General features: G+C 43.5%; 4 protein-coding genes across 4 annotated transcripts; 2 read left to right on the forward strand and 2 right to left on the reverse strand.

Annotated features, from left to right (window-relative positions):
* The first annotated feature begins 6,610 nt into the window (after positions 1-6,610).
* HELZ (helicase with zinc finger) lies at positions 6,611-262,361 on the forward strand. The gene is made up of 31 exons (XM_054976797.1): positions 6,611-6,649; positions 37,814-38,041; positions 41,656-41,692; positions 45,899-46,023; positions 47,011-47,067; positions 49,670-49,721; positions 50,505-50,580; positions 57,997-58,195; positions 60,413-60,520; positions 61,498-61,795; positions 86,677-86,944; positions 102,892-103,225; positions 119,819-119,949; positions 136,759-136,938; positions 137,438-137,539; positions 154,037-154,215; positions 155,942-156,060; positions 157,535-157,680; positions 171,570-171,717; positions 185,223-185,406; positions 187,252-187,480; positions 189,736-189,940; positions 210,681-210,732; positions 212,074-212,279; positions 220,690-220,897; positions 237,908-237,984; positions 239,870-240,449; positions 241,103-241,337; positions 243,390-243,900; positions 256,032-256,284; positions 259,246-262,361. Exons 2-31 carry the CDS (start codon positions 37,832-37,834, stop codon positions 259,575-259,577), a joined length of 5,841 nt encoding a protein of 1,946 aa, XP_054832772.1. The 5' UTR covers positions 6,611-6,649; positions 37,814-37,831; the 3' UTR covers positions 259,578-262,361.
* On the forward strand, positions 84,305-84,484 carry LOC129328059 (40S ribosomal protein S29-like). Its single transcript, XM_054976796.1, has one exon. It carries the CDS (start codon positions 84,314-84,316, stop codon positions 84,482-84,484), a length of 171 nt encoding a protein of 56 aa, XP_054832771.1. The 5' UTR covers positions 84,305-84,313.
* A 27,789-nt stretch (positions 262,362-290,150) lies between the features above and the next one.
* Positions 290,151-325,662, reverse strand: CACNG1 (calcium voltage-gated channel auxiliary subunit gamma 1). Its single transcript, XM_054977165.1, has 4 exons — positions 325,319-325,662; positions 300,822-300,896; positions 291,923-292,060; positions 290,151-290,592 (listed from the first exon to the last, which is right to left on the reverse strand). The coding sequence occupies exons 1-4, from the start codon at positions 325,560-325,562 to the stop codon at positions 290,366-290,368; spliced, it is 684 nt and encodes a 227-aa protein (XP_054833140.1). The 5' UTR covers positions 325,563-325,662; the 3' UTR covers positions 290,151-290,365.
* A 42,214-nt stretch (positions 325,663-367,876) lies between these two features.
* On the reverse strand, positions 367,877-507,140 carry CACNG4 (calcium voltage-gated channel auxiliary subunit gamma 4). The gene is made up of 4 exons (XM_054978279.1): positions 506,912-507,140; positions 395,833-395,916; positions 379,674-379,814; positions 367,877-368,415 (listed from the first exon to the last, which is right to left on the reverse strand). The coding sequence occupies exons 1-4, from the start codon at positions 507,138-507,140 to the stop codon at positions 367,877-367,879; spliced, it is 993 nt and encodes a 330-aa protein (XP_054834254.1).
* Positions 507,141-576,716: the final 69,576 nt, after the last annotated feature.

Here is a 576,716-nt window from a genome sequence, read left to right on the forward strand (position 1 = left end):
GACAGAGAGGAGTTTAGATTGCCCTCCGCACCACTCCAGGGCCACTGGCCATGTGACCACTTTCAAGAGGTGCCAGCGTTCCAGCTGAAAAAAAGCCCTGGCCAAGACTCGTGCTCCAGAATAAACTGCAACTATTAAAATGTAATAGAGATTTATTTTAAAACAGTACATTAATACATGGTCAGGCCAGCAACACATTTAAGAGTGCATACCGTGTACATCCTCCCTATGGATTCCAGTCTTTGTCCCTAGTCATATAAATAGAAGCAAGGGCTTTTATTCCAGTTAGTTGGAAAATATTTATTAGACAAAAAAAATCAACAATCTGCAGTAAGGACCTTCACTTCTGTTCTAAAATGTTAGTAGAGTGACAAGCAGCACAAAAATTATTTTATTGGTATACTAATTTTTATATCACTTTTCCAGGGAACCTGCCCAAGACAACTTATCTAATCAAAACTAAATATTAATACTTATTAATTAAAATCCAGATTTAAAAATCTAGTCACCACAAAACATAGCCCATCAAAGTAACATTTTCCAGGCTAAAACACATACTAAAATGGTGTTAAAAGACACTTGCATTAAAATTCAGAGGGAACAGAAATATTTTGGCCTAGTGCCTAAAAGAGAGCAGCGTAGGCACCAAGCAGGCCTCAAGGAGAAGGGCAGGGGATTACAGAGAGCAGGGGTCATTTCGTAGAAAAAGAGCTGGAAGAACTCATTAGCATAACTCATTAGCATATGCCACGCCCCCTGACATTACCTAGCCTGGCTGCTTTGGACCCAGTCTTGGCCATTCAGGGCCGCAACTGGGCCCAAAATAGCAAAAGGGCTGAAAATGGCTGAAAAGGGGCCAAAAATGGTCAGGATCGGGCTGCTGCTGAACAGGAGAGTGATCCACCACCCATCAGAGGTCTGATCCGGGCCCCAATCCAGGACGAAACGGGCCCAAAATGGCCGAGTCAGGTGGGCGGGGCCACCTGGCATGTGACCTCTTTGGGGGACTGCTGGAACTGTGTTCCTGCACGTTCCGCCTTGAAATGAGCCCTGATAGAGAGCCAGGCTTGTGAAGAAGATCTTAACTATGCTTTTAATGAAGTGTTTTAAATGTTTTAATGCTGGTATCCGCCCTGAGCCTGCTTGCGGGGAGGGCGGAATATAAATACGATAAAATAAATAAATAAATAAATAAAAATAATAACTAGCGAGCTGACAACCTTGGTCCTTCAAGTTTAGGCTATTTGCTTTGTTTGTTCCAGTCATGCTATTTGGATTTTCAGATACGAAGGAGGAAAGGGAGGATGTATGTGGTGGGCAAAATCAGCACGGGATAGTAGGGAAGACACTGAATTGTGTGCGCAGGGCAACATTGTGGTAAATTTGGAAGGACAGTGGAGCCACGCATACAGAGCAGAAGCAAGAACGTGGTGATTGAGGGCCGCTTCACGGAAAACAGAATGAAGAGGGGACCAAGAGGTTAATGAAACTTGGGTCAGAGGGGAAACATTCGAGAGTCAACTGCACTAGACTATTTTTTTATAAAGAGGAGACAGATTTTTAATTTTTAACCTGACATTAGTATGCCATCCATTATGGAACAAAATGAAAAGGCAGACCAGGAAAAAACCCTTACTGGAATTTTCTTGAACAGGGTAGTTTAACGATGTGCAATTGACGGCCATGATCTTGCTATGCCAGGGGTGGGCAATTGTTTTGGCTTGGGGGCCACTTTGTGGGAGCGGAGGTTAGCGGAGGGCCGCACCTTTTAAAATGATTGCATTCATTAGTTAACTTTGCATTTCAGAAAAGGTATAAAATTGTATCATAAAAATCAATAAATATAAATTAAATAAAATAATGGTAGTTTTATTCAATTTATTTATTGTGCTAATTTCATATCATCTATAGCTGCAAGCACATTTAATTTTAGAATCAGTTTAATGAGACAAATGTAGGAATGAAGGTGTCAGGAGTGTGGGCGCCCCCTTGTGGCGGGGGTGGCGGCGGGTCGGCGCGGGACGCCCCCGGCGGGTCCGTGCTGGGTCCTCGTCGAGAGGTGGGGGGAGGTTTCCCCGAGTGAGGGCCGGCTTGGCCCCTGGGCGAGTCCCCCTTAAGGCCTCAGATGGGCGGCCACCGTCTGGTCTGGTGCTGCCAGCCAGCAATTAGCTCCACCCGGCCAGTCACCCTTCCAACACCAGGATGAACTGGCCCAGTCACATGTGACTCTCTCCTCATCGGCCTGGGCTCACCTCCCTAAATACCCCCGCCCCTTATGGCCAACCCCACCCTTCCCTTCCAGTGCCCGCCCCCAGTGCCATTCCCACCACCTGGGCCAGGCGTGGCCACATCCTGCTGCCCCATCTGCCCTGGCCCCATTGGCTGCCTCGTCCCTGCCCCCTCCCTTCTTCCTCCCTGCCCTGCCCCCTGTCTCCTCCTCCCCCTCTAGCTGGCCTCGGTGGATGGCTGCACAGGCTGCCCTTCTGCCGGCTGCGCCCGCCCCCTCCCTTGGCCTGCTGGGGGTTGTAGGCCTCCTCGGGGCTCTGCGCCGGCGCGGGCGTCTCGCCGCGGCCCGGCTTCCTGGGCGGCCGCTCCTTGCCTCGCCCATGGCCGCGGCGTCCCGCCGGCGCAGGCCCTGGCTGCCGGGGCTGCGGCCGCGGCCGGGTTGACGGCCTCCTCCATCCGCGGCCGTTTGCTGCTCGGCGCCGGGCTCCTGGCCTCGGCGGGTCGGCGGCCGCGGCCGTCAGCTCCGCCGGGGGGGTGGAGAGGCCTCCTTGGCTGGGCGGCGTTTCCGCGGCCCCGCCGGCGTCCCTCCCGGCGCATCTCCCGGCCGACTCCAGGGGCCGCAGGTAGGTGTCGCCACGGGCGGGGGTGAGGGAGGGGGTGGGGGTCGCGGAGTCTGAGGGTGTGGCGCCGCTGCCCCTCGGACAGAAGGAAATGAAGGAAATCTCGGTTCAAGGTGGATTTTTCTGACTGTCTTGGCGGGCCACAAAAAACTCTGTAGCGGGCCGCATGTGGCCCGCGGGACACAATTTGCCCACCCCTGTGCTATGCCATCTCTTAAATGCACAGTAATTGTGTCCCGATACACAACTGCAGGGCTTTTTTTCAGCTGGAACGCGGTGGAACGGAGTTCCGGAACCTCTTGAAAATGTTCACTTGGCTGGTGGCCCCGCCCCCTGATCTCCAGACAGAGGGGAGTTTAGATTGCCCTCCGCGCAATCCCTGCACAACTGAATATAACAGCTATTACCTATCATGGTTCAACAAAATGCAAAAGAGTGTGCCAATTATTTCTCTGCCAAAAAAAGAAGAAGCTAGCAATAAATAGATTTTACTCTCCAACCATAGAGGCTGCACCATTAATTATATTTCATTAGATTTCTGTTTTCTTTAAACATGGTCACTATATACATGGTCAAATACTGGTGATTTCAAGGGAATGGTGTTTTTTTTAAACGTAGTTGGTCATGTGATTATGGAGAAATAAATTAGAGAAGTGATAATTGCACCAGATGTATAAGAGCAGGGTTTTTTTTCTGGGAAAAGAGGTGGTGGAACTCAGTGGGTTGCCCTCGGAGAAAATGGTCACATGGCTGGTGGCCCTGCTCCCTGATCTCCAGAGGGGAGTTTAGATTGCCCTCCACGCTGCGACGCAGAGGTCAATCTAAACTCCCCTCTGTCTGGAGATCAGGGGGCCATTTTCAAGAGGTTCTGGAATTCCGTTCCACTGTGTTCCAGCTGAAAAAAAGCCCTGTATAAGAGTAAGCTCACCACTGGTAGTCAAAGGCACTGACTGCGGGCACTCTCCTTTACAGGATTTCATACTTATTTATTTATTTTATTTATGTCATTTATAGTCCGCCTTTCTCACTGAGACTCAAGGTGGATTACATAGCATGAGAGTAGTACAACCAGTATCGGGAACATTTCCATACAGCAACAAGGACATTTCTATACAGTGTTAAGGACATTTCCACAACAATGTCATAGGATTTTACAAAGACGTAGCTTTAGCAACGATCCAGTACAGAGTTGAAGAATTGCTGAAACAGAACATAATCAATTCTAGGACTGACATTAGATAAACATGAAGTATGGGTAGTATAAGAGTACATATTCGAGCAACAGATAATATGCAAGGCAACGTAGTGGTGAAGTCTATGGCCCCTAACTCATTAGCGAAGCATTTGAGACCCCTCCCTATAATGCTTCGCTCCAATCTGAGTAAAAAGCCTTTTTGAATAATTTGGTTTTGCATTGTTTGCGGAAAGCCAGGAGGGTGGGGGCTCTCTTGACCTTCTCAGGCAGACCATTCCATAGGGTGGGGGCCACCACAGAGAAAGCCCATGTGTGGGCTGCTGTTGATTTCACCCATGTACAGGCCGGCACCTGCAAGAGAGACCCTGTTCAGATGAGCGAAGTCTGCAAGAGACCCTGTTCAGATCCTCTTTGCAGCCAAGGGGAGTCAGGAATGCACTTAGCAGGAACCTGAAGGGCTGTCATATGGAAGAGGTCACAGCCTTGCTCCCTGCTGCTCCAGAGGGCAAGAGTAAATTTAATAAGCTTATATTACAGGAGAGAGCTGTTGGACAATGGAACCAATTAGCAACTGGGGTGATGAATTCTCCCTCTGTTGGGGGTCTGCAAGCAGAAGGTGGCTAGCCATCTAGTTCTGGATTCCCAGGGTTTGACTAGATGGCCTTCAGGATCACTTCCAAATAGGGTTGCCAGCTCCAGGTTCATAAATTACTAGAGATTTGGAGGGTGGAACCTGGAGAGGGCAGGGTTTAGGGAGGGGAGGGAGCTCAGTAGGTTATAATGCCGGACCCTACCCTCCAAAGCAGCCATTTTCTACAGGGGGACTGATCTCTGTGGCCTGGAGGTCACTTGTGGCCAGGAGATCTCCAGCCACCAACTGGAGGCTGGCAACCCTAAGTACCAAGTATTTGCCAATCTATAAATCTTTCTAATTGCATCCTATCCATTTATGTTAAATGTGTGCAGTTCAAATCTCTATGATCTGTAAAGCAATCTAAACACTACTTAGGGCCATATTATTCATACGGCTGACTAGGCCGAAGCCTAGGGACTAGGGGTCCATCAAATTTTTTTTGCTGAGGCATACCCCCACATAAACTGCAGTTAATTGATTCTCTTATATGACCTCTATTAATAAGATAATTAACTGCTTCCTTATTGAAGTGAATCTTTTCTCTTATATTAAAACAATTATCCATAAATTATATATTTTAATAAATTACACAAATATTACACTTCAAAATATTACAGTATTCAACAATTATACCCCCAAAATGTGCTTTCCTAAAGAGTTCTACTCGCACAATAAAAGTATTTTAAAAACTGCGAATAGAATTCTTCAAGAGACCCTCCAAATGGATATAGGGCTATGTACTGCGGTCTAGTACCTACCAGGGTCAGGCTGTCAGCTGTAGTGGGGTAAAACACTGAAGTGCCGGAGGGGGCCTGAAATACCTGAAAGCCTAGGGGCCCAGCCATGGGTTAATACGGCCCTGACACTACTCAGAATACAGTTAGTACACACGACAAACGCCAAGACTGCCTGCAATGTCATGCACACCGCAGCACAGAGTGCGATTTACTTTCAAGTAAGCATGTATAGGAGTGTGCAGGACACCCCCGGCAACCCAGACACAAACCTGCCTCTGTCAGAAACATACTTAAGATGTATTGTCTCTATATAGCAGAAAAGAGCAAGTAGCACCTATAAGCCACAATTTGGGGTAGGAAGATTAGGCGCTCTCCCCAAATATTGTGAGTCTTATAGATGCTACTGGACTCTTGCTCTTTTCCACAGCTACAGACAGGCAAACACCCCTAGCTATCCATCTTGATCTGTCTCTCTACAGACACCCCAAGGGATGCTCCTTCAAGCATCCGGCTAAAGCCTGACCTGCAACCTGCTTAGGGGTGCTGAGCCAGGGCTTTTTTTCAGCTGGAATGTGGTGGAATGGAGTTCCCGCACCTCTTGAAAATGGTCACATGGCTGGTGGCCCCGCCCCCTGATCTCCAGACCCAGGGGAGGTTAGATTGCCCTATCTAAACTGCCCAATCTAAACTGCCCTCTATCTGGAGATCTGGGGGCGGGGCCACCAGCCACGTGACCATTTTCACAAAGGGGACTTAAACTTTAACCCCCCTCCTTCCAGCTGGCCCAAAGTGACCTCCTTGTGCGGTCCTGAGTTCCACCACCCCTTTCCCCAGAAAAAAGCCCTGTGCTGAGCCTATTATCAATTATTATTATTATTATTATTATTAATAATGAATTATTAACGGGGCTCTGAGCCGTTCCTCTAAATCTGCTTGCAAAAAAAAGACACCCCCCCATTATTATTATTATTTGCAAGAAGCAACCCGCTTTTGAAACTCACCGACCTGCCAGCCAGCCCCTTCCCCTTCCCCGGCCCCTTCTTCCTCCGGGCCCTGAGGGATGCAGGGGGGGGCCCTCCCCGCCTGGCCCCCCGCCGCCCCTCCCTCCTCCGCCCGCCCAACTTTTCTTGGCTGTTCCTGGTGTGCAAAGGGGGGGGGAGAGCGAGTTCTTTTTACCCACAATGCTTTGTGGGGACGTTGACAAGTGGATCCAAGATGGCGTAGAAAGTAATGACAGGTAAGTCGGGACTTGCCCGTTTCCCGGCCGGGAGGGCGCCGGGCGAGGGGGCCGGGCGGGCGCAGGGCCGCCGGAGCGGGTCGGGGGACCCCCGGCGCAGGGCAGCCGCGGGCCGGGCCGGGGCCTCCGGCGCGGGGAGAGGCTGAGCCGCGCCTGCCGGAGCGGGCCCTGTGCCTGCCTGCCTGCCTGCCTGCCTGCCGAGGGGCCTGCTGGAGCCGCCGCTCGGGGGCTGTTGGCGGGCGGGCTGCGCCGGCGTCGGGGGGCCTGAGGGGCTGCGCGGGGGGCCGGGCTGCTCGGGGGCAGGCCGAGCGGGGGCGGCCGGGAGCCGGGCCGAGTCGGAGCCCGGACTGGCGGGCGGGTCTCTTCCCTCCAGAGCGAAAGGGCGCGTGGCGTGTGTGTGTTTTTCATTTTGTTTTAGGAAGACTTTGTGTGTGTGTGTGTGTGTGGGGGGGATAATAAAGTCATCAATTCGCACGTGCAAATCTGGTGGATTTTTTTTGTAAACTACAACTACTTACCTCCCTCGCAACCCGCCCCTTTAAATATATATATATATATAGTAAAAAAAAATTCAGCAGAATCCTGTGGGTCAAACCTTTGAGAAACTGTAAAGACAATAGAAGAACTTAAAATCCTAAATGGAAGAGTGTGTCCCCCGCCCCCGTTTCTGCAAATATATACAGACGGCTTCCCCCTGTAGTATTGCTTTCACGGATGGAGTTGGACGGAACTGCTAAATGGATCGAGTTTTAATTTTGAAATGCGAGAGACGAGCTGTGTTATAAGATGGGAGAGCTGCAAGCAAAGTTCTTTAGCTTCTTTGTAAAATATTTTTTTAAAATGCTTTTTTCAAAGTGTGTTTTTAAAATGGATGTACTTGGTGAGTAAACAAAAGTTATGTTTTAATTATGTGGCCGACTAGGAAAATTAATAATACTGTATCCTGCTCTATACTGTAGGAATATGGTAACTTGGGACATCAGTTCCTCAAATGGACCATTCCACTGTTTTGGTTTTCTGGACTATCTTGAATGTAGTTAACTAACTGCAGTCCTAAAGGGAGTTATTCCAGTCTAAGCTCATTGCAGTCAATAGGCTTAGACTGGAGTAACTCTTCTTAGGAGTGCACTGTTAGTGAAGTTATATACTCTAAAGGAAAATGTTTTGTAGCGAAGATGCTACAGAAAAAAATTATGGAAAAATTACACAAAATGTTTAATGCTGAGAGCGAGCAAGCTTAGCTTTCTAAAACTATGCAAAAAACTTAGTGGTAATTTCCAGGGTGGGTCAGCTTGTAGAAGGGAGGATTTCTTAACAGTGTTTTTAGGCCCAAAGCCTGTAAGAAATTTATCTACACATCTTTTATCACCATAAGTAAAGAAAGGCTCTAAGACTTGGTACTTTATAGGAACACAGTACATTAAGACAACAATAACATCAGGATGTGTGACTGAGTTAAGGAATATGCTGATAGGCTTGAGTAAGGAGCATTGTTTTTGAGAATGCACTGCAAACTGGAAAACTTTTATTAAAACCACACTACAGTAGAGAAACAGTCTAAAAGAGCATTCTTTTTTAGTTTAGTTTTACAATTAACATACTTTCAACAAGTGAGATTATTTGCTGGCTTTTACTTTCTATGATATAACACATCAGATGGAGAATGAGTTTAAAATTTCTCTTTCTATGTAGTTTGTGGAAATTTTCATTTTCCGGTAGGAAGAAGCAACTGAATAGTAGGAATGGTTGATTCATTTACAGTAACTTAACGTCGTCATAGCCACTTCAAGGAAAGAAATGGACCAGTTATTGCTCATCCAGCTGACTTTATCTTAAGATGCGTGCTGGTAATGTTTTTTCTTTTCTTTTCTCCACTCCCCAAATTTTAGATTCTTCCTTTAACTTGTCATGGATGGAGGAACATTTTAAAGAGATATTTTAGAGTAGGAGTTCAGAAAAGATTAGAATGGATGCAGAGTTTGCATTTTAATTGCTCAGATAGGAAAAGGTCAAGGCAAAATGCACAGGCAGCCGTATAATGATGCTCACACACTTTAATTTGGAAATAGATTTTTCTAAAGAAAGACAAGACTAAATACCTATTTGCAAAGTTGCCTAAACTCAGAATTACATTAACATTAAGCAAGTCTGTTAGTGGAATTATTTTTCTTTACAAGCCTTTTGCAGTGCAATCCTATGCAGAGTTATTCTGGTTGATGAGCTTCATCCTAGTGGAGCTGGTTGTGTCTCAACTCTCACATGGCATTAGTTTAGGTTTATGGAGAAATACGTCTTTCTATACGCATTTTTATTCCACCACTCCACTTCTTTATCCTCACAACAACCTTGTGATGTAGGTTAGGCTGAGAAACTGCCTGCCCAAGGTTCCTGACTTTCCCAGCAACATATGGATTTGAATCCATATCTTCCCAATTGTTATCCTACACTCTGGTTTGGATCCTTTACATTCTGTTCTAGCACTCATGTTCTGGGTATGTTCTGCCAACACTAGGCAACTAATAGCAAATATTCAATCATCTAATTTCCAAAAATAGAGTCTTTTATGGTTTTTACCAGGATTAACCTCCGTTCCCCCTATGGTGTAAAGTGTTGTCAACTCACAGTCAACTTATAGTGACCCCATATGGTTTTCAAGGCAAGAGTCAAACAGAAGTGGTTTGCCATCACCTGCCTCTGGGTAGACTTTTTTTGGCAGGTTCCCATCCAAGCACTACCCAAGAGTGACCCTGCTTAGCTTTTGAGATCTGATTGAGCCAATTTTGGGGCTTGCTTACCTTCTTTTGAATAGAATTTAAGACAACACTGTCTCAGTTAAGACATAATACCAAAGCATGGTATATATGAACGAGTATTGGACTTCTGCATACCTTTTCCCCCCTCTCTTCTTCCCTTCTGTTCTCCAGTTCCATTCCTATCTTCCTGATTTGTTGTGAGTCATATTTTGCTGTGACATCTAAGTGGGCAAATCAGTAGGTAAAGGTAAACACCGAGTCATTACTGACCCATGGGGGGACATCACATTGTGACGTTTTCTTGGCAGACTTTTTACGGGATGGTTTGCCATTGCCTTCCCCAGTCATCTACACTTTACCCCCAGGAAACTGGGTACTCCTTTTACCGACCTTGGAAGGATGGAAGGCTGAGTCAACCTTGAGTCGGCTACTTGAACCCAGCTTCTGGGTTCTGAACCCAGACTGGAAATTGGAGGTTGTGGTTCTTGGACTTGTTTATAGGAAAACACAAATGGTTTGCCATTGCCTTCCCCAGTCATCTACACTTTACCCCCAGGAAACTGGGTACTCCTTTTACCGACCTTGGAAGGATGGAAGGCTGAGTCAACCTTGAGTCGGCTACTTGAACCCAGCTTCTGCCAGGATCAAACTCAGGTCGTGAGCAGAACTTAGGCTGCAGTACTGCAGCTTACCACTCTGCGCCATGGAGCAGTATTTGCATATAAACCCAGACTGGAAATTGGAGGTTGTGGTTCTTGGAATTGTTTATAGGAAAACACAAATTTCAGTTTCACCAGTTTAGCTGTGACACAAACTATGGTTTGCCACAAACTAGTGAGGGAAGAAACAGGAATGTATAGGAGGATGAGGGAGCATGCCAAGCCCGAAGCTTGTTTATATACTGCCAGACAATGAGTTGTTATAATTCTGAACTGAGCTTAATTACTTAGGCACACCATTGCTTGGTAATAGTTACTATTTAATGTCCAGTATTAGTAGTGGAATTATTTTTGAACTAAGTGCTGTCATTTGTTTCTGTCATGCAAGGCAAAAAGTGTCGTCTCCAATTTTACAAAGGGGCTTGTTGAGGCAAGACAGCTTTTGTACACAAAACAGCCCAAAGGTTGCTTCATTGTAGAGCTTATGTACAGCCTTTGCTACATGATCAATGTTCACCTCTATTGAGTTGCGTCTTTTATGTACTGGAATCATACGCTAGTTGACATACTGCTCTGTGGCAAATACTACATGTAGAAGTGTTGCCTTATGAAGAATATAGTTTTGGTTTTCTAAGGATGGGTTAGATTCAAGTCCAGGAGCACCTCAAAGACCAACAAGATTTTTAGGGTATAAGCTTTAGAGTGTCAAAGCTCCCTTCGCCAGATACAGTATCTGATGAAAGGGGACTTTGACTCTCAAAAACTTACATCTTGAAAGTCTTGTTGGTCCTTGAGGTGCTTCGGAACTCAAACCTTGCTGTTCTACTGCAGAGTAGCATGGTTACCTGCTTGAAACTATTTTCAAGGATGAGTTAGGACATTCTAATAATTCCAGGAATCAGTGGTGTCAAAATGTTCACAAGGCTGAGAGAAATAAAACCCAGTGCTCTTTCTAGTTACTACTTTAGTACATGTTTCACACAAAGATATCTCCTCCTGCCTCTTGTACATGCAGCCTGTTTTCATAACTTCCATTATGCATATGCCTCTCCCAATTACCTTATGCAATCCTTGCACATTGCCAGACAACCATAGTTCCCATGGTTCTTAGATTCTCCTTTGTCTGAGAGCTGGTTGATCTTATGCTGACTAACCCTCTTGCCTATGCTTTGTCACCTGATTGCCGTTTCTGCATCCCCACAATGTGCCTCACAGTCTTTGGTAGCATATGCCTCTTTATGGTTGCACTCTCTTGCCTCACAGTAGTGGAAATGCCTCTTGTGTTTTGGGCAGGGAGATAGTTTGCCACACTTTTGATGTATTCCCTCCTTCTAGTAACTGGCATGAGGAGTAGAAAATGTAGATCTTGATCTATGTTTTGTCTATTCCTGAACATTCTTTTAGGGCAAGGCCCCAGCAGGGGTAATCCAGTTTTAATGTCTTTCTCCCAGGTTACTATTGTTGGATGTAATTTTGGGAAGCAGTATGGCTTATTGATCTACAGGGCTGTGTTCTTCTCAGATATAATGTGATACGTGAAGGGAATGTGAATTTAACTAGTTGGTCCTAAGTAAGGTTTTATGTTGAAAAGCATTTTTGAGATCACATCAGAATCTCCAGTCCTAGGTTTCTTAAAGTTCCTGACAAATGGTATTGTCTGATGTAGCTGACCTTTATTTTTTTAATTGCAGCTTCTCTACCTGTTTATCCATAGACAATGAAATAGCGACAACTGAACCTACCCTTTTAAGGTTCATATTGGGTTTACTTTAGAATAAAAGCCTATTGTGTTTATTTATAACAATGTTTGAAATTAAGGCAGGGTATGTATTTATTCCTGCCCACCCCTTTTAGAAATGATGTTTTTAGTAACTGAGACTTTGTTCCTAAAATATAAAGCTAAATCAGATGTTGGTGCCGTGTTGAATTGTTGTTTAGGAACTCAAGACAGTAACATCTCTGAGATCCTGGAACAATGCGGGGTGGCTTTTGTGAGATCATACAAGAATCATGTTTGTAGAAGGAAGCATAAGGGGCAGCTATACTATTATTACCGTACATCTCTGAACAGTTCTGGTGAACAAGCGAATGGCAGTAGTGGTATATCTCAATGTTTTGTCTTGGCAAAGCACTTAGTAATGATACACACTGTGGTCTTTATTTAAATTCCAGTAGAAGTTCTGGCTTCCTTTGAGCTGGTGCCCTTGAACTGTTTTGCTCCTGTGTGCAGTTCAGGGTTCCTGTACACAAATTGGTGACATTTACTGTTTTTTACTCCCCCTTTGCTCCACCCTTCATGGTTCCTCACTCTCTTGCAGTTCATTGACAGTAGTCCTAAACAAGACTTGGGTTCATCTGTGGGTGTCTTTTAATATTTCAAAAATCTGTTACAACAAGTCTTAAACCGTTTACCCGGAAGTTGGTCCTCTGGTTTCAGTTTCAGGTGGGTAGTCATGTTGGTCTGTAGTAGGAGAGCAAGATTCAGGTCCAGTAGCACCTCAAAGACCAACTAGATTTGCAGGGTATGAACTTTCGTTTATCAGATCTGATGTGAAGAGAGCTCTGACTCTGAAAAGCTCATACCCTGGAAATCTAGTTGGTCTTTAAGGTTTTTCTGGATCTGAATCTTGCTCCTCTGATTTCAATAAGACTTTACATGTTCCTTTTTATTTGCTTTAATTATCACTTTCCCTCTTTGAGCTAACAGTGCATTTACCACTGTTTGTAAGTTAAGCTTTTCCCGCTTTAAATGGCACTACGCTCCGTGCAGCGAATGTGAGAGAACACCATCTTCCCAGTGCCGACCCTGGAACTGGATGCCTGTCTGTAGAGTTCTGCAGTTCGACTTGGATTCAGTCTTGTAGGTGTCCTTCTAACTTGTCACTTTATTTTCCTAATTAAAATACTATATAATCACCGGTTTAATGTGCATATATCAACCCTTGTCAGAGCCAGTACACAGAAGTTGCAGGGGATAGGAATAGAAATTGGCAAGGCTTCCTCTAACCTTGTCACTTTCTCTGAAGAGCAGAGAAGGGTCAGTGAAAGGACCCTGCAGATGTCAAAAAGCTGCTCCCAAAGGTATACGGCTCTGTGGAACAGACAGTGGGTAGAGGACTCTGAAAATGTCCTTAAGATAATACACATTTGACCACAGGTGACACAACAAAATGCAAGAGTGTTGAAATGCCATTGTAAATCCTTTCACAGTGACCATAAATTGATATGTAAACCTGAAAAGAGCATTTAAAGCTGAATTTCTGCCTTTCGCACATGCATTTCAGTAGTAGGTAAGAGGCTCAGAAACCCTTTAAAAGGCACATGTAAAATCTTTCAAGTAAGAGTGTGTGCATCAGCAGAGAAAAATGAATAAAGCAGTAGGACGTTAAGCTACTAAATACGACTTCCTCCTATAGAGCCATGCTGGTATTTGAGGACCCTGAGAACTTAGCCAGTCCCTTTGAAGAAAACGTTTTAAGTTGTTATGCTGCAGAGAAAAGTGTAAAATGTCTCTTTAAGTTTTACAGTTACGCAAATCTGCACGACATTTACTAACAGGATTTGGACTTTCTGGCTACATAAATAATGGATGGTGGTTAGTATAAAATTTTAGCCTGTATTTCTGGGTATCGACATAGAGTGAAACCGAGAGTTTTTAGCTGTCGTATGAAATTCTGATAAAAGGAATATATTTCCCAGTAAATGCGTTTGGAATTGAAGTGTAAGTCAGAGATCAGAGTAGCAGTTCCCCTGCCAGGATAGCCTGTTAATTTGGCATTGGCAGTCTTGATACCTGCAAAAAAGTAGCCGTGCCTGTGTTGATACAGAAGTTTGTTGCTGAGTCACAAAAGAGGTCTTTCTTTTAAAGTGATTCAGGTTAGTTTTGCAAGTCCTGCCATTATTTGTTTCAGTTGCAGAGTCTCCAAAAATACGACTGGTACTGAGAACAACCTGAATAAGGTGAATGTTGTGTAATCTTTTGGTTGTACTGCCTGGGGACTACATCTCATGGTCTTGCCTGTTTATAAAGGGCTAACGCTTTCAAAATCTCTAATGGGTAAATAGTGAAAGGATGAGAGCAGCAGAATAGTTGATCTGACTGTATATGTTGAAGTTGCCAAAGGTATTAAGAAGAAAGCCATACCCAGTAGTTTTGGAGCACTTCATTCCAGACTTACAGGTTAGGCATTGCTCAGTTATACTCAGTTTCCTTGGCAAGGTTTTGTTTGCTCTTGAGATGAAATTAACTTGTTTTAAGCTTTGCAGTTATTGGCAGTACCGTATTAGTTTTCTTTAGAACATACTGAAGCAAATTTATGTGTGAAGTCCTTCCTGAAAGGAAACTGGCAACTACAGAAATCGAACACACATGCTCTTGCCATTTTTAACCATTACCCTTGTTAGACATACAAATGTTTAACGTAAAGTTTTTAATTCAAGTACTTTTTGTTCACTAATACAGGAAAATGTAAAGACATAAGAGAAAAAGTAGGAAGATTTACCATGGACAGCAGAGTAGTTTTGTTATGTAATCCAGAGGAGAGATACTTAAACTGACGTCCACAGTGCATTTTCAGGTGGTCTGTAAATCACAATATTTTAGAGGAATACAGTGAATGACTTCTCCTGCTTATTATGCACACCTGTTGTTTACACTAACATAGTAAAATGCATAAGGTGAAAGGAAATGGGAAGCAGAGCTGGATATGAAATGCTAGGTTTGCACACACTTTGGCACTACGACATTACTACTTAGGTCTAATCATTCAGCTCAGCTACACAGTATATAGATATATTAAAGTGCGGAAGACATGGAGTTTTCCCTGCTTACATGAATGGAAGACTGTGCTGTTTCCTGGGAGCGGTGTCAGGAAAAACGGGGGCCATCTCAAATTCTCATTCAAATTACAGGTATATACAGTAATGTTGTCTTCCTTTCTGGTAAATATGGTAATGTGGAAATGTTTCAAATGGACTTCTGTGTAGCGGCCATGATATGGAAGTATATTAGACAAAGAACAAATAAACAGCCCCAATAGTTTGCAGTATAAGAACATAAGATCCCTGCTGGGTCAGATGATCGGTCCATTTAGTCTAGCATCCTTTCACAGAGGCCAGTAATGTAATGTTTTCATTAATTAAAAAAAGAAAAAAAAAGGCCAGTCAGTTTCTTTGGAAGACCAACAGGGAATAGAGTCCAAGCCCTTCCCCTAATGTTGCCTCCTCTGCCTGAAGCCACCTGGGTGATCTTGGGTCAGTTACACCTTCTAGGAGCTCTCTCAGCCCCACCCACCTCACAGGGTGATTGTTGTTGGGATAATAATAACATACTTTGTAAACTGCTCTGAGTGGGTGTTAAGTTGTCCTGATGGGCAGTATATAAATTGAATGTTGATGTTGTTATCCTGGCACTGGTTTATTGCCTCTGAATGTAGGGTTTCCCTTTAGTCATCGTGGCTAGCTGTTGCTGATAGACCTATCCTCCATGAATCTGTTTAATCTCCTTTTAAAGTTGAATGTGCCTGTGGCCATCACTACATCCTCTGCCAGTGAATTCTGCATTTTAATCATTTGTTGTATAAAGAAGTATTTCCTTTTGTATGTCCTGAAACTGCTGCTCATCAACTTCCTTGGATGCCTTCAAAATCTAGAAATCGAGAAGTTCTCTCTGTCCACTCTCTCCACCTCATGCATAATTTTAAATGTGCTGTCATGTTCCTCCTCAGTTGTCTCTTGTCTAAACTGACAAGTCCCAGACTCTTCAGCCTTTTCCTACAGGAAAGATGCTCTATCCCCCTAATCATCTTGTTGCCATCTTCTTTACTTGTTCCAGCTTTGCAGTGTCCTTTTTGAGATATGGTGACCCAAACTACACACACTATTCCAAATGAAGCCACACCATAGATGTATATGGTGGCATTTTAATATTGGTCATTGTAATTTCAGTCCCTTTCATAATAATCTCCAGTGCAGAGTTTACTTTTTTAACGTGCTGAGGCAGACTGGGTTGACATTTTCATGGCGCTATCCTCTATGACTCCAAGATCTCTTTCCTCTCAGTCTCAGCAAGTTCGGACCATATTAGCATATACTTGAAGTTGAGATTTTTTGTTTCAGTGTGTATACACTTACTTATGTTGAACTTCATTTGTCACATTGTTGCCCTCTGACACAATTTGTGGAGACCTTCCTAGAGCTGTTCACAGTCAACTTTGGTTTTCACCATCCTGAATCATTTTGTGTCCTCAGCAAATTTGGTACACTATACTGCTCACACCTAGTTCCAGATAATTTATGAATAAATTAAATTGCACCTGCCCCAATACTGATTCTTGTAGGATCCCACTCGGGATGTGCACCAAAAAAAGATTTGGGTTTCCCACTTTGGGCTTCTATCCACTGCCAATCTCCATTGTTCCATATGAGGAGCAACCTTCACATCAGAGAATCACACTAAGAAAAATTTAATTTAAAATACACAAAACCATATGAAGAAATGGACACTCTTGCAGCTAGAAGTAAACTGAAGCCCCCCCCCCCCCCCCCGGCCAATATAACCAAACTGATGCAAGGGAACAACTTTACACCAGAGAATCACACTAAGAAAAAATTAATTTAAAATACACAAAACCATATGAAGAAATGGACACTCTTGCAACTAGAAATAAACTGAAGCCCCCCCTCCCCATATAACCAAACTGATGCCAGGGGAACAACTTTACACCAGAGAATCATATCCATTCAACCCAAATCAAACTGAACCAAGGGACACTCTTGCAACTTAGCCCAGCAGAACCAGTGTCATTCACTGCAGCCAGGCACTGAGTGCAGCCAGTGGAGAAACGCCACAGAACAGAACTTAACAGCACCCATCCACAAGTGGCCAGAATAACAATCTAAAGCAAAGCAAGCTGCAGCTATGAAACAGAAAGAGAAGCCCCACACAGCCACATGATAAAACAGAAGCCCCTCCTAGCAGAACAACTAACAATAAGTGAAAGCCAAGTAAAGCACCCCCCCACAACACCCCGCAAAAACAAGACAAACAATGCACCCAAACACAACGAAACAATTCAGCAAGCAAGCAGCAAAAATCAAACAATTTAAAATGCAAACTAATAACAATTTTCCCTTCCTTCAACCCACCAAGACAACCCCCTCCCCCCAAAGAGAAAAAAATCACTCTCAAACCAATCTCCTCCAGCTGCAGTCAAATCCAGGTCCGTTTTGAATCATAGAATCATAGAGTTGGAAGGGGCCATACAGACCATCTAGTCCAACCCCCTGCCCAGTGCAGGATCAGCCTAAAGCATCTCTGACAAGTATTCATCCAGCCTCTTCTTGAAAACTGCCAGTGAAGGGGAGCTCACCACCTCCCTAGGCAGCTGATTCCACTTTTGAACTACTCTGACCATGAAAAAGTTTTTCCTCATATCCAGCCAGTACCTTTGTGCATGTAATTTAAGCCCATTGCTTCGGGTCCTACCCTCTGCTGCCAACTGGAACAGCTCCTTGCCCTCTTCCAAATGACAGCCTTTTAAATATTTAAAGAGAGCAATCATGTCCCCCGTCAACCTCTTCTTCTCCAAACTAAACATTCCCAAGGCCCTCAGCCTTACCTCATAGGACTTAGTTTCCAGACCCCTGATCATTCTCGTCGCTCTCCTCTGCACCCTCTCGATTTTGGCCACATCCTCTTTGAAGTGAGGCCTCCAGAACTGCACACAATACTCCAGGTGTGGCCCGACCAAGGCAGTATAGAGAGGGACTATGACCTCCTGCGATTTCGACGCTATGGCCCCTTTGATACAACCCAAGATTGAATTAGCCTTTTTTGCCACCGCATCACACTGACTGCTCATATTTAGTTTACAGTCCACTGTTACCCCAAGATCCCTTTCACATATACTACTGCCCAGAAGTGTATCCCCCATCCAGTATTTGTGCTTCCCATTTTTGTGGCCCAGATGTAATACTGTGCACTTGTCTTTGTTGAATTGCATCCTATTCACAGCTGCCCACTTCTCCAGAGTATTCAGGTCTTGTTGAATTTTAATTCTATCTTCTTGGGTGTTTGCTAATCCTCCCAATTTGGTATCATCAGCAAATTTAATGAGCAACCCTTCCACTCCTTCATCCAGATCATTGATAAAAATATTGAGAAGTACTGGGCCCAAAACCGAGCCCTGCGGCACCCCACTGGACACCTCCCTCCAATCTGATGAAATGCCGTTGACCACCACTCTTTGAGTGTGGTCCTCTAACCAGTTCCCTATCCACCGAAATGTCCTATAGTCCAGTCCACAGTCTTCCAGTTTGCCCATCAGAATGTCATGGGGGACCTTATCAAAAGCTTTACTGAAATCCAGATAAATCACGTCAACAGAGTTCCCCCGATCCAGTAAGCTGGTCACTCGATCAAAGAATGAAACCAGGTTGGTCTCGCAAGATCTGTTAGGGACAAAACCATGCTGACTTCCCCGGATCACTGAGTGGTCCTTCAGATGCTTACAGATTGATCCCTTTAAAATCTGTTCTAATATCTTCCCAGCAACAGAAGTCAGACTGACCGGCCTGTAGTTTCCCGGGTCATCCTTCTTCCCTTTCTTAAAGATTGGGATAACATTCTCTCTTCTCCAGTCTTGTGGCTCATCCCCAGTCCTCCAGGAGGCCTTGAAGATGATGGACAGGGGTTCTGCAAGTTCTCTGGAAAGTTCTTTCAACACTCTTGGGTGTACCCCATCCGGCCCAGGGGATTTGTATTCATCCAGTGCAGCCAGATGCCTCTCCACAACCTCTCTATCAATGTCAATTAGCCACTCAGGTGTCCTGCCACATTTTCTACTATCTCTAGATGTGCCTGAGTTCTTCAGGGAGAAAACAGAGGCAAAGAAGTCATTAAGCCTGTCTGCTTTTTCTCTGTTCTGCATCAGTTTCTCCATCTACTCCCAACAGTGGTCCAATTGCCTCTTTTACCTTGCATTTACTACTCACATATCTGTAGAAGTTTTTCTTATTGTAGCGAGCTCTCCTGGCCAGACCCAGCTCATACTGAACTTTGGCCTCTCTGATGGCAGTACCTAGTAACACTCATATACTCCTCTTTAGAGGTCTGTCCTTCTCTCCATTTCTTGAACATTTCCTTTTTCTCCCTTAGCTTATTTTGGAGCTCTCTGTACATCCACATTGGTTTCTTGGAGCCCTTACCATGTTTCCGTCTTGCTGGGATAATGAGGGCTTGAGCTTGCAAAAGCTCGTGTTTGAGAAGGGCCCACCCTTCACTCGCTCCTTTCCCTTCCAGCACACTCCCCCACGGAACGACTCTCATCAAGCCTCTGAGTTCATCCAAGTTGGCCCTATGAAAATCTAACCTACAAGTCTGGCTATGAACTTCCTTGGCCCCCCACAGCAACTGGAATTCAAGGAGGACATGGTCACTTCCCCCTAAGGTCCCCACCACCTTCATCACATCTACCAATTCTTCCCTGTTGGTTAATATCAAGTCTAGTATGGCCAAGCCCCTTGTAGCTTCCTCCACCTTTTGAAAAAGGAAGTTATCGGCCAGGCAGGTCAGGAAATTGCGTGATTCATGACGCTTTGCTGAGCCTGTCTCCCAGCACACATCAGGGAAGTTGAAGTCACCCATAATTACAAGATTCTGATGTCTGGATACTCTGCCAATCTGTTCAAAGAGGGCAGCATCCGTTTCTTCTTGCTGGTCAGGTGGTCTGTAGCAGACTCCAACAATAATACCCTTTGTCCTTCGTCCCCTTATTTCTACCCATATACTTTCCACCGGGCTGTCCGCCCCATTCTCCATAACTTCTTGACAATCAAGCCCTCTCCTCACATACAACACCACTCCACCTCCTCTTCTACCCTTCCAGTTTTTCTTGAACAACTCATACCCATCCACTAGCACATTCCAGTCATGGGAATCATCCACCAAGTCTCAGTAATTCCTAGTATATCGTAGCCCTCTGTTTGCAATAGAAGCTCAAGCTCTTCTTTCTTATTGCCCATACTTTGGGCATTGGTATATAGACACTTGTAGCCTTGTACCTTTATTTGACCTACCCAGGTGGGTCCCCACTGTTTTCACTTTGTCATTGAAATCACCATGTCGATTGTCCCCTTGCATTTGCTTGCAAAATGCCACACCCAGCCACCTAGAAAGCCCCCCTAGTTTCCCCCATAGAGAACAATGGAGATTGGAGGTGGTTTGGGGCACCTCTGAAGTCCAATCTCCCTGAAACGGGGAGTCTTAAGAGGACAGGTAGCAGTAGGTCCCCTGAAAATTTGGTGCATTTTGCTTGCAAAATGCCACCCCAGTCACCTAGAAAGCCGCCCAGTTTCCTCTGCAGCATTTAAAAAAACACACTCTCCTCCCAGAGAATTCCCACAGAAGGAGAGCTGCTGCTGCAGTGGGATTAGCCACTCTCTCACAGCCCCCCTCCCTGCCCTGATTCTCTCCCTCCTCCCTCTCCTGCTCTCACTCCAACCCCCTAATTCCCCCCACCATCAGCCAAAAAAAGGCAGGAACACCAGCAGCTCTTTTTTCTCTTGCTGTTCCTTAAGAAGAAAGTGCTGCTGGGCTACCCGAAGCTTACCAAAGCGTCGGGTTATCTTTGCTTCAGCATTCTCAAATCGCTTCAGCAGTGCTGAGGCTCATTTGGGAACGCCAAACCATCCTGAGTCGGGCCCGATATGGATTAAAAACCCAGATGCTGAACCTGAAGTGCACATCCCTAGACCCCACTGCTTACCTCCCCTTGATTATGAAAAGTTTCCATTCTTCCTCTTTGTTGTTCCATCAGGGGGGACCCATCCTCTTATCATGTGACTGCTAAGCTGACTCAGGAGCCTTTAGTGAGGTAGTTTGTCAAAAGCCTTTTGAAAGTCCAAGTATATAATGTCTACTGGGTCACCATTATCTACATGCTTGTTCATTTTCTCAAAGGACTCCAAAAGGCTGGTTAGGCCAGACTTGCCTTTGCTGAAGCCATGCTGATTTTCCCACCTGGGAGCAGAGTAGGTGCAGCACAGAGATGAGGTGGGGCTCCACTACCAAGCTATGCCTGCTGGTGATCCTATGGAAGAGGCGGCAGCATCCATGCTTTTTCTGTGGTAGCCCCCACTTTATGGAATGACCTGCCTGAGGAGGTCAGGAAAGCTCCCACTCTCCTGGCGTTCCTCAAACTATGCAAAACTGAATAATTCAGGAGGGCTTTTCATCCCGATTATAGGACTGTATTGTAAGAAGTAGCTCAGAGAGATGCTTTAGTAGGGACAGGGATTATATGCTTCTCTGTTGGATACTGTCTGCTGATGTAGGCGTTCGTTCGTTCGTTCATTCATTCATAGTCCGCCTTTCTCACTGAGACTCAAGGCGGATTACACAGTATGAGATTAGTACAATCCGTAACAAGTACATTTCAATGCAGTATAAAGGACATTTTCATAAACAATGCCATAGAGTAAATAGATACAAGTTTAAAAGACATAATATTAGCAAGAATCTAATACAGAGTCGAAAAAATACTGAAGCTGAACATAATCAATTCTAGGACTAACATTAGACAACATGGAGCACTGGTGGTACATAGGAGTACATATTTAAAGCAGCAGATAATATGTAAGGCAATATATTGATGAAGTATATGGTCCCTAATTCATTAGCAAAGCATCTGAGACCCCATCCCTACAATACATCTCTCCATTTGAGTAAAAAGCCTTTTTGAATAGTTCAGTTTTGCATCATTTACGAAAAGCCAGGAGAGTGGGGGCTCTTCTGACTTCCTCAGGCAGGTCCTTCCACAGGATGGGGCCACCACAGAGAAAGCCTGTGCTGCTCCTGACTTCACCCGTGTGCAGCCTGGCACCTGCAGGAGACCCTGTTCAAATGAGCAAAGCTGCCATGGAGGAACATAGGGAGGGAGGTGGTCCCATAGGTATGCCTGACCAATGCCATGAAGAACTTTTTATGTAATAACTAGTACCTTGAACTGAGCACGGTAAACGATGTGTAGCCAGTGGAGTGACTGCAGGATGGAAGTGATGTTCAAGCTCCTGCTCGCTCCCGCTAACAGTCGAGCTGCAGCTTTTTGCACTAATTGGAGCCTCCTAGTTAACTTAGATGAGAGACCTCTGTATAGAGCATTACAGTAGTCAAACCTTGATGTTACCATAGCATGGATCCAAGTGGCCAGGTCAGCCATGTCAAGATAAGAAGCCGTCTTCCAGGCTAGAGTGAGGTTGTAGAAAGCATTTTTTGCTGCTGCCTTAACTTGTCCTTCTAGTAATATTGCTGGATCCAGTATAACCCCCAGGCTCTTAACTGAGTCTGCAAGGGTCAGATGAACTCCATCAAAAGAGGGGAGTACAATGTCCTTCAAGATCTCTGCCTTCCCAACAAGCATCACTTCAGTCTTGTCTGGGTTCAATTTCAATGTGTTGTTTTTCAACCATTTCATCACAGCTGTCAGGCAGCGATCTATGATTTCTACTGCATTCTGTGGGGACCTGGATAGCAAGATACAGAGTTGGGTGTCATCTGCATATTGATGACATCCAACTCCTTATCTGCGAATGAGTTCTCCTAAAGGCTTTACATAGGGGTTGAATAACATGGGAGATAAGATTGCGCCCTGTGGGGCCCCACAAAATACTTCCCATTCCGGAGATAGCTGATCTCCAACGGCAACCCTTTGAGTCTGCTCCAAGAGAAATGATTTAAACCAGTCCAGGCCACATCTTTTGATACCCATTTCTGTTTCTAAGCACCTCAACAGGATGGCATGGTCTACTTATCAATTAGACATGGGTCTACTAGAGAGTTTCAGTGTTGCTAAACATGCCATGGGTGAGACAGAACCCAATAACTGAGGCTTTGCCTGTGGCCTGCTGCTAAAGAGCATTGGAGGGCATGGCGGCCTTGGGCTTCATCCTTCAGTAGTTGGAGCCTAACACTGAACTTAATAGCATTGTGATCACTGTTCCCAGTTGGTGCAAAAAACATTTATACTTGTCACCAAGTTGTGAGTCCTAGTCAGAATCAAATCCAAGCTCACCACCCCTCTGGTTGGCACTGTGACCATCTGTTCCAGTGCACAGTTATTTATGATGTCTAATAAATCTCATTTCTACAGTATGACTTGAGCACACGTTAACCCAGTCAGTGTCTGTTTTAGTCACCTCACTTACTTCCTTTTCCATCTCAAGATCATAATCAAAGATTTGATCAGGTGGGCAGCAGTACATCCCCACTTTCAAGTAATTCTTGAGGCTCAGTATTTCCACCCATATCACTTCTGTTGGGGAGTTCTTTCTCCTAATGTTTTCTAATTTATTTGATTCTATGCCCTCTTTAATATATAACGTAACATCTCCCCAGCAAGTCCCAGCCCTGCCTATAGAGCTTATACCCAGAAATGCCCATATCCCATTGATTTCACCCATTCTGCATATTTCTGAGACACCAACTATATCTAAATTGTCAATCAGCATCAGGCGCTCCAGGAATCCCATCTTGACTTGGAGGCTTCCAGCTTTGGCATGTAGACATTGAAATATATATCATTTGATAAATATACATTGGCATATAGCTTGCAATATTGAATCTTCTAGTTCTTGGCTTGAGCTTTCTTTGCTATATTAAAAACATTACAAGTTGTCTCTCTAGCTTTCAATTTCGGAGCATGATTCAAAAGTTCCTGGTTTTAAAAAACTTACGTTAAACTCTAGTTTTCCATGATGACGGAATGTGGCCAAAAGAGTTTGTTTCCTGTGTACGAAATTGAAGGAAACAACTCCAGTTTGTCCAGATGTCATTAAGATGTCGCGGCAAATTGAAATTTAGTTGAAGGATTATGAAGCTATGAAGTTTTCAGTTGTGCTCTGCAAGTAAGGGGAGGAGGGAGCATTTGTCCCCATCACAAGAAAACTGAAGTCTTGCATGATGTCTGAATGTAGCCTTAAACACATACATATGAAAGAAATTTATGGATATTCGGTGGAGCTTACATCCAAGTATGTATATTTAGGATTATGATGATATAATTTCATGCAGGGAGTGAGTGCAGGCTATTCTAGGGTTTAAAGGTGAAACTCAAAGAAGTCTTTGACCTTTGAGTGATAGGTAATTTAATAGGTGCTTTCACCTAAAAATCAGTAGTGTGAAATGTATGTATATTATATTGTTAGAAGTTTGTGTGTGCTTTGTTAGGAAAGTGGTGTTTCAGCTATGTTCCAGGGAATCCTGAAGTTCTTTGGAAGGTGATCAGAGGCTCCTCAGAGGAGAAGCTAAATAATAGAATGGGTGCCTTCATGAACAACCACTTGCTCACTGTTACCAAATTCCCCTGTGCAATGTTCAGCTGTAGGGTAGTTTTAGGTGTATTCTGAGTTAACACAGAGCAAAGGCCCAAGAGGCATGACCTCTACAATGGTTGAGCTAAGAAAACAAGCCCGAGAACTTTGTTTCATATAGTTAAGTAAATTGCAAAGAGCTCCCTGAACGCAGGAAGTTTGGAAACCACAGGGCTAGCATGTGTTCTGATGTACTCATAGATTTGAGGCGGAGGTTGGTAGTCAGTACCCAGCTTCTCAGTTTTTGGTTAATGTGTTGGAGAAGCTAACCTGGTTATTAAATAAACTGTCTGACATTGTCTGCTTCAGGGTTTCGTAATGTTATGGTACTCCTAATCTTTTTCAGAACTGGACTATGACTCCTTTTACAGCTGGTGGGTTTTTTTAAAATGCAGTTTTAGAGCTTGGGATTTTAGGCTAACCAAGAACAGCCCATGTTTTAGAGAAACTTATCAGTTTGTAAATGAGTTAGTTCTAGTGAAATATGCCTTCCAAGTATTGCTTTGATAGAATCATAATATGAGTGTGACATGTTTGACTGAATAAAACTGCACCCCACATCCACAAACATCAGGCTGCTGTTTCAAATGTTGTGTATTTCCAAGCTTGTTATGCTGAAATATTGTATGCTTTATGGTTGAGTAGGGATTTGAATTTTGAGTCTCTTGCCATGAAAACTCTGCCAGGGGTTACCGTAAGTCAGCTGTGACTTGAGGGCACTAGGGGTGTGCAATTTGAGATTCCGATTTGGAATAAACACCCGAATCAGGCCCGATCTGTAAAGATTCAGGATTTCCTAATTGGGCCTGCATTGCAGGCCCAGTTCAGAAATACAGAACCAAAGCTTTCCGAAACAATTTGGATCGCTTTGGGAAGCTTCGGGTCAAGTGGGAGCTGACAGGTGGAGCTTCCGTGCCTGTCAGCTGAAGCAAGTTTAAAGCATACGTAAACGAGTGCTTCCCGTGGGGTGTTTGAAAGCATGCCTTCTGCTGCTGGCAAGTGACAGGAGAAGGGGTGCTGTCAGTCGCAAACGCCCCACACCCAGCTTCCCCCGATGCACATCAGGAGAAGCCGGGTGCGAGACATTTGAAAGCGCCCCTTCTCCTGCCGCTGGCTTTGAGCTTTGGTGTGCTCCAAATCTTTACGGAGCATACCAAAGCTTTTAAACAGCTGAATCCCAAAGCAGCTTGCTGCTTCGGGATATGAGTCATTCCAGATTGTTTTCCCAAAGCGGGAAACCCGAATATATTTTCGGGTGCACACCCCAAGAGGGCACTCTCCACCACCACTGTTTAATTATGGTGAAATAATGGTCTTGAGATGGCTTTGCTATATTCACAGGAATAGAATAGTAATTCACAGGGGTCTTCCTTCCTAGCCAGCCATCATTTTCTGGTTGCTACTGGCTCCCTAAATTGCTTGGTGCATGCCCAGAGATTTGCAAGGAGAAACTGGATTTTGTTTAATTTCTCTTGTAGTTTTTATTGGGGGCAGAAGCCAAGACAAAAGCCCCATGCAAAACAGAGCAGGTGTGAAGGGCTTGATGTATAGGTAGCCCTGGCTTTCCGTCCTGCTGGGCCTGCGGAAGGGGCAGTAGTAAAGGCTTGTGCAACTTCCTGCCTTTTCCAAAGTGCATAGTAGCTAGTACAGTCCCTTCCCCCTCTCTGAAGTCCTCTGCGGGTGCTGTAAAATTGATGTGGGGTGGATGGCTAGTTTGTGCCACTTCCAGCAAGAAACCAGGATTCCTGGACAAAAAATGACATGCCCAATCTCTAATCTGCCCTTTATGGGCAAAGTGATTGAGAGAGCTGTAGCTGACCAACTTTGGACCCTTATGGGTCTGGGTTCAGGCCAGGTTGTGGAGCAGAAGTGGCTCTGTTGGATTTAGTTAGTGATCTCTATCTGTGTGTAGACAAAGGCCATGCTACTTTGTTGCTCCTCCTGGATCTGTCTGCAGTCTTTAAGATGTGTGTCATCTTAATGAGTTTGGAGGCAGAAGTGGGTATCAAGGAATGTGCCTTGGATCGGTTTAAATAATTTCTCATGGAACAGACTTAGAGGGTTTCTGTTGGAGACCAGCTATCTTCAGAGTGAGAATTCTATTGTAGGGTTCCACCATCTTATCTCCCATGTTATTCAACCTCTGTGTAAAGCTTTTAGGAGAAACCATTTGTAGCTATGGTATTGGATGCCCAGCGCTATATCTCACTATCCAAATCACGACAGGATGCAGTAGAGATCTTAGATCACTGCCTGACAGCTGTGGTCAGCTGGCTGAAAGCAAACAAATTGAAACCGAACCCAGACAAGATAGAAGTGGTGCTGGTTGGGAAGGCAGAGGCCTTGAAGGACATTGTACTCCCACTTTTGATGGAGTTCATTCGATCCTTTCAGACTCAGTTAAGAGCCCAGGGGTTATACTGGATCCAGCACTCCTGCTAGAAAAGCAAGTTAAGGCAGCTGCTTTTTTTCTACAAACTCAGTCTAGCCCTACCTGAACACAGCCAGTCTGGCCATGTGGTTCCTTTCCATGGTAATATTGAGGCTTGACTACTATAATACACTCTATGTAGGTCTCCCTTCTTAGTAAACTTGGAGACTGCAGTTGGTGCACAATGCTTCAGCTCGGTTATCATTGGGAGCTAGGAGGAGCATGAATATCACTCCCATTCTGCTGCCACTCCGTCGACTGCCTATCAGTTACCAGGCACAGTTTAAGGTACCAGGCTCAATCAATGGTCTTGATCCCCCTATGCGACCGGCTCTCTCCCTGTGTGTCCCACTATAGCAGCTTCGCTCATCTAAACAGGGCCTTCTGAAGATGCCGCTTTGCACTTGGGTGAAATCAACAGCTGCCTGTACACGTCCATTCTCTATGGCGGCCACCTATGGAACGGCCTACCTGAACAGGTCTGGAAAACTCTCACCTGGCTTTCTGCACACTATGAAAAACTGAGTTATTCAACAGTGCTTTTTATTCAGATAGGAGGGATGAGGAAGTAGTCTTGAGATGCATTAATAAAGGGACAGGGACTATAGACTTTACTACTACGTACTGCTGTTGGTGTAAGTATGATCCTCTGGGTATTTTCTGTTTTAACATGTCAGGCTTAGAATGACTTATACTTTGTTTCATCACTTCTTCAGCTCTTTAATGAATTTCTGCTGGTTTTAAATCTTTGCACATTTGCATTTATGTACTCTTTATTGTTTAGTGAAATATCTTTGAAATTGACTGTTCTGGCTCACACTTAATCCTTGAGTCTCAGTGGAAAAACAGACTATAAACAATGTAAAGAAAATAAGTCTCATGCTGCATCTGTCTTTTACAAAGCCAGCACTGATAGACAGACCTCTCGCTTTGTGTTCTTTGCAGTTTATGAACTACTTGAGAGAGGGAGAACTTGCCAATAGCAAGGGGTTTGTGGAGCCCTGCGTAAGAGTCCTAGTTTACAGAGAGGATGCTACGATTAATCAAAATCTCAGCAATCAAGAGGTTTAGTTATGATGGCCAAGGGCAAAGTTTCACAGAAGTTTCTTCCTGCACAGCAGCTGGTGAAACGCCTTTTGGAAAACATACCTGCTGGGGTTTGGAGCTGTCACTTAGTTTTGCTCAGTAGTAGCTGTCTCTTGTCTCCCGTTCCTTGGCGTTTGAACACACCAGTGTCTTAGATAGTGATCAGAACAGTTGAGACCAACGTGCAGCTATAAAGCACTACAATTATTTTTAAAAGATGATACGTAGAGGTGTAGGGTGCAGTGGGTGGGAATGGCAGTTTAAATGATCTCTCTGTCCCAAATTAGACCTGGCCATCCCACTCATAGTATATTGAAAGTATCCTGCCCCATACATTCTGTTTCAGCTGAGAGCATTCATTCATTCATTCATTCATTCATTCATTCATTCATTCATTCATTCATTCATTCATTCATTCATTCATTCATTTCACCCCAGTGGGGACCCAAAGCAGCTTACATTCTTTTCTCCTCCATTTTATGTTCATAACAGCCCTGTGAGGTAAGTTCAGCTGAAACGGTGACTGGCCAAAGGTCAGTCGGCGAGCTTCAGTGGCAGAGCGGGTGTTAGAACCTGAGTCTCCCAGGTTCTAGTTCAACTTTTTAACCAGTGCAATGCGATGTCTTCTGAATTATTAGCTGAATATAGTTTTGCTGAATACAAATTGCTGAAATAGAGTTTTTATTTGATCAGGCAAAATTTGTACGGTATCATTGCCAGAAAATAATCACATGGTGACTAAAAATTCAATACAGCGTATATCACATATGATTATTGAAAAAGGTCATTACAACAGATTTTACTTTTAGTACTGCATTTTCTTAAAGCTATGTAACACATAACTGAGAGTCTTATTGCTAATATTTATGGTTTGAGGAATCATTTTGTGTTGGTATAACGTTGTCAGTCTCGTCTTAAGTGTTATGGCGCTCCTTTTCCTCTCCTTGCATAGTCAGTTATGACATCACAGCAGGCAACCTGTGTGGGTGGCACTTGGTTCTAAACTCTGGGAGTTAAAAATATTTCTGCATGTGGATTGGATGTTTAGGAATGACCAGGGCTTTTTTCTGGGAAAAGAGATGGTGGAACTCAGTGGGTTGCCCTCGGAGAAAATGGTCACATGGCCGGTGGCCCTGCCTCCTGATCTCCAGACAGAGGGGAGTTTAGATTGCCCTGCGCGCCATGTGGCGCGGAGGGCAATCTAAACTCCCCTCTGTCTGGAGATCAGGGGGCGGGGCCACCGGCCATGTGACCATTTTCAAGAGGTTCTGGAACTCCGTTCCACCACGTTCCAGCTGAAAAAAAGCCCTGGGAATGACTAAGAAAACTTCTGTGTTGTGTTTTTTGGTGAGACCGAGTGAGCAGACAGACTGTTGTGGTTACTTAGGATAATGTAACATAGCCCTTTGAGCATATGGCTTAGCCTAAACACATGCGGCATGCCAAATATTGCCTCCTTGTAAACATGCAAACTAGGGATTTCATGGAAAATGCCTTTGCATTTTAAATAAAGGATGGTCATGTAGGACTGCTAATTGAAATATATGAGAAGTCTGGAAAAGTTGTCTTATTTTATCTGTGTATTTGTGTGAATGGCTACCAATTTCAAAGAAAAAGTTATCAGTGAATTTATTGCACTTGGCATACAATTTACTCTTTTCCTTTATGAGGTCTATTATCAGCTGTTAGAATGAAAAAAGTTTCAGGTTTCAAGTAGCCCTTAATCAAGTTATTGCTTTGTTTTGTGTAGGGTGAACTTTGTAGAAATTATTCAGAATTGGACTACCAGCAATTTATATATGGAACCTGTGGTACTTTATTCTGTATATTTATTGTTTTATTCCGTATCTTTATCTATTTGTATGATTATGCTTGAAGCAAAATTGGTAGGGCAGTTGATTTTACACTGGCCATTTCGTGTAAGCTGAACTAGAAGCTTCAGTGAGTTGGTTTATGCGGTGGAGTGTAGAAATGGCATTCTTGAGATGCTTGGAAGATAAACATAATCCTCTGAATAGAAAACTACTTTTAAATGGTTAAATCACTTGATTTCCCCCAGCTAGTGATTCTACTCATACCTAGACAATGATCCTTTGGAATTTGTTAGCCAGAAATCTGGAACATGAAAATAGCAGCTTTCTTTACATTTATAAAAGTCCTCTATATGTAGCATTTCCATTTTTTGTCAAGCTTCACCCCCATCATATGATGCCGAAACAACAGAGAGCAGTGCAGATGTGGTTTAACTGAAGGGCGTAGAGCTGCAGTGTAGGTAAAGACCTCCTTAGGCTATGTTTTCCCTTACTGCTTGCCAGTTTTTCTTATCACTTATAACCAGTATATTTAAGGGTTGGTAAACAGTTGTTTTTGAACACATTGCTTCTCCTGAACGCAGACTGGTTTACAAAGGTCCATAAAATACTCAGTAAAACGATTAATAATAAACTTAATGCTAATCAGAAAACAAGACCTCTGCCACTAGTTACAAACCAATAGAAAAAGAAATGCTCTGTAGCACGTGGGCAAGGGCAGAAGAAATGGGGGTTTCCATACCTCTTCAGGAAAATTGCTTAAGAATGTACTCTGAGAGAGCCCTGGTCTTGGCTACCACCGTTTTCATCTGTCAGAGTGTAGGAATCACCAGCAGTGACTTTTGTTCAGATCTTATTTTTTTTTCTGTTTCCCTAACGTTTCATCTGAAATAACTGCATTGTGGTCAGTCTGTCAGGTGGAGGTTGGTATAGAGACAACATGGGTCAAATGTCATGTCATGCTACCTCTATTCAAATGTAGTTTAAAACTCCCAGCTTTCACAAATTCAATCTGAAAGACTTCTGATATGTTTGGGTAGTGATTTTCTTATTATATATATTGGTCTTTAAATGAAAAGTCGTCTGCCATTTTGTTTTCAACATGAATGTGAGTGAGCCCGTTCTCCGGTGGTCCAAAGGGAGTGGGGCAGTCCTTACAAATGGGAAGTTGCTCCTCCTTTCTAGTGCAGGGTCAGTCAACTTGATTACTCCTGGATGGGGAGGGGCTGTCCCACAGCGCACCAGTTTTTTCTGGCCCTGCCTTGGTGAAGGACCTCAACAGCAATGCTCTGTTAGACACAGGATCCCCCTCCCCAAAAAAGAAGAGAAAGAAAAAAAGCAAAAGGAGCAAAACAGAGAGCTCGCTGGGGAAGAAAGAATACAACAAAGGACAGGATGTTCTTATCTCAAGAAAGACAAAGGAAGATACAGTCCATGATATTACAGATTTGGAAAAACCAACAGCTGGATGTGATGTTTCTGGCTCAACTCACAGCAGTGATGGTTTCGTGCCTGGACATAGTGCAACAGGCGAGATTCCCACTCCAGTGGTTTCTTCTTCCTTACCAGAGAGCCATTGCATGCAAGAAACACATTCTGGTAAAAATACCAAGAAGTCTTCTTCAAGAGATCAATTGGTGAATGGACCCTTGTAGGTTCCACTTGGGAGTCCCTCTTCAGGAACCGAAGAGAGTGGAGATAACTACAGACACCAGTCAGTGGGGCTGGGGAGCTCATTCTCAAAGCAGGATGGCCCAAGGTTCTTGGTCAGAGAAAGAGAGATCCAAGAGCATGCACCTGCTGGAACTGAGGGCCATCAGAAAGGGACTACTGGAGTTCAGGAATCAACTTTCGGATACTCACGTGTTAGTACAAACAGACTACATGATGGCGAAAGCATATCTGAACAGACAAGGTGGGGGACTAAATTCAGGACGTTACACAAGGAAGCCAGTGCCATAATGGAATGGGCAGAAGCCAGTAGCCAGTCTCTAAGAGCGGTGCATGTGGCAGGTCAGAACAACGTTCTGGCTGAGCAGAGGAAATATAGATAATTCAGAATGGATGCTGAACAAGGAAGTCTTCCGAGGGATATGCAGCAAGTTCGGCACGCTGCTCATAGACCTCTTTGTGACTGGACAAAATCATCAGGTTCAATGGTTTGTGTCCAGAAGAAAGGACCCTCAGGCCATAGACACAGACGCCCTGAACTGCGATTGGCCACGGCAGCTACTGTATGCCTTTCCACCAATACAGCTAATTCGCAGGGTAATACAAAAGATCATAGAACAGCAGGCGGAAGTGATACTGATTGCACCACATTGGCCAAGAAGGGCATGGTTCCAAGACGTGATGAGATTGTCAACCAGCATCTACCCATCATGGAGAATCTGTTGACACAAGGGACGCTTCATCATCCTCAACCAGGGATGCTTGGAAATTGCCGCAACCAATTAGGAAATTAGGTTATATAGAGGAGGTGGTATCCACTATGCTAGCCTCGAGAAAAAAGTCGACGAGCAGAAGTTACTTCACCTGGCAGGTTTTCCAAGACTGGAGTTTAAACAGACAGAAGGACCCAATGTCGGTTGCAGTTTGTGAGGTCTTTTTTTACAGGAAGGTTTAAACAAGGGTTTGAGCACAAGCACCCTAAAATGACAAACGGCAGCCATTTCAGCTATTGGAGGGTGTAGGAAGGGAAAATCTCTCACTCAACAGCCACACGTTAAAAGATTCCTTAGAGGTACAACACTGATTAATCCCCCTCAAATCCACAGATTTCCAACATGGAATCTTAACAGTGTTAAAGGCATTGACGCAAGAACTTTTTGAGCCTATGGCAACATGCCACTGAAAGGACGTAACCTTTGAAACTCTTTTCCTAGTAGGGATAACATCAGCACTGCTAACCTTGAGTTTTATTTTCAGTTTCATTTTTATTCCACTTTCTAGCCAAAACTGAGTCCCAGCGTGGCTTACAAAAATTGTATGTGCATCACAGTGAAATTTGCAATTTTCACATTGAGAGCTGAAGAGGTGTAGATTTTTCTCCCTAATCTGTCTGGCTTCTTTCCCTCTCTGTCAGCAGAAATTGAGTGGGGTCCCTGCCGTTGTTTAGATTGCATTTCCTCAATAACGAGAGATAATGGTGGGGGGTGAGTAAACAGAAACGGACAGACGTCCTCTTTAGTTTTAAACAGACCCTCTGCCTTCTTAGACATGGGCAGAAGCAAAGCTGGTTTTCACATAGTGAGGACATCATTTCCTCAAATCCTTCGATAGTTGGGAAGGCAATATTGGCTGGATTTCCTGAATACAGATGTTGAAGGATCTTGCCCCTTAGCTTGAGTTTGGTGGATGATACGCCAGTGTCCAATGACTTTGCCATAGAAAGCATTTGCTCTGTAAACAGATGAAAATCGACTGTGGGTGAAACTGATCGACCTTCCACTACTGCCTTATCAGTCAGAAGGCTGACAGGTCAGATAGCATGCTTGGGCTCCTGTTCTCTTGATACGATTCATGATCCGGTTCTCACAACTGGAAAGCCATAGATGACTTAGTCATGTAGTACGGGTATCTTTGCATTCTCGATTGTGTGAACCCCTCAGAGATCCAATAGATTCTTCTCTATATGGATCCCCTAGATCAGTGCCATAGGCAGATGGTGCTTCATGCTGGAACCATGATGGGCATTTGTGTGAGCAGCAGGGTTGGTAAACATCTTGTTCCTGAGCCCAGAATTTTTGGGCTGATGTTGTCCCAGGCAATTCACTCTCTTCTGCTGATGAGCATGCAGATGGTGATCTGGAACGTATTGATGGAATATGTGGAGTTTCAATAACTTCAACCTCGGGTGTCTCTCCCTTTGTCTATTTGATGTTTGTATGATCGTCCTCACCCCCTTTCAGCGACTGTCTAAATTTGGATCTAGCCTTCTTAGGAGGCTCTGCATACTCCAGAATCTGTCTCTCCCTATCCCTAGATTGATCCACACTCAGATCAGCAGGGGTAACTGTTGACATTTGGGCCCCTTTAGCCTGCAGAGTAAGAAGTCTCCTTTACTTTGATCGGTGTTAAGCCGTTCGCTTCTGGATCAGTTCTGATAGACTTGGAGAAGTCGGAGCGTGGTGATGCTGTCTGCTCCGAAGGCATTCAGTCAGACTCTGGATTTCCGGAGTCAGATGACAGTGTCTACCTTGGGCCATTGAAGTCACGTCCAAAAGGCTCAAAGGTCTCGACATCAAGATTGTTAGTGGTGTCGGGTAACGCTATCAAACCCAAGTTGTTGGGGTTGGATCTGAAGGGGTGCAAGTCCCTGACATCGGAGTAGTTGCAGGAGTCAGATTCGATCGTTCAGCCAATTCCGCAAGAGCAGAGGATTTTGCTGTTTTGGTGGCAGGTCTGTTTGAAGCTGAAAGAGCCCATTCCCATAACAGGGTTTTGAGCCTTGTAGCTCTTTCTGCCCGCCCCTTGGGGAGTAAAATTCTGACAATGCTTGCAGGCCAGAATGTTATGTTCCTCCCCCAGGCAGATGAGACACAAAGAGTGTCCATCTGTCTGCATCATCTTAGTGGAGCATTGAGAACACCTCTTAAAAAGGGCTTTATCTGCCATTCTTATAGAAAACAGCATCTCCTATGATCCAATTCTTTCACTGATAATCAAAGATCTGACAGAAAAATGAGAAGGCCTACTGACTGAAAAACAAGAAAGCCTACTTAATGAACGAAAAGTCGCAGAGAACGTTTGCAAAGAACCTTTCTGACTGGCGGCGAAAGAGGAACTGAGGGTGGGGGTGCCACCTCCTCTAGAGCGCAAGCTGCCTTTGGTGGGAAGCACCACACGTGCGCTCTGGGAGGACAAGCACCCCTTTGTGGTCTTTAAAGCTGCAGAAACCTCATCGATTGGCAGGTCTACACACACGCAGCCCCATGCGGGACTGCACAGAAGACCAACAATGAATGTTAGCACCTACACCAAACTGTTGGTTTCCAGAATTTTGGGAGTAGTGGAAGGAGATGACAGTTGAACTTTTGCAGAATCTTTATAGAATTTTTATAGCGCAGTATAATACCCCCTTTATCCTTCCTCGTATCTTATTTCTCTACTTTTAAAAAATGAAATTGCCGCTGCCACAACTTGCCTTAGATCAGGATGTAACCCACTTGTGTATCCTAAATCTAGTTGGTGAAGATTAATGTTTTAAGGAACAACTTACATAAACTAAGATTGTGAACTCTTTCCCATATTTCCCACAAGTTGCATTAAAATCAAAATATTTTGGTATAGCGAATATCTTGAATTGTAAATGTAAATGAGATCCAGGAGATGAGCTTGTAAAAAGGGCATTAATAAACTTTTATGTGACTGAAGTCTGTTAATTTCCTGTGAAGGCTTCATAAATCTCTATTCACCTGAGTAGAGATTCATTTAAGAGCATTTTCACAAAATGATGCTTCATTAAAGCTCAGAAGTGTAATCAGAAATCCTGGCACCTATTTCAGTTCTTTTTCATTTGTAAATATTTGTCCTTAACATCCGTTTCATGAATTATAGCTGGAAATGTTTAGGTAGCCATTTTTAAATCTAGTTTTGAATTAAAACATGGCTCAGAAGCGGTGTTGTGTGAGTTTACTCAATCACTGCACAACATAAAAATGGTGTTTGACATGCAAGGTATACATCCAGTTTTTACAGATAATGAAATGTGAGGATAAATGAGATTGATTTTAATGGGGATTGTATAGAATTGACTTGCCTGCATGGACAAATGCATTTGTTCGCCAGTTATTTGTGCTGTGGCATCTGTGCACTGGAGGTTTTACTTAATATGGCTCTGTTACATCTGTTGTTTTTAAATAGGGCATCAAGGAATTGCATTCGCTAGATATTAAGCATACAAGTCAGCCTTCAGTTGTAATAAAAAGACACTAATTTAGGACCAGGTCTAAAATAATATCATATCTCAGCAAGGAAATTTACAGAGTTACTTTTGTAAACACCAACATGTTTTCCCTATAATTATAGAAAAAGACAGTGCTTTTTAATTACAAATTTTTCAAGACAGCGTAGCAGTGAGGCCACTGATGTTTTATATAAAATAGATGTGAGGCCTGTGTTTATGTTGGCATAGACGTAGAAGATGAAATAAAAATGGTAAAAAAGTTGCAAATGCAACTTTTGCAAGTTAAATGCAAATCTTGTATTTAAATGTGCTTCTAGACAAATGTTGAGAAGTAAAAGGAAAGTGAGCAGTAAATACAGTAAAGCTAATGGGAGAATTTAGCTTGTGAGAGGCGATATGAGGAGAGAGCACGTAGTTCTTGTTGCCTGGCCATGAAACAGAGTTACGCTTCGGTGGGCTTAGAAGGAGGCAGCTCTGTGGGATCGCACCTCAGGAGTGCGGCATCTAGTAGGCCCCCCATTAGGTTCATGCAAATTGGAGAATCTTTCCTAGTAAATGCACATAAAGTTGAGGTGGAATGGCTGTTGAAATTTATCCATCGTTAATGAAAATAGATTTCAGGTGACCAGTGTAAAGGGAGGTTTTTTCCAGTAATGATGATAAAACAGGGAGCAATACTTAATGGGTTACTCAGTCAGCTAAAGCTTTAATTGTCTATCAGTTGATCAGTTTAGTAGTGAGATTTGAGAGTTGTTGAGACTTATTTTTTAAGGCTATTTTTTCCTGGAGCGTTACTGTAATAGAGATGGAAACTATTACAAAAGAATGAAAAAGAATGGTTGTTGTGGGTTTTCCGGGCTGTATTGCCGTGGTCTTGGGATATGCCAACACCACAGCAATACAGCCCGGAAAACCCACAACAACCATCGTTCTCCGGCTGTGAAAGCCTTCGACAATACAATGAAAAAGAATGTTAAATATGTCTTTTGCTTGTAACAAGTGAATGCTTTTGCTTGTTAAATTGTAAGGAGCTTCTCCTTCATTCAGTATCCCCCAAAGATATCTCAGCACAGATTTTTGCATTCTCTAAATAATTGATTAATATTTTGCCTACCCAATAGTTATTCAATTCAACTGTTTTGTAAATTTATGGAAATTCAGCTGATATATATGAAAGAAAAAGAAATATTTTATTATGGCAAGGGGCAGAATTCAACAAATTGCAACTGATGTAGGCCTTTTCAGTTTGGTTATATAAGAAACTTTTTTAATCTACAAAGAATATTTCCTTGCATTGACCTTGGTGGAGTAATGGTGGTGCTTGGAAGTAGGGAGGTGTTGAAATGTGTGTCTTTCCTCTCTCCTTAATTTGTAGCCTGCCTCATATCAGAGGCTTGAATGTGCTGTGCAGCAGTGTTTTAAAAAGAAAACATATTTGTGGTACATGGAGAATTGGTTGGATCCTAAGATGGCTGTGTGCTATCAGAAAACACTTCTGCTTACATAAGGACAGAACAGTGTCTGCAATTTTCATGGATTTTCCACTCCAGGTACAGCCCTCTCCAGGGCTTTTTTTCAGCAGGAACACGGTGGAACGGAGTTCCGGAACCTCTAGAAAATGGTCACATGGCTGGTGGCCCCGCCCCCTGATCTCCAGACAGAGGGGAGTTTAGATTGCTCTCCGCGCCGCTGGAGCGGCGCGGAGGGCAATCTACACTCCCCTCTGTCTGGTGATCAGGGGGTGGGGCCACCAGCCATGTGACCATTTTCTCCAAGGGCAACCCACTGAGTTCCACCACCTCTTTTCCCAGAAAAAAAGCCCTGGCCCCCTCCTTGCTGCATCTGACATATTTTTCAGGAGCTTCCTATCTCTCAGGAGCAGCTTTTGGTGATCGCATGGGGAGGCTGTGGCAGAGGGGAAAGCAAGTGGATCAAAGTACACAGATCTTAGGTTCTAGCCTAGTGAGGGGCAGTGGGGGGGGGAAGGGCAGGAGTTCAGTATGCACGAAGGGCCACAATAAATAAAAGTGGTGGGTTTGATGGGAGTCCATTGGTAGTATGTGGATATATATTTACATATTTTAAAAGATGATTTTTTGGGGTGTCCAGCTAACCCACATTTGAAACCCTCTCGTTTTGTTGTTGTTAGGATTTCTGTCGCTGAGTCATGGCAGACAGAAGACCGGAGAAGTCATGTGAACAAGCATGCGAGTCCCTCAGGCAGCAGGATTACGAAGTGGCGGTGAAGCATTGCACGGAGGCCCTCTTTTCCCTCAGCCAGTGTCCCCCCACTTGCTTCCCGGACACGTGTCAGGCTGAAATCAGCCGCATCAAAATCGAAAGCCTTCTCTATAGGATTGCTTCATCTTTGCAACTTGTGAGTGCGTTCTTAACAATTAAATCGAATGGGAAAAGAATATAGTCTCCTTTTACGATTGTTATGAGTAAAAGTGGAGAGAGAAGGTTTTTCTTGATACCACGCTACCCTCCCCTCCCCTCCCCTCCAGCAGAAATTCTCTTAGATTTCTTAGCTGCCCTGTTTTGAGGAATAAAAGACCATAGTCTGTTTTCTTCGGGTTGCCTATTTAAAATAGTGGGTATGTTGTGCCTTCCTGGGAGAGCTATTAGTTCAGAGAGTTAGATTTATTATTTTGCATTGCCATTGGTCTAATACAGCCATTCTCAAACTTTAGCGGACCCCAATTTGATTTAACTGTTTTTTTGCAGACCCCTTTCACAGATGCTCATGATACACTGAGCAGCCCTTTTTCATTGGAAAATAGAGTGAAATCCAGTTAATGTTTTAATTGGGAGTAATATGATGGCCAGTTACTAGTTACTAATGGTGCTATTCATCTAGGGATTCTAGGACTAACCTATTGCCTTCCAGCAACCAGTCAGCAGGGTTTCTGGCTAGGGCTCTGAGGTAATCTGGGAGCTAGATGAATGCAGGAAATGACGAATGTGTGAACTCCTGGTCTCTGAAAGAGGAGGGAGCCAATTTCATCCCTATCTCCTAACGCAGAGTCTCTGCTTCATTCCTAAAGAACTGAGGTGGCTCCACTTCCATGTTAGTTGGATGGTCATGACAAGAGCACACTGTGCATGTTTGTATGTGGAGGGGGATTACTCCCTTTCTGCACAGCCAAGCTCCTGGGTCATCTTAGAATCATAGGGTTGGAAGGGACCTCCAGAGTCATCTAGTCCAATCCACCACACAGTGCAGTGTGGAGGAAATTCACAACTACCCCCACCCCCAGTGACCCCTTCCCAAAAGATAGCAAAACACTGTCAGGATCCCTAGCCAAACTGGTCTGGGGAAAATTGCTTCCTGACCCCAAAGTGGCGATCAGCCTTACCCTGGGCCTGTAAGAAGGGGCCACGAGAACTAAGCACTAATGTAACCCTTCCTGCCCTCCCTTTTATGATCTGCCTAGATTCACAGAATCAGCATTGCTGTCAGATGGCCATCTAGCCTCTGCTTAAAAACCTCCAAAGAAGGAGAGCCCACCACCTCCAGAGAAAGCCTGTTCCACTGAGGGACTGCCCTGTCAGGAAGTTCTTCTTAATGTTTAGCCAAAAACTCTTGATTTAATTTCAACCGGTTGGTTCTGGTCCGACCTTCTGGGGCTAAGGAAACCAACTCCATGCCATCTTCTGTATGTCAGCCCTTCAGGTACTTGAAGATGATTATCATATCACCTCTCTGAGCTAAAACACACAAGATGAATTACAGAATGACACTCAGGTGAAGGGAGACACAATGTTAGCTGAGAAGCCAAGTTCTAAAAGACAGATTGGAAGACTTTGTCAATTTCCCCCCTCTACAGAACCACTGACATCCCTCCTCAGAGGGTTTGTTTATTTCATTTTCACCTCCCGAAGGCTCTGTCAGTTTCATCTCCCCTTCTGGGAGCCATCCTTTCAAGGGTGCATGCCCTTTTGCTGTCACTCCTTAGTTTCCCCCCCTCGGTGGTGGTCTGGGGGGGCTGGTGGACATCGGCAGGCAGGTAAGTCAGCCAGTGCTTGGGATCCAACCCCTATGCATTGCAAGTGCTCCTCATAGCTGTAATTCAATAAAGTTGTCGGTGTTTTTTACTTTAGATAATGCGTGGTGTGCATTTGTTGCTGTGCTCCCCACCTCTTCGCTACCATGACTGCTGGGCTGCAAAACTGTCCTCTTTAATAGAGGCTTAATATTGGTTTGATCTGCAACAAATACCAGAGCAAGCTTTGAGTCCAGTAGCATCTTAAAGACCAATGAGATTTTCCAGGGTATAAGCTTTCAAGAGTGAAGCACCCTTTATTAGCTTCATATCTGATGAAGGGAGTTTGACTCTTGAAGGCTTATACCCTGGAAAATCTCATTGGTCTTTAAGATGCTACTGGACGCAAAGCTTGCTCTTCTGCAGACCTACATAGCTATCAATCTGAAGCCAGTACCAGCTGATTTGATATATTTACCCTCACATGCTATGAAAAAACCTATTCCCACATATTATGCCTCTATTAAAAGGACAAGATGGTTGTCTGCAGGCCACTTTGCAACCATATCTCCAGTAGGAAGCCAAAGTGCCTTTTACTTCCCTCATTGCATTCTGAAGAGCAGCAGCGTTGACTTGGAGCTTCCCTTTGTAACTCTAGCAATGAGGAGCCTCAGCACCATGGTGATTCTATGACAAGGTTGTACTGGTACTCGTTTTATTGTATACGACCATTGGCCTTCACAATATCAAAACACTCTCAAATAACAGAATAATACATTATCAAAATAGTCAGGTAATCAAACACTTCAGAGCCACATAAAACACCCTGTTAAAAGACTACAGCAAAAAGCGCCAATCTTAATGAAATAAGAGTCCTTGTCTGGGAGCATCGTAACAATCTTATCAGAGTCAGACAGGGGATGTAAGGCAAGTAGGATCTTAGCTAGGAATTTATTTCTAGGTTCTGCATATAGAGGGCAAGCCAGAATGTAATGAGGGAGGTCCTCCACAGAATGGCCACATATACAAATGCGTTGGTCAACTGGCGTCTTTTTATGTTGACCCACTAGCATCTCCATAGTGACAAGGTTCTAGAAATATAGGGGTACTAGATTTGAAACTAGGTCAAGATGTGGATTTGAATGCGAGATATCGGGGTAGTTATGTATGACAGCTAAATAATTAAATAGGCAGAGCTGTACATTTACTATTAGTATCTATTTTAATATTGTATATATGTGTTAGGTTGGATGGGCTCTTGTTGGTTGATAGAAATGACAAATGTGGTTCTCCATGAGCCGTGGAACCATTTCTGAATGAAGAGCTATTTGCTGAAATACCTTTCAGCAGAATATAACACAACACCAATGGGGTATGTTTCCCTAAACCCTGTCTGAGTGGGACATGTGAGTCTAAATTCCTCAAAATCAAAAAGAGTCCAGTAGCACCTTTAAGACTAACCAATTTTATTTTATTGTAGCATAAGCTTTCGAGAATCAAGTTCTCTTCATCAGATGCCTGATCCGAACTGGTCAAATACAGAAGAGGAGGGGAGGGGAAAGAACAGGTCATATATCACAAGAAGACAGAATGCAATTAGTGTGAAGGCAATCAAAACATTCCTTTGCTTGTAAATGTAAACATCTCCTTTTGGTGTGGAGTCAGTTTGCCGCAGTGGAGGTATACAATTCCTATGTAGTATAAGCCCTCGATAACCACAGCTCTCCCTGCCAGCTGCATCTGACAAAGAGAACTGTGGTCCCCGAAAGCCCACAGGCACTCAGGCTGGATCTAAATTCCTCAAGACTTTAGAGCTTCTGCTGGTGTCCACAAAAGTTAAATCTTCAGGGGAAAACAGTTTTAGGGGTATTTTTATCTTTAAAAGGAAACTTTCTGATAATAAAAATAGGTTTAGAGTAATTTCTAGTTAAGCAAGTAAGAAGCAAAGATTTACTTGTTTTAGTCATAGCTGCCATTTCTAACTATTAATTTTTCCTTTTTGTAGAAAAACTATGGAAAAGCTGATGAAGACTGTAGGCATGGTATGCAGGTTTAATGATTTCTTGCCATCTATAGCAATATTATCTGTTCTCTGGAGTTCTAAGCATTCAAAAATTATGTAAAATTTACTTCTCTAGAGGGATAACTTTGTTTGCCATAGAAGTACTGCAGCGGGTTATTTTTAATTGCTATTTTGCAGTCAAGGGTCATACTTTAAATCTCACAATGTATTTAGGGAACATCAGTAAATTTTTGTGCATCTCAGAATATCTTCGATTGTGGAGTTTTAGAATGTCTGGTTGCTAAAAAGGCTGTTCTGTCTTCCTGCTTTGCTCTGAGGGTCACACCCTGATTTAGCAAAATATTGAAGACAGTTAAATTTATATATTTAGGAGCCTTACCCTCTAGGCTATTTCGAGTAGTATAAAGTCCTGTATTACTGTTTTTCATCACAGAGATGTGTGAGCAGACTAGCTCCAACTAATTTTCATGCTTATGTACAAGCAGTTGACTTAATTTGCATTTCATGTGATTCTGAAATATGCCAAACTACATGCCATTCTTATTCCACAACATTCGAATACAGTAATGGTTGCCATGGAATGTAAAAAAAATCCTTTAAAAATTGATTTAAAACTTTTAATTGTTAGATTGATTACAGTGAAAAATTAAAACGTAGAAGTTTAAATTGGTGAGGGCTAATTTCATTTAGCTATGAATTATTTTAAAGTTTGTTTTGATTGTAGCTGATTACTGCAATTGACAGTGATAAAATAGTATTTCATTTCCTTCTAGCAACAATTGACAGCTTTTGTTATTAAACTTTATTATACTTCAGTATCTCTGTTGTTTCTTTGAGGTTTTTTTTTTTAATAAATTTTTATTGGAATTAGAAATATTTTGTCATTTATAACAATCAAATTACTTTAATATTCCAGTTCTAACCCCCTCCCTTCCCCCCCCCGTTTGTTGACTTCCAACAGTTTTCCAACCCTTTGTCTACTCTTCCCCTACTCATTTCAACTTATTTTGTCAATTAAACATATACTTTCACACTCTTCTAAGCTAGTCTATTGTAACACAGTGCTAAGTCAGTTTCCCTTCACTTCTCAACTAACTAATACATTCCTGGCATGTTATTCAATAGTAATAATACTGGTAATATTCTCAATATCCTGTACTCTAACTTATTCATTCTAATGTCTTCAATATGGGACAAACAATTTATCCCTCCCTATACATAACTTGAGTACTCATAAGTGATTAATACATTTATAAGTCAACCAATTTAACTTGTACTCTATATGTTACTCTTTACTTCCTCTTATATCTCTTATCTTTATAACATAAAGTCAATCAGTTTGACTCATATTCTACACATTTCTAAATATAACTATAAACACAATATACATTTGACATAAGTCAATCAATTTGACCCATGTTCTGCACATTTCTAAATATCGCTATAACCAGTTTCTTTGAGGTTTTGGTAGCATGTATATCTTTTTACATTTAATGGGTTGATTGGTTAAAAGACAGATTATTCATCAATTAAAATTCTTGAATCAATTGAAATGTAGATAATAAATTATATCTTGAGTATACTCATCTGTCAGTTAAAGGCCTGTGAGTTTTTCTGGTTGCCCTTCCCTGAGCAGTCCCTTTTCAAGCCTGTAAAGAAATAACAACAACATTCAATTTATATACCACCCTTCAGAACAACTTAACACCTACTCAAAGTGGTCTACAAAGTGTGTTATTATTATCCTCATGACAATCTCCTTGTAAGGTGGGTGGGGCTGAGAGAGCTCTAAGAGAGCTGTGACTGACCCAAGGTCACTCAGCTGACTTCAAGCAGAGGAGTGAAGAATCAAACCCGGTTCTCCAGATTAGAGTCCTGCCGCTCTTAACCACCACACCAAACAACTACAAGCAGTACCTGGAATAGAAGAAACCAGCATGGACAAAAAGCCATGCCAACCAACCCCTTATTCCTTTGTCCACAAGCACACCTCCACTGAGGGGAGCGGGGAAGTAGCGATTTCAGCCACCTAATCAAAGCATCTTTGATTCAGAAATATTTTTTACTGGTGTCTAAAGAGTGTGCTGGGGGATGGAAACGTGGGGAAAATTTACATTTCCTGTGCCTTCTGTTGGATCCAAGCCTATAGAATTATCTGGAGACCTGGTGCCCCACTGAAATCACTCTGAGGGCCGCTAAATACATTATGTTAATGGAAGTGGGCTGTGTTGCTCATTTCCTGTGGGAAAGTATTTTGATAAAATTTTAACTAGCTTACTTGTAATCCTTTTTCTATTACTCTTTTCTTCTTTTTCTTTCTGTGTGTCAGTGTATGTGCCCCCCCTCCAGTCTATTAAATCTTTCCAAATCTCTGTCTTTTGTAATTGACCTTTATTTTCCGTATCCGCTACAGAGCACATGCTTTCTTCTCTCTCTGTAGCTGTACACTTTTCTTGTTCTCTCCTTCCCTTATTGATTTTCTCCTCTCCTCTCCCCTCTGTATCCTCTCCCTTGCTTTTCTGTTTTCCCTACCTACAGGCCTTTCTGCAGAACGCTTTCATGGTCGCTGTCTTATTTTCTCTAATCCCTAAGAGTCCTCTCCTCTGCTCTTGTATGAAAAAAATATGCTACTGTCTAAGACCCAAATGTACTGAAAATAGGTTTCTTAAAATACTGTCAACACCTAGCACATTTCTAGGGCAAATCTGGTTAGTGAGGGAAAAAGTTAAATTAAGAGAATTGGTTTCTATAAATGGTGAGGTTAGACTGAAATATGATGGTTTTACTGAAGTTGTTAGCTTCTTTTCAAGAATTTTAAAGGGTAATACAACCAGAAGTTCCACTCATAAAATCATTAAAGGATATTAAAACAGTGCAGAAAATGTAGAGGAGGGGTTGGTATCTCACTTGATACTGAGCCATAAAACACTGCCTGCATTTACACAGAACTTGGAAAGGTGGCGTTTTCTCTCATTTTACACCAGGCACTGGGGACGGGGACAGCACTGAAAAGGATTTGTGTTGCTTTCCTCTTCCTCTAAGGCCTGGTGTGAAGTGTGAAGAAACTCTCTTCCTGAAGTTTTCTCTCTGTGTCACAGGATTCAGAGTGGGAGGAGAGGAAAGGTAACTGAAAACAGTAGTTAGCTATTAAATCTAGCCATATTCACTTGTTCAGGACTCTGGAGAGTGACATCATAATGTCATAAATAAATAATGATGTATTGTGCATCCTTTGTTGATGCAAATGTTTACCATCACCCACCTCTAAATTTAAGCACCAGGAAGTCGTACTGCTTTCAGTGGCAGAGTTGAGAATGTGAACTTTGACTGGATGATGCTATGCACATTTGTTGTGATTGTTAGTTAGGAGAAGGACTGGCCAAGAAATGCCACAATTTCTGCGCAATGCTTTGCTCCATCTTATATTTGCTGCTCACATTGTTGAATACAGCTGATTTCTGTGTTATATCATTGAGAACAGAGAGTTCAAATGCTTTATTGAATTTTGTATGATGAGGTAAGCCAGTGCAGATATTTAAAAAAATCCTTACAACACTGACTTCATTAGACCTGTTTTGGGATAAATAGGTTGTTGATGACTGCCTTTAGGCTCAGTTTATTGGGAATGTTATTTGTGCATGCTTTATTGAAGTTAATAGAAATTGTACAAATGACTTCCAATAGAGTTGCGGAAATGCCCTTCATGAAAACAGGACTTGTACAGGAAAGGTTTGTCTCTTTGGAGTATAGCTTTACGCAGGGCTTTTTTTCAGCAGGAACGCGGTGGAATGGAGTTCCGGAACCTCTTGAAAATGGTCACATGGCTGGTGGCCCCGCCCCCTGATCTCCAGACAGAGGGGAGTTTAGATTGCCCTCCGCGCCGAGGGCAATCTCAACTCCCCTCTGTCTGGAGATCAGGGGGTGGGGCCACCAGCCATGTGACCATTTTCTCCCAAGGGCAGCCCACTGAGTTCCACCACCTCTTTTCCCAGAAAAAAAGCCCTGGCTTTATGTTTACATTCAAAGAGACCTAGAAAGTGTGATATGAAATAGAAGCAACAAAGAGAAAATGTAGGAAATCGGAGAGTAAGAAGAACATTTTGTATTCATGGCATCTCTGACAGAGAATTTGATTTTACTAGTTTAAAGTGAGGAAAACTTTGGCTGGTTTGTGTTAAACATCTGCTGTGTTGTGGCAAGTAATGGAATCTGATTTTCTTTGCAGTGCTGGGAGAGGGACTGGCCAAAGAAGATCACACTTTCCGTGCAGTACTTTGCTGCATGCATCTTAAAGGGAAGCTGCAGATTGTATCTAATGCTCTTTCTAAATCACTGATGGGCGAATCACTGGTAAGTGGTAACCTGACTTTTAGGTTACCTTTTAGGTGTTTAGGTTAGCAGTCATAAAAAGTAGAAAGCCAAAATGCCACCAGAATTGTAATATGTTTACTACTCGAGTGAAATAGCACGAGTCATTGTTCCATTAATATATCAGCACAGCTTTTCTTTTTTCATCTCATTGGCACAGATCAACATCTCTGGTATCTTTCCTCATTGGGTATATAAGTTTTACATTAGCGTTCACCAGCTTGTACTGCTGCCTGTGTGGTAAAGAAAAGACGTTGAGGTTAAAGGTGCCTGGGGGCTCAGAGCCAAGCTACAAGTGACACCTGACACAGGTTGGACACTTGTCAGCTTCCCTCAAGTTCTGATGGGAAGTGTAGGCATCCTGGTCTTGCAGCTGTCATGGAGAGCCAAGCTGTAAAACCAGGATGCCTACATTTCCCATCAGAACTTGAGGAAAGCTGACAAGTGTCCAACCTGTGTCAGGCGTCACTTGTAGCTTGGCTCTCAGTTCCTCTCAGACTGAATGTTTCAAGTTAATGCCAGTCTGGCCAGGCCTCAAGCCTCAGCAGTTGAGGACTCAGCTATCCTTGACTTTCAATGAAGCCAGCTATTTCAGTGTGACTAATTATATTTACTGTAGCCATTTTCATGGTTAGGAGAAGCATTTTCTGAGAAATGTGTATAGGAACTCCTGCAAAATAGGAAGCTTATGTAGCAAAGGTAATGTCATATATTCTGCCTATATACATTTCTGATAATAATAACCCTTTCTGAGGTACAAAAAGTTTTCTATGGGGTGTGATTTAGAGTTTCACCAAACATACGAGATCAGCCAAATGTTGTGTCATGCCACTGAGAATGGTGCAGTAGTTCTCAAGGCTGCGGTTTTAACAACCTTGTAAAAACCGGACAGAGAAAACCTTGCAGTTTATATTCAAAATACTATGGAACTAACAAGCAGTATATGATCATGATGTTTTTTCTTGCCAGAATGGAATGGTAACGAAAGACCTCACAAGACTGAAAACTCTTCTTGTTGAAACAGAGGTAAAATATGCACAATACTAGGGAAAAATATATAAATATGTATGTGGTGCTGAGCTTTATTAGCACACTTTAAATGGGTTTTTAAAAGGTCCACTAAAATATGCCTTTATCTCTTTGGGTTGGTTTTGAACAGGCATAAGAAAGTTGAGAGCCAGGTTTTTTATGAATTGTAGCGAGATAGATACTGTAGAGAAAGTGTTTGTCTAATGGAAATTTTTACTTAGATAGGAGGGCTGTACTGGAGGGAAGTGGTCCCAAAGAGATGCATGCGTAAAGGGAGAGCAACTGTAGAGTTTACTTCTATGCACTGTCTGTTGCTCTAAGTATGATCCTACTACGTTGTTTCTGTGTTGTTTAATATGTTAGTCTTAGAATTGCTTATGCTCTATTTAGTATTTCTTCAACTCCGTATTAGATTCCTCTTAGTTTTAAAGCTTTGCAAATTTGTATTTATATGCTTAATTACATTGTTTATTGAAATGTTTTTGAAATTGATTGTACTGACTCATAATATTTAATCTGTCTCGAGTCTCAGTGAGAAAGGTGGACCATAAATAACGTAAACAAATAAATATCACAGAATCACAGAGATGGAAGGGGCCATACAGACCTTCTAGTCCAACCCCCCTGCCCAATGCAGGATGAGCCTAAAGCATTCCTGACAAATATTCATCCAGCCTCTTCGTGAAAACTGCCAGTGAAGGGGAGCTCACCACCTCCTTTGAACTACTCTGACAGCTTTTCAAATATTTAAAGAGAGCAATCATATCCCCCCTCAATCTCCTCTTCTCCAAACTAAACATTCCCAAGGTCCTCAGCCTTTCTTCATAGGGCTCAGTCTCCAGACCCCTGATCATTCTTGTCACTCTCTTCTGAACCCTCTGAATTTTGTCCACATCCTTTTTGAAGTGAGGCCTCCAGAACTTCACACAGTACTCCAGGTACAGTCTGACCAAGGCAGTATAGAGAGGGACTATGACCTCCTGCAGTTTCAATGTAATGGCCCTTTTGATACAACCCAAGACTAAGTTTACCTTTTTCACCACCGCATCACACTGATTGCTTATATTTAGTTTACAGTCCACTCTTACCCCAAGATCTCTTTCACATACACTACTACCCAGATGTGTATCCTCCATTTGTGCTTCACATTTTTGTGGCCCAGATGTAATACTGTGCACTTACCTATATTGAATTGCATCCTGTTCGCAATCACCCACTTCTCCTGAGCATTCAGGCCTTGTTGAATTTTAACTCAATCTCCTTGGGTGTTTGCCAGTCCTCCCAATTTGGTATCAGCAAATTTAATGAGTAGCCCATTAACCCCTTCCTCCAGATCATTGATAAAAATATTGAAAACTGACGGACCCAAAACCGAGCCCTGTGGCTCCCCACTGGACACCTCCCTCCAATCTAATGAAATGCTGTTGACTACCACAATTTGGGTGCAGTCCTCTAACCAGTTCCCTGTCCACCGAACTGTCCTATAGTCCAGTCTGCAGTCTTCCAGTTTACCCTATATCTACTATAGACCTCTCATGTCATGAACAATCTTCAGACTTATATGACTAGCATTCACATGCAGCCGAATATTTTATTAATTTTGATCTTGTGCAGAATTACATGGAAGTGATTGTAGCTGAATCCTTTATATAGGCCAACTGAATTTCTTACAGTACAATCCTATGCAATCGCTGCAGCCTAAGCCCATGGATTTCAATGATGTTAACTCAGCAGAGGAGTGCACTGAAAGCTGTGTTTCCAAGTTTGAGACTTTAAGACTGGGGTTCAAAGATGTTCATACATCAGGAGAGTGGATGAGGGGCAGGGAGAGCCAGTTTTTCACTTCTAGTTAATTGCTGCTCTGGACACTTCCCTGAGTTGTCAAGGGTAGGTAGTAGGCTGTGGTAGGAAGGAGGACCTGAAAGTTCCATACTGCATGTGGTCTTTAGATCCTGGTTCAAGTTTAAAATAACTATCTGCCAGTTTAAAATGAGAAGTATTTAAATCTAATGACATCTGTTTTTTTTCCAGAAAGTTAATTGTCCTGTCAGTGACATTGAAATAGTGTATACTCGACATGGGCATGAACCAAAAAACCCCGAGCCACACGATTCGTAGTTCATAGCATTCCACGAACCACGAACTTCTGACCTTTCCCGGTTCTAGCACAGGGTCTGTGAAACTGACAGCCTGGGCAGCAGAAAAAAAGGCTGTCAATTTCACAGACCCTGTGCTAGTTCCAGCGCAAGGCCAGAGCAGCAGGAGAAAGGGGCTGTCAGTTTTACAGACCCTGCGCTGGGTTCAGCTGAGGGGCTGAAACCGGTGTGGGGTCTGTGAAACTCCGAACGAGCCACAGAATGGCTGGAAAAATTCGTTTGTTGCATAAAAATGCAGCCCCACGGAATGCATGTTTCGCTGCAAACGAACCAGCCATTCTGTACGGAATGTTGTTCCATGGTTCGTTTCGTGCCCATCTCTAGTGTATACTTAATATTTGCTTTATGTTTTTATATAGTTAGTCTTTGGAATTATATTTGAAACTCGTTTAAAATCTTTTGTTGTTTGACTTGTGTGCTAAGCAAACTCTTTGTAATTACAGGCAGCAGCCGGCAAAGTATCCTCAGTATACCATGTTGAAGATTTGGAAGAAGGTAAATATAATAGATTTTTAAAACATTGAAGGAAAGTTTATGGTTGTCTTCCAAGGTATTGCTTAAGGCATGCTTTTCCTGAAAATTTTGTGTCAGAGAAATTCAAAACAATGGTTACTAAGGAGAAGAAATAAGTTATATGGACTATTACAAGAAGTGTTGTTATGAGATAAGGATACTCTCTTGCAGGCAATAGCAAAAATTACTTAGACCAGGTCCTGGATCTTCTTACTGAGATTTTCACTGATTTAACAGGTAATACTGTGTTATGTAACAGCCACCAATAGTAAAGTCTGTATAGAATGCTGTAGCTTAAATGTGTGAGATGTCCTATGCTGATTGAGAATAGGTGTGCAGTCTGTAATATCCATGCTAATCTGCTGAGTCTTGGCTTCTGAGTTGTTGGCTTTTCCCACTTCTTACACTAGTTCCCTGGGAACAGAGATCAGAACAGGGAAAATCCTAATAGTAAAGCTAACATGCCAGGTTCTCTGCCTCAGATGTGTTTCCATAAGAAGTTGGCAATCAAGTGGCTTATACTTTCTCTTAAGTTTAGCAACTTTTATTTGCTACCTTCCATAGTTCTGCTTGTCAGAAATTCTCACTGAGGCAAAGGAGCATGTAATTTCCTCTCCCTGGCAAGTAAAGTGGCTATTGAACTGTTGGTTTGTCTTGAACCTTGAAACCAATTATTTGGTATAATTTTGAATAGCCCAGATGCATCAGGAATTGAAAAATACTGGCAACCAGAAAAATAACCTGCCCATTATAATTGCACTACAGGATCTCAGGATGGCTGGCAATTTCGGCCCCCACCAAGGGGAGTTACAAGTAGTGAAGAGTACACTTTATGCAAAAGGTAAAGCAATATATATTTTTCACTAGTTTTCAATGTTTATTGGCAGAGCTAAAGTTTAATTTGAGTTAAATTGCATTATGAAGGGAGCAATTCGTAGAACTGAAGTACACATAGCCGTGGAGAACATCAGTAATGTTAAGCTATTGGCAGTCTCCAAAGAAGAGATTTTCACAAATTATTTTTAACAATCTCTTCCTCTGGCAGTTAACAAACAGTCATTCATTGGTTGGGGACAAAACGGTCAGCAGCAGGGTATTCTAAACTATTAGATTCAGAAATGAAGTAAACTCATAAATCATCTAAATCTTTCTTTTAAAAATGTAAGTGTATGTAACATTTTCATTGTTTCATTATAAATCATGAAGGTCTAAATCTCACTATATTAGTGTACGCATACTAGGATTTAGTAATTATTTTTGCTACTCAAGAGCTGCAACAACACATAACTGACATCTTTATTACACTTTGAGTTTATATACATAGGGAAAAATTATGTAGGGCTGCTATCCAGGCTACAGTTATAAGAAATAAAGCAGTACCTAGATTCTTTTAATTGTCAGAACCTCTCATTAGAGCTCATGCTTTCCAAGACTCCAGAAATCACTTTGCGGTATCCTCCTATCCATCAGATATAGAAGGCTTTCTCAATGAATGGATGTAAACTTAAAACTTTATCAATTAGAAATCATACATAGTAAATATTTGATAGGAAAAGTAATTTTTAAATGAATTTTAAATCACTGAGTGAGGTGGTGACTTAGCCAACCTGAGCCTATAGAACAAGTGTTACCTAACTCAATCCCAGTGTTAGAGTGTTCCCTACATGTGAAAATCTAGAACACAAGGTCCAGACCAAAAGGGAATTTTCCAGTCTGTTGTATACAAGTGTCTGTTGTATACAGTCTGTTTTATACAAGTGGAACATTAAATCCCTGAGAAGAAAAAGATGGAAGGAAGACAGGCAGTTAACCAGCACGTAACTTCATCCTCCTATCCCAAATATACAGGAAAAAAAAGATAGATCAAATGTATAAGACAGAGAGCAATTGCAGTAATATCACAGCACTTTATATATGGTAATCCCATAAAACTATTTGCATTTGCACAGTCCTAGTGTCTTGTGTTACTTTAAGATAAATACCCAATTGAAATTAATTTTAGTCCATGTTGTGTGGCTAGTCCAGAGCAAACTAATCCAGAGCAGAAAGGTGTGGGGTAGCTCCAGAGTAGAACTACAAGGTGCAGTGGGACAGGTGGAAGAGAGGATTTTAGATTAAAGGGGAAGAAGCCCTGAGCCAGGTGAGGGATGTGATGGGGAATGGAAGATGGAAGAGCTAAAGTATGGTGAATGAGTAGAAATATGTGGAGGAGAGCAGAATGGGAGAAGAAAACATACTTTGCCTGTCTTGAAGAGGGAAGGGGGTTGTGGTGGTTTCATGCACATGCTCGAGGAAGGTTCTAGAGGGGAATGAACTACGGTGATGATGGTCTTGAGAGGCCCTTCTTATGTACTTGAGTTTACGGGGGCTCAAATGCATATTCCTTGCAGAACTAGGATCCACACTGGCATTGGGCCCAAAGTGTATGATCTGGGTTTCTGTTGGTGGATTTGAGACCCTGTTGCAATACCGAACTGGATGGATTTTCTTCATTTCTCTTGACATCGGAAGGCCAAAGGATTTTGAGGCGCAAACAACATGAGTCTGGAGGGGTTCCTTGCAACACAAGACAGAATGTAAAAATGCACAAACACTCCCTTATGCCATAGTCTTACAGATCAACTCCTGTATATAAAGTACTCTGACACATGCCATGTTTATATTGTCTCCAAGATTAGAGAATTAATTCTCAAATGGTGGATTGTAGTAATCTTATGGGAAAAGGCTTTTGGCACTGTAGATGCAGTGACGACTTTTGCAGGACATTCTACGGTTTGAGCACTAAAGTCTGGTTTGCACATTGAGCAATCAAGTGATGTACTTATATTCAGGGCTCATTTTGAGGGGGAACACGCAGGAACGCAGTTTTGGTAGTGCTCCAAAGAGGTCACATGTCAAGTTGTCCCGCTCACCTGATTTTTGGCCATTTGGGGCCCGTTTCGGCCTGGATTTGGCTCAAAATATCTAGGATCGGGCCTAAAACAGCTAGGATTGGTCCCAAAGTGGCCAGGATTGGGCCTCTGAGGGGGGTTGGATCACGCTTCCGCTCAGCAGCATCCCAATTCTGACAATTTTTGGCCCCTTTTTGCCATTTTGGGCCCAATTTCGGGCCCAAAACAGGGAGGATAGGAGATGTCAGGGTGTGTGGCATATGCAAATCAGTTATGCTAATGATACACTTCCGGTGATGGCAAGGGGCATGGCACATGCTAATGAGTTATGCTAATGAGTTCCTGCAGCTCTTTTTCTACAAAATGACCCCTGCTTATATTTAATGAGTCACAGGTGAATACATAAGCTGATGCTGCTGAAAAGCATTGAAGTGATATGAATGTTCTGGTCTGTGGTGTTGAACTTCTAAAGACTTTACACACAGGTTACAATTGTAGTTGCTATATGAAAGAAGTGGGGACCTGTGGATGGGAATCATATCCTTTTATCTTGCTTCTCCTGCTCAACCAAGCAACCCTCTCTTTTTACCTTCCCCCTGCTTCTCTTTGTTCCCCATGCTGACCTTTCCTTCCTTTTTGCATCCCCCCCCAATATGGCTCTGCTGCCTCCTTCTCCTCCTGGGCTCACTTGTTGGTGGCACCTCTTTTGCCTCCCCACAAGCACCTCCTTCCATTTGCTGCTGCTTCTCTGGTCACTGTTACATGTGCTTGCTTGCTTGCTCTTCAACTCATAGCACTGCTGCCTATTCCTGCTTGGTTCATCCAGCTCTGGCTCTTCTGACTTCACCACCGCCTCTTCTCCTTTCCCATCAATTCTTCGCCTAGCAGCAGTGTCTTCCAGCTGCTCCGGCTAGTGTTGATTATTTATAAAATTTCTAAACAACCCAAAATAGCGGCCAAGATTTTGTGACTTAATGTTGTGAAATCATCTCCCCCTCCCCTGATAACTAAAGGTTTTTTTTTTTTCTTTTTTGGATTTTTGTACAAACCTAGAGGCTGACCCAGGTTTGTACAAACATCACCCCAATCTGAAATTGGCCTCAGTGTGTTGGTTTTTTGCTCTGCACCTCAGGGTCCAGATTCAGCAGTATGATACATGAGGGATGAATATGCATGTGTGAAACACACATTCTTATCTAGATTTCAGTGGAAAAGTAGAACCATCCGTCTGCTGGAGTGTGTGTGAAGTTCTTGGGACAAAATATGAAACAAGATACTGAGCAAGATGCCCTCCAGTACTCTGCCCCAAGATGTTTGTATGCACACAAACTGTTGGAAGAAGGAACAGAGTAAAAAAATGTTCATAAATTATAAAGCATTCAAATGAAAAAACACAATAGATAAGAAATGTTTCGAATACATAATCTTCAGTAATCTCAAATACATCAGTATTCTGTTCTCACATAAATATATGTATGCACAGATCAGTATAAATATATATTTGTATGAATCAATAGGAAAAGGTATTAATGTAATAATACTCATTATCTGTGGCAAAATGGTTATATTAGTAATTATGCATGGATGTACATATTGACCCCTGTCAGGGTTTGTCGCTGCCGCCGCTAGGCGGGGCGCCGGCTGGGCCGGCCCTGACGTCACAGGGGCACCAGGGATGCTGCAGGACCCTGCTCTGTGGAAGGAGGGGCGGTATACATCACCCAGACTCCCTCTCAATCCACTCGCTGGCCTGCTCAACCTGGCCTGCTTACCCCCTGCGTCCTCCATCATCTCCTCCTCCCAGAACTCTCCTCCAAGCTTCCACTCTCACACTGCTCTGCTCTCACTCCACGCCATCACTCCTTACTCACACCCACCACCTCAGAGCTCTTCCTAGCCACCTTATATAGGGTTTCCATTCCCTGCCCAGCCCTCCTCCTAGGCTTGTTCCCTCTCCTGACTTGGCCCAGCTGTGCCTTCCCTCAGGTGTTTCCCTCCTACCACTAATCCCTTCTTGGCTTCCTTGCCTTGCTGGCAGGGTGGGGTTGAATGCGAGCCATCCCCAGCTGAGGTCTCCTTGGCCTTGCTCACGAGGAGCTGCCCCAGTAGGCCTTTGAACTGCTGAGCTTGCCTGGCCTTGCTCGCGAGGAATTGCCCTGGCCAGCTTCTGCTACAAACAAGAGGCAAGAATCTGGGCTGCCTGCTCATTGATGCTGGGCGGGGCTACCCATCTCCTCCCCCAGAATGCCTGTGGCAGCTCCACCTGGAGGGGCTTGGCTCCTAGCACCTCCTGAGCCAGGCTGCTGTCCTCTAGCCGGGGTGTGGCTCTGGGCTGTAGTGGCTGGTTCTCCTCCTTGGCTGGTAAGGTCTCTGTTTGGGCTGCTGCTGGGTCCCTATTCCCCCTGCCTTGGCCCTTTTCCTCTGTCCTGCTTAGCCCCCTCTCTTCCCCCTGGAGGGTGGGACTGGCTGTTCTCTCCCTGCTCCCTCCAGCCCTCTGAGGCTTTGGCCTTTTGCCCCTTCCCCCTGGAGTGGGCAGGTTCTGGACCTGGTTTCTGGCTGGCGTGGTAGGGCCACTGCCTCCTGGTTGCCTCCCACTGCTCCCTCCTGGCAAGTCTGGGGGCTGGGACTCAGACCCCGGACAACCCCAACATCAATTAGTACATTTGTGTTGGTAAAATATCAAGTATAAAGTGCTCTATCATATATACTAATTGCCACGTGGCATTGATCTATGGATACTTAGATCTGGAGACTGTAGCCATGAATGGGCAAGGCAGATCTTCCCACACACCTGAGAAGGGCCCTGGGTGTGCAAAAATATCTGAAATCTAAAAAAAAAAATACATTTATGGGAGTTAAAAACTCCAAGTGATAAAAAGAGTGCCTGTAGCTTTAACTAGATGCCGTCAGTGGCTATTTCTAGGCAACCATAACAGTTCACCAGTATTCAAGGCTTCGTTTGAGGCTTGCAACAGGTGGTCATCGCAAGCCTCATTTGTTGCATTAGGCCTCTGTTTGGGAAGCCAGACACTCAGGTGCCTTCAGTCAATTCCCCTGGCAACGGCAAGGACTGAACTCTGTCTGAACTCCTTCTGGCTTTAACCTTTCAGCTTTTTGCCACTCAGAAGAGAAATAGACAGCTAAGGGGGCGGGGGGTGGCATGGATCATACCTTTCCTGAGCTGCAATCTCTCTGAAACTTTGGGGGTCTTCAGAGGACAGTAAGGACTCTGTCCCCTGCAAATTTGGTGGGTATTGGACATTGGGAAGGTCAGTTTTGTAACCCCGCAAAATGGCTTCCAACAGGTAGTACAGTTTTTGCCACTGTGAATAGAAAATGACAGCAAAGGGGCAGCACCAGCTCTCCCGGTGCAAGAGGGACGGAGAAAATCTCTCCGTCCTGCTGGCAGCGGGAAGGAGCAGCGCTGTGGTGCCGTCTGTGCCCACTGTCAGAGGGACGAGGAGATTCTCCTCGTCTCCCTGACAGCGGGCAGAAGCGGCCCTGTGGCGGCACCGGCTCTACCCACTGTCAGAGGGTTGAGGGGAGTCTCTCCTCGTCCCTCTGACAGTGGGAAGAAACAGCCCCGCAGCGGCACCAGCTCTGGCCTCTGTCAGAGGGACGAGGGGAGTCTCTCCTTGTCCCTCTGACAGTGGGTAGAAGCGGTCCTGCAGCGGCACGGGCTCTGCCCGCTGTCAGAGGGACGAGGTGAGCCTCCTCATCCCTCTGACAGCGGGCAGAAGCGGCCCGTGGCACCAGCTCTGCCTGCTGTCAGAGGACGGAGAGATTCTCAAAGTAGTTTCCAACTTTGAGATGCTGCACCCAGCAGCAGCAGCCCAGCGGTGCTGGGGTGGGGCAGGGGGGTGGGAGCTGGAGGTTGTGAGGTGTTTAAAGGGCCCTGCCCCTTGCACGTGGCAGGAAAGGGCCCTTTAAACTATCAGCTGGCAGGCGGCAAGCTGATAGTTTAAAGGGATCTTTAAAGGGTCACGAACACTGAACATGTTCATTAAGGGGACATGTTCAGTTCTTTTTGTTGTTCATGGATGACAACGAACAGGGTGTTAGGAATTTTCCCCCCTTTCACGCCCGTGTCTTAACACACATGATCTAATGCTTCTGCCGCTCAAATACTTGCTTTGATTTAGGCTGAGTTTTAGCTGCTGCTTGTAACTTCTCTGGATGAATTTCAATAGGTAAATCCATTAGAGTGCCATACTTTGATAGATTATTTGTTGCTATTAAATCACTGCTAGTGAGCTGAAAATGTTGATTGTCCATTGAGTTTAGAGCAGTCCAGCCGTAAAAAGATGCTCATGTGATGGACTTGTTGCTTAAAATACTTGATTTTCTAAGCAATGAATATTTTATATTATATAATAAGCTTTTTTCACTTAATACATTCAAAACGTGTAGTTCTGTTTCTTTCAATTAGTGTATTGGTAAATAGTTTAAAAGCAAGGCATGTAGTAAAATATCTTTAGTAAGTAATAGGCCTAATATCTGGATGTAGCAGTCAGCTGTATAGCCAGAGACACAGAATGTGAGCCAAATTCATTTATATAGCGTAATCCTGTTGCAATACTCTGTAATGCTCTGGAATCTGTGGGTCATTCATTGTGGCCTTGGCAATAAGCAGTTGTAAATAGATTCATATGTTTGTACAAATTAGTTTCCTATGATTTTCTTGTGTAATGACACTATTAGGTTTGCCAAATATGTTGATATTTGATGTGGAAAGTAGTGGTATAGTACACACAGTATGAGCCTGAAATAAACAGAGAGGACCACATGGTGTCACTGTCACTCCAGAAAACTTAACTGGAAGCCAACATACTATTATAAAGGGCCCTTTAGAAGATCCCCCCCTCCCCACCTTCCTATTTAACGTATCCATTTGAAATTAAAGCTTTCTTAGAATAGTGGTGTAAAGTGGTACATGAATCAAGTGAAGTGATTCAGCATATCAAGGGAGATACAGAACAAATGCAATACAATCTTTTGTTGAAAAACCTCTGCCTCTTCTAGAGCTCCAGAGCATATTCTGGAATAAACCATATCATAGCCAGGATCCAAAGAGCTACGGGAGATATGCTGGTTTTCCCTTGAAGAGTAAATCTTCATGCTGTAATAGAACTTGCTTTTGGAAGTCTATCAGTTTCAAAAATCAGGCAGCATGGGTGGTTTCTGCTTTTGAAATCCAAATCCAAGTCTTTCTTGGGTATGTGGAACTAGTTGCAGCTTTGAAAATTCAATATCATACTTAGTTGGCAGATTCAAAGCTCACAAATTCTTCAAAGAAAACTTTGCATTTTGGGAATATTCTTAATTGGAAACAGTAAGGGATAATTTGTCTTTCCTATTTTGTGTAGATTTTTAGAGCAAGGGATCTGCCGGTATGGTGCACAGTGTACCTCAGCACATTCCCAGGAAGAGCTAACAGAATGGCGGAAACGATATGCTTCCCGCTTGATAAGATTAAAACAGCAGAAGGAAAACAAACAATGTTTGGGAAGTTACATGGAATCCTTGATTGAAAAATGGATGAATTCGTTATCACCTGAGAAAGTGGTAAGACAAATCAGAGAATTTTAGATTTGGAAGGAGCCTCATAGGCCAGATAAACTACTGCTCTGAGTGTTGATATTTCAAACCAACAGAAGAGCTTGCCTTTTAGCACTATCTGCTGGACATGGTCAAATAATCTAACTCAAAATACTATGTTTCTTTTGGCAATAACACTGCTAAACAACCTTCATCTTTGTTTATGCTGTTGGGAACCTTAAAATGTTATTGAAGAGATGGAGATTTCACCATGGCGTTGAGTCTCTTTCCAGTAATGTGCCAGATAACTTGAGATCTAAAAAGATAGCCCCTGCTTCTATAATAGGACAGGAGTGTATTCAGAGAATGGAAAGTCAAAATTCTTGTTCCTGACAAGATAATTTTGGTCAGCAATTACAAGTTCTTGCACCTGCAACACATCTATCTGAATACTAAGGAACAAGGAATATGGTGAACCCAGGGCTTTTTTTGGGGGGAAAAGAGGTGGTGGAACTCAGTGGGTTGCCCTCGGAGAAAATGGTCACATGGCTGGTGGCCCCGCCCTCTGATCTCCAGACAGAGGGGAGTTTAGATTGCCCTCCGTGCCGCTGGAGTAGCATGAAGGGCAATCTCAACTCCCCTCTGTCTGGAGATCAGGGGGCGGGGCCACCAGCCATGTGACCATTTTCAAGAGGTTCCGGAACTCCATTCCCTTGCGTTCCCCCTGAAAAAAAGCCCTGGGTGAACCTCAGTAGGTTCAGTAGACTCAATGATGGAAGCTGCAGCCTTCTGTTGGCAAGACCTGATCAACTCTGTCAATGATAGGATGTTTTGGAGGTGGTTAATTCATAGGGTCACCATAAGTTGCAACTTGCAAGTGACTTGACAGCACATAACACACACAATAGAGCATATGGTAAATACAATTTCATCAGCTATACTTACCAGGGAAACAAAGGAGTTTTCAGTTCATCTGAAATGGAGTAAGTTTAAACCAAAGAAAAAGGAAATTGTTGATGGAGGTTACTGATCAAGAGAAATCTGGGTCATGTATTCCTGATAAATGATGCTGATTTCATTAGAAGTACTGGGATTTCTCATAATGCCCTTTTATCATAGCAGTCCTTTTTAAATTATAGCAGTTGTGTTCCATTGAGATTATCAATAAGCAATAGTTTAAGGAATCAGTCATATTTTTCACATTATACACATTCACAATCACCTCTGTACTCTTCAGCAACCTTTTTGTTTTTTGGTGCTCATACATCTACTTTCTGAGCTTGTTGAGGTGTGTGGTAGGAAATTTCTGTGTCCTTGATGAAGAAACCTAAATTGGATCCTTTTGGTATTTGCTGTAGTGCAGATGACCATGAATACAAGAAGTCGCCTTCACCTTGGACAACACAGTGGGGCAATTATATTTATTGTTTTAACCAGACAGTAAAGGTCCTACCACTGATGCCTCTGATGTTGCAGAGGCCTCTGAGGTGATCACCCATTACCTGTAGGAGGGGTGGCTAAGGAGAAAGCAAAGTGCTCTCTCACTGTTTTAAGCTCCTATGGTCCTGGAAGAACTGGAAGAAGCTCGAGAGGTACTGGCTCATGCTCCGCAGTTGCCTCCAGGTTGATTGATGAGAGAGTTTTGATGAGTTTCCAGAGGTGGCAGAGTATCACAGGGGCTGTATGCCAGTCTCCCATTTCCTGGGTGGGCAAGTGCTACAATGAAGGAGCTGGCAGAATGTGGTTCCCTTGAATATGAGTTGCACTCTACTTCCTCTAAATGCCTCTCTCAATGGGAGGCATTCTTGGGGTCTTTGGTATGATCGCCCATTCCTGATGGGAGTAGATGAACCTTCCCTCTCCAGTTGGAGCCAATATCCAGGTGTGCTGGCCCAGAATTTAACAGTGCATGTGTTTTTTAAAAAGTGAGCATGTGTTATTTTAAAAAGTGAGCATTTAGTACTGATTCAACAGGGATGATGCTAGTATTAGATCATGATGTAGACAATATTGTTTCAAATCCACGCTGATATGTATGTTTATATGTATAAGCAGAGGGATAGTTATTACAGATTATGATTAAATGGTGTCTCTAGTGAGATGTCTACATGATTTAATTAAAATAAGTATCAGCCAATATTTTGGTTGTTGTGAAATGGTTTTTATCATAGAAAATTTAAAGATATTATTCCAATGCAATCATTCATATCCTACGCAATATCTAATGTTAACTTTTTTCTCTAGCTTAGTGAATGCCTTGATGGCGTAAGAGTAGAACATAGCCCTGAACTGTCAGTTACTGTCACCACCAAAAAATCACAACAGACGTGGACATTTGCTCTCACATGTAAGGTAGGATCCTGATTCTTTCTACTTTATAAGCACTTATACGCTAATGCTAGGACTAGCAGGATTCGAGTCCAGTGACACCTTCGAGACCAATAAGAATTTCAGGATATAAACTTTGAAGGGAGCTTTGACTCTTGAAAGCTTATGTCCTGAAAATCTTGTTAGTTCTTAAGGAGCCACTGGACTCAGCTCCTACTGTTCTATTGCAGACCTACATGGCTGCCTACCTGAAGCTATCTGCTGGGATTATGTAATCATAGGTTTTTGCTTTAATGCTTTTCAGCTCCTTCTCTTTTTGAAAGTTGAGTACTCTGTACTAAAATCCACAGTATATGCTGCTTGCAAAAATCCTGTTTTTTTGTCTGGGACTTGGATTTTATTGATCTTTTTTTTTTTTGCTGAGGACATGCATAGGACTACAGAAGGAAAACTAGGATTTATGGAATGCTTGTTTTTTGTAGAAGAGGAAGGAACTGGGTTAAGACCTGACGTAGAGTACTTCCCAACAATGTGAACGAGGAAGTTTCAAGTTCAAATCTTACTTCAGTCATAAACTCACTTATGTGGCCTCTGCTAGCAAATATCTCGGCCCCTCCCCATATCTAATATGGGAATAATAATACTGTTCCACATTACAGGGTGGTTGTAAAGATGACAACAATAATGTGAGATGTGTGTACACTCTAAATTGCTATATAAATGCTACGTGTTAGATTAGATGCAGAAGTGGTGCCACACCCTCACCAGCTACTAAAAGTCAAACCTTCTCTCACCTTTGGTAGTAAATCCTTGCACAATTTCATTTTTCTATGAGCAAAGAAGAGCGCTGGAAACTTGCATTTTAAGATACAAGCGCTGACATTCTGTGGCGTCAGGTGGAGGGACGGCATTCTGTGATAGGAACACCCCCATTCTGCCCTTTGCAGCGTAATGTTCATGAGGATTCCACCAGTTATTCACACTGCTTTGTTTCTCCATAGCCTGCAAGGATGTTGTATCGAGTGGCCCTGCTCTATGATGCGCATCGTCCTCATTTCAGTATCACCACCATATCTGCTGGAGATAGCACCGCCCAGGTATCACAGGATGTTCCGGGCAACTGCCAGGAATGGATTGGAGGAAAGATGGCCCAGAATGGAATAGATCATTCTGTGTACAAAATCTGTATAGCATTTAGCACAGAGATCTTTGGAACATTTCGACAAACTGTGGTATTTGATTTTGGGACTGAACCCGTTTTGATGCAACGAGTGATGATTGATGCTGCTTCAACGGAAGGTATTGTTCACGTGTTTTTGTTATCAGATTCATTTCTAGCATAAGTTGGTGTTAGGTAATTATTTGTTATCTGTTTGAAGCATTGTTTTTGACGCATACGGAAGTAGTATTCTAGAATTCATGTACTTAAACCTGAAAACTCTCAGGGCCTTTGTTTTGATAAGTTTCTCTCTGCTTTTTACTGAAACTGTACTCTTGCTGTAATTTCCTCTTGCATGTGTTCATTATATTCATACAAAGATAAACTTTCACCATGTCATTAGAAATGACAATTTTTCGAGCTCCCTCTAACGACTGCAAATTGGAATTAAGTTTCTTTCATAAGGCATGCAACAACCTCTAAAATGGAGATACAACAGTCAAAGACAGCTGCAGTTAAAAACATTGCACATTATATAGTCAGCCAGAGCAAAACATCTTTACGATCAGAAATTTTTAACTGCCAAAAAACAGGTGGCTCTCCTAAGGAGACCCAAAAAACGAGGACTGCTGCTGTGAATGTCTTGACCTGCATTCTCAACATCCTCTCCTGTTTGAAAGAGGATGCAGAACAGTGCCTTTTCTGCTGATCTAAGAAAATGGTAGAGACATAAGAGAATAGATGCCCCCTTAGACAGTGATGCCCTAATAACCATTTTGCAAAGCCTCCTTTCTTTACTAGAGCCTTGGAGTCTGTCTCTGAGAACCAGTCACAAAATAGAGCTGCAGAGGGCAGAGGCTGCCACATAATGGAGGTGCAAGGTGCAGCTGAATTTGCAGTCCAGTCCAGATGTATATTTGCATATAAGTAAGCCCAAACACAGTTATTGTTCTTAGTCATCAGCAGAGTACCAGGCCTGGAGAGTTGCTGTGCTCTGTTCGTAGACTATAAACATTAGTTCATTGTTGTGTCTTCTGTGTAGTCCAACAATGGAACTGCGCATGTGCAGGTCAGCTGCGGACATTCTAAAGCGCCTAAAGGCGTGAGATAGTTGCCTAGTGTTTTTGCACGCTTTCCCCCTACACGTGGATATGAAAGTCTGGCTCCCTCCCTCAGTTCTTCTTCAGCCGCCGCTGAAGGAGGATGTGTTCTTCACTCCACTCCTCGATTCCAGTGGTGAGTTCGGGCCTTTGACTCCATGGCTTCAAAGGCTCTTTTCAAGAAGCGTTCACGTTGTGGAGCCAAGATGGCTCAATCGGATGGACGCTATGTATGCCTACTATGTCTGGACGAGGGCCATGACACCTTGTGGCGTGGAATCTATAAGCAGTTTATGCCCAAAGTGCACCATGAAAGGGTGTCACGATTGAAAGTGGCTCTTTGGGAGTCAGCCCTGAAGGGCTCTTCAGACTCCAAGAATGCTAATACCACAGATAAAGGACCACAATGCCCAGAATAGGCTTCCTTGATTTCTCCAGCACTTTCAGCACCTATTGCTGCTGAAAGGGACCTACATCAGTTCCAGCCATAGTTCCAGAGGAAAACAATGTTCCCAAACCGACCTTGAACCCCACTACACACTTGGATGATGACTCCGATGTCATTTCGGATATTGCTACAGTGCCTTCTCCACCAGAGTTTCTTACGGAAGACTCTTTGCCCAAGTGAGGATCTCCATTTATATACCAGACACTTAGTCTGGATGACAAGCCCAGGAATCTGAAGTGACCTGCTCAGCTTTGACCTCTTTGGATCCAGTCTTCAGTGTCCTCCACTTGAAAGCGGCTGGACCAATGGCATTCCCAATCATGCAAGACATACTAGATGAGATGAAAGACGTATTGTCGAGGCCAACCTCAACTGTAGCAACAACTGAGAAGCTAAACAATATAAGATGAAACAGGAAGGGCTAGATTTTCTGTTTACTCATTCTCCCATCAATTCTGTTGTCACTGAGACCTTGCAATAATAACAACAACAACAACAACATTCGATATATATACCATCCTTCAGGACAGCTTAACACCCACTCAGAGTGCTTTACAAAGTATGTTATTATTATCCCCTCAACAATCACCCTGTCAGGTGGGTGGGACTGAGAGAACTCCAGAAAGCTGTTACTGACCCAAGGTCACCCAGCTGGTTTCAAACAGAGGAGTTGGGAATCAAACCCAGTTCTCCAGATTAGAGTCCTGCTGCTCTTAACCACTACACCAAACTGGCTCTCAAGGCAAGGGCCTCCAGAAAATGCTGGGCCCTTTGGCTCCAAAAAACAAAGAGGACAGGAGCTATACTAGACAGAAAGGCTTATGCTTCTGCAGCCTTAAACTTTAGAACTGGCAATTATGAGGTCATTATGGCCTGATATCAGTTTTTCTTATGGGAAAAGATTGGCCTATACCTAAACCTAATCCCAGATGATAAACAAAGGCTGGCTAAAATTCTTGAAGGAGAAGGTTTAAGGTTCTCCAAACAACAAATTAGTTGTTTGGAGCAAGTAGCAAGTAGCAAGTTGTTTGGAGCAAAATTAGCAAGTAGAGATGGGCATGAAATGGAAAAAAAAGAAATGAGAGTTTCATGTTTCATCACATTCCATGAATCACAAAACACGAACTTCCATGAAATTGTCCCGTTTTGCAATATGATTGATTAGTTTCGTGGTTTGTCAGAACCTGGGGCACTTCAACGACCCCCTTCACACCCAAAGATGCCAAACTCGCAGGGAGACTTCAGCAGGCTCTCTTCTACGCACCTTCTCAGTTTGGCCAAGATTGCAGAACGTTAACCGGAACCCACAATGTTGGGCCCAGGGCCAGGCAGTGACCCTAAGACTGGGCTTGGGGGAAGGGCCCCAAAACTACCACACAGAAACCTGCGCAGGCGGGAAAGGTGCACAAAATCAAACCAAAGGAAACAACAAGAATGTGAGCCCTCAAAAGAGCAGAGAAAGAATTAAGAAGAAACAAAGACAAGCAAAAAAAAATAAGAGAGGCCTCAGTCAAGATAGGCTCCAGAGCCAGGCAAAGGCCTGAGACTAGAGTGGGGCGGGGTGGAGGAAAAAAGGCACCCTCACCCAAAGACCTTCCCAGCAAAGACAAGTGAGGAAAATAAGAAACACTTTTCAGTCTCCTTTGAAGCAGCAGCAAATCCAGCCAAAAGCTCCCAACTCCACTCTTTCTCACTCCAAGTCCCAGCAACAGATCCTCCCTCTTTCTCTGTCTACTGGAACTAAAAGCACAAGGCAGAGAGAGGTGCCTTATATAACAAATGCTCACATAGAGCAGAACAGGAGGTCTGTGGTTGGCAGACAGACCTGCCTAACAGGGTTTTGAGGGATGAGATTGGTGTTCCCATGGCTACAGAAGGCCCATCTCCTCAGTTACCTAGGGGATCAACTCTCCTGCTCCTTGCTATACCAGGCAGAATGGAAGCTCTCCAGTTGGCAAGGAGAGCTGCCTATCAAGGTTATGTGGGCTAAGATTGGGGCTTCCAATGGCAACAAAAGGTCTGCAGACATTCCGGGCCTGTGTTGCCTAGGGAATCAATGGATTGGTGCCAGCCTGTCTGGCATCACGAATCATTCACGAATTGGGCCCAAAAGGCGTGAATTTCATGAAAACTGCAGCCCCACAAAATGCATTTCACGAAACATGAATTGGCTCGATTCATCATGAAATTTGATTCGTATTTTGATTCATGCTCATGTCTAACAGCCAGACATATTGGGGACTGCTCTTCCAGAGCTACTGCTTCTGCAACTGTAATTTGTAGACATATGCAGCTCAGAACCATAGCTTTAGCCCCTTACCATAGAATGAGGATAGAAGACCTTCCGTTTGAGGAGACAAACCTATTTTCATCCAGTGCAGATGAGGCACTCAAAAAGATCAAAGAGGATAAAGTGACAGCTTGGTCTTTGGGTATTACCCCTCTCTACCCAAACCCCTTTAAACAAAAAATTCCTCCAAGGCCATAGACACCTAAATACAATTGGTTCCATCCACAACTGATGCATACATTGCCCAGAGGCTTCTCAACAGCCCTCTTCCTTGGCTTCTGTTCAACCTTGGAGGAGATATTTCTGAGCCAAGTCAAAAGATGGTTCCTGATCTCCAAGGGATCAGCTTGGATCTAACAAACAGGGTTTTTGACACCAAGCCATGTCTGTTAACCACTCACTTCCTCTACAGGCCTGGGAATTGATCACCTAGGAGGCTTGGGTGTTGTCCATAATCAAACAAGGTTACTGCCTAGAGTTCAAGGCAACTCCACCCAACATTCCCTCTCTGCTCAACCCTCCACTTCCTCCCACCGTACTTTTAGAGGAAGTGCAGTCATTGCTGCTGAAATATGCCATAGAACCTGTTCCATCCGGCTGTACTGACAGCGTTTCCCCCCACTACTTTATTGTAGACAAAAAGTCAGGGTGTTCCCGTCCTATTTTAGACCTTCATCCCTTGAACGAGTTTATAATTGCCAAAAAGATTTTGAATGTTGTTAAGAGACAGCCTACCCTTGTTACAAAGTCAAGTTTGGTTTTACTATCTATTTAAAAGATGCATATTTTCACGTTCCAATAAATGTTCAGTACAGGACATTCCTTCATTTTCAGTTTGGATCCAAAAGATACCAATACAATGTTCTTCCTTTTAGTCTCTCATCTGCCACTCATATCTTTATGAAAGTCATGGTAGTAGTGGTCAGCCCCCTCAGAGAGAAAGGGTTACCATCTTTCTTATCTTGACGATTGACTTCTGATGGGCTAGACCAAATAGTCCTTATCACAACACTTGGCTCTGGTTCTTGCAGTCCTATGTCAGCTGGGCCTGAGGGTCAATGTGGAAAAGTAATCTCTGGTTCCCTGCCAGAAAGTGACAGATAGGGGCAATCTTAGATTCATCACTAGCCCTTGCCTTCCCTACTCTGGAAAAGATAGGGAAATTTCTTCTCACTCTAAACAAGGTCCTTTCATACAGGCACCAAAGTGCAAACAAATTCAAAAACTATTAGGTTTTATGGCCTCTCTGATTCTGATAGTTCCCAACACCAGGCTGAGGTTTTGTCCCCAGCAGAACTGGTTTGTTGGAGTGTTCTACCCACACCGTTAGAACCCATAAAAGCAGTTCTCAGTTCTGAGGGTCATCCACAGATCCCTGAATTGGTGGAACAACATGCAGAACCTGTTAGTGGGGACTCCCTTCCGTTCCTCCCTAGTTCACATTTCAATCTGCATAGATGCCTCCCTGTTGGGATGTGAGGCGTGTTTGGAGACCACCCAAGTAAAGGTAGCTTGATCCCATCAAGAATCCACTGTGTACATCAACCTACTAGATCTCAGGACAATATAGTATACTCTGAAGGCTCTGCCTTACTTAGTGGAAGTCAGGAATGTTCAGATCCGCACGTACAATACAAATGCCATGCATTACTTGAACAGATAAGGGGGCACAGCTTTCCTGGCTTTCACTCAGGAATCCTTACTGATCTGGGAAGGGGCTATCCAGCATCAAATCTTTCTCTCTGCCATACACGTAGTGGACAAGGAAAATGTTCTGGCAGAGGCAGTAAGTTGCTCAAAATCCCAGAACTATGAATGGTCCATCCACATGGACCTCCTTTGCCTTGTTTGGGGATATCCCACCATAGATCTGTTTGCCACAGACCTCAGAAAGAGATGAGCTCAATATTGCTTTTGTGCAGAAAATGGGAAGTCCCCTTTCAAGGACATTTTTAAGATCCCATGGTTGGGCACCTTCCTATATGCGTTTCCCCCTTTTCCTTTTATGACAGTGACACTCGGCAAGAGGATGAGGGAAGGTTCCTTGGCAATTGTAATAACCCTTTACTGGCTTGGTTTGCCACTCTGTTCCAATTGGTACAGGGCAGAATCTACCATTTCCCCCAGATTCCACACCTGTTACAGGAAGATGTGATACTCCATCACAACTTAACCACTCTGAAGCTAACAGCCCGGTTCATTTCCCCCCATGACTGAGTTTTTCCTCCCCAGAAGGACCTGTTGGAAGCTAGAGAACCTTCCACCAGAAAGTTGTACCTAGCCAAATGGAAAAGATTTTCTTTTTGGGCCACAGACGGCAACATAAACCATCTGTTTTGCACTATTTGGTTAGCCGAAGGACCGAGGTTTGGCTAATTCCTCTGTTGAGGTCCACCTAGCAGCCATTTCCACCTACTGTGATAATATAGATGGGAAATCTCTCTTTGCCTAGCCACAATGCAAGTCCTTCCTAAAAGGTCTAGCAAATCTATTCCCTCAAACATCCAGGTTGATACCCTAGAATCTCTCCTTGGTTCTCACTGCACTCACGCATAAACCTTTTGAGCCCCTAGCTACCCTTTCCTTGAAGGTTCTGACAGCCGAAACAGCCTTTCTGGTGGCTATAACCTAGACTAGGAGGGCGAGTGAATTGCAAGCCCTGAAACATGACCCTCCTTTCATTAAGATGTTCACAGATTGGGTTGTCCTCTGTCTGAGCCTCCCTTTTCCGCTGAAGGTTGTCTCTGCTTTTCACTTAAACGAGGACATTGAATTTCCCCCTACTCCTTCAACTGATAGAAAGACTTCTGTGCGCACTTGATGTTAAACATGTTTTGTGCTTCGGTGCAAAAGAGAGCTTCTTCGAGGACTTGAAGAAGCAATTAGATGAACTTTCTTATGACCAGATAATTCTTGCAGGAGACTTCAATGGAGTCACAAATTTGGAGCAGGATAAAAAAATCAGTAACTGCACAAAAGAAAAGAGGACTATTACCAAAGACTTTTTTTGCGTTAATGCAGCAGGAAACTTTGGAAGATGTATGGAGAATACAGAATCCCAAAGGCAGACAATATACATTTTTCTCCGCAAGACACTCCACTTTATCACGAATAGACATGATCTGGGCCTCAAAGGACTTAGTGCTTTGGACTAAGGATGTGGAAATAATGCCCATGGTAGGCTCAGATCATAATCCAATTACGTGGAAGTTCGGGAAAAGAACTAAGAGGAAAGGATGGAGAATAAATGAGGACTTGCTACAAGAAGGAGAAAATTTGGAGATGTTGAGAAGGGAAACTAAGTACTTCATGCAGTACAACATGAATCGAGAAGTACCGACCAATAAAGTATGGGACACTTATAAAGCAGTAATTAGAGGCATATTAATGGACTTAAATGGAAGAGCTAGGAAAAAAGGGAGGAGAAGAGACAGGAGGTTATGGAAAAAATAAAAGCCAAAGAAATACATTTAAAGAAAAGACCAGGGAAAAAGAAAATTTATCAGGATATTAAAATCCTTCAAGAGCAGTTGATGGCAATGAATAACAGAGAACTGGAATGGAACCTTAAGAGAATGAATCAAAAGTCGTTTGAAGGTGCAAACAAACCTGGGAAATACCTGGCATGGCAATTGAAGAAGAGAAAGGAGAAGAAGACAATAAATAAAATATGTGAGGATAATAAAGTACATTTGGAACAGACTGCTATTAGCAGAGCTTTTTACAAATTTTACGCTAAACTGTATAACAAAAAAGAAGTGAATAAAGACTCAATAGCAACATATTTGGGGAAAACGAAGCTTCCAGCAATTTTGGAAGATTGGAGAAATAAATTGAATAGTGAAGTAACAGAGGAGGAGATAAGAAAGGCAGTTCAGTCAACAAACCTGGGAAAGGCGCCAGGACCTGACGGATTTACAGCTAAATTTTATAAGGTAATGGTCAATGAACTGGCACCATTCTTAAAAGAAGTGATCAATGGTGTTTTGAGTGATCAAAGAATTCCAGACACTTGGTCTGAAGCTAATATATCATTGATCCCCAAAGAAGGACAAGACTTGATTAATGTTAAAAATTACAGACCAATTTCCTTACTTAACAATGATTATAAGATCTTTGCGAAGATCCTGGCAGAAAGAGTAAAGGGATGGTTATCCGAAGTTATTGGAGAAGAACAAGCTGGTTTTTTACCGAATAGACAAATCAGAGACAATTTAAGGACAGTTATAAATGCTATTGAATACTATGACAGGCGCTGTGATAAGGAGGTTGGTTTCTTCTTTGTGGATGCTGAAAAAGCATTTGACAATTTGAACTGGGACTTTATGTTTGCCACTATGGAACAGCTGCAAATGGGAGAAAGATTCATAAGAGCAGTGAAAGAAATCTACAGAGACCAGAGTGCAGCAATTGTGGTGAATGATGAGTTGACTAAAAAACTGACTATTGGCAAAGGTACAAGACAAGGTTGCCCGTTGTCTCCACTGTTGTTCATTTTAGTTTTGGAACTTTTGATGATACAGATTCGAGAAGATAATGCGATCCATGGAATAGAAATAAAAGATTTTTCCTATAAGGTCAGAGCATTTGCAGATGATATAATGTTAATTGTGGAAGATCCGATTGAGAATATGCCAAAGGTAATAGAAAAAATCAAAGAATTTGGAGATTTGGCAGGTTTTTATGTAAATAAAAAGAAGTCTAAGATATTATGCAAAAATATGACTAAACAAAAACAACAGTTATTAACGGAAATAACAGACTGTGAAGTAACAAGTAAGGTGAAATACTTGGGAATCGAACTGACTGCAAAAAATATAGACCTATTCAAGAATAACTATGAGAACATGTGGACTCAAATAGAGCAAGATTTGATTAAATGGAATAGATTGAATTTGTCATGGTTAGGAAGAATTGCAGTAGTCAAGATGAATGTGTTGCCAAGAGTGATGTTTTTGTTACAGACAATACCAATCATTCGGGACTCTAAGCAGTTTGAAAAATGGCAGAGGAAAATATCGAACTTTGTCTGGGCAGGCAGGAAGCCTTGAGTGAAAATGAAAGTATTACAGGACGCAAGAGAGAGAGGTGGAATGCAACTGCCCAATCTAAGACTTTACTATGATGCAATCTGCTTGGTGTGGTTGAAGGATTGGATGACTTTGAAAAATCGCAAAGTACTGGCCTTAGAAGGATACAAAAAAATATTTGGATGGCATGCATATCTGTGGTATGATAAAGTAAAAGCAGACTCTATGTTTTTGCACCATTATATCCGTAGAAGCCTCTTCACAATTTGGAAGAAGTACAGAAATTACTTACAGGAAGGAACTCCCTCTTGGGTGGTTCCTTATGAAGTAATAGACCCGAGAACTGTTGATAATGAACAAAAATGTCTAACATACAAGGAAATAACACGAACAGACCTTTCTAAATTAAGAATAAAGACGCAAGAAGAGTTGTCTTCAAATTATGATTGGTTCCAATATAGACAGATCAGAGATCTTTACAACTCGGACTGTGCAAAGGGAGGGATAAGAATGGAGAACTCGGAATTAGAGGAAGTAATTTTACAAGAAAACAAAAAGGAAATCTCTAAGGTCTATGAGGTGTTGCTAAAATGGTATACTGTAGATGAGACAGTTAAAGTGCAAATGGTGAAGTGGGCTATAAATTTCAATAAAGAAATAACAATGAAGGCGTGGGAACACTTGTGGAAAAATACGTTGAAGATCACGACATGCACCAATATCAAAGAGAATGTCTATAAAATGATTTATCGTTGGTATCTGACACCAAAGAAAATTGCGCTAGGGAATTTGAATATGTCTAATAAATGCTGGAAATGTAAAAAGCATGAGGGATCTTTGTATCACATGTGGTGGACTTGTGAGGTGGCTAGGCAGTACTGGGGGGAAATAATAAGAGTAATAAGTGAGATTTTACAATTTCAAGTTAATAAGAACCCAGAACTCCTGCTACTGAACTTGGGAATGGAGGACATCCCAGCACAACACAGGACATTGCTATTTTATATGACAGCAGCGGCCAGACTTTTGTACGCGCAAAAGTGGAAAGTACAAGAAGTGCCAACTATTGAGGACTGGATTTACAAATTGCTGTACATGGCGGAGATGGACAAAATGACAAGAAAATTGAGAGACCTTGATCCAGGACAGTTTAACACGGATTGGGAGAAGCTGAAACAGTACTTGGTGAAAAAATGGGAGGTGGGAGGAGAACTGTGGCAGTTTGAAAATTATTGAAACACAACAAAAGAAGAGAGAAGTGACTATACCGGGGGGGGGGGGGGGAGAGTTAACTGAAAATTTCTAAGCAATTATTTTATTCGATTACTATGCATAGTATTAAGTAATAGTGGTGTTATTATAAGATTTATAAGGACAGAAACTAATTAATATCATTGCTGGCTGATAATGGTATAACGGAGAATCTATATAATTAAAATGAATGAATATAAGAAAGGAGGGGAAAACATACAGTAGCATACAGAATAGGGGTCAAATTGATTGACTTATGCCGAATGTGTATAAACAAGGGACAAATTGTTTGTCCCATAAAGATGAGACCAGAATGAGTAAGATAGAGTATAGGCTACTAAAATGATTATTGAAGAATATATGCCAGAAATATATTATTTAGTTGTTAAGTCAAATGGGAAGGGAAACAGAGATAGCACTGTGATATAATAGATAAGCTTAGAAGAGAGTGAAAGTATATGTTTAATAGGTAAAATAAATTTGGAACGAGTAGGGGAAAATAGACAAGGGGTTGGAAAACTGTTGGAAGTCATCAAAAGGGGGGGAAAGGGAGGGGGTTAGAATTGGAATATCTAAAAGAAATTGATTGTAATGGACATTAAATATTTCTGATCCAATAAATTTTTTTTTAAAAAACATGTTTTGTGCTTCTACTTGTATAGGACAGCTCCTTTCCGAAAAGACTCTGTTTATCTCATTTAAATGGCCCAAAAAAGGTAATCGCACGGACCATTTCAAATTGGATAGTTTGGCTCATTAAGGATTGTTATAACCAGTCTAAACAACCATATCCTTTGCAAGTTACAGCACACTCTACAAGGGTGCAATCCACATCGTCAGCCTTTAATTTTGGCATCCCTCTAGTGGAACTGTGTAAGGTGACCACCTGGTCTCCAACGTCCACATTCATCAAGCATTATGCTATTGATGTGGACTCCAGAAGCGATGCAGCTGTTGGCCAGGCAGTCCAGAAAAGTCTTTTTCACTGAAGAGCTTCATGTCCACCACCTGGGTAAGTTAGCTCGCCAGTCTCCCATGTGGGACTTCAGAGAAGGCACGTCGATGAAAACAGGGTTGCACTTACCTGTAACTGTTTTTCATTGAATGTTCTGTACAAGTACACATCCCTCCATCCTTTCCCACTGTGTGCTCTTTACGATTGTTAATTTCCTTCAACACCAGTAGCTTGGAGAACTGAGGGAGGGAGCTGCTTGCCCCACCTTTTAGAGCTGCACCAAGGGGAAAAGCACGCGAAAAGGCTAGGTAAGCGTCTTGTGTCTTTAGAAGCTTTAGAATGTCTGTGGCTGGCTTGCACATGCGCAGTTCTGATTTGTGCTGCACAGAAGAACGCTCGATGAACAACAGTTACACGGAAGTATAACCCCGTTTTCATTTTATAAAGGGCCTATGACAGGTGATGTGTGTGTGTGCGTGTGTGCGTGTGCGTAGGTAAGTAGGTAGACCCCTCATCTCGCACCCTCAGACACACAAGCTGTTCACACCCATTGTTACCCAGGTAGGTAAATGTCAGGGTCCCCCCCCCCTGCCACATGCTACCTGTCTAGCCTCCACTACAGCAGGCAGAGAGCCCTGACCCAAATCCGCACAGAGCCCCCTCTCTCCTCTTCCAGAGGCTCCACCAGACAGGCTGCCCCTTCCCTGTCGGTGCCTCCTTTCACCCAGCTACAGCCCAGGGCTGTCGGGGGGAACGGGAACTCAGAAGTTGCTTTCCCTCGGTATAAGCTGCCACCATTTAATTTGCTAGGCCCATTGGGCATGACCAGAGCATGTGTGCATGTGTGATATTTCCCCTCACCTATTTATTTCAGGCTAAAACAAAAATAATCTTTATTTACCAGAAGGAACATAGGAATGAACGGATTTTAAACTAAAAACTGTACTGGAGTTTTCAGGGGTTAAACAGGGAAGGTTTCAAAGTAACAGAACAGAGTAACAGCCAGCTATCTTTCTGCTGCCTGTTCAAGAAGGCAGTAAAAATGAACTCCCTTTCTTGGTTTGGAATAGCTTGATGAAGGAGAAGGTAAGAACAATTAAGCTAATGAAGCATATTTTGACTGTTTATTTTTGCCAGGTATCTAATATATTTTTGACAGCCCAGTGTCGAATGTTGGAGGATCTTTCTAGGTGTAACTCAATCATATAATTGAAAGAAAGATTTTATATTTAGTAGCATCTGTTCATCTTGATGAACTACTTAGAAGGAAAGGGCTAAAATCCTTAAGAATATCCAGGAATCCATACCCATGCAGCCAAGGAAGTTTTAATTATTTTGTAAGCAATTTATTGGCAAAAGTGCATTTGTTGCTGGTAGTGTTGAGATAATGGGCAAAACAGAACACTCATGTCTCAGTCAATCACTAATAGTATTACAAAACACAAAAACAGAGACGTCATTGTCAATCTGTGTCAAAGTTAAGCTGCAGGTTGCCATGGATATGGAGTTCTTGGTATACTCCTGGCCTGGGTGCTTCTTGGCTGCAAACAGAAATGCAAGACTTTGAATTTTTCCTGGTTTTAAGAAAGATGTCAGTGAAGTTGAAAGTGGAAAGATGAGGATTAACGAAATAAAATTGGTGCCTGTATTTGGCGCCCCCCTCCCCCTGGAAATATAGGGAAGTTTATTGTGGTATAAAAAAAGAGCTAAGAACAAAACCACAGCGGGCAGAAAAATGCATCTAGGGCAGGGCTTTTTTTCAGCTGGAACGTGGGGGAATGGAGTTCCGGAACCTCTTGAAAATGGTCACATGGCTGGTGGCCCCACCCCCTGATCTCCAGACAGAGCGGCGCAGAGGGCCATCAAAACTCCCCTCTGTCTGGAGATCAGGGGGCGGGGCCACCAGCCATGTGACCATTTTCTCCAGGGCAACCCACTGAGTTCCACTGCCTCTTTTCCTAGGAAAAAAAGCCCTGATCTAGGGTAAGCAGTAACCTACAGTTAGCAGAGGTCCACTAACTGGATAAAGTGCTCGGACAGCTGCGCTTGTGCACGGTCCCAAGTCAAAGAATTATCCTGCCTCAGAAACTTGGGATGAGGCACTTGTGCTGGTACAGCTATCGTGTAAAAGCTCCTGCATAGCTTAGATATGGGTTAGCTAAGCATCTAGCAAGCTCAGATCTGAAACAAGAAGTTTTAGTCCACTGCTAAGACAAGATGGAGCCAATGATAGTATCAGCTGCAGTCATGATGAGAGTCATGCAAATACAAAAGGAGTCTTATTTCAAATGCAAATTAAGCATTAGGGCCCATTGCCTAAACACCCTCCACAGGCATGGACGCACAACTAATGTTACTGCGTGCTCAAGCCAAAACAATATATGGACACAATGGATCATGGATATTGGATGGGGTATTGGGCTTTTCTGCACACTCAACTTATTCATGATTTTTGTAGTGGTAGATCCACAGGCATTGAAATGGGTTTGGGTAGACTTTTCTCACACATTTGCCCACACTTTGCATTTTTTCAGTTGTGGAATCAGTTTATTTTCTTCCACACATATCTTAAATAATCTGGGCTTTCAAGCGAGGGAGCAGTTGTCATCAATGGCATCATTAGTGATATCATAGTACCCCTTTTTTATATTTTATGCATGCATATATTGCTATACCGATATAAGGACTGATTTTTTTTTAATGAAGGTAGAAAATGAACACACAGTCAGTCTTTGTATGGGGAGCTGCTCTACCACCCATAACTCAGCCCTCCTATTCAAAGCGAAGAACCCTAACCAGGCTGATCCAGAGCCAGGAGGCAGAGGCAGGCACTGGCAGGGCAAACCAACCTCTGTTGAAATAGAGCCCAGAGCAGCAGTGGCTGTGTGCTTTCAAACTGAGCTGCTTTTCTGGCACCAGAAGTGGCTGCCCACCCCTTCCTGGGCTACCAGGGTTTTTGCAATTTTTAAAAAATCATCAATGCCATATCAATATATCAACTTACCATTGTAATAACGGGTCCTGCGCATTCTCTGAATTTCCATATTTTATTTTTTTAATAAATAAGTCTCTATCCCTTTCCCTTGCAGAGATGTAGTGAAAAAAGCATATCTCTGTAGCAAAGGGGGCTAGAGGCTTACTTTTTTTAAAAAAAAAATGAAAGCTGAGAATGCAGAAAACCTGTTGCGCCTATTATTACAATGGTAGGTGAATATATCTACATGAAATTGACGATTAAAAAAAAAATGAAAGCGAAACAGGAGGGGGGAAAGGAAGGCGGGAGTGAAGTCCAGTCATTGAAAAGTGGATTGAAGTTGGGTGCGAGTGGGTGGGGCAAACAAAACTGAAACAAACATTGTGCATGAGGGAAAAGAACTACTCAAAGCCAACGTCCAGGAAAAGATCAGAGTACTTTTACTCAAAAGAACTCGGGGGGGGGGGGAGGGTGAGAAACCAGAAAACCAAAAGCAAAAATTAAAGGGGAAAAATGCATGTAGAAATCAGGGGATAAATTGAAGCTGTGTGGAGCCAGAACTGAAGGAAAAGACCTGTGCGGAAAACCTCATTGTTCAGGAAGAACAGCAGATGCAGTGATCAGATGCCAGCTCTAGCTTAAGGATGTGGGCTATGTTGCGCTGACGAAGTTGCAACCCGTTGCAAGCACTCCTAGGATTGGGCTGTGCATTTCAGGAAGGGAAATCTCATTAATGTTGATAACAGCTATTCTCGGAACTGGATCGTTTTGTCTGTAACAAAAACCACCAAGTGTTTAAGAAATTACTTAAGCATTCAGTATTAAAACTCTAACATATTTGTTTCAGTTAAGAGCATTATTCTTTATTCATAGTTTTCATTACAGATAAGTTCATAGTCTCTCTTAGCACTAGCAGTTCAGTCCTCACAGAACTGATCTGTTTACATCACTGGGTAGCTTTCGAACTACAGTCATCCTTTCTTCATGGATGTTAGTCATCTTTTCCTTATTCCTCTTTTGTTATTATGGTCATTCCAAAGAGCTGAGAAGCGTCCAGTGTTGTTGCCAACTGTTGGAGGGCTTGCTTTAGAGTACCTCCTAAGCATTTGTGGGACCTAATTAATTCAATTGTGACTTTCAGCAGCATTTATTCAGCCATGCTGTTCTGAAGACTTTAAGGCGTAGCAGTGGCATTTTTTAGTGATTCCTCCACTGAATGGAGTCCAGTGAGCCCCTCCCTGCGAAATTTTGTTTCTGCTGATCAGCAGACATTCAGGAATAGCACAGAAGGCAGAGTGGGAACCTGCATTAAGAGGGAATTCTTGGCAAAAACAGCTACCCTTTTTTGAAAATTTAAGTGCCCGTAAGTCTTGCACTGTGTGGTTAGACAGACCAGAGACGGTAGTTCAGGAACCCACTGGGAATACCAGCCTCTAACCCAGAATGCACTTCAGGGTTTTTCCTCATTTTGCATATTATTTTTATCTTTACTATGTCTGTAATGTTAATTTTTCTCTTCGCGTTTAGTATTCTCTGTTCCTTTCTCCATCTGTCTTTTACTTTCACCAAAATATTGCTGTGTTGCTACTTATGTCACAACTCACCACTTGAAGAGCAATCTGCCAAACATAACCAAAATCTGAAGTATTGGCAGCCTGTTTGTATCATAATATTCCAACTGAGTTTGCTTTGGGGTGAATGCTAGAAAATATGCATGTCATAGCATAAAAAATTAATTCTCTGTCTGTGACAGAGAAATGAAACCAGCATTGCTTTGCTCATAGAATCATAGGGGTGGAAAGGCCATGGGCGATGTAGTCCAACACCCAGTTTAGGTATAAGGAATATGTAAACCTCAGAACTAGTTTGCTTGGCAGTAAAATGATCATTTGAGCTCTGGAGCAAGCTGAGCCAAGTGGCCTCTCTAGTTCATGCAAGGGCTACTTGACATGTACCCCAGGCAGTGATGGAAATGAACGTTGGCTTATCCAAGGTATTGGCTTTCCATTTTATCACTGTGCCTTGGTTCCAGCAGGCTGAGCAGCCCTGTCTGTATGTCAGGGACCTTTTGGATCAGTTTGTTCCCGGCTGCTAGTGACCCTCCAGGGCAGCAGCCCACTGAGAGCTTTCCCAGTAAGTCGAAGGGTTATGTCAGTCATAGGTTATCAGTCCCTGGCAGTAAGATCTCCAAGTCCCTCACAGCAAGCAAACAGGTGTATTGGTTGAGGAAACTTCATTTAGAGATCTATTCAGTTCAGGTATTCACTCATAGAAGTTGGCAGAAGTAATTAGTCAAACAATAGGACTAGTGATATAGAGGGACGTTCTCCCGCCCCTTTGCATTCAGGCGCGAAAACCTAAAAAGTTACATCGGGACCAAGCAGTTTAGTCTAGACAAAGTACAGAGTGAAATCATTCTCTTCTGTGAAAAGATACATTTCAGCACACAGCTGCAGCTTCGGCCCAAGGCCACTCAAAAGTGAAAGCGCATATTTCTTAGCGATAAGAGGCCGTTTGCTCCTCTAGAAATTAGTACTAGCAATATAAATACCTTCAGATGAATTATATGAAATGCATACGGTACAGCATGGAACTTAGGCATCATGGCAATATGTACAACATAGTGATGGCATGGCTGCTTATATCATTCTCAGTATAAAATGGAACAATGGCATGCATGGTAATACAATAATGACATATGGCATATGAACACAAAAATAGCATGGATGCTGGCATACATGACAGGTTAGTCCATCCCTGGTGTAATCCAATGCACCATTACTCCAGTCCATTGAAATCAGTAACTCTGCTGGAATTTCACTGTCAGTCTGTTACAGTTCTCAGAATAGATTTACTAATTTCAGATATTTTTGAACTGGCTTGTTTTGCAGTTTATACAAAAGAAGAGCCCAGTTTTAACTGTAATACAGAAAGATGAAGGAAAATAAAATCTAAGCACTAGGTACATATTTATAGTCAATTTTTTTGTTTTAGATTTTGAACATATTGTTGGCAGCTACTTTAGTACATTTTTTTTTGTTCTTTATTCTGTCATCTTATTTATGAGAGATTGCACCAGGACCAGGTTTGTGAAACTTAATATCCTTAATATGCACAAAGGCCTTGTGATGAGCGGCACAAATTATGCAGCTGACTGAAATTTTCTGCTTTCAGAATCTGGGTTGGCTAGAGCTGCAGGTGCTTTCTTGCTCATTCCATTCTTTATTTATGTACAACAGATTTCCATTTCCAGCACTGATAGAGCAAAACTTTAAGGAAAATGCCATTGTTTGTGATCTGCTGTTTCCAGATGATCTGAACATTTGTAGCCCAGAGCATGAAGAATGCACAAGTTGTGATGTTGTTGCAATGCAAAATACAATTCAGTGTGAGTTGGATGATAATTTCAGGGGCATGACTGTGGTCTTTTCCGGAAGTGTTCTTTGATCTTTATATAAAATTCTGGCTAATCAAAACAGTCACATCAATAAAGTTTTGCTGTGAGGATGCAGAGACATGGCATTGCTTGCATTAACATTGCTTAAGAACAAAAAACAAAATCCTAAAATACAACACTTTATTCCCTAAGTTGAATCTATTTATCTTTAAAAATATCCATATTCCCTTTGCTTTCAGCTGCCAAGATTTCTCAATACTGAGAATTCAAAACAGATCAAGGGCAGGAGTTGTTGTTGTTATATTTATTTATTTATTTGATTTATAGCCCTCCCTCCCCACGAGTGGGCTCAGGGAGGGTTACAATAAAAAAGATAAAATACAGGCATACAGTAAAATCACAGATTCCACAACACAACACAAGAATTTAAGAAATTTACCTGCTCACCATATATAGAAAGGGTGAAGGTCTAGATCAATATCTTGTGGCTGCTCATGCATGTGGGAGGGCAGGTGGCCATATAGTGCCTCCCAGGTAGGAGACTGGCGGGGAGACTCATTTGATGGATTTAATGTTGGCCTCAACCATATGCCTGGCAGAACATCTCTGTCTTGCAGGCCCACCAAAAAGATGGAAGATCTTGGCAGGCCCAAGTGTCTTCCGACAGAGAGTTCCACCAGGTCGGGGCCAGGACCGAAAATGCCCTGGCCCTGGTTGAGGCCAATCAAGCCTCTCTGGGGCCAGGGACCACCAGTAGGTGTTTACCTGCTAATCTCAACATCCTCTGGGGCATATACAGGGAGAGGCGGCCCTCAGGTATGCTGGTCCCAGTCCGTTTAGGGTTTTATAGATTAAATCCAACACCTTGAACCTGATCCGGAACTCCACAGGGATAATGATGAGCGCAGCACAAGAAATAAGGATGATACGTTGAAGCATCCCACAGGCCTTACCAAAATTGCAACTTTTGGCACTTCCACCCAAAATGTTGCCTTTATTTCCAAATGAATAATAATTCCAGGCCCCAAACTATTGACAATTCTTTGAAGTAAACGTTTCTTTGGTTCTTCATAGACAAGCATTATTTGTTTATTAAAATATTTGTGTGTGTCCTTCCCCAATGATTTAAAGTGGCCTACAAATTTAAAATATACAGGAAACCCCCAAATAACACCCCTCCACCGACAAAAATGTCTGCACCTTACACCCTATTAAAAGACTTGGCAAAATCCCAGCCTTGTAGCACCTCCTAAGTACCTCTAGAGACAATGCTCCCCTCCCTCCTCAGGCAGTCTGTTACATAGGGTGGGAGCTATGATGGGAAAAGCATAAGGTGTAGCTGATGCTAGGCAGGCCACCCTAAGCAGTGTAACAGCTAGCAAGGTGGCAGCCTGAAGGCCAAAGCAGGCTCACAGGGGCAGGAGTATATAGAAAGATATGATTATTTAGATATGTGGGTCTTAGGCCATAAAGGCCTTTAAAGGTCATAAACAGCACCCCCTGAATTGAACTTGAAAGCAAATTGAGCCAAGGTCACTATTTTAAAATAGCAAGGTGTGTTCCTGTTGGCTAGCCCCAGACAATCTTTATGATGCCACATTTTGAACTAGCTAAATTTCCAAATGGAATGGATGAGAGAAATTTTGTCAGAAAAGAACCTCTCAAAGACATCCCAGCTAGAGTGTGAATTAACTTAGCAGCGTTGGTCTTAGGTGTTATCAAGTCACAAACGAATTCAAACAGCAGAGCTGAGTGGGGTGAACTCTGATTTATTCCAAGCTTTCCACCAGTGATGGTGTAGTCACCTTCCAATCTGTTTCATATCCTTCCGATCCATGGTATACTATGGAGCCGGGGGTGGGGGGGAAGCTACCAGAGCATGGTTGAGGATGCCAAGGAGTGACCCTGACAAGAGTCACTGGGAAGGTTTTCAAAATCCACCAGAGCTGCCTGGAAACCAACAAGCTACATTAGTCTCTGAGGCAGATCACTTGGACAGGTCCATACCACCACCCCTGCCAGGTAGGGGCAGCAAGCTCAGTTGTACCTTCAGAAGACAGTAAATCCATCTCCTTTGGTATAGTTGATCTGATTTTTTTAATCCATATGATCTAAAAAGTAGTTCATAGCAATAAAAATAATTCACTTAGACTCATCACACAAAACCCCAGTTTATTTTCTGGATAGTTTGTGAAACCAGAGTTCAATTTACAGATGGTCATGAATCCTGGTTTGCTTTGACAATTGCTGGTTTCATGGTCTTTTCTCTGAGCCTGGGATGGTGCTATGAGGGAGCAAGTCAGAATTAAACCAGATGCCTGTATTCACACAGCACACAAACTTAAGTTTCAGATCACACATCATATGAAACAACAGTTTAATTAAACTAATATTAATTGATGTGAGTGTCTGAACATGGTCCATTACTAACTCTCCTTAGTTAAGATTCATCAAAACCGAATATGAAACCAGAATGTGAAGTTGGTTTATTACTAGAGATGAGCACAAAATAGAACACGAACCAAAAAGAACCATGAACCGGTGGTTCATGGAAGCTCCTTTCCATGATCTTCCGAACTGGTATGCTGGTTTAAAAAAGCAGTGCCCCTTTCCATGCCGTGCAAAGCGGCAGGGAAAGGGGCATTTAAACCCACCGATCAGCTACTTGTCGGGGAGATCCCCGACAAGCAGCTGATCATTTAAACAGCGGGCTGGTCAGCTGGGAATTCCACTCGGACCGGTGGGGAAATGGCCATTTAAACTGTGAGTGGGGTTTAAATGGCCATTTCCCTGCTGCTTGAAGCGGAAAGGGGCATTTAAACCTCACATACGAACCACAAACTGGTTCACGAACTTGCCCCAGTTCATGGAAGTTTGTGGTTTGTGAAAATGCACGAACCAGGAACCGCACAGTTCGTTTTTTTCGCTGTTCATGCCCACCCCTATTTGTTACCTACAGTCTTATTTAAGCATTAAATATGATCAAAATTATTTTACTAGTAAAGTTAAATGCTTCAGATTCTATATCTTTGTTATGGTATAGTTGTATATAATTGTGCAACATCTCACAGCTCATGTAGGAATTAAATCAAAGAAGTGTGAATGGGAGTAGGTTCATATTAGTTAACATGGTTATTTAGTACATATGGGTATATTTTTTGAAACCTGCCTTATACTGCTTGCATACTACTGTGTATCATTTTGGTTGGCTCTAATAAAAGGTATTACAAGGATTTTGTTTCTTGGTCTGCATTTGATGTGGGCTGTTTGCAACTTTTTAAAATACTGCCTCTAATCTTGTGAAGATCAGTGTGGCATGGCACCTGTCAGTGTTTCCTAGCACCCAACTCCTTTTTTCCCAAAGCATCTCTAAGTGGTCGGCCCAGCCTCCACCATTTTAATAGCCATTTTAATATGGTTGTTTTTAATATCACCATGCCTCTGGATTTAAATTGGCTGCTGTATTGCCACCAGAGGACCTCCGACAATTGCTGAATCCTGCCTGGGAGAACACGGCATGCATGGAATGCCACACAGGAATGTGGCGTGATTAAGAGGTGATTGGATTTGCAGTCCCGCCAGCCCCATAGGTGTCCAGTGCAACAAAGGTCTTGCAGAGTCATCCCCACTTAACACATTCCTTTCCCTTCTTCCGTGATGAGATCTCCTGTTCTTGATTGAGGAGAGAATCAAATGACATTCATAAGTATGTACAGTTGTTCCTGGGAAAGTACAGTCCCCACCTAAAATCCATCAACTCAGCTCTGGTGGAATTCACTAACAAACTATCCCTTTTGTGCAGCGCTAGAACATGTTTTGCATGTGCTTTCCCACACCCCGGCAGCTACCAATCAAGGTACTCAAACCTTTTGCCAAATCCAGGAACTGACCGTTGGAGCTTTCGTTCTAACGGCTAGGTGGGCTCTTCCACCTCAAGGCACATTTTATCTATAAAGGTAGAGCCCTGGCCTCATTCAAATTTTGCACGCTTCCTGAGTCCAAGCGCTGCTCCCTTAGGGTCACCTCCCTAAGCCTCTCTCTCATCATACACGCTTCTGGATCCACAAGCACTGTTCCCTTGAGGTTTGCTCAAGCCTCTTGCTCTCCTAGCCAAGGACGCTGGCGTTCGAAGCTACTCTCTCCTCCCGCGGACTGGACCCCCATCTTCAGGATAGGTAGATATATTTGCTCCCTTTCTCTCTATTCCCAATTTCTGACAGCTTCCTAGGACTCTGTGTGTGTGTGTGTGATTAGTTTTACCCCGTAATTGCGAGTGTATGTGCATGCCATTTTGTTCTTAATAAAAGTTATTGTTGGACTTTAAGAACCAGCCTTGTTTGCTGTTTTGGGAAGGGACCTGGTAGAAGTTGGTGATAGATCCCTGTGGTTGCCGGCCTCTTGCATAGCCATTCTCCTTGCTTGCTAATTCCCCCACAAATCATTTTATTGCAAAGAGACCAATTCTGGTAACATCTCTTTCCCATACCAACAAGCCAGTCCTGACTTTCCATCCCCTCACTGGAACAGGAGGCATTGCAGAACAGCAAAGGAGGCATCACCATTCAAACCCTGCTCATTTTATACTGAACACACATACATCTTGCATGTACATGCCTTCATCTGTCTGTAAGAAACAATTATTGTGCATTCACTTTACGAACGAAACCAGGGCCAATACCTGGATAAATGAGGTGTTTAAATCACATATTCAGATGTATGTGTGTTGAATGTAGGAGTGTTATGGGGTATGTGGAATTTCTTTTTCTGAAATTTTCTTTTTTAGATATAGCAATTAGTTCCTCTTATTCTGTTTTCCTCTTTAAAAAGAGGAATTCTGTTTGATATCTCATTAATTTACTTTGGAAGTTTTGGGGGGGGTTTTTGCCATGTGATAGTATAGTTTTTGCCTTACAATGTGCTCTGTGCATCCTTTAGTCCTTTCAGCCTTATCTACCTCATAGGATTGTAGTAAGGATAAAAATTGAGACATTGTGGTGTAGTGTTTAGGATGTCAAACCGGGTTATCTCCCACTTCTGTGATGGAAGTTTCCTGGATAACCTTGGGCCAGTCACACACTTTCAGCCTAACTGACCTCACAGGATTTTTGTGTGAATAAAATGGAGAAGGGAGGGGCAGGGCGGCCTGGCCGATGAGCCACACCTGTGCCCTCCGCTCCCTCCTTCCTTTCTTGCTTCGCTCCGGCGCCAGCAAGATGGGCCACCAGCAGCTCTACTGGAGCCACCCCAGGAAGTTCAGGCAGGGCTCACGGTCCTGCCGCGTTTGCTCCAACCATCACGGCCTCATCCGCAAGTACGGCCTCAACATGTGCCACCAGTGCTTCCGCCAGTACGCCAAGGACATAGGCTTTGTCAAGCTCGACTGACCCAATGGACGCCCGCAGACCCAGAGTGACGGCCTGGCCTGGCTAAAGGGCGCCGAAGAGCGGCTGGGACTATGCGGGTTCAGTCAAGACGCTCCTCAGTGTGGCTGTGCATCGCCCTCTGCCCTGGGGGGTCCAGAGCCCTTTCGCCGTCCTTCCTCCTGCCCCCCAGTATTTCTCTCAATAAATGCTAAAGCATGTTTCTGGAAAAAAAAAGAATAAAATGGAGAAGAGATCAATATAAGATGCTGGGGGTAAAGGCAGCAGTGAGAATGAGGGTGGAAAATATCCCGTCCTTTACATAATTGGAGGGAGAGGGGTTTAAGAACTTTCCTGAGATATCAAAGACAGTGTTGTGCAATGGTTAGAACATGTGATTTCTTTGAGATCTAATGGAATCTTCCTCTTCATGAAAGAGGAATTGATTTGAAATTGAACTAACTCCTAAAAATAGGGATAAAAATGGATTGCTGAATTTTAGTGAGAAATTCAGCAGGGAGGAATTAAGAGAATTCTACTTAATGACCCCCGTTGAATGTAACATGAGAATGAGAATTATTCAGTGGTCTGTAGTGTACACCAGTTCATAAACATTACAGGAGGATACTGAGCTTGTGATTTTGAGATTGCTCCTGCGCCTTGGAAGACCATTTGTGGTGGTACATGCTACCTGTTCTCAGAAGTCCAATAATGCCCACAGGCTCAACAATAAGTATGCTAAAGTGTGGGCTTTCCATAGAAAAAGAATGATCAGCATGCAGAATCATTGGACAGTGGTTTAAGTATCATGACTGTATATAAATCAATAGAAGACAAGTTTTGTCTCAGTTGTTTTATAAATCTATTATGATTAGTATCAAACATAAAGAGGGAGATTAGAGAACAGCGTGAATTGAACTGTGCTTAAGTAATTGTGCCATGCCATTCACATCGCATTTCTCATTAATCATGTAGAGAAAGCAAAACAAATTCTGGTTCAATTTTACAAATTATGGTTCAGTTTTATTTTATAAGAAAATTATTGTTTATGAAAAAAGCTTGTGACTTTCTAATGAACAGGTACCATGGGAACTACATATTTACTGTCTGTAATAGATCAATTTTCTTTAGTTGCTTTTCAGAATTGAATGTGTCTCCAAATAACATCAACATAATGTTGATGCATTTTCCAATAATTTTTGGTAGTTGTGACCTTTTTAGGGTGGTAATAGTTGTGAATGTTTCCTGCAGCATGGATACTTGTATATGAAATTTGATTGTTGTAATATAGTTCAGTAATATTGAATTAAGTGCTGAGGGTTTTTTTTGAAGAGACGAACCATGTTAGTCATTTAAGATAAATAACTTTTGTAGTTTCCCCTTATTTTACATGTATGTGTTTTAGGGCACCTCTGTGTTCTACAAAACCTTTTCTGTTCCACTTACGTGCAAGTAATTTATTTCTTTGTATACTTTTAACCTTTCAAATGAAATTTTCAAGGCAGTTTGTAGAGGAGGAAAAATGAAAAATACATGAAAACCAATAATATAGCAGGCAGAAGCAGAAAATTAGTTAAAGCTTAGGCAAAGCAAACAGTTTTGACAGCTGCTACAATCCTAAGAACACTTTCATGGGTGTAAGCCCCATTGGATATAATGAGATTACTTCTGATTAGTCCTGTTTAGATAGCTCCCTAACATTGCAATCTTAAATATGTATACTCTTAAATAAATCACTTACCCCCTGTGAAATGAACTTCAGATTGCTTTCTAAAACTCAGTGGAGAAGGTGCCAGACGAGCATCTCTGAGACGCATGTTCCGTTACTGGGACACTTTTCACAAAAGCCTGTTCTCTGGTAGCCATTTGAACGTTCAGCAAAAGAGCTCTAAAGATCGTTTTAATCACGGGCAGATTCATACAAGAACAGATGGCCTGTTTCTGTTTCTGTTATATGCACAGGTCCCAAGTTGTCTAAGGCTTTGCACGGCAAAACCAGCACTTCAAATTGTGCCCAGGAAAATAGGGGGAGCAGTGGTCGAATGTTCTGACCAGTTAGTCAATTACTTTGGTATTGTGTTCTGAATCAATTATGTACCACATTGTAATAATCTGTCCTGGTTACCAGGGTATGGATAATTAGATAAGGCTATCTCTGGATGGAAGGAGAAGAATGCCAATTTACTGTCTTCCCGTGTTTGTCTATTTGCATACAGATCTTGAATACCTGATGAATGCACGGCAACAACTATTAACTACAGCCAAACGTTGGGATTCCACTTCTAAAACTATTGTAGAATTTGAGCCAAATGAGACTACTGAATTGGAGAAGAGCCTTCTGATCAGATACCAAATTCCTCTATCTGCTGACCAGCTTTTTACACAATCGGTCTTGGATAAATCATTGACCAAGAGTAACTATCAGTCACGATTGCATGATCTCCTTTATATTGAAGAAATAGCCCAATATAAAGAAGTCAGCAAGTAAGTAGTTCCTGCTAAAGTTTTCCTTAACTGACCAGTGATGCTGATGCTAACTTTGAAATTAGAAATTAATACTTTCTTATTACAATTACGCTTAAAATTATATAAGGTTTCTCTAAGAACTTTTAAAAATGCCATTTCTTATATATACGTCATCATGAGCATATATGGGATGAGCTTAACACTGTGTCTATGCAAAGACAAAATGATCTTGAAACAAGCTGTTTTATATGCAGCAGCTAACCAAGTAACTTAATATATATGCTATATATATCATATATGCTATATATATATCATATATATGCTATCATGAAGTAAGATTCCATCTGCAGCGGAGGCAGGAGGAATGAGGTGAAAGATGCTGACTCCATTATATCAACAGAATTAAAATTTCATCCATTGTTAATGCTCTCTTTTACTATATGATTAGAATATGAGAGCCTAAAATATAATGAATAATCAGAAGGTATATAATTTATTATTGATTTTATTTTTTAAAGTTTTACTTCAATTATATCCCATCTTTCTCTCCAATAAGGTCACACAAACATTCTTTTATTATTTCAGATGAGAGAGATTTTATGCATAATCCAGTGGTATGAAAATCTTTCAAGGCTGAGTTTGACTCCAGACGGAGGACTTAGTGACATTTTTCCAGTCTGACTTTTTGATTTGGTATCAAGCTAAATATAGTTAATAGCCGTAAGATGTCTTTGTAGCAAGCATATAACTGGAGCCATTGCCAAGTATACTATTGGCATTCCTTTTGGTTATTTAGTTCGAAGCAGAAGGCCTCTGACTTATTTTGTATATTTATTTTCACTTCTGAATTTAAATAACTAATGGCATATAGAAATACTTCCTTTAACTAAAGGATATGTTTTAAAAATTTGCCACATGTCTTTCCATCATATGAGGATTACTAATCTCCAGAAGATTATTTACAAATAAGAATGCAATTAGTAATAATAATAATAATATGTTTATTGCTTTTCCGGCCGAAGCCATAAGCCGTACAAACACCAACAAAATATGAACTGTACACTTGAATGCAATTAGTTTAATTAACACCGTGTCTATGCAAAGACAAAACCATCTTGAAACAAGCTGTTTTATATGCAGCAGCTAAACAAGTAACTTAATGTGACCGTCATTTCAATTGGAGAAAAAAATGGGAGACCAGATTCCTTGGATTAGTACGGAGGTGGGTGATGTCTGCAGTGGTAGTGTCAGAAAGCTCAGGCTGAATTTGACAAAGCACCACCACAGCATGTGTTTGAAGGCCTTGGAGATGGTGGCAGTAGGGAAAAAAAGCGTATCTTTTCTTCACCACTGTTGCATAAAGTGGGTTGTGTATCCTACTTTGGATGACTCCAAATTTGAAATTAGGTACAATAATTTTACATGTTTCTTTACTGGTAGAACTTCTCAGATGTGATCTGACTTAGAAACCAGTTTGGATATACATCATGTAGCATCATCTAAAAATGTTTATATGGTGGTTTTGGCTTGGTTATGTTCTCGAATGGTGATAATGTAGGAAGTGTTCTCCTTACCATTATACAAAAAATCAGTTTAACCACAGCCTTATGATTTATTTGTAGTCATACCTATTGCTATGATATGTTCTGTTGTGAGATACACGATCCTAGAGTTAGAATTCATATTTACAACTACAAAAGTCTGTTAAATTTATAGGTCCAGGTGAGCCCCATGAATTTCTTACCTATGGTTTGGTTTGGTTGCACTTTTGCTAGGCATAGAATGAGCCCTCAAACCATTCCATGTTTGGAACCTACCTCCATTCCTAGGGCCTAAGATGATTTCCTTGTGGTTATTTGATAGGAGAGGAATCCTTCTGGCACTACTTAGACATGCAAAATCTTTTCACTGCACCTACCTGCTTCACTCCATCTAACAGAATCTTCTGTAAGGGGGGAGATCAGAAGCGGCCATTGGTGAAAAGCATTACATTACAGGAAAAGGTGCTTCTTTATGATCATATTTCCCCAAGCTTGCTTATTTATTTATTTATAGTCTACCTTTCTCGCTGAGACTCAAGGTGAATTACAATATATAACAGTGCAGCAGGAACTGTATAAGATATATAATAAACAGTGTAATAAGATTGGATTACAAAGCTAGAATACAATGCCATAACAGTAAAAACATGAAATAAATGCAAAAACTGGATTACAGAAATTAGGAAACAATGCAATAAAAACAAAAAAATGCATAGTTCCATAAACTATAGTCCCTTTGTAAAAGTGTCCTCCAGATTTATAATCTGTAATTGTCGTTACAACTGAGGTAGATCAGGGATTTTTTGCAAACTCTTTTGGCCCCTGCAAAACTGTCTCTATTTAAGTTTGCTTTCAGTTTATCACACAGATGAGTGTGAAGTATGCTAAAATTTCAACTGTACGTTATTAAGGGAGGGGTAGTTCTGTGCATCGTTCCATATCTTAGGGGCTGGGTTGCTTTTTTGCAGAAACCCCCCACATACACCAAATTTTGAGCTGAAAAATCAAACTATCCAAAAATTTGCCACAATAGTAATAGTAATGTATTAATTAATGTTATCTGTAGTCTTTTCACTGAGACTCAAGGCAGATTACAAAGTATAAGTCAGTGCAATCTTCAGGGTAGAATAGAGGGCTTATCAGAGGGGGTTATGACACAGACCCTTCAGCCACCCCAAGAAAGTTCCCCCATAGAGAATATGGAGCCATATTTGGATTCCTGAAAAATTGCTGAATCCGAGTACTGAACGGTATTTTTTGACCTGAATATCAGGAATGCAGATATTTGTCAGATTGCTGATAGCTGAATTAAAAAATACTGGTTTTTTAATGCACACCACTACCAGCTTCTGATACCATGTTGAAGAAAGTATACAAGAAATTGTGCTGAAGTACATTTAGCAATTGAAGGGCTGATGAAGTTTTTCCTTGCATACCATTGTGTATTCATTCTATAAACAGGTGGAAATACATTGGGAAGGCAATTGGTGAGATAACAGACTATATATGATATATATGATGTCTCTGTGATGAGTTTGAGCTATTCATTGAGCTATGAGACTTGTCTCATGTTTAGGAGAACATCCCTTCGTTAAATAGAGTTGTAAATTTTTGTTCATCTGTCTGTCTATCTGTCTGTCTATCTGTCTGTCTGTCTGTCTGTCTGTCTGTCTGTCTATCTATCATCTAAATCATACCTTTTTGTCCTGGGGTGGTAAGAGGCAGTGGAGTAGAAATGCTTATCTCAGTGGTGCCTCTAATTCCATCTAGGGGTGTGCATCCTGAAAAGATTTGGGTAAACCTGAAGTGTGAAAAAATTTAGGAAATACTAGAATTCCGAAGCGGCAAGCTGCTTTGGAATACTGGTATTTACTCACTTCGGTATGCTCCATAAATATTTGGAGCATACTGAAGTGAGGGGAAGCAACCCACCCCCAACCCCACCTCCTACCCCACCCCCGAGGCAACCCCTCCACCCCCACCCACTTACCTGGCCGGCAGGGAGAGGGGGGCAGCAGTAGCAGCACACGTGAGGCTGGGACGACCCGGAGCTGGCTCCTTTTCTGCCACACCATCTCATCTGGGCCTGCAGGGCGGTGGGGTAGACCGGAACTGCCTCCTCCGGCCCTTCCTGCCCCTCAAATGGCCGCCAACGCCACCTCCACCATCAGCGGCAGGGCCAAGGTAAATGGGGCTGGGGGGGGCTGGGGCTGGGGGTTGGTGGGGATGTTTAAAGGGCCCTGCCGCTTTCAAGCAGCAGGAAAGGGGCCTCTTTAAACTTGGCCCGAAAGCTTTCCGAATGCTTCGGAAAGCTTTAATTCGTGATTTCTGAATCAGGTCTTTATGGATCGGGTCCGATTCAGGTATTTTACCTGAATTGGAAACCCAAAGCGCACATCCCTAATTCCATCACAGTTAGAGTGTTGGACTACGATCTGGGAGACCCAAATTCAAATCCCTGCTGTGCAATGAAGCTTGCTTGGTGACCTTGAGCAAGTTGCACATAGGGTTGCCAGGTCCCCCACCCCCACAGGCAGAAGATGGGAGGCCTGGTACCTACCTGCTATGTGGTGGTCACGCACATGTGTTCCCAGCCTGTGTGATGACATCACTTCTGGGATGTGATGTCATTGTGCGGGCCACGGGCCACCGTGGGCGTGCTCCCATGCTCCACAGCAGCCCAATCTGGGCTGAATCGGCCTGAATTGGGCCCCATTTGGCCTGGATCTGGCCGCTGTGGAGTGCAGGAGTGATCCGGGCTCTATCCAAGCCACTGTGGCACATGGGGGCTCACTGTGTGACCCAGGCGCACACCCTGGTAGGTGCATTCCCCCTGCTGGCCAGATAAGCGGGGGTTGGGGGGTGGGAGCCTGGGGATCTCCTGTCCCCAGTGGAGGACTGGCAACCCTAACCCCACAGAATTCATGTGAGGATAAAATGGAGGAAGGGAGAAATTTGTATACCTCTCTGATCTCCTTGGAGGAAGGGTGGGATTAAAACGTACTGAGTAAATAACAAGAAATATATACCTAAACAAATGGTCCTGAGAACGAGATCTTCCTTTCTTTTGCACTTGAAGGGCTAATACTATTCCTATGTTCCAATGTCCACACTAGTAAATTATTCTGGAGAAAGTTTGGTTAGTCTTGAAAACCGTTACAACTTGGTGAAGAACGTATTTCATTTTTAAATTTTTGCTAAACTGTCGTGTTGGAACTTTACTTTGTTTTCATCATATATTTTTTATATGTGCTATGTGGATGCCTTGTCAAACATCTAAAAAGGTTTCTTTGTATCACAGTTCATGTAATAAATAAGCCAAGGTTTTGAAAGAATACTAAAGCTACCTTTTTCTTCACCACCTGTTATGCATTTCTGTGAGGAATAAATTATTCAGAGCTGAAATTTAAAAAATAAAGAGTCCCAAAAATTAATTGAACTTTTTTTTGATAATGTGGTTTTTGTGAGAGCACATGAAAAAGTGCTAATTAGATTTGCATTCCTGAGTAATTGAACAACAGATCCTTAACTGTTAAAGTAAAAGTAGCTGCTCTAAAATCCAGCAAAATTATTTGAAATAACTCAGTAATGCAGAAATTACAGACTATCTGATGAAATATATGTGAGCTAAGAAAGATTAGTACATTCTATTATCTTTCACATTGGTTGCTTCAAATATATAATTTTAACTTATTAGAATTGGCTTATCAGAGGACTGTAAACATTGAGAGAAGCTCCACATATGAAAATAACACCCTTTTATTTAAACTTAAAATCCAAAATTAAAAGATCCTGCCGTCCAGGGTCTGTCTAAAAATAATAGCTTGCTATAAGATTTTGCATGCAGCAATATTGTTACAGTAAAAAGCTCATCTAATAATCTTAGATAACACACACATTCCAGTATGCATAACAAGAGACGTGTTATACGATGCTGCCATTCACACTGTGTAGTGATGGATGAGTATTTGGATGATAACATTATTGCTATATCTAAAGTACATAATTATCATTTATCTTATTTACAATCTACCTTTCTCAGTGAGATCCAAGGCAGATCATGTCGTGTAAGTCAGTATGAACTGTGTGACATGTACAAATCATGATAGCATTTCATAGGGTTGCCAGGTCCCTCCACCTGTGCAAAGATAAGGTCAGTGCTTGGGTGACTTGGCACTTACCTTATCTTTGCTGTTCACATGCGTTTGGTCCCGGGCTGTGCAATGATGTTACTTCTGGGAAGTGACATCATCGTGTGGCCTGTAGGTCACCCTGGGAAGTGACATCATCGTGTGGCCTGCAGGTCACCCTGGGAAGTGACATCATCGTGTGGCCTGCAGGTCACCCTTGCAACATTCTAATAAAGACTAAAAATGCTTTTTGTATGCATGGAATGTTAAGAGTCAATCAAAAGAAACACAAACATAGGATTTGAACTTTGTTCAAGCACCTGAGAGTGTCTAGTACCAAAACTCTGGAACTTTCTCTCCAGCGAGATTCATCTGTCCCATTCTGTGGCCATTTTCCACCTGCAAGTGAAGACTTGTTTCACTTCCATACCCTCAGTGATCTCGCCTTCATGCTCAAAGTCTTAATTGTATTAAACGTTTTAATTGTTGTATTGTCGAAGGCAATACAACAACAATTGTTTTAATTGTTGTTTTTATGTCTGTTTTTAAAGCTCTGTTTTTTAACTTTTAATTATGTTTTGGTTGATTTTAATGTTCTTATAATGTGATTTTAGTATGTATGTTTTAATTTGTTAGCTGCCTTGATGGCCCTTGTGAGGACAGAAAGCCGGGATATAAATGTTGATAAATAAATAGATAAATAATAGAATCAGAGAGAGGGAGCTTGGTACGTGTGTATGCAGAGTAATTTCTAAATTGTTTATTTTCCTCTCTGCCTTGCGATTCCTTGCAGTCTCCCAGGTTGTTCCCTCTAATAGTAAAGTTGCATAGTCTGTGCTAAGACAGAAAAATGGGACTGCCAAAAAAACCCAGGATATTTCTGCATATCCAGGTGAATCCCTATATTGCAGAAAAAGATGGGGCTCCTACTTCACCCCACAAAGAGGGTAAATCCCCCTTTCAAAGGAAGAAATAGGCCTGCGCACTGCCACTAATTTGGGGTAAATAAGTCTGTCCAATATCTGTTTCTTGCAAATGCAGAACTAGATTACAATAAAGATCAAAACAGTTGCTACAGAAACAAATCAATGTAAGTAGACAGACTACTGCAACTGTCAACATCTTAATTTTAATTTTAAAAAACTATCTGAAATAGTGTAGGTTTACAAGTCCTATGAAAAATTGCAAATGAATGTGGGCTCTGCAAGTCATTCCGTAGCACCAGCCGCGCATCCCAAAATGCCCTTGACTGAGTTGGTCCTTCTAATAGAAACTACAATAAAAAGGAAGTCAACTGGGGAATGTATTTAGCACATAGAAGCATAATAGAAGAGGTGGGCTCAATATATAAGAAGCATATTGGGAGAGGTGGGGGTTCTTGGTAGGGAACAAGCACCATGAGTTGGTTTTAGAAACAAACTGGTAATCGATGTATTGTCGAAGGCTTTCACGGCCACTGTGACACTGAGAGATCTCTGTCTTTTGGTGCTACACCTCTGAAGATGCCAGCCACAGCTGCGGGCGAAACGTCAGGAACTACAATGCCAAGACCACGGCAATACAGCCCGGAAAACCCACAACAACCAAACTGGCAATCAGTGCAGATTTTCATAGAATTATAGAATCATAGAGTTGGAAGGGGCCGGTACCTTTGCGCATGTAATTTAAGCCCGTTGTTTCGGGTCCTACCCTCTGCTGCCAACTGGAACAGCTCCCTGCCCTCCTCCAAATGACAGCCTTTCAAATACTTAAAGAGAGCAATTGTGTCCCCCCTCAATCTCCTCTTCTCCAAACTAAACATTCCCAAGGCACTCAGCTTTTCCTCGTAGGGCTCAGTCTCCAGACCCCTGATCATCCTTGTCACTCTCCTCTACACCCTCGTGATTTTGTCCACATCCTTTTTGAAGTGAGGCATCCAGAACTACACACAATACTCCTGGTGCGGCCTGACCAAGGCAGTATAGAGAGAGGCTATGACCTCCTGCGATTTCGACGTGATGGCCCCTTTGATACAACCCAGGATTGAATTGGCCTTTTTTGCCACCGCGTCACACTGACTGCTCATATTTAGTTTACAGTCCACTCTTACCCCAAGATCTCTTTCACATATACTACTGCCCAGAAGTGTATCCCGCATCCAGTATTTGTGCTTCCCATTTTTGTGGCCCAGATGTAATACTGTGCACTTGTCTTTGTTGAATTGCATCCTATTCACAGCTGCCCACTTCTCCAGAGTATTCAGGTCTTGTTGAATTTTAATTCTGTCTTCTTGGCTGTTTGCTACTCCTCCCAATTTGGAATCATCAGCAAATTTAATGAGCAGCCCTTCCACTCCTTCATCCAGATCATTGATAAAAATATTGAAAAGTACCGGGCCCAAAACCGAGCCCTGCGGCACCCCACTGGACACCTCCCTCCAATCTGATGAAACGCCGTTGACCACCACTCTTTAGGTGTGGTCCTCTAACCAGTTCCCTATGCACCGAACTGTCCTATAGTCCAGTCCACAGTCTTCCAGTTTGCCTATCAGAATGTCATGGGGGACCTTATCAAAAGCTTTACTGAAATCCAGATAAATCACATCAACAGAGTTCCTCCGATCCAGTAAGCTGGTCACTCGATCAAAGAAGGAAACCAGGTTGGTCTGGCAAGATCTGTTAGTAACAAAACCATGCTGACTTCCCTGGATCACTGAGTGGTCCTTCAGATGCTTAGAGATTGATCCCTTTAAAATCTGTTCTAATATCTTCCCAGCAACAGAAGTCAGACTGACAGGCCTGTAGTTTCCTGGGTCGTCGTTCTTCTCTTTCTTAAAGATTGGGATAACATTCGCTCTTCTCCAATCTTGTGGCACATCCCCAGTCTTCCAGGAGGCCTTGAAGATGATGGACAGGGGTTCTGCAAGTTCTCTAGAAAGTTCTTTGAGCACTCTTGAGTGCACCCCATCCGGCCCAGGGGATTTGTGTTCATCCAGTGCAGCCAGATGCCTCTCCACAACCTCTCTGTCAATGTCAACTAGCCACTCAGGTGTCCTGCCACATTTGCTACTATCTCTAGATGTGCCTGAGTTCTTCAGGGAGAAAACAGAGGCAAAAAAGTCATTAAGCCTGTCTGCTTTTTCTCTGTTCTGCATCAGAGTTTCTCCATCTACTCCCAACAGTGGTCCAATTGCCTCTTTTACCTTGCGTTTGCTTTTGAAGTGACAGTATTATACATCTTGTATGTCTAACTCAAGACAAAAGCCGATTGTTATTTCCAAGTTGTCTTCTTCACACTGAGGGCATTACAGTAATCCCGTTTGGAGGTTATGGTGCATTGATTAGCTTGGCAGGGTCAGAAGAGTCTACATAGGGTGCTAATATATGATCAAGATGTTACTGGAAGAACCGCTCCTGACAACAGTACTTGCCAATCTGTTTTTCTTTCAACAAAGCATGAAATATAAATCTTAGTGCCATCAGTATACTGATGACAGCCAAAGCTCCTGTCAGGGTGGCCCCTGCCATACTTTGGAGGGTTTGGGGGGCGGGTTCACTGTTGGGTTGCACGCCCGATCTCCTGTGCCCTGCTTTAAGAGTGCTATTGAGTGCTACATGTCAGAGAAGCTGTGAGAAGGAATGTTATCAGTGGGAACGTTATCAACAACGTTAGCAGGGAGATGCAGCCAGTTGACCGAAGAAGACCGGGAGGCCTAGTCAAAACAACTTTGTTTACTTTGACTTTACCTTCTTCAGCTAATTAGATCTTAGCTTCGGCTTGAAGAGTTTAATGCTTAGCAGGGGGAGGGAACGGTTATTCCTGTCAATGAAATGTCTACTGTACTGAACTCTTAGATTATCAATAAATCTTTAACTCATGCATCCTTGGAGTCGTGCAATGAAGTTACTTGGTATCTAAGCTAACAGTCTCTCTGACAGCTCCATCCATCTTCAGAGCTACAGATAGTTTAAAATAGGAACCACCAAATTTTCCCATTTCGATAATGAATGTATAGACAGTTGCTGGTCTAATGTGGTGATGGAGAGCGCCCTCATGTTTCATTAACTCAGACAGAGGTACTAGATTTGATTTTGAACTAGAGTGGGGCTCATCTGTAGTATTCGTGGGAGTCCTATCTTTTGTGACCATGGAAATAATTGGTGGATTTATATTTTTAAGGTAATGATTTGGGTTATGTTGAAATAATCAAGCTCAGCAATAGAAAGTTTGCAAAAAACAGAGACCATGTTTGACATATATTCTGAATCTGAAGATCACATCTAATCTGCATGTTTTTGTATATGCAGTCACTTAATTCTTTTTGTCAATGAAGTGGATAGTTAGCATGTGGATAAAATGAATGGAAAAATGGGAGAAAGGATAGGTCTCCCCATAGGAGGCAATACTGAGACCTTGAGATATAAAGAAGATACAACCTCTCATCTTCTCTTCAAACCAAAAGAGTCTTAGGGCTGAGTATGTGGTGGCCCCTATCCTGTGTAATGACCTGCCAGAGGAAGTCAGAAGAGCCCCCACTCTCTTGGCTTTTCATAAACGATGCAAAACCGAACTATTCAAAAAGGTTTTTTACTCAAATGGGAGGGCTGTATTGTAGGGATGATGTCTCACATGCTTCGCTAGTGAGTTAGGGACCATAGACTTCATCACTATATTGCCTTACATATTATCTGCTGCTTTAAGTATGTACTCCATGTACCACCAGTGCTCCATGTTGTCTAATGTCAGTCCTAGAATTGATTATGTTCTGTTTCAGTATTTTTCCTACTCTGTATTGGATTCTTGCTAATGCTGTAGACGTTTCCATACTACCTTAAAAAAGCAGCAGGCTCCCGAAATGCTGGCGGCTTCTTCGCACGATGTTTTCTTTAAAACAGATGCGGGGTGTGTTTTCAGCTCATATCGTGCTAAGAAGCCGCTAGCATTCCAAGAGCCTGCCGCTATTTTAAGGCAGTGTGAAAATGGGCTATGCCTTTTAAATTTGTATCTATTTACCCTATGGCATTGTTTATGGAAATGTCCTTGATACTGTATTGAAATGTACTTGTTACTGATTGTACTAATCTCATACTGTGTAATCCGCCTTGAGTCTCAGTAAGAAAGGCGGACTATAAATAAATAAATACATAAATCCTCATGCTGCCGCTGATCATTGGCCACAGACAGCAATGTGTAGGCATGAATTCTTAGCTAAGCAGGACTGGGAATTGAATCGCAGGTGATTTTGAAGCCTAATTTCCCCCCTCCCTTATAAGATCCTTTGAATTGCAGGGAATGTTACTCTGTTACAGTGCAAAGTATGGTGGGTTGGGGGTGAGAGGGAGAAGGAGAAAAATTGTTTCAAAGGCCTCATGGTCTCTGATCCCAATTCTGATCATAGACTAGATGGTGCTGGCAAATAGGAGTGAAGAGGTGGAGAGGGTAGGAAGAGGAAAAATTCCGTCTCTTTCTCCTGTCCTTCTCGTATCCCTCCGTAATTTATTTTCCTGATAGGATGTGAAAAATTTCTTCTGGAAACTATGAAATGTATGAAGGTTCTTAATAATACTCTCAGGTTCCCATGTAGTGTAGTGCAGAAATCTCCACCCATATGAAAAGCCACTGCTTTGACTAACGTTAAAATATTCAAAATATTTAAAAACTTAACCTCCTGGATTGCACTCATATATGACCATCCATCAGCAAGAGTGGTTGTTGAAAAGTTTTTTCTACATAGTGGTCTACTTTCACCACTTCTGCTTTTTCTGGCGATAAAAAAATGGTTTTTGAAGATACTTTTGGAAATCAGATACCAAATATATGTTGATAGTGTCAGGTCTTGCCAGGTATTTCCCTCCAAGCACTTCACTGCATCACTTAGGTGTATGAGTTAAATTTACTTTATTAAAGAAGAATACTAGTATCAAGATGGTCAGACAGGATCATTGGCTGGAATGACTCAGTGTAGCAAAGCAAAGTCCCCCCACCCCCAAGTGGGAAAGAAAGTCCGTTAGGATTTTGGCGCGCTGAGCCAGGGAGCCAGGGAAGAGGGGAGGAGGGAAAGGATGAGCTCTGCTCAATCTCTTAGGAGGTTGGTGCAGTCTCTGCTGGAACTTCAAGGCCATGTTCTCAGGCCGGCCAGGAAATGGTAACCAAAACACCTGCAAGATAAGCAGCTAGCAACCATTCAGCCAAACAGGTTTCCCTCTACATGGTCTCAGAGATACACTACACACTGCAGCAAGAAATCCATAACACATGACAGATATGCTGGAGGCGTATCTGACAGAGAGGTGGATATTTGCTCTCACTATAACTTAACCAATGGAACCTGTAGCTGAAATAAGAAACTTGATTAACCTATTTGGGTCTGTTTCTGGTTAAAAGGTGAATTTAACTAAGGCTCATTTATTAGGCTTTAACATGTCTGAATTACATAAAAATACAATAACTTAGTTTCATCCCTTTGAGAAGTTGAGCTGTTCAGTATCTTGGAATTTGGATCTAGCAAGACTTAGAATCCTTGTTGGAATGAAATAATCATAAATTGCTTTTGAAAACTGAAGTATTGAGTTCTTGGTGTTCACTGTCTGTATCATGTTAGACAGAATTGCTAGTAGTAAAATAAATGTCATTCCAAAGTTCTTAATAAACTCCGTAGGAAAAATTAATTAGGGATTTTATTTGGTTTGGTTGCATAAGTATACTTAACCAACCAGCGAAAGGAGAGCATGGGACCCCAAATATAAAATTGCACTATGCAGCTACACAGTCGGTGGATAGGAAAGAGTGATATTTTCCTAATAAAGTGTTCATTTTGAGTCCTTTATCTGAAGGAATTTTCAATTAAATGATCTAATCTAGTTTCAGAAACAGTTAGAATTTAGTAATCCTATTTTAAAAGCAATATATTCAGAATGGTATAAAGTTCTATCTTCTTTAAGCCCTGGTCTTTGCCTCCTTAAGCTCGGCATTAGTTAATGAGCAATCACAGAACATTCAGAATTTAAATGAATGTAAGGATTGCAAGAAGAATAATTTGGATATAGTGAAAGATCTGATAAAGGATCATCACATATTGAGTTATAAAGTGTTTTAAAACATGGGGACATAAAAACCATTATTTAAGATTTTTTCAGGTCAAACATTTGGCAAACACGTTATTGAGGAATTATAGTGGTTTAAGAGCAAAAACAGTCTTTGAGTTTAGAATTAGCATTATTGATCAGCCACCTGGTGGTTCAGTTATTAAAATATATTCCTTGTTACTAAATCTAGAAAGCACTTTTAAGTTATATTGGAAAATGGAATAAGGATTTAGAGACTAATACTGTTTTACAGGAATGAAGGAAGATGTGGAATTGTGCAGCACTTAGACTTATTTCTATGAGCTTAAAAGAAAATGTTGTTAAAAACTATTTCAGTGGTATCCCATTCAGCATAAGCTTGCCACTAGGGTTGCCAGCCTCCAGGTAGAGGCTGGAGATCTGGAATTACAGTTGATCTCCAGGCCATAGAGATCAGTTCCCCTGGAGAAAATGGCTGCTTTGGAGGATGGACTCTGTAGGAGGATTATACCATGCTGAGGTCCCTCCCTTCCCCAAATCCTGACCTCTCCAGGCTCCACTCCCAAAATCTCCAGAAAATCTCCAACCTGGAGCTGGAAACCCTACTTGCCTCTCTGCATGATAACCTGTGGGATCAGTTGTGACGATGTGACTTATTTATGGTTGATTTTTACATATTTTTGGCTCCTTTTCAAAAATTCTGCCCTTTTGGAAATCAGCAATTCAGTTTGTTGACAAAATATTGTTATAATATACTCCCTGATCTAAAAGTCATTCTGTTTGGATATGTAAAAGGGCATTCCCCTTTCAGAACAGAATTGGTTTTGAGCCCATTTACTGTTTCTAAATTGGCAAGAACAACAAAATGAAAAAGTTATCAAAGGGATCATAGAAATAATTTTCAGTGTTCAGATAAATTTATTGAGAGTATGGCATTGTTTATGAAGTTCTGGAATAATAAAGTAAACATGCTTGTGTTTCCTTATGCATTTTATGAGATTATAAACGCCTGCTTTTCTTTCCATATGTACGAGTGCAAAATGTTATGTGTTATATTTTGTGTTTATTTTTATGTATTGAAACAGTAATCATTTTTTTAAAAAACCAACCTGCTGTATGTATATCCAATAGTGGAATTTTTATATATTTATACCTTCTTCAGTTATACTGAAATGAATGACAAGCCATGAGTATGAAAGAAACTTATTTGTCAATTAGTATTAACCACCTCTGGTGTATTGATAAAAAGCAAACCATTTCCTTCCAGTTATCGTTGAACTCTTCATTTGATTTCTTATGTTCATCTTGTTCCCATAGTAAAGGAACAAGAATACAAATTGCCTAATTATAAGTCCAGAGAAAGAATATATGCAAGAAAAAGAATATGCCTGTATGGTTGTCCCCCCCGCCCCCTGTCATGTATTTTCTCTTATATTGTCATTTCATTCTCAAGAAGAGAAGGGACCAAGATTATTAGTTGAAAGAAGAATCTGCTTATAGTATTTCATTAAATACTTTTGATTGATTTAACGTTTAGAATTCCCTGTATTATCACACTCTTCCAGACATGACGTTTTAGGGAAATTACTATCCTTGAACTTGTTGCCAGATACTTATTCACAAAATGTGTACCTCACCTTTCTGCCCTTATTAGGGCCAATAATAACATAATAATTACATTTGATTTATGTACTGCCCTTCAGGACAACTTAACACCCACTCAGAGCGGTTTACAAAGTATGTCATTATTATCCCTACAACAAAACACCCTGTGAGACCCGGTTCTCCAGATTAGAGTCCTGCCCCTGTTACCCACTACACCAAACTGGCTCTCAAGATGGCTATCAAATTAAAAATATACCCAACGCAAGACTAGCCTGATCTGGCCACCTGGATTCATGCTACAGTAACATCGAGACTAGACTACTGTAATTTACTCGACATAGTTCTCCACTTAGAGTCTATGTGGAGACTCCATCTGGTGCAAAACGCTGCAGCTTGTTTACATTAAGGAGAATATCACTCCCATTCTGCAGTCACTCCATTGACTACCCATCAGTTACCAGGTCCAGTTGGAAGTCATGACTATTACATTCAAAGCCCTTAATGGCCTTGGACGCTCATATCTGTGCAACTGCCTCTTTCCTTATTTTCTGGCCTGGCACTTTCATACATTTGAGCAGGGCCTTCTGCAGATATCACCTTGCAGAAGAGCCAAGTCAACAGCTGCCCGTACATGTGCTTTCTCTATGGTAGCCTAAATATTATGTAATGGCCTGCCCGAGGAGGTTAGAAAACCTCCCAGTCTCCTGGCTTTCTGCAAACTGTATAGCTCTAAAAGATACCTTGGTAAGGACAAGAACTATAGATTATGCTATTGTGTACTGTCTGCTGATGTAGATATGCTCCTACTGGGTAGTTCCACATTGCTAAAGATGTCATGTTAAGTAATTATGTTTTATTTCAGAAAGGTTTCATCTCTCTTTTTGGCTTTATGCTAGTTTTCAAATGTTCTTCTACCATATTTTATTGTATCTGCTTTCATTGAATGTCTCTTCTGTTGATCATATTATTTTTCACTCAATGAATGTCCTAGCTATTGATAATATTGTATTCACTTGCAGTGTGTAATCTGCCTTGGATCTCAGTGAGAAAGGCAAACTATTACTATTAATAACAATAACAATAACAAATCTTAAAAATATTAAAACCAAACAAAAACATATCATTAAAACCATTAAAACCAAGTTAAAACACACATACAAAAACATTAAAACAATGATCAAAACCTAGAGTAGAATTACTATTTAATTAGAGTGGAATAAAAGTGTTGTTAGTCCAGAAATCTCTGTGACAAAGAGGCAAACTACAATTATTCAATCAATAACGTGTATTTTCTAATAGTGTGGCGTATGCCTAATCTTACACACACATACAAGATTGCATACAAGAGCTAAGAAATACAGAGTAGGACTATTAGAGACTAATGCATGAGCCGGATATCACGATGAATTGGGACATGCTCACCTTCCTGAAGTGGAGTAGAGATCTCAGCAGCGAAGGGGGGGTCCAGTGCCTGCACCAAGACCCCGGGTAGATGGGTAACACGGAAGTTAGGATAGGAATGATGCCTCATGCTTAGTGAAATGGGGAGTATTATGTCACTTTGATTCTTAGTTTATATTATTGTTTCTACCACATATAAAAAACCAATTCCCTTTTTGGTGCTCACTGTATGCTTTCTGATTTAGGTTCAACATTAAAGTGCAATTGCAGATTGTAGCAAGCTTCATGCTCACCGGTGTTTCTGGAGGTGCAAAATATGCCCAAAATGGACAACTCTTTGGACGCTTTAAACTCACTGAAACACTTTCTGAAGACACTTTGGCAGGACGACTGGTGATGACCAAAGTCAATGCTGTTTATTTATTGCCAGTTGCTAAAGAGAAGTCAGTACTCACCCAAGGAACCAAAGAGAAGGTGTATGAAGCAGCGATAGAGGAAAAAACAAAGGAGTATATTTTTTTGAGAATATCCAGGGAATGCTGCGAAGAACTTAATCTTCGAGCAGATTGTGAAATGCAGGTACATTTGGCTGGAAATTACTTATTATTGTACCTCTTGTTTTATTTTTATTTTGTTACCCTAGGTATATCAGCAATAGGTATATACCCTAGGTATATCAGCAATACTTATTCATCTTAATAATCTTAACATATCTATCACTGTTACTTATTTTTAAACAGAAAAGCAGAACAGTAAATATTCTAATGTAGTACAAAAGATTTGTTGCACTATCTTCACTATCTTCAGAGCGGTTACATGTTATAAAACTGATTATCTGTGTATTGGAGCAGCAGCACAAAGGATCAGCTGAAGCTTCATCAAGGGCTGAGCTTTTCCACCTGCTCAGCCCCTCCCCCTGAGTGCTCTGGTCTCAGAGCCGGTGTTAAAACAAGTTCAAAGTGTTTTGCCAGCTTGAGGGATATCAGGAAGGTTGGAGACCCCCGTGGAGTTGGTTAAATTATTGTTTCCCTATTAATCAAGTGATTGTAGTTATTTAATTATACCACCCTGATGTTTTGTGGCCATAGCTAGATTAATAGAGCTAAACAAAGAAACAAAAGTTCTCACCACAAACTGGAATTGTTATTATATGGGATCCAACTAGAACTGGATTAATCACAGCAAGTCTGACAGATATTACATGAATGGGCTCCTGTGGGATTGATTAAATAATGGTTCCCTTAGAAATTAGAGGTTTAAATATATTGACTGTACTACCCTGCTTTATTTGGGCCTTAAAAGGAAAAATTTCGCTAAGATTGATAAAGATTAAAAAAAAAATCCCTGCGCTGCTGCAATTTGGAATTTAATATTAGGTGATTGAACCAAGAATTGGATTAATCAGATGGAGAGGTGGGTGAAATGTTGAACTAAATTGAATTTTATTGGGGATTGAGTCGTTGGGATTAAAGGCAATTAAACTGCCCTTAGGTAAACTGAAAGTAAATTTTGTATGGCTAGAATATTTATCTGTTGAAGCCCATTGTGTTATTATTGAATTAATGTTTGATGACATTCATTGTTCTTGGTAGAATGGGGAGTAAGTTGAATGATGGTGGATATAGGGAGGGTGGCCGACATGGAGTCAGCGATCCTAGTCCTCTGGGATCGAGGGAGATATGGCTGTGGGGGCAGGTCTAAGATGAGAAGGTCATGGAGATATACGCCCCATACTGAGATATGCCGGTTGTGGAGCTTGGAAAACAAACCTCTCTTCAACACTGATGCTGTGCAATACCAGGTCCATAAATAATAAATCTGCAACCTTACAAGACTTCTTTGCGGTGAGCGATATGGACCTGGTATGCGTGACTGAGACCTGGGTGAGGGAGGGTGAAACAGTTGCCTTAGGAGAACTGACCCCCCACCCCAGGGTACTTGGTCCTCCATCAGTCCCAAACAGGAGGCCAGGGGAGAGGGGAGGCAATCCTGACCTGAGAGTCTTTCTCCTTCAAGCCACTCCCCACCCCGAGATCACTGGCATTGATTGTGTAGACCTGGTGTGGGGTGCTGAGGAGAGTTTGGCTATCTACTTGGTGTACCGGCTGCCTAGCACACCAGTAGATACCCTGTTGCGACTGCTGGATGTGGTGTCGGGGTGGGCCTTGGAGTACCCCAGACTGGTGGTTCTGGGGGACTTCAGTGTCCATGTCGATGATGCTACCTCCACACAGGCTGAGGACCTGGTGTCATCCATGGCAGCACTGGGACTCTCCCAATTTGTATCAACCCCTACACATCAAGCGGGCCACATGCTAGATCTGATCTTCGGAGTGGGGATGAATGTGGATCTGGAAGCAGCAGAATTAGTGCCATGGTCAGATCACTCAGTTTTGAAGACTTCGTTGGATATACCACACACACCTCCCCAGAAGGGCAGTGAGCTGATTTATGCTTGCCCATGGAGACTTATGGATCCAATTGGATTCCAAAATGCTCTGTGGGATCTGATGCTCCATGGCGGTCATTGGATGAGCTGGTGGAAGACTGGCAAGGCTGGCTCTCTGAAGCCATCAATGAAATTGCCCCCCTGTCGCCCTCTTTGCCCCCGTGCCAGATGAGCTCCCTGGTTTACAGAAGTGGGAGCGAAGATGGCTTGAGCGAGTGTGGCGATGATCTTAGGACGAAGAGGCAAAATCATCTTATAAGATGCTTATGAAAACCTGTGAGGTGGTGTTGAAGACTGTGAAGAAGGATTTCTATGCAGCTTCCATCGCGTCAGCTAGCTCATGCCCAGCAAAACTTTTTAATGTGGTTCAGTCGTTGGTCTCCCTATCAGAAGGAGGTTGCCAAATTTTGAATTCGGCTGTTAGCTGTGAGGCCTTTGGGAGCTTCTTTGCTGATAAAATTTTGTCTCTTTGCCGCAACTTCCCAGCGAGGATTGATACAGTCAATGAGCTAGAGTCTTCTGGGCCCATACTTGATCATTTCAGACCACTCTCTGGGGATGAGATTGACAGGACCCTGTGAGCAGTGAGGCCCACTACGTGCCCCTTGGACCCTTGCTCATCATGGCTGGTAAAGGCTAGTGTTGATGGGCTACAGTCCCCCTTGGAGGCCATTGTTAACATCCTTGAACTCCAGTGATTTTCCTGGGACTCTAAAGGAAACCATGGAAAGGCCTCTGTTGAAGAAACCATCCTTGGACCCCTCTGACCCAGTCAGTTACCGCCCAGTTTTGAACCTCCCGTTTCTGGGCAAACTGATTGAGTGAGCAGTGGTGGAACAGCTGCAGGGTTTCCTGAAGGATACCTCAGCCCTAGATGATAGATCCCTTCCAGTCTGGGTTCTGCCTGGGACACGGGATGGAGACGTTGCTGGTTGCCCCCATGGATGATCTTCACAGGCATCTGGATCAAGGTGGTTCGGCACTGCTGATATTATTGGATCTTTCAGCAGCATTTGATATGGTTGATCAGGATCTTTTGACCCACCACCTCACCAATGTGGGGATAGGGGGTCTGCCTTGCAATGGCTTGTCTCTTTTTCTCCACGGCCAGGGACAGAGGGTGGCGCTTGGGAAGAAATTGTCATCCTGCCACCTTTTAGTGTGCGGTGTCCTGCAGGGGGCAATACTTTCCCTGTTATTGTTTAATATCTACATGTGCCCCCTTGCCCAGTTAGTGTGGAGCTTTGGACTGGGATGTCATCAATATGCAGATGACACCGAGTTATAACTGATGATCGATGACTGGCCTGACTTGGCCTCAGATATCCTGGAGCATGCTTTTGAAGCCATGACTGGATGGTTGAAGCAGAGTCAGCTGAAATTGAACCCGACGAAGACGGAGGTCCTGCACTTGAGCCATGGGTGTGTAAGATCAGGACTCTGGCTCCCAACCCTTGATGTGGCACCACTTGCATCAGTTCCAAGGGTTAAGAGCTTGTGGGTGATTCTGGATGCCTCCCTGAAAATGGAGGCGCAGGTCGCAGTGTTTGCTAGGTCCTCCTTTTTCCATCTATGGCAGACCAGGCAACTTGTTCCTTACCTTTCGACCCATGACTTAACTGCATCGATCCAGGCAATGGTCATCTCTAGACTGGATTACTGTAACTCACTCTACGTGGGGCTGTCCTCCTGCCTGACCCAGAGATTACAGCTGGTCCAAAATGCAATTGCACATGTTATTGCAAGAGTGCCAAGTAGGACTCATATAACACCTGTTATAACACCTCATATAACACCTGTCAGCTGCATTGGTTGCCAGTGGAGTATTAGATCAGATTAAAGATTCTGGTGTCAGATTAAAGGCTTTAGAAAGCCTATGGAGACTGGGACCAGCGTATCTGCAGGGCCGCCTCTCCCTATATATTCCCTGGAGGATGCTTCGATCAGAAGAGAAACAGCTGTTGGTAGTCCCTGGCCCCAGGGAGGCCTGCCTAGCCTCAACCAGATCCAGGGCTTTCTTGGTCCTGGCTCCAACCTGGTGGAACTCTCTGTCTATGGAGACTAGGGCCTGGCCAGATTTGTTATCCTTTCACTGGGTCTGTAAGACAGAGATGTTCCGCCAGGCATATGGTTGAGGCTGGGACAGGCCTCCGCCGGCCTGGTAGAGCGGGAAGAAAACAATCTGAACCCTCCCAGTGAGGTTGTCCATCATCCTGTTTCCACATTGGTTGAATTTAAATGTTTTAAATTGTTTTTCTGGAAATGTAATATTTATTGTGGCTTTGAAATGATGTGATCCCGCCCTGAGGCCGCTTGCAGGGAGGGCGGAATAAAAATCTAAAATAAATAAATAAATATCAGTGGGAAGCAACATTATGAAACTGGATACCAGACACAACTCTACAATTTGTGCCACTATGTGCATTTTGCAGATTTATAGTGGGAGAAGTAATGGCATCTGTGGAAGCCAGTTCCTGCAGTTTGAGAACTGCTATGTCAAGGATACAGCATCGTTCCTAATGTCTCTTTTAGAGGGCCAGCCCAACGGCTTTTGATGCTCTAGGCTAGACTGGCACCATATACTCGCTGGCACTGGCCTTGTGTATGCAGAGCCATTGTGGTGGCAGCATATTTGGCTGCTAACTGCTCTTCCTCCCTTCCTCCTTTGCAGGTATGGGGAAGACAGGCTGAGAGAGGCTATGTCCTGAGTGTGCTTGAATCTGGGTGGGAAAGGCACCACAGCTGCCCTGCAAGCCAAGTGGGTACAGAGACCAGCAGTGACAGAGATGGCGGCCGTCTGCACTTCCCCCCTCCTTCATGGGGGTGAGACGCAGGAAGGTGACTAGGGCAGGAGTAGCTAGCACCATTGCTCATCATACTATGCACCTGGGCAATAGTGCTTGGGCTGGGAGCACTGTTTGCCTCTGGCAAGCTACTTTTAGTGCCTCTAGGTTCCCCCAACCCTCTGGTGCCCTAGGAAATTGCCCACGTCTGCCTAATGGGTAGGCTGGCTCTATTTTTTTATGCAACATCCAGTGACTTTGCTATCATATTAGTGGAAGGTAACTTTAGATGAAAGTGTAGAGTTGCTGCGAAGGTTTGGTTCATGATGTTGTCTTGGATCCACATACCTAGGGATATCATGCTCTAATAACTTGAAAAGTACAAGCCGTTACTTGTACTGTTTGTTTTTCCCGGTTTAATGGTATTGGGATGCCACAAGCATATGAATAAGAATTAAATTCTAATGTTATCTAATGTTTCCCTTGACATCTATTTCTGATATTGTATGTAGAAAAATTAATATTTTAGGCTGATTACCCAGCTCTAAATCATGTATTTTAATTAGTTTTATTTCCAAAACTTATTCTGATTATCCTATTATTCTGAACAAACTATGGAAAACGCAACTTTCTGTGTCCAAGACTTCAGCATCGTTAGTTCCCTGCATGTTTATGGACTGTGGAAACACAAGCTTATTTGTCTGTAGCTGTACATCTGCAAAGAGGCATGTATTCTAGGCCATCATTAAATCCAGAGCGTATTACCTTCTTCCCAAATCACTATACATGTGGTCTGCTCCTGTGGCTGTGGCTGATCATCATCAATTCTTTTTAACCCTCACAAATCTGACTTCTGTCATCTCCATTGACTGAAACTCCTCTAACCAATGTGTCCAATGTCCTATTGTAGAGCTTTTATCAAGCAATAACAGAAGTGAGAATTCACATTATCCAAAAAAGTTTCCGGTTGGTAGCCATGTTGGTCTGCAGTAGAACAAGATTTGGGTCCAACAGCACCTTTATTTATTTAGATGGTAGTAGAGTTTAAGCATAAAGTCTGTGGAAAATTCTTTAATATGCTTTGTTTTAGATTAGGAAAAAATTTCTTTGTCGGGTGAAGGAAATGCATCACCTGTAGGGATAAGTGGTTGACTTTGGCTGTCTAACAAATAATTTCAAATAAAGGTCACAAGAACACAGTGAAATAAATTTTTTTCATGAAGCAAGTTAGCAATGTCACTTTCCAACCAATCTATTGAAAAATTAAGCAAGGATCCTAATGTTCTCATTTAACTTTAATAATTAGTCTACATACTGATTATACTACATACATAATAATTAGTCTACATACTGATTATACTGTAAAGTGGTTGGGTTGTGTATGTTTTCTTAACACAATAATCAAGACTGCTAATTGATTAGATCAAGAAATGTTTTTGGAATACAAAATGAGACGTGTCATTACTAGGATAAACTTGATTTTCCTTTGTAAGGTATTGTAACAAATTCCAGAGAGTTTTCTCTATAATGCTGTATCACTGTAGTAAAACTTCTGGGTGTTATGGTAGACACTCCTCCCAGAAATTTAAGACATTCTTTTTTGAATAATTTGACTGCTTCAAAATTAGATTTTTTGTTATTGCTAATATTCAGTGTACTTGTAAGCTTGTACTGAAAAAAGGTTTTGGGCCTAGGTCTGATTAGTAGACTGAAGATATTTAGATAGACCTTAGGCCAGACTAGCAGATAGCTGATGTGTACATAGGCTTGTATTAATTTGCATGTTTAGCTGAGACTCTTGGGGCATGCTTTTTGAAAGGGCCACCGTGACTAGGAGAGATGGTATAAAGCAGGGCTGGCTGAAAGGACAAGTGTCAGGTTCTGACAGGTAGATCTCAATGACTTCACTGAATGAGTCTGGAACTGCATGAGTTCTGCATGAACTTTCCCACGAGTTCAGCAATCCAGTACAGCTACAGTACAGCTACATTGCCAGGAATGAAAATCTATGCAAAGTCCACGCCTATACTACAGCCCAGTCACCATCCCCTTAACTGCCAGCATTCTAAGTTCCCACTTCCCATCCCCCATGTGTAAAGCAACAAGCAATGCAAAGCAACCAGAAATGCAGATATTTTAGAAAGTTCAGGAGCTCCAAGGTTATGTATCCATGACAACGGCAGAAAGACCAGCAGAAAGACCAATAAGCTTTTCCAGGACTGGGTGAGAGAGTTCAGACAGTATTAGATTATCGGAGTTCAAGCCCTTCACACTGGCTTTCAGCAGGAGTGAAGCATGGCAGGAGATGCCAAGACCCTGACAAACAGGATATAGAAGTGCTGATGGTAGTGTTCTCTGAAAGGGCAAAGCTTTGGATCCAAATAGGACACAGAGCTGAATCTGCTAGCTGGGGAGAATTGAACACTCCTCTCTGGGAGAGTAGTGGTGGCTAGGAAGAGTTGAAGAAGCTGGGAAGAGCAAAGAGCAGGAATGATAGAGTGACCATAAGAATTACTAATGTGACTAAACATAACATGGTAATGAAACCAAATTAATGGGACAAAATAGATCTGCATCCACAAAATCTGGTTTTGACTCAACTTCAATCTGTTTTGGAGATTCTCCAATACCAGAAACCTGGAAGGATTGTCTAAGAGAGAAACTGCCAAAGACCCAATATATTTTCATTGCATGAGTGGGATATTGGAGACTCTAAGGGTGAGGAACATCATATCCATTTGACAGATCCCTCCCCCTTCTGTGAGCTCTCACTGAGGATTGCACTCTCTGAGATAGGGGATGTGAGGCAACATCTGCATGAATTACAAGTCAGTGGCATCATCACAGACTCACATAGTCCCATGCCTTCCCAACAGTGGTAGTTAGAAAGAAGAATGGAAAGATTAGGATGTGTGTGGACTATTGTACACTGAACAGGCGTACTAAACCAGATCAGTACACCATACCACGGGTGCAAGAATTATTATATTGTCTGGTAGAGATCCAGTGGTTTTCCATTTTGGACCTTTGAAGTGGGTATTATCAGATACTTTTAGCACCCTAAGATAAAGAGAAGACAGCTTTCATGTGCCTACTGGTTTTACCAATGTGAAAGGATGCCTCAAGGTATTTCTGTAGCCCCCACTACTTTCCAAAGGCTTATGGAAAAGGGGGTAGGAGACATAAATCTCTTGCAAGTATTTGTCTACTTAGATGATCTTATAGTATTTGGGAAAACACTGGAGGAGCATGAAGATTGACTCTTGAAGGTGCTGGACCAGCTGGAAGCCTATGGATTGAAAGTGTCTCTTGACAAATGACAGTTTTGCCAGACTTCTGTTAAAAATGTAAGATATAGTTTCCAAAGATGGTATTAGCACAAATTCAGACAAATTTCCTTTCCTACTTAATGGGCCTAGGCCTCGCTATTATAAAGACTTAAAAACTTTTCTTGGATTCACCAGATATTATAGGCAGTTTGTGCATGGATATTCAGTTATTGTGAAAACCCTGAATGACTTAACTAGAGGATACCAATCCAGCAAAATGAGCCCTAAAAGGAAGCAAAAGACACAGGTAGCCAAAGAGAGGTCAGAGAGCTTGTATTATGGGTGATAGATGGGATAAAAACTCTGAGGCAAACTTTAAAGAAATTATCTGGCATCTGATCAAAGCTCAAGTGTTGGCCTTTTTAGACCCAAATAAGCCCTTCCTCTTACACACAGATGCAAGCACAAAAGGACTAGGACCAGTGCTCTATCAAGAAACTGATGGAAAAAAGAGACCTATCACTTTTGCAAGTAGAGTGCTCATTGACAGGTGTCAGGCTCTCGTTGCCTACATACTTACTACTTCAAAACTAGATGCTATGGGCCAAAGATGTGTGGCTGAACTTTCTGATTATGATTTCAATCTTCACTACTGGGCTGGACGAGTAAATTTAGATGCAGATGCCCTATTTCAGCAGTCTCAAAAGGATGAATGGACCATGGTCTCCGAGGAACGAGTCCAAGCACTGTCTAGCAGGGGTGAACTAGAATCATCTGGACCTATGGAAGGTTCTGTCGCCAAGCAACTAGGCCTTCCATCTATATCCGCGAACCTCATTTTCCTTCAGCAGACACCTTTGCCTCACTATAATTTAGAGGACTGGAGAGAAACTCAACACCACAACGCAGAGATAAAGAAGATTCTCCCTTTTCCTCAGAAGAACAATAGGCACTTGCCTTGTACAGTACTCTCTTCCTTGGAAGCTGATCTTTTGTTGCGGGAACGAGACAAATTAAAGATAACTGATGGGGTATTGTAGCACATAACATTAGACATGGTAAACGGGTAGTGTAAACAGTTGGTACTACCTTAAAGATATTAACTGGCAGCAATGAGAACTCTGCATGATGATTTAGGACATCTAGGGGCTGAAAGAACACTGGACCTCCCCAGGAGGCAGTTTTACTGGCCTCGGATGGCTGATAATATTGCCAGGAAATGTGCAACCTTGGCCCAGTGCGTTCAGCGAAAGCCTTCTTAGAGAACATTAAAACAACAGAGCCTATGGAGCTAGTGTGCATCAATCTTTTGTCTGTGGAGTCAGATAGTAGAAACTATGGAAATATATTGGTGGTAACTGTCAGGGTCTTGGCCCCTGCCATAAGCCAAGCGTCATGGTCAGCCCCTGCTGTGCTTCTGCCATGCTTAAGACTTAATGTTGGGGTTTGATATTCATTGACATGCTGTGTAAAATCTTGTGTGTACAAGTTCCTGTTAGCTAACACTATTTCTTCTCTACAAGCAGGCAGAGGATCTATGTTGAACTTCCTTCCAGAAAAGAACCGTTACCATAGATACATAACCTTGCATTCCAGGATATCTCGAGTGTAGCTAAATTCCTTTCTGTATAGATGTTATAGATAGAAGGGGGGCAGGGAGGCTGTGCTTAACTGTCTATGGATATTGGGTATTGAGAAACAAGTTTTTATTCCTAATAATGAACATTTTGGGATGCTGAACTGGGGATCTTCAATACATCTTTAACTCATGAAGTCTTGGACTCTTGCAGTGAAGTTATTGAGATTTAACTGGCAGGTCCTTACAGATTGTTAGGAATCATTCTTCAACCACGAGAGCTGGACCTGAGTAATTGTTGACTCCCATCACCTGGGCCATGGCTGCAGGCGCAGAGGGAACTGGTACTACAGTGCCAACGGGAAAACCTTGAAGACCCTGCTGACGGGCGTGGGCACAACACAGACAAGTTGGATGGAGGAACTGCAAAAGACCCCGCTGATGGGCATGGGCCCAACACGAACATGTTGGATGGAGGAACTGTGGAAGTTCCTGTAGACATGAGTGGCACAATGCGGATGCATTGGCTGCAGGAGGGGCGCTGTCCGAGATTGGACTCCCCAGGACTCCGGGCAGGAGGAGGATGGGACAGTGGGACTGTTGGCGGGGCTGACTGTTTGCACAGACCTTTGTTTGGGGAGAGGATATCCTCGAGGACATCAAGTACCTGACAGAGGACAAACTTAAAGACCACGCAGAGGAGCATGGGCCCAACACAAGTGCATTGGTGGAGGAAGGGGCACTGCCCCAATCATTCTTCCAAGAAGTGATCTTAGCTGCTCGGGGTTGTTAGAAAGCCCCCCAGGAGCGTTGGCCAGAACAAGCCATCCACCTGCCAGGAGACCAGCACTGGAGCATTGGCCCCTCCAGTGGCATTGGCTGGGGGAGAATGGAACAATGAGACAGTCGATGGAGTTGACTATTTGCCGTTAGAGCAGGGAGAAGGTCTCCTTGAGGGAGAGGAGGACCTGAACCAGGAACCAGAGATGGAAGGGTGGCTGGGGGCGACCATCAGGGAAGAAATACAAGAACTTTACTAATGGACCAGACAAGGTGGGAATACTTTGGGGCGAGGTGGGAATACCGAGGAACGATGTGCATGCACTGATGGGAAGTCTCATTCACATGGATGCGTGCATAGAAAGTATACAACAACTAACTGCCATCCCGCCAGGACAAGCCATCTACCCGCCAGGAGCCCAGCAGCCTACCCCACCTGCTTCCCCAGATGGGCAAGGAAGATCTGCATTTCCAATTGGGCCAGGAGGCCCAAGGCTAGTACAGCCACTACTGCCACCTATTGTGCCTGACAGAGGGCTGCTGGGAGGAATTCCACAGCCATTGCAGCCACCTGGTATTCCCGGCGGAGGGCCACCGGGAGGGATTCCACAGCTGTTGCTGCTACCTGGTATTCTCAATGGAGGGCCACCAGGAGGGATCCCGGTCCAGTTGCTGGGAGGGGTCCCAGTACAGCCACCCAGAGGGATGCCAGGACTACTGTTCCAACTACCATTAGGGCTACGCAAGTTGGAAGCTCGCTTTAAAGGAGATCCTGATGAACTGGGGTACTTCTTAGTGCAAGCGGTAGAGTTCCTAAGAGAGTGGGGCCACACCTTCCATGACAAAGCTAGTAAAGCTCTCTTGAATAATTCAGTTTTGCCAGGAGATTGAGAGCTTTCCTGACCTCATCAGACAGGCCATTCCATAAGGCAAACAGAGAAAGCACAGGTACAGGCAGTTTTTGATTTTGCCCAGTTGCTGGTTTCCCCTGCAGAAGAGTTTGCTCAAATGAGTGAAACTGTCATGTCAGAACACAGTGGGAGAGGCAATCCTGCAGATATGATGGATCAAGGCCATGAAAGGGCTTTGTATGTGATAGTTAATACCGTAAATCGAGCCCAGTAACTGATGGGCAGCCAGCATAGTGCAGAACGGGAGTGTAATATACATGCACCATCTAGCTCCCAATAATAGCTGAGCCACAGCATTCTGCACCAACTGCAATCTCAGAGTGGATTTTGAGGAGAGACCATCATAAAGTGCATTACTGTAGTCTAGTCTCTGTTACTATGGTATGGATCTAGGTGGCTAGGTCAATTGTGTTGAGGTAGGGGGCCATCTTTCAATCTAAACTGAGTTGGAAGCAAGTTTTTTTTACAGCTACATTAACTTGCTTCTCCAGCAGTAATGCTGAATCCAGTATAACCCCAAGGCTCTTAACTGAGTCAGCAAGGGTCTGCTGAATCTCACTGAAAGTGGGGAGGGACAGTATCCTTCAAGATCTCCACCTTTCCGATTAGCATTACCTCTGTCTTTTCATGGTTTAGTTTCAATTTGTTCACTCTTTTTGCCTTTAAAATATTGATTTAAACTATAAACTATACACCATAACATAATAAACAATAAACAAAGAGAATAAGAAAAAACACACAATTCTAAACGTGACACACTAACAATACATATATCTATATAATTAAAAGGGAAAGGGAAAAGAAAGCAACCCCCCCCCCCAGATTACACTACAGGTTGAGTTCCGATTTTTTCCGCAACAAGTATATATCATTTCTAGAGTCACACTTATTCTAGGTTAGTCACAAACCCCCTCTTTTTTCTATTATTCATGTTTCTTATTCCATAAATCCAGATGCCATCAAATCCTTGTTTTCCATTTCATGCAAAAAGTCTATTAACGGTTTCCATTCAGTCAAGAAGTTAACTAATGCCCTTTCTGTAATCAATGTAGTAAGTTTTGCCATTGACGCAAACGCCAAAACTTTTGTCAACCATTCCTCCACTGTAGGCAATGTTGTAACAACAACAACAACATTCAATTTATATACCGCCCTTCAGGACAACTTAATGCCCACTCAGAGCGGTTTACAAAGTATGCCATTATTATCCCCACAACAAAACACCCTGTGAGGTGGGTGGGGCTGAGAGAGCTCCAGAGAACTGTGACTAGCCCAAGGTCACCCAGCTGGCTTCAAGTGGAGGAGTGGGGAATTAAACCCGGCTCTCCAGATTTGAGTCCCGCACTCTTAACCTCTACACCAAACTGGTTTCCCACTTTTGTGCATAAAGTACTCTTGCCGCTGTAATATAAAAACAGTGTTCTAAAGCTTTTTTCCAACTGGCTGTCCGTTATTCCCAACAGAGAAGTCTCTGGTTTCAGCTGAAGTTTAATCTTCAAAATCTTCTGAATCGATGATAGTATCTACAACCAAAAACTCTTTGCTTTCTTACATGTCCACCGCATAAGGAAAAATGTCCCTTCTTGTTTGGCACATTTCCGACATATATTTGACGCCCCCTTATAAATTCTAGCCAATTTTTCAGGAGTCATATACCAACGTTACATCATTTTGTAAAAATTTTCTTTAATACTGGAGCTTAATGTAAATTTCAGTCCTCTTGTCCATATATCTTCCCATTGCTCCATTAATATATCGTGTCCACAATTTTTCACCCATTTAATCATACATTCTTTTACTTGCTCTTCTTCCGTCTCAAGCCTCAAAAAAAGTTTATACATTTTAGAAATAACATGTTCATCATTTGTACAAAGGGCTATTTCAAATTCAGTTTTAATTTCTCAAAGTCATCATGATTCTTGTCCAATTTGAATCTCTCCAGAATTTGCATATATGGAAACCACTGACAGGCATGCCCTTCTGCTGCTAAGTCCTCACTTGATTTTATTTTAACTTGGTCCTGAGAGAATTCCAATAAATCCTGATAAGTTAACCATTTAGGTGGACTAACCATTTCCCTTCTAAAATGAGCTTCTTGTGATGACAGCCAGAGAGGTATTTTCGGACAAAATTTAAGTTTGTATTTATTCCATACTCTCAGAATTGCACGCCTTACATAATGATTATTAAACTCTGCATTGGCTTTAACTTTGTCATACCATAGATACACATGCCACCCATATTTAGATCATGTCTTTCCAGGTCCAGTAATCATCTATTTTTTAACAGTATCCATTCCTTCATCCAAACCAAACAATTAGCTGCAAAATATAATCTCAAATCTGGGAGGCCCAAACCGCCTCTTTCTTTTGCATCCTGTAGAACCTTAAATTTAACCCTTGGCTTTTTGCCTTGCCATATAAATCTCGATATATCCTTCTGCCGTTGCTTAAATGGTGCCTCTATCGTCAATACAGGAATTGTCTGAAATAGGAATAACGTTCTAGGTAAGACATTCATTTTAATTGTAGCTATTCTTCCTAACAGCGATAATTGAATTTTATCCCAACTTAGCATATCCCTTTTAATTTTTTTCCAAGTCTTAATATAATTATTTTGGAATAACATACAGTTCATATTTGACAAAGTAATACCCAAGTATTTTACCTTTTTCTCAACTTTAAACCCTGTTTTGCTCTCAAGTTTCATTTGATCTTGTATTTTCATATCTTTAGTTAAGACTTTGGTTTTCTGCTTATTAACCTTAAAACCAGCCACTACACCAAATTCTTTCAACTTTGTCATTAAAGTTTCAATTCTGTTCAAAGGGTCCTCCAAAATCAACACCAAGTCATCTGCAAAGGCTCTCAGTTTATAGTTCTCCTGTTTCACCTTAACACCTCGAATTCTCTCATCTTGTCTTATGTCCCTATTCAAAACTTCAAGCATCAGTATAAATAACAAAGGTGACAATGGGCAACCTTGTCTTGTGCCTCTTTGTATTCCATCTGTGCAGTCTGGGTTGTATAAATCGACTTAGTCCATTTAATAAAATTGTCCCCAAAGTCCATATTTTAGTTTCATATCATATTTTAGTTTCTTTAAGTATTGAAAAATTTTCTTCCTTTTTGGGGCTGAATTTGCTCCATTAATATTCCATGTTAAACTTTTGTGATCCATAGTGCTGTGAGATTTTAAAATTTAATAAAATGGGGGGGGGGGATCCCAATATATGTAAAAGTAAAGAGCAGAGTTAAGTATGGGCATCCACTTCCTCCTCCTCTTTGCTCTGCTCCAATTGATGCCTGTATTTTTCAAGAAAGTCCTTGGCTTTATGTACTGAGTTCAGTCTAAATCTTTGCCCTTGAAATGTACAAATCACATCTTCTTTTCTGTTTTAGCTTTTCCACCAGAAAGCTATAATCCTTGCGTTTACGCAGAAATTGGATGGGAATTTCTTTCAAAACTTTAATCTGGGCACCACCAATTATTTATTTTGTGACATAGTGCTGTTGTAGAATTTGCTCCTTCACTCTTCTTCTTACAAAGTAGACCAGCACATCCTTTGGGAGCTTTCTTATTTTAGCAAGTTTAGAGTTAATTCTGTATATTCGATCAATTTCCATTTTCATTGCATCCTGATCCCAGTCCAAAAACTCTGCCAAAGCCACAGACATTTTGTCTACAATATCCTTACCATCTTCTTCTGGGATCGATCTAAAAGGGCAAATTCTTTTTCTTGCATTTCTAACAGTGCCAAGCTGTCTAATTGTTTTTCAATCAAAATATCATGCGAATCTACTTTGTTTTCTATTGTCTCAACTTTCTGCTTAATTTGATTCACTCTTACAGAAACTTGTTTCATTGATTAGTCCAGTTTTTGAACTTGCTCTGTCATTTGATCACTCAAAGCAACAATCCTTTTGTTTATTTGTTTCTCAAGGGAGTCCATTTTGGCCCCCAAATTCTTCCCCAACCCATCTATCTTATCAGCTATTTTTTGAAAATGTTTCTGAAATTGTTCCATTTCTGGAAAATCTAGAGATCCACGGCGAGTTTTTTTGTAGTTGTCATACTTTGTAGATATTTCTGTAGTTGCCAGAAGGTGCCACAGAGTGACAGTAGACGTCTAAAATTCTTAGTAGTGTCTCTCCTTCACTATAGCAACTGTGTCTCTTCCAAGTCCTGTTGCTATAGCAACAGAAAGAAAACAATAACACAGTCCAGGTGTTCCTTATCTTGGAGAGCCAAAACAAACAGTTATTTTCCTAGTTTCACTTTCCCAGCTTAACTGTTCCTTTACTAAGCAATGCTTTTAATTGCAAAAGTACTTCCGCCCTAAAAATTTCCAAATCTACATTAATAAATCTTGAAAAAAATTCAGTCTTTAGACTTTTCACTTCCCAGGTCTATAAATCCTCTGAAAAGCTAGAATAAGAAAGATTTATTCAAATGTCTTTTATATCTTTAAAAAAAGGCTGTCTCCCCAAAGGATATGATGTCATTTTCTTGGAGAAAATCTGTCTTTGTTAACTTAAATTAGTTTCTTCTAACATCAAGAAATTAGGAGCGGAAAGCTTGGTGTCGATTATCAGCTCCAGCACTGCTACAAGTGAAGATAACTTTCCCAGATTCCAAATGCTATGGCAGGGACCAATGCCAAAACCTCTGTCTCAGCAAAAAAGCCCCCCCCCCGGCAAGCAGTCTTAGGAATGCAGATGGATAAACTCACGGTGTCTTTTGATCCAAGCAGATATTCGAGTGGAAAAATTTCCACACAGCAAATTAGCAGTGCTGTCCCTCAGCTCGCTTGCTGAGCTTCCACCTTCCTTGCCCTCCTCATTGGAACTAAAACAAAAAAGCCGATTTGTTCACTCTTAAGCCAATGAACCACAGCAGCCAGGCAATGATTCAGGACCTCTACCCTATCTTGCCTTATTTTCTTTATGTTCTTTTGAGGTTTGTGTAGTTGTTTGAGGATTTGAGGGTTGTGTTGGTGTTTTGCTGCTCATAGACCATATGGTGTATTTTATGACTTGTTCTTTTTTGTGATTTTGTGTAATTAAGTTTTGATTTCATAGATCTTTTGAATTAAAAAAAAACATGAGTTCGGTAAGAAGACTGGATTCTGTTCACTAAAAATGTCACCGAGTTATAAATGTATTAGTACAAGTATATATGCAGTTGCTTACAAACCTAAATTTTGTTACTGTTACACAATGTTCCTTTGGGCTTTTGATTGTTCACAGTTGCCCTAAAATGGCTTTGATCTGATTTGCTTAACCTCTCCTTTTAATTAGTTGGTAATTACAATTGAAATAGCTCTGTTTAACCAAGCCTGCTTCCAGTTGCTGATTTTCTGGCACACCTTTTCATTCATTTATTCATTTTGTATGCACTGTAGGTTGAACTTCAGTTTCAGTTGAACCGCTTACCACTCTGTGAAATGCATTATGCTTTGGACAGGATCAAGGACAACAGTATTCTCTTTCCAGATGTCAGCATGACTCCCACAATACCTTGGAGTCCTAACAGGTACAAAAATGCAAACACTTTGATACTGGATCCTGGCATATTGATATTATATTGAATAACTTATAGCAAATTGCTCAGGTATCCCCTTATACCAGAAGTGCATCTTTGCTCATCTGTGTGTTGCATTAATGGGAAGTGAAAGGGCTAACAACCTCTGAACCTTAAGATTAGGAGATCAACTTTCTTTATTTTCTCTGACATCAAAAGTAAGCTGTAATGATCTTCATTCTGTATTACAGAAACAGCTTTAGAAAGCAGAAGCTGGTAACATTAGTTCATTGTTGGTCTTCTGTGCAGTTCCGCATGGGAACATGCATGAGCAGGCCTGCCAATCAGTAGGTTCTGTAGCTTTAAAACTGTAGAAGAGGGTGCCCTCCCCCTCCAGAGCACCTGTGCAGTTGTTTCCCGCCCAAACAGCCCATTCTGTGGAAAGGGGGGCACCCTGTACCCTCAGTTTCTCTTTCGCCATTGGTTGAGGATGAAAACCTGTAGTAAAGCTCTCCCTTTTGAGGGCCTTTCCACATCATCTGTAAGAGAGGAAGAGAGAGATGAAATTTGTGAGATCATGGCTGAAAAAGCATTACGCGATGGTCATTCATTGTGTCTCATCTGTATAGGAGAAGGTGTCGGGTGCTCAGGATCACCTGTCATATTCAATACCCCTTTGAAGCTGATGCTGTTGGGGTGATTCTGTTTTTTGAACCTAGGGTGTGAAACTGGGAATGGGAGGTGTTTGTTCCTGTTATAATCTCTCCCGAGCCTGGGAGCCTGCTTGACCTTGAGCAGTCCATGAATCACACAGCCTGTTTTCCTGTCTGCAGAGTTACAGGACTGTAAGGAGAAGGGGGGGTGGATTAGGAGTAGCCTTGGGGAACCTATATCTGCTTGATACTTGTCTGTAGCTGCCTGTCCTAGCAAGGATGGCGTAAGTGTATAATACTGGCATCTTTTCAATAAAGAACTTTTACTCATGAAGTGAAGTCTCTTGAGAGTTGCCTGGCATCCGTACAGAAGGGCATAATGTAGATGCCTGCAAGCATTGCCAGGTATTTACGCCTAAAGCCTGTGCCAAGAGAGCCACCTGGCTCAAGGTAGTTCTTTTGGATAGAGCTCTCTTCAGTGCTAATGGCTCAGCAACAAAGTCTGCTGCTCTGGCAGAAGTCGTGGATCAGTTGGAGCCAATGCAGTCAATCGCCTTGAATCCAAGAGCGGGAGCATCAGATCCAACAGACCTGACTCAAATCTGACAGCATTCAACCTCGAGGGACCTCTTGCAGTCGTTATCTAGAGTAAATGGACTTGCAAGTGGACCTTAACAGAGAGTGGTTGAGATCATCAAGGACAAGCGATACCACGCAAGAGAATTTGGAACTACCTAAGAAAATGATGCAATCAAAGTCAAAACACTCCACCAAGAGAAAAGTCTACTCCATCCACCAGACCACACCTGCTGCAAGTGTGAGTGATCTAGTGATCAATGAGGTCCCCTGAACTGTTGGCTCATTCTAAGACTCTTGGCCTGTTCCTTGGAGGAGAAAGGGGAGCTTGTCCACCTCATGTTTCCAGTTCCTAAGACTGTCAGAAGCTTTCCACACCATGATTGCTGCTCCAGTCGATGAAACAGTTTGTATTCCCACTACATTCCTCTCACAGCTGGATCCAACTGGGTGTATCGCCTGGAATCAATCAGATTTGCTTTGGAGCTGGTGCATCCCAAGACACACTGTCATCAATTGTACCATATCCCTCTGTCTACAATGACCTTCCAGCTGCCAGAGTCAGAGGTGGAACTGTAGACCCTAGAGCACGACCAGAACATCCCTTCTCCTGATGAAGGAGGAGGGTATAGAGAGCTTGTGTCTCGGACAGATCATTATCATGTGTATGCAGAGTAAATGGATAAGGATGGTGAAATCCTTAGATATTGACATCTCCTCCACAGAACCCAATCTAAAAAACAAAATATTGCAACACCTGTACTTGGGGAATCCTGTGAGTGTTGCTTTTCTTATGAGAGAGGGATTTGTGGATTTGATGAATACCCTTTGTGAGAGACCTGCTTTTGTCCTGGCCATATCAAAGAAAGCAGAAGGCCTTTATAGGACTAAAGAGGACAATTGTGCCTTTTCTGTTTACTTGCCCCCCACCCTCCTCTCTTGTTATAGAAGAGATGTAATCTGAACACAGACTAGGAAGAAAGATATACACAATTTTGACTCTCAATATTAAAATAGCAAATTATTCTGCAATAATGGGAGCCTATCAAATTTTTCTGTGGAAGTAGATGGTTGCATTCAGTGATCACTTAACTGAAAACCAAAAAGTGCTGGCCGGAGTTATCCAGGAGGAGGCAGTCTGCTTCTCAAAACAAAAGATTAATGCAGGGTAGAATGTAGGCAAATCCTGCACAAGGGCCTTGGTGTCATTTATAGTACTGAAAAGACACGCTTGGCTACATTCAACCACACCACCAATAGAAACAAGAAACAAGGTTGAAGACATGCCATTTGAGGGCCAACACTGTTCTCAGCTAAGATGGATGAGTACCAGTCCCTAAAGCATAAAGAATGTCAGACTGCCAGGTCATATGGGGTCTTGTCTCCCTGACAACAGTTGGATAAAAAAGCCACTGGTAGATACCAGTCATATAGAGGACATCACTTTTGGTATCAGCCTTACCACCAGTACCAACAGTATTCTCATCACCTCTCATTTCCAGGCACACAGCCTCAGCACCAGAGGAGAACCCTGCACAAGCTAAGACAGAGTGCTTTAGCTTCTGCTCCTATTTATTTTATTTATAGTCCACTCTCCCTGCAGGCTCAGAGCGGATTCACAACATCTAAATACATATAATAAAAACATATAATAAAACATTGGTAGCAATTATATGATACTGCATTAAAATACTGCACTAAAATTGTCCCAGGCGACTCACATTGCACCTCACATCTCAAAAACATCCCCAAGGTCTACGGGCAGGATGGCTAAGATTTAATAAGTATAGTTCAGGGGATATCTCCACTGGGAGAGGCTGGTTGGGTGATTCGTCTGCCTCAACCACCATAAGCCTGGTGGAACATCTCTGTCTTACGGGCCCAGCGAAATGACAACAAATCTTGCTGAGACCGGGTTTCCCCAGACAGACTTCCATTGGGTAGGTGCCAGGACTGAAAACACCCTAGCCCTGGCTGAGGCAAGGCGAACCTCTCTGGGGCCAGGGATCACCAGTAGCTGTTTATCTGCTGATCAAAGCAGCCTCTGGAGAATATAGGGTGAGAGACGGTCCCACAGATATGTTGGTCCCAGTCTGCTAAGGGCCTTGAAGGTCATAGAATAGAATCATAGGGTTGGAAGGGACCTCTAGGGTCATATAGCCCAACCCTGTGCACAATGCAGGAAATTCACAGTTACTTCCCCCCCACACACACCCACACACCCAGTGACCCTTACTGCATGCCCAGAAGATGGCAAAACACTATCAGGTTCCCTAGCCAAACTGGCCTGAGGAATATTGCTACCTGATCACAAGGTTGTGATTGGCCTTACCCTGAATATGCAAGAAGGGCCTGCAAGAACTAAGCACTGAGAAAAAGGGTCCACAAGAAGTAAGCACAAAACCAAAACCTTGAACCTGACCCAGAACTCCGCTGGTAGCCAATGCAGATGACACATAACAAGTGTAATATGCGACCAGAATGGAGTCCTGGGCAAAATACATGCCACTACATTTTGGACCAGATGTAACTTCCAGAACAGGCACAAGGCCAGCCCAGCAAAGAGTGAGTTACAGTAATCCAGCCTGGAGGTGAGTTGTCTGGCCTGGTGAAGATAAAATAATGCAGATCTGGCAACTGCCATAACCTGGACCTCCATTGATGAAGAGACATCCAGGATTACACCCAGACTCCTTATCATCGGCACCAGGGTAAGTGGCACCCCACTGAGGGCTGGGAGCCGGATCCCCAAACCCGATAGACCGTGATCCAGATGCAGGACCTCCATCTTTGCAGGGTTCAACTTTAGTCAACTCTGTTTTAACCACCCAGTCATGCCCTCCAGAGCCCTGGATAGATTCTCTTGAGTGGAGTCTGTCCATCTGTCCATCAACAGATAAAGTTGGGTGTCGTCAGCATATTGATGACAACCCAACCCAACCTGAACCTCCACACCAGCTATGCGAGCGGGCACATATAGATGTTAAATAACATAGGGGAGAGTATCGCCCCTTGTGGAACACCACACAACTAGAGGTGGCATGGTGACAACTGATCCCCCAGCGCCACCCTCTGTCCCTGACTATGGAGAAAGGAGATCAGCCACTGTAAAGCTGTCCCACATCAGAGAGGCAGTGGACCAATAGTTCATAATTGACCGTGTCGAACGCTTCTATAAGATGAAGCAATACCGGCAGCACCAACCCATCTTGTTCCAGGTGCCTGTGGAGGGCATCAATACTTGAGAAAGGGATGTCAAGGACCGAACTATATGAAATAATTGTGCTGGGTATGAGCTTGTGGACGCAATGAAAGTTGCATAGAACTCCTTCTTAGTTGCTTTCACTGCCATCTCATAGGCTTTCATAAAAGTCCTATAAGATATTCTTGCTTCTTCGTCTTGATCTTGCCTCCACATTCACTGAAGCTGTCTTAGCTCCCATGTCATCCATCATAGCTCCTCAGTATACCAGGGAGCTAACCAAGCACAGGAGCAAAGAGGCCGATGGGGAGTGATTTTCTCAATGGCTTTAGAGAGATGCACATACCAATCCTCCACCAGCATGGCTAACAAACCGCCAAGGGGCCTCAGATTCCGCAGAGCATTCTGGAAACCAATAGGATCCATCAGTCTCCGCAGGCGAGCAAAAATACACTCGCCACCCATGCAGGGGGAGGCTGGTGTGTCCATACGAGCCCTCAGGACAAAGTGGTCCAACCATGGCACCGCATCAACCACGTCTAGATCCACCTAAATCCCCATCCCGAAGATCAAATCCAGTGTGTGGCCTGCTTGATGTGTGGGCGCTGATGCAAATTGAGAAAGTCTCCGTGCTGCCATGGATGACACCAGGTCCATAGCCCGTGAGGAGGCGGCATCCTTGGCATGGACATAGAAATCCCCCGAAACCGAAAGCTTCGGGTACTTCAAGGCCCAGATGGCCAGCACTTCCAGCGGGCTCATCAGGGTATTTGCTGGTGCACTAGGTGGTCAGTACACCAGACAGACAGCCAAATTCTCTTCAACATCCCACACCAGGCCTACACAATCAATGCCAGTGATCTTTGGGGTGGGGAGCAGCCTGAAGAAGGAAGACTCTTGAATGAGCAACACCCCCTCCCCCGAACACTTGTCCAGGACTGATGAAGGACTGAAAAACCTGGTGGGGGGTCAGTTCTTTCAGGGCAACCATCTCGCTCTCCCTTACCCAGGTCTCAGTCACACATACCAGGTCTATGTTTTTCACTGCAAAAAACTCATGTAGAGTGCTGGTCTTATTATTAATGGACCTGGCACTACACAACATCAGTGATGGAGAAGGGCTAATTTTCCTCACCTCACAACCAACATATCTCTGGATGGGATGCAGATTGGAAAGGCACCAAGCTGTACCATATCTCTGTGCCCTTCCATTTTTAGACCTTGTCCCACTGCCATACTTCTCCAGTCTCCGAAGTACTGGGCTCCATGCCGGCCTCCTTACCAGTAATCGCCATTCCTTGCCCATGAAATACTCACAATAATTCCTGTTCATGCAACCACACACATCAATATTTACAATCTGCTATCCCTCTACAACTTGTGTATCCCACAAATATCCCACTCCCTGTTTAGCCTAGGCAACCCCAGCCAATTTCCTGATACACACCAAAAACTCATGTGCAACAGCTGATAAAACAAGGAATGGTAACATAATGTGCGAGCTCTTACTGATTCTTATAGACAGGTGGAGGTAAAACCAGAGTTTGTAGGCAGAGGCTACCTCCACAGCGGTCTAATAAAGACAAGAGAAGAGAGTCCAGCATATTGTTGGAAGAAAATAACAGCTGGCAGGTCCAAAGCCATGCAAATAGTCGGGAGCTTCATACAATCTCAAGCAGCCCCAGGCAGCCTCCGATAGTCAGGAAAAAAAAAGGGAGTGGGTGGGCGGGAAACCCCACAAACTCAATCCAAACAAGCAGGGGAACAAAAGGGGTTAAAAAGTATTTATTATAGATGTGCACCAATGTGAATAAAAACAAGTTTAAAACATAAGGCCTGAATGGCAGGCTACATATATATATACTCTAAAATTTGCTAAAACATCTCAAGATACAGATGATGGTACAGTGCAATGACCAACACAAATAGGTACAGTGCAAAACTGACCAGACGCGTTTTGGCCCTTAGGCCTTCCTCAGTGGTCAATTGTAAACAATTTATGATCAAACATACCCACACATATGGAAACCAGTCATGCAATGCTCCCGGTGTTTTATCTAGAGCTGTAACAAAAGAAGGGGGGAGGAAATTTTTAAATATAATATAGTCCATTCTAAAGTGCTGGAAATATTCTAGGTAAAATACTGGATCAAAATTTACCTCAAGTATTGTGTGATAAACTGCAAATATTGCAGTAGATACAGGACTTCATTCACACAATGCTCTTCATTTATTGTTGCACTCTAAAGAAAAAATATATCAAATTATAAAATTATTCCCTAACATGCTCTTAATTACCCCCTAGGTTCTCCAAATCCAATCACAAACCCACCTGAGGCTTGGTTTCCAATGTATAGGAGTGTATTACATCAATCTGCAGTAAAGATACAATGGCACTTTAACCTAAAAGAGTTCAGCTATATGACAAGGTATAAGGATGATGCAATCTCTCCCATGTGATAAGAAGATGTGCTCTCAAAAGAGGTGGAGGGGAGGAGAAAAAGAAGGGAACACCAGAGTGGCTGAGACACACCACACATACAATTAGTGCCATTGTCTAAATCCAATCCAATCCATCTCAGACACAGCAAGTCCAGCCTCCGATAGTCTCCTGACAGTTCTGAAGACCCTGAGTACTTCCGAAGTCTGAGAACAATCGAGCAGCTTTGAAGGCTTCCAGAGCCCCTGGCATCACCTGGGCTTCTCGGGCGATCAACAGCCCACCACTGTAACCTGTAAAAGGTGGGGAGAGGGGAAACAGCCAGCTCTGCACGGAGTGGCCCAGTAATCGGGCCCAATGCACATCCCAGCTCCTGGCTTCAGCTCCGCTGGACTTGGGTTCCACTTAGTGCTCTCTGCGTTTGGCATTCTGCTCTCTACTCTGCTCCATGGAGAGCCGTCTGGATACCAGTTCCCAAAACCACCAAAGTAGCTCCAGGAAGACACCGCAACCAGAGGCACTGAAAGTTTGGTCGTGAGGCGTAGTGGCAGAGGTCATTAGTAGAAGATAAAATGCTGGTAGCTGTTCAAGTAATTCAGGCTCGAATTGAAGCCTGCATCTCAGCATCCATATAAGTAGCAAGTAGCAGGGGGTAGATGAAAATAAATTCATGAACGACTCAGCAAGCAGCTCAAATTCCAAAAGTCAGCTGGCACACTGTGATAGTGGAAAGTACCTCATATGTGTGGCGGTAGTTGGTAGTTGGTAAAATAAGTTGAGGGAGAGCATATAATAAAAGCTCAAATGGCAGGACCAACACCCTCCCATGCCACCATCTTCGTTTCCATGCTTTCCTAAGGACCCATTCAGAAACAGCTGTTCTGACTAGGAAGGGAAACCTCCGTGGGTTTTGGCAACGGGTTCACCCATTTTTTTTCAGAGTGAAGAGCTTTCACAACAGATGCATGGGTACTTGAAATAGTTTAATCTGGTTATAAAATTGAGTTTAATAGTTCTCCATGTTGGAGTCTTTCTTTTAAGCCTATGGTTAATGGAGCTAACGTGCTAGCTAATGGAGCTAGCACATGAGCTTCTTGCACTTATTGATAAAGGGGCTGTTCAATGGGTCCCTGAATCCAAATCCAGATTCGGATTTTACTCAAGGTTCTTTCTGGTAGATAAGAAGGTTGGGGGATCCAGACCCATTCTGGACCTTAGAGAACTAAACAAGTGTGTTAAAGTACAAAAATTTAGAATGGTCACATTCCCCATGGTCCTGCAGCTTCTACCTCCCGGGTCATGGTTTCCAGTACTTGATTTGAAGGATGCTTACTTCCAATTTCAATTAATCAATCCCACAAAAAGTATCAGAGATTCCAATTTGCGGTACAAATGTACCAGTATCAGGTATTGCCCTTTGGTTTGGCCATGGCGCAGAGGGTATTTACTAACTGCGTAGCTGTGGTGGTTGCCTTCTTGAGAATGCAGGAGTGTCAATTTACCCATATCTGGACAATTGGCTCCTTACAGCACAGTCCCAGGAGACACTACATAGTCACTTTAATATTAAGAGTATGTGAAAACTTGGGCCTGGCAGGTAATGTTTGTAAGTTAAACCTGGTCCCCTCAAGGAAAGTACAGGGTTTTCTAACATTCAAAATAACTTCTGCTACCACAGTTGAAAAGTTTGTTTCTATGGGTATATGGTGATCACAGAATAACAGAGTTGAAAGGGGCCATACAGACCTTCTAGTCCAACCCCCTGAGCAAGATGAGCCTAAAGCATCCCTGACAAATATTCATCCAGCCTCTTCTTGAAAACCGCCAGTGAAGGGGAGCTCACCACCTCCCGAGGCAGCTAATTCCTCCTTTGAACTACTCTAACCATGAAAAAGTTTTTCCTAACATCCAGCTGGTACCTTTCTGCATGTAATTTAAGCCCGTTGCTTCAAGTCCTATCCTCTGCTGCCAACTGGAACAGCACCTTGCTCTCCTCCAAATGACAGCCTTTCAAATATTTAAAGAGAGCAATCATGTTCCCCTCAATCTCCTCTTCTCCAAACTAAACATTCCAAAGGCCCTCAGCCTTTCCTCGTAGGGCTCAGTCTCCAGACACCTGATCATTCTCATCGCTCTCTTCTGCACCCTCTTGATTTTGTCCACATCCTTTTTGAAGTGAGGCCTCCAGAACTGCACACAGTACTCCAGGTGTGACTTGACCAGGGCAGTATAGAAAGGGATTGTGACCTCCTGCGATTTCGATGCAATGGCCCTTTTGATACAACCCAAGACTGAGTTTGCCTTTTTTTGCCTCCACATCACACAGACTGCTCATATTTAGTTTACAGTCCACTCTTACCCCAAAGATCTCTTTCATATACACTACTACCCAGATGTGTATCCCCCATCCTGTATTTGTGCTTCACATTTTGTGGCCCGTAATACTGTGCACTTATCTATGTTGAATTGCATCCTGTTCGCAATCACCCACTTCTCCAGAGTATTCAGGTCTTGTTGAATTTTAACTCTGTCTTCTTGGGTGTTTGCCACTCCTCCCAATTTGATATCATCAGCAAATGTAGTCCATGTACCCATTCATCCAGATCTTTGATAAAAATATTGAAAAGTACTGGGTCCAAAACCGAGCCCTGTGGCACCCCACTGGACATCTCCCTCCAATCTGATGAAACGCCATTGACCACCACTCTTTGGGTACAGTTCTCTAATCAGTTCCCTATCCACCGAACTGTCCTACAGTCCAGTCTGCAGTCTTCCAGTTTACCCATTACAATGTCTTAGGGAACCTTATCAAAAGCTTTACTGAAATCCAGGTAAATCATGTCGACATTGTTCTCACGGTCCAGTAAGCTCATCATTCAATCAAAGAAGGAAACTAGGTTGGTCTGACAAGATCTGTTGGGGAAAAAACCATGTTGACTTCCCTGGATCACTAAGCGGTCCTTCAGATGCTTACAGATTGATGCCTTTGAAGTCTGCTTTAATATCTCTTCCCAGCAACAGAAGTCAGACTGACCAGCCTGTAGTTTCCTGGGTCAGTCTTGTTCCCTTCCTTAAAGATTGGGATAACTTTTGCTCTTCTCCAATCTTGTGGCAGATCCTCAGTTCTCCAGGAGACCTTGAAGATGATGAACAGAGGCTCTGAAATTCTCGAGAACGTTATTTGAGCACTCTGGGATGCATACCATCCAGCCCAGGGGATTTGTATTTGTCCGGTGCAGCCAGGTGCCTCTCCTCAACCTCTCTGGCAATGTCAACTAGCCCCCCAGGTGTCCTGTCATGTCTACTACCATCTCTAGATGGGCTTGAGTTCTTCAGGGAGAAAACAAAGGCCTGTCTGCTTTTTCTCTGTCCTCTATCAGAGTTTCTCCTTCCACTTCCAGCAGCGGTCCAATTGCCTCTTTTACCTTGCGTTTGCTTCCCACATATCTCTAGAAGTTTTTCTTATTGTAGCAAGCCCCCCTGGCCAGACCCAGTTCATACTGAGCTTTGGCTTCTCTGATGGCTGATTTACAGTACCTAGTCACCCTCATATATTCCTCTTTAGATGTCTGTTCATCTCTCCATTTCCTGGACATTTCCTTTTTCTCCCTTAGCTTCTTCTGGAGCTCCCTGTTCATCCACATCGGTTTCTTGGAGCCCTTAATATGTTTCAATCTTGCTGGAATACTGAGCGCTTGAGCTTGCAAAAGTTCATGTTTGAGAAGAGCCCACCCTTCACACACTCCTTTCCTTTCCAGCCCACTCCCCCACAGAATGACTCTCATCAAGCCTCTGAGTTTCTTGAAGTTGGCCCTACGAAAATCTAATCTACGAGTCTGGCAACGAACCCCCCCCCCCCACAGCAACTGGAATTCAAGGAGGACATGGTCACTTCCCCCTAAGGTCCCCACCACATTCACCCCGTCTACCAATTTTTCCCTGTTGGTTAATATTAAGTCTAGTATGGCCAAGCCCCCTTGTAGCTTCCTCCACCATTTGAAAGAGGAGGTTATTGGCCAGGCAGGTCAGGAAGTTGCATGAGTCTTGTTGCTTTGCTGAGTCTTGTTCCTCCCGAGGAAGCCTGTTCCACTGAGGGACCGCTCTAACTGTTGGGACGTTCTTCCTAATGTTTAGCCGAAAGCTCTTTTGATTTCATTTCAAGCCGTTGGTTCTGGTCTGACCTTCTAGGGCAAAGGAAGGTGCTGTCCTCTATATGACAGCCCTTCAAGTACTTCAAGTACTTGAAGATGGTTATCATATCACCTCTCAGTCACCTCTCCAAGCTAAACATTCCAAGCTCCAGGACTTGGTCACCAGATCCTTCACTATCTTTGTTGCCCTCCTCTGAACATGTTCCAGCTTGTCTATATCCTTCTGAAATTTTGGTGCCCAAAAATGAACACAATACTCAACGTGAGGTCTAAGTAGAGCAGAGTAGAGCGATATCATCACTTCATGTGATCTGGACACTATGCTTCTGTTGGTACAGCCCCAAAATGCATTTGTCTTTTTAGTTACCTCATTACACTAGGGGTGTGTGCTTCGGATTTCCAATTTGGGTAAAATACCAGCATGCTGGCCCCAATTTGAACATCCCGAATCAAAGCTTTCCGAAGCATTCATAATGCTTTGGAAAGCTTCAGGGCTGAGTTTAAAGGGCCCCTTTCCTGCCACTTGCAAGTGGCAGGGCCTTTTAAACAATCCCCCAGCCCCAGCCCCCCAGCCCCACTTACCTTGGCCCTGCCGTTGGTGGTGAAGGCAGCATTGGTGGCTGCTGTGGCGGCCATTTGAGGGGCAGGAAGGGCCGGAGGTGGCAGCTCTGGCCTTCCCTTGCGAGCCTGGAGAAGGTGGCGCAGTTGCGGCAGTGGCGGCTCCGGCCTTCCCTCCGTCTTGTGAGCCGCTTCAGGCCCGGAGGAGGCAGTGTGGCGGCAGAGGAGCTGGCTCCAGGCTGTCCTGACCTCGTGCGGTCTTTAACAGCAGCAGAGGAGCCGGCTCCAGGCTGTCCTGGCCTTGTGCATGCTCCTGCCACTGCCCATCTGATCACCCTCCCCCTCTCCCTGCCAGCCAGGCAAGTGGATGGGGGTGGAGGGATTGCCCCAGGGATGTGGGGGTTGCCCTAGTGGGTGTGGGAGGTGGGGGTGCTCCCTCTCACTTCAGTTTGCTTAGAATCTTTACGGAGCATACCGAAGTGAATAAATTTCTGAATTTTTTCTCTGCTTCGGGTAAACTCGAAGCGGGAAACCCGAATCTTTTCGGGATGCACACCCCTACATTACACTGCTGACTGATGTTCAGTATATGGTCTGCTGAGACCCCTAGATCCTTTTCACACATACTACTGCCAAGTGAAGTCTCCCCATCCTATAATTATGCATTTGATTTTTCCTACCTAAATACAAGACTTTTCATTTATTTCTGTTGAAATTCATTTTGTTTGTTGTAGCCCAGTTTTCCAGTCAAGATAATCCTGTAGCCTGACTCTGTCTTTGATCGTATTTGCTACCCCTCCCAATGTAGTATCATCTGCAAATTTAATAAGCATTCCTTCTATTCCTTCATCCAAATCATTTATAAAAATGTTGAACAGAACAGGTCCTAGTACTGATCCCTGAGGAACTCACTTGTCACTCTTCTCCAAAACGGTGAGGAACCATTAACAAGCACTCTTTTGGTGTAACCTGTCAACCAATTACAGAGCCACCTAACAATAATAGGATCCAAACCACATTTTACCAACTTGTCGACAAGGATATTATGTGAAACCTTAATCAAAAGCCTTTTTGAAATTGAGATAAATTTTGTCTACAGCCTTCCTCTGATCCAACAAGGTAGTAACTTTCTCAAAGAAAGAGAGAAGATTAGTCAGGCATGACTTGTTCTTGAGAAACCCATGCTGGCTCTTAGTAATCACAGCCATCCTTTCTAAATGCTCGAGAACTGATTGTTTGATAATTTGTTCTAAAACTTTTCCAGATATAGACGTGAAGCTGACAGGTTGGTAGTTACCTGGATCCTCCTTTCCCCCTATTTGAAGATGGGGCCAACATTTGCCTGCCTCCAATGTTCTGGCACCTTGCCTATTTTCCAAGAATTCTCAAAAATAATGGAGAGAAGCTCAGAAATTACATGTGCGAGTTCTTTTAGTACCTTTGGATGCAGTTCATCTGGCCCTGAGGACTTAGTTTCTTTTAAAGATACTAGATGTTTATGTACTACCCCTTTGTCGATCCTAGGCTGTAACTGCCTTCTCCATTCATATGTTCTGTTTTTGCCATGTTGAGCTCCCTCTCAGGAGAAGACTGAGGAAAAGTAGGATTTGAGCAGTTCTGCCCTCTCTTCATCATCTGTTACGATTTCGCTTTCCTGTCCCTGCAATGGGCCGACCATGTCCTTGCTCTTTTTCTTACTTTGAACATAAGCAAAGAACCCTTTTTTGTTGTTTTTAGCATCTCTTACTAGCCTAAGCTCATACTGAGCTTGAGCTTTTCTAATGATCTCCCTACAAGCATTGGTTATTTGTTTATATTCATCCTTGTTTATAAGGCCCTCCTTCCATTTCCTAAATGAGTCTTTTTTATTTCTCAATTGATTAGAAAGTTGTTTATGGCGCCACCTTGGCTTCTTTAGGCTCCTCCCTTTTTTCCTTCTCATAGGAATCGTTTGTGATTGTGCCTTCAGTATTTCACCTTTAAGAAGCTCCCACCTCTCTTAAACTCCCTTCTCCTTAAGTATTTTTGACCACGGGATTCTACACAGCATAACTTTCAGTTTGTTGAAATTGCTTTCCTGAAGTCCAACCTATATGTCTATGTACAGATTTCCCCTTCTGCAGGAGTGTAAATTCCAAAATTACATGATCACTGCTACCCAGGGTGCCCACTATTTTCACCTCATCAACCAGCTCTTCCCTGTTGGTGGGAATCAGGTCCAAGATAGCAGAACCCCTTGTTTTCTTCTCCACTGTCTGTTTATATACAATAAAGATAGAAAAAGCAGTTCGAGAACACAATCCTTAAAGTATATTATACTAAAAGAACTATATACATACACCTTAATGGTCTAAATTTAAGGTACATATTTTTCCTTCCATCTTTGTTTACTATTTGTCTGTTTGATATTGCATTATCTACTTATATGTGTCTTGTTATGAGTTAAGAATTTGTTGATATAGTTGGTTTGGAAATAGAAGATCATTTTAGTTATATGGTCAAAAAAACACATCCATTTGTTGTAAAATTGCGTTGTTGGGTTGTTGTATTTTGTCTGTTATTTTTTCGATAATAAACTGGTCCCATACCTTTGAATACCATTGGTTCATTGATGGTGGTGTCTGTTTATTCCAGTGAGAGGCAATTAATGTTTTGGCTATTACCAGTAGGCTTGTTATAAGATCACATCTTATCGTTGGAATACCATTATTTTGCCATAGATCTAAAAAGATTATTTGAGGTTCTAAAAGGATTTTATAGTTTGTTATTTTTTCTATGTGTTGTAAAACATCTGTCCAAAATTTATTCGTTACTGGGCATTGCCAGCCACCAACAGTGTGCATACGATCCAATGTCACCACATTTTGAACGTCTGGTTTTGAAAATAATGGGGTCAAAGGATTTTATGTTGCCATCATGGCATAGTTTTTTTAAAAGTGTCTTTACACAATTGCTTTCTATATACTAAGTTCTGGAATTTTCAGTCTTGGTATCTCACAGCAATTCTGTCTCGTCCTCCCCTTTTCATTTTCTTACCCTTGTACCATCTAGTGGAGTGCTAGACATTTTTTTTTGTAAAAAAAGAGTTAAAATTAATAAAAGTTGTAAAAGTTTTACATCCTCTTCATAGAATATATATGTGCCTAGTCCAAAAATAAATCTGAACGTTTTGGAGGGTAGGATGGAGCTTAAGTCTGTCCCCCTCTTTCACCCTTAATGGGGTAGAAAAAGGAAAGTATAGAGCTGGTTGATTAAATCCCAAAGCTGTTACAGCCATCACTGTTTGTTGCTACAGTTTGTGAGCTGCTGTTGGGACTTTTCATTCATTTCTTTATTTTCAGTAATTTGACCAATCATATAACATGGTTACATGTTGAGAACCTAATATACAGCTGCAAGACTGGAAAATCTATCACCACGAGTTTTGTCAGTGCAATCCTAAGAAGAGTTACTCCAGTCTAAATCCATTGATTTCAATGAGCTTAGACTGGAGTAACTCTTTTTAGGATTGCACTATGTGTGCAGCAGCTTTTGCATTTCTGGTTCCTAGTGGAACAATAGAACTCACATGCAGAAGTCTGATTCTGAACATACATCAGCTTCACTGTGTTAGGGTGGTAGTTTGCAAATAAACAGTTTTATATTTCATGTATCACTATAAATAATCCCTGTAAATTAATCCTGTGATGTTGTTAATAGATGTTTATTTTAGTCCAATAAATTGAATGTGTTTTTTTTTTTTAATTTCAAGATGATTTTACTCAGGGGTCATTTTGTAGAAAAAGAGCTGGAGGGACTCATTAGCATAAGTCATTAGCATAACTCATTAGCATATGCCACACCCCTTGATATCACCAGAAGTGTGTCATTAGCATAACTGATTTGCGCATGCCACACCCCTTGACATCACCTATACTGGCTGTTTTGGACCCAATCCTGGCCATTCAGGGCCGAAATTGGGCCCAAAATGGCAAAAAGGGGCTGAAAATGGCTGAAAAGGGGCCCAGAATGGTCAGGATCGGGCTGCTGCTGAGTGGGAGAGTGATCTGCCACCCATCAGAGGCCTGATCTAGGCCATTTTGGCCACCTGACATGTGACCTCTTTGGGGAACTGCCGGAACTGTGTTCCGGCGCATTCTCCCTAGAAATGAGCCCTGATTTTACTCCCTAACCATTGAGCCCAGTTGATATTTTTTTGGTATAATCCTGTTAATTTTACTTTTTTAATGTGGTTAAGTACCTTTGTTCTCATTAAGCAGATGCAGCTATTTCTGTTTCGGGTTTCTGTATTTCTTGATTTAACTCAAGAAGATCTTTGCTTCTAGTTTTTCTTTCTATTTTTGTTTTCCATCCATATCATCTTTCTAACATTTCATTCATTGCAGTCATATGCAAAAAGAACTCAATAACTTCCCCTTTGCTTTAACCCCTTACAACCTTCCATTAGTGCAAACTTTCCAAGTCCGTGAAACTAACACCAAGGCAGATCACATTACCAAAGTATGGCCATATGTGCTTCAGTGACAGGTGTTTTCTGCTTTCTGTACCTATTTTAAATCTGTCACTGGGCACACCAAAACTGCATGTAGAAATCGGTAACCTCTTAACTAGTACAATGGAATGTTCTAGAGAAATTTTCTGTTATTCTGATGCTCTTTCATTCATTCATTCATTCATTCATTCATTCATTCAGTGAGCACAGACTGCCCGTTCCCCTGGGTCTCAAATGCATGTTTCTTGTGCTAAAGACTGTTTGAAAGAGCTTATTCAGTCCATCGATGATTGCAGGTTGTTTGTGTTACACTTTACAGGTCCTGTTAATCTTTTTTGGACTTCTAGTTCACCAGAGAGAATTGGCCTTGTTAGATTTAAAATTTATTATATTATAGTAGATAAAGAGTAAAACATAAAGAAGTATTTGTTTTGATCATTTAATTACAACTTAGACTTATGCATGGCTTTTAAGTTGTTTAAGTTTTATGTTGTTATACATGTTATGGGCAAGCTGAGATGTCATAGAAATTGGTGGACTTTTGTAAATGTAGGCGGTTTAATGCCAGATGGTGTAACTAATATATGTGAATGCAGTAACTTTACTATTTATTCCAAATGGTAGTTGAAATTTAAGAACAGTATGTGTTGTTGGAACAACGTGTTTTGGGCATGTCTTGGAATGATTGTAATGTCATTTCAATTCATAGTATTTTGGTGTTGCTAAATGTCCTGCTTTCTGTTGTACAGGCAGTGGGATGAGCAGTTGGATCCCAGGCTCAATGCAAAGCAGAAGGAGGCTGTTCTGGCTATCACAACTCCACTCTCAATACAGTTGCCTCCTGTTCTTATCATTGGTCCCTATGGGACAGGCAAAACCTTCACTTTGGCTCAGGCAGTCAAGCACGTACTTCAACAGCAGGATACTAGGTGAGATGGTATGATATGTAGATGTTTAATTGGAAGGCAAATGCCACACTTTACATAAGGGAATGATAGCAGTGCAGAATTTCCATCCAGCTTAAAAAAACCCATCCATCATTGTTTTATCTAGATGTTCAGAAGAGAATTTAACTGTCTAACGGTGTAGTCTATGCTTAGAAGAAGGAATTAAAATTGGCAACGTGGAAATAGCCTATTGCAGCATATTTAGCATATTTAGAAAGCTGTGCTCTGTGTAGACTTGTAATGGCTATCTTTATTTTAAATCTACCTAAGTGTAAAAATGATTTTTAAAAGTGACGTTGGCAGTTTAGATCTTCCCCGCAGAAATTAGTTAGAAGCACCATCGAACCATAAAATTCACAGACTAATTTCGTTAAAAGAAATGTGTGGGGAAGATGGCCACTATCTTTTTTTGTATTTTTACTGCTTTGAATGATTTTCTGTTTCTTCATTGCTTTTTTATTTGAACCATTTATTCCAGCAGGATTCTCATTTGCACCCATTCTAATAGTGCTGCTGATCTCTACATAAAGGATTATTTACATCCGTATGTAGAAGCAGGCAATCCCCAGGCGAGACCTCTCAGGTATTTTTTAAGGCTTACTATGTCTCTATACGGTATCTTAAGAAAAGGTGTCTCTCATAAATAGTTTTGAAAAAAATACTAGTAATTCCGAACTTATTGGCATTTAAAAACTCTGCTTTTGCATAAATTTAGACTAAAATGGAATGTGGACTAATATCAGTGTTCATTTCTTTCAAGCCTCAAAAGTAAAGACATCCTTTTTTAAGCCTTTCTTATGTGGATATATGTGCTTTTAGTAGCTGAACAAATTTTTATATGGTCCTCTAAAATTACAAAGATCCCCCCCCCCAAACCCTAGATGATAATTGGGTTTTGTTTTGGAAAAAAAATGGCATTTAAAAAAGAGCAATATATGTAAATTTGGAGAAAATTATTATGCCAAAGAAATTGCAAGTTTGGAGTATCATGTGAAATTAGTTCAGTAGCAAGCCATTTGTGTGTAAATCAACTTGTCATGGGTTTTATTGCTATTAGGAAAAGAAAAATTATGGGAAATTTGAGCTCGCACATATGTACAAGAATTTAAAAGGAACCTTGTTTTAGAACTTTTTAAGGTGGAAATTTATAAAACTATAAATTTCTGTAAGCTGTGAGTCCTTTTAGCTGCAAATACTGATATTAAGATTTAAATTACCACTATATGCTGCTGTCCTGAAGCCAGGGCAATAGCCAGTTATGGATGGAGTCTCTTTGCAAGCAAATGTTTATATATAAACAAGCCAAAATTAATCTGAGATAGCAACATGTCCTAGTATTGTGGAACTAAGGTTGCTAGCCTTCTCGTTTTTCCATTCCTGTTCAGAGACTGCCTTGGAATCATAGTGCATGCTTTTCTCCACGATTCCATAGGAGCGGGGTAGGCTGGCTGGGACCTCAAGAGTCACTAACTCCAACCCCAGAAGCAGGAATCCTACCCAAAGGGATCACAAATGACTAGGCACTCTTAGAGCCAAGCTACAAGTGACGAATGACACTTGAACGGCAAGTGAACAGACTCACGTGTATTCCTCCCTGTTCACTTGTGCTCCACTTGTGCTCCACTTGATAACTTGATCACAAGTGAACAGGGAGGAATACACGTGAGTCTGTTCACTTGCCATTCAAGTGTCATTCGTCACTTGTAGCTTGGCTCATAGATACATATCTAAAATGACCTCAAGATTATTTTGTTTAGATCCAGGCTGATTATATGCTTCATAAATGGGGAGTAAGGCCTGGTCTACACATGTAGCACAGTAAGAGGGTAGCATTCTGAGGTGGAAGAATGGACTATACCACTTCACACTGTAGGTGGGGCTATCACATTTTCATTATAGCCCTGTATAAAAACTCGCGGCATTTTTTAAAAGCAGTATGTCAGTGAGAAATAGTTCTCTTCTAGTACTTAGTATGTTGTGCTGTTTTTCTACTTACAAGAAATTATTAAGATAGGGGAACTTTGAAAAACATAACCCCTCACCTGTAGACTGATGTCCATTCTGCCATTTCATTATCTCAGCTGCCTCATCACCACCTCATTCTGCTTCTTGTCTAGACCGGGCCTAAGTAAGATCCTGAAATCTCTTAAATATTGGAGAACACACATTTTTATTTTGTTGAAGCAGTTTTGTCTGCCCGGTGAGGCCTTTCATATGCCCACCCTCTGGCCAAGATGCGCTGTGTTGCTGCCTGGGCATGAGCCTTTTTGGTTGCCGCCCTGCTTCTTTGGAGGCCTGCTGGAGGAAAGGCAGGCCTTCACTTTGCTTGTCTTCAGGAGTGGCTGCAGAAACAATTTAGTTACGAGAGCGTTTAGACTGCGCTAAGCAGTTCTCTGGGTGCAGTGGAGTAAGGTTTTGCTGGCTATTTGTTATCTTTAAGGAGATTTTAGTTGTGTTGTTGATTCAATTGTTTTTGTTATGACTGTTGTTTTGAAGGTTATGACACTCCTTGGGTTCCATCTGCAGTAGAAGAAAGGTGGGCCTTGAAATGTTTAAAATGAATATAAGCTCATTTGTTGCACAAGGGCTGATGGGCTGAAGATTGAATGGCCATGGTTATGATATGATGGGAATTTTATCGGAAATGAAATATGTTATATGCAGATCTTACATCTGGCTTAGTATTCTGAGAAAGAGAATGATACTTCTTGTCTAAAAAAATCTTGTCTAAAAATACAGGTTTTTAGCTTTGACCCCAGAGCAAGCTGTCTGGATGGTTGCTGCAGACTCATTAATATAATTTGGCTTGGGCGGGTGGGGGGGGGGAGTGTTATCTTTACTGTCTGAAGTCAAGTTAGATAGGATATGGAAACCACTTGAAGGAAAGGTAAATTAGGTTTAAAATAGTATCCACTATTTTAAAAGATAATTTGACTTTCTGTCAAGTAGCTTACCTATTAAAAAACGGAAATGTCTTTAAAAAGAGCATTGCATGCTTTAATGTACGCTGTGTTACATTTAAATGGTAAAACATCTGGTGCTGATTAATTGAGCTGTTGCAATGGCTAAGAATGTTCAGTTGTTTCAGGAACTTGCATTTTTCCCCAGGCAGAAGCTGGAGTGCAGGGAAACTCATCACTTGGCTAGTATTAAAACCTTACCCAGAGAAGAGCTGAGGACTAGGACAGAGTTTTGAGAAATAGGGAACTGACCAGGAGGCAAGAAGGTTGAAGGAAGGGTGCAGCAAAAGCAATGGAATTATGAAAAGGAATCTGAAAGAATAGGTGCTGATAGTGGGAAGCCAAAGGAAGGCTTGGAAATAACTTGACACCGATTAAGGTTGGAGAGGGTGTGGGAAGAATAGTGCGGGGTTTGCAGAGATTGTGGCTACCTGAAGGGGGACAAAGTAGGTAGTGACCTAGGGATATAGTTGATGGAGGAGAAATGAAGCTGAAGAAGTAGAAGGAAATAGATCTGGGTTTGTGCACGATATATAGGAAGTAGAAAAGTAAAGAGAGGTTTTGGAGGACTTGGGGACTAAGAGTCAGGAAGTGAATAAGGCATGAAGTTGTGAGGTCTAATTCAATTCTGGTAGGAATTCTGTTACTTGTGGCTGCAGTGTTGTGACCTTGAAACCCTAAGCGAGGTGAATGTAAATGTGAATGTGAAATTCAGCCCTGTCCCAGCTTTTTAGCTGGGCTGAATTTCACACTCAGATATGATTTTAAGCAGCTAATTCTTTACATAGCATTTTCTGTTTGAGCATAACTGTCCACTAGATGCTGCAGATTTTAATTGCTATGAATTCTTTTCCATGGTATATTTCTCATTTATTTTGTTTCTTTGTTAAAGAATTTGACTCTCCTTTATAGAAAGATTAAAGCATTTCTGGTGTCTATTTCTGACTTTTAAAACATTCCCAATATTTGAGATTTTTTTAAATAACTGTGAAAAGCAGCAAGAAGATGCAATGAAATAAGTGTTATACCACAGTTAGTTGCAAGATAGCTATGCTAGATATCTAATACAAAACCAGATTTGTTTCATCACCTCAGTGAAGTGGAATACATTTTTTTCATCATTGTCCCAAGACTGCTGAATTCAAAGAAACAAGTTTACAAAGAATTATTTTCTAGTGAATTTTCAGAATATCTCTGGTGGACTGAGACTATATTAAAAACCGGTGATTAATATTTAGTATAAAATCTGTATTATAAAACCAAACGTTGCAAACACAAAGAGAACTGAATTGGGAATCTCCTTGAGTTAAATGCTAGAATATAGGATTTATAACTCTTAGCAAAGGAGAATATGAAGTTATTGATGAAAAATTCTGAATTCAGCAAATATAGCATTAACTAATTAAAACAATTTATGAAATGTAGATATCACCAGTCAGTAATTGTCAGGAGGTCTCCTGTCATACTCTGCAAGGCTGTTTTGATTCTGCGCGGCTCTGATGCTAGAAGCGGTTCGCTGGAATGCGACTGCCTGCTCTGATCTCTTCCTCAGCCTGCGGTTTCTCTTTCGCCTGGGAAGGCCTTGGATTTTCTCACATCTCATCTCTGCTGTGTTCTGCTGTTCATCTATTAAACCCAGTTAACTGTTCTCAGAAGGGGTGTGGGGCTGAGCTTAGACTCCTATATACTTTTTGTGCTTGTAGAGAAACACCATCCCTAGCAAAGAATGTAGTAGTGAGTGCACTAGTCGCTTATCAAATAAAACGCTTTAACTCATGCAGTTCCTTAACTCATGCAGTGAAGTTTTTGAAAGTTACTTGGCAGAACCTCACAGTTTGCTAGGAATCCTTTTCAACCTCTGGTTCTGAAACCTGAGCAACTGCTGTTGCGGGTGCCTGCTGGTGCGGGGAGGGCAGAATACAAATCAAATCAATCAATCAATAATAAATAAACTGTTGACTCCTAACACCCGAGCCATGGCAGGAGGAGGAGAGGATACCAGTGCTACAAGGCTGACAGAGGGAAAACCCTAAAGACCCCGCAGATGAGCGTGGGCACAATGTGAGTGTGTTGACTGAAGGAGGGGCGCTGCCCTGTTTCATTCTCCCCAGGAGTGACCTCAGCTTTCAGAGGTTTGAAGGCACCCCACAAGCTTGGACCCCTTGTGTGGCATCAGCCAGGAGCAGAATGGACTTGCTGGAGTCATCTGTTTAAACAGAATCTAGGCCTGGGAGAGGATCTCCTCGAGGGAGAGGAGGACCTGGGCAAGGAACAAGAAAGGGAGAAGTTGCTGCAGGCAAGCTCCAGAGATCCAGTATGAGAACTTTGGGCCAAGCTTTGGGTCGGTTGCCCTCCAATTCAACCTGGGAGGGTGCTGAGGTGACAGACCTGGACAAAGAATCCCAGTACTTATGGATAGACAAGGGACCCCAGTGCCTCCAAATGGGCAAGGAGCCCCAGTACCTGCAGATGTGCAAGGAGCCCCTGTGGCTCCAGATGGGCGAGGAGTGCAGGTACTTGTGTAACCACCAATTCTATCTGTTCCTCCGGGTGGAGGGCCGCCTGGAGGAGTCCCATTACTGCTGCTTGGAGGAGTACCGGTACCTCAACCCCAACAGCTGTTGGGACTATGCAAGCTGGAAGCTTGCTTTGAAGGGGACTCCGAGGAGTTGGGGTATTTCCTAGTGCAAGACTTGCTTGGGGTGGTGGTCAAGGGGAAAATCTTCACTAAATTGGATTTAAGAGATGCTTACTTCTGAGTGAACATTAAGAAGGAGGACGAGTGGAAGATGGCCTTTATACCCCCTGGGGCAATTTGAGTATCTGGTTATGGCATTTGGGCTCCAAGGAGCTCCGGGAGTCTTCATAAACCTAATTAATGAATTGTTACATAAGTACCTGTACAAAGGAGTGGTTGTTTATATAGATGATCTTTTGATTTATTCTGACAACTACAAGGATCATGTGAAGTTGGTGAGAGAAGTGCTGAGCGCTCTGTATGACAATAAACTATTTGCCAAATTGTCCAAATGTGAATTTCACCAGGAGACCCTCTGATCGCGTCACGGATTGGGCGCGAAACAACTCTAGTGGGTGTTCTTTTCAAAGTTTCAATTCATCCTTAAACACCTCCCCCAGGTTCTCAAATTTCTTAGCAGATGCGTTATCCTGCCTACCACAACATGAAAGTCAGAGAGAGGAGATTATTGATACTATGTTTACCCCAACCCAGCTGGGAGGGGCAGTGATGATGTGATGGCAAGGGCGCAAGCTCCAGATGACCCCACCCCACCCTTGAGTAGAGAAAATCAAGGCAGAGCTGGAAAAGGAGGGAGAGGAGGGACTACAAGATCCTCTCGTGAAGGGAGAGAATGGATGCTGGTATAGAAATAGCACTAAAAAATAGGAGGGGCAATCCCGCAGGAAATCCACACAATACGTTTTCAAATCCCCAATTTATCAATTAAAGTGCAAGTGCTACTTAATTTATCAGTGCATACAATATCAAAATTGAACAATCATTTCATATCAACGTATATCCTGTGCAATAATAGCAGCAATGAAACATAAAGAGCAGATTACAATCCATAAACATCCTATACATATCCGGGTATGCTGAAAAGTCCTTTTTTATTCAATTTCTTATAATCCAAGTTCCATTCCGTTAGAACAATCTTCCTCGGTGCCCTTGAAGTGTAGAAGAGACGTAGAGTAGAGGCTGGTGACAGAACCTCCTCTGCTCAATCTGGGGCCAGCTATAGTCCACAGATTTCGTTGTTCCTTCCTCAGGAGCGAGTTCTCTACCATAAACATACATTAATTCTTCTAACCCCCATAATTACTCCCCATCGCAAAACTTTTCAGGTTGTACTTACATACATATCTCACAGGAGGAAGAATCATCCAGAATATATCCCAGCACGGGCGGCAGTGCTTTCTAACCCGTGCCCCCTAAGCAATCGCGTGTTCTTCAAATAGTCCACCTCATTACTGGGTGACCCATCTCTTAAAGGGACCCTTCCCACATATCTCATTCCTCATAAATAGCAGATCAACGACATCTCACTGTTTAAACCTTTTGGTTTTACTGTGTCTAATCTGAAAATCCAAAATGCCTCACGACGAAGGAGATGCCTTTGTGACCAATCATTACTATTTCTTGCTACCTCCAGAACAATTACTCTGAGGGCGTTCTCTAGATGTCCTTTCTCCTTATAGTGCAATGTTAGTGGTGCTTCCAGAATATTATTTCAGATCCTTGAGATGTGTTCCATAACCCTGACCTTAAGCAAAGGGAAAGCAAAGGGAGGAGGTTCTGTCACCAGCCTCTACTCTACGTCTCTTCTACACTTCAAGGGCACCGAGGAAGATTGTTCTAACGGAATGGAACTTGGATTATAAGGAATTGAATAAGAAAGGACTTTTCAGCATACCCGGATATGTATAGGATGTTTATGGATTGTAATCTGCTCTTTATGTTTCATTGCTGCTATTATTGCACAGGATATACGTTGATATGAAATGATTGTTCAATTTTGATATTGTATGCACTGATAAATTAAGTAGCACTTGCACTTTAATTGATAAATTGGGGATTTGAAAATGTATTGTGTGGATTTCCTGCGGGATTTCCCCTCCTATTTTTGAGTATGTGCAGGAATAGCCATCCATTTGTGCTAGGTATAGAAATAGCAAGCTGTATGTGTCAGAAGGCCTCCAGGGAGAGGTGCTGAATAAATGCCATAATGACAAACTGGCCAGCCACTTCGGGTTCGTAAAAACTGTGTATTTGGTTCAGAGGCAATTTTGGTGGCCAGCTATGAGAAAAGAGATCTCCCAATATGTGACTTTTTGCCAGATATGTTTCATGGGGATGAAAAGGGAGGGAAGCTCCCAGGACTATTGCAGCCATTGGAAACCCTCTCCAGACCCTGGGCTTCGATTTCTATGGACTTATCACTGATCTTCCCTTAGCAAAGGGAAAACTGTAATCCTGGAGATAGTTGATATGTTTTCCAACCAAGCTCACTTCATACCGTGTTCTAAGCTGCCCACAGCAACAAATTGAATTAGGCTCCTCCTCACCAGAGGCACATCACAGCCATCTGGGCTCTGAGAAAGAGAAGGAAAGAGACCTGCAGCAAGAAGAGTACTCTTGGAATATACTTGAAAGGTGATGATGTTGACAGAAGGCACCTTTCCAGTCCCCTGCATAGAGTGTGCCATGTTTGTTTCCCATGAAAGAGAAGATGGACTTCACTTGTCAGAAGTGTAACCTGGTCAGGCTTTTGGAGGAGAAGATTCAAAGCCTGGAGGAGAGGATCACCACCCTTCAGGATATCAAGGAAGGGGAGGATTTTATTGAGAAGAGCCTGGGGGCTCTGCACAAGCATGAAGAAATAAGTCCAAGAGAAGAAGGAAGAGTCGATCTCCCTTCTGAGCCTCCTCTCAGTTCTGCAGTACAAACCAGAAGACATGGACTAAGGCAATGCTCTGGTCCACTGGAGCTCAAGAATCGTTTTGAGGTGCTTGAGATGGTGACGGAGACGAGAGTGGAAGAAGAACCACAAAAACCTGGAGGGGGGAATGAACAGGGCATGGGGCCACACGGAAGTGGAAGAAAACGAAAGGAGGTGGTCATTGGGGACTCTGCTCAGGGGTATGAAACGTCATGTGTCCAGGTCAAATCCTCTACTCTGAGAGATGTGTTGCTTGCCGGGAGCCAGAATTCAGGATATTACAGATCAACTGCCGAAACTGATCAGACGCAATGATCGGTACCCATTTGTGCTGGTTCACGTAGGAATGAATAACATGGCCACGAATACCATCGTAAGAATTAAAGAGGATTGTGAAGCTCTTGGAAGGCAGTTGAAGACGGTGGGGGCACAAGTGGTATTCTCTTCTATCCTTCCTGTCAAAGGAAGAGGAAAGCAAAGGGAGCAGATCATACTGGAGATGAATCGTTGGCTGAGGTGGTGGTGCTGGCAGGAGCACTTTGGGTTCTGGGACCATGGGATAAGTTTTCTTAGAGAAGGCCTTCTACCACATGACGGGCTTCACCTCTCAAGGTCAGGGAAGAAAATGTTTGGAAAGAACTTGGAGAGCTTCATCAGAAGAGCTTTAAACTGATCCCGCAAGGGGCAGGGGACGATCAACATGGGGCTTTCACTGAAGAAGTGATAACAGCGGGAGCCCACCTGGGTAGGACAGATCAAACAAAGGTACAAGGCTATAAGTGTCTATATACCAATGCCCGAGGAATGGGTAGTAAGAAGGAAGAGCTTGAGCTTCTCTTGCAAACAGAGGGCTACGATATAGTAGGAATGACTGAGACTTGCGATGATTCCCATCACTGGAATGTGGTAGTGGATGGGTACGAGTTGTTCAAGAAAAACCAAAAGGGTAGAAGAGGAGGCGGAGTGGCACTGTATGTGAGGAGAGGGCTTGCTTGTCAGCAAGTTCTAGAGAATGTGGTTGACAGCCCAGTGGAAAATATATGGGTGGAAATAAAGGGAGGAAGGACAAAGGGTATTGTTGTTGGAGTCTGCTGCAGACCGCCTGACCAGGGAGAGGAAATGGATGCTGCCCTCCTTGAACAGATTGGTAGAGTATCCAGACATCAGAACCTTATAATTATGGGTGACTTCAACTTCTCCGATGTGTGCTGGGAGACAAGCTCAACAAAGCGACAAGACTCACACAACTTCCTGACCTGCCTGACCAATAACTTCCTTTTTCAAATGGTGGAGGAAGTTACAAGGGGCTCGGCCATACTAGACTTAATATTAACCAACAGGGAAGAATTGGTAGATGGGGTGAAGGTGGTGGGGACCTGAGGGGGAAGTGACTATGTCGTGCTTGCATTCCAGTTGCTGGGGAGGGGGCAAGGAAGTTCATAGCCAGACCCATAGGTTAGATTTTCGTAGGGCCGACTTCAATGAATGCAGAGGCTTGATGAGAGTCATTCCATGGGGGAGTGTGCTGGAAGGGAAAGGAGCGAGTAAAGGGTGGGCTCTTCTCAAACATGAGCTTTCGCAAGCTCAAGCCCTCATTATTCCAGCAAGACAGAAACATGGTAAGGGCTCCAAGAAACCGATGTGGATGAACAGAGAGCTCCAGAATAAGCTAAGGGAGAAAAAGGAAATGTTCAGGAAATAGAAAGACAGACCTCTAAAGAGGAATATATGAGGGTGACTAGGTACTGCGGATCAACTGTCAGAGAAGCCAAAGCTCAGTATGAGCTGGGTCTGGCTGGCGGGGGGGGGGGGGGCTCGCTACAATAAGAAAAACTTCTACAGATATGTGGGAAGTAAACACAAGGTAAAAGAGGCAATTGGACCACTGTTGGGAGTGGAAGGAAAAACTCTGATACAGGAGAGAGAAAAAGCAGACAGGCTTAATTACGTTTTTGCCTCTGTTTTCTCCCTGAAGAGCTCGAGCCCATGTAGAGAGATGGTAGTAGACATGACAGGGCCCCTGGGGGGCTAGTTGACATTGACAGAGAGGTTGTGAAGCGGCATCTGGCTGCACTGGACGAATACAAATCCCTTTGGCCCGATGTTGTGCACCCAGAGTGCTTGAAGAACTTTCTAGAGAACTTCTTGTACAAGGACTGTTGCTCATGCAGAAATATCTGAGCTCCAGTCCAACCAATAGTCAACCACTTGATGGTGTTATTTTACAGTGGGGAGGAATGAGACTGAGAGTAGCTCCAAATAGGGGTGTGCACCTCGGGTTCTCGGTTCGGAAAAAAACCCAGACCGGCCCGATTCGTAAAGATTCGGTATTTCCGAATCGGGACCAGTATGATGGCCCTGATTTGGAAATACTGAATCAAAGCTTCCCGAAGCAATTTGGATTGCTTTGGGAAGCTTCAGGGCCTTTTTAAAGGGTGCCCTCCCTCCCACCAGCACCCCACTTACCTGGTGGCGGTGGAAGCAGTGGCCTTCCCTGCCGCCTTGCCAACTGCTGCAGAGGTCGAAGCGGCTGCGTGGGCAGCGGAGGCACCAGCTGCAGCCTTCCCCGCCGCCCTGCTGGCTGCGGTGGTGGCAGAGGTGCCTGCTCTGGCCTTCGGGAAAAGTAAGTGGCGTTGGGGGAAGGGGGTTCAGGGGGGAGGTGGGAATCACTTTGTAATGCTCCGAATCATTAAGAAGCATGCCGAAGCGATTCTGATAACCCGAACCCCCAATCATTTTCCTGCTTTGGGTAAACCCGAAGCATGAAAACCGAATATTTCCCCGCTGCACACCCCTAGTCCCAAGAATAATCTGCGAAACTGTTGCATGTAACTTGCATACAGAGAATTTACAAAAACAAGCTAAACCACCGATTACAGTTCAGATCACACATATGCTGCAAGAATTAAACATATAGCATTCTAGAAAAAAAATTACCCATTTTACAGATGAAGGTTGACTAATCCAAAGAATATTCTGTGAACCCATGGCAGAGAACTCAAAAACACATACAACCAATATTATGCAGAGCAAAATAATATTTCAGGAAAGTGACACAAAGAAAACTGTCATCTCCCAAAAATGCATAAAAACCTGGTTAGAGTGATTCATTGTATTTTACAAATTTTATTATAGCATAAGCTTTCGAGAATCAAGTTCTCTTCATCAGATGTCTGATCAAAACTGGGCAGATACAGAAGAGTGAGCTACAGTGAGCTACAACCCATCCTGGAAAATGATACCTCTCTCTCAGAAGCCCTGGGTGGATGACCTTTCCTTGCCTACAGACAGCCCCCCAATCTTAAACGACTTCTCACTTACAATCATGAATCAGCCAGCAGAGTCACCAGCACAGGTACCAGGCCCTGCAACAGACCCAGATGCCAGCTCTGCCCCTATATCTACCCAGGGAATACAATTACAGGACCCAATGGCATCAACTACACTGTCTCTGGCTCTTACAGCTGCTCATCCTCCAATCTGATATATGCCCTCATGTGCCAACAATGTCCTTCTGCTCTGTACATTGGACAAACCAGCCAACCTCTACGCAAAAGAATAAATGGACACAAATCTGACATTAGAAATGGAAACATCCAAAAACCAGTGGGAGAACACTTCAATCTACCAGGACATTCCACCAAAGACTTAAAGGTCGCTGTGGTTCAACAGAAACCTTTCAAAAACAAAATCCAAGGGGAGGCTGCTGAATTGGAATTCATATGCAAATTTGACTCTGTCAAGCTGGGACTAAATAGAGACTATGAATGGTTATCACATTATCACAGGTAACAGATTCTCTTTACAGAGGCGTGATCTGGGGGAGCCCAGTGACGCCTGGTGTGGGCTTTCGGGGACCACAGTTCTCTTTGTCAGATGCAGCTGGCAGGGAGAGCTGTGGTTACCGAAGGCTTATACTACATAGGAATTGGATACCTTCACTGCTACAAACTAATACAGCAAACTGACTGCACACCAAAAGGAGATGTTTACATTTCCAAGCAAAGGAATGTTTTGATAGCCTCCATGCTAATTGCATTCTGTCCTCTTGTGATTTATGCCCCCTTCTTTCCTCTCTTTCTCTCTCTTTCCCCCTCCTCTTCTGTATCTGCCCAGTTTTGATCAGGCATCTGATGAAGAGAACTTGATTCTCGAAAGCTTATGCTATAATAAAATTGGTTAGTCTTAAAGGTGCTACTGGACTCTTTGATTTTGCTACTACAGACTAACACGGCTAACTCCTCTGATTGTATTTTACAGTGATTCTGTGAACACTATAATCCCAACACCTACAGAAAGTCAGTGTCCATTAGTTAGCAGTCATTCCCAGAACTTAAGCTTGTTCTGCTTACAAATTCTAAACTTTAATTCATTTTAGACAGAGCCAACCCTTGCAAAGCTTATGTGGAGCTGCTGAGACCAGCACCATGTGTATTTTCTCAGAAACGAAATCTGTGCAAGAAATTAAAAACAAATAAAACCATATATTTCCCATGATAACTAAATGGAATAGCCATATACAGGGGCAGTAATACTTCTGAATATTAGATCGTAAGGACAAAAAAATAAGAAAGGGATGTCATCTTTCCGTTTTGCATGTAAGGCCAGGGCTGAGTTAAGAAACTTGTATAAATGTTAGGGTTTACTCCAAGACACATGAAGTAGTAAAGTAATAGAGTACTTTAAGTATGGCTCTCACCACTAAGAAATCCCCTCACTTCTGGGATTAGGAGAACTGACTTTTAGAGTGGATGTTGTTAGAGAAAACATGCAGAGCTTTTGGAGGTGGGGGACCAGAGAGAGAAAATTTCATGTAATTTGCTATCATATGATGTTTGGGTTGGAACTAGATGGTCCCGGAATCTGTCTAAGGCCCTGTGTTGGCTCTCAGCGGCCCTATAAACATAGGAGTGGGCTGCTTGGAGGATATCTTGCTGACCTATAGTGAGGCCCCAAGCTCAGAAAAGAGTGGGGCAAGACAGTAGCAAGAGGGAAGTGGGGGAGGAAAAATAAATTAGGATGAGAGGTTTTCAAGGCCTTGAGGGCTTTCTAAATAAGGAGAGCAGGGAGAAAAGAAGGTTACAGTGTCTTTGGAACCACTTCTGTACGTTAGAGGGTGCGATAACTAGAGGTCCTTTCGTTAGGCAAGGTTAGGCAAAACCAGAGTATTGTGCCCAACAGCATCTGGATTGAATAGAATAATAGTTGTGAAGCTAATGGTGCCTGAATGAGTCACTTCTGTCCAGGGCTTTTTTTCTGGGAAGAGGTGGTGGAACTTCACAATGACATCACTTTGGATCAGCTGGAACAAGGGGGCAGTTTTTTAAAGTTTAAATCGCCCTCATCAAAAATAGTCACATGGCCGGTGGCCCCGCCCCCGGATCTCCGGACCGAGGGGAGTTTAGATTGCCCTCCGTGCCAGTTTCTAGAGGTGCCGGAACTCCATTCCTCCACGTTCCAGCTGAAAAAAAAACCCTTCTTCTGTCTAGGTTTATCCTTTGTGCGACTTCCTTTCTATGGCCAAGATAGTTGGCCATTGTATTTCATGAATAAAAATCATGCGACGTGATCTGTTCCGTCCTATTCTCTAAGCCCTGTTTTCTCTTGCACGTATCCTAGTGTGGCTCACCTAATTCTCTTGACAAACAACTCTTAATACCCTTTCTTAGATTGGCAGGACAGGTTGACTAGTTACAGACCAAAAGGGCAGAGATTAATGCCAACAAAATGGACACTGAATGGTCATGGCAGTAGAATAGAGAGAATTTGGCCCAAATTTTGGTTGGTTCATTTCAGAATGCTCCTTTCTAGTCACGTATTTGAGTGAACTTCTTTTTCAAATACCTTGTAGTATTGCGTTCACCTTTCTTTATTCAGTTCAGCTTTAATAAATGCCACGAGCAAAGGCTCCTATAGGAGAGTATTAAGCGGAGCAGAATTAATTAAGCAGCAAGACAAGATGTGCTGCTTTTAATGATTGATGTTTTTATACATGATGAACAGTTAGCTTTAGGGTTTCTCCTATTTATTATACATGTATGAAACTGCTGTCTGGATTGGCTCAACAAGACTGATCCCTTAGACTAGCTGGTATGATTGTAACATCTACTTTATATTCAAGTTCAGAGAAAATGGTTTGCCACTATCTTAGAAAGTACATTATAAAAGGCTTTTCTGTACCTTCTTGCCTGTATCATATAAAAATGAACATATATTAAGGCATTAATAAATACCTTGTGGTCTTGGCTTTTCTGCTCAAGAACTAGGGCAGCCTTCTCAACCAACATCACTTTAGTCTTGTCTGGGTTCCATTTCGATTTGTTTACTTTCAGCCAACTGACCACGGCTTTCCAGCCGCAACTTAGGACCTCTGCTTTATCGGGATTTGGATAGAGAGATATAAAGCTTAGTGTCATCCACGTAGTGATGGAATCCAATTGCGTATGGACAAGTACACTCTTTTCTCCCTCCCTCACCATGTCCTCTTTCTCTTCCCTGGTAGCCCCCATAGCCTCTTCCCTTTCCCTGTTTCCTTCTCCACTTCCCACCCACCTTTGTCAATCCCATTTCGGATTTCCCTCCTCCCCCTGGCAGTCTTTCCCCTATGGCCCAGTTGCGTGGTGCTGGCTGAGCTGGGTCCAGTTGCATTGTGGGAAACCTTGTGGTGGACACTTCATGTTCCCCTGCATCTCTTCCCTGTACTGTTTCTTCTTTCCCTTCTCTTGGCAGCCTCCATATGCTCAGGTTTCCCTATGTCCTTCTTTCCTTCAAACCCACTAAATAACCTAACTTCTATCTGCCCCCATCTTCGTTTATATTTATTAATTTACTGTATTTATATGCTGCTTTCCTCCATACCTGGCACTTAAAGCAGCTTACGTCATTCTCCTTTCCTCCACATTATACTCAAAAAGCAACCCTGAGAGATGGGTTACGCTGTAAGTGTGGGACTGGCTCAAAGTCGCCTAGTGAGCTTCTACAGTAGAGTGGTGATTTGAACCTGGGTCTCCCATATCCTGCTCTGAAACTCTTTCCACTACACTACCCTCACTTTGGGGTGGGTGGGCTGCTCTTGAACAGTAGCAAACACCCAGGTTTGGGTGAACGTTAAAAACTCCCTCTTGGTCACCTTCACTTCCATCTCATAGGCTTTCATAAGCATCCTATAAGATGTTCTTGCCTCCTTGTCCCGACCCTGCTTCCACACTCGCTCAAGCCATCTCAGCTTCTTCTGTCACAGTTCCTTGGTATACCAAGGAGCCAACTTGGTGCGGGGGTGAAGAGGGTGACGGGGGGCAGTTGCATCGATGGCTTCGGAAAGACAGACATGCCGATCTTCCACTGCTACATCTAGCGAATTGCCAGGGGGCATCGGATCCCTCAGAGCAGTCTGGAAACCAATTGGATCCATCTGTCTCTGTAGGTGAGCATAAATCAGCTCACAGCCTACGCGGGAGTTGGGCCCACCCAGATGAGCCAACTGAAAAGCTACTAAGTCTATATCATTCTAAGAAGCTCTCCAAAACACTGGATTGTCGGTTAAAAAAATGAATGCGCTGCTTACCATTGTACAGTGAGGTGGCTACAGTGAGGTGGACACTGTGAATTTGGTAACCTAGTGTTTTTATATACTTTAACTAGCACATTCTTATCCTATCACTTTTCTAATAAGCTTAGGGTGGATATATGGTTCGCCCATCTTCATTTTATCCTCATACTCTGATAGGTAGGTGAGGCTAAGAGAGAGTGACTGAGAGTGACTCAACAAGTTTCATGACTCGGGAGATTCGAACCCAACTCTCCAAGAACTTAGTCCATCATTCTAACCACTACACCACACTGTCACGTTCATGCTTGTGATTATGATTCAGATATTATCAGAGAATGGCAACTTTTCTGCTTTTCAAAAGTTATTTTTTAATTTAATTAAACCATTTTAGCTTAGCCCACCATTCCACCCAGCTTTAGGGGTTCCCAAGGCACCAAACAATAAAAAACATTAGAACGTTAAAAACTCATATAGCTATATAACAATAAATGAAACAAATATAGACACAGTGAGGGAATGCCAAAGAAAAAAGAAGATGGAAGACATTGATAAAGAGCAGGGCTTTTTTTCAGCAGGAACGCAGTGGAATGGAGTTCCAGAACTTCTTGAAAATGGTCACATGGCTGGTGGCCCCGCCCCCTGATCTCCAGACAGAGGGGAGTTTAGATGGCCCTCCGCGCCGCTCCGCAGTGGGCAATATAAACTCCCCTCTGCCTGGAGATCAGGGGGTGGGGCCACCAGCCATGTGACCATTTTCTTCAAGGGCAACCCACTGAGTTCCACCACCTCTTTTCCCAGAAAAAAGCCCTGATAAAGAGAGACCGTCGAATTTCGCTGCGAAGGGAATGCCATAATTTTGGCACCATGATTGAAAAGGCCCATTCTTGTTGCCACCATATAGCCTGAGATGGCAGGGAAAGCCAAAGCAGGGCATCTGAAAATGACTCTAGTAGTTGGGCAAGTTTATGTGGGATTTGGGTGTCCTTAATGTGAAGAATGTAATAAATAACAGGTTCTGTAATGCATCCCACCATGGTTTGCTTTATTTAACAAATAGTTTGATAGAACTAGATGTGTTACCTCAGCAAGTAAGATTTTCTCTTTCTTTCCAGGGTGTATTTCAGAAATCGCTGGGTAAAGACTGTCCACCCAGTTGTGCATCAATACTGTTTGATATCCAGCACACATTCCACCTTTCAGATGCCCCAGAAGGAAGACATTCTTAAACAACGAGTAGTTGTTGTTACATTGAATACTTCACAATATCTCTGCCAACTGGATCTTGAACCTGGTGAGGAACCATGCACGTGCCCCTCTTTTTTTGATTTACAGATCTGGTAGCCTTGCGGTCTTCCACTACCATAAGTGGACCCTGCCGCAGTGTTTTTTGTGATGGAGAATTGAAGGCACTGAGAATGTAGAACTGTGCTCAGGCTGTTCAATGTTATCTTTGTACAGTCATGTAGAGTTTAACCTTATCGTCATCCTGATTCTTGTTTCTTTTAAATAAATAGTAGATCATAAAGAAAAAAGCTAGTAGCACTCTAATTTTAAAAAATCAGAAGAACAGAATGATAGTTTTAAAACTTGCAGGGATATAAAGTTCCTTTTTCTCCTTTCCCCACGCTAGTGCAGGATGCTCTAACCAAGGGCAAGCATTAAATTTACTTTTTAAAGCAATTCAGGTATGTCAGATGAGATAATCATGTCATATATTTTGAGAAGCCTCTTGAGCATCCCCTCATATGAGTTTAGGGAGAATTCCTTCCTAAACTTGATTGTGCCTGTCAGATAAGGAAGACAAAAGAAAACATCCCCAGTCATACTTCCTGAAAGAAAATGCTCTTATCTCTCTGATAGGGTAAAATAATCCTGTCCAGCATCTTGCTTCTATTTATGTTTGTCTGTTTTGAATGTTTTAGTGGCAAAGGAATACAGAAATATTTTGCTTTGCTGCAACCTTTACAGACTTGATTCATTAGTATGCTTAAAAATATATTGAGTTTTCATTATTTGAGAAACAGGATTCAAACATTTCATATGTAAATAATATATTTATTTGATACACTGGTAACAGCAGTTTTCTTTCTATATACTTCCACTTCAACCGTTTCAGTGTTTTAAAACTTCCAAAGTACACCTAGAATTGCTTTACGTTTCCTATACAGATGTTGCTGTATAGGGTTACAGAAAGATATACACATTTTCACATGTGATGCATGTGTATAGATTTGTTTAATTGTTTATGTGTATAGGAAATGGAGATTGGCCACAGCTTCCTGATACATGTATGCTGTAAATGCATGTGGCATATACAAATAAGGCCTTATATAAAAGCCAGTTTAACCATTTGCAAAGACAACTGTTTAGTGGAAGAGGAAAATGTATAGTGCGTCAATTCAAACCTATAATTCAGTGAGTGTGCTTTTTATTAATTATGCCACGATGATTGCATCATTGTGTACTGGTGAATGATTGAACACTTGATTGAGATTTATGCTTCTCTGCTCATCCCTGTTGTGTGACTTCTCAACCCCTCTCCCTGTTGTGTGACTTCTCAACCCCCCTCCCTTTATTGATTTGCTCCTGAATAACTGCATTTTTTTTTCACAGGATGGTGAGGCTTTCCCCTTATTTAAAGATTCTGCAAAGCACATTGCTGGATTGTTGCCTGTCTATCAGAAAAGATGGTAGTATAGGATCTGACCATAAATAGGGCTCAGCAAATTAATATTTGAAATAAATTCCAACAAGTCCAGAAAATCATTGATAAAAAAACCTCTGCCAGGAGATCTCTTGAATCGTCTGAAGAATTCTTCTTCAATACCCTTAACAGTTTTTGTTTTTGGTAGGGCGGTAAGATGACATGAATAGACTGAAATGAGCTTGCCAAAATTAGGCATTTTACAAACCTTTATTGTGTTGATTAGGCTTGAAATTAATCTGAATTTTTGATAAATCACCACCACTACTTTTATCACTTGCTTTTTAACATTTTGTCTCCTTTTGTTTTAAAGGTTTTTTTACACATATTCTGTTAGATGAAGCTGCACAGGCCATGGAGTGCGAGAGTATCATGCCTCTAGCACTAGCCAACAAAAATACGAGAATTGTCTTGGCTGGAGATCATATGCAAGTAAGACTCAGCTTTATTAAATTTAGCTCGTATATATCTTTTCTTGAGGAGAAATTAAAGATAATGTAGTATAGTGGTTAAAATAATGAGGCACAAGCCAGAAAGGACCCAGTTCAAATCTCACCTTACTCATTAACTCACTTAGGAAGCTAATGCGTCAGCCTCTGAAATCTCTATAATAAGGGGGTAATAATTTACCTTATGTATTCTCAGCCTTTAAGACCGGATAGGATAAAATCTAAACTGAAACACATAAACAAACACAGGCTGAAAATTGTACCTTGTTAGAAAGAGTGAGAAAATTACATTGAGAAGATGTACGATGAAATTTTAAATTACACTGGCTTGATCCAGCAGAGTAGAAGGATTTCTCCTTATGGGACGTGGCTTTCTTCCCTCCTGGCCGATCTCAGCCCACAATGCCTTCTGAAATGGTGCTCTGGAAGGACAGGGAGAAGGTACTTCTGTAGGTCTAAAGCAAATAAATAAGCTTGTTATTAACATATAAGTATATTGAGGGGCTAAATGAAAAGGGCAGAGCTGTGGGAAGAACAAAGGTTATGAAACATAATACATTCCCCCGGGTTATTCATGTTAATCTGTTACTGCATAAAAGCTACAGGCAAGCCCACTTCATCAGATGTATGTAGTGAATCCTCTGTCAGTAGATTTATATATGCTTAAAGATATACAGCATGTCCAAATAACAACATAAAGAACAATACTTAAAATGTAGAATTTGAAGCTGTGAGACCAAATTACTGTGAATTGACACACCAAAGGTCGTAAGAGAGACGAGACCCTTTTGGTTCATGCCTATATCACCTGTGCTGGAAGCAAACTCTAGTAATAAAGAACTAACTAGAGAATCCTGCCTTTCTTGCAGTTGTCTGCTGCTGAATTCCTCCCTTGACTACTGGGGGAGTCAGTTGAGTTGAGATACATAGAGAAACATTGGGGATCAGGTAGGTTTAGGATGTGCAAGGAAAAGGACTGAAGCATCTCTCCCTCCCTTTGTTGGAACATAAGTTGATTGGGCTGCCCATCTTGATTCATGCTACAATATATGCAGTAATCAAATACGAGATCTGAATTTTCAGGTCTTCAGTTTGGGGCTGAATAAGGATGCCATCTTCTGTGTCTCCCAGTAGAACTGAATGAAAACAGTTTTGACATTACTTCTGTGGTTTGGAATCACAGCAACCTCAGACGATGATAACCATGTAATTTTGCTGCCTGCAGGCCCAGAGCATGAGCTAAGAATACAGTGTCAGACTATTTGTTGTGTTCACATTAGATTAAGACGTTTAATATCATTTCTATAGATCTACCATTCATTTCCCTAAAAATTTACATGGCAGTATGAGATAATATTTTGCACTGATGGTACAATTCAATTATAAAGTTGTTGGATTGAGGCAAACTCGCAGTCTAACCCAAAGAAATAACATTCTCTGCGTTTTGTCTATTTCAGCTCAGTCCTTTCGTCTACAGTGAATTTGCAAGAGAGAGAAATCTCCACGTCTCACTACTCGATCGTCTCTATGAACACTATCCTGCAGAATTTCCATGCAGGATCTTGCTGTGCGAGAACTATCGCTCCCATGAAGCTATCATCAAGTAGGTGTGAACTTTTTCACTGTATCACACTTGTTCTTGGCTGGCGCAAGTGTCTAATAGAAACACTTTGAAAAGTCTTTCACCATTACACTCCTAATGTAGTCAAAAAGAGAAGCTTATTCACCTAACACTTCTAAGAACATAAGAAAATACTACTGTTTTCGTATGTTGAAAGTTAATTCAACTTCTTCTGAGACTTAACAGAACAGAATATTTGGACTTATTCAATGTGATTGATGCTACCGAGACCAACAAATAGAGAGAAGACTAGCGGTGTGCACCCCCTCCAAATCTGGTAAATCTGAGAAAAAATTCAGAATTCCCTGAATTCTAAATTGATTCTCTAATTCGGTTTGGGTATTTCTGAAAAATTCAGCCATTGTTTTCTATGGGAAAATTACTCTGAGAGATAACTGGTGAGCTAGAGGGGTCATTTTTCAACCAACTTCCACCAAATTTGGAGGGAATTTACCCCTTACTGTTCTCTAAAGACCCCTCTCCCCCAAGTTTCATGAAGGTTGGACCCCAGGGGCCAATGTTATGGCCCCCCAAATAAGGTGCCCCCACCCGCTCTCCATTATTCCCTATGGGGGGAAATGTCTGGGGGCTATCTAAGAGCTGGGGGTGGCATTTTTCTTGCAAACTCCACTGAATTTTCAGAGGACCTACTTCTGACTGTCCTCTAAAGCCCAGAGGCCAATCCTATGACCCCCTGAACAAGATGCCTCCAGCCACTTGATTGCTTCCTGTGGGGAAAAAAGTCAAAGCTGACCCCCATTGCAGAAACACACTGGGGCAAGGCTACCATGGCTAAGGCACACTCCCAGATGCAAGCTGAGCTCATCTCAGAAAAAGCCCAATAGAACCAAACTGAAGCACAGGAATAGACCCCCCCCCCAGAATCAAAGTGAAGGAAGGACGCCAGCACCACATCAGAGAATCACATCTATTCCACTCAAACCAAACTGAAGCAAGGGACACTGTTGCAACTTAGCCAACAGAACCTGATGCTGGGTTCAGCCAGTGGGGAAACACCACAGAACAGAACCAAGCAGTAACCCACCACAAGCACAAAGCATTCCCTTGCTTCAGTTTGCTTCTGTTGGGCTAAGGGCAGGTACGCAGGCTGGAAGGTGCATCTGGGGAATGTTGTTAGGTTAAAGGCAGAGAACAAGTAGAGAAGCAATATATTTATGTGTTTGTTCCACAAATAGAGGATGCATGGAGGAACTGTAATTTTATCTGGACAGAACTGAAGGTCAGCCAATAGGCTGAGTAACAAAGAGGGTGGTGGGTTCTGGAGTTCCCTGTCTGTGCAGTGTTTCTACAAATAGACCGGGAACGCATAATAGCAGCAGCAAGGAGTAAAATACTTTGCATTTATAAGGAATGTAGCCGTTGTTCAACAAACAACTTTATAGTCCTTGCATGAAGCCTGTGGAGTTGTCACTATTATCATATTGCTGGGGTAACAAAGCTCTAAGAGAAATTGACTCAATGGAGCACATCTTCTTTAACTGCCCAAGTCGTAGTAAAATTAGAGTGGAAACCATCAGTCCATTAGTAGAAAGATTCCCTGGAAGTTCAAATAAAATCCAACTTGATTATCTTTTGTCTGATCGGAATCGCCAGACAACACGTCAAGTAGCCAGATTCTGTGCCCAGGTCTACAAGCAACGTAAATCCCATAAGGCAGACTGACTGTATTTTAACCTTTTAAACAACTAATTTATGATGATCTTATTTTTTTACTCTTATATTTATTCATTGTTCTTCCCCTGTATCCAGTCTCAACTGTTTTTAAACTGATTTGCAAATGGTTTTATATATACCGGTCACAGACTGTAATAATAAACTCGACTTGACTTGAACTACTTTACCAAACTGGTCACGTAGTGAGTTCATGACCAAGGCAAGTTTTAAATAGGGGAGTTCCTGAATAGTACGCTTAGCCACTATGCTAATGAACTGTGACAGAGCATGTGCCTTGCATGTAGAAATTCCCAAGTTCAATCCCTGGCCAGCGTCAGTTAAAGGTGTTGAGAAAGACCTTTTCTCTGCTTGTGACCCTTGAGAGAAGCTGATGGTCAGAGTAGAAAATACAAAGCTAGATGGACTAACTGAGTTGTTATAAGAACTTCACACACATGTTCATATGCTATATTCGTAACATGAGCTTAAGGCTGGCTGCCTCCTCCTGATACTGGATGTTTAACAAAGCTTTGTTTTTATGACACTTCTGGAGTGATTAGAGAGGTCATTAATTTTGTATTGCTGTCCAGTGTTGGCAACTTCAACTTGAGTGTATTCCTTGTAATTCAAGAGCGAGATAGTTATTCTGTACCTCTGCCTCCTGCCTATCTAACGTTGTTTCTCAGAGGCCTCTACAGTCACACCTGTGGGTTCTGTGCCTTTTACAGGCTAAGCTCACCTTGAGGATAGGAGCACCACAGCATTTATCTAGAGACGTAGAGCTGTTCTGTTCTGTGAACAGTTCTTTTCCAGCAGCAGTACCATTGTTTACAACTTTGTTGATATCGTGGGCCCTTTCCTCTCTTGGATTACTCTTCATTTCCAAACTCCACCCCCCCCCCCTTTTCTTTAGTCGGTGCATATTTCTACATCCCTCTACATCCTACATACCATTTTTAAAAAGTGTTCACAGTGACACAGTAAACTGCTTTCTCCAGATGGACATGATTACTCTTTTTTCCGCTTAAGAGAGATTCATATTACCAATTAATGTTATTGGCCCGTATTACCGAAAATTCACTCAACAGGCCCACCATATCCATTCTATCCAGCTGAGAGCTTCTCTTGCCCTGTTAAAGCCAAACACCGCAGTGCAATGCTTGATGTCAAGCACCAACTGACTAATCTGCTTGGTCCCAGCTGTTATACTGTTATTGACTCCAGACCCATCTTTGGAGCTTGCTGGTAGCAGGAATTCGAATTCTACACTGAATCTGATTTAAGAGTTCAGTTCATCGGAATCAAAGCATCAGTCTCATTCTCCTACAGAGCCGTGGAACAAGGAAAAGAAGACTATACACCAGGCTCTAAAACAATAGGAGGCTTTGGTGCCATTGCAGCTTAGCTGGCTGCTCCTATTTCAGCTAAACATTAGGAAGAACTTCCTGACAGAGCAGTCCCTCAGTGGAACAGGCTTCCTTGGGAGTGGTGGGCTCTCCTTCTTTGGAGGTTTTTAAGAAGAGGCTAGATGGCCATCTGACAGCAATGCTTATTCTGTGAACCTGGGCAGATCATGAGTGGGGGGGGCAGGAAGGGTTATATCAGCGCTTAGTTCTCGTGTTCCCTTCTTATATGTTGTGGGTAAGGCTGATCGCCACCTTGGGGTCAGGTAGCAATTTTCCCCGGGTCAGTTTGGATAGGGATCCTGACGATGTTTTGCCATCTTCTGGGCATGGAGCAGGGATCACTGGGGGTGTGAGGAGAGGAGGTACTTGTGAAATTCCTGCATTGTGCAGGGGGTTGGACTAGCTGACCCCTCGAGGTCCCTTCCAACCCCATGATTCTATTTTGATAGCCATTTCAGTATTGGGGTCAGAAGCCAACAGACCAGGTCTTGGCACCAACTAGGATATCTGTATGATATCCATCTCGAGTTTTTTGATGCAAGGAAGGATGACCTGTCTTATCTTTGTCCCCTGAATGTTCAATGCAGATCGAAGCAGGCACCCTGAAGCACATTTGGTGGGCTCCGAGTACCAGCTATGGAAGATTCATTGCAGGAGGTTTTCCCTATTTCATCACAAATCTGAAATTCCTCTAGAGCACCATCTCCTCAAGAGGCTATGTCTGCATTCTTCACGGCATTCTTGTCTTATAACTGGGTTCATTACTGATATGACGAATGGCACCCACACTCCTAGGAGCATCAACGCTTTCATTCCCTTCGTCATTGTCTTTAGTGAGGACGTGACACTGTTGTGACTGGGATTGTTACTCTGACATCTCGGCTAGAGTTCAATTTCCTTGTCCTGATTATTAATATCTACTGTGGGTCCAACATACCACCACTCCAGCTCCACCATCAACACCTAGCCAGCCTTGAGAGTGCACTTGCTTGTCTTACAAGGCAAAGTTGTGGAAATAACTATGGAGTATACTGCCACAATGAATTATATAGACCAGGCTCCCCAACCTTTTTGAACCTGCAGGCATCTTTGGGATTCTGACACAGCATGGTGAATACAGCCACAAAATGGCTGCCACTGCTTCCTTTAGTTACACAGTGAAGATTCTTGTGCTGCAGTGGCAGCTGCTGCCAAAGCAGTGTTTTTTTAAAAAAAAACTGCACTGCCAATCACATCTCCAGTGGTCAATCAAAAGTCTTGCTGGGCAAAAGCCCCACCTGGCCTTGCTCACTTTCAAAAAACACTTAGCAGGCACCAAGAAAGGAGCCAGCCATCTTTGTGCGTGGTCACCTGTTCACATTTCTAGATATATCAGATTGCTAATTTCTTGGCCATAGAGTTCATGCACTGAGAACATGATAAAGAAGGTTGATTACCTTTAACTGATGTTCTTGTAGTGGCCATCTGGGGAGTCACTCAGCCCACCTTCCTTTTTTGCAACAGATGTGGGCTTGCCTGATGCATTGTTCCAGGAAAGTATGGATGAGAAAGCACGGCTCCACCTTTAAGCATTCATCCTTGCATAAGTGGGACTAACCTGAGACTCCTCTAGAGCACTTCTCTCTATCCCCAAGAGGCTACTTCCATAGCTTGCTGTAGTTTTAGAAGCCTATAAAGGATATTCAGCTCAGGCGCAGGTGACCAACATCTGCACAGGTGACCAACATCTGTTATAAGTAAGCAACCTATTTTTTCACATAAAGGATTTGAGCAGGGAGAGTGGTGTAGGTTTGAAGGAAGGGACATATCACTCCTGTGTTTGTGGTCATGTCAAAATTCTCATCTCACGCCTTTTCCTGCTTTTCCTGTAGAAATTCCAAGTACATATAATATTTTCCTGGTCAATAGCCTTGATAGAACACGTACCAGTACAATCATAACTTTGTTTGGTGTCTTAAAGATGATTAAGAGCATAACTGCAAGATTGTGCTATTCTTCCCTTAGCCCTTTCCAGCTCCCTTAATGACAATTAAGCATTTCACTGGCATAAAAATTAATATAGTTAAGGCTAATCAAAATTCCTGTTTAATAAGGATGTGAAAATACGGTTTGGAAGTGGGGATTTGGATCTGAGAAGAGAGGGAATAGAGCGTGTGGTCTTGTACCATTCCTTGATCTTAACCAATATCATATAGTGAGAGAACCCATATGGTGTTGTGGTGGGCTTGTCCAACTAGGACTGAAGTGTCAGATTCAAATTCTTACTCTGTCGTGAAATTCACTGGGTCACCTTGGTCCAGTCAAGTGATCTCAACTTATCTCACAAGACTGTTGAAAGGTTGAAGTAGAAGAGTGAAGAAACGTCTACGTGTGACAGTTAAACTCATTGTGAATCTTGGCTGTAGCATATAAATGACAAATGTATTCCTTGATGTTTATAAAGTGTGGGCTACTTGGAGAAGGAGCCCCATGGCGCAGAGTGGTAAGCTGCAGTACTGCAGTTGAAGCTCTGCTCATGACCTGAGTTCGATCCTGGCGGAAGCTGGGTTCAGGTAGCCAGCTCAAGGTTGACTCCGTCTTCCACCCTTCCGAGGTCGGTAAAATGAGTACCCAGTTTCCTGGGGGTAAAGTGTAGATGACTGGGGAAGGCAATGGCAAACCACCCCGTAAAAAGTCTGCCAAGAAAACGTCGTGATGTGATGTCCCCCCTATGGGTCAGTAATGACTCGGTGCTTGCAGAGGGGACTGTCAGGACTTGCCGCGGCTGCTGCTGGGCGTGGCACTGGGCGGTCTGCTCCTGACGTCACAGGGGGGCCAGGGACTCTGCAGGACCCTGCTCTGTGGAAGGAGGGGCGGTATACCTCACCCAGACTCCCTCTCAGTCCACTCGCTGGCCTGCTCAACCTGGCCTGCTTACCCTCTGTGTCCTCCTTCATCTCCTCCTTCCAGAACTCTCCTCCAAGCCACCACCCTTGCATCCTACTGCTCTCACTCCACATCATCACTCCTCACTCACACCCACCACCCCAGAGCTCTTCCCAGCCACCCTTTATAGGGTTTCCTCTCTCTGCCCCGCCCTCCTTCTAGGCTTGTTCCTTCTCCTGACCGGGCCCAGCTGTGCGTCCCTCCAGGTGTTTCCCTCCAACCACTAATCCCTCCTGGGCTCCTTTGCTTTGCTGGTAGGGTGGGGTTGAGTGCAAGCCATCCCCAGCTGAGGGCTCCTTGGCCTTGCTCACGAGGAGCTGCCCCAGCCAGCCTCCGTGCTATTGGGCTTGCCTGGCCTTGCTCATGAGGTGCTGCCTTAGCCAGCTTCTGCGCTGCCAGCTCAGCAATGCTGGGCGGGGCTACCCATCTCCTCCCCCAGAATGCCTGTGGCAGCCCCCCCTGGAGAGGCTTGGCTTCTAGCAACTCCTGAGCCAGGCTGCTGTCTTCTAGCCATGGTGTGGCTCTGGGCTGTAGAGACTGCTTCCTCTCCCTGCCAGGTAAGGGCTCTGCTTGGGTTGCTGCTGCTGCTGCTGCTGCTGCTCCCACATTCCCCCTGCTGTGGCCCTTTCCCTCTGGCCTGCTTAGCCCCCTTTCTTCCCCCTGGAAGGTGGGACTGGCTGGTCTCTCCTTGCCCCCTCCACCCCTCTGAGGTTCTGGCCTTTTACCCCTTCCCCCTGGAGTAGGTAGGTTCTGGCCCTGGTTGCCGGCTTGGGGGGTGGGGTTGCTGCCACCCTTTTGTCCCCTGCTGTTCCCTCTTGTCAAGTCTGGGGGCTGGGGCTCAGACCCCGGACACACCCCCCCTCTTAGCCTGGACGTTGGCTCGGAGGGGCCCGGCTCGAAGAGGCGGGACATGAAATCCGCATCCAGGTGGTTGGCCCCCCGGCGGTACACTACGGAGAATTGGAATGGCAGAAGGGAAAGGTACCACCGCAGGATGCGGGGGTTGTGCTCCTTCATCCTGTGCATCTACTGGAGTGGCGCGTGATCCGTCATTAGCGTGAACGGGTTGTTGGCTAGGTAATACCGTAGTGCTCCTATGGCCCATTTGATGGCGAGGGCTTCCCGTTCTACGGTGGCATACTTCTGCTCCGCGGGCTGGAGCTTGCGGCTTATGAACAGGATGGGTACCTTTATTCCTTCTTGCTCCTGCATTAGGACTGCCCCAAGGCCTGAGGCCGACGCATCGGTTGCCAATATGAAAGGCCGCTCAAAGTCCGGGTTCCACAGCTTTGTTGTGTCGGACAGGGCGGTGCGCAGGTCAGTGAAGGCAGCCACCTGTTCCGGGGTCCAGCTGAGACGATTGGGGCTGCCCTTCTTCAGACAGTCAGTCAGGGGGGCTGAGCGGGCCGCAAAATGTGGGATGAAGCGCCCATAATACCCCATGAGCCCCAGAAACCGCCTGAGCTGCCGCTTGGTTTGTGGTTGGGGCACGTCTGCGATGGAGGCCACCTTTTCAGGTGGTGGCCGGACCTGCCCTCCCCCTATCACAAAGCCCAGGTACCTGAGTTCCTGGAACCCCAAGTGGCTTTTCTTGGGATTGGCCTTCAGACCCGCTTTCTGTAGTGCCTTGAGGACCCTTTCCAGGTGCCGTAGGTGGGTGGGCCAGTCAGGGCTGAAGATGACGATGTCATCGATATAGGCCATCGCGAAGTCCCGACAGTCCCCCAGGACTTGGTCCACCAACCGCTGGAAGGTAGCTGCCGCCCCGTGGAGGCCGAAGGGCATGCGGCGGAACTGGAAGAGGCCCCGGGGGGTGGCAAAGGCGGTTTTCTCCCTATCCTCAGGGCGCACTGGTACCTGCCAATACCCCTTCGTCAGGTCGAGGGCAGACAGGTACCGGGCTGGCCCCAGCTGCCCGACCAGGACGTCCGCCCTGGGCATGGGGTAGGCATCGAACTTGGCCACTTTGTTCAGTTCCCGGTAGTCGATGCAGAAGCGGGTCGTCCCATCCGGCTTCGGCACCAACACTATAGGGCTGCGCCACTCACTCTGGGAGGGTTCAATGACCCCCATGCGCAGCATCTCCTCCGTCTCCTGGTTCACTGCCTCCCACTGCTTCCGGGGAATGGGGCGCCAGGTCGACCGGGCAGACTGCCCCGGCTGGGTTGGGATGGCATGGTGCACTAATTTTGTAACCCCGGGGCGTCTTGAAAAGACCCCGGGCACTCGCTTCCATAGGTCCTGCAGCTGGGCCTTTTGGGCAGGGTCGAGCTGAGGGTCCACCTGTGGTTCCTCGAACTCTGGGGCCTCGGCAGTCCATGGCAGCTCACTGTCAGGAAGCTCCAGGGGGTCCTCAGCCAGCCGGCACTCCTGGCTGTCCCGCTCATACCACCTCTTCAGCAGGTTCACGTGGAGCGTCTTCCTCTGACGTCGACGAGGCCCACACTGGACCTCATAGGTTGTGGGCCCTAATACTTTTGTCACCACATAGGGGCCTCGCCAGGGGTCCCCCGCCTCCCTGGGGAAAACTGTGCGGTGGACGAGGACCTTCTCCCCTAGCTGGAAGGTTCTCTGTCGCGTACCCCGGTCGTACGCAGCCTTCTGTTGTGTCTGGGCGTGGGCCAGCTGTCGGCCTGCTTCCGCTTGAAACTGCTGCACCCGCTCGCGGAGTTGGCTCACATACTCCTGGACTGGGGGAGCTGGGGGGCTGGCTTGGGGACCCCATTGCTCCACCAGGCGGGAAAGCATTCCCCGTGGCTTCCGCCCATACAGCAGTTCAAATGGGCTAAAGCCAGTGGAGGCCTGGGGGGTCTCTCGGAGGGCAAACATCAGGGGATCGATATACAGGTCCCACTGGTGAGGTTTGTCATGCGTCATCTTTTTCAGGGCCTCCTTAACCGTCTGATTCAGGCGCTCTGCCAATCCATCTGTTTGGGGGTGGTAGGCAGAGGTGAACACCTGCCGGATCCCCAAGTTCTGACAGAGCTGACGCATGGCCTTTGCTCGGAAGGGCCCTCCCCGGTCCGTCAAGATTTCGCTGGGCAGCCCCACCATCGCGAACAGCTTGGACAGCGCCCGGACCACCCCCGGGGTCTGCATAGTTTTTAAAGGAATGACCTCTGGGAAACGTGTGGCGTAGTCCACGATCACCAGGGCAAAACGGTATCCCCGGGGTGTGCGCGGCAGTGGGCCGATGAAGTCCATCGCTATCCGCTGGAAGGGCACCCCCATCACTGGCAGCGGGGAAAGAGGGGCCTTTGGCGGGCGTCTCGCTGCCACCCTCTGGCAGGTGGGGCAGGAGCGGCAGTGTGCCTTCACGTCTGCGTTCACTGAGGGCCAGAAGAAACGCTCGAGGATCTTCCTCAGGGTCTTGTGGTGCCCCAGATGCCCGGCCCATGCATGCTCATGGGCCGTGCGGAGGACTTCAGCCCGGTAGGCTGCTGGCACCAATAGCTGGCGGACCTCCCCCTGGCCATTTGGGGCGCGAGCTATGCGAACCCAAACCCCTCCTTGCTTCTCGATGCGAGGGAGCCGTTGGGCCCTCCGCTCATCCCGCACCTGCTCCTCCTCCCGAGCTGCTGTCTCTCGTAAGTGCTGCAAGGACTCATCTGCCCCTTGGGCATCGCGGAATGGGCGGTCTGCCGGGGGTCCAGCTGGGTCTTCAGCCCGTGGTTCTGCCCCTGGTTTGACAGAGGGACCCTCGTCTGGGTCGGCGGCCTCCTCCACTTGCAGAACTGGGGCGACTTGTGGGCCTGCCAACCCCCCTGCTGCCTCTCTGAGCAGCCTGTAGAACTCCGGGGCATCTCTTCCCAGCAGCATTGGGTGGGGTAAGTGGGCTACCTTGACGACCTCTATGCGGCGGATCGCCCCCAGGTATTCCACCATGACCCAGACCGCAGGATACGGCAGGGTGCGGCCCATCACATCCGTCACCGGGATCCAGCGGTGCACTGGGGTGGCAGCTGGGACGAGTTGGGTGTGGATCGCCGAGACTGCGCTCCCTGAGTCCAACAGGGCCTGCAGGCTCTGCCGGCCTATCCTCACGGTGGCGCACAGACTCTGTACCCTCTTGCCAGCTGGCGGGTTAATTTCCCAAGCCAACGCACATACCACGGGCAAGGAGGCTGTGGGGGTGCAGGCTTGCATCCGCTGCTCTACGGCTTGCATTAGCTCTGCCTGAGCTGTTTGGAAGGCCGCCTCCAGCTTCCTCCATATCCTGTCCAAGCGTTCCTCCAGCCACAGTCTGAGGTCTGCTGGGGCTGCGGCGTCGGGATACATCCCTTCGACTGGCGCCTGCGTTGGAACGACTTTCCCCGTACGGGCCACCAACTTGTCAGGGCTTGCCGCGGCTGCTGCTGGGCGTGGCACTGGGCGGTCTGCTCCTGACGTCACAGGGGGGCCAGGGACTCTGCAGGACCCTGCTCTGTGGAAGGAGGGGCGGTATACCTCACCCAGACTCCCTCTCAGTCCACTCGCTGGCCTGCTCAACCTGGCCTGCTTACCCTCTGTGTCCTCCTTCATCTCCTCCTTCCAGAACTCTCCTCCAAGCCACCACCCTTGCATCCTACTGCTCTCACTCCACATCATCACTCCTCACTCACACCCACCACCCCAGAGCTCTTCCCAGCCACCCTTTATAGGGTTTCCTCTCTCTGCCCCGCCCTCCTTCTAGGCTTGTTCCTTCTCCTGACCGGGCCCAGCTGTGCGTCCCTCCAGGTGTTTCCCTCCAACCACTAATCCCTCCTGGGCTCCTTTGCTTTGCTGGTAGGGTGGGGTTGAGTGCAAGCCATCCCCAGCTGAGGGCTCCTTGGCCTTGCTCACGAGGAGCTGCCCCAGCCAGCCTCTGTGCTATTGAGCTTGCCTGGCCTTGCTCACGAGGAGCTGCCCCAGCCAGCCTCCGTGCTATCGGGCTTGCCTGGCCTTGCTCATGAGGTGCTGCCTTAGCCAGCTTCTGCGCTGCCAGCTCAGCAATGCTGGGCGGGGCTACCCATCTCCTCCCCCAGAATGCCTGTGGCAGCCCCCCCTGGAGAGGCTTGGCTTCTAGCAACTCCTGAGCCAGGCTGCTGTCTTCTAGCCATGGTGTGGCTCTGGGCTGTAGAGGCTGCTTCCTCTCCCTGCCAGGTAAGGGCTCTGCTTGGGTTGCTGCTGCTGCTGCTGCTGCTCCCACATTCCCCCTGCTGTGGCCCTTTCCCTCTGGCCTGCTTAGCCCCCTTTCTTCCCCCTGGAAGGTGGGACTGGCTGGTCTCTCCTTGCCCCCTCCACCCCTCTGAGGTTCTGGCCTTTTACCCCTTCCCCCTGGAGTAGGTAGGTTCTGGCCCTGGTTGCCGGCTTGGGGGGTGGGGTTGCTGCCACCCTTTTGTCCCCTGCTGTTCCCTCTTGTCAAGTCTGGGGGCTGGGGCTCAGACCCCGGACAGGGACTACCTTTACCTTACCTACTTGGAGAAGGCCAAGGATAAAAATATACTAGATAAATGTGCTGCAAAACTCATTTTCTGAAATGGCCCCATTAGCATCAGTGGAATTATACCAAAGCAAGTGGTTTGAGAAATATTGCCTTAGAAGCAATACCACTTTGTATAATCAATACAGTGATTTTTTAAATGAACATAAATGGAATCTTAATTCATATTTTATTATTTATACTCTTTGACTCTTTTAGAAAGCATAATGGTGGTGAAAAGTAATTGCTAATATGAATAATTGCTAATATAAATAATTTCATGGCTGTACAGGTACAAAAAAGTATACAAGCCAGATTCTGGGCAAAGTGCTCGTGTTCTTTGAAGTGATTTGTTTAAAGCTTGCAAAACAGTTGTTTGCATTATTACGCCTTGTTGAACTAATGGTTGCTTTTGTAATGTACTCACTATAATTTTGCTAAAATACATTATGCAGTCATGGAGAAAAACGTTAAAGTTTCATTTCTGCCTTTCATATTTAGTGAATAATTTTATGCTTCCATGAAGTCACTTTTAATTAGATTATCTTTGTTGCAAAAGTATGACAGTTACTCATTGTGAAGCTTGGCTTTAGTATGTAATGGCAAACACATTCCCTGATTTTTATAAAGTGTGTCATCACTTGTACATTTCTAGAAGGTAGAAGAATCAAGGACAGTAGTATTGAGGGCAGTCTACAACAGGGCCTTCCATGGCTTGCTAATCTTATTGCTCTTATCCTTGCTTGTTATGTAACCCATTATGGCTATGTAGTGAGGAATATGTAGAATTACTACTACTTATGGATGTTATGTTAATCCCTAAATTTAACTCTTGGAGCAGACTTGTAAACATTGCAGAGTTCTGTTCAGTTTTCAAAAAAAACGAGGCCAACTCTGCCACTAAGTAATCAGTCCCTAAACCTGGCCCTGTGTTTCTTTGTAAGCAGTTGTGTGTAATGTTGGATCAGTCAGATTGCCAGAATTGTGATCTATGTACCTTAGAGTCATCGTCCCTGACAATCAGGGCTTTTTTTTCAGCTGGAACGCGGTGGAATGGAGTTCCAGAACCTCTTGAAAATGGTCACATGGCTGGTGGCCCCGCCCCCTGATCTCCAGGCAGAGGGGAGTTTAGATTGCCCTCCGCGCCGCGGGGGCACCAGCCATGTGACCATTTGCTCCGAGGGCAACCCACTGAGTTCCACCACCTCTTTTCCCAGAAAAAAAGCCCTGCTGACAATACTCAAGAAAGTTCTGTGCATAAAATGATGACAGCACTATGGTCACTCTGCCTGTTTCCATGAACTCTAATGGGCATGCTATTTAAAGGTCTTCCTTTCTCGGCAAAAACATCAGTCACAATTAAAATTAAAGGATTTCTTTAACTGTCGGGGAACCATACTTTGAATGTAAAATACCTCAGAAATCATAACCTGCATCCTGACAGTTAATCGCTTTTGCTGTTGAAGGGACATAAAACATCTGGGAATCTTCAGAAATTCTGGTCAGGATGGATGATAATGCCTTTAAAAGCTGTGAAGTGTGTGTGCGGCTGTTCTGTACGTTATTTCCTGTCCTAGCTTCACTGTTATGCCTCTTGTGTGGGACAATTTCAGATATTCTTTATTACATAAACTCTTGCTAAATGTCTGTTTAGCCCCATTGTAGTATCAGTCCCCGTTCATTAGTATCAGCTACTTTATTCTGAAGTTGTTTGAATATTCCATCATGGACAGCAAATTTTCCTCTGTGGATAAAGATGAAACACTTTTCTTAATTTATATGTAGAACTTCACTGTGAAGCCAAGTCAGTCTGTCTAGTAATATTTGACAAGATCCGCAATCCTAATCTCCTGTACAGAAACTAGTTTTTAAGGATGTCTCCTTTCTTTTCCTATTCTTATCCTCCCATGAGAAGGAAGGGAAATCTAGACACAAGAATACTTTCCCTTCCAATTTCCTGCATGCACTTTGTCTGCTTCAAGGTTGCTGCCCAGCAGCGGTCCTTCCCTTTCTGCCTTTCTGGGATGACGGGAGATACAGGTTCACAAGAAAGAAAGTATCTACATCCTTCGGGAGTATGTGTATATGGCACAGAGATGGGATGGGCAGAGAGGAGGAATACTTATGGATGAGTGGGCCTTGCCTGCCTGCTTCCTACTCTTTTCTCTTGTTGCTACTGTGAGGAGAGCTATGCTGCTGAAAGGAGGGGTCCCGTGTCCTCCTTTTTATGGCTTGCATGCCCTATCTTTACCCCCACCCCCTATCCTGCGGCATTTTACCACTGAGGGTCAGCAAGACAAGTTTTGCGCTATAAATGTTTTCTTTATCCCTTTTTGGACACTGGCTTTGATTTTACACATGGATGACACTGACTTTGATTTTACACGTGGATGCCACATTTTCTTTTGTATCTGGCTTTATTACAGTTATACATCTGAACTTTTCTATGAGGGCAAATTGATGGCAAGTGGGAAACAGCCGGCACACAAAGATTTCTACCCTCTGACTTTCTTCACAGCTCGAGGAGAAGATGTGCAAGAAAAAAACAGCACGGCTTTTTACAACAATGCAGAGGTTAGCGCTTTGGTTTCACTTTCAGTGGTTTTCTCGAGAATCATAATGTGCATTACGTTATTCTCTCAGCTCAATAAAGTTTTTTTTTTAATTTGCGTATATTGCTCTTTGGTTATGGCTAATACCTAAGAACTTCTCCTTGACAAACAGCGTGACTTCCTTTTAATCAAAAACTTCTTTGCACAACTGTTTCATTATAAAAGTTGAATTTGTGTTGAATTTCATCTGCATCAGCCCTTAGTGTGAAGTGGTTGTGTGCGTACCACAAGCGTACTTATGTTTTAGTGCCAGTTGGCGTTCTGTATACCAGTGCAAGAGTCACTTTGACTGGCTCTTCCTAGGAACTCCTCAAGTTGAAGTGATTCTTTATGGTGGGCATGAGTGTTTTAGAAAGGTAATCTTTACCTCTCGGTGTTTTATGTAGCTGGGAGATATGAACTGTATTATTTGTAATAGCACATATGATATCTGCTTCTACATCGAAAACAAAACCTAAAGCTGAGCAAGTGGTTAGCTTTTTGAGCTAGTTCGTAATAAAAAATGTTGACAAGTCCCTACCAACTTTCTTTGCTTAGTCCATGCCCTCCACAATCAAAGTATTCTTTTAAAAACCAAGATTCAACTGAACATCTGGAGTAACATGCTAATTCAGTGAACTTGTAGTTATTTTTTTCCAAATATTTCCACAGTTGCTCAAATTTATTTCTGTAATATACACAGGATGTGGATTTTCCACCTTCTGATACCATGACCACTGTGTAGTGTATGTTATTATAGAATTATTGACCATTTATCTACATGCCTTTCCCTCTGGCAGTTTTCAAGCAGCAACTTGTAGCGTTTAGCCATATTATTTTTAGGTCTCTCTGGTGACACTCCACAACAGACTGGTTATGCATCCTGGGCTTAGTAAAGGCAGACTTGTAAAAGGAACTTAAATTGTCACCTCTAGGAACATTCTGCTCTCTCCTGTGGCCTCCTGTCTACTTCTGTCTTGGTGCCTTTTTTAAAAATACTCTTCTCCCTTGATCTGAGCTATGTCTTTAAAGCATTTTGAATTATTTTTTCTATCACCTTTTCTTTCTGCAGACAAGAAGGGTCACCTGTTCCTTTTAGTCAGGGCTTTTTTTCTGGGAAAAGAGGTGGTGGAACTCCGTGGGTTGCCCTCGGAGAAAATGGTCACATGGCCGGTGGCCCCGCCCCCTGATCTCCAGACAGAGGGGAGTTTAGATTGCAGTCTATCCCCTCTGTCTGGAGATCAGGGGGCGGGGCCCCTGGCCATGTGACCATTTTCAAGATGTTCCGGAACTCCATTCCACCGCATTCCAGCTGAAAAAAAGCCCTGCTTTTAGTGATGCTAGCATCTCTGCTCCTCAAAGTCTGTAAGGTCACAGGTAATCAGAAGTATATCTAGTAAGATGGGGAATCAAATATGGAAACAAGCACAAGGGACAGCTCTTTCCCCTTGCAAGGATTCTCAGAAGGGCAAACTCTTGACAAAAAACCCCAAACAGTACTTTTCATAAGAGATTAAGCATAGTCGGTCTTAGCCTCTCATCTATGGCAGAGGGAGACTTCTCAGGTAAAATAAAAAGTCGGTTAGAGTTTTGGGGTTTGCACAGTGCGTCTACAAATTGAGCTGCTTCATCTCCTTTGACGTCCTGACCATAAATTTAATTACGCAGTTTCTCAGAGTGAGTGAGAGAAACCAGCTAAATTGCTCAGAGTAAACACATTTTTCCTGAAGCCCTATTCTTCTAAATGTATGAAGCTGCCTTATCGTGAATCAGAACATTGATCCACCAAGCCTAGTAGTGTCTGTGCCAAGTAACAGTGGCTCTCCGGAGTCTTGTTGGACGTCTTTCCTAACCCTGCCATGCTCAGACTCTTTTAACTGGTGCTGCCTGGGGTTGAATGTGCATTAAAAGCACGCATGCGAAGTATGCACTTTTCTAGTGAGCTGTAGCTTCTCTCTTGAGACAAAGAGTGAAAGCTCTAGTGGCAGCACCAGCTGAGGATGCTGTACTATTTGGGGTATACAGCCAAGAAATCCTGAAAACCATATAATGAAAAATGCGCTGAAAAGACATCTTGATGCTCCCTCTACATCCCTCTGGCCTTCTCTTGCTAGAACTTCATTTACTAAGGTTGTCATCAGCTGCGATCATCATCAGAGGCCATGCTCTGTGAGCACCAATGTTCTGAATCCATGTGGGTGGACACCAGAGACCTTTTCAGTTGTGGTGCCCGTGTTTTGAAATTCTCTTCCCACAGTGGTTCACCTGGTGATAAATCTGTACCAAAGCTCCTTATGTGTTAGCCTTTTCTCATATGAGTGGTACCCCGCTCCTTTGTGATCGTTATTAAGCCAGCATCACTTTTTTCTCTAGGTTGATAAAGGTCAGACTGTTCAGGGTGAAGCCGCTTAGCCATAAGCTGAAAACGGAGTCATTAATGGCCATAGACTTGAGGAGGGCAAGAGATTTTCAAAGGGGGGGAAATAAAACAATAATAGAACATTACTATGGTAAAATATTCTGATTTAAGAACTCAGTTAATATTTGTATTTTTCATGAAATAAAGGTATAGTATAAATGTTTTAAAGTCTGCAGTAAATGGAGTCTGTTCCTTGGCTTCTTTCCTCAGTGAAGCTTTCCGTGGTGACTTACTGTTTGATAAGATATTATCAAATAATGATCTCGTAGTATATATGACATATTATGTAAACTGAGGTTGAAGCATGACATCTGTGTTTAGAGACACGCCTGAGAATGGGAAGATGTGACAGTGTACAGTTTCATCTCCTTTCACTGTGGTACAGCCTCTTGCAAACAAATCAGATCTCGAAATCCTCGCTGTTTATTTCCCTTATGGCTGTGATCTGCTTGGCTATTCCAGAACTAGTATATCATAATAGAACCTAGAGAGCATCTTTATAAAGACACAGATTCTTTCTTGACAAGCTGTTTGAGTTGCAGATTGCTAATGGTATTGAAAAATATTTCTTCTCGTTTGAGATAGCCATCAAGGGGCTTAGCTGGTGTACAGTGGTTAAGCTCCCTTGACCAAAGCAGTTTTAAAATAGCTAATAATCTCGCTCTAAACTGAGCAGTTTATTTCTGAATGTGAAGAATTATAATTTATATAGGAATGTCTATTCTGTCATCTCATGTGAAATGCTGGATTTTTATTTCCATGTTGCAGTATAGTGTGTGATAGTTAATAATTAAAACCACTTCAAATGATCGCAAAACATTTTTCTCTAGGTTGTAAAATTCTCATCCCACTAATCTGAAGAATAGCTGGACTTAAATTCTTCAAGCTGGTGGAAGTGATTTTAACTGTCCCCTAAAGAAAAATGACCGGATAGAGTAGAAGAGAAGATTTATAATTGTTACTGGGAAACCTATATGTTGGTCTACTGTGAAAGAAAAGGCAACAGTATGGTGATTTGAGCTAAACATGATTTACTTGAACAAATGATAAAAAATGAGTGCTTACCAAATTAATTTTTTCTGTAGAATGCCGTTTGTTCTATACTGCTACACAATCTACCTTTATTTCAATGAACGTTGCAGTAAATGGAGTTTATACACACAAAGCCTTTGCCTCAGGAAAACTCAAGCTTGCCCTGTTTTTTGTTCAGTCAAGGTTTCTTACATGGAGATCTGAGGAGTGGATATAGCTTACTCTACAAGTAAAAGTTGTCAGACTTGATCTCCACATGTTACTGGCCCTACATGTGTTACATCGTCCTACATTTGAACGATTCATTCAGAGGGCAGCTTTCTCCAAAATGTCTCCAGGTGCCACTCCACAAAATGAGGGTATGCCCCTCTCAGGTGACTAAGAACCAGACTGTATACTGGAATTGACTGAAGATTGCCACTTGGAACGCCACATGCCTTTTTGAGGCCTCCAGGCTCCCCTGCTTCAACCTGATGTGTAGGTTGTTACTCAGCTTCTGCATACCTTCACTACTAGACAGTCCCACTAGAGCACAAGGGCATGAAGTGCTTTCATAGCCATCTTAGCCCCCCAAAAGGAGATAGGTGGCAATCTTATTTGAGAATGAAAATCCTAAATGATTCATCTCCTTTTACATAGAGTTTCTAACCTCCTCACTGGTCAAAATAGATTATAGGATTTTATTATATTGATAGGTATGAAGAACTTTGTGTGTCATGAAGGTCATGATCATAAAGGAGGATTCTTCAGTTTTATGTCAACAAGCATTATTAGCAATATATTGTCTTTCTTTCCACCTCAGCTAGTGCATTCCCTATGTGCTGATTGTGGATCTACTGGTGGATCAGGGAGTATGCATTTATTATAGAATTATAGAATTTTTATAGAATTATAGATTATAGAATGAGCAGATCACTACAGATGCTAATCTCTGCTCTAATCAAGCTACATTGTACCTTTACATCCTGACTCCTTTCTTGGCTTTACCCCTCCCACCTAGGGCCAAACCACGAGATGACTTACACGAGTTTAAACATGATTGAAGTATGTGTGCTCCAATGTCCCCGTGTTCACCTTCCCCCAAGCTGAGCACATGCCCTGTAACTTCAGTCCCAGCACGTGTCCTGTAACTTCGTGTAGGTGCATTTGTGAGTGCCCGTGGTCATAATCAGTGAGTTGCCAGTGCAGAGTGCTGATTTTGGTCAGCATGGGGGAGATGAGGGATGGTATCCCATGATACACCTTCTCTTTGCACATACTCAAATCTTCCTCTGCAGTACAGAGCAAATTTGGTAAAATTCGGCCATGGTCTCCAATGGGAAACACAATTTCGGGATTTCCAGGGTGTGTGTGTGGGGGGTATTTTTGGAATGAATTTTACCAAATTTTCTGGGGACCTACTCCTAACTGTCCTCTAATGACTCCCCCAAGTTTTATGAAGATTGGACCCTGGGGGGCCACTATATGTCCTCCCACAGAATGTGCCCCCAGTTACCTCCAATCTCCATTATTCCCTATAGGGAAAACTAGGGGAGCTATCTAGCGGGCTGGGTGGCATTTTGCAAGCAAAATCCACTGAATTTGCAGGGAACCTACTCCTAACTGCCCAAGTTTCAGGGAGATTGCCCAAGTTTCAGGGAGATTGGACCATGGGGGGGGGCATTTTATGGCCCTGCGAAGAAGGTGCCTCCAGCCCCCATTTGTTTCTGTGGAGGGGAAAATGGACTCCCATTGCAGAAACACATGGATCATGGCTGCCATGGCCACAGGCACACTCTCAATTACAGTCTACAAACCAGACAGCCCAACAGAACCAAACTATAGCACCCACAAAATGCCCAGCACCGCCCAAGCAGGGTGACCAGCCACTCTCCATTGGTTTCTGTTTTGGGGGGGGAAATGACTCCTACTGCAGAAACACATGAATCAGTCCAAAAATGCCCCCTCCAGGCCCCCAGAATGCCCCAAATTACATTTCCTATTGGAAACAATGGCCGAATTTTACTGAATTACTGAGGAACATTTGAGCATGCGCAAGGAGAAGTTGCATCGTGGAATACCATCCCTTGTCTCAGAGGAACAGGGAGAAAACCTGTGCCAGTCTGTACCTGGAATCGACTGCCACGTGGCTGAAGTGTGCGAGTTAACAGGAAAGTAACAGGGGAAACATGTATAAGTGCAATCACATGCTCTACATATGTAATTCATTTAATGTAGCTCAGCTTTTACTGATTGGGATATAAAAGCTCAGGGATCCCCATTCATCCTTATATCTGAAGAAGGAAAAAAGGGGGGCAGAACCCTACAGGATACAAAAATTGATTCTTTATATAATATTTTCAAAATTTCAAAAGTGCAATGTGCTCATAACGCTTCATACAGTGTCTTCAAAGTTTCAAAAATGCAACGTGCTCATAACACTCCATACAAGATTCAGTACATATTACATAAGCAATCTTACAAGGTAGGATGAATAAGAGATGATACCATTTGAAAAACCAATTCATGAAATATTTTCCGGGAGATAATAGCCCGCATAGGCTTAAGTCTTTGTTTGAAGTCAGTTTATCCTTCTATGTTATTATGACTTAAGGTGGAAATATCTTAGTTGTTATTTCATTCCAGCACGGTGCAGAGGTAATTGCCAGTGAGGAAACAAACGCTGGGGAGTGCTTCCTCCTGGGATAACACACCATAGAACGCTCTCCCCTGGAATGCTCTCAATCACTCAATCTGAGGCCGGCTGCGAACAGATTTCACGCCTGCTTCTTCAGGAGCTTCTGTGCGTGTAAAGGACACTGCCGCCCACACCGGGATGAATGAATGTATGGCTGATGCTTACTTTTACTTGGTGGTTAAAAACAGAAGCTCCTGAAGAAGCAGGCGTGAAATCTGTTCGCAGCCGGCCTCAGATTGAGTGATTGAGAGCATTCCAGGGGAGAGCGTTCTATGGTGTGTTATCCCAGGAGGAAGCACTCCCCAGCGTTTGTTTCCTCACTGGCAATTACCTCTGCACCGTGCTGGAATGAAATAACAACTAAGATATTTCCACCTTAAGTCATAATAACATAGAAGGATAAACTGACTTCAAACAAAGACTTAAGCCTATGCGGGCTATTATCTCCCGGAAAATATTTCATGAATTGGTTTTTCAAATGGTATCATCTCTTATTCATCCTACCTTGTAAGATTGCTTATGTAATATGTACTGAATCTTGTATGGAGTGTTATGAGCACGTTGCATTTTTGAAACTTTGAAGACACTGTATGAAGCGTTATGAGCACATTGCACTTTTGAAATTTTGAAAATATTATATAAAGAATCAATTTTTGTATCCTGTAGGGTTCTGCCCCCCTTTTTTCCTTCCAGTTTATTACAGGTACAGCCACCTATTTTGTAACTTATATCTGAAGAAGGCAGCTTTGACTCTTGAAAACTTACACGCTGAAAATCTTGTTGGTCCCTAAGGTGCCACTGGACTCAAATCCTGTTGTTCTACTGCAGATCAACACAGCTACCTACTTAAAACCATATCCAATAGGTCTGGCAACAAGAACACCTTTGACCTCATATTCTGTCTGTTTAGTAATCTGATAATACAGAATTACCTTACCCCATGAAGCTTGCCTGTGACCTACCATACTGTTTATTAGGTGCCTGGCCAAAACATGGAATTTTTATCCAGGCCTTTAACTAATAGTTTTTGTCTTTTTAAACTGTTTTATGGTCTGCTCCTGGCCTGAGGTCCTTTTTATGGATATTTTAGGGTGATCAGTGGTTATTTTTTGCTGCTTTTATTCCCTGACTTGTTTTTAATGGCTTATTTTCTTACTAATAATTTATGATTTATGATTTTATGGTATTATTTTTACTTGTAAGCCACTTCAAGTAATACTATGCAGAGGTAGCATATAAATCCCCTAAATAAATAGTAAACCTTTTTGTCTCGTATCGAGGAATACTTCAGCTGGCACAGACTCCCACTGACTGTTTCATCAGACTGCGTGTTTCAGTAGTTTCTAAGAAGAATTCCTTTTGTTTTTCTTCCTCTGCCATGTCTAGGAAGGTTGCTCATAAAAGCTGAAACAGCATAGGTAATCCCCACAGTGCCTCCTAACTCTGCTTTCCCAAACTAAAAAATATTAAACGAAGTTCTCTATTGCACTGGAAGAAGACCTCTAGTGCGAGGACTAGCACTCCAACCTAGTCTGTGAATTCTGCAGTTTGATTGCATGGAATGTGAGTAAAGTGATACACCTACAAACAATCCAGCAATAGGATTGATGATGCAAAATGGAAAACTTTGTACTGCCCACAGAAAAAACCACACCACACTCACGATGATAACAGAGCAGTTAAGATTTTCATCTCAAGGATGAGTCTAGCTAAGATGAACACTACTTTGCTTGTTAACTATTGCAAGGCAAAAGCAGACAGGACGGCTGTGATGCTCTGAACTTTGAAAGCAGGTTTCCTAGGTGTAGCAATCTGAGAGCTGGAAGGGACCAGAGATTTTACAGGCTGTCAATGAGGCAGAAATGTTCTGTTGTCTGGGAGAACTGAAAACAGAAATATAGACTCCGGATATTACAGCTAGTACATGATGAGACACCCAAGGCAGGACTTCTAGACATCAGCAAAACCAGAGAGCAGGTACAAGGGAGATTCTACTGGCCAGACGTAGGAAAGGACATCAGAGCTTACTGCAAGTCTTGTGGAGCATGCCAATTGGCAGGCAGATTCCAAGATTTCAAGGGGGTTTTACAACCAATACCTCTTGTGACCAAAGCCTTCTTGAAAATAGTTGATCTTATAGGGACTATATCTAGAGCAACTCAGCAAGGAAACAAATACATCTTGTAGAGTTTGCGACTAAGTATTCAGAAGCAATGCCTCTGAAGAACATTGAGGCAAAAACAGTTGCTGACACGTTGCCAGGCTAGGCTTTCCTCAGGAGATGGTCACTGATTTAGGAACTACTTTTATGTCCCGAGTCATGAAGAGCTGTTGCAAGCTTGTGGCATCAAGTGCATCACTACAACAACATATCACCTGCAAATGAACAACCTGTCCGGGGTCTGAGGCACAGCCCCCGGCCTCGCTGGGAGGAAGCAATGAGAGACAGCCAGGAGGCAGCGGCCCTGCTGCCCCAGCTAGCCATCAGAGCCAGAACCTGCCTATGCCAGGGAAAAGGGGCAAAGGTCCAAGGCCCCAGGGGGCTAGAAGGGGCAGGGCGAGGCCAGCTAGCCCCACACTCCAGGGAGAAGGCAGGAGGCTGGGCAAAGTAGAGGGAGAAGGCAAAGGCAGTGGAAATAGGGACCCAGCAGCTGCCCAAGCAGAGCCCTTACCTGATGAGGAGAAGCAGCCCCAACAGCTCAGTGCCACGCCCCAGCCTATACACCAGCTAGAAGGCAATAGCCAGGCTCAGGGAGTGCCAGGAGCCAAGCAACTCCAGGTGGAGCTGCCACAGGCATTCTAGGGGAGGAACTGGGCAGCCAGCAAAGGGGCCACAGCTGGGCCTGCCTTCAGCAATCAGCAGAGTCAGGGAGGCTTGACAGCCAGGCAACAAGCCACAGCTGTTGCTGGTCACTGGAGCCAGATCAGCTACCCCAGCTGCAACTACTTGTGGCAGCCCAGAACAAGGCTGGAAGGAGGGCTGGGCGGAGAAAGGAGGCCCTATAAAGGATGGCTGGGAAGAGCCCTGGGGTGGTGGTTTGAGTAGGAGTTATGGAGTGGAGGAGGAGCGGAGTAGTGCGAGAGCAAAGACCCAGAGGAGAGTTGAAGGAGGAACTGATGGCAGAGATCAAAGAGGGTGAGCAGCACAGGTTGAGCGGGCCAGCGAGTGGACTGAGAGGGAGTCTGGGTGAGATATACTGCCCCTCCTTCCACAGAGCAGGGTCCTGCAGAATCCCTGGCCCCCCTTTGATGCCAGGGCTGGATGGTGTGGCACCCTGCCCAGCAGGGGCGGTGGCGAGCCCTGACACAACCCCAATGAACAGTTCAAGGCACATTGAACCACATGCTGAAGGTGTATGCTGCCAAAAATCTGAACGACTGACATCAGTGCCCTCAGCATCTACTCCTCAAATACAGAGAACTGACACAGGAGAGTTTCAAGTTCAATCCTTTTGAGCTGCTCTTCAGACATCAGCTGAGATGTCATCACCTGTCTCCAAGAGCACCAAGGGAACCTGCAAGAACTGCATGTGGGTGCTGCAGATAACATACATCGAGCCCAGCACACGCATAGACCTGGTATGATGCCAAAGCTAGAGAGTCTTCAAGTCTGGAGATCAAGTTCTCTTGCTGAAGCCCCACTGAAAACTGACACTTGAAGTGGCTTGGAAAGGACTTTTTCAAGTGGTGCATAAGATTTCTAATATAAATTATATGGTGAATGTGAATGCTGAAGAGGGGCAATGTAATACAATGTCCTTATGATCAGAAGTGGGAAGAAAGATGAGACTGATCTGTCGGATTGGGGTAAGATCACCAAGGGAAGTAGTATAAATGAGATTAAATTAACCCCATCCCTTGCAAAAGACCAGCAAGAACAGGTTAAGAGTGTCTCGGCAAGATTTCGATCTATCTTTTCTAACTTCCCTGTTAGAACCCAGTTAAGTCCTTGGACCTCCCCTGTTATATTAGTGCCCAAACTGGACAACACAGTAAGATTCTTTGTGGACTGCAGGAGATTGAACAAGGTAACGGTACCTGATGTGTACCCAATGCTCTGTGTGGATGAGCTGGTGAAAACGATTGGGGGTTTCCCACTTCATCTCCATCTTAGATTTAACCAAAGGGTACTGGCAAGTGGCTATGGATCCCAAAGACCAATCAAAGCCAGCATTTGTTACTAGGGAGGCACTCTGAGTCCACTGTCTTAGTCTTTGGTCTTCGAAACCCCCCAGCCACCTTCCAGAGGCTAATTGACAAAATGTTGGCAGGGCTGAGAGATTTGGTTCTAGCCTATATAGCCAATATCACTATATTCAGAAAAACTTGGAAAGAACGCCTCCACTATCTAGCTATAACAACAACATTCGATTTATATACTGCCCTTCAGGATGACTTAACACCCACTCAGAGTGGTTTACAAAGTATGTCATTATTGTCCCCACAACAAAACACCCTGTGAGGTGGGTGGGGCTGAGAGAGCTCCTAGAAGCTGTGATTGATCCAAGGTCACCCAGCTGGTTTCAAGTGGAGGAGTAAGGAATCAAACCCGGTTCTCCAGATTAGAGTCTCGCGCTCTTAACCACTACACCAAACTGGCTATAGTTTTCCAGTGCATAAAAGAGGTTGGACTGACTATAAGGGAATCCAAATGTCAGTGAGCCCAGTGAAGTACCTTGAGCATATACTGGGAGGAGGTGAGAGAAAGCTGACTGGAGTAAGGTTCAAGTAATTCAAGAGTGTCCCAGACCCACCACCAAAAGACAGATAAGAGCATTTATAGTGGTCATAGGATAGTATAAAAGATTTGTGTGAGCGCACAAAGAAAACATAACCAAACATGGTATCTTGGATCCTGGAATGCCAAAAGGCATTTGTTCACCTTAAATCTGTTTTTGACTATAGAGCCAGTGTTGCGGGCACCTGACTTCACAAAATCGTTTACTCTGTTTACGAATGCATCAAATATTGGTATTGATGCAATGTTGAGTCAGTGTGAAGAGGATGGATAGGGAAGATCAGACAGGTTCCCCACTGGAGTGAGAAAAGAGGAAACTTTTGCCTTAACTGTAACATCATTGTCTTGAAGAAGAATTCTACTTGAGAATTCTTAGTATAAGTGAACCTGAAGGTCTCTTGACTAGAGGTGTGCACCCGAAAAATATTTGGGTGTTTAAATGCTTCGGTATGCTCCATAAATGTGGGTGTTTAAATGCTTCAGTATGCTTCGTAACAATTTGGGAATCTTTATAGAGCACTCCAAAGCAGCACTTTTCTTGCCATTTGCAAACGGTAAGAAAAGTGTTGCTTTCGAAATGCTGACTGCTTTTAAGCTGATGGCAGGGGGATCACCCTCCCATCAGGTGAAAAAAGCTGCCAGCGTTTGAAAGCAGCAACACTTTTCTTGCCACGCAAGAGAAGTGTTGCTGCTTTCAAACTGCGGCAGCTTTTTTCATCTGATGGGAGGGGGATGACAAAAAGCTGCTTTCAAACCCCCTCCCATCAGCTGAAAAGCAACAATGTTTGCAAGCAACACATCTTGCCACTTGCAAGCGGCAAGAAAAGTGTTGCTTTCAAACTTCCTGCCCTGCTTTTTTCATTCGATGGAAGGGGAGGAAGGGATTCCCTCCTCCCCTTCCCATCATGCGAAAAAAGTGGTTGAGCGGAAAGTTTGAAACTTTTCTTACTGTTTGCAAATGCAAACAGCTAGAAAAGTGCTGCGGCTGCTTTGCCCAAAGCTTCCCAAAGTGATTCTTTGCTTCGGGATTCCCGAATCAGCTCATAAAGCCCAACAGAACCAAATTGAAGCCAATGGTGGAACATCACAGAAAAGAACCTAGTACCCATATCATCAGTCCAACAGTGGCAGAACCACCAAACACCATGCACGACAAGCAAACAGCTGTTGTGCCTTAATATAATGGCTCTTCCACAAAAGGCTTCAGAAAGTGAGAGGGAGGGGTAATTTTGGGAAACTCAAGTTCTCCTCTTTCTAGTCTCTGCACTCTGCAGCCTGTACTGCCACTCTCACTGGCTCAGAGAGCAACTCTTCATCGCTGGTCATCCTGTTCCCTCCCACCCCTGCAATGAACAACACAACAGCATTCTCTAGCTTCCTTTTGAGAATTTTTGCATGTTTGCCTATGCTTGTTTGTGACATTTACATGGTGTGTCAAATTCTCTACTTTCCCTAAGATTTCTCTCTGAATCTTCCTGTTCAGTTCTGTGAACCACGGCTGCTTTTAATCTCCTTTACAGAATTTTAAAAGGGCTCTTTCCTATAAGAGAATCCTGATTAGCCAGACAACGAAGCTCTCTCTCACCATTGACTGCTTACTCACTCCCCCGCCCTCCTGTCTTCCTCCTCCACTCTGTTGCTGGGAAAAGCCCAGAAGACCAGGAAAGAAGAAAAAAAATAGCCTGAAGAAGCACCCAATGTTTGCCAGATTTAACTGGTTAATCTAGCCCATGTTGATCTGGTTTCCTGGATCTGATCTCACTTCCCTAATTTGATTCAGCATGGCTGGATTTTGCCAGATCAGTATAAATCCAGCTATAGAGCTGGATCAGGAAAGTCAGATCATACACCCCCTAAATGTTTATTGTGGAATTAATTGAGACAATGGAGTGATTCCCATACTGGAATAACTCTTCTAGACTAGAAGCTGCAAGAAAGGGCGTATTGTTGCTATAGGCACAGTCTCTAATTGATTTTGTTATACAATATGCCTCCTTCTAGCCTGCCAGGAACATAATCTACCTTTTAGAGTAACACCGAAGAGAATATGAGGATAACTCAAAAGTGCATATGCTGTTGACTGAATAACGTATTACACCCTCATGTAACAAGAGCAATCATCACATGTTTTGAGCATTTGTATGATAGAAAAGTGTTCAAAAGTATTTTTTAAAAATATATAAACATAGCTATGAGGATAGCTGTAGTGTGCAATCACACAGGAATATGTTTCAGTTCTGATAGTGTTTCATGAAGAAAATAAGTTTGTAATGGAAACTTTCTTAAATATACATTAGTATTATCTAATTATGCAAGTGAAAGTAAATTTTCTGTGCAGTTTACATAGCTTAGATTCTTTATTCATTTTATCGGTCCTTCTAATTCAAGACAATTACAGTTGTATAGTGCGGGTATCAATCATTGTGGTGACATGCCTACAAATGGAGTGTTAAGGCCATGGGGGAAGGATATCTTAATTTTTAAAAAAAAGGCTTTCATAATACATTTCTCTTAAATGCAGTTTTGAACGATTGCTTTTTATCCAAGGGAATAGAAAATAGTCTAAAATAGATTTAGATATAGTGTTTAATTATCTTGATTATGATTCTTTTTACTTTCAAGGTGTTTGAAGTAGTGGAACGTGTTGAAGAACTGAGGAGAAAGTGGCCGGTAGCCTGGGGGAAATTGGATGATGGCAGCATAGGTGTTGTAACACCATATGCTGATCAAGTGTTCCGAATTCGGGCAGAGCTTAGGAAAAAAAGATTGTCTGATGTCAGTGTTGAAAGAGTGTTAAATGTTCAGGGTAAGTAGCAGATACGTATCTAAAAATCTGTGATCTGGGTTGAGAATTTGAAATGATCTTACAGTATCAGCAGTTTATACAGTGTTTTGTCTGTTCTTTTTTTGAAGCTGCAACCCAAAGCAGCTGTTTAATACAACACATCTTTGACAGTGTTTGTAGTTTGTGATAGTCATTTAAATAATATAACTGCAATTACAATAGCGACAATAATAATAATATATACATAGCAAAACATATAGGAAACATTGGGCTTGCATTTTCTATCAGTAATATTTTCAGTTAATAATATTTGAAGCTAATGTGCAGCAATACCCCCAACTGTATCTCATATCACATATAATCTGTCACTGAACACCAATACATTAAGAGGATTTTGGTAGTACATGTGATCCAAGCTTTCACCATACCGTGATTTTCTGTTCTTTAGGAGAGTGGTTCTTAGCCAGTGGTACGTATTATCACCAGTGTGACACAGAAGTAGTTCAGGTGGAATGCAGAGTTTTCATAAAAGTTACTAAGGATTCACTCTCCCTCAACCCCCACATCCACCTGCAAGAATGATGTGTATCCCACTGATCCTGCCTGCCACAGATTGTCCATCTGTGACCTTTTGGCATTCTAGTAGTAATAACAGGATGCCTGTAAACATAGAAATGCCCTTCGCAGAAAAAGCAACTTTTTGTTTCTATCACGGTGGGACTCAGGTTCTTTGATAGTGATTAGTGGGACATAAGATGCAAAAGGTTGAGAAGCACCTGCTGTTCTGTAGGATACTCACTGCCTGAGTAGAGTGTCCTCATGCTCAAATTAAAATGAATCTACAAGCCAATCTAGAAACCGATATATGTCAAAAGATGATCCCATTCATTATTATGGAACCTCAGGATTAGACTCCTGAGGCTCTATCTTAACCATAAGGTACAGGGTCGTTCCTGAGAATGGACGAGGAAAGGCTGAGGGCCTTAGGAATGTTTAGTTTGGAGAAGAGGAGGTTGAGGGGGGACATGATTGCTCTCTTTAAATACTTGAAAGACTGTCATTTGGAGGAGGGCAAGGAGCTGTTCCAGTTGGCAGCAGAGGGTAGGACCCGGAGCAATGGTCTTAAATTACATGCACAAAGGTACCGGCTGGATATTAGGAAAAACTTTTTCACGGTCAGAGTAGTTCAAAAGTGGAATCAGCTGCCTAGGGAGGTGGTGAGCTCCCCTTCACTGGCAGATTTCAAGAAGAGGCTGGATGAATACTTGTTAGAGATGCTTTAGGCTGATCCTGCACTGGGCAGGGGGTTGGACTAGATGGTCTGTATGGCCCCTTGCAACTCTGTGATTCTATGACTAACAACAGACTGCTGTTTCTCTGTGGAATCTTGTGGGAGATCTCTAAATTGCTAATATCGCTCTGCAACATCATAGAATAAGTTTTGAAGCAATAGGAATTAATTATTATAATCAGATTATAGTTAAATGCACGTTGGTGTCTTTTTATGTATTTAAGTGGGCTCAGTAGTTGAAATACTTCATAATGGATACAAACAACTTTTTAAACAATCTGTAATTTGAATGTTGTACTATACATGTTACTTGTGAAAATGGCATAGAAATAAAAAACTTTAAGCATGATTAATGTTGGAGTGGACAGCAAATATTATAAGCGGCAAAGTATTATTGCTATTTCTTAATGCATTTTAAGAATTTTAACATTATTTTGATATAAAATTATATAAGTGAGCAGTAACTATCCAGTTGCTATAATATTATGTAAAAACAACATATGTAGTCATTGGGTTAAGTTATTAGCAACAAATGGACTAAAATTACTTGAAATTTTTCTCTCTTCCTATGTTAGGAAAACAGTTTCGAGTGTTGTTTCTCAGCACAGTGCGTACACGGCACACATGCAAACACAAGCAAACACCAATTAAACGGAAGGAGCATTTATTGGAAGATTCCACAGAAGACTTGGATTATGGATTTCTGTCCAATTATAAGCTTCTCAATACAGCCATTACAAGAGCACAGTCGCTAGTAGCTGTGGTGGGCGACCCTATTGCTTTATGTTCCATTGGGAGATGCAGGTATGTCAGATATGTGCTATGAGTAAATAGTATCAATGTTATTGCTGTTGGTTCTTGTATATTTGATTTCAACTTGGCATTCAAATTGCTTGAAATACTTGCTTCTTACAGCCTAAACTGCTTAGGCAGATCTTTGAGAATTAGTGTAGAATCATCTATCTGATGGACATAGATGGTCATTTATTCCCTTCAAAGTCTGTGATTTTATGAAATTAATAGTAGGTGGTAGGCCTTACTAGCCATGTGGGTGTGATGAATCAAGCTAACTTTATTCCTTTATTTAGAAAAAATTTATCCTGCGTCTTTTAGAGTCCTGCCCAATGCAGCTTACAACATAAAACAAGATAAAATCATAAAAACTCAAAATCATTAAAATTAACAAACCAATTTAAAACCCAATAGATGAAACCACATTAAAACCCATTTAGCAATTTTAGTGATCCAGTTAGCAGCCATGAAGTTAGAAGTAGATTGTTAAAACAGTTTTAAAAGCTCAAATCCCTAGTTAAAAGTTTGGGTAAAAAGTGGTAAAGCTGATAACAAGTCACTTGCTACTTTTAAAAAGGCAGCACCCTCATGTACGGTGCTTGGCTGTGTGGGTTCCATCCCTTTCATATAGCACATTCAATAACAGTGACCAATGTAAAGATGGCAGTTGTGGTTTATACGGCAAATACCACAGCATGGCTTTCAAAATGAAACTACTGTGACAGCATTTGACAATGCCTCAGTTCAGGTCCTCCAAACCATGGCTTGGATCTGATTGACTCTTTCCAGTGACAGAAGGCATTCTCTTCGTCAGATGCAAGAAGGAGGGCAAGAAGAAACTGGTCAGATATAGAGGAGGAGAGGGGAGGGAGGAGTAGATGCAAACAGCTGCTTCTGATATGGAGATCAGTTTGCTTCTGTTAAGGAAATCAGTTACTTCTGATAATGAGAACCATTCATAGTCCCTATTCAGTCCCAGCCTAACTGAGTCAAATTTACATATGAATTCCAATTCAGCAGCTTCCCGTTGGATTTTGTTTTTGAAAGGTTTCTGTTGAACTACAGTGACCTTTAAGTCTTTGATGGAATGTCCTGGTAGATTGAAGTGTTCTCCCACTGGTTTCTGGATGTTGCCGTTTCTAATGTCAGATTTGTGTCCATTTATTCTTTTGCGTAGAGGTTGGCTGGTTTGTCCAATATACAGAGCAGATGGATATTGTTGGCACATGAGGGCATATATCACATTGGAGGATGAGCAGCTGTAAGAGCCAGAGACAGTGTAGTTGATGCCATTGGGTCCTGTAATTGTATTCCCTGGGTAGATATAAGGGCAGAGCTGGCATCTGGGTCTGTTGCAGGGCCTGGTACCTGTGCTGGTGACTCTGCTAGCCGATTCATGATTGTGAGTGAGAAGCCGTTTCAGGTTAGGGGGCTGTCTGTCTGTAGGCAAGGAGAAGTCTTCCACCCAGGGCTTCTGAGAGAGAGGCATCGTTTTCCAGGATGGGTTGTAGCTCACTGATGATACGTTGGATGGGTTTGAGCTGGGAGCTATAGGTGACAACCAGTGGTGTTCTGTTGTTAGTTCCTTTAGGTTTGTCCTGGAGCAGGCTGTTTCTGGGTACTAGTCTGGCCCTGTCGATTTGTTTCCTCACTTCATTTGGTGCGTACTGTAGTCCCAAAAATGCTTGTTGTAAATCTTTTAAGTGGGAGTCCCGATCAAGAGCATTGGAGCAGATACGATTGTAACGTAAGGCTTGGCTGTAGACAATTGACCGAGTGGTATGTTTAGGGTGGTAGCTGGAGGCATGTAGATATGAGTATCGGTCTGTCCATTATATAGTTGTACAGTGGTGTCCAGGAAGTATACCTGTTGTGTAGAGTAGTCCAGTCTCAGGTTGATAGTAGGGTGAAAGTTGTTGAAGTCCTGAACCTCTTGAAAATGGTCACATGGCTGGTGGCCCCGCCCCCTGATCTCCAGACAGAGGGGAGTTTAGATTGCCCTCTGCGCCGCTCAGCGGCGCGGAGGGCAATCTAAACTTCCCTCTGCCTGGAGATCAGGGGGCGGGGCCACCAGCCATGTGACCATTTCCTCTGAGGGCAACCCACTGAGTTCCGCCACCTCTTTTCCCAGAAAAAAAGCCCTGGTTCCACTGAATTTAAAGCATAACAGAGCATTGCATTCCCAGGTTAATTTGTAAAAAAATTAGGTCACAATTTGTTTGTAACAATCAAATAACTTTGTATTTTTTTTATATTGCTTTCTGTAGGAAATTTTGGGAAAGGTTTATTGCCCTGTGTCATGATAATGAGAGTCTTCACGGTATCACATTTGATCAGATCAAAGCTCAGTTGGAAGCTCTGGAATTAAAAAAAACCTATGTGTTGAATCCCCTGGCTCCTGAATTTATCCCACGGGCTCTGCGGCAGCAACATTCGTCAAACACCAACAAACCACAGCAGTCACCACCAAAGGTAAAATTTCACCCATGAAAAAGTTATTGAGTGCTAGTAAGGCTCAGGAGAAGCATCTGTCAAGATATGGCACAAACTGTGTTCGTACTAGCAGTTTCTGCATGTGAACAGATACTTAACTGTAGGAACAACAGTGGCTTGAAGTATTATACCCATCATTGGGCATAATTACACAGCCATTTTTATTAAGCAATAGTTTTGACTGTGGAGAGATATGAATACCTAAAACTCACCACAAGGTGCTAGAATTCACACGAGACATAAGTTTAAATAGCTTGCATTCATAGGATGCATTTAACATAATGGGATTTTTTTTTTTTGGGCCGCTGGAAACATTTAACTGTGCATAATAAGTTTACTGGTTACTCATTATTGCACTAGTACTACAATCCACAGGAGGCCAAATGTATTTGTCTACAAGGATGTAGAAGAAAATTCTAAGAAAGTGGATAGTGGTATAAATGGTGAAAAATTATACATTGCTCATTATGTCTGTGAATAATATTACACTCTACATTTAGTTGTCAGGTAACATTAATAAATAAGACGTATTGGTTTAATTGGTCGTGTTTGCAGGCATAATTAAAATGGGCTGTGTTACAGCCTTGGAAAATAATCCCATTTTACTAGAAGGCTTTTCAAAGTTTAATATTTTTATTGCAAGTTAATGTCTATATGGAATTTTCAAATTAATGCTGTTTTTCACTTGAATTTTCCAGATTTTATTTGGTAGCACAGAAAAGGAAAGCATAACGTTCCTTTCAAAAGGAGGTACTCATGACTGGAAATACTAATTTACTTTATTTTACAAAGATCCATCACCTTGTACAACACAATGAAACCTTTAAAAACTTTTGATGATGTATTGCAGCATCAATGCTTTTAGGAAACCTTGTGTCAAAAGGTTGCTGTTTATTTCCAGATCTTGATGCAAAATTTGCATTACTGCAGAGATTTCAGTATAACGTGCAGTTTGCCGTCAAAGTTTCCATGTTGTTTTTTAATTAGCTGTTATAATTTCAAAATATTTTGACGTACGTTGTTATATGATAAAACCCTTGCTTCTTTAAGACAAAGAGGAATTATGTTAAAGGATATAGGTAGTCATGATATTACCTCTGAAACCTATAATCTTCCTTGGAACTTCTTTCTTCTCTCAGTGACATAAACATGAAACATATGATAAGTACATGTTCATTGTCAGTCTTCTGTGCAGTCCCATGTGGGACTGCGCATTCGCAGGCCTGCCAACCAGAGGTTTTTTGTAGCTTTAAAGTCACTAGAGGGCACTTGATACTTCCCAGAGTGCAGGCGCAGCTGTTGTCCTGCCAAAGCAGCCTATATCCAGGAGGTGCAGCACCCTCTGCCCTCAGTTCCTCTTTCACCACCAGCAGAAGAGGTCAACTGTAGCATTGATAGAGACTTCGAGAGTCAGCATTCATTTCTGTTCTTCACCTAGGAAAATAAAATCTTTGTGAGTAATGGCCAGAAAAGCCCTGTTTAAGTGTTGCTCTAAATGTAACATGAAGATGACCAAGAACGATAGTCACTCTCTCTGCCTCCACTGTTTAGGCGAGGAGCATAACACCCAAACATGCAAGATCTGCCAGGGCTTTATACCAAAAGCGTGTGCAAAATAGGCCACTCGATTGAAGGCAGCCATTTGGGAGAAGGTGCTCACAGTATCGTGTCCAGAACTGAAAGTCGCTAAGCCGAAACCCTCTGATGGCTCTACAGAGCAACCAGATCCAGCCCCGACTCCATCGACTCATACCGCACCATCAGAATCAACAATGTCTCGGATCCGACTTCCAACCATCTCCCATAAGATGTTGAGTTTATCAGACTCCATCTGGATCCAAAAACACCATTCGGAACTGAGGTCACCTATGTGCTCAGATCCATCAGTGTCCTGAATCCGACATTCGAAATCAAGACACTCGATCCCGCCGATAGTGGCAACACCTCCACTGTCTCAAGCACAATTGGATCTGACAGCCCTTGAAATTACCGAACCGACTCCAACAGAGCCACCGAGGAAGAAAAGTGGTCAAGACAAAGCATTTATCTAGTAAAGACCCTGGCAAAGCTAAGGTGCCGAGGGAATGGCACTCCTCTGACATGGAGATTCTGGAATCACCAAGGACCCCATCAACCAGATCCAGATCCCCTTCAACTATTTCATCTGAGGAAGAAGGGGAAATCCTAAGAGAATGGACAACTCGAAGGAGCTGCCACTCCACTCACTCAGAGCGATGCTGCTCGTGCGGGTGCTCTCCATGGTACCACCAGCAGGTGATAATGCACTACAGAGTGGATATAGGCAAACTATTCCACATCAGGGTGTCCACGTCAGGGTGGGGTGGGGTGCAGATTGTGAAGACCTTACAGCCCACAGTACTTGGGAAGAGGATGAACTATCACTACATATTAATACACTCAAACTGAGGGCGATACATTTTGCCTTAATCTCTTTCTCAGATGTGGTCAAGGGCAAGAATATAGACGTGCTGACAGACAACTGTACAGCCATGTTTAACTTAAACAATCAAGGGAGAACAACATCCCGGTCCTTGTGTCTGGAAGCCATACGGTTATGGGAATGGGTGGTCAAGCATGGTGTCCACTTGCAAGCAGTTCAACATACTTGGGGCAGAAAACATCATTGCAGACAAGGCTAAGCAGGATCGGTACAAACACACACGAGTGGTCCATCAGGAACTATTACATCAGACCTTTATTTCAAGAGTGCGGCCCTCCGGAGATAGACTTATTTGCCACAAAGGAAAACAAGAAAGCATTGTTGTTTTATTCCAGGGAATGCCTAGAACCGAGCTCACTGGGGGACGCCTTCCAGATCACCTGGTCTTCTTCTATGCTTTTCCACCAATACCTCTAATCTCGAGAATGATAAGCAAGATGTAGGCAGAAGGGATGAAGACAATAGTAGTGACACGCTTCTGGCCAAGACAGCCATGGGTTCATTGGTTGTACCAAATGACAAACCAGACTTTTCACCACCTACCCAGAGAACCAGACCTGATAGTGTGTCAAGGGGTGTTCCACCATGCAATAGAAAAACTCAAACTGACAGCATGGCTGCTGAACCCATAGGGCACTTCTCTACAGGGGTAGCAGAGGTTATACTGAATGCCAAGAGAATATCTACAAAGCAGTCCTATGCATACAAATGGGGAAAGTTTGTGACTTGGGCAATGGAAAGAGATCAACTCGGTTAGTTGCCCCTTGGCTAAAGTACTGGAATTCCTTTTAGAGCTGAAAAATATGAGTCTTTCTCTTTCATCAGTGAGAGTTTACCTAGCAGCTATCTCGGCATTTCACATGCCAGTTGACAAAAAGTCAGTGTTTTCACACTACACTTCAAAGCTGTTTCTAAAGGGGTTGAGGAACATATTCCTTCCATCTGGCCTCAATAGTCATTGCAACTAAATTAATATCAAAGACCTTTGAACCTCTAGCCATCTGTCACTTAAGATCACTGACTTTGAAGGTAACAATGCTAATAGCAATAACTTCAGCTAGAAGGGTTAGTGAGTTGGTGGCCCATGCATAGACCAACCATTCCTCAAGATACACAGAGAAAATAGTCCTTAGACCAAAATTGGAATTCTTACCTAAAATAGTGTCAAAGTTCCATGTGACACAGGAAATTTCACTACCAGTTTTCTTCCCGAACCATTCAGGTGAGGCAGAAAAGGCCCTTCACACACTAGATGAAAGGAGGACAATATTGTTTTATTTAGACCGTACAAAAGACTTTAGGATAGACAACTTTTTGTTTGCTATGCAGGACCCAAAAAGGGAAAAGAACAAGTGCACAAACCATTTCACGATGGGTAGTACAGGCTGTTAAGCTATGCTATACGAGTGCCAACTTACCTTGTCCGCTGGATGTACATGCACACTCTACTAGATGGCAGGCGACGTTAACAGCACTCCTAAAGGGGGTTCCTCTACAAGACATTTGCAAAGCAGCGTTCTGGTCAGTGGCAGACACCTTTGTAGGGCACTGTGCCCTGGACATCCTTGGTGGGGGAACAGTAAGGAGGGAGAGTATACTTCCTCAAATAACTAGAAGCCAAAAAACAGAAAAAGGAAGTATGCCAAAACGTAACTCAGTACAATATTATTGTCTATACCACAGTACAATTATCAATATGTCTACATTGAGTTTTCAATGATCTACAACAATTCAAATATACATGCATAGAGAGAGAATAAATTCCAATATAGTAGAGTTTTCTCCAAATTAACTTATAGCGCCCGAAGGTATACAGTTCCAAAAAGGCTGGTTGGTAACATCCAAGGTTGCAAAGTTGCAAAGGACGGGTAGCAAAGCAGGTGGCAACGAGCTACACCGGTCTCATTCCTTCGGCTCGTTTCAGAAATAGTCCTTCATCAGGCCACAGTTATCCTACAATTCATATTAAAAAATGTCAATACCAAACCATTCAGGAATATCCCGGTGGTTTCATATCTCCAGCCATACTTACTATTTCATCAGGCGAAATTCATGTAGAGAGTCAACCATCAAACAATATCAAATGCTGAAATCAGATGACCAGGGCACGCACTTCATCAATTAAATACAGAAGCTCAAGGCTAATTAACAATTAACATTACATAACTTCATTTAAAGGGGCTTGACTACCAAATCTATTGCACATTTCCCAAACTCATTTCTATATTCCATTAACATCAGCAAGGCCAACATGAATTGCACATCAACCCACAATCAAGAGCTAGACCAATAAATACATTTTTTCAGAACCGTTTTTATGTTCAATTATCTCACATGCGACCAATATCGATTATGCAACAGGGTGGCTCTCAGAGATTCTTGAGAGAGTACCTTCCGACCGATTACATCACCAAACTACATAAAATCACTACGTTTAAAGAGGTATATCTAATAAATATATTGCACTTTCCTCATTGCACATTCCCCATTGCAAACCAAAAATAATTTCAGTCAGAGGGAAACAATTTGGTGAGGGGGGGAGGGAGAACCCAAATTAAAGGAACACCGAATAATCAATGTCATTATTCAGACCCTCTGGTATCATGGTGTGTAATTTAAAAATCCACCTAATTTCAGCCTGTAAGAGAAGGCGTTTATTAAAACCAGTTCTCTTAACCACCTCCAAGACAGAGTACCTAAAAGTTCTATCAGTTCCATGTCTATTCCGCAGATGTTGATAAAGGGGCGTATCTTCACTCTGGTTTCTGACCCTCGATATATGTTCCTGTATGCGTGAACGCACTGGACGGCTGGTACAGCCTACATATAGTAATGGACAACTGCACTGCAAGAGATACACTACATTATTAGTGTTACACGTGGAGAAGTCCCTAGGTGTTATAGGGTACCGTAGGTTGGGGAATTTCATCTTCCTGAGGTCTACGCAGAAAGCACACACACTACAATGCCCGCATGGAAAGTGTCCAAGCGGTAAATTATTTTGTTTAATCGGGCTCAAGAAATCGGAATGTACTAAGAAGTCCTTTAAACTCTTGGTCCGACGGTATCCTATTTTGGGCGGAGTTGCACAGCCCGGAATATCTAAAAGGACCCGCCAGTACTTTTTGATAATTCCCACTATCGATTCGGCCAGGGGAGAGTGGTCAATTGCCCAGGTGATACCCGTTCTCCCTGTATCACGTTGCCTATAGGAAAGCAATTGTGAGCGGAGCGATCGATCTGCTCTTAATTTGGCCCGGGAGATCACCCAAGATGGGTATCCCCGCGCCATAAAATCATTTGCCATTCTACTAGCTTCTTCCTGATAATGACATTGAAAAGAAGCATTTCTTTTAATACGCAAGAATTGCCCCACCGGGATGTTCTTTTTGAGAGCTGTTCGGTGGTAGGAATTATACTGTAGATAGGCTGCCCTATCTGTGGGTTTCTTAAAGGGCCTCACTCCTAAAGACGTGGCTGACCTCTTAAACACCACAACATCCAGGAAAGGGATGCTATCCCCACTCCCCTGATGTGTAAATCGTATATTTTCATCCAAGTTATTCAGCCATTCTACAAAACTCTCCACTGCTGCAGGAGTGCGCATTATGCAAAAAATGTCATCTATGTATCTCTTTATGCAAATAATCTGTTCCAAAAATGGGTTGCTTTCCGGGTCATATAAGTACTTGTTTTCCAGAGACGCCATAAACAAAATTGCAATACTTGGGGCCGCGGGGCACCCCATCGCGACCCCTTTAATTTGAAAGAAAAATTGGTTCTCAAATCTAAAGTAGTTCTTTTCAGTTATGAGGTCCAAGAAATCCAAAAGAAAACTGGTCGGGGGAAAGGGGGTGGACCGCATATTTAATGTCCCTTCTATTACTGTCCTAGCTTCACAATGGGGAATTGAGGTGTAAAGTGACTGCACATCTAGTGTTAGCAGGTAAGCCTCAGGTGGAACTTCCATATCCTCTATTAATTTAATGAAATCGGTAGTATCCTTTACAAAAGACTTAACTGTTGTCACGAAGGGTTGTAGGAAGCTATCCAAATAGATCGCCAGCGGTTCGAGGACCGAGTTACACGCAGAAATAATAGGGCGTCCGGGGGGAGGACGCCCGGGTTTATGAATTTTGGGCAGGCAATAGAAGACCGGCACCCGTGGGTCTTGGTTAAATAAAGCCTGATGTAACGATTGGGATATAACATTATTAGCCAATCCATTATCCAGTAGTATTTTAATAATTCTCTGGATCTCTATCGTAGGATCGTGATCGATCGGGGTATAATACTCCCGGTCCGAAAGTTGTCGTAGGACCTCCTGTCGGTAGTCCTCTCTATCTAACAGGACAATCCCTCCCCCTTTGTCTGCCGGTTTTATGATAATTCCCTCGTCCTTTTGTAAAGATTGTAAAGCTGTCCACTCAAGTCTAGTTAAGTTCTGCCGCGTTCTTTCAGGCTGGCTCTCCACCCTTGCTACCTCCTTAAGTACTAGTCTCTCAAATGTCTCTAGTTGGGTATCTGTCACTTGTGGGGTAAAGGTGGATCTACTCTTCAACCCAACACATAAAGAGCCCAAGGAAGTATTGCCGAAAAACTTTTTTAATTTTAACTGTCGGAAGAGTTTATACAAATCAATCCTGGTATTAAGAGCATTATATCTAGGGCGAGGGACGAAGCCCAATCCTTTGTTCAAAACCTGCATTTCCAAATCCGTGAGTGGCCGGCTGGATAAATTAAAGACTATGTTCTGAATCTGCCTCTGCGCGAGAGGCGGCCCCTGGCTAAAAAAGCGCGTCTCGAGGACTGATTAGGTATCGTTCGGTTCCTAAGGGTCCATCCCTCGTCACTCGATTGATCTGTATCTGAGGGATCCGTGGTATCAAAATCAGTCGTTCCTGGAACTGAGGGGGCCCAGGTAACACGTTTTTTAGGGGTCCGTTCCTTCCAATTATAAATGTTCCCATTGGAATAGTCATGTCTGTCCCTATTAAGTTTCTTTAGCTTCAAATCCTTGAGCTTAGTTTCACATTCCTTTATAAGTCTCCCTATTTCATTAGATCTAGCCTTGAACTCCTCCTCAGAAAATTTAGTTTTAAGTTCAGTCTCTACCTGCTCGATATTCAATCCCACTTCATCTTTTTCTTGTGCGATACGCTCAATTAACAATAACATGAGATCAAACGAGCACTTATTCAAAATTTGAGCCCACTTTTTCTTAAAGGGCTCGTCATTGGTATACATCCCTGGTGGTTTATGTAATCGTAAACCTCTTGGGATGATATTTTCTTTGCTATATTCTATCAGGGAGGAAGCATGGAGGGTCAATTTGGTAAATTTAGTGCGTTGTTCCAAATACAGGTCCCAATCTTGGGAAGGTGTGACCCCTTGATCTCCCGGGCCAAATTAAGAGCAGATCGATCGCTCCGCTCACAATTGCTTTCCTATAGGCAACGTGATACAGGGAGAACGGGTATCACCTGGGCAATTGACCACTCTCCCCTGGCCGAATCGATAGTGGGAATTATCAAAAAGTACTGGCGGGTCCTTTTAGATATTCCGGGCTGTGCAACTCCGCCCAAAATAGGATACCGTCGGACCAAGAGTTTAAAGGACTTCTTAGTACATTCCGATTTCTTGAGCCCGATTAAACAAAATAATTTACCGCTTGGACACTTTCCATGCGGGCATTGTAGTGTGTGTGCTTTCTGCGTAGACCTCAGGAAGATGAAATTCCCCAACCTACGGTACCCTATAACACCTAGGGACTTCTCCACGTGTAACACTAATAATGTAGTGTATCTCTTGCAGTGCAGTTGTCCATTACTATATGTAGGCTGTACCAGCCGTCCAGTGCGTTCACGCATACAGGAACATATATCGAGGGTCAGAAACCAGAGTGAAGATACGCCCCTTTATCAACATCTGCGGAATAGACATGGAACTGATAGAACTTTTAGGTACTCTGTCTTGGAGGTGGTTAAGAGAACTGGTTTTAATAAACGCCTTCTCTTACAGGCTGAAATTAGGTGGATTTTTAAATTACACACCATGATACCAGAGGGTCTGAATAATGACATTGATTATTCGGTGTTCCTTTAATTTGGGTTCTCCCTCCCCCCCTCACCAAATTGTTTCCCTCTGACTGAAATTATTTTTGGTTTGCAATGGGGAATGTGCAATGAGGAAAGTGCAATATATTTATTAGATATACCTCTTTAAACGTAGTGATTTTATGTAGTTTGGTGATGTAATCGGTCGGAAGGTACTCTCTCAAGAATCTCTGAGAGCCACCCTGTTGCATAATCGATATTGGTCGCATGTGAGATAATTGAACATAAAAACGGTTCTGAAAAAATGTATTTATTGGTCTAGCTCTTGATTGTGGGTTGATGTGCAATTCATGTTGGCCTTGCTGATGTTAATGGAATATAGAAATGAGTTTGGGAAATGTGCAATAGATTTGGTAGTCAAGCCCCTTTAAATGAAGTTATGTAATGTTAATTGTTAATTAGCCTTGAGCTTCTGTATTTAATTGATGAAGTGCGTGCCCTGGTCATCTGATTTCAGCATTTGATATTGTTTGATGGTTGACTCTCTACATGAATTTCGCCTGATGAAATAGTAAGTATGGCTGGAGATATGAAACCACCGGGATATTCCTGAATGGTTTGGTATTGACATTTTTTAATATGAATTGTAGGATAACTGTGGCCTGATGAAGGACTATTTCTGAAACGAGCCGAAGGAATGAGACCGGTGTAGCTCGTTGCCACCTGCTTTGCTACCCGTCCTTTGCAACTTTGCAACCTTGGATGTTACCAACCAGCCTTTTTGGAACTGTATACCTTCGGGCGCTATAAGTTAATTTGGAGAAAACTCTACTATATTGGAATTTATTCTCTCTCTATGCATGTATATTTGAATTGTTGTAGATCATTGAAAACTCAATGTAGACATATTGATAATTGTACTGTGGTATAGACAATAATATTGTACTGAGTTACGTTTTGGCATACTTCCTTTTTCTGTTTTTTGGCTTCTAGTTATTTGAGGAAGTATACTCTCCCTCCTTACTGTTCCCCCACCTCGTGTTGCCGGGAGAACCTGATGGAATATAGAGACATTTTTGCCTTTTCCACTGATGAACGAGAGAGAATTTTGTCTATGTTTCCTTCTCTCTCAGAAGGACGAGGGGTCACACCTTCCCAAGATTGGGACCTGTATTTGGAACAACGCACTAAATTTACCAAACTGACCCTCCATGCTTCCTCCCTGATAGAATATAGCAAAGAAAATATCATCCCAAGAGGTTTACGATTACATAAACCACCAGGGATGTATACCAATGACGAGCCCTTTAAGAAAAAGTGGGCTCAAATTTTGAATAAGTGCTCGTTTGATCTCATGTTATTGTTAATTGAGCGTATCGCACAAGAAAAAGATGAAGTGGGATTGAATATCGAGCAGGTAGAGACTGAACTTAAAACTAAATTTTCTGAGGAGGAGTTCAAGGCTAGATCTAATGAAATAGGGAGACTTATAAAGGAATGTGAAACTAAGCTCAAGGATTTGAAGCTAAAGAAACTTAATAGGGACAGACATGACTATTCCAATGGGAACATTTATAATTGGAAGGAACGGACCCCTAAAAAACGTGTTACCTGGGCCCCCTCAGTTCCAGGAACGACTGATTTTGATACCACGGATCCCTCAGATACAGATCAATCGAGTGACGAGGGACGGACCCTTAGGAACCGAACGATACCTAATCAGTCCTCGAGACGCGCTTTTTTAGCGAGGGGCCGCCTCTCGCGCAGAGGCAGATTCAGAACATAGTCTTTAATTTATCCAGCCGGCCACTCACGGATTTGGAAATGCAGGTTTTGAACAAAGGATTGGGCTTCGTCCCTCGCCCTAGATATAATGCTCTTAATACCAGGATTGATTTGTATAAACTCTTCCGACAGTTAAAATTAAAAAAGTTTTTCGGCAATACTTCCTTGGGCTCTTTATGTGTTGGGTTGAAGAGTAGATCCACCTTTACCCCACAAGTGACAGATACCCAACTAGAGACATTTGAGAGACTAGTACTTAAGGAGGTAGCAAGGGTGGAGAGCCAGCCTGAAAGAACGCGGCAGAACTTAACTAGACTTGAGTGGACAGCTTTACAATCTTTACAAAAGGACGAGGGAATTATCATAAAACCGGCAGACAAAGGGGGAGGGATTGTCCTGTTAGATAGAGAGGACTACCGACAGGAGGTCCTACGACAACTTTCGGACCGGGAGTATTATACCCCGATCGATCACGATCCTACGATAGAGATCCAGAGAATTATTAAAATACTACTGGATAATGGATTGGCTAATAATGTTATATCCCAATCGTTACATCAGGCTTTATTTAACCAAGACCCACGGGTGCCGGTCTTCTATTGCCTGCCCAAAATTCATAAACCCGGGCGTCCTCCCCCCGGACGCCCTATTATTTCTGCGTGTAACTCGGTCCTCGAACCGCTGGCGATCTATTTGGATAGCTTCCTACAACCCTTCGTGACAACAGTTAAGTCTTTTGTAAAGGATACTACCGATTTCATTAAATTAATAGAGGATATGGAAGTTCCACCTGAGGCTTACCTGCTAACACTAGATGTGCAGTCACTTTACACCTCAATTCCCCATTGTGAAGCTAGGACAGTAATAGAAGGGACATTAAATATGCGGTCCACCCCCTTTCCCCCGACCAGTTTTCTTTTGGATTTCTTGGACCTCATAACTGAAAAGAACTACTTTAGATTTGAGAACCAATTTTTCTTTCAAATTAAAGGGGTCGCGATGGGGTGCCCCGCGGCCCCAAGTATTGCAATTTTGTTTATGGCGTCTCTGGAAAACAAGTACTTATATGACCCGGAAAGCAACCCATTTTTGGAACAGATTATTTGCATAAAGAGATACATAGATGACATTTTTTGCATAATGCGCACTCCTGCAGCAGTGGAGAGTTTTGTAGAATGGCTGAATAACTTGGATGAAAATATACGATTTACACATCAGGGGAGTGGGGATAGCATCCCTTTCCTGGATGTTGTGGTGTTTAAGAGGTCAGCCACGTCTTTAGGAGTGAGGCCCTTTAAGAAACCCACAGATAGGGCAGCCTATCTACAGTATAATTCCTACCACCGAACAGCTCTCAAAAAGAACATCCCGGTGGGGCAATTCTTGCGTATTAAAAGAAATGCTTCTTTTCAATGTCATTATCAGGAAGAAGCTAGTAGAATGGCAAATGATTTTATGGCGCGGGGATACCCATCTTGGGTGATCTCCCGGGCCAAATTAAGAGCAGATCGATCGCTCCGCTCACAATTGCTTTCCTATAGGCAACGTGATACAGGGAGAACGGGTATCACCTGGGCAATTGACCACTCTCCCCTGGCCGAATCGATAGTGGGAATTATCAAAAAGTACTGGCGGGTCCTTTTAGATATTCCGGGCTGTGCAACTCCGCCCAAAATAGGATACCGTCGGACCAAGAGTTTAAAGGACTTCTTAGTACATTCCGATTTCTTGAGCCCGATTAAACAAAATAATTTACCGCTTGGACACTTTCCATGCGGGCATTGTAGTGTGTGTGCTTTCTGCGTAGACCTCAGGAAGATGAAATTCCCCAACCTACGGTACCCTATAACACCTAGGGACTTCTCCACGTGTAACACTAATAATGTAGTGTATCTCTTGCAGTGCAGTTGTCCATTACTATATGTAGGCTGTACCAGCCGTCCAGTGCGTTCACGCATACAGGAACATATATCGAGGGTCAGAAACCAGAGTGAAGATACGCCCCTTTATCAACATCTGCGGAATAGACATGGAACTGATAGAACTTTTAGGTACTCTGTCTTGGAGGTGGTTAAGAGAACTGGTTTTAATAAACGCCTTCTCTTACAGGCTGAAATTAGGTGGATTTTTAAATTACACACCATGATACCAGAGGGTCTGAATAATGACATTGATTATTCGGTGTTCCTTTAATTTGGGTTCTCCCTCCCCCCCTCACCAAATTGTTTCCCTCTGACTGAAATTATTTTTGGTTTGCAATGGGGAATGTGCAATGAGGAAAGTGCAATATATTTATTAGATATACCTCTTTAAACGTAGTGATTTTATGTAGTTTGGTGATGTAATCGGTCGGAAGGTACTCTCTCAAGAATCTCTGAGAGCCACCCTGTTGCATAATCGATATTGGTCGCATGTGAGATAATTGAACATAAAAACGGTTCTGAAAAAATGTATTTATTGGTCTAGCTCTTGATTGTGGGTTGATGTGCAATTCATGTTGGCCTTGCTGATGTTAATGGAATATAGAAATGAGTTTGGGAAATGTGCAATAGATTTGGTAGTCAAGCCCCTTTAAATGAAGTTATGTAATGTTAATTGTTAATTAGCCTTGAGCTTCTGTATTTAATTGATGAAGTGCGTGCCCTGGTCATCTGATTTCAGCATTTGATATTGTTTGATGGTTGACTCTCTACATGAATTTCGCCTGATGAAATAGTAAGTATGGCTGGAGATATGAAACCACCGGGATATTCCTGAATGGTTTGGTATTGACATTTTTTAATATGAATTGTAGGATAACTGTGGCCTGATGAAGGACTATTTCTGAAACGAGCCGAAGGAATGAGACCGGTGTAGCTCGTTGCCACCTGCTTTGCTACCCGTCCTTTGCAACTTTGCAACCTTGGATGTTACCAACCAGCCTTTTTGGAACTGTATACCTTCGGGCGCTATAAGTTAATTTGGAGAAAACTCTACTATATTGGAATTTATTCTCTCTCTATGCATGTATATTTGAATTGTTGTAGATCATTGAAAACTCAATGTAGACATATTGATAATTGTACTGTGGTATAGACAATAATATTGTACTGAGTTACGTTTTGGCATACTTCCTTTTTCTGTTTTTTGGCTTCCCTGGACATCCTTGACAGGAGAGAGATGGCAGTGGGCACAGCTGTGCTGCAATCAATATTTAGCTGAAGAGCCAAGTTCTACCACCCAGATAAGAAGCTTGCTAAACTCCCATGTGAGACTGCACAGAAGACCGACAATGAAAACAGGGTTGCATCTACCTGTAACTGCTGTTCATTGAAGTCTTCTGTGCGAGCACATGTACCCTCCCTCCTTCCCCACTGTATACTCTTCATACTCGAGTGGAGCAGTGAAAAAGGAGCTGAGGGCAGAGGGAGCTGTGCCTCCTAGATATAGGCTGTTTTGGAGGGAAAACAGCTGAGCCTGCGCTCTGGGAGGCATCGAGTGCCCTCTAGTGACTTTAAAGCTACAAAAAACCTCTGGTTGGCAGGCCTGCGCATGCGCAGTCCCGTGTATGCCTACACAGAAGACCTCAATGAACAACAGTTACAGGTAGGTGCAACCCTGTTTTAAATGACCAACTTTCAGATAACACTCTAGATGCTATAGTTGGTACAGAGTGCTGTGGCCAGTAGAGATATGCACCAAACAAAAAAATTGGGTATCCCTGAAATCCGAATTAGATTCTCTGATTTGGGTTAGAGAATCTTGAATTTATCCAGCCACTATTCCCTATGGAGCAAAACGCCTGGGGGCTTTGGGGGGCATTTTTCAAGCAAACTCCACCAAATTTTCAGGGAACCTACTCCTGACTGTCCATTAAAGGGAACTAATGTTGAACTTGGGAATCCCAATGTCGAACCAGAGAATCTCTGGTGGAGAGAGGCTTGTTGAGCGGCAGAGTTTAAAAGGAAGCTGGCTGTGGCAGCTTGAAGGGCTGTTTTGGAACTCAGGTGGGGGGAGCAGCAGAATGGAATAAGAATCCACGCTGCTTGCTGCCTCCTCCCCCCGCCCCATCAGCTGCATGTTCCTTTTCTGCAATAACCAACTGTTACGAACCTGCCAGAGCACTAGGTGATATAGAGTAGTCGTTCTCAAACTGTGGGTCAGGAACCCAAACTGCATTCAACTCACTAACAGCTGTGTCTTGAGACCAGGAGAGAGGAGGCAGAACAGGCTGAACTGGAAACAGAGACTTAGTTGGTAGCAATTTAGATTGGCCTCTGCATAAGGTGCAAAATGGCCATGAAATACAGCCTATTGCTAAGTAATGGTTACGTGTAAATAGTAAACGTAAGAAGAAAAATATAAATTTTTCAGAGTTGACTGATGTGTGAAGTTTGTATTTTATTTTATTTCCTATTTTTTGTTTTTAAAATAGAGAAGGGGTACAGAAAAGGAGAGGGGGACAAAAATTAAAGAAAATAAGGAGCTATGTGTTACAAGGATTATCAGAGTACAAAATCTTATAACATTTGAGAATATTGGGATAATATTTGAGAATGGTTGTTGTGGATTTTCCGGGCTGTATAGCCGTGGTCTTGGCATTATAGTTCCTGACGTTTCGCCAGCAGCTGTGACTGGCATCTTCAGAGGTGTAGCACCAAAAGACAGAGATTTCTCAGTGTCACAGCGTGGAGAAGATGTTGGCAGGTAATTTATATCTACTCAGGAAGGTGGGTTTGGGCTGAGTCATCCTGTAAGAGTTTACCAGGATGGGTGATATAGAGTAGTAGGATGACTCGGCCCAAACCCACCTTCCTGAGTAGATATAAATTACCTGCCAACATCTTCTCCACGCTGTGACACTGAGAAATCTCTGTCTTTTGGTGCTACACCTCTGAAGATGCCAGTCACAGCTGCTGGCGAAACGTCAGGAACTACAATGCCAAGACCACGGCTATACAGCCCGGAAAATCCACAACAACCATCGTTCTCTGGCCATGAAAGCCTTCGACAAAATATTTGAGAATGTTTGAGATATATATTTTCAAATAAACAACATGTACAGAATTCAACCTACTTCTCATCTTAGGGAATAAAAGAGAAACTTATTACTTTTATCTTATCACTTCCTTATATTTATTTATTTATTATAAGTATTTCAGGAGTGACTCCTTAACAATATTTCAATACTATCTATAATACATTGTAATCTACTAATTTCAAATTGAAAGACATGTCTGTCTGTCTGTCTACTACATATATCTTTTCATTATGTAGCATATTTATCCATCTTCCAACTCAAAAATTTAAAGCTTAAAACAAACAACATCTCAGTGACCTCTACTAATCAGAACTCATAACCATAATCAAATTTACAGGACTAATATGACTTAGTCATATATTTTTTCCAGATTTTATCTGTTATAAGCAAAATAATTCTCCCATTTCTCTTCAAATTCTTTAATTGGTCTTCTATTTATATAACTCGTCAATTTTGCTAATACCACATATTCTGACATTTTGTCTTTCCAAATTTCTCTGATTGGACATTCTTTCTATTTGCTTGCGATTACCTCTCTAGCCGCCGTCAGCAGATATCTAAGTAATTTATGGTATTATTCCTAGCAGCCTAGTCTCAGGTTTCTTAGTAAAATCCATTTTTAAAATCTTCATATATATCTTTCTAAACATTTTTGGGGTTTTTTGCACGTCCACCAGATATGAAAAAAAGAACCATCTGCTTCCTTACACTTCCAGCACACCCCTATACACTTATCCATTTTTTCAGTATCTTTTGGGTGATAACTTTGCGGGGAATAGCGGGGAGAACCTTTGTATGTGAGCACAGGAAGGTTATAGGTGGAATCCTGCTTCTTAAAGTTCTTAAATTATGAAAAGCACTGGTATAGAGCTCACGTGAACAAATTTTATTTTATAGATAAATGTGTAATAACTGCACAGTACCAGGTTAAATAATAAATTAATGTCTAACAATTTGTGGTTATTTATTTTCTTTGTCTTTAAGCTATATATCCTTAGAAAACAGTTATTTATTCTAATAATAAGTGGTCTGTCATTTTTCTCGATGCAGGTTATTCATAGGGCAATATTTGTTTATAAACAGAAAACTGATTTAATTTGTTCAGACCAGTGGAAAGATGCCTAGATCTTTTCACTGGGGAACCAATTTTATTTAAACATCAGTAGGAAGACAAGTCTCACTGGAAAAAGACAATAATGATAGGAAAAGTTGAAGGCAATAAGAAAAGAGGAAGACCTGAAATGGATTATCGCAGTAAAGAAAACCATGGACTTTAGTCTTCCAGACTTGAGCAAGGCTGTTAATGTTTTGGAAGTCATTAATTCATACGATTGTCATAAGTTGGAAGCGACTTGATGGCACATAACACACAGGTTTTAGAACAATGCTGGGCAACAAATTGAGAGATGGACAGTGAGAACTTTAGTTTTCAGCAATTTTTTCAGCAAGTACCATGGCTTCGTCTGTTGAACAGAGTTATCATAAGAGCATAAGAAGAGTCCTGCTACATCAGAATAATCTAGCATACTGTTGCTCACAGTGGCCAACCAGTTGCCCCGAGGGCCAACAAACAGAACATAGATGCCACGGCCTTCCCCTGATGTTGCTTCCCAGCACTGTTATTAGAGTTTTGCTGCTTCTGTTTTATATGGACGTTCCCTTAACTCACGATGGTTAGTAGCCATTGATGGGTCTCTTCTCTATAAATCTGTCTAAACTTCTTTTAAAGGTATTTATGCTTACAGCCACCACTATTGTAAGCAGTCAACCTGGCCTCCACCATCTTTAATAGCCGTTTTAACATGGCTGCTCCAGTGGACTTCATTAACAAACTTCCCCTTTGTGCAGTGCTAGAACCAATTTTGCATTCTCTTTCATGTGCCCCGGCAGCTACCAATCAAGGTAATCAAACCTTTTGTTAATCCCAGGAACTAACCGTTAGAGTCTTTGTTTTAACAGCTAGGTGGGCCACCCCACCTCAGGGCTTGTTTTACCCTATAAAGGTAAGACCCCGGCCCCATTCAAATTGTGCAAACTTATTGGATCCGGTGCTGCTTCCCTAAGGTTACTCCTAGCCTCTTGTTCTCCTGGCTGAGAACGCTGGCATTTGAAGGCTGGCATTTGAACGCTGGCATTTGAAGTCCCTTTGCGGACTTCCCTGCTCTCTGGATAGGTAATTATCGCCTTGCAATCCCTCAAATCTATTCCACCTTCACCACTGCTTTTCCTAGGCCTTTTGTGTGTTTGCTTGCAATCTTGTGCATATGCATTTGCCCCTCGAATAAAAATCTTCCTTTATTTAAGAACACCGGCTTTGTTTGTGTGTATCCTTGGGAAAGGACTCCGTAAATTATTGGTGAGAAAGATCCCATGGTTACCGGCCTCTTGCATAGCTGTCTTCCTTACTTGCTAAATCCCCCACTCTATTTATTATTTATTCGCAAGGAGACCATTCCAGGTAACACTATGTCCATTGGCAGTGTATTCCGCAATTTTATTATTTGTTGAGTAAAGAAGTACTTCTTGTCTTTCCTCAACCTATTGCCCATAAACTTCATTGGATAACCCCAAGTTCTAGTATTATGGTACAGCATAAAAAAGCTTTCCCTATCCACTTTCTCTATCCCATGCATATCCTAATTTTATGCCTGCTGAGTGACTGGAAGTGATTCTAAATCCATTTGTGTTGGCGGAATACTACACTCCCGCTGAAGTCAGTGGGGAGCCTCAGATTACAGCCTTCCTCCCTACTTCACCATCTACCACACAGCCATATCCTTTTATATAAAAGGCAAGCTGTATTTCTGACAATTTACTTCTTATCCTGGTGCGCCTCCAGAGGGTGCCGCTGCAACAGGAAGCCCAAGTGAGGAAGCCATACCTCTAGAGAGCATGTTGCAGTGGGAAGTGCAGATGAGGCAGCCTGTCTCTCTGTCCCACCGTGCAGATGAGGCAGCCTGTCTCTCTGTCCCACCGCATGCAATGCTCGCCCTCCCTTCAGCCAGCCCGGATAAGGGACGGAGCAGGCAGCAATGCTTGCCCCCCCCTTCACCTAGTGGCAATCAGGTGCAGAGCAGGGGGTAATGCCAACAACCCCCTTCACCTGGCTGGGATCAGGTGTAGACCAGGTGGCAATGCCCACTCCTCCTTCACCCGGTGGGAATCAGGCATGGAGCAGGTGACAATGCCCCCCCTTCACCCCACTGGGATCAGGCCCAGAGCAGGGGGCAATGTCCGCCCCCTTCATCTTGCTGGAATCACATGCAGATCAGGTGGCAATGCCTACTTCCCCTTCACTCGGCTATGATCAGATGTGGAGCAGGAGGCAATTGCTTGCCCACTTCACCCGGCCGGGATCAGGCGTGGAGCAGGCAGCAGTGTGCCCCTTCTCCAGGCTGGGATCAGACACAGAGCAGGTGGCGATGCCTGCCACTCTTCACTTGCCCAGGATTAGACGTGGAGCAGGTTGCAATCCCCAGCCTCCCTTCACCCCACTGGGATCAGGTGCAGAGCGGGCAGCGATGCCCACCCCTTCACCTTGTGGACGCAGAACAGGTGGTAATGCCCTCCCCACTTCACCGGGCTGGGATAAGACATGGAGCAGATGGCAGTGCCCCCCTACCCAGTCGAAATCAGGCATGGAGCAGGCGGCAATGCTCACCCCCTTCTCCCGTCTGGGTTCAGGCATGGAACAGGTGGCAATGCCCACCCCCTTCACCCAGCCAAAATCTGGCGTGGAGCAGGTGGCAAGGCCCGCCACCCCCTTCATCTGGCCGGGATCAGGCATGGAGCAGGTGGCAATCCCGACCCCCTTCATCTGACCAGGATCAGATGCGCAACAGGCGGCAATTCCTGCCCCCCCTTCACCTGGCAGGAATCAGGCAGGGAGCAGGTGACAATGCCCCCCCTTACCTGGCTTGGATCAGGAGTGGAGCAGGCAGCAACATCTTTCCCTTCACAGGGAGGAGATCAGGCGCTAAGCATGTGACAATGCCCTTCCTTCACCTGGTGAGGATCAGGAGCAGAACAGGCCACACTGCCCGCCTGCCCACCCTCCCCTTTCTAGAGCCTTTTGTATTTTTTCCCACATCAGGCCTTATTGCTGGTTGAAGGATAAGATTGCAAGCAGACTCATGGTACACCACCAGGACTATATAAGACTCAGCTAGGGAACAAAAACGATGTGCATCAAATGGCACATTACGTTGCCTCCATGTCTAGAAAACAAGGCATATACAAGCGAAGATTTAGGGATTCGAGCATATTGTATAAGCAACAAAGGGGAAATAAAGGAAATAGAATACAGGAAATGGTGTCTTTGGAGATTTTTCTTAAAGAATATAGTTTTCTATTTAGTTAAGTAATACAATGAAGTAATAAAATGAGGAAACTTCAAGTTGGTTCTGATGGTTTCTTTTAAAATTTTATTTCTCACTGGTGTTGACTGCTTCAGAACAATACTTTTTGCACAGAAACTCTGGGTTGGATCCAGTACAATGTCTATGTGTGGTCTAGCAAACATCACTCTCTTCCTCCTCCTCTGCTGGAGAGCTTAGGTCACTAAAGCAGAAAGGAGTGATTTTGCCCCTTCCCAGTGCAGCCTGCTGACTCACATGGCTGTTCCACGGAAACCCTGCAGCCCCAGGAATAAACTTTGCTGGGGTCAGGAAGGGCTTCTCGGGTGAGAGGGGAAAGCCTGAAATATTGGCAACCATCAGTAACTTCTGCTGACAGATCACAGGAACCAAATCTATGGAAGTGGCAGATACTAGATGTATTACATTAAAATACAATACAGTAGAGTAGAAAATTATTTTCTAAGTTACCATTAGAAAGTTAGACATATTAAGTTATAATTATGGTTAAAATAACTGGATGGGATGTGATATATTTGTGAAATGCAGACTATCGTTTTACTTACAAGTATACAGAATATTGTATTGTCGAAGGCTTTCACGGCTGGAGAACGATGGTTGTTGTGGGTTTTCCGGGCTGTATTGCCGTGGTCTTGGCATTGTAGTTCCTGACGTTTCACCAGCAGCTGTGGCTGGCATCTTCAGAGGTGTAGCACCAAAAGACAGAGATCTCCCAGTGTCACAGCCCGGAAAACCCACAACAACCATACAGAATATTGCTATATTTTTTAGTTTGGTAGGACTTTAGAAAGTACTAACTTCTCATTTGCAAGTTTTAAAAAATGTAGTATACTTATTTGTAATTTATTTTATATTGTGTTTTAATATAATGAATATTTCTATAATTTCTGGGAGCTTTTGCACATTCTCTATGGGTTTGTCCATAGAATATCAGTAACTTGGTTATCTGGAAGCATTTCATGATTCCTCCTAACTTCTTTTATATCAAGCATAAATCTCAAAAGACTGATCTTTTTTTAAGGTGAAGAGCCATCATCATACCCAGAATGACCATTTTCAAACTGATGGAATTGGTAAGTGACCCATAAAGTATTTTTGATACTGACCAGCTCTTGTATATGGATTCTGATTTGTTTCCCCCCCCCCCAATAAAAACTGGCATTTTCTTGAGTTTAAAGGAGAAATCTCAGAATAAGACTCTGTGGACCCATTTTGTTTGCTCCTCCTGAATTGTCCGAGCAGTAGATTTTGTGCTCCTGTGTGCTTTCTCCCTGCAGCTCATACTCTGGTGACAAGTGAATAACTTGCACAACAGGTTTCATAATTGTAGAGTCTCCTCTGACTCTGAGATTTAAACCTTCTTAAGTAGTTTAATCCAAGGGTCTCCAATCTTTTTGAACTTGCAGACACCTTTGGAACTTTGGGAAGGGGTGAGCACCACCCCCAAAATTGCTGCCACAGAAGGCAAAGCTAAACCGAAAATGGCTGCTGCAGAAGGTGGAGCTAAATGCAACACCTCCCTTCTTGCTTTGCAAAAGAATCACAGAAGGGGAATAAAAAGGAAAGATGGAAGTCCTGAGGGGAGGGAGGGGAAAAGAAAAGGGGTGAATAAAAAGGAGGAATGCCTGAAGGGGAAATGGAACCACTTCCTGATCCTATAGTGTCTGGCTGCCATTGCAGTGGAAAACCCTTTCATTTGAATGATGGCAGCCAATAACAAGCCCTGCCTTACAATGCCCTTGTCCACTTTCTGAAAAGCTCTGTGGACACCAGGAGGCATACTAGTGGGGGCACCATTGGGCCCATAAGTGCCACATTGAGGAATCCTGGTTTAATCTAAGGTTAGAGGAAATCACATATTCAGATAAGCACAGTGTCTTCCATTTTGATCATCATTTCTCCCCATAGAGACAGGAGTAGGGAGAAGGTGGAAGGAAGCATGCAAGCACAAAGACCTTCTCTCAGTGTTTCTTGAATTTAGTCCACAGAAGGAGATGAAACCAAAACAGGCCTTTAATGTCTTTTGCAGTTTTGATCACTGACTTCAAAAAGATAGAAATGAAGTCGTACTTTAAATTTAGTTGTTAACAATAGTCAGACAGTAATCTCTGGCCTATGCAGAGATCCCCATGTGAAGCTTAATTATTAAAGTTCATTAAAGTTTGCTGTAGACATAAGAGTGGAAATAGACAGTCTGTATGACTTTGTACCCATCATAAAAATGATGACCTTTTTGGAGTGCATATTGTATTCTAGTTGGAACCCCATCTTAAAAGGGGTTTTTTTTATGAGTAATGTTGGAAAAGTAAAATTAAATATATTAGGAAAATACATTGCATTTCAGAACCCTATGGGGAGAAATATAACTTCTAATTACTATCACATTCATGATGGTTTTCTTGTTTGTTCTTCAGTTCAACCTAATCCTTCTGTCTTAATTGGAAATCCTATCAGAGCATATACTCCTCCTCCTCCACCACCACCTCCACCTCCTGGGCCTCATCCCAATATTGGAAAATCTCCTAGTCCTGTTCAAAGGATAGATCCTCATACTGGGACAAGCATTCTTTATGTACCTGCTGTTTATGGAGGAAATATGGTCATGTCTGTGCCTTTGCCAGTAAGTGTGCTCTTTCATGTAATTTTGAAACTGCCTCTTATTGCTATTCTTATCTTCTTCATTTTTAAGCAGGAGGGTGGAATAATTAGTGTATAAGTATCTTCACAGGAATCATATATTGCATATAAAGAGTTCTGTAGTCTAGTACAGGAAGATTCTGTCAAATATTTTAAAATTAAAGATGTTGTATTCTAGACAATGCAGAAGGCAGCAGTAAGGTTCCATGCTAGCAAATAAGGTGATACATATTTATTATATGGTAGTATTCACATCAAGGCTTTTCTAAGGATAGTTCTTTAACGTGTAACACTTAATTATTTTTAATGTATCTAGCAAAGTCTATCTTCATTTAGGAGGTGTTATTGTTCAGGTCAAATTGAAAGATGATTTGTGATTTTAAAAAAATTAAAATTTAAAATAACATTTAAAACAGTATAAAAACAAGTCAATAAAACAATATCTATATATTGGCGGTCCCCAAGCTATCATGAGCCTTTATGATGGCCCGAATGGACACTTTACCATCAGCACTGTTAACTGGCTGTTCTTCAAGGATTTCCTACTCTGAAAGAGTTTGCTCATACTCAATGAGAAGAATAGAGACTATTGCACATATTGTATTGGATAGTCCATTGAGAATTGAAGCTAGGAAGAAGTTTCTTTTTGCTTTTATTTTATTTAATTCCAGAGTCTCTTAAGACAAAAGTATCTAAGATTATTTGGCTTGTGTCAGAGTTTGATTGTAATTAGGGGTGTGCACCTGAAAAAGATTCAGAAAAACCCGGAAAAGCTTCAGAAAAACCCGAAATCCCAAGTGGCTTGCTGACATGGCTGGCTGGCAGAGAGGGCTTTCCCTGCCGCCAGAGGCCAGCGGGGAGGCGGGAGGGCCACCTCTACCAGTACGGTGCCAGGTAAGTGGGGGGGGGGTAAGGATGGGGAATGGGTAAGTTAAAAGGGCCCTTCTGCTTGTGAAAGGGCCCTTTAAACTTTACCCCCAGGGCCCCGAAGCTTCCCAAAGCATTATGAATGCTTCGGGAAGCATGCTGGCCTCGATTCGGATATATCGAAGCTTTCTGAATCGGGCCCAATTCGGGTATTTTACCCGACTTGGATACCCGAAGCACACATCCCTAATTGTAATGTTACCTTTTGTATGGAGAAGCTTTTTGCAACCCTATACTAAGTGTATTTCTGTTATGTTGTAGCCCATGTGGCTTTTAACAGTATAATTAAAGTAAGAAGTAAGAATTCAATAAAACACACACAAATAAACATGCAATATGAAGAACAGGAAGGAGAGCCAGTAACAGTTATTGGGAATATGCCGAACAAAACAAAGCAATCTTCACCTGCTGGTGAAAGACAGAAGTTTAGAGGGAAAGTTAAATCTATCTGGAGAAAAGAGTTCCCAAGTTTTGGTGCCATAACTGTCTAGTCTCATAGTGAGGGCAGGGCCTCCAAAGATGACTGAAGTGAACAGATAGGTTCCTATGGAAGAAGGTGGCCCTTAAGATATGCTGTCCCCAAGCTGGGTAGGGCTTTTAATCATTCTTTATTACAGTCAGCGACCAGAGAGGAATGAGATAAAAAGTGACCGGAATTTAGCATATATAAAATACAGCAAGAGTGTAACAAATCTAGATGTGGATACCTAACTTCATAACAAACACTAACTTGCAAAATTAAAAGAAGTCCATCAGGACCAATCAAAAACTAAAAACATACTAGTGCAGTACGAACTAAAAGGCCAATATATGCCAACTAACATCTAACAATTTAAATCAGGACTTACTACAAGTGTAGATAAGGGTTTGCACAAACCCAGGCAAAATATGGCTAAGTTGACATGTTAGAAATTACAATCAATTTTTCATCAATATTGCCAGGCAAGATCCGAGAAGATCGAAGTTTGATTGCTTGGGAGCAAAACTTGGCTACCTGCCGAGTGATCTCTATACTTTTGTCAGACAGAAGCCTATTTATGTTGACCAAATCAGAAGTGTCTGTAGAACGATCCAGTAGTGGAAGGATATGTGCAGCACGGATCACATTGTAGAAAGGGCAGCAAAAAAAACACATGGGCTGTCGTCTCTGTCTCACCACTATTGCATGGGCATAGTCTCTCTGCCCAAGGGATCTTACAATATCTGCCCTCAATGACTGCAGATAGAAGAGCAGAAAATTTAGCCAGAGTGAAAGCTCTTCTTTGGTTGTTATTTTCCAGTGTGTATAAATAAGTAGCCAGGGTAGAGAGGTAGTGTTTATGAGGTGCTACAATATAGGTGGAAGATCTTGAGATATCAGATTGCCGTTCAGTGTCTTCGACTCTCTGCCTCAAAGCTTGTCTGGCTGCATCTCCACCCATCTGAAGGAGAACTGAAGAGGAGAGTCCGAGTTGTACGATTCTCACTTGGGTAGCCTTAAGCCAGCTGGATCGAAAGTCATCTAGCAGGATGAATGGAAGGAGGCCACAAGGGTGTAGATTTATTTTGAGCCTGAGGAAGAGTGAAGAAAGTGATATTCTGGCAGCAACCTTTAGCACCCCCGTCTCCAGGCAAATCATAGAATTTGATATACATCTAGGAACTTGCAAGACTGCTCTCAAAAACTTTGATTGAACCCATTCGAGAGGGGTAAAACAGGAAACAGGTGGACCTAGGAAGGTCCCATATAGTCGTTGAGAGACTTTGCTTGAAAAAGGTTAGGGGCAGCTGGTGAGAAATGGCCACCCTTGGTGCAGAGAAACTTGATGATGTTGAGAGCTGATCTTTCTCCCTTAGCCGCAACATAGTCACAGTGGGATATTCTGGACCCCGGGGCTTGCACAGCCATCCCTAGATATTTAAAAGAATTAACTTGTTCTAACCTTTGGCCATTAATCGACCAGATTCTTTGTTTGGGGCGCTTACCAAAGGACACTTGGGGCACTTACCAAACCTTAGTTTTGTGATAATTAATCACAAGCTGTTGTGAGTCGCAATATAGAGCAAGACTATGAAGAGCTCTTCTTAGCTCGACTGGGGTCCTGGAGAGAATGACGGCATCGTCTGCATATGGCAAGATAGAGATATGTCGATGTGCCAATTTTAGAGGTTGATGGTCAGTGACATTGAAAAGGCTTACCATGTCATTTATGTAAAATATTAACAGCAGAGGTGCAAGAAGGCAGTCCTGTCTGACTCCCTTCAGAGTATTAATGGGTTCTGTGAGATGGCCCATTTTGCTGCATTTAACTCTAAGAGAAGTATGGGTATAGAGAGAGCAAATTAAAAAAGAGAGCCTTTTGTCAATGGAAGATGCCTCCAATTTATCCCACAGTTTGGCTCTAGAAATAGTGTCAAATGCAGCCTTTAGGTCCACAAAGGCTGCATACAGAGAGGATGTCCCTTTGGTACAATACCTTTCGATGAAATGTTGGAGAACTAAGCAGGGCTTTAAAGGTCAACACCAGCACCTTGGACTGTGCCTGGAAGCAAATTTGGAGCTTCTGTTTTGTTAGGATTCAGTTTCAACTTGTTCATCCTTCGCTAACCACAGCAGCTAGACAACAGTAAAACACAAGTCATAGCAGAATAAAAATATTAAAGCCCTCTCAAACAAGTGTCAAACATACATAAATAACTGTAAAATCTAGCAGACAGAATGTTAAAACCATGCTGATAAAATGTAAGCTAAAGAAAATTAAAGAGTAGCAGATAAATAATGAAAACAAATTGATACCAACAAAAAAAATAATTGTGATGGCTCAGATTCCTTTCAAGGCCCCCTTGAAACACCAACAACAAGGGGCTTATTAGACTTCAAGGCACATGGAATTTTAGGATCCACAGCTGACATGTTCACCAACCATGCATCAGTCAATGTTAGCACATAGAGAAAAGTAACTGCAATTGCTCTCAAATAGAGATGGGCACAGAATAGGAAAAAAATGAACCGCTTTCTTGGAACTTGAACCACGAACTTACAAACCTCAACTGGTTCCCAAACTGGTTCAAGATTCGGGGTTCGTCTGAGCCCAGGACAGCCCCCTTCATGCTCAGAGAGCCCAATCTCAAAGGGAGTTTTCAGCAGACTCTCCTCCAGCCACCCTCCAAGTTTTGTGAAGATTGCAATACAGATCTCCAAGTTATAGAGCCCCAAAGCTGGTGCCCCCATGAAAGTCCCATTCAATAGAATTGGAGCCATCAATGGCAATTGCCTTATGCCTCCATTTGAAGTGATGGACCCCAGACATAGGTCATGTTGGTGGCTGCCCCCTCCTCATGGGCGGGCTCGGGGAGGCGTCTGGCCCCCAAACCAGCCTCCACCCAGTCACTGGCCCCAGTTTCACAGATGCTCAAAACAAAACAAAAAAAACAGTGTGGGCACTGATGGTGTGTGCGCAAAGCAAAAGCGAGCTACACTAGAAAAACGTGCAAGTGGGGAGCCTGCAGACAGTAGAGCAACCCATTCAGTTGTGAGTCAGCGGGCAGCCCCCCAAACCACCTTCACCCAGTCACTGGCCCCAGCGACAGGTATTCAAAATAAAAAAAAAAACAGTGTGGGCGCTGATGCTGTGCGCAAAGCATGCAAGCACTACAGAAGTGTGCAAGTGGGGAGCCTGCAGACAGTAGAGCAACCCGTGCAGTTGTGAGTCAGTGGGCAGCCTCCAAACCCATCTCCACCCAGTCACTGCCCCTGGCTGGACAAGGGCTCAAAATAGAAAAACAGTATGGATCCTGATGATGTGCACAGTGGAGAGAGTAGAGCAACCCCGTGCAGGTGTGAGTCTGCGCAACAGAGGCATGAGCCCCCCAAAACAACTCCCAGTCAGTGGCAATGGATGTAGAGGCGCTCAAAATAAAAGTGAAGGGCACTGGAGGAGTGTGCAGAAAATAGGGCAAACTTCACTGCACCACACAAGTCCACACAGAGAGCAAACAGCCCCGTGCGGGTGCGAATGAGCGCTCCAGAGGCACAACCCCCCCCAAAGACCACACAATCAATGGCAGTGGCTGTAGAGGTGCTCAAAAGATAACTAGAGGGCACTAAAGGGGCATGCAGGAAAAGAGCAAACTGCACCACACCACACAAGTGCACACACGGAGAGCTAACGGGTGGGCCACAACCCAAACCAGAAGACAGACCCTCCAAAAAGCCAAGAAAGGAAGAAAAGCAAATAAAAGAGGGGCTACCTGGGGAGGGGAGACAAAAACCCCCAGAAAACAAACCAGAAGACTGGGCCTCCAAAAAGGAGAGAGGGAGAAAAAGAGAAAAAGCAAACAAAACTCATTTAGAGAAGCAAGAACCCAGTTATACTCAAAGGCTTAAGACTAGCCTGGAAAGGGCGGGGGGAGGTAAAAAGCTAAGACTAGGATGGGGGAGGGGAGGGAAAAAAGCACCCTTTCCCAAACACCTCCCCAATCCCCAGTAAGAAAAGGCAGCAAGAGAAAAGAGGCTTTTCAGTCCCTTTTCAAGAAGCAAGAAACGTACTGCAGTGCAGGCCGAAGATCCCAAGTTCCTGGCAATACAGCCAGCCAGCAAGCTCCCCAACCCACTCTCTGGAGAAAATGAAACCGGGAGTCACATGGCTTCCCCTAATCATGGGAAAAGCCAAGATTGAACAACACAGGAGAACTCTGGTTGGCAGAAAGACCTGCTTAACATGGTTTTGGAGGAAGAGATTGGTGTTACCATGGCTGCTGAAGGCCCATCTCAGTTGCCTTAGAGATTCTCACCCTCCCCCTTTTTCTGGCTGGATTGGCCAGAAATGGGAGCTCTCTACTTGGCAAGGACAGCTGCCAATGAAGCGTGGAGGCCTCAGATTGGGGGGAACCTGGGCGATGGAGTGAATGGCTCCAAAGTGTCTGGCTTCCCAAAGCAGCAATGGAACAGTAGGTAAATTCGTTTGTTCTGTAAAAACGTGGAGATACGGAACGTGTTTCGTTGCAAACGAACCAACCATTCAGTTTGGAATTTTGTTCCGTGTTTTGTTTCGTGCCCATCTCTACTCTCAAATGCTGGACCAGTTTCATAAGGTGCAGGCAGTCTCTAAGAAACCGTGCTCCCAAACCATTTCAGGGTTTTAAAGATCCAGGCAAGCACTTTGAATTGGGCCCAGAAACCACTCAGTGTAACTGATGTAATACCAGGGAAAAGTGATTCCCACAGCATGTCATGTTAACATTCTAACTGCTGCATTCTGTACTAGCTAAAATGTCCAAACTGTTTACAAAAATTGCCCAACGCAGGGCACGTTTTAGGTGGGTAACCATGTTGGTCTGCAGGAGAACTCTACAACAAAAAGGACCATGGTGTTAAATGTAAGACTAACAAAAACTACAGCCGTGTAGTTGGAAAATTTACAAATAATGCATAGGGTAAGTAGTCGTCATATAATTGTCTAGTAACAATCCTATCAGTAATTCATAGAAGCATATGTGTAATTCATACTGAAGCATATGCTTCAGTAATTCATGGAAGCACTTTCCACGCAATCAATGCAGCTGGTCATATGTAATTCAAAAGAAATACCTTTTACTGGCAGAATTCACATCAAATATAAATTCTTATATCCAATCCATAATAACACATAATCAACGTGCTTCCAGTTATAAACCACATTTCGATGGAAACATCTTCAGGTATGGATTGATCAAAGTTGTAATGATTGCATGTGTTTTTTCAACTCACAGTTGACTGTGCTATAGAAGTATTAAAACAGCAGTGAGTAAACTGTTTACTCACTGCTGTTTTTCCAACTACACGGCTGTAGTTTTCGTTGGTCTGCAGAAGAACAGCAGGATTTGAGTCCATTGGCACCTTCAAGATTTTCAGGATACGAGCTTTCGAGAGTCAGAGTTTTGCCACGAAAAGCAGGCTTCAGGATGTTATCAAAGCATGTGTTTTCCAGGAAGTGGTAAAATGGCTTAAACTGGAAAATGGGGCTCATGAAATTCTGATAAAAGCTAAGAATTCAAACTTTTGCTTTTTTTTAAGGAAAGTAATTTCCTAACCCTTCTAGGTACAGATTTGTTTATAAATCTTAAAGGAGACGACATAAGGCCAATTAAATTCAGTATAAATACATTTTTTTTTAGGTCTCGTGAAAGATGAGTTTCAATGGATTGCATTTTCCCATTTGTGGCTAACAATTGCAAAATGTGTACTGCAAGTGTATATTTGAAAAACTAAGATCGTCATAGAATGTGTACAGGTTGCTTACTATCAGTCAAGGGCCAATCTGCTTGTAGATATCTAGTGGACTCTACTGCACAAATGACCCAACCGGAAGTTAATGGCTGGAGTAATTTGGCCTTGTAACCAGTGCCCATCCTTGTTGGGGGAGGGGGGGCACACACTATAAAAGCTCCCTTAACAGATGAACTGAGAGGGGAAGCCAGTTGGGGAGCACGGGCAGTAAAAGTTGGGGGTGCAGGATATCCTCTTCAGCTGCTCAAAGTAGTCTAGGTGTAGAGCAGTAGCAGCAGTTGGGACAGGCAGGGAAACTGCCAGTGAGGAGGTGAATCCCTGGTTCTAACCTGCTTGAAGGAGTAAGTAGGAACTCGAGCACTTGGTGACTAAAGTGGGATTAGTATCCTCTAAGCTGGGAAAGTTCAGACACAGTAACTGTTTTAAAGAAAATTATATTATTTGCCATCAACTGAAATACATGAATTCGCTCATTCGTTCCAGTTCCTGAAATTGTCCTTTGTGACCTTCAGTACTGAATATGTTACCCTCTAGTGACCTAATATAATCTCCTGGGTAGGAGATGGTATGCATGAGGTTCATTAGCTTATTTGCCAGTGTAAAATTAGCGTTTCTTTGAAGATTTTCACTTTGTTCTTATTTTTATGACTGCATATTTTAATAAAAATGTCCATAGATTAAGCGTAAGCTGCTTTGATTTAGAGTTGTCTAGCTTGTAAGTGCTAAAGGAAAATGAACAAGAAGCATTTTTTTTCTTTTTTCAACTTCCAAGCAGTGAATTGTATTTCACAAATTATTTGTTCACCAAATTAATTTTTTTTTATCCCCTTGCTTGTCCAAGTTCCACTCTTTTTCTAGACAGACCACCCGGTCATTATTTATCTCTCTGGTTTTAAAATCTGTCATGTTCCTGGGTTCTTTGATGAGTCTGATATTACTCTTACTTATATTAAGCAATTTAACAGTTCACATATTTTCTCATGTATTTACCTACACAACACCTCTGTGATGTATGTTAGATTCAAGGATGATTATGTCCTAGGCTGCCTGGATAACTTTGCATATCTAAACCCTACAACATATTGACCTTTAAAAAAATGCCTCCACTCCCACCTCACTTTTCTACCTTTCTACTTTGGGGACATGTATCAATATTCTGTTTTCATTGACACAAAATATTATGCTATGTATTTAATGGATCTTTTTTTTAATTACATAGGTACCATGGACAGGGTATCAGAGTAGGTTTGCTGTTGATCCTCGTCTCATTACCCATCAAGCAGCTATGGCATACAATGTGAACTTGCTACAAGCACATGGACGTGGCTCTCCTATCCCTTATGGTCTTGGACACAATTCGCCTGTTAGTATAGGGCAGCAGCAGCTTCAACATTCAGATAAAGAGCAGCTTGAACAAAATCGAAACAGTGAGTTGTTCAATCTTTTGTTTTTAAATATCCTTAAAGAGATTTCTTCTAGTCTGCTGTTAAAAAACACTTCGTTCTCAAAATGCTGGGCTAGTTATGCTGCTAAATCAGTCATCCTAAAACAACTCTGATATTTCTATGAAAACTGGCATTTTTATAGGAAATACATGTGATGAAGATTGCTAACTCTTGCATTAGCCTGCCTAAAAAGCTTAGAAAGCTGAGAACCAGTTAACCCAGCAGGCATGACTAGATGGATCTTAAACTGCTTCATCCAGACGATCAGATGAGCGTAGAACTCAGAAGCTACCCTTCTCCTAAGACCTTTGCTTAATACCTTTGGTTGATTTGCTCTTAGAGGTGGGCCCAAATTGAAAAACAATTCAGATTTCATGACAAATCAGGCCAATTTGTGGTTCGGGAAAATGTGTTTTGAGGGGCCATGTTTTCCACAAACTCTATGACTTTTTTCGCCGGTTCATTCAATTCGTAATCAGTTCGTGACGCCAGACAGGCTGGCGCCGATCCATTGATTCCCCACGCAGTGGAGGCCAGGAATGTCTGCAGACCTTTTGTTGCCATGGAAATCCCAATCTTAGCCCATAAAACCTTGATAGGCAGCTCTCCCTGCCAACTGGAGAGTTCCCATTCTGCCCTATACAGCAAGGAGCAGGGGGATTAATCCCCTAGGCAACTGAGAGGATGGGCCTTTTGTAACCATGGGAACACCAATCTCATTCCTCCAAACCCTGTTAGGCAGGTTTGCCTGCCAACCAGAGAGCTCCTGTTCTGCTCTATGTGAGCATTTCTTATATAAAGCACAGCTCTCTGCTTCGTGCTTTCAGTTCCAGTAGACAGAGGAAGAGGGAGGAACTGTTGCTGGAATTTGCAGTGAGAGAAAGTGGATTTGGGAGCTTTTGGATGGATTTGCTGCTTCAAAAGAGACTGAAAACCTTCTTTCTTATTTTCTGCAGTTGTCTTTGCTGGGAAGGTCATTGGGTGAGGGTGCCTTTTTTCTTCCACCCCACCCCACCCCATTGCCTGGCTCTGGGGCCAAGTTTGACTGAGGCCTCCTTTTTTTTCTCTTTGATTGTCTTTGTTTCTTCTTATTCTTTCTGGGTTCCTCTGCTGAGGGCTCACACTCTTGTTGTTTCTTTTGTTTTTATTTTGTGCACTTATCCTGCCTGGCCAGGTGTCTGTGTGGTGGTTTAGGGCTCTCCCCGCACCCCAGACTCAGGGCCACTTCTGGCTCTGGGGCCCAGCTTAGTGGGTTCCTCGCCTGAGGGCTCACACTCTTACTCTTCTGTTTGCTTTCTTTAATCCTTAACTCTTATTTTGTGCACCTGTCCCACCTGGGAAGGTGTCTGTGTAGTGTTTAGGGGCTCTCCCCCCAACCCCAGTCTCAGGGCCACTGCCTGGCTCTGGGGCCCAGCTTAGTGGGTTCCTCACCCGAGGGCTCACACTCTTTTGGTTTACCTCTACCAGGACACGGCCACCCACTGGAACTCCACCTATGACATTGTAAGTCGTCTGGTGGAGCAAAAAACCCCAGTCCAGGACATAATGTCTTATGTGCCTATTTTGCAGGGGAGAGAGGAGCTGAGCATCAGCTCTACAGACTAGCTAGCCCTCTTCCAGATGGTCCGTGTTCTGAAGCCATTTAAAGAAACTATCGAGCTCCTCTGCTCCTACCAGTCCAGCCAGGGGCAGGTCATCCCCCTGATCAATGGGCTGGATCTGATGCTAGCCAAAGAGCTGGAGCATGAGCAACCTCTTCTCCCCAGGGTCAGGGACTTGGTCAGAAGGTTGCAGGCCGGCATGGCCACCTGCTTGCATCCTCTCTGCCAGGAGCTGCCGTACAGACTGGCCTGCATATGTGACCCCCCCATATAAAGGGAAGCATCGCCATGCGGAATGCTAAGCTGTAGCAATGGAAGAAGGACCTATGCAGAGCATTACGCAGGTTCCAGGTCAAAAAGCAGGAGTGAGGGAAGAGGGCGTGGACAAGAGGATGGAGGAGGAGGAGGAGGTGGTGGTAAACGAGCCTGGCATCCCTGGCCATGAACACCCTCCCAACACAGACCCACCACAATTCTGGTCCTCAGTGGTGAGCTGGGCAGTTGGCAGCGCCAGGGTCAGCGCATCTGTCTTGGTGGAGGACTTGGTGGAGGCGATGGTGTGAGAGTACCTTGCTGAGTCCCCTGAGCGCCCCCCCCCAATCCATCCCCTCCTGGATTATTGGGCATGAAAATCTGCAATCTGGCCAGACCTCTCAATTGTGGCCACTAATATCCTTTCCTGCCCTCCCACCAGTATCCAGAGTGAGTGGGTATTCTCCCACTTGGGAGACCTCCTCCATCCCCACCGCTTACATCTAGACCCGGACCTGGTGGATATGTTGTCCTTTATTAAGTTCAATCTCCCCCTGCTTGGCTACCCCTCCCTGGACCTGGACTTATCTGGACTCTGAGCCACCCCAGTCTCTGTGTTGCCACCTGCCTACCGTCAAGCTCTGGGCCAGACACAAGATCTAAGTTTCAGGGTCAAGCTTACTGGGCACCTCTGCTGAGGGTTCAAACTCTTCTCTTCTATATTGCTCTTGTTTTGAGCACTTGTCCCGCCTGGGAAGGTGTCTGTGCAGTGTTTAGGGGCTTTCCCCCCACCCCGGTCTCCAGGCCACTGCCAGGCTCTGGGGCCAAGCTCAGTGGGCACATTCGCTGGGGGCTCACAAGACCACATTTTGTTTTCTTTATTCCTTAGGTCTTAATTTGAGCACCTGTCTTGAATGGGAAGGTGTCTGTACGGTGTTTAGGGGCTCTCCTCCTGGCCTGGTCTCCTGGCTGCTGCCAGGCTCTGAGGCCAAGCTTAGTGGTTATCTGTGCTGAGGGCTCACACTCTCACTCTTCTATTTGCTTTCTTTACTCCTTGAGTCTTATTTTGAGCACCTGTCTCAAATGGAAAGGTGTCTGAGCAGTGTTTAGGGGCTCTCCCCCAGCCTGGTCTCCAGGCTACTGCCAGGCTCTGGGGCCAAGCTTAGTGGGTTCCTTGCCTGAGGTCTCACAGGACCAAGTTATTCTTACTTAGAGCACCTGTCCTAAATGGGCAGGGGTCTGTGAGGTAGGGGCCTGCTCTGCCAAAGAAAAAGTAGTCTACTGTCAGGCTCTGGGCCACCCACACATCCTTGTGGAGGAAGGCTGTGTTAGTCTGTCTGCAGCAGCAGAGAAGAGCCAGAGTCCAATAATAGGTTGGGGGGATTTTCTACCTCCTTCTCCATGGCTTTGCAGCTGGGACACTTCTCTCATGACCAAAACTTCTATGCAAGTTTCTTCTGGGTCTTGCAGCAGCCTTGAGTTGAAGGCAATGGTGGAAGGCCTCCTTCGAGGCTTCCCTGGTGATGAGGTGGGTTATGCCCTTTGCTGCCCCTCTTTGCTGCCCCTCTTCCGCACAGTCTTTAGTTTCTGTCCCCGCTCCTTTCCCATCGGTGGGGTGAGGCACCTTCCCCAATGCAAGGAGACTACAAAACACCTCTCCACATTGGTAGGGAAGGCATCCAGCATGGCTGCCACGTTGGGGAGGTGGGTTTTGTCAGCACCGATGTCTTCTCAGTGTGTGTGGAGGTGTCATTACATTTTGATTGTGTGCTGTGGGAAGTAATAGGACCCCCCCCCCCCATGCGCACGCACTCTCCATCCAGCTTGGTGTGGATGGCTTCTCTTCATGGCTACCACGTCTGTCCAGTTGGTTCTGGTGCTGAACATAGCATTTGCGACAGGGGGGGTGGGCTCCACATACTTTCCCTTCAGCCCTGTCGCACTAACCCTGTTGGACAGGTGGGTTCCAAAGATGGCCACCAATTCTGAATTGGTGGGGCATCCTTGCATCTCCATCAAGTGTCAGGGCTCAGGTTGGTAATGGCATCATTACTAAGTCTCTGCAAATGGTTCTTAGAATGGTCTCCCCAAAGTGAGGGAGGCATCCATCCGTCCATCCATTCTGTTCCGTTCATGTCCCGGGGGTGGGGGAGATGCCCCCCACAAGCGGGACTTAGAATGGCCTCCCCCAAAGAGGGGGGGCATCCATCTGTCCATCCATCCATTCCGTTCACGTCCCAGGCTGGGGAAGATGGCCCTCCATGAGTGGGACTTTGAATGAACTCACCCCAAAGAGGGGGAGGAATCCGTCCACCCATTCCATTCATGCCCCCAGGGTGGAGGAGACAGCCTCCCACGAGTGGGACTTAGAATACCCTCCCCGCAAGAAGGGGGAGGCATCCATTTGTTCATCCATCCATTCCATTCCATTCACATCCTGGGGGTGGGGGAGATACCCCCCGGAAGTGGGACTTAGAATGGCTTCCCCCAACTTGGAAGCATCTATCCAGCCATCCAGCCATTTTGTTCCCGGTCCACCAATACCCGAAGTCCACAGCCGCATTCCAGGACACCACTGACCTGTTCTGTTGCAGCCACTGTGTCAGTCAGGTGTATTTTGCTGAGCCCATGGCCATCCGAGCCCATGGTACCCAAGGGGACAGAAGAGAGACGGTTCTATCCATTGACCACCTCTTGGGCCCATGAAGAGGGGGCAGTCATTGACAGAACCCACCTGTCAGACATAGTGAGCACAAAGGGGTGCCGTGGGCCACCCCCACCTCCTGATCCTGTGGCACCCAGGGGGAGAAAGGGAGGCGGTCCATTCCATTGACTCCCTCCCAGGCCCGTGAGGAGGGGACAGCCACTGACAGAACCTACATATCAGATACCATTGGTGTCCGTTAGGGCACACGGGTGGTGCTATGGGCCACCCCCCCACCTCCTGAGCTTGTGGCACCCAGGGGGACAGAAGAGAGGCGGTCCTGTCCATTGACCGCCTCCTGGACCTGCGAAGAGGGGGTGGCCACGACAGAACCCACATGTCAGGCACAGTGGGCACCCATTAGGGCACAAGGGTGTGCCTCGGGGCCCCCACCCCTGAGCCTGTGGCATCTAGGGGGAGAAAGGGAGGTGATCCAGTCCATTGATCGCCTCCCGGGCCCGTGAGGAGGGGGAGGGTACTAACAGAACCCACATGCCAGACACAGTGGGGCCCATTAGGGCACAAGAGGGGGTGCTGCAGGCCACCCCCACCCCCCAAGCTCATGGCACCCAGGAGGACAGAAGGGAGGCGGTCTGGTCTGTTGACTGCCGCCCAGTCAACGTATTGCAATCTTCACAAAACTTGGAGGGTGGCTGGAGGAGAGCTTGGTGAAGACTCCCGGGAAGTTTGGGATCTCTGGGTATGAAGGGGGCCGTTGTAGGGCTCTGTAATCTGACAAACCTCATACCTAACAAACGGGTTCCCATGGTTGTTGTTTTTTCCAGTTCGTGCACATCTCTACTTGCTCTGCTTCTGGACTGCAGCCTTTTAGGGTTGTTTTCTCTCAGTATTTATTTATTTATTTGCTTGCTAGGGTTGGACAGAAACTTGCAAGGCAGCTTGTTTTTATTGTATATGAAATATATTTTCCCAGTTTCCTGTAATGCACAAAGATTTACCATATTTACATAGTGGTACCAATGTGGAAAAGTACAGAATGTGTTGTAACTGTTGTGGAAGTGGATTTTTTTTTTCCAGAGAGGAAATCTGGATTAAAAAGCATATTTAGACCCTACTGGTAATTTATTTGTCTAAAAAAATGATGACTGATCCTTAAAGATAAGAGTTGCAATCCAGAAAGTATGCATTGTTCTGGAATAGCTGAGGGTTTCTCATAATTATCTGTTTAGTTTATACCCATAGTTTTTATGCCTCACTACAGATTCTCTGCCAGTTCAATTAAATTCAATTCAATAATTTTAAATTCAAAATAAGTCAATAAAAATACGCCACACCGAGAACAGGAAGGAGGGCCAATAACTATTAACGGGGGCATGCCAAACAAAACAAAAAAGTGTTCACCCGCTGGTGGAATACAGAAAGAGATGGAGTTCCAAAGTTTTGGCTGTTTTTTTGGGTTGCCACATTTCTAGCTTTAGGTGGCGAGGGCACCCAGAGCAGGACCTCCAAAAATGACCAGCGTGAACAAGTAGGTTCATATGGGAGAAAATGATCTTAAGATATGTAGTTCCCAAATGATATAGGGCTTTAAAGGTCAATACCAGCACCTTGAATTGTGCTCAGAAACAAATTGGAAGCCGGCTTAGATGGAACAAGACTAGAGTGGTATGGTCCCTATGACCCACTTCGGTGCATTCTGCAAGGTGCAGAGCAGCAGTCTCCCAGCACCACACTCTGAAAGCTACCTTCGAGGTAGGACTGGGACCACTGCAGAACATTGCCTCCCAGACCCAGTGGTGTCCATAAAGATACAGCTATTAATGGTATCAAAAGCTGCTGAGAAGTCCAGGAGAGTTAAGGTCCTTCTGTATGTCTAGGATTTAAAAATATCAGCAAAGTTTTATGAGAAAACTTTGTGGACTCTTTTTTATTCTTTTTCACAAGATTGGATTAAAGGTTGTAGACACCATTAAAATAAGAAAAATTGTGGGTCTCTCTTTTGGGCCATTTTCTAATCCCTAATCATGTTTGTTCTGTGTCCTTGCTAGTACTTCCTGTAGTGAGAAGTTTTCGTAAATGTTATTTCCTTGGAGCGCAAACATATCCTCCTGTTCCATTATTTGGAGAGGTAATGAGCCGGAAAGGAGATGAACTAACAGGTTATGAGACAAAAATATAGATCCTGCAGATTGTGTCTGTGTGGCGACATGAGAAAGTACTCAGTTTGTACTATCAACAATTAGAACCTGCTGTTCTCCTGTCTAGTCCAGTCCTCTTAGTATGAGCACAATGCAATGCAAATCTTCTTGTTTTTTGGAGAGGGACCAGATCTCCCCATGCTACTGTTGGGAAAGAAATCCACTAGCTTGCATTTTGCCTAATAATATCAAAAGTAAGGGTGCCCACTGTCTAGGATGAACGTGAACTCTTGAAGCAGGCTTTTGCAGTAAGATATGCATTAGACTTGTCTTCAAGGAAGAATCCTCCCCATTGAACAATGATTAATTCAGTATCACGATGCAACTGCAAAATGAATAACTTTAGTTGGCGGTAGTAGGGTTTTTAAAAAATCCAAAACTTCATATAGTGACCGTGCCAAAGTTCTCTGGGGTTCTGATGTGTTCATAGACTTTTGCATTCACTGGGACTGCACAGGTCTGTGAGATAGAAATTCACAACAGGATCAACGGGGATTCTCATTTTCATACAAAGTACACCCTGATTTTGGAAAAGAATGAAGTAGCTACAACACATGTAGAGATTCTTTTGTTCATCAAAGCTTCACATGCACACTGAGACATTGCAGATACGTTGAGTTAGGAAAATTATATAAAGTAACCATTTTTGAAATAAAAAATGACATGTAGTGCTTGCTAAGCTCATGTTGGTAGCTCCATTGCCTTCCAATAAGCAGCTCAAATTGGAAAACAAACCTGACAGAGCGACCATGAAACAATGTATAGAAATCCATAATATCATTAGCATAAAATCTATTTCAGAACAGGACAGCATTTTAATGCTGAAGAACTGAGTACTGCATCAAAATTGAAATTGCTCTGATTCCGTTTGTGCTGTTAAGGACGACTTCCTTTAGAGCTATGCAGTGCAAAAACCCACCTCATTAACTGCCTGAAAAGCAGAGTTAGCCATGTGTTCAGAGCTGAGGGTGCCCTGGGTGCATATCTGAGGAGCTTTTTGTATCATAGACATACGAGCTGTCATAGCGCTATGCCAGATTAGGCTGTTATTCAGAAGTTAATTGGACACTAACTAGTTCATGGATATAGTCATGAGAAGAACCTTATTTAAATTCATGAGAGCTAAGATAATTTCAGAAGCAAATATGGCATGCCATCCTTAATTTCTGCCATAGTAATCTCAACAGTAACAAAAAGCAGAATATGCCTGAAAAATAAATTTAGATCAGGGAACTCAATCTTCTGAACTTTTAATAGTGTGACTGAAAAGAACAAAAGAAATGTTGTGACGTTCATTTAGCATACTTTATTCTGTAGCTCTAAAATTTGCTTCATTCCCGATGGCTGAAGCTTGACCATGGAAGGTGCCAAATGCCTTTCATTCACTGTAAAATTAAGAAGCAGTAGAGCCCTCTGACCTACATTCACAAAACCCAGATTTACAATGCAGTCCTAAGCAGGTCTACTCAGAATCCTCCTTAAGTGTACCTTTACTGATTCTTTTGGACCCCTTGGTGGCTTTTGATACCATTGACCATGGTGTCCTTATGGAGAGGCTGGCTGAGTAGGGGCACTGTGCTTTGGTGCTCCCACTCTTACTTGGTTGAAAACTAAAGTCTGACCCTGTGACTGGGAGAGGGCATTGGGCATTTGCAGTGAGGTGCTGAAGGATGAAGCTGCAAAATTAAGTGGTTAGTATTTTAAAAAGCAAAAAGCACTGTTTAGAGTCTTTAAAATATGATCACATCAGTATTTACACTTGGAAAACATAGTTATGCATAGGGGTGTGCGCTTTGGGTTTCCAATTCTAGTAAAATACCCAAATCGGACCCAATCTGTAAAGATTCGGGATTCCCAAATCAGGGCCAGCATGCTGGCCCCAATTCAGAAATCCCAAATCAAATCTTCCCCGAAGCATTCGTGAAGCTTCGGGGCCCAAGTTTAAAGGGCCCTTTCCCTGCCTCTTTCAAGCGGCAGGCCCCTTTAAGCTTCAGCTGGCAGGCAAGGAGGATTCCCCCGCCTGACAGCTGAAGTTTAAAGGGCCTCTTTCCTGCCACTTGCAAGCGGCAGGGCCCTTTAAAAACCCCACCCCAACCCCCAGCCCCAGTCCCCCACCCAAAGCGGGAAATCTGAATATTTTCAGGGTGCACACCCCTAGTTATGCATATAAATATTCTGATGTGGATGACCTTCAGAAATTATGGATACTTCCAGCAAATTCCCACTTAGTATTTCTTTATGGAGACAGTCATGTGATTGCTTTAAAAAGTGTGTCAGCAAGCATAGAATGATATGTTTGGAAGTAATATATAGTGGCAATGTAAATAATGTAATGGCAATGTACATAAATAGCCCATTAGCAGTGGATCCCCTTCAATGCATGAATTATGGAGGAAGCCAGCCTGTTACCCAGGTTTAATTCCAGTATGTAACTGATGATGACAGAACAGTGCTCTATTCCTCTAGCTGCTCATTACATGTATGGCCACCATGCAGTTCAGAATTTAAAAAATTAAAGGCATTAAAGTTAATGTTATTTCCACTCCTCTAGGGATTGGGAGCTGAGTTGAAGATCTCACCCTCATAATTTAAAGAATTGTTCATTAGCATAAACCTCTGATTCCTGCAAGTTTAATAGAGAGTAGAAATGTCATGTTCACATTTACCAGCTGCTGAAGGTTATTGTTTGTTGTACACATTAATATTCACGGCCCGTTCATTTCCTTTGAATCAAGGAGAATGAAATTCTAGTATTGATTTATGAGTAAGAAACAAATTGTACTAGTATGAGTTTCTTAAGCTGAGTTTCTGTAGCTCCATATCCTTTTAAATCTTGTGCTTTTAAGATTTTCAAAGATCCTTGTAATGAATAAGCAAAACTATCATGTCCTTACTATCTCTCTGGCTGACAGTTATAGAAAATGATACATTCCTTATTCATTAGGGCCAGCAAGTGGAGGGGTGGCTAGGAAGATAAAATTCTAGGGCCCTAGTTATTTCAGGTGCCTGTGGACCAGGGTTGAGTATGGGTTGTGTGAGCAGTTGGCCAAGATGGAATCTATGGCCGTTTTCACACTGCTTACCAGCCACAGAACATCGTGCCAAGCTCCCGGAACGACGGCGTCTTCCTGATGCGATTTCATCAGGAATCGCAGCAGGAAGATGCTGTCGTTCCGGGAGCTTGGAGCGATGTTTCGTGGCCAGTAAGCAATGTGAAAACGGCCATTGTCTAGGGACTCACAGTGGGTCTGTGCATCCCTGACACACATGATTTTAATGGGCTTAGACTGGAGTAGCTCTGCTTAGGATTTCACTGTGAATCATGTATCTACAAAGCTTTTGGATCTGATGGTCTTGAATAGAGATGGGCACGATCCGCATTACGATCGAAAAAAACCCACGATAATGGCGATTGTGCAATCGTGAATCAGCGGATCATGCTCGTCCACAGCCAACAATCCAGTGGTCGGGAGGGGCCCGGATCGGGGCTGGATTGATGGCGATCGTGCTCGGATCGGGAAGCCAGACACTCAGGCACCAGCAATCTATTGCCCTGGCAGTGGAGCCAGGGGAATGCCTGAGCTGTGTTTGCCCTCCTTCTGTCGCCCTGGAAACCCGAATGGAAGCCCAGCTTTCCTTGATCAGCAGGGCTTCCTTCCAACCATGGAGCAGCAAAGCAGTCACCAGTTGGGAGAAGCCACCCAAGGGAGGGAGGGGGAAGGGGGTGTTCTGTAGCCATGGGCACTCCAATCTCATCCCTGTAAACCCTGATAGGCAGCTCTGACGGCCAAACACAGACCTCCCAACGGCCGCCGTCATCTTCCACCGTTGTTTTCTCGCCAGCTCGCTCCTTTTTGGCCTGGCGGGCGGGCACATGGGGGGTGCCACCGGCGAGTGGCCAGATCCCCCGCCCCCTGAGGGGAGGCGTCTCCCTGTGCCCGCCAGGCCCGGCGGCCACCACCACCACCCACCTTCCCACATCGCTGGGAATAGCAGTGCGCCCTGCTTTGGCCTCCACGATCCATGATCCACGGATTGGAAACAGGAGATGATTGGTGTGGATCGTTAAATCGGGATCGTCGCCAGCGCCGATCCACGATCAGCTGGATCGTTAATTTTTTTTGGATCGTGCCCACCTCTAGTCTTGAATCTGTGACCATTTTTTTGGCTATACATAAACAAGGCTTCAGAGATAAGATATGAAATGTTGTTTCATACTGGAAATAGCCCTTTCTTAGCATCAGACTTCTGTTTTCTTGTATAGTTGTTTTGTGACTCAAGTAATATTCTGCAGTGCTCAAGACTGCATAGGTATATTCCCAATTAATTGGCAAAATGGTTAAGTACTAATAAAAAATTCACTGCCCTTTTTGAAAAGTTAAGTTGTTGTATATTGAAGAACCATAAATCATACAGTTGGGACCTCCAGTGTCATCTAGTCCACCCCCCTGCACAATGCAGGAAATTCACAACTACCTCCCCCTCACACTCCCAGTGACCCCTGCTCCATGCCCAGAAGATGGCAAAAAACCTCCCGGATCCCTGGCCAAACTGGCCTGGAGAAAATTGCTTCCTGACCCCTACTGTAAACTACTGTTTACTGTTTTACTACTATTGTTTACTACTACCTCAGACTTCTGTTTTCTACTTCTGTTTTACTACTACTGTTTTCTACTACTAGCATCAGACTTCTGTTTTCTTGTATAGCTGTTTTGTGACTCAAGTAATATTCTGCAGTGCTCAAGACTGCATAGGCATATTCCCAATTATTGGCAAAATTGTTAGGTACTAATAAAAAAATCACTTCCTTTTTTGAAAAGTTAAGTAGTTGTGTATTGAAGAATCACAAATCATAGAGTTGGAAGGGACCCCCAGTGTCATCTAGTCCACCCCCTGCACAATGCAGGAAATTCACAACTACCTGCCCCTCACACCCCCAGTGACCCCTGTTCCATGGCCAGAAGACGGCAAAAAACCTCCCAGATCCTTGGCCAAACTGGCCTGGAGAAAATTGCTTCCTGACCCCAAAGTGGCGATTGGCATGATCCTGGCTGTGTAAGGAAGGGCCACAAGAACTAAGCACTGGCGTGACCCATCCTAAGTTCAAGGATTGTAGATATCCTGGCATAATGTTCATCTTGTCTTTAAAAATATTCTGTAATTAAATAATGGTTTCATAGAACCAAGACCTATTCTGCGGGAATGAAAAGACCCCTTTAGAATATTAGAATTTGAGTTCAATCATATGAATACTGCTGTCAAAGCTGTCATTTCAAAGACACAAGTTCTGCTTATTGATTAATGTGAAACAGCTATTTACAATAAATTTATTGATTGATTTACATTCTTTATAAGTCCACCTTTCTCACAGTGATTTAAGGTGGATTATACAGTGTGAGTTAGAATAGTCAGTTTCAAGGACATTTCGATAAACAATGTAAGAGGGTCTATAAATGCAAATGTGCAAAGATTTAAAACCAGCAGAAATCTAATACAGAGTTGAAGAAATGCTGAAACAAAGCATAAGCGATTCTCATACGTTAAACAACTTAGAACTACCCAGTACGATCATACCAAGAGCAACAGATAGCACCTAGTAGTACATATCCCTCTACCAACGTATCCCTCTGAGATCACTTCCTTACAGTACAGCCTTCCTATCTAAGTAAAAAAGGGCTCTTGCTTCATTTGCAGGAAGCGAGGGGAGTAGGATCTTTCCTGACCTCCTCAGGTAGTCCATTGCCTAAGGCCACCACAGAAAATGTGCATGAATGGGCAGCTGTTAATTTTGCCCATGTGCATGGTGGCATCTGCAGAAGGCCCTGTTCAAATGAGCAATGCTGCCATGGTGGAATATAGGGAGAGAGTCGGTCCCGAAGATATGCAGGACCAAGGCCATTAAGAGTTTTGTCTGGGATAGCCAATACATTGAATTGGGCCTAGTAACTGATAGGTAGCCAGTGGAGTGACTGCAGAATGGAAGTAATGTTCTTCTCCTAACTACCAATAATAACCAAGCTGCAGCGTTCTGCACCACCTGGAGTCTCCAAGTTAGCTTAAAGAGGAGACCAGTGTAGAGTGCGTTACAGTAGTCAAGTCTTGATGTTTCTATGGCATGGATCCAGGTGGCCGGATCAGCTGTGTCAAGGTAGGGGACCACCTTCCAGGTTAAACTGAATTGTAGAAAGAATTTTTGCCTTAATTTGATTTTCTAATGCTGGATAGGGATGTGCACCAAAACAAAATTCAGGAAATCTGGGTCCAGGTTTCAGGGATCCCCCCCCCCAATCTCCCTATCTGCCCAACCCATATGCAGAACATAGCAAAGCTGGGTTAGATTTAGAAAAAGTTGGATTGAAAATTGGTGGAAGGAACATTAATAGTTTGAGATAGGCAAATGACAGGCATTGCTGTCAGAAAATAGTGAAGACTTGAAACAACTACTGATGAAGGGTTAAAGGAGAAAATGCCAAAGTAGGAGCACAGCTGGACATCAAGAAGACTGAGGAATTACACAGTTTTGAAGTTGACAATGAAGAAATTAAAATTGTTCAAGAATTTCTATTGCTTGGCTCAATCATCAACCAAGACATCAGAAGAAGGTTGAGACTAGGAAGAGCAGGCATGAGGGAGCTAGAAAAGATCCTTAAAGATAAGGGCGTCTCTCTGGGGACCAAGATCCACACTAAAGTATTCCCCATTACTATGTATGGATGTGAAAGTTGGACAGTGAAGAAAGCTGACAGGAAGAAACTTGTTTCATTCGAAATGTGCTGGAGGAGAGCTTTGTGGATACCATGGATGGCAAAAAAGACAAATAAGTGGGTCCTAGAGCAAATCAAGCCTGAATTCTCCCTAGAAGCTAAAATGACAAAACTGAGGCTATCACATTTTGGTCACATCATGAGAAGACAAGACTCTTTGGAAAAGTCAATAACACTAGGAAAAGTTGAAGACAGTAGGAAAAAATAAAGACCTAAAATGAGATGGTTTGACTCGTCTTCCAGTTTGCAAGAACTGAGCAAGTCTGCTAATGATAGGACATTTTGAAGGTCTTTCATTCATAGAGTCACCATAAGTTGGAAACAACTTGATAGCACATAACATACACATGCACACAAATCTGGGATTTCTGAATCCAAGAATGATTATCTGCTCTGGTTAAGACAGAACAGAGAATCCCAGATTGATTCTGCCCTTATTCCCTATAGGGAAGACTATTTGGGGCTATCCGGAGGGACTGGGGTGCATTTTTCAAGCCAACTCCACCAAATTTACAGGGAACTGACTGTCCTCTATAGATACCCCTCCCCCAAGTTTCAGGAAGGTTAGTCCCCAGGTCCAGTTCTGTGGGCTCCTACAGCCCCGAGCCACTTTCCATTGTTTTCTATCGGGGAAACATTTCCAAGTAGGATCTCAGGCAGAAACACACAGGGGCAAGGCTGCCAGTGGCCAAAGGCAACAATCCCAAATGTTTCAGGAAGCCCAACAGAACCAAACTGAAGCAAAGGAATGGGTGGTATCAAGGGGACCAACATCAAACAAGAGAATCGTGTCAAAACAGAGAATTCCACCCAAACCAATCTGAAGCGAGGGACACCGTTGCAACTTAGCCTAACTGAATCAGTGTCACTCAAAGAAGACAGGCAGACAAGGAGAGCTCCTGCACGGATTGGCCGCTCACTCCCCCTCCCTCCTGCCTCTGCCTCACTTCCTGCTCCCTCCTCGCCCTCCCTTTTTGGGAAAAAAGAGGGAGAAGCCCAGAAAGGAACCAGCCAGAGGCAGAAACCACATTTCCCAGATTTATCTAGGGGATCTGGATTCCTGGATTGCATCTGGGATTCTCTGATTTGATTCTGGAAACCCGAGATTTAGCTGCATTGGCAAAAATCTGTCTCCCCCCCCCCCACCAATCCCGTATCTGAATTACACATCCCTAGTGCTAGATCAATATAACCCCATGGCTCTTAACTAAGTCTACAAGTGTCAGACGATCTGCATTGCAAGTGGGGAGTACAATGTCCTTTAAGGTCTCTGCTATTCCAGTGAGCATCCCCTCTGTCTTGTCTGGGTTCATTTTCTATTTGTTTGCTTTCAGCCATTTGACCACAACTGTGACCCAAGGTCTCTGTTGCATCCTGCAGTGATTTGGATAGTGAGATATAGAGTTGGGCGTCATCCGCATATTGATGGCATCTAATTCCATAGCTATGAATGAGTTCCCCTAAAGGCTTTACATAGAGGTTTAATAACATGAAGGGTAAGATTGCACTCTGTGGAACCTCGCAAGATAGTTCTCACTCTGGAGATAGCTCGTCTCCGACAGGGATTGTTTAAATCTGTTCCATGAGAAGCAATTTAAACCAGCCCAAATCACATCCTTTGACCACTTCTGCCTTCAAATGTCTCAGAAAAAATGGCATGATGTACTTTGTCAAAGGCTGCAGAACGGAGCAACAGTGAGACATGGCCTTGTCTGTACTTGTCTATATGCAAGACAGAGCCGCTTCAGCAGGCCTTTAGTCAGCCATGATGCGTCATGGGATTTTTGTTCTATTATTGATTGTATTATTTTGGGACCCCCTTAATTGTGATGATAATGTTTTTTTATTTTAATGCATAATATTTATTATGTTTTAATGTTGTAAATAGCTTCAGGCCTTGTTTGTGGGAGAGGTGGTCTAAAAATCTAAAAAATAAATAAAGTAAAAAAAATTAATTCAGGCAAAGATCATCCACTACTAGAGCTGTCTCTGTTCCCTGGCCTGGTCTGAATCCAGACTGAAAAGGGTTCAAAGCACTAAAATTATCCAAGAAGAGCTGGAGTTGGTCAGTTACTGCTCTCTCAGTCACTTTGCCTAAAAAGGGCAGATTAAAGACTGGGATATAATTGGCTACATCATTTTTGTCTAGAGACTTTTTTTAAATTAGTGAGCGAATAACCACTTGTGTGAATGGCCAGGGGAAGGTGCCATGAGTTAGTGAGTGATTTACAACAGACTTCAAGGGCTCATTTATTTGGTCCTTCCTTCCTTGATTTTAACAGCCAAGATGGGCAAGATGAGTAGTGCCCTTCACAGATGCCAGGATCGTGTCACTGTAACTTGTTCAAAGTGGTCCATACTTGAACCAGACAGTGTATTAAGCATTTTTCCACCTTGTCTATATTACATTCAGCATCCAGATCAGAGCGTATTTGTGCTGTTTTATCAGCAAAAACTTTGCAAAGGCTTCAGAGCTAATTGTCTGTTCATGAAACTGTAAAGGTTCATAGAATCATAGGGTTGGAAGGTCATCTAGTTCAACCCCCTGCACAGTGCAGGAAATTCACAACTACCCCCATACTCCCCCCCCCCCCCCGCATGACCCCTGTTGCATGCCCAGAAGATGGTTAAACACTGTCAGGATCCCTAGTTGCCCTGGGGAAAATTGCTTCCTGACCCCAAAGTGGCGATTGGCATTACCCTGGGCGTGTAAGAAGGGGCCACAAGAATTAAGTACTGATGTAACCCTTCCTACCCTCCCTTCAGATTTAGGAGTTAGAAGATGCTGAGATACCTTGAACAGTATGAGCAAATGTGACTCCTACTTGTTCTTTTTTTATGAACCACAAAAGCTTTTGAGGATTTTTCCTTCATATATGTCATTGTAAAAGTACATCTTCACAATTATTTCATTTTTTCACTCTCTTTTAAAGCATAAATGCCTTATTTTGTAAAATGTTGGTAAGGATAGTCTATATGGAATTATTTCCCAAAATAAGTAGCAGAAAGTCATTTTACTATTGCTTTCATTGTTGCTGTTATGTTTCAGGGCCCTTTAAAATCTAACTTGTTCACTGCAGTGCTGAAATAACAATAGTGTAGGTCAGGGATCATCATCTTTTTATTATCAGTCTAAATCACTGAGATCCTATACCCTCGAATTTCTTCTTTTTTATCAGTAGTACAAAGTTTTCTGTGAAGACGGGGTGAGAATGGTGTGTTTTTGTTTCAGTAGGTCAGTGTAGAAGCAAGATTCCTTCCTCAGCAACAGAGATAAGCATCAATTTTTTATGCATCATTTCTTAGTTGGTAGTCTCAGTGCGGAGGAGTAAAGAAGTTAATTAAATGATTGAAAATGTTACCTATGTCCAGCGGCAACAGCCAATTATTTATTATTTAATTATTCATAATATGAATCTATGGATTAATATAATTTAAGCTTGTTTTTGTGAGAATGTGTATATGTTCTTTATGTTCACTGGAAGTAAAGATATTATAATAAAAACTTTCAGGCAAAAACGAACCTAGTACTGGACCCGAAATCGGTAAAATTCGGACTCCTGAGAAAAAGCCTATGGAATCCAAACAGGTGTGTGTTTTCTTTATTTTCCCAATGTCCTCCTGGTGTCTGGCCCGCTGGTCACTTCACATAAAGCATAAAGGAGACCATTCCAAATGAATTAAGAAGCAAAGGGGGTGAACCACCAGGGATAGCAGTTTAATAATGAAAATATATCGCTCATATAAAGATAATCGAATATTGTAATGTGATGAATTAACATAGAGTTCAAAAATCTAAAATTAACAAAACACGAATCAAATTTTGCAACAGCTCAAAGGCTATAACCTGGAAAAATGCGGAACCAGGTGTAGATGGTCACTTGCAGTGCGATCCTAAGCAGAGTCATACCTTTCTGTGCCTGTTGACCTCAGTCGATTTTGAAGGGTATAACTCTGCTTAGGATTCTACTGTTGACCCAGTTCAGGAAATCTTTGTGTCCATGCAGAGCTTTCAGGATATATCCTTAGGGAGTACTTTTGTTTTGTTCCTGCCTACCTTAGAATACATGAAATATTTCATTATTCCATACGCTTTGTAGGAAACCCTTTTGATAAAACTTGCGAGAACAGAGTGAAATTGCTGGCTAATGTTAACAAAACAAAAACTGATGATCGTTTCATTGATGTGGTTCTGGTTTCTTTTAGTTGACCATGCTTTTGGAATCACTGTGTCTGTTTTATAATTTTTACTACTGGATTTAGATACAACATTTGGACAGTTTAATTCACAAAATAAAATTTCCATGCTAATATAGGTAACCAGTGCTCATTTTGAGGGGGAACACGCAGGAACGCAGTTCCGGCAGTTCCGCAAAGAGGTAACATGTTAGGTGGCCCCGCCTTCCTGACTCTCGGCTATTTGGGCCTGTTTCAGAGACTGGGACCGAAATGGCCTGGATTGGGCCTCTGACAGGTGGTGGATCACTCTCCCGCTCAGCAGCGGCCCGATCCTGACCATTTTGGGCCCCTTTTCGGCCATTTTCAGCCCGCTTTTGCCATTTTGGGCCCAATTTCGCCACTGAATGGCCAGGATTGGGTCCAAAACAACCAGGATAGGTGATGTCAGGGGTGTGTGGCATATGCCAATCGGTTATGCTAAATAACATACTTCTGGTGATATCAAGGGGCGTGGCATATGCTAATGAGTTATGCTAATGAGTTCCTCCAGCACTTTTTCTACGAAATGACCCCTGTAGGTAACAGAAGATTAAACAACCTTCAACATTCCCCCCCGGGAATCATTATTTTCTAGTGACTTTGTATGAGCCAAATTCACTGTTAGGAACAAGGAATGAGTCACCAAAGTCAAATATTCCAAAGCAAGTTGTCTAAGCCTTGCAAATAAAGAATGGCATTTCATTAAATAGTGGATGTCTTTGTCTAGAAGTAAAAGTAACATGCCTCCTACCTGATCGTTGTTTTTAATCAACTTTATTTAATTAAATAATATGATAATAAGAAAACAGTTAGTAATTCATTGCTGCCATAATAGTTTTCTCTATAAAAGATTTTAGTGCTGAGAAGCTCTGGACATGACATTTAAAAAGGAGATATATAAGGAGGTAATTGCCTGTGAACTTTGCAACATGTCCACTAAAATAACTATGGAAACATCTCTTTTTCGGTAGAAAAAAGTCCAGATTCACAAAAATAGCATGAAATTACATAAACAATTCAAGTAGAAGCATCAAAGGAATGTGCTTTCAGTTACATAAATAAAAGGAAGGATGCATTGGAGGCATACTGTACTTTTTCTCCTGTTAAGACCTTATTCTTCCCACCTTCTTTCATGATCACAAGCTTGCTTCAGTGTTAAAGCAGTTTGTTTGGTACATTCATAGCTTACAGGGATTTTGTTCACTTTGTTTTGTTAACTGATTTTTAACTCAAGTAATTTGTGTGATTTTCTCTAGGTTGACTTGGAAGCAAGTGCCCAGAATAGAAGCCCGGAGTCGCGCTCCAATGCTGCTTATCCTAATTCTAAGTTTCACCGCAAAGATAATCTTAACCCCAGGCAGCCGAATCTTCATCTCACACCTCCCCATGCTCAGTATGCTGTTCCTAATCGCCATTTCCAACACCTGTCCCAGATTCCGAGGCAGCCTTACCCTATACAGCAGCAGCAGCAGCCAACTCTGTTAAGTCAACAGCAAAATCATTTGCCTGAACAGCAAAATCAAATGCATCATCCACAGCAAAGTCCAATAGTGCAACAGCATAATCATTTAAATCAGCAGTCACAGCCGCCACCATCTCAGCTTTCTCCTTCCTACCAAGCAGGCCCCAACCACCCACTTTTTAAAAATCCGGTTCCACACAGACCTCATTCCCCTGGCTTAGATGCTGTCATGTCAGAACAGCACCCCCAATCCCTGTTACAAGAAGTCACAAACCCCCTGAGACCCATTGCACAGCACAACCCAGTGATACCACCCCATTTAAACCACTTCATTGAAGAGAACCCTCCGGGAATGCCTATAGGGGAACCATTAGGTAGGTGTGATTGCTACGCACTCCACAGATAAGTATCATGGGAATTATTTTCGAGAGAAAAGTGTGCTTAAATAAAATAAACATCTCAGATGTTTGTAAAGTTGTGAATTTCAAGACACTGAATTTTTACAGTATTAAGTATCTCCTTTGAGTAATGTAGTTTCTGAAATTCATGACGCTGTATTTCTAGTATGCTGGCCACACTGATGCAAAGCCATGAGGAGTAGGTCACTGCTGTGGCAAATGGTTGCTGATTCTCCTTTATATAGTCTCTTAGCATTATTCATAGAGCTATAGAGGTAGATGATAACATAACAGTCCATCTAGTACGTTGCTTTCAGCATGCAAGCTCTCCTAAAAGAATAGCCTGTATCAAGACTATACCATAAAATATATAGTGGCTTCTATTTGCCATATGTAGTGCATATTAGTAATGCTACCTTTCAAATTGTTTACAAGTAAGCATCAAGAATATAGCTTTTCAGTGATCTAAGTGGTTCTGCGGCATCCAAGATAGGTATGACAGGGTCTACATTTAACAATGTAAGAGTTTAATGTTTAGGGAGTTATTGTATATTATGAACTACTGATTTCTAGTACAAATACCACAAATACGGAAGCTGGATTAACTCCCTCGCCCAAATCTTTTACAGATCGTATTCATGGGAATTTGGCTTTGGAAACCTTAAGGCAGCAGCAAGTAAGGCTACAACAGTGGAACGAGCAGAATGCCTATCTCAGCCAAGGCAATATTCCTTATTCTCACCATCACCATCCTCATTTATCCCACCTTTCTCAGCAGCCAATTGGATTACATCAACATCCAATTAGGGCAAACTGGAAACTTGCCAACAGTGTAGAAGATGAAAATGAGGCAACGTATTCAAGGTACTTTTTGACTGAATTCTCCAAGTGCCAGTATGTACAAATAGGATCCATGCCACTTTCACTGTAAAATCATATAGATAAAAGAGTTCAGAAGGCCACATTGCTAGACACAAGGGACAGTATAAAGATTTCTGAAATCCTGGTTAGGGGAGTTTTATTTGTGGGGCTGTTTCAGATGCCCAGCATGAATGGAAGTCGTATAAAATGGATTCCCAAAAGATCTGGGAAAGCATGACCCTTTCTAGAGGTCTTTTGGGGCCTCTTCCTTCATTGATGTTGCCATCAAGAACCTGACGGGCCATAGATACATTTTCTGATTCATCTGAAGAAACAAACAAAAGCAGATTAATGATGGGGATTTTTGGCGATGTCCATATGTCATCAGCCCATCTTTTTCTATCCTAGCAACGTAAATGATCTTATGAATAATTGGAATTTTCTGTATTGTTTGGTTCTGCAGTTGTAACACTTCAGAGTGTGCTTACAGTGGAAGCAATATATAACAACATTTGATTTATGTACCACCCTTCAGGACAACTTCAAACCCACTCAGAGCGGTTTCCAAAGTGTGTTATTATTATCCCCACAACAACAATCACCCTGTGAGGTGGGTGGGGCTGAGAGAGCTCGGGAAGAGCTATGGCTGACCCAAGGTCACCCAGCTGGCTTCAAGTGGAGGAGTGGGGAATTAAACCCAGTTCTCCAGATTAGAGTCCCACTGCTCTTAACTACTGCTCTTAACCACTACATCAGACTGGATGAGATATATTGCTGAGATAGCTCAGAATTTCAGTTAATTGCACCTTCCTGGATAATGGCATTTTACATCTTTTAAATATTGCATGCAATGAAAGCTATGTGGAGAAAATGATGGATTATCAACTTGATTTGACAGCAAATTAGAATTATAGATCTCCATTGTAATTTATTTTTATTAATAACCTCTTTATCCCAGGGCTTAGTACAGGTAAGAACAAACATGAAGCAGATGGGTTGACAGTCCAGAGGAGATTTGCATTTTAACTGGGCTTCAGCAGTAGGAAGCATAAGAAGAGAAACAAAGGGAAAATAATTGTTATATTTTAGTTTAAAGAGAAGTATTTTCCCAAAATTTTCCCTTTTTCTTATACAATGGAATGATTGATCTATGCCCTAATCCACCAAAACATTTAAAAACACAAGAGGTGAAATTTTGGTTTCTCTGAGTTATGCTTTACGTGAAAATCAAGTGAAAGATGTGAAATTACAGCTCGGAAATGAACACCGTTACAGCTTTTAAAATGACATGAATGAGTGTGTTTGAGCTAGTATGATTTTCACATGCTAGAGCTTTCAAAGAAATACCTGCTCTTGTGAGGACAGAGGTTGCAAGGAAGAATTGTACATCTGGATTACCCTAGCAATGTTGACTTTTTCAAATCCCCAAGAAAATGGATGATTGGAGAAGGTTAGGGAATTATATGTATTAGTTAGACTTACCACTTTGCAAAAGGGCCCAAACGTAACACAATTAGAAATGTATGGTGTTGAAGTATGGTGTTGAGATGCCATATGTTAAGATTACTGCATTATTATGTCTATTGGTATGAATAAAATAAAGCAAAGTATATTTTATACTATGATGAACCATTTAACACTTAATAGTTGCTAAATAATCTTGTGTGTGTGCTTAAAATATGTTGTTGTTTCAGTAAAAAGAAAAGAATGACAGCACTTAAGTGAAAAGGGCACATTCAGGGGTACTGCCATGTAAGCCCTGGTAGAAGGGGAGATTCTTAAGTTTCTATTTTAGGGATTTTTTCACCAGCTATACCCCCAGCTGTTTATCAGCAGCCTTGTGGAAGTTTAGAAAGCAATTCAAAGAAACCAATACTGAGAAGTCCAAAATATATCTGGTCTGCCTGAACAGAGTGTGTACATACTCCTGGATTAGTATGTAAACTTCTCCAGCTCAGCTGTCTGGGAGTTATTACTGATTGTTTTGAATGGGATGAAATTTTACCACTATGGTTTTTCTCCTTCTCACCTGGACAATCTCTCTTACTAACACAGGTTCCAGGACTTGCTCCGAGAACTATCACACCGTGATCAAAATGAAAGCAGGGACCTAGTTGAGATGCCACCACCTCAGTCAAGACTTTTGCAATACAGACAGGTGCAGCCCAGAAGCCCACCAGCGCTCCCCTCTCCCTCATGCAACTCAAATCATAGCGGCCACTTTCCCAACTTCTCTGAGAACAGAGACATAGAAATATCCCACAACCCAGCGTTTCAGCAGCATTTGCCTCAGACGTACAATCCCCCTTTCGCGATGCCATCTGAACACATAACCCCACCTTCCTTGAAATACCTGCAGCCCGATGGATCATGGACCTATGCTAATCTCCACCAGAGTCATCTAATGGGGCAAGGCTTTCTTTATGGTATACCTCCACTGCCTCATAGATCACAACAGAACCCTTTTATACAAATACAGAATCATCAGCACACAGTTGGTCAGGAACCATTTCACCCCCTCACTTCTCGAGCAGTTTCTGCTTCTTCGCTGCATAGCTTAGAAGAGGTATGTCGGTTGTAATATTTATACATTATGTTTGGATTATGTTTGTTTGGGTGAACAGCTATGCATTAATTATATAATAAACATACTGATTTGCAGTAATGGTATATGCTAACTGGAAAAAACTAGGTGGCCTCCTTGTAGGGGTGACTTTGGACAATGTCCTGTGTTGGCTCCACTGTTGCTGGTTTTATAGCATCCGCTATCCCTTTAATCTTTGAAAAGTGACTATTAAATGATGTGGTGATTATTTTGGGGAGGCAGAAACCACCTTCCTGCATATGATTATTTTATTTCTTTTTATAATGCTAATTTTGGACTTGAGTCTCTGGGAGAGGAAGAAGGAGGGCTATAGTAATTAGAAAAGCAGTTTTTACTTCAGTGCTATCAGGATAAGAGACTTCACAGTGGATCTCTTATTGCAAAAACAAAAGGGCACTTCTACATGGATCTGTATCAGTGTACCCCTTTGATGTCCCCTGCATTAGCTTTGAACATCCAGGGTAAGCTGAGAGGTATCCTTGGTAACCTTGGTATTAAGGAAACTCAAATCACCTGAAAGCTCTCCCAAGGTCAAATTTACCATATCCTGGAAGCCTGAAAGCTTTTTTGTTTGGGTAGTTCAGGACGATTACCTAAATAGATGGTCTCCTTGTGACTTGGCAGAATTAGCATAAAAGGAGAAGCAGCAAGAGGGAGTAACTCAGCAAGATTCTCTACCTGTGTATTTGGGGATCGTTCCTTTAGAGAACTGTTAATGAAAACAAGCAGATGTTCAACTAAAAGAGTTTTTATTTATAAAATAATAAAGACCTATTGCACACAAAACACACAGCACAGAGCTAACTACAAGAAAAGGGAAGAAAAATCGAGAGGATTTCAAGGTTGGGTGATAATGACCAGTCCAGAAGAGAAGGGACATTTGTGAGAGAGTATTTTTGAGCAACCAATTGTATTCTTATTCTCTATATCTAGAGGTTTCCTTCTGCGCGTGGAAGGTGTCTTCTTTTGCTCATAAGCTTTTGTACATAATGCCAGAAAAGTTAAATAAAATCCAAAGATGTTCAAGAGCTTGGACCATTATTTGCAGTTGTAGTATGAGGACTGCTATAGAGGCGATCTGTTATTGAACTCTTTTAATGTTTCAGTTTGTATTTAACCAGATGCCTACAAAACAGCATGAACAGCTATTTTCCTCTGTACATAGTTCTTTTGATTCAACCACATGTGTTTATTTTATTATTAATGACACAGCAGCCACAGCTACCATTTAGTGTTCTGCAACCCATCTTTGCATAAAAACCTAGTCTGTTAAAAAAGAAAGCAAGGGGTGGGGTTAACAGCAATATCTACATTGCAAAAAAAACCGGACTTCAGGGAGCATTTGGGGTTACTGTAGCAAACTAAAATGGTACCTGACGTTGCACCAGCTGCCGCCACCATTGAGAAGAGGAAAAGACAGAAGGGGAGTAGAGCTAGCAGGAGGCAATTGCTATTTCTGTTGTGCTGTTCAGTTGTTGGTTCAACATTAAAGATGAATGCCTCTATTTTCTCCTTGAAAAATATGAGCCCATCTAGAGATGGCAGTAGACATGACAGGACACCTGGGGAGCTAGTTGATATTGACAGAGAGGTTGTGGAGAGGCACCTGGCTGCACTGGACGAATACAAATCCCCTGGGCCAGATGGTGTGCACCCAAGAGTGCTCAAAGAACTTTCTAGAGAACTTGCAGAGCCTCTGTCCATCATCTTCAAGGCCTCCTGGAGGACTGGGGATGTGCCACAAGATTGGAGACGAGCAAATTTTATCCCAATCTTTAATAAAGGGAAGAAGGATGACCCAGGAAACTACAAGCCAGAGTCTGACTTCTGTTGCTGGGAAGATATTAGAGCAGATTTTAAAGGGATCAATCTGTAAGCATCTGAAGGACCGCTTAGTGATCCGGGGAAGTCAACGTGGTTTTGTCCCCAACAGATCTTCTCTGAGCAACCTGGTTTCCTTCTTTGATCGAGTGACGAGCTTTTTGGATCATGGGGACTCTGTTGACGTGATTTACCTGGATTTAAGTAAAGCTTTTGATAAGGTTCCCCCATGACATTCTAACGGGTACACTGGAAGACTGCAGACTGGACTATAGAACAGTTCGGTGGATAGGGAACTGGTTAGAGGACCGCACCCAAAGCATGGTGGTCAGTGGCGTTTCATCACATTGGAGCGAGGTGTCCAGTCAGTGCCACAGGGCTTGGCTTTGGGCCTGGTACTTTTCAATATTTTTATCAATGATCTGGATGAAGGGGTAAGCAGGCTACTCATTAAATTTGCTGATGATACCAAGTTGGGAGGAGTGGCAAACACCCAAGAAGATAGAGTTAAAATTCAACAAGACCTGAATACTCTGGAGCTGATTCGGAATTAAATTTTCCCTTTTTAGATATTAAAGAAGAAATTATAAATTATCCATTGAAAATTTATTCTCACAAATCAGGAGCTGGGAAACAAAACGAAAAGAAAGAACAAGAGGAACATGAAAAAAGGGGACAAAAAATCTCTTTCAAGTTGGATTAAGGGCACCGTCAAAAAAATTCTCATTCAACCTACCTATTGAATTAGAACAAGAAAAAACGCTTGAAAACCTCATTCCCAAACAAGGAGCAGTTGGTTTGGGTAATAATGTACTGGATTTTGATAATGGAGCACATGCAGAAAATGACAAAAATGAACGGAAAGAAACAGAATTTCAGGCTCAGGTGGAAGTGAGTTAAGAAAATAAGAATACTGTAGGCCTTGACATTGGTTGCATCACAACTGAGTTTCCTTCTCAAAAAGAAATAGAAAAGTGTGTTACCAATGGTCACATGTCATTGCCTAAAGCATTCCCAAAAGACTTGCAGGAAATGAATGACACAGATGATTCACCAGAAGAAGCCTGCTTCAGAAAGTCTGTGTTTTATGTTCTGGTAGACAGTGTTATAGCAGGATTAACCGTAAGATTCAATGCCGTGAAGCAGTTGGCTGAAAAGCTCAATTTCTTGTGGAAATACCTCACCATGTCTGAAAGTGACTTGAAAGAAAAAGCTTTATTTTTATCAAAATAATATCCTGATGACCTTAATGATGAGGATTTTTTGACAAATTTTGGAAAAGAAAGTAAAACACCAGGTAACCAAGTAACACCAAGTAAAACTCCAAGTAAGCAATTCTTGCCAGTGTTATCTCAATATAATGTAAACAGTGAACAGTACAGCATTTCGATATATACAAAAACAATGATGTAGAATTCCAATGTGTAATCTAACACATAAACCAATATACTCAATTCAATGTGGTTCTAGTCTGTTTTACATGAACCGATAGTTCTGGTCTGTTTTCTATAGTAACTGGGTAGATAATTCCCTAAGGTGCTGGGTAGCAAATTACAGTATCTTCCAGCTTTCTCTACGCCTCAGAGATAAATATGGTCCCATCATAGTTTGTAAATTTGTAAATTTAGTTTGTAAATTCCAAAGGTACTGGGTGACAGATAATAGTGTTCCTCCAGCTTTCTCTGCGTCACAAGAATATATTAAGTCCCCTTGGCCCTACAAATGGCCAGCTTGAATGTTTGTCTCGTGTGGACACACATTTGTCTCAGCTTCCTCAGGAGCACAGGGAAAGAACCATCACAGTATTTGAATTCAGACGCATTGCTTTCATTCTCTGACGGGCATATTGTCCATGAAGTGGAGGCGTTTTCCTACCCCTATATATAAACTCAGATTTAAATCTGTGTTTAGACCAGAACTATTGGTTCATGTAAAACAGACTAGAACCACGTTGAATTGAGTATATTGGTTTATGTGTTAGATTATACATTGGAATTCTACATCATTGTTTTTGTATATATCGAAATGCTGTACTATTGTTCACAGTTTACATTATATTGAGATAACGTTGGCAAGAATTGCTTACTTGTAGAGCTCGTGTTTTACTTTCTGTATCTATTTTGCTCTCTCCTTAAGAGCCTCTCGTCTAGTTGCTACATTTTGGAAAAGCACAAAAACAACTGGATCTGTTGAACATATTAACAGAATACAGATTTGGTGACCCGCTTCCAAATGTTTGTGTCAGCTTACAAATTCTTTTAACAATTCCAGCAACAGTAGCTTCTGCAGAGAGATTATTTAGCAAACTTAAAATGATTAAGAATTTTTTAAGGTCTACAATGTCTCAAGAACGTCTTGTGGATTTGGCCGGGCTGAGTATTGAATCAAACATTGCCAGAACAATTAATTTTGATGCTGTCATTAGAAATTTTTCACAAAAATAGCAAGGAAGGCTCATTTTTAAGTAAATACAAAGCCTGTTTTTTTGACCATCAAGGTTTGCCCCTTGGTTTAATATGATTAAAAACGATCATTGTAAGGCCGCCTACTTAACCAACATAACTGCGTATAATCTTACATTGCACTTTCAAACAATGCCTACGGAGCTGCTAGTGGGTCGATATAAAAAGATGACAGTTGACCAACGCTTCTGTATATGTGGTCATTCAGTGGAGGACCTCCCTCATTATATCCTGGCTTGCCCTTTATACACAGAACCTAGGAATAAATTCCTGGCTAAGATCTTGCTTGCTCTACATCCCTTGTCTGTCTCTGATAAGATTGTTACGATGCTCTCCGACAAGGATTCTTTTATATCACTAAGATTGGCGCTTTTTGCTTTAGCTGCTAGGAAGATCAGAGCTAAGGAATCAGCCATTGATTCGCTGTGATTGCTTTTAGAAGGTTTTATTAATTTTAAAGGTTTTTTAGTAGGGCATTTTATGTGGTTTTGAAGTGTTTGATTACCTGATCATCTTGATTATGTATTATACTGACATTCGAGAGTGTTTTGATATTGTGAAGGCCAATGGCCATATACAATAAAACAAATCTGAATCTGATTTTTTTAACTTTCCGCAGGGCCTTGAGCTCTGCGGATAAACAGCTTCTGGTGGTCCCCGAACCGAGGGACATTTGGCTGGCCTCAACTAGGGCCCTGGTCTCGGCCTGGTGGAACGCTCTCTTTTTTTATTATTAATTTTTTAATTTTAATTACTAACATCAAAACTACAAAACTACAAACAGAAAAAGGAAAAAAGAAAGAAGGGGAGAGGGAAAAACCAACATAAGAACACAAACTACAACTACAAGTATTGAATTCCCTTCATAATACAATTATTTAAAGTTAAACTTTCTAATATGCTATTAGATTGGTAGATCTTATAAGATACGAACTACAGTCAGGATCAGGTCTTCTTCCCCCCCCCCTTGCGTCTCGGTCTCAGTTCTCTTTGAACAGCTACAATAGCTGCACTCACTCCCTCCTCTCCACTCCCCCCTTCAGATTCTGGATCTTCTTCTTGCTCGAACTCGATGATTAAGCACAATATCCCTCAGCTGTACTTCCGATATTATCTTGTAGGCTTGGTCTTTATATCTAAACCAGATACCTTCCAGAAATAACCATTTGTATTTTATATCACGCTTTCTCAGAAGAGCTGCAAACCTTTTGTATTTGAATCTTCTTTTCCGAGCTAGAAATGGAACGTCCTTCAATATCTTAACCTTGTTGCCAAGAAAGTCCAAGTCCATGTTAGTCGAATTATATAAAATGGTGTCCCGAGTCTTCTTAGATGAAAAGTCAATAATAATCTCGCGAGGCAGCTGACGCTTCATTACATATTTTGAAGATGTCCAACGGACTTCCAGAATATCGCTTTTTAACTCTTCTTTAGTTGCCTTTGCGAATGACGCCAAAAGTTCCAACACCAGATCCTTTAAATTTTCACTTTCCTCCTTCACATTCTGTAAACACAATACCATCTGAGCACGATCCACTTGTAGTCCTATCAGTTGATTCTCCAAAAGCTTTACTTCTTTGTTTGTATCTCTCATGAGTGTTGCATTTTCACTAGTAGATTTCTCTGCCTCGAGCGCTACATCTTTAGTGGTTTTCACTTCATTTTCAACTGAACCAACCCTTTGTCCGATTTCATTTAGCCTATCAACAAAGGGCTTCATAGCTTCAACGACCGACCGTTTAACCACCTCTTCAAGAGTCTCTCCCTTCCCCTGCAATGCAGCCGAAACCGATTTGCCCACAGCAGGGCTCTGCTTTTTCGTCGCCATCTTGGGGGGGGGGAGTCCGCCAACTAAGTTCCAAAACTCAGTGAAGGGGAAGATATCCGAACCTTCTTAAGCTTCAACTCCCACCAATCCTTCGCATACGCTTAAAGTAACAGAAGGGATCCGCTTACTTACAGGTTTTCACCTTAAATCTGCATGTTGCCGTTCTCCATGGCCCGGCAGCACGCGATGTGCTGCGCAAGTCTGCCGGCCTCCATAGGAGCAGACAGGCTATTTACCCCCTGGATCGACTTCAGGGGCTCTTCCCGCAGCGCTCCGGACCCTGACCCCCTACCTGGGAGTCCTGGGGGTTAACCCTCGCAGGTCAACCACCCGGTCAGGCTGCTCGGCCGCTTCCTCCCGGACCTGCGGAGAGGAGCATCCGACATGGCCGGGAAAACGAAACCGAATCTCCTGGTGGAACGCTCTCTCAATGGAGATCCGGGCTCTGCAGGACCTTTTACAGTTCTGCAGGGCCTGCAAGATGGAGCTGTTCCACCAGGCCTTTGATTAGGGGCCAGCTCTCTGTCCCTTCTTCTGACTGCCACACCCTCCTTTTGCAGCCACCCTAGAGTTACATCGTGGCAGTACCCGTGGTTGGGGTGACTATGTAGTGGCCAGATTTGTTTGGTGGCGTCTGGATTTTTATGCTGCTGAAGGCTTTTAGTCATATTCAGGGCTTTTTTTCTGGGAAAAGAGGTGGTGGAACTCAATGGGTTGCCCTCGAAGAAAATGGTCACATGGCTGGTGGCCCCGCCCCCTGATCTCCAGGCAGAGGGGAGTTTAGATTGCCCTCTGCGCCGCTGGGGGCGCAGAGGGCAATCTAAACTCCCCTATGCCTGGAGATCAGGGGGCGGGGCCACCAGCCATGTGACCATTTTCAAGAGGTTCCGGAACTCCATTCCACCGCGTTCCCGCTGAAAAAAAGCCCTGGCCATATTTAAACTTATTCAATGTGAATAATGTACAGATTTTTTAAAAAGATGTTCACATTTGCTCATTGCAAGTTTTAAGTGTAACGCTCTTGGGCAACTGTAGGTTTTTACTTCTAGATTTACAGCTTTTACATAACTGTGTAAGCCACAGTTCATGAGATTCCCATGAAATCAGGTCATCCTGTTTTCAAATGACTGAAGTATATCAACTAACACATTTTTAAAATTATCTTATGCTGTTCTTCTAATTTGAAGTTCATGGTTGAGCATACTATGAGAATAATTTTAAATGTGTGTCCATATTCTTAAGGGCTCTCTCGAAAATGTAACTACCACTTGTTTATAAAGCTGTTGTTTTATATAAAGCTGTTGTTTTATATAGTTGCCTACAGTTTCAGGGAAATATAAACGTGTGCATCACTTCCAAAGCATCTGATGTAAAACTCAGCATAGAATGATTTCCTTCATGGAACCTCTTAGGAAGAAGTGATTTGAATATTATACTTTTTGTTTCATTTAGAATTGGAAGCTTTTTAAAAGTTTTTACTAAAATTCTAATGTGCATTTTTTATTTCTTTATTCTCTCATCTATTTCATTTTTCTCCATTTGATGTCTACATCCAGCTTCTCCTCTCTTTCCCTTTACTGTTGATGGAATGTAGGTTTAAACAGTTTTCGCATATCATGTTAAGAAGAGCTTATAAAATTAAATACTTCAATAATCCTAAATGGTTTTGCACTCAAAAAAGCCCAGTTCTTTGATCATTCTTTAATTGTGAATAGCTTATCAAAATATGAAAATATCACAAAATGTTAAATCCCTGTGTGCAGTATAGATTCTCCCCATATTTCATTCTAACCAGTAGCAAAACACCAAACAAAAGCTGCTTGTCCCCCTGCCCCTCCATCCTGTGCCTCGCTATTTGAGATAGATAATGTGCTTCTCACTGTTGTTAAATATTATAGGCTCTTCCCCCTGTTTAATGAGCACTAAATCTGGCTCATATGTCACTGGGATCTTGGGAAAGGCTACTATTTGTTAGTACCCACTTTCAAGTTAATATATATAATATATTTTCTGCTCTGGCTCCAGCCTGGAGAAACACTCTCCAACTTGAGACCCCGGCCCTGTGGGACTTACTACAGTTCTGCTGGGCATGTAAAAGGGAGATGTTCCACCAGACCTATAAGAGTGGCTGAGGAGCTGGTGAACTATCCTGCTGGCCCCTTGCCTGTTTTGTTCTGCTCCACTGTCAAATGAGATCTGTTGTGCCGACGTAGAATGATATGTATTGATATTTTATTGTTTTATAATTTTAAATGGTAATTTACTGTATTTATTGTGTGTGTGTGTGTGTGTGTGTGTGTGTGTGTATTGAAATTGTGTTTTTAGGATGTTCTGACCCACCCTGAGCCCACTCACAAGGAGGGTGGGATATAAATCCAATAAATAAGAGGCTGACCCAACAAACTTAGGTGGATATCAACTGTTGATTAACTTGAGTTATCTGTATAAATCATTAAGAAAATCTAAGGCTACAATGCAAGTGAGGACCCTCAATAGATTAATTTGCTGTAGCATAGCAGCTAAGAGAATTAGTAATGATCTAGGAGGTCTCCCATTCAGATCTCACCTCTGTCACAAATCCATTACATAGGCTTGGTAAAGTGAACACTCTGGCGTTTTATGGAGCCATCCACCAACTTTGTGAACTGGGATTTCCTTCTCCTGCTGCAACCCCCTGAGCTCTCTGAAATTTTATTTCTGATAGCCAGCTGACCCTTAGGAACTGTATAATTGGTAAAGTAGGGGTCTGCAATGGGAAGAGGGAATTGCAGACAGAAAAAATATTTTGTTAGAAGAATTGTGGATACATGCCTCTTTGTCCATTAGGTTTATATTGTTACTGCATTTTATGAAATGGATACACTGCTTTGAACATGGTTCGGCCTGAACCCAGTTCACCACTATACCACACTTACTGTTGGTCTGTGCACCCTAGGTTTAAATGTCAAGAAAGTGAAAGCTAAATACATTAAGAAAAAATTGCCTTTCAATATGCTATCAGCCATGCAGAACTTGCCTCAGCAGATGCACAGCACTTTGGTGTTCATGCATGTACCTTTATGTGCCTTTGCACTAACGACAAGATACACCCAATGCCACTCAGTATTTTAACCAAGGGTGTGCAATTCGGGTTTCCGGTTCTGGATAAATATCCAAATCGGACCCGATTAGTAAAGATATGGGATTTCCAAATCAGGCCCAGCATGCTGGCCCTGAAATTCAGAAATGCCAAATCAAAGCTTCCCGAAGCAATCTGGGTCACTTTGGAAAGCTTCAGGGTGCTTTCAAACCCTGCAGCTGGCTTCAGCTGATCAGTGGGGAGGTCCCTCCTCTGCTGATCAGCTGGAGCTATCCTTGGGATTTGAATTTAAAGCTCCTGAAAGGGGCTTTAAACTTCAGCTGGGAGGGGAGATCCCCCCTCCCAGCTGAAGCCAGTGAAGCCCTGAAATAGGCTGTAAATTTCAGCTGCGAGTCAGGGGATTTCCCCTCCTCCCAGCTGAAGCTGGGGGAAGCCCTAAATTGGTGCTTTAAACTTCAGCTGAAGTGCGGGAAGCACCTGCCCTGCTTATTTCACCGGATGGGAGGGGGATGAGGGAACCCCTTTCTCCTCCTCCCATTGGGTGAAATAAGCAGGGAGGGAGTTTCGGTGTGCTTCGAATCTTCACGGAGCATACGGAAGTGGGTCGATAAGTGATTTCCAAAGCTGCTTGCCGTTTTGGAAATCGCTTATTTCTGACTCTTTTTCCTGCTTCAGGAACAGTTCTGAATCTTTCTGGCCTGCACACCACTAATTTTAACTTCCAGAGACCCAAGAAGGAAGGTGAGTGCAGAAAAACTGCAGTGCTTCCCATCATGCTAACAACTTTTTCACAAGATATTCTTAAAGGCAAAAATAGGGACAGTGATTTATGAAATGTAGGGAATGAAAAAAAAGGACAGTTCCCATTAATTCCCTAGGCAAAAGAATCTTGAAGTAGTAGATGGGTTAGGGTATCGATGGAATTTTCGCAAGCAAAGTCTTGTTCCTACACCACACTGTACCAATTTAAACAGCTTTATTCTGTACATTTTTCATGCAAGAGAGCCAGAACAGCAAACCTGAAAAACAAAGCCAAGGATGCAAAATGATATGGTAATTTTGTTTTAACAGCTGTGAAAACCAGAATGTGATCTTACTTTTTTTTAAACAGGTTTATAGTTGGGGAGTGCTCTTGAACCTAGGTCTATTGCTGAATAAGCAGGTGACAGCTGTGGCCAGGAGTGCCTTTTACCAGTTTTGACTGGTTAGCCAGCTGTGGTCTCTCCTGGGCAGAAAATATCTGGCCACTGTGGAGCATGCCCTGGTTATATTTAGATTAGATTACCACAGTGCTCTCTCCATGGGGCTACGGTTGAGAAGTGTTTGGAAACTTCAGTTTTGGTGCTCAATACTGCAGATAGGATGTTGATGGGAATGGAACCGTATTACTCCAGCCTTGGCCCAGTGGCTCCCAATCTGTTTCTGGGCACAATTCAAGGTGCTGGTGCTGACCTTTAAAAGCTCTCTATGGTTGTACCAATGTACCTGCAAGGGCCACCTACTTTCTTATGAACCTATCAGACCACTACGGTTATCGTCGGAGACCCTGCTTCAGATTCCCCCATCTTCTGAGATTAGGTGGGTGGCTACCTAAGAGAGGGCTTTCTTTGTCGTGGAACCAAAACTTTGGAACTCTTTTCTCAGGGACACTCATCTATCCTGTTCCGTGCAATTTGCTGTCAGTGCGTGAAAACTACACTTGGTGTTCCTTCAGTGATACCATCTTCCTGCACAATGTTTTAATTGTTTTTATGTTTTCATATGTATTTTAGTGCTAGTTTTAATTTTTAATGATGTTATTTTTGATGTTGTTTAATATGTGATTTTATTATTTATGTTTTAATATGTTGGCTGCCTTGGTGATTCTTATGAAGGCAGGATAGTGGAATTTAAATTTTATAAAATAAATAATAAAATGTATTTAGGTAATTTTTCTGAGACATTTCATGAATTTATGCCTTACATTATCCAAATAATTTGGGCTGACATACTTGAACTATAACATTTTCATCTCCTTTTGTGCTTTTTACCGTTTAAAGCAACAAATAAAATGTTTTTGCAGCTGCTTATCTTTTAAGTGACATAGTAACCTGGAAAATGATAGTTTTATTAGTCACTGCTTTTATTAATTGAATTTTGAACTGTTAATCATTAACATATATTAATCAAACAAACAGTCATGTTCCAGAGTTGAATATACAGCTTTAAAATGGTACTCTTTATGATCCTAGTTCACAGTGGTTTTTGAATCGATGCTTACTGTTTTATCTTTTGAGACTTTCTAGATTCCTTTGGCTTCCTTTATCTTCCTTGTTTTTACCTTCTATACCACTGAGAAATAGAAGCAGCCTCAATGTTGAAATGAAAAATATCTTGCAAAGCAAAATAATAGGTAGATCGTGTGCTTTGTGCTACTTAGACTCTCCCCTCCCCTAGCGTGGATGAACAAAACCAAAACCAATTTGAATAAAACAAAACTTGCTGAGGTAATAGAAGGAAAATTACCTTGGTAAAAACAATAATGGTTGAAAGACAGGTTGATAAATGAGTAGTCCAGAGGTGGTTTTTAGGAGAAAGCAGAGGCATTGCAATGTAATGTTGTGAAAGAAGGTTGTTGGAGAAGAACCTGGGGCTAAATCTAGTCTTTGAACAAATGTTTTAATGTGATGGCCACAAACCTTTAAAGGTAACTCCTTTGAATGGTGTTTTCTTCTGTTCTTCCTATGGTGACACTTCCCAGTGTAAGGAAAATAAAAAGAAAATGCCGGCTAGGAAAAAAAATCAGTAAAAAAGTAAATGTTCCTAATGAAAGTGATTTCTGAATGTAAATGTTGACAGTGGGCAGTGCCACCAAATGTGTATAAGTGCTTTATATATTCTCTTTGTTTTCTCTTTCCTGCAGTATGAACCAAGAGGACCAGGCAGGCCATTGTACCAAAGAAGAATTTCATCTAGTTCAGCCCAGGCTTGTTCTGAAGATTTAAACACTCCTCAAGAAAGTCTTGGACAGTGTAAAGAGCTTCAGGACCATAGTAACCCATCCTCTTTCCATTATTCATCCCCTGAATTGTGGGTAAACTCCACCTCATCAACCCCATATCAGAACATTCCATGTAATGGATCCAATAGAACAGCCCAGCCGAGAGAACTGTTAGGTAAGCTTTCCCCTCTTCTTTACAATCAGTCCACTTCATTGAAGAGTTGCATTTCCTTCCCTCTCTTCCTCCATAGCTTAACATTTGGAGTTTTGTCTTTTGTACCAATGCATATTTCAAAAACTGCATGTTATGTAATTCTTTCACAAGATAACTCTCCACTTACTAATAAAGATGGGCATGAACCAGAAAAACAACAAACCATGTGGTTTGTGATTCGTCAAATTTCACGAACCATGAACTTTCACAAACCTGCCCCAGTTCGCAAACCGGTTTGTTTGGTTCGTGAAAACGTCACATCCAGGTCAGAAGATCATCACTTCTGGGTCAGCAGAAGGTCACTTCTGGGTCGGCAAAAGGTCTGCAGGAAGTCCATCCCCTGTTGCCTAGAAAACTGATTGATAGGCACCAGGCTGTCTGCAGTGACGAACCAAATGAACCAGCCTAAAGTTTGTGGCGGTTCATCAGAAATAGGATTCGGCCTTGTTCATCATGAATTTTGGTTCATATTTTGGTTCGTATTTTGGTTCGTATTTTGGTTTACTTACTAATACACTTTTAAATGTGTGTTTTTATTAGGTAAAATGAAGCTGGTGATATAATATTCAACAGCTAGTATAATAGCTGTTTTCTGTCATTGGAAGGCTATTTCTGTCTCTGGGGTAGGGAAGAGGATTTTTACCAATTCCTTCTTCCCATTGCAGAGCCCCACATTTAGCCCATTACTGTTTCTTGGAGTCTCTGGAACCCTGGAGGCTGAATTTCAGTAGGGTTATCCTGTCTCTTTAATAGAATTGTAATGAGATGATATTTACCAGGCTGTATTGTTTAACTCCTTTCTATGAAAAGCTTTAACTACCCATTTCCACACTCAAGTAAAGAGTGTAGTATATGGTTTGAAATCCATTCAGAGTGGTGTAAAATCCTGTAAAGAGGCCTCTTGCTTACCTGATGACTGTGCAGGAGGGGTAGAGCCTTCCTCCCTGAAGTTATTTTGTCCCTGCTTGTAGAAATTTCCGTAGTAAAATCTTGGTCTCCTCATGGGTCTTCATGGGTTACTCAGTTTTGGCCCTTCCATATGTTATGAAACATATCTGAATTGTCAGCTGTGGAGACCGCACTAGCAATGCCAGCCTAAGCCGTGGACCCAGAACTCACTGGGAGCTGAAGTTTATGGGCTGCATGGGTGGGAGGTGGCGCTGAGGGCAATCTCAACTCCCCTCTGTCTGGAGATCAGGGGGCAGGGCCACCAGCCATGTGACCATTTTGAAGAGGTTCCGGAAGTCCGTTCCACTGCGTTCCCACTGAAAAAAAGCCCTGATTGTAGATGCTCCTGCTTCTGTCTGTGCTGGTTGCTTAAACCTCTAGTTCAAATTTAATGACTCTTCTACTTATAAAATGTGCCAGAAGTCATGATTTACTTCTGATTGTGCTATTTTTGAATTCTAATGTCCATTTTTTTTACCAGAGAGTTCCACCGTCGTGTTAGAACACCATCATGCTTAATCTAAACCAAAACTATAGGCATTAGGCAATTGGATTGCATTATACTTGCTCCAGCATTTTAAAAAACACCGCACTTTTAAACTAGCTGAGCATAAAATTTTATCACTCATGTATAACTACTGAGAATAAAAGGAGCATACCAAGTGCAAAGATTAGCAGGAAATCGAAGGTATATCATGTACATTGAGCAGAGCCAAATGACTAGTTTCAGTATCAAGAAGAAACATAAAGCAGAAGAGACAGTGGTTTAAGGGCTGCTTTCCTTTTCTAACATGAATATTAATATAAATAAATTTTTCATTCCTAATGCATCTCCTGTGCAGCAGGAACAAAAGAGGCATGTACTCAGCCACTGTTCTTTCATATTTTGCACACTTTTTCCAGAGCTGATGTTTAAAGGAAACGTGAAATAATCTTACAAGTTGTATCATGCTTTGTAGAAAAGCAGGTTTCCCTTTTCTTTACCAAGTTCTTATGACAAACATAATAGATCATATGGAGTCTGAAGACTTCCTTTGGCTAACTGTAACTCTCAGCTGCCTGCTTGCTTTCCATTTGTTTTCAGGTATTTCCCCTCTACATCTTTTCATGTGTGCTTCTTGGTAGGCAGAGGGGCCAAAATTGAAATTTCTTAAGATTTCATAATGTGACACATTCAGATACTGAACTCTTACATCTTAAAACTAAAGGATAAAATTAGTGTTATTAAAATAGACTAGATTATTTTATAGACTACGTCTAGATTTTGCAAGTTTCCTACTTGAATCACCGGATTCACCAAGCAATTGGCTTTGAAAAACTAAAACTTAAATATTTAGCTTACATTTGAGATAGCTTGAAGGCACAAAAAATAAAACTACTGCAACGAAGTACCTGCAGTTATGCTTTTTTCTTTCTTTTTGAAACAACAGCTGCTTCCTTCACTCATTTTGTGCAAACGGTCATATGTTAAGCCACCATTTAAAACAAAAGCGTGAGGGAAGAAGGATTTGGACCTAAGGCTGAAATTCATGTATTCTGACACAAACCAATGAGTCAATTAGATGGAGTATTCAGTTTGAAAACTGCAATACAAACTTCTAAAAAAAGATTATCATTCCCACCGCTGATGCTCAATCGCGCTATCATTACTTTTGCAGAAGAACTACTTGCCTTTTTCAAAATCTTTTCAATCTGCGTCAAAAGTTTATTTTTTAATGCCTCACAACAACATACAAAATATTTTCAGGTAGCATCAAGGCTTCTTCTTTTTTTCAGCCGTTGCGTTCTGAGGAGTTTGAGTGCCATATGTTTTTGAAAATACACAGCTAATTCCACAGTATTCTAATGAGCTGTTTCTCTCATGACTTGGAGGGAAAGGGAACCTGGTAGAATCCTTTCTCTGCTTTTATCAGCGATATCTTCTTTGCAAAAGTCACTGGTGTTAAAATGGCTTCCTTTGCTCTCTATTTCCAGTTCCATCGAAGTCTGTCAAGCCCCCGGAGGAACAGATGAAAGTCGAAAACATCCAGTTGTCCAATTCTTTTAATTACAACATGCTCCAACATCTCGGCCAGTTCCCTCCCCTCATGCCCAACAAGCAGATCGCTGAATCCAACAGCAGCAGCCAGCAGAGCGCTGGTGTAAACAAGCCTGCCATGTCCTACGCAAGTGCTCTGAGGGCTCCACCAAAGCCCAAGCCACCTCCTGAGCAGGCAAAAAAGAATAGTGATCCTTTGTCTTTGTTTCAGGAACTTAGTCTAGGTAGTTCATCAGGTAGCAATGGCTTTTACTCCTATTTTAAATAATCAGAATATTTTTGTAGAGAAATTTTAATTTCTATTTGTGTCAGTAGATTATAAGGTAGTTGGGGCTTCCCCCCTGCAGTTTCCACCATTTCTCTTTGTTTATATTAGTAATGATTATCTTGGTTTAATTGCTTTGCTGCTAGACTTGAAGCTAACCTTTTTAAATTATATTCCATTATCTTGCATTTTTTTGATGTGGGTCAGGTTTGAAACTTTTTCCTAAAAGAAAAATACGTTTTTTTCTTTTTTTTTCTTTTTTTTAAAATTCATGTAACATTATATATGTGTTGCATTAAAGCTAGCAGCGGAAAGGTTACTGTGCAACATAAAATATATAAAAACAATTTTAAAAAAAAGTTTTGTCTAAATTGTATTTAAAGAAATTGTAAGTAGCATTTACATTTATTCAGTAACATTTAGCATACAATGCTGGATTTCTGTACCAGAAATGGCCAGTTAATGTACAAATGTATGTTTATGTCTGCTTAAATTGTTTAATTTTTTTAAAAAATAAATAAAGGTGCAGCATCTTTTATTTACTTTCAGTTTGATCAGCTTTCTGTGAAGGGATGCTGCAATCTAAGACTTTAATAGTTTTAGAACCTGTATGATGTGGTTATAGTATTCTGCAAGTGTAGGATAAAAAAACTTTCTTTGCTGCCCCACATGCCACTGTTTTTGAATATTTCAGAATTTCAAAAAGGAAAAAAAAGAAAAAAAACAGTGGTTAATATAAAAAGAAAAAAAGTACACATTTTATTTTTGGACAAGTTGTTAATTTTAGCTTGGAATGATTAATTTGATAGCTTTTTAAAAAAAGAAATCATGAAATCAAAAATCAATTCTTTTTCTCTATGTTGGGTGCTTTGTAGTTTAATTAACTATTTAAAACAAACAATTGAGTGAATTTAGCAAAATATTTGGGGCCCCCTCCCAACTATGCATGTTTAAATGCTTGTAATCTGGTTTCTCCCCTCTGGCTTATCTAGTGGTATAATGAATTGTGCCGCTTTAAGTTCTTTCTCCCCCAGGTAAAACTTTTGGTACATTATTTGATGTTTACGTTAAATGTGACATTATACACAGATATTCAAATATTTTGCTAACTGTTTTCTTTGAGGAACATCATTAAAGAAGATTTTTATGTTTGTCAAAGCTGTATCCAAATTCATCCAAAATGTTGGGGGAGTTGAGTTGTTGTGGAACAGAAGAGTGGGAGCAGATGTGATCTACATGGCTGTTTTTATCTTTGTATGTTCTGCTACGGTTTTCCACAAACTTGGTATTTTACCACTATATATTGAAAGTAAATCTATAAAGAATTATACAGCAATATGTAACAAAATTTGGGGGAAAAACATTATAGGGTAATGTTTACCTTTCAGGTTGTGGTCTTGTACACTGTTCATACTTTTGAAGTAAAGGATGTATCTTTTATAGCTTCTACAGAGGCACTTGTCCTCCTTTACACTTGAAAAGATCTCTTCGATCTGGGACATAATTGATTTCTAACAGTTTATTTATTTTAATTTCCCGTTATAAAACACACGAGTAATATCTTCAAAAGTAGTATAGGTTTTGGTATTTGTTTTTCTTCAAGATGGCGGAGCTTCTCACAATTTGAAAAACATTAGGGTCAGTCTTCAGCCTTTTGTTGAGCTACTGTACTTGTTGCTCTATTCAGTCTGATATCTGCTCTAGTTACAATCCACTCATTCTTGTTGGATTTGCAAAACTGTCATGGTGAAAATCTCCGCTTGACTAAAGTCACTGTCACTTTTCATATTGACCAAATAAGTCACTCAAAGGTCTTTCTGTAAAAGATCTACATACTAATTTAATGCACTGCAATATTTGCAAGGTTACTGGGTTCACGGTCCAGAAATATAGAATAAAGCCTCCTATGTGATTTTATTTCTTAATATTTTAGAACCATGCAAATGATAAGGGAGAAGTATATTGTCGAATAAGGGAGGAAGTCCCTGCTCAATTCTGTTTAGCATGCTGAACGCACAGCCTCAGATCAGGAATATCCAAATGTCAAAAGGTCGTGTTCTCTGCACCTTAAACAAAGCTCTGATTGCAATCATTAGTAGTTTGGACTTACTGAGTACAATGGACATGGCCTGAAGAAGTCAGATTGATAAGAATTGCATCTTTAGTAGGTGGAAACCAGCCTAACCCCACTGAAATGTGAAGCTATTTCTGATTCGTACCTCCTGAAGAGCTGATGTGCACTCCTGCCCCTAGTCACTGTTGCATAAATACTATTGAAGACAATGAGAATTACCCATGCATAGCTGATTGCAAGAATACAACCTTGATCCACTTTTGTGGAAACTTATTAAAGTCAATGAAGAGTTCCTGGTAACAGACACAAAGCTACAACAGCAGGTCAATTAGAGCTTAAATGCTCTTGTTCATATTGGCTCTGTGACTTGGATCCAGCATGACTTATTTGCCCCCCACCCCAGTACAGCTCAAAATGCCCACCAAAATGTTGCTCCTGGGAGGCAAGAAAGTTGTGAAAACACTCGGTTGAATCCAAGCTTGTAACTTCAGGGGGTTTCAAAAATCACACGTTTATATAGAGTCTTATGATTCTGTTCACCATGTTTGAAATATTAAACTAAAAAAAACTTGCTTGTTCACTTACTTATATCTGTGAATTAGTTGAAGAACAGATGTTCATGTCTGGCTGCATCATATTTAAACTGTCATACACTGGTATATTCATGGCATCAGCAACTTTCTAAAAACATTAAAACACCTTTCTTATTTTTTTTTTCATTTGTTATTGTGTTAATCATTTGTCTGCTTTGTTTTTATCGTATTGGTAAGCTACATCTATCATACACTTTTCAATGTGTGTAATTGTTAGATTGAGGAATAGGCTATTGATACTCCAGCAACTAATGCAGACTTGCAATAAAATGAAAAAGAAATTGCAGTCTTCAGTGCATTTGCTCTACATCGGTCTTCAACAGAATTGTTGTGGAGTTAAACAGATTATGGGAATGTAATAAGACTTCTTCCTTGAAAGTGCCAATAGCCTTCCTCCTTTTCCCACCCCCTTTTCTCCTTCCCATCCACCAGCCAATCTACCTTTAGCTTCCCCCTTGTCTTCAGTTTCCTTCCTTTCCTACCCCTGGCAGCCCCCGCCCCCTACCCAGGAAAACTATAGCCCAGTTGCATGGTGCTGGTTGTTAGGCTGGGCCCAGTTGCACAGTGGGGAACCTGCAAATTCCCATATCCTTAGATGCTCTGCTTCCTTCCCTTTTTCCCATCCACCAACCAACCTAACTTTTATCTGTCCCCCTCAGCTATATTCATTACTTATTTACTTCATGTAGACCACACCCTTCTCCACAATGGGAACCTAAAGCAGTTTACATCATTCTTCTCTATCACAACAATCCTATGAGCAGGGTTGAACTGGGAGTGAAAAACTCTGGAAAAGGGCCGCTCCCCCAGCACAGCCTGCTTCCGAAAAGAAGGCAGAGCAATAGGAGAAAGCTATCTGCCTGACCCTGCTCCACTCTCCCAATGAGAGGAAGGCAGGAAGGAAGGAGCAGCCTGTCTAAACAACTGGCCAAGTACCTCTTTCCTCGCCTCACAGGGCACGGGTGGGTCAAAAGCCACCTTCCTCACCTTGCACAGAACTCAGATGAGCCAAGTCAAGTGCTGCCACCTCCCTCACCTTTGGAGGGCCAGGCACCACCTCCAGTGCTTCAGCTTAGGCAGACGGGACACCACCACCCCCACTTTGTGCCGGGCTGGGTTCAGCTCTTCTGACACAGGACTGGCCTGCCAGGTTGGGGGGAAGCCATCACCCCACTGATAGGCTGCTCTTAATGGCCAGTCGACCTCTGATTGTGAGAATGGGGATTTGCAGTCCTAGTCTGAAACTACTACACTACACGGGCTTTCCTGGGGTGGCTGCCTGGGTGAGTCATACAAGTCATGTAGTAGCAAGTTGTCCGGTGGTTGCTGCCAGGCCTGACCCCTGTGATTCCTCCTCAAAGGCCAAAACAGCCCTACTTTTTACTGTTGTGGTTGCCTGTAGTTTTAAGAAACTGAGGGCATCAGTTTCTTAAAACTGCAGGCACTTCTTTTATCATTTTAAAGGGTTTTAAAACATTTTAATATGTATTTTAGATTTTTCTGCAAATCTTGGGTATTTTCAGGATTTTAGAAAGATATATCTTGTCCATTTGTGGCACCACTATCTGGATTTAAGTATCCTCAGATCAAGGCCACTTGGCTATTAGTACATAGGATGATGATGGACCATTATTGATATTTTAATAATGTTTTCTCCAGACATCTCAGGGTTATAGCCATGTTAGAAAAAAAAATTAACAGTGGAAGGAAACTTCATATCAACTTGCTTTGTTCCCCTTTCATACAGGATCTCAAAGAAGCCCTGGTGCTGTGGTATGTTCAAACTGCTAGAAGTCAGTTGTACCAAAACTGAAGAAATTCTTCAAGGAGAATCATGGAATTCTCATTAATTCAATCATGATGGAATTTTTCCCATCTCTATTTCAGTCTTAATTAAGAAAAAATACACCAGTGACATGTTTTTATTGTCATTCCATTATCAGTGGGTGCTAGTCAGTTACATATACCATAAAACAAGAATGTTTATGGTCCTAAATTTTACCACTTACAAGTAGGGTTGTCGGACCTGAAGTCCCTCACTGGGAGATGCCCAGGTCCCAGGACTCTTCAGGCGGGGGATTGAGAGCCGGCACTTACCCGACTTTCTTCTTCGCATATGCTCACAGTGCACACATGCTCCTGGCTCACATGATGATGTCACTACTGGGAGTGACATCATGTGGGTGTCAAAGGGGGCCCTTGTCCTTGCCAGCATGGGCTGCTCTCACCTTGGCCACAGCTCGCTCCGCCACTGCCACAGCCTGCTCTCGTTTGGCACAAAGGGGCCATGGTGGTGGCGAGAGTGGGTCTCAGTGGCAGCAAGAGCAGCCTGGTCTCGCCACCGCCTGCTCTAGCTGCCACTGCGGCCTGCTTTCGCAGCTCAGGAGTACGTCTCCAGCCTGGGGGCGTGCCATGCCATCCAGGGAGAGGGTGCCCCAGGGAGCGCCCCCCCACCAGCCAAGTAAGTGGGCACAGGCAGGAAAGGGTGGGATTGGGGATCCCCCACCCTGGGTGGGGGAATGGGAACCCTACTTGCAAGCAAGGCTGTAATGTATTTAAATCTGGGTATTATTTATGGGCAGTTTGCATAATTCTCATCATTCTCTCTGCCCCCCACCTCCACCAAAATGGAAATTTCTACTACTATTTAATTTCAAGAACAAACAAATACTAATGTTGTGGGAGCAAGCATCTACAGGAACATATCTTGTATTACTGGCAAGGAAAAAAACTTTAGATATATCAATGTAACTAGAAAATAATGAGACACAAGCTTATCTCAATATTGAATGTAAATTATTGGTTTTGTTTGACTTTGAAACGATGCTGGTTGATATTATATGTAGTATACTAAGTAGAATTAATATTTATCTTTGGTGGAAGGGTCTTGCAAATTCAAAATAATCGAACTTTGAACAATTTGGCTTATTGTGGCATGAACATAGAATATTGGGTGATTCCTGATGTAACATTGATTTAACATTGCAACTAGAGATGGGCATGAACAGCAATACAAACCAAAAAAAAGCCATGAACATCCCAATCTGCTGTTCACGAACAAGCTGTTCGTGAGGCCCCATTCTAAATGAACAGGTGGTCGTTGCAAGCCTCGTTCGTTGCTGTTCGTCAAGCCAGACAGTCTGGCACCTGCAATCCCTTGGCAACTTAGGCAGGGATTGTCTGAACTCTGTATGAACTCCTGTTGTTGCCCTGGAAACCCCAATCTAAGCCCAATTTAGCTTGATAGGCAGGTCGTCCTTTCAAGTGTGGAGCTCCAAATTTGTTACAACAAGGGAGCAAAGAGCAGGGGGGAGGGGGGGCTCCCAGCTCTGACTTTGCAGACAGTGGAGAGACAGTTACTGTTGGTATTTTGATAGAGAGAGTGCATTGGAGCTTGAATTTTCTTTGTGTGTAGTGGGTTAGAGATCTACCCCTTCAAGTTCCAGGGCTGCTGCCAGGCTCTGGGCCAAGCTATTATTTATTATTGGTACCTTTCCTGCTGCCTGCTCAGGTAAGGTTTCTGGGAGTGGTGCAGTAGGGATCTTGACTTGGATGATGGCTGGAGGAGAGCCTGCTGGCCCCCACAAACAGCCAACCATGAACATGTTCGTGAACAGGGCCATGTTTGTGGTTGTTCGTGAGTCTCTGTTTGTGGATGGCAACGAACATCATGTTCGGGTTTTTTTTTCTGTTCATGCCCATCTCTAATTGCAACCTTAGATTATTATAGTGATAGATACATTCAGTTCTAAGTCACTGATTTTTTCCTTCTACTTCTTCCTTGCCCAACAGCCATTTTACTGTTCAGTTATTAATCATCTTCCTTTGGTTCATCAAATCTAGTCTCCAGCATTATAATCCTGCCAAGTATACTGTACAGTTAGCCTGACCTCCCTTTCTTTCATCACATGCTACTGTCCTCTTTTTGCAACTGAATGAGAATCCCAAGCTGCAATCTACCTCTGATTGATAGTTTCTTTATAAATGCTCACTACAAGAAGTAATATTTCATATTTTAGAAAAAGGCCCATCTCACATTGTCTCCTAAATGCATGCACACTTACAAAGATGGAAACGCCTCTGCCTGTATTGTAAGAAGTGGAGTGAGTGCCTTCCCAGGATCCGTTACTTATATGTGGTTGTTCAGTCTTGGACGTGGGTGCGGGAAGCCGATACACAGCTTAACAATATGGATTGATGTGTTTCCCTACTCAGAAACACATTTAATCTTGCTTTCTTATTAAAAATGTATTCTCAGACATTTTTATTCAAGGGAGCTAATATAATAATAATAGTAATAACAATAATAATAACAGCGTGCTTATATACTGCTCTTCTTGACAGATTAATGCCCAGTTCAGAGCAATGAACAAAGTCAGTGTTATCTTCACAATACAGCTGGGGCTGAGAGGAGTGGCTTAGCCATGGCCACCTGCTGAGCTCAGGGCAGTCGTGGGAGTTGAATCGGGAATGTACTGACTTACAGCCCAACCACTTAACCATTAAGCTACAGCATAGTGAGAAGTGATCCCAGTTTTTAAGAAATTTGAAGTTAAATATTTTACAAAGCCAAAACAAAACATACCACGTTGAATAGCCTTCAGCAGCTTTCAACTCTATACTTGTCTAAAACATTCTTGCTGAAGAAATCTGTGCTTTCAAGATCCCATGTTTCATTACATATTTGATGGTTGTGGGGCCCAAATAATCCTATCTACCTGTTTCACCATTTGTCTATGCCATTTCAGGGCAAATGTTCAATATTCTTGTCTGTGGTTCTTGCCTCTGTCTCATATTATGCATAGCACTAGGCTTCAGCCGGACTGAATTTTTGTGCCAGAATCTCCATTCACCCATTATACCCATTTTGAAGAAGAGGCTGGATAAATATTTGTCAGGGATTATACCAGAATTCCACAAACTATCTTCATTCATTGAGTAGGGAGTGATCTAGCTTGATAACGTGATCAGCATCTGATTTTTGATCAGTTACGACCTTGTCTCTTTCAGCATTTACCAAATGGATTTGAACTAGGTAGGCTACATTTAAAAATACCTGGTTTTTAGACACACCGGCCAAACATTTTTTACTACATAAATCCTAGTTAAGAATAACCCAAAAGTAATTTGAAATACAAATTTGTGAGTATTTGTGATAGTGTGTGTAAGGTCATGTTAACTGCCTTTAGTAGAGTAGCTTGTCTGTCCAAAGATCAAGATAACAGAAAGTTCCTATTGAAACGTATCTTCAGATTAATTAGAGAGGATATATATATAAGGATATATATAAGGATGGTTTGAATGCTGAAGATATGATGAATTCTAAATGTCCTCTATGTCCCACCCATGTCAATAGCTCATCTCATCTGAGGGAATAATGCTTCTCTTGCTGTATAAGATTGAAGATCCTTTTCATGTTGTTGCTTCCCCCGCATAAGTATATGGCTGTTTCTTTGGCACTGTGTGTCCTACCTACTTGACTAAACACATACATTTTGGTAGCACCCATAAGTACTATGATGCAGAGCTGCTTCACAAGTTACATTTTTGTTCACGCTTAGTTACACAGCTATACGAACCACATGTGTCCTTTGATATTCCTATCAAACTGTTTGTAGTCTTTTTTAAAGAATGCCTACCTATACATATGCCCTCCTCTTTGGAATGTCACTGTCCAGATGAATTCCAGTAGACAATTCTTTTTTGTTGCACATTCTGGGCAGTTTCCCCCAGCATGTAATGTAATAAACCCTCACTTCTCTACCAACTAAGGACACAAAATAAACTAACATTCTGCTGTGGTCTTGGGAGTGGGTCAGTCCTGACTGATGGGAAGCGGCTCCTCCTCTCTTGCAGGGTTGGTCGAATCAAAACGATCCCTTCGGGGAGGGGATTTTTGCTGGCCTGCCAGTTTTTTCCGGCCCTGCTCAAGGCAGGTAGTTGAGTCACTTCACTCAGGGACAACAATGATCCCAAAGGCCCTACACAAAGTCGAGAAAATTAAAAAACATTTTTGGGGTTTGTCCCTCCAACCCCCCCCCTTCCCCTCTCTGCTCCATCTGGCTGAAAAGGATAGGAGAGGTGGGCAGGAGAGCTGACGATTCCCTTTGCCTTAGGGCCCGGCTTCTGCAGAGGCCCCAGAGCACAGCAGCATGAATGGCAGCTGATCCCAGGTGAGCACTGGCGGCAGCAAGGAAGAAACATGGCACGCAGAGAAAAGCTGCGAGGGACACGGCTGTACTTTTCCCTCAGAGCATGCCAGGGAACTGAAGAGAGCCCTCGTAGTCCCGATAAGTACCCCTGATGGGGTAGAGGGGGAAGGCGAGGCTCTCATTTACTTGCGAGTAGGGCCAAGAAGCCCGTAGGGAGGCCCTAGCCCACATGTCTTTGGTGCTCTAGTTTTAAAATGGCCCTGCTCTTGTTTTTCTCTTCTCCCCCTCCCCCTCTTCCAATTTAGGCAGGGAACCCAAATTGGTGGGAATGATGACTAAGGTAGCCCTGGAAGGGACTAGCTCAGCTGAAGGACTCAGCAGCAATATAGACTTGCCAAGATCACCAGCTTCTAGCCACTCTGTCCCAGGAACCAGTGAGGCAGGTCAGGAGGAGAGTAATGAGCTAGACCTCTCAGGCCAAGATGCCAAAACAAATTTGCTAGCATGACTCAGAGCAGAATTGAAAATGGGGATGTCAGAGCGATCTTGGACCTGAAATGGCTAAATCAATTCATCAAGTCACGCAAATTGAAGATGGAGACCCTGAGGTCCACCACGGAAGCCATTCAAAAAGGAGACTTCCTAGCCTCCATAGATCTCTCAGAAGCCTATATTCACATTCCAATCAGTGTCACACAGGAAGTATCTCCGCTTTGCATACGATGGGGAACACTACCAGTACAAAGCCCTACCCTTCGGGCTAAAATCATCGCCAAGAGTGTTCACAAAGGTACTAGTCATTCTAATTGCATACCTTCAGCTTCAAGGGATAGCCCTGTTCTCGTACCTCAACGACATCCTCATCACAACCCCATTGCTGTCAGCTGGTGTGGACATGGTAAAACAGACCACGGAATGCTTAGAGAGTCATGGATTTGTGATCAACAAGGAAAAGAGCAGCCATACCCCGACACAGAGAATCCTTCACCTGGGGGTAATAATAGATACAGTCAGGGACAAAGCCTTCATTTCAAGGGAAAGACAACAGAAGATTGTCTCCATGATATGATCAGTGCAAGAGGAGAAAACAGTGCAGGTGATGCAGTTGACCAAGCTCCAGGGAATGATGGTGTCTTCCCAAGACATTCTACAATGGTCCAGATTTCACACCCGCCCACTACATAGTTTCCTACAGCCATTTCAGAGGGTCATATTAAACAAATGAAAGAAAGGCGTGAGGATACCAGAGTCGCTAGTCAGACTCTGAGAACTGAGCTGGTGGACGGATCCAAACAAGTTTGTTGAGGGTACACCACTCGGAGATCCAAGGTGGTTGGTGATGATGACAGATATGAGCCTGTCAGGACGGGGGGCACACTCACAGGGCAAGATGGCTCAAGGGACATGGTCAGAAGAAGAAAAAGAAAACAGCATAAACCTGTTAGAGCTGAGGGCCATCAAGAAAGGATTATGGAGTTTCCAAGACAATCTGTTGAACTAACATGTTCTAGTACAGACCGACAATGTGACGGCGAAATCCTACATAAACAGGCAAGGAGGGAGCAGATACAGGAAATTGAACAGAGAAGCCAAGGAAATCATGACCTGGGAAGAGGCTCTGAGAAGAGGCAGGAAAGGGAGCTGCTAGAGTGATGAGTCTTTTTCTGTTGCCTTCCTTAACTTCTGGGGGAATTTGCTGAAGTTACTGTGCGGGAAGACAGTGTTCGGGGCTCTGTGAGTGTGTAGAGCCTGCTGTAAAGTTGTGCCAGTTGGAGTAAGTGTTTCTGCTTGTCTTTTTTGCCTGAGTTGGAGCTGATTGCAGAGGGGGATTGTTACTAATTGGAGAGTGTCTGTTTTGCCTGGGGCTAACTGCTGGCCCCACCCTCTACTGAGTAAGCCTTGAATTGAATTAGGTTCCTCTTCACCAGAGGCACATCACAGCCATCTGGACTCTGAGAAGGAAACGGACCTGCAGCTAGAAGAGTACTTTTGGAATATACTTGGAAGGCGATGATGTCAACAGAAGGCACCTTTCCAGTCACCTGCAAGGAGTGTGCCATGTTTGTTTTCCTTCCGGAAGAAAAGACAAATGTCACTTATCAGAAGTGTAAGCTGGTCAGGCTTTTGGAGGAGAAGATTCAAAGCCTGGAAGAGAAGATCACCACCCTTCAGGAAATCAAGGAAGGGAGGATTTCATTGACAAGAGCCTGGGGGCTCTGCACAAGCACGAAGGAATAAGTCTAAGAGAAGAAGGAAGATTCAATCTCCGTTCTGAGCCTCCTCTCAGTTCTGCAATACGAACTGGAAGACATGGACTAAGGTGACGCTCTGGTCTACTAGAGCTCAAGAATCGTTTTGAGGTGCTTGAGATGGTGACGGAGATGAGAGTGGAAGAAGAACGACAAAGACCTGGAGGAGGGAATGAAGAGGGCATGGGGCCACATGGAAGTGGAAGAAAACGGAAGGTGGTGGTCATCGGGGACTCTGCTCATGTACCCAGGCCAGATCCCCTACTCCGAGAGATGTGTTGCTTGCCGGGAGCCAGAATTCAGAACATTACAGACTGACTGCTGAAACTGATCAGACCGACTGATCAGTACCCGTTTGTGCTGGTTCATGTGGGAACGAATAACACGGCTGTGAATACCATCTCAAGAATTAAAGAAAACTATGAAGCTCATGGAAGGCAGTTGAAGACAGTGGGGGCACAGGTGGTATTCTCTTCCATCCTTCCTGTCAAAGGAAGAGGAAGGCAAAGGGACCAGACCATACTCGAGGTGAATCATTGCTGAGGTGGTGGAGCCAGCAGGAGAGCATTGGGTTCTTGGACCATGGGAAAAGTTTTCTCAGAGAAGGCCTTCTAGCACATGACAGACTTCACCTCTCAAGGTCAGAGAAAAATTGTTTGGAAAGAATCTGGAGAGTTTCATTAGGAGAGTTCTAAACTGATGCTGCAAGGGGAAGGGGACGATCAACATGGGGATTTCACTGAAGAAGTGATAACAGTGGGGGCCCACCTGGGTAGGACAGATCAAACAAAGGTACAAGGTTACAAGTGCCTTTATACCAATGCTCGAAGTATGGGTAATAAGAAGGAAGAGCTTGAGCTTCTCTTGCAAACAGAGGGCTACAATATAGTAGGAGTTACTGAGACTTGGTGGGATGATTCCCATGACTGGAATGTGGTAGTGGATGGGTACGAGTTGTTGAAGAAAAACCGGAAGGGTAGAAGAGGAGGTAGAGTGGCATTGTATGTGAGGAGAGGGCTTGAATGTCAGCAAGTTCTGGAGAATGTGGTTGACAGCCCAGTGGAAAGTATATTGGTGAAAATAAGGGGAGGAAGGACAAAGGGTATTGTTGTTGGAGTCTGTTACAGACCACCTGACCAGGGAGAGGAAATGGATGCTGCCCTCCTTGAACAGATAGGTAGAGTATCCAGACATCAGAACCTTATAATTATGGGTGACTTCAACTTCCCCGATGTGTGCTGGGAGACAAGCTCAGCAAAGTGACAAGACTCATGCAACTTCCTGACCTGCCTGGCCAATAACTTCCTTTTTCAAATGGTGGAGGAAGCGACAAGGGGCTTGGCCATACTAGACTTAATATTAACGAACAGGGAAGAATTGGTAGGTGAGGTGAAGGTAGTGGGGACCTTAGGGGGAAGTGACCATGTCCTCGAATTCCAGTTGCTGTGGGGGGCTAAGGAAGTTCGTAGCCAGACTCGTTAGTTAGATTTTCGTAGGGCCCACTTTGATGAACTCAGAGGCTTTATGGGAGTCATTCCGTGGGGGAGTGTGCTGGAAGGAAAAGGAGCAAGTGAAGGGTGGGCTCTTCTCAAACATCTGCTTTTGCAAGCTCAGGCCCTCACTATTCCAGCAAGATGGAAACATGGTAAGGGCTCCGAGAAACCAGTGTGGATGAACAGAGAGCTCCAGAATAAGCTAAGGGAGAAAAAGGAAATGTTCAGGAAATGGAGAGAAGGACAGACCTCTGAAGAGGAATATATGAGGGTTCCTAGGTACTGCAGATCAGCCATCAGAGAAGCCAAAGCTCAGTATGAGCTGGGTCTGGCCAAGCGGGCTCACTAAAATAAGAAAAACTTCTACAGATATGTGAGAAGCAAAGGCAAGGTAAAAGAGGCAATTAATAATAATAATAACATTCGATTTATATACCGCCCTTCAGGACAACTTAATGCCCACTCAGAGCGGTTTACAAAGTGTTATTATTACCCCACAATTGGACCGCTGTTGGGAGTGGAAGGAGAAACTGATGGAGGAGAGAGAAAAAGCAGATAAGTTTAATGACTTTTTGTCCTCTGTTTTCTCCCTAAAGAACTTGAGCCCATCTAGAGATGGTAGTAGACTTGACAGGGGCTAGTTGACCTTGACAGAGAGGTTTTGGAGCAGCATCTGGCTGCACTGGCTGCACAAATCCCCTGTGCTGAATGGTGTGCACCCAAGAGTGCTTGAAGAACTTTCTGGAGAACTTGCAGAGCCTCTGACCATCATCTTGAAGGCCTCCTGGAGGACTGGGGATGTGCCACACGATTGGAGAGGGAGCGACTGTTATCCCTAAGAAAAGGAAAAAGGATGACCCAGGAAACTGCAGGCTGTTCAGTCTGACTTCTGTCGCTGGGAAGATATTAGAGCATGGGAGGGGTAAAGCACAGGAAGCTTTTGCAAAAATTTGCAAAACAGCAAGGTGCTCCCGGTTGACCCGAAGCGACCCGAATTGCTTCGAATTGTTCCGCTTCAGTATTTTGGAATCAGGCCCAATCTGGATTTTAAAAGCGAACCTGAATCCTGAAGCGCACATCCCTAATGGGGACTACTTTTGTATTCTTCATCCATAGTTGGGTGGTTTCTATTCTAATTCTATCATCATCATCATCATCATCATCATTCAAATTATCCAAAACACAATCCAACAATAAGCAGAGGTCACATTTTATTATTGATTGGCCTTGCTAAGCTGATACAAGTTTCCACCGGAGACCTTAGTATCAATCAGATAGCAGCGTAATATGTATGCTATTCCAAGTAGCACCGTCTTTTGCAGTTCTGTAGGTGCAATGTCAGAAAGCTGCAGTTTTTCCATACGAATTTCAAAGTTTTTCGAAATAGTTCCCAGCACCCCGATGACAATGGGGACTACTGTTGCATTCTCCTTCCATAGTTGGGTGGTTTCTATTTCCAGATCTCTATATTTAATCATTTATTCTTGTTCTTTTTCTTCGACTCTGGCATCCCCAGGAATTGCAATATTTATCCGGACTTTTTGATTTTCCACGACTGTTATGTCTGATGTATTATGTTCAAGGTGCTGATCAGTTTGAATTCTGAAATCCCACAAGATCTTGTCTCGTTCATTTTCTAGCACCTTTTCCACCTGATGTTCCCATGAATTCTTTGATACTGGCAAGTTATACTTTTTACACAATGACCAATGAATCAGCTTTGCGATCCTGTTATGTCTAGCTTTATAGTAGTAGTAGTTGTTGTTATATCATCATCATCATCATCACCACCACCACCACCACCACCACCACCATAGCAGCAGTGGCATGTATAAGTCCCAAATAGTAGAAATGAGGTTGTGAGTTCATTGGCAGTCCTACCTACCCTCATAAAGAGCCCATCCGCGTCTGAGCTTGTCCTACACTCTTTTAAGATCTGGGCACAAAATTGGATGAAGTATTGGGAGGGCATATCTCCATCCTGTCATTCAAGTTGGATGCAGATTCTGACACATATCTCTCACAAAGAGTCTGAAGCAGTTCTTTCAAGATGCATGCCCCTGGGCTTAATTAGCCAGATGGCAGCTTTTCTTATTGGCAGCTTAATGCTAAACTTTGAGCAGCAGGAAGTACAAGTAAACAGAGAAAAAGCATCTAGGCTGGAGTTTTTGTGCACCAGTTTCTGGATTAGGCTGTATACCATGCATACAGATGGTCCCAAACCCAGGGTTCTTTTAGTCTAGACATCACCACATGTGTGGAGTTGCAAGTATCATTTATGCTGAACCAGCATAACTAACTAGATTAACCTTTCTTCCAGAATCACCATATGATTCGTGCCAGATTTTTCCAACAGGGCAACGACTTTGGTCTTCTGTGCCCCTTTTGTAAGGCTTCTCATGTCCTCCCCAGCACATGACTTCTGGAGCCCCCATCTCTTCCATTGCAGCATTCATGCTATCCAAATGCCCTCTGCAATACTTCCTTACCTCTTTCCCTCTCAACAAACCTTGGAGAACCAGTTCTATGAGCTACTTCTACTCGCTCTTCCCCCTTCATTTGCTGCTGCAGCCACATTGCTGTCATGCACACCAGCTATAGCTGTACCCTAGAAATTGAAAGCCCGCTTCTTGTGGCACAGGCCTTGATTTTTGCAGTTCTTGTTCGTGGTCACAACAAACAGCTGTGTATACTTAAGGATCATCACCTCTTTGAATAGCATATAAATATGGTATTATGGTTAACTTCACCTTGAATCTATTAATAAAGTTGCAAATTGGGGGGGGGGTCTCAAATTGAAAATCTCTTTTGCGAGAAAAGAGAAGAAAACACTCTTAACTAGGGTTAGGGTGTTTCAAATGATACCCATCATGGCTTACTTTTGAACATGGCCTTTTATATATATATTAGCAGAACCCCCTGAATAAAGTTCAGAAGAGTTGCAAAACACCAAGAATGGTCTAAACCTTTCAGAATTCAAAAGGCTTTTACAGTCTGCTGGTGGTCAGATTGCTAATCCAGAAGGTGCTTTAAAAATTGGTTCAACAATTTTATTGTGATTCTTTGTAAACTGCATTGAGGACTGGGGTCTTACGGTATCTTATCTTCAAGTGTAATGATTGTCTCGGTGCACTTTCTTTATTTTTAAAGATTAATGGTAACACAAAATGTATTTTACTGCTGCATTTAAAATGTATTTATAATAAATTACCTTTTTAATAAATAATATTGAAATTTACCGATGCATTATGTCCGCGGTTGTCTGAAACTTTACTGAACCACAACACGTAGTGGCCTGAATGCAAAAAATCAAAACTATCATCACCCAGATACGATTACTTTTAAACATGTTTGTGTTTCTACAAATAATAATAATAATAATAATAATAATAATAATAATAATAATAATAATAATAATATGTTTATTGCTTTTCCGGCCGAAGCCATAAGCCATGCAAACACCAACAAAATATGAACTGTACTGTACACTTGAACATACCCAATTCACATAGACATAACTCGTCATTATCACTTTGAACTATCTAAACTCATGAAAATCTTGTCTCTTTATCACCGTGGCTAAAAAGGAAGCCACTATAGCAGAGGTTTGATTGTCAGGAAAGTTATCAGACAATAACACTGAGATTGCCCAAGGAAGGAAGGGAAGCTTTTCTTTTAACATAATAGGAATAATAAATCTCTCTTTCCTTACTCCAATTAGGGCAAAAAACTATTATATGATCCAAGGTCTCTAACTTTCCTTGTCCACAGTCACAAACTCGTTCAGAATAAGGGAGTCCAGAGAAACGGCCAGAAAGCACCTTAGAGGGGATGTTTCTACAAATAAAAGGGAAAGGAGGGGAGGTGTAGGTTGCACATGGCAGGTTCCACAGGGAGCAAGCTGATCCCCAGGGGTTTATCGCTTTGTGGGTTCAGGAGACAATGATAAACATAGGCTGTGCCCAGAGAGTTCTCCCATACTGCCAACCTGGCAGCAAGATGGATGAACACTTTGAGAACTGGCCCTGTATACAAAGCCAAACTGGCTTAAATGACAAGGAAAGTCCACTTGTGGCGTCAAGCAATGGTTTGATTCAAAAGCGAAAGGTTTTTGGAGAAAAGCTTGAGGGTTTTTTTTTAGCATATTGGCTGGAAGGGAGATTAAGATTCGCTTAAAAGTAATGAGCTCATTTAAGGTAGCTCTGTCAACTAACGGGACTTCATTTGACCGGAAACCAATTTTACATATATTGTAATACTAATGTGCTTTGCATTCTTAGACACGGTTTAGGATCTATCTTTGTGTTTTTTTAAAGAATGATTTTTTGTGTTTTTTGTGTTTTTTTAAAGAATGATTCATTTTCAAAGCCTATCACAGCAGTGAGTACACACCAAACTGACATTGGTATATATCTAGTGAACATCTGAAGGCACATCTTACAGCTCGTGTCCTGTAGCCTCCAGAGAGCCAGTTTGGTGTAGTGGTTAAGAGCGGCAGGACTCTAATCTGGAGAGCCAGGTTTGATTCCCCACTCCTCCACTTGAAGCCAGCTGGGTGACCTTGGGTCAGTCACAGCTCTCTCAGAGCTCTCTCAGCCCCACCCACCTCACAGGGTGTTTTGTTGTGGGGATAATCATGACATAGTTTGTAAACCGCTCTGAGGGGTGTTAAGTTGTCCTGAAGGGCGGTATATAAATTGAATGTTGTCGTTGTTGAAGTGGCCATTAGCCTGTTGGTTATTTGCCAGTTAAAGGACCTGAAGCTAGAGGATGGTATGTCTCGTTTGCATGTGTATTTTGTTCTGTGTATAGATCAGTCTGGTACATGTGACAATCTGCTGGCTCTGCAGTGACCAGTGTTGCTTGGTTAGGGCAAGATGAAACTAGGCAGACACTGGCACTGAGGGCAATGCCACAATGAAGATGGCACTAAGAAAGTCCACTTCTGAGGATGGTGCTTGGAGCCACAGGGTAGGAATGGGTGGCAATAGGACAATCTTCCTAGCTTTGCTCTGTTAATTTAACACCTGTTAATTCAACACCTTTAACAACCGTACGCCGGGCAGAACATCTCTGTCTTACGAAAGGGTATAAGATCTTGATGGAAAGGATATAAGATCTTCTTTTACTAGATATATCAGTGAGGTTTGTGAATGGATCTCCTGCTTTAAAAAAAATGTTGTGACATAAACCTCTGGTTCTGATTGAGGCTGCACAGTGAGTGTATTTGTGTATGTGTGTGTATTAACACTTTCCTCTGTGCAATTTTCACAAAGTGAATCCTCCCCCCATGCTGCTGTTTGCCCGGTTGGGTGCATTTGGTATCTGTATTTTTTTCTTCTGCAGAGCAAACATCACACAGATGGATGGGTAAAGCAGAGCCCGCTGAAGTTGAACTCAGTAAAGATGAAGGTCCTGTACTTGGACCGAGGGTTGCCAGATTTGGGGATCCAGCTCCCGACCTTTGATGGGGCACCATGAGTGCCTGTCTCATTGGTCCAGAGTCTTGGAGTGATACTGGATTCCTCCTTATTGATGGAGGGCCAGGTCATGGCAACTGCCCAGTCTGCATTTTTCTATCTTTGATGGGCCAGGCAGCTTGCATCCTATCTATCGACCCCGTGACCTAACTACAGTAATCTATGTAACGGTCACCTCCAGAATAGACTACTGTAACTCGCTTTATGCAGAGCTTCCCTTGGGTCTAACCCGGAAATTACAGTGGGTCCAGAACGCTGCTGCATGTGTCCTGATGGGTACACCATACAGGGCACATGTTACTCTCATCCTGCAGCAGCTGCACTGGCTCCCCATCAAATTCCGGACTAGGTTCAGGGTTTTGGTTTTAACCTTTAAAGCCCTAAATGGACTGGGACCAGCATACTTGCGGGGGTGTCTCTCCCTGTATGTAACCCGGAGAGCATTAAGATGGACAAATAAGAACCTACTGATGGTCCCCAGTCCCAGGGAGGCTCGGCTGGCCTCGACCAGGGCCGGGGCACTTTCAGTCCTGGCCCCAACCTGGTGGAACTCTCTGTTGGAGGACACCCAGGCCCGCCAAGATCTTATATCCTTTCGGTGAGCCTGTAAGACAGAGATGTTCTGCCAGGCGTACGGTTGAGGCCAGTCCTTGATCATTTTAGGAGCCTCCCTACTGGTCTCCCGCCAGGGGGGCAACATGGTCATCTACCTCCCTATAAGCACAGTCACCAGATTATTATAAATTGTGGCCCCACCCCACCCCTTCTGTTTCTGCTTTGTTTACATTATGATTGGGGAAACGAGGGGGCCCGCCATCCAAAATGCTGTTATATGTATTTATGGTGTTCTTTGGTTTTTAATTGTATTTATATGTTTCTGATGCTTTTGAGCATTTTACTGTAACCCGCCCTGAGCCTGTTTGCAGGGAGGATGGGCTATAAATTGAATGGATGGATGGATGGATGGATGAATAAGGGTTTGTGTGATTCAGAGAGCAACAATGGTGTGGAGGAAGAGATAAATCCCGTACTCCTAGTGCTCTAACCAAGATCCAAATTGGGTCCCCCTACAGAGTAGCAATGTAAAGTTTAAATAGTAGCAGGATGTCCATTTACAGTTCATCCCTGACGTGCTTTAATCTGAGGTATTGCACTACTGTTGCTTTTGGATTAGCCCAGCCCCTGACAATTTTTGTGTACCGGCAATACTAAACACTGATAGCAATAAACAATTACATATGCATATGCAAACAATATATTCAGTCAAAAGTATATACAAACAGCCCCTGGGGATGGGCGGTATATAAATTGGAAAAATATATATATATATATTCAGTCAAAAGTCACGATTATACAGTAAAAGGAGGTCAAATAAACAAGGCAAGTATGCACTCAGAGTCCAATAAAGTTCAATACACATTCATTGTGAGCAATTAACATAAACAAAAGTTGAATGATGGACCAAAGCGTTGTGTTTCTGTAAGCACAACAGGACTGAAAACAACTGTGTACCAGCAAATTCAAAAAGGGGCAATGCCCAAATCAACAGAAAAGTTTTTCAGTCCAGAGATCCAAAAGAATGGTGCCCAGAAGACAAGAAATAAGTCACCCCGCCCGACATTCGGGGCCAGCAGGTTCCTGGTGTTTCCAACAGTCTTCCTCAGGGACGGATTAATTTCACAATGCTTATGAGAACATACTGCATTAATGTGTGAACACAAATGCTGCATTTATGTGAAGTCAGAGTAAAATACACTCACCAGTAAAGATATTTACAGTAGCACCAACAAGTCAAAGGTCCATAGTATACGGAGCATATGTCCCGTATACGCACGGGCATTCTTGAGGCTCCTTTAGTTGAACACTTCACTCATTGTCATCATAGGGAGGACGATTTTGTATTTACTGTTTTATTTTCTGGCCAAGATGTCCCTGTCAACAATTTACGAAGGATACTGTTACAACAGGAGGTCCATTGGATCCACACCCTTTCATCATTAAAACCCAGGTGTCTTAATAACGAAATGGACCTTTCCTGTTACTTATGATATACTCATATGGGATTTCTGATTATTTGGCATGTCCCTTTAAATGGCTTATTAGGCGGCACCCTTAAATACTTTGGGCGTGTACATCAGGTGCACTTGATTGCTACCATGGACCTTTGACTTATTGCTACCATGGACCTTTGACTTGCTGGCCCTGAATGTCGGACGGGGTGACTTATTTCATGTTTTCTGGGCACCATTCTTTTGGATCTCTCAACTAAAAAACTTTTCTGTTGATTTGGGCATTGCCCTTTTTTGAATTTGCTGGTACACAGTTGTTTTCAGTCCTGTTGCGCTTACAGAAAACACAGCGCTTTGGTCCATCATTCAACTTTTGTTTATGTTAATTGCTCACAATGAATGTGTATTTAACTTGTTTATTGGACTCTGAGTGCATACTCACCTTGTTTATTTGACTTCCTTTTACTGTATAATCACGACTTTTGACTGAATATACTGTTTGTATATGCATATGTAATTGTTTATTGCTATCCGTGTTTATTGTTGCCGGTACTCAGCCTTCTATTGTGGTTTCCACCATTCTTATTTGTTCGCACTGAAGGCGCCTCTTTTTTGTTGCCTGACAATTTTTGTGCCATAATAAAATGTTTGTGCAAGGAAATAATGTAATAAACAAAGACCATCAAAGTATTTGCAAGGCCACATATTTTATTTTTTGTTTATTATTTAATTCATGTATATTCTTCCTTTATCCTCAATGGGGACCCAAAGCAACCTTCATCGTTCTCCTCTCCTCCAGTTTATCCTCACAACAACCCTGTGAGGTAGGTTAGGCTGAGGGAGGGCGACTGGCCCAAGGTCACCCAGCAAGCTGCCATGTTAGAGTGGGAATCCAAACCTGGGTCTCCCTGATTCTAGTGTGACACTAACCACTGCACTATACTTGCTGTACAGGTATGTAAAATCAAGCTGGTAAGAATAAGCATGAAAAATAATTGCATCGGTAATACAACAAATAGATATTGACGTTTATTGGTGAAAAAAGCACAGGGATTGTGCAACACACAATATGAGTGCATAACATTCAGGATGTTCACTACAGGGCTGTTAGGATTTCTTTTCCTCTTGTCTGGTTTTTAATTTCCCTGAATTTACTGTTGCTTAAAGAAAACTAATCGGTCACAATGTGCCCCATTGCTTTTAATCCAATCCCCTAGCAGGGAGTTGCTGGCTGCATCCATTTTCAGCTAATGTGTTAATTATAGATGGTTTCCCGTCCCCTGAGCATGCTGGGAATGCAAAGATGTCTGTCTTCAAGATATCAAATAGGCCATGGATAGGATTGTCAGTCAAATGCCAACAGTTGCTGTCCTATAGAGGCCTATAATCTAGTAAATTGATTCAAGACTTCCATTTAATTTCTCACTCATGGAAGAAAAGTCCCATATGGAGTTTTAGTGAGCAGCTGTATGTTGAGTCTATTACCAACCATACTTCCATTTTTCTACCATAAATTGATGGTTGGGGTATTTTAATAGAAGAATTTCTACTAGATAGACGTATGAGAGACAAACGGAACCAAAAGGCCCTGCCTTCTACTCTTATCACCACCTATAGATGCTAACCATGCAACCAAAGAAGAGTTATAGCCTTCTGAGTCCATTTACTTCACTTAGAAGGGTATAATTCTGTTGAGGATTACACTGTAACTCTTTTACCATAATTTTTGCAACTCTGCTGTTTTTAGTTCAATGCCTCATGAGTGTTTTCTCCAGTTTTTGTAACTAGTGAGTTACTACTCATGGCTGCCACTTTCTTGAAGGCCCCCCCCCCCACAAAAAAAACCCTTATTGGCTGCTTCCACAGTATCAATTGCCTTCCAGTACTATGTCAGAGATCTTAGAAGACTAGCTTTTTTGCTGTTCCCCCCTTCCTCCCTCTCTGTCCACTAACTTACCTTCAAATTCAAAATGAGAGGTGTGTCTCCTTTTTTATCACGTCTAGCAGAGAACATTGTGAGCATCATGTAACATAAGAGAGGTTTTAGGGCTCTGCCTCATTTTGGAGCCACTTTAGAGTTTGTGGAAATGCAAAACAGGGCACAGACGGAGAATAAGAACTGACAAGAAAAGTTTGGAAACTACGTTCATGAAGAAAATAAGAGATATAATTTAAGCTTTGTGGGCAGAGAAACAGAAGACGAATAACTCCACAGATTTGGTTATAGCAGAAACTCTGATAAATACAATTAGTCAGCAGGAGAATAACAGGGGCGTTCAGGAAAGCATTGTAAAATGGGTTCTACATATAGCATCTTATTGAAGTACCTTTTAGGAAGAGGCTTTTCTTCCTCTCAATAAATTCAGGATAAATTGTCAGCCTTGTATGATTCGATGCAGCAACAATTAAACTTTAATTCTAAAGGGTTTAAGTATCTGTGAGGAAAATCAGCTTCACAAATTGCAATGGTCAGCTTTATCTGATTCTTCTATATGAGGCGGTCTTTGAAGGTATCTAACAGAAAACGGCAAAATCTTCATCATTCTTTGAAGCAGTAACATGCACTTTGCAGAGGTAACATGAACCATTGAACAAAAAAATGGGGCTCAGTGATGGACATTGTGACACACAATTGCCAATTTGGTGAATAGCAAGTTAAACCAGAAAGCTCGCTTTGTTCAAACAATTACATTTCTAAATGTTTTTGTTATTCTCTTAATATAGTTGTTTAGTTCCCTATGTGTGTTGCAGGGTTAGTTTTTATGTGCAAATCAAATGCAGATATAAAGCTGCCAGGAGTACCAGGGTTCCCCTTGAAAAAAGATTTAAAGAAGAAAGAGACAGACAGGGATACACACATACACAAGGCAGGGAAGGATATTATCAATTTTTAATGAAATAGGAGGAAGGAAGTCTCTCTAGGGATCTACATTAATTCCAAAATAGAAAGGAGTCCAGTAGCACCTTTAAGACTAACCAGCTTTACTGTAGCATAAGCTTTCGAGAATCACAGTTCTCTTCGTCAGATGCATCTGACGAAGAGAACTGTGATTCTCGAAAGCTTATGCTATAGTAAAGTTGGTTAGTCTTAAAGGTGCTACTGGACTCTTTTCTATTTTGTTACTACAGACTAACATGGCTAACTCCTCTGAACATTAATTCCACTGGCTTAAAAAACTAGCAAGTGCTTTCTTGTAGGATAGCGGTTTGCAATTATTTTAAGTCAAGCAAACATGAGCAATTATGGATTCCTAGAGAAGGATTCTAGCTGTTGCAGAAGACAGGAGATTACAAATATCATGCTGAAGAGGAGATGGTGTGACTCTTCAGGCTACCAAAACATGCTCGTCAGGTAGAATTTTGTAATCCACCCCGCCCCCCTCTCATCAGCCCTATGTGGCTACAGCAGCATCTAATTGGGTCTGTCTTCCAGTCTGTTCCTGGACACACATTGGGTTTACAATACACGTCTTTAGCTGCATTCCATGCTGTTGGTGGGAATTCAGCCCCCATCTGTGTTTTAGTGCAGAAGACAATGTGTTCATCTTTTTCCATTCTCCTACATTACTTGTTATGTGCAAAACCTTCTTACCTTATAATTACCATAAGGGTTTGGGACTAGGAATTGGTACGAACTGGAAAAAAAACAAACTTCAAGATTCGTGGTTCAGCCCATTTGATGAAACGCGAAATATGAATTTTCATGAACTTGCCTGTTTCACGAATCGGTTCATTCGGTTCATGGTTTATCCTGGAGCCCTAGAATGGCCCTCTTCATACTCAGAGATGCCATACTTGCAGGGAATGTTCAGAAGGCTCTCCTCCAGCCACCCTCCAAGTTTCACAAAGATCACAATACGGATCTTCATGTTATAGACCCCCCAAATCCGGCACCCCCAGGAAAGTCCCAATGGAGAGCAAACAGAAGAGTGAGGCCCTCAGGCAAGGAACTCAGTAAGCTGGGCCCCAGAGCCAGGCAGTGGCCCTGAGACTAGGCTTGGGAGGAGGGCCTCAAAACCACCACACAGACACCTGCCCAGGCGGAACAGGTGGACAAAATAAAACCAAAGGAAACAGTCAGAGTGTGAGACCTCAAAAGAGCAGAGAAAGAATTAAGAAGAAGCAAACAAAGAAAAAAGGGAGGCTGCAGTCAGGCTAGGCCCCAGAGCCAGGCAAAGGCCTGAGACTAGAGTGAGGTGGAGGAAACAAGGCATCTTCACCCAAAGACCTTCCCAGCAAGGACAAGTGAGGAAAATAAGAAAGGCTTTTCAGTCTCTTTTGAAGCAGCAGCAAATCCAGCCAAAAGCTCCCAACTCCACTCTTTCTCACTCCAAATCCCAGCAACAGCTCCACCCTCTCCCTCTATCTACTGGAACTGAAAGCATGAGGCAGAGAGCTGTACCTTATATAAGAAATGCTCACATAGAGCAGAACAAGAGCTCTCTGGTTGGCAGGCAGACCTGCCAAACAGGGTTTTGAGGGGTGAGATTGGTGTTCCCATGGTTACAGAAGGCCCATCCTCTCAGTTACCTAGGGGATTAATCCCCCTGCCCCTTGCTGTATAGGGCAGAATGGGAAGTCTCCAGTTGACAGGGAGAGCTGCCTATCAGGGGTTTGAGGGCTAAGATGGCAACGAAAGGTCTGCAAACTTTCCTGGCCTCCATTGCCTAGGGAATCAATAGATTGGTGCTAGCCTGTCTGGCATTACGAATCAATCACGAATCATACAAATCAGCAAAAAAAGTTGTGGATTTCTTGAAAAATGTGGCTCCACGAATTGCATTTTTCCAAATCCCAAATCGGCCCAATTCGTCATGAAATTTGAGTCATATTTGTATTAATGCCCATGTATATTTGGGACCTTTGAATAATATATGTATAACTAGAAACAAAGCCCGTTGTGGGAAAAAATACAACGGGCTCTAGAAAGGGGAGAGCGGGCAGGCAGGCATTCCCTCCTCCTCTGTCACTGATCCTGGCCAGTGAAGGAGTGGGGTGGGCATTGCCACCTGCTCCACACCTGATCTCAGCAACATGAAGGGGTGGTGGGCTTTGCTACTTACTGCATGTCTGATACAGGCTGGGTAAAGGGGGGCAGGCATTGCCACCTGCTCCACTCCTGATCCCAGCCGGGTGAAGGGAAAATGGGCATTGCCTTCTGCTCTGTGCCTGATTATGGCTAGGTGAAGGGGGACAGGCATTGCTGCCTGCTCCAAGCCTGATCCCAGCTGAGTGAAGGGGAGTGGGCATTACCACCTGTTCCTTGCTGGGTGAAGAGAGGAGTGAACACTACTTTCTGCTCCTCACCTGATCCCGACAGGTGAAGGTGGACGGTGGGCTTTGCTACGTGCTCCACTCCTGATCCCAACTGGGTGAAGGGACTGCGAGCATTGCCACCTTCTCTGCTCCTGATTCCGGCAGGTTGAAGGGGGGCAGAGATTGCTGCCTGCTTGGCTCCTGATTCCAACAGGGTGAAGTTGGGGTGGGCATTGCTGCCTGCTCAGTGCTTTATTCCAGTAGGTTGAAGGAGGCGGGCATTTCCACCTGCTCCACTTCTTGTCCTGGCTGGGTAAATGGAAGAAGGGAACTGCCTCCTGCTGTGTGCCTGATCCTGCCCAGGTGAAGGCGCTGGGTGGGCACTGGCACCAAATCCCAGCAACAGCTCCACCCAATAAATGTGGGACGGTATCCATAGGTGCTGCCATGTCTGTATTGTGGGTTCTGCGGACAGGCAGCGGGAAAGAGTCAGTCCATCCATTCCATCAGAGTACCATCCCCCCAACCTCTGTACATTCAGTGCTGCCATGTCCGGCTGGTGGGTTTTGTTGGTGGCCCTCCCCAAGAGTGGCTTATAAAACCCACATGTGGTGTGCACCGCGTGGGCCCAAGAGGGTGCTGAGGGCCACCCCCGAAGCCCGTGGGTGGGAGAGAAGTCCCCCCGTAAGAGTGGGTCTTAGAGTAACCTCCCCCCAAGAGAGGGAGACATCCATCCGTCCATCCATTTCCTGCCGCCACATATGGTGAATACAGACTAACATAATCAGAATCATAGAATCACAGAGATGGAAGGGGCCATACAGGCCTTCTAGACCAACCCCCTGCCCAATGCAGAATGAGCCAAAAGCATCCCTGACAAATATTCATCCAGCCCCTTCTTGAAAACTGCCAGGGAAGGGGAGCTCACCACCTCCCTAGGCAGCTGATTCCACCTTTGAACTACTCTGACAGTGAAAAAGTTTTTCCTAATAACCAGCCGGTATCTTTCTGCATGTAATTTTAGCCCGTTGCTTCGAATCCTATCCTCTGCTGCCAACTGGAACAGCTCCTTGCCCTCCTCCAAATGACAGCTTTTCAAATATTTAAAGAGAGCAATCATGTCCCCCCTCAATCTCCTCCAGACTCCTGATCATTCTCGTCGCTCTCCTCTGCACCCTCTCGATTTTGTCCACTTCCTTTTTGAAGTGAACCCTCCAGAACTGCACACAGTACTCCAGGTGCAGCCTGACCAAGGCAGTATCGAGAGGGACTATGACCACCTGCGATTTCGATGCAATGGCCCTTTTGATACAACCCAAGACTGAGTTTGCCTTTCTTGCCACCGCATCACACTGACTGCTCATATTTAGTTTACAGTCCAGTATTACTCCAAGATCTCTTTCGCATACACTAGTACCCAGAAGTGTATCCCCCATCCTGTATTTGTGCTTCACATTTTTGTGACCCAAGTGTAATACTGTGCACTTATCTATGTTGAATTGCATCCTGTTCACAACCACCCACTTCTCCAGAGTATTTAGGTCTTGTTGAATTTTAACTCTATCTTCTTGGGTGTTTGCCACTCCTCCCATCAGCAAATTTAATGAGCAGCCCTTCCACTCTTTCATCCAGATCATTGATAAAAATATTGAAAAGTTCCAGGCCCAAAACCAAGCCCTGCGGCACCCCACTGGACATCTCCCTCCAATCTAATGAAACACCATTGACCACCACACTTTGGGTGTGGTCCTCTAACCAGTTCCCTATCCACCGAACTGTACTATAATCCAGTCCGCAGTCTTCCAGTTTACCCATTAGAATGTCATGGCGAACCTTATCAAAAGCTCTACTGAAATCCAGGTAAATTACATCGACAGAGTTCCCACGATCCAGTAAGCTCGTCACTCGATCAAAGAAGGAAACCAGATTGGTCTGACAAGATCTGTTGGGGACAAAACCATGTTGACTTCTCCGGCTCACTAAGTAGTCCTTCAGATGCTTACAGACTGATGTTCTCAGCAACAGAAGTCAGACTAATCGACTTGTAGTTTCCCGGGTCATCCTTCTTCCCTTTCTTAAAGATTGGGATAACATTCACTCTTCTCCAATCTTGTGGCACATCCCCAGTCCTCCAGGAGGCCTTGAAGATGACGGACAGAGGCTCTGCAAGTTCTCTAGAAAGTTTTTTGAGCACTCTTGGGTGCACACCATCTGGCCCAGGGGATTTATATTTGTCCAGTGCAGCCAGGTGCCTCTCCACAACCTCTCTGTCAATGTCAACTAGCCCCCCAGGTGTCCTGTCATATCTACTACCATCTCTAGATGGGCTCGAGTTCTTCAGGGAGAAAAAAGAGGCAAAAAAGTCATTAAGCCTGTCTGCTTTTTCTCTGTCCTCCATCAGAGTTTCTCCTTCCAATCCCAACAGCCGCCGATTGCCTCTTTTATCTTGCGTTTTTTTCTCACATATCTGTAGAAGTTTTTCTTATTGTAGTGAGCCCCCCTGGCCAGACCCAGCTCATACTGAGCTTTGGCTTCTCTGATGGCCGATCTGCAGTACCTAGGAACCCTCATATATTCCTCTTTAGAGGTCTATCCTTCTCTCCATTTCCTGAACATTTCCTAACACAGTTAGGAACGTATTGCAAACTGGGAGGGTGGGTGGAGGAGAGCCTGCTGAAGTCTCCCTGCGAGTTTGGCATCTCTGGGTATGAAGGGACAATTGAAATGCCCCAGGTTCTGACAAATCACGAAACAAATCGTTTTGGCAAATATGTCAATTTCATGAAATTTCATAATTCGCGATTTGTGGATTGCGACAAAATACGAAGCTCTCATTTCTGTTTCTTTCCATGTCGTGCCCATGTCTAATTACAACTGATCTCCATACTACAGATATGAGTTCCCCTGGAGAAAACGGCTGTTTTGGAGGGTTGACTATGGTATTATACCCTGTTGACGTTCCTCTCTTCCCCATCCCCCACCCCCATGCTCCACCCTCACCCTAAATATCCAGGAATTTCTAAACCCGGAGTTGGCAAAGCAAGTGACTGGAGAATGTGTGATTCATAGGCCATAATAGCTTTAATAGATCTTTGCTCAGCCCCATGCACCCTCAGCATGATTGGCTACTGGAGCCAGTTTGGTGTAATGGTTAAGTGCATGGGACTCTAATCTGGAGAGCCGGGTTTGATTCCCCACTCCTCCACTTGAAGCCAGCTGGGTGACCTTGGGCTAGTCACAGCTCTCTGGAGCTCTCTCAGCCCCACCCACCTCACAAGGTGTTTTGTTGTGGGGATAATAATGACATACTTTGTAAACTACTCTGAGTGGGCATTAAGTTGTCCTGAAGGGTGGTATATAAATTGAATGTTGTTGTTGTTGTTACTGTTCACCCTTATTCCCTATATATATTTTTCTTCTTGCCTGCAGCCTTTTCTTTGCACTTCAGGAATCTGTTATGTTTTCCATTCTTTGTTTCCCACTCTTTTTTACTTCCTAGCTCACATTTCCTGTACCAGCTTTCTCTTGTCTCTCTGCCTCTTTCTCCTGGTCTTCTCGGCTTATCCTTGCCTTTTTATCTAGATTGCTGAAGATGATGTTTATGCCTTTCTGCCTGTGTATCAGGACCAAAATCTTTATACTCTTTGACTAAATGTGCTGGTGCAACTGGTATGCCTGAAAAATCTTTGAATGTATGAAAGGGTCCATCTCTGATTTTTGCTGCACAGCTTTTTTCTTTGAAGCCCAGGGCTCATTTTGAGGGGGAACGCGTGGGAACGCAGTTCCGGCAGTTCCCCAAAGAGGTCACATGTCAGGTGCCCCCTATTTACGGGCATCTGGGGGAATAATAAAGTACAGGAAAACAGACAGCCCTTGTTAAAAGCCACAATTATAGCTGCCCATGCTGTAATAGCGTGTGGATGGAAAGATGCCTCTAAATGGACTTTGGAAAGATGGAATTGGTATTTATATGAATGGATCCAATCAGACATTTTATCGATACGAAAACAGGATAAGACATGGGAAAATAAAACGTTAATGATAAGGAAGAAATGGTCTAGATATATAAGATGGGTAAGAGGAGGAGAGACCAACCAAATTATATTAAAGAAATTCCCAAGAGTGTGCTCATGGTTAAAGATATAAAGCAGATGATTCTTATGGTTGTTCCTCCTGGGGGGGTGGGGAGAAAAGGGGGAAAACAAGTTTGTATCGGATGTATGGATTGTCAAATTTATTCTATATGTATATGTACATGAAGTATAGATTGTACGTGGAGGCAATATAAGGCATACATCAGTACAATATTTTTTTTTAAAAAAAACATGTCAGGTGGCCCCGCCCACATGACTCTTGGACATTTTGGGCCCATTTCAGCCTGGATTGGGGCCAAAATGGCCTGGATCGGGCCTCTGACGGATGGTGGATCACCACCGCCCCATCTTGAACATTTTGGGCCCCTTTTCGGCCATTTTCAGCCCCTTTTTGCCATTTTGGGCCCAATTTCAGCCCAAATAGATGATGTCAGGGGGTGTGGCACATGCAAATCAGTTATGCTAGTGACACACTTCCGGTGGTGGCAAGGGGCGTGGCATATGCTAATGAGTTCTGCTAATGAGTTCCTCCAGCTCTTTTTCTACGAAATGACCCCTGTTGAAGCCTACGTATATATTCCCTGTCCCACCGGCATCTTTGTCGTGATGGCACAGGCTTCCTGCTCTGTTTGCTGTGCATTATGATCCAGATCTCTCTAGTAGGAGCTCTAGTTTGAAAAGCCATTATAGCCCTCCAACCCTATGAATGCTGTTTTATTGGTTGAACATCATTTCTCCATTGCCACCATTCCCACAATCTTGATTTCACCAATTTGCATGAATGAATGACGCAAGACCTATAACCCGCCCCCCCCCCCCAAAGTTGGAGTTACTTGGGTAGAAGTTCGTGATGTTTTTATGAATACTTTGGCATCCTAATACTGTCCAATTTTTAAAAATACTAATAAAATGGTGTCACGCATTCTGCAAGTTGGTTGTAAGATTATTTACAATGGTTTTATGAATTAAGTCTTCTAGCACGGATGCAGCTCGAGAAAATGGTTTCACATCATGGCAAGAATATGGCTTAGCTTCCCTGTTGCTTTCTACTCCCCGGTAGGCATTGGACTTTTTCCTCTTATTTCCATTCAACTGGATCAACACAATAACTTCCTCAAATACATGGGCTGGGAGGCGGGATTACAAGCCATATGCAAATACAATTACGTACATGTATATGTTGCCAAAATCTTAACACTTCCCTTTTTATTTGTTAAGTAATACATTTTATGAAACTCCCCTTTGAATCTATAAGCAGATGTTACCCAAAGATTCTTCTGTCATCTTACATTGCCTTCTGGAGATCTGTTAGAATATCTATATATAGTTGACCTTCTTTTTTGGGGAGGGGGGTTTGATGCTTCTTAAGAAGTAACCTGAGATGGAGTCACTTAATGCTCTGGCTCAGCATCCATACAGGTCTCCCAGGGGTTCCTGGGCATGCGAGGCAATGAGATAAACAGAAGTCCAATCCCAAAAATGAAGAGCAGGACAAAGGAAGCACAAGCACAGGCAAAAGACCAGGAGTAGTAATACTCAATCCAGACAGTGTCGTCACTGTCAATCATCCTTTTGACAGACTGCCTCATGACTTCCACGGAGATGATAATGCATAGTCCTGAGAACAGAAAAAGAAAGAAAATCGAGCTGTGAGCACAGCAGCTTTTTGCCCAAATCCTGATTGGTTTAAGATGTAATCGACTCTCTCTACCTTCTTTCCAAAACATCCTATCATTAACAGACTTGCTCAGATCCTGCAATCTGGAAGATGTGGCTTCCTTCATTGAGGCCAGCCATCTCGTTTTAGGTCTTCCTCTTTTCCTACTGCCTTCCACTTTTCCTAGCGTTATTGGCTTTTCTGTAGAATCTTGTCTTCTCATGATGTGACCAAAGTATGATAGCCTTAGTTTGGTCATTTTAGCTTCTAGGGAGAATTCAGGGTTGATATGATCTAGTACCCACTTATTTGTCTTTTTCGCTACCCATGGTATCCTCAAAACTCTCCTCCAGCACCACATTTCAAATGAATCAATTTTCTTCCTGTCAGCATTCTTCACTGTCCAACGTTCATATCCACACCTCGTAATGAGGAATATCATTGTTTGGATTACACATTGTTTGTGCGCGCACTTACCCAAGAGTAAGTCATACTCAACTCCATGAGTTTTATTTCTGAATAAGATTGCTCCCATTCCCTCTCTGTCTGACCTGAACCACAGAGTAGCTGTGAGACTAAACTGTTGCTCCGAGCTGCTAGATATGTCTTATTTAGTTGTATAATACATATTTTTTTTAACAAGATCTTCCAGACCAGTAACTTCAAGAGGCCAGAAGGAACAACTAAAGCACAATCTGAAAAGAATTAGGATATAGAACCTTGCAAAGAGTATCCCAACAATTTTCAAACTGGAATGAAGTATGCATTCTTTCTCTCTTACCAGGCATTTTTTTCTGGGAAAAGAGGTGGTGGAACTCAGTGGTGGAACTCAGGACCGCACAATGACATCACTTTGAGTCAGCTGGAACAAGGGGGGAGTTTTTTAAAGTTTAAATTGCCCTCGGGGAAAATGGTCACATGGCTGGTGGCCCCGCCCCCTGATCTCCAGACAGAGGGGAGTTTAGATTGCCCTCTGCCTGGAGATCAGGGGGCGGGGCCACCAGCCATGTGATCATTTTCAAGAGGTTCCAGAACTCCATTCCACTGCGTTCCGGCTGAAAAAAAGCCCTGGTCAGCAGTAGAACAGCAAGATCTGAGTCCACCTTAGAGACCAACACCTTAGAGACTAAGATTTTCAGAGTGTAAGCCATCAAGAATCAGAGTTCCCTTCTTCAGGAGATTTCAAGGATTGAACCTCAGACCTTCTTCATACAAAGCCGATGCTTCACATCTGAGCCATGGCCTCACCCCACCATGTACTTGAATCAATGTCCTTCATGCAACGTTCTACCTGAAAAGGTGTAAAACATAGACGCTGGCTTCAGGAGATAATCCATCTTTTTCCTGAAGGATAAGAGGACACAAACTGTTCCAATGATGGAAAAACCAACACTGAAAATGGCAATGGCAGCTGCAGAAATGCTGTACTCTGGCAAGACAAAACAGAAGAGGAGAGGGGAAGTGAGTCTAAAAAAATACAACCCTTTCAGACATCTCAATGTTGCATTATACCAAAATGAATCAGATCATTAACTGTTTTCTGTTGTGACCAGGGGTCATTTCGTAGAAAAAGAGCTGGAGGAACTCTTTAGCATAATTCATTAGCATAACTCATTTGCATATGCCATGCCCCTTGCCATCACCAGAAGTGGTTCATTAGCATGACTGATTTGCATATGCCACACACCCTGACATCACCTATCCTGGCTGTTTTGGACCCAATCCTGGCCATTCAGGGCCGAAATTGGGCCCCAAATGGCTAAAAGGGGCTGAAAATGGACAAAAAGGGACCCAAAATGGTCAGGATTGGGCCGCTGCTGAGCGGGAGAGTGATCCACCACCTGTCAGAGGCCTGATCCGGGCTGTTTCAACCCCAATCCTGGCTGAAATGAGCCCAAAATGGCCGAGATTCAGGTGGGCGGGGCCACCTGACATGTGCCAGAACTGCATTCCTGTGCGTTCCCCCTCGAAATGAGCCCTGGTTGTGACAAAATATACATTTAAAAGAATGTATTATGGGCAACCAAAGGCCCTTTTTGAAAAAATGATGCCTCAGGTTAGAAGCAGAAGTATCTATGTGCATCTCTGCCCTTGGCAGTCTATTCAGAACTTGCTTGGAGGAGCCAAAACTAATATATCAATCATGGATTTAAAAGATTTAAGTGATCTGAAGTTCAAATAAGACATTATCTCAGACCTGGATTGTTCATACCTGTTAGAGAGAGAGGGGGGGTTCCTAGGGCCAAAATTAAATCCAGTTTGTAACCAATTGTTCTGCCTTACTCTACTCTACCATGACAGTTGCTCTGAGATAAATATATAAGAGGAAAAGGGAGGAAGCAGGATATCAAGACACCATCTTTTGAAAGCAATTTCAGGTAGGAAAGAGATCCAGAGGAGTTAGCCACGTTGGTCTACAGTAGCAAAATAGAAAATAGTCCAGTAGCACCTTTAAGACTAACCAACTTTACTGTAGCATAAGCTTTCGAGAATCACAGCTCTCTTTGTCAGATGCATCTGTGATTCTCGAAAGCTTATGCTACAGTAAAGTTGGTTAGTCTTAAAAGTGCTTCTGGACTCTTTTCTATTCAGGTAGGAAAAAACCTCTATAAAGTCTCAGCTTGTACTGCATAAATCAAGATTCACAACAAGTAACAACAAAATCCATGGACAAAGTCTTCTCTACAATAAGGCTGTACGCAAATTGACTCAGAAGTAAATCCCACTATATTCAATGGGGCTTACACCCTGGTTGGTATGAATAGGATTGCACTTTCACAGTGTGATTCTAGGAACACCAACACCCTTCTAAACCCATTGACTTCAATGGACAGCAGAAGGTGTAGCTGTGCTTAGAATTGTGCCGTTGCCCTGTTACAGCAAAACCGAGGAGTACTGTAGCGCTTTTAATATCAGAAGGGTTTTATTTATTTATTTATTTAAACATGCATTGGCTGTCTTTCTACATTGCAGGGATGTGGCTTACAATATAGATAAAATAGCAATTGCAAAATGAATAAAACAAAGTTTAAAAACACAGTTTAGGATCACCAAACATAATAACAAAGTTACTTAAAAACAGTCCTAAATAAAAACGGGTTCATCTTGAGCAGTAAGTAGTGTGTCCTCCATTGGTAGATACATGCACACACATAATCACAAAGTCTGGTATATGGCTATAGGAAGAAATATTGAAAAGTGCAGATGAGGTAGACTATATAGTGGGATCCTTCCAGGCTAACCTAAAGAGAAAAAGGAAGGTACCTGAATCTTTAATAACAGATCCAGAGGACTTAGCTGTGTTAGTCTGTAGTCACAAAATAGTAAAGAGTCCAGTAGCACCTTTAAGTCTAACCAACTTTATTATAGCACAAGCTTTCGAGAACCATAGCTCTCTCTTCAAACTGTATATATTCATATGCTTCATGTTTTAAATGGTTGTAAAATGTGCACTTAAATTTTTATGGTAAATGTACTGGCTAAGTGCTGTAATAAAGAATACTGCTACTACTACCATAGCTCTCTGCATCTGACGAAGAGAGCTGTGGTTCTCGAAAGCTGACGATGCATCTGACGAAGAGAGCTGTGGTTCTTGAAAGCTTATACTACAATAAAGTTGGTTAGTCTTAAAGGTGCTACTGGACTTTTTACTGTTTAATAAAAGCGTTTTGGCAAGTGCAGCCTGGCCCAGGAGAAATGAGGAAAGGCACCTCGGCTGAAATACCCTCTCTTACACAATTATGAGGGAGGGAAAGTGGCACAATGTAGCCCAATCTGTCAGCTCTCAGAATCTAAGCAGGCTGGTACTTGGATGGGGAACCATCCGGGATGGCTTTGCATAAGATAGCTGACGGCTTCTTGCTTTTTGCTGACCTTGAAAGCCAGTAAGTCACAGGTTGCCATAAGTCAGTTGCAACTTGATGGCACATATGTATGTACATAATTATGAAAGTTTTTACAATTATAATTGACAAGAGGCCCATAAAATAAAGAAGAGGTTTCTTTCCTCCTTGGCTTTTAGCGCACCCAGTGAAAACGATTGGCAGTATGTTCAGTAGGGCTGAAAAACATTCTACATCTCATACTGCATAATCAATTTATTGGATTAACTAACTACTATAATGATAGGAGAGCCACTGGCTTTATTCCTTTATAAGGAAGGAGAGAAATTGTAACGTTCACTGAAATGCATTCTGCCACAGAACTTTGATCCTTATTATCTATTGGATGTTAAAGAAATTTTAAAAAGGCAATTATACATTCTTTTCTGCAAACCTATGTCCTGCTGTTTTGCAACTGAGTGGAAATGGTATCTTCCTGGCCCTGAGTCAGCCACATACAAAGGCTGGGACAGAGATTTAAGAGTTTGGGTTTTAGATTTGATCCATTTGATCCTCTTACACTGAGATCCTAAGCAGAGTCCCGCCCTTCTAAGCACCTTGACTTCAATAATAACATAATAACAACAACATTCAATTTATATACCGCCCTTCAGGACAACTTAATGCCCACTCAGAGCAGTTTACAAAGTATGTTGTTATTATCCCCACAACAAAACACCCTGTGAGGTGGGTGGGGCTGAGAGAGCTCTGAGAGAGCTGTGACTGACCCAAGGTCACCCTGTTGGCTTCAAGTGGAGGAGTAGGGAATCAAACCTGGCTCTCCAGATTAGAGTCCTGCGGTCTTAACCACTACACCAAACTGGCTCTCTTAGAACTGATGTAACTCTGCCTAGGATATTTCTGCTCGTTTGGGAGACTTCCTCGTCTACTGTATGTGCTGCGAAGGAATAATGAAGGAGAGAGTGCTCTTCTCTTGGATATATTAGAAGCCAAAAGCTTTCAAAAATAGTCAGAGAGGCTCGTGGAAAGCAGGGGGAGTTTATACACTTTTCCTGCCCTTCAGCAAAAATGCTGACAGCTCCATGAAAATCCATTTGCTTGAAGCCATGGGAATAACTAGGTGCTCTGCCCGGTGAGCTAAACCACGTGCGTGGTACTTGGTGTCTGAATGAGGAGGGGGGAGTATGCTAGCTGAATAATTTAGAATTTCGTTTGCATATTGCATTAATTGGCCAATATATTTAATAGTCATGCATGAACATTACACTGGCTGATATTTGATATCCGTGTTTTTTGGACAGTGTTGCAATGCCGACCCCTCCCCCCTCCCCAGCCTTTCCCGTTTATTCTTCTAGGAGAAATCTTTTAAAGTTATTTTCTGCTAATTGACTCCAATTTAAGGATGCTTATATTTGCATATTTTCGCTTAAATTGTCTTACAGTTTCACATCCCCATTTCCTCTCTATTTTTTAGTTTGTTCTTAAGGGCCAAACTAGATGTGGTGGCTGCAGTTCCATGACCCCAATCATGTAAAAAGGGGTTCGATTTCGACAGCAAAAGCAGGCAAGTAGGAGAGGGAGACTGAACCCTCCCTCACGCATGGCTTATTCCCCATAGCTTCTCTTCCAGGACCAGGGCCTTATCTAAGCACCTCTTCCAATCAGCCCAGAAATTGTTGCAACATCCCATGGACTTTTGGGATGAGCTGCCATGACCCGGAAGGGGGAGCAGCAACGAGGCTAAAAAGAAAAGTAAGAATGGCACATTCTGCTCCTGACAGCGTAGCTGCTATGAAGGGGAAGAAGGGAGATGAAATTGAGAGGATGGTAGCTGTGCAGTGTGTGTATAGGCATAGATGGGTGGGGGTGATAAAACTGTCTGCAATTGAATAGGAGGGGAGTAGGGTTGCCAATTACCCAGAGAAAAGCTGCCCTGTCTCTTTAAGGCTTAATGAGGTGTCATTTACTGGCATACCATGAAAAGATTATGATGCCAGTTTGCACACATTAAGCCTCTATTAAAGAGACAGGACATTTTTTTCCTAGGAATGTACTGGAGTGGTCCATGAACACCCTGCATTGAAGAACCTATCAAAATCTGCAGCTGGCGAAGCTAAGTTTCATTTATTTACTAAATGTATCTATTCCAGTACTATATATATATATTTATATCCTTCACAAATAGTGAACTGAAGCTCTAATACTGTAAGTAGAGATGGGCACGAACTGAAATATGAACCAAAATTAAGCATGAATCAGGCCGGTTCATGGTTCATGAACCACGGTTCGTCAGATCCCATTTCTGATGAACCACCACGAACTTTTAGGCTGGTTCGTTTGGTTCATTTTTTGGTTTGTCACTGCAGACAGACTGGTGCCAATCAATCAGTTTCCTAGGCAACAGGGGATGGACTTCCTGCAGACCTTCTGCTAACCCCGAAGTGACCTTCTGCTGGCCCGGAAGTGACCTTCTGCTGGCCTGGAAGTGACGATTTTCTGACCTGGATGTGATGTTTTCACGAACCAAACAAACTGGTCCGTGAACTGGGGCAGGTTCATGAAAGTTCATGAAAGTTCATGGTTCGTGAAATTTGACGAACCACAAACCACACGGTTCGGTTTTTTCCCGGTTCGTGCCCATCCCTGTTAGTAACTTTGGCTGGGAGAGAAGTGCTTAGGGAAAGGGGTTGTAGGAAGGCAAGCAGCTAATGGGAGGATGTTTCTTACTCCATTCTCCCACACCCACTTTACAATTAATATTGGACCTCTGCTTTCTATGTTCCATTGTTCTAAATATTGTCATATCGAAACTGGACCTGAAACAGATAGAAGCCGCCTGGAAGTTTTTTAGGTGGTTTGTGATTTTTTCCTTTTCTTTTTGAAATACTCCCTGACGATTCCCTAGATAAGGAGATAAATTCATCCATCTGATCTGAAAAGTCATCTAATATAAAATAATCTAAGAATGTACAAATGGCTAACAAATGTAACAGAGCTCCAAGATCTACTCTTTTATCCATGCAGTATGTATTGTTGGGGTGCCTCTGCTCTAGCAAGATGCGGTTGCTACTGAATGGTGAGCATGCAGCTCTCTCTTCAGCAGGATGCAGGGAAAATGGAGGGGCAGGTGAACATGAACGTTTCCTGTTTCAGAATGAAAGACTAGCTCGTAGTAAACCATCAGGATTTCAAGGGGCCAACTTAGATATGGTCAATTATTTAAATGGAAATGTGTGAATTATTGTCCCAGAGTTCTCAGAGACAACAGACCTCTTAAAATGTTTTTGGGCAAAGCAAGGGACTTGATTCGCCTTCAGTTTCATGTAAATCTAGGTTTCTCCATTGCTCTTTCTCCATATAAGTAAATAGACTTTGCATCCTGCAGGTACAGATACACATTCCTGGCTGCCACTGGAGTTCTGTCAAAATTAATTCAAGTGTATGAAGAGCCAGTGGAACATCTACAGTTCAACACTCTGCCCTATGCATGACCTGGCTTTTTCTGTCTACAATGGGCTATTATTGAATGCCAATAAAAGGTTGCTGACTGACTTACTGACTGTCTACAATGGTAGCCTCTATTTTGAGGTAAACTTTATGTACTGATTTTTGACAGATGTTTTCAAATGTTTTAATCAACCAGGTGTTAGATTACACATGGACCAAGTTTCAGCTTTCTAGGTAGCATGGAAGTACATTTGCAGTGCAATCCTAAGAATGCATTCCTGGGAATAGCCCCATTGAATCAACTTCAGTAGGATTCTGAGTAGACCTGTTTAGGATTGCTCTCCTTGTGTTTCCCACTTAAAGGGAGAAATCTACAAACATCCCAGTACATATTTTCCTAGTAATTGGTCTGCCTCAGCTTTGTGGCCAATACGGAAGTGTTAAAATGTCTGTTTTCACATGTCTTACTGGCCGTGTATAATCGTGCAAAACTCCTGGAACAATGGTGTCCTCCTGGCGCGATTGCCCATCATGACTCCAGTTTGTGGCGTTCCCATCGTTCCAGGAGTTTTGCGCGATTTTGCGCGGCTGGTAAGACGTGAAAATGGCCAATGTGTGTCCTCTGTTTTGAGAGAGGGAAGAGAAACATTCTATTTTCTAGAAAAGAGTCCAGTAGCACCTTAAAGACTAACCAACTTTACTGTAGCATAAGCTTTCGAGAATCACAGTTCTCTTCGTCAGATGCATCTGACGAAGAGAACTGTGATTCTCGAAAGCTTATGCTACAGTAAAGTTGGTTAGTCTTTAAGGTGCTACTGGACGCTTTTCTATTTTGCTACTACAGACTATCATGGCTAACTCCTCTGGATCTATTCTATTTTCTGACTTTCTATGGGCCGAACTGCATGCTTTTTAATGAGCTGAGTCTGGGTTTCCCAGTTCCCTGTACCCAACTTGTATTCTCTGCCCGCTGATTTCTCCTCTGCGAATTCTCCCTAACCCCTGACATTAGATAATCACATACTCAGAACGAGTCCCTCTGAGTCAGCAAGTCAACTGTTTTTATGATTGCTATATCAAGCTTTATAGAGCAATTGACACTTCTGTTTCTTCTTGGCTGTTTGAAATGGATTAACTGTCACCATATCAGGATATTTCTTAAAGATTCTTTCGTGCAAACTGGAAACTATTTTTGGGGTAGGTGCTGAAGATCACAAGTAACAGAAAGATGAGAATTTGGCTAGGAAAGTGTCCATCTCCTTGCATAGGAACTTTTTGCATAATTCTAATAGAACTAAGCTGGAAAGACACTTCAGTACCTGTTGGTCCCATTTATCCATCCTCTGATTCCTTGAAAATGTAGGTTGTAGTGTGCTGTGACTACAAGAGTTCCACAGAGACAGAGTTGTGATAAACCCAAAACTATGAACAACAAAACTCTCTAGAAGGTTTCAAGGGAAGATTTATATTTACCTGAAGGGAAGACATCACCTCCTTAAAAAAGTTTACATACAAAACTTTTCTATTATTGTACATACCTGTAACTGGTATGCAAATTTAATATGACCCATTATTTTTCTTGACAACGCTCAGGGTTGCCAGTCCCCTTGCTAGGGTAGGAGATTCCCTTTCTCTTGTTTCCCGCTACTGCACCAAGCAGCAATGGAAGAAATTATTTTAAAAATGGCTGTCAGGCCAATGGCATGACATCACTTCTGGGTAAAATTCATAAATGACATCATACCTTTCTAGGAATCACTAGAAACTCTATGGTAAAACTACAGAGTAAAATTCCTAGAGAGGCATGACATCACTTCTGGGGAATTCCTGGAAGTGACATCATGCCATCACCGATGACTGCCTCCCCGCCTCATTCCTGGAGGAAAATCCTAGACTTTTTTTCAGGTAAATAGGGTGCTTTGATATAAAAACCAACATTTTAGATTGTCTTTTCACTGCAGCTTGCTACTGGCCCACCTCAAATTTCTTTGCTCATGAGATTCCTGTATCTTGATATAGGAACTAACTTCTACCTGAAAGCAGGGCACATGTATGTGCTTGCATGTGCATGCACACACATATCTATGTCAGGCTTTATATATACAGCCATTTCTGTGCCTCTAATGCATTCACAGAATCAGGTGCTACAAATCTGTCGTAAAATAGCTTGAAGTTAACAGGGGTATAATAGGGCATCTTGCCATAAACCATTATTGATGCAACATGCATCAATTAGTTCAACCCATTTCAACAAGTTGAACTAAGTCCATGATAAGTGATCTCATTTAACAAACAGTAAATCAGTGGCCATTTCCACACTACTCACCTTCTTCCGGAACAGGGCGCAACGTCACGAAAAAAACACGGAAGATAGCGTCTTCTCGTGCGAGTTTTGCATGACATCGCGCAAAACTCGCACGAGAAGACGCTATCTTCCACAGTTTTTTCATGACGTTGCACCCTGTTCCAGAAGAAGGTGAGTAGTGTGGAAACGGCCCGTGTCTCCTCTTTATTCATGATAGTCATGGCTGAATGACTAGACATGATTATCCATCACTCAGTTAAGTTTTTTGAGAAAAGGAGGGAATATATTGAGTCACAGGTACAAAATGTTCCTCTGGTAATGGAAAACTTGTGAACTCCACCAGTGGTGAGGAATCCATCTCAGAGCTCCCAAAAGCCTACCTTTCCAGAGTTATGCCTTCACATCTCCATGTTTTACCCTAGAAATGTCACTCAACCATAATCCTTGAAAGCCTCCACTTTAAGCCATTTTAGCTGCTTCCTGTGTTGTGGGGAGCCACATGCAATCTTTTGAACTGAACATTTACTGGCTGAGTTATGACATGTGCTACAATGCAATGACAACAAAGAGATCTCCATTTTACAAATTCTTTTTACCTCTTTGCGTTGTTACTTCAAATATTTCTGTGCTTTCTCCCGGGGCAAAGTGTGTGAAATATGAACAGTTGTGTTCTAAAGAAGAAGAAAAAAAGACAATGTATATATTTTGGGTATAGGTACCTTCTTATTAGCTGGTGTTGAATTTTAGCAGAGTAAAAATAAAGCACAGCAGAATAAGCAACTGAGACACTTGTGTGTTTAGCTTCTAAAAATTAGGAAAAAGGGTTATACGCAACATTAGGAAAATTAGAAAAAAGGGTTATATGGAACAAAAACCCACATTCTTTAAAAAAAAATTTATTTAACCAGTAAAATACAGATATAATAAATTCGGATAAACAAACGTGACAGTCATTAATCCAACAGAACATTAACAAAGCTAAAAGTTACCTATCAGATCATAAATATCTAAAACATCAATTAAACTATTATAAACTACCTACCAATGAAGATAACATATAATACTATCATTTAACACAAAAATAACAATATTCTAACTAACTCTGATACACTGATATCTTATTTCTTTATTCTCTTTCTTTGTCCTACTGCTCTGCGTACATGCTGAATAGCATGGGCTACCCATAATATATCAATTAGCCAATAGTCAGTCTTAGGGTCACCTTATTAAGAATAAAACCTCCCCTTCTTTGGTGGGAAGAGTCTACACCCAGGGCTTTTTTTCTGGGAAAAGAGATAGTGGAACTCAGTGGTGGAACTCAAGACCGCACAATGACGTCACTTTGGGTCAGCTGGAACAAGGGGGTCGTTTTTTAAAGTTTATATCACCCTCTGCGAAAATGGTCACATGGCTGGTGGTCCCACCCTGATCTCCAGACAGAGGGGAGTTTAGATTGCCCTCTGCGCCTCTCGGTAGTGTGGAGGGCAATCTAAACTCCCTTCTGTCTGGAGATCAGAGGTGGGGCCACTGACCATGTGACTATTTTTAAGTGGTGCTGGAACTCTGTTCCACCGTGTTCCCGCTGAAAAATAGCCCTATCTACACCACCTAATTGGCTCTATGCTAAACTTGCTATCATTATCGTACAGAAACTTAACTCTTTCATGATAGAAAGGTTGGCACTTGCAAAAACCCAACAGCTGGGCTCCATATCAATGCCATTTCTTATTTCACTGTTTCTCAGTCTGTGGGTTGAGATAAAAAATTGCATTGTGAAGCCTCTTAAAGTGGGTTGCAGGCTACGCATCTCTACTGACTGCTCCTGCCCTTTGCACCCTTCTCTCTCTCTCCTCTTCTTCATTTCCAGCTTCTCACATTCTTGCCTTGCCCCTTTGCAACAATAATGGGGAGTGGGGGAGAGCTATCTGGTGACTAGTAACTTTATGATAATTGATGGAAGGTGTGGGGGGGAGATTGGAGAGTAAGTGGGAGCTGTTCAGTGCATAGAAAAGCAAGAGGAGGAGAGAAAGGGCTAAGCTAGATGTGCAGGTTCCCCGCAGCTACACAGCAGTTTTGGGGAGTAGCTGTTAAAAATTCAGGAGACCCTAAATGGCCGCAGAATGCCTCCATGGGGGGAGGTGGGGCTCCTCTCCCCCCTCAAGCTGTTTCCCCCTGTCAAAATAGCAGAGGAGGGAGTTTTTCCCCGTGTTTTTTCTGCTCCATGTGGAGTATTCTGTGCACATGGAGCAGTAAAAAGGGGGGGGGGACCTCCTCCTGCACTATTGCGAACCCAGACCCAACTCTTTAAAAGCATACACATCTAGCTTGGCACAAAGAGGTGTATGCAAGCCTATGCTCTGTCTAGCAACTGCTCCTTCAGCCGCCCACTCTCTTGTCCAGCCCCCTGCAGTGCATCACTATTTTCTACCTGTTGTGGAAGATGTATCGCACTGAGCAATTTGCTACCCTCCTCTTTGCTGACATCTACCATTTTCTGCATCTCCTCAACCCAGCACCCCTCCCCCTGCACTTGCTCAGACTCTTGGGCCAGCCCTGGATAGGTAAATTTGGTCTTGTGGGTAGACATGGGCACAAACAGCATTATGAACAGAAAAAAACCAGAAACAGCCCAATCTGCTGTTCGTGAGCAAGCTGTTCATGGGGCCCCATCCTAAATGCACAGGTGGTTGTTAAAAGCCTTGTTGGTTGCCTTCAGCAGCCGTTGGGCAAGCCAGACAGTCTGGGGCCTTTCAATCAATTCCCCTGGCAACAGCAGGGACTGAACTCTGTCTGAACTTCTTCTGGCTTTCCTTCTGGCTTTAACTTTTCAAAGTACTTCCAGCAGAGAGCCCCATTTTTGCTACTGTGAAGAGAAAATGACAACAAAGGGAAGGACCCATGGATCATGCCTTTCCCAGGGTGCAATCTCTCTGAAACTTGGGGGGGTCTTCAGAGGACGTTGAGGTGGGTATTGGACATTGGTGGGTATTGGACATTGGGAAGGTCAGTTTGTGGGATGTTTAAAGGGCCCTGCTCCTTGCACGTGGCAGGAAAGGGCCCTTTAAACTATCAGCTGGCAGGTGGCAGGGGGAATCCCCCCTGCTGCCTGCCAGCTGATAGTTTAATGGGATCTTTAAAGGACCAGGTAAGTGGGTTTGAGGGGAGGGGGGTAAATGGGGGTGGTTGGGGGGGGGTTCTGGCCCCCACGAACAATGAATGATTAACATGTCCGGGAACAGTCCATGTTTGTCCATGTTCGTTGTTCGTTGTTTATGGATGGCACCGAACGACGAACAGGGTGTTTGGGGGGGGGGGTTCCGTTCGTGCCCATGTCTACTAGTGGGTCTCCATATCAAAAAGGTTGGGGCTCATTGTCCTATTTTAATACATATTTGGAACTATTATAATTTCATTTTTGTTATTATTCTATTCTCAGCTTCTTCTTTTTTAAGGACCACATTTTAATAGACTGAAACATTGGTTCATTCCATCAAATAACTCCCTGCCTAGCAGTGTGACCCTAGCAAAGTTACACTAAGACCACTGACTTCAATGGACTTAGAAGAGTAGAACTGTATTTAGGATGGCACTGTAAATTGCCTGGCAGCAACTCTGCCATATTTAGAGACTCTAGATGTGAGGAACTGAATGTTCTGCTCCTAAGTTATAGGCCCTTCTCTCTTTGAAACATGGTAGGCATGAACTTTTCAAGACCTCTTCCCTCCGTAAATACATTGATCATATCTAACTTTTTGTCTTTTGTTTTAGACCACAAACCTGGAGCAAACAACACAATTGATGCTGCCTGAACAGTAAGCACTATATTGCATTTAAGAAGCCATGGTGAAAAGTAATAATGAATAATAATAAAAACAAAACACATTTTAATATGTAAAGTCCTTTATAACCTAGAAGTCATTCGTCCTCAGTACAGCCCTCCAATTAGAATGCTACTGTTCTCATTTTACAGATAAGAAAGCTGAGATACCTTGTTTAGTTCTTTAAAGACTTTCAATAAAGTCCAGAGACATTTATGAAGCTTTTTTCTCGTTTATGTAAGCAGTTGCAGAACAGTTTTTTTTCTTTACTGTATGCTAAATTGGGAAAATAAGAGATATTAGGTATATGTGCATCAAATAACGGGCTCGCTGCTGTCACTTTATTCTTCTGAAATTTTTGGTTTGTTATCTTGGTGTTGTATCAAACATGAACATAGAAGTAATGAACTTATAAGTTCATTTCCACGTCAAACTAACTAGCCCTCTTTAAATGACATGGCATGTAAATAAACACAAGCTTGTATATGGGTCAGGATTATTTTTTACTCCCTGCTTGCACTTCGTGTACTGGGAAATGCCACAAGTATAAAAACTTAACTGAATCTTTGCAAGGTACAGATCATGCCAACATAGCTATTTGTGTGCATCTAGGCTCTGTCCATAAGTTTTGATGAACACTCACCAAGCGGAAGTGGGGCTAGCGGGGCTAGTGCATGCCATGTTACAGTAATAGGCAACTATTATACCTCTTCATACACTGTATATTAATCAAGCATTATTACATTTTATCACAAAATTAAACATCTGCTTATTTTCAACAAATAAAGAGGTATCAAGAACAGATGGCATTCTTGTAAAACCAAAAAAATGCTTGGCATTGGATTGAGGAATTAAGCTTCATATCTGCACGAATGAAGTGTTTGTTTATTGTTCTTGATCAGGGAAAGGTATATAAGCATTAAAATGTTGCTTAGGTACTCCAATATCCATTTTAATGGCATGATTAGTAACATGGTATGTCGATTAAGCGGTGAAAAGATTTTAATAAGATTTAATACATTCTAGTTAATTACCAACAATGTAAAGATTAGCAAGTAATGTTCTAAGCATTTAAAGGCAATTTACCTTAAGGTTTGGCTGAGCTGGGGGATCAGCAGGCTAATCCATCCTGGTAGCTTTCTGCACTTTCACAAGATGGTATCATACAATGAAGAGTACAATACCGTTACCTTTATTCACCCTGAGTATTGAGGGCTGTGTTCTAACTAATAACCTGAGATCATTCCCTCAGTGACAGGAAGAAGAAAAACTATGGATGGAGGTTAGGGTTCCCAGATCCAGGTTTGGAAATTCCTGGAGATTTTGGTGGTGGGTGCTGGAGAAGGCAGGGTTTGGGGAGGGGAGTGGCCTCAGAATGGAGTCCCCTCCCCCTCCAAAGCAGCCATTTTCTCCAGGGGAACTGGTCTCTGTCACCAGGAGATCAGTTGTAATTCTGGGAGATCTCCCGCCACCCCTGGAGGCTGACAACCCTAACCGATAGAAATAACTAATTTTTAAAAATCTGCTGAAGAAGTGGGTAAATGAGGTTGGAAAATAATGGCTCACACCAAAAGTTGCCTGACCTTTGCTGATGGCACATTTGAGGAGAACGTGTACAACAGAGCCTTGTCAACAAGGGTTTGATAGACAAGTATAGCTGAAAGAGTTATTTGGATCAAAATCGCTATCATTTTACTCCAGGGGCTGTCTTCTAAATCTCCTCTGAAGACCGGAAAGTGCTTGTGCTATTTGTTCAGCTCGTTTTCTCTCACTTCTAGGCCGTTTTCACACTGCTTACTGGCCACAGAACATTACGCCGAGCTCCCGGAGCGACAGCGTCTTCCTGGTGTAATTTCGTGCGATAATGGTAGTTCTCGTGCAAAATCACACCAGGAAGATGCTGTTGTTCTGGGAGCTCGGTGTGACGTTCCGTGGCCGATAAGCAGTGTGAAAACTGCCCTGATGTCCCACAGTGACTCTCTCACCTGCTGTGTGGCACATGTGGAGATGCTCTCACCACAGCACATGAAAGAAAGAGATGGAGAATAGGAACCATGGAGAGAACGGGTGGGAGTGAAATGGTGGTAAAATATATTATTCCAGTCTTTGCTGCCTTATAACAGAGTCTCCAAATCAGTCATTTTAAAAATTCTACCTGCTTCTGTGCCTTTACCAGGAGCCTAGCAGAGAGAAATTTAACATGCAAATTTTTTCCAGGCATGGTGGTGTGAGTTGCAGGGAAAGTTTCTCCTGCTTAATTTCTAAGTGTTAGGGTGCTGGCATTTTTCTCTCCTCCATTTTATCCTCAAAACCACCTTGTGAGGTAGGTTAGATCAGAGAGCATGTGACTGGCCTTAGGTCACCCTATGAACTTCCATGGCAGAGTGCGGATTTAAACCAGGGTCTTCCAGACCCTAAATTGATATTCTAACCACAGCACTACAGTAACTCTTCTCCTTCTCTAAACATCTATTATAGCCTATCTACAAATCTCGGGCTCTTATCTCGGGTTGTAGTGAGTTTTGTCTCATCTTCAAATGTCCCCAATTACCTTCAGTTTTGTTTAATATCTGCCAGCATTTAATTAGCAAGTCTAACTTTGAACATCATCTTTAGAATAGGCCTTAAGGGACCTTCTTTGGAATAGGCTTCAGGCCTTGCTGTGACAGACTTTTCTTCTAATATATGCTTTACTAGGACATTTTGCTTGAATCATTTAGGACACTTCATTGGTTTTTGCTGACCTTGTGTGATTTTGCCTTGGTGAGGCCCTGTTCAAACCGTCTCTTGATTGTTGAGACAGGATTGTCAGATTTCATCCAGACCAGGGTTTTTGTTTCATTAATGGTTTTAGAGAACAAAGAAAATTAATCATTGGCAGCAGGTTCTTTCATTGCTGCAGCCCTGTACCTGATGCATGTAACAAATTTGTGAGCCTGTTAAAGATTTTTTTAATATAAGTCCTTTAAGACACATACCTTGGTGTTTAATTTTTGCAATGGCGGATAGCAAAGAAAGGAATACCACACGCTCACATATGTAATTGGTAGTGTAGCTGCATCAGCACCAAAGCAACATTTTGCTGATTAGTGAAGGGCAGTTATTACCAGGGCTCATTTTGAGGGGAAATGCACAGGAAGGCAGTTCCGGCAGTTCCCCAAAGAGGTCACGTCAGGTGGCCCCACCCACCTGACTCTCAGCCATTTTGAACCCATTTCAGCTGGGATTGGGGCTGAAACGGCCTGGATTGGGCCTCTGACAGGTGGTGGATCACTCTCCCGCTCATCAGTGGCCCAATTCTGACCATTTTGGGCCCCTTTCCAGCCATTTTCAGCCCCTTTTTGCCATTTTGGGCCCAATTTCAGCCCTAAATGGCCAGGATTGGGTCCAAAACAGCCAGAATAGGTGATGTCAGAGAGTGTGGCATATGCAAATCAGTTAGACTAATGACACACTTCCAGTGATGGCAAGAGGCGTGGCATATGCTAATGAGTTATGCGAATGAGTTATGCTAATGAGTTCCTCCAGCTCTTTTTCTACGGAATGACCCCTGGTTATTACCAATGTCAACTCCTGTTTTTCTGGTAGGATATTGTCATGTCTGTACCCCTACATCCATAACATTGTTCTATGTGTTGAACCATTGCTAATACTGTACCTTGTTGAACCATTGCTAATGCTCTAATACTGCTAATGCTGTACCTTGTTTGCATTTTGCAAATGCTGTAACCAACACTTTTGTTTCTCTAACAGCCAGAGAACTCAGCTGTGTTATCTTGTTTCTTTGAAGCTCACAGAAGTGACCTTGCACTGTCTGAAATGCTACAGTTTACTTTCATGCATTCCCAGAACCTTTCCCGCGCAAACCTGTGGTCTAGCTGGGAGGGGGGAAATGAGTAGGTATTTAGAGTTGTACTTTCCTCAAGTCTCTATTCCTGCCAAGGAAGTATGTACTACTGAGATGCCTTTCTTGCCTCTGAGTAACTCTATGGAAATATATATGGAAAGATTGGATTTCTGAATAAAACCATTTAGCCAAGAGCTTGGACTTCTTGTTGCAATGGTGCAGGGACCTGTCTACCATATCCTGTCATCCATAGCCTGACAGATATTTTGCAAGCTGGCCAAGCTAATGCCAATCTGGACATCTGCAGCTATTTTCTGTCATTTCAGAAAAGCATGTAAAAGCCTTGTTTTATGATTTCGTTAGCGGAAGATTCGTTTGAGTTTAGACCATGCTTGGTGATTCACTGAGCCAAGCACTGCCTACTTGCAGTACTTGTTCAAACTCCCAAGTGATAAATGCTTCGTAGGGAATAGAAGTTTCACTTCAGCAACACTTAAAGAGCAATTAAAGAATTACATTTTTTGGTTGTTGTGGGTTTTCCGGGCTGTATTGCCGTGGTCTTGGCAAGACCAAGACCACGGCAATACAGCCCGGAAAACCCACAACAACCATCGTTCTCTGGCCGTGAAAGCCTTCGACAATACATCGAACACCTCTACGGGGAGGAAACATTCCAACAGACCCGGAGATTGGAAACACTTCGGAACAAGAAGCCAAGACCACGGCAATACAGCCCGGAAAACCCACAACAACCATCGTTCTCCGGCCGTGAAAGCCTTCGACAATTACATTTTTAAATTGTGGATCTGTGTTTATATAAGGTGCAAGTGCAAAGTATCAATTAAATTCACAATGATCCACCATCAAAATCCTATTACAATCCATAACATCCAATAGCAATATAAATACATAACATCCGTTTCTGACTTCCGTTTCCAACAGAAAGGTTCCCGTCTAACTGCAGTAGCCGTGCAATTCAACAAGGAGCTTGGCTTGGTCTTTCTCAAGAATGCCACAGGCTTTGCTCCATAATGTGTGATGTCTTTCACTTTCTAAACAGGAACCAACATGTTAATGACCAATTAGGTCCTAATTGGTCGTTAACATATCTGCTACAGTCTCCAATTCACATGGCTATAGCAGTCTTTGGCTATCTGCAAAATATAAATAACACATTAGAAGAAAATTTGGACCTTACAGTGGCTTATCTTGTTAATTATTAGACTGGAACCTTTCTGTTGGAAGTCATTCTTTCTCTTAGCTTAAACCTATATCATGTGCTTGTTGTGAAACTAAAACAAAGGAGAGGAGAGCCATATACATAAACTGCCTTTGAAACACTGTAGGATAGGCAGACCTATTTTAATAGAATGCCAAGCGAGTATTTCACAATTTTATCTGTAGAGAATAAGCTACAGGGTAGTACAGTCTGTTGTGGGTGTTGGGGCGTAGTCAGCCAGAACTATTGATTGTCCCAATTTACAGTCCTTAAGCACTGCTGAACTTAGGGTTGCCAACTCATGCAGGGAAAATATGTGGAGATCTGGGGGTAGAGCCTGGAGAAGGTGGGGTTTGCGGAGAGCAGGGACCTCAATAGAGTACAATGTCATAGAGTCCACCCTTCATTTTCTCTAGAAGAACAGATCTCTGTTGCCTGGAGATCAGTTGTAATTCTGAGAGAGCTCCAACCCCTACCTGGAGGATGGCACTCCTAGCGGAACTGCAGCTCATCCGGAAGGAATTCTGGGAACAGACTTCCTTACTTGATTCTGAAAACCAATGCCTAGAAGGTTTTAAGGGCATACAGGTGCAACCCAGTTTTCCTATTAACATAAGCAACATGAGCCAATAAATTGGAGGCCTTTGACCTTGTGGGGCACTGAAACAGTTTGCCCCCCTTTCCCCCTCTGTAACCAGGGCCAGCACACGCATTGAGGCAGGGCCGGCCCCTGCCTCGAGTGCTGAGGCGCTGGAGGGGGTGCCAGAGGGGGCACTGGGGGCAGGGGCGTGCGCTGCAGAGCTGGTGTGCCTGGCCCACAGCTGCTGCAGCCTGCCAACCCTCCTGCCCCACGCTACTGCCACCGCCACCTCCAACACACGCCCCTGGCCGGGTGCAGCAGCCGCGGGCTAGGCATGGCAGGTGTCCTGGGTGGCATGCGGAACCTCCCCAGCCACCCGCTGCACCTGACTGGGAGCACGGGCAGCCTCTGCACTCCATCCCAGCTGCCTGCCTGCCAATGGGGCTGGCTTGCTGCGTGATGACGTCACACGCAGTGACATCATCACGCAGTCCGGGGCCTGCATGCGTGCACTCTGTGTGCATGTGTGTAGGGGCAGCCGCAGGCAACAGAAATCCTGGCGCCGCCCCTGTCTGTACCTCTGATAAATGTTCATGTAAGAACAACAATTAATTATTAGACCAGCAAGTGAGGGACCCACAAGACTTGTGGGCGAGGTATGGGAAATTCATTGACTCCTGCCTGGCCCTCCATATCTCCCTTCACCCCACTCGGACCACCACTTTCCCTCCCTTCCTACCCCAGTTGCTGCTTTTCTCACTTCTGCCCCCATACCCAGATTGCCACTTTCTCTCCCTTTCAAATACCCACTACCCCCAATTTCTCCCTTCCCGTCCCTGTCACATCATCCTCTTCCTTCTCTTCGATTGTCACTTCCTCTCCCTTCTGACCATACTGACTCCCCCTCCCCGCCTCAAATGTCCTGTTATGTCTTTTTTCAACTGTCATCTTTCAGTTGCTAGGCCATCCCACAACAGTGATTGTGGTCTTGCGAGATTTTGCGAGAGCTTGGGTGTCCTTTTTCATCAGCAAGGATTTTAACCCCTCATTTTAATGTGGGACTTTTCTGCATACCTGGGGGTCATTTCCCTTGTCTAGCCCCATTGTGTGAATTTTTGATCAGCACTCTGGGGGCCTGCTTCAGAATGAGATATGGGGGGAGGGGAGGGATTGGATCCTATGATTCATCAAAGTGGTGACAGTCGCAGACTCTTCCTACATTTCCCTCTCCCCAGCCATCTCTTATGTCTTCAGGGAAGTTGATGCTGGGATCTTGGGACTAATAACCATGCATGCTGGGTGACTGCATTAGGAAGGAAGATGGGGGTGGGTGGGAAATAATTCTCCTGTCCAGGGCTTTTTTTCTGGGAAAAGAGGTGGTGGAACTCAGTGGGTTGCCCTTGGAGAAAATGGTCACGTGGCTGGTGGCCCCGCCCCCTGATCTCCAGACAGAGGGGAGTTTAGGCATGGAGGGCAATCTCCCCTCTGTCTGGAGATCAGGGGCGGGGCCACCAGCCATGTGACCATTTTCAAGAGGTTCCGGAACTCCGTTCCACCATGTTCCAGCTGAAAAAAAGCCCTGCTCCTGCCTCTTGTATCAGCACAATTGGTTCTTGCACAAAAAGGATGGGGAGACCTCCTTCTTTAATACAACTCCTCTAACCCTCAAAACTATTCGTCCCTGTGAATCCCACTGCATCAGGAACCACGTTTCAAGGGGTCAGGCAAATGCCGTAAAGGTCCTCCCTCTTCGTGTCCATGGATCTCAAGATCCACCCCAATGTAATTCTTTGGCCCAGAAGCTTAAATTATGTAAAACTGGCATAACAGTAATTTAAATTAAATTAAACAGAAGATTTAAGTATGTGTTTTAAATGACTTTTAATAATTGGCTAACAGTTAACCATCGGCAAAAGCACACCCTGTGTTTTGATTCCTGAATATATTTGACAGCAAAGAGCCGTCTAAGTTGGAACATAAATGCCCTTCGTATTTTTTGTCAGGTGCAATCTTTCCATAGCCAGTGTGGCAGACATCTCCTCTCCTAGTCTTGTATGAAACTACACCTGACCTTTTCACACTGAGACAAATTCTAAAATATGTGGAAAATATAAAGCAAAACATTCAGAAGAGAGAAAATAACATGTCTAGGATCCGGATGTCGGTAATTAGTTTTGTGAACCAAAGGGGGCTTTGGATTTGGTTGTCTCAAGAAGTAGCTCCTTGTGCAGTACAGCCAGCTGCTTTTGAAACTGAGGGGAGTCTCAAGCATAGTTTGGCATGGATGGGGGTGCAAGTCAGCTGTTCAAAGGGGGGGGGACCACTCAGGATAATGGAATCCTCTTTCACGAGCCTAAGTAGCAATTTGGATGCCCGCCCACATCTGCAAAAATCAGGATGACTTATCAGGACATTATCTTTTCTTAGCATTGCTGAACTTATTAGAAACAATGTAGACATTTTAATATCATTTCAACTCAATTTTATGCAAATGTACAAACTTAGAGTGGCAGAAATTAGGTTGGCCAATTTACATTTTAAAGTACATCTTTAGGATTAAGGATTACCTGCATATCAACCAGTAGGAAAGCGAAAATCGCACTGTGACCATATTGCCTATGTCATCGTCGTGGGGGCAAAATGGTGATTATACCTACTTCCTTTAACCATCAGACTCAGCAGGCCATTATAAGACCGCCTCTCTCCATATGAACCCCAGAGGACTCTTCGCCCCACTAGTAAACATCTGTTGAAGGTCCCTGGCCTGCCTGGCATTGACCAAGGCCAGGGCTTTTTCGGTCCTGGCCCCAGCCTGGTGGAACGCTCTGTCTAATAAGACCAGGGCCCGGCAGGACTTGTTATCTTTCCACCGGGCCTGTAAGATGGAGCTGTTCTACAGTAGAGACCCCCTAACCTCTGCAGGAGTATACCGTATACCCTGCAGCTGTGGACAAGTTTACATCGGGACCACAAAGCGTAGCATCCAGACAAGAATAAAAGAACATGAAAGACACTGCAGACTTGGACAACCTGAAAAATCAGCAGTGGCTGAACATAGCCTAACTCAAACAGGGCACAGTATCTTATTCCAGGACACCAAAATACTGGACAACACTTCCAACTACTTTGTCAGACTGCACAGGGAAGCCATTGAAATTCACAAGCATAAGCAAAACTTCAACAGGAAAGAAGAAACCTTAAGAATGAACTGAGCATGGTTGCCAGTTCTGAAAAACACCAGGCTAACAAAACATTCTATCCCTGACAATAGCCCTGCAGAGAAGATTAGCACATCAAGTACCAATCCATATGCAAAAGAACCTCCTCGGGATACAGTGAAGCCTCCCGCCATTAGCATTCCACACCCTGGGAAACTCTTACAGGATGACTCAGCTCAACCCCACCCCTCCTGAGTAGATACAAATGACCTACATCTTTTCCACACTGTGACACTGAGAGATCTCTGTCTTTTGGTGCTACACCTCTGAAGATGCCAGCCACAGCTGCTGGCGAAACGTCAGGAACTACAATGCCAAGACCACGGCAATACAGCCCGGAAAACCCACAACAACCATCGTTCTCCGGCCGTGAAAGCCTTCGACTATATATATATATATATATATATATATATATATATATATATATATATATATATATATATATATATATATATATATTAATCTTTGGATGTGTTAATGTATGGTCTGATGCAATTTTAACTTCGTGTGTAAATTGTGGTCCGCTCTGAGCCTGCTGTCGTGGGGAGGGTGGAATACAAATCTAATAAATTAAATTAAATTCAAATAAATTAAAGATGGTTTACTTATTATCTGCATTTCCCAAATTCACAGCTGTCCTCTCTGGGTTCAACAGCAGAAGTCCAAACTGTAGACTCGTATTTAGAATTTTACTGATGGATTGTTGAGTTGCTGAAGTCATGTAGGAATAACTAGAAATTGCATTAGTAGCCACTTTCTACTTGATATCCCTTCTATTCTAGGTTTACCATTCAGAGGGCTGACTTGAGACCAATTCCTTAATATGAAAAAAAATCCACAAAATAGTATCCAGAATCCTTACTTGGCAAATTACATAAATTATATTAGGGTTAGAGATATACAATTTCTGGAAATGTTAAAGTCATAGAACACCCGGCCTGCTATTCTCATCCCCTCCCCACAGAAAAAAACAAAATGGCAAATATACCCAATGCTTGAGAGAGAGTTGCAAACTCCTGTACCTTATGTTACCCTAGCATATGTATCTTAATTTTTTGCCATCTGAGAGGGAAGAAAAATAAGAGTTGAAAGTAGAAAACAAATTCTGTAGTACACAAAATAAAGTGTATTATTTCGACAGAAACAATGTCATACAGTCATAACAGGTAGGACTAACAGCATATTTCACAATGCACAATTAGGGTGCAATAACTTCATTGGGCCAGATTGAAGACTTGAGTAGTTAGAAACTGGGAGAAATATTTGTTCTAAGTTATGCAGTCTGCATATCTGTAGTGCATCTAGATCCAGAGGAGTTAGCCGTGTTAGTCTGTAGTAGCAAAATAGTAAAGAGTTCAGTAGCACCTTTAAGACTAACCAACTTTATTGTAACGTAAGCTTTCGAGAACCACAGCTCTCTTCATCAGATGCATCTGACGAAGGGAGCTGTGGTTCTCGAAAGCTTATGCTGCAGTAAAGTTGGTTATTTATTTATTTATTCAATTTATATACCGCCCATCCCCAGGGGCTCTGGGCGGTGAACAGTTAAAATTGATAAAACAAAAACTAAAATCAATATACAAATAATAAAACAAATTAACAAGGTGCAGTGGTGGGGAGAACCTTCCCCACCCCAAAGGTGGGAGGCCGACATGGCACCGCCCCCTTCAATAATTAGTGTACTGAGCACTAATTTCGTTTGCATTAATTCATTTATACTCATGTGAATGCATTGATAAAAATTTTTGTATTTGTACATATATAATTTCTGGGTGATTGACTTGTTCTTCCCCGTGTATGTTTCGTGTATTGGAAAAGGAAGAGGGGCCAAAATTGCCCCTCCTCCAATGGAGCTGCCATTTCACACTGTTCTCCCTCATTAATGCAGCCCCCCCCCAACTCACATGGAGGTCCTGTCTCCTCAGGAATCAAACTTTCCTGACCTGAAAAGGAATGCTAGAAAGAAGGAAATTTGGCAAAGTCCAATGCTCATTGTTCAACAGGCTTGCTTGGTCCAACATTCTACATGAAAATGGAGGATTCCAATGCTCAAATACATGTGGTACAACCCATTTCTTTTGTTAGTGGGGAAGGTGAGGTGAGGAATTAGGTGCACCTGAAACTCTAATCAGGTCAAGATTTCCCCCTAGAAAATAATAAATGATTGGTGTCCTCCCTTTCAGAATAAGAGGCATATTCTGAAATAGTAACTTTCAGCAAAGAGAGTCAATTATTAGTTACATTATTATAAATTAGTACATTATTATAAAGATGGTAGTGAGGGAAAGTCTCGAGTTTTGGGGAAAAATAGGTCAAATTACATTGCAAAAATACAAATTTCAATATGTCCACCTGCATTATCTTCTAATAAGAGTCTCCACAAACTGCAGCATTTTCTTCTTATCAGAGGTCCTTTTACTTGTTAATATGGTTTTATGCATGTACCTAAGAACATAAGAAGAGCCCTATTAAATCAGATTAGTGGTACATCTGGTTCAGCCTTCTGCTTCACTCAGTGGCCAACCAGCTGCTCTCAAGAACCAATAAACAGGTCATAGAAGAGGAGGCCTTCCCCTGATATTGCCTCCTGGCACTGTTATACAGAATGGGGAGGTTCCCTTTAGTCACCATGACTAGTAGTCGCCACTGCTGGATCTCCTTTGAAAGCCATCTATGCTAGTGGTCATCACTACATTTACAAACAGTGAATTTGATGATCACATTACTCATTGGATCAAGAAGTATTTCCTTTTGTCTATTCTGAACTCATTTCCTGACCATTTCATTGGGTACCTCCAAGTTCTAGTATTTTCTGAGAGGGAGAAAAAGCTCTTTCTAACCACTCTCTCCACCACAAGCATCATTTTAAAAACATCTATCCTGTCCCTCTTGAGGGCTAAACTGCACGTTAGCTGTGACATGAGTCTGGTTGATTGTGTCCTTTTTGCAGACATTGGGGAACTAATGTTCCCAAATAGACCAGGGCCTAATTTGTCTCAGGAGTGTAATGCTGGAGTGAAGGGCTTAAGCTTCCCATTCCATATAGTTTCCCAAGCTGAATTGCCCCCCCCCGGGGGGCATAATTTGCCCAACCTGTCTCATGCCACAGGCAATGTGTACTTTGGCCCTTAATGGTCTTTTTTTCTAAACTGAAAACTCCCAGACTTTTCAGTCTCACTTCATAAAAAAGGCACAGCAGCATCTGAATCATTTCGGTAGACTTCTTCGGCACATTTTCCAGCTCTGCTATATCCTTTTTGATATGTGGCAACCAGAATTTCACACAGTGTATTGGTTATTGCCATGAATCCATAGCACAGAGCTACTGATTTAAAACAAGCCCTCCAACAAATTTTGGGGTGAAAGCTTGCTTATCTATCTATCTATCTCTCTATATAAAGACAAGTGTCCTCCTGACTGACTCATCAATGCCAAGCCCAAACCCCTGGGCCTAGAAACATGAAATTTGAGGAGAACATTCCTTTCATGATGTAAACACCCACTGAGAATGGATGTTAAGAAATTCGCCCCCTAAGGGAGTAAAAAGGGGTAAAATGTGTTTTCCCAAAGGGATACAGCTTTCCTGAGTGGCTGGCAGGCTGCTGCCTGCTTGCACCCCCCACCCACTGCCAGCTTGGCCACTCTTCCCTGGTTGGGCCAGCCTTTCTAGGTCATTGACGTATGCGGGCTGGTTGGGTCTCAAAACATTCCACATCTCATTCCCTCCCCAGAGACAGTTGGAACGCATTTGCATATGCGGCTTGATAGGGCCTCACACTCCACATTCTAAACAGTCTGCAGTTGCTATTGGGAGTCATTGAATGTGTCCTGAGGTCAAAGGCACCTCTCAGTCTTCCCCTAAATGTTCACTAGGGTTGCCAATTTCCCTGTGGGGCCTGGCTTTCCTGTGTGGCTGGCAGGCTCCTGCCTGCTTGCACCCCCCTCTCTCTGATTGGTCAGCTGTGGAACTCTGTATTTCCTTTACCTGAAAAATCAGGTAAAGGAAACTGCAGACAGTTGAAGAAGGGAAGTAACTGGATTTAAAGTCCTTAAATACCATAGCGAAGCATGGGTATCAAGCTAATCTGCAATAAAAATGGTAAGTTCATATCCTAGATTTTTGTTTCTTTCTTTTTTATTTACTTTTATTTACTTTGAGTGCAATGCACAGATTTACCTCTGCTGCACATTGTAGGATAAAAATAAAGCCCATAAATAACCAGCTGTCTTAATAAAATAGATTTATCACTAGTGCAGCCCAAGTATATTTGCTTCTTTTGATGGATGTCAGCATGTGCCAACATGGACAGAACATAGCTGAGATATACACGCCCCTTTGCTGCCTTTCAAATGTGCACAGTAAACAAATAGGCAATTATAGAGATAGCAAGTTAAGTCAGAGCGCTGTGACTAGAATTTATGGTACCATAACAGAGACTGTTGGGGGGGGGGCATGTCTGTAGCAGGTTTGATGGGCATTCCTAGGATTTTACTAAACTGAGATGTAAATAACAGCGCCGGGTGTTTTTTTTTTTTTACTTGCTGTCATCTGAGACGTTCAGAAATTCTCACATTTCTTGTGAGTGGCAGATACTGTAATTTATTACTCCCAGTGATTAACTTTTATTATTTTTATAGTTCTAGGAAGACATCTACTGCTTTACAAAATTAAATTAAAGCGCTGAAAGCTTTACAATCTGCTAGCAGATTGTAAGCTTTCGATTTGTCTTCTGACGAGTTTTGTTTTGCTAGTTAAGAGGCACATGAAAAGTGGAAAAGGCAGAGGGTGAAATGTGAATAGGAATGAGGGCAATTATCATAAAAGTAATGAAAAAAAAACCTCATAGAATTACAGCTTCTGTTCTTGCCACCTATCACAAAACTCCAGGCCAAGTTTGTGTTGAAATCTCCAAATGTGAGTGGTCGAATTTCAGATGCTAGATTACTGGATCACAGAGGCATTGTTGCCTCAGCTTTGATTTATGTGTTTATACAGTGCCTGCTGTGCTAGTTATTTTTGCAGTTTTGGCAAAAGATATTTTTCTGGACTGATCTTTTCCTTCTCCTGTAACTAATAATTGAAATATTACGTGTGAACCTGTTCGATGCCCTAATTATGCAGAGCTTTATGTTTAGATTCTTCTGTGATGTGTAATACTACTAATAAAACATCACTGCTTTATATTACAATGTCATGGGGCTGCAGTATTCAGAAATAATGTTAGTAGATGAATGAGAGCTGTTGGGAAGGATGAGCTCTGTGCCTCTGCAGAGCTCAGAAGACTAATTAGGACAGTTTAAACTCACATACAGGAGCTGGGGGTGTGCTCAGAAATTTTACACAGGGTTGGGTTCATCTTATTTTATTATTGGAGTGATGTTTACTTGCTTTCAATAGGAAAACCATGCCCATCTGTAACTATGTCTCCCAACTACGTAAGAACAGGGCCGGATCTAGGGTTGCCAGCACCCAGGACAACCCTAGTCCGAGTCCCTCACGCGTGTTGGGTGCGCATGATGATGTCATTTCGGTGATGTCATCATGCAGGGCAGAGCGGCGGAGGCAGCGTGTGGGGCTGGGAAGCTGCCCGCGCCATTCGCCTCCCCGCAGGCAAATGGCGTGGGGGGGCCTCGCAGCCCCCTGTTTTCACCTGCCCCACACACCCCCTGTCCTGCAGGGCAGGCCAAAGGCAGGGCAGGGGCCTACGAGGCTGCCTGCACCATTCACCTGCCCCGCAGGACAGGGGGCGGCTGGCCGCCCCCTGTCGTGTGGGGCAGGCGAATGGCGCGGGTGGCTGCACTGCCTTTTGCCTGCCCTGCAGGACAGGGGTGAATGGCGTGGGTGGCTGCACTGCCTTTTGCCTGCCCTGCAGGACAGGGGGCGTGCGGCAAGCTGGCCGCCCCCTGTCCTGCGGGGCAGCGAAAGGCAGTGCAAGGGGCTGTGAGGCTGCCCGCACTGCTGCCCGCATGCTCCTGGCAGCTGCTCCCAGTGCCCCCTCCCTGGCAGCACCGGGGGCAGACTACCCCCCCTGCCCCCCCTCGATCTGGTCCTGCGTAAGAAGAAATGCTCAAGAGGTTGTAGCCCTCACTCAAGGAGGGATCTTCCTTACAAATGTTTGAGTGTGTTTATTTCTTTTTCTTGTTTTACTTTTGGAGGGTTTAAGCCTCACCCTCCTCTCTGTAAAACAAGTACACTACCTGCTGCAAGGGGAAGAATGAACACACTTGGCTTCTGTCTCTCCCCACCTCCCACTCCTCAAAGCATGGCAGCCTTTCCACCTTACAGAGGATATGAGCAAAGCCTTTGTATCTAGTGACAGGCTCAGGGTGGAGCAAGTATATGAATTTGTTGCTGTAGCACAGTGGTTAAGTGGTTTGGCTGTGAATCAGCACTCTGCTGATTCGAATCCCACTACTGCCATGAGCTCAAGCAGGTGGCCTTGGGTAAGCCACTCCTCTCAGCCCCAGCTCCCCAGCTGTATTGTTCACTGCTCTGAGTAAGGCACTAATCTGTCTAGAAGAGCAGTATATAAGTGCTGCTGCTGCTGTTGTTATACCACCTGTATCACCCCGCACAACCACCACCTTCTCCCAGAGTGCGCAAACAAGCATTTACCTGCTCTGCAATCAGGCTACCTCCCAGATTCCGGGATGATATTTATACAGAATGAGAAACTTCCTCAAGCCAACAATGCAGTTGAGGGCAACATTCTGCACAGAAACCCAATCAGACATGATGCTGCTGCATAGATTGAACAGAAGATAAATGTTCTGATTGGATGTTGGGCCTGTTAGGTGCATCACTGCTGAATAACCATTGTTGAAATGGAAACCTAAAGACAGTGTTGAGAAATGGCAAATTGAAAGCAAAGTAAAGCAACAGACATGGCAGCTCAGCCAGGAAAAATGGCCTGATCTGGCTTAGTATATTCTGATGCAAAGAGGAAATTTCATTTAGGTTAGATACCATTCCAAGGTTAATGAGCAGGAGATGTTTGGCTTAGATACCTCCTGAATGCGCACACCTCTAATAATTCAGTTTTACTGCTGTCTTTTGTTCTAGATATGCTGTTATGGAATGAGCAGATGCTACCATCTCCTTTGGATAACAGGAAAAAAAAGATTAATGAATTTCTTCCTGTCCATGATGGCTTTTGTTTCCTTGTCTGCGCTAGTTCAATGGGGTAGTGTGGGATAGCCTTGAGGCAATGTTGCCATCTGGAAGAATTATATATACAGGCCAAGAAAAAGACAAAGTTTCCTCTCAGTTATAAGCAAGGATAACTGTGAATAGGGTTGCCAGCTCCAGGTTGGGAAATTCCTGGAGAATTTGGGGGTGGAGCTTGGAGAGGGATTTGGGGAGGAGAGGGACCTGATTAGGATATAATGCCGTAGAGACCATCCTCCAAAGTAGCTATTTTCTCCAGGGGAACTAATCTCTATAGCCTGGAGGTCAGTTCTAATTCCAGGAGATCTCCAGCCGCCACCTGAGAATCAGAAATCCTCCAGACATCAAAGATTGGACTTGGATTCTGAGTCAGTGTTGGTGACAATAAGAATCCAGATGTGCTTCAGTTGTCCAGCTCCTGTCAAGATTCTTGGCTGGTTAGGACATAAAAGACTGCCATCAACAAGTAGTTCCATGTCAGCCAAATAGGTTGCAATAGTCACAGACACAGAAGTGGAGCAGTTAGGAGAGCGGTCCACTTCTAGGGGAAAGATAAGTCAAACAGGCCATAACAGGGGACAAGAGAACAGGATTGTTTGAGCCTGGAGGACAGGGTGGAGGGTTCCACAAGCAAACATGTCTCCTTAAATATTGATATTAAACATTTAAGAAGTTTGGAGAGACTGAATTCCCCTGTGATGTGAGAAGGGACTCCAATTTAAATGTTCAATTTCTTTAGTAGTTTCTTCAGCTCGTGCTTTAACTTCTACTGAGTGAAAAGCAGCAGGGCTTTTTTTCAGTGGGAATGCAGTGGAATGGAGTTCTGGAACCTCTTGAAAATGGTCATATGGCTGGTGGCCCCACCCCCTGATCTCCAGACAGAGGGGAGTTTAGATTGCCCTCCACACTACTAAGCAGCACAGAGGGCAATCGAAACTCCCCTCTGTCTGGAGATCAGGGGGTGGAGCCACCAACCATGTGACCATTTTCTCCTAGGACAACCCACTGAGTTCCACCACCTCTTTTCCCAGAAAAAAAGCCCTGGAAAGCAGAATTACAACTGATCTCCGTACTACAGATATGAGTTCCCTTGCAGAAAACAGCTGTTTTGGAGGGTTGTCTCTGTTGGATTTGTCAGGGCTTGCCGCGGCTGCCGCTGGGTGTGGCACTGGGCGGTCTGCTCCTGACGTCACAGGGGGGCCAGGGACTCTGCAGGACCCTGCTCTGTGGAAGGAGGGGCGGTATACCTCACCCAGACTCCCTCTCAGTCCACTCGCTGGCCTGCTCAACCTGGCCTGCTTACCCTCTGTGTCCTCCTTCTTCTCCTCCTTCCAGAACTCTCCTCCAAGCCTCCACCCTTGCATCCTACTGCTCTCACTCCACATCATCACTCCTCACTCACACCCACCACCTCAGAGCTCTTCCCAGCCACCTTATATAGGGTTTCCTTTCCCCACCCCGCCCTCCTTCTAGGCTTGTTCCCTCTCCTGACTTGGCCCAGCTGTGCCTTCCCTCAGGTGTTTCCCTCCTACCACTAATCCCTTCTTGGCTTCCTTGCCTTGCTGGCAGGGTGGGATTGAATGCGAGCCATCCCCAGCTGAGGTCTCCTTGGCCTTGCTCACAAGGAGCTGCCCCAGCCGGCTTCTGTGCTGCTGAGCCTGCCTGGCCTTGCTCGCGAGCAGCTGCCCTGGCCAGCTTCTGTGCTGCCTGTTCATTGATGCCGGGCGGGGCTACCCATCTCCTCCCCCAGAATGCCTGTGGCAGCTCCACCTGGAGGGGCTTGGCTCCTAGCACCTCCTGAGCCAGGCTGCTGCCCTCTGGCCGGGGTGTGGCTCTGGGCTGTAGTGGCTGCTTCTCCTCCTTGGAAGGTAAGGGCTCTGTTTGGGCTGTTGCTGTATCCCTATTCCCCTTGCCTTGGCCCTTTTCCTCTAGCCTGCTTAGCCCCCTCTCTTCCCCATGGGGGGTGGGACTAGCTGGCTTCTCCCTGCTCCCTCCAGCCTTCTGAGGCTTTGGCCTTTCGCCCCTTCCCCCTGGAGTAGGCAGGTTCTGGCTCTGTTTGCCAGACAGAGCGGTTGAACTGCTGTCTCCCGGCTGCCCCCTGCCGCTGTCTGTCAGCAAGTCCGGGGGCTGGGCTGCTGACCCCGGACAGGATTATACCTGCTGAAGTCCCTCTCCTCCTCAAACTCCACCCTCCCCAATCCCCACCCCTAATTTTGTAGGAATTTCCCAACCCAGAGATGGCAGCCCTAATCACTGCCCTTACCTCTGGGGCTGGGTGGAGAAGATTGTGACTCATGCGGTGACAGTTTCTGATCATGACTAGATGAAAGGGGCAGAGCTACCTCATGGTATGGATTGCGGTGTGGGGGTGCTAGTAATTAAGAGGATAGTTGATCTGATAAATTGTTGGAATTTTTTCCCCAGCTGCTGGTAACCTGGATCGAATGTCTCTCGTCCTGTCTGACCAAAGAATGGGACAGACATTGCTATGTTAGGGTCCTTGTACTAAGGTTACTTTATAAAACGAGTGCCATAATGTTTAAAAGTGATATAGTTCTGACCTTTATATTGTATCTGATGTAATGATTTCACACTAACAGTTTATAGCTGCCCCCTAAAGTAATACAAACCATGAATTAGTCAGGATTTTTTATAAAAAAATGTAAGTACTTCTAAGAGCTAATCTATGTAAGTGTGGTTATTTAACTAAAAGTGTCTTCTGTTACCATGGCTAAGATTCAAAGAAGGCACATGAGGAGGTGGGAAGTGAAAAGCTCTGTGCATGTCATTCCCCATTGCTTTTGCTACCCTGAGCTCCACTGCTGAAGAGACAAGAAGCGGATTGGGATATTAACAGGGACAAAAGCCACAAATGCTGACTTTCATGTGGCTAAGCAATAACCTATATCGGTGGTTGTCACTTATTAAAATTACATTTATCTCCACCCTTCTTCCACCATGGAACTCAAGGCCAGGAGATCTGAACATGTTTGGCTTCAGCAAGGTTTCTACACCATGTGCCTGCAGAACTTATCCTGGTCCTGCTTATTTCCAAGATGCAAATTCCCTTGTCCGTACATCTATTAAAAGATCAAGGAAACAGTCTTTTGCATTTAGACACCCAGCCCACTTCTTGGAAACAGGGCCGTATTATTCATAAGACTGACTAGGCTAGGGGCCCCACAGGAACTAGGGGCCTGTCAGGTTTTTTTGCTGAGGCACGCCCCCCACATAAATTACAATTAATTTATTCTCTTACATAATCTCTGTTAATAAGATAATTAACTGCTTCCTCATTGAAGTGAAACAAATTGTCTCTTATATTAAAACAATTATCCATAAATTATATATTTTTAATAAATGATAAAAATTTTACTCACTTCAAAATATTACAGTATTGAACAATTATACCCCCTAAAATGTGCTTTCCTCAAGAGTTCAACTCACACAAAAATATTTTTAAAATTGTGAATAGACTTCTTCTGCAGACCCTCAAAGTGAATATAGGGCTATGTACTGCCGTCTGTACCAGGTTCAGGCTGTCAGCTGTAGTGGGGTGAAAGATTGAAGTGCTGGAGGGGGCCTGAAATACCTGAACGCCTAGGGGCCCAGGTATCGGTTAATGCAATCCTGCTTGGAAATGCCATTTCCCAGTTCATTCTCTTTCATCCCAAAATATACTGGCTCCCCACCATATTTTTTCCTTGTTGCTGTTTTCTATTATGCCCCAACTTCCGTCAACAGCCTATGGAGATGTTTCCTTGGCTGTCATGTTCAGAAATCATACCACCCCGTATTGATACCTCAGACAGATCTACCTGAATGTAAGAGTCCTTGAGAAGAAAGACAGGGATGTACGTGAAGCAGCAACAACAAATCTATGGACTGTGCAACACACACATTCATTTTATTTTAGATAACTATGCCTCAGCCCTCAACTGACATGGCTCCAGGATAGTTTTCAAAATAAAGCCACATCCAAATCAACATTACAAAACAACTAAGACCAAAAAATCATAAATGCTAATTAAAACAACAAGACATTATCATAATTCTGTAATACTGAAAAACAATTTTTAGAGGAGTACTAAAATAAGAACCAACAGGAGAGAGAGGGGGGGGGAATAAATAAACACAGCCAACAGATAAAAAATATATTTTTAAAAAACGGACAAGCATAAAAAAACCACAAACACAGGAAAGGAGCAACCAAACCATACATTATTTAAAAAGGATTGGAAAGGAGGAGGAGAAGAAAACAAAATATGAAAGGCCTGAGCAAATTTTTAAAAAATTCTTCACCTGGTGCCAGAGGATCGAACTGCTTGGTGCTAGGCAGTGTGGGTGTGGGTGTGCCACATCTGGGGCACCACAACTGACAAGACAGCTTTTTGATGTCATCCTGTCTCATTTCAGGACATGGGTGAATATGGAACTTGGCCTCCAATAAAGTTCTCAACTATTGGCCAGGTACATATGGAAAAAGATGATCTTTCCAGTATCCCGGTCCCAAGCTGTTTATTACCTTCAATGTAAGAACCAGCATTCTGAAATGAACCCAAAAACAAATAACCAGTTCAATTGTTTCAGCACTGGAGTACTGTACTCCATAGAGGAGTTTCCAGTCTGTCTGCTGAATTCTCATTGTCTGAAGCTTCTGTACTGTCTTCACAGGCAGACCCACATAAATCATATTACAGTAATCTAATCAGATTCGTGAATAGGCGATGCTGTATATTTTGTTCATTCATTGTTCATATGTGTGTCTGCTGATTTTTTTTGCATGCATGGTGTCCTCTATCACACTTAAAAGTATATATGTGAGGAGATTTATGCCAATTATTTCTAAAATTACCAGTGAAATCTTTATTGTTATTTGCCTGATCAAAGATTTGTGTTAACTAAAACCCAAGTCCTACTGACAATGATGTTTGCGATGAATTTGGAAAAAATATCCTTCATCTTGTTTCTTCTCTGCTTTCTGTACTGGTTTATAGAAGTCAGTGTCTGTTGTACAGGACAGTTGGCGAGGGTTGTAGTAAATATTTGAAGGATATATTACCAAGGCAGAAAACAGCGCCTCAAGGAAATGTGAATAGGTGTATTATCAGGCTAATTTGAACATCAAATTGGCGAGATTAATTCAGGTTGGCCAACATACCCCCTCAGCTGTCTGCCTAGATATTGTAATTTACCCTCCAATGCATTTTAAGTTTGGTACTGGAGAAAGCAGAGACACGTACCTCCTGGCAGGCTGATTGGCCCGCAGCCCTTATCCTTGCCTGGCTCCTCTTCTTGTATATAGATCCGTTTTGTACAGAGGCGCCATAGCCCAAAATGAGCCGCTTCACAGGTGGTATTGTACTTCTCCACCTTCGGACTCAGCACAGCCCAGTGATCCGTCACCACTGCTGTAAGCATTAAAGCAATGCCGACTAAAATAATAGCAAAAGTCACCCGGACTTTCAATGCCTTGCCTTCAGACATGGCTGGAAACCGTACAACTAAGTACCTATGCAGTGGTTATTGCTGGCTCGGGATTAGTCTGCCTGTGCTAAGGAACACTGCAAGTTATTTGAGTAGCCTTTCAAAGTCTTGGCGTATCTAAGCATTTTCAAATGTCAGGTCTGTGAGTAGGTTGGGGGCTGGGGAAGATGGACAGCTGGCCACATCTACAGCTGTTGAGATATATCAGGAGCCTGGATGACTAGACCTGTTGTGAGTTAGGCTTCTATTAATGCACAGAATGAGGAAAGGAAGAGTAACAGGCTCCTCAGGTTACGGTCTGAGACCCGTATGCTGGGATTTGTACTGGGAATTCCATAGGCTGACTGGCTTGGTGTAATGTGAATACTCACCCCACTACCATCCAGTATAGCCAGTCCAGATTTATGTGTACTCTATGATACGATATATGATATGACACGATCAGTACTTTTTTGTAAAAAACGGGGGGGGGGGGGCAGTACTCATACATAAGGTTGTGCCTATGTCCACCAATTCCCCCTCCCTCTGCAGATTTCCACTGGCTGTTCCTGAGGATCCACTCTCTCTTTCTCTGGGTGAGTGGGGTGAGTTAGTGCATGAAAATGAAGATCAACTTGCTGGTGTTCAGTACCAGTGAGTAACATCACAAAAACCCCTATACGACACGACACGACACGACACGACACGACACGACACGACACGACACGACACGACACGACACGACACGACACGACACGACACGACACGACACGACACGACACGATACTACAGTGCCACGGGATTCCAAATTCTGTATCAGGAAAAACTGAATTCTAGAATTTGTGCTCAGCTTTAAGGACTTTTTAGCTTATGGGGCAAAGAGCTTTGAAAGCCCAACTCTGAGTATGAGATGTTTTACTTAACCACCCCTTTTGCTGCTAAGATTCACTAGGCAGGCATTGCAAGCCCTAAGCAGTAGAAACATTTCTTTAAAAATGAAAAATGAGTTTCTTGGGAGAATTCTCAATGCCCTTTTTACTACTTGTACACAATTGTGGATTGCACGCATTCTGACCCAAACCCTTTTCAGGCTTAGGAAAGCTTATCGGTTAATGGAAAATTAATTATCTGGATTGCTTAATTAATGGTGGATCAGGTCTCTGCGGTTGCCAGGTCTTCTTTTTATTATCTTCGTCAGGCCAAGCAACTTGCTCCCTATCTATCTTCCCAAGCAATGGTCACCTCTAGACTGGACTACTGTAACGCACTCTACACTGGGCTTCCCTTGAGCCTGATCCGGCGATTACAGCTGGTGCAGAATGCAGCGGAGCGGGTTATCACCAGAACACCAATATGGGAACACATAACACCAGTGTTACGCCAGCTGCATTCGTTGCCGGTGGAGGACCGAATCAGGTTCAAGGTTCTGGTATTAACCTATAAAGCCCTAAGTGGACTGGGACCGTCGTATCTTCTGGACCCCCTCTCCCCATATAAGCCCCAGAGGACCCTTTGCTCAAGCGATAAACATCTGTTGAAGATCCCTGGCCCTAGGGAGGCCCATCTGGCATCGACCCGGACCAGGGCTTTTTCGGCCCTGGCCCCAGCCTGGTGGAACGCTCTGTCTTGTGAGATCAGGGCCCGGCAGGACTTGTTGGCATTTTGCTGGGCCTGCAAGATGGCGCTGTTCTGCCAGGCATATGGTTGATGCTAGGCGGTGCCCCTCCCTTTGGTGAGGGGGTTAAAATCTTATGCCCTCCTGCCCAATGTTGCCTCTTGTCCTTCACATAGTTGCTGTAAAATGCTTACGTGCTGCCATGCTCTTTGTTTTTATATTTGTATTTATATAGTTGTAGTATACATTTTAACTGAATGAAAGTTCTGATTTTGTAAAATTAATATTAAATCCAGAAATTCTACTAAAAGATTATATAGTTAGTTCTAAAGCAGCTATCGACTTTTTAGGATTGGTAATATAAATTGTCATATCATCTGCGAACAGGCTAAATTTATATTCTTGGTCACTGATGAGAACCCCTTGTATGTCAGTATTGTTTCTGATCAGTTCAGCTAGAGGCTCAATAGAAATAGCAAAAAGCAAGGGGAATACAGGACATCCCTGACGAGTGCCCCTAGCCAATCTAAAATCTTCTGATAGAAGACTATTCACCGCAACTTGTGCCTTAGGCTGTGCATACAGTGATTGTATGGTTTGGAGAAAAAGGGGGCCGAAGCCCATAACGTCGAGTAGTTGGAATAGGTATTGAGTTTCTAACCTATCGAAGACTTTTTCAGCGTCTAAAGATAGAATGAGAGACTCTGTCAGATTATGTCTAGTGATTGATGATGTTAACTGTTTTCCTGATGTTATCTGTGATATTTCTTTGAGGCATAAAGCCCGTTTGATCACAATGAATGTATTGTGTGATAAATTTATTTAGCCTGTTTGCCAATATAGCTGTGAATTTTTCACATCCTGGTTGACAAGAGAAAGAGGCCTAAACAAATCGGGGTATGAAATGTCTTTCCCTTTTTTAGGTATCAAGATAATTTTAGACTTGTACCATGTCTGTGGTATGATGCCATGTAGTAGTGCCGAATTGCAAGTGTTAGCTAAAGACTCAGCCCGGATGTTGATGTACTTTTTGGAGAATTCGGCTGAGAAGCCATCTCTACTCGGGGCCTTGTTTAATTTTAGTTTTTTAATAGTTTCTATAACTTCTTGTTTTGAGATCTGTTATTCCATAATGTCTCTAGGGTCAGAGACATTTTCTTAATAGAAAGAAACAATGCTATGGAGGTCTTATCAGGTTTCTCTGAGGAATAAAGATTTTGGTAATATTTGGCAAACACTTCTAGGATTTCTTTTGTGTTAGAGGTTAGTATACCATTTTGATTCTTAATAGAGCATATTGAGTGGGCAGTTTTTTTTCTTGCGAACTTTCCATGCTAAAAGATTAAGCATCTTGGGGCTTTGGTGCCAGAATCTCTGTTTCAAATATAACAGATTATTATGTGGGCTTCAAGGGCCTCCAATTTTTTTTCCTTTCATTAGTCAATTTCTTATATATTTTAGGACTACAAAACGTTTATGCTTCTCCTCCAGTATTCTAATATTGTCCAATAATTCTGATTTGTATTGTTCTTTTTCCTTTTGTAGGATGCTGCAAGCGAGATGAATTTGCCCCTTATAACCGCTTTCATGGCATCCCAGATTATAATTTGAGATGTGTCTTCAGTGGAGTTAAATCTAAAGTATTCTTCTAGTTCTTTTTCTATGTCTCTGGAAAATGATTCGTTTCATAAAAGAAATTTGTTTAACTTCCAGTGAAAGCCTTGTCCGGTCATTATGTCTTGCAATTATTCATGTTCAACCTAGGCATGGTCAGACCATGCCTTGAGCCCAGTGTTTGAGGAGACTATTTGATGGTCAAGTTTTGGGGACACCAGAATATAGTCAATTTATGTATGAATTTATCAGGGGGGGGATAGGTATAATCTCTTTCTTTTTGATGTAGGTAGCACCAAATATCTATTAGGGAAAAGTTTTGGAACTATGCATTTAGTTTTGATGGACTGGTAGAGTTTTTTGTTCTTTTCCTAGGCTAGTTAGTACATGATCTATCTAGAGTGTTGTCAGCAATATAAATAAGGTCCCCTCCAATAAGGATTTCACCTTCAGAAAAAACAGATAAATTTAGTAGCATATCTTGTATGAAATCCAATTGATTGCTATTGGGGCATACAGTGATACTATTGTCAGTTTGAGGCCATTGACTACACCTTTAATCCAAATGTATCTACCTGAGGGATCTGCTTTAGTTGCTAGGAGTTGGAACATGGTATTTTTAGAAATTAAGACGGCCATTCCTCCGGCCTTGGAGGACCCAGGGGGCTGGAAATGGTGTTGAAACCAATTAGATCTAAGTACTTGAGGTAGTTTGTTCTTGAGAGTTTCCTGTAGCAAGATAATGTTAGGATGCTGTTCAACTATACTAGAAGTAACATGTTTTAGTTTGATGATATTATTAAGCCCCCTGCAGTTAAATGAGAGTACCTTAATGTTATTAGTTATGGCTTCCATTAATTGATGATCTTAACTTGGGGCAATAGCTTCCAGAAGGGCAGGCCTCCGATTCAAAGCAAGTCAAAGTTTGGTACTTAGGTTGGCAGTATAAAGAAACCTTGTGAAATAAGCGTTAGTGCCTTGTACCAAGTAACTTGTACCAAGTTAGTAGAGTCATATATGTGATATCATGGGCACACACATATCAGTATTATTTCTGCCTGTTTACAATATGCCAGGACTAGAGAATGCTGTCACATTTTCTATTTTCTAAAATCCAGTTCTAAACGGATCTTATCAACTGAGGATCGTATAGTGGTGACAGAAAAACAGCTATATAAACTGTTTTGCAGCATGGTAAAAAGTCATAAATTTGAAGTTGAGTTCAGACAATCACTTCCATGCAATCGAAGATGCTTACCACCTATCAGAATGGGCAGTAGTGACCTCTGTGGACCAACAGGCTGCCTCAGGATAAGGCAAGTTCCTGAGATCTTTGAGTATAGATTCCCATGATAGCTCAGCCTATGGTGGCTGCAGCTTTTGAGCTATTGCTATTGATTGTAAAATTGGGATCTCTGAAAAGTTCAGAGCATGATGTTGGATTTTACATAACCAGCTTGCTACAGGCTGGCAACGAGCTGTCTCTCCATGCCTTCTCTCCACATTTAATAGTCATCTTAATTGCCCCTGAGACTGCTCTGTGCATTCTCGGTATCACAGTAAACACTCACACATTGCCAAAGTATTTGGGAATGACATATCCCCAGATATCTTTAACAGCATGGGGAAGGGTTGCACATTATTCTCTCCAGGAAAAACTACACTCCAGTGGATGAAATCTAATCTCTTTTTCCATTCTGCCTCTGTTAGCTAATTAGTTGAATGTAAACTCTGCTAGCTTTCACTTTGTTCCCAAGCACAGGTATTTCACCCTTAGTTTCTGATGAAAACATTCAGTCTTTTAACCTCTACGAAGGCATGAACTTATTTTGTAAATTGTGACAACCTCTTGACTTTAGATATAGGGCTGATAGAGTATTTTTCAAAAACATAAGCAAGGCAGGATAGAAGGGGATAAGAACTCTAACTCCATTATACATTTGATAGTCTCTAGAATCATTAAATAAATTTTGAAGTTTTCCTCCTGGATATCAATATAATGAATCAGAAAAGGAGATAGTGACAATAGTAAATAACTTCCACATCACACTATGCTATTTGCACGTAATTCCAAATCCCCCATCCTTCACAGTTGGTTAGGTTGGGATAGTGTGACTGGCCTAAAGTTGCCCAGCAAGCTTCCATGTCAGAAAGGGGATTCCAACTAGGGATGTGTGATTTGGGCTTCAGATTCAGAAAATAAACTGAATCCTGCCCGAATTGTAAAGATTCAAGTGTTCCGAATCGGGGTCAGCATGGTGGCCTAGATTCAGAACACCTGAATCAATGCTTCTTGAAGTGATTCGGGTCACTTTGGGAAGCTTTGGGGCCCTTTAAACTTCAGGTCTCCCTATTTTCCCACTGGCCAGCAGGCCATCACCCCACTTACCTGGGCCTTCTTGCTGGTCTTGGAGGTGATAGTGTTGGCTCCAGGCCTTCCCCTCCTCCTTGCTGGCTGCTGCAGCAGTGGAGGCATTGGCAGTATGCCCTGGGGCTGCCCAGTTGGCTGCGGAGGAGGCAGAGGCAGCGGCTCCAGCCTTCCCCACCTCCTCATTGGCCAGCACGGCTGAGGATGCAGCAGCAGCGCACCCTCCTGCCACCCAGCTGGGCGTCCCTCCCATCCTGAGTGAGGTAAGTGGGGTGGGGGGTGGAACAGAGCTTTCTCCTCTCACTTTGGTATGCTCCGAATCTTTACAGAGCATACCAAAGTGATTTAAAGACCCAAATACCGAAGCAGCTTGCCACTTCCGGGTTCGGGTTATTCCAGATCACTTTCCCGCTTTGGATAAACCTGAGGCAGGCTCAGGGCAGATTACACCTAACATACCATTTAAAATTACATTAAACACTTTATACAATTTAAAATCATAAAACATTCAAAATATCGTAGCTAAAATACACACACACACACACACACAAAATGATCCAGCTGACCACCCTTTAGCAATCTCCAAAGCATTGTGGCAGGGAATGTGTGAGAGATGGAGAGTGTCCCTGGTAGAGAGGGCATGTACTATACTCACCCGGCCAGGGGGCACCGCCTGGCACTGACCGTATGCCTGGCAGAACTGCTCCGTCTTACAGGCTCGGAGTTAGGAGACTGCAGAAAGTTGATTTACGTATCCACCAGCAAGAACCTGAATTCTTTTTCAGGGCTAATGACAAATTGAGAACCAAGTGAAGCAGGATGCCGCAAAGGATGATAACATTGGCTGGAACAATATGTGCTTACATGAGGGGCAATCTGATAGGCGCTGACTGGTTCAGGTACTGGCAGACAAAGAAATCCAACTGATCAAGAGCTACCTCTATTTGTATTATTCCTTACTGCTCTCTCAGGCAGCAATCCTAAAAACCCTTTCCTGGGAGTAAGTCCCATTGAACAAAACAGAACTTCTACTTATGATTGCTTCTTAAGGCATTTGGGACTTTTAATTCAGAAAAAAGACAGCTAAGCAAGGACACAGTAGAGGTTTATAAATTTAGGGATCAGGTGGTGAAAGTTAATAGAGGGAGATTTTTCTCTCTCTCCCATAAAACTAGGGCATCCAATGAAGCTGGTGGGTGTGATGGAATGCAATTTAAAGGTTTCTATAGTGCAGCACTCAAAGTTAATAATTGCCTGGAATGAGAGCTTGATTGACAGGCTGCTCCTCTTGGTCTCTGATTGGCTAGTTAGAATCAGCAGCAGGATGACAGTTGGCGCTGACAGGATTTTGAGTTCAGTTGGGAGTTTGGAATTGAGTGTGTGAACGAGTCTGATAAGGAAGATCAGGCAGGCACCCCTCTGAAGGGAGGGAAAAGAAAATGTTTGCCCTAACTGTAACAACCTTGTCTTAAAAGAAGACATACAGTTAATAATTCCCAGTATAAAAGCCAGCGCAATATAGAACTGGGTGTGTGTTATTGGCAGAGTGCATAGGTAGTAAGTGGAGACTCCCATTCAAGCCAAGTGGATAGGGTTATGTCTTCTTAGGTGAAGAGGAATAATTCCTGCCCAGTTTCTAAAAGGGGATTTGGCTCTAAGGAGGACCCCAGCTCTGTTGTAAAGGAAAAACTGTGTTGAACTAACATCTGGAAACTTGAGTTTAAAAAGGGAACTTTGTGAAGAAACATTGTTACTGAAACCAAAGTTTTGAAACAAACACTTCTCATTAATAAGAACATAGAAATTAAGCTTAAAGGTAACTGTTTTGCCTGAAATTTAAAGAGTATTGTAGCACAGTGGTTAAGTAGTTCAGTTGCAAATTAGCACTCTACTGGTTTGAATCCCACTACTGCCATGAGCCCAGTAGGTGGCCTTGGGTAAGCCACTCCTCTCAGCCCCAGCTCCCCAACTGCATTGTGGGGATAATAATAACACTAACTTGTTCACTGCTCTGAGTGGGGCACTAATCTGTCCAGAAGAGTGGTATATAAGCGCTGTTGTTGTTGTTGTTGTTGTTGTTGTTGTTGTTGTTGTTGTTGTTGTTGTTGTTGTTGTTGTTGTTGTTGTTGTTACTGGCAAGTTTTACCTCAACACTTTCATTCAAGTTTTACCTCAACACTTGCATTGAGCGGGGGAGAGAAGGAGGTCCATCATAGTGGGGAATAGGTTCACGACAGACAAAAGGTGAATAACCAGGTACTAGGAGGCAACATCGGAGGAGGACCTTGGTCTCTACGTCCTGTTTGTTGGCTCTCCAAGGCAACTGATAGGCCACTATGTGAAACAAGATGCTGGACTAGATGGACCACTGGTCTGATCCAGCAGGGCTCTTCTTATGTTCTTATCTACTACTGGAATGGTATAGCAGGTCTGTTTTTCATTGCCAACCTCTGAAATTCATGGTAGGTCTATTTGACCTTTACAGTTGCAATCCTACAATCTTCTGTGCTAAAACACAAGTCAGTTTTGTATGTCCACAAACAAAGAAAGTATCAGGGACCCAGTAACAAGGCAAACAAACAACATGCGATATCTTACTATACACAAGAAACAAACTCAGTTATAAGTGTATACTCAAGAGTCATCAAAGGAGAGTCATAGTCTCAAATTATAGTTTACTCATAAGTTATCAAAAGTCAGTTTAAACAAATTTCTGTGTAGACAAACAATATGCAGCTTACATAACAACCAGGAACAACCACCTCAAAGTGGCTTGTGCTAATGATTCATAATAAAGTGGCATATACAAAAACAAGATTAGGTTGCTTCCTGAAACAGATTGCAAATAATCTAATCAATAAAGTGCAAGTGCTTCTATAACATTTCACAATTGACATATGCAGCTAATAAATAATATATTGCACTTATAAGGTGCTCAAACATTCATAATAACTTGGTTTAAACATAATATTCATGACAACAGCTAGGGTGGTGTAGTGATTAGTGTTCAACTAGGATGTGGGATGCCCAGATTCAAATCCCCTCGCTGCTTTGGCAGCTTGCTGGATGAACCTGGACCTTCATTCTCTCAGCTTCCCTATCTCACATCCTGACCTTTGTGAGGGATATCATGAAGGAGGGAAAAGTTTGAGAGAGCCAGTTTGGTGTAGTGGTTAAGAACGCGGGACTCTAATCTGGAGAACTGGGTTTGATTCCCCACTCCTCCGCTTGAAGCCAGCTGGGTGACCTTGGGTCAGTCACAGCTCTCTCAGAGCTCTCTCAGCCCCACCCACCTCACAGGGTGATTGTTGTCGTGGGGTAATAATAACATACTTTGCAGGGCCAGCGCGTCCATGGACAGATGGACTCATCTGTATCTGTATCTGAAGAAGTGGGCTGTGGCTCACGAAAGCTCATACCCTACCACAAATGTTGTTAGTCTTATAGGTGCTACTGGACTCTTGCTATTTTCTACATTTTCACTTAATTAACCAAAGATCATATAAATGTTCTATCTGTTAATTATTTTTTAATAATTACAGATAAACCTTAGAAAAAGCTGCTGGCTAATGAATTCAGTGTGTGCCAGCCAAGAAAGGAATGCAAGATTTGTTCTTCCATTGTAGCAATCCATCTTTCACTCACATTTTTAAAGACATTGTCTTTTCTGTTCACTTTCTGCCTTATGAAGATTTCAACAAATGTTGAAATCTTCCAAACTCTTTTATTAATAGGACTAACTTCAATAGTTATATTATGCTTTTTATCTTCGAAATTCACAGGGTTTTTTTGTTGTTGTTTTTGCGCCATACAATTTTGTCCCCCCCCCCAGAGAAGTGCAAGCTAGATTATTGTTTAAGGAACAATGAGTTCTAATTTTTTTTAAAAAAACAATCTTTTCCTCTTTATTGTTTTTCTTTTTGTAAAGAAAAGAACAGAAATAATAATGGGTTGAGCGTGGAGTCTGATTACTCTAAATGGATCTATCACTATGGTTTTGACTAAAGAGGCACCCTGTGAGAATCAGGGCCATTCAGAAAACTGTGATAATGCTTCTTAATGACTTAGAATATTTCCTGGATGGGAGATAATTGCTAGAAGTTGGTCTCCTAATAGTTTTTGATCTCAAATGAGATGATTAGTAGAGCTTGGAGAAGGTTCCTCTCCTCCAGCTCAAGGGAGGGGTATGGGGCTGGTGAAGAAAAAGGAATAAAGAAAGGACTAAAGAAAGAGGCAGGCAGAGAGAACTGCAAGTTTGTTTGTTTAAAACACTTATATGCCACCTTTCCAGCCAATGCAGGCCGGGGCACCAATCATCAAAAACATTAAAAGCATTTAAAATTCAAATGTTTATAAAATATTTAAAACAATTAGTAATAGAAAAACACATTAAAAAAATCAAACAGAAGCTAATAAGAATTAGTGAGGAGCCACCAAAGAAAACAAAAAGTCTTCATTCACGAGAGACAATGAAAGAGGGAGACAGGTGAATCTCTCCAGGGAGAGAATTCTAAAGTTTCAATACCATGACTGAGAAGACTCTTTCCAGTTGCCACTCACTGTCATGTATGCCAGCATCCATGCCACTGTTGTGTTCATATGACATATACCATTATTGTGTTACCATGCATGCCATTGTTGCATTTTATACTGAGAATGATATAAGCAGCCATGCCATCATTGTGTTGTACATATTGCCATAATGCCTAAGTTCCATACTGTACCTTATATATTTCATATAATTCATCTGAAGGTATTTAGATTGCTAATACTAATTTCTAGAGGAGCAAACCGCCTCTTGCTTATCTCTAAGAAATATGCGCTTTCACTTTTGAGCGGCCTTGGGTCGAAGCTGCAGCTGTGTGCTGAAATGTATCTTTTCACAGAAGAGAATGATTCATCACAGAAGAGATGACTCTGTACTTTGTCTAGACTAAACTGCTTGCTTCCCATTTAACTTTTTAGGTTTTTGCGCCTGAATACAAAGGGGCGGGAGAATGTCCCTCTATATCAGTAGTCCTATTGTTTGACTAATCACTTCTGCCAACTTTTCCCTATGAGTGAATACTAAACTGGATAAATCTCTAAATAAAGTTTCTTCAACCAATGCACCTGTTTACTTGCTGTGAGGGACTTAGGGATCTTACTGACAGGGACTAACACCCTAGGACTGACACTCACCTAGCCTCAGTTGTTGGGGGCACCTGAAGCAGGGCCTCTGAAGATGACCAGAGTGGACAGGTAGGTTCAAATGGGAGAAGGTGGTTTTTTACGGATGCTGGCTTTAAAGGTCAACCTTGAATTAGGCCCAGAAGTGAGCTGGGAGCCAGTGCAGATGGAACAAGACCACAGCATTCTATTTTTTTTTTCTCTTTTTCTCACTTTCTTCCTTCACAGCCAAGGCCATCTCCATCTATCTTCTCTAGCTGAGGTAGAAATAATGAAAAAAGTCATATCATGCAGACCAATGTAGAAAAGCACTATACCTGTGATTCAGCTTTTGTCATTTTGATTATATTGTGCTTTCTGTTGTGTTGCAAAGGGAAGCCTGGCATGTCAGCTGAGGTGAACATGATTTTAAATAAAGGGAAGCAAGAAGCACGAAGAAGAGAGAAAGCAGAATCGTAGTGAACTATTCCCCGTGAGACTGAGAAAACGCAGCAAAGAAAATGCAGCGGTGATTTATAGTCTCTTACTACAAAGAGAATGAAAATATGCCCCAATTTCAAGAATGTCAAGCTCCTGAGTCAAAAGATGGTTTCTGTCCTGGGAAAGATCCTGTCCTATTTAGGCATACCTCAAGCCTTTACAGCACCCGAGTTGTCCTTGCAAGACACTCCTGTGTCTAAAAATGTAATACAAGAGTTACTATTGAGACATCCAAAGTGATTATAGCAATGGAAAATTTAGATTATGAGCAGAGATTAAAAGAATGACCGGAAGGAGATGAGGAGGCCAAGAAACGGATAAATATATTGTCTAGTAGAGATGGGCACGGACCGCATTACGGACCTAATTTCGTCACGAACTTACCCAGTTCGTGGTTCGCGAACACGCGGGCCGTGGGCTTGTGTTTTTCTCACGAAAGCGCCGAACATTGGGGCTTTCTGTCCGTGTGTCCGTTACCCCTTAATGCCAGGATTCCCGCTCAAACAATTTCCTAGGCAACGGCGGAAACACCTTCCCCGTTTGGAACACACCAATCTTAGCTCAGGAAACCTTGATTGGCAGCTCTGTCAGCCAAACAGAGATCACCCTTTCTGTATAACAGACAACCTTGATTGGCAGCTCTGTCAGCCAAACTGATCACTCTTTCTGTATAACAGACAACGCGCGCAAAGCGTCGGCTCCATTCTCCTGGCGCGGGGACGCGAGTTAGTTCTAAGCTCAGCAACTGCTTGCTGTGGGGAATTTTTGTGTGCGTGTGTGTGTGAGAGAGAGAGCGCGGCTTGGGCTTCAGCTGCAAGAGAGCTTTCTCTTTTCTCCATTTCTCCTCCTTTCTATTCAGAGCACTTTTAAAAAAATCCTTTTACCGCGCTGATTTTTTCTGCGTTGGGAGTCCTTGGGTTCTTCTCGGGCTTAATCCCCCCTCCCCCCCCAAATCTCTTCCTTTTTTCTGGGTTTGCTGGTGGGTTCTATTGTGCTGTGACACCACCCCACTCATAGATCCACAGTGGGTGCAAGGCAGCTTTGGGCGTTGTCTGCTTCAGTTCTTGCCTTCTTTCCCGCACTTTTTTTTTTTGGCTGCTGATGAGATGCAAGGGGAGGAAGACTGCTATTAGGCTCTGTGAAACACCTACTCTCGGGGAGCACTGGCAGCAGGTTTTTTGGGGGGGCTGTGTCTGCTTCTCTCCTTTCAAAGCCTTTTTCACTCCCTCAATAGTGGGTGACTTGGGGGGACATTTCCGGCCTGGCTTTTGAAGTGCAGGGGGCGATTGCTACTGGCCTCTGTGAAACACCCACCCTAGAACCACTGGCAGCAGGTTTTGGGGGGCTCTGTCTGCTTGACTTCTTTCTAAGCCTTTTTCACTCCCTAAATAGTGGGTGACTTGGGGGGATATTTCCAGCCTGGCTTTTGAGGTGCAGGGGGCGATTGCTACTTGCCTCTGTGAAACACCTCCTCTCTGGGACCACTGGCAGCAGGTTTTGGGGGGCTCTGTCTGCTTCTTTCTAAGCCTTTTTCACTCCCTCAATAGTGGGTGACTTGGGGGGATATTTCCAGCCTGGCTTTTGAGGTGCAGGGGGCAGACTGCTACTGGCCTCTGTGAAACACCTCCTCTCTGGGACCACTGGCAGCAGGTTTTGGGGGGCTCTGTCTGCTTGACTTCTTTCTAAGCCTTTTTCACTCCCTCAGTAGTGGGTGACTTGGGGGGATATTTCCAGCCTGGCTATTGAGGTGCAGGGGGCGATTGCTACTTGCCTCTGTGAAACACCTACTCTCTGGGACCACTGGCAGCAGGTTTTGGGGGGCTCTGTCTGCTTGACTTCTTTCTAAGCCTTTTTCACTCCCTCAATAGTGGGTGACTTGGGGGGATATTTCCAGCCTGGCTTTTGAGGTGCAGGGGGCAGACTGCTACAGGCCTCTGTGAAACACCTCCTCTCTGGGACCACTGGCAGCAGGTTTTGGGGGGCTCTGTCTGCTTGACTTCTTTCTAAGCCTTTTTCACTCCCTCAATAGTGGGTGACTTGGGGGGATATTTCCAGCCTGGCTTTTGAGGTGCAGGGGGAGATTGCTACTGGCCTCTGTGAAACACCCACCCTAGGACCACTGGCAGCAGGTTTTGGGGGGCTCTGTCTGCTTGACTTCTTTCTAAGCCTTTTTCACTCCCTCAATAGTGGGTGACTTGGGGGGACATTTCCTGCCTGGCTTTTGAGGTGCAGGGGGAGATTGCTACTGGCCTCTGTTAAACACCTACTCTCTGGTGACCAGCAGCTCGATTTGGGGGGGGGGCTCTCTGCTTCACTCCTTTCAAAGCTGAATGGATGTCCCTGGCATCCTCCTCCTTGTGACATGTCCTGTCCTTGGTATCCTCCACCTGACGACACATCCTGTCCCAGGTATCCTCCTGATGACAAGCCCTGTCCCTGGCGTCCTCCTCCTGATGACAAGCCCTATCCCTGGTATCCTCCTCCTAACGACAAGCCCTGTCCCTGGTATTCTCCTCTTGACCAGTTCTGCCCCTGGTATCCTCCTCCTGACAACACATCCTGTCCATGGTGTCCTCCTTATGACAACAAGTTCTATCCCTGGTATCCTCCTCCTAACGACAAGCCCTGTCCCTGGTATCCTCCTCCTGGCGACAAGCCCTGTCCCTGGTATCCTCCTCCTGACGACACGCCTTGTCCCTGGTATCCTCCTCGTGATGACAAGCCCTGTCCTTGGCTCCTTCTAAGTACCTCCTCTTATTCTTTATAAACTTTACTACTTCCATTAGAATTTGTATACTTACAAAACAGTCTAAGGCACATGGTGAGCTTCCTTGATTGACTGCATCATGTTTGGTGAAGTGGGTTTCATCGGCGACCGACCGTCCTGTGGAGATCCAGCTGGGTCTGCCCCTGGTCTGACAGAGGGACCCTCGTCTGGGTCGGTTGCCTCCTCTACTTGCAAAACTGGGGTGACTTGTGGGTTTGCCGACCCCTCCGCCGCTTCCCTGAGTAGCCTGGAGAACTGGGGGTTTGCCAACCCCCTCCGCTGCCTCCCTGAGTAGCTTGTTGAACTCCAGGGGATCTCTTCCCAGTAGCATTGGATGGGGTAAGTGGGCTACTTTGACAACCTCTATGTGGTGGAGCGCCCCCAGGTATTCCACCATGACCCAGACCGCGGGGTGAGGCAGGGTGCGGCCCATCACGTCTGCCCCCATGTGCCCGGCCAGACCCCCCGCCCCCTCAGGGGAGGGAGCTAGGCACCACCTCCCTGGGCCTGCCAGGCCCATTTTGCCCTGCTCTCCTTTGGCCCGGCAGCCGGGCACATGGGGGGTGCTGCCAGCGAGCGGCCAGACCCCCCACCCCCTCAGGGGAGGCAGCTGGGTGCCACCTCCCCAGGCTTGCCGGGCCCATTCCACCCCGCTTTCCTTTGGCCCGGCAGCCAGGCACATGGGGGGTGCCACCAGCAAGCAGCCAGACCCCCCCGCCCCCTCAGGGGAGGTGACTGGGTGCCACCTCTCTGGGCCTGCTGGGCCCAGCAGCCGCTGCCAGCAGACACCTTCCTTCCTGGTGGGGAATACCACCCTGCTCCCCTCTTGCCCGCCACTCGAAGCCCAACCAGGGCCAGTGAAGGGGGCCCCCTCAGGGAGGGGGTGGCTGCCATCGAAACCCACCTCTCCCACATGGTATTCCACCATGACCCAGACCGTGGGGTGAGGCAGGGTGTGGCCCATCACGTCTGCCCCCATGTGCCCGGCCAGACCCCCCGCCCCCTCAGGGGAGGGAGCTAGGCACCACCTCCCTGGGCCTGCCGGGCCCATTCTGCCCCGCTTTCCTTTGGCCCGGCAGCCAGGCACATGGGGGGTGCCACCAGCAAGCAGCCAGACCCCCCCGCCCCCTCAGGGGAGGTGACTGGGTGCCACCTCTCTGGGCCTGCTGGGCCCAGCAGCCGCTGCCAGCAGACACCTTCCTTCCTGGTGGGGAATACCACCCTGCTCCCCTCTCGCCAGCCACTCGAACCCCAACCAGCATATCCTTCCTTCGATAACACCGCCACATTCGGTGAAGTGGGTTTCGTCGGCGACTGTCCTGCTCCCGCGAGCGCAAGGGCCCCTCTGAGGGTCAATCCCCACAGTCCGGTGACAAGGAGGACAGTGGCCCAGGTCAGCTTTCTTGAAAGCAAGCAAGCTGACACACCACATCACTGAAATGGGACTCATTGTCCACTGCCCAAAAAGGCTCCTTCTGAACAGGGTAGCATGAGTTCCTTCCCTCAAGGTGTGGAAGACATCCTTTCCCTCCCTCGCATGCCATCCATTCCAGCAAGGGGCCTTTGAATTGCTGCATCATCTCCTGTTTTGGAGTTGGCTTTCACTCAAGTACATCCATTCATTTCCCATCATGGAGATGCCTCAGGAAGGGCATCTCTTGTTGATGCAGCCCCAAGTAGGTGGGTTTTGTGTGCAGCCACCTCTCCTGGACAGGAGCACAAGTCTCCCTCCTTGCCCCAAGGGCGGGTAAGGGTCAGTCAGAATAGGGGAGGGGCAATTGTTGTTTGTCTCTTTGGAAAAGTGATAATTGAGGAGCGTTCCATGAGAACCTTTGGTGGGGAAAGTCGCCTGAAGTGAAAAAGTGTGGGAAAACCAGGCCTTTTCTGACCCGAACCGGTCCGTGAACCGGTTCGCAAACCGGGCCTGGTCCGTTAAAAGTTCGTGGTCCGTGGAAGCCCACAAACCCCGAACCGGCGGTCCGTGGGAAAATGCCGGTCCGTGCCCATCTCTATTGTCTAGTATCAGATGCCACCGGGGGAGGTGCAACAAAATGTTATAGATTGGGGAAGAAGTTGTCCCCACAGTTGTCTCAGCTAGCCTTCCCCATTATTACCACTGTTACTACATGCATCTGACAAAGGGAATGGTGGTTCTTGAAAGCTTATGCTACAGTAAAGTTGGTTAGTCTTAAAGGTGCTACTGGACTCTTTACTATTTTGCTACTACAGACTAACACGGCTAACTCCTCTGGAATTGTTACTAAGTTTGTTTCCCCTGGCATCCTTCCCCTCACCCCTCCTTCCCAGACACTCTTACACTTCACCTTCCTCCCTTTGCAAGTCCCTTGCTCTTCCCTTTTAGAAATACTCTCACCCTTTTGCCCCCTTCCTCCCAAACAACCTGACCCTTTACCCCTTCCCTCCCTGACCTTCCCCCCAGCTGCCTCTTGAAGACCCTTCTCATTCCCCCTTCTTTTTCATATTCTCCCTTTCCCCCCTCCCTTCCTGTGAAAGACTCTTCCCCTGTCCTGCCTTTTCCTGGCGTGGCTCCCCGTGGTGTAGCAGTGTCTGGGCACGGTGGCTCTCCTTGCCACACTGCAGCACTGTCCATTGCTGTACTGTACTGGGAGCTTCAAGCAAAAAAGCTTTCGTAGCAAGGTTCTGTACAGCTGCATTCTGATTGGCTGTGTTGTTGAGCCGGCCAATCAGGATTCCCCTACAGACCAATGAACTAGCGAATAGGGTTTCTGGATACCGGATGTTTGCTATTGGTTGAGTTTAATTGTGGGCGTGTTCTGGAGGGGAGTTGAGGGTTCTATAACTGCTGTTTTGATGTTTGTGCTTTGAGTAGTGGGGGGGGGGAGGTTTAAACCCCCAATGTATTTTTGTGTGGTTCAGATTTTGCTGCAAGCTTGGGGCAGTGCCTCAAGTTTGCAAAATGATCTGTTTTGTTCCCAAGTACCACGTACATGCAGATTTAAGCATCCGTATGTGGGTGGGAGTTTGGAATAAGCTATATGACATGGTACCTTGGCAGAGGATCTAGGAGACCCAGGTTTGAAATTCCACTATGCCATGGAAACTCACGGTGTAACCTTGGAGCAGTAACTCTTCCCTAGCATACGCTATCTCACAGGGTTCATTTATTGTTGTTCCAGCCCTTACCAAACATATAAAAAGAAATACATATTTAAAATCCACAGGTGTGTTGTGGAGATTAAATAGAGGAGGGGAGAATTATGTTGCAAGCTGCTTTGTGTTCCATGGGGGAGAAAAGCAGGGTATAAATATCTCAATAGAAAAATCATGTAAAAGAGAAGATGACTACAAATTTGTCATTAATACATTTAGACTTAAAAATAATTAGGAGGTATGTGGGTTTTAAAAAAATTAGTTAATATATCGATCTCTCCATTAGAAATGCCTGTGATGGCTTACCAGAAATCATTAAAACAGAATCAAGCTACAGTGACACAATAAATGTGCCACTAAAATGGAATCATAACGGCCTGCCTCCATTTTGGAAACAGTGACAGAAATTGTGCAAAGAAGCTGCCAGTGTGCAGTGAGAGGGGCTCTATTTTTAAGACGTGGGGAAATGCCCAAAATTTCCCACAGAACATTCAGTGGATAGCTGTTGCTAATTCATGACTGCTTTCCATGAAAAGAATCTCCTTTCAAATTGGGAAACTGTTGTGGCAGGTGTTCACTAGCTTGAGTCATTTGGTACTATTTCTTCTGCTAGCCGCTCCCTAGGACACACCTTGTCTGTGCTAATGGCATATGGTAAGCCTGTATGACTAAGCCAGAGGTTCCTAACCTTTTTGAGCCAGTGGTCACCTTTGGAATCCTGACACAGCTTGGTAGGCACACAACCACAAAATGGCTGTGGATGGCTCTGTGGGTCAGGCACCTGCTTTGTGTCCAGAAGATCCCACATTCATTCCCTGACATCTCCAGTTCAAGGATCTCGGGAGCAGCAGACACTGGGGAAGACCTTATTCTGCCAGAGGGATGTTGCCAGTCAGAGTGGATATTGGATAATACTGACCTAAATGGCTCACTTTTTTGACTTGTTATACGACAGCTGCATATGTTTGCTTAGCGACTGGAAATGTTTTCCTTATGACACAATTACGAATCTCTTGAGATGATTACAGTATTTACTAAGTATGCACCACGCAGCCTGATACTCTGTATTTATGAAACTAGGTGACCACAGGAAGCTTAAAAAAAGTTGCCAGAAATAACCATTTCATTTGGTTCTAATACTTCAGTTCATGGTGTATCATCCCAAAGTTACCACAGGTTTGCATTTAGGGGAAGACCCCTCTTTTTGAAACAAGACAGCTTCTCCTGTCATCCATAAATGATTAGTGATGGTACCAATAGCCTATATATAAGGTGAGTTTATAAGTTTTTTCATCTTTCCCAATTTTCTAGAGAATAACCCATACCACAAACACTTTCAGTTCACACTTGGCTGAAATACGCTTTTTTAACTTACTTTCCTTCAGGTATCTGAAGAAGTGAGCTGTGGCTCACGAAAGCTCATACCCTATCACAATTTTTGTTAGTCTTATAGGTGCCTCTGGACTCTTGCTCTTACCTATCCAGACTGAGTAGTTCAATATTTTAAGCCTGCCTGTTACATTTCATGATACAGATTTAATGGAAAAGTCTTTATTTTTTTACAAAAGGGATCCCCCACAATCACATTCTTTTACATTGCGTTCAAGCTTTCAGCCAGAAGAACATAAAGTGCATTTAAGAATATATGAATATGTATGCGAATATATTGAAAGGCTTAGGATACTCTCTTAAATTCCCTCCATAAAGTGAAGTTTACTGGGGACCAAAATCATTCATAGTATTCTTCATTACTACGTATGAGTGTGATAGTTGGGCAATGAAGAAAGCTGACAGGAAGAAAATGGATTCATTTGAAATGTGGTGCTGGAGGAGAGTTTTATGGATACCACGGATGGCCAAAAAGACAAATACATGGGTTCTAGATCAAATCAAGCCTCCCTGGAAACTAAAATGACTATAACCAGGCTATTGTACTTTGGTCACTTCATGAGAAGACAAGACTCACTGGAAAAAACAATAACGCTAGGAAAAGTGGAAGGCAGGAGGAAAAGAGAAAGATCCAACATGAGATGGCTTGACTCAATAAAGGAAGCCAGATTCCAGTTTGCAGGATTGTTAATGATAGGACGTTTTGGAGGTTGTTAATTCATAGGGTCACCATAATTCAGAAGCGACTTGACAGCACATAACACACTACACAAAGTGAAAGGACTGGTTCTCCATAAGCTTGGTGAAATTTTGCTTTGGAAAACTGGTTTGTGTGGTTATGGAAGATCTATCTGGATGTAGTCACTTATAACTATCTGGGAACCAGCTGTGCCATATAGCTGTGGCCTTCATTAGGTGAGGCCCAAGTCATTTTAGTGTTTTATAGGCTGAAATCAGTTCCTCAAACTGGAGATCAAGAAGTCCTGAAATGGTGCTTGATTTCAACACACTGTCTTGAATCTATCAGTCTCAAATGTCAGAGGAATTCATCAAGTGACTACAACCTCTGCTATGGAAATAGCCAACATAGCTTGGCTCTGTGTGCTCATTCCGTCACAGTAAACAGAAAGGGAATGTCAGCTCATAGCACCACCACAAAGAGATACTGGGACACACACTTGCCTCTACAACACTTCTCCTTAGCTACATTTCAAACAGAAAATCAGGATGGGAAAGGGAGGCACGTTGCTGTGGAGCAGGAGAAAGAACACCGTTTTTGTCACACAAAAGTGTGTGATAGCTCATACCTTCCCCAAGGTATTGATGAATACATGGTATTCATGTATCCTCTCTGGTACTTGCTTTCTATGTTGAAGCGTCTTCATATTTTTAAAAAGAGTCCAGTAGCACCTTTAAGACTAACCAATTTTATTGTAGCATAAGCTTTCGAGATTCTCGAAAGCTTATGCTACAATAAAATTGGTTAGTCTTAAAGGTACTACTGGACTCTTTGATTTTGCTACTGCAGACTAACATGGCTAACTCCTCTGGATTCATCTTTTTAAGCATTTCTTCTCTAGGAATCATTTGCTGTCTTTAATAGTTACGCGTACTTAACAATATGTTTTAATGGTTGTTTCTGTGTTTTTATGTGTATTTAGCTTTGTTTTAATGATGTGTTTTTGTTTGGTTTTAATGGATTTTAATTAGACATGTTTTTATTATTTATGTTTTTAAAGTGATTTGCTGCCTTGGTGGCCCTGATGAGGGTAGAGAGGCAGGATATAAATTGTGTTAATAACCACAACAGCAACAATATAGGTTAGTAAAATTTCCATATTGCTGAACAGCAGTACAATCTTAAGCAGAATACAGGTGTAACGCTGTTTAGGATTGCACTGGAATTGAGGGATTTTGATGAAATACACCTGGTAATTATGTCATCTTGAAATTTTCAGGGCCAAAACGAGATGGTACGGTGCCTGCCCAACATAAGAAGGTGGTACCATTTCAGAGTTGTTGTTTTTTTAAGTTTTCAAAATGCTGCAGGATCCTGATGCTTCTGGAGACGACAGTGTGGTGGGCTGCAGGGTTCTCGTCTCTACCTCGCACACTATTTTCAAGAGCGAAAAAGGTTGCATTTCTGGTCTTGAAATGGCACAGATTGTAGGGTTCCAGCCCCCTGGAGTCTCCTGCCTCTTGTTTCCTGAGTGAAATTGTAAAAAAAAAGAAGAAGAAAAGAAAAGCCATCAAACTGACAGTATGATGTCACTTTGGGGTTTTACCATAGAGTTTCTGGTGATTCCTAGAGACACATGATGTCATTTCTGAGACACTGCATCATCATCAGGGCTTTTTTTCAGCAGGAACGCAGTGGAACGGAGTTCCGGAACCTCTTGAAAATGGTCCCATGGCTGGTGGCCCCGCCCCCTGATCTCCAGACAGAGGGGAGTTCAGATTGCCCTCCGCGCCGCTCTGCAGCACGAAGGGCAATCTAAACTCCCCTCTGTCTGGAGATCAGGGGGCGGGGCCACCAGCCATGGGACCCTTTTCTCCGAGGGCAACCCACTGAGTTCCACCACCTCTTTCCCCAGAAAAAAAGCCCTGATCATCATCAATAGTCAAGTCATTCCGTTTAGCTTTCGGTGTAATAGACCTTGCCTGAGTCCACTGTGGCAAAAATTCCAGTTTCATCAGAGTCAGGGAAGGCCTTTATTATTAGTTTAGGCCTTTCCATGAGTTACCATAAACACCTCTGCAATTCATTTGCCCCTAGCTAAAGAAATGATGCATCCAACGGCTGAACAAAGCCACGGCTTTTGCGGCATGAAAATGGAATCATGGCAAATATGCATAAAGATTACAGAGGCTTACATTTCTGATTTTTCTTAACTACCGCTAAGAGTTTTCATGAAAGCTGGAGAGGAAAAAGCCTAAAGGGAGCAAAGTTTAAAACAGAAGAAGGCATTAAACATTTAATGATGTTTCTTTTTGAAACAGCCTCTTGTTAAAATTTTCTAGACATCAGTAATTTTATGAGCTTCAGTTCTGCTCCCCCTCTCCTCCGTTTTACTACTTTGGATAGTAAAGTCTGTGAGTTCCTTACAAGTCAGGCATGCCAGTGTCAAAGTATGTCTGCAATTGTGTGCACGGTGTCTGCACTCCAAACAAGCTTCCAGCATCTGAGAAAGAGTCTGCCAGCAAGTCTGCTTTTAGTTTAATTGCATCTTACTGGGGGTAGCGGTTGCTGTTAAATCATTAGTTATTTCTTCCAACTGTGGGTGCTGTCAACGCCTTCTCCATTTCCGTCTATCATGCTTGTGGCTCCTGTGCAGCATTCCTTCTCTCAGTCCGTTTCACAGCTTTATTTGGTGCAACTGAGTGACCCCCTCCCAATACAAGAACCCAGCAAAGATCTCCCCACCGCATCAGAACAAAAGGCCTTCAGAATGTGTGGAATTAATTCAGCTCCAGCTTAACCGAGTTATTGTTGCTCTCTGGAGCTTCCATCTTTGTGGTTAATGCAAAGTGATATTGTTGTGAGTTTTGTACTGCCGTAAACATCACAGCATAAAGTCACAATCCCCCACCCATTTTGTTGGCACGGGCATTAATGCTTGATACTTGTTACTTTACATATATTGATGCTTTTCCCAAATGGGGTGTCCTTGTAGCGTATGTAAATAGGTGCTGTCATCCAGAGATTTTATGCTACTAGAAAGTTGATTGCTGGGAGGGTGGAAGATTTTTTCCCCACTGCCTTCCCCCCTCAGGAATAGGTGGGCTGCTCCATTAATATAGTACTGGGTTTCGATAGTTTTCCAGCGGAGGTAATTAAAGGGCAATTTTCAAAACCGCATAAAAAGCTTAGACGTTTCACAAAATGGCTTGGGGTACTCTGATATTCTTGAACAATTTAAACATCTGCCTCTATCTTGTGGTGGATAGAGAGAATTTTTTTCTGCATCTACCATAATATTGAACTTGTGAGGCGAGGGCATCAACCAATTTAGCCGATGGGCAATAGATCCAGGACACAAAAATACAATGTCTGATTACCTTATGGGTCATTGCCGCAGGAAGATAAGCAGTCCAAATGGCTGAACAGTGGACTAGACACATTAAAAGAGGATAGCTCTATCAGCAGGAGTCATTTTGTAGGAAAAGAACTGGAGGAACTCATTAGCATAACTCATTAGCATATGCCACACCCCTTGACCTCACCAGAAGTGTGTCATTAGCATAACTGATTTGCATATGCCACACCCCCTGACATCACCTATCTTGGCTGTTTTGGACCCAATCCTGGCCATTCAGGGCCAAAATTGGGCCCAAAATGGCAAAAAGGGGCTGAAAATGGCCAAAAAGGGACCTAAAATGGTCAGGATCGGGCCACTGCTGAGTGGGAGAGTGATCTACCACCCGTCAGAGTACTGATCCGGGCCATTTTGGCCCCAATCCAGGCCGAAATGGGCCCAAATGGCCGAGAGTCAGGTGGGCAGGGCCACCTAACATGTGACCTCTTTGGGGAACTGCCGGAACTGCGTTCTAGCGCGTTCCCCCTCAAAATGAGCTCTGTCTATCAGAGACTATTAGCTATATTTGCTAAAGGAATCTCCAGATTCAGAGATAATTGAGTGCCATTTCCAGGGAGGCAATAGTGGGGGAGGTCTGTGGCTTTCATGCCTTACACTTGGGCTTCCTGAAGTAATCTGATTTAGGGGTATGTATTACTAAATTCCCGAGCCAAAAATATACATGAAAATTGCTGTTTTGGGTCGATACTATGATTTTCTAGAATGGTAACACAAATCTGGGATCCTTAGCCATTACAATCTCCACCCTGAAAAATGTATGTTGTTTTTTGTGTTTGAATGCTTACCGCCAGGCATCTTGTTTTTCTTGGATTCTCCACAGTTCCCAGGTGGTGGCATTTCTCTGTTCCAATCAGATACTTGCAAGAGATCAGGAGGTGGGTGCTCACAGCCAATCACCTTTGGAGACAAGACTAAGAGAGGGAATTTCCATGGAGGAGTCTGTGTGGAATTTTTTAAAAAGGCCAGCAGCTGCCATCGTTTCCCCCTGAGAGAAATCAGAAGCAAGAGAAGTGCACTTGCACCAAAAGGCATCTGCTTCGGGGTTCTGCAAAATCAACCCCCTTGTTCTATTCTGCTTGAAACTTAGAAGTTCTCGAGATTACAGGGAGGATACTGTTCTATGCAAATTTGGTGCCATTATCTGAAACTAAAAACCCCACACAGATTTGAAACCTGCACCCCAAACCAGAAAACACAGTCAAGCCCCTCCTCAAATCCCATATCCAAAATTACAATTAAAGTTTTCTCAGTGCACACCCCTAATCTGATTGATTGACCATTACTGGAAATGGCATGGCAAACTAAATGGTCTGATCTAGCAGGACAACCTTTAGGTTCTTACAGGCAGCAGAAACCTCTGCATCTTGACTTGTGATTGCACTGTTTGCCTAAGCGTTCAACCTTTGTTAAAAATATCAGTTATAGCATAAACTAAGTATGGGCTTCATATATTTTGTGCATGTATGTGTGTCTTTTAAAGTTCCAAATATAACCAAGCAGGGCCTTTTCTGTGGAAACCCCAGTGTGGTAGAACTTCCAACTAGATGTTTGCCAGAGCCTCTCTTTTATTATTTTAGGAAATGCTGTAAAGTTTTAATACTTCAGCTTTTTTTCTGAGTGTGCTTGTTTGCATATTATAATACATGATAGAGAAGACATTAGCAGTCCTGACTCCTTTAGCATAGTCGACTGTCTGGGGGTCAGCATCCCCCTCCACACAGACTTACCTGTCCTGAGGCTGCTTGGAGGACCCCCTGGCCCGTCTGGAACAGGCACACCAGTGGATGTGGCAGGAGAAGCAACAGAGCTGCAGGAGTGGCGACAGGGTCGTTGGAGGCGAGGTGGGCTGAGGCTCAGAAGCCTGCGGGGGCTGGTGGTGGGGCCAGGATGACGGTGGTTGCGGCAGGAGGCTCCACTGGGCCCCCCATTCCAGAGCCACCATCTGCGGCCTAGGCGCTGGCTGGAGAAGAAACCAAGACCAGCAGCAACAAGAAGTGAAGGCACAGGCTGGGGAAAGTGCCCGGGAGGTGGAGCTAGGGCAGGGAAGGCCGCCCACCACGGAGCCAGCTGAGGAAGGCTCACCCTTGGGAGGCAGGGAGCCCAGGTCACTTCAGAGGCCAGCGAGGGGGAAGAAGTCAGGCACATCCGGCCCCAGATGCCACCATATCCACGGCAGGCTGGCAGACAGGGCAGGAACTGGGAGGTGGGGCTCCCTCGGTGTCCATCGCAGCCCTGCTAGCCCCACCCTGCAGGGCCAGCCCCATTGGGTAACAGGAGCGGGGGTGGGCAAACCTGGCTTCCCTCTGGAGGCCTGGTTGGGGCAGGCAGCCATCACCTCAGGAGGGGAGGAGGGCATGGGTTGGAGCTTAGAGGAGGGGCAGGGCTGAACCCATGAGAGCTGCTATAAAGGGACGCCCGGCAAGCAGGCCAGGGAGGAAGTTGGTGGAGGCAAGCAGACAGTGGCTGCTGGAGAGAGAGAGAGAGAAAGAGTGTGAGAGAAGCCCATCTTCAGGGAACTGCTACCCAGCCGAGGGGAGAGAGGGGGTACTAAATAGCAGTACCCCCTCTTCCCCTATTCTGAGACCTGCTGGCAGCGTGATCCATCTGAGGGGCCATCCTGGATGGCAAGCTCCCCCCCACCCCTGGTTCTGACACTCTGGCATGGACTCAAATATATTTAGCACTGAACTATTCATCTAATATAGGTTTCATCACTACTGTGTGTGGAGGAGTTATTTTTATTATTATAATTAAGACAAGCTGCTTTGAGCTGGTCTTTGAAAAAACTGGGATAGAATTTTGTAAAAGGTTAAGGTGGTCCCCTGTGCAAGCACTGAGTCATTACTGACCCATGGGGGGGTGGGGACATCACATCATGACGTTTTCTTGGCAGACTTTTTGATATGGGGTGGTTTGCCACTGCCTTCCCCAGTCATCTACACTTTACCCCCAGGAAACTGGGTACTCATTTTACCGACCTCGGAAGGATGGAAGACGGAGTCAACCTTGAGCCAGCTACCTGAACGCGGCTTCTGCTGGGATCGAACTCAGGTGGTGAGCAGAGCTTGGGCTGCAGCATTGCAACTTACCACTTTGCACCATGGGGCTCTTAGAATTTTGTAAGGACTAACTAAATAGCAGTACATACCTACCACGGTTCTGTTTGGCCTATAAGCTTTACTTCTGCCCATCAAGAGATAGAGTGAATAGTGTTTATCATTGGGATTACAGATGGCACTTTTGAACCTGAGAAGTTATGGACAGTCTTCTTGAAGATTGTGCAGATGTTGCAGTTGGGTAGACTGAACACACATAGAGGGGAGTGGAAGAGTGCCCACTGGGCCTATCCCAGGCATGTTCAGCATAAGTTTAGAAACAGCCTATGTACATACAAATGGCATGATTTGACTACATAACTGAGAAGCCTGGAAAAATCAGGGCCCCAAATTCTGTGTACAGCGCCTGTGCACATGCAGTTTGTATATGCGTTGAATGCAGATGTTCAGCAGGTGCCATTCTGTGCTCTTCTCTGTGACTGTTCAGTCTACATATTTGTAATGGCTGCACTGTCCTATGAATGATCATCATTACTGGGAGGTTCTTGCGAGCTGCCTGCAAAGTTCCTTCTTAACAATGGAATCCATGTGCACACTCTGTACATTGCAGTGTGAAAGCAGAGAAACTGCCATGCAGAGAATGTTTTGCCTGGCATTCCTGAGACAATTCTAAAAGATATACTCTGTTTTTCATTGTTTATGGAACAGGTTGAGGACAAGGAGATTCTGTAGTCAATCCAAATAAGCAGAGGGGGCTTTCTCTCGTTCTCTCCCATAATATTAGAACTTGGGGATACTCAATTAAATTGTTGGGGAAAACAGGACAGACAAAAGGAAATACTTCTTCACTCTACAACAGGGGTGGGGAACCTTTTTTCTGCCAAGGGCCAATTGGGATATTTATAGCATCATTTGCGGGCCATACAAAATTATGTGGGGGTGTGCCTGCCCTGGGGCTGGGCCTTCCCAGCCCGGGTGGGGTGGGCGTCTGCCGTGGTGGCACAGTACTGCTGTTGCTGCGGGGGCTGGCACATCAACCTGCAGTTCCATCACACTGCCACTTCTCCTTGCCTCTGGCGCCTGGCCCAGGCTGTGCTGCTGCGGCTCTTCATCTCGTTGGCTGCTCGCGTAGCCCCCAGGCCAGTCGTGGTGGCAAGCGAGGCTGGCGAGTCTTGCTGGGCGGCTGGTGGGCCTCCAGTGCAGCAGCCTTGTCTCCTGGGCCACTGCGTTCACCTGCAGTGCCGCCACCACTTGTCTTTCTCCGCGGCATCTCCCCACTGGCGCTGGAGCTGCTGGGCCCATCGGAAGCTGGACATCTTGGCAGGGCCAGACCAAATGATTTTGGGGGCCTTATACGGCCCTGCTCTACAAGTAATTAAACTGTAGAATGTACTGCCTGGGAGGTAGCAATGACCACAAGCAGACATAGCTTTAAAAGGGGGTTAAGCTAGACTCATGGAGGAGAGGTCCCCGAGTGGCTGCTAGCCTTGGTGATTGAAGGGAGTCTCCATTCTCAGAGGCAGAAATTATCTGAATACTAGATCTGGGAGGCAAAAGCAGAGAAGGGCATCTGGTGAGGGTTGCCAGGTCTCCTCTTACCTTACTGATGGGAGAGGGGGGCAGCATTCATCTTTTGCTGTCCCTCCTGGTGCGGCACGATGATGTCACTTCTGGGAGTGACATCATTGCACCTAGTGGGAGCATGCCTGCTGCTGGGCAGCAGCAGCTGCTCTTATGTTCTTATGTGACACGTATGTTGGGCACATCTTCAAGGAACCTTCTGAACAGCTTACTTGTAAGCTGTGTGTATTTAATTCAGGGCCAGAAGGAAGGTGCAATCTTCTATAGTTTAGCCTGTTTTGTGCCTTTTGAACTTCCCACATTAATCGAGGCAAAAGCTTGACATCCTAAAATACACGGAAGAAAATGAAGAAAGGGAGAACACGACAGCGGCCGGTCTCCTGGAAGGCTTTCCCCAGCAAATAATTGCAAGTGGTCCCAGGCCGCCATTGTTTTTCTCCTATTGGAAAAAGCCTGTACTTAAAAATCAATCTTTCATGAAATATAAACATGCAATTAATGAGTACCTGTTGGGAAGCAGAGGGGGGTGTATAATTAGTTGAACTTTAGCAGCTGTGTGTATGACATGCAATTATGTTTTCTCTCCTGGAGAAAATGCTAAATGAGATGTCTTAGGCCAAGTTCTTGCTCTTTGTTCTCCTTTTCAGTAGATTAATGACCTGCAGAGCATTTCTTGAGCATCGGCAAATATTTTGGACAGGTTCAATTTGTTAAGTGACTTAAACACATGCTGAAAGAGAAGTGCATGTCCAAGGGAGCAATCCATAATCCACTTACGCTGGAATTAAAATTGGAGTTGAGTAGCACCGTAAAGATGGACAAAATTTATTCTTTTATAAGCTTTCACGTGCTCATTCTACTGGGCTTCCATCTAATTTTGCCGCAACAGAGTAACGCCTCTAGCTACTCCTCTGGAATTGTTGCCCCTGTAGCTTCAAGACAGGAGCGAAGAGGCTGCAATCCTTGTAATCACCAGTTCTGCCTGGAGTGAGGACCAGCCCATGGTGGGGGGACGGGGAGGATGATGATATAGATGCCCTGTGCTGGGGAGAATCAGGCCACAGCTTTATTTATTATAAATAAATAAATTTATTATAAATGGCACAGCGTGGGCTGGGGCCAGTGGGTGCAGTTGATAGCCCAACTGCTGTCAGCGCCTTCTCCAATCTGCCTGTTGGGGTAACCAAGGAAAGAGGGCTGGTATTAAGGATGGGAGCATCAGAAACTGCTATTCCTATTCATCCTCCTCATCCTGAGGATGTGGTCAATGTGGCAGCCCTGAGGTTGGCTGCAGTGCACCCCGCTCCCAAGCTGATTTAGGGGACTGCCTTTTAGGGTCATACACAGGGTTTTTTTTCTGGGGAAAGAGGTGGTGGAACTCAGTGGGTTGCCCTCGGAGAAAAGGGTCACATGGCTGGTGGCCCCGCCCCCTGAGCTCCAGACAGAGGGGAGTTGAGATTGTCCTCCGCGCCGCTCAGCGGCGTGGAGGGCAATCTCAACTCCCCTCTGCCTGGAGCTCAGGGGGCGGGGCCACCAGCCATGTGACCATTTTCAAGAGGTTCCAGAACTCCATTCCACTGCGTTCCCCCTGAAAAAAAGCCCTGGTCATACAGAAAGCCCATCCTGCACAACCTGTACTATGTTCCCCAGCCAATGCCTAAACACCACCAGCCAGCTGTGATGGAGATGCTATAATTAACAGTATCATCCAACAGGCACGATATATACTTTTTGCTATGAGGAAGGCAAAAACCCTATTAGCCAATAAGAGCCTTGGGTAAAATCCCTTCCTGGCCCTGTTAACCAGTGACCCCCGCCCCCTTGCTGATACAGCAAAAGATGGATAGCTGCAACAAAAAAAATAAAACTTGAACACATGGCATGGGAGGGTGGTCTTTGCTGGACGAGAGCTCTTGAGCACCCAGCACCCTGCACCCCTTTTAAAACTTGAGTCAGGGACCACATTGAAAACTTGCAGCCCTCAGGTTCACTGTCCCGTCCAGTGATGCAGTTGGTCCACAGAGGTAGGACCGCAAGAAGCTGCCTGAAGGCTCTCTAGCTGATAGGACAGCCAATCCTGGGCCCAAACGCCACAGTCATCCAGTTCCCTCAGGCACAAATGATGCTCCAGCTTAAGGCGTTGAGCTAGAGCTCCTTGAGCTGAAGGGGTACTTTGGGGTTTGTAGAATCAGTCTATAAAGTTCTCTTGAAAATATATTTTCTGGCAAACGAAATTAAAGAAGTATTCAGGAATTATTTCTAAGACTTCAGTTAGTGCTTTGAAAAAGCCCACCTCCCAATCTACAGAAAATATACTTGGATGTGGACCGAACTGTGCAATTTTTTTCATCCAATGAGCTGAAACATGGTTCTGCTTTCCTCACAACAATCCTTTGAGGTAGGTCAGGCTATGAGTGAGTGACTGGCAGGCTAAAGGGTCAGCCATTGAGCTCTGTGGTTGAGCAGGGATTTGGACCTGTATCACCCTGGCCCTATACCAGCATTCAAATATGTATTCTGCACCAAAGTTAGAACATCCCTGCTCTTTCGTGCTGTGTTAAGGGTTCTTTTTTGACCCCTCTTCTAGAATCCACATGTGAGAATTATTCAAGCAAGACATTCACACGGGAAGGGCAAAGCTTGCATTAGTGGGACATTCCTTCTCTGCTAAGGGATTAGGCTGCAGGGCCGGCTTGAACTCAGAACAAGTAAATGAGTTATGGCAACTGTAAACATGTTTAATTGTTTTCATTCCATGACCAAAATTTTAGCCTTGGACAAATTTCTTCCCAGAAGTGTTTTGAACTCATAACAAAAATATGGCTCCAGAATTTGAGGTACTTATATTACAGTGAGATCTGACTGTCCTGTTAGCTTGTCGAGGGCCATGTATCCTGGGAAATGTAACTCCGAAGAGATGTTTGTATTAACCTTTTTGATCTTTTATTCTGTAAACAATTAGTACTAAGGTATATAAGGTTCTCTGACATAACTGTTCTTTATATATATATAAGCTGAGAAGTATGCATCTAAACGTTATTTGGAAATAATAAAACTCATTTCTTTTGTATCACTGTGATTGGAGCCCTGGAATATATTTGTATAAGTGGTAGTAGTGATATTTATAATTGGCAGCAGAGGACTATTTAAAAAAATCCCCCTGTCATGCTGTCACAAGAGTTGCCAACATTTTCCTGGCAAGACTCTGCTACAAACCTTTTTCTCGTGTAGACAGGCTGTGATGTGAGTATGTGTGGGGAATTTAACTTACTAGGGTTTTGCTTGTGCTGCTGTTAAAGATGTAAGAGCTTTATGGGAAAATAAAAGCAGCAAGACTCGTTTACATCAGGCTTATATGCTAAGAGAAAATGCCCTTGAATTCAAGTGACTCCCTTATGAAAGATTGATTAGGACCTAAGGAGGCTAGTTCTAGATAAATTAATTTGCTTGTTTAAATTATTTTGACCTCACTTTTCTCCCAGAAATGGAGTGGTAAGAAAGGATGCCAATTTTTTTTTTTTGTATACATGAAAAGTGCAGCTGAGATAAACTGTCCTCAGTCCCCATCCATCTCTTCTCACAGCCACATCTAAAACTGGTCAAAAACAAAAACTCTCTCTGTGTGGTATACGTGCATGTGTAGGAGTTGTGCTCAGATGTGGGGAAAAAATCTCAATTTTCCTGACCTGACAAGCTGAAAATCAGATTAGTTCTGGATTGCCATTTTGACTGGAACAGATTCGATAACAGCAAAGGTTATTATGAGGTGAAATCAATTTCTAGTTCAAAATTTCCCTTCTTAAATTGACCCTGCAAAAAATGAAAAGAGGGAAAAAAACCAGCTTCCAGCCACTTCTTTGCTACATGTGGGCCACACAACTTCAAGTGACTTTGCAGTTTGAATATTTATGTTTCAACCACACGAATACAATGATACCTTTAATTTTTTTAATTTAAAAAATAATAAGTACAGCATACACAATATGGTTATTGGGGGGGGGGGACCAAATTACATTTAAAACAACACTTTAGAACTTGGGGAAGAGGAACCTGTAGACTTAAAGGAAGCAATAGTTTAGCCCTTGTGGAAAGAAAGGACAGCAACAGACTCTCTCAAATACTCTGATGGAAAATGAAAATGCAGAGCATTGTAATTAGGCCACGCCCATAAACCACTACAAAGTCTCTGTATGACATACATAGACAATGTCTATTAGACATGCAGGGTGCTTCCAGGTAGCTTTTCACCAGAGGTAGGCCATTTTCACACTGCTTACTGGCCACGGAACATCACGCCAAGCTCACGGAATGACAGTGTCTTCCTGGCACGATTTTGCGCGAGAATGGCAATGCTTGCGTGAAATCGTGCCAGGAAGACGCTGTCGTTCCAGGAGCTTGGTGCGATGCTCCGTGGCCAGTAAGCAGTGTGAAAATGGCCGTAGTCTCATACCAACAGCAAGAAGCCAGATGTGTAATCTAATTAGTCTACCTCTAGTAGTCCAGCCGCTGTCCTCAATCTACTTGGTATCAGATGTGCTCTATTAATGCATTCAGTCCCTAAAATGAAGCATGGATAAAAAGGCATCTGGGACTGCTTGACCTATACTGAGGTAACCTTTAAGTAGGAGAATACATGTTTACCATAAAAACTATAAAGTCTGGAACATAGCACAATATTTTTCTGTCACAGGTACACACTTTCTAAAGGGTGTGAAGCTTCGAGCATAATGGTAAACTCTATAGAATAAGAGACAAAGAATTAACAGAATCTTGGCCTTTTCTTTTTCACCTATGATTCTGAGTTTTGAAAAATAATAACAAAGTACTAAATTAATTCCTTGCCTGAATATTAACAATAATAATTAAGAAGTTATAAAGCTCAAACAGTGTACCAGCCACTGTACACAAAATCCAATATATCACAAACCCGCATGCAACTTTCTGAATTTCACCTTAAATTAGAAATAAAAATGGAGTATTGCAGGTGGAAGTACAGGCAACCAATTAATAATTTAACAATTTGGCCCTAAGTGTATCCACCTCTGATGCCATAGGAGCAGTTTGATTCCCCACTCCTCTACTTGTAGCCAGTTGGGTGACCTTGGGTCAGTCACAGCTCCTCCAGAGCTCTCTCAGCCCCACCCACCTCACAAGGTAATTGTTGTGGGGATAATAACAACATACTTTGTAAACTGCTCTGAGTGGGTGTTAAGTTGTCCTGAAGAGCGTTATATAAATCAAATGTTGTTATTGTTGATGTTATTGTTGTTATTATTATCCCTACTGGTCCATCTGCCTCAGTATTGTCTACTCTGATGGCGGCAGCTTCCCAGATTCTCAGGGAGCGACGGAACTTTCCAGGTACCTTTTAACCTGCTAACAATTGTCAAGCGATGCAAAGGGTCAAACCTTTGACTATCTTCATCCAAAGCACGTGCTCTACTGCTGAGTCACAGCATTTCTCAAATGTTAGGAAGTTGCAACAACAACAAAAAATAAATGGTTTATTGATGGAGAGGATGTGATGAAGAAACAAGACGTATCCTTGCTTTAAACCTAAATTAATCTATGGATTTAAATGAAATATTACAGGTTTTATTAATAAAGGGTTTTTAATTACACAAGTAATGATTCTGTGCAACTTAAATACATAATGTGGGTAGGTCTACGGCAACTATGCACTCAGGCTGGGATTGATACAGCATTCTTATAGATTGGGGAAACCCACTTGGAATGTTTGGTTTTTTCTCCTTGGGCTCCATGCCATATTACAAACTGCTTTTGACCCCCTCCCACAATTTCAAAAAAGGATCGCCCATGTGGCACCACAGTGTGCGGGGTGAAAGGTTATCTTCCATTTGAAAAAAGTAAAAAAGAACCCAAAGGCTCTTTTGAGCGCACAGAACTGATGGTGCGGTGCATTCAAGCTATAATTTTAAAGATCTTGCCTGAATCAAGAGATGCAAATAGACGTTTTCACAACAACAATCACAGTGAACAGCCTTTCAAAGATAACCAGTACCATTAAAATCTGAATGGCAAAAACTGTGACAGCACGAACTGTCACCCACCTCACAAGGTAATTGTTGTGGGGATAATAACATACTTTGTAAACTGATCTGAGTGGGTGTTAAGTTGTCCTGAAGAGCGTTATATAAATCAAATGTTGTTATTGTTGATGTTATTGTTGTTATTATTATCCCTACGGGTCCATCTGCCTCAGTATTGTCTACTCTGTTCTGATTAGACTATTTCATTTCACATTTGGTGCAGATCTTTAAGAAAATTCAGTGTTTTAAAGCTGTGACAATTAAAAGACGAGATAGCAATGCTACCAATATTTTTTTTAAAGAAACTGTTTTTTAAAAAACAGATATTGTGCATATATGTGCAGTAGAATTAAAGGTTATAAATTGTGGAGACATGGACCACTTATCAGTAGCAAGAGTGAAGCTGTCTCTAGTTGTAAAAATGCAATTTCCAGTTTCTAAAGTTTGTGATTTTTCTTGTCGTGTTGCTTACAGAGATATTGTTTGGCTGTTTCTTGGCTTTTGCTTAAGAAACAAAACTTGGGAGATCCTTAGGTGTTTGTGTTATATCCTCTCTTCACAATGTGGCCAGTGAAGAAAGACATGCCTCGTCATTATGTTATGTATTGGTCAAGCTTCTAGCTCAAACAAGGATACTGAAGCCTGCACTGTCATTGGTTGTGTTTTGCTGGTAGCAGCCAATCAGGGCGGCATGATAAAAACCAATCACTGAGCTGTAAATAAGTTATAACGTATATAGTTGATGCAAATGAAGGGCTCCTTTTCTGCGTATTCTCATTGGATGTTAAGATAGTTGGGGCGTGGTTTGGGAATGAAAGTTGTGTATATATGTGCGGCTTGCCACCTAGGTTTTTCAGTGATGTTCTGATCAAATAAAGAGCTTGTTGAATCACTCAGCATCTGAACCCACTATTTAACACATTACATTCAAACCATAAAATGGTTTGCACTCTTCCATATAAACCAGGATTCCAAATATAAATTAAACCCTATTTTGGAACTCTGATTTGTAAGTGAGAGAGCATCGTTTTATGTGTTGCTGTATATCTGGATAGTTAAAATTAGACTACCACAAGTACTATGAGATGGGGAAGTAATTGCTGAGGCTGAGGATTCTCCAGTCTTCTTTATTTGATTGCAAAACTATAGTTGGTTATTTCTTTTTTAAAACATTTCTAAATTATGCCATCATGAAAGAATCCTGTTTGGTATGGAGGTTGTGATGGTTCATTTTGCCCTGTACAGAGCCATTTGTGTGTGCCCCGATCCCACGAGAGTTAGTTGTGAGTGCGACTATTTATGTTTAAATCCATTCAAGTCAATACAACAAATGGGTTTTTACTAACAAATCCTATTTCCTGCAACAGCTCTTAGCCATAACTAACAGGATCAGAATCATTTTTTTTAATCAAAGAAGAACATCTTGAGCATGCATACTGGGACACACATCCACATATATAAGGATACCAAAATTGCACTTGTCTTTATTCCCTGTTGAGCAACAATTCACACAATAGGAAGTGATACAAACTACATGATATACCATTTTGCTGATTGTGAAGGAACAAGTTTTATTTTGGAAGTTGAGACTGTTCCAAAGTCTTCAAAACTGTAGTATTAAAAAGTGTCCCCCCCTTATCTGACAGGAATTGGGGGAATGCTTTCCAAGCTGCAGCCACCCCAGGGATTTAGACTTGCAGATGCCCTGCCAGGTCACAGACAGAGGAGTGCCAGGTAAGACTTTCTTTAAAAGCTGACCTTTCCAGGTGTACAGGAGGGGGGGGCAGAGATTTGGAGGTCTAAAATGCCTGAGAGGATTCTTCCTGTAGGCTTCATGAAAATCCTCTCTGACCTTCCCCATTAGACCTGCTCAATGGGTAGGCAAAGGGAGAGGATAAAGCCTCTTGGAACAAAGAGAAAGCTCTCTTTGTATTGTCGAAGGCTTTCACGGCTGGAGAACGATGGTTGTTGTGGATTTACAGCCCGGAAAATCCACAACAACCAAAGCTCTCTTTGGCTGATTTCATCTGAAGGTTGAAGGCGCTCAGACACGTGGCTCCTGCAGGTGCCATTCTCATCCGGAAGCCAGAGGCCTGAATCAGGACTGCAAGGTATGGGAACTTTTCAGTAAGCAGGGACTTTCTAAGTTAAAAAGTCTACCTTAGAAAAAGATCTAGCTAGGGCATGCATCGGGACAAGGGTAGAGGAATTGTGTATTTACACCTTTCTTTTGGAACCTCTTGCTCAATTTGTTGCTGTGCTCAAAATTATGAGGGTGGACATTTTTCTTTTTTATATAAATGTTCTTTAATTCTCTAGAGCACGATTTGATGCATTCCCCTCTGCAGTTTTGTATGGGAGATTCTCCCGCCTGCTTTTGCAGCAGCGTTGTTGTCCCTGTTCAAATAAAGTGGTCGAAAATATCACACACATACTTTTGCACTGCGAATTCTGTCAAGAAGAAAGGATACAATTAATTATCCCATTACTCTAGAGATTTAAACCATTAGAGTATTACATGAATTTTAGTCCCGAAACCCTTCGGGTATATCTTTTAGAGGATAGCCAGAGAACTGTATCTTATGCAGTTGCAAAATTCTGTGTGATAGCACTCAGAAAGCAGAATGACTTGACGAAGGAAACGTCAATTGCTGGGAAGTGAATTAACCAAGTGAGTGAGTTTTTACTGCTAGATATATATACATATATATGATTTTATCTTTTACGTATTTACCCATTTTAAGTATTTAAAAACTGTTCTTTTTATCTGTATTTTACTTGGCTTGTCTTGTGACTGTAATAAACCCTTTGATTGATTGATTGAATTCTTAAGCACTGAGAGCTGTTCTCTAAACCACACAGACTTCCACTGCTCAAACATCCTATTTTAAATCGGGCCCCAAGGGAAGGAGGTGGTCTGTTGGCCATCTGCTGACTCCCCCTTGCTGCACAAGTCCAACCATTAGTCCTTGTGGTAACCAGGCACTGGGCATGAAACTTACGGATGAGGCAGGTCCCTGCACAGGGGAGTGGGGAGTCTTGGCTCTCTCTGTAGGCAATTCCAACAAAGGCCAAGTGGTGGCCATGGCTACTAGGAAGGAGAGGAAAGCTCCTTCCAAGGGTTGGAAGAACTAAGTGAGTGGCACATGCCAGGCAGAGACTTGGACTGCCACTTGTGCCCAGGCACCTTGGAGGGCAAGACAGGACAGTGCCTGGGGATTAATGATGCTGTTCTGCCACACTGACAATGGATCGTTTTGAAGATTACAACGCCTGAATTTAGTCTGAAGTTAGCCACATAAAAGTTAAGACTAATTATGGGTTAAGGTGCTCTTACAGATGATGGATCGGGTGCCCTGCATAAGCATATCTGATCTCTAAAATAATCACCATGCAAATGTGCTTTTACAAACATGTGCTCTTTCTGAAAGTAACAACCAAATTTACAAAATAGATGATTCTATTTAGATGTATTGAGGTACTAAAAGGGCTGGAAATATTTGGCCCTTTTTCATATTCCATGCTTACAGTGGGATAAAGACACCATAGTGCCCCTGAAACAGCACTGTGGGGTCATCTTCTCTCATGCATTTTGCTCTTCTCATAGAGATATGCTTGACTGTTCCGTATTTGTAAAACCAACGCAAGGGCAAAAGCATCATAAGGAGGAGGCTAACAATGAAAGAGTGACACTCAAGTCAGTGCCACGGATGGTTTTCCTTCCATTTGGAAAATCTGACCACAGCCAAACACAGCACATAGAAAGAGAAAAAAATTACTTATTTCATACATTTCCTAAAGCATACATAAGCGTTTACAGCCAAAAATGGATCATTTAACCACAAAGCAAAGTGAAAATAAGCAAAATTGCCCATCTTCTTCAAAGAACCATTTTCAGAAAAATCTTGGCCATAAGCTCAGGTGCAATCCAAGTAATGCAGGACTCCATTATCAAACAAAACTTCAAATAGCTGTCACTTGGCAGCTACAGCCCCGAGGCCATAGCCAGGAGTCAAAGAATATATTCCAAAATCCTGACAACTTGCAATTATAGGACTATAGCCAGAGTTTCAATTCCTCTATATACAAACATAGGAGTTATTTGATCTAGTTTCAATTATACATCCACAGTCTATCAAATAAGACAACTGTCCCATAAAAAGGATGCCGCTGATCCAATTTCATGAATCTTATAAATGAAAGCAATTTCTTCCCTTCTGAAACAAAGTGGTTAGGTTGTAATTTCTCTTGAATCTGGTCCATTCTTCATGCACATTAACACAACATTAGGGAATAGGGAGGGACCTTCATTGGTACACTATTTATACTGGAAAAGACAATTCCCACAGGCGAACATTACACACTACTTTACCTTAACAATTGCTGATTGCTCTTCCCATCTAGTATTGTGGTACTTAAAAATGCCATCATAAGATACTGCAAGTGTGTGTGCGTGTGTGTAGATAGATAGATAGATAGATAGATAGATAGATAGATAGATAGATAGATAGATAGATAGATAGATAGATAGATAGATAGATAGATAGATAGATAGATAGATAGAGGGCTTTTTTCTGGGAAAAGAGGTGGTGGAACTAAATGGGTTGCCCTTGGAGAAAATGGTCACATGGCTGGTGGCCCTGCCCCCTGATCTCCAGACAGAGGGGAGTTTAGAATTTAAACTCCCCTCTGTCTGGAGATCAGGGGACGGAGCCACCAGCCATGTGACCATTTTCAAGAGGTTCCGGAACTCCATTCCACCACATTCCAGCTGAAAAAAAAGCCCTAGATAGATAGATAGATAGATAGATAGATAGATAGATAGATAGATAGATAGATAGATAGATAGATAGATAGATAGATAGATAGATAGCATCTATATATACACATATACCACTATGGTGTATATATATTCAACATCTCCTATGACCACATTTTTAGATGTGAATGAGACTATTTATTTAAAACTGGTTGATCAGAGAGGCTTTTCCAAATGGTTTTTATTTCAAGGATTGGAATGGCACTCTTGCAAGATACATGTCTGAAATGAACTAGGGAAACTACAAAGTCTATTATACAATTTCCCCTTCCAAAAGGAAAGCACCCCACCTATCAAACATATTGTTAGCTCTTTGCCATTTCTAGCACAATCACATTTAGTTGGGGGGGAAGTATGTTTATTCAAACATCAGTGTGAGAATTTTTTTGTTTGTATTTTTTTCCTTTCACCATTTTTGGGCTACAATGCTATGCTCAGAAATAGGTAACTGATTGCAGGCCTGCTTCCACACACGTTGGATAATCCACTTTCAATACTCTTTAGTGAACGTTTGAAACTGATTTTCCATGTGTGGAACAAAAAACCCACTTCTAAAGGATTGCGAAAGTGCATTATTCAACGTGTGTGGAAATGGCCCAGGACTGCAGTCTGGGACACAGCTGAACAAGAAGTGCACAATGAACATTAAAGTTGTTATAAGTAGCCTAGGGGCCCACTTTTATGGCTAAAAAAGTAAAAAAAAAAAACCATAAAAATCCTCAAGGAATGAAACGAACTTCCATTCATACACAATAGCAATTCTGGGTGGTTGGCATCCAGTGTCTGCAAAATGTTCTGACTGCTAAAACCTTTTGAAATGAATGAAAACACTAAAAGAAAAACAAAACAAAAATTCCGAGCTGGATTCTAGATTTCTGTTATCCGAGAATCTTCTCTTCATGGAAAATCCGTTCATCAATATGGCAAAGGGCAGCACACGGGAACAAAGCAAAGGTTAAGGCAGAATTTGCACGCCATATGAAATTGTCATTAAGACAAACTGTAGTTCAGATCCATAGTTTCTTATCTTGCTTTGCTGTACTCAAATGAATCACAGTCAGTGGAGTGGCCCATGTTTGGCCAATCGCACTAAGCACAGTTAAGGTAATTAAACTATGTTTTTGTGCTATGTTTGAACCAGGCCACTGTTTCCTAGTGATTCATGTATGCAACAGAGCCCGGGCTTTTTTTCAGTTGGAATGCGGTGGAACAGAGTTCCAGAACCTCTTGAAAATGGTCACATGGCTGGTGGCCCCGCCCCCTGATCTCCAGACAGACGGGAGTTTAGATTGCCCTCCGCGCCAGGCGCGGAGGGCAATCTCAACTCCCCTCTGTCTGGAGATCAGGGGGCGGGGCCACCAGCCATGTGACCATTTTCTCCAAGGGCAACCCACTGAGTTCCACCACCTCTTTTCCCAGAAAAAAAGTCCTGAACATAGCTTCTGCATAAGCCCCACAATGCTCAAGAACTGAATCTTGGAGCACTTAAAATTTTTGCTGGAAGCTGGTGAAAAAGAAATTGTGCAACGATATATATACAATTATGAAAATTCCAGTCCAAACATTAACAGAAATGTTGCCACTGGAAGAAAATTGTTTGTATATATTTCTTTTTAAAAAGAGAAAATCAAAGTTCGCATTGTAAGCTTTCGTTTCTATGAAGACAATTTTTAGAAAGACAAACCTATATCAATTATCAACCTTTTGAAAGGGAACAAATATATATACTTCCTATATCTATGGGTATGTAAATTGCAGCAAAGATAAGTGAACACTAAATTCTACCTGTTAGTTTATTAACACAATAAGAAAAAATAATTCAGAAAAATCACACTTGAAAATACAGTGACTAGAAGAGGTATAAAATAGTAAGCACTTCAGTATAACACAGTAATGACACAAATTGCTTCTTCGTGTTCTCTTTTATCCCTTGACATAACCATTGTTTTTAATTTTAGGGAAGCCTCCCAAAGTAAGAAATAAATTATCATTTGAAAACATAAAGATTTGCCAAAACAAAGTCTCTAGAAGTTTTAACAAAGCTTGAAATAAACTTTGCTTGCCTGGAAAATGACTTTCTTTTAAGTAAAATAAATAGATAAGGGCTGGACAAGATGTGGTGGAGGCCACTAGCTTAATTTTCAAAAAAGGATTACTTAATGGTTATTAGCCTAGTGAAGTTATCTAGAAGGAATCTTCCTGTGCAAAGGCGGGAATTTCTGGTTACCAGATTATAAGGACCAACCCCAAGATATAGGCTGTTTCCACACTACTTACCTTCATCCGGAACGCTGTGGAACATCGTGAAAAAAACGTGGCAGATAGTATCTTCTTGTGCGAGTTTTGCACGATGTCACGCAAAACTCGCGCGAGAAGACGCTATCTGCTTTGGTTTTTTTGCGACGTTCCGCAGCGTTCCAGATGAAGGTAAGTAGTGTGGAAATGGCCATAGCCTGATTTTGGCATCATTAGCCAATGTTAGAGACAAGATGTTGGCATTGTAGACAGGCCTTGGTTTGATATAGCAAGACATTTTTATGTCCTTAAGATACATCTCCACCCAAACATCCACTTCAATCAGTTTATTTCTGCTTTTGAGAGACATCTCTGAGCTGTCAAAGAAGTTTAGTATAAAAAAGCAAGCACAGCTCTGCAAAGATTTCTAAAATTGCCTCTTTTCAGGTCAGCTAACGCTGTGAAGTGGAAACAGAACTCAACGCAAAAGATTCAATACTGATGCTTTAAGGTTAGACCTTGCATATGCCTTGATAATTGAACTGGGCAAATGCAACCAGACAGTAATGGTACTAATGTGTGCTGCTTAATGCAATAATAGTGCATTGACATCAAATGGATATCTTCAGTTCTGAGAGATTTCCTGGTTCTGCTCCAAGCTTCATATCCATGACTAATTTTTGAGATACTTTGCATGTAGAATATCCCTGTGTATCATCTCAGGCTAAAGAATCCATTCCTGAAAGCAGCCGGGGAGTATTTTTCTCAAAAATCCTAGGCAACGGCTAAACAAGAGCAGACAATACTAAGCCAGTTAGGGCAGGGACCATTCCATTCCACTAGGTGTCTAGTTTCATCCATGCTTCAAGATTTTGCTAGAATGAGGTTTCAGAAAGGCATGATTTTTGTGATTCTGAGTTTAGGAATATGAAGCATTTCTTCTTTATGAAGTGGAGAGTTAAAATCTACCTCTATGCTCTTGATCCCATTTTTTAAATTTTATTTTGTTTTTCATATTGGAAGTCAGGTTTTTACTCGTTCTGGGAGACAATGATATGCATTAATTGATTAGGATGGGAGATATATGGCATTTTTGTTTTAAAAAAAGAAATGCTTTATCTAAAAATAGTGTTTCCGCAAGCATGGGCAGATCAAAGAAGTTGTTACAAAATGCGAGGGCATTGAACAACTTGGTAATGTAATGTGTCCTCCAGTCTGGTGGAGTACAAGGTTCACTTCAACAACTCAGTTGTGGCAAATCCTGTTGAGATTGCTCTCCACAGGCATTTATATTGCAAAATAAATTGCCTTAATTAAAAAATCAGATTATTTCCCCCTCAAGTATGCATAAGGCTCAATAATAGAACTATGATTCATTTTTTTCTTACTCATCTCCCTATCAATGTCCTGTAAAGGTTGGTTAATCCAGAGTAAAATGATATTCCACAGTTCTGTAGTTCATCCTGGTTACAAACAGCTTTGTCTTTTTCTCTATGTTGCCGTTGTTTCTGGGGAAAAAAAATCTATTCTCCCTTGTTGCAGCTCAATGGAAACAGAAACACTGGGCTGCATTTTTGATTAATCTGTCCCGGGAGACAGTGACATAGAAAAAACGCCCACACTGAAATTCTCTAAAATCTACTATAGCTAAAACATGTTCCATTCCACAAATTACACTGTACATACTACAAAAGTGCTGGGATCGAAGCTGCTGATTTTAATTTTTTTTTTGTAACACTGAGAATTTTAATTAAACAAATTCTGAAAGAGCTTATAAAAATCAGCTAGAAATGTACAGTTCTGTATCTTCAGGTAATTTCAGTATCTCTGTTTGCAACCACCTGATTTTATCTTGTAGTGTGCAAAAGCATTTTTTTTTTTGCAAAATTCACCTTTTCAGGTATAAAAGATCTGTGTTTTGCTTGGTTTCTTTTTGCTTGTTCCAGGAAAGCAAGCAATCAATTCAAACAGGTGTTGTTCTCCTGTTGACCATGTTGATATGAAGTCCTTCTTTGAATTCCTTTTGAAGGAAATTGTGGACTTGAAGAAAACCAGCATCTTGTTCCATATTGTAACTTGCCGCTGTTGTGACCTTCAAGGGTTCCCTGGACAAGGTGTACATGGAGATCTCATTCATGGGAATAGAACCTGCCATCTTCATGCCAACAGGAGAAATATCCCTGGATGGAGAAGGCTCTGTAGATCGTGAACTGGATCTGGACCTCCTCCTCCTGTATCTATAGCTGGGCATCCTGGCATAAGGAGAAGAGGAAGAAGTCTTAAGGAACTCCCTCTTGGACTTAAACCTCAGTTCTTTGTTTTTTTCAATATAAATGTTCACAGCCAGAACTCCGACCGTCTCTGCCACAATGAAAGACAAGGCTCCAAAATAGAAAGACCATCCATAGTTGTATTGGTTCTTTTTGTCCTCATCCCGTTTATCGCTAGGATCACCTGCATTGCTGGATATGTAGACAATTATTCCTATAATGTTACTTAATCCTGGAAAGAAGGAGAAAAATAGTCTCATTAGGAGAATAATGCTAACATGGAAATCATCACCATGATATGATCCCTTAGCCTTGGATCACATGATTTAACCATAGTAAAGTGATATAGAGGCAAATGACATATTCTGGTTTACCTGGTTGGTCTTGTGACCGTAATAAACCTTTGATTGATTGATTGATTCTGGTTTAAACTGGCTTTCAAATGAGGAAGTACCTAGATCCAGATACTGATGGATCCCTAGCTGAGAGCACTCCCAACACAGGGAGCTAATGCAGAACTAAAACCTAGAAGTTTCACCTTTTAAGCACATGGTAAGTCCCTGCAATTTAGGAGCTCCCAGGGCTTTTTTTTCAGCTGGAATGCAGTGGAACGGAGTTCCGGAACCTCTTGAAAATGGTCACATGGCTGGAGGCCCCGCCCCCTGATCTCCAGACAGAGGGGAGTTTAGATTGCCCTCCGCACCACTCAGTGGCGTGGAGGGCAATCTAAACTCCCCATCTGTCTGAAGATCAGGGGGCGGGGCCACCGGCCATGTGACCATTTTCAAGAGGTTCCGGAACTCTGTTCCACCGCGTTCCAGCTGAAAAAAAGCCCTGGGCATGACCCAGTTGTTGTGAGTCCTAACCCTCCAGGTGAACACCAGTGTTCTAGAGCACAGTTCATACAGCGTAATACAAAGGCCTGGACAGTGCCAACGTGATTTAGAAATACGTTCTAGAATATGTCCTGGGTTCTTCTGCAGAGGTTCCATATCAAATGTGCAGGGATTCCTGAACAGATGATGCACGGAGAGTTCTGTGAAGGAGGGGAAGCTTGAAAACCATTGCTCTAGGACATGCCATCCTGAAGAAATAGGTATATCTTTTCCACTGCCTATAATATCTTGCACTTATTTTTCCAGTTATTATGCTTCATAATATTCTCTGCTCATAGTGCAAAGGCTATATTCCTATTCATCCTTGCTTTCCACAGGCATGGTGACAGCAAGGGAGAAATGTGGCTCTTCGAGCAGGTTGCACAGCAGGAACTTTGCTAACAATGTGATGTCTTGCTGCATTATAAAATACAGTGCAGAAAGGCGCCCCTATCTACTCCACTTACCACGAGAGGCAAATCCATGATACAGATACAGTCAGATTGTCTGATAAACTATGAGCCATCTGCTCTGTTTGGAAAGTATGTCATAGGAAATCACAGAGGGGATGCCAGGCCCAGATGTCACCTTGCTGGGGTGACAAGGAACAATATCCTCTTTTTATGTGTGTATTGGGGAGCATTACGTAATTATCCAGGGAGATTTCTCAAGCTGCCAGCAATTGGGAGGTGAAGCTTGTACACCCACAATATATTTGTAAGAAGCCCTATGCCTCAAAAACTCCACTAACATATTCCTAGGATAAGATACTTCTTGTTATTTAGGCTGAATACGAACACGAGCCAGTGTAGAGTCATTGTTACAGTGTCAGACTTGGAGACTGACATTTTAATCCTCCCTCTGTCATCTAAGTTTGCTGTGCAGCTAACCCTAACCCTTGGACCAGTCTAGAGATTGGCAAGACCCCCAAAATACAAACCAAAATTCGTGACTACCCAGGCCGGTTTGTGGTTCATGAACCAGCAGTTCATCAGATCCCATTTCTGACAAACCGCCACGAACTTTAGGCTTGTTCATTTGGTTCGTTTTTTGGTTCATCACTGCAGACAGCCTGGTGCCGATCAATCAGTGTCCTAGGCAACAGGGGATGGACTTCCTGCAAACCTTCTGCTGACACAGAAGTGATGATTTTCTGACCTGGATGTGACGTTTTCATGATCCAAACGAACTGATTCAGGAACCGGGGGCAAGTTTGTGAAAGTTCGTGGTTCGTGAAATTTGACGAACCATAAACAACACGGTTCGGGTTTATTCCGGTTCATGCCCATCTCTAGACCAGTCACATACTCTCAGCCTAACCTACCTCACAGGGTGGTTGTGAGGATAACATGAAAGACAGGAGAACGATGTAGTTATTTATTATTCACTTCACAACCTCTCCTTCACAACAATTCAGTGAGGTAGGTTAGGCTGAAAGCGTATGACTGGCTCAAGGTCACCCAGTAAGTTTGCAGAGCAGAGCAGGGATTTGAACCCGGGTCTCCCAGATCCTAGTCTGAAACGAACCACTTCAACATACTGGCTTTGGGCATCCAGTGAGGGAAAAGGAGAGATATAAATGAAATAAATAAATATTAGTTGGGCTTGTTTTATTTTCCAGGCTCTCGTGCAGACTATATACAATCTGCTTGTTAAAGCAATGTGCGTAATGCTATGAGACCCACATTCAAATCTCAGTACATCGGCAGAGTTATACATTTCTAAACTCATTGATTTCCATGGAGTGTAACTCTGCTTAGTACTGTTTGAGATTTACTTACTGAATAATAATGCTAAATCCATTTTATATTACAGAAATGATGCACTGTTATTGGTCCTGTCTTTTGAGCTTCTCCGGTATCTTTGATGAAAAGGGAAGCAAAGAAGTACTTTAGGTTCTTATGTTTGAAGGAGGGAGACAAGATACGGTGAGTGGGCCACGGTTATTATTTAACAGTAACGTATAGACATTTTATTATTTATTAATTTCATTTATATCTCACTTTTCTCCCCAAGGAGCACCCAAGGCAGCTTACATCATTCTTCTCTCTTCTGTTTTATCCTCACAACAATTCTGTGAGGTAGGTTTGGGTGAGAGTGTGTCTGGCCAAAGGTCACTCCATGGCACAGTGAGGAATCAAACCTGGTTCTTCCGGATCCTACTCTAACCGCGACAACATGCTGGCTCTCTAAAAGGCAAGTTTCTGCCTGGTTTTGAACCAGGGATCTTTTATACATGTTAACAATAACAATAAACATGATAACAATAACACTATAGAAATCTTCCTGTTCCTTTCTGTCCCGGTCCAGTTACTCTTTGCATGTGTGCATCCGAGAGAAAGCAGAGAACCTTCACACATGCAAGAGATCCTCATAATTTTTAATGCCAGACCAAGCTCCATATCCCCAGTGAAATTAGTATGTATGCTTTCTTGTGAGGAAATTCCATGTATAAACCACAGATCAGAAGCTAAAGTGTTGATCACACAACTTTGTGTAGATGGAGATTTAAAATTCTTGTGGGGAGGGCCACATCCATACATTGTAAACAATGCTGCCACCATTTCTGGATGACATGCTCCCTAGGATCCAATCTAGGATTGTCTTTATTGATACGCTGAAGTTTCTAGTTTTATTTAGCTTTTTATAGTTTTCTAGCTGCTGTCGTTTGGTGTTTGAAATTTTTTATTTTAATGTTCTGATACAGGTTTTTAAAAATCTAGATAGTAGGACTGTACTGTAAGGGAGTGGTCTCTAAGAGACCCATTATTAAAAGGATAAGGACTATAGACTGCATTTCTATGTACTGTCTGTTGCTCTTAAGTAGGATGCTTGTTTCTGTGTTGTTTAATACATCAGGCTTAGAATTGCTTATGTTCTTTTAGCATTTCTTCAGCTCGATATTGGATTTCTGCTGGTTTTAAACCTTGCAAATTTGCATTTATATACCCTATTACATTATTAAATGTCTTTGAAACTGACGGTACTGACTCACACCGTGCAATCCACCTTGAGTGCCAGTGAAAAAGGTAACACTCACTCACTCACTCACTCACTCAACCAACCAACCAACCAACCAACCAACCAACCAACCAACCAACCAACCAACCAACCAACCAACCAACCAACCAACCAACCAACCAAATTTAGCTTTTAACTTGGGTTTAGTTTAACATTTTACATTCTGCTTTTTCATAGCATGGCATATTGTTCTTGATTTGCTCTGGAAACTGTCTTGAACATGCTCCTGAGAGTGCAATATATATATATATATAAACGTATCAAATAAACACTAGCCTGACATTAAGCCAGGATGTATATAAATCCAGTTTGTAGCTGACCTTGCTCCTTGATCCTCTCCTTCCCTTCTTCCATGGAGTATGATGAAAGAATCTTGGTTAGAAACTAGCAGTGCAATCCTAAACAGAGTTACTCCAGTCTAAGCCTATTGATTTCAGTGGGCATAGAGTAAATCAATGGGCTTAGTCTGGAGTAACTCTGCTTACGATTTCACTGTAACTCTGGTAACGTTAATCAGTTAGTTTTGCCCCAGAAACTGGGATTCTGACTTGCGGTTTAATTGAGTCTCAGAATCTCAGATAAAATAACTCTGCTGAAGTCGTACACATGCACTGGTATGCCGTGGGTGCTGGAAGTTAGTTTCTAACCAGGACTCCTTCACTGTGCCCTGTGCAAGAAGGGAAAAGTGCAGAGCAAAGCACCTGTGCATGACTGGCAATAAGTCAAGTTCTTCTTCATCTTGCCTTAATGCCAGTTTGTTATGATATCTAAACGCAGCTGCAGTGTTGCTGAATTTAATTTTAATTTGCCGTAGCTTCCTTTGCACTTTTGTAAGTTTCCCAAGCAGTGAAATACTAGCATTATGCTGCTCTTTGACAGAGAACCTCAGAAGTAATTTTGAAGAAGCATGCCCCTGAGGCTGCATTTATGATGTAAGGTATTTATGATGATAGAAAAAGAACTTATTACTTAGTGGTTGGCTTTGGGCTTTCTGTTATCTATTAAGTTTCAATTGCTGGAAAGCCAGTGGCATTTGTTAGTGAAATTTTGAAATATCTGTCAGGGCTTAGCAGGGCTCAGTTTTGCATCAAAGGGCCATCTCACTTCCTAGCAAGAATGTGAAGTTGGAGATGCTGCATGCTAGACTATTTGTCTTTCTGGGAAGAAGAGGGAGAGAAGAACTGATCCACGGGGTAGGGGGGTAGGCAAAAAGAGTTAAATTCCCTGGACACAAAGAGAATGAGATCCATTTTGGGTCTCTCCATCTGGGGACAACTTGCAGTAAAAGGCTCTAATACCTGAGCTCCATCTTGAGGGCGGCCATTATGATGTGGAACTCACAAAAGGCCAGGCAAAGACTCAAGGTAATGTACGATGACTGATAGAAAGATGTAAATTTTGATAGTAAGAAGCCTACCCTAAAACAACAACAGTTAATGGATAAAGGATTGTGTGTATGAACCTTTACTTTGTATCCTTGCTTGATCCGTTGCTGTGCAGAGTTTATGTGTGAACATTTTCTTTTAAATCATTTTAAAAATCATTTTGAATGCTGGAAGTTTGTTTTCTGTGACCAAAATAAGCCACACTCAAACATGTTACTAAATGGGAGCCAGGTGGTTGGTCAACAGTTCACTAGATTTCCAGAAGCATGCACATGTCAGAAGCCATTCCTTCAAAAGCTAGATGGAGCAAAACCGAGAAACGTAGGTGCTAGGCAGAGCCTGCAGACAGCAATGTGGATGGAGTGCTGACCTCCTTAGTGGGTAATACTCTAATCAACCAGCTGGTGGCAGAGTAGATACCCAGAGAGAAGCAATGAACTCCTCCAGGATTTGGGTAGGCTTGGGATAGTGGTGGACCACCAAAGGAAGACCTGGGATGACCACTGAAAGTCTTGACCTCTCAGACAGCCCAAAGTGGAATGACATTTGTGGGTCAGTCAGGTATTCTGCAACAGTGATAACGAAGAGAGTGCTTCTGCATGTGTTTAGACTAGGTTTTTCATTACAATGAGTTACGATAGCAGGTCCACACACTTCTGTGCTTTCAAAATCAGGAGAATGCCATCAGGATCTTTAACACAGTCACTTTCAGTAAATGCAAGCTTCCATTTTGGAAGCTGTAATTATTAAGAGGAAGAACACATTTCTGGAAAAATCTTAATTAAAAATGCAAAATTTACCAGATGTTCTCTAAGCTAATTCTGTCCTTGGAGGAATTCTCCCCAATAATTGCTCATTTCCTTAGATCACTAAGGCAACAACAGTGTTCTATATATAATGATATATAATGTTCTATCGAACACTACAGAGAGATGTCCAACCAATTATTTCCCTCTTCACAGCCTACTCTGAATGAACAGGGCTTTTTTTTTGAGAGGGAATGCTCCAGAATGGTGTTCCGGCAGCTCTGGAATCTGCCCACGTGTTTCCTTCCTCCTTTCGCCCCACAGGCTCTGCAGTGGAGGTTAAGCTGCTTTGAGTTCATTCTGCTTTCATTTCATTCCTCTCTCTCTCTCTCTCTCTCTCTCTCTCTGAGTAAGAGAGAGAGAGCGCAAGCTGGGGCCCAATGTGGGCTCTGCAGAGGAGACTAAGCTGCTTTGAGTTCATTTTGCTTTCTTTTCATTCCTCTGTGAGTAAGAGAGAGAGCGAGAGAGAGAGCAAGCTGGGGCCCAGTGCGGGCTCTGCTGAGGAGGTTAAGCTGCTTTGAGTGGTACTGTGTATGTGTGTTTATATATGCTGCTTTGAGTTCATTCTGCTTTCTTTTCAATGGGGGGTGGGAGCTGTGTATGTGTGTGTGTGTTGCTTTGAGTTCATTCTGCTTTTTTCATGGGGGTGGGTGGGGCTGTGCATATGTGTATGTGTGTATGTTGCTTTCATTCTTTTGTTGACTGAAGTTGACATTATGGTTCCCACAGCTTTTGAATGCAGATTGGTTCTGTGTTAGTTAAATATATGTTATGGTTATTTGTATTAGTTAAAATATCAGTTATGGTTATTCCAGTTTTATGCTAGGAATGGATAGCTGTGTCCAAGTCACAGAAGGCTTTCAACAATATATTCATCAACATATAGATGTTCTTATGTCTTAATAGCTGTAACTCAAATGGTTCTCCCCACCCTCAGCTGATTAACATTACTGAAATTGCAGTGAACATATGGTTGTTAAGGAAGTTTTTATGAATATTGTTTGCCTGGGACATTGGAATATTTATGAGCATTTCACAATGTCACAACAGCTTAGCCATTGGTAAGGCAGAGTTGGCAGGCAACAAAAAAAAAGACATTTTAAACTAAGTATAAATCTAATGCAGCTAAAGTTGAGTATCTTATTTTGAATTGCTCCAGTAAAGCAAAACTCTCCCTGAAAATTTGAAAATTCAATATGCATTAGGTTAGGAATTTCAGACTGTGGAATTTCGAGAAAGAATTTTGGAAATTTTTTTTCTATGCTGGCAGAAGGAATCAGTTAGAATTTAGATTTGTGAGATGGGTTTTGGATTTTTAGAGGCCCTCTCCTTCTTGCATATTTTAAAATATGATTCCAAAGAAATGAAACATTTGGGAAAGGGAACAGAAGATTTCACTTTTTGTAGAGGTAATAGAAAAGAAAAAAACCTTTCTCATAATAGTGTAATTTCCCAAGCTTACTAACATTTATCTTGTCGTAATGCATTGTGCTGGGTTCTGGGAAGTAGCATCACTTCCGGGAAGCGGCGTCACTTCCGGGAGCGATGTCACTTCTGGAAGTGATGTCATCACGCATTTCTGGAAGCGCAACGCACGCTTCACGCACGCACATGTTACCATGGAGTTCCACGACCTCTTTTTCTAGAAAAAAACCCCTGGTTATGAAGCATGAGGGGCCTCTCTCGGTTTGATAACTGTGTTGTGATGGTAATACATATTGAGCATTTTGAAGTAAGCACTGGAAAGTGTCAGAGGAGTGTCCAATGGAATACTGAGTTACTCCAGTCTAAATTAGAGTTACTCCAATCTAAATCCATTGTAATCAATGGGATACAATCAACCATCGAAATCAATGGGCTTAAACTGGAGTAACTCTGCTTAGGATTCCACAGAAAATGTTCTTGTAATATGTGTATCTGGAGAAGTAAGCCTGATGTAAACCAAGCCTCCTGGAGCTTCTACACACCCAAGTGACTCCACAGGTGAAATTGTCACAGTAGTACAACTGCAATATGATGTGGAGGTGTTCATATACCGCTTTCCAAGCACATTTCTGCCATTCTATTTTCAGTTAATAGTGCTGATTCAATACCATTATAAGGCTAGAGAAACAATCAACAAAGTTGTGACGGAAGTGGCTCAGCACCAAAGCAGTGAACTGCTACAAGAAACTAGAGCCAGAATTTCAGCACTTACGTGAGTTGCACAGCACCGTGCGTATGATGAAGCACTGAAGGATTTTTACAAACCGTTCAGGCTATTCCAAAGTGTATCAGATACTCAAGCAAGTTTAACGACTTAGAGATTAAACCTTCAGCACCTTGTGGAAGCAACAGCATAGCCCAGGTTTTTCAGATCATTTTGTAGCTTCAGGTAAATGGTGTAAGAAATCGCAGCACAGCAAAGCATATTGATATTAAAGCTCAGCTTTACGTAGCACAACAGTACTGATATTCTTTATTCACGACAGCAGTAAACTTGGTTCTCCCAAGTGTGAAATATTAGATGGAGTGTGGGACCTAAATGCAAATCCTCAGCAATGAAGCTCTTGAGGAGACTGCCATGATTTTTCTGGCTACTTTTCACAGTCTTTATTCCTTCAGGTTCATTTGCAGGGGAGTAAAACTTTCAGTCCGCCCATTTGGTAGTTTAATCTTTTACATAGTATATTTCTAAAGAGCCACCACCACCAGAGACTTACTGGTGCTCTAGATGTCTCAAAATAAACACAGACTATGGAGAGAAAGCCTGAGGCCTTTCCTTCTGACCAAGCCAGTTTTAGGCAACCATTGCTAATCTATCTATCTATCTATATAAAGACAAGTGTCCTGGCTGATGCATCAACGCCCAGCCCAAACCCCTGGACCTAGAAACATGAAATTTGGGGAAACATTGCTTTCATGACGTAAACACCGGCTAAGAAGGAATTTTAAGAAATTCACCCCCTAAGGGGGTAAAAAGGGGTCAAATGTGTTTTCCCAAAGGGATACAGCTTCCCCGTGTGGTTGGCAGACTGCTGCCTGCTTGTGCCCCCGCCCACTGCCAGCTTGGCCACTCTTCCCTGATTTAGCCAGGGTTTCAAGGTCGTTTGCATATGCAGGCTGATTTGGGCTCACAACATTCCACACTTCATCCCCCCCAGAGACAGTTGGAACACAGAGGTCACTTGCATATGCAGCCTGATTGGTCCTGACCCCTCACATTCTAAACAGTATGCAGTTGCTATTGGAAGTAATTGAATGTGTCCTGAGGTCAAATGCACCTCCCAGTCTTCTCCAAAAAGTTCCAGAGATGTTTTTATTTGCCAATGAAGCATTGTTGCCAACTCTGGCTTGGGAGATTCCTAGAGATTTGAGGGTCGTGCCTGGAGAGAGCAGAGCTGGGGTGGGTAGGGTGTTCAGAGGGGATGTTATGTCATTGTAAGTCTTCCATTTCTCCTAGACTTCATGGTATAAAATAGAGAGTGTCTCTGAAGCTACTGCTTCCTACAGGGGAACTGACGTCTGTAGTCTGGAGATCAGTATTAATTATGGAAGAATGTCAGGCTTCACCTTGAGGCTGGTGATCCTACTCTGAAGGGTCTGGGACCAGATCTGGGCAAACACATGACCAGCAGATAGCAAAATATATTTATATTTAAACTCAGAATTCCAACGTGGAAATCCAGGCTAGAGAGAATACACAAATAGTTCCTGTTAGGTTAGGTCAAAGCAAAAGTGATGTCATTGTGTGTGTGGAAGACAGGATTAAACAGAGAAAAGCCACACACATACACATCAGCTATAGGACTTAGATACTTGCTAGGCTGTTTCTCAAGATGGAGTTTTGCCCTTTTAAAACTGGAGGCAGTCACAATATATAAAACAAGACAGGAGTACATTCTCTTATGCTTCCACAGGGGCTGATATAATGCATTCTATGCTGTTATAATTAGGAACTAAAAGTCTCGATAAAAGTTATTGCTAAAGACAAGACGATACGGAGTGGTTTGTGAGAGATCTAGACTAGAGATGGGCACAAACAGCAATATGAACTAAAAAAAGCCACGAACAGCCCAATCTGCTGTTTGCGAACAAGCTTTTCGTGAGGCCCCATTCTGAACAAACAGGTGGTCGTTGCAAGCCTCGTTCATTGCTGTTCGTCAAGCTAGACAGTCTGGCACCTGCAATCAATTCCCATGGCAATTCAGGCAGGGATTGTCTGAACTTGTGCTGTTGCCCTGGAAACCCCACTCTAAGACCAGTTTAGCTTGATAGGCAAGTCTTCCTTCCAAGTGTGGACTGGACCTCCAAATTTGTTACAAGAGGAAAAGACCAGAGGCTAGGGGGGCTCCCAGCTCTGGCTTTCAGGGAGAGACATCTGCTGTTAGAGAGACAGGGTGAGTGCATTGGAGCTTGAATTTTCTTTGTGTTGTGGGATAGGGATCTACCCCTTCAGGTTCCAGGGCTGCTGCCAGGCTCTGGGGCCAAGCTATTATTTATTATTGGTACCTTTCCTGCTGCCTGCTCATGTAGGGTTTCTGGGAGTGGTGCAGTAGGGATCTTGATGGCTGGAGGAGAGCCTGCTGGCTCCCGCGAACAACAAACAATGAACATGTTCATGACAGGATCATGTTCGTCAGTGTTCGTTGTTCGTGGATGGCAACGAACAATGAACACCATGTTCATTTTTTTCTGTTCTTGCCCATGTCTAATCTAGACTACATCACTAGTAACGTTATGCAAATTCCAAGTCAGTGTCACGATCTTGGTCCCATCATTATTGTTCAGCCTAGCCCACTTTACAGGTTTGTTATGAGGATATAGTGAGGAGTGGGTCGGTTTGCAAATGATGGGAGGGGGTGCTGCAGGTTCCCTAACTTGCATGCACACAAAGCACATGTGCTCTCTGCACCACCTGCCAATGAAGTCACTTGCGGTGTGACCCGGAAGTGATGGCATCCCACCGGGGCGGATTCTTTAGGAATCGGCCCCAAAGATAGCAATTTCATTATATTTGTGGCTGATTCCTAAAGAATTGGCCTGGTGTAGTGGTATTGCTTCTAGATTGCACTGGGATGTCATCAGCTGGGGACATTTGTGCATTCACAACCATTTCTCCTGCCTGCCTCCTGGTCCCTGCTGATGGTGGGCAATCTCTGGGTGGCCTGCTTCCTCCTGCTGATTGCCAGCGCTCAGCAAGCAGAGGCTAGAGTTGCTGAGAGATAGTCTGCCATCTGCAGGAACCCAGCAAGGCTAGTGGTGGGGTGCTATGCATGCTGCTGTGAAGGAGGGATATGTTAAAATAGAATAAACACATTTGCGGATATGATTTTTCGGTCATCATCACCTCCAGTAAAAGTTAAAAATTAAAGATGAAAATTATACAAAATCAAATTAGAGATCATATTAGAAACAACATACCTGCTGCAACAAATAGAATTCCAGCACTGAGGATAATGTTGTTTTTGCTGCTATAAATCCTCCCAGCTCCAATACAGAGCCCTCCCAGTAACAGTAATATTGTACTTAGTATAGGAAATACACTGGAGGCACGGACGATACCTGAGAGACAAAAAAGGGGGGGAAAACCCTGAGAACATTCGTGGGTTATTATTAATTGCCATCCCTCAACAATAGTTCTGTGCCCACCCACTTGCATCAACGACGTGACAGTTTATTTAAGAACAATACTATCATGCTTCTGTGCTGCATCCACACACGACGGTTATCATATTGGGATGTTGTTTTGTTAGAAGGCAGGGCAAGAAGGAGACTCCAAATGTGGCAGCCTCCACAAAAGCTATGTGCCTTCTGTTTGCTTTTTTGAAAGTGTTTTGCAATTTCGGCTGGAAAAAAAATGGGATTATTACCATAATCAGTTTCCCAAAGCCGTTGTGTGTGAAAACATACTCTGACAAGCTACCAGCTAAAGAATAACCCACAAATTAATGCAGGCAAGAGCAATGAAAAATGCATGAGCTGGCTACCAGCTGTGTAATGTCACACAGGCGGCATTAAGGGCAGCCACTTCATATATGTGGATTTGGATCATTGGATGCCCAGACTCTAAGACCCCTATCCTTGAGTTTCTCCTATTCCAAGTCTTTATCTCAAATTGAGTAGCAACAAAGCCAAGATGCCCTGGATTTAAGTAAGAATAAGTTGATTAAGAATGTCTAAGAAACATATCTTTTTCTCCATGAGCAGTAAATGGGATCATTTGTCACTCATTCATTCAGTGGGCTCATTTATTTACTCCTATTGAATCTTTTGTCCTGTATCACATTTATATATATAAAGACAAGTGTCCTGACTGACTCATCAATGCCCAGCCCAAACCCCTGGACCTAGAAACATGAAATTTGGAGAGAACATTCCTTTCATGATGTAAATGCTCACTAAGAAGAGATTTTGAGACATTCATCCCCTAAGGGGGTAAAAGGGGGGGTCAAACGTGTTTTTCCAAAGGGACAAAGCTTCCCTGTGTGGCTGGCAGACTGCTGTCTGCTTGCACCCCCGCCCAGTGCCAGCTTGGCCACTCTTCCCTGATTGGGCCAGGCTTTCAAGGTCATTCTAAACAGTCTGCAGTTGCTATTGGGAGTTACTGAATGTGACCTGAGGTAAAAGGCACCTCCCAGTCTTTCCCTAAAAGTTCACTAGAGTTGCCAATCTCCCTGTGGGGCCTGGCTTTCCTGTGTGGCTGGCAGGCTCCTGCCTGCTTGTGCCCCCCTCTCTCTGACTGGTCAGTTGTGGAACTCTGTGTTCTGAGGTAAAAATCAGGTCAAGGAAACTGCAGACAGTTGAAGAAAGGCAGTAACTGGATTTAAAGTAGTTAAATACCACAGCGAAGCATGAGTATCAAGCTAGTCATTCCATATATTCATGATGGTTTTTCTAAGGCTTCTTTCTGCCTTATGTAGTGTAATTGGGGGTGGGGGGGTGGGGAGAGGATGGAGATGAAAAGGGCACAGGTAAAAGTGAAGGACAATGACAACAACAACAACATTCAATTTATATACAACCCTTCAGGACAACTTAATGCCCACTCAGAGCAGTTTACAAAGTATGTTATATTATCCCCACAACAAAACACCCTGTGAGGGGGGTGGGGCTGAGAGAGCTCCAGAGAGCCGTGACTAGCGCAAGGTCACCCTGCTGTCTTCAAGTGGAGGAGAGGGGAATCAAACTCGGCTCTCCAGATTAGAGTCCCGCGCTCTTAACCACTACACAAAACTGGATCTCAAAGAGTAGAGAAGGAGGATACCAAAGGAGAAGAACAAAATTATTGAGTAGATTACCAGTGCAGGAGAGAGCAAGACTTCAACATTTGAGAGGAAATAGAACTTAAATATAGGAATACACCATAACAAGAGAGATCAGTACACTGGGAATATCATTATGTTTGTGTACAGATTTCTTTTGGGTGGAATTTACCTCAGGGTAATTGCCATGTTTTTCAGTTACCCTGAAGGAGAGGCTGCAGTTACCCCTGCAAATCCTCACTTGTTCCCCAGTGAATCTCCTTATGTCACTGCTTAGAGAAATGCTTGCAACTACCTGGAGGCAAAACAGCAGTTACCTCTTGGCACAGCATCCCTGGAGTAAAATGTACTGTATTTACATGTCCCAAAGGTTTTTTAAAATGGCTGAAAATGGCCCTGAGTGAACCTGACTATTTTATGCCCTGTTTATTTCTTTTAATTGCTGGATGGCAATTGTGTGTGACACAATGAACAAAAATCGATAGTGAACTTTGCACTGCCACTTTCCACTGCCTTGCCGCATGTTCACAGAATATGAAGAGCTCCACTCCTAAACTGACTTTTGGGTATATGAAAAAGCCTATATTAAAACATACATAATGGCTGCAAGGATCAGCATGCTGAGGTAAATGTACTCAGAGAAAAAAAATTATCTCAAGGACAAAAAAAATTCTGCTTACCCCAACAATATATTGCCAAATAGATGTGATGGGAATATATGTGAATCACACTGAAATTCTGTGGGTAAATTCACTGACTGAACCAAGGTTTCTATCTTAGGGATGTCATTTTGCCCCCTCTGGTGGCAACATAAATAACTATCGATCACAACTTTAATTCACCAAACTTTGCTTCAGAGAACCAGTTTGGTGTAGTGGTTAAGAGCACGGGACTCTAATCTGGAGAACCGAGTTTGATTCCTCACTCCTCCATTTGAAGCCAGCTGGGTGACCTTGGGTCAGTCACAGCTTCTAGCTCTCTCAGCCTCATCTACCTCACAGGGTGTTTTGTTGCAGGGATAATAATGACATACTTTGTAAACTGTTCTCAGTGGGTGTTAAGTCATCCTGAAGGGCGGTATATACTTCGAATGTTGTTGTTGTTGTTATTCAGAGAGCTCTGGGTGGCATGACTGTAGAAGTGGCATTCTGCAGTGGTACTCACTCCACGGATCACAGAGAGCCACATTCACAACTCCAATTAAGCCTCATGACTACTGGCTGCCCTGGGCATCACCCCAAACACGCACAAACAATATATAACTATAATACACCCAATTTAATTACCAGAGGACCTCTGAGCATGGTCTTTCTCCACGACTGGGAATTTCTACTTTTTGGGTTACCATTTAACAGTGGCACCCTGACCTAGATAGCCTAGGTGAACCTGATCTTGTCAGATCTCAGAAGGTAAGCAGGGTCGGCCTGTTAGTAATTTGTTAGTAATTGGATGGGAGACCTCCAAGGAAGGTCCAGGGTTGCAGAGGTAGGCAACGGCAAACCACCTCTGTTAGTCTCTTGCCATGAAAACCCCATATGGGTCGCCATAAGTCAGCTATGACTTGAGGGCACTCTCTACCACCATTTGACAGTTATATGCCTCAATTGCCCCATTCCACCACCTCATTCAGCTGCATATATTGACCCAGCCTTATATAAAGAACTTCTACATTGTCGCAACTTTGATACATACATCATGGACTACTTGTGCTGTGTTTTTAAAATAAAACAGTTTTGACTTGGACTCATAATTATGATTACATGATTCCAATTTCTAAAGAAATTGCCCACTTTCATGGAACATGGGGTGAGTGCCATGGGGAATGGTGCTCAGAAGAGCCACAGGTGGCGTATCTAAAAGCGGAACTACAAGTGACAAAAGGCACAGATTGGACACTTGTCAGCTTCCCTCAAGTTTTGATGGGAAATGTAGGCATCCTAGTCTTGCAGCTTGGCTCTCTGTCTGCTGTCCAATGGACTTTTCAACGGTCACTTGTCCAACATTCCGCCAAGCTGCCTACATTTCCCATCAAAACTTGAGGGAAGCTGACAGGTGCCCAACCTGTGCCTTTTGTCACTTGTGGTTCCGCTCTAAGAATCACATGTGGCTCTCGACCCACTGAGTATCACTGCCTACTGTATCTTTTACTGTATCCTGAGAGAGACGAGGCTGAAAGAGATAGAGGCCATTTCCTCAAGTTGTTAAAATAGCGGCACACTCCCGGAACACTAGAGGCTAGAGCCAGTTTTGTGTAGAGGTTAAGAGCACGGGACTCTAATCTGGAGAGCCGGGTTTGATTCCCCACTCCTCCACTTGAAGCCAGCTGGGTGACCTTGGGCTAGTCACAGCTCTCTGGAGCTCTCTCAGACCCACCCACCTCACAGGGTGTTTTGTTGTGGGGATAATAATGGCATATTTTGTAAACCGCTCTGACTAGGCATTAAGTTGTCCTGAAGGGTGGTATATAAATCGAATGGTATTATTATTCTTATTATTCTTTGTGAGATTTGGGGGGGGAATGCCCTGTGTTCGTTTTAAACAAAAATTGCGTGAAGAAGCCCTCAGCATTCCGGGAGTGTGCTGCCATTTTAAGGACGTGAGGAAAGGCAGAAGGCTGGCTTAAAGTCACTCACTAAACTTAATGGATTTGAACCCAGCTCTCGGCCATCCTAGTTTGACAACCTACACCACGCTGACTGTTGATGGGTTAGTCTGCTTTCCCATTACCATCCAGAGGAGCCTTGCCTCCTTTCACAACACGGCAGATTTGTGCGTTGAAATCGTTATTGAAAGTGATGGAAAAGAAGGGATTTAAGTTGCTTTGTTGCAGAAGAATATTATGGCTATTCAGATATAGTTGTAGTGCAGGGAACAAAGGTTTAAATTCACAAAGGAGAAAGCTGTCAGAATAGACATTAAGATCTTACTGGTGATATGTTTTCTTCTGGGGGACAATTTTTGGATGCATTTAAGTATTGTAAAGAGCTGAACAAATGTCCTAGGAGAATGCAGCTGGTTTTTTTTTTCTTCTGATGTGTGTTGGCTGTGCTTTTGATAATGCTTTTCAATCTAGATGAATGATATTATAATGAGGCTGCTTATCAGCCTGAGCTCTCTTAGGCCTCTTGTTCTTCTCTGAAGGTAGTGTGAAACTTTTTTCTTTTTGTGTCACATCAAGTCACGGTGTAAGGAAGTGGTGGTTCCAGCCAGTTGACTTGCCAATGGCAACACAACAGCGTTGACAAAATTCCATTGGATGGGCCAAACATTTCCACTCGTGATATGAGAGATGCATCAAAGTGTTTAGTAAGAATAAATAATGGTTGGGACGCTCAATCATGTTTAATATTCCACTCAGGAAAGATTTATATTGAAGGATAGAAATGTGGGGGCCAAGTTATAACTGTTGTCAAGATGCTTGAGTGAGAGATGCAAAACAAGATGTAAGCCATAGGGCCATAGGGCCTACATCATGTTTTCCATTTGTCTTTTTTTTAATGTACTGTCTAGATGATGTATAACTAATTATAACTAGTTTCTGCCAGTGGTGTTGTGTGTAATATGCACAGCGATGGAGACCACGAGACTGGAGTATGTCCCGGTGTCTAGAGTTGAGGATAGGTGGAAGCAGCTATGATGACCCCCAAATAAACCATTGAGCCTCAATCTTGTCTGAACATTTTCGTAATCTGATCCTCAGAGCCTATCTGTAGCAACTTAGAAGTTAACTTAGAGCGGAACTACAAGTGACAAAAGGCACAGGTTGGACACTTGTCAGCTTCCCTCAAGTTTTGATGGGAAATGTAGGCAGCTTGGCAGAATGTTGGACAGGCGACAGCTGAAAAGTCCATTGGACAGCAGTCAGAGAGCTAAGCTGCAAGACTAGGATGCCTACATTCCCCATCAAAACTTGAGGGAAGCTGACTAGTGTCCAATCTGTGCCTTTTGTCACTTGTAGTTCCGCTCATAGTCTGTACATTTAACATGTTTTTGCTTACTAGTAAAAAAAAATGAGAGCACACAAGAAAACATTGAAAGAGTTTTGGGTCAAGATTTTAGTAAGATTGTTACAGAGCTGGTAACAAGGGCACAGCAACAAATAGTCCTTCACTGAGCGTGATTTATAGAATCAGTGGCTTAGGAGGACTAATTTCCAGTGGGGAAGGCTACAGCCATGCTCTTCACAACCAGGAGCTCACGCAGGTCTTGTGCCTGTTTAGTCTTCTAGACACTACATGGACTTCCAAAAAGTTTGCAGTTCTGTCCTGTGAACCCATGGAGACTCATCTGACCCCAGCCAGTAGGCGCATATATCGTTCCAGTAAAACCCCTGATAAAGGCTGTGGTGTACATTATACATCTGTGGCAGCTGTACATTCCACTCTGCCTCCTGCCAACCTACATGAAAAGGCGAGATTAGCATTCAAGACTTGTCCAGTCTGTCCAGCAGGCACATACAAGCCCACTAGTTTTTAAAGCGAACTGTGGAAAGTGCAGCCTGAATATCTTATGGCAGGGTCAGAAATGAAAGAAGATTGTTTCCAGCACAGTTGCACCTGCTATAATCAGAAGAAGAAATTGGTCTCACTCATCATATTGTCCAGGTTGGCTTTGAAATCGTATTGCGGTCTAATGAACAGATTGTAGGAAGGCAGCAAGTGCTTTGATGCTTGTTCACTCTTGGTGCAGGAAGGGAATGGAAGTTTTTTTGGGGTGGGAACAAACATGTCATAAGTTATAAAAGTTGTATTTTTAGTGTAACAGGCAGAGCATGCCTTAATGATACTCCAAATGTAATTGCATTTGTCATTTGTGTTTTATTTAGCTAGAAGCATAGATGTTAAGCAAGAAAATGAAAGATGGCTTAAAGTCCTTTTCAGAGCATTTTATGGCCCTGATGCAAATCTCGGTATGTGGTTATGAAAATATCTGGAGTATCTGGATCACCAGTGTGCACATGCAAAAGTTTTGAAGTAATTCTATTTGTCTTATTCCATGAGAACTCACACTACGTGTCTGCAGTTGATAGTCTTTGCTGAGAGCAGAACCACAAGTGACGAAAGGCACAGATTGGACACTTGACAGCTTCCCTCAAATTTTGATGGGAAATGTAGGCAGCTTGGCGGAATGTTGGACAAGTGACAGTTGAAAAGTCCATTGGACAGCAGTCAGAGAGAGAAGCTGCGAGACCAGGATGCCTACATTTCCCATCAAAACTTGAGGGAAGCTGACAAGTGTCCAATCTGTGCCTTTTGTCACTTGTGGTTCTGCTCTGAGTTGCAGTGTGATCCTAAGCGAAGTTATATCCTTCTAAGCACATTGGCTTCAATGGACTTAGGAGTGTATAACTTTGCTTAGGATGGCACTACTGGAGTCTTCTAGTGGGATACCCAGAATTAGAGTTGCCAGCCAGTGATGAGAGACTGGGGGTGGGGTGGGGTGGGGACATGGGAAGGCAGCATCACAGCAACAGCAAGATGTCACTTCCAGGGCAAACCCAGAAGTGACGTCATGTTAGTGAGAATCTCTAGGATTCACCAGAAATATATGATGTCATCATAGAATTTCTGGGGAAACCTATAGCATCATTTCAGTACAATTCACCAGAAATATATGATGTCATCATAGAATTTCTGGGGAAACCTATAGCATCATTTCAGTACAATAACATCACTTATTGGGTTTTCTGATTTCTGCACTTTTCCCTGCGTTGTGCTACCAAACGGTAGCAGGAGCTGACATCTTTTTTTTTTTTTTAATCGTACATGTGGTCATGTTGCAATGTTGGAACACATCCCCCCCCCCCCACCGCCATTTGCTGACTGGGCTGTTCTGTGCCCACTGGAGAGGCAATTTGTGGCAGAATTCTGGAGGAAAATATGTACATTTCGTGCTTGTTCCACTCCCATTTTTTTTAAAGCCAAGCCAAGAAGGGGCTAAACTGCTGCTGCTTCATTCCCTACTGGCAGCTTCCCTGCCACTTTGTTTCACAAACAGCAGTGCAAAACGCTTGGGTTTTTCCCCCTCTTCGATATTAACAGAAGCCTGAAACATGCTGGCTTTTAAAATGAGTTGGAATGTGCAGGAACGTTCAACTCATTCCATTTGAAATAAAAGCGAGTGTGTGCATACCCCTGAGGGAGGAAGGGTAAAGCAGCCATTTAACCTTTTCCTGGCTTTTAAAGCCAGCAGGGAATAAGCAGCAATGTTAGGACTCTTCTCTGGCTTAAAAAAAAATAGGGTTTGTGTACTGGGAGGAAGGAAGCCCATGGAGAAGCAGGGTAGGGGAATGGCCTGGACCAGGCCGCTGATGAGCACTCCCCCGCTTGGCAGCGGCCTGATCCTGGCTGTTTCAGGCCTGTTTTGGCCAAATTTGGGCCCAAAAGCCAGGATTGGGCCCAAAATAGCCAGGATTGGACTGCTGCCAGATTGGGGGGGGAGGTGCTCTCCTACATGGGAGCAGCCCGTTCCAGGTTGATTTGGACCCAATCCTGGCTGTTTAGGGCCCATTTGGGCCAAGTTTGGGTCTGAAACGGCCAGGATCAAGCCACTGCTGGGTGGGGAAGTGCCCCCCTGTGTGATAGTGGCTGTTCCAGGCTGATTTGGGCCAGGTCTGGGCCATTTCCAGCCCAATTCAGCCCAACTTGGGACCAAAACAGCCTGGATTGGGCTGCTGACGAGCAGAGGAGTGTTCTCTCATGTGGCAGCAGCCTGTGCCAGGCTGATTTGGGCCTGATCCTTGCCATTTTGGGCACATTTGGGCCCAATTTGGGCCCTAAACAGCCAGGATCAGGCCTGAAATGAACAAGATCGGGCCACCGCCAGGCAGGGGAGTGCCCTCCCATGAGGCAGCAGCCTGTTCCGGGCCGATTAGCACCCGGCCCTGACCTTTTGGGCCCCTTTTGGCTCAATTGGGGCCCTAAATGGCTAGGATTGGGCCCTAAACAGCCAGGATCAGGTGGCTGCCAGGTGGGGAAGTTCTCTCCCATGTGGCAGTGGCCATTCCAGGCTGATTTGAGCCAGATACTAGGTTTTTCTGGCCCAATTCAGCCCAATTTGGACCCAAAATGGCCCAGATCGGGCTGCTGCTGGGTGGGGGAGTGCTCCCCTGTGCTGCAGCGGCCTGTTTTGGGCCGATTCAGGCCTAATTCAGGCTGAATTTGGCCTGATCTGGGCTGAATCGGGCCCAGCGTGGACTATGGGAATGCTCCCAGGGTGGCCACAGCCTGCATGATGACGTCACTTCCTGGAAGTGATGTCATCATGCAGTTCCGGGAGTGTGCGTGCATGCTGCATGTTCACACATGTAGTGACAGGAATGCCACCTCCTCCCGGAAGTTGCCCTCTTTCCCCAGAGAGAGTTCCCTCTTTCCCCTGAAAAAAAGCTCTGTTCTTATCCCTCTTGCTTTACTGATAAAAGTGGCAGAAAAGGAATTCAGAGAGCAGAGGAGGGTGGGAGTGGTTACTGGAGGACAGACCAATCAGCTCCCGGTGAATGGAGGCAGGGGGAAGAGAAGCAGAATGGGAGTTCGGGATTCTTCATGGACAGAACGTGCACCAGCAGTGACTGGGCAGCAGTTTAAAAAAAAGATCATGGAATGTGCGCAGGGGAAAAAAATGGAGGAAAGACGGACAAAAAACATTTCTGCTTCCCATGACTCCCTTACACGTGGAGAACTCAGGAAAACATGGAAAGCAGAATAGATTCTGAAACACTGGAAAGTGACCATGTGTAAAACACCTTTGCCTGCAGTGGCCTGGTTCTTGCTCTTTTTGTGACTGGCATAAGCCACTCACTTTACTATTAAGTGTAGTAAAACAAGAATTAGACCTCTGTCTTATTTAAGCCCTAAGAAACCATATAATTTTTTTTCAGCTCATTATTTGCCAAGCTAAAAATGGCTGCATGTGCTATCATCTAGCTCTCTGAAGCCACACAGTCTCTTTAGAAACCAACATACAGAGTGTGTAGGTTGTGCAAACTTTCCTTTGAAAATTTATAACTTACCCCTTTCTTTTTTAGTATTTAAACACTTGTGCTGTTTGAAGGGCTATTGGCCCTATATTGTAACACTAAGTGTTGATCTACACATTACAAAGTTCTAGGACTGCCAACTTCTGGGCAGAATTACAACCAATCTCCAGACTACAGATTAACCCTGGAGGAAATAGCTACTTTGGAGGGTGGACTTTGTGTCAGTTTAGTCTGCTGAGATCCCTCCCCTCTATACACCCTGCCCTCTCCAGGCTCCATCCCCAAATCTTCAAGCATTTCCCAACCAGGAGTTGGCAACTCTACAAAGTTTGCTTGTTGGGTGATGGCATGAAGACCATCAGATGGGTAGTGGGTGTTTTGTACCTCCCAAACGCATGCCGTGTCTGCTTGTGAATGCAGTGTACAGAGAGAAAGAGTGTTAACCTTCCTTCCCCCTGCACTTTTTAAAACTCCCTTGTGAAAAATCAAGTTACTTATGCGGCTAATTTTCACACTGACGTCATTCTAGAATCTACGGGATGGTCTGCCAACGTGAAAAAGCTGTAGGCAGGTCGGTGGGGAGCCTGTTCATAAGTCATTCTTGGATGTCCTAAGAATTAAAAAATGTTGTTTGCTAAGAAGCTTAACTGAAAGTATCTTACAAATATAAAATCAGAAGTTTGATTAATGAGAACTGATTGAGATCTTGAGAATTTACATTTTTGTATCTTTTTGAAAAAAATGAAACCAGCTGTTGCTGAGATTTTTGTTAGGTAAATATACTATCATATGTTTTTATTAGCCCTCAATCATTAAATTTTCCATTGTATTCTTTTAATAATTTAATTTATTCTCAGCTAACTTGGTATCAGTTTGACTTCGAGCTGGAGATTTACTGTAAAAGGTAAACATGCACCCGTTTATCCTTATATTGTGTCACATAAACACTGTATCTTGACAATAGGGGATAGAGAACGCAAGAGAAAACTGTAGTTTTCTAAATGATTTTTCCGCCTTAAAAGAATAATCTTTTCACTTGTGAGTAGGCAGTTTCATTCTTTTATTCTTGCTGCAGTTATTGAATTGAATGTGGGGAATTTAATATCAATTTTCCCCAAGGCTGTGTTCTTTTTTCTGTTCCTATCCCTAAACCTTGCACTCCAAAGAATATCAAGTAGATCAAAACATATGGAAGGCACATGGTTCTGTTATCTAGAATTCATAAGGATTAGTAGCCTGAGGCCAGACTTGTGTCTTGTAAGTCTTATCACCACGGAATCCTAGAAATCACGATATTGCATGTTGTAACCTGGACACTTAGACCTAAATCAATGATGAAAACGACTTTCCTAAGAAAAAAGAGTATCATTTTAATATACAAAAAGTGTTAATTAGCTTCTCATTACTACATGAGTGTGAGACTTATGGTTCATAGCTCTTTATTTCCACAATTCAGATACGTTTGTGCAAGTCAGATAAATTTAACGTTATTAATCACAGTACCCGTCGTGTTCCTCAGACAGCCTTCTCCGGGCAGTTCCTTCGCCTAGAATGGTCTGTTTGGCAGCAGTCTAGTCAGAGGCATTCTCTGTGGCTAGGTCTGTTCCAGAGTGGATGTGGTAGGGGGCTTCACCAGCCACATGCAGGAGGTGGGTAAGATTGTTCTGTTCCACAGGGCATTTGGTGGAGGCTAATCTATTTTAGCCTTGTTAAGTTTGTGTACTGTCACGGGGAGAGCTACTTGCCACATTTCAGAGCTTCACATGCAGTACGCCATGCACTTACAACTCTCAAATGGCTAAAACAAGATCTGAACACACTCGAAAGTGGGCAGATTTGAATACGATGCGATTTAGGGGAAAGCCGACAAGAGATAAAGTGTCTCTGGTTCAGGATGGTTCATCTCAGAGAGATGAAGGGCTAGGTATAACACTTCTACAGGGAGATAGATTAGAGTTGTCAACTGAGATGGAGACAAACAGTGCAGATGACCTAACTACGTCTCGAGGCAAAGTGTGCCGGGGAAGTTACAGGTGTTTATATACAAATGCTAGAAGTGTCCGAGGTAAAATTGGGGAGCTGGAATGTTTAGTGTTGGGCGAATCCATAGACATTGTGGGCATATAAGAAACTTGGTGGGATGAGGAAAATCAGTGGGACACGGTGATTCCTGGATATAAATTATATCGGAAGGATAGGGAGGGAAGGGTTGGTGGTGGGGTGGCTCTATATGTCAGAGAAGGTATACATTCCAGTAAGATTGAGAAGGTAACTGAATTAGATTCGCTTCTGGAAATGCTATGGGTTGAAATTACGGGCCCAAATGGAAACTTAACTGTGGGAGTTTGTTATCGCCCTCCAGATCAGAAAATAGAGGAGGATTATAAAATGATGACAGGATTAAAGATGGCTGCTAAACAAAAAAACTGTGTTGTAATGGGTGATTTTAACTACCCACACATTGACTGGGCCAATGGGTGTTCGAATCGGGGGAGAGAAAGTGAGTTTCTAGACTGTCTCAATGACTGTGCTATGGAACAGATGGTTACAGAACCTACTAGGGGAGAGGTGATCCTGGATTTGGTCCTCAGTAATGCTGAAGACCTGGTGAGAGATGTAAATGTGATTGCACCACTTGGGAACAGTGACCATAATGTTATTGAGTACAACATATGTATAAATAGGAAATTGCCAAATAAGACCAACACAGCCATGTTTAACTTCAAAAGGGGTAACTTTTCTGAGATGAGGGGGTACGTGAAGAAGAAACTGAAAGGGAAAGTAAAAAAGGTCAAAACACTTGGGGAATCTTGGAGACTATTTAAAACTACAATCCTGGAAGCTCAAATTAAATATATACTGCTGGTTAGGAAAGGCACAAATAGGTTTAGGAAAAGGCCAGCATGGTTAACAAGCAATGTAATAGAAGCTGTAAAAGGTAAAAAGGATTCTTTTAGGCAGTGGAAAACTAGTCGGAGTGAGGTTGATAAAAAGGAGCATAAGCTGTGGCAAAAAAAGTGCAAGTCTGTGATCAGACAGGCAAAAAGGGAATATGAGGAGCATATTGCAAAGAACATAAAGAAAAACAATAAACAATTCTTTAAATATATTAGAAGTAGGAAACCAGCTAGGGAGGCAGTGGGGCCCTTGGATGACCAAGGCGTAAAAGGATTAGTAAAGGGTGATAGGGAAATGGCCGAGAAGCTGAATGCGTTCTTTGCTTCTGTCTTCACTGTGGAAGATAAGAAGTGCATGCCCACTCCGGAAGCACTGACTTTGGGAGGGGTTTTGAAAGACCTGAGTCACATTGAGGTGACGAGAGAGGAGGTTATGCGACTGCTAGATAATTTAAAAACTGATAAATCACCGGGCCCAGATGGCATACATCCAAGAGTTCTGAAAGAACTCAAGTGTGAACTTGTAGATCTCCTCACAAAAATATGTAATCTGTCATTAAACTCTGCATCTGTTCCTGACGACTGGAAGGTAGCTAATGTTGTCCCCATCTTTAAAAAAGGTTCCAGGGGAGATCCGGGAAATTACAGGCCAGTCAGCCTGACGTCAATACCGGGTAAGTTGGTGGAAACTATTATCAAAAATAAAATTAGTGGGCACATTGATGACCAAAAGCTGATGAGGAAAACTCAGCATGGGTTCTGTAAGGGAAGATCTTGTCTCACCAATCTGTTAGAGTTCTTTGAGGGAGTGAACAAACAAGTGGACAAGGGAGACCCGATAGATATTGTTTATCTTGACTTCCAGAAAGCTTTTGACAAAGTTCCTCATCAAAGGCTCCTAAGTAAGCTCAGTAGCTATGGGATAAAGGGCCAAGTCCTCTTGTGGATTGAAAACTGGCTAATTAATAGGAAACAGAGAGTGAGTATAAACGGGCACTTCTCACAGTGGAGGGTGGTGAGCAGTGGGGTGCCACAGGGGTCGGTATTGGGTCCAATGCTTTTTAACTTGTTTATTAATGATTTGGAATTGGGATTAAGCAGTGAAGTGGCTAAATTTGCAGATGACACGAAATTGTTCAGGGTGGTGAAAGCCAGAGAGGATTGTGAGGCACTCCAAAGGGATCTGTCGAGGCTAGAAGAGTGGGCATCCATGTGGCAAATGAGGTTCAATGTAGCCAAGTGCAAAGTAATGCACATTGGAACCAAAAATCCAAAATATAAATACAAGTTGATGGGGTCTGAACTGGCGGAGACTGACCAAGAGAGAGATCTTGGAGTCATGATAGATAACTCACTAAAAACATCAGCACAGTGTGCGACTGCCATAAAAAAAGCTAATGCTATGCTAGGGGTTATTAGGAAAGGGATTGAAAACAAATCAGCCGGTATCATAATGCCTCTGTATAAATCGATGGTGAGGCCTCATTTGGAGTACTGTGTACAGTTCTGGTCGCCACACCTTAAAAAAGATATCATAGCACTGGAAAAAGTACAGAGGAGGGCAACTAAAATGATTAAAGGGTTGGAACACTTTCCCTATGAGGAAAGATTGAGGTGCTTGGGGCTCTTTAGCCTGGAGAAAAGACGACTGAGGGGAGACATGATAGAGGTTTACAAGATAATGCACGGGTTAGAGAAGGTAGTGAAAGATGTGTTTTTCTCCCTTTCTCACAATACAAGAACTCGTGGGCACTCTATGAAATTATTGAGCAGTCGGGTTAGAACAGATAGAAGAAAATACTACTTTACACAAAGGGTGATAAACACATGGAATTCGTTGCCACAGGAGGTGGTGGCAGCTACAAGCATTGCCAGCTTCAAGAGGGGACTGGACAAATATATGGAGCAGAGGTCCATCAGTGGCTATTAGCCACAGGAGATAGATGGTATTCTCTTTGTGGGGAGGTGGTGCTCTGTTGTCTTGGTGCTGGAAGGAAGGCAGTGGGAGGGCTTCTGGTGTCCTGGCCTCACTGACAGTCCTTTAGATGGCACTGGATTTCTAGCCACTGTGTGTGACAGAATGTTGGACTGGATGGGCCACTGGCCTGATCCAACATGGCTTTGCTTATGTTCTTATGTTCTTATGTTCTTATGTTCTTAACAAAACTCGCGCGAGAAAACGCGATATTTCGCGTTTTCCGCGCGACGATGCGCGACGTTTTGGCATGGGGAGGGCCGTCTGGAATTGGCCATGGATTCCCAACCTGGGTAACAAAAACGCAGGCATGCATACTGACAGAACTTGGGTGGATGGGAAGCTAAATATGAACCTCAGATCCAACTTGTCAAAAAGTGTCTTGTGTAGTCTGGCCCAAAGTCCACCCTCCAAAGCTGCCATTTCCTCCAGAAGAACTGATCTCTGTTGTCTGAAAACAGTTGTAATTGTATCAGTATAGGCTAACTGTGAGGCTAGTGCTTGGGCAAAGAATACACAACAAACCATCTTTAGATGAAAACAGGCCACAACTTTATTAATTATAGCCATTGGAGCATTGGGGTGGCACAGGGCAATGAAACCTCTACATCAGTTTGAGCCAGTTTGGTGTAGTGGTTAAGAGTGCTAGACTCTAATCTGGAGAACCGCATTCAATTCCTCACTCCTCCGCTTGAAGCCAGCTGGGTGACCTTAGGTCAGCCACAGCTCTCTCAGACCTCTCTCAGCCCCACCCACCTCACAGGGTTATTGCTGTTGTAGGGATAATAATGGCATACTTTGTAAACCGCTCTGAGTGGGTGTTGTTGTCCTGAAGGGCTGTATATAAATCGAAAGTCGTTGTCGTCGTCATCATCAAAGGGCCCCTTGCTGCTTGATAGCATGCATTTCCCAGCATGCATGCTATACACCATGGGACTGATCACAATGAGGGCACTTACGGGTAAAGCCAATCAATAGAAAACCACCATTCCCGTAATCAATGCAATAATTCACTATATATACAGAATAATATTTTTGAATTTATAAATATTAAAGTGCAAGTGCAAAACAGACAGCTGTATCCTTCCTCTGTTCTGCTATGCTATTGTGCCGAAATGCTGTATGCTTCCCCTGTTATTTCTTGTAAGTATGCTCTGTCTTGATTATGCATTTATGTCTCTCTTGTATTTTACTTGCTTTGTTTAATAAATTGCTTTCCTTCCACACCTGTGTGTTTATTGCTATCAAATCCTAAAGAACCTCTTGATGTTTGGCAAGACAACGTATAAATATCAGGAATGAAAACGGGGTGAACTGAAACCATTCATAATGACAACAAACAGAAACAAAGCAAGTGATGTCATACTTGTTTATCTGTAATTGAGTTCTTTTAACATCTACAAAGAAGCCCTAAACAACCTTCCCCTGCTTCTAATAACTTTTAAAAGATACCTCTGTCCATTTTACTTACGGAGAAGGTATTCAGAGCTATCATGATCATAGTCGTTATCTTCAGGGAAGTGATTGATTCGGAAACAGTGCCCTTTATATATTCCTGGAAACAATAAAACAAGGAAACAGATGAGAACATGCTCAGAGGAAGCCTGCCTGATGGTCTACATGCAACTAATATGAAATAAGCACTCCTGGGTCCACAATCCTCTCATCTTTAGGGGAAAAAATAACCAGGTGGCTCAGGCTTGCGCAAAATGGGCTCTGTGAGCTAGGGATCCTGGGTGTTTCTGTTACATATGCTGAATTAGTGCTGACAAGTTCCATTAAAAAATCAATATGCACCATTGACAATGGACTGCTTAATGGTCTTTGCAGGATCAAAGGCACGGGTCTGTACATTTTGTTGCCTTTGAATATGCCCATCATACACAGAGTGTTCATTTTCAAATTCTATTTTCTTGGGAATATTTTTCTTTGCTATATGAAACACCAAAAGCAATTTTCAGGCTCCAAGGAGAAAAGAATTGGGAAGGAGCGTTTAGAAGGAGTTGGAAAGTAGGAGACTAACAAGGGGGGAAAGAATGGGGGAGAAAAGACAGGCCGAAAGGATGAACCAGGAATAGGGAAAGTAAGACTACTCTCTTCCTCCTGCCGCTAGCCAATACCACCAATCCTCCTTGCTTTTAAAAAAATAGTATGGTAAGCTGAATGTGCCTGTTCCCGAACTCTCCAGACCTTCTGAACTCTCACAAAAGTTCAGAATCTTGAGAAAACGTAGAACCTGGCGCGCACAGCTTGCTGTGCTATCTTTAAAGAGGCTGGGTGAGAGAGGACCACAAACAATAAGGACGCCGTGACCGACTTACTACGATCAGTTTCAAAATCAATATATCAAGAAATCTTTTTATATATCAATTATATCAATTCGAGGAAATCACAGATTTACAGAAGGTAACGCCCTTGAGCGAACGGCCATTGTGCATGAAAACTGATATGTGAATGTCTTTGTTTCAATAATCTTGGTAACTGCCAGGAAGAAGGGGTGCCAGAAACGGGATACTCTCGCTAGCAAACCTGTTGCGGTTACTACATATTTGTGATATATGCATTACTTTCTTAACCTTTTGTATGGTCTTATGTTAAGCATTGTATACTGTATTTATTAGAAATTTTTGTATTACGCTATGGCCTTTGAATGTAAGTGTTATGTTCAGGAGGTATGGTCCCTTTAAGCTAGCACTTGCTCTTTTGTAAAAAACACTTTTAGCACTTGTGCACTTTAATCTCGCTAGAATTGATGCTATAAGCTGGCTATTTAGGACGTGCATACCTTCTGTAAATTTGTCATTTCCTCGAATTGATATAATTGATATATAGTGATTTCCTCGAATTGATATAATTGATATATAAAAAGATTTCTTGATATATTGATTTTGAAACTGATTATAGTAAGTCGGTCACGGCGTCCTCCTTGTTTGTGGCACTTTCATTACCGTGGCCCTCTCTCTTTCTTTTTCTAGTCTGGGTGAGAGAGGAGGCAGAGGAAAGGGAGGAGTGGTGAGAGACAGAGAATGGAAGGATTTTGACATTAACTTGGGATCACAACAAGTGTCAAAAATTGGCCAGGGAAAGGCTAAACTGACTCCCCCCATTAATGTTAAAAGGCAATCTGGCAACCAGCCTCAGAGGAGATGAAAAACTGGCCTAGCAGCCCAAATTTCAGCGAGGTGGCAATCTTAGCTCTCATTAATTGAATAAACCCTCTTGAATCCTTATTCACTTAGCAGCTTTCATTCACACAGCTTGAGAACAGAACTAAGACTAAATTGAAACCAATATTGGGCCAAATTAATAAGGAGATTTCAGGGGTCATGTGGAAGGTTCTGATTTATTTCAAGGGTATTTTTTTCACATGACCTAGCACAAAACCTTGCATATCAAACAACAGCTACGCGGGGCTGCCCTTGAGCCTGACCTGGAGATTACAGCTGGTACAAAATGCAGTGGCGCGTGTTATTATGAGAGTGCCAAATAAGGCGCATATAACACCATTCTTATGCGAGCTGCATTGGTTGCCAGTGGAGTACCAGATCAGATTCAAGGTTCTGGTATTGACCTATAAGGCCCTGTGTGGACTGGGACCAGCATATCTACGGGGCCGTCTCTCCCCATATATTCCCCAGAGGACACTCCGATCAGGGGACAAACAGCTGTTGGTCGTCCCTGGCCCCAAGGAGGCCCGCCTAGCCTCGACTAGAGCCAGGGCCTTTTCGGTCCTGGCTCCCACCTGGTGGAATGCTCTGTCTGCTGAAATCAGGGCCCAGCAGGACTTACTACCTTTTCACGGGGACTGCAAGACAGAGTTGTTCCGCCAGGCATATGGCTGAGGCTGGGCCTCCGCCAGCCTGGAAAAAAGGAGTGTATAAAACCCTTCCTATGAAGGCTGTCCACCATCTTGTTTTAAATGTGCTGTTTTTAATGAACATGAATTTTTAATTGTATTTTAATTGTGTTTTTAATATGTTGTTATCCGCCCTGAGCCTGCTTGTGGGGGGGGCGGAATACAAATTTGAAATAAATAAATAAATAAATAAATAAATAAATAAATAAATAAATAACATTACAGTGAATGGTATTCAGGAGCACACGGATGTAATGGCAGCCTAAAGTAAGGAAGGTCAACATCGCTATTCCCAGTAAGTCATTCTATTTCCCCAGTAATTGCTCAGGGGTAAGGGTTGTATTTTGCCACAGAAACCAATTCTTTAACAGGGAGTTAAACTCTATGATAAAGTCACTGCCATCTTTATTATAGACTATACTGTCATGGAGCACCTGTGTTTAAGCGTTGTAATGGCATCACACGTATGAAAGAGATGTAACGTTCAAGAGTGGAATATGTCTATCATTTGTCATCCAATTTTCCCTATATGAATGAGGCTGATGTTTTACCACACCTCAATTAACATTTGCAAGGAACACCAGTGAACAAATAACATGGCTTCGGGAAGCGGCCCACACAGCATTAGTTTGGTCTGTGTATTGATAAGAAAGTACCTTCCAAGATGCAACCTCAAGAGTGAAAATCTTTTCCTATACATTCATTCTTTCACTGCAAGGCGAGATATTTATTTTGCGTGTGTCTGGTATTTTTAGTTCCAAAAAAAGGACAGTGGCATGAAATGTATCAAAGTAGATACTGCATTAGAAAGATTTCAAATGCACACAGTCGGGCAGTATCTGTGGATTTACTTTACTGCTAGTAATAATGCTTACAATAAGCTACTAATCCAGGGATTTCCAGATTCCTCTGTGGGTCTTGAAGAACACTGGCTGTGTGATTGGCACCGGGTGGCATTGGCTGTGTTGGCTGCAGGGATGAGTCATTTCTATGCATTTCAGGCACGTTACACAATTTCTAGCTATTCTGGCTAAATATCACATACTGTGTGTGCAAAATGATGCACAATGGATTGCATCCAGATCTAAAAAACATAGCATAAATGAGGAGAATTAACGTCTAATTCACGGGATGCTCTGGCTGCTCCCCACCCTGCTTCCCCCTCTAAGCTGGCTTCAAAGAGGGTTTTGGTAAAGTGGTTGTCTGAGTTGTCACCACCACTCAGTCCACTTTAGGGCTGTGTGTTAAAAAGAATATACAGTTATTATTTTTGCTTTGCATAATTCACATAAACCCCAACTCACCACTTGCATAAGCATCACATAAATTGATCCTAAACTCTCTGAATTGTTTCTATCTATTTTTTTTTATCAATTTCAATTTTTAAAGCTTTTAAATAAGCAGCAAAACTTGGCAGATGTTTTCTTAGCGCCTGCAGTAGGGAAACTAAAGGACAATATCACACAAAGAAGGAAAAAACAGCAAAGCCAAATGTGGAACTGTAGTATGCTGAAGAAAACCAATTCTCTATCGAATCGAATCGAGTCGAGTCGAGAGGAGTCGAGTCGAGAGGAGTCAAGTCTAATCTAATCTAATCTAATCTAATCTAATCTAATCTAATCTAATCTAATCTAATCTAATCTAATCTAATCTAATCTAATCTAATCTAATCTAATCTAATCTAATCTAGGCTTTTAAAAAGTGCAGTCCATTATAGTCACCTCACTTTTAAAATAAAAGAATATGTATTTGGATTTCTGGGCTTCATGAATAAATATTTAACTTAGGCCGCTTCCACATGTTCCATTTTGGAGGGAGGGGGTTCCCTGTCCCAAACTGCATCTTCCTAATCCACTTCGAGGACTCACCTTTCACATGCATCATCCTCATGCGGTTTTGTGGGTGTTTGTTGTGAAAAAAGGGTCCCAAAACAGAAAACATGTTCTTTATCTGCACCTCGTCACAAATGACAGCGCATTCCTGCCCAACTTTCCTTTTCTTTTTGAGCGCATATGGGATTGCGCTATATCATTGTCCTGTCTTTCAGCTTCTGTAGAAATGGCACATGCGTAGTACTCTATTTTCTACCGTTGATTTCCCGCTCTCAGTTTTAAACGCAAAAGTGTTTAACAAATATGTGAACAATAGAGTAGTGTGATCATGCAATTCCTTATTTAAAATAAAATCAGAAATGGCATTCCGTTCTCAATGTTGTTCCTAGACTGATAGTCCAATTGCTGAGTGATCCAATGCAGCAAGCACTGCAGAACGATTCCCTTTGTATATGTAGATATCTTAATAGTGCAAGGACCATTAAAAAAAGTAAAAAAGGGGGCAGGGAATTATATGATCGCGTATGCAAGCCAAATTCATGTGTGATGTTTAAAGGAGGAGTAATGGTGAGAGGAGGGGTTGGAGATTTGTGGGAGGGCTCTTCTGAAGCACAAAAAAGCCTCCACATGCATTGAAATGGTAGGATAATCACGTAGAAAACCTGCATCAAAAATAAACATGGACCAAAATAAGTCTCACAAAAAATTGCTTAAAAACCAGGATCATCACAACCAGCTCACACATGGGAAACGATGATATGTGTAATGAGTGAGATAACCCGCTGGAGTTCCGTTGGCAGGCCATCCCATTAAAAACATGTGGAAGCAGCCTTAGATACATCTATATGTGGAAACTTTCTTTAATATATTGGACTTGTACCTTTGGATATGCTGGGTCCCCCCCCCCCCCGACATAGCTATCCATCCCTTCCTAGTATTTGCTGGCCAATAATGGGAGAAAATAAAATAAAATAAAATAAAAGATAAAATTACAACATCCTAAGCGCTTACAACTTTTTAAAAAACCTGACTTCAAAAGACTAAGAAGCGTGTCTGGGCCGTGGGGCAATTGAACTGGGGACCCAGCTCCCAGCCCTCGACGAGGTACAATTGAAACCTTCGCCGTCAGTGAGGAGCCTGGGTGTGACCTTGGATGCCACATTTTCAATGGAGGCCCAGGTCACGACCGTTGCCAGGTCTGCCTTTTTTCATCTTTGACAGGCCAGGCAACTGGCGCCCTATCTTTCGCCCCAGGACCTGGCCACAGTAATCCATGCAACAGTCACCTCCAGGCTAGACTACTGCAACTCACTCTACGCTGGGCTGCCCTTGGGCCTGACCCGGAAGTTACAGCTGGTCCAGAATGCAGTGGCACGCATCCTTACTGGAACGCCAATCTGAGCGCACATTCATCCTGTGCTGTGTCAGTTGCACTGGCTCCCAGTGGAGTTCCAGATCCAGTTCAAGGTGTTAACTTTGGTGTTTAAAGCCCTTCACGGAGTGGGACCTGCATACCTGTGGGACCGCCTCTTCCATTACATCCCCTGCAGGGCATTGCGCTCTGCAGACAAGCAACTCCTGGTGGTCCCTGCCCTTAAGGACATCCGTATGGCCTCAACCAGGGCCAGAGCTTTTCCTGCCCTGGCTCCAGCCTGGTGGAACGCTCTCTTGTTGGAGATCCAGGCCCTGTGGGACCTGTTACAGTTTCGTGGGGCCTGTAAAATGGAAATGTTCCACCGGGCCTTTGGCTGAGTGCCAGCGGGTGTCCTCCTTCTTCCATCTAAGACCACCACTTCCTCTGGGGCTGTCCTCGGCCATCTGCTATGCCCGTATCCCAATATTTGTTTAAATAGCCTGCTCCTGGACTATTTTAATGATTTTTAAAAAATTATTATTGATTTTATGTTTTTGTGATTTTAATGTATTTTTTAATGTTGTTAGCCACCCTGAGCCCATCTGCGGGGAGGGCAGGGTATAAATCGAATAAAATAAATAAATAAATAAATAAATATAACTTTGCTTAGGATTTTACTCAGAGTCTTTAGCAGACAGAAAATTTTACAATAGGTCTGTATATCCTCTCGTAGACTCTATATGTCAGGGTATTTGTTAGTACATGTTATGGAAGGCAGAGCTATCACTGAAAATGTTGAGTCCTCAACTTCCGCAATGTGAAGATATCAGGACATTGTGCATTTCACCACAATGGAAGGGTCAAGGGAATACAAAACATGATGATCTCAGGACATGGTAATATAAATTTAGAACACATTACAAAGGGAGACCCTCAACCCAAGGATGCCACTTTCAGTGGTAGCTCTCTGTCTTTCATACCATCTAGTGTCATCATTACTGTAAAGCTAAAAAAAAAAAACAAGAAAGGAAAATAAGATTAACAATCTTAAAAACTGGAAATGGATCCGAAGAGGGATATCTGGGGAAGGCGGTGTCCGGGGTTGAGCAGCCCAAGCACCCTGGACTTGCCACAGACCCCCTACCTGAAGGCTGATGGAACCCCGACTGCAGGCACAGGAAGCCCCAGGGAGGGGGTTCAGCTCCAGACAGCAGCAAGGAAAGGGAAAAAGGAGCCAGGGGGAGAAACCAGGCAGGTTCACGCTGCCCAACCCTGCCCCAAAGGGCAAGAGGCACACAAGCCTGCCAGAGATGCCAACACCGGGACAGAGGTACTGGAAGCCCCTGCACTAGCCCCAGGAGGAACCAGCAGCAGCATCCACCTGGGAGAGCCAGATGGACTCCAGGAGACCAGTGTGGCACCCTGCCTTGCAGAAAAGAATAAGAGAGAAGGGAAGAGAGAAAGGAGGCACACCTGAGGAAAGCCCTAGCTAGGATACATCCAGCTCTGCCCTGTAAGAGAAGAGAGTAATGCAAGGAGAAACTAGGATGAGGGAAGAAACACCTGAGGGCATACACAGCTGGACAGCATCAGGAGTGGGAAGGAGTCTGGGAGGAAGAGTGGGTGAAGTTGGAGGAAGCTCTATAAAGGCTAGCTTAGAAGAGAGATTGTGGTGGGTTGTGTAGGAGCGGTGGAGTGGAGTAGGAGTTGTTGGAGGGTGAATGGCAAGGAGGAGTATGAGCGAGCAAGGAGGGAAAGGAAGGTCGGTGAAGGAGTGGAAGGAGGAAGGTGGGAGCAGTAGCGGGGTCAGGTTGAGTGGGCCTGTGAGTGGACTGAGAAGGAGTAAGGGTGAGGTATACCTCCCCTCCTTCCACAAAGTGGGACCCCGCAGTATCCCGACAACACCCCAGAGTCAGAGTCAGGCACCCCGGCGTCTGGCACAGCAACGCCTGGGATGAATCCTGACAGGCGGGATCATCAGTGCTGGACCATTAATGCTTTCTGCTGGAATCCAAGCCAAGGATTCCATACTGCTACTCTAAGGAGGGACATGACCTAGATAGCCCAAGTTAGCCCAGTCTCATCAGATCTTAGAAGCTAAGTACTATAGGGCTAAATCAGGAATAAAACTTGCAAGGAAAATTAATTTAAATGTGATTTCTTTAACACAAACCCTTCCACCATGTAGAACAATACAGCTAAAGTTCCTATAGCTAAACAAATGGATATACCAGAGAACAGAAAATTCCACTGACAGTCTCTCTGAGGGCCAAGCTACGGGTGACGAATGACACTTGAACGGCAAGTGAACAGACTCGCGTGGATTCCTCCCTGTTCACTTGCGCTCCACTTGCACTCCACTCGATCAGATCAAGTGGAGCGCAAGTGAACAGGGAGGAATACATGCGAGTCTGTTCACTTGCCGTTCAAGTGTCATTTGCCACTTGTAGCTTGGCCCTGAGTTCAGTTAAACAACTGGTTTTCCCTGTTTTAATTCACTCCAATGTGATAAAACAGAAAATCTTACCCAGTTGCCAGCAAAACAAACTGACTCTCCCTCTCCTGTTAACTCTCCATAAAGTGGCTTGGGACTACTTGAAGGTTTACATGGATATAAGGATTTGAGAGTGCAGAACCTGACTTATTCACCTCCTCCCTCGTCTGTGAGACAGGGCGGCCCAGGAGGCAGCATCGGGGAGGGGGAATTTTGGGCTGCAGAGAGAAGGAAAGCAAGGACAGTCGGTCTTTGCAGAAATGTTCCAGTGGATCCAAGCCATCAGCTCTGCCCTTTCTTGACTAAACAAGCCAGTGCCTTGGGAGCTAAGTAGAAGGTGTCCTTGGACACTAACAATTACATTTTTCCAGTTGGAAGTAATCTCTGACAGCACCATCTGAGTTGAATATAGGAATAATTATGACTGGCCCTATAGCTGGACAATATTTACTTCATGCTTTTCATATGGGGTTGGATAAAATCTTCCTGTTTCTACAAAGGCAAAGTATGTAAAAGAACCAAAACAAAACAGCTGTTCCAGTTTGCATCAGACTTCATCCATGTCTTGTGCATACTGTTGCCTTGGCCAACACGACTAAACTGCCTTACAATAAGAAATAATATTGGGTGGGGGGGGAATCAGTCTTCATTCATTACTTATTTTCTGCACTGAATGCTTCACTTTTACATGGATTGTTTCCTGCCCACATTAATTCACTGGTTAGTTTTTGCCAGTTTTTCAGCTGAATGGTGTGGTTTGCTTCAAAGACATTGAACATATATAGTTGCCATGTATACCAACCTGGACCACTGGTCCGTCTAGCTCAGTGTTGTCTACTCAGGCTGGCAATAGTATCAGGGTCTCAGGTAGAGTAAGATTTTTCCCAACATTTGCTTTCTGGGTTCCTTTAACTGGAGGTACCAGGGACTGAATACTGGAATATTGGCTAAACCATTATGGTTGCCTAGCAACAGCCACTGAGGGCATCTGGTTAAAGCTATACGTGCTCCTTTTATAATTTTGGGTTTTTAAAACCATGCTAATGTATCTCCCCCCCGATTTCAGATTTTTCTGCAAACCTGAGGCATTTTTCAGGTATGTAGGAAGATCTGTCTTGTCCATTCATGGCTCCAATCTCTGGATTTAAAAGTATCTTCAGATCTTTGAAACCAGCTATAGTATATAAGATGGTGCATTGTTTGGTGGAATATTCTTCTACTTTTCACTCCAGAAATAAGGTTGCAAAGATGTTTTTTATTAATGCTGATGGGATTGGCTTGTGGTAGAAGGGAGGGAGACTTCTTTGGTGGAGGATTAAAACTGCCTGTTCATAGTGTGTGTGTCCTAGTATTGGATTTGTAATTGAATGTCTACTGCGAGAAGACAAGTTCTTGTTCTACTTCAGCTGTTCCCCTGCAATCTCCCACTGCGTAGCTCCAACTGCACACTTTCAGACCAAAACACAACAAATTTCTTTGGGACTGCTCCCCTTCTTGCTGACCTCATGTTGAGGTAGACTATTCCATTCCTGCTGTTCTTTACGATAACCTTTAATTTAAGTGACTAGATTGAATGCCATTTTTGGTGAGATTCTGTCAGAAGCTGTTTAACACTGTCATTACAGTGTAAGTCATGCATCAGCTAACAGAAGTTGTCTATAGGACGTGCCACACACAAATTGGTTACATTATATTCTTGCTCTAGCAAGGGCTGTGGCCAAAGGGAGGGCAGCTGTCGGAAGAAAAAAGAAAAAGAAGGGTCACATCAGGTGGTAAAAGACACATTGATTTGGTCTTGAGGCTTTGGAAGCAGCTGGTCGCTGAATAAGGCACGGAATGAAATTTCCTTGCGAGAAAATATAGAGAGGGCAAGTGGTTGTATCAGCCAGATGCTGTCTGACATCCTGTGAGTTGTGACGCTTAGTCAAGTGTCTGTCCACATGCGCCTTGTTTGTACGTGTCCTGTCTTAAAAGATTAGCTTTACAGAATGCAACATTTTATCAAAAGGTTACTTTGGCACTGCCTGGCAGGTAAAGATCTAGATTAAACTATTTGAGAACAATTTATTATCCCAACCCCCCTCCCCCACCGCTCCTATCTAGGCTGCTGTACAAGTAGAAATTTAAAATTTTGCATGTCCATTCATCTAGATGATTCACTGACTGTCTATGACTGGGAAAGGGATCTTTTTTTTTGCAGAAACATAAATGCTCGAATTTCTCCTTTGCATTCATGGGATATAATTTGATTCAATTCATTGAGAACTCACGGCCAAGATTTTCTCTCTCCAGGGAGTAAATTAGTATAGCAAAGCTAGAAAAATGGGCTATTGTCAGTAGCTGCAGTTGTCCATAGTCACTGTGCTTGTTTATCTTGTATAAGTTTGAGATTAGCACAGAAATGTCACAGGGTATACCTCTTAAATTTTATAGCTAAACAATGACCCCCTCCGTTGAAATATATTCTCTGTGTCTGTTAAGTTAAATCAGATTTCCCAGAAAATGTGCACAGCACAGCTTCCTTATCTCACCCTGTTTCCTTTAAGATTATTATAAAACAAGCAAAAAGTTCCATGTAGGAAAGTATCACTCTCTGAGCTGTGTTTTCAGCCAGTGGGCACAGTGTATTCTGGCTAGCATGGGAGCAACCAGCACTAGACATGGGCACGAACAGCATTACGAACAGAAAAAACCCACGAACAGCCCAATCTGCTGTTCGGGAGGCCCCATCCTAAACAAACAGGTAGTTGTTAAAAGCCTTGTTCGCAGCCCTTCAGCAAGCCAGACAGTCTGGAGCCTGCTGCAATCAATCCCCTTGGTAACCGGAAAGGGAGGAACTCTGTCTGAACTCCTTCTGGCTTTCCTTCTGGCTTTAACCCTTCTAAGTACTTCCAGCAGAGAGTCCCGTTTTAGCCACTGTGAAAAGAAAATGACAACAAAGGAGGAGACCCATGCATCATGCCTTGCCTGGGGTGCAATCTCTCTGAAACTTGGGGGATCTTCAGAGGACAGTGAGGACTATGTCCCCTGCAAATTTGGTGGGTATTGGACATTGGGAAGGTCAGTTTGTAACCCCTCAAAGTAGCTTCCACCAGAGAGTCCCGTTTTTGCCACTGTGAACAGAAAATAACAGCAAAGGGGGTGACACACATGGATCATGCCTTTCCTGGGGTGCAATCTCTCTGAAACTGGGGGGGGGGGTCTTCAGAGGACTGTGAGGACTAAAGGGGGAGAGCCATGGATCATGCCTTGCCCGGGGCGCAATCTCTCTGAAACTGCGGGGTTCTTCGGAGGACAGTGAGGACTATGTCCCCTGCAAATTTGGTGAGTATTGGACATTGGGAAGGACAATTTGTAACCCCATGGATCATGCCTTTCCTGGGGTGCAATCTCTCTGAAACTTGGGGGATCTTTGGAGGACAATGAGGACTATGTCCCCTGAAAATTTGATGGGTATTCTACATTGGGAAGGGCAGTTTGTAGCCCCTCAAAGTAGCTGCCTTCCAACAGGCAGTTCCATTTTTGCCACTGTGAGCAGAAAATAACAGCAAAGGGGGTGACACACATGGATCATGCCTTTCTCGGGGTGCAATCTCTCTGAAACTGGGGGTCTTCAGAGGACAGTGAGGACTAAAGGGGGAGAGCCATGGATCATACCTTTCCCGGAGTGCAATTTCTCTGAAACTGGGGGGTTCTTCGGAGGACAGTGAGGACTATGTCCCCTGCAAATTTGGTGGGTATTGGACATTGGAAAGGACAATTTGTAACCCCTCAAAGTAGCTTCCTCCAGAGAGTCTCGTTTTTGCCACTGTGAACAGAAAATGACAACAAAGGGAAGGACCCATGGACCATGCCTTTCCCGGAGTGCAATCTCTCTGAAACTGGGGGGTTCTTCGGAGGACAGTGAGGACTATGTCCCCTGCAAATTCGATGGGTATTGGACATTGGGAAGGGCAGTTTGTAACTCCTCAAAGTAGCTGCCTTCGAACAGGTAATTCCCTTTTTTCCACTGTGAACAGAAAATGACAGCAAAGGAGGGGGGGACACATGGATCATGCCTTTCCCGGGGTGCAATCTCTCTGAAACTGGGGGGGGGGGGTCTTCAGAGGACAGTGTGGACTATATCCCCTGCAAATTTGGTGGGTATTGGACATAGGGAGGATTCTCCCAGGTGCAAGAGGGATGGGGAGAATCTCCCCACCTCTCTTGCACTGGGCAGGCCGCCTGGCTGTGCGACTGCTCTCCTGGCCCTTTAAACTATCAGCTGGCAGTCAGTGGGGGGATTCCCCCCCTGCCGCCTGCCATTTGATAGTTTAAAGGGATCTTTAAAGGGCCAGGTAATTGGGTTTGAGGGGAGGGTGGGCTAAATGGGGGGTTGGGGGGGCCATGAACAACAAACAACGAACATGCCCGGGAATAATTCATGTTTGTCCATGTTTGTTGTTCGTGGATGGCACAGAACATTGAACAGGGTGTTCGGGTTTCCCCCCCCCATTCGTGCCCATGTCTAACCAGCACTCTGCTATGTGAGCTGAGTTACATCCTGGCTCAGGTTCCTGGGAGCAGTTCCTCTCCCTGTATTCAACCACTGCCATGTAGGAGGAGCTGCAGTAATAGTGGTAAATTATGCAGCAAGCTCCAACCTGATGCATGGGTGAGTACTTACTTACTAGTGCATGTAAACAATAAAATTAGGACCATCATCCAAAACTAAGTTTCCACTGATAGAAGTGCTATTATCAACACACTAATGTGGCCCTCATATAACACTCATAGGTAACAAACGGCAATACTGTGAACACATCCTCATTAGAACAGTGTTAGAAATACCTCCTATTGAGATATGTCTAACACAGCACACTGTTTCCAGGAACATATTCGCAGCATTATAGGAAGTATTGCTGTATTTGATCCCATGCTTATTGCCTCAATTGCAGTGAAACAGACTGTTCTGCCACCCCCACCCCACTGAAATAGACAATAAACTAGTGAATTGTGCAGTGAGCATTGCCCAACCTTCACAGTTCGAGTGTAAATCAAAGCAGCCCCAGGTAACCAATCTCTTATGCACACAGTATCTGGCAGATAATCCTCCTCCCCCCACCCCCAGTGGAGGTTTACACACAATCACAATGTCTGTGAACCTTTTCTGAATAACTGTAGCCCTGTGACATCTTCTTTTGTCACTTCTACCAGATATGAGCCTTTGTGGTTTATCTTTGTTGGTGCTTGAAATCCTCTGTGCTATGGCGCTAGCCAAGGAAAAGAAAATGTAAACAAATACTCCAGTGCTAAGTAATGCTTTCTCATAACATTTACGATGCAATTGTTGCATGTCACAAATGATTAGATTTTTTTTCTCCCCAAGTACACAGATGCTATACTGAACTGTTAATTTCACAAGCAAGGTTACAGTGTCCCACGGTATTAGCAACAATATGCCACAACGTCATTATTTCTTACCTTATCACTTCTTGAACAAAAGCTTATGTTCCCCCAGTCAGGTGAGCATACCCCCCCTCCACACACACTCCCCTTCACACAGTGAAATTGCTGCTATTTCTCTCTCCCTGCTTCCCACAATAAAAACATTGGAAAATAAGCAGGGCTGCAGGATTAGACCACCTAGTTTGGCATCCTGTTTCCCACAGTGGCCAACCAGAGGCCATCAAAGGCCCACAAGCAGGGGCACAGGGGCCAAAGCCTCCCCCTGTTGTTGTCGTATTGCCGTGGTCTTGGCATTGTAGTTCCTGATGTTTCGGCAGCAGCTGTGGCTGGCATCTTCAGAGGTGTAGCACCAAAAGACAGAGATCTCTCAGTGTCACAGTGTGGAAAAGATGTTGGCAGGTCATTTGTATCTACTCAGGAGGGGTGGGGTTGAGCTGAGTCATCCTGTAAGAGTTTCCCAGGGTGTGGAATGCTAATGGCGGGAGGCTTCACTGTATCCTGAGGAGGTTCTTTTGCATATGGATTGGGGCTTGATGTGCTAATCTTCTCTGCAGGGCTATTGTTGGGTGTAGAGTGTTTTGTTAGCCTGGTGTTTTTCAGAACTGGAAACCATGCTCTGTTCATTCTTAAGGTTTCTTCTTTCCTGTTGAAGTTTTGCTTATGCTTGTGAATTTCAATGGCTTCCCTGTGCAGTCTGACAAAGTAGTTGGAAGTGTTGTCCAGTATTTTGGTGTCCTGGAATAAGATACTGTGCCCTGTTTGAGTTAGGCTATGTTCAGTTCCATATGCAAAAGTACCTCCTCAGGATACAGTGAAGCCTCCCGCCATTAGCATTCCACACCCTGGGAAACTCTTACAGGATGACTCAGCTCAACCCCACTCCTCCTGAGTAGATACAAATGACCTGCCAACATCTTTTCCACACTGTGACACTGAGAGATCTCTGTCTTTTGGTGCTACACCTCTGAAGATGCCAGCCACAGCTGCTGGCGAAACGTCAGGAACTACAATGCCAAGACCACAGCAATACAGCCCGGAAAACCCACAACAACCATAGATAAGGTTGACAAATATCCTTTCAAGCCACCTTTACGATTGACTATTGCAACATCCCGTGGCAGTAAATTTCACAAGTTTACTATCCATGTGCTGTGCAAACTAATTTTATTTATTTACTTACTTATAGCCTGCCTTTCTTGCTGAGACTCAAGGTACATTCCAACCAATGCCTGGGACATTAGAATATGGCTTGCAAAAGTTTGAGAACAAGCATAAATCTGAATACAGAGCTGAAACAATGCTGAAACAAAACGTAAGTATTTGACATGACATGTTAGATGATGTGGAAACTACCCAGTAGGAGCCTACCTTGATCAATAGATGGTACCCAGTGGTATAGTCTACAGTCCCTGTCCCTTTACCAAAGCATCTCTACTTTCTTTTGTCTGTCCTGAACCTATTGCCCATAAATTCCATTGGGTGCCCACAGAATCTAGTATTTTGGGAGATGGAGACCCACCCCCCATTTACAAAGTACATATAATTTTATAAACCCCTATTATGTTCCCCCAAAGCCATCTTTTTTCTACACTGAAAAAATCCCCAGCTCTTTACTCTTTCCTTGTACGGAAAGTCTTTGGTTCCCTCATCATTGTGGTTACCCCTTTCTTTGCCTTTTCAAGCTGTTTTTCTTTTTGAAATGGGATGACCACAAGGGAACACAATATTAAAATCTTGCCACACTTACAGATCTATACAAGGGTATTCCAATACAGGCCAGTTTATTTTCAACAATTTCCCTAATAATCTCTAGCATAGAAATTGTCCTTTTCACCACTGTTGCATACCAAGTCAACATTTTCACTCAGCTATCCACAACAACTCCAGCATCTCTTTCTTGGTTTATCTCTACCCAGTTGGACTCCATCACTATATATGTAAAGTTAAGATCAATCCTAACTCCAAATTGCACTTTTCATTTACTACCTACTTCTACAAATCGAATAGCAGCAGTCCTAATTAGAGATGAGCACAAACCAGGAAAAAAAGAACCATGTGGTTCATGGTTCATCAAATTTCATGAACCACGAACGTTCACAAACCTGCCCCTGGTTTACGAACCAGTTCGTTTGGTTCATGAAAATGTCACATCCAGGTTAGAAAACCATCACTTCTGGGTAAGCAAAAGGTCACTTCCGGTCCAACAGAAGTTCACTTCCGGGCAGCAGAAGGTCTGCAGGAAGTCCATCCCCTGTTGCCTAGGAAACTGATTGATTGGCACCAGGCTATCTGCAGTGACGAACCAAAAAAAGAAACAAATGAACCTGCCTAAAGTTTGTGGAGGTTTGTTAGAAATGGGATCTAATGAACCGCTGGTTCACAAACCACGAACTGGCCTGGTTCGTGCTTAATTTTGGTTTGTATTTTGGTTCGTGCCCATCTCTAGTCCTAATACAGATACTTTCCTCTGTTGTAAGAACCATTCCTTTACTCATCCACTTCCTTTTATTTAACAATCATACTGCAGAGGCCGCATTGTATGTGTATACTGCCCTGAACGTATAGGGTGGTACAGGTATCTTCATAATTGATTTATGAACGTTGAAAACGACTTATTACAAGAAGCTACATTTTTCGCAAAACAGATATAGCTCCTCCTGACAAATGCAAAAATAACGGCATGCTCCACGAAAGTGGATTGAGCCTAATTAAATTGAAATCCCTAAACCATTTTATCTTCCAGTTCTCAAACAATGTTCACTCTCTCAAACGTGCATGGGCACGCATAGACACACTCATTAATTCAGCTCCCTGACAACTAAACAACTAATACACAAACACAATTCATCTGTAAAATTCTGAATCCTTAAACATGAAAGGTGAGCCCCATTGGTGACGACTCATGTTTCATGTGGTGCAGGCACAGTCTGTGCACCTGCAGGAAGGATGGCCCACCCCCCATCCCTCCCCACAAAGGGCCCACCCACCTGCAAAGCTCTTGCACCCAGATCGGGCCAGGCAGGTGGCAGGATGGGCGTGCGTGCTTCCCAGCCCTTTGCTGCCCTGATCAGCTGGTGGTGGGAAGGGTCCGCTTGCCTGCAAAGCCCTTCACCTGGATTTGGGTAGCAGGTGGCAGAACAGGTGGGCCTGCCTTCTAGCCCTTCCCTGCCCCGATCAGCCGGCGGTAGGAAGGGTCTGTCCGCCCACACAGCCCCAGCACCCGGATTGGGGTGGGCAGGCAGCAGGTTGGACAGGCATGCCTCCCAGCCCTTTGCCGCCCCAATTGGCCAGTGGAGGGAAGGGCCCACCTGCCTGCACAGCCCTCTGCAGCCAACTTGGGGAGAGGAGGCAGCAGAATGGGCAGGCCCACCTCCCACTCCCCCCTCGATTGGGGGGCTGGGGAGGCATCCATGACCAGCTCAGTTGCCCTGCCCTCCCCCTGCCAGGATCGAGGGTGGGGAGGTGTCCATGACTGGCCTGGCCACCTTGCCCTCCCCTGGCCAGGATCGGGGCATGGGGGAGGCAGCAATGGCCGGCCCAGACCCACTGACTTTTCCAGAGCCCATTGTAATTTTTTTGCTGCAACAGGCTTTGTTGCTGGTCTTCTATAATAAGTATTGTAAAGCATCATTTCATAGGTTAAACTTATAAGCAGATTTACTTTAACTACCAGGTAGTTGCCATCCACTCAATATCTTTTCTAGTGACTGCTAGGAAAGATAGTGTGTTGTTGGCTGTCATCAGATAGATGATCTGCAGTCTTTTCCATTTGTTTTTCCTGTAATGAAACCAATTATAACTTGCATGGTAGGCATTCTATTAATATTTCTTTGAATATGAAAAGCGCAAAGGATCATTGTACCTGTCTAGCATTTGTTCATCCTCTGATTTTCAAGTTCAGATAATACGATATACCATATTAACTGACCCTTTTAACATGACCTACTGCATTTTGTATTCGGTATTTTATTTGGCTGATTCCATGCAATGTGCAAATCTGTATTTTCCTCCCTCATAAAAGCGTCATTATTTCTTGGAAATTTTACATGCAATGAGAGGTTTCTAACCAGGATCAACCGTTTCATGTTTATTCAGTAAATGGAAAGCAAGGTGTTAATGGATTGGGATTTATGGCAAACATGGGGCTAAGCTACAAGTGACGAATGACACTTGAACGGCAAGTGAACAGACTCACATGTGAAATTCGGCATTTCTGCAGTACACAGATTCAAATTTGTGAATTTGATCTGCTCTCACTGCTCAAGTGAGAGCAGATTTCTCCTCCCTCTCTCAACAGCAGAGCTGTGCTATAGTAATGGGGGTGAGGGAGCGATTTCTGTTGGAAGCAGCAATGCCAAGTATACAAACATAAAGACCCATCAGGGGTCAGCAAGGATTATTCAGTTAGGAGTAGGGATGTGCGTTTCGGCTTTCTGAATGCCGAAAGAAAGCCGAAACAAAAGTGTTTCGGCTTCTTTCGGGTTAGCCGAAACGTTTCGGAGAAAGCTGAAACGTTTCGGCTAGCCGAAAGAAAAAAAGCCGAAACGTTTCGGCTTTCTTTCGGCTTTCTTTCGGCTTTTCAATGGGAAAATGCCTCCGTCTTCCCGGACGTCTGGGGGAGGCATTTTCCCACAGAATCAGCCCAAAATTGGTGGGGACCTTCCTCTAACCCCTCTCTAAAAACGCCCCAAGTTTCAGATCGATTGGACTTTGGGGGGCCGTGTTATGGCCCCCCAAAGTAGGTCCCCCTATCCTCCCATAAGAAAGCGAAGGAGCAGCATATTGTTAGCATGCTGCTGCTCATCTTCTTCATTATTTCCTATGGGGAAAAATGAAGAAGCAGGCTTCCTTTGCCAGGGGTGGCATTTTGCATGCAAAATGCCCCCATACCCTCAGGGGCCCTTCTCCCACCCTTCCTCCCACCCCCCACCAAGGCTCAGCCTGCTCCCACTTGGGGGGGGGGCATTTCATGGCCTCCCCAAGTAGGTGCTCTTTTCTCTACCACTGACAGCTGGGGGAGGCTTGTCTTGCCAGGGGTGGCATTTTGCATGCAAAATGCCCCCCAACCCTCAGGAGCCCTTCTCCCACCCCTCCTCCCACCCCCCACCAAGGCTCAGACTGCTCCCACTTGGGGGGGCCATTTCATGGCCTCCCCAAGTAGGTGCTCTTTTCTCTACCACTGACAGCTGGGGAAGGCTTGTCTTGCCAGGGGTGGCATTTTGCATGAAATGCCCCCCCCAAGTGGGAGCAGGCTGAGCCTTGGTGGGGGGGTGGGAGGAAGGGTGGGAGAAGGGCCCCTGAGGGTAAGGGGGCATTTTGCATGCAAAATGCCACCCCTGGCAAAGGAAGCCTGCTTCTTCATTTTTCCCCATAGGAAATAATGAAGAAGATGAGCAGCAGCATGCTAACAATATGCTGCTCCTTCGCTTTCTTATGGGAGGATAGGGGGACCTGCTTTGGGGGGCCATAACACGGCCCCCCAAAGTCCAATCGGTCTGAAACTTGGGGGGGGGGGGTTAGAGAGGGGTTAGAGGAAGGTCCCCACCAATTTTGGGCTGATTCTGTGGGAAAATGCCTCCCCCAGACGTCCGGGAAGACGGAGGCATTTTCCCATTGAAAAAGCCGAAAGCCGAAAGCCGAAAGAAAGCAGAAAGAAAGCCGAAAGCCGAAAGCCGAAACGGCTGGCCGTTTCGGCTTTCGGCTTATTCGAAAGAGATTCTTCTTTCGGCTTTCGGCTTTAGCCGAAATTTTTTGGCTTGCACACCGCTAGTTAGGAGTGTGAGGACAGCACCTCTCTTTCTCTTAGCGTCCCTTCCTTGTCTTGTCTCCTGATTGGTCCTCTCAGGACAGTACTCTCTCGCTTGCTCTCTCTTAGCTAGATAGCTAGATGCTGTCTCTATCTCTCCTAGGGTTGCCAGCCCCAGGTTGGGAAATTCCAGGAGATGTGGGGAGTGGAGCATAGAGGGCTAGTTTTGGGGAGGGGCCTCAGCAGAGTATAATGCCATAGAGTTCACCATTCAATGCAGCCATTTTCTCCAGGGGAACTGATCTCTGTGACCTGGAGATGTATTGTAATTCCGGGAGATCTCCAGCTACTACCTGAAGGCTGGCAACACTAAATTCTCTCCTCTTCACTATCTAAGCATGTAAATTCCTAAATAAATTTTTCTTTGCACTTAAGCAGTAATGTGTGGCTATCGCTGTGTAATGCACTCTGCCATCAATTTCGCCCCTCTGAACCCCACAGTGTAGTCTCCTGACCTATGTGGCTATTGATCCATGTGCAACTTTCACACGGTCAGAAGAGACTTGGGAGGGGGACACAACAGAAATGTATGATCCTTGTGCTGACAGATTGCTGAATCCAACCCCCTGATTTGAGTTTTCCCACTTCTTCCTTACTGTTGCAGCTCTCTGCTTCCCCCCTAGCTTCCCTGCTCCACTCCCTCACAGTGCCCCCCCCCGTACAACTGGAAAGCTTTTTCAAGCTTTTAACATTGATAACTGTCAAATCATGATAGCATTATAATGTTATAGAGACATGTCAATTACTGATTTTTTTAAAAATAAAAAACTTCTAATGACAGAGTAGAGAATGGTGGCTGATGACAGGCATCCAGGAAGGGAAAGTGTGAGGAAACCTGCCACGTGGAAGCCCTGTTTTGGCTGTGATTCATTGGCAGCTGCAGTGGCACTGTGCAAACCTCAGAGAATCAGCATAGTGTGGAAGATCCCATATTGATGCATCATATGATACATAACCAGGGCTTTTTTTCAGAAGGAATACGGTGGAACGGGGTTCCGGCACCTCTTAAAAATGGTCACATGGCCAGTGGCCCCACCTCCTGATCTTCAGACAGAGGGCAGTTTAGATTGCCCTCCACGCCGCTCGGCGACACGGAGGGCAATCTAAACTCCCCTCTGTCTGGAGATGAGGGGGCGGGGCCACCGGCCATGTGACCATTTTTTCCAAGGGCGATTTAAACTTTAAAAAACTCCCCCCTTGTTCCAACTGACCCAAAGTGACATCATTGTGCAGTCTTGAGTTCCACCACTGAGTTCCACCACCTCTTTTCCCAGAAAAAAAGCCCTGTACGAAACGGTTCCGAGCAAGTCGACTGGCAGCTGGTCTTGAAAGCAGTTATAGAGAGCCAAGCCTCAAAATCCTCCTTTCACTCTTCTTCTCTACACACTCTTTGCGTAAGGAGAAGACAGCGGTCACTCACCTTGTAGCAGCCCTGTGTCTTGCTGTTTTTCTAGTGGGGACAAGGAGCTCTCTGTTCCAGCACAACTTCCTTGTCACCTCTAGCAAAAACAGTGAGATATTGCACTGCCATGAAAGCAAGTGAGCAGTTGCAGTTGGCAGATCCCTTTGCTTGAACCTGGGAAGTGGCATGAAAGAGGGAATCGCAAGATCTGGAGGCTGCTAATTTGAGGACCAGTGACTACTACCACTGGGAAGCAAAGTTTGAGTTGGAGCTTAATCACTGGATTACAGACATGTCTTTGGTGAAATCTGGCGTTAGCAGCTGCTGCAGCATTGACCCCCCAACTCTAACCCTTCCAGAACCCTAGCAGGACTCTTGACAATAACATGGAATGATCTGTCTACATTTCTCTTATTCTATTAAATCCCAGTTATACTTGTTCTATAATGATAGATCAAAATGTTTGTCTGAAGCAGTAGAAAAGAGCAAGAGTCCAGTAGAACCTATAAGACTAACAAAATTTGTGATAGGATATGAGCTGTTGTGAGTCACTTCTGAAGAAGTGAGCTGTGGCTCATGAAAGCTCATACCCTATCACAAATTTTATGAGTCTTATAGGAGCTACTGGACTCTTGTTCTTGTTCTATGCTGGTTTTTCTTTAGCAGAAACAAGCGGAGAAGTCAACCACATCTCCTGATCTACCTTCTACAGTCATTTCTAATTCTGATACACCCCATTCTGATACACTTAGTACCTTTTTATCCCCTGAATCTATCATATTGGTTTTAAGAAGTGGGTGGGAAAGAAGCTTCCTGGCCGCAGCTCTTCTCTTTTATACTGAATTTCCTTTGTGAGCTGTTTCTACTGCATAGTCTCACTAAAAGACGCAGATCTCTTTTCATTCCCATCCTGCTTTGCTTCACATCTTTTTTCTTTTTTTAAACACACACTTCAAACATTCTTTAACACCTTAGTTGGGTCTTGTCCATATTGGCTGCACTGCAGCCTGATTAAATATATTTCAAGATGTTCCACATACTGCAAATGACTGTCATTTTTCTGAGGCTCCCAAAATTGTGAATTGGATGGTGGAAAGGTCTCTTCTGTATTTTTTAGCCATGTATCTTTCTAGCAAGTCATGATCTTTAGATATGGGACCTTCTCCATTGGTCTATTGTTTGAATATCTTGTTCTCCTCCATTATTTTTCCTTCCCACCAATGTAATTTGGCTTTTTTCAGGGTGGGTCCTATGCTGACTCTGGGAGAGTGCAGATTATTCACTATGTGGTAACTTGCCACTGTAGACACAGTCACAGGGATAGCTGATACAAGCCACGTGGCGCAGAGTGGTAAGCTGCAGTACTGCAGCCCAAGCTCTGCTCATGACCTGAGTTCGATCCTTGGGCCAGGTAGCTGGCCCAAGGTCGACTCGGCCTTCCATCCTTCTGAGGTTGGTAAAATGAGTACCCAGTTTCCTGGGGGTAAAGTGTAGATGACTGGGAAAGGCAATTGCAAACCACCCTGTAACAAAAAGTCTGCCAAGAAAACACTGTGATGTGACGTCCCCCCATAGGTCTGTTTGGGGCTGTTTGTGTTTTGGGGGCCGGTGGGGGCTGAGGGAGTTGCTGTTGATTACAAGCCCCGCCCCCTACTATGCTGAGCTCTGTAGTGCTTGGCAGGAAGTGACCCTTTGAAACAAAAGGCTCCTCCTCAGCAGAGGCAGAACTGAGACTGCTGGGCTGAGGCAAGGAGTGGAGACCACGTGGTGAGCTGCTAATAGAAGGTTAAGGGCTTTTTTTTTTGTCTTTCTGCCTTTCAGCCTGTAGGCCCCAAACCTCTGCTCAGAGTACTCTTGGAATATACTTGGAAGGCGATGATGTTGACAGAAGGCCCCTTTCCAGACACCCGTACGGAGTGCGCCCTGTTTGTTTTCCTCCCAGAAGAGAAGACGGACTTTACTTGTCAGAAATGTAAGCTGGTCAGGCTTTTGGAGGAGAAGATTCAGCGTATGGAGGCTCTGAATTCACATTTCTGTGAATGTGTGAACCATTGCAGTAAGTAATCTAAATTAGATGCATTGCCGTAATCTAATCTAGGTGTTAACAGGGCATGCACCGAAGTGGCAAGATCTTGCCTGCCTAGAAAGTATGCAGCTGGCTCACCAGCTGGAGCCAGTGATACGCACCCCTGCTACCTGTTTATATAACAGAAAGTCTCAGATCCTTAAACACCCCCAAACGACTAACTTGCCCCTTCAGGGAGAGTGAAACCTTATCCAGACCTCTCCATTCCTGGAATGAACGCTCCCCAATAGCACCTTGATTTTGGCAGGATAAGTTTAATTATCCAGCTGTACAGTAAGGGAGACTGGACATCCATTTACTTAGGCCAGCCAAGCCTCTGGGGATGGAATGCCAAGCAGTGTTTTTACTAACAAGACCGTCTGGAAAGCTGATAACAGAAAACAAGCTATGGGGATTGTTGGAAAGAGGTAACAAGTGTGCACTCCTGAGTCACATTTCATCACATGAGTGGTAGATGTAGAGTGGACCGAAGTGGATTGCCTTAAGCAATAAACCATTGCTTGTTTACGTTTATTTGACTTACAAAATGTGTTCGTTACTCTTCTATTAAGAAATTCTCAAAGCAATGAAATGTTAAAATAACCCCTCCAGACAAACTTTACAATAAACCTGAAAACTGATACTAGCAGCACAGGAAACTAATAATCTTCCAAAACCAATTTCAACTCCAGACAATCAATTAAACAAACAAGTAAGCAAACAACTCTTCTAAATGTCAGAAGCACAAAATGAGAGGGCCAGGCAGCCTTTCTCGGATGTGTGTGTCACTGGCCAGGGCCAGATCCGGCTGCACACACACACACACAATCCCAGGAACATCACCAGGCCAACAACACCCTCAGCCAAGGTGTCAATCTTATATTACTCGACAAACCTGGGGGGAAACCACATCTAAGGAACTAGAAACCAAGAATCACAGTAAGGGGTATCATAATTTTTTTTTCTATTTTAAATATACATATAATATTAAATAGCTGTGATTTAAAGTGACTTAGTGCACACAAAATAAACACAAGGTATACAAAATAGAAATTCCATACAAAATACATAGAAAAATAGCAGGATAATTACATTAAAAGGCAAACAGCCAATAAGCAAATAGCTATTCAAAGTCACTTATTCCAAAAGATATTCTTGGAGTCTCAATGAGGGGATGCCAAAGCGAGACAAAACAGACTCTTAAAAGATTAGCATGGCGGTAAACCACTACTCTTTTTCCAAAGGAAACGTTCATAATGATGCTTTCAGCTTATTTCTTTTCGTTTAGGTGGAACAAGGAAGATGGCAAACATCAAAGGACCGAAGACCCAACAAGGAACCGGTCATCAAAATGCTTGTTTCCAAACTGAAACTTCATCAGGAGTCAACAGACCTCCCTGCCATACATCTCCAAAATCAACACTGACGCCTTGTAAATTTCAAGCGGCAGCCCGACGCACCTTACCTTACACTACCAGCTGGAGCTGTGACATGGGTCGTTTTCACACGTCTTTAACATTGTGCAAAATCACGCAAAACTCACGGAACGAGGGCATCTTCATGGCGTGATTTCTGACTTCATCGTGCCATGAAAACGAAATCATGATGGGGTGATGTCAGAAATCGTGCCACGAAGACACCCTTGTACCGTGAGTTTTGTGCGATTTTGTGCGATGTTAAAGACATGTGAAAATGACCTAAGCATCTAAACCTTTCCAGCTCTGAGGCAAGAAAGATACTCTAATAATAATAACAATAACAACATTTGATTTATATACCTCCATTCAGGACAACTTAATGCCACACTCTGAGCTGATTACAAAGTCAGTGTCATTATTATCCCCACAAACCGGCACCTTGTGAGGTAGGTGGGGCTGAAAGCTGTGACAGACCCAAGGTCATCCAGTTAGCTTCAAGCGGAGGAGTAAGAAATCAAACCCAGTTCTCCAGATTAGAGTTCTGTCGCTCTTAACCACTACACCAAACTGGCTATCTCTAGCTGGGTCTTAGAGAGAGGAAGAGAGCAGCCAAGAGGAAGTGGAATTTAGCAAATTCCCTCCCTTGAGGGCCTTGGGAGGGACAACCTGAGGTGGATAGGCATACCAGAAACTCCTAGTTACAATTAGAGGTGGGCATGGACTGGGAAAACCCTTCAGACCACCAGCCTATGGTCTGTTGATTTTCACAGACCACAGACCATGAACTTTTCATGGACCAACCCCATTCACGGACTAGTTCATCAGTCTGTGGTCCGTCACATCCGGCAGCCTGGCTTCGCCCCCCTCACACACAGAGAGCCCAAACACACACAGAATCTTCAACAGCCTCTCCTCCAGCCATTCTCCACGTTTGGTCAAGATTGCATTTCAGACATCAGAGTTACAAACCCCCAAAGTGGCTGCCCCCAGGAAACCTGTATTGGCTAGCAGCACCAAAAAGTTGCAATGAGGTAAAATCAAACAGAAAAGTGTGGGGGAAGAGCCCCCTCATTCACCACACAGACAGCTGTGTGGCCTAGGGAATTCGTTCTTGCTCCTTGCTCACATAGAGAAGAATAGGAGCTCTCTGGTTGGCAGGCAGAGCTGCCTATCAAGGTTTTGAGGACTAAGATTGGCTGCAGAACATTCACCCCTCCATCGCCTAGGGAATTAATTCTTCCTCCTCGCTTGCATAGCAGGCAGAGCTGGCTATTAAGTTTTTACAGGCTCCAAAGGTCTGCGGATTTCCTCTCCATTGCCTGGGGAATTGATAAATCGGTGCCAGCATGTCTGGACTCATGGACCAAGGACCAATGGACCAGCCCAAATGGACCAAAATTTGTGAAAAAGGTGTCCCATGAACTGTATGTTTGCAAACCATGAACCGGGCTGGACCGTGCGAAAGTTTGGTCCATTTTTTGGACTGTGCCCACCTCTAGTTACAATAGTAGCAGTCCCATACAATAGACAAGATCCTGCAATGTAACTCCACTATGTGATTTCCCTCAGATATAGAACACAGGAGCCATTTTAATATAAAAGGAGTATTGTGGCACCTGAAAGACTAACAATTGTTTATTCCAGCATAATGTTTCCTCAAATGAACTTCAGAACATAAGCGAGCTCTCCTGAGATGTTAAGTATTAGAGAGATTTCACATATTTGAGATTTTTCCCCCTGACATTGAACATGAACATAATTTTAGTCTATTTCTTATATTTTACTACAGAAATTATGCATTACTTTGTACCATTTTATCATTCCTCTTCTAAGTCCTCAAGATGGAGCAGTTACTCAGATGACTGAGTTGTAAGACTCTCAATTTTGGGAATAGTTTTTCAGTATTTGAGAATCATTCTTTTATCTCACATCGCTGAGGTATTTAGGTGAAAAGTCAGAAATTTTAAAAAGAAACTGAGGGCTGGTGTGGTGTGGTGGTTTGACTAGGACCTAGGACAACTGGGCTCAAATCCCCTGCAAAGCCATGAAAGGCTAATAGGTGACCATGAGCCCGTCACAATCTCTCATCTTAACCTACCCTTCATAAAGTTGTTGTGAGAATTAAGTAGAGGAGGGGAGAACGATGTGAAAAGCCACTTTGGGTTCCCAATCCCAGAGCAAAGAGAGACATAAATAAAGAACAATAATTCTTCAGTATGTCATCTATAACCATTACGTTGATAATTCTACCTTTCTTTATTATACACACGATTTATTGTAAAGAAAATTATGTGTCGTTGTAATCTGAAGTTCACTTTTTTCCACTTTGCAGGATCTCTGGCTTTTATATAACCCACAAATATTGGACACAACACCTGTTCTTATGTCTATTCCCCATCCCTGCAAAGCCTCTTTCGATATGGTCCTACATATCTCATGCATTTCCTTTATATGGCTCTAGGGATGCTAGTGTGGCTATTCACATGAAAGCAGGTGCCGATTTGTTCTCTCCTTTTGCAGAAATGAATTAAGTGTGAATTACTACTACTACTAATACTCCATAATAGTCTCCTATTGTGACTTCATACTTTACTGGTCCTATATTGTGCTGTAATTAAAACTGGAGTACAGGGGAACCCTAAAGACTAACAAAATATATTCCCACATAAACTTTCATGAATTGGAGCTCACTTCATTAGATGCATGAAGTATTCATGCATTAGGCTGATATATTTTACTAAAAGCTGCAAACAAAAAAGGTCAGGGGAAGACGTTACCAAGAAAGAACAGTTTATATCATGATCCAATCAATCAATTTACTCAAAGAGGGTAATTACTCCGAACTGTTGATAGACAGGCAAAGATGGATAAGCATAAAATAAGATCTAATCAAGTGAAACATGATAAGCAGTGCCAATTAGAAAAGTATAGAGGTTTGGCAGAACTAATTAACATCTGTGAAGGGTGCAATGTGCTAAGATGTTAGCTTCTATCGCTTAATGACAAGCAAGAGACATTTTGAAGTTGGAGTTTGTATGTATTTAATTTACCAACTACATGTGTGGCACCATGAACAGCAGAGGGCATTATGCCTATTTAAACGGCCAACTTTCTCAGCAATAAATACCAAAAAAACCAACAGACCTCTTCTTCTTTCATAGTTGCGGTTCTATGTTGATTCATTTTAAATTTATGCTAACATGTGGTCCCATGTGAGGTCTTGGGATGTGCTGTGGTTCTGTGCTAGAGCATCTGCTTTATATGCAGAAGGACACAGGTTCAAAACCTGGCATCTGCAGTCAATAGGAGTGGGCAGTAGGTCCTATCAAAGTCCTCAATTCTCTAGACACCCCAGAGAACTGTTGCCTGTAGACAGTAGACAATACCACCCTTGATAGGCAGATTTATATAGCTAGAGTCCCCAGAATGTTTCCCATCCGTGCACAGACCAGGCTCAGGCCGGCTTCAGTTTTAAAAAGGTTGCGACATCATATGCCTTTTCACTACACCCTGTTTGTTGTGGGGAGACTTGGCTCTTTGAACATGCGTGTGCTATCCAAAATGAATAAACTGTGCACATTTTGCCATATAGATCTGGGTACTTTTGGCACCTGATTTCAAAAAGCAAAGTGCAAATTGGGCCTTGGCCCCATCAGGGTAGAGATGGGCACAAACCACAAAAAAACAAACCATGAGGTTCATGGTTCGTGGAATTCACGAACCACGAACTGGTACAAACTGGGGCCAGTTTACGAACCAGCAGCAGGAAAGGGGTATTTGACAGTTTAAAGGGCCCTTTCCTGTCTTGCTAGTGGCAGGTCCCTTTAAACTATCAGCTGGCAGGTGGCAGGGGGGGGTCCCCCCTCGCTGCCTGTCAGCTGCAGTGGCAGAAGAGGCCAAAAATGGCCTTCCCAGCTGATAGTTTAAAGGGACCTGCGGCTTGCAAGCAGTTTATATGGCCATTTCCCTGGGGAAATGGCCATTTAAAATATTCCTTTACAAACCAAACAAACCAGTAGACCAGTTCGTGGATGTTCGTGGAAACAAGCTTCCACGAACCACTGGTTCGCAAACCACGAACCAGGCTGGTTCATGCGTTTTTTGGGTTGTAATTCGATTTGTGCCCATCTCTACTTCTGAGGACTCATTTTCATGATCAGGCAGTACAGCTACTTCTTTTCAAAATACAGTGAACTACTTTGAGCCAATTTTGAACCAATGTTGCCATGAACATTACTGCAGAAAGAATAGCTTCTTGAGAGACGTGGATCATTTGTGCTTTGTAGCTGAGCTGATGTTTATAATATGTGACAACACCTGAAATATGAATGGGGTATTACATTGCTGTGCCTTGATCAGCATGGGCCACAGTTTCATGAATTCTAATGGCTGCAGACAGACAATTCATTATTGTTGCCCTTTCATTTTTAACAGCTGGCCTTCTTTGGATGCTTTTATCATTATCTCCTCCTTTAATTGATATTTCCCCCTTATGACTCATCATCAGCCCTTTCTACATTTCTATAACTCGATAGGAACTTGTAGCTATTGCAGCAGTTCTTTGTTATGGAGGAAAGGCATAATTTGTTGCTGCTAAAAGGTCCTTGCTTCCTCATCATTGGCAGCTTCTTTGCTTTAAGAAGGGCCCCAGGGCCAGGCATGCCTCTGTTCAGTGGCCAGAAAAAGGAAAAGGATACATACATGCTCCTATAGTCTACAACTGAATTGCTCCATGAATACAATGTTCTCCTTCTGAGGCACTAAACAGTGCCTTACTCCTGAGTAATCATCAGGGCGTGGGACTGACAAATCTGTAGAATTCAGGTGAAGAGAACCTGGCTCCTGACATTTACTAATAAACACAGCCCCGGCGCTAGGGTTTCTGGTACTGGAGGCCAGCCTCGTGCGTGCACAGCACGCAGGCACCCCGGACTGCATGATGACATCATCATGTGATGACGTCATTACGCAGTGCCGCCGGCGGGTAGCTGGGGCGGCACGTGGAGGCTGCCCGCAGGCTGCCCACTGCCCGGGCTGCCTGTCGTCCCTGGCCTGTGGCTGCTGCGCCCGCCTGGGGGCGAGCAGTGGCAGCGGTGGCAGCAGCGGTGGTGGCAGCACAGGGCTGGCCAGTGGTGGCAAGGGACATGCGCCTCCGCCCCGGCACCCCGTCCGGTGCCCCCTCCAGCCCCGTGGCACCTGTGGGCCCCGCCTCACTGCCTCAATGGTGGCGCTGGCCCTGAATACACATGTGCTACTCCTGCTACCTCCAAAAGGCAGCCGCCACCCCCACCATGTGCCTGAAAGCAGGGTGCTTTCTCCTCTAAGTGCAGTTTAACTTGAAAGTGTAGAGGAGGGAGGCTACAGAAATGTCCTCCATGTCATCTCAAAAACACTCTCTGGGGAACTAATTTTTGTAATTTAAAAAAAAAATCTTTTCCAGCAAAAAGATATGTTAAAATTAATGGCAGGAAAAATGTTACAATGAAATGACTAGGTCTAATATATTTATAAAATTACATTATTCCAGACTTGAGAAATTAGTTTTGACTCCAAAACGGTGTCTTGGAAAAAGTGCTCAATTTGTGCTCATGGTCCTTGATATGCAGATACCAAAAGCCATTTAATTCTTTGTTCTCATTTCCGGACACTGTAGACACTCAGAAGTTTCTCTTTCACGTGCACCGGAGCAGAAAAACAGCTGCTGCCAGCGCATCAGACAAATGGAAGGCCTGAAACAACAAACTTCATCGGATGAAACTTTGCAAGAGGGTAGCCAGCCTGCTTGATGAAGCATTCATAGGCCTTAAGTGACAAGCCATGTTTATTTTCAGGTTGTCAAACTGTGTCCCGAGCCCCCTGAGACAGCAGTGCTGGGACTGCATCTTCCTTTAGGGCCATTACATTAATCAGTTTGGTTTCATATCCTCCAGACTATCATTTGTTCTCCCTCATTAATATGGTGATCACCCAAGATTTGATAGACTCATCCCTGTAGCCTGCATCAAGTCCCATCATTTCTTTAGGAGAAAATATGAATGAATTGACATGTCATTCCCGATGTACTTGTTATTGTATATTTTTAGACATTAGTATGGGCAGGCTTAGTCAATGACTCGCCACCCTATGAAAGGCCTAGAACACACAGACATGTCTTTTATTTTTTTCCCCTTCCTAGTAAGATCAAGTCCCGTCACTGTTTTGCTGCCCCCAGAAAATATTCAGTCCATGGTAAATTCTTGCCTGGCAGCATCTGTCACGACTGTTGCCTGTTGTGTTCTAGGCTATTTGCACACCATTGCAGCTCTAATAGCAGCACAATGATATGTGGTGTGCTTGGATTGTAATGGAAGGTAATCTTTATTGAGATCCAAACAGTTCAGGTTGTGGCAATTGGCAGAAGTGACAATTCAAAAAAAGGCATTACTAATCGTAGGGAAACTTCCCGCCCTTCTGGCACGAAACCCTCAAAAAGTTACATGGGAACAGATTAGTTTAGACTAAATGAAGTACAAAGTGAAAATATCCCTGTCTCTGGGAAAAGATACAACATTCGCTGCTAGCAGCTCGCCTTCAAGGACATTTGCTGGAAAAGTGAAAGTATTTTCAACAGATAACAGAGAGGCCCCACTGGCTCTCCTGCCTTGGGTGTTAGCAGTTAAGACACCCTCAGATGATATATTCAGTACACAGAATATAACTTTGGCAAACAGTTATGATCAGCACAAAATGCATAACACAATATTGGCAGGTATGCTGGCATACATGACAATATACTTCTCTTCTAGACAGATTAATGCCCCCACTCACAGTGGTGAACAGTCAATGTTGTAATTATCTCCACAATACAGCAGGGGAGCTGGGGCTGAGAGGAGTGGCTTCCCCAAGACCACCTGCTTGAGATCATGGCAGTCGTGGAATTCGAACTAGCAGAGTGCTAATTTGCAATCCAGCCACTTAACCACTAATTATACTTATTAAAATTCTGAAGGTAGCAACATTCCCTTTTGATCTACTGTGCAAAGCAACGGACCACACTAGCCTGAGCAGTAGGGTTGCCAACCTTCAGGAGGGATCAGGCAATCTTCCAGAATTATAACTAATCTCCGGACTACAAAGTTTAGTTTCCCTGGAAAAATGGCTGCATTGGATAGTAAACTTTGTGGCTGACATCATTCTCCTCTCCAGACCCCACCACCAAATCCCTAGGAATTTCCCACCAAGAGTTGACAGCTCCACTGAATGGAGGTACAAGTTTTCCTATCCGTGAAAGCTGTAGAACTTTCTGCACAATAGATGTGCTGTCCTTTAATGTAGAACTACTGTCAGTCTATGGAAGACAGGATACGTTGAAGCTGACTCCCAACCCTTGCAGCAAGAAATCCAGGCTCTTGAGTAAATGGGTTTTATTAAGATATCTTGGCTTTGCCATACATATGTCCATAGGATACACAGAAGCAATTAAAGGTGTCTGGTTGTACACAGGTTCCTTGTTAAGAATGATGCATTGAGTACATGATACACTATAACTACCCCTCTACATGTCCCCCACCCTCTTAGCCCATCTAGCAGAAACGTAATCAGTAGCAGGATGGAAGTAGCAGGATGGAGCTGCCCCAAGGCCGCTGCGGGGAGCCATCCGAGATAATGTCTCCACCGTACTGGAATCTGGAAAGCAACAGGGGAACAGGTGTACGAGGCTATTGCAACATCCTATCAAAAATGTGCAACAGTATGGAGGCACTGTGGGCAACAGACATGACAACTACAAAGTGGCCTTGGCTGTGAGCAACTAGATCTGGCTCATGTGAGCTTTTCTTCATTCCCTGCCTTCCTGCCATTTGTTGTGTTGGATTTCGTCTCAAACCTCCAGGAAATTTATGCGTCTCGCTTTCAACCACGATAGCGTTCTATCTAAGGCTGCCTAAGTCTGTAACAAATACAATCCCAGGATATGTTTGGAAGAAGCAAGATACAGCAGGCTTTCTGAAGCTGATAAAAGTTTAGCCAGTGCCTAGAAAGGCCACTTCCTGATACATATGCCACCTTGCATTCCAGGAGAAGCAGGATATAAATGTAATAAATAATAGATAGAACAAATTAAGCTTTACACAAGTTATCTTGCATGCCCGTGGTCTCAGACCATGTCCCTGCCTGCTCAACAGTGAGCAGGTTTCCAAGCCTTCTACCTTGGCCTGAGCATAAGGTTTCCCTTTTCCCTCTTACTTTCTCTTAAGTAAGTGCTTGTCACGGGCTGGGCCAGCCCAAGCAGGGTGGTTCAAGTCCAAACCTTAAGGCCAAAGTCAAAGGGGAGTTCCAAGAGCAAAAGCCAAGTCAAATCGGTGGTCAGAGCACAAGATAAAGCCAGGAGTGAGTCCAGAGTCCAAGAGCGAGGTCAGGCACAGTCCAAGGTCAGTCACCGATAGTGTCAGGTCCAAAAGCAGGCACGGGCAAGGTTCACAGAACACGGAGTGGTTGCAAGCAGTAGACACATTGCTTCCACACCCAGCAGTTCCTCCAGACTGGCTCTTATAGCCAGGCGTGGTTTTCAGCCAGCTGCTGGGGCTCTATCCTGCCACTACTCATCGTTACTCTCCAGCAGCTGGCGTTGGCTCAAGAGGCGAGCACTGCGCCGTCTCTCCTGCAGTTCCAGTCTCTGGCGCTGCCTGCAGCGTTCCTTGGGCGTGGGTGAACCTGGGGGGTGGAGGCTCTTGGCTGTGCTGCACCTGTAGAAGTCCCTGGCTGAGCTTCCCCTGTGGTATTGGAGCCAGAGGGTGCTGGTGCCTCAGCTGCTGGCTGTAAGCTCTGATCAGCCAGCAGCTGTTGCTCCTGATTGCCGGCTTCTACTGAATCAGGGCTAGGGCTGGCTACACAGGGCTCCTCTTCTCCTGAGGAGTCCTGGCTGGCTACACGAAGCTCCTCTCCTCCAGAGGACACCTCACTCTCAGACTGGGCCATGACACCGCTCCTCTTAGGGGGGTTTCTTCAGGGCTTGAGCCTTCAGTCCTGATTCTACCAGGTTCCTGGCTCTTCCAGCCCACTTCAGACTCTCAGATTCCCTGGCCCCACAGGCATTTCCCTGGGCTCTCCCTTAGTTCCTACATGCCCTGGGGTGGGGCATGTAGGAATGGGCTTATCTATCCAAGCAGTCAGCACTAGAGGCGGGCATGAACTGAATTACAACCCAAAATTCGTCATGAACCCAGCCGGTTCGGTGTTCATGAAAATGCGGCTCATGGGGCCACATTTTTCATGAACTTCCACTAATTTGGGCTGGTTCGTTAAGGGTCATGATTGGTTTGTGAAGCCAGACAGCCTGGCGCCACCAATCCATTAATTCCCTAGGCAACGGAGGGCATGAACATCTGCAGAGTTTGCAGACCCTTCTGCAGCCATCGAAACACCAATCTTAGCCCTCAAAACCTTGACAGGCAGCTCTGCCTGCCAACTGGAGGGCTCCCATTCTTCTCTATGAGAGCGACAAGTATATAATAACCAGCTCTCCTCTGCTGAAGGCTCACAATTTTTTATTTTATTTTGTTTGTTCCTTTTGTTCCTTTCTCATTTGGGGCACCTGTCGAACTTGGGAAGGTGTCTGGCTGGTGGGCTAAGGGCCTCTTTCCCCTTCTGTCTCAAGGCTACCATCTGGGTCTGTGGCCAAGCTCAGGGGCTTTCCTTGACTGAGGCCTCACAAATCTGTTCTTTTATTTTGTTTGTTCCTTTTGTTCCTTTCTCATTTTGGGTACCTGCCCCACTTGGGAAGGTGTCTGGCTGGTGAGTTAGGGGCCTCTCCCCTCCCCTGTCTCAGGGCTACTGCCTGACTCTGGAACAAAGCTGAGTAGTTTCCTAGGCTGAGGGCTCTTCTTATTAGCTCCTTGAGGGTTAGAGTGAGGGGCAAAGGTGGTCCCAAGCTTGTCCTGCCGGTCCACCAGTGCTCAGCAATATTGGGGAGGTCTCAGAATCAGAGCCTCATTTTCAAGATCCACTTGGGGTGATTGAGGAGGAGGAAGAGGAGTTGTCAGCGTTGCCAGAGGAAGAGCAGCTGTTAAAACTTTTTGAGGAGGAGGAGGGATCTCAGGGTACATTGGAGGGTCTTGGAGAAACATCCAGCTCCCCCACATCCCAAACTCTTGGGGTTGCCCCTGCCTGCAGTCCACCCCTTGCTGCATCCTCCCATCCCATTCCCCATCCCTGTTTCAGGCTCACCCTTTGACAATCCTTCACAACCCTCCCCAATGACCCCTGTGTGGCACGTTGCCAGCACTGTGATGTCTTGGTGCATAGGGGCTTGGACCCGAAGCACCTGTCATCCAGTGCCCTCCACAGGCATCTGCAGAGGCACCACCCAAATCTGTTGTCTCTGGAACAAGGAGAACAATCCAGTGGGGGGACCAAGAGGGTTTCTGAACAGGGAAAAGGGGGAGGGGAACAGGAGTCCACCCTGAGGAAGAAGACTCACATAAGGCCTGAGGGTGCTGTGAGTAGTAGTGGAACTTCCAGGCAGGCTCCCCTTCAGGAGGTTGTTCCCTTGGGGTTGGTGGCACTGCCACGAAAAGGAAACTGGGGGAGGGTTCAGGAGGCACTCACTCGTGTGGTGGCGGAGATGATTGCCCTGGATGGACTACCTTTGTCCTTTGTAGAGGGTGTGGGCTTTTGGTGGCTGCTGCGTCATGTAGCCCCCTAGACCCCACCCCAGCCTCAATGCCACTCCCAAGCTTAGGGGCCCCTCATTATGGAATGCAATGCTGTTCCGCCAAGGTCTGCTTCCCCCCAGGATTAACCTCCCCTCATAGATCACCTTTTTCTTTTCCTGTCCAAGAATATCCCGTCTTCCCAAAGAACATCTTCTCCTTCCCCCCAAGATTAATCACCTCTCATAGACTGTCTCTGTCTTCCTATCCTTGACCAGAATATTCCTGTGTCCCCAAGAACATTTTCTTGACTGCGGGAAGGGTACCAAGGAGGGCCTTTAAAGGTGGGCAGGGACAAGGAGCAAGTGATGAGTCGTTGGGAGCGAGCCAATGAGTTGGAGAGATGAGAGAGCGTGACAAGTTCAGAGAGAGAGGCAGCAACACTAGCCGTCCCAATGGAGGGAGAGAGGGATGCAGGGTGTCTCCAACCCCCTCCTCCCTCCATATCTGAGGCTTTCCCTTGAGCCCCAACCACTGCCCAGGCTAATCTGGAGGGCAATCCACCCCCAGTCTCCAATGAACCTGGCCAGGAGCCTGAGACAAGTCAATTGGCATTTGTGGTTGGCTCCCATTATATCTAATGGACCTGCTCCGTGCCCGCCACTCATGCCTGGACTCGGGCCTGGTGGATCAATTGTACTGCATAAAGGTTAACCTCCCCCTGCTGGGCCTGGGGAGGCATCAGGGTTCTGAGCCACCCCAGTCTCCCAGTGCCAGACCCAGTCGCCCACCCTCAGGCTCCCTTGCAGCCACGCTGTTGGTGAGGTGGCTTTTGGCTGACTTGAGGCAGGAAACTACCTACAAGGCCAACTTAAATCTCCTTTCCCCACATCCACCAATGGCAGACGTCCCTGGCTGCATCCCTCTAGTAGAAGTTGGTTGTCCAGAGCCGGGCTCCGACTTCGTCCCAGTCTCTGTGTCAGTGCCAGACTCAGAGAACAATTGTCTGGGTGGGTCTGGGGAGTTCCATTTCCTTAGGTGTGAAACATCCCCCCATAAGGGGGGTGCCATGGGCCACCTTCACCCCCTGAGCCTGTGGCCCCGGTGGGAGGAAGGGAAGTGGTCTGTTGACTGCCTCCTGGGCCTGTGAGGAGGGGAGTGGCCACCAACAAAAGACATCTCTTCAACACAGTGGCTGCTCCCCAGGCACAAGGGAGGTGCTGCGGAGCCCCCCACCCCAAGCCCATGGCCCCCGGTGAGATGAAGGTGGGTCCATTGACCACCTCCTGGGCCTGTGAGGAGGGGGCTGCCACCGGCAAAACCCACCATTTCAATGTGGTGGCTGCCTCCAGGCACGGGGGGGTTTGCTGTGGCCCCCACCCCTAGAGACTATGGCCACTGGGTACAGAAGGGAGGCAGTCTGGTCCATTGACCACCTCCCAGGCCTGCAAGGAGGGGGTGGCCGCCGAGAACTCCCCTTTTGATGTCGTGGCCACCCCCAGGTACAGGGGGGTGCTGCAGGCCACCTCTCACCCCCTGATCCTGTGACCCCCAGTGAGAGGAAGGGAGGCAGTCCATTAACTGCCTCCCAGGTCTGTGAGGAGGCGATTGCCACCGAATAAACCCAGCATTTCAATGTGGTGGCCCCCCCGCCCCCCCAGGCATAAGGGCGTGCTGCAGGCCACCCCCCACCCCTGGAGAACATGGTCCACAGGGGACAGAAGGGAGGAGGTCTGGTCCGTTGACCATCTCTCGGGCCCGCCAGGAGGGGGTGACCACTGTCATGACTCATGTCTGGGGGCTGCATCCCATTCTCAGAGGAAGGTTCTCTAACTCCATCCCATAACTTTTTGGTGCTGCCTGCAATGTATTCCAATGGAGTCTATTCCAGCCAGAGTTGCTGAGTCCTGCCCGGGAGATTAAGGCATGAAAAGAATGTTCATGAGAAATGCTGAGGATCGAGGTGATTTGATTTACTGCAAGTGGAGCCATGACAAGAAAGGGACTTTCTAAGTCACCCTACTTAACACATTCCAATATCTTCCTTCTGTGACTGCACACTCACCCCGAGATTGAGGAACAATCAACCAGCACTGATAAGTTCTAATTTGTCCCTGGGAAGATGCCGTCCCTACTTTAATTCATCAACTCAGCTCCGGGGGTATTAATTAGCATACTGCTTCTTTTCAAACTAACAGAACACTGCATTTCCTTTATCACACCCCGGCAGCATCAAACATTTGTCATTCCCAGGAACTGACCTTTAAAGTCTTTGTTCCAACAGTTGAGGGGGTTCTCCAGACTCGGGACACATTTTGCCCTATAAGAACCAGGGCTCTTGCCCCATTCAGACTGTTCACGTTGCACCCTCAGATCTGAGCATTGTACCCGTAGGGCTACTTTCCCTAAGACTCTCACTTCTGGCTAAGAATGCGGGTCATTTGAAGCTGTCTTCCTCCATGGACCATGCTGCTCCTCTGATCAGTAAATATACCTCCCTTACTCACTCTGTTCCAACATCTGGCTAATTTCTTAGGACTATGTGTGCTTGTATAAATTGTTTTATTGCTCTTGTATGTGTGTGCATTTCCCCCTCTTCAAATAAAAGTACTCTTTAACTTAAAAGCACCAAGCCTCATCTGCTACCTTGGGGAGGGGACCCCATAAATACTGGTGGGGTTAACCCGCAGTTACCCCTCTCAGGGTGAGGGTGTGTCCAGCCCTCTTTGACAATAGGACAGGAGTTCTGGCAGGTAATGTACTCCTCAACAACTTTGCCATTAGCAGCTGGGAGGGAGTGACATCCAACCCGGTTATGGGAGTATTCTTCAGATTTAGCAGCACAAAATGAGGGTCAGTGCCCTCTTGTAGTGCTTTCTGGATCATGTACTTGCAGCTGGGCTGTCAAAAGCACCTTCTGTTGCTTAGGCTTTGCTGGGCCACCCGGCCAGCCACCCAAGTCAAGGAAAAGCTATAATTGATATATTAATGGAATCTCCAAAATAAGAGTAAATGAAATGTCTGAGCTATTGAAAGAGTTGGGGCTGCTTTGGAGGAAGGAAGATAACATCCTTTGGGATCAAATGCAAATATGTCTGTGAAAGCAGTTTGTAATACACAACATTTTTAAAATGTAGATGCTAAATTTAAGGATCTGTAATATAGAAGAACATTAATCATCAGATTCAAAAAGGGACACATACTCCTGGATTCCTCACCAATCTGGGGCTATTCATCACTAGACTCCAATCTTTTGGAAGGTTTTTTTTTCATTTAAGAAGTTAGAAGAAACTATCATACCATAAATCATTTTAATTGAAGGGAATGCTTTCAATATGCTGTCTGGATTTATTATACGGTGACCTTGATTTGGGTCCTCATTCATTCTGAATCAAGAGCACTGTCTTCATTTTTGGGCCAGCCTGTCAGGTATTATACTCATTGGCACAATCTCTGGGGATTGATCGTGCACATCCAGTGATGCAGGAATGTCACGAAACAGATGACAACATGGGGCTGAAAGATTAGAGGAAGAGGGAAAAAACTGGGTGGCTCAACGTCCAGAAATTCATCCTGGTGATCAGGCTATGAAGGATTTGAGAAGCAGAAGTTCTGGGAAACCTTGAAGGTTTGTGTGAAGCACAGAAGAAAGACACGATGACCAGACGGAGAAGATCACTAGCACTTATTTCTGTATATGAATTCCTCAAACTGAAGTATAACCTTAAAAATAACATCATAAGAGGAGAAAATTGCAGCAGCACTGACCAGTCAAGGTAGTAGCTCTGGGATTTAAATCTCATAACACCTATCCTTCATGGCTTAACCAGAGCCTATGCAATTTATACAGCAACTGGGGGGTGGGGGCAGCAGGGACCAGAAGCCTTTAATAAATATAATGCCTATAAATATTAACAAATTATCTTGAAAGTTATCATGCTCTGATTTGTTCTGGGATTACACGAGTGTATTAATTGGAGATGTCAGGCTCAGGCCCTGGACTCACCAGGAGAAGAAGACGGGACGGCCAGGAGACAGCAGTGCAGCTGCCCCAACGGACACACAGGTCCAGAACCCACCGGCACCAGACGGAGGGAAAGAAGCTCCTTAGGGTCAGATGGGGCAGGTGGAAGCCAGCTAGCCCCACCCTCCAGTGGGAGGCTATGAGCCCAGGCAGGGAGAACGAGGACAGCTGGGAAGGGACTCAACCAGAGGGAGAGGGCACAAGAAGCAGGGACAGCCAGCCAGCAGCAAGCCAGCCTGCAACCTTACCAGCAGGGATGGAAAGGCAGCCAGGGCAACCAAAGGCCACGCCCCAACCTGCAGGCAGGCTAGAAGGGGTTAGCCAGGACCACATGAGTCTAGGAGCAAAGCAGCCACAGGTGGGACTGCCTGAGGCCATCAGTAGAGAAAACCCAGCAGCCAGCAAAGGAGGCATAGGTGTGGCTGAAGCAATCAGCAGAGAAAGCCCGGCAGCCAGCAAAGGAGGCGCAAGTGTGGCTGCCCAGAGCAGCCAGCAAAGCAACCACAGGTGTGGCCACTTAGGACAGCCAGGGCCATGGCTAGAGGGCTGGGGGCGTGGTTGGCAGGTGGAGCCAAGAATGGGTAAAGGTATATAAGGGAAGTTCTCCCACAAGGCAGGGTGTGTGTTAGGAGCAGGAAGTGGGTTGTGTAGGAGCAAGGAAGAGGTGAGGAGAGTAAGAGAAAGGATGGAAGGAGAACTGGAGGGAGGAAGGAGATAAGGAAGAACCAGCAAGGAGGAGGCGAAGAGGGTGGAAGCTGTGGAAGGCTAGAATTGTGAGGATGCCACAGGGACCCTGACAGGTTGAGCAGGCCTGCGAGTGGTAGAGAGGGAGCAAGGGTGATATATACCTCCCCTCCTTCCACAGAGGGAGGACCTGTGCAGTCCCTGTCCAAGGCCAAGGGCCACAGTTCAGGCACACTGATGCCATGTGCAGCTATGCCCCTGCCAAAGCCTGACAGGAGACACTTGCTGGAATAAGTCAAAGGATGTGCATGTGGGATTTTCCCATGCTCACACTTCTCACTTACTTCTATGTTTTAATGCTAAACTAGGAGTGGATAGTAAGTATCTGAAAACATAGGTAATGATGTAGCATAAGAAAATTCTGCTTGGTATTGACTGACCCTTCAGCTGTGTATGTGTGTCAACAGAGCTGAACTAACTACAAAGTAGGACTTTCTGCATGGGGTCCTGTCATGCCTCAGGTGGGGGTGAGCCACCTTACGCTGCCACCACTCTGGGATTTAGGGTCCTTTGGGAAGGCCCAGAGTACCCTCCCAACCCTTCTGACCTCCGTAGCTTGGCCAATAAACAGGTGTGAGGAAGACCCAGCAGAATAACAACAAACAAACATGCAAACAAGGTGCCTTAGCAACAATAGATGGGTGAAAGCAAAATAAACAAAAAGCCCTAGCATGACTGAACTCCCCATCCCTCTGTCTGCCAGGCCTGTCTTCTCACCCTACCTTAATGAGGGCCTCTCTCCCTAACAGAAACCTCCTCTGGCCTGCTCCCTGGGAGAAAGAACGCAGGCTTTCCCCCTCCCAGACTTTTATAGCACCAGACCCCTGTGTTCTGATTGGCCAAAAAGAGCCAAAACAGCCCAGGGGCTCCTGGGAATTGTAGGCAGGCCTACTCTCACTGCTAACAGGCTTCTGAGGCCTTGCTAGGCCTTCCTGGCACAGCCAGATCATGACAGGTCCACAACAGAGTAGCTTGCAGTTCTGGATACAGAAAAAGAACGCATCCAGAAAGTGATCTGTCTAGACCTTACCTAAATATTAAACAGGACACAATGTCGATTGATCTTGTCTCCTACTTCCAAATGACCTTCCTACCTATTTGGAATGTGCTAACCTGTAAGTGGGCAGATGAGGTCAAGAGCCAGTGTCGCTTAGCAGTTAGAGTGCTGGACAAAGATCTGGGAGACCTAGGTTCAAATCTCCACTCTACCATGGAATATTGTTAGGTGACTTTGTGCCAGTCTCACACTCTTAACCTTACCTCACAAGGTTGTTGTGAAGATAGAGAAGGATGTAAGACACCTTGGGTCTCCATTGGGAGTATATAAGTGAAGTAAATAAAAAACAAATAAATAATGAATTTCCTACTGTTGTCCCAGCACATCTGAAAACTCAGGTTTTATATTAAGTCTGATTCTCTGTACGCTGGTGTACGTCAAATATATTTAAAATCTGTCTTAGCTAGTATGATGGATTGCTCTGACTCGCTCAAAGTCTATAGACTGTTGAACGATTCCTTTCCTGACATCACCGAGAAGGTGGCTAAGTTGCTCCACTCTGCTTCGAAGTTGCGTCAAAGGATATCACAGAAATAAGCTATAAATGTATTTATGTATTTGTAATGTAGTATCCTTCTAACCTTGTTTTTCTTTTTGTAAGTGGATAACTTGAATTGCTGCTATATGCCAATAAAGACTAACTTGACTAACAGTGCAATCCTATGGAGAGTTACTCCAGTCTAAGGCCATTGACTTCAATGGGCTTAGACTAGTGTAACTCTGCATAGGATTGCACTGTAAGTCTGATTCTCCAGTGATCTTTGAGACTTAACAAAAAGCACCCAAAGGAAGGTTTATAAAAATGTTGTTCTAGTTAAGAATTATGCATGCTGGGATATTATTATCCTGTGATGTTGAATGTATTTTCCAGGGATGTTAAGTATACTGACTATGACAATAATGAGCGTTCACCAATCCATGAAATTCATGTCATACATATAAAAGGACGGAGCATGTGGAAGAGATGTACTTTGAAGATCTATTATGAAAGCGGAAAGCTCATCATGGAATGAGAGCACTGCTTGGTCTTCAGCTTTACTTTTAGCTGGCCTCCCCTTGCAATACACTAGTGTGGGCAGGAAAGCTACCTTTTCCCGTTGTTTGATAGTCTTCCTCTGTGCTCTTGTAGCGACATGGATATATACAGTTCCTGGATTGTCTAATTAACAGTCTGCAACTGAAGCATTTAATTCCCCATGCCTGACAGTTAAATTAAACTATTAAAGCAAACAAGTGAAACAGCAGTTGACTACACACTGCCAACAAGTCCTACCTAAAGGAACAGCATTTATTGGCGCCCTCAGTCTGAAATGTTGCCTTTGCATGCAAGCTCAGATGCTCAAACTATGAACCAAAGACGGCAGACAGGCAACGTGTGCCCTTTTAGCTTTAATTATTCATTGGCACGAGTGTTTTCCGTAGCGGTTCGGGGCAATGCTTTTAAGAGCTTTAAGGATCTACAGATTCATGTTACTTTCTACTAACCAACTAAGAAACGCAACAGCACACAATTATCTGATATAGCTGCAGCAACCTTTCCAATCTGGCTGAATGCTTCTAAAACACGACAGCCTGATTTAGTTGCAAGCGACTCATGCCTGAAAAACAAAGTGTAATACACAATAGCTCAGATTCCAAATATTGTACTGATAAAAAGTTCCTCCCTTCACATGAATTTGCACCAGAATTATTTCAACCCTTAAATGTTTTCAGTTTGATAAGAAAAGGTAACTATGGCTAATACATTATTGATAGACTTTGAATTAAAATTGCAACAATATGAGCTATGAATTTCCTTAGTGTTTTCTTGACACTCCAGATTGAGATTGACTGACACTCCAGATAAAATAAGATTCTCTATCACATTAATATGAAAAAAAATGTATAGGTTCTTGTAGTAACCAATATGTGACATTTTCTGAAGGCCACACTAAATAATTTTAAAATGAGTTAGGCTGTGGTTGCTTGATCTGATCTGATCTCCCCATAGCCACGTGACAGCTATGGGGAACTTATGTCCCCAAACACTGCACTGCAGGTTGATTTGGGTCAGCACTGCAGCACTAGGGAAGGAAGGGCTCCAGCCTTCCCCATTTTCTTGAGCCAAAACAGGGCTCCAGCCTTCCCCATTTTCTTGAGCCTTGGGTGCAGTTTTTGCTCCATTGTAGGGCAGCTATACTTAGCCCATGTGCAGCCCTGTAAAGTGAAAAATGATGCCTCTCCCCAGGCTGTTTTGGCTTGGGAACCCTGACCTAAGTCATTCATGTACTCTGATCCTAAGTATCACTCATTAGAAGTTATAAGTAGGAATGGCTATCCTAGAGGCAGTGGTTCTTTAGGATCCCAGGAAGTGGGTTTTCTTCCACAATTGTAAAATCCAATATTCTTTAAACTTCAGGTATGGGCACAAGAGATAGCATACACTCTGATCTAAATTCCAGTGTACTGAGAACCAAATGCCATTGCTTTCATTGGGACATCTACAAGTTATGCTCTGAGTGATGAAGCACCCTTAGGATTTTCAAACAATCTGAGATGATGTTAGTTGGGGCATGGGAAAGGATTTTGGCAGGCAGGTACGTCTATGCTTGGACTGGTTGGGTTTTTTTTTTAGCATCACAGAATGGCGTGTGATGTTCTGATATCAACAAAATGCAAGAGGAAGTTCCAAGGAGCCATATTGTTCTGAAGAAATCTCCACAAACAAAATGCATGTAATATCCTTTATCAAGACCAACCAAGGTGACACAAAACAGTATACAAGCCTCTGAGTTCTTTAGAATTCTTCATCAGGTTTCATGTTAAAAGACAAAAAAGTGTGCCTGTGTTAGAGAGAGTTGTTTCAGGCCATGACCTTGAGGACAATAACAACAACAATAACGATAACTATAATGATGATAACAACAACAACAACATTCGATTTATATACCGCCCTTCAGAACAACTTAATGCCCACTCAGAGCGGTTTACAAAGTATGTCATTATTATCATAGAATCATAGAATTAATATCATAGAATCATAGAGTTGGAAGGGGCCATACAGACCATCTAGTCCAACCCCCTCCCCACAACAAAACACCCTGTGAGGTGGGTGGGGCAGAGAGAGCTCCGAGAAGCTGTGACTGACCCAAGGTCACCCAGCTGGCATCAAGTGGAGGAGTGAGGAATCAAACCCTGCTCTCCAGATTAGAGTCCCGCACTCTTAACCACTGCACCAAACTGGCTCTCCTGCTCCTAGTGGAAAGTATAGCAGATTTAAATGCTGAAGCTCAGAGCAGTGTTGGTAACTCTTGACCTTGTGGATGTAAGAACGATGACATCTTCCAGTGGTTAATCAAATGTCACTCCCACATCAAACAGAATGTACTTGTTGGAACTGGCCTTTCAGAGCATTAGACAGACTCTGAGACTGGGACATTCTTTTCTACAGTATTCTCTAAAGTTATATTGTTCCATTATCTGGGCTTCTTCGACTTTCTTCTTTGGGAGACATCAATGCTGATAAAGAGCAATCAGCCTGAATTCAACACCACAGTTCATTTACTACTCTGTCCCCCTCGGCTCTTACACATGCAATCAGGGTATTTGCAGAGTGGCAAGAGAATGGAAATTTTTCAGCCATTATTTGGTGATTTGAATCCATGTTACTGATTGCCTGTTCACAGCCAGAAGTAATAGCTATCTAATCCTGATGAAAGAAGCCAGAATAAAAAAGTGCCACCTTATATGTTTAGCATTGCATGTGGAAAAGCAGGGCTTTTTTTCAGCTGGAACGCAGTGGAACGGAGTTCCGGCACCTCTTGAAAATGGTCACATGGCCGGTGGTCCTGCCCCGTGATCTTCAGAAAGAGGGGAGTTTAGATTGCCCTCCGTGCCAGTGGCACGGAGGGCAATCTAAACTCCCCTCTGTCTGGAGATCAGGGGGCAGGACCACCGGCCATGTGACCATTTTCGCCGAGGGTGATTTAAACTTTAAAAAACTCCCCCCTTGTTCCAGCCGACTCAAAGTGACGTCCTTGTGCAGTCCTGAGTTCCACCACCCCTTTTACCAGAAAAAAAGCACTGTGGAAAAGTATACTTTCATATAGCTGAAGTCGCAGTAATTAGGGGGCCCAGCCTAGTTCTGTGCAATGTGCATTTAATCAAACACACAAGACAATGGTTATGAGGTTATGGGTAACTGCTATACTGCTAACTTGTTGCACTTCTGAATTTAACTTAATAAATACAGATAATGCTTTCTTTCTGGGAAAGGAGAGCAACATTAACGGTTTTGTGTGTGCAGGGGGATTCTATCGAAACACCTTATGAAAAATATGGTGTTAACTGTTTCCTATATAGTTGGTGGCCCACAGTATGTTACGTGAAATGCCATTTTAAAATCAATACTTCTTTTCCTCAAGCAGGCTCAAACTTGGGGAGACATTTAGGTCCATTGTCTTAACTGAATTGTTGATACTGGTTTTCATTGAGATTTAAATAAGGCCATTCTTGGCTGTACATACTGTTTTCCATTGTTATATGGTGTTGTTTTATTGTATCACATATTTTTTAAAAATCTAGATAAAATCTTGAACATACATGAAGAGAATAGTATAAAATATTTTAAACATACATTGCACTTTCTCAGACACCTCTGGCTCCAGTTCGTAGGAACTGATGTGACAGAAAATAGCTTGGAGGGAAGGTCTAGTTGGAGGCAGTCAACAGAGGTTGAGGCCACACATTGGTTTTTCTCCATTTCAGCAACTCTGATCATGTGCCTTTGGTGCGGGGTTGCGGGGGGGAGGACTTGACATCATTCTCCATTCCTGCCCACGTCATGACCTGCTTGTTTTTCTCAGCTAAAAACTCTGCTTGAAAAACAAAACAAAAAACCCTGATCTTTCCTGGCATAGCACTGTTGGGTTAATCTTTCTCATGAGTCCAGAAGGAAAGGTACATCTTGTGTTTAGATGAAAGGAAACACCCCTTTTGCCCCTTTCCCCTGCATTTTCACAATGAACTGCTTTGGTGTTGTCACTGACACAAACAAAATTGAAAAGACTCCAGTAGCATCTTTAAGACTAACCAACTTTATTGTCGCATAAGCTTTCGAGAATCACAGCTCTGTTCAGGGCTTTTTTTCCAGCTGGAACGCGGTGGAATGGAGTTTCAGAACCTCTTGAAAATGGTCACATGGCTGGTGGCCCCACCCCCTGATCTCCAGACAGAGGGGAGTTTAGATTGCCCTCCGCACCGTCCCACGGCAGGGAGGGCAATCTAAACTCCCCTCTGTCTGGAGATCAGGGGGTGGGGCCACCGGCCATGTGACCATTTTCGCCGAGGGCAATTTAAACTTTAAAAAACTCCCCCTTGTTCCAGCTGACCCAAAGTGATGTCATTGGCCCTGAGAGCATGCGTACACTTTGTGCGCGCACATGTGGTACCAGGGGCACCACCTCCTGCCAAGAGTTGCCCCCTGTGCTGGCATCCCGCTGAGTTCCACCACCTCTTTTCCCAGAAAAAAAGCTCTGGCTCTGTTCATCAGATGCATCTGACAAAGAGAGCTGTGGTTCTCGAAAGCTTATGCTACAGTAAAGTTGGTTAGTCTTAAAGGTGCTACTGGACTCTTTACTATTTTGCAACTACAGACTAACATGGCTAACTTCTCTGAAACAAAATTGAGATTTTCTTTTTATATGGGGTGGCGGGGTTAAGGCAACATCATAGCACTATTGCTAAATTATGGCAATTTCAGTGGCGAATGTTTTTCTCTGCTCACTTGATTAGCATTTGAAGTTCCGAAAGCGCTCTCTCATTTTCCCCCAAGCAGTAGGAAGCCAATTAGTCTTTTCAATGTGGATGACCACAATGGGACACACAATATCTTTCAGCAATTTTTATTACCCAAGAATTCAAGTATTCCATTATTCTGGAGCTGTGCTATGTAAATGCACTTATTTTTAAAATTAAAAAAGTGTAGTATTGTGCTAATCTTGAGCAATGGTACATATGAATCAAAAACCAAAATGGTGGACACAGAACTATGACAGCAGTGTGACAACAGCACCAGGACGTGTTTGCACAATCAACATTTTATGTGAAAGAAAAAACATGATTCACAGGGGTGAGAAACCAGATTACCCTGTACTGTGGAATCTGTTAAAGCAATCATAGTGGCCCGCATGACCCCCACCACAAAAAAAAACCCTCTTATGTGGAATGCACCAAAGGGATCTACATGCAGGATGCAGAATTACTGACAGTTCTTCCTCCATGTTTTGCTCCAACAGTGAAATCCTAAACAGAGTTACGTCAGTCTGAGCCCAGTGAGTAACTCTGGAGTAACTCTGCTTAGGATATCACTGTAAGTTTGCAACACCTCTAGTTTCAACATACAATAATTGCACCCAGGGCTTTTTTTCAGCGGGAACGCAGTGGAACAGAGTTCCGGCACCTCTTGAAAATGGTCACATGGCTGGTGGCCCCACCCAGACAGAGGGGGAGTTTAGATTGTCCTCCGCACTGCTCAAGCGGCGGAGGGCAATCTAAACTCCCCTCTGTCTGAAGATCAGGGGGCGGGGCCACCGGCCATGTGACCATTTTTGCCAAGGGCGATTTAAACTTTAAAAAACTCCCTCCCTTGTTCCAGCTGACCCAAAGTGATGCCATTGTGCAGTACTGAGTTCCACCACTGAGTTTCCTAGAAAAAAAGCCCTGATTGTACCTCTGGAAAGGTTGCAAAAGTTGTTCAGGTTTCTACATGTTGAGTTTAACAGTGGAGTATACACACTCTCAGGGCACAACCCCCTCACTCTATTGCTGTGTAATTGTTTTGACAGCCAGCCCGATTTGGAACTGTTAGGAGAAGGGCACTCTTCCAAACTCCCAGCCACCTCAAAGAAAGCACGGCTCTTTTGGCTGCACAGCTGCTGGAATTCATTGATGTGGTGCCAGTATTTTATTAGCACAGGTCAGAGACAAAAGTTTTCCTTCTGCCTCTTCCAAAAGACACTGGCAGTTAGAAAAATATCATGTATGATGCCAAGTTACTAAGTGAAGGGGATTGATGCATTTGTAAAGAACTCAATAGTTCATAGTATAACACAAGAAAAGTCTTGCTAGAATGGACCAATCATCCATCTGGTCAAGCATTTGTTTTCCAGCAGTGGCCAGCGTGATACCTCTTGGACACTTAAAAGTGGGGCGTGAGGGCAACAACCTCCCCAGCTGTAGAGGTTCTACAAAAGCCTTTTGTAGAAAGTATTTTCTACAAAAGCATATTCCACAAGAGTGAACATAAAGCTGCCATCAAGGTCAATATTGTCTACTCAGACTCTCCAGGGCAGAGGTCTTTCAAATCACCTATCAATTGATCCTTTTAACAGGAGTTGCTAGGGATTGAATCCAAGACCTTCTGCGTGCTGAACAGATGCTCTACTACTGAGTTATGGATCCAGCTGCAAAGTAGGGAATTAGCACTTACAGAGAAATCCTAAGCAGAATTACTCCACTCTAAGTCCACTGATGTCAGTGGGCTTAGACTGGAGTAAGAGCCCCATGGTGCAGAGTGGTAAGTTGCAGTACTGCAGCCCAAGCTCTGCTCATGACCTGAGTTCGATCCTGGTGGAAGCTGGGTTCAGGTAGCCAGCTCAAGATGGACGCAGCCTTCCTTCCTTCTGAGGTTGATAAAATGAGTACTCAGTTTCCTGGGGGTAAAGTGTAGATGACTGGGGAAGGCAATGGCAAACCACCCCATAACAAAAGTCTGCCAAGAAGTTGTAAAGTTGAAGGCACGTATGCACATTGCTGGTGGAAATGTCCACAGATTGAAAAATTCTGGAAAGAGGTTCTAACCTCTATTAAAAACATTACCGGATACAACGTTCCTATGCTACCAGAAATTCTCTTTCTAAATCTATGGGAAAATACTTCAATCCCCTTGATTAGAAGAGACCTTATTAACACACTTCTAATTGCAGCTAAAAGTGCAATTGCAACCAAATGGAAAAATAAATTGGCACCAACATTAGATCTCTGGATGATGAAAATCTGGAATCATTTAATTATGGAAAAAATCAATGACAGGCTCTTTCAGAGGGATCACTATCCTCAGGACACAGGATTCTGGGAGAAATGGCTCCCATTTTATGAATATATTGAGAACAATAGCTTATATCCTACCTCCACTCATTTTTACTTGTTACTGTTATAATTATGGATTTAAGGAATTATGTTGTTGTTATTGTTACATAAATTAAGAAACCGTTCTGTAAACTGTTCTTTCTGTTTGAGACTGCTTACCTACTGTATTTTGTATTTAATTGTTTTATTGTTATTATATTTCTCTGATAATTCTCAATAAAACTTATTGGGGGAAAAAAAGTCTGCCAAGAAAATGTCGTGATGTGACATCCCCCTCTCCCATGGGTCAATAATGGTTCGGTGCTTGCCCAGGGGACTACCTTTACCATTAGAGTGGAGAAACTCTGCTTAGGATTTCACTGTAAATTTATTTCAATTCCTGCAGAAAGAATAACAATTGTTTATGTAGCCAAAGGAGCATCCATAGCCTCATTCTCCTGTGCCATGCAATTTATACTCACTCACACCTTCATTATTGTAGAGCTGGACCTTTATGAAAATAACATGGAGAAGAAAACAATTGCTCGATCATTTTGTCTTGGGGGAAAATTCATCATGCATGTTTGCAGGAGAGGCCAGTGTGAGATTCTTCAGGACCTAGTATTGTACAAGCAAACCTATCCTACAAAAATATTGTTAATTTGTTATCTGGACAAACAGTTTTCCTTATTTGTTCCCCATTAACCCATCGAGTAAAAATGTTGTGTTGAAACCATTTCCCATTTCTCTTTAAGACTGGAAAAGAAGGATCAAGGAGCCCAAATGCCAAAAACACACCATAGATCAGTATTTCAGGGTATTTTCCTTACAAACACAACGAACGGTATGTCAAGTTTGAATATTTTAATCCGTTGGGATAGTGGGGGAGGGGGGAAGCAACGTTTGAAAAAAATAGGCTGCTTGACTCATCTTTTGCTAAGAGCAATTGTACAGGTAGAATTGCACAGCGGCTTCTCTTCCCTTTTTTGTTAGCAAGAAATCGGAAGACTGCACACTGTGAATGCTAGGGGAGTTGAGGCTGAGATGTAGATATTCCTGTATGAGGTGCTGTTCGATTACCTAGTAAAATTGTTCTATACCCAAGAGGGGGAAAGAACAGGAAAGGCAATAATGAAGATGCGACTTGTCCCAGGCTGTGCAGATGGTCGGTGTAAAAAGCAACAACAATGACCTGAAAGACCTGTGATGTTCCCCAGTTTGGCGGCTGACCCTGCAATAATTCATCTGGCCTCTTGCATCAAATTTGTATTAAGACATGTTAAAAAGTTTGGCCATGCTATCATTTGTAAGGGGAAATAAAAATCTTTCCAAATGGTAATAGAGATATTCCATTCTGTGGCTTGGATTTTAAGAGCTGGATCCAGACTAGCTTTTCCACTCATACTCATCAGTGGAACAGAACATGCCTGTCCCCCCCCCACCACAGTCTTCCCAGAATATGATTCCTGGGGGGTAGCGGACCCACAGCAGGAAGAGGGAATTGGTGGAAATTACTCCCCCTCTTTCCGTTAGCAGAAAAATTAGTCAGAATCCAACCCACAGATGTTGTTCCATCAGCAGAACAGCAGTTCTGTCTATAGAGGAGAGATTTATGCAGACACCCCCTGCCCCCTGCAGATTTCTAATGTGCTCCTCACGCTGTTCTTTTGGGTCCAGTGACCCATAGGAGCACAATTTTGTGGGGCAAAAAAAGGCTGCAGTGAAAGGGGAAGGTGAGGAAGTCTCAGGTGCTTAGCATCACCTGTCATACCCAGCAACACCCTGCTGTTATGATTGTAGTCTAATGCTTTGTGTTATAGTTCTTTGTCATTCTTTATTTTTTCTCCCTATCACTCTAGTGCACCCGCAACATGGGACCCATATCAGGGTTTGAGGCTTGATTGATTCTGGGTGCAGTCGAGATTTGATCGCTCTTGCCCTAGCCATGGGACTGGAACTTGACCTAATGAAGCTGCCAGAGCCTCTCCAGTTTGAGCAAATGGATGGGACCCCCATGAAGGGAATCCACTGCATTTACGAGACTGAGTTGACCTCGGTGGAGATGGAGAATTACTGGGACGAGAGAGCTTTTGTAGTAAGCCCTACTGCGAAATTCCCTGCAGTGCTGGGAGTCCTCGGGCTCTATGACCATGACCCGTACATACAGTGGAAGATGGGTCAATTATGTTTCCTGGCTGAGGATTGTTAGAGACACACGTGCAACCTGAACTGGGGTGCCACCCCACCTCCTATGCAGGAAACTGTATGCCTCATGAGGGAGGAAATCAGGGAAATCCCCAGAGTACCAAGATCTAAGCCAGGTCTTCGAGGAAAGGGAGCCACAGACTGTGCCATTGAACTGATCCCCGGGCAAGCCCTTCCCAAGGGGAAGCTGTACTCCATGAGCCTGGCTGAACAGGTGGAGCTTCGCAAGTTCATTGACAAAAACCTGGAGAGGGGTTTCATTCAGCCTGTGAACTCCCCCCCCCACGCTGCCCCAGTGTTGTTCTGCAAGAAGAAAGATGGGGGCTTGTGGCTGTGCGCTTATTACAGAGGAATCAATGTGGTTTCCTTGTCAAATGCCTACCCTCTTCCCCTCATTAGAGACTTGCGTGGGGTGGTGGCTAAGAGCAAAATCTTTACAAAACGATTTAAGAGATTCATATTTCAGAGTGTGCATTAAGGAGAGGGATGAATGGAAGACAGCTTTTAACACTCCTCTGGGACAGTTTGAGTCCCTAGTTATGCCGTTCGGCCTCCAGGGGTTGCCTGGGGTCTTCATGAACCTGATTAATGAAGTTCTGCATAAATACCTGTACAAAGAAGTGGCTGTTTATCTTGATGTTCTGATTTATTTGGATATCTAAGACTCACTTATGAAATTGGTATGGGAGGTTCTGAGTACTCTTTATGAGAACAAATTGTATGCCAAATTGTCTAAGTGTGAGTTCCTCAAGGAGGAATTGGACTTCCTGAGCTACCGAGTCTCCCGGAGGGGACTGGGAATGGACCCCACCAAAGTCCAAGATGTACTGGGCTGGGAGGCTCCCAAAACAAGATGCCAACTACAATCATTCTTAGGCTTTGCCAATTTCTACAGGCTGTTCATTAAGAACTTTGCCCAGACTGTACTGCCATTGACTGATCTATTAAAAACTAAGGGGAAGCCAGTTGGGGTGAAGCCGAGTGCTAAACTGGTTTGGACCAATAAGTGCCAGCAGGTGTTTGAAAGATTAAAAGCTCTATTCACCTCTGAGCCCATTCTGTGCCACCCAGATGGAAATAAAAAATTCATTGTACAAGTAGATGCCAGAAACGTGGCGACGGGATGGATGATTTTACAAGAGGGCTTGGAGGGAAAGCTGCACCCCTGTGCTTATGTCTCCCTGAAATTCTCAGAGGCGGAGAGGCACTGGTCGGTGTGGGACAAAGAGGTAGAAGCCATCAAACTGGAACTCACCACCTGGCGACACTGGCTACAAGGGGCAAAGGTGACTTTTGAGGTGTGGTCTGATCATAAAAATCTAGAAGCCCTCCAATCGTACCAAAGGTGGGTGTGAAACAGCTCCTGTGGGTGGAGTTCTTTTCAAAGTTTCAATTCACACTCAAGCACCTCCCAGGGAAGTCAAATTTTCTGGCAGATGCCTTGTCCTGCCTCTCGTAACGTGAGAGTCAGAGGGAGGAGATTATAGACACTATGTTCACACCAGCCCAGCTGAGAGGAGCAGTGATGATGCAGCGGCAAGCGCACAGACTCCTTTCGATCCCACCCAACCCCTGGCTTGAGAAAGTCAAAGCAGAACTGGAAAGGGAGGGGAAAGAGGTTTTGCAGGAACCTCTTTTGAAGGGGGAGAATGGATGCTAGTATAGAAATGGCAAATTGTATGTACCAGAAGCCCTTATTGGGGAAGCACTGAAAAGGTGTCATGACGACAAACTGGCCATACATTGTGGGTTTGTAAAGACTTTGCATTTTGCCCAAAGGCAATTCTGGTGGCTGGGAATGAGAGAAGACTTCTCCCAAAATGTGACTACTTGTCAGGTCTGCTTGATGGGGAAGAAGCGGGGAGGGAAACCCCTGGGACTGCTACAACCTCTGGAACCCCCCCCCCATCAGCCCTGGTCTACAATCTCTATGGATTTTATCACTGACCACCCCCCTAGCAAAGGGAAAACTGTGATTTTGGTGGTGGTGGACTTATCCTCAAAGCAAGCCCACTTTGTACCCTGCTTCAAGCTCCCCACAGTGAGGAAATTAGCTAATCTCTTCATGCAGAACATGGTGCATTTACATTCCTTCCCAAATAAAATAATTTCTGACCATGGGAGCCAGTTTTGTTGCCAACTTCTGGCAGGAGCTTATGAAAGTAATGAGGATTGAGCAGGGGCTTAGCTCGGCTTACCATCCCAAGACTGATGGACAAACGGAACGCACAAATCAGATATTAGAACAGTTCCTGAGATGTTATGTTAATTTTCAACAATATGATTGGGCCGACTTTCTGCCGTATGCAGAATATTGCTACAATAACATTGTACACAGCTCCATTGGAGCATTGCCATTTCAGGTGACCCAGAGTTTTGAAGGGAAGCCGATGCTACTGCTGAGAATGGAAGCAAAGGTGAAGGTGGGAGACTTGAAAGATCGGTGGACTAAAATAGTAACGCAGTGGGACCTTGTAAAACAAACTCTGGAAAAAGCCAAACAGGATTACAAAAAACAAGCTGATAAGCAACGCTCTCCCCCAACCTGGGACTTGAAACCGGGGATGCAGTCTACGTGTCAACAAAGAACTTAAAGGGGGCGCAGCCAAGTAAAAAACTGGACTGGACCAAACAAATGGCACCCAAAAATGGTGGCCCCACCTCCTATTATGATAGAGGGGCAATCACACCAGGAGGTTGAACAGATCTTGGACTCCAAATGGAATAACAACAACATTCAATTTATATACCGCTGGCACAAACCCACGTCCAACTCAGGCTTAGGCTGACCTTCTCCTACCCTGAGGTAAAACTTCTCTTTAAGCCTATGAAGCTGTATACTGGGCTGGGAAGCCTCTGGTAGAGGGGTTGAAGTGTAGCTTCAACTTTCTTTCTTGTCCCACCCTTAAGGAATATTAAAAATGGAATGGTTAGCCAGCCAAGTCTTAGTAGGGGACAGGTCAAGGGTTTGCACTCCCCTTAAACAGCAACTGGCACACAAGGCTTGGGGAGGTTCAAAACGTAACAGAAGGTTTATTTATAGAAGGTTAAAATCAAAAGGCAGGTAGGCAGGTGTTTGAACTGAAGAAACAGAAAGGTTTTTATACAGCAACTTCACTGGTGTGAGGCACAAAACACTTGGTTTAACACTAGGTCGCTGGCTTCTTTCAGAGGTTGACTCTGCTTCACAAACGTTTCCCTTTTAAAGCACAGGCACAGCATGACTTTCCCTCCTCTCCAGACTTAAGGGTGCTCCCCTGAGACAAACCCTTCCTAGATACTGGACAGGCGTTATAGTTACAAGCTATAACTCCATTCCTGGCACTGAAGGGGAGACTCCTCTCTACCCACTTCCTTGGCCCTCTATGATTCCCAGATCTCTTGCATCTAAGTAGGAGTTAGTGCTGATTTTCTCCACTTTAGTCCTAGGACTAACAGTGCTTCACAAACATTATTTCCTCTCACAGAGGATTCTCTGGCTGACCCTCTCTGGTCAAAAGCCAGGCTTCAACTCTCCTTTCACTCCCTTGTTTTCTCTCCCACTCCAACTGACAGCTTCCCCAGCATTCCATCCCCAACTGCCATTTCAGGCTAGCCACATGGGAGGGGGAAGGAAACATGTCCATCATACTTTCACTTCTGGAAATCTCAGCATCTGAAGCTGAGTCCATCACAACCGCCCTTCAGGACAACTTAATACCCACTCAGAGCAGTTTACAAAGTATGTTATAATTATCCCCACAATAAAACACCCTGTGAGGTGGGTGGGGCTGAGAGAGCTCCAGAGAGCCGTGACTAGCCCAAGGTCACCCTGCTGGCTTCAAATGGAGGAGTGGGAAATCAAACCCAGCTCTCCAGATTAGAGTCCTGTGCTCTTAACCACTACACCAAACTGGCTCTCGGGGTGCTGTACTATCTCATTCAATGGAAACATTTTCCGTAAAGGTAATTTTAATTCGTAGTCTGTATGGATTTGTATATTTGGAGTTTTTTATGATATGGTTCAGATACCTTTCCAATCTGTGATTGCTGTTATGCCAATAAAGGTAGATGATGAAGAAGATGATGAAGATGATGATGAAGATGAAGAAACATTTTTCGAAAGGCTATGCTGAATGGGTTAAATCAACTGATGTCAGAGCTGATAAATTGCTTCAGGCTTTTCTTAAAAAATACCCAGAAAAGCCGGGCAGAGGTTGAGTTTGGGGGGGTCAGGATGTCAAGTGCTTAGGATAACCTGTCATACCAAGCAACACCCTGTTGTTACTATTGTAGTCTAATGCTTTGTGTTATGGTTATGATTAAATGCTGAGGCTATTCTTTGACTGGTCTGCAAATGTTACTCGCCTTGTCTTTTGGACCCGTGATGTGAAACTATGCAAGGGAGGCATTTGTTCCTGCTGTTATCTGTATACTCCTCTGAACTGCACCAGGGCCCTTAGTCTGGGAAGAGATGCATGCACAGACACCACAGCCTTGAAAATCCCATACATCATTTCTGTTGTTTTCCCGCTTAGATGCTTTCCCACTGAGCTTAGCTGACCGTTAGATTGGGGGGAGGGATTTTATAATTTGCCCATGATTGGGAAGCCTATATATGTTTGATGCTTGCTTGTAAACATTATTCCTGGCAAAGATGGAGTAAGCTCATGATACCAGCAGCTTTTCAATTAAGTTCTTTTACTGCCTGTAGTGAAGTCTTTTGAGAGTTGCTTGGTAGATCCTTACAGAAAATTGCCTTTCTGCCCAATTCTGCTCATGCTGCATAGGCTCCAAGCCCATAATCTTGTATGGCTCTTTTAGTTTAGAATGTAATAGGTAATATATACAAAAACGTGTAATGTAAATTGGCCAGTACTTATTGGTAGGTGGCAACAGAGTTATTATGGAGCACAACCACAAGTGGAGAGATCGATTTATTTGGCAAAAAATACTTCCAGCTCCATGATCAGCGTCTACAGAACAGAGTAGTTCCCAGCTATGCAGAATTAGACCATCTCAGGTTTAAAACAACAGAAATTTGGTTGTAACTTAATCTTACATTATGAAGAAAATGGGAAAATGGCATATTCCTGAACCAGTATATGACCCTCCAGCTTCATATCTGAACCGCCAAGACCCTTAATGTGAGACTTCTTTTGGTGGGCATCAGAGCTTTGGAAAGCACTTTTTAAAATCCTTTCCATGTCTTCAAAACTTTTCTACTGTGTATGATATTCAGCTATCAAATGGGAACAAAAAAAAAATCAGGTCCAAAGGTTAGTGAAAAATGTAAGTTTTAAAAACTCATTGCACACTATAAAGTGGCTTTAAAAACGTTGAGCCATAAAGGAATACAAACTTTTAAAAGCCACAATGGACAGTTTGCAGCATCACCTGCTGAGCTAGAAAGGCCTTTGTCTCTACAGAACAAGCTTTTGAAAAATCTCTCCTGATCAGAATCTCTTATACTTTTCAGGTCAGAATCCCACGTAAGGTACAAGACTTAAACGTTACTGTACAGCCTCAGGTTTTCTTCTATAGTTGACAGAAGCAGCTCATCCAACTCAGTTTTGGGAATGAAAGTTCCATACAGGCAAAAATTGAGCACCATTAGCAAGGACTTGTGATAAGACCTTATTTTATTTGCAAAGACACAGGTGAACTCTTTTGTATAGATGGAATATCAGTTACCTATTCTTGAGATGCTGTTTCTGTGTGATGGCAGTACTCGTATCTTCTGTAATCTGGATCCTTGGGACAGTATGGAGAGTTCCCAAAGCTGTAACAGTTGCTTCTAAGGTCATCCAGTACTGGTACGGAATACCCAATGTGGTTGAATGGATCTACATGGCACTTCAGTAATCAAACCAGGACAAGGAAACTTACCATGAAGAATCAAAAAGAGTCCAGTAGCACCTTTAAAACTAACCAATTTTATTGTAGCATAAGCTTTCGAGAATCACAGTTCTCTTTGTCAGATGCATGGAGGGCCAAAAGAAACTGGTCAGATATAGAGGAGGAGAGGGGAGGGAGGGGTAGATGCAAACATCTCCTTCTGATATGCAGATGCAAACAGCTCCTTCTGATATGGAGATCAGTTTGCTGGGAGAGCTGTGGTTCTCGAAGGCTTGTGCTGCAGTGGAATTGGTTGGTCTTGGAGGTGCTGCTGGACTCTTTTTGATTTTGCTACTACAGACTAACACGGCTAACTCCTCTGAACCTTTACAGAAGCAAACTGATCTCCATATCAGAAGGAGCTGTTTGCATCTGCATATCAGAAGGAGATGTTTGCATCTACCCCGCCCTCCCCTCTCCTCCTCTATATCTGACCAGTTTCTTTTGGCCCTCCATGCATCTGACGAAGAGAACTGTGATTCTCGAAAGCTTATGCTACAATAAAATTGGTTAGTCTTAAAGGTGCTACTGGACTCTTTTTGATTTTGCTACTACAGACTAACACGGCTAACTCCTCTGGATCTATTACCATGAAGAAGTTGCCATAGAAGATAAGATGATATGCATATGGATGACCTCAGGCAGAAAAATAAGGTAATGTATTCTACTTCATTTACAGTGGGACTTCCTCCCTGATGGGGACCCGAAGCAGTTTACTTTGTTCTCATCTCCTTTATTTTATTCTCCAACAACCTGTGAGGAAAGATAGGTTGAGAGTGTGTGATTCAAACCTGGATTTTCCAGATTCTAGTCTAACACTCTAACCACTACACCACACACACCCTTTGTTTGTTTTGCTATGAATGCCTGAATACATGAAGGGGTAAGCTAATGAAAGCGCACACACATTATTCTCTAAAATTACATGAGCAGCAATAAAGATTTTGCCCCACACTCACCTGTAATTTAAAGGAAAACATGCTGACTTCTACACATTTTCACCCTTCAGATGTGATATGATACATATGACGCTCCTACTTTGATTAGAAAATGTTATTAGAGTCAAGAAGACTCATACTATCTAGTTCTTACATGCCTAATCAGCACTGCTGTGAGTAGGGATCCTCATATTTTGACTGACCGTGGCAGACAACCAAAATCTGTGCTTGTTGCTGACCCTGCCCCTTCCATGACTAAGGGTCAAGCTAAACGAGACACCAGGCAAGGGTTAAAACCCATGGCCAGTGAGGCAATTTCACCTGGGAACTGTAGTTTTCAAAGACAGCTCAGCTGTCAGGAAAGGAACTTGAGCCTGACTTTAAGAGCTGTTAAAAGCAGCTTTACAGGCTTGAGAGGGGCTTCAGCAGGCAAATTGCCTGCACCTGCGTGAATTTGGCAGGACTTGTGTGTTATCATGCCTTAGCTCCTCTCACAAATTTCTCAGGGCAGTAATTGTTAAGTGTTGGTTTGACCTGATTGGCTGGATTCGCTTTAAGGTGTGACTGTTTCCAGCCATGGGGGCGGTGGCTCTTCTGGCTATGGACGCTGCTGGACCATTATCTTGACCTGAACATTGCAAGACCAGTTATCCTGTTATGAAGTCCATTGGTGAGGCCAACCTGTGGGAGTATTAGTCAGCTAATTCAAGTGTCTCAGTTATGTTAGCCTTAATTAGCCTTTAGTAAGGATTTGTTATTTTACATAGATGCTTGCAAAGTTTGAATTTTCTAGGGTAAAAAACATTTTTTTACTCTGTGTGCCTTGGTTCACTGTCTTTAACACTACAAACTGTGTTATGCTGGGCGAACTCACATTTAAAGACAAAGGGGTTTCCCCCCTGACATCAGCTTGCTGGGGAACAGGGGAGGAGAGAGATTTCCTTGTAGCCTGCCCGCTGCCATTGTGGGCTGCTCTGTTGGCTCCCCTCCCCAGATACTTGCCCGTTCCCTCTGTCCCCCGCACTGTGGGCGGCGGTAGGGGCTTTTGTGTGTTGCCTTCCTCCTGCACTCCCTCTAGATGGCGTGCAGACATCCAGAGTGCAGAGGAAGGGAGGATTTCTGTTTACTTTCATTCTACGTCATCCATGCTATCTCTCTACTCATACACTGGGGCACAATGGAAATTTGCAAGTGTAACCCAATATAGTAAAGGAACACAGAAGACTATTCCATTTCTGGGAGTCCCCAGATTCTGCCACCTTCCTCCAACAGCACCTGCTGCCACCCAGTGTGTGTGGGGTGTGTGGGGTCAAGTCAAGCTTTTGGATGATAAAAGGGTTAAAGGATTGATAACGGAAGATAGGAATATTACAGAGTAACAGAGCAGATTTACAAAATGCAGGGACAGCTGCTTTCAGGAAGGGCATCAGAAGAACTGAGTCGAATAGAAGTGACAAGAGATGGAGTCAGGCTAAATGGCAAATTAAAAACTAACAAGTCTCCGGGTCCAAATGACATATACCGGAGGGTTCTTATGGATAGACCATCTTGCTTAAGCTTCAGTAAGTATTCTAATATCTGGACTAACAAACCATCATAACGATCTAAATCCTTATCTTTGGCACAATCGACAAATGTATCCCATTTATGAGCATAAGACCTTCTGGCGTTAGGTTTCCTTGCATTTAAGATAACCTCAGCTATCCCTTCAGAAAGTCTCCCTACTGAAGAATTAACCAGGCTGTCAGTTTGAGTCTGGGTCTATCGTGATATTGGACTCCCCCCTAAGTGAGCAGATCCGGAACTGCATGGGCGGCTGTCGAAATTCGCCTGTTGCCAGTTGTAGGAACCGATGGAACCACGGTTTATATGAGGCCAGAATGGAGTCACTACAACGGCATTCGTTCCCTTGGCCTGCTGACCATTTGGGCGATTAGAGCAATGGGAGGAAAGGCATAGAATAGATACCCTGACCAAATTACTTGAAAGGTGTCTCCTAAGGACGTTGGGTCTAATGCCCCGCTGGAACAGAATAAGGGGGCCTTTTCATTCTTCCTTGTTGCAAACAGGACCACATCTGGGAAGCCCCTCTGTCAGAACAGTGGAAATATGCACAATTCTTTCAGTGACCACTCATGAATGAAGGAACCTAATCTGCTCTGTCTGTCTGCTATGAGGTTGGGCGCTCCTGGAATGTGAATGGCCTGAAGCAATACACCCTGTCTCTTGGCCCATTCCCAGCTGAGTATGGCCGGCATGCATAGAGTTACAGAAGTCATATCTTCCTGTTCGTTTATATAAAACATTACTGTGCAATGAGTATTTGGACATTTTTGCCCTTTACCATATCTACAAAGGAGTTAAGTGAATAATATATTGTCCTAAGTGAATAATGTATTGTCCTTAACTCCAAAACATTGATATGCAAACTCTGTTCATTTTCCAACCATGGGCCATGGATAAAAGATTGCTTGCAATGAGCCCCTCCCCCCCACAAGTGTTGAGACATCAGTGGTAATAATGACTTCACTTTTGAGGTGATCCGAACTCAACTCCCTTTAACAAGTGGGAGTCCAAAGATCACCACGGTAAAGATCTGGCTACTGCCCTAGGAACAGAGCAGTTCCTATCCTGTGAATGTACCTCTGGAAAATGGACTGACAGAAATCATAGTTGAAATCTCCTTATTTGCAATCTGGCGAAAGGTATTACAGCCACGGTAGCTGCCATAAGACCCCAAAGTGTCTGAATTTTCCATGCCGAGTGGAATCTACAGGCTGTGAACAGTCTCACTAGAGACTTTATCTTCCGTGCCTCTCTAAACAAGGCAGAAAAGCCTTGTTCAGAGAGGCATCAATGACTGCTCCTATACAATGGACCCCCCCTAGAAGGGTTCAGATTAGACTTTTTAAAGTTTATTATGAATCCCAAGTTCTGACTTGTCTCTGTTATCAGTTCTGAAGGGCTTGAGGCCCTCGACGTCACAGAGGATGGCGGAATCAGATCTGATTGCTCAGCTAGCTCTGCTGACTTAGCAGCTTTCATGGAAGGGCTGGTCGATGCCGATAGGGCCCGTTTCCACAAAATGGCTTTGAGCCTAGTGGCTCTTTCTGCTCGAGCATTGAGAGTGAAATTTTGGCTATGTTTGCAAGAGGTCACACCGTGTCCTTCCCCCAGGCAGACGAGGCACAGAGAAGGCCCATCAGTCCACATCATTTTAGTTTTGCACTGAGCGCATCTTTTGAATAAGACTTATTCAGCCATTCTTACAGATTTGAAGAATTTCTAGCATTTTCCACTCAACTTTCTCTCATCTCACTCTCTCTGTTAGGTAATCAATGGCGTAGGAGGAAGGCCTGACCTGGCACAAGAACAACAATAGAGAAGCGTGTTGCGGAAGAACCTCTTAAACTGGAGGCAAAAGAGGAACAGAGGAGAGACGAGAGGCACCCCCTAGAGGGACTGCACAGAAGGCCAACAATGAACATAGTACAAACATCTTCCTTGATTTAGCATGGTTCTGGGAGTTCTTTCGTTGTTCCTATTCAAGTACCAGATTTGCACTTTATTTTTAAAACTGAAATGTGCTAGTCAATATTAGACTGGGTTATGAAACTTGAGTTCCAAGCAACTGACTTCTTCCTAGTCCACCTTTGTGGAAAGCAGTAGGAGATTAGAATTCATGGTTCTAAACACCTGGGCTAATTCAGCAGGGTAATTTCCACACTTTGTCAGTTGTACCAGTACATTGTACCAGTACATTGATCCACACATCCCTTCCTAATGTGCATTCATTTGCTGGTGTAGCAAATGTTAGAATCCTGCTTAAGAATCCAATCTTATGTCCTTTGGCAAGTTTGCACAAATCTCAACTGCACCGTGCTGCTCACAGATACATGTGCCACAACCCAAGTTGGGAATTTTGTCTATTCAAATTTTTCCTCATGTTTCAGTGTTCCTGAACAGTGATGTGTTTCTCTACAGCATCAACAAGGCAGACAGAGCCTTGCTCGTATTAAAAGGTTACTACGGAGTGGGTTAACTTGTTGTGATTACAAGTGGAGTCCTTACACCCTTGCATTAGACACATAGCCCAATTCGCTTTCGAGTCCAATGCAATGAATCAAACTGACACTGCTATTTCTAAACTAGTCAATAGGCACAGGAAATACTGCATGTGTCAAGACTTTTTTTTTTATAAAGTTATAGTCTCTGTCCTTGCAGGGACAGTTAGTCTACATACATAAAGGGTTTCTTGTACTTGATATTCAGCCGGTTTCGCCTCCTGTTGAACACCAGGCTCTGCTCCAGCAAGTAACTTTCCGCACACATCATACAAGGTGCTGAATTCCTATCTGGATTTAAGATTCCAGTTTATTAGGGCAAACAATTCAGATATGTAAGGCTATTTAAAATGGAGACTTAAATTGTAAATATATTTTCTCAGGGGATTTTCAAAAGAAATCCCAACCTGGAGAATGCATTATTTATCAATATCACAACAGGAGTTTTTGAAGTTCAAATTTTGATATGAGATGTATTTTTGTACTTTGGTACAAAAATGCAGTGAGGTTAAAGCAATGCTTTTTCAACTATATTGTCCTTCTGCTTCACAAATTGAATTCTATTCTTAGAAAATAAACACAATTTAACAGCAGGAGGCAAAGTTTAAGACTGTGGTACAGCAACAGAAGAAACAAACTCTTGAAATTATAAATATTCTAGGTTGTAGAGGTTTAACATTCGTTCTCATGGAGAGAGCCAACATGGTGTACCTCACAGGGTGGTGAGGTAAGTTAAGCTGAGCATAAAATGGAAGAGAAGAGAACAATGTTGTAAGCTGGTTTGAGTCTCCTCTGGGGAAGAAGGCAGGGTATAAATAAAGTAAATAATTTTTGAAATTCTCTTTTGACTTCAAGGTTTTGACAAGTCTTGAGCAGCCTTCTGTTCACATTTGCATGTATTAGAACATGTAGATTGTTTCATTCTATTGTTATGAGCAGACATTATTGTTATGGGGCAGACATTATTTATTAACAAAATTTGTGTGCCACCTTTCTGCACTATCAGGGCCATCAAGGCAGATAACAATTAAAACTAGGGGTGTGCAATTCGGTATTCAGATTAGGTTAAAAATACCAAATCAGGGCCATTTTGTTTTTTTTCAGTATTACCGAAACTTTTTCTGAATACCAAAAAAGTTCGGTAATACTGAAACAGAGATTACCGAAACGATTCGGCCATTGTTTTCAATAAGAAAACCGTCTCCAGGCTTTCTGGGAGTCTGGGGGGGGCATATTCTGTCCAAATCACACCAAACATGGTGGAGACCTTCTCCTAACTCTCCTCTAACTACTCCCTAAGTTTCAGAAAGATTGGACTTTGGGGGGCTATTTTATGCCCCCCCCAAACAAGGTACCCCCATCCTCCTACAATCTCCATGGTTCTCTATGGGGAAAACAAGTCATCTTTCTAGGTGGCTTGGGGTGGCATTTTGCAAGCAAAATGCACCCAACTTTCAGGGGACCTGCTCCCACCTGTTCTCCCACCCTCCACCAAGTTTCAGGCAGATTCCTCTTTGGGGGGCTATTTTATGGCCTCCCAAAGAAGGTGCCCCTATCCACCTCCACTCCACTATTCCCTATGGGGGAAATAAGAGAGGCTTGTGTGGCTAGGGGAGGCATTTTGCATGCAAAATGCTACCAAACTTCAGGGGCCCATCTCCCACCTGTCCTCCCACCCTCTACCAAGGCTCAAGCTGATCCCACTTTGGGGGGCCATTTTATGGCCTCCCAAAGATGCTGCTCTTAGCCCCCCCCTTTCTGAATTATTTCCTATGGGGGAAATAAGAGAGGCTTGTATGGCTAGGGGAGGCATTTTGCATGCAAAATGCTACCAAACTTCAGGGGCCCATCTCCCACCTGTCCCCCCACCCTCCACCAAGGCCCAAGCTGATCCCACTTTGGGGGGCCATTTTATGCCCCCCCCAATGTGGTTCTCCTGCCACACCACTTTGTCTTTCTACTGTGAGGAAGACTTCTACACTGCAGAAACACATGGGATTGGGGCTGCCAATGGCCACAGCCACAGTCCACCTGTATCCAAACTGCCAAATACCACACAACCCTCCCCAAAACCTAACCTCCCCTGTCCTGTGGCCAGCCACTTTCTATTGATTCCTGTTATGGGAAAATCTCCCACAGCAGGAACCCACGGAATATAGCATCTGTGGCCACAGGAATAGTCCCCCTTTTAAATCTCCCCCCCACAGCCCCACACTGACCCAAAGAAACCCTCCCCAACATTCCCACACCGGCCACTACCCCAGGAGCAGGCTCGCCAGCCGTCCCCCATTGTTCCCTGTGATAGGAACTTTTAAACTCTCTTTCCCAGGGCAATTATGCACAGCCCAGGTGTGCCACAATGGTGGGCACACTCCTGAGTGCGAGCTTGTCCCTGTGGAAGAGCACCTGAACCACAGACACGCTCCCCCAAATTCCCCCACCACCTACAGAGATGGCTGGCCGGCCAGCCCCATTGTTCCCTATGATGGGAACCAACTGCATAACAAAGAATAAAACACACACACTGAATAAAGTTTTTTAAAAAATATTTTCTGATTTTCAAAGTACAAGTAGGCAAAGCATTGTGAAACATTACACCAGCAGTCCCCCACACAGAAAAATAACACAACTCACTTAACATCAGAGAATCACAAAAAGACAATTCCTGTCAAAAACACTTTATTTCTTTAACAGCTATAGGTTGCACAGCAGGGGGGCACACGAAAGGGCATTCCAGCATTCCCCTACACAAAAATAACACATCTCACTTCACATTAAAGAATCACAAAAACACAATTGCTGTCAAAAACACTTTATTTCTTGAACAGCTTTAGGTAACACAGCAGGGGGGCACACCAAAGGGCATGCCAGCAGTATCTTACACAAAATAACACAACTCACATCACCGTTTTTGACAGCAATTGTGTTTGGGTGATTCTCTTATGTGGAGTGAGTTGTGTTATTTTTGTGTAGTAGACTGCTTTTATGCCCTGTTGTGCCCTCCTACTGAGATCTGCTTGAGCCTTGGTGGAGGGAGGGAGGACAGGTAGGAGGAGGTCCCCTGAAGGTTGGGGGCATTTTGCATGCGAAATGCCACCCCTAGCCACACAAGCCTCTCTTATTTCCCCCATAGGGAATAGTGGAGTGGAGGTGGATAGGGGCACCTTCTTTGGGAGGCCATAAAATGGCTCCCCAAAGTGGAATCTGCTTGAAACTTGGTAGAGGGTGGGAGAACAGATGAAAGCAGATCCCCTGAAAGTTGGGTGCATTTTGCTTGCAAAATGCCACCCCAAGCCACCTAGAAAGATGACTTGTTTTTCCCCATAGAGAACCATGGAGATTGTAGGAGGATGGGGTCACCTTGTTTGGGGGGGCATAAAATAGCCCCCCAAAGTCCAATCTTTCTGAAACTTGGGGAGTAGTTAGAGGAGAGTTAGGAGAAGGTCTTCACCAAGTTTGGTGTGATTTGGACAGAAAATGCCCCCCCCCCAGACTCCTGGAAAGCCGGGAGAAGGTTTTCTCATTGAAAACAATGGCCGAATCAAGCCGAAACGCGAATACCGAATTGGCTTGCTGTTTCGGTATTCCCTGAATACTGAAACGGTTTCCTGATTCAGTTAAAACCGAATCAGGTTTAACGAAACAGGCAGGCCTTGCACACCCCTAATTAAAACACAACATTATAAACAGAGATTATAAAAACAATTCATAAAAATAAAACAAGAACTCAAATAGACAATCAAATCACATAGAATGGTAATTAAAACATAGGGCAAGAAGGCGGGATAATTAAGGGAACTCCATTTGGAATAAAAAGTCTTCACCTCCTGGGGCAAGACAGGTGATGAGGACAGACGAATATCCCTGGAGAGAGAGTTCCATAGTTTTGATGCCATGGCCAAAACTCTATTGGGTTGCCATCCACCTAATCTCAGAAGGTGAGGGCACCCAAAGATGGCCTTAGCATTCTGGTAGGTTCAAATAGGACTAGGCTACTTCTTAGAAGTCCAAGCAACTAGTCTGTATTTGCACCAGGAGAAGAGAACATAATTTGTTCCTCCTGTTGTACATTATTTCTCCTGTTCTTTGCCACTGTAAACCAAGACCAAGATTTCTGGGAAAATACATAAAAATGCAGATCAGTTTTCAAAACAGTCATTATTTTCAAAATGGCTGGATTCCTGTGCTACAATAGCCCAGTGGTCCCCAACCTTTTTGAGACTGTGGGCACCTTTGAATTTTTCAGGTAGTGTGACAGGGGCCATTACAAAATGTCAACCACAAGAGATAAAGCCAAGCATGCACACAAGAGGAAGGGTGATGGGGAATATAAATACGTATACACTCACAGAGAGAAGAAGCCCAAGACTGTGATAACACACAAGAAGACAACCAATGGGGAAAAGGAAGGTCCTGTTTACAAGATTTTCAATCTTTCTCCAGTGAGCGGTGGAGATGATACTGGCTAAAAGCCCCTTTATTTCTATTTCACCAGTTCTGCCTTTACAATAGCCCTGCCTACTTTCTTGAAGTATGCAGAGGGCACCTGGGGAAACACCTGTGAACATCATGGTGTTCACAGGCACCATGCTGGGGAACCCTGAGATAACCAATGTCAATCACTTTTAAATGCTGTTGCTTTCAATGGGAGAGAGTTAAGCATGTGCTTAAAATTCCTATTGACATGAATGAGACTTTAATGTGCTTAGCCTAGAAAGTACCATGACTCAGATTTTTATGAGGGATAGACGGTCAGATGCCCTTCACAGTGGTACATGAAAAAAATGTCCAGAGTAAATTGATACAACCGAAAATGTTATTTGCCTATAGTCCGATCTGAATGGGAAAACTGTTATCATCACAGAAACAGCTTACCAATATCTGACTATACTGTGCTGTTCACATGTATATTTTATAGATTTCATATCTGTTGAAGTTTGCTGTAAATTGAACACTCCAGGAGATTAATTTCCAAATCTTACTATATAATTGAGTAAGCGTGTTTCAGGCAACTCACTTTATACCCTGGTGCACCACCAGAGGGCGCTGCTGCAGTGGAAAGCCCAGGTAGCTCACCATATCGCTCCAAAAAACATGCCATGGTGCTCCGGTGGGCAGCTGCCTTCTTTTTGCTTGTCATTAATAATCCTTTTTTTTGCAATAGCCTTCCCCCTTCTTCATGATGACTCATTTGAAAGGCCTAGGTTCAATACAGCCTGATTTATGAGCTCACTGGCTATATCTGAAACAAGCTTTCCTCTTATAAAAGAGGGTGAAAAGCAGGATGGAATTAAAAAAATGCTTGGCATGTGAGTCAATAAAATCTGAGGTTTTGACTACTTGACACCATTTATGTATGTTTGTTTGTTTATTCATTTGATTTATAATCTGCTCAGAATGGATTTGTGTGCATATATGCTCATTCTAATGTATAAATGAAACTGATAAAACTATGGCAAAAATTATTTTAGATAAATGTTTTAGTAATTGTATAGTAATTGTACAAAAATTCTAATAAGTTTAAAATTCATTTAAAAACACAAGATAGGATGGGGGCATCTTAGTGAAAGCTATAACTAGACCTTGTTCCTACTTCTCAAAAGCAAATGACAATAGACAGGGGTTATTTCATAGAAAAAGAGCTAGAGGAACTCATTAGCGTGCCTCATTAGCATAACTCATTAGCATATGCCATGCCCCTTGCCATCACCAGAAGTGTGTCATTAGCATAACTGATTTGCATATGCCACACACCCCTTACATCACCTGCCCTGGCTGTTTTGGACCCAATTCTGGTCATTCAGGGCCGAAATTGGGCCCAAAATGGCAAAAAGGGACTGAAAATGGCCAAAAAGGGGCCAAAAATTGTCAGGATCGGGCCACTGCTGAGTGGGAGAATGATCCACCACCTGTCAGAGGCCCAATCTGGGCTGTTTTGGAGGTGGAGCCACCTGACATGTGACCTCTTTGGGGAACTGCCAGAACTGCATTCCTGCGCATTCCCCCTCAAAATGAGCCCTGACTATGGACAAATCCTCTGATGGTTAGTGGTCAACTTAAATTAACTGCATAATTCCTAGTTGTGCAATTTTTAGCAATTGGCTGCACATCAGATCACTACAAGCCTCCTAAATAAGCATAAATACAGTTGCTTCATTGTTTTTGGGGGGTCGGGGCGGGTCCCTTTTAAAAATATTTTTAAAATAAATTCTGAAAGCTCTGGTTGTGTTTCTACCTGGCATTCAAGGTTTTCTTAGCAAACAGAAGAAATCCAAACATCAATTTTTTTACCATGGTTATGAAGAGGATAATTTCTTTTTCCAAAATTCACTTTTTTAGATATAGCCAAATTCCTCTGATTCACTATCTTCTCATATAAAAGAGAGATTTCTCTTTCATTTCTCGGTGAAGAGAAATCAGCGTACCCTTTGGTAATTTCAGCCCTTGCAGGAGGTTTGGAAAGACATTGGCTGCCTCTGAGCATCTACAGAGTGAAATTCAGAAATTCTGCAGATCCTGTTTTCCTGCCCCTCCTCTCTTCAAACTTCTCTTTGATCAAAAAGGAATTGATTAAAAACTGACTCTAAATTCCTTAAAAGAGGGGGGAAATAGATGGCTAGGTTTCAGGAGGAACGGAGTAAAGAGGAATTAAGAATATTTCTCTTAACAATACTACTATTTTTAACTGAACGTAGAAATTCTTACCCTCATAATTCTTGATTTGTGTTAATAAGATCACACATGAAAAAAGCGTACAATGGATACAGACACCCGCCCACGTTAGCCGCAATCAAAAGAGAAAAATCTACACGTGCATCTTCCAGACAGAGCTCATGTGTGGCAAGTTGGCAACTTCCACTCAAGGCAAGCGTGGGCAGTGATTTGCTTCTATGGACAAAATGTCAATTAAACAAACAAACAAACCTCAGGCTGTGCATGCAATGTCTATTCTAGTGCATGAATTACTTCTTTGGGTCACAGCCAGTAATTCCAGGTTAAAAGGAATCTCTATCACCTTGACTAAATCCCAATGGGCAACAAGTATTTTGAAGAGGGTTAAGTTGTTACATGGCTTTTAAGACATCAAAAACAGTCTGTACTGGGGCATGACTGAGAACTTGCAAAAGTAGAAAGGCAGCAATATTGGCATGACAGATACCCGGGGACAACTAGGTTGGGCTGTTACGTTGAGTGCCTTTCTTAGTCTTCTTATTTTTCTGGAATTGTTATTGTTAATTCATTTTTGATGATTTTTAATTGGAACATTCTGTTTTGTAGTGCAATCCTAAACAGAGTTCCACTCGTCTAAGCCCGTTTATGTCGGTGTACTTGAAGGGAGCTTAGGGCTGCAGTGTTACTGTTGCTGCCTTGGACCCCTTCTGAGGGGAAAAAGGTGGGACAAAAACATTTTAATTAATAAATAACTACCCTGCATCAAGAAACTATGACTCTTGATTATGTAAAGAAGCACTGAATCATTCACTTCTCTCCTGCTGTGAGATAATTTTTTTTCTATATGGAAATTATCAAAAGGAAGACTGTTACACCATAAATACACCATAATATCTTTTGGATATTACAAATGAAAGATGCAGAAGGGTCTTCTCTAGAGCACAATTTGATGCATTCCCCATTGCAGTTTTGTATGGGAGATTCTCTCACCTGCCTTTGCAACAGCATTATTGTCCCTGTTCAAATAAAGTGGTCAAAAAATATCACACCCATACTTTTGCACTGCGAATTCTATCAAGAGGAAAGGATACAATTAATTATTCTACTACTCTATAGATTTAAACCATTACAGTATTATATGGATTTTAGTCCTGAAACCCTTCGGGTATATCTTTTAGAGGATAGCCAGAGAATTGTATCTTTAAGAGCCAGTTTGGTGTAGTGGTTAAGAGCACGGGGCTCTAATCTGGAGAGCCAGGTTTGATTCCCCACTCCTCCACTTGAAGCCAGCTGGGTGACCTTGGGCTAGTCACAGCTTCTAGGAGCTCTCTCAGCCCCACCTACCTCACAGGGTGTTTTGTTGTGGGGATAATAATGGCATACTTTGTAAACTGCTCTGAGTGGGCATTAAGTTGTCCTGAAGGGTGGTATATAAATCGAATGTTGTTGTTATTGTTATTGTTATCATCATCATCATCATCATCATCTGTACTTAACTTGGCTGGTCTTGCGACCGTAATAAACCTTTGAACCTTCGAAAAAGAGTCCAAAACATTTCAGTCTTCAGGCAACAAAAATTATGATCTGCTCATGATGATACCTTCTGATGACCTGCTTCCACAGCTATCTCACCATGAGTCAACTGAAAAAGAAAATCCTCTCTCAAAGTGATAGAAGCCGCTGGTTCAAATTGCAGCATTTTCACAAATTGTGATCGCAGCCAAACATTCAATGAACTGTTCTCCTGGGTCTGAACATTTCAATCATGTTCAACTGCAGATAAATACCTATTGCATGACCACATACTACTTTGTCGCAACATTTGCACAAACAACAACACTCACACTGTAGGTCACTGCGCAAGCACAAGGAATGGAAAGAATACAAGTGATTCTGTAGTCAACAAATAGGTCACTTTAATGATTGAACCTTGACCATGAGGGAAATGTGCCTTCATTGGTGACCTTGAAAATTTAGTCCACTAACTGTGAAGGCTCAAGAAGTACTGCAAACTGTAACATTTTAGTTATAAGTGTTTTTTATTAAATACAGCCTGACCGGACCATGAGCCTGTAGCACCAGTACTGCAAAACTGCTTGAGGTAATGTTCAAGTCAAATTTCAGGCAAAACATTGAGGCAATTCAGAGTGGAGCTCAGTTCAATAAAATCAAGTAATAAGGTCATAAGTGTAAACAGTGATAATGCTTGCATCAAAGTTCCCAGTATCCTTGGATAGAATGGCTTCCCCACTCGCTTACTGTAAAAATTACATGGAGACCTACAGTTGGTGCTGAATTACATGCCACACCTCTTTCCTACTTGTTACTGTTCCTAGAAATTTCCAAGGAGATAGATCAAGTTGGGTACCTGCATTAGTTTATCTGTAGCAGTGGAAAAGAGCAAGAGTCCAGTAGCACCTATAAGACTAACAAAATTTGGGGTAGGGTATGAGCTTTCGTGAGCCACAGCTCACTTCTTTAGATACCAAATGAAGAAGTGACTCTGAATCAAACCAAGAAATGCATTGGACATTCAATAAAACACTACTCAGTAATGACAGCTCAGTTAAAGAAATAGAGAAAATGTTAGAGACTGCAATCACAGGAAATCACACCAAATATACTCTGGGACACGATAAAAGTGGTAGCAAAAGGCCACATTATGGCAATTTCCTCCAGACTAAACAGACAAAAGAGACTACAGAAACAGGAATTGGAAAATAAAATACATCTCCTAGAGGAATGGCACAAAAAAGGGGGAAGCAAAAAAGTATATCAGGATTTGTTACACCAACGTAAATTATTGGAATCCTTGGAAGTGAATAAAATCCAGAAATATCTTTTGTTTGTAAAACAAAAATACTGGTTCAATACTCCTGAATCATTGAAGTTGCTCTCACATAAGGTTAAAGAGAAGAAATCAGCTAATACTATCAAAAAATATATGGAGGCAAAGGGAAATGTTTTACAAAAGCAAAAAAAATAATAAATACGTTTGTGGACTATTACAGTAAATTATATACAACAAGAACCCCTAGCCATGATAAAATCACTAAATTACTCTCTTCATTGGGCAAAATTAAAAGACTAACAGATGAACATCGCAACTTATTAGACCGCCCCATCACCCAACAAGAAATTCTACTAACCTAATGGAACTTGAAAAACAACAAATCACCGGAACCAGTCAGATACCTGTCTGAATTTTATAAAAAAGTCACACACATACTTTCACAAACACTTGAGGACTCAGGCAACACATTGTTAGAAGCAGGTTCAATGCCCCCAACATGGAATATGGCTTCAATTATTGTCATTCCTAAGCAAGGAAAGGACATAACTAAAACTTCCTCATACTATCCAATTTCTCTCCTCAACCAGGATTACAAAATGTTTACAGCAATCCTAGCATGTAGAATCAACTCTTTTATAAGTGATTACATACACCCAAATCAAACAGGGTTTATTCCAACAAGAGACATAACAGATCTATAAAACCCTAAATTTAATATCATATTGTAAGCAACAGAAAAAAGAAGCCTTTTTACTTTCTTTAGATATCGAAAAGGCTTTCGATTCACTGAAGTCTCTTACTTATACAAAACACTGCAACTTATGGGATTTGGGAACAACTTTCTACAAATAATAAGATCAATCTACACAAACCCTTCAGCAAACCTGAAAATTAATGGTTTAACTTCAGAGAGTATGAAAATTTCAAGGGGTACTAGGCAGGGATTTCAATTTCAAGGGGTACTAGGCCCTTGTGTCCAACTTTATTTGAAGTCGCAATTGAACCCTTAGCAAGAATGATCAGAGAAAATGACAATATCGTAGGTATTAAAATTAGGGCAGAAGATTACAAAGTTAGTCTCTTTGTGGACGATATGATTCTGTACATAACGGACCCTCAAAGTTCATTACATTACTTGCAAAAAAGTTTTAACAGAATTTGGTTTGATCTCAGGTCTACAAGTCAATCCTTTAAAATCTCGGATTTTGCCTCTTAATGTCACAAAGCAAAAACTGGAAGAAATCAAACATTATTTTCACTTTCAGTGGTCAGATAAAGACTTACCCTATTTAGGGATTACAATCCCAATGGATAATAAAAACATACTACAAACAAATCCTTTGAAATTAATGTCACAAATCAAGAACTCTATAAACAGTTGGAATAAGCTTAATCTCACGTGGTTTGACCGATTCCATTTGATTAAGTCATTTATTCTACCTAAATTTACTCAAACAATGGCAAAACATGTTAAATGCTTTTCTGTGGCACAACAAAAAACCCAGAATCGCATTTAAAATTTTAAAATTAAAGAGATCTCTGGGCGGGTTCAGTTACTCTGATATAGCATTCTATCACACAGCGATACGGCTTTTGAATTTTCTCCAATTACAACTAACGACAGACACCAGATTGGATTGTAATACTGCAATTGATGACAACCAGATACAGCATACTGGAATTAAACTGGACTAAACCCAGCACTAGATCTCCTGAAAAAAACAACAACAGTATGATCCTATGGTTGTTGTGGGTTTTCCGGGCTGTATTGCCGTGGTCTTGGCATTGTAGTTCCTGACGTTTCGCCAGCAGCTGTGGCTGGCATCTTCAGAGGTGTAGCACCAAAAGACAGAGATCTCTCAGTGTCACAGTGTGGAAAAGATGTAGGTCATTTGTATCTACTCAGGAGGGGTGGGGTTGAGCTGAGTCATCCTGTAAGAGTTTCCCAGGGTGTGGAATGCTAATGGCGGGAGGCTTCACTGTATCCTGAGGAGGTTCTTTTGCATATGGATTGGTACTTGATGTGCTAATCTTCTCTGCAGGGCTATTGTCAAGGATAGAATGTTTTGTTAGCCTGGTGTTTTTCAGAACTGGCAACCATGCTGTAAAATTGAAGGAACATATGCACATTGTTGGTGGAGCCTGTTGCCCCCGGGGCACAGAAGGGCGACAAGCACCTGGAGCCTACTGGGTCTTCAAGGAGGGGCGGCCACAGATGAAACCCACCACAACAACTTGGTGAGGCCCCCCATCACAAGAGGGCCCCACCCCACTCCCCACTGCTCTAGGAGCCTGTCACCCCCAGGGGAGGGAAAAGTGACAGGCCACTGGAGCCTGCCATGCCTGTGAGGAGGGGGTGGCCACAGATGAATCCCACCTCAGCAACTTGGTGAGGCTGCCCCCCATTACAAGTGGAGAGACCACCTCACTCCCCTGCTCCAGGAGTAAGTCGCCCCTGGGGGAGGGAAGGGTGATGGGCCCCTGGAGCCTGCCGGGCCCGTGAGGAGGGGGTGGCAATAGACAAAACCCACCTCAGTGCGGCCATCCCTACATCACAAGAAGGGGACCCACCCCACTCCCCCAGCTCCAGGAGCCCATCGCAACCAGGGAGAAAAGGGCGATGGGACCCTGGAGCCTGCCAGGCCTGTGAGGAGGGGGCGGCCACAGAAAAAGCCCACCCCAGCGACTTGGTGAGGCTGCCCTCCATCACAAAGGGGGTGATGGCGGTCACTCTACCCCACCCCTGCTCCAGGAGCCCAAGGGCTAGTAAGCATCTTGCACAGTTGGGATGAGAAGGGTGACTGAACTGCTCTGGTGGTTATCTGGTTGCAAGGCACAGGTTCCTCCCCCTGTTGAAAGTCATCTAGGGGCTTCTTGCTCCTACAGGCAGCCACTCCCCCCTCCCCCCAGTGCAGCATCCGTTCCTCTGCACAGAGGTCCAGATTGCTCCATTGATGGAGGTCCTCATTACGGAATACAATCTTGACTTGCAATGGAGACCTGCCTACACCTGGCTGTCCACATCTGCCTCCTGCCAATTTTGGTCTGTCCCCCACCAAATCCTCACTTTCATCCTCCCTTCCACATGTGTCCCCTCAAGATGTCTGCCCACCCAAGAGTCCTCATGTCTTTTAGTCTCCCCATGCCGAGGTCTGCCTCCTCATGATGATAGTTCTCCCTCCCAGGAGTGACGGACCATGGACTAACGAACCAGTCTGTGAATCAGGCTCGTCCATGGAAAGTTCATGGACCATTGTCCGTAAAAATCAACAGACCACGGGCCAATGGTCCATGCCATTTTCCTGGTCCATGCTCACCTCTAGTAGCAACCAGAGCAAGGGTATTTTCAGCTGGAATGTCCTCCTTGAGCCTTGCCTGGCTCTTACTTTATTGACTTTTAGGGCCAAACCACATGCTCAGGTTTTAACAACTTGGATCCAGGATTCCTGCAGCCACAGAACAGGAAAGAGGGGGAAATAACTTCCTTGCAGTGCAGTTTCCATGCAGGAAAATGGCTGGGAGGGCGAGAGGCAGGAGCCCTTCCAGGGCAGCATTCCAAGCATGTTTGGCTTGGAGAGGAAAGTGATGTAAGGTGCTTTGGGTACACATTGAGGAGAAAAGGCAGGGTATAAATGTATAAATGAATGAATGAATACAACATTTTCAAGAATTTATGATGTTTAAATGTAAATAATTTTGGCAACAATTAATATACTATAATGTGTTTAATGATAATACATTAATAGGTTCAGTATTTTGTTATAAAGTTTAACTTAATATCTAAATATGCTGCCACTGTGACTCTACAAGAGAGGTTTTTACGTTTACTACAAAATTTGTTTTCTACTTTCGGTGTTTATTTTTTCCTACCTCTCCTATTTTTTAACATCCTATAGATGTTAAAGATACATGTGCTGTGGTAGCATAGGGTACAATGGTTTGCAACTTTGTCTAAAGAATTGGGCATGCTTGCATTTTTCTTTATAGAAAATGGAAATATTTGTAATTTTAAATTCCGTAAATATGCCAAATAGTACAATTTTATTCAATCCATAAAAGAATTTTAGGTTTGATAGGAAAGTGTTGCATGTATTTCAATTTTTCCCAAAATAACCGGGCAGTCCCCTGGGAAAAAAACCCCTATTTTTTCCCATGGCTTTAAGATTTCTAGAAATTTTACAGCATGCAGGCAACATTTAAATTATTGAAATAAACATATACTGTAGGACTGAAGTATCATCCCAAAATTAGTGCTACCACTGATGCTCAGTTAATGTAATACTGTTGTTCTGGATGGATCCAAAGTAACTGGTACTCCTTTCATTCTTGTTGTATCACTAGAGTCTGCACGGCTCATCGGATTTCCTCTGCTATTAACTAAATCAACAGCTTAAAGTCCGTGATGCCCTTGATGCACTGGCGTGGCATATTAAGAGAGACAGGGCCCTTTAATCTCATTGGTTTGCAAAAAAACACAGTGCACTATTGAGTACATTTCCTCCATAGCAACAGCACTGATGCTCCAAGAATTAGATTTCCACAATGCCCCAGAGCATCGTTTTGACATCTTCATTGTTCTACCATATAAATAAGTTCTCTAGATAGTTCATGTGGAGTTGATAATATGAGATAATACAGGGAGGAATATGAAGATTATTCTTTGGTTCATTTAGAAAGAAAGATATGATGAAAATATACTAATGTGTTACCAGTAGGGATGTGCGTTTCGGCATTCAGAATGCCGAAAGAATGCCGAAACAAAAGTGTTTCGGCTTCTTTCGGGGAATGCCGAAACGTTTCGGGGAATGCCGAAACGTTTCGGGTAGCCGAAAGAAAAAAGCCGAAACGTTTCGGGATTCTTTCGGCTTTCTTTCGGCTTTTCAATGGGAAAATGCCTCCGTCTTCCCGGACGTCTGGGGGAGGCATTTTCCCACCGAATAAGCCCAAAATTGGTGGGGACCTTCCTCTAACCCTTCTCTAACAACCACCCAAGTTTCAGACAGATTGGACTTTGGGGGGCCATGTTACGGCCCCCCAAAGCAGGTCCCCCCATCCTCCCATAAGAAAGCGAAGGAGCAGCATATTGTTAGCATGCTGCTGCTAATCTTCTTCATTATTTCCTATGGGGAAAAAATGAAGAAGCAGGCTTCCTTTGCCAGGGGTGGCATTTTGCATGCAAAATGCCCCCCAGCCCTCAGGGGCCCTTCTCCCACCCCTCCTCCCACCCCCCACCAAGGCTCAGCCTGCTCCCACTTGGGGGGGCCATTTCATGGCCTCCCCCAGTAGGTGCTCTTTTCTCTACCACTGACAGCTGGGGAAGGCTTGTCTTGCCAGGGGTGGCATTTTGCATGCAAAATGCCCCCCAGCCCTCTGGGGCCCTTCTCTCACCCTTCCTCCCACCTCCCACCAAGGCTCAGACTGCTCCTACTTGGGGGGGCATTTCATGGCCTCCCCAAGTAGGTCCTCTCAGCCCCTAAAGTCCACCCCTTACAGCCCCACACAAACCCAATTCCCCCCCAGCTGCCACACACAGACCCAAATCCCCACATTAGCCCCTCACAGACCCAAATCCACCCCCACCTGCCCCACACCCATAACCCCAGGAACAGGCTGGCAAAGGCCAGCCCTCTCCCTTTGTTCCCTATGCTGGGAACTTCTAAACTCTCTTTCCCTGGGCAATTCTGCACAGCCCAGGGGTGCCACAATGGTGGGCACACTTCTGAGTGTCAGCTGGTCCCTGTGAAAGAGCACCTGAACCACAGACACCCTCCCTCAAATTCCCCCACCACCTACAGAGATGGCTGGCCAGCCAGCCCCATTGTTCCCTATGATGGGAACCAACTGCACAACAAAGAATAAAACAAGAACAACACAAAATAAAGTTTTAAATTTTTTTTAGGCAAAGCATTATGACACATTACACCAGCAGTCCCCCACACAGAAAAATAACACAACTCACTTAACATCAGAGAATCACAAAGCATGATTCCTGTCAAAAACACTTTATTTCTTGAACAGCTTTAGGTTACACAGCAGGGGGGAACACCAAAGGGCATTGCAGCACTATCTTACACAAAAATAACACAACTCACTTAACATCAGAGAATCACAAAAACACAATTCCTGGCAAAAACACTTTATTTCTTGAACAGCTTTAGGTTACACAGCAGGGGGGAACACCAAAGGGCATGGCAGCACTATCTTACACAAAAATAACACAACTCACTTAACATCAGAGAATCACAAAAACACAATTCCTGGCAAAAACACTTTATTTCTTGAACAGCTTTAGGTTACACAGTAGGAGGGCACAACAGGGCATGATAGCAATGTACTACAAAAAATGATACAACCCACTTCACCGTTTTTGACAGCAATTGTGTTTGTGTGATTCTCTGATGTGAAGTGAGTTGTGTTATTTTTGTGTAGTACACTGCTTTCCTGCTCTGTGGTGCCTTCCTACTGTGTAACCTAAAGCAGTTACAGAAATAAAGTGCTTTTGACAGCAATTTTTTGGGGTGATTCTTTAATGTGAAGTGAGTTGTGTTATTTTTGTGTAAGATACTGCTTCCATGCCCTTTGGTGTTCCCCCCTGCTGTGTAGCCTAAAGCTGTTCAAGAAATAAAGTGTTTTTGACAGGAATTGTGTTTTGTGATTCTCTGATGTTAAGTGAGTTTTGTTTTAATTTTTCTGTGTGGGGGACTGCTGGTGTAATGTGTCATAATGCTTTGCCTACTTGTACTTTGGAAGGGAGAAAAAAAATTTAAAACTTTATTTTGTGTTGTTCTTGTTTTATTCTTTGTTGTGCAGTTGGTTCCCATCATAGGGAACAATGGGGCTGGCTGGCCAGCCATCTCTGTAGGTGGTGGGGGAATTTGAGGGAGGGTGTCTGTGGTTCAGGTGCTCTTTCACAGGGACCAGCTGGCACTCAGAAGTGTGCCCACCATTGTGGCACCCCTGGGCTGTGCAGAATTGCCCAGGGAAAGAGAGTTTAGAAGTTCCCAGCATAGGGAACAAAGGGAGAGGGCTGGCCTTTGCCAGCCTGTTCCTGGGGTTATGGGTGTGGGGCAGGTGGGGGTGGATTTGGGTCTGTGAGGGGCTAATGTGGGGATTTGGGTCTGTGTGTGGCAGCTGGGGGGGAATTGGGTTTGTGTGGGGCTGTAAGGGGTGGACTTTAGGGGCTGAGAGGACCTACTTGGGGAGGCCATGAAATGCCCCCCCCCCAAGTGGGAGCAGTCTGAGCCTTGGTGGGGGTGGGAGGAAGGGTGGGAGAAGGGCCCCAGAGGGCTGGGGGGCATTTTGCATGCAAAATGCCACCCCTGGCAAGACAAGCCTTCCCCAGCTGTCAGTGGTAGAGAAAAGAGCACCTACTTGGGGAGGCCATGAAATGCCCCCCCAAGTGGGAGCAGGCTGAGCCTTGGTGGGGGGTGGGAGGAGGGGTGGGAGAAGGGCCCCAGAGGGTTGGGGGGCATTTTGCATGCAAAATGCCACCCCTGGCAACACAAGCCTCCCCCAGCTGTCAGTGGTAGAGATTAGAGCACCTACTTGGGGAGGCCATGAAATGGCCCCCCCAAGTGGGAGCAGGCTGAGCCTTGGTGGGGGGTGGGAGGAGGGGTGGGAGAAGGGCCCCTGAGGGTAAGGGGGCATTTTGCATGCAAAATGCCACCCCTGGCAAAGGAAGCCTGCCTCTTCATTTTTTCCCCATAGGAAATAATGAAGAAAGATTAGCAGCAGCATGCTAACAATATGCTGCTCCTTCGCTTTCTTATGGGAGGATGGGGGGACCTGCTTTGGGGGGCCATAACATGGCCCCCCAAAGTCCAATCTGTCTGAAACTTGGGTGGTTGTTAGAGAAGGGTTAGAGGAAGGTTCCCACCAATTTTGGGCTTATTCGGTGGGAAAATGCCTCCTCCAGGCGTCCTGGAAGACGGAGGCATTTTCCCTTAGAAAAAAGCCGAAATAATGCCGAAATAATGCCGAAAGAATCCCGAAAGCCGAAAGCCGAAAGAGATTCTTGTTTCGGCTTTCGGCTTTAACGATAGAGAATCTTCTTTCGGCTTTCTACTTTCGGCTATAGCCGAAAATTTTTGGCTTGCACACCCCTAGTTACCAGCACTGAGGCTAAGTAGAAATTGAATCAACTTTAGCTGGATTCCAGACTGAGTATGAAAATGTAAATGAAATAACTTTGTATTAAAAATATTTTTCATATATTTGGGGGTGGGGGGGTGGGTTTAGACCACCAGCTGGGCATCACCATAGGAAGGACTTCTGGCTGCATTCTTCCAGTGTATAAGTTTACCAATGTCAATGGAGTTCCACCAAAGACAAATTCAGCCTTCTCAATGCTTAGTTATTAAACAATCCAGATAGAATGCTGCTGTTCGGCATATGTTGTCAACGTCATTCACCTCTCTTTTACATCCCCCCTGCCCAACGAAACCCAAACTGTTCACTGCTCATTGAACCAAACATGTGAACACAAATCAATGTTTGTGTTTAAATCTTAAAAGTTTAAGGAGTAGAGAGGTGATGGATCACTAATAAGTGGCTTAATATAGTAGTCTCTAATATTCTCATACAAATGGTATTCAAGCAGGACGTGTAAGGAAGTATCAATCCTATTGAGACCGCAAGAGCAGATTCTGCTGTTTTCCGCATGGTCATTTTACAGCATTTCCGAATCTATTCTGCTTCCCATGTTCTCCCAAGTTCTGCACCTGCAAGGGAGTCACGAGCAACAGAAATGGTTTTTGTCCATCTTTCCCCCATTTTTCCCCTGCTCACATTCTGCAATTTTCTTTTGAAACTGCTGTCCAGTCACTGCTGGCACGCATTCTGTCCGTGAAGAATCAAAAACTCCTGTTCTGCTTCTCTTCCTTCCCCCTTCCTTTCACTGGGAGCTGATTGGTCTGTCGGTAACCACTCCCACCCTCCCCAGCTCTCTGAATGCCTTTTCCACCATTTTTATCAGTAAAGTAAAGTAAAGATCATAAGGCTGCTTCTCCGTTCACTTCCTTCCTCCCGGGTATGCACACACTCTCTTACTCTTTTTTCAAAGCCAGGAACACATCCTAATGTTGCTTATTCCCTGCTTGCTTTAAAAACCAGGAAAGGGTTAAATGGCTGCTTTTTCCCTTCTTCCCTCTGGGATATGCGCACTCTCTCTTTTTTCAAAGGCAGGAATGAGTCCTAATGTTGCTGCTCATTCCACCTGGCTTTAAAAGTCAGGAAAGGATTAAATGCTGTTTTTCTATCCTTCCCCCCAGGCTTCTGCTAATGTCAAAGAAGGAAAAAACCCCAAGCGTTTTTTGCACAGCCATCTGTGAAACAAAGAAGGAGGAAACCTGCCAGGAGGGAATGAAGCAGCAGCATTTTAACCCTTTCCTGGCTTGGCTTAAAAAAAATTAGAGTGGAACAAGCATGAAAAGTACATGTTTTCCCCCAGAACTCTGCCACCAATTGCCTCTCCAGTGGGCACAGGACAGCCCAATCAGCAAATACGAGGGGTGGGGGAATGGATTCCAATACTGCAATGTTCCCATGCATGTGAAAAAAAAAATGATGACAGCTCCAGCCCCCACAAAATACAGCTCCAAACAGACACATCTCAACTCAACAGAAGACACCAAATTGCCTCGAGGTTGTGCAGTGCAAAATGATGGGACCCCCAAGCCGTTTCAGCACCAGTTGGCATGAATGTTGAGCATTGCTGGCTTAAATTGTGCCATGCAAAATGGACCTCTGTCAGAATAAGGCATATTGAAAATCTTCCTTCTAAAACTATCGAAGGCGTAATATTCAATCTCGCAAACAAAAAAGCTCAGCAATAACGTGGAATGGTTAAATAATACATATGGGGGTAAAGGTTTTGGAGGAGTAATGTCAAAGAACAAGGGGGAACATCGAGCTCATCGAGCTCTAAATGTCAAACTTCCATGGTCAATTTCTAAGACATGCTTTTTAATTAAAGAGAAAGCTTTGGATTTGCCCATATCAGAAATAAGAGTAGTTGTCATGCTGACTAATGATACTTTCTCATTCAAAGCTTTCATCCAAATCGATTTGAAAGCACCCCATTTCAAGGCAGCCAATAGACCATCCTCAGCAAAATAGTTTTAATCTAAGAGCAGAGAGCCACACTCTTGCTTCCAAAGATGTTATGATGTACGCCCCACTCACTCCCCCACTGAAAGACAGATTTCCCCCCCATAACAGTCTAGATTGCTTGTTGTGGCTGGGTAGCCTCTGGTAGCATGTCTCTGAATATAATCTTAAGTCCCTTTTGCCCCACACGTCAAATATATATATATATATATTAAATGAAATATATTTTTAAATGAAATGGCACTAAAGGCTGAGTGAAGTTCAAAAGGAAACAGCAGGTTTATTAAACAAGCAAAGCTGGTAAATAGGGAGGCAGGGAAAGAAAAGCTGAGGTAAATTTTGATTGTAGAACAGAATACTTCACAAGAGTTAGGCACAATAATCTTCTTAAAGCTTAGTTTGAGTAGTTACAGACCTTTAAAGTGAGAGGTTAGTAGTTTCAGACTTATGTTACTTTAACAAGTTTTTTTCATAGATGTCACTTTACAGCTTAGATGTTCTGACTTCAATACAGCACTCTTTTCACACCAGACCTAGGGTCCTCCTCAGAGCCAAAATCCCCTTTTTAGACAATGGGAAGGAATTATTCTTTTCCAAAAGATGTAAACCTGATCACTTAGCTGAAGGGAGCCTCCTTTCAATACTCACTTCCTCTGCCAACAACACCCCTCACCCCAGTTCTAACTTGTCTGTGTAAATCAGTGCTGGCTTTCACACTTAAGTACTTTAACTACAGTCTCCCCAAAACCTAAAGCTGTCCCAGTTAAGGCAAATGTTTCCTTTTTCCTCACACAGAGGATTACTAGACTGACCCTCCTTGTCAGACTCCAAACTTCAACTCCCTCAGCAATTCTGTCAGCACCAACTGTTATCTTCTTACTGGTCAATCACAGAGAGGGGGGAGCAGTCTGTTAATCCTTCTCCCTTCAGGCAGTATTTTAAATTTTTCTCTTCTACTCTCTGGGTGCTGCAATTAGTAAACTTTTCATTTAAAAGCCCATTCCGTCACCGATGTTTGGCAAAATTCCGCATGCAATGCAATATTTGAAACGGAATTGTATACATTCAACAATTTTCATAGAAAATGAGCAAGGGGTTGATCAATATTGTTGGATGCAACTTTAATACAAATAGCTGAAGTGAAAAGAATTATGGGAACTATCTTCAAGTTAAAGACCTGTACCATTCTGGGAATGTACTTTCCGCCCTTATTATAGAAGAACCCGTTTGCACAGGGTTTTGCTTTGTTAAATGCCATTCTAAGTAGGGGATTCCAATATAAGTCTGCCAAAAACAGAATCCTCAAATAAGAGAAGATTATAGCTTGCTCAATATCATACCCCTTGACAGACCCATGTAATGGGGACCATCTCCCACTTCTGGTGAAGACTAAGATCTTAGATTTCTGGTAGTTAATCATTGGTCTCTCATGCAAACAATAGTTGGAAAAAATCTGTAAGGCTCTTTGCAGACCAACCCTGGTGTGAGACAAAATGGCCACATCAACCACATAAAGCTACTCTCAGCAAATTTGGGTAGATGGCATTAATCATCAAAATTTGATGCCAGATTGTTTAAATATAGATTAAGCAGAAAAGGAGCTAGTAGGCTGCCATGTCTTACCCATTTTCCAGCTTAAGTGAGTTCGTGAAATGTCCTTCAAATCTACAGTGCAGTTGAACAGCTGAGCCACAATATAATTGTTGTATAAGCCCTACAAGCCTTTTATCAATAGCTGTGATTTATAGAGTCAAAGATCTATAAAGGCTACATATAATCATCTCCCTTTGAATATTTCTCAGCCAGGTGGTAAAGAACTAGACAGTAGTTATAAGTCAAAGAACCCCCTTTGAAGCCAATCTGCTAATGGCCCAACACAGCTTCTGATTCCATCCAACCCAAAAGTTTTCTAAATAAGCAAGAGGAGTACAACGTTCCCAGTGAAGAAGCCAATAACATGGATCCATTCTGGACCCATTTTAAATATCTATAATCGAATGTCTCCATGAGTTAGGCATCTGGCCAGAAGAAAGTCGTGAATCAGTCTCAGCCTGACACCTTACCACCCACTGTTGGATCCTCCTTGGAGGACAAGGATCTGGAGGAGCTGGTACAGCCAACATCTTCTCCAGAGGAGCCTGCACCAGAGCTGGCCATGGCGCCAGAAGAGCAGCAAGGGATGCAGCCAGGGACCTCTGGGGATGCCATCGGAGGTCAGGGCTCATGCAGAGCAGAGGAGCGACTGGCTCCTGAGAAGCCTGAACCTTCTGAGCCAGCTGTGAAAAGGAGGAATCAGGCACGGGCGGCTGTTTGGAAAATGCACAGGAGTGTGCGCACTTACAGGCTCAGGTCAGATGGAGCTGATCTCAGAGAGCGAGGTGCCGCAATCAGGCAAAGAGGAAACACCTGCCCCTCGCTCTCTTACCCCAACCTGAGCATAAAAGGAAGACTTCATTCAACACTCCCTGTGACCAGCAGCTCCATGCCTGGCAGCCTGTGACCTTGCTTTGTACCTTGCCTCTTCTAGATTTTGGACTTTGACTTCATCTTAGCTTTTGGACTCTCACTTGCCTGCTTCTCTGTCGGACTGACTTCTTGGCTCCTGACTTCAGCTTGGCTTTGGAACTCGCTCTTACCTGTCTCTCCCTATTGGACTGAACTTCCAGCACCTGACCTCGGCCTGGCTTTTGGACTTTTGGAATTTTGATGAAATTCTTTTTTAATTAAAAGTGGTCTAAACAAATCAAGTAGCTCAGACAAATTGGTTAAGCCAGCATAAGCTGAGTCTGAGCGCAGGACCTTCTTAACTAAGGTGTTACAAGTGGTGGTACCCATTATTGTGCAGCCTTACTTGCTAGAGTTGGCACTGCAACACCGTTGGCAATATTTGTGTTGTTTTGGAAGAGTGAAAGAATTTGGGCTGGAGCAGAATATCAGTCGAGAAAGAAATCCGTAAGAAAAGAAACAGGTTGATGAGCACTTCCTAAATAATCACAAATGTTTAGATGTTTGAATTAAGGTGACTTCTCTCGGCTTTAAGTAGTATGCTAATTAAAAGAAATCTAGAACCACAGAGTTATGTGGATTGAAAGTAGATTGAAAGGAACTGGAGGGGGGCAAGGATATGGGGGTGTCATTGCAGCATAGTGTACAGAAAGCCAGAGGAGTGGGAGCTTTCCTGAACTCTTCAGGTAGGCTGTTCCTTAGGCGGGGGCTACCACAGGGAATACACATGTATGGGCAGTTGCTGATTTTTCCCATGTGCAAGGTGGGACCTGCAGGAGACCCTATTTAGATGAGCAAAGTTGCTGTGGTGGAACATAGGGAGAGAAGCGGTCCCATAGATACGACGGACCAAGGCCCTGAAGAGTTTTTAATGTGACAGCCAATACCTTGAACTGAGCCTGGTAATTGATAGGTAGCCAATGGAGTGACTGCTGAATGGGAGTAATATTCACGCTCCTGCTAACTCCTGATAATAAACAAGCTGCAGCAGTCTGCACCAGATGGAGCCTCCGAGTCAACTTTAAGGGAAGACCAATGCAGAATGCATTACAGTAGTCAAGTCTCGATGTTGAATCCTAGAGCATTGTGACACAATGATGTCACTTCCAGATTTGTTCCAGAAGTGATGTTACGTGGCCATACCAACAGTGATTTTCAGCACATTCCCCATTCACCCACCTAACCAGTGGTGACGGGTGTCAGGCTGCTGCCGGGAGATCTCCTGTACTGGGTGGCCCTAGTTGAACATCAAGATGTTAGTCAAAAGGATTCCCAGAGCAAGGGCAATGTTTACATAAATATTTCAATAAATGCTTCAGCAGCCATAAGAACTTAGAAGTTTGAGGTTTTTATGAGCCCTCATAATGGACCAATAGACCTGTCATTATGGGTATGGAGTGAGCACTAGAGTATTATAATAACCAGGGCTTTTTTTCTGGGAAAAGAGGCAGTGGAACTCAGTGGGTTGCCCTCAGAGAAAATGGTCACATGGCTGGTGGCCCCGCCCCCTGATCTCCAGACAGAGGGGAGTTGAGATTGCCCTCCGCACCGCTGAACGGCGCAGAGGGCAATCTCAACTCCCCTCTGTCTGGAGATCAGGGGGCGGGGCCACCAGCCATGTGACCATTTTCAAGAGATTCCGGAACTCCATTCCCCCGTTTTCCCCCTGAAAAAAAGCCCTGATAATAACTCCGAAAGAGGGATGCAGTTACTGTCACATCTCTGTCTGCAAGGGCTGTTCGAGTCTCTATCCAGAGGACAAATTTTGCTCTTGGCAGCAACAGTATAACTTTTACAGGAGAAAGCTACTGGGACTGAAGCTGCTTCTTCCCTGCCCTGATCACTCCCGGTAATCTCAACCATTGGACCGACACTGTTGCAAACTGAGCAGAATGCTGGAGTCGACGTGCCTTTGGTTAAATCACATATGGGGATTTTGAAGCAAGAGAAAGACACTGGTAACAAAACAAAGCTTGCTGTTTTGTGTAATTAAAAACAGAAATAAAATTCAGACATGTATTCAAATAAAAAGCAATGAATCATAATTTTTTAAAGAAAAAAATGAGGCGAGCTGATTATGAAAACACATGGCTGGCCCTCAATGTACAAGCCTGCACCCTGAACATGGACAGTTTAGGCTTTTCATGACGCGGTGGGCATAACCTCACCTCCCACACAAACTGAACTAGAATCCCTTCTGGAAGGAATCTGTACATTTTTGCAGGTTTTGGGAACCCACCAGAACTTGGGCTTTCCATTGACTCTGTATCTCTCCCAACACAGGGAGGGGTGGGCCCTTGTTACGAGTACGAAATTGACATCAGAGAACTCGGATTGTACCAAGACTTCGCTACTTTCTGAGTGTCTCCAAGATTTACAGTGCAATCCTATGAATCCTATTGATTTCAATGGGCTTAGACTGGAGTAACTCTTCTTAGGATTGCATTGTTAGAGTGCTTTGAGGCAGAGCCATTGTCATGGATAAGGGCAAAGTTTTGCCTTGACTTCACACTGAACTGGTTGTGTTAGATTAAAAGATGCTGTCTTCAGTGGCTAGGTGACCCCTGGTGTTTTGTTTTAATTTCTGGAAGGCTTGCCCAGCTACAGCAAGGCAATTTACTGGAGGAAAAAACACAAGAAAGAAAACAATGTTTCAAAAAAAATCATTTCAGCAATTAACTGTAAGCAGGGCTTTTTTTCAGCGGAAACACGGTGGAACGGAGTTCCAGCACCTCTTGAAAATGGTCACATAGCCAGTGGCCCTGCCCCCCTGATCTCCAGACAGAGGGGAGTTTAGATTGCCCTCCATGCCGCCAGAAGGCAATCTAAACTCCCCTCTGTCTGGAGATCAGGGGACGGGGCCACCGGCCATGTGACCATTTTCACCGAGGGCAATTTAAACTTTTAAAAACTCTCCCTTGTTCCAGCTGATCCAAAGTGACGTCATTGTGCAGTCCTGAGTTCCACCACCTCTTTTCCCAGAAAAAAAGCCTTGACTGTAAGTATAGTTTTTCAGTGTATATGACTATCATTTGTTACCAGAAATATGTGACTACAAGAATATGCTACTACATTACACCCTGCATGCACAGAAGAGGGCAGCTAAGGCAACTTTCCGCCATGTCGTCCCTGCAGTGTTTGAAAGTCACTAACCTTGTATAGATGATCTATGACAGTACAGGCCCGGAGACCCCTGCAGCCGACAGCCTGTGCATTATTAAGTCAAATCCTGTGGATAGTTGCTCTTAAATGTTACTGCTGCTACTCGGAATGTCACTATTTGGATTCTCATCAGCCTCCTCGCAAGAGCGGTGACATTTTAAATGGCCTTTAGTCAAGGATTAATTTGAGTTACAAAGGTATGAACTAGGTCTCCATATAAAGTCCCGACTATAAAATTCTAAAACCAAGTTTGTTAGATTGCTTCTTTAGAACAGAGTTCTTCTCCATAGAATTGTGTCAAATATTCTTTTGTCAATGATAGAAATGTAGAGCACAGCAAAGTTGTGACTAACAGCAGTTACACATCATGACATCTCATTACTTTCAATGGGACTTTACCGAGACTTAGCTAGATTTGCTCCATTGATGTTACTTAGAGATAGGCAACTACCATGAATAAAGGCTGGGTGGGATTAATTAATTCATAATCGAAAAGAGTCCAGTAGCACTTTTAAGACTAACCATCTTTACTGTAGCATAAGCTTTCGAGAATCACAGTTCTCTTCATCAGATGCATGTGACAAAGAGAACTGTGATTCTCAAAAGCTTATGCTACAGTAAAGTTGGTTAGTCTTAAAGGTGCTACTGGACTCTTTTCAATTTTTCTACTACAGGAGAACACAGCTAACTCATCTGGATCTATGACCATGGAAAGCACCGTTAATTCATAATAATACATTTCACATCTGAATTGATGTAATAGGATAAAAACATTTAGCACTAAGCAATACTGGCTTCAATCCAAAGAAGTATGGAACGTGGTTTTCTCACCTCTCCCTTTCTGCTACAAAGCCTCCCGAAACATACTTTTGGGAGCCGCTCAGTATGTATTTTATGCTTTTATGCCTCTGGCTGTTTTAATGGCATGTTTTAGTAGCTTGTTTTAATGATGTCAGCTTGTTTTTAGTAGTTACTATGTTTTTACTGGTTTTGGTTTTTTATCTTAGCTATAAGCCCGCCTCAAACAGGTCTCTGGAGAGACAGCATCTAAATTTTCTAAATAAATATGGTATGGAATAGGGATTGCAACAGGAGAGGGGGAATTACCCCCTCTTGCATACAAGTAGAAGGGCTACTCTCCTTGTGCAAAAATGAGTAAGTCCAAACTTAGTCTCTAAACAAGAAAAAAAATTGGATTAGGATTTCATTTTAGCTCTTATCAAAATGGTGAAATTGACTTCTCATGTATCAGTAGGGATCTTCTTCAAATTACAGGTATCTTCTATCTTTATTGGAAAAAACCCTAGTTATTAGACTGTAATAGAAGTAGTTAATGACCCATTTAGTGTTTGAGTAACTCATGCACCTGGGAATCGAATAAATATGCCTGTATAGTGAAACAGAAATCATTTTTTATGTTAGAGAAAGTTGAACATCACTAAAAATCAGAGAAGCCTTTGTATCGCATGCCAGACTGTTGAAGCGAAAAAATGTCTTCAGTGAAAGGGCTCAGATGTGAGCACATTTCAGTGTACTGCTCCAGGAAAAAAAAAACCCTCTGATAATAAATGTGAGCTTGTTATCGTTGCTTTTCACTGGGAAGTAAAGCCGGAAGCGGGATCGAGCTGACTAATTGAAGCTTACAATACATTCAAATCCAAGCACTACATTTTAATTATAAACTGGTGACACAACACTCTCGCTCACTTCTTAACCCATCACAAGCAGGCATATGTGTTAAAAAAAATGTTAGGGTGCTATTGGGAGCAATCACATTCATTATCCTGAATTGCATTTGCCAGGCAGGTGCCTAATGGCATGTTTGCTACATGTTGAATCTAATGCGTGTTGTAATAGAGGCCTTAAAGAACACCTGTAGGTTAAATACGATGCCAGCGGTCCACACAAACAGGTGCAAACAAAACAAAAAACCTCCCTCGCCATCAGTGCGTGCCCATATTCTGGTCAACTCTAGCAATTTGTTTATTCCCCGTTCCTACCCATTATTATTGCCAAGATCAGAAATGACTGGTGGGTGTAATTTGTGTGGGAAACGGCGGAGCGAACATCTACTGATCCTGATGTGCGCATCCCCTCTGCACCTTCAGGTACAGAATAACCACTCAACAGTATGCTCCCCAGCATAAACTCTGGGTCCTCAGGAAGGATGACGGAGAACTTGGCATCCACGGCTGCTTTTTCACCGCTCAGGTCATCTGGTGCTAAAGCTACAGGCACACAAATCTTTCATAGTAACCAGGGCTTTTTTTCAGATGGAACGCAGTGGTGCGGAGTTCTGGAACCTCTTGAAAATGGTCACATGGCTGGTGGCCCCGACCCCTGATCTCCAGACAGAGGGGAGTTTAGATTGACCTCCGCGCCGCTGCAGCGGCGCGGAGGGCAATCTCAACTCCCCTCTGTCTGGAGATCAGGGGGTGGGGCCACCAGCCATGTGAACATTTTCTCCGAGGGCAACCCACTGAGTTCCACCACCTCTTTCCCCAGAAAAAAAGCCCTGCATAGAATTATTTGTATGTTTAGAGTTAAGCATATGCCTAAAACCACTGCCAAAAAGCAACCATGGATGGAGTCTGAAATCCAGACAGCTGACATTAATTTCTCTGTGGCCAAAGCATGGTTTGATTTTAAATGTTCTGTTTAAATACACTGGGCATGGATTTTCTGCATATTCTTATTAACATACACATTAGTTGCCACAGATCTAAATACAAGGTTTCATATCGGAAAGCTATATTCATGCCAGAAAGCGCTTTAATTACAGCGGGGTTTCATGTACCTAAATTGTTCGGAATTGAGGCTCTGCCCTAAAGCTATGGTTTCCACAGAGATGTGTCTGGGTATATTTTTTTTATTAAGAAAGCTATATTATTAATTAATTTCAGATGTCCATCTAATAACCTGGATCTGTGAAACTGCTGTCAACAGTAATTGTATAATGAGTTATCACAAATTACTGCTTTGTCATGACCTCAGGCACCTAAACAATAGCAGGACAAATCTCTGTGTTCTCTCTATCTTTGTGTGTGTGAAAGAGAGAGAGAGAGACAAACAGACAAGACAGAGACAGACAGACAGACGTGATTAAGTTGACTTTCATCCATCGTATTATTTCCATCATTTTAAGAAATGAGACCTCTTTGCATGTTACCAAATTCCTGTTCAGACACCCCTTTATAGGAACCTGTAGGGGAAAAACGTGTAGATCATGTGACAATTGTATGTCCAAGTCTATCACTGTGCGTGTAAGCATTGGGAAACCGTGACTGACTGTAGCGCACCCAACACACATATACCAGGTTCACACGCAACCGTGTGTAAAACTGCTACACATTACAATTTACACAAGTGCCTTTTGGGTAAGCATTTAATCATGTTTAAGCAGCCCTAAGTCAGGAATGTATTATTTCTTTATGTTATTTATAACCCACTTTTCTCACTGAGACTCGAGGCAGATTACACAGTGCAAGTCAATATGATCAATAGCTGGGACATTCAATAAACAATACCATAAGATATGCAAATACAAATTTGCGGAGATTTGAAAACAAGGAGAAATCCAATATAGAGCTGAAACAAAGCATAAGTAATTAAACATGACATATTAAACAGTGCAGAAGCCACCCACCAGGAACATGAAAATCCCTGGTCACCCAAGCAGATAGATGTGTCTAAAAACTTGAGAGCACTTTGAGAATAATGATATTGAGTCAACACTACAAACTTTTATCAATTTTATACAAGTTTCACAGTCATGGCTTCCCCCAAAGAATTCTAGGAACTATAGCACAGCGAGGGTACTAAGAACTATCCTCCCAGAATTACCTCATGAGACAGAATGGTTGTTAAACCAGTGTATACCTGTGATAAAATATGTTTGTTTTTCCCCTATTGCTGCCCAAAGCAGGTAGTTAAATGATGCAATTCTCCTATGAATCCGATGCTAATCTCCTAGAATTAAAGTTCTTTCCTTCATACCTGATTGCAGGGCTTTTTTTCAGCGGGAACGCGGTGGAACAGAGTTCCGGAACCTCTTGAAAGTGGTCACATGGTGGTGGCCCTGCCCCCTGATCTCCAGACAGAGGGGAGTTTAGATTGCCCTCCGCGCCGCTGCAGCGGCGCGGAGGGCAATCTCAACTCCCCTCTGTCTGGAGATCAGGGGGTGGGGCCACCAGCCACATGACCATTTTCTCCGAGGGCAACCCACGGAGTTCCACCACCTCTTTCCCCCCCCCAAAAGCCCTGCCTGATTGTATATGATTTTTTCTGATCTAGAAGAGCAAGAGCTGAAAAAAGAACGTAAAGCCTGATAATGGGGGGGGGAAAGTGCATACAACAGGTGCTCTATTGATGAGTGTGTGGCTAGAGAGTTTGCTAAAACGCTAACTCTTCTCTTTCTCTTATATTCATGCACCTTTTATAATTATATCCATACTGTTGGTATTATTTATAGATAAAGGTATACTAGGCCACAAAGAACCGACAGCACATAATTAACTCATTATTTCAGTATCTATATCACCGGTGGTAAATAAATAAATCTTCATCAACAATTTTCCCATTTTAAGATGTCCAGAACTTTGCCGGCAATTATAATTGGCATCTTTCAATGAACTAAAAAAAGTATATGATATGCTTCATTTTAGATTCGATTATAGTTAAATATTACCTCACTGAGCAATAATCCGAATTGTGCTTTAATTGTTACCCAGCAGAGTTTTTATTGGTACCTCAAATCAATAATTCACTGAACTATGCCACTGGGAAGTAAAGCTTGCCGAATTGCTATCTTAACTTGAACATTAGAATTTGGGACAAGAGCAAATGCTTAACAGTCAATATCTTTAGAAAATGTTTTATTTAAGAAGGGAGCTGATCCGAAATCTTCGATATTGGTCAACTCTCTGAAGCTGAAGGGAGGAAAGAGAATATTTCAAATGGAAGCAACTGGCTTCCTCTTTGAAATGCTCCCTTACCACAAATCTAATGAGATCAATTAAATAAGAAGAATTCAAAGAGCATAACTGAGTGATATGCAAATTAAATAGTAAAACTGTTAAAAGTGAGAGGTATATCAGCAATCTTCAGAGAGAGAGAGAGCAAGAGCAAGCAAGCAATTACAAGCACATTTCCCTTTCTTCCTTTGTGTGCCTTTCTCATCTGCCTCTCTTCCCTAGTCCTATGATTTAATAGGGAGTCTGACCTGGATAGCCCAGGTGAGCCAGATCGCAGAAGCTAAGCAGGGTCAACCTTGATTAATACTTGGATGGGAGAACTCCAACGAAGACCAGGGTTGCAGAGGCAGGCAATGGCAAACTACCCCTGTTAGTCTCTTGCCATGAAAACCCCACCAGGAGTCAGGGACGGATCGAGGGGGGGCAGGGGGGGTAGTCTGCCCCCGGTGCCACCAGGGAGGGGGCACCAGGAGCAGCTGCCAGCTGGCGCAGGCAGCAGCACAGGCAGCCTCGCACCCCGGGCAGCCTCGCAGCCGCCCACGCTGCCTTTTGCCTGCCCCGTAGGACAGGGGGCAGCTGGCTTGCCGTGCACTCCCTGTCCTGCAGGGCAGGCAAAAGGCAGCACGGGGGGCTGTGGGGCTGCCTGCACCATTTGCCTGCACCGCCCTGCCTCGGCTGGCTGCCCCCTGTCCTGCGGGGCAGGCGAATGGTGTGGGTGGCCGCGCTGCCTTTTGCCTGCCCTGCAGGGCAGGGGATGCGCAGCAAGCCGGCCACCTCCTGTCCTGCAGGGCAGGCAAAAGGCAGCGCAGGGGGCTGCGAGGCCGTCCGCACCATTCGCCTGCGGGGAGGCAAATGGAGCAGGCAGCTTCCCAGCCCTGCACGCTGCCTCCGCTGTTCCACCCTGCATTATGACGTCAGCGAAGTGACATCATCACACAGCGCAGGGAGCACGTGCGCTACGTGCAAAGTGGTCGGCCTAGAGTTGCCCCGGGCACCGGCAACCCTAGATCTGGTGCTGCCAGGGGTTGCCATAAGTCAACTCTGACTTGAGGATTCTCTCCACCACCAACACAGGGTTTACTTTTTTAATACTTTATAGGTGACTGGCAACCATGCAATATATTTCTTTTATTTTTATAAGTGGGGTTTCTTCCAGATGGAGGCTTTTTGCTAAACATTCCTTCCCCAACTGTAGTGGTTTTCTTGGGAGAAGCATCTGCATGACATCGTTGTGCAGCTGTCTACCTTCCAGGCTTTCCCCTGCTTGACCACATGTTTTCCCAACCTACTTGGTATGATTTTCCCTGAAAGATCATACTCAGACTGGATTCAGGATATGTATAGATGGGAAGGTGTGGATTTCTGCCATGACTTCCTCTGCCTGCCACTTCTCCCCCAACCAGCAGTGGTGGGGTTTTTTGTTGCCTGTTAAATTTATTAGAAATAGATGTACTGCTATAGCATTGTTGCATTGTAGTAATACCTACTATTGATGTTTTTGGAGCATACTGGTTGCGGGGGGGGGGGGGAAGGCAAGTGTATAAACCCAGGGCTTTTTTTCTGGGAAAAGAGGTGGTGGAACTCAGTGGGTTGCCCTTGGAGAAAATGGTCACATGGCCGGTGGCCCCGCCCCCTGATCTCCAGACAGAGGGGAGTTGAGATCGCCCTCCGCGCTGCAGCCTTTTGACCGCCTACGTAGATGGTTCATAAAAGTCTACAAAATTTAAACGGATCCCAGCTAAAAGGAAAAACAAAAATGGTGACAAGGAGCAATGGAGAACAGAGAAAAATTTGCTTTCTGATTCTGACAGCTTAATATAGGAAAAATAGGGGTGCATTAGTTAACAGAAATTATGTGTAACTCCATTGACTTAAATTAATGTTGTCAAAGGCTGCAACAACTGACAAGGAAACCATGAGATGCAACATTGTGAACACATACATCTTTGTTCACTGAACTAACTCAGGTCCGCGGCAGACCAACTACAGTCGGTCGGCAGAATTCAGAATGCCCCTCTAACACAGATCATAACCATCTGCTTGCTTTTTATTCTGTGCATCTTTCGTCAAGTAGAAACAGACAGGTGAATTTTGAGGAAACAATATATTCAGAGCAACATATGTGGCAACTGAAGATACCAGACTACAGAACCCACACAATGAGTGATTCCACACACGTTGGATAATGCACTTCTAATCCTCTTTATAGATCATTTGGAACGGATTTTTTTGTGTGCGGAACAAAAAAAATCCACCTCAAACAATTGATGAAGTGCATTGAAAGTGCATTATCCAACGTGTGCGGAATCAGCCAATGACAAACCGAAAATGCGTATTAAAATATCACCCATTTAACAAAGCAAAAGGAAGTCTGGGATCTAATGAAAGACAGGCCTGCAGCAGCTCATATGGGCAAATAGATTGGCTGATGGGCCTGAATGCTAGAGAATAATTTATTGTCTCCTGTGACTACATACAGAGTTGCCAGACATCGCCATTAGTTTGCCAGCGACAGCTTATGCCAAGGCACACTCCTGCCTCCAGGATGATAGAACCCAATGGCCATGGAGACAGTGATGTCCCATGTACTTGCCACCGCCCAAGACCAAATAAGAAAAGAGAGGGGCCTAGTTCAGAAGCGTTGATGCTGATCATGTGGAAATAACCTCATTGGCACTGCACAGACTGATAGAGGCCTCAGCACTGGTGTGGTGCAATGTTGCACTGTACAAAGTAGACCCGTCTATCCTTGGTTGCCTTTAAGGAGCCAGGAATAGTATAGCCCCTCCTTCCTTGAAGTGTGTCATGCTCTTCTCATAGTTTGGATTCTGCTGCCAGGTCGATTATTCATCCATACCACATTATTCAGCGATTTTTAAAAAAAAATTCCTTTAGAAAACCATTATTTTCCATTACAACCTTGGGGTAGGGGGTGGGGAAGATTAATGCTAATTGCTGAATGCCACGTTATGCTCTCAAACCTATTTCAAAAGAAGCAACTTCATTTTATCATCATTTTTTCCCCAAATAACTCCTTAGGATATAAATGTGTTCCAAGCAAGAGAACTAGCTGTAATTTGGGCACACTTCTTGTAATATACCTATTTTAATATATTTTGTTTTCTAAAAATGAGCCCTATTTCACTTGTGTCAATTTCAATTGATAGGAATGCAGTAACATCCTTCCATATAATATGTATCAGTCAGCTAAGATGTTACCCATTTAAGGAGAAAACAATAGGAAAGAGAGGTTTCGTAGGGCCCATGGAGGGGCTTTTACCCCAGGTGCAAATAAACTTGAGCCAGTGCTATTCCAAATTGAAGAGGCTGTCTCTCAGGTTTCCTAACATCATGTATTCTTTTTTTAAAAAACAGTTCTGAAGCAACAAGACATATAGGAGTTGTCTTTCTCACCTAAAAGTGCCACAGTCCATTCTCTTGGGTCTCGTTCCCAACCAGAAGTGAACCAGAACTTAAGATCTGCAGCGGCTGTTGGGCTGCATCCACATGTTGAATCTAGTGCCATTGTAGCACTATAGTAATCGCCTGCAGCTGGCTTTTCCTGTGTGGACAAGCCAATCCATTGCAAATAATTGCTACAGCTCAATTGCAGCACAATATCCAAGAATGTGCAGATGCAGCATTGGTGAACAAAGGGGACGGGGTAGGATCATTGAATTTTTATTATGATTGGAGATGCACCGGGACAGAAAACATTATCCCAGGGGCTCAGCATCACTACAGGTGTTTTTAAAGCAGCAGTGGGCTGGGTGCCAGGAAACCTAATCTTCATACATTATTTACATTCAGAAAAAGAATAGTGTGCTCAAAGATCTGCAAATGTTTGCACCACTGCCTCAGTACTAAGCAGCTGCATTTTTGACAGTACTTAGCTATGCATTTCTAACTCATCTTTGTTTATACAGAAAACAGCAGAATAATAGGAGCATCTTCCCTTTCCACCAATAGCATTTTGCCAGTTTCAGAGCAATGATCCAGACATAAAATGCTAATTCTCAGACACAACAGAAATATTTTGCTTATCGTGTTTATTCTGTTACTTCCTTCTATCCCTTCTTGGCACCTGTTGCCAAGATTCAAATGATTAATCACTATTGAACAATGCAATGAAATTATGAGCAAATGGGTTTGTGAGTTAATGAACGCAAAATACTTGCCATTCCTTTAAAACTGGCAGGCATTTTCACAGGATGAAAGTAAGAGATGGGGGGGGGGGAAACACAGATGTGTAATAGTCACGTGCCTAAAAACTGATCCTGCTTGATGGCACTTGAGTTGATGAAGAAGGGGAAAAGTTGGTTTTTCCATGTGCGCAGTTGTGTGTGGGATCGTCCCTCTTGGTCCCCAACTTTAGCAAGCAGTCATTCGTTAAATAGGAGCATCGCAAATGAATTATAGGTAGAGCTGAGTTCTAACACTTCCCCACTAAGTATTTTCTTAGAGAAAGACCGAGAGAGAAATCACAAAAACACAGATATAGGATCTATCCCCTCATTGGCATACATAATTCTCTAATCATCTACTCACCCTATTTTAATCCAACCCTGCCTTCAAACTCAGGGCTGAGTACAAAGTCCACACTCCTTGCACACATCACATAACCCATCCAAACTGGCTGAAGAAAATCTGGACAGCTCCCAAACTGTCTTGCAGCACAATTTGACAGAAATATTTCAGGAGATGAGATAGTTTCCCCATCGAAACAAGTCAAAATCAGGGGGTGGGATTTAGTTGAGGTCTGGTTCATTTATTCCTGTAATGTCCCCCTTTGGCTGTGGGTTCCCAGATTAGAGTACTCACTCAGGCACCCGTTCTCAGGCCCAGTAGGCAGAGACAAGATGGCTTAAAACAATGGCAATTTATTTGCAAGGAGACAACTCCAACAACTAACAACTTTAGTTAACATACAAAACTGAAGAATTGGAACAAGAATTCCACCTAACAAGACCAAACTAAATCACACAAATATTAGGGGAGGAGCAGACTCTTCTATCACATACACACATACATACAATAAATATACCACAAATCCAAAGGGCAGATTTAGAATAACTTAAAATTCGGTTGATTTTGGATGAATTATACAGTTTTCCTCATCAATGAATGAACAGAATGGTTAGATCCCAGACATTTCAAACTGAGGTCTGGTACTATCCGCTTGTTTTAATGAAAGATATTGTACTCAGTTGGGGGAGAGGGGAAATGTTGATCTTTTCCATGCAAGAGTGACATATTTCCTCCCAAATCTGGTACGTGGCCCGTGGCCAGTTAAAGGTAGCCTGCCACAACATCCGTCAAGTGCTGCTTGCAATGGCCATCCAACAAGTAGAGGGAATCAACTGTTGAGTTGCCCCGTTCATACCTTCTCTCCATTTCTGTGACGCCTAGAAGATTTGCATCTCTTTCTCCCGCTCACTTTGTCTGACAGAAGGGAAAGGTCACCTGGAAGCTGCCTGACAATCCCCCCGCCCAAGACCCTTTCCTCGCTGTTTGCCTCACCTTCCGAGTCTTGTTCTGTGGGGTAGAGGCTCCCCGCCGTGAGAGGAAGAGGTTGTGGCAAGAATGCCAACAATATTTCCAACCAAAATATTTCTGCGCTCCATGCTTGGCTGAGGCATGGATCATGTTCTCTCAGCCCTCAGTCTGTGGAGTACACAGGGAGCGGCTATGTCCGGTTCTCACCCTCTGCTACTGCTTTCTTGTTCCACTGCCCCCCCCCTTTATGCCTGGAATTTTCAAAGAGCTTAGAAACTCTGCCTCCCTGGACAGACGCAGGAAGACAACTGGTAATGAACGCAGTTAAAGAGATGGCATCGGATAAGTGGGTGGTTAAACCTTGTCTTCCCCATGCTATTTTCCTGAGTTGCCCCCACCCCCAAAAGCTATTGTTGGACATATGGGGAAGCAGCACATGGGGAAAGAATTAAACACTCCTTCCCACACAACTGCTGCTCCAAGTAGAAAGATCCCGTCAGAGATCTTCCATATGCCATGTAGTTTAGCCTTGTATGCTAGGTTTCCCTACTTGAAGAGCCAAACACTGGTGTCTTACTCAGTCTTCTACATATAACGGCTCCCAGACTCACCTGGGGGCCTGAGTTGCTGGCGATGCGGGGGGAGGCGAGCGGGGAGGCGGCATGGGGGCCGCCATGTTGGGGAGGGGTGGGGAGTGTCCAGGGGCCAGGTAACTCCACCCAGGCACATCCGGCATGGGCCTCTGGTCAGGTGGCTAATCCCCACCCCTCAGCACTTGGCCCGTGGCGGCATCACGCCCAGCCCTCCCTTTTGTCACAACTTTGGACTGAGCAGGCTGCGGATTGGGGCATTGGGCACCAATCCGTTTGGGGGGAAACAGGGCCCTCAGGCTCAGTTTCCCTATTATGGGGATCCCCATAAGGGGTCTGGGGAGTGAGGAATGGCCGGTGCATGCCCAGAAGGGGGCTGTCAGTCCGCCTCACTCCCAGGTGACAGGGGATGATCCACACAGGGGTGTACACCCACCTGGCATCCCACTGACTGTCATCCCATGGTTCCCCCCCTCAGCAGGGGTCTGAGGGGGTGGGTGGTTCTTCGGCTTGGCAGGCGGGTCAGCCGATGCCCGGATCTGTGCCCTATGCGCGCCTTTGCTCCCTGAGCTGTAATCTCAATAAAGTTGTGGCCTCTTTACTTCCAGCACTGTGTCTGAGTGTTTCTTGTCGCCGTGCCCCCTCCCCGCTCTCCTCCCCCCATTTAGCACTCGGCTGCAAAAGCTCTTTCAGTAACAGCAACTAAACTATCTCTTAGGGAAAAAAAGAATAGGCTCAGAACTTTCCCCCAACACATTTTCCTTGTCAAGTGGTATGGAAATACAGGATCTGTAGGAATCTTCTGAATTCTTGTGTCTAGTCCCTTTGATTATGAGTTCTTTGATTATGACGGCAGCCATAGTGTGTTCGGCCATGATCACCATAAGATTTTTATGGAATAATCATGGCAAAACACAGAAAGAGAAAGTTTGAAACAATGTGTTTTGCTTGTTAAAGAATACAGCGTAATTAGGAAGAGGAGAAAAAAAATCAGCTGGAGCCAGAAATTGACCTTTGACCCACAACACTAAAGTTCAAACTTCATACCCCAGAGAAACATCTCCCTGTTGATTCATTTGCTGCACAGTCTATGATCTTTACAGAGAGGTTCACTCTGAACATGCTTTCTCTGTTAACAAAAGATAAATCATAACCTGTGTTCAAAATAAGAGTACAATTTACACTTTAAACTGGTACCCAACAGTCTCCCACACATACACTGCACAGACAGTTTAACACTAAATAAGTTCCCGTTTTGCTACTAATCTTCTTTTCAGGATCCTCATAAGCTCAAGGGAACCCCAGGATTCAGTAGAACTCAGTTTGAAAACCACTGGGCATAGGGGCTGTGGGTATTTCACTAGCTGGGCTGAGACAAGCACCTGTGCTTCCCACCTGTACAAAAGATGTAACTAGGGCATTTTTTCTGGAAAAAGAGGTGGTGGAACTCAGTGGTGGAACTCAAGACCTCACAATGACATCACTTTGGGTCAACTGGAACAAGGGGGGAGTTTTTTAAAGTTTAAATTGCCCTCGGCGAAAAGGGTCACATGACCGGTGGCCTGAAGGGCAATCTAAACTCCCCTCTGTCTGGAGATCAGGGGGTGGGGCCACCGGCCATGGTGACCATTTTTAAGAGGTGCCGGAACTCCGTTCCACCACATTCCCGCTGAAAAAAAGCCCTGGATGTAACAGAAACACATCAATAATAAACAACAACAACAACAAGTGCTTTGTATTTTTATGGGAATACATAAATTAAAACAGTGTTTCTTTTTAAATAGTAAGCTCTTTCCTTCACACCTCAGTTATTCCAACTCAGAAAACCCTTTTTTAAAGTTTCTCTAATAAATCTTGAGGGTGTTCCTGTCCTCCTTACTGACCACTGGCTTTCCTAGGTTATTCTTGTAAACTAGCATCAGAAAAAGGTCACGGGTGACAGTAAAGACCTTGTAGATCTCCATCCTTAAGAAATGGGCTTTGTTGAACAATCCTCTGAAAGAAACAAGAGGTTTGTGCTTAAAGACAAAGATGGCTGCATATAGGATGAAGCCAAAATAGGATTTCATTGGCACTTCACATTTGTAAACAATTCAGTGAGCAACTACCACTAACTGTTGCCGGGCAAAGGCTGGAGAAATTGTCCTAGATTTATATGGTTAAGGCGATCTACAGTCTTGTTTCAATGGCATCACGGTTGCTGCTAATCCAGTTTCGTTAGCTTGTCACAAACATTGGTTCAGGCTATTACTTTCCATTAAGTAGAACATCTGTGAAAGCAGAAGGTTGCGCCAAATACTTATAATATCTCATAGCATAATTTTTCATAAGTGCTTAAGAAGTGCGAGACCATAGGAGGCCAAAGGTACACCTGTCTCAGGGACAAACTAGATTTTTCTGAAGAGATTCATGGTTAGGATATCTCTTTAAAAAAAAACAACCCTGCTATAGCGACACCCAAAGCTGAGAACAAGCTTAACCTTTCTCCCCTTCCTTGTTTCTTGAGTTATTTACCCTGTATGTACCCTACAAATATGGTACTAGTATGTTTTCCTCCACATGGAAAACAGGAGCTCCACTGTGTAATCCACCTTGAGCCACAGTGAGAAAGGCAAGCTGAGAAATAACGTGAATAAATAAAACAAACAAATAAATAAATAAATATAGCCGAGTTGATTCAGTATGAGAGAATTCCCAGGTAAGTAAGCCAAAGATTGAAGCTCAACAACTGCTCACCCAGGGACTTGTAGGCCCATTTCCCCAGAGGTGGACTGCTTCAAAATCTACCTCAAAACTGGCAAGCAATAAATATTGCAACACAGCAGCTAGCGAGACTGACGAACTGTGTGATGCGATGTGATGTTGAATCCAGAACACATTTCACACTTCTAGTTTACTTTTGAAGCAGTAAGTTAAGTTCACTTCAGAAAAGTGCAATAAGCAGTTAATATTAAGGGGAGCAACAATGGTGAATTATAAGTACTTTTTTTCACATACATCATGATCTCTGTTCCTCTCAATGCCATCTTTGAAGCAAAACAAAACAACTATATGTAAAAATGGGCTATTCTGTACTCCAGGAAATATTCATTAGTTACATTTCTTCCATTTTATTTCTATGAAATTAAAAGCAGTGTATATATAGAATGCCAGAAGGTCTCCTATCTACCAAGGAATGGGAAGAGCTTATTTTATATTACTTATTTATTTACATTATTTATAATCCACCTTTCTTACTGAGACTCAAGATGGATTGCACAGTCTGAGTCAGCCCAGTCAGTTTCAAGGACATTTCAATAAACAATGTAATAGGGTCTACAAATGCAAATTTGTAAAGATTTAAAACCATCAGAAATCCAATACAGAGTTGAAGAAATACTGAAACAGAGTATAAGCAATTCTAAGACTGACATATTAAACAACACAGAAGTAGCCAGGAGGATCTCCTTCAAGCAACAGAAAGTAAATAGTAGAAAAGTCTATGATCCCGATTTCGTTACTGATTCATCTCTCTGGTACCATCTCCATACAGTGCAGCCTTCCTATCTGAGTAAAAAGCCCTCTTGGATAATTCAGCTTTGCATTGTTTGCAGAAAGCCAGGAAAGTGGAAGCTTTCCTGACTTCTTCAGGTAGGTGTTCCATAAGTGGGGGCCACCACAAAGAATGCATGTGTATGGGCAGCTATTGATTTGGCCCATATGCAGGGGTCATTTCGTAGAAAAAGAGCTAGAGGAACTCATTAGCATAACCCATTAGCATAAGTCATTAGCATATGCCACGCCCCTTGCCATCAATAGAATTGTGACATTAGCACAACTGATTTGCATATGCCACACCTCCTGACATCACCTATCCTGGCTGTTTTGGACCCAATCCTGGCTGTTCAGGGCCGAAATTGGGCCCAACATGGCAAAAAGGGGCTGAAAATGGCCGAAAAGGGGCTCAAAATGGTCAGGATTGGGCCGCTGCTGAGTGGGAGAGTGATCCACCACCTGTCAGAAGCCCATTCCAGGCCGTTTTGTCCCCAATCCAGGCTGAAACGGGCCCAAAATGGCTGAGGGTCAGGTGGGTGGGGCCACCTGACATGTGACCTCTTTGGGACACTGCCGGAACTGTGTTCCGGCGCATTCCCCCTCGAAATGAGCCCTGCCCACATGCAAGATGGCACTTGCAGAAGGCCCTATTGAGATGAGAGAAGCTGCTGCGATGGAATACAGGGAGAGAGGCGATCCTTCAGATGTGCCAAACCAAGGCTGTGAAGAGCTTTGTATGTGATAGACAAACCTTGAATTGAGCCCAGTAACTCTGCTTGAGTAAGGTCAATGTATCATGTACCTTTGCCAGACACCCAGAGACCACTACTAACATATAACGAAGCAGAATGCCAGCACCAAGTATCTTGAGCTTCGCAGGACTAACTGGAGTGACTCCATTTTACCATAAAGCAATTCAACCTGACAAAGCAGTCTGTGACCATTATTCATTATACCATTTAAATTTTTAACATCTAAATAAAAGCAACAATGCTGCACCTTAGATAACCTAGAGACAATTCCATGAAGTCATTATATAATCTCTCACTAGAACATTTGGAATCCTTTTCTATTTTATGCAACAGCTTTCAAACAGATATCTTACATATATGGCAGAATTCTTTAAACAGAACACATCGTTTAACCTGAAATGAACTTACTTGCCGTAACTCAAATCAGTGTCATTTAGCATGCAGCTTGAAAAATTTCCAGTTTAACAGATTTTTAAAAGTATGTTTCAGATGAAACTTTAAGTGAGCTTCTTGGGAATAAGTCCCACTGAAATCAAACTGAGCAAACTAGATTAAAATCATGTTACAAGAGTATACCTGTGTCAAGATATAATAACAATTTCCAGAAAAAAACAACTGCCAAATCTGTAATTCATCCACAAAGCCATCTGCTATCTCCCAGAACGAAATTCCAAGGAAGTTGTATTGTGATGCCCCCTACCCCGGTTTACTTCAACTATAACCCAGTGCTTCCTGCCTAGAAGTCTCAGAGCCCATATACCTAGTCCTGGCATCTGAGATGAAACTAGCGGAAGACTTTTATTATAATAACAACAACAACAACAACATTCGATTTATATACCGCCCTTCAGAATGACTTAACACCCACTCAGAGCGGTTTACAAAGTATGTCATTATTATCTCCACAACAAAATACCCTGTGAGGTGGGTGGGGCTGAGAGAGCTAGAAGCTGTGACTAGCCCAAGGTCACCCAGCTGGCTTCAAGTGGAGGAGCGGGGAATCAAACCCGGCTCTCCAGATTAGAGTCCCGTGCTCTTAACCACTACACCAAACTGGTCTTTTTTGAAGACCAGAGTACAAGAACTGTACAAATGACACATTTACGAAGAGGAAAATGCAGGTAAAGAGGGAAGAGGAGGAAGCACAGTAGCTCAGCCTCTCATTTGTGACTGACGATATTCTCCCCTACCCTATCCTATGCATGTTCAACCAAACATGAGTACAACACCCATGTACACATAAGCGGTATGCATATATGCTCTGTCTCTATGATGGGAAGGGGGGATGGGGCCAGTACACTCACCCCCTCTCCCCTCTGTGTGTGTGTTGGCCCAGTCCACAATTATGTCATGTGCACAGGACAAATGAGTGCCAGGTTCCAAACTCAGAAGGGTCAGCTCAGAGCTCTTGAAACTTGAATTGGGCCACCCATGGCAGTTTATTCTCCAAGTCGCAGTTCCTTTACTTTGAATTGCTTTCAGTTTTTCTGGAGGGGATGTATTTATTTATTTATTTACATAGAGGTGACGGCAGCAAATCAGGGGTTTTGACCGACCTTTGTAGACCCTGGGCCAATGTTTAACTCTCAGGAAGCTACATGGGGCCCATCAAGCTGTGAATGCCTGGAAGGAAGCCATTGTAGTCATGTGATAGGAAAAAGAAGATCCAGAGATAACCTTACCGGGTCAAAGCCAGGGCTGTGGGCAGGAGACCAAGAGAGTCAGGGACGAGAAATACATGCCAGTGACCAGAAGCATATGGAAACAATGAAACCAGTGAGCATGGGCAGGTTCTGAGATGTTTCCATTCTTTGCAAAAGCATTCTCAAGCCTTTTCTCTCTCACCCCCACCTATCCTGGCACCTCCCTCCCAAGGCCCATGCTGGGAGCACAAAACACCTCCTACTGATCATCAATCCGCTTTGTTGGGGAGAGAGGGCTGCATACCACAAGTAGGTGTGTGGAATATTGGAGTCCTGAGTATTAGGAATAGGTAAAGGCTGGGCAAATGAGAGAGGGTCTCCAAACCTGTCTGTGCTAAAAAGAGAATTCTCTCCATTGCTTCCAAAGCGCACTGGCAATAGATCCTTCAGAAGTACAGCCAGAAGGAGGAGGAGAAGGAACAAAAAGCACCTCTCTGGGAGCTCCAGATTCAGGCCCAGCACGAGGGATTCTGTTACAGGACGAGGACCGCTGCTTTAGAACAGGCCTACAGTGATGAGTCATAAAGTAGTGTGTGGGGTGATATCTTACAGAGAAGAGGTGGGCATGAAAGGATGCCAAAACTTGCGTTTTTCTTTTTTTTAAAGAAAAAGTTTAAACTAGTTCAGTTCATTCCAGGAAAATGTCCCAAAAAGCCTATTGACTGTCGAACTCTTAAAATGTAGCCACTGACTTTCTATTACACAAGGAGACTGTAAGACTATGTTAAGAGATAAAAGATAATAAGAATTAATACATACAGAGCAACATAATTTTAAAATGTTTTGTATATAAAAATTAATATTAAAACAGAAAATCCTAGAGATGATGATATTTTAATGCAAATAGTCAGAACTGCTGAAACGGATTTAGTGAAATGGTGACCTTTCTGTTATTACATGAAAGAATTTTTAAAAGATGGTAATCCACGGAATGGTACGGGTAAATTGCCAGAAGAGGAGCAAGCAGGGAAGCTCTGGGTTTAGCACCAAACTTGCAAGAAAAGAAGTGGAAGATTGACCCCGATGTCTGGGCAACATGTGAACATTGTCTCAGCTCCCAGGGAAACACTGCAAACCTGTTATGAAGCTATTTGTGCTTTTCTGCCTGAAAGCTTTTTCTGCACTGGCTTTTCTCTCAGCTGAGGTCCAAGACTGAAAGTTGTTGGAATATATGTGTGTTGCCAGTTCTGAGATTCAGTCATTATGGGGTTAATGTGTTTACCTACCATGCTATTGTTTAGATTGACCTGGAAAGGGAACCTGGCTCAAAGCCAATAATCTGCAAGCCCGGGGAAACTTGAGAGTGTTTGTAAACTGTTATTGGTCAACAGGTCAGGTGACTTTCTTTCAGGGTCAAGAAGGAGGAGGAAGAAGAAGATTCTCCATTCTGTTATCCCAGCTCTTTGTTGTAAACAGTAGGAAAAAATGTAGCTCCAGGCATTTTGTTATTTTGTAGCAATCCTGTGACCCTTTTCTTTTAGAAGTAAATGTTTTTTAAAAGCTAAACTCGTGTGCTGACTCTGTATTGATCCAAGATCCATTGCACCTCTGAAGAAAAGCTATTTTTAACCTTTTTTCCCCAACAAAAGTCAGCCCCACTTGGAGGGAAGGAGCCGAGGTAGGTGGTTTTGAGCGAGACAAGCATTCAAAGATCACTGCCTCTTACAAGCTATCATGATTCCACAGGAAATTGCTTCCATTCACACCTATTTTATACATTTTTGATATGACACACAGGTCACATCTATTTAGACTCTGACAGACCGACATATGACTTGCCCAGAAACGCTCCAGGTCAGTCCTGCAAAGGCTGAGTCTGTCCCTCATTTTCTATAGACCTTGTAATTGGCACTTGTAATCAGAAATCTGTGTGACCTGCTCTTGATTGGCTCCAGTGAAACAACAGTCCCTGTCAATTCTGGGCCGTTTCCAGACGGCTTACCTGCCTCCGGAACGTCGCGCGATGTTGTGGGGAAAACGCAAAATATCACGTTTTCTCGCACGAATTTTGCGCGACGTCGCACGACGTCGCAGAAGCTGACGGGAGTGGATTATACGGACCATATCACGCCGGTCTTCATTCTCCTGCATAGGCTCCCAATTTGCTTTCAGGACCAATTCAATTAGGGGTGAGCACAGGAAAAAAAATTGGGGTTAATTTGGTTCGGTAATACCAACCTGGAAAAAGATCTCAGTAATCCTCGAATATCTAATTCATTCTCCAGTTCGGTTTGGTAACACAGAGCAAATTCGATGAAATTAGGCCATTGTTTCCTATTTGAAACTCAATTGGGAAATTTCCAGTCACCTGGGGGGGGGGTATTTTTGGACCAAATGTCACCATATTTGCAGGATACCTAATCCTTACTGTCCTCTAATTACCCCCAAAATTTCATAAAGAATGGGCTCCCGGGGGCCATTTTATGCCCCCCAAAGTAAGTGCCCCCAGCCACCTCCAATCTTCATTATTCTCGATGGGGGAAACTATCTGGGGGCTATCCAGGGGGCTGGAGGTGGCATTTTGCAAGAAAAATCCATCAAATTTGCTGGGGACCTGCTACTCATTGCTCTCTAAAGACCGTCCAAATTTCAGGGAGATTGGATGCCTAGGGTCTACTTTATGCCTCCCTAAAGAAGGTGCCCTTAGCCACCTCCAATTTGCATTATTCCCTTTTTGCCAACAGAAAACCTTCATGCCCCAACAATAGGGCATTATGCCCCTAATGAGCTAGCAAAAATTTACAGTACAAGACACGCACAACAGGGGAAAACACAACCTACCCCACAGAAGAACAAGTGAATCCCATTGGCCAGAGAAGAAGAACTGCTGCAAGGATTGGCCACTCACACTCCTCCCTCCTTTCCCCCTTACTCTTCTGCTCTGACTTACTCTCCCTCCCTTCTCCTCCCTCCCATCTGGTAAAAAACAGCGGGAAGCAGTGTTTCTTTACTATTCCTTACTAAAGGAACAGCAAGGAATAGCGCTGCCATCCTTACCGAAGTTTACTGAATTTTACCAAATTTGGTAAACTTAAATTCGGTATTACCAAACTTATTCAGTAATACATATTTAAGCCCAGTAACACCAATTTTTACCAAATCAGGTAAAATTCAGTAATTTTTACCAAATACTAAACTCGAATTACACACCCCTGGATTCAAGGATCTTTAAAGTGCTATATAGCTTATGATCAGCATACTTTAAGGACTGCCTACTGTCATATGAACCTGACAACTGCAGTCATCTTTAGAAACTCTGCTTTGGGTGCCCCTGCCATTTGAACGTAGATAGATGGGAACCTGGCAAAGCGCCTTCTCAGTCATGATGCCAAAATTATGGAATTCTTTCCCCATGAAGATTCATTTGTTCTCCTCTGTATTGTCTCTGCCAGCAAATGAAGATTTTCCTGGTTTTTTTATGGTGCTCCCTCACTGATTTTTCTTCCAGTTTGTGTGTTTTAATTAACTTTTTCATTTTTATGTTAATATTCATTTTTATGTTAATATTTTTATTGTTCTCCACCTTGGGGCCTCTGCTCAGTGGAAAGACAGGACGAAATGTTTTAAATACATACATATCCATCAATTCCATATTTTAAATGATTGAAGGCAGAGTTTTACAATAGAGGTGTGGAAACTGTTCCTGCGACACATCCTGAACAATTCCAGGAATGTGCTACCAAGTCCTGCCTTGGGCCCGATCCAACTCAGTATTTTCTATGCTGGTTGGCAATGGATCTTTAAAGACACTGGTAGAGGGATGGCTTTTCCATAGAGAGCCAGTTTGGTGTAGTGGTTAAGAGTGCGGGACTCTAATCTGGAGAGCCGGGTTTGATTCCCCACTCCTCCACTTGAAGCCAGCTGGGTGACCTTGGGTCAGTCACAGCTCTCTCAGAGCTCTCTCAACCCCACCCACCTCACAGGGTGTTTTGTTGTGGGGATAATAATGACATACTTTGTAAACTGCTCTGAGTGGGCGTTAAGTTGTCCTGAAGGGCGGTATATAAATCGAATGTTATTATTATTATTTTCCACATTACAAGACTATATTGTTTTATCTGAGGATGCTGGGGATTAAACCTACAATCTTATGCACACAACCCATGTGCTCCAACTCTGAACTATAAAATAAGAAGTCATATCTCAGACTCCAACTAAAGGAAAATGCTGAGATTCGGATAAGTTCAGTAACGAAATCAAGATTGAATTATACTAACCTGCCTTATACCAAATTAGATTGTCAGACCATTGGTTCCAGTAGCCCTGTTAGTGCTATCAGGCAGCAATTCCCCAGGGTCCCAAGAAGAAACGGTTATTTCCCAGCACCACCTACCTGTGCTTCTTTAAGAGGAGCTGCCAAGGAATTAACCTGATTTATTAAGATGTTTGTGTGTTCAACACCGTGCCAGTGAGGACCAATATCCATTCTGTGTTTTTAAAATGACTTGAGTTGATACCTCAGTTATCATTTCAGCTCATGATAGTACTGAAATGTAGAAGGAAGTACGGTAAACAGAAGCCACCCAGTGTGGATAATATTAAGCCAAGACCTAACCTTTAGGTCCAGCTTGTAATGGCTCAACTCAACTCCCTGCCAATCATCACTCTTTGCCACCAGTGCTCCTCTTTCCCCAAATTTACCCTACTGAGAAGGGCTGATGACAGGGAATGCTAACATGGAGGTTTTCAGTATTTTAAGGCTGTGGAATATCCATGGTTAACAGAGAAACTGAAAAATGGAGCGTCTAATTCTTCTCTCTGTTGGCAGTAATGGGCATTCTGTAGGAGCAACCAGCATTTCCCACCCATTGAAGTAAATTTGGGGGAAAGGTGAAGGGACCAGTGTCAAGGAGGAATAGTTGGTGATGGAGTGGCAAAGGCCCAGTCTGTTCCAGTGGAATGCCAGTTGCTTCCAGGGAGCTTCCCATGTTTTTTTCTCTTTTTCCCAGCTCCCAATGACAACAGAATATACAGCCATTTTCAGGATTTTAAAATTAGACTTTTGCCCTTGACGGTGCTTTCTACAATAGTCTACTCTGCTTCTACCACACTTCACGAGGGTAAGTTTTCGGAAGCAGGGACTAGCTTAAAGGACTAGGGATGACTGAATCCCTAATCTTTCTAAGCTTTTTAATGCAACCGTAAGCTCAGACACCATACTGTTAAAAATAAACTTAGAAAAACTGAGCTGATGAATGAAGTGAGCAGGATTGCAACTTGCCCATCACTACTTTAAATCTAAACATGCACGTCGCTTTCTGGGATGATCACCCGTTTTCATGTCTATGTAATCAAAGCAATAATTTCTCTTGTAGGCTAGCTAAGCAATCCAGATAAGGTCTACTCAGGTCTCTTCAATGGGACTTACTCCCAGGAAAATGTTCTTTGGATTGCACTGTAAGACTACAGTCCTTAGGCACACTTACTTAAGTCTAAATCCCAATGAAGTCAATGGGAGTTACTTCTGATTAAAAATTCGTAAGGTCAGGCTGTATCTGTAAATCAGTACAAAAATTTTTTATAAGCTTTTAAAAGATCATTATAATGCTTTTTGAGATAAATGAGGGTCTCTGGGTTTGTTTGTTGCTTGTCCTTTGGAATAAGCTAGAAAACCTCCTTTGTAAAGTTTGTGTGTGCTAAGTTGCAATGATTGAATTAGGTGCACTGAAGCTGATATGCCAAGGGCATTAGAGTGGAAATAATCACACACACACACACACACACCGCCCCCAGAAGCCAAAGCGAAGTAAGAAGTCAACAGTCTTCTCCTCTAAGCTTATCTCTTTTGGCTATCACAGAGCTTCTAATAAATCTCCTAACAGGAAGAATATTAGCCAGTGAAGTTGGAACTGGGGCTGTTCAGTCATGGTGACGTTCAGCTATGAAACCCTCTGTACGCAATAGGTGCGAGTGGAACACTTCCTTTGATGGATTTATTTCAAGGGAGTCACACATTCAGACTAAGCATCTGGCCAGTATGCACAGTTTCTCTCACCTGAGGCTATTGCATCTCACCACCCCATGTTATTTCCTTCTCCGAACTGCCCCCTGACAAGTCTAGCTCATCCAACTGCAAGCGAACTGAAGTGGGGAGAGTTTGGGATTTTAGCCTCCTTAAATGTACACTCATTAAAAAATATTAATTTCTATTTGTTCTTTTATTACAGTTGTAATCCTTCAATGACAACGAACAACGTGAACAGAGAGTAAAACATCAACACCACCTCTGACTTCTGAGTTTTTAAAATTTTATTTGCAGTCCCATTTCAAGTTCCAGATACGCTAGATACAAGGAAAAATAAAAAAGCGCGCTCTCTCCACCTCATTCATAAGCATGTTCACAAAGAAAGTGTCGGATTAGCTTTCACAACGGCAGAAAGGAGCGCAGCCCGAGCCTCTTTCTTTCCTCCCTTCCCTCCGCGCCTTCCTTAAAAATCCATCGTCTCTCCGCCTTTCTTCCAGTCACCGCGCGCGCCCAAGCGCCCAGGGAAAAGGGTAAGGACGGTGCAGCGCTGGGCTGGAGAGAGGCAGACACCCCGGGCTAAGCATCCCTCTGTCCGGTTCCCATAGCAATCCGAGACACCGGTTGCCACGGCAACAACATCCTCCCTCCTAGACAGCAGCAGATCAGAGGTACCAACTCGGCTGCGGCCGGCTGCATCCGGAGGGGAGGGTCTCTGGGGGGGGGGGCAGAGGGGGAGCCGCCGCCGCCGCCACGACGCCTCGCCCGGGGAAAGCGCGAGGCGCTCCGCCGCCGTCCCCAACCTCCTCTGCCATTGTCCCTTCCCGACCACTCCAGCCCGGGAAGTTGGGCACTTCCCGCCACTCTTCGCCGCCTCTCTTTGTTTCCTTCCTCGCCTTCCGCCACAGCTCCGTCGCGGGGCGCGCGCGCGCCGACCCCACCCCACGCCCGCCAGCCCCCCGCGCCCTTCCCGCCCGGCTACCTTCCACACAGCAGATCCTCCAGAGGCCGGAGTGGGTGAGGTCGCCCTTCGCCTTCTTGGGCTGGCTCGGCGAGGTGTCGTCCGGGGCGGTAACGTTGGTGCCGTTGCAGACGTTGGCGCTCGAGTAGAGCCAGTAGTCGGTGCCGATGGCGATGGTCATGAGGCTGAAGGCGGCGAAGGCGCCCGCCGTGGTCAGCAGCAGCTGGACCCCACGGTCGCACCACACCATGGTGCTTCATGCTCCACCCGACGGGCTCAGCGGGGAGCGAGAGGCAGGCGCAGCCCAGGAGCGCCTTCCCGCCACCGCGCCCGAGCGCCGGCTTCCCCGCCTCCCGCCTCCCCTCGCTCCCCCTCTCCGCCCTCCTTCCATCCACGCAGATCACAGCCGGGGAGCCGAGACAGGGGCGGGGGGCGGGGCGGGACGAGGGGGGAGAAGCCGCGCGCGGGACGAGCCGGAGGAGCGCCCGAAGCGCCCGCAGGGCCAGGCGCCGAGTCCGAACCCCTCGGGCCGCCGCCGCGCGCCTGGGCGCCCCTTCGCCTGCCCGGAGGCGCTCCCGCCAGCACGCCGGGCGCACCGCCTCAGCGCGCCTCTTCCCGCCGCCTAGCCCTCCGAAGAGGCGAGCCCTCTCGGGAGCAGCCCCGCCTGAGGCGCCGCCTCTCCCGCAGAGCCCCGGGGCGAAAGCCCCATCCGCGCGGCGGGGAAGGGGCAGAGGTGAGGCGAGCAGTCCTGAAAGCGCTCGCCGAGCGTGTCGGTAGGCGGGAGGGAATCTCTGCCCCTCGGAGTTCTCTCAGGAAAGGGCGCCTTTCGGGGGACGCGAGAAACAGGTAGTAGCCGAGTTTTGCCAGCTCTTCCAGGACGGACATATTCCAAGAAAAGGGCACTACTTTGCAGTCAAAATACATGGGGACAGGATTGGAGTCCAGTGGCACCTTAGAGCCAAGCTACAAGTGATGAATGACACTTGAACAGCAAGTGACCAGACTCACGCGTATTCCTCCCTGTTCATTTGCGCGCCACTTGCGTTCCACTTGATCACTAAGTGATCCACTAAGTGATCCACTTGATCCACTAAGTGGAGCGCTGAGTGATCAAGTGGAGGGCAAGTGAACAGGGAGGAATACACGCAAGTCTGTTCACTTGCCGTTCAAGTGTCATTCGACACTTGTAGCTTGGCCCTTAGAGAGCAACAGATTTCCAGAGTCAGCTCCATTCTTCTGACACCTTTGCTCTCATGCTTACACGAACCCGGGCTAGCCATGGCTGGGTGCTGCTCATTTCAAGTGCAAGGACACTTGTACTTTCCACTTGAAGGCTGAGAGCCAAGCTACAAGTGATGAATGACACTTGCCTGGCAAGTGAACAGAGTCACGTGTATTCCTCCCTGTTCACTTGCTCAGCGCAAGTGAACGGCAAGTGAACAGGGAGGAATACATGTGAATCTGTTCATTTGCCAGGCAAGTATCATTCATCGCTTGTAGCTTGGCTCTGAGTTGGCTGTTCAGTTGTTGACCCAGGGTGCAAGTGGCGCTGCTTATTTCTCTGCATGTTTTACATGTTTAGTACATAGAGCCTATTTTAATAACAAAAAATCAGGGAAATTCTTGTATAATGGGGGAAATTGGTTGAAGAAAATCATGAATTATAGTTTAGCCATGCAAGTGTGCAGAGTTGCTCATGTCTAAGCATGCTGAAATCAGTAGACTTTAACTGGAGAGACTGCGTAGGATTGCACGGTAGAAGTATTATTGGATCCAGCCCTGCTATTAGAGAAATGAAATAAGGAAGCCAAAAAAATATCATAACCTTTCAATTACGTTCGGCCCCTTCTGGACTCGGTCTAGCCAGTCTGTAACTTCAGGACTAGACTGTCGTAACACCCTCTACATGGAACTGCTCTTGACAGCAACTCAGAAATTGCAACTCTTCTGTGGACTGGAACGGACGACTTTGCTCAAATGATGCCTTGTTTGAAATTTTCTATATTGGTTGCCCAATTGTTTCTGGGCTCAGTTTTAACTTTTAAAACTCTTCACAACCTGAGATCTTCATGCTTGTAGAATTGCCACATAGACTCATATTCTCGTGTCCTATGTGGCAATTCTGTTCATCTTAGCAGAGATTGTTGCCTATTTCCACCTGTAAGGTGGTGAGAACTGTTTCTGTCCTGGCAAGATCTTTTTTTTTTTTTACTATAGCTATACCCTGCAGGGTACTTCAGTTGTAATAATTGTAGCACTTTGAGCACGAGACACTTTAATTGATTAATTACAGGATACATGGAATGCCTATATGATTGAGGTCGAGGGAAATTGCAATATGTGGTACAGTTCTTGAATGTGTTAGGAGAAATAAATTGGAATATGAAATTGTTTATTACATCCCTTATGTACTGGTAAATAAATAGTTTTGGAAACAATATATTAAATAATATATGCTTTATTGTTAATTGTGGAGACATTATTACCACACGGGGATTTTCTTCTTGTTTGACATTACTATTACCGTGTTGCTCTATATCGTTGGATACCCTGCAGGGCAGCAGGCCATACCTGATCATATAAATTTAATAAATAATAATACTTTTATCATTATTTAATGTACCGTTTTATCAGTGTGTTTTTATCTGTAGGTTGTAATCCACCCTGAGCCCGTCCACAGGGAGGGCAGACTATAAATTTAATAAATAATAATCAGGAACGCACCAAATCTCATGCCTGCATGCAAGGGATGTAAAGCAAGAACGTCTGAAAAGGGCATTTGGGGGCATGTCATTTTTATACAGAAGTTGAGCTAAAGATTATTTTACTAGCTGAGATGATTTTATGCAATATGCTGCTGTAATTTTTATTCTGAAGTTTCTTAAAAACATTTTTTTGTATTCTGCCCTGGGTCCGGTTGGCTTAGAAATATAAACCTAGAATTTTAAAAAATAAATAAATAGCCTAAAATTGGGCAGACGAGTTCGTGAAGGTTTTTGGAAAGCCACAGCTTTCCAATGGATTGTGACACTTTGCCTTGTTCTTTCAGCTTTGCAAGGGCAGGTCTTTCCAAAACACACCAAAACAAAAACCTTGAAGAAGCCTGCATTATGGCTAATTTCTGAGGGCTACTGCAATTGCTGTGCTCCCCATTTGTATCTGGTGTCTAGTAATAATAGAGGACTATTACTTCTAGCATAGCACATGCCAGTGTGAAGTAGTGGTTGGGGTGTTGGCCTGGTGGTGGCGGAAAAGCAGGATTTGAGTCCAGTGGCACCTTAGAGATCAACTAGATTTTCAGAGTGTAAGCTTTCCAAATTTTTGTAATTACAGTAAATATGATGAATGCTGTCAAGTCATAGCTGACTTATGGTGACCCCTGGTGAGGTTTTCATGGCAAGAGACTAACAGATGTGGTTAGCCATTGCCTGCCTCTGCAACCCTGGTCTTCATTGGAGGTCTCCCATCCAACTACTAACCAAGGCCAACCCTACTTAGCTTCTGAGACCCGACGAGGTTGGACTTGCCTGGGTTATCCAGATCAGGATGGGTTGGACTAGAAATTGAGAGCGGAACTACAAGTGACAAAAGGCACAGATTGGACACTTGTCAGCTTCCCTCAAGTTTTGATGGGAAATGTAGGCAGCTTGGTGGAATGTTGGACAAGTGACAGTTGAAAAGTCCATTGGACAGCAGTCGGAGAGCCAAGCTGCAAGACCAGGATGCCTACATTTCCCACCAAAACTTGAGGGAAGCTGACAAGTGTCCAACCTGTGCCTTTTGTCACTTGCAGTTCCGCTCTGAGAAACCCAGATCCAAATCTCTGAGTCATGAAGCTCATGGGCAGTGCTATCCTGTGTGAACTTTAATGGGAGTAAGTTGCTTTAAATAGGCCTCTGTAGGATTTTAAGGCAACCTGTTTCGGATAACTTTCTGGGGCTAACATAAGATACTGTAATATGCGCATGGAATGTATGCAATTTTATTATTGTACTGTGTGTGATAAAATAAATTAATTAAAGAGTTGTGCTTGGTTTATACTTGAGGCACCCAGACATAACAGTTCAAACTGAGGTACACAAGACAGACAAACCCCAAATTTACAGTAATTACCAAAGAACTACAGCCGTTTCAGTGGGCAGGGAAGGGCAATTAAAAATCAAAAGGGTTTAGCAGGACAAGGACACAGTCAGGCAACCAGTAAGTCACATTGAGACATTTAATAAAGAACTAATGAGCAAATTAGACTGAGGGGGACTGCATTAAAAATTCGCCTCCAAAGAGCCAGGAGCGGCAGGACAAAGCAAGATATAGATGTCAAGCCACAAATTAAATAGTAAAGCAGGGAAGAAGAGGAGGGAGCAAACCCCAAGTAAAAACAAAATTCTTCAGAAAGAATTAGAAAATACGTACAAAACACAAACTATATTCAAGAAGGAAGCTAAGAAAAATAAGAAAGGAATAATATAGCAGAAAATACTGCACTGTACTTTGGCACAAGAAAACCTGCAGACAATTTCTCTGTCTCTGACTTCCAGCAAACAAGCAAGCGTCAGTATGTGAAACCAGCTCTTACATGATTCAAAGTCCCACCCCATATGCTTAAAGATTGGACTATCTTAGAGTGGGACCACAAGTGACGCCTGACACAGGTTGGACACTTGCCAGCTTCCCTCAAGTTTTGATGGGAAATGTAGGCAGCTTGGCGGAATGTTGGACAGGCGACAGTTGAAAAGTCCATTGGACAGCAGTCGGAGAGCCAAGCTGCAAGACCAGGATGCCTACATTTCCCATCAAAACTTGAGAGAAGCTGACAAGTGTCCAACCTGTGTCAGGCGTCACTTGTGGTCCCGCTCTTAGACATGTGTAATCTTGGTGGCTACGGTCTGCAATCAATCAAGAAAACTCAGAGGGTCTCTCCCCTTCCCCGCTAAGGAACATAGCTTTATATCCTTCTTAGGAAAACAGAGCAGAGGGGAGACGGACAGAAACATAATACCCCATTTTTGAAATTATTGTAATTAAAAATGACAGAAATAACATAGTGGTTGGACTGTAAATCACTCTGCTGGTTCGAATCCCACTATTGCCTTGAGCCATGACGTTGGGTAACCCTCTCAATCCCAGCTCCCCAGCTATAGTGTGGGGATAATAATTACACTGACTTTGTTCACTGCTCTGAATGGGGGCACTAATCAGTCTAGAAGAGCAGTATATAAGCTCAGTTATTATTTATTATGACAGAAAGGCACAAATTAGAGTTGCTAACTCAATTTGTGAAATTCCTGAAGATCTGAGGGCAGTGCTTGGGGAAGGCAGAGTTTGTGAGGGGGAAGGATTTCAGTGGGGATGTGATGCCTTAGAGCGGGACCACAAGCGACAAAAGGCACAGATTGGACACTTGTCAGCTTCCCTCAAGTTTTGATGGGAAATGTAGGCATCCTGGTCTTGCAGCTTCGCTCTCTGACTGCTGTCCAATGGACTTTTCAATGGTCACTTGTCCAACATTCCGCCAAGCTGCCTACATTTCCCATCAAAACTTGAGGGAAGCTGGCAAGTGTCCAACCTGTGTCAGGCGTCACTTGTGGTCCCGCTCTTAGAGTCCACCTTTTGAAAGCACCATTCTCTGGATCTATCTCTCCAGGGGAACTGTTCTCTGTAATCAGGAGATCACCTGTAACTCCTTGAGAACTCCAGACCCCACCTGGAGCTTGACAACCTCGCACAAGTCTAGGAGTCACATCCCATTGATGTTTGCTTTTTCTACACAGTTACGGAATACATTGTTATGGTTTGTTGTTTTCTTTACTCCATCTCTTTTCTACAATTTTCTGTTTAGTTTGCTTTGATTATTTTTGGCCCCCCTACCCTTGCTGGAGGTAGCTCACTACAGGGATTAAAACAACAGTACAAAATAAAATCAAAAGCTACTAAAAAGTGGAAACTCATACAATGTCTTATTTATTTATTTTAGTTACACATGTTGGTGCCACCCTTCCTCCCAAATCAGTGTCCCCAAGGTGAAGAATGTTAAAACACGTGTAAGCCCACAAACAGAGAGGATGCCTAATAAGAATTAGTTAATGAGGGAACACTGAACAAGACAACATCATCACCCACTGGTAATAGTGGGAGACAGACAAATCTGTTTAGGAGAGAGTTCCAAAGTTTTGGTGCCACAACCAAGAAGGCCCTTAGGTTGCCACCTTTCTAGCATCAGATGGCAGCAGCACCCAAAGCAGAGACTTTGAAGATGTTTGAAGTGGTATGGTAGGTTCATATCGGAGTAGGTGATCCTTAAGGTATACTGACCCTATGCTGTATGGTCTTCAAAGGCCAATACCAGCACCGTGACTTAGACCCATAAAGGAGCCAGCATATATGGAACAAGACGAGTCAAGATTTTGGCTGCAGCATTCTGTTCCAACTGTAGCTTCAAGACAGCCTTCAAGGGCAGTCCCACAAAGATGGCATTGTAGTAATTTAATCTAGCTATTACCAGAGCATGCACCACAGTGGCAAGAACTTTCACACCTGTGTGGAAGAAGCCTCTATTTCTTTGGGGAATGGGTGGGTAAGAACTTTGTATTTTTGGAGTGAAGATGAGCAGGATGCAACTGTCCACCATTTAGCATGCCATCATAGTTTATAAGTGTTAGCCAGATAAATGGAAGGCAATCCCCTGCTCAATAGCATACCACGTTGGTGACACACTCTCTAGATGTTAGTGAACTAAAGCTTAGTTGTCTGTAATGCTTGTCAGTTCCAGCTTGTATAGTTGTTGGTGTAGAGAGGACTCCTGAACTAGCTAGAAGAACTTACTGAAAGTTTCTGCTAGAAACAAATACAAGGAAACTATTCCTCAGAAATCCTCCAAGAAGAAAGAAGGGTTTAATTTGGGGAGACAGAAGATGTTCTTCTAAATTGCAAAAAGTTTAGAAGAAGTAACTATATCATTTTAGAAGGCTATAGATCTACTGTCATCACAGAATTTTTCAAATTAATCATTGAAAGCAAGTATAAAAGATTGCAAGAGTCTTCACAGTTGGCTTTTATCGGTAAAGAACCAATCAATAAACGACAACAGACAAGCATGCTGATATTTCGTATAATTAGAAGAAAAGGTAGAATAAGAGCAGGTAAATGTCTTTGTTGAGACAGGGCTAGATGAAAGGAATTTGTTTCCAAGCTTTTACTTCCTTTTCTCAGGTCTGCACATAATGAATTAACAAGTCAATCAAGGTTTTCCTCTGATTTACAAATTATATGAATGTAAAATATTGAAGATAGGCAAATGTATTTCAATAGAGTGATGATGGCAGCTTGCCAGTTCTAAGTCTGAATTAGGGAGTAGGAAGATGAGATCCATACCTGTTCAAGAAAAAAAATAACTCTGCTATCCACTTAGAAGACTGTAATGATTTTTTAAAAATACAAATATCCCATGTTTCAGCTTAATAATATATTTGATTGACAGCCCAATCCTATGCTGGGCGGCTGTACAGACACATAAGTGAGGCACAGGTCCCTGCACCGGCGCTGGAGGGGGTGGAGCAGGGGGCGGGCCACAAGTTAGTCAGCTTCCTAAGTTTTCCTAGGCCCAGAAACGCCTCCTGCAGTGGCAGAAAGTTATGCCATGAAAAACGCAGGTGTAGCCCATAGGTGCCCCTCTCCCTGTGCCCAGCCCCGCCCCCATGGCCTGAACAGGGCATAGGATGGCGACTACCAGGCGGACCAATCCATGTGTGCTTCTGTGGTGGGAGATAGATCCAGAGGAGTTAGCCGTGTTAGTCTGTAGTAGCAAAATCAAAAAGAGTCCAGTAGCACCTTTAAGACTAACCAATTTTATTGTAGCATAAGCTTTCAAGAATCAAGTTCTCTTCGTCAGATGCATGATCCAAACTGGTCAAATACAAAAGAGGAGGGGAGATAGGGGAGAGAAGGAGACATACTAGCAAAGGAATGTTTTGGTTGCCTCCCTGCTAATTGCATCCTGTCCTCTTCTGATATATGTCTCCTTCTCTCCCCTCCTCTTCTGTATTTGACCAGTTTGGATCATGCATCTGACAAAGAGAACTTGATTCTCGAAAGCTTATGCTACAATAAAATTGGTTAGGTTACTGGACTCTTTTTGATTGTGGTGGGAGAGCCCCCCTCCCCATGCCCACGCACCCTACAAAACCTCTGGCTGCGCCACGCACAAACTTAGGTAAGTGGGCAGTGGCCGGAGGCTCCGGCCAACAGCCTCCTTCCGTGGGGACTTTGTGCGCGAGGCAGGAGAGCGGGTACTCACGCTGGTGGGCCATGAGTGCACTGGGGAGATGCAGTGGGAAAACTAGGAGAACTTTGCACTCCCTCAAGGGAAGAAGGGCAAAGTCCAGAATGTCTGACTAATTAGCAATAACCACCCAGGTCCCCTTGCAGGTTATCAGCTCAGTAAAGAGAGAGGGAGCACTGACAGGTAAACAGCTGGGGCAGCAACTAACGCAGCTCGCTGATTTGTACCAGCTGCCCCCCTCACCTGAACTCACCTGACTGCCAGCCTCTTCAGGTGAGGGTCTGTGGGGGAGGGGCAGTGGCGGCAGCCCCTGCCTGCTGCAGAGGCAGTTGCCCAGAAAACTACTCATGACACAGTCAATGGGGGGGGCTACCCATATGGCTGCTCTAATCAGATTTTCTCAGTTGGGACCCCTTCCCGCAGAGGAGGAAGTGTGGCCAGCGGTAGGGTTGACCGGGTGTTCGTTACACCCTGTTGCTGGAGGGTGCTCAGCCACTTGACTTTCTCCCTCAGAGGATAAGACCATCCCAAGGCAGAGCGCTGTCTCGCCAGAGGGTCGTGCATTATGTGGTTGCGAGCTGCACCTGTGGAGCTGCCACCACAGCGCTCAATCAATGGACACCTTCCCAGACATTGCAGATTGGGCTTCGGCTTGACCGCGCACCAGCTTGGGTCACGTGCAACACGTGTCTGTTTCCCTTGCAAGCAGATTGCCACTAGTCCAGGAGACCAAGGAGCATGGCTGTCTGAGCCCCCCATAAGCCTCCACGAGTGTCATTCAGGTCCTGCCCAGGGAGCAGTTTACCAAGGCAGCCTGTAGCTCAGCCACATTGGCAGGAAATACTTCCAGAGGACCTCTACACCTTTTCCAGTTTAATAAAACGTGTTGAAAAACAAGAAACTGCTGTCTATTCGCTTGCTCCCTTGACATTGACAGTAACTGCCGCTGTCCCCAACTCCCCATTGGGACGTCTTCTCACACATCCCTGCAAATTTTTCCTGGCTTGGGTCTGGGGTCGACGGGGCGGGCTCTGCTGCCAGGATGGGCAGGTGTCAAGTGGCACCCTGTCCAGCTTCCCTGCCCCCTCCCCTCCCCTCAATGTAACTTCAGGCAGTGGGGTGGGAATTGAAGTGTGGCCCATAAATGTCTGGCAGGGCGGGGATGGGGGGGGAGGCTCCACTGAGGACTTTCATTCTCTGATAGACCGAGCTGCTGGCATCTGATAAGCCAGGCAGAGGGGAAGGCGGAAGTTACTGCCGGGAGGTGGGGGATGTGGAACGACATCTTGGGATCTCCAGGGGTTCTCTTCCAGGAGGATGGACCACCCTCCATTTTGCTGTTTGCAGAAGCAGGGATGGACTTGGGAAATCTGGCACAGGGAGGGGGTAAATAGCAGCCCCCGGAGCAGTTTCTCTGCTCCTGTGGGCTGTCAGTTCACTGGAGGGGCATCACCCCTGGACCAGGGCATGGCTCTTGAGGTCCAATCCGCATTCTTGCATTGTTGTGATGCAATGATGTGTTCAAATGACACCGCCACAAGTCTGTGGGCACTTTGAACTCCCTTCTGGCCCCTCATGTGGTTTCCAATGGGCATTCCTGTCACTCATTGAAGAACTCACCCCCCCACATGCCTCTCCAGATCCTGGGGGCTGATCCCAAGTACTGCTGGCCTTCTGGTCCCACTTTTTAGGGAGGGGGAACTTGTTTCTCGCAGTAGCCACAGTGGCAAGGGGGATTTGCAGGCACACTGAGCTGTGGCCACCGGCCCGGCACTTATTGGAAATGGGAGCTGGACAAGTGAGAGGGTGGGTGTTTGATCTGGACCTTCACTGTCACCTCTGCCCCCGTCCCCGCCAGGGATGCCTACTCCCTGTTGGGGGGGCTGTTGGTGGGCAGCGAGGATCATGGTGTCCCCATTGGCTGCAGCCCCGCTTACCCCTCGCTGGCCTGTCAGGGGAGCAGTGTGGCCATTGGCTGGTGTGAGCAGGGTTGCCAGGGGAACGGTAGATGGATACTCTTGGCAGCGGCTGCGCCTTACCTCACTGAGCTTGGCCGCCGGCGGGAATGTCCTGCAAAAGTCCATTGGGAGTGGTGGGGTAGAGCCACATTTACGGTGATGCGCGAGCAGTGGTGCTGCTGTAAAAAGCTCAACAAAATTAAAAGATTTGCCTTTTATTAATATTTCTTCAGTTTAATGTAGAGAGAGATGACTTTTAGATCAAAACATGAGTTTGATACTCATCATTTTTTGGTCAGATTGAGGTACTTGGTTTGTAATAACTCTGGTTAGCTGTTATAGCTGAATGCAGGTTGAATCCTGGCTTCCTGAGTAGCAGTGCCCCAGAGCTCAGAGTCACAAAAACTTTGCCACTCCTGTTGCAGTCTGCTGTCTTTGGCAGTAGACAATCTGGCACTTCTATGCATATTCTGGTTACTCATTTCAATTACCTGCTGCACTGGTTATTTCAATAAACTGTAATTTACAGTGCAATCCTAAACAAAGTCACACCCCTCTGAATCCTGTGAAGTTAGTAGGCTTAGAAAGGTGTATTACTTAGGATTGTGGTATTAAACTAACTTCAATTAACGGTAATGTCTGAATCTCAGTGAGAAAGGTGAACTATTAATGACATAAATAAATAAAGTTAATGGATTTGTTGTGGCATAAACTTCCATGGACTGGGGCCTACTTTATCAAATGCATGAATTGTGTCCTCATTCTGTTTGCAGATACACACACACACACAGAGGCAACAAGAAAAAACTGTGAACAGTGGTGTCAAAAGGCAATTAAGTTCAAGAGGTAAACTGTAGCACTTCTATGTGAAGTGTATACAGTACAAGAGCACGGATACTTTATTTAGAATTATATCAGTAGTTTGTCCTTTACCTGTTACTTAAATCTCCCTCAAACAGTCCTTCAGAGCACATGATTTACACAAGGTAAACCAGTTCAATTGTAAGTACTTTCAGCTGCATAGTTTTAATAAAAATTTGTGAAAAGGATTTGTCTATCCGGTAAACCACAGTGCTCTGTGCTATTTCTATCATCATTCCAACATGTGTACACATGTAAATGTTTACATGTTAAAAAATGTAGCAGAAAGTTGTTTATAGACTACAAAACCAACTTGAGAATGTTGAAATCAATAAGAATTTCAGTATCTATTTATGCATTCGTGTTATTTATAGTTCATTTTTCTCACTGAGACTCAACGTGAACTACATAGTGCAAGTCAATATGAGCTACTGGAGGAACATGTGTGTACCTATCAGATCATGTTATTTTTTCCAGTGGGGAGAAACTAACCAGTTTCTTGAGAGCCAGTCTTGTGTAGTAGTTAGAGTGTTGGACTAGGATACCCATGTTTGAATCCCTGGTCTACTAGGGAAGCTTGCTGGGCCAGTCACACAATCTCAGCCTAACCTACCTCACAGGGTTGTTGTGAGGATAAAATGGAGAACTGGAGAATGATGTAAGCTGTTTTGGGTCCCCATTGGGGAGACAGGCAGAGTATAAATTATGTAAATGAAGATAATTAGGAGCTCCTCAGGGCCATTTCAGGTTAAGAAAATGGTACCAGGTGGGGGAGAGGCTTAAGAAACACTTCCTCCCTCCACACTGTGGCTCCTGTCCAAGTTGGCCCTGCATGTGCCTGGGAGCCACTGAACTTTAGCACGCTTCCGTGTCTGAATCAGCCCTTAAGAAAAGCTCCAACAAATACAATTAAACCACCTCTTTCAAAGATCAAAGGACACTTCCAATCCTGGTTACTCAATTATTCTATCAATCTACACACATATTACAGTCCAATTTGTTATAATTGCATAATTCAAAAAGTTTAAGATTGCCACTTACCAGAGATAAGAATTATGCAAGTTTCATTCATTTCAGGGCTGGCCACGACAGGCAGGTGGCTCACCAGTACTGCAAATGGTCCCAGCGAGATGCAGTTGCTGGGAGTACACAAGCCACACCAAGGTTAGTTGCCAGGAAGTCAGTAGCTAAGGAGCCAACAAATGAGAGCCCAGAAATCAGGCCAAGCATCAGAGCCAATACATCAGTCAGAGAGAGGAGCAGGCAGAAGAAAAAGTCAGAAGGCAGGCTGAGGTCAGAGTCTGATAAATCAAGAAGCAGGGCACAAAGCAAGGGCAGGCTAGGAGCTTCCAGGCACAGAGCACTGGTCACAGGGAATGGCAAGCTGAGTTGCTTCCACACTTGGCTTCTCTCTCTTATACTGTCCTAATGAGGAGCAGGTGTTGTCTCTTTGCCTGATAGCTCCAGCTGGTGTTGTGCCTGCAAATGAGCACTTTTTCTCCTTTCCCACAGAGCTGCCTTTGCTTTATTTTTCCTCTTCTCAGCAGGCCCAGGGAGCTGAGGTTTCTCTTTTGCTCTGGGGGAGTCTTTGTTTCCAACAGCCTCTGCAGAGGTTTCTGGCTGCTCCTGCTGAGTTTCCTCCTGAGCAGCAGCTGTCACAGCTGGCTCTGGCTCCAGAGTAGACCTTGCTGGCTCTTCCATGGCTGGCTCTGGCTCTAAAGTAGATCCTGGTGGCTCTTCCATGGCTGGCTCTGGCTCTAGAGTAGCCCTGCTGGCTCTTCCTGCTCATCCTCTGAGGAGGACTCTGGGGCAAGAGGTAAGGTGGCCAGTCGAGGCTGAGGCTGACTCAGAGGATGAAAATTTTGCAACATACAACATTACAGAATCTGAGTCAGACTTACAATTTTGAGACTATAGCACAGTCCTTCATTAGAATTCCTTTTGTGACTGGAATAAGGAATATTAATGCAAAGAGATAGAAGAGCCAGATTGTACAAAGCATAACATGTGTCCAGCAGAAAAAAAAATTATATTCAGAAGAAAGCAATTAATTTGTTGGTTTGGGGTAGTCACAAAAGCCACGATAACATCAGAGAAGACAAACAAGAGTTGGTCACTATTTATAATAAAGCAAAAAAGAGGGGAGAGTATGGTGCGTAAGAAATATGGATGAAGTCAAGTGCAGAGATGTTCCTCATATAGAAATACATGTTTCTTCTATAATGGGATACTATCATTTTATACTGGCTTGTATCAACAAACATTATGTGGGGACTGAACAGAAGCAAATTAAGGAATGATACAAAGTGCTCAGATGACATCTGTGACTGCAACCAGGAGGAGATGGGGGAGGAGAAGAGTGAGAAAGATGGGGGAGGCTTTTGAGGTAAATGCCCTCTGGCCTTACGGCTGTCCAAATCATACACTCTCTCTGGTCCCTCTTTTTATTTGACTAAGTGCTCTCAGCTGCCACCATCGATAAAAGGGGAGACACAATCTTTATTTAACTGGTTGGCAGTGTGTAAGCGTTGTGTTTCCTAAAGGGTTTTTATATGTGACCCTGAAAGAATAACATGGTACTTGTGAGATAAATATAAACTCTTTCACACAACTATTTTGACTCGACAGACAAGATGTGGATGAAACTGAACAACAGCCATTTATTTGTGACAGATCCATAGAATGAAAACACTCACTAATGATAGCAGAGTAAAAGAACAGGTCACTTAGATTTGTTTAGATCCTAAAGGACTAATAATTATATGAAAAATTTTCATTCAGATGGTAAGGGCCAAATATTTCTCTTTATCAGATGTACTTTCAGGATTCTAGAAAAATCTAGTAACTTCTTATGTACATTTAATACGCTTATTGAAAGGATACAAGGATAACCAACACTAAAATAATACAATAACAGAGAAACTAAAGGATCAGCAGATACATCAAATTTGGTTTAGGAGCAGTTCTTTTACAAAAGTATAGTACACACTGGAGACCAATTATATATATAGCAAGGTAAGTGATAATTACAGAGTCAATATGCTGAAAAAGAGAAAGAACTTTTAGCTCTTCATTTTGCATGTAAACATAAGTATTTTTTTAATGGAAGTCCATTCATTACAGGGAGTGATAATAAACCACTAGTAACTATTTCAAAGGGGAAAAAACTGGGTAGATGGTTAGGCAAGGGTACTGAGAGGAAAAACAACCAAAAAATCAGGAGTGGTTGGTAGTTCAGCAAGTGGTAGGGTTGCCACTCCAGCCCTGTACTAGCAACACTTGGGACCTTCTGGGGGGGCAGAATGTGGGAAGGGGAAGTATCACTGATTCAGAGATGTCACTTCCAGGTGATCATCACATTAGTAATGGTCTAGGAGTTTCCCCAATCTCTATAGTAAAGACCATAGCAATTGGGGAAATTCCTAGAACTGATGCTGTGACAGGAAGTGATGTTGCCATGTCCTCAATGTTATCCCCCTCCCTGCTAAGTTGCCCAAGACTAGCATGGGGCAGGAGGTTTCTTACCACAGAGAGCCCTAGCAAGGGGACGGGGTGGGAAAATAAAGCAAAACAAAAGTTCAGGAGGATGGGAGAACATAAGGAGAAGGAAACATAAAGCAGAGGGACAATAAGCAAGCAGAACTGGAGGAACAGGAGTGGAAGCAGAGAATGTCAGGAGAGGGAATGAGATTTCCTATCCCTATGAGACCTTGTGAGTCCTTTAAATATAGCAGGGCATGAAGAATTCCAAATAGCCATAAGTAAGTCAGCTTGGAGACACAACACGCCAGAGAGATGAATAAAGACATGACTTATACAGCGAATAAGAAAGAGAAACTATGAGGCTTTATATATAAACAAAACTTTTGTTTGTGAAGTGCCTGTCTTCACAATAGAAAAGTCTAAAAGACAACACACAGTTTCCTTTTGAGTACATCAAAAGATGGAGAAGATACTAGCTCAGTGATTGAAATGAAGCCTTCAGCGAAATGCAAAAGCTTTGCTCTCTGGAAAGGGTTCTGTTTCAAGTGGCATGTGATAACATCGAGCCATGAATAAGCTCCCCAGCCTATGAGTTCTCATGGACTCAAACCAGTTCTCTCATTTTAAGAGTGGTCCCTTTCCCTTCCTCCTTATGGAAAAAGTTTGGAAGTGTGAATTTACCCCAAGACTGCTGCAGTCATTGGCCGTACTCTTCAAAACCCTTTTTTTTTTTGCATACTTGAAGCTGAATTTTTTGCGCATATTTTCTCAGTATTAGGCCTCGCTGTGCTCTGTGGTGCTTACTTGAAAGTATGTATACATCCTATTCCTACAAACCTGGTACATATTTAAAATGACATCTGAGAGCATCAGAATGTGAAAATGTGCAAGTAATATCCAACACCATCCATTTTACAGGCAACATATCAGTAACTGGAATTTTCTTTCATGTTTTCTTTGGTAATCCACACTTTTCATCTCAGGATGAAAAGGATTATTAGAATGAAGTGTTTAAGGATGATATATTTCCTAATAACTAGCTTACAATTATATGTGAAAGATATCAAAGCCCATACAAGACTACAATAATCAATATTACTGATGTACTTACAGCTTCAGGGTATTCTTAGACGTTTAATGCCTGCATGCACACAGAGGCCTGTACAGCTAAAAGCCTGGAAAGGGCAAGAGAGGAGGAAATGAAAAGAAATCATATTCTTAGGCGTTAATGATGGTCAGACTGTATCTGCATCAAAAGCTTTATTTTGGCAAACAACCATTTTTTAAATTCTTTTGTGGTGTGGGAATCAAGCAACTATTAAATATTATGTACATAAGTATCATGGAGGAAAATTTCTGGAAATATCCATTGTGATCTCTTAGAGAGGAAAAAAAAATCATGTAGCAATAATATTTCATCTGTAGGTGTTTCACAATTGCTTGAAGGAGGAAGACAGCTCATTCGGAAAAGTAAATGTGTCTTTGTTCTCCTTTTGGTTTCATGACTAAAAAGGAGGAGGAGGGCCCCTCAGGCAAACAACTTGTTTTGCAAGAGAGAGGCAACCCAAAAGCTTAAGGCAAAACGAGCCAGGGTCACCATGACTCGAGCTACCACCTGAAGAGGTCCAAAGCAAGGGGGAACACATTGTGAGATCACAACATTTTACATTTTAGCGTCAGAACATTCACGCTAGTAATAGAACACATGGGTCTTGTCATGTACTAAATTAAAGTTGTTCTTTTCAGTTATGGGGCTTTTCTTATTTTAACGGAGTACTTCTGAAATAAAGGAAAAGGTGTTTCAGGTGGGTAGTCATGTTGATCTGCAGTAGAAGAATCCAGTACCACCTTAAAGACCAACAAGATTTCCAGGGTATAAGCTTTTGAGAGTCAAAGTTCCTTTAGTCAGGATCTAAAGAAAAGGTGGTAACTCTACCTGTGGTCCAGATATTATAGAACATTTTTCTTTAATTGGAGACATCACTCCCTTCCCTTGTCAGGACCATTTTTTAAAAACACCACCAACCACCCCCAGGTTCTTAGTGAGTCCAACCTGGATGAGTTAACATAAGGGTGGCCTACAGCGGTTAAAATAGTCTATCTAAACCCAGACATGAAACTAAAAGCCAAGCTACAAGTGATGAATGACACTTGAATGGCAAGTGAACAGACTCATGTGTATTCCTCCCTGTTCACTTGCCCTCCACTCGATCACTCAGGGGCAAACTACAAGTGACGAATGACACAGGTTGGACACTTGTCAGCTTCCCTCAAGTTTTGGTGGGAAATGTAGGCAGCTTGGTGGAATGTTGGACAAGTGACAGTTGAAAAGTCCATTGGACAGCAGTCGGAGAGCCAAGCTTTAAGACCAGGATGCCTACATTTCCCATCAAAACTTGAGGGAAGCTGACAAGTGTCCAACCTGTGTCATTCATCACTTGTAGCTTGGCCTGTAGTGATTGAGTGGAGGGTAAGTGGAGCGCAAGTGAACAGGGAGGAATACACGTGAGTCTGTTCACTTGCCGTTCAAGTGTCATTCGTCACTTGTAGCTTGGCCCTATGATGATTGCATGATTAAGGGTTTCAGTTAACAAATAGTCTCACTTCTACCAAATAGTACCTATCTGCTTTTGGAACATCTCTTCTAGTGCCATCCCAAGCAGCGTTACCCCCTTCTAAGTCCAAAGAAGTCAATGGGTATAGAAAGGTGTAACTCTGCTTAGGATGGCACCGTTAGGCTGTTTTATTTTTTGTTTGCGATGGCTGGGTATTTGTAGGCCACTGAACCCAAATTCCCAATGTCTTGCACCTGTTCCTGTACTAAGAAGTTTTGGCAAAGGTTGTGGTAATGACATAAATGGCAATTAGATGACATTAAGATGGAGCTATCATGTTGCCTAATGCAAGGTTCTAATGCTTCTCATTGCAGATGAAACATGCACAAAAAATCCATATCCACTGGTTGTAGCAGATACAATGAGTCTCTTGTTCCTCCGTTTCACATACATGGAGATGTTCTAGAGTAGTCCTGTTTTGTAAGGAAGTCAATGATAGTATTAACTTGGTCTGGTCATCTAAGCTATGTTTTCCCTTCAACACCCTAATTTTAATAGCTTTGGCTCTTCTCCAAATAAAGGAAACTATAGTTGCAGAAACATCCATCATAACGCCCCACGAGGTGTATCGCAGAACTGAAAAGCTAAATTCAAGTCTGAAAAAAATTAAAGGATTCTAAAAGTATTTGATGTGGCACTCGAAGAAATAATTGCTTCCAAGAGAAGAAACTTTCAAGGTTTCCATAGTCCCAAACCCATAACTCACATCTGGCTGTTACACAGGGCAGGGGGACTCCGGATTCAACTTGTGCACTCTGTAATGTGAAAGAGCAATGAGATTTGTCATCATGTTCAGTATGGTAAATCCCTTGGAGACAGAAAACTCAGTGCAATGAGGTGTGCGTAGAAATAATTCCACCTTTATTTCACTCCATTAGCTCTCTGCACTAAACTCCAAACTCACAGAAGTGTAAAAGGGAACAGCCTGAGGGATCTGCCTCAGGTGGGTGGTGAGTCTGGAAAGGTCTGTGGATTTCTCATGAGATTTAAAAAAAAAAAAAAATCTTGATCTGAGAGGAAATGGTAGAAATGCCATTTTGGTGTAGTGGTGTAGTGAGTCATTTTGGTGTAGTGGTTAAGAGCTCGGGACTCTAATCTGGAGAGCCGGGTTTGGTTCCCCACTCCTCCGCTTGAAGCCAGCTGGGTGACCTTGGGCTAGTCACAGCTCTCTCAGACCTCTCTCAGCCCCACCCACTTCACAGGGTGTTTTGTTGTGGGGATAATAATGACATACTTTGTAAACTGCTCTGTGTGGGCATTAAGTTGTCCTGAAAGGCGGTATATAAATCAAATGTTATTATTATTATTTATTTATTTATTTATTTCCAAAACACCCATATTCCTGACCAATGTCTTGAGCTAAATGAATTTTTGGTTATATATCTCAACAAAGCAGCGTGGAAGCCTTTAAACTACATTTTAGGGGAGGGGTTTTAAAAAGTTACTTTAAGATATTTTTGTCTTTTCCAGATCTGAGGGAAAGACTTTAGCAGCTTGTTGAAGAACTGTTATCTCATTATCACAGGTAACTGATTTCCTTTACAGAGGCGGGGTCAGTGGGAGCCCAGTGGCACCTGGCGTGGGCTTTCGAGGACCACGGTTCTCTTTGTCAGACGCATCTGGCAGGGAGGACTGTGGTTATCGAGGGCTTGTGCTGCAGTGGAATTGGATAGTCTAGGGGTGCTGCTGAACTCTTTTTGATTTTGCTACTACAGACTAACATGGCAAACTCCTTTGAACCTTTACACAAGCAAACTGATCCCCACACCAAAAGGAGCTGTTTGCATCTCCATATCAAAGGAGTTGTTTACATCCCCCCTCTCCTCCTCCCCCTCTCCTCCTCTATATTTGGCCAGTTTCCTTCTGCCCTCCATGCATCTGACGAAGAGAACGTGATTCTCAAAAGCTTATGCTACAATAAAATTGGTTCGTCTTAAAGGTGCTACTGGACTCTTTTTGATTTTGCTACTACAGACTAACACGGCTAACTCCTCTGGATCTATTATCTGAAGAGTTTCTCATCTTTGAACTCAAGCCATGTATCACTGGCATGAAGACAGAGAAAAAATTAGCCCAGCCTCGTGCTAAAAAGTTATGTTCCTCATAGGCTGCATTTCAATTGACATTTGTGTTAAAAGACATCTCAGATCAATGTGCTGGCGAGGGACATACTTGGGATGAGTCCTAACTGGTTTGATCTGCCATGATACAATTCTAAACCATATTTTATCTTTTTATCTCCTTGACAGTGATGCCCCCCTTCCCCAGAATAACTAGAGCATTTTTTTGCTTTAGGTACTGTAAAAACTGAAGGATATTTTGCTGCAATTTCAGAGAAATGAAGCTGTATCAGAATAGTGCTTCAGCAAATTTCATTCTTCTAGCAATGATATCTTTCCTAAAGGCATATTCTTTTTTTTTTTTGAAAAAATTTTATTAGGTGAGAATATTAATACATACAACTTTCAAATAACATCTCAATATCATTTTCCCCCACCCTTTCCCTCCCCCCTTTTTCAGGACTTCCAACAGCTTTCCAACCCTATATCTTAATCTATTCCTAATCTATCCCCTTTTTCTATAACTCATTATATCGTGTTTACATTCTGCTTTGTTAAACTAAGCTCTATCTGTTAGCTATCAGGTCTATTATTATTAACTTAAAATCTGTTATCTATTACTATCTGTTAACTTCAGATATATTTATATTTAAGCTAACAATTGAATAAAATATCTACTTTATTAATTTTACCAATATCTATTAACTCCAAATCCACTTAAATTTAAGCTAACAATTAGCTAATACTTCACTCCCCTAAAGGCATACTCTTGTATACTTTCTCTTTTCTAAGGAAGTCGTAAAGCAGGAAATTGGAAGATAAATGACTAAGGTGTCCTCAATTATATATTTGTAACTAAAACAACAACTTCGAAAAAGTTGAGGATGCAAAGGAAAGAAACAAGTCAATGAAAAGAACACCAGGGCTGTTTCCACACATTCTGGAATAACGCTAAACTCATGCAATGAGGGCATCTTCCTGGCGCAATTTCTGACGTCATCGTGCCACGATCCCGTTTTCATGGCACGATGACATCAGAAATCATGCCAGGAAGACGCCTTTGTTGCGTGAGTTTAGTGCTATGCTGCGACATGTGGAAAGGGCTCAGCTTTAGCCTTTGCAACTCTGATTCCATTGCTGCAAGAGAGTGCGGACATGATGGCTAAAGAGAAGGATGTGACCCAGCATAGTGATCAGAGGAGTTCAAGTTTTCTGAGTGGTTAATCTGCATCTAAAGATATTGAACATGCCAGATTGCCCTCTCCCATCTCCTCCCCGCTCCTACCACCGCATCTGAGATTGCCACTGCTTGTAACTTTAAAAGCAGGTTGCTATATACGTGTGACATTTTCTATTGTGTTGCTGCATGTCTTCCTTGGACAGCATAACCCACTCTTCATTAATACCACTAGCTGCTGAGCTGTCCATATCACGCATGTGTGTTCTCACTTGTCCTAATGGGAGCAGTTGCTTAATTCCCTTTACCCCTCCCATCTATTAAATCTATATTTTAAAAATTACTGACTTGGAGGTTAAGAAGATTCGAATGCTGTAGCACCTTAAAGACCAGTGAGATTTTCCAACATATAAGCTTTTGAGGGCCAAAGCTCCCTTCATCAGATAATCTTGGTAGTTGTGGCTTGCAATGCAATGTCCCTAGCCTAGAGTGCACACATTGCGACCTGAAAGGAAAGTCAAAATAGAGGCATGATTCTGTAGTACAATTTGCTACCACGCCACCACAAAGCTGGACATTGAATAGCAGCACTGGGGCAATATGATCCGGACTCGACTCATGTCTGAGGGCCAAACTAAATAAGCTGTTTTGCCGCAGGTGGTGTCTGATTTCCTTGACCCGATTTTGATTGTCTTACACTCAGAGTCTCTATACATGAGACATAGTACATGAGAACGCTCAAGTGAAAAGAGAAGCCATGTTAGCCGGGAATTGTAGTGCAAAAAGATAGATCGGAAGGCTCTGTCATTTTCATGGCAAGGTCACTCCTCAGAGGGTTTATTTCCTCTTGGCCTCTCTGAAGGCTCTGTCAATTTCCCCTCCCCTTCAGGCCACAGCTGCATGTGGGCATCCTCATGTGCTGTGTCTCGTGTATAGAGACTCTCAGACAACAGAGCCCTCAGGGCCTGATCTGGATCAGGACCATGATTTCAGGAGAGAAGGGGCTTCATCCTTCCACCTCATGCAATTTTGTCAACCTAAAACGGCCTCAGGGGGTTTCTGGGATCAGAAAAACGGCCTGAGAGGAAGGCTGAAGCACTTTCTTCCCCCATGCCACCGTCCTGATCTAAATTATGCCTCTTTAGTGGCTGCCATCTGAGTGTGAGACAGTCAGAGTTGGATCAAGGGAACCCAGACTCAACTCATAGCAAAAAGTCTCATCTAATTCAGCCCTGAAGGAGGAGTTCTGTCAAGGTAAGTTTGTCTGGCAATTGTGTTGGAGTTAAAGTTCTCGGTATCCCAGAGTGACCTTGGGTCAGTCACAGCTTCTAGGAGCTCTCTCAGCTGCACCCACCTCACAGGGTGATTATTGTTGTGAGGATAATAATGATGTCATCACACGGCCCCTTATTTTGTCAGTTTTGCGCTAGAAATCATTTCCTGTTATCGTTATCAGAACGGATTCTCCCATCTTTTGACGGCTGCTTGCGCTTCCAGTCGGTCACATTAACAGGGAAAAGCACAATTTGATGGGCAGTCAAAGTGCCTCTGGAGATGGGGCCAAAAAATCCCGCCCCCCCCCTTAAAAAAAATTGTTTGCATATTTGCGCTATATCGTGCTTTCGTTATACCAATGTTGTGCTGGGCCAACATTGATATATATATATATATATATAAAAGGGGGGGCAAGACAGGCAGCGAAGCAGAGAATCCACAGCTACTTGGCACTAAAATTTTAGAGGAAATGTCAGTGTATTCAATCGGTGTAAACTGCTTCAGTTGTTCTTGCATGGCAGAATATCGCAATAGCACTATAAGACTTACCTTTAAAAAAAAATACTTTGAGGCTTAATTGCGGGTCACGCTGGGGTTTGTAGGAGTGTGGGGCGGGAGAATCAGCGTTAGGTGGGACAGATGATTGGGGAAGTGAGCGCTTTGGCGTTGCAAAGCGTTCACAGTCGGTCCAGGGCATTCACATGGAAGCGGATGAGGACAACATAAAGAGTCACAAAGCGTGATTTGGGGAGAATGGCGAAATCGCAACAGAACCGGAATAAGGTGAGCATTCAGAGAGAGATGGCGCTAGTTTGGCGCTAAATTTATGGCTGTGTGACGACGGCCACTTTGTAAACCGCTTTGAGTGGGCATTAAGTTGTCCTGAAAGGCAGTATATAAATCAAATGTTGTTGTTGTTGTTGTTATAAAGCCTGTTGTCTGATCCAAACCAATGGGACATGTTAGTCATGGCTTCTGGAAGCATCATAGACTTCATGACTAACTTTATCTGTTGCCTAGCAGTGTAAAGACATTTCAAAAGGATCCAGCATATTTGTGGAGGCAAATCTATCTATGGCTTTCAATCACGACTGACAAGGATAATTACTATTACACATTCTCAGCTGCTGGAACAGAATGGAGAGGAATGGTTCTCTCCACCAGTGTTCTATTTGGATATAGATGGCTACTAATTCAAGACCAGCCTTTCTTGCGCAATCAATGTTTTCTAAGGTATATTTTTTAAAATGGGATGTTGTTTGTCATAGTGTGTAAATGGGAAATTACTGAGGGGTTATACAAGGTAATTTCAAGCAACAATTTTGACATGCCAGAGGCATAAAGGCCATTGCTCCCCACCCCTTTTTCATATTAACTCCTCTTATGAATGTTTTAACAGATGAAAATACCACCACCCACAATTTCACTAGTTCAAAAAGCACTAGAAGGAAAAATGAGCACAGATACTGAGTAGCAGGGCTTTTTTTCTGGGAAAAGAGGTGGTGGAACTCAGTGGGTTGCCCTCGGAGAAAATGGTCACATGGCTGGTGGTCCCACCCCCTGTTCTCCCAGAGGGGAGTTTAGATTGCCCTCCGCGCTGCTCGGCGGTGCGGGGGGCAATATAAACTCCCCTCTGTCTGGAGATCAGGGGGCGGGGCCACCAGCCATGTGACCGTTTTCAAGAGGTTCCAGAACTCCGTTCCACTGCGTTCCAGCTGAAAAAAAGCCCTGCTGAGTAGTGCTTTCAGGGTATAGAGGTAGCCAGAAAGTTGATTGCTAATATATCCACAATGCAAGGTTATGCATGTTTAGTAAGCTCTCTTGTGTCAATGGGCCTTATCATTGTGTAAGGGCACATTGGATAGCAATTTCAGATGTACAAATAATATGTGAAACAGAAAGACTGTTTAAACCCGGGAACTTTTTGTTGTCTAAAAAGCTTGCAAAAAGATGTATCTTTTCTGGCTTTCACCATACAATTAACTTAAATTAGCCTGATTAGGCCAATAAAATCAGTGCCCTCTCTTTGTATAAAATTGTAAGCTAAACCCTATGATTAAATATGGCATTTCTGGTTAAAAAAGTATTCCTTGTATTTTCCTAAAGGGGGGCGGACTCTCTCTCTCTCTCTTTCTCTCTCTCTCTCTCTCTGGATGTGTGTGTGTGTGTGTGTGTGTGTAGTTACGCTTTGATAAGAACCAGCTGCATGCCTTCCTTTATCTGGTATAAGCAGTAAACACTAAATCTCTGTTTAAGGAATATATCCATTTGAAGAAGTACTTCAAATTCAGGATGAAAGTGATAAGACATTTTTTTGTTGTAACTTTGTTTAAATTTTCTTGGAAAAGTTTCTTAGTTTTCTACAATACACTAATATAGCTACCCTTCTTCAATAAAGTGTGACCAGATAGAATCTAGTATTTCAGTGCCATCCTATGCAATTACCCGTCTAACTAATTGATTTCAGCTCTGCATTAGATTACTCTGTTAATTACCCAAGATTTTTATTAATCAAACTGACTACATATTACCCATAAATTATTGGCCTGATTCAGACTTTTCCTCAGATGGTGAGATGGAGCAAGTGTGTGCTACTCCTCTTAGTTTCCTGCAGGCGTCTAAAATAATGTGTGGTATGCCTGTTCCATGTGGAAGACCATACATAACAGCTACTCTGCTGAATACTTTCATGAATTGCATGAATCTGGCTGTCACGTCTATGGGATTGTGTCTGGAATGCTCAATTCATATGTGACATTATCTGTGTACACCAGCCCCTCTACCACACAAATACTGCCATTGCCTGGAGAACAATGTAGACATTTGATCTGACTATCATAATATCAGATTATCCATATATAGTCCTAAAGAAATAAATGGTTGGCTATTTTTATCTACAAAATATGAGTTCCGAATAGCAGAATGAGAGAGATAAAATATATGATGACACTAAATTTTAATGTTGATTGCTAATATATCTTTGAATTTGGACAGATGAGCAGCTTTAAACTTATCATTATGGGATAAAGTAGATAGACTCAAAAATGAATATTATACCTAGAATTATATATGTTTTGTGTACAATTCCTTTTCATATATCTTGTAGATACATTTCTGAAATAAAGTATTAAAATTATGAAGATATGAGAGGTTCCTTATTGCCTTGGATTTCTTTCAAGGAGATATACCTTCCAATTAATGAAAAAGGATTTAGTTTTCCTGATCTTAGTTTATATCATGTACTAATTATTGGAATTGCTCTTCTCAGTTGAATTATCCCTCTGGGACTTTTTTTGGAGGCTTCTTATCTGGTATCCCTTTTTAAATGGACCCATTCATGGGTCCATAAGGACCCATTCATGCTAAAATAAATTCTGCTCCTCCTGACATTTCTGCAGCTCGACAATTATGGTGCCTAATGTCACAAAGATATAAATGTGACCCATTTTCACATCTGGACCAATCCAGATTTAAAAATTGGGAGGAAATCTATTTTATGGAAGTAGTGGAAAAGAGCAAGAGTCCAGTAGCACCTATAAGACTAGCAAAATTAGTGTTAGGGTATGAGCTTTCGTGAGCCATAGCTCTCTTCTTCAGATACATCTAGAATGTGAGTCCATCTGTCCTTATATCTTAGAGAGAGGAGTGATTACAGAAGCCGGATGATAATAGCTGGTGAATGACAAAGCCAGGCATGATTGAATAGGGTGGGGTATGCAGACTAGAAAGAGAAACTGCTGAACTGCAACTGATAACAAAGCTCAAGACTATGCATCCCCCTGGACTGAATTGAGAAACAGGCTTCCTATCTCATTAACAATGCTAATTTCTCCATACTCACTACCCTTCTGCATACCCCACCCTATTCAATCATGCCTGCCTTTGTCATTCATTGACTATTATCATTCGGCTTCTGCAATCACTCCATTCTCCAAGATACAAGGACAGATGGACTCATATTCTAGCTGTATCTGAAGAAGTGAACTGCAGCTCACGAAACCTCATACCCTAACACTAATTTTGTTAGTCTTATAGGTGCTACTGAACTCTTGCTCTTTTTCACTGCTACAAACAGACTAACATGGCTATCCATCTTGATCTTTTTTTATGGAAGACTTGGACACACAGAGGGATTTTTACTCTGGATCAATTGATAGGTGATAATGATGAATTTCTATTTTTTTCTTAGTTGAGGTCTAGATATGAGTTGTGTACTTCTGCTAAATGACAATATTTACAGCTGCAACATCTGTGGTAATTAAATATGGCCCTGCAGCACTGAGTATTTCAGAATCTCCCCACTTTGGGAAATGTATTGAATCAATGCAAAAAAAAATAAACCTGCAATTTTCAAAATAAACATTTGATGATGGTTAATAAACATAATATGCAGAATCTCAGGAATGAATGAAATAAGGAGCGAAATAGCCCAATTTTGCCAAAGAAATGGGACATGGTCTTAAACTTTATACCTCTTACTTCTACAGATCTTAAGGTGCAACTTATTAAGCAAAAAATTATGTTTAGGGTATATTGCACACCACAGTGCCTTTTTAAATAAAGGATCTAATTGCTGATATTGTAAATTACAAGACACATCTTCTAAGCATATGCTTTGGATGTGTCCAGTTATTCACTCTTTTGGTGAATAAGATATTAACAACAACAACAACAACAACAACAACAACAACAACCCTTACTGTAGCAAAAAGATTTATATTAGAGCATTGGAAAGACATATGCCCACTTCCTATAATTCAGTAGATTGAGGATCTTACAACTTCAGCAACATTTGAATTTATGGCATATAGCAACACTTGCATATGGATTTCTTTTTAGATATATGAAGACCGACACTTATGTGTAAACTTGCCACCATTATTGTTATATTTTTGCTGCTGTTGTTTATTTGTTCTGTATAAAAATAAAAAAAATTAAAAAGAATAATCATTCTACTCACTCTGAAAAATTAAGTGGCAATTTGTGCTAGATAGGAAGCAACTGGAAGTGACTTACTGTTTCATAGTAACCTTGGGAAAGCGCAAAAATCAAATTGTTGTTTCTAAGTTAACAGAGTAAAAATTAGTATATTTCTTTTCTTTTTTTTGGAAATTGTTAATTATTTATTATTAAAAAAAATTATTGGATGGGTCAGTATACACAAATCATAATATTCAATATAAACATCCATCCCATTACGTCACTCCCACCCATTCCCCCCCTTTTCAGTTGACTTCCAACAGTTTTCCATTCCCTTCATCTACCTTACATCGCTATCTCTTATAATATTACTTTCTATATCATAATATATAGTATAACATATCTATATCTGCCATATTTAAAATAAATCTCTCAAACTACTTTCAAGATTATAATATAAAATATACTATATCATTCTTACTTATATACTATCCATATTTTCACCTCTAACTAATATAAAGTAAAGATCCATTCCCCGCTCTTAACAATTATCCAAAGACCACATTTTGCCTTTCATGTCCCACTTTTTCCCCACATAATTCTTAAGTTTCTCCCAACTCTTAACATATTCCACAGTATCTTGTTCTTTCAACTTCCTTGTTAGCTTGTCCATTTCAGCCATATTTAGTAATTTCAGAATCCAATCTTCCACTGATGGTATCTCTTGAGTCTTCCACAACTGCGCATAGGACATCCTAGCTGCAGTAATCATATAGAACACCATTGTTGTGTCCATTCTATCAAATTGTTCTAGGTTCAAACTTAATAACAACAATTCTGGGTTCCTAATCACATTTTTTTAAAAAATGAGTATATTTCATTGACTTTTAAAAAGCCACAGCTTTTCATATGACTTGCATGAAATGGTAGTTATCTTCCAGAATCATGTTCCTATCAAACTCTCCTGAGGCCAATTAAGAAAATTATATAGATGAAATTCATGCATTGCAGCCAATCTGCTATTAAGAATGAAATGGGAGAAAGCTTGGTAAATATTTATACATCTTGCATTTAAAGAATTCTTCAAGGAACATAGTCCAAAAGGAAAGAAGACACATAGTGCAATCTTATATATATTTCCTTATAAGCAAATTCTATAGCATTCAATAGGGCTTAGTCCAAATAAATATGTATCGGATTGCAGCCTTGTAAAGATTTCCTGTTCATTAATAGTCTTGCAGATGAGAAGAATGATTGTGATATAATTCAGAAATGTATAGTATTCAGTTAAAAGTTACACGAGAAAAATATGAATTATTTGAGAGATGTCTGTGAAAGAAACAGGTGATTTCACTCAGGACTCCTTTACATTATGCATGTTAGAGAATATCCACACGTGTATATGTGTGTTCTACTTTGATTCCCCATCCCACCTTGTTGAATTAAACCCTACTTGTATTTTAAGTGTTATTTGTGAATGGTTATAGGTGATTGGAGGGTCTGGGGAATTGTTTTGAAATTGTATTTTCCGTTATTATATTTACAGGTAATCCCTCCCCTCTTGTTTTGGAACAGTGGAAGCTAGTGGGCAGGAGGCACCACTACTTTTACTGTTTTTTCACCATCGCTTTCCAATAACTATCCTAGATCCCATAATTTGTTCCTTCAATTGGGGTTGATGGGAGAAACAAGGGTTACCTACATAATGGATGATGAGAGCAATCAGAGGTTCCAGCTTCTCTCTTATGGGGTTCAGGTACACAAAAATGTAATTAAGTAGGCAGAACAACAATTGAGGAAGAAGCAGTCTAAAGCTCAAAAAAATTAACTGACATCAGAAAAGAATTACATGTTAAGAAGAGCCAATTGTTGGTGGAGAGTACCATCAAGTCATAGCTGACTTATGGTGACTCCTGCTGGGGTTTTCAAGGCAAGAGACTAACAGAGGTGGTTTGAAGTTCCTAAGATGCAAGGAAAATGTAGGGTGGATCTTGGGAGTTGTACTCTGGTGCTGGGACAATGGCCCCCAGAGGGGAATGACGGCCTCGGGGACCAGAGAAACTGCTCTGGGGGCTGTCATTCCATCCTCAGAGCGAGATTCCTGAAGTCCATCCCTGCCTCTGCAAACAGCAGAAGGGAGAGTGGTCTGGCCTTGCAGGGGAGGAGCCCCAGAGATTCCAGGGCATCACTCTACATCCCCCTCCCATGTCCCGGCATCAACCCACCCCCATCCCCAAATGCAGTAGTCTTCTGCCTGGCTTACCAGATGCCAGCAACGCTGCTGGAGAATGAGAGCCTGCTGTGGCGCAACCCCCACCAGAAAGACTTACGCAACACTCCAAGTCCCACCTTGCTGCCTGCAATGAATTTGCAGGGAGAAGGGAGGGAAGGGAAGCTAAGTGGGGCTGGAGCCTCCAAGGTGCCACTGGACCCCCCCCCCTCTTTTTGGCAGCACAGCTACACAAAGGTGTGGAGGTGCCTGGAGCCTCTTCAGGGCCCCCTCATCCTTACCAGCCCAGAGCCACAGACCATCCTTTAGAATGTGTGAAAGGGCAGCCCTATGGGGAAGTGAGAGAGGGGCTAGTATCATGCACAGGCAAGCAAAAAGACAGGGAGGGAGTTGTTCAGCACAGGCTTTATTGAACTGTCAACAGTAAAGAGGATGCCTGAATGCATGTTGCCAACTTCCGTCACCCAGGAAAGGAGCTGCACCTTTTGTGCAGCAGTCAGATCCAGGAGAGCCATTCATGGTGCTGCTTCCTTAGGAGCAAGGTTGAGTCGTGGGCTGCCAGGGGAACTGCTCCTGGGGCTGGTCTTGAATGGCAGTTGAGAAGGATTACTGGGAGCTGGAACAGCCGCGCTCCTCGGCCTCCCTGATGAGTCGCAACATGCCTGAAAGGGAAACAGAGACACGTGTGGTGAGGGTCCTGGCCTCTAGCAAGCCATTCCCAGGTCTGCCATGTCCTGGGAGAGGATCCATGGCCAGAGGCAGCAGCTGCTTCATTGTCACAGGTGCTGCCGGCAACCCAATGACGGATGCACCTCTGACAAGAAAGTGCTCCTTGTCTGCACCTGGATGTTCTGCTGCTCCACAGCTGCTTGGAGCTCTGATTCTGCAAGGGAGATAGTTGAGGTGTTGTGTACCCACTATCCCAGCGAAGGTATGAGAGTGAGCACCCAGTCACACCAACCCACAGTCACCCTCTCTCCTCTGCCCAAGGGCGAGCCCGACCAAGTGAGTCTGAACAGACCCCCGACATGGGTGGCTAGAAGTCCCCCTTCAAAACAGTTCCCTGGGCGACTGTCTCTTTTGCAGGCATGGGCCATGCTGGCTCACAGGAAAGGTCTGCAGGTCTCAATCACAGAGGCCACCATTTGGGGGTGCTAGTGAGGGGAGAGGGGAGGCCAGTGTGAACAAGCAAGCTGGGGCACCTGGCTCTCCAGCTCCTTCTTATCTATTGGTGCACCCTTGCCCCTCCCTGAACCAGGACTCAGGAGACGGGTATGCAAGGTACACTCTGATTTTTGCAAATTTCCCTCTGCACACTCTTGCCTCGCCACCATGTGCACTCTCTCCCATCTTGGGCTCTAAGTCCCCATGGCAGAGGGCTCTTGGGCAGAGCCTCTGGCTACATCCCTGCTTACCTGGGTTCATGGGCCCCCCATCTGAAGGTTATGCAGGGTGGGTAGGGGACTAATTGACTGCTGGAGAGGAGGCTTGGCCATCGTGGGGGAGCAAGCAGATCGGTCGCTGTGGTAGTTGGCATCCTATGCTCCACCAGGCCACTTGGGCGGGGCCACGCGTGGGGGAAGATGACTTTCCCCTTACAATGGGCGCCTATGGGCTACACCATCTTTTTCATGAAGTGTCGCGGGTTCCCCTGGAGGCCAAGTGACACAAGGCTGTCATTCATCTGTGCAGGCAAGAGAGGAGTGTGGAGCCAGTGAGAACATGGTCAGAGTCCAGTCCATAAGAGCGTGGCAAAGTCAGGACCAGTGGCAGCCAGGTGGTTGCAACTGGGGCAGGTCCAGGCCATCGTCCAAAGTAGCCCAAGGTTGTAGTCCAGAGCAGTCCGAGGTCAAAGATGCAAGGCAGGGTCAAAACCAATGAAAGCTGAGTTGTCATCACTGGGACAGATCTGGGTTATAGTCCCAAACAGTCTGATGTCACGGCAGCCAGGCAAAGTCAGGATCAGTGACGGTAGAGGTGATTTGACTCATTGCTTCCACAACCGGCCTCTCCCCCTCTCTACCTTTTAATGCCAAGGTGCTCATTTCACCGTCAAGTGGCATCTGTTCTGGGCATGCACTCTCTCCATCCTTGATTGGCTCTAGGTGCCTCTGGGCACACCATTCGTGACAAACCCTCCTTTGCCTCTGCTCCCATGGCTCCAGTGTCGGAGGGGGCAAGGTGGCAATGGAGTGTTGGTAGGAGATGGTGGCAACAAGGTAGCAGGGCGCTGGTTGGCAGCAGGGGAGGCAAGGTGAGTAGTCACAGACTGGCTGGTGCATCCCGGGGAGAGGCTGACAGAGGGTTGTCGTCAGGTGGCAGTTCCGCACAGGGCAGAGTAGCTATGGCTTCTGGTGGCAGGTTGTACATCGGTGGTGGCAGGTAAGGCCCTGCTGTGGCCTCTCCATCCTCTTCCCTCAAGCTTTCTGCTTCATCATGGCTGGCTGGGCCTAGGCTATGTCTATCTGGCCCATGACATGAAGTAACTTTCCGCTGCCGCAGAAGGAGTTCCGAAGTCTAAAATGGCTTAGGGAGCCAACTAATTGGCGCCCTGCCCCTGCCTTGCCTCCTGGCCAGTCAATGCAAGGATTTATGCCGCAGATCCTCCTGCACCCAGCCGCAGTGGCCAAGTAAAAGTGGGGGACCCAGGTGCAGCAGCGCTGAAAAGAACTGCCAATGTAAGTGGGGTTTACATCGGAATAGTGGGCAAATACGCCATGGTGGCAGTGTCATGGAGGCCAGCAGCCATGCCATTGTTGTGTTATATGCTTTGCTTCTGACTTTTATACTGAGAATGATATAGACATTTCTACCATTGTGGTCTGCTGCATTTTACACTGCATTTTATACTTGTAATGCCAAAGTTAAATACTGTATCTTATGCATTTCATATAGGCCTCCTGAGGGTGTCCGAACTGCTACTATTAATTGCCAAAGGAGCTAGCAAGCTCTTCCTTATCACTAAGAAATATGCGCTTTCATTTCTGTGTGGCCTTGGTTGAGAGCAGGCAGCTGGGCGCTGAACTGTATCTGTTTCACAGGAGAGAAGAGTCCACTGTGTACCTTATCTCAGACTAAACTGCTTTTTGTTCCCATGTAACCTTTTCGGCTTTCGTGCTGAAATGCAAAAGGGGGAGGGGGAACGTCCCTCTATATCAGTAGTCCTATTGTTTGACAAGTTACTTCTGTAAACTTCTACCTATGAGTGAACACCTGAACTGTATGGATCTCTAAATAAAGTTTCTTCAACCAATGCACCTGCCTGCTTGCTGTGAGGGGCTTGGGGATCTAACTGTCAGGGATTAACACCCTAGGACTGACAGGTGGCTTATTGGTTTCCTAAGCAACCCACACACACAGACACACACAGAGGATCGCACTGTTAGGCACTGTACTCAAACAAGAAATGGAAAGAAGTTATAGGATCAGAGCCATACATTCTAACTAGGGTTGCCAGACTCCAGGGGGAAGTTGGAGTTTCCCCTAGAATTACACCTGATCTCCAGGACATGAAGATCAGTTCCCTGGAGAAAATGGCTGCCTCAGAAAGTGGACCCCATGGAATCATACACTGCTGAGGTCCCTTATCTCCCCAAACTCTGCCTCCCTGGGCTCCACCCCCCAAATCTCCAGAACTTTTACAACTCGGAGCTGGCAACCCTAATTTCAACCACATAATGCACCTAATTAAAACATTCTCTGTGTTCCTTTGTAATTTTTGAATCCCTCGCCAAAATCAATAAAATACACTTACCATACTATTGTGTTAGAAAGTGATGAAAAATTACACTGAGAGATCTCGGTCTTTTGGTGCTACACCTCTGAAGATACCAGTCACAGTTGCTGGTGAAACGTCAGGAACTACAATGCCAAGACCACGGCCATACAGCCCAGAAAATCTACAACTAACGTTCTCCAATCGTGAAAGCCTTCGACAATATATTGATGAAAAATCTTTATAAACAAACTTGCTGTACAGTGGAGTGGCAGAAAGTGGCACATAAAAGATGGAGCACTTCCAACCTCACCTTAGTATCCTTGCGTGTTTTGATTTATGATAGCTTGATTGATGACTATAATCAGATCATAACCTTGGTATTCACTTCATTCAGAGGGAGCATTCTGTGTCCCACGGATACAAGAAAACCCTCACTTGTTTTTAAAGAATCAAACTCCTTGCGTTGTTGGATTGTCCCACCCAGGGCTTTTTTTCAGGGGGAACACGGGGGAACGGAGTTCCAGCACCTCTTGAAAATACTCGGTAATAGAGCTTGAAAATAATATAATTTCAAAGAATTCCGTGTGTTTCTTCTTCATTTCCCTCATGAGCGTTCCGCCACCTCTTTGCTGTGCCATCCCTAAGGGCAGGGATTCATAAGGCAGGAAAAACCACGCTGACGCTTGTTTTGGAGAAATATTGGCCACAACTTTATTGGTTACAGAGTTAAAGAGCTATGGCTGTGTAAGGGGCACGGATCCCAGCATCGGCAGGCCCGCCTGCCCACCGATGACTCCTCACCTTTGCAGCACGCCTGCTGCAGGGGGAAAACCACAGGATGACAGTTAAGGGAGTCACACTGGGCGGTGGCCTCTGCGTGGCTCCCCCGTCACCTGGACGCAGGCCTGTTCTGTCAGCCCACCAAGCTGGGCTTCCCACTGCAAAGCCTGGTCTAAGATCCCTTATGGGGATCCCCCTCTATGGGGAAACAGTGCCAGCAGGCCCTGTTTTACCCAACGGGATTGGTGCCCTACGCACAAACCGCCCACCAAAAGTTGTGACAAGAAACGCTGCTAGTTTCATAAACTCAACCTTCATCATAACCGAAGCTAACAAATGACGTTACTCTAACTGTCCGTATACTAACACCAGCATATCAAACATAACTTCCAAAGAACGCATAGACCCCAAAACTGTAGATCAAGCGGAGGGTGCGTGGGGATTGCTGTTCCAATTCTGACTGTGCAATGGAGGCCCAGCCCAGCCCTAAATCCTCAGAGGGAGGACCTGAGTGAAGCCCTCCCCTCTCAGGTCGGGCATCGCCAGGCTCCCTCTGATAGGTTCCCTCCGGGCCGGCCAGCAGCCCCGATTGGCCGGCGGGGCTACTGGACTACAATGCCCAGCATGCTTCGGGGCTGGGCATTTGATGCTGGGCCGGCTGGGATGCCGGCCTGCCTTTTCTCCCTGCCCCGAGCGGCTCCAGCAAACGCCGGCGTGGGTAAGTCCCCGCCGTATGCTTTCCCAGAAAAAAAAGCCTGGTCCCACCAAATGTTAATTGGAACTTCCAAACTTCCAAGTGACACTATTCTGTTAAAACCAGAAACCATCAGTCATCCCTACAAAGAATGAGAAGTGCTAGAAAAGCTGTGATGATCTTGGTCTCATGGTCGTGTCCCATTGGACTGCAGTTTTGAACACAAGGAGATGAAAAATTTGTAAAATTAGTATGATTATGTTTAGTTTTTCAGATGCTCTTATTAGGAGTTTGTATGTTTGTGTCTGAGGATACCACTTTATCTTACCAGTGCCTGCAGATCTGTTTATAGCATAATATTCTTACAGCGAATCATGCTTATAGTAAAACTGCACAGAAAGAACTGCTCTGGTACACTATACAAAGCAAAGAATCCTGCACCTATCCTCCCACTCCATTGATTGGAGTCTGAAATATCCTTCAGCCAAAGAAGACTTCCTCCGAGTTAAGTAGCTCTTCTGTTTTCAGAAGAGCCACTTAAGTTTGAAAAAGTCTTCTTGGAGGATAGTTGGATCCACCCCAATAACTCACATTAGAAGTCATTTAAACCAAAAACCAACTTTGCATCATGTATGGTTCCATGATTATTTTCCCCAACTGTTTTAGTAACAATGCAGCCATTGGGGCAGTAATTTGGTGAGGGTGAGGGGGATGATAATATAATATAATATAATATAATATAATATAATATAATATAATATAATATAATATAATATAATATAATATAATATAATATAATATAATATAATATAATATAATATAATATAATATAATATAATATAATATAATATAATATGACGTGACGTGGCGTGGCGTGGCGTGGCGTGGCGTGGCGTGGCGTGGCGTCATGTCACGTCATTTCCCTGCAGATTGTGGCTTTAGCCAGAAATCATAGGACTAGTTTTTCTATTCCTGGAAGGAATTAGAGTGCAGAACACTTTCTGCTGCTTCTCTGAGAAAAGCAGAAAGGAGTAGTTACCAGCAGGTTCCTGACAAGAGCTTAATCTTTACTTTGTCAATTAGATGATAATGTTAATTTATGGGGTCTTTTTGAGACAGGGATAAATTTAGATTCCAAGACTATGCAGTATGTATTGTTGCAAAACACACATTAAGTGATTAAGCTGACAATAAAATGTATGGATTTTCATAACTCTTGATTAGAATCTTCTTTTTTGACTTTGTGAATGTTGAAAATGTATCAATGCCATTAATGTTTCCCCATATCAATATCCTGATGCTGCAAACACTTCATGCAAACAGAAGAGCAAGATCTGGGTCCAACAGCACCTTAAAGACTAACTAGATTGCCAAGGTGTGAGCTTTTGAGAGTCAAAGCTCTCTTGGTCTTTAAGGTGCTATTGGACCCTGATCTTGGTCTTCTGCAGACCAACACAGCTACCCACCTGAAACTATCTTTATGCAAATAGTTTTTTCAATGAACAGGCCCTATAATTTGTGGGAGTAAAGTCCACTTTAATTGTGACCACACATACCATACACATATGTCAGGTCTTTAATTATCAGTACTTGCCATGTGTAACAGTACAAGTCCCCCAGCCTCCCACTTCAGGCACTGAAAACAGCCACATTGACAGCCAGGCAAGAGGGGAGAATGACCCTTTTAAAATATAATTTGGGTGGAGAGGTCTCCCTTCACCGAGGCCTTGACTCTCCAGTCCTTGGGTTCATCTCTGGGGTGCACTCATGCTTCAGCCAGTAAACCAGACATTGCTTGAATAAAATATCTTTTTTATTTAAGTTTAAGGAGTGTTGCAAAGCATGAAGCGCTCCTTCAACCAAAATAGGCCACAGATACGGAAAGCAAATTACCTGGCTGTTGCTAAACTGTTGCTAAACTGAGAGGGAAACTACACAAGTTGCCTGGGCACGTGTCGGGTCCTGCAAGGTTTCCCTGGGCAGTGTAGTCTTACAGAGGACAGCCATTCCATGTGATTCTCCACCCAGGGAAGAGTGGTGGTGGGGATTCTCTCTCTGTCTCTTGCAAAAAGACTCCACTCAAGTTTTCCTCTGGGATCGTGGGGGCGGGGGGTTTGGACATAACAGGAGGCAGGAAATCCAGGGCGACTTTTTGCGAACCCACGATCCAATTCTCTCCGTGAGATGCCATTTATCCATCATGAAGGAGATGTCAGGTACATCTAATGACATGTTAATGCAATATACTTGACTATAAGCAGCCCTCGTAAAAGCACTAATTGTGCGAAACAGACGGGGCTAGCAGTCTGTTGGGCATGGCCATCACTCACGGCGTTTTATGGGGTTAATGCGCATCTGATGAAATACAAACAGAAGGATTCGTTGCACAACGAATATTTACTTTTCATCCCGTTGAAACTGCATGGTGATTGGTGAGCTGGCCACACAAGATCACATATTTACCGCCATTCAAGCTTTGTATATTTGGACTGTACCTTTTAATAACCACTGAAGTCCTTTGACAAATATCTATGATGGACTATTTATTATATTTATGATATTTGGCTATTTATTAACTATTTATGAATTATTTATGAACTATTGTTGAACTGTTTAAGCTATATATGTATGTCACTTTCACACTTTTGCACATTGCACTTTAATGAATTTCTTTATGATATTTATCGTTGTTAGACTGATGTGAATTTTGGGGTGGGAACATTTTCTGTTAGCAATAACATCCAATGCCAACTGATCACATGGTTAACCTAGATGCAATTGGCCACTCAGCAGCTATAAAGAGGCTGACCCAACTTGCTGTATGTAATCCATCTTAGATCTCAATGAGAAAGGCAGACTATGATCAAACAACAACAATTTTAAAAAATCAGGAGAACTCATTCATAGCTAGGAAATTAGATGCCATGAATATGCGGATGACTGTATGTCTCGCTATCCAAGTCACAACAAGATGCAATAGAAATTTTGGGTCACTGCCTGACAGCTTTGGTCAAATGGCTGAGAGCTTACAAATTAAAACTGAACCTAGACAAGATGGAAGTGATGCTCATTGGGAAGGAAGAGATCTTGAAGGACATTAGCTCCACTTTTGATGGAGTTCATCTGAACTTGCAGATTCAGTAAAGGGCTTAAGGGTTATACTGGATCCAGCTCTACTGCTAGAAAAGCAAGTTAAGGCAGTTGCAAAAATGCTTTCTACAACCTCAGTCTAGCCTGGAAGATGGCCCCATACCTTGACATGTAGGATTTTCCACATCGCAATGGGTGATGTAGCAGGCGAATCTGAGAAGTAACGTCATAAGGTAAATGCCCCTGAGGAAGTCTTATGACGAAGAACTGAAAAGTAAAGAGAAGTTTTGCCGGCTGTGGTTCCAGGCTTGTTCTGTATTGGTGTTTGCCATCTACACCTCGGATTCTTCTTTGTCTACAGAGAGAGAAAACGGAAGAAAAAGGAACATTTACTTTTGAAATTCTCCAATAACAACTTTAAAACTTACCTGGTTGATTTTCACCTGCCTGTACACTCCCGGGTCCTCAGGCGGGGACTCTGTTATAAGCATATGTATTATTCTTGTGATATCAACAAGCAACTCACATATAGTGATGTATGAACTGCATATGTATGTGTTATTAGACCTACCAGTCTTAATAAGAGATTCATGAATTCTTGAACAAGAGTGTTGTTGAATACTTCTTTTGCCCTCTGGCTACCTATTATTCTTGACTTTAGTCCTTACTGAGGGCAGCCAAGTTTTTTGCTCCCTGTATGACATTGGCAGAGACTGTCAATGGATCAGAGCAAGGTTCTGGGCAAGTGACCGACTCTGAATCTTGTCCAATTGACTTACAGCACCGACACAGTCATGGGTGACGGCATTGTTGGAGCAGGGGAAGGAAGAACCCGGGGAGAAGAGACCTGGAATTGCTACAATGTTCCAAAGAACCCACCTCAACAAGATGGTTGCTTTGATGCAAAGAAGGAAACAAATGCTATATTTTGATGTGACCACCGCTGAATTCTTTTTTTTTTTAAATAAAATATTTTATTGGATTTGAAGTCAATATTATACTCATTACAGTCAATTTCCTTTGTATATTCCAATTCTAACCCCCTCCCTTCCCCCCCCCTTTTGTTGACTTCCAACAGTTTTCCAACCCCTTATCCATTTTTCCCCTACTCATTTCAAACTGATTTTATTCTATTAAACATATACTTTCACTCTCTTCTAAGCTTATCTATTATAACACAGTGTTATCTCTATTCCCTTTCCCACTTAGCTTATCCACTAAATATTACATTCCTGGCATATATTCTTTAATAATAATAATCTTTTATCTAATTTTTGTACTCTATACTCTATCTTACACATTCTAATCTCATCAATATGGGACAAACAATTTGTCTCTCATTCTACATAACTTTAAATACTTCTATAAACGTTATATACGTTCAATATAAGTCAATCAATTTAACTTATACTCTATATGTTATTCTTTACTTCCTTCTACATATCTTATATTCTTATATTCATTCTATTTTGATTATATAGTTTCTCCATTATACAGTTATCTGCCAGAAATAAAATTAGTTAGTTTCTATCCTTATAATTCTTGTAATAACACCTCTAATACTTAATACTATATATAATAGTCAAATAAAATAGTTGCTTAGAATTTCTCCTTTAACTTTCCTCTCCCCGGTAAAGTCACTTCCCTCTTCTTTTACTGTGTTTCAGTAATTTTCAAACTGCCACAGTTCTCCTCCCACCTCCCATTTTTTCACCAAATATTGCTTCAGCTTCTCCCAATCCATGTTAAACTGTCCTGGATCAAGGTCTCTCAATTTCCTTGTCATTTTGTCCATTTCCGCCATGTACAGCAATTTATAAATCCAGTCCTCGATAGTTGGCACTTCTTGTACTTTCCACTTTTGCGCATCCAAAAGTCTAGCTGCTGCTGTCATGTAAAATAACAATGTGCTGTATTGTGCTGGAATATCCTCCATTCCCAAGTTCAGTAGCAGGAGTTCTGGGTTCTTATTAACTTGAAATTGTAAAATCTCACTTATCACTCTTATTATTTCCCCCCAGTACTGCCTAGCTACCTCACAAGTCCACCACATGTGATACAGAGATCCTTCATGCTTTTTACATTTCCAGCATTTATTAGATGTATTCAAATTCCCTAGCGCAATTTTCTTTGGTGTCAGATACCAACGATAAATCATTTTGTAGACGTTCTCTTTAATGTTAGAGCATGTCGTGATCTTCAACGTATTTTTCCACAAGTATTCCCACGCTTCCATTGTTATTTCTTTATTAAAGTTTATAGCCCACTTCACCATTTGCACTTTAACTATCTCATCTTCTGTGTACCATTTTAACAACACTTTATAAGTCTTAGAGATTTCCTTTTTATCCCCTTGTAGGATTACCTCCTCTAATTCCAAATTCTCCATTCTTACCCCTCCCTTCGCAGTCCGAATTATAAAGATCTCTATCCTTCTAAGGCTAGTAATTTGCAATTTTTCAGCGTCATCCAGTCTTTCAACCACACCAAACAAATTGCATCGTAGTAAAGTCTTAGATTGGGCAGTTGCATTCCACCTCTCTCTTTTACGTCCTGTAATACTTTCATTTTCACTCGAGGCTTCTTGCCTGCCCAAACAAAGTCCGATATTTTCCTCTGCCATTTTTCAAACTGCTTAGAATCCCGAATGATTGGTATTGTTTGTAACAGAAACATCACTCTTGGCAACACATTCATCTTAACTACTGCAATTCTTCCCAACCATGACAAATTCAGTCTGTTCCATTTAATCAAATCTTGCTCTATCTGAGTCCACAATTTCTCATAATTATTCTTGAATAGATCTATATTCTTTGCAGTCAGTTCAATTCCCAGATATTTCACCTTACTTGTTACTTCACCGTCTGTTATTTCCGTTAGTAGCTGTTGTTTTTGTTTAGTCATATTTTTACATAATATCTTTGACTTTTTTTTGTTTACGTAGAATCCTGCCAAATCTCCAAATTCCTTAATTTTCTCCATTACCTTTGGCATGTTCTCAATTGGATCTTCCACAATTAACATTATGTCATCCGCAAATGCTCTGACCTTATAGGAAAAGTCTTTTATTTTTATTCCACGGATTGCATTATCTTCTCGAATCTGTATCATCAGTATTCCCAAAACCAAAATGAACAACAGTGGAGACAACGGGCAACCTTGTCTTGTACCTTTACCTATAATCAGTTTCTTAGTCACCTCGTCATTCACCACAATTGCTGCACTCTGGTCTCTATAGATTTCTCTCACTGCTCTTATGAAACTTTCCCCCATTTGTAGCTACTCCATAGTGGCAAACATAAAATCCCAGTTCAAATTGTCAAATGCTTTTTCAGCGTCTACAAAGAAGAAACCAACCTCCTTATCACAACGCTTGTCATAGTATTCAATAGCATTTATAACTGTCCTTAAATTGTCTCTGATTTGTCTGTTTGGTAAAAAACCAGCTTGTTCCTCCCCAATAACTTCGGATAGCCATCCCTTTACTCTTTCCGCCAATATCTTTGCAAAAATTTTATAGTCGTTATTGAGTAACGAAATAGGTCTATAATTTTTAACGTTAGTCAAATCTTGTCCTTCTTTAGGGATCAATGATATGTTGGCTTCACTCCAAGTATCTGGGATCCTTTGATCTCTCATAACACCATTGATCACTTCTTTTAGGAATGGCACCAGTTCATTGGCCATTACCTTGTAAAATTTAGCTGTAAGTCCATCAGGTCCTGGCGCCTTTCCCAGATTTGTTGACTGTATTGCCTTCCTTATCTCTTCCTCCGTTACTTCACTATTCAGTTTATGTCTCCATCCTTCCGAAATTACTGGGAGCTTCATTTCCCCCAAATATGTCGCTATTGAGTCTTTATTCACTTCTTTTATGTTGTACAGTTTAGCATGAAATTTGTAAAAGGCTCTACTAATAGCCGTCTGTTCCAGGTATACTTTATTGTCCTCACATATTTTATTTATTGTCTTCTTCTCCTTTCTCTTCTTCAATTGCCACGCCAGGTATTTCCCAGGTTTATTTGCACCTTTAATCGACTTTTGATTCGTTCTCTTAAGATTCCATTCCAGTTCTTTATTATTCATTGCCGTCAACTGCTCTTGAAGGATTTTAATATCCTGGTATATTTTCTTTTTCCCTGGTCTTTTCTTTAATTGTGTTTCTTTGGCTTTTATTTTCTCCATAATCTCCTGTCTCTTCTCCTCTCTTTTTCTCCTGGCTCTTCCATTTAAGTCCATCAGTATGCCTCTAATTACTGCTTTATAGGTATCCCATACCTTATTGGTTGGTACTTCTCTATTCATGTTATGTTGTATGAAGAACGTAGTTTCCCTTCTCAACATCTCCATATTTTCTCCCTCTTGTAACAAGTCCTCATTTATTCTCCATCCTTTCCTTTTAGTTCTTTTTCCAAACTTCCACATAATCGGATTGTGATCTGAGCCTACCATAGGCATTATTTCCACATCCTTAGTCCAAAGCGCTAAGTCTTTTGAGGCCCAGATCATATCAATTCGTGATAACGTAGAATGTCTCACGGAGAAAAACGTATATTGTCTGCCTTTGGGATTCTGTCTTCTCCATACATCTTCCAAAGTTTCCTGTTGCGTTAATGCAAAAAAAGTCTTTGGTAATAATCCTCTTTTCTTTTGTACAGTTGCTGATTTTTTATCCTGTTCCAAGTTTGTAACTCCATTGAAGTCTCCTGCAAGAATTATCTGGTCATAAGAAAGTTCATCTAATTGCTTCCTCAAATCCTCAAAGAAGCTTTCTTTTGCTCTATTAGGTGCATAAATTCCAATCACCAACACTCTCTTTAAATTCCATGTACATTCCACTGCTAGAAATCTGGCTTCCACATCTCTCTTCACTAGTTTTGGCTGTAGCTCCTCTTTTATATACAATGCCACTCCCCTTTTTTTCTTTTTAGAGGCCGCTACAAAGTCATTGCCCAGTTTATTCAATTTAAGATATTTTACATCCTGCTTTCTAATATGAGTCTCTTGCAAACACACAATATCGCATTTTTGTTTTAATAGCCAGTGGAAAATACTTTTTCTCTTATTCGGTGAATTAAGTCCATTTACGTTCCAAGATAAAACTTTACACTCCATATTCATAACCTTGTTGTTGGTAAGTCCTTTTCATTGTCCCTCAAGAACTTTTCCATTTCTAATTCAGATCTGATGCGCTTTTTCACTCCTCCAAATTCAAAGGACATTCCTTCCGGTAATTCCCATCTGTACCTTATTTTCATGTCCTTCAGAATCTGGACTAAGGCTTTATATTTTTTCCGATCTAGCAACACCGATCTGGGTAGCTCCTTCATAATAATAACCATCTTGCCATCAACCTCCAATGGGTCTTGAAATTGTTTACTCACAATTGTTTCTCTTATGTTTCTAGTCGTAAATTGCACAATCACGTCTCTTGGTAATTTCCTCTGGGTTGCAAATTTTGAATTTATTCGGTACACCACATCTAGGATAGCCACAGTTTCCTCCTCCTCCTTTCCCAGGTATTCAGCTAACACCTCGGTAATCTGTTCTTGGGCCGTCTTTCCTTCCACTTCCGGCAAGCCGCGAAACCTCAGCTGCTTCTCCATATGCTGAATTCTATTGTCTGTATGACTGCATCCTGATCCATCACATACTTACTGAGAAGTAAGTCGCGCTTTGATAGACAGGATGCATTTCCTAGCAAGTGGTGCCTGGAGCCCCAACCCTAACCCTAAACACCACCTCCCATGCACAGAAACCCACCTCTATGATGGCATAGAAAGGAAAGGACTAATGCCTTTCCCACCGATGTGTGTCCCCACCAGTCTCCATGGCAGCGCCAACCTCTGGGGCCAAGCCTAGTACATCTTTCAACAGCAACAGACAATTGCTCTAAATGAAAATCTTTCCTGCCTCCCCTGCACTGAAACCCAGTGCAATGATGTGGCAGCCATGAGAGAAGAGAAGTTCGGTGGTCTCCGGAAAGGTCCTCAGGACACAAACCATCTTGGAGAAGGGTAGCCAGCCAGCCCATGGCGCTAGTTGATCCGTGGAGTCAGGCAGACGGGTTTTCCAGGTGTCCGACCTGTGGGAACTGCTGCTAAACAGGCCCTTGGGCTAGTGGTGTTCAGCTACAGAAACTCACCTCACCAACAATGTAGAGGGTGGGGTGCTCAATTGCAACCCTGCCCCAAAGGCCCCCTTCACATGAGCAGGCACGGCGGGTACAGCAAACCATCCCTTTCTAGGGATGAGCAGCAGCAGTACGTGCAATGCAGCTCCTTGATGGAGAAGGACCGGAGGCATGAAAGCCAGAAGCCCACGGATGTCCATGATGATCCATCATGGCTGCATCAGCCTCAGCAGCCCAGGGAAACACACCTCTCCGACAGAGTGGAAAAGAACAGGTGGATAAATGCGATGCATTCCCCACAGGCTAAAGTGAGTCCCGCTTGCAGTGGGCCATTCTTCCTTGCCCCCCCCCCAGGGAGCGGCAAAAGAGACAGGAACCACATTGGCAAAAGGGCTAGCACTCCCCAACCTGCAGCACTTCCTGTCACTGGGGACATTGTCCAGGGGTCTGCCCATATCCATGAGGGAAGCCCTCTCTTTCCCACCTCCCGTCAATCTGAACCTGCCTTCCCGATATGGGGGCTGCAGATTGTGCCTTCCCCACTCCACCCATGGGTGAAGGAGAGTTCTTTTCCTCTTGCAGAAATCCCCTATCGTGGATTCATTTCTGCTAGCAAAAGACACCTCACCAATGGGCCGGTCGTTCGGGGAACCCCACCAATGGAGAAACAAACAGAGCCTGGGAACCAGCGGCAGCAGCAACACAGCAGCCAGAAGAAGGAACGCTCTCACCCAGAGGGTTGTTGGGAAAATATTTCCTTTATACCGTGGGTACCCCCCCCCAATCAAGGGACACACGGCTTTTGTAGGTCAAGAAGGTTAAAGTTTATTGCAATAAGCAAAGTTCCAGCCAATCATTCAGCCCCTGGAACTCAAAAGAATCAATGGCTAAGTACCCAATATTTATAGAGCATACCCACTTTAAACAATAGGTGTCTCTTCCTCATTGGTTGGTTTATTATTAGGTGTCATTTTCTCATTGGTTGGTTTCCTATTACGTTACACTCTCCTACACATTTTATGTAAATATATCAATTATGCATAAACTGCAAAACCTTACTTCATCTAGTTAATATGCCAACTACTAACTCCTACTTCTTTGCTTTAAAAAAGAACAAGTTTCCCCCCAACCTGATCTCCTGTACCAGGTCACTATGCTTTAAACTACAAAATCTCTTTTGATCTGTTTTTAGCATTTCACTTAACCTTTACTGTATTTGATCTTTATTTAGCTAACTTTAAGGCTATGTAAGGAAAACTGACCGGAGCTGGATCCTTTTTAGTCAGTTAGCATGATTTCCTTTATCCAGTCCCCTGTTACAGCTTTGTTGTAACTATTTCCTTATCTGATTGTCCTTGCTTGGTTACCAAGGCAATTCTAACTTGCCACCTACTGAACTTGTACATTCCCCTGGTCATTCAACCTTAACATAGCAGATGGTTTGAAAACCTAAGAAAATCTTATATTCTATGCTTTATTCTAACCCTATGTTTAATTCTAATTCCACAATTTATATATTCCATAAGATATTTAATTCTAATTCCACAGGGTGGATGCCAAAGATGCAGCAGACTGATGGACAAGTCGGTCCAGCCAAGTGATTGGCCACCAACACCCCTTTGTGATTGGAGGGCGGCCACACCAAGTCGCAGGGGATGAGTCTGTGGCCACCCCCTCCTTGAGGGCCCAGAAAGCTTCAGGGGCCTTGAGGAGACTTGAACTCTGCCCTGAACACTCAACGACCCCTCCCCATGCCTGAGGAAGGAGGGAAACTGGCACTTCTGTATAGTGAGGGCACAATCACAGAGGAGACCCACCTTGGTAACATGGCGATAGATGTGGCCACTGTGTTTGTGAGATGGGTTTCACTGCTGGAAGGGAGCAGCCGCCGAGAAAACCTACCTTGGCGAACAAGGCATCCGTGAGGGAACGGAGAGTCAGTCTTCCCCACACCTGGGGGAAGACTATCTTAAGGTGCCTTGTGGTGATGGAAGAAACACCCTCCCAACACCCCAGGAAAGGGGGGAGACTGCTGTTCCTGCATCACAAGGGAGTGGCCACCAAGAAAACACCTCAGCGAATGTGGCATTCACCAGGGAATGGAGAGTCAGCCTTCCCCACATTTGGGGGAGGGCTATCCTGAGGTGCCTTGCAAGAATGGAAGGGATACCCTCCCAATGCCCCAGGAAAGGGGGGAGACCGCTGCTCCTGCATCACGAGGGAGCGGCTGCCAAGAAAACCCACCTCAGGGATATACTAGTACATTCAGGGATATCAGGGATATACTAGTACATTCTGCACTAAAACTGGACAGTGAGCAGAATGAAAATGTGGAACTGCTTTCCCCCCCCCACCCTCGTGGCACAAACAGCTGCGGACATTGTGCAGCCTGTCAGTTCATCCTGCCGGGTGACTCTTTAGATTTGCCTGGTCTTAATAGAAAATTGTTCCTTAAACATTTCATCACTTGTCAGACAGTTGGGGTTGTATATTTGATCATGTGCCCCTGTCCCAAGTAGTATGTAGGCAACACCATCCACCTCTTGCATGTAAGAATGTTAGAACATGCTTCTAGGATAAGAAACAGAGTATTAGAAGCACCTCTCATGCAGCACTATTTAGAATTCAAGCATGACCCAGCAGATTTGCGGGTTATGGGACTTTATGCCACACCCAAAGGAACAGGATACCAATGTGATCTGTTGAGGAAAGAAGCAATGTGGGAGCAGGTCCCCTGAAAGTTGGGTGCATTTTGCTTGCAAAATGCCACCCCAAGCCACCTAGAAAGATGACTTGTTTTCCCCATAGAGAACCATGGAGACTTAGGGGAATGGGGGCACCTTGTTTGGGGGGGCATAACATGGCCCCCCAAAGTCCAATCTTTCTGAAACTTGGGGGGTATTTAGAGGAGAGTTAGGAGAAGGTCTCCACCAAGCTTGGTGTAATTTGGACAGAAAATGCCCCCCCCAGACTCCAGGAAATCCGGGAGAAGGTTTTCTCATTGAAAACAATGGCCGAATCGTTTCGGTAATCTCTGTTTAAGTATTACCGAAATTTTTCGGTATTCAGGAAACGTTTCGGTAATACTGGAAAAAACCGAAACGGCCCTGATTTGGTATCTTTAACCTTATTAGATTACCGAATTGCACACCCCTAGTACCACACCTCCCAGTTGGAGGGGAGAGAAGACAGTGTCGACAGTCTCCTCCCTTTTACTTTGAAGTTGGGGCATGCGCGACAGAGCATCTGCTAGGAAGTTAGATTTGCCCAGAAGGAACTTTAAGGTAAAATCAAACTTTGAAAAAAATTCAGCCCACTGAAGCTGCTTAGCATTAAGCCTCCGGGGGGGGGGGTACGGAGGGCTTCTAAGTTTTTATGGTCAGTCCACACTTCAAACTGGTGGTGCACTCCCTCCAGCCAGTGCTGCCACGTAGAAAGGGCTACCTTAACAGTGAAAGCTTCTTTTCCCCAGACATTTCAATTATGCTCAGCCTCGGTAAATTTTCTAGACAAGTACGCACACGGCCATACTTTCCCGTCTTCCCCTTTTTGCAAGAGGACTCCACCAATGGCTGCATCACTCGCATCCACTTGCACTATAAAGGTTTGGCTTTCATCTGATGTTGTAGGACCGGTTCAGAGGTAAATTGGTCCTTCAACTTCTCGAATGCCGCCTGGCATTCAGGCCCCCAGTTAAGCTTGCTGGCAGGTTTAGTCGCTTGCTCTCCCCTCCCTTTTGTCTTGAGCAAGTCCCTTATACAAAAATTTATGCAACACTTCATTGATCATAGACATGTAAACAGATGCAGTCAGCAGACATGTAAACAGATGCAGTCAGCCTGAGCCTGACTGCAGCCCTGAGACTGGGGTGGGGTAGAGCCCTGCCCAGACACCAGAAATTAGACTTGAAAGGGAGGAGGAGGAGACAGAAGGAGAGTGGGCCCTCAGCCGAGGAAAGCCAGCAGGCTTGGCCTGACTTCAGCCCTAAAACTGGCATAGGGCAGAGCCCTTGGAGAGTTAGAGTGTTTATAAACTTACACTATTCCTTTATTTAAATATTTTTACTCACTTTTAGAACTGTAACAATAATCAAACAACAAACCAATATAATACATTGCATTTACAAATATTAACACAGCGCTTCAACTTTAATACATCAACAATGAGTAGTGTGAAGAGGGAGGTTACAGATCTCTTGCTTCTATGAATTCGTAAAATGGGATCCATTTTTCCCAGAAGTTTGATCCCGAAGATTGATATTCCGTCTGATGTAGATTGTCTGTTATTTTTTCCATTATCAAATGGTTCCAGATTTTTGTAAACCAAAGTTCTGTAGTAGGTGGAGATTGGTCTTTCCATTTGGTTGCTATTGCACTCCTTGCTGCCACCAGGAGAGAGTTGATAAGGTCTCTTCTAACATTTGGGATTGATGTCTGATCTATTCCAAGCGTTTATTATGTAACTATTAAGATTGTAACTGTACGATTTTGTAATGATTGTACAATATTGTGCTGTACAGTAACAAGAATGAACTTTGTAAATGGAAAGGTTTGAAAAGAGTGTGTGTATATATATATATATATATATATATATATATATATATATATATATATATATATATATATATATATATGGCCCACCACCCCAGAAGAAGTGAGAATGGAAAGAAAGAAATGCTTAAAGAGAGGGAGAGCGAGCCCTTAGCTTGTCTTGCACCCAGAGAGACTGACTGCAGTGGAGAGAATGGAATGGAACACAGCCCCAGGTAGCCCACCACCCCAGAAACAAAGGAAGAACGGAAAGAGAAATTTATGAAACAAAGGAGAGCAAGCCGTCAGCTGAGGAAGCTTGCCTTGCACCCAGAAACTGGAATGGAGCACAACCCCAGGGTAGCCCACCGCCCCAGAAGCAAATGAGAATGGAAAGAAAAAAAGCAGAAACAAGAATGAGCCATCAGGTGAGAAACCCCGATATACTTGCACAACCTCAGGGTAGCCCACCGCCCTAGAAGCAAATGAGAATGGAAAGAAAAAAAGCAGAAACAAGAATGAGCCATCAGGCAAGAAACCCCGATATACTTGCTTCCACCCAGAAACTTGTTGCAACACAAGCCCCTATCCTCCCTCCCTCTGGCGCAGTACAAAAAAAAAAAAAGCCCAGCCGCAAGCAGTTCTTCGCTCGGTAACCGCGGGTTGGGAATTGAAAAAGCGGCTCCATGGCTCTGCCTTACATACTAGATGCCGTCATAGAGAATAATGGGGGCTCTCAGGTTGGCAGCCAGAGCTGCCTATCAAGGTTTTTGAGGGCGGCTGAAGGTCTGAGGGCGGCTCTTGCGTTTCCTAGGGAATACATTGCTCGGCATTGGGATACCAATGGACTGGCCAAAGTTCATCGTGTTTGTGTAAAACAGTGCGGCCCGTGGACCATTGGTTTGCGAATGCTGAACCAGCCTGGACTGTGCATTTTTTTGGTCTGTTATCTGGTCCATGCCCACCTCTAATGTAAACCTATAAGTCTGTATAATGAAAAGGGTATGTATATGCAATGAAAGGGGATATGGGCTTACTTTTAAAAAAATGAAAGCTGAGAATTCAGAAAACATGCCGCTCCTATTATTACAATGGTAGGTCAACATATTGATATAAAATCGACAATTGAAAAAAAAGAAAACAAATCCAGAATGGGGGAAGGAATGCAGGGTAAGTGGTCTGAACAACGATGAATGTCTAATCCAGAGCTTTTTTTCTGGGAAAAGAGGTGGTGGAACTCAGTGGTGGAACTCAGGACCGCACAATGACGTCACTTTGGGTCAGCTAGAACAAGGGGGGAGTTTTTAAAAGTTTAAATCACCCTTGGCGAAAATGGTCACATGGCCAGTGGCCCGCGCCCCCTGATCTCCAGACAGAGGGGAGTTTAGATTGCCCTCTGTGCCGCTGGAGCGGCGCAGAGGGCAATCTAAACTCCCCTCTGTCTGGAGATCAGGGGGTGGGGCCACCGGCCATGTGACCATTTTCAAGACGTGCCAGAACTCCATTCCACCACATTCCAGCTGAAAAAAAGCCCTGGTCTAATCACTCAAAAGTGGGTTGGAGGTGGGTGGGACAAACAAAACCAAAACATTACATATGAGGTAAAAAAAATCAACTCCAAATCAGCTTCCAGAAAAAGATTGAGCTAAAAGTTTTCTCAAAGAAACTGGGAGAAAATTGAGTGAAAACAAAGGGGGAAAAAAACCTGAAGAGAAAACCAAAGAGAAAAAATATGTGCGGAAATCAGGGGATAAACTGAAGCAGTATGGGGCCATATTGGACCCCTCCCCCATGTTGCACAGTAAATTGTACTGCATCTCACCTCACAGGGTGTTTTGTTGTGGGTATAATAATAACATACTTTGTAAACCTCTCTGAGTGGGCATTAAGTTGTCCTGAAGGGCGGTATATAAATTGAATGTTATTATCATGTTATTATCTCACCATTGTACTTGCCACTTTCCCAAGCTGCTTATTCAAAATAATAGAGGCTAAAGCTGTGGGGACTATTGGAAAGTCAGTGCCCTTGACCTTTTAAAGGGATTTATTCTTGTCATGCTGCCCCTTCAAAGGATAAAGGATTTGAATTTTGTGGAGTAGAGTCGGGGTGCCATGAGCCATATCAGGAACACCCGAGAAGAGAATAGGTTTTCTGTCCCTGCTGTGGGATATTTTTATGCGTACCAGTTCTAACCATTTTAATAGATTTACAGTGTAATCCTAATCAGAGTTTCAGTGGGTTTAGACTGGAGTAACTCTCTTTAGGATTGTACTGTTAGAGGGAAAGGATGGCCATGTGGAATAAAATTTGATCTCTGACTAAGAGGTTATAATGAGGCCATTCCAAGGAAGTTGGGAGGGTAACCAATCAGATGGGGAACAGAGACACCAAGGACTGCAACCTGACTCACAGATCATTCTTAGCATCGTTCTGTTTGGTGCGTTACCTGTGTGCTGCATGTGAGCAGGTCTACTAAATTCTCCAGGAATATGTAGAGTTTATGTGACTTCAAAAATATGTTCCTGAAAAGTCGTTAGTTTTTATTATTTAAATTCTTCCAGTTATTTGTTACAGGTTGTATTGCTGTTAACTTGTCTCTTGGTATTCCCACAATGTTAGAACAGGGGGAAAAGATAATAAAAAGACCGTTCCTTTTTCCATGTTTTGTCACACAGCTGGGCCGATTCCAGATGGCCACAAATTGCAGTTTTTCTGCGGAAATAATCGCTTACCGGCCACGCGTTCACTTTCGTCTCCATCCGCTTTGTCTCGCAGCGTGCCGTGCCGTCCCGCTTCCAGATGTTCGCACGGCCAACTGAGGTACCCGGGATTGGTTGTTTCCTCCCCGTCACAGTTGACGTCGGGGACCTTCATTGGTTCACATTTCGTTTTTTTTAAAAAATTTTTTACATGTTTTGCGCAAATGCGCAAACGTGCAGGTATGCAAATACGCAGCATTGACGTTTGTGCACTTTTGTGCATTTGTGCATTTGTGCGCATTTGCGCAGTTTGATGTGCGCAAACGTGCAACTGCGCAAATGGCGCCCGGTTTTAAAAAAAAAATTAAGGGAATATTGTTGCCGGCCGGCTGGCAAGGGAAGGAAGGAAAGGGGAGGGCGTCTCCGCGGCGACAAAGTGTCCAGAAGTGTGCAAACCCGCAATACCGCGTTCACACTGTCCGCTCATAGAGCGCAACCGAGCGCCATGGACCGCAGGTAAGCCGGGACGGGAAATTGCGGGTTTTTACGAGTGCTGTCGCTGAAAAAGCGAAAGCACTCGCTTTATTTGTGCCCATCTGGAATCGGCCCTGGCCATTTCAGTTTGATGTGGAATATCTGTGAAGACTAACGCTGAGTGTGTAAACAGAAGTGTTTTAGAGCCAGCTGGAAGCTGTTTAATTGGCTTCTCTGAAAGAGGCAGATGAATTAAAATGTGAAATGTCAAAACTGAAGTTGCTTCTTTATAAGAAAACCTCCTCATTCATAGATAGATTAGTGGGGAAATATGATTAAGGTCCCTGTCATAGAGATTTATAAAATGACGCATAGAGAAAGTTGATAGACGTTCTTCTCCTCTCAAAATACTACAACAACCATTGAAATTGATGAGCAAAATTTGAATCCAACAGCACCTTAAACACCAACAATGAAATTGATGGTCAATAGATCCAGAACAGATGAAGGTACTTTTCCACACAACATACGGATCTTGCTGTCTTGGGATGTGGTGATGGCCGTTAGCTTAGATGGCTTCCAAAGGAATTATACAAATTCACCAAGGATAGTCATCAATGGCATCTTGATGGCTAAATGAAACAGTCATGTTTAAGGGCAGTATACCTTTGAATGCCAGGAGCTGGAGGCAGCAAAGTTGAAAGTTTTGGTCACTGTGGGATACAGGTGGCTGAACTAGATAGACCACTGGTCTGATCCTGCATGATTCCCTTTATATATAAAATAGACCTCTATTTAGCATCGCAACCAAATCTTGCTTTGGCAATGGGCTTGTGTACTCCCTTTCCCTTCTCATGGACAGATGCTATCCTTCTCTTCTTAGTTAGTTTAAACCACCAAGCATATAGTGGTTGCTCAGGGCTGGTGCCAGAGTTTCTGGCACCTGATGCCAGGGGCAGCTTCAGGGCTGTTGTCGCCCCCACGAGCATGCACTCATAATAACTGGGTTAAGGCAGAAAGTAGGCATTGCCACCTGCTCCGTTCCTGATCCCAGCTGGCTGAAGGGAGGCGGGTATTACCACCTGCTCTGCTCCTAATATCTGCTGGGTTAATGTAGGGGGCAGGCATTGCTACCTGCTCCGCTCCTAAGACCAGCTGATTTAAGGTGGGGCGGGTATTGCTACCTCCTCCGCTCCTAAGACCAGCTGGATTAAGGCAGGGGGCAGGCATTGCTTCCTGCTCTGCTGCTAATACCAGTTGCCTGAAGGGGGTGGACATTCCCACCTGCTCTGCACCTAATACCAGCCAGGTCACGGTGCAGGGAGGGCATTGCCACCTGCTCCGCTCCTGTTCGGTGCCTGGGCTTCCCACCATGGCATGTTTTCTGGAGCGATCTGGTGAGCTACCTGGGCTTTCCTCTGCAGCAGCGCCCTCTGGTGGTGCACCAGGGTATAAAGTGAGTTGTCTGAAACATGCTTACTCAATTACATAGTAAGATTCTTTTCAGATATGTTATCAACAGAGTGGTTAAGCTTACCAGAAGTAACAAATACAGTTGCTAGATGCTGGTCTTAGTCAGGGCTTTTTTTCTGCGAAAAGAGGTGGTGGAACTCAGGACCGCACAATGATGTCACTTTGCATCAGCTGGAACAAGGGGGGAGTTTTTTAAAGTTTAAATCGCCCTTGGCAAAAATGGTCACATGGCCGGTGGCCCCATCCTCTGATCTCCATACAGAAGGGAGTTTAGATTGCCCTCTGCACCACAATCTAATCTCCCCTCTGTCTGGAGATCAGGGGACGGGGCCACCGGCCATGTGACCATTTTCAAGAGGTGCCAGAACTCTGTTCCACCCCATTCCAGCTGGAAAAAAGCCCTGGTCTTAGTAATTGGCCCAAATCTTCTAAATAATCAACAATATGAAGCAGAGATGAAGCCAAAAAATCAACAACCAATGCCTGGATTTATTGTAGTGGTCAGAATAGAAAAAGAGAAAAATGCCCAAAGAGAGTTGAGTGGTCTTGGGAATTGCTATAGAACAAGGAATTAAATGAATGCTGAGCTTTAAAATTATTCTTCCTGGTATTCTAATTCAGTTTCTCATCTCCCAAAATGTCATTTCTATTCTCGGCTACAGCCACAGTGATTAATGAAGCAAATGACAAATGGGTTATTGTTTTAAATTCGTATTTCTAGCATGGTGCCTTAGCCTTTATCTCAGCACACGTCAGTTGATCTAACATAATGTGGCAGAATATACCCTGATCCCAGCATGAATCCAGCACTATGGGAACATGTTGGTAGTAGATTGGGAAGTTAGGGGCTCCTCTTTTGCGCTTGATTTGTTCTTTCTCTGGCAGTGAAGAACGAAACTGACATAAAGAAATATTGAGTTAATGTGTCCTTTGCCTTTCTAGACTTCACAGTACTCCATTGACGGCATAATCTAGTTATCAGGAAGAATGGGTTGGATCCTGTGATAATTTTCAACTATTGGAAGGCACTTCCATCCTGTCTTTCCCCTTCTACTGCAGCCCACTAAGCTCCCAGAAATGCAAGAGGGATCCTCCAGGAACAGCATAAGGGGGGTCTCAAGTAGGAAGAGAAAATCAACTCCCCCATTAGTGAAAATTTACCACTGGATCCAGTCTATACTGAAGATGACTCATCATACAAACTGCTGGCTTTAGAGGAGCACATACATTCCATATGTGCATCAAAGATGCATCCAAACAGCTCTATGAAGCCCAGGTGAGCATTGCAATCCACAGGTGCATCAGGTGTACATGTTTCTAGGTTGGATTAGGGTTTACAACGCTTGGCCAAAATACAGCCATTTTATATAACATTAGGTCCACCGTCTGGGTGGGATCAAAGGATTTCCTTCTGCTAAGCAAGGACATGATTGCTCTTTTTAAATATTTGAAAGGCTGTCATTTGGAGGAGGGCAAAGAGCTGTTCCAGTTGGCAGCAGAGGGTAGGATGCGAAGCAATGGGCTTAAATTCCATGCACAAAGGTACCGGCTGGATATTATGAAAAACCTTTTCACGGTCAGAGTAGTTCAAAAGTGGAATCAGCTGCCTAGGGAGGTGGTGAACTCCCCTTCACTGGCAGTTTTCAAGAAGAGGCTGGATGAATACTTGTCAGAGATGCTTTAGGCTGATCCTGCACTGGGCAGGGGGTTGGACTAGATGGTCTGTATGGCCCCTTCCAACTCTATGATTCTATGATTCTATGAGTCTTCCTCTAACAGAAATTATTACCAGAAGAAGACGTTTGGATCTAACTCTTCTATTTATTAATTAAAACAACATCCAGTTTGCTCAAAGTAGTTATCAGTTAAAAACAAAATCAATCAAAATACTGGTAATATGACAACATAAACATGGAACAGTTGCTCCCTTTCAGCAATGATATCAGCAAAACACAAAAACAAACCCTTATAGTATCAAGCTTACATATAATCTGATATATATAGCATAGTAGAGTATCAAAACAAACAAAGCAACAAGCACTAGGAAGACCTGGGCCGATTCCAGATGGCCAGAAATTGCGGTTTTTCTGCGGAAATAATCGCTTACCGTCCACATGTTCACTTTCGTCTCCATCCGCTTTGTCTTGCAGCGTGCCGTGCTATCCCGCTTCCGGATGTTCGCACGGCCAACTGAGGTACCCGGGATTGGTTGTTTCCTCCCCATCACAGTTGACGTTGGGGGCTTTCATTGGTTCGCATTTCAGTTTTTTTAAAAAATTTTTTTACGTGTTTTGCGCAAATGCGCAAATGCGCAAATGTGCAGGTATGCGAATACGCAGCGTCAACTTTTGTGCATTTGTGCATTTGTGCGCATTTGCGCAGTTCAATGTGCACAAACGTGCGACTGCGCAAATGGCGCCCGGTTTTTTAAAAAAAATTAAGGGAATATTGTTGCCGGCCGGCCGGCAAAGGAAGGAGAGAAAGGGGAGGGCCTCTCCACGGCGACGAAGCGTCCAGAAGTGTGCAAACCCGCAATACGGCATTCACACTGTCCGCTTCTGGAGCGCAACACAGCGCCATGAACCGGAGGTAAGCAGGGATGGGACATTACGGGTTTTTACAAGTGAGGTCGCTGGAAAAGCGAAAGCACTCGCTTTATTTGTGCCCGTCTGGAATCGGCCCTGATGAGGTATAAATATTTTTGCATGGGGTTTAAATGCCAATAAAGACAGTCCCAAGCAAACTTCACTGGAGAGATTGTTCTACAGGCACTGAAAATATCCTATCCAGACAAGATGCTGGAAGTTTGGTTTATGGAGCTCACAGTGCTTTTAAGAAACCCAGTTAGCTGGTGTGCGGGGCCTGATTCTGAATCTGATGCAAGGAAAGGAGTAGTTGAAAGTCTTCCCCTGCACTATTTTTCTGAATTGAAATGGCCCCAGGAAGCCTCTTTGCCTTGTCGGGTAAACTTACAGATGGCTTCAACATTACCTGTATGTTTCCCAAATGTGACTGTCAAACTCCTCAACAAGATCAGCACCCGCTTTTGTGAGCCCTGGCACCAGATGAGCTTCAGAATACAGAGGGGATGGGAGTTCTGTTGCACCCTGGGGCCTCCCTCTCAAGTTACCCTGCTCTCTACTGGCATCTTGGGAGCAATCAGGCCCTTCCTCCCTGTCTTTCCCTTGGTTATCCTCATAAAAGGATTGTCTGGGAGTCAGCTGATCCTGGACTCCCCCAATGAGGGGTGCCAGGTCCTCCATGGGCAAAATCAAGGGGTAGGGTAGGGCAGCAGGATACCTACCCCTGTGCCCACTTGTCATGTTTTCTGCATGACGTGGAAGCTTCAGGTCATGCTGGGGGACAATTCCACCTAACCCAGCAACCACCAATGAGAGCTAACGGAATGATGGGGCTGGCCCACCTCCCACCCTCCTTGTGTTCCAGTGTGGCAGAGCAAAGAAAGCAGGTCCACTCCATCCACACCCTAACAGAAAGAGTAAGTGAGACAGCAGCCTTCCTGAAGCCATACACCGGGGCTGGAGCATATCTGGAACTCAGTTCCAAGGTTCATGAGGCCCCGTTCTGAATGATACCCTGTTGCATGTGAAGCTGTTTTTCCAATCTGAAATGGCCCCAGGGAAAACTATTTTCCTATTGTTTTCCCCAGCTGGACAAATAGGACTCTCCTGGGATTGATTGGTTGAAACAGAGTCGACTGGTTGAAACAGAGTTGATTGGTTGAAACAGAGTCGATTGGTTGGAACAGAGTCAATTGGTGACTGATTGGTTGAAACAGAGTCGATTGGTTGGAACAGAGTCAATTGGTGACTGATTGGTTGAAATAGAGTCAACTGAAACGGAACCCAACAAAGACGGAGGTCCTGTACTTGAGCCACAGGGGATTGGGTTCGGGACTCCAGCTCCCGGCCCTCGATGGGGCACAGCTTGTGCCAGTTCCGAGGGTCAGGAATCTGGGGGTGATCCTGGATGCCTTCCTGAAAATGGAGGCACAGGTCGCAGCAGTTGTCAGGTCTTTTTTCCATTTGCGACAGACCAGGCAACTTGTCCCTTACCTGTCTACCTGTGACTTAACTACAGTGATCCAGGCAATGGTCATCTCTAGGTTAGACTACTGTAACTTGCTCTACGTGGGCCTACCCTTGAGCCTGACCCAGAAATTGCAGCTGGTGCAAAATGCAGTGGTGCGTGTCATTATGAAAGCACCAAATAGGGCGCATATTACACCAATACTGCGTGAGCTGCATTGGTTGCCAGTGGAGTACCGGATCAGGTTCAAGGTTCTGGTATTGACCTATAAGGCCTTGTGCAGACTGGGGCCAGCGTACTTGAGGGACCGTCTCTCATTGTATATTCCCCGGAGGACCCTCCGATCGGGAGTAAAACAACTGTTATCGGTCCCTGGCCCCAAGGACGCGTGCCTCACCTTGACTAGAGCCAGGGCTTTTTCAGTCCTGGCTCCTACCTGGTGGAACACTCTGTCTACCGAGACCAGGGCCCAGCAGGATTTACTATCTTTCCGCTGGGCCTGTAAGACAGAGTTTGTTCCGCCAGGCTCATGGCTGAGGTTGGGCCTCCACTGGCCAGAGGATGCAACATCTACCACCCCCCTGTGAAAGTTGCCCACCACTGTTTGTTTTTCAGCTGCTGTTACTGTGCTGCTATATCCAGCTGTACTGCTGTATCGTTGGTTATTAGTTGTATTGCTGCCACCAGGCAAAAGAGTGCTGCTATTTTTATATGATGTTTTAATGGTTTTATATGGAATGTTTTTAAATGGTTTTAAGGTTGTTATCCACCCTGAGCCCGCTTGCAGGGAGGGCGGAATACAAACATGATATAAATAAATAATAAATAGACTGTTCCAGGTACAAAAAATGGTGTTGGATGGAAGGCTTAAACCGTTTTTTCCTGTGCACCACAGTCCAGGTCTGAATTGGCTGCTGCATAACTGGAAACTGAGTTCTGAACAGGAACTCACAAGCGCCCATCTAGGGCTACCAGGTCCCCTGGGAGGGGCAGGGGATCCCCCAGTCCCAGGCTTTGCCCCCTGCCTCCACTCACCTGACCAGCAGGAGGAAAAGGTTGGCAAACAGGCCTCCTGGGTGCTCCTGGCACAGTATAGCAATGTCTTAAAGAATCAGCCCATTGGGGGCCCAAATCAGCCTGGTGCGATGCACAGGAGCACTCACGGGGCCTGTGCAATGACATCACTCTCCAAAGTGACATTACTGGGCCAGGCCAGGAGCACTCCTGCACTTTAGCATGCACAAGGGAAAAAAGAAAGTAAATGCCGGGTACCCTCCTTCCCACAGGGAGGGTAAAGAGACCTGGCAACCCTACATACACCTGATTTGTCAGGATCCGCCCTGAGCCTGCTTGCGGGGAGGGCGGAATACAAATACGATAAAATAATAATAATAATCTACCTTATGGGACTCAGTAAAAAAGCAATGTGTTTCTGGCACAAAATTATCACAGAGTTAAAATTCATAATCCATATCAGTAAAAAAATTAGCTAAATTGATGTTCCTGTCATGTCTGTGTACAGCCATGCCATGATTGTCTGGTTGTTATGTCACTGATGCCACAGTATATTGAATAGTTAATGCTAACATGATGTATTCTCTCCTTAGCCATATTATTTCCATATTATAACTGGCATTTCTCCAGACCCTCTAGACAGGATGGTCCTCTCATGTTATCTCACAGAACTATGCATCTCCGAGCTGGAGACGACCTTGGAGACTCCAGACGCCTGCTTTTGCTACTTTGCCCAAACGCTGGGAACCTATTATTGTGTACTCACTGTTTAGCCATAACTATAAAGGGTTCTCACAGGACCTGTGTGCACCAAAACCTTAACAGTTGCTGAGGTGCAGGAAACTCAAGTATAATATAGACTTTTCTACTAGAAAAAGCTTTTCTACTGGAATCAATGCGTGTTCACTGGAGAGGGGCTGAGGGATCTACCTGGCAGGAACTGACCATTCCTTGCAAGCCACTCCCCCTTCTTTCAACCATGCTGGACAACCTCATCCCAGTTTTACAACATTCTCTGTCCCCATCTAGATTTCTCAGGATTGTCTTATATTGTACAAAGGTCCATGTTGTTCCCCCCCCCCCCCGATAAATCATAGTCCCTGTTTTGCCTTTGGAGGATGATTTGTTCTTTTTTTATAGGATGGCTATTGTTGTTGTTGTTCAGGTTTTAGTCCCCAGCCCTTAGAGTTTAATCTCTAAGAGAAGGGAGGTTAACTGTATGTTGTCCCTGGTGCACATGCATGTACGGACATGAACCCTAAGGCAACTTACAGAGCACATCCTATTATTTTATATGCAGGGACCGCTGAGGTTTATTTGAATCACTGAAATTACAGAACAATTGTTTTTCTAATGTGTGTATATATATAAGTTCAGGACACACTATTGCAGAAATAAATGACAGTGGTTGGGACTACTGGCTATATTTTTTGTTATGCAGTGACATTCATTTTAAAAGTAAGTCTTTATTTTGTGTATAAATATGGAAAGATGTGAGATCTGCAGTCCCATTTTATATTCTGTGATTCTCTTAGATGGGTGTAACAAATACTAGCAAGTTAATTCATGTGACCTAACCCCGAAGAAGGGAAGATATACAGCAAATAAAGTTAAAACCCCCAAGCAGACACAGTGGCTTAGCTGGAAGTTATTCGCTGAGTTGCAGGTAGGAATAAATTTGCAGTGCAGTCCTAAGCAGTTATACCCTTCTAATCCCCATTGACTTCAATGGATTTAGAAGGGAGTAACTCTGCTTAGGACAGCACTGTTAATCTGGCAATATATAGATGCCCCCCCCTTCTGCTGACAAAGAAACAAAGCTGCTTTGAACAGCCGTGACCCTTCTGCATGCCAGCAGAGAAGGCACAGTTGGCAACAAGCACGGCATCTTCCACTCCAATAATTAGTTTGTTGAAAAATTATTTCGTTATCAGCTTAGTTTCTCACTGGAGACCAACGGCAGGCTTTTTTGTTCTTTTTAAAGTCAACATTAGGCATTTTTAATGAAGCTTTATACTTTAATGAAGCTTTTCTCAACAAGTTTCAAAATTAGCCAGCACGTGAATAATTAGTACCAACTAGAGAGGGGCCAAAATCTATTATTTAAAAATGAAATTTGCCCACACAAGCAAAAGAGGCTGTTTAAAAGCTACAAGGTCCATAAATGTCAAGGCGGTGTGTTTCAATGCTGCAGGAAGATAAGGCAAATCTGCCTTTACGTCATGATTAGTAGCCAACAAAGCATACTCTAGTGGGCTCGATGCAAATTGTCAAATTGATGGTTGGGAGTCAATCGTACACCAGAGCATCATTTATCTCAATAACATGGAGAAGAATAGCTAGGAAATCCAGATAATAGAACACGTTACACAGAGTGTGACAGAGCTCCGTGGCGCAGAGTGGTAAGCTGCAGTACTTCAGCCCAAGCTCTGCTCACGACCTGAGTTCAATCCTGGCGGAAGCTGGGTTCAGGTAGCCAGCTCAAGGTTGACTCAGCCTTCCATCCTTCCGAGGTCGGTAAAATGAGTACCCAGTTTCCTGGGGGTAAAGTGTAGATGGCTGGGGAAGGCAGCGGCAAACCACCCCGTAAAAAGTCTGCCAAGAAAACGTCATGGTGCGACGTCCCCCCATGGGTCAGTAATGACTTAGTGCTTGCACAGGGGACTATCTTTACCTTTACACAGAGTGTTACTGTACTGATATAATATGAGCAAAGCTTCTGGTTCGAATCTGTCTACTGCCGTGAGCTCAGTAGTTAGCTTTGGGTAAGCCACTCCTCTCATCCCCGATTACCAAAAAGACTCGTGTCCCCGAAAGTACAATAAACACTAACATGATTTCAATTCTGATTAGTTAATTTATAAAGTGCCAAGTGCTCCAAAATGTACACGTGCCTATATAATAATCAGTTATACAGTTTTCAACATCAGCCACCAACATGCACAGATTCCTTTTCTGCCGGAGGTATGTTAATTATCCTGAAACAGTCTTCCCTTATGCAAGGAGTACAGTACCGCTCCACATATTAATTACTGCAAGTCTCCATCCATTCAACCCAAATGAGCATGTCACACATGCTCATTGACCAAATAAAGGGAGGTAGATGCATGGACGAAGGATGCATGGACGAAGGATGCATGGAGCAGTACAGTACTCCTTGCACTCCATGTAATATAGTACTACATGTATTAATTACTGCAAATCCATTCGATCCAAACCCAGAGATACTGCGAGCGATCTGTTCGTCCCTTCGTCCCGACAGGATGCTAGCTACTTGCCAGTTTCGTAATATCTTTTTCAAGGAATGATATTCATAACGAAAGGTAGTCTCTGCTTCTTTTCACTACCTCCCTTTATTTGGTCAATGAGCGTGTGTGACACGCTCATTGACATGCTCGTTTGGGTTGAATGGATGGAGACTTGCAGTAATTAATATGTGGGGCGGTACAGTATTCTTTGCATTGATGAACCTGAAAGGATACAGCACACAAGTTCATAAGGGAAGACTGTTTCAGGATAATTAACAACAGCATAACTATATTAGAACCACACACATCAATATTTATATCCTCACCCTGCCTTGATGAACTGCAGCCTCTAGTTTCCTCCATTTATCGTGGACTGATAGACTGATTTTTGCAGGGTTGTAAATTGCATTTTTGTACTATTTATTCATATACTTATTGTATATTCATTGTATATTTATTGGGAATTATATGTCAGTGAGCTTGGGGATACATTAAGGTTTGAGCAGATTTAAAATTGTGTTACTTAAGGAGTATCATACCTCTGGAAGAAAAGGAATTTGCGACTGTCCGTGGCTGATGTTGTAAACTGTATAACTTTGCTGATTATTATATAGGCGCGTGTATATTTTTAGAGCACTTAGCACTTTATAAATTAACTAATCAGAATTGAAATCACATTGGTGTTTATTGTACTTACGGGGACATGAGTCTTTTTGGTAATCGTTGCTACCCATAAGATCCTTATTGTTGTGAACTCCTCTCAGCCCCAGCTGCCCAGCTGTATTGTGGGGATAATGATAACACTGGTTGTTGTGGGTTTTCCGGGCTGTATTGCCGTGGTCTTGGCATTGTAGTTCCTGACGTTTCGCCAGCAGCTGTGGCTGGCATCTTCAGAGGTGTAGCACCAAAAGACAGAGATCTCTCAGTGTCACAGTGTGGAAAAGATGTAGGTCATTTGTATCTACTCAGGAGGGGTGGGGTTGAGCTGAGTCATTCCACACTGTGACACTGAGAGATCTCTGTCTTTTGGTGCTACACCTCTGAAGATACCAGCCACAGCTGCTGGCGAAACGTCAGGAACTACAATGCCAAGACCACGGCAATACAGCCCGGAAAACCCACAACAACCATCGTTCTCCGGCCGTGAAAGCCTTCGACAATACAATGATAACACTGACTTTGTTCACTGCTCTGAGAGGGGCACTAATCTGCCTAGAAGAGTAGTATATAAGGTACTTTTCGCACTCACCGTTTAACATGCCATTTCCAAGCAGTTGCCGTGATCGCTGCAGCTCCGGCTTGGCACCCGTGCACTTCTCACTTTCATCTGAAGATTTGAATTGGTGTCCCATGTTTTGTTTCATACTTGCCTTGAAGTCCAGAGTTAGTTGCGGTTTGGGGGGCTTTGAGTGCACGTTACCGGTTTTTTAAAGATTGCGCATACATTGTAACGTTGTGACGTTGGCACATCATTCGGCAGGAAATCTTCCCCTCCTCTTATGTCCACAGAAGTTTTCAATGTGATTCTGGTATTTTTTAACAATCCATTTGAAGTCCCAGTCACTTTGCAGTCATTAGGGAGTTTCCAATGCTCGTAAACGTTTTTAATTTTTTTTTTTAGAGATTGCTCAAGCGCAGTGATACTTTGACGTTAACACTCTGCCCAAGAAACACCTGTGCCCATCAAGTGCCCATCACCTTTTTAAAAAAAAAGTTTGTGCATGCATTGTAACATTGTGCAAGCATTGTAACATTGTGATGTTTGCATTTCATTTGGCAGGAAATCTTACCAGTTTCTATGTCTGTGGAAGTTTTCAATATGTCTCTGATTTATTTCACCATACATTCGAAGTCCTAGGTTCTTGGTGGTCTTTTGGGTCTTTCCAATGCTCTTTTTCTTAAAACTGGGGAGGGACAATGACTGGTGGGACAACTTTGTAACATCTGGGATGATCAGCAATGGATAGAAAATTTCTGGACGTCCAGGGAGACCTTCTGTGAGCTGGTGGTGTCCATGAGTCACCACCTGACCCAGAAGGACACCAGACTACCTCGCCCAATCTCAGTGGAAAAAAGAGTGGCCATCGCTCTCTGGCACCTTGCCAACTGTTACAGCTACAGAGGATGCATGAACCAGTTTGGTGTTGAGCTGTCCACAGTGGTGGGCATAGTACCGGAAGTCTGCTTCACCGTTGAAATTGAGCTCCTTGCAAAAGTCATGTGCCTTGGGACAGATGCGGCAACCATTTAAAAATCCAAAACTAAGAATCTCAATGAGCAATGCTTTCTGCTGGGGAGAGGAGATACCTCAAAGCATACCACCCCACATAACCATTACATCTGCCTCCAGTTTTCCCATAGCCATGCTTTCCCAATAGAGGATGCAACGTATCACCGTTGCAATGATAGCCCATCGCTTGGTGCTGCTGGATGTTCGTTGAAGTTGATCTAACTGTGCCTGATTCTCTTGTTATAACACTCCTTACAGATCATGGCTGGGTTCCAGAAGCTTGGATTCCAACACTGCATTGGAGCTGTGGATGGCTCTCACATCACAATCTGCCAGTTCAAGGGGAGAGGCAATGTGAAATAGGAAGGGCAATACTGTGTGGTAACCAGAATACACACAGAAAAACAAGCCCACAGTAATGCACAAACCAAAAGTCCTCCCCTGACAGGGTGTAAACATCCCCAAAATCACTTTCAAATGTTGTGGAAGGTATTCCTTTCTTCTTTTATACAGTGCTCTATGATGGAAACGTTCCTGAGACCAGTTCCCCACTGGGAGAGACCACAGCTGAGATGTCCAGCCCTCAGGGGAGATAACAGACCACCTTGCGCTCAACAGGGTGCAAGCTGAACTCCTGTTTCGTAATCTCTTTGTCAAGAGCGCAATGCAATTGGTGGTTGTGCAGTTCTGCAAAGTTACATTCACTCCTCCAATTCCATATGGATCCCAGATATCAGGGAATATTATTGAATGTGTTTTTGGTCATCTGAAGGGGAGGTGCAGGAATCTACGATCTTGCCTTACGGTCGCAGAGGAGAATGTGACCAGTTTCGCAACTGCATGTGTGGTGCTGCATAACCTATGCGAGCAGAAGGGGCGTGGTTATGCTGCAGCCGATTCTCCCACAAGGGCGGTGCAGGTGCCTGAGGAAGCCCAACAAATACCTGTTGGGGACAGACGGCACTTGGAGGAGGGAAAAGTGGTACGAGATGTTCTTGCATGCTATATGCTTGCGCAGAAGGCTGCCTGAAGATAAAGCAGTTCCATTTACTCGTTTGGTTTGTTAGACTGTTGATTTTCATAAAGTGGGGGTGGGTGATTCTTTGAGTGGAACTGGAAAGTGTCAACTCTCTCTAGGCGCCACGGGGGGTTTCAATTCAGTTACTTGGGGAGATTTGTTACTCACTACAAGACTGTTTTTGAGTTGGAGCAGTAACCGGGGAGGATTGGGGAGGTGGGGAATCTCTGTTGTTGTTGATAGTTGATGAAGTTTGACGCTGTGGTGGAAAAATAAAGAACTTATTAAACCTTTTCCTCTTTTGGCATCGACAGAGCGATTTTTCAGACCATTTTTCAAAAATGGGGGGAAAAAAGCATATTGGAGGTGGTACTCTTCTGTTAAAAAAGTCCGTAGCAGAATTTGGAATGGTGGGGTGGGTGGAAAGTAATGCTGCAGTGTTGGGGGCTCTCTCCGAGACACAGGCGACAGTGGAGATAAATACACTGCACCTTTCAATAGTGGGGAGTGGGTGGCAAGTCAGCATTCAATATTCATAGAGGTGACATTGAAGGAGGGTTTCCCAGCTCAGCATGCCTTTTTGACATGTTGGGTATCAGCTTGTGTACACTTCAGTTTGCTGTGAAAAGGGAAGAAGACAACCAGAGTGTGTGTGTGGGATGGGGGAATCCCCATCAGGATTATATTACTGGGATTCGTTTTCGTTTTCTCAGCCATGCCGGACGCTCCTCTCGGCTGGTCCGGGAGGAAACGACCGGGCACCCTGACCGGGCGGCTGATCCGCAAGGATTAGCCCCCAGGACTCCCAGGGAGGGAGCCAGGGTCCGGGACGCGGCGGGAAGAACTCCCCGAAATCAATGCGGGGGGGGAATTGCCCGTTTGTCCCTATGGAGGCCGGCAGATGTGCGCGGCGCCTCGAGTGCCGCCGGGCAACGAGAAACGGCAAGTAAAAGAAACAGGCGGAAGCCTGTAAACAAGCGAATCCCTTCTGTTCTACAAGCGTTTGTGAAGGAGAGGTTGATCTGAAGAAGACTCGCTCTTCCCCTTTGTTGAGTTCCAGAATTTTGTTGGCGCCCCCCCCCCCCCCAAATGGCAGCAAAGAAGCAAAGTCCCGCTCTCGGTAAGTCAATCTCGGCTACCTTGAAGGGGGAGTCGCTCGAAGAGTTGGTGCGCAGGGCGGTGGTGGAAGCCATAAAACCCTTTGTTGACAAGCTGAACGAAACTGATCAAAGGGTGGGCTTAATTGAAAGCGAGGTGAAAACCATTAAGGCAGCAGCGGGGGGGGGGCAGAAAAGTCTGCTCTGGAAAGTGTGTCACTTGTGAAGGCTACAAAAAAGGAGCTGAAGTTGGTGGAGAACCAGCTGATCGGGCTACAGGTGGAACGAACGCAGACAATTTTGCGTCTCCAAAACGTGAAAGAGGAGGAAAATGAGGATCTGTGGGATTTGGTCTCGGAACTACTGGCGACACCCGCGAGGACGACTAAAGAAGAGGTTAAAAGCGCCATTTTGGAGGTCCGTCGGGCTTCTTCAAAATATGCAACAAAGCGACAGTTGCCTCGTGAGATCATTATTGATTTTTCATCTAAAAAGATTCGGGACACCATCCTATATAACTCATACAATGCGGATTTGGACTTTATGGGTTTGAAAGTCAAGATTTTGAAGGACGTTCCATTTCTAGTCCGGAAACGGCGTTTTAAATATAAAAAGTTTGCAGCTCTTCTGAGGGACCATGGAATAAAGTACAAATGGTTATTCCCGGAAGGAATATGGTTCAGATATAAAGATCAGGCCTATAAGATATTATCAGAAGATCAACTAAAGGATTTTGAGAATAAAAACCCAGAACTCTGCTGCACCAAGAACGAAGAAAAGGAGGAGCCGGAGGGGGGGGAGGAGGAGGAGAGCATCGCAACAGCAGTTGCACAGAGAGAATTGCGTCCGGGACCTAGAAGGGGGAGGAAAGTTTAATCAGATTTTGAAATGTTTATTCTCTGTATGATTAACCACTCCATCATTATTCTATGGAGCTATTTTTGTATTATGACAGTATGAAGGGAAACATTGAAGTGTAGTGTTTAGTGTTTGTAGTTCATTCCCCCCCCTTTTCTTTTTCCACCCCCCTTTGTCCCTTCCCTCTCCCCTTTCCTTGTGATAGTCTGTAGTGTTTTGTAGTTATGAAAAATAAAAAAAATTATAAAAAAAAAAAGGATTATATTACTGGGAGGTTGGAGCGAGAAATCAGAAAGCAAACCGGCATTTCCTCGCTTTTTCTGGAGGAATGAAAGCTGTATGATCCCATCATACTTTGGACAAGTTGCTCAGACATTGCAGGGGGGTGGGCAGATCTCACCAAAACCATACAGAACTTTAAGTGGGAAGTGAGCGAGAAAAAATCAAATGTCAATCACCTTTGGTTGCTTGACTGCAAGTTCGCATTCCAAAACGTTCCCCCCCAAAAAGGCTGTGATGTCGGTGACACGGGTGGTTTCTCAAAACAAAAATTGGAGGGATGCGTGTCATGCACAGTAACACTTCAGCATTACAGGTTTGCATAATGCACTTTACAGAAGACTTTTAGCACCAGGAGAGTCTACTGCTGTGCAAGGGCCCCAGCAAAGCGTCTGCAAGACACATTCCCTGGATAGAAAGTTTTCCTTGGGTTGTAAAAGGGCAGGTGAAGAATTGATATTTTTATGTTTTTGCTTGAAATGGCCACTCAGGGCATTCTTGGTGGGTGGGAGATGATGTCAATTGTGAATTACAATTTATCCGAGACACCCAGGGAAATCGATCACCAGCGGGAGCCTTGCTACCTGACTGATTGATGGCGAATCAGAAAATAAATATAGAAACGCTGAAGTGTTACTCTGATAGCTGCCAGAGGACAACAGGCCACCCAGGAGGGCCAGGGGCACCTTCTGGCAGTATGAGGAGGTGTCCCTGCTGCTCAACATAATCCCGCAGCTGGGCTTTTGTGTTCTCCAGATTAGATTCCCGCACTCTTAACCACTACAGCAAATTGTAGTAAGCTGTTCATATGGCCCACTCTCCACTTGTCTACTGTTCTCTGTGGCAGAGGTGCTGCACACACACACCCCACACACATTCATTTCCCTGTCATTGGGTTTGTTTTGAGTGCCACCCAAGAACCCCACCCACCCCATGGCCGGTCAGTGGCTGCTGTGTAAGTGCTTGCCCACCTACTACCCACCCACCCCATGGCCGGTCAGTGGCTGCTATGTAAGTGCTTGCCCACCTACTACCCACCCACCCCATGGCCTGTCAGTGGCTGCTGTGTAAGTGCTTGCCCACCTACTACCCACCCACCCCATGCCCGGTCAGTGGCTGCTGTGTAAGTGCTTGCCCACCTACTACCCACCCACCCCATGGCCGGTCAGTGGCTGCTGTGTAAGTGCTTGCCTACCTACTACCCACCCACCCCATGCCCTGTCAGTGGCTGCTATGTGCCTGCCCAGCCACCAGCCACCTACCCCCATGTCCTGTCAGTGGCTTAAGTTTGATTAACATCCAAGCACCGCAGCCTCCCTGTCACTTCTAGTGTCATGATTGCTGTCCAAGCAGCCCCCCCATTCCATTTACTGCAAGCACTTTTTGCATGAGTTTGCCATAGGCTGAAAGCCATCTCAGCGCAGTTCTCTGCATTTGCAGCCACATAGTACAGGCGAAAGGGTGACAAAGGCCTCCCTGCTGTCCAGACTGGTAGTGAGGACGAAGAGGCCTTTCCTGCTGCAGAAGAGGGCAGTCCACCCATCCTTGAGCCGTTGGAGGAGGAGGGGACTGGCAGTCATATTGAGGAGCCCCTTCCTCCAGAGCCCCAACCAGGGACATCTCGGATGCGGCCAGAGACTGAAGGTGGGCAATTTTTGAGCTGACACTAATGAAGTTCTTATGGTGCAAGGGTTCTGCTGGCGAGGTTGCGAGCACAACCAAAGCTAACCCGAAGTCCTGTTGCTTTGGGCATTTATATCCAATTCCCCTCTCCCTCCCAACTGATCAACCAATATGCATGGCATGCCCTCAAAAACAATGCAAGCGTTAACAAGTCTTTGGCCGTTTTGGGGTGACAACGCTTGAGTTGACATTCAACGCATTGTGAGTTTGACCAGTCAAATCTACCCAATTTTCTGTTTGACTTCTCGAGAGTAATTCTGACCCGTACAGTGCTCTGTCTCCAGTGTTGCTGTTCCCCCCGTGATCCTTAACCCACCCCCACTGTTTTTTGTTCTTTCTCATCTATTCCTTCTCTGTTATGTGACCATCCAGTGGAAGCTAACCCACCCTCTGTCGAGGCACCTTCCACCTCTATGGGAATGGAGCAGTCCATCCAGCTTGGGGAGACCATTCACCAGGCGGTGGGAAGCTACCTCAGTGGCTGTGAGTGTAAACTTTTCTTTACTTTAATGATACTGCTCATTCAGCCTATTCGGCTCTGAGCAGTGCCACACTAGAATTAGAGTTAAAAGAGGAAAAATCTTTTAATATATAATCTGTATAGTATTAAAATTACGCCTGAGAGCAAGCCGCCATCATGCTTTTGATTTGGAATACTTGTGAATTGTGTCTGCAAGAATTGTAACTGCTTGGAAGAAGGAGAATCCGATACGGGATGTTTATTTGCTAGCAAACCCGTTGCGGTTGCAATTTGATTGGTTTCAGCAGTCAGTGATTGAAATTATTGTCCTATGACTTTATTGGCACTGTGATTTACTTTTGCAATAACTGTTGCACATACTTGTAATTGTACTTGGTTGTATTCATTGTTCCAAATCGGGCTTAGCACATAGCCTAATAAGTACTCTAGGGCAGTCTGTGTTACCCCTTCTTCGGATGGGGTGGAGAGGTGTTTACCGGGGCTTCCCTAAAGAGTTGTATTGATTGTGATATAGGAATGTTTATTGCACTCTTTGTATAATTCACTTTGATAGAATTTTTCCAATACACTTTTTGATATTTTCCTAGTTAGTTGGCCACGGCTTTTGCTTTTCCTTTCCTATATACGTGGCTCTCTCGTTGGGGTCTACCTAGTATTAAAATTTAGCAAGTATTTTCTTTAACCAATTGGGAGAGGAACTTGGCTACTGCTGAAGTAGTATTAAAATCCACCCCTGCTAAGAGGAGCCTCAAATTGTCCTCTACACTTCCTCGGTCCTGGATATAGGGCTTGATCCATCTGTCTCTTGACGCGTTTAGAGTATTACATTCAAATAGACAGTGTTGAAGAGTGTCTATTTGGCCAGAGCCACATTGGAGTGTAAACTTTTCAAGCACTGAAGTAATAATACTTTTGAATACTTTTGAAACCGATGTTTATCCGCTGTGTGGTGAAGTTTTACTTCAAGGCGGGGTTCGCTCCTAGAATGCCCAATGGCCAACTCCAGCCTTGAACTCACTCAGCAACTTTACAATTGCCATTTATTGGGTGCAGAACGTGCTTTCTAGCACGGTGATGCTCTGCTGTTTTCACTGTGCAAAAAACAAACCAGAGGATTGAAGAAGCTGACCAAATCTGTAAGGAAGCTGGAGCAGGAAACAAGAAAATTGCCAACATCTTTTCCACACTGTGACACTGAGAGATCTCGGTCTTTTGGTGCTACACCTCTGAAGATGCCAGTCACAGCTGCTGGCGAAACGTCAGGAACTACAATGCCAAGACCATGGCAATACAGCCCGGAAAACCCACAACAACCATCGTTCTCCGGCCGTGAAAGCCTTCGACAATACACAACAGTTAAGTTGGAAGAGGGGCTTATCTGAAAACTTTTCCAAGAGGTCACTCGAGTAGCTTGACACGC

This window comes from Eublepharis macularius, chromosome 4 (genome assembly GCF_028583425.1).
Source record: "Eublepharis macularius isolate TG4126 chromosome 4, MPM_Emac_v1.0, whole genome shotgun sequence".
Lineage (NCBI taxonomy): Eukaryota > Metazoa > Chordata > Lepidosauria > Squamata > Eublepharidae > Eublepharis > Eublepharis macularius.

Bases quoted from the DNA above. Each gene is read 5' to 3' on its own strand.
- LOC129328059 (XM_054976796.1), top strand. From the start codon at position 84,314: ATGGGCCACCAGCAGCTCTACTGGAGCCACCCCAGGAAGTTCAGGCAG.
- HELZ (XM_054976797.1), top strand. From the start codon at position 37,832: ATGGCAGACAGAAGACCGGAGAAGTCATGTGAACAAGCATGCGAGTCC. The intron at 49,722-50,504 runs GTAAATATAATA...ATTGCACTACAG, and splicing joins TGTTGAAGATTTGGAAGAAG to GATCTCAGGATGGCTGGCAA. The intron at 137,540-154,036 runs GTATTTTTTAAG...CTTTCTTTCCAG, and splicing joins CCCCAGGCGAGACCTCTCAG to GGTGTATTTCAGAAATCGCT.
- CACNG1 (XM_054977165.1), bottom strand. From the start codon at position 325,562: ATGTCTGAAGGCAAGGCATTGAAAGTCCGGGTGACTTTTGCTATTATT. The intron at 292,061-300,821 runs GTAAAAAGAATT...TTGTCTTGCCAG, and splicing joins TGAAGTAACAACGCAAAGAG to AGTACAGCATTTCTGCAGCT. The intron at 290,593-291,922 runs GTAGAACGTTGC...TTCTGTTCTCAG, and splicing joins TATGTTTTACACCTTTTCAG to GACTATGCATTATCATCTCC.
- CACNG4 (XM_054978279.1), bottom strand. From the start codon at position 507,140: ATGGTGTGGTGCGACCGTGGGGTCCAGCTGCTGCTGACCACGGCGGGC. The intron at 379,815-395,832 runs GTAAGTAAAATG...TTTGTCTCTCAG, and splicing joins TAGCTCTGAATACCTTCTCC to GTATCGTCCGTGCCTCCAGT. The intron at 368,416-379,673 runs GTATGTTGTTTC...CCTTCTTTCCAG, and splicing joins AATTCTATTTGTTGCAGCAG to GATTAAGTAACATTATAGGA.